Source organism: Microtus oregoni, unplaced genomic scaffold (genome assembly GCF_018167655.1).
Source record: "Microtus oregoni isolate MIOR12 unplaced genomic scaffold, Mior012 000021F_ref0000039, whole genome shotgun sequence".
Classification (NCBI taxonomy): Eukaryota; Metazoa; Chordata; class Mammalia; order Rodentia; family Cricetidae; genus Microtus; species Microtus oregoni.
Window position 1 is genome coordinate 27,227,593 of NW_024543080.1, and position 525,107 is coordinate 27,752,699.

General features: G+C 44.5%; 3 protein-coding genes across 14 annotated transcripts; 2 read left to right on the forward strand and 1 right to left on the reverse strand.

The window, feature by feature from the left end:
- Window positions 1-123,472: 123,472 nt before the first annotated feature.
- On the forward strand, window positions 123,473-128,033 carry Phox2b (paired like homeobox 2B). The gene is made up of 3 exons (XM_041671537.1): window positions 123,473-123,868; window positions 124,708-124,895; window positions 125,847-128,033. Exons 1-3 carry the CDS (start codon window positions 123,628-123,630, stop codon window positions 126,360-126,362), a joined length of 945 nt encoding a protein of 314 aa, XP_041527471.1. The 5' UTR covers window positions 123,473-123,627; the 3' UTR covers window positions 126,363-128,033.
- A 41,970-nt stretch (window positions 128,034-170,003) lies between these two features.
- Limch1 (LIM and calponin homology domains 1) lies at window positions 170,004-487,262 on the reverse strand. Of its 12 annotated transcripts, none has more exons than XM_041671160.1 (27): window positions 487,104-487,262; window positions 365,529-365,599; window positions 331,409-331,478; window positions 262,278-262,384; window positions 256,617-256,647; window positions 255,009-255,119; window positions 248,240-248,435; window positions 242,833-243,085; window positions 224,452-224,487; window positions 220,243-220,369; window positions 218,719-218,876; window positions 218,131-218,539; window positions 214,985-215,203; window positions 203,037-203,127; window positions 202,064-202,227; window positions 199,575-199,680; window positions 195,413-195,453; window positions 194,010-194,090; window positions 191,263-191,355; window positions 189,980-190,084; window positions 188,355-188,479; window positions 186,177-186,307; window positions 183,247-183,370; window positions 181,478-181,555; window positions 180,020-180,128; window positions 177,104-177,206; window positions 170,004-172,990 (listed from the first exon to the last, which is right to left on the reverse strand). In XM_041671160.1, the coding sequence occupies exons 1-27, from the start codon at window positions 487,197-487,199 to the stop codon at window positions 172,965-172,967; spliced, it is 3,261 nt and encodes a 1,086-aa protein (XP_041527094.1). In that variant the 5' UTR covers window positions 487,200-487,262; the 3' UTR covers window positions 170,004-172,964. The 12 variants fall into 12 exon arrangements, with proteins under 12 accessions (XP_041527094.1, XP_041527093.1, XP_041527095.1 ...); XM_041671159.1 differs by having other exon boundaries at window positions 181,469-181,555; XM_041671161.1 differs by lacking the exon at window positions 487,104-487,262 and adding an exon at window positions 475,584-475,692 and having other exon boundaries at window positions 181,469-181,555.
- Window positions 487,263-517,926: 30,664 nt separating this feature from the next.
- Window positions 517,927-518,228, forward strand: LOC121460960 (40S ribosomal protein S28-like). Its single transcript, XM_041671659.1, has one exon. It carries the CDS (start codon window positions 517,936-517,938, stop codon window positions 518,143-518,145), a length of 210 nt encoding a protein of 69 aa, XP_041527593.1. The 5' UTR covers window positions 517,927-517,935; the 3' UTR covers window positions 518,146-518,228.
- Window positions 518,229-525,107: the final 6,879 nt, after the last annotated feature.

A 525,107-nucleotide genomic window follows, 5' to 3' on the forward strand; every position in this document is an offset into this window, starting at 1 on the left:
TTGGGCTTGTCAGAGAGTGCAGTCTGTTCAACCAGGCCACCGGGTAGGAAATGCATGCGTCTTCCTGACTTAATCTGGTCAGGGGTGGGCAAGGGCTGGGACAGTGCCAGACCATTGTTGTGCAGTGGGTTGCCAGGCTCCAAGACTGGAGAGAGCCCATAGTGCTGAGAGGAGGAGAATGATTCCCAAGGTTCTAGAAAAATAAAAAAAAAAGTCTCTCTAGTTGAGGAGACCTAGGGATGTCAGAGCTAACTTTGCTCTGCAAGGTACCCTCTGGATGATGATGGCAGGTAACAGTATCCTGCCACTGGCTTCCTGCCAGTCACCTCCTGCCTGGCCAGGATGAGGGGCAATTTAAGAACTTAAGAGATGGAAGGGCTCCTAAAGGTCTGGTGTAAGAGTGGCTTCTAAGTGTAAAGTTACAGAAAGCCCCACCACACACACACACACACACACACACACACACACACACACACACACAGCTTTATCTGAGGGGTTGGACCCCCTTTCCCTTTTAGAGAACTTTGTGAAAAGCCTTGGCCAGGCTTCCTTAGAGTGAGCTACTCTGTTGAGCTCTGGTCCTGCAGTCCTCCTCGGTTCCCCTTGCAGCTGAAGCTGCCAAAGCTTTGACATAAGCGCTGTATCAAATCAACACAGCACAAAACAACAAACAGACGAAAATCTCCAGATTCCTCAAGGTCAGCTCATTTTTCTTGGGCCGTGCTTGCTTTATTTTTATTAAAGAAAATGTCATACAAATGTCCAAATATGCTGAGTCTGTAATTCTAGTGCTTGGGAAACTGAGGCAGGCAGGTTTAGAAATTCCTAGACTACATAGTAAGTTCTAGCCTGGGCTATAGTGAGGCTTTTTTTTTTTAAAGAGCAGAACAATAATAACACAAATAAATAAACAAATATCCAACTACCTGGAACACAGTCTTCACACTGTCTTTGTCCATGTCATTGTAGGTAGGTGTAAACCAGCAGTGACTCGGCGATTAGTGTCCCTAGTTTTATTTATTCATTACTGGCCATTAGTCATCCTTTAAATAATCCCACAGATGTTCTCTGATAGCTCCATATGAGATACAAAAGAAAAGAATTATCTGCATTGAAGGTACTTGTTCCCTTAGGAGAAAACTTCTATGTGAATTCACATGATTTTCAGCGTAACTTCACTGTGGAGCCCCAAGATGCAGGCTTAACCTGACCTGGCCCATTTAAGATAATGAGTGAAAACTAGTGAACACCATGACAATTAAAAATACAAATAACAATCCAGAATTCTACCTTCTGACTGCCTGGAATATATTTCTTCTTTCCTTAATTTCCTTAGGGCCTAGGTGAGGGATGGAAAGGCTCTGGGCCTCAGGAGTGTGGTCTATGGGATGATGGTGTAGGAAAGGGTTCATGCTTGAGAAGTCTCCTTAAGTTCTCTAGAGACATAAAAGAATGGAATATTCTCGGGCAAACTGTGGGAGAGCATCAAAGTGCCTCCCAACAGGCTTCAGGAAGACAGCATCTTTCTGATTGTGCCTCTGCACTCCAGATTATAGGGAACAAGGTGCAAGGAATGTGTAGGAGGGGCTCACTACGTTAGGAATCTAACTGTCATAGCAGAAATTTAGCTGACTTGCTTACTCTTTGTGAACCGATTTCACATCTCCTACACGTAGGCCATATCAAATATCTGCCTGTACCATGGGACTGAGGCAGGCAGATCTCTGCCAGCTTACATACTATGTATACTGTCTCAAACCCAAAAATCAAACCAAAACAAATCACTTGCCTTTTTGCAAAATAGCTCTACTGTCAATTCTGATAACGAGTGAAAACTAGTGAACACCATGACAATTAAAAATACAAATAACAATCCAGAATTCTACCTTCTGACTGCCTGGAATATATTTCTTCTTTCCTTAATTTTTTTAAAAAAATTGCTTTTAGTTCTGTGTGTGTGTGTGTGTGTGTGTGTGTGTGCACATGTGAATGTAAGTACCCATGGAGTCCAGAAGAGGGCATTGGTCCCTGGATTTGGAGTTGCAGGTGGTAGTGAACTTCTCGATGTGGGTTCTGGGGATGGATCCAGGTTTGGAAGAGCAGAATGTGCTCTCCTAAGGGCTAAGCCATCTCTCCAGCCAGATATTCTCTTTCTTGTGGGATTTCCTTTTTTTTTTTCTTCTTGTAGTTCTGCAGGAATTAGGGAATACTGTCTTGGGCAGAAGCTCATCTCAAACTGGAATATTCTAACACTTGCTGCATATTAGGATATCACAGTTCCTTCTTGGAATTCAGCATCTATTGTGGCTCCCAAAGAGAGGATAAAGTCTTGGGGAGATGTAGCATACAGAAATACTGCTCCAGTCAGCTTTACTGAACTTAAGAATCTGCTATTTGGAGTTTCATTAGAAATAAGATGTATTATAGACAAAGTGAGAAGAGTGAGAAGCTTTTGAAGTTGTTTAGCTGGTGCTCTGTTCTGGACAAAAAATACATGATTTTAGTTTCAGTAGGAAGACAACTCCATCTTTTCTACTCCTTCTACTCATAGGATGCTCCTTGCAAGAGGTCCTTAGCTCTCTTGAATTAGAGAAACAAAGTCAGTTTCCTAAGAAGCTTCACCTCTTTGCTGAAATGGAGTGAGAGCCAATGGGTTCTGAAAGAAAGAACCTTGGCAAGTCTGTGTATCAGAAAAGGAAGCTTGAAGGAGGAGGAAGGGGGATGGGGACACAGTCCCAAGGAAGAGCAACCCACCTTTCTCCTGGAAACAGAAAGCTGATAAGGCCACTGGTCTCGGGGTTTTCGTCTTGTGTGGCCTGTGGAATTCATCCAGCAGGTTCTCAACTAAAAAGGCTGCCTTCCCTTTCATTCTCTTAACTTTCGTGATAAATGTTAGCGACCCGATCCTATCTATTACGGTGCCATTATCACAGAATGTTGACTGAACTGGTTCTTTTATCTTCATTATGGAGCTGCCTCCCTTGCAGATTTATGCATTTTTAATATTAAACTCTTTGTTTGAGCCTATTCTCTTGTTGACTTTCATTGACCCCCCCCTCCGACCCACACCCTAATACTTTCCCATATTTAATATTGAAACATTTTTTTCTCCGTGTTCCACTTGGGCTTTGTTGCCTTTCGTTTGACGGCTGTCCCTAATGGCCTGTGCTGTTTGTTCTGTTCTTGAACTTGGTGGGGTCACACATTCTTAAACAGTGATGTTCTCTGAATGTCTACCCTTGCTGTCCAGCTAAGTTGCTCCGTGTCACAAGCGCTGCCCTTTTCTCCGCCCCTAACTACCAACTGCTCCTAATCACTTAAACAAACACCTTTCCTAGTGGAGGCTCAGGCCCCCGGAGCCTTTTGGGTTTTGTTTAGCAGACGCTAATGCTCGGCCTGGCCCACCGGCGGCTTGGCCCCGCTGACCTGGTACATCGCCGTTCTTCTCCTTGGAGCGCGGCCTTGTCCAGCGCCCCCTGGGCCAAAGGCCAGGGTCCGGGCAAGACTGAGCAGCTGCCTGAGGTGACCGCAAAAAGATATCAAGGGCCGACTTTAGCTTGGAGCAGGCAAACGAACGTATTCATCTCCCTGCCCCGCCCCTCCCCCAATCCACAAACCCCATCTACTGAGGGACCAGGGACAAGACAAAGGGAAAAATATTAGGAAGAGGAGCGGGAGAGGCTAATCCCGCACCAGAAATCTTAGCTCCCTTCTTGGGGGCCGTCTGTTCAGTTTCACAACACTTACAAGAGCAATTTCCAGAATTGAAGTTGCCTGGTGTTTTGATTCTTCCGTTGCCTGTGCATTTGTGCCCCGAAGGTCCCTTCCAAATGGATACTAATTGTGGGGGCTGCACGCTGCTGGCTGCTCCAATGCCCCAGGGCCCTGAGGACCTGCTTCTCAAAGCCTTAATTGACAAGGACCTGTCTGTATTTAGGAGCAGCTGGTCCAGAGCGTTGGCACATCAGTGCAATCTTAACGCAGCATCCCTAGCCCCGAGGAGGATGAGGGTAAATGTGGTTAAAATGAAGGAAGATTTATAGCCCGCCCCCTTGGGTAATAGGACAGAAGACAGCTCCCAAGATTTTCCCCTATGAGGGGGTTCATTCATCAGCTCCCGGGCCTAGTAACCTGATAGGAGGCTCGATCTCGCTTTTATTGCTAATGGGGGAGGGGAGGAGAACAATTAGGCAGGTGACAATCTCTCACTACTGTGCATAGCCCCCTAAACTGGACTGAAATTTGGCTCAGTAAGACCGCAGTCTTCTTGTTTCTGCGGGATCCGGCGCCGGTGCCTCTTTGCCTGGGTCTGGCGCTGGGTTAATGGTGGCGCCGCAGGCAGGCTGGGAAGAGAGCAGAGGGCGCTCTGGCTGCCCTTCCCCGGAACAGGGAGGCTTTTAGAGTCCTTTGCGACTCCTCGGGACGTTTCAAAGTTCCAAACTGTGGGTGGAAGGGGTGCACATATAGATCAGTTTCTCCCTGATGCGCCCCAGCGGATGCAATGGGCTCCCCAACTCTCGGACTGCACGCTGCGAGCGTTTCTGAGACCTGCTCCCTCGGTAGACAACGCCATTCAGCCGCTTACAAAGAAGGTTGATTGGTTCAAGAGGAAGCTGGTTTTGTTGCGATGTGTGGGAAATACTTTGATGTCCGCCTGGTTCGCACGTGTGAACAGGGATAAAGGGGTTTGGGCATCTTCATTGAAATTTCAAGTTTTTAAAGCAGAAATTCCCTAAGTTTTGCCTGTTTTTCTCAACATTTTCTTTTTCTTTTTTCCTGCCTTCAGGAACAATGCCAACATTGAAGCCCTCGGTTGGAGTCTGCACAGTTGGAGATCTTTGGTGCCGTTAAGACATCTTTGGATTTCATCAATCAAACTGACTGCAATTTTCCATAAAAACCCTGAATTTGGGTCAGAAAGTGGGCAAAGTAGATAAAGATCATTCGAGCTGTCTTATAAGATGATAAATAGATATCCTTTCAGGCCAACAATGCTAAAGTGCAGTTTTGTGATTCCCTTCCATGGGCCGTGAATGCAGTGAGTCGAAACGATTTATACATGTTTTCCCATGGTTTGGGGGTGTCTTTACATACTTGTCAAAAGTAGTCTGACCTTTCCCCCACTGAGTTGCTAAGTGTGTTAGGGGCTTTGGGTATTTTTTTTTCCCTTGGGGTGTGTGTGCTTCCTCTCAAGAAGCAAACACAAAAAAAGAAGGCTTTAATATTAATAGAATATGGGTCTGATCTAGACAATTCTCCACGAACAGACTGGTTGCAGAGGCCCATGAGTTGGTGGAGAATTTCCAGCTGCTTTGTGCCTACTCTCAGGCAGTACCTCTTCCGACAACATGCTGGGTTGTGAACTCACTTTCCTAACAGCAGAATCACTGGCACCATGTCCTTATTCTTGAACTTGACGAATGGAGCTTTGTATAAGGTGAACAAAAAGAGACACTAAAAGAAACAGCAGAAGGAAGTTCCTTAAGGGTATTAGATCTTCCTTAATGCCAGCTAACATCTTAGTGGATAAATGCATTTTAAACATTTCCTCCTCATTATTAAAAATAGGTATTTAGCAGGTATAGCATGTCACTTTTTACACATTGACTAATTGCTTCTTCTTTTCTATTTTCTTGACCTTCACTCTCAAAATATGCTCATTTTGACAACCCGTTCACCCAGAGTTCTTGGCTAACCAGGTAGTTTGAAAGATTCAGTCTTCATGGAGAAACCCTAATTGCCCTTCTTGGTTACTTCAGAATTACCTGAGGTGACCTATGAGCTCATAGATCTCGTAGGAGCATACACAAGTATCTAGGAAAAGACTTATTTCTCTCGATATAAGACTCCTATATATATATCACAGGAACATCATCTCTTTTTTGTGGTTGGCTTTTCCAAACTTGTTAAATACCAAATGTATGCTGTGAACTATGTATAGGGGAGAACACGGTACAGTGGGAGTTAATTATTGTTATTAACTTACTGGCTTTATTAGTTTTGAATGAAGCACATAATCTGTGGCCACAGTTATTTAAGCACTCTTTATTAGCTAAAATAATTTGCACATTTTGTACATACTCTCACCATATAAAACTTGAGAAAGATTCTTGCCTTGCCATCATTTTGTCTTTAATAAATCTGGCTTCCAAGTACTAAACATTTTAACTTAATATATGGCTGTCTAACTCATTAAGTCTTTCAATACCATTTTATATATCTTATTTCATATGACAATGATATGCATGTGTGGTATCATACATTTAAAATTATCTGCCTAATTTCAAACAGACCATTGCAAACAGCAACTCCATAAAGAAGAAAAATGATTGTTATAATTATTTATATAAAACAAAGCATATGTGCATTTCCTAATTGGTCTTTCACTTTCTCTTATTCCCAGCACTTAATTTGCATATACTTGTGGTATCCATGAAATCTACTTGATGAGTAAAGAGGCAAAAAGGAAGTAAGATGTGAAGGTTGAAAACTTGGATACTGTGGGGCTGAGAGTGGAGCTCAGTAACAGAGCACTTGTCAATCAACACATCAACTCACCCCACCCCATCCCATCCCATCCCACCTCACCCCACCCACCCCGCCCCACCCCACCCCTCACACACAATAAATGAAGCTTAATAATTGCACCCAGTTATAATAAGTGAAAAGCATATCTAAGACCATTTTATCAATAAATAGAATGGTAGAAGGTGTTCACCCTTGAAGTGTGTTATAGACACCTGTTTTAGAACCTCACCAACTGTGTCCAGTGATGGTTGATAGAACTGCTATTTTGGAGTTTCAACGTGCTCTGGGCATACAGTAAAGCTATTTGATTACTCTTATTGTTGGTGAGAACAGAGACACTATTGATTAAAGGGGAAAAGCCAAAGCCTTTATGTGGTCTGCCGTGCTCTCTATGTGAAGCACAGGTTGCAGGGAAATGGGTCTATCCAAGCTTCAGATGTGAGTTGTATGCTTCCATCTGTGATGTAAGTCATTTGGCCTTCTCAGGTGCTAATTCTTCTGAGCCTTACAACTACAGACCAGAAAGGGAGCTTTTCGATTAGTTTAGTGTTCCATGTTCTAGAGGAGAAAACCAAGGTGACTAGATAATATGGCGCACAGCACACTCTTGGCAGTCAGAACAAGTCACCTTTTCTTTAACGCCTTCCCCTCATGAAATTAGGAATGTGTTTTTCTAATTTTCTTGAAGCTAAAGAGAGAGTGAGAAAAACTGAAGGTAAGAAGGAAGAAAGGGAAGAAGGAAGGGAAAGGAAAGGAGAAATGAAAAGAGTCCGAAGGCATTTACTCAGTTCTGGTGGGTCCCTTCTCCCACTGATAGCTCCCAGCTGATAGGATCTGATATGCTAATGCCTGCCCAGGCACAGGGTCAATTAAACTGATGCCTGCAACACTTTGGAGTTAGACAGTAGGAGTCCTTTTTCATGGGAGGATTTTGTTCTTGAGAATTATCTGTACAATTCCCATAGTCTTTCCAAATGAGCAAATGAAAATGATCCAAACTGGGGGTGCACACGCTGGGAGACGGAGAAGAGGGAAGGGGAGGGTAAAGAGAAGGAGAACCCCCCCCAGGTGAGAAGGAAAGGTGTTGAGGTTCCCAGGAGTGCAGTCTGCCTATACAAAGAGGGCTGGCTCCTCCTCCCTCTTCATTCCCCTCCCCCATGGCTCTCCACTCCCTTCTTTCTTTCCTTCATTTTTTTGGGGGGCTAGGGATGGAACTTAGCACATACCATGCACATGCTCTATGACTGAGCAGTAGCCCTAACCCTATGTAATTCATCATCCTTCGCTGGGCAACTACACACACATTTTCGACAATCTACATAGAATATACTTTGTGTCCAAACAGCCATGATATTTTAAATCCACCACTCAACCCAAATCCACAGCAGCACAGTGATCAAGTGTGCTTTTCAAAAGTCTTCTAAAGCTTATATTAACAAGGGCAATAAGGAATGATAGCAAACATTCTTATTTTCAATAACGACACCATTAACTTACTGTCATTACCTCCTCTATGATGGTGATTATCTTGGTAGTTACTGTCAGATTTTGTCATTTTTGAAAATGATGTGGTTTACTAAGATTTCTTTTCAGGATTTAAATGGCAATACAAAGTTAATAATTTAAAGGAAACCTATCTCTTGTTCTCATTTAGCTGAGTGATTTAAACAAAAGGTATCGAGGAGGGAGTCGTGAATGTTCTGACTGACCCAATCCTCTGGTCTCAGTCTACTATGCTTGTAATTTTCAAATCGCGTGCTAAAAAAAGGGTAGCTTACCAATTTCTTGCAAGTATACAACACCATTTTACCTTAGACCCTCTTCAAGCTTTAATAAGGATTTAATAGCCTTTGATTGAGAGGCTGCCAGAGCAAAGCTGTTGAATGGGATAGAGGCTAACATACGGGCAGTGTTTTAAGAAGCCAGTCCCATCCCAAACCCGAATGACTCCAATCAGCAGGTAGCCAGACGCTTATTTAATGAAGAAGTGTGTGAGCAGCTGCTGTAGCTCCCACCACTCCACAACAAACCAGGAAGAACAAATTCCAGCTGCAATTTGGGACTATTCCACTAGATCTGGAGGGTGACAGCCCTAGATTCATAAGCAAGAACATGGAGGCTGGCTTAAGGAAGGAAATGAAATATAATAACCCTGGGGGTGAAATCTGTGGGTTCTGTTCTGGGATCTGTTGTTTTGTTTCTAGGTCATATATGCTTTCAAGTTTAGATGAAACCTTAATAGCTTTTCTATGGATAAATAAAAATCCAACCTTACACTGGGTTTGGACTGACCTCATGGGAGTATCACAGATGGATGAGTGAGGTTAACTTTGGCTTCCCAGTGCATGGTGGGTGTTGGCAGAATCTTAATGCCGTTCTAGCAAAGCCAATGAGAAGAAGGATGGGGGCAACCGGGACTGTGGTACAGCCTGAATAAACATTCCTACAGCAGGGCATAGCTAACTTAAATGCATTGCTCTTTTATTCCTGTCTCAAGCCAGGTCTTCTATGGACTTGGGGCCTAAATAAGTGTTTTTGGTATAACTATGACTTTTGAGCAATCATGAAGGAGAGGCAGTGCTGATTGCTCCCCCTCATCATTCTCTCACGCTTGGCCTCGTGGAAAGGAACATCATTGGTATTTTGCCCTCCTAATAGACTTCCTGTTTAAGAGAACAATTACAGAACCTTTCTCTGGCCTTGGCCTTGGGGAATGGAGTTAACTAGAGTCTCACAGCTTCTCCCTGTTCTTTCTTGTAAACAGTCCGCAAGTTGGGTGGGGAGTGGGGCTTGCTTCAGGGTTGATGCTCTGCACCTATGGAAAATGGCCTACAGTGATAGATATTTAAGTTATAAAATAAATGTATGTATTCAACTATACAGGGCCAGTCTTCTTTTTCTTTTTAGTCTCATTGAAACAAATACTTGTCATTTTTAATGTATTAATTGGTAGGTAATTAAGCTATATTTTCTCTTTTAGAAGAGACTTTGCAGAAGGTCTATGTTGTTATGTAACCCCTACTATGAAGCCAGAAATATAGAGGGAGGAAAGAAGAGGGAGACAACTTGATTTTTTTTTTTTTTTTCAAGATAGGGTTTCTCTGTGTAACTTTGGCTGTCCCGGAACTCTGCAGAGTTCTGTAGACCAGGCTGGCCTCGAACTCACAGAGACTTGCCTGCCTGCCTCTGACTCTTGAGTGTTGGGATTAAAGGTGTGTACCACCATGTTCTGTAAACTTGGGCTCGAAAGATTTGATGACTTAGTAACACAGGTGTTAACAAGGAGTTTTGATTAGCTGATCTGCATTGCTCCTTATTGATCAGGCAAATGGGTTTGCCAGTGACCCGAGTGCCGCTTCAGAAGTCAGCAAATACCAGGAAGGTGATTGTTAGCTCAGTTCAAAGGACCCCAGAACACAGTCCAAAACCTGAGTCCTCCTAAACTACTGTCTCTCTACGGGATCAGTTTCCCTACAAAATTGCAGGATTCAAAGCATTTGTGTTTAGTGCTTAGAACAAAACATTCCTCGGTACTGCTCTGTGGAAAGGCCTCTCCTCCGATCTCTTTCTCTGTGGGGGACCCATACACGGGTGTCCCTTCCCATGCGGGCCCACGCCATCAGCCTGTGCCCCTTCTGGCTGCTGCGGGGATTCCGCTCACATCCTAACACCTTGACCTTCCCTGGGGCTCTGGCTGGCCACAGTTCGGCTGCGCGCGGGTTGAACCCAGCTAGAGCAAGGGCGAGGCCCTGGAGCCCACAACCCAGGCGGGTGGCCGAGACCCCAAGGGGCGCTGAGAGGCTGCGGGCGGCCCAGAGCTGGCTGGGGGCACTCGGGGAGCATGCTAATGAGCAGCGCGCAGGGGATGCGCCCCGGCTGGGGCACGCGGTGCCACTCAGGCCCGCGGGGGGCGCGCATATCGCAGCAGCCGGGAGCCCCGGCCTCTCAAAGCCCCTTTCAGCAGCTCTGCGGGCTCCTCACCAGAGGAGTCTGCAGCGACATAAAAGCGCATTATGAAAATTATAATATCAGCCACAGAGCATGTCCACCGAGGCAGCTCTGCACCTTTGAGGCATTGAGCCCGGTTCAGCTGGGCCGAAGGGAGAAATATCCATTTGAATTCGGCCCCTGAATGGAGGGTGGAGGGGCAGCGGCGGCGACAACGCCAACAGTGCCTCCTTTATCCGTTTGGCCATTTTTCCTGCTTGCTCATTCCTGGGCTGTTGTACCTTGTCGCCTTACGGGAAGGGGTGTGGAGCTGGAGGGGCGCGGGCAAGACAAGGCAGCTGAGTGTGTGTGTGTGTGTGTGTGTGTGTGTGTGTGTTGTGGGTCGGGGAGGGGGCGATTCACAGCTAGCTGGGACTAGCAGCATAAGTCCTCAGATCCCCATGAGAAGGATAAATGAGGACTTTTAGAGCCCAAGGAAATGGTTCTTCCGCGAGTGGAGGAGCTGAGGGTCAAGAATTGAGTTCATTTTTCCTAGGCTGCAAGAGTGGAATGGGTACCCGGCTGGCCCCATTTTCTTGTCTCTGTGCCAACCTTAGCCATGCCACCATTAGGGGCGTTTTTCCCATCAGCGTTCAGATTCCAGCGTCTGAAGCTCTAGGGCGGGAAGGGAGGAGAAGCCCAGGTCAGAATAGACTCCGCCCGCGAGTCGCGTCCCCAGCCGACAGGGACCGCCACTTTAGTGGTCTGAGCCCCATAAGGCCAAGTCGCTGGAAGCACTCTGACTCCTTGGCATCCCGGGGGCGGCATTGGCACGCTGAGGCCCTGAGGCAGGTCTGATCTATTACAGCAGATAAGTGGCCACCACTGAGTCCTGTCCATTGTCTTGTTAATCACCTTTCATTTCCGACTGCTCGGGACCGTCCTAAATAAAACGTTGAATATTAATAAGTCCCAGCGTACCAGCTCTGACGTCGAGGTACTGAGCAACCTGATTGACAGCGCAGGTGTTGCTCAACAACCTGTTCAGCCAACCTAGACTTAGGGTCCCAGGGAATGGGGAAGGCAGGTGGCACCGAGCTTCAAAATAAGGCCTGGAAGGAAAACAAAACGCCAAACAAAAACCCTGGTCCAGACAAAGGGGTTGGTTTGGTCCTGTTGTGTGCCGGGAAGAGTTGTTTAACTCCGGAGGAGAGGCGAGGTGAGAGATGGGGGTGGGGAGTGCAAGGGTCCGCTCCGGTAGGAACTTGACGTTTCCTGTGGTGAAGCCTGCATTGGCTGCTAATAGAGATCTAATTGATGGGTGAAGTCCCATTTCCGCACGCTCTCCTTTATTGCTCCGTCCAGCCTGTTGCAAAATATAACCTTAATCTGATTTAGCAATTCCTCCAGGATTCGGTGTGAGCTTCCAGCTCAGGAAAAAAAAAATCGTTATTAAAAAAGTTAAAGTTACAGACTTGGGTTTGGTGCGTTGCCATTTTAAAAATCTTGCCCCAGGTCCTGACATTTAACGCTTTTTTCTTTTTGTAATCGCCTGATGTCTTATGGTTATTAATAATCGCAATGCGTGGTGATCTACGTAGTGCGCATCTGTTGGGGGATGCAAACCGGAGAGGTGATGTGAGGTTTCCATGTGCGTGGGATGCTGGCTGGACCGGATGGCCAGTGTCGGGATTTACACACACGGTCTAAATGATTTAGAAGCTTTCCTAATCCCATCTTTACCTCCGCGTTCCCGCAGAGGCCGCCTGGGGACAGAGGCTTTGTAGGTCTGGCAGCCTGGTGTCAGGCTGTGGCAGGATGTTGGGATGGGCCTGCCCTGAGAAGATGTCTTTCTCCTTCTGTTGAAACTTCCCAGTAAGATTTCAAAGTAACAGCACAGGGCTTAGCGGGCAGGTTCCTGGTCCATAAAACAGTACTGGGTGCTGGAGGAGATAAACTGGGGGCAAGTGGAGATGTACAAAATGGATTGTGGATGTTGGTAGCCAAAGGCATGGCTTCCCTTCCCTTCATCCCATCCCCTCTCCCCAGCCCTCCACTCAACTTCCCCCTTCTCTCTTCGAAGCATTATGCAATCTCTCCTCTGCACCCCTCTTGATGTTTAGAGACCCCGATTTCATCACAGCAGGAACAGGTCAGTGTTTTCTGTCTACTTACTTGCTCTCTCTAGTCTGTTGAGGGGAGTCCTTCGGGGAAGCATTCTGTATGTCGATATCATATCCCAGACATTGTGACACAGAATTCTGTACACACAGTGGTGAGTGATGCCACTCTGAACTTCTATGTCAACAAAGTCACATTAAAAAAAAGAAAAGCAAAGCAAAGGAAAAAGGATGCCTAGCTGTGTGATCCTGGTTGAATGCAACACTTCTTAGATTTGGCCTTTTCACCTCCAAAAACCATGGTGACACAATGTGTGTAAAAGCCCAGTGTATTGTTTACACATTAAAAAAAAAATTCCTGGAAAAATCTAAAGCTAGAAGAACAGTTTGGAAAACTGCGGAAGCCTCTTTTATTGCTTAGGCAGTTAAGTTTTTTACAAGTCACCTTGATGGTTCCTTACTGATTCATTTTGCCCGAGGAGTTCTTTAGTTTAGTGTCAGGCTTGTCTCCAACCCTCAAGCCCCCTCCCATCTCCTATTCTTTCTTTCTTTCTTTCTTTTTTTTTTTTAAACAACCAGAATCCACATCTGTTAGTCTGGACACCGTCCTCTTTCTGGGAAGCTGTGATCTTGGGTCTCACTGGTCTCCAGTTTCACCAGAAGGTTCTCGAAGAAGCCTGGGCGAATCAATTTCCTAAGAGATGCTCTAAGAAATATCCCAGGGCAGACTGCTGACCCTGCATATCAGCTTTGAGGACCAAGTACCTGGTGGGCCCAACCTTCATAAACACCTTCTGTTGCAGTTTCCTTTGGCCAGGCCTGAGATAGAGCAGTGGGAACTGGGTCTTCGCCCCCACTCACACCACCACTTCTCTGTTCTGTAGTGCCCTTGATGGGTTTAATGAGGCGGAACACCGTGAAGGAGAAGTAAACTGGTCCAAATGATTGATGAAGCCAGGGGCAAAGCCCAGGCCTTTCCAGATAAAGCCCCATACAGCCGGTGATAAAGGCAGGATAGTGGCAGGGCTGGGCTCCTTCAAAAGCTTGTGGCCCAGAGGCATTGAGAGGAAACGGGGAGGGAAGGTACTCTCTTGTTACCTAATAAGTAGTGCACTGAGCCACCAGCCACAGAGAGCAGGGAGGGCTGGTGTGGAGATGGGGAGGGTGAAGGCGAACCTCCATGCTCTCTTGCACACACACACACACACACACACACACACACACACACGTGCATGCTCACTAGCTGTTTCTCATTTCCCCTCCTGGTTGAGCAAGGCCTAGCTCAGCCTTAGCCACGACAGATACCAGGACACTCTCAACATATAATGGGAGCACTCCCTCCGTGGGCACAGGGAGAAGGGGCATAAGTGACCCTGCTTTCACACAGTTTCGTCAGCATGACAACACCCAGGGTCTCCCCTTCGATGGTTTTCATTGGCATTTATTGGCATACCAGTCACTGGCAATGAGAAAGAGGAAGGGAAATCCCCAAACCTACTCCACAATTTCAATGAGGGAAAAATCAACCAACCAACCAACCAACCAACCAACCAACCAACCAATTCACAAGAACCCCCCAAAGATTTCCTTAAGTTTTTCTGTAATAAGCAACTAAAATGAAATAAGATTCGTTGACTCAAGACAAAAACAAAACCGAGTGATAGTTTTCTCTCTGCAGTATACGGTTTTCTAAAGGATAGTATGCTGTGGTTCTCAGGACAGGTAAGAAGCAGTTATTAGGCTTCAAGCAATTATGGAATTAGCGTGAACTGTGGCTGGAGCTATGTTATGTCATAGACGGAATAGAAAATCTGTAGGGCAGGGGGAAGTGGAACTGTGTGGTATGTTTAACATGTGTGAGGTTCTGGCAAACTTACAAGACCTTTGCACAGGCACCTCTCTCCAGCTAAGGCAGTTGGGCCCACTGAGAGACAAGGAGGCTAGCTCTCTTGTTCCTGGCCCTTGAGGGCTGGTGGGCCAGGATAGCCACCACCAATTCATAAACATTTGCAGTTTGGAAACATTTTTACCAAAGTGATGTTCTTATGTACTATTTTAAGATGCAGAGTTTCAGGTATCCTACACTGGCCCGGAATTCACTACGGAGCTGAGGGTGACCTTGAGCTTTTGATCTTCCTGCCCCTACCTCCCTAGTGCTGAGATTACAGGTGTGCACTCCAAAGCCTGGCTCATTCTGTGCCATCAGCAGATCAATTCCAGAACCCCTTGCATGCTGGGTAAGCACTCTACTGCTGAGCCCATTTCTAGCACTTGTCTGTATTTCTGAGACAGGGTTGGTTTTATAGCCCAGGATGACCTTCAACTCCTTATCCTCCTGCCTCATCTTCCCAGTGCTGAGGTAGGGGATGTGACATTCCCTGTAAAATTGGGGTTGGGGTAAGGGCGTAAATTTGATACTATTGATCATGTACAGTTTCCATTTTGAATTATAATCAGTGCCTCGAAGTTGTTTTCAACTTTATTTTCATGGCCATGTATTTTATAGTCTGCCCTTCAAAGATGACTGATACTGATGCTAATGCCTGGGAAAATGTCTCAGCGTCCCACAGGTGAGGTGGTCAGGAGAAATCATGACTTCTGCAATTTCTTATAAAGACTTGTCGCTGAATCCCTCTTGCCATATTGGATAATGTTGCATGCTTACTCTGTTTTCGCCGTGTATGTCACCAACTGCTGGTCACTTCTATATATAATTATGTTATTGCATTCATTTATTTATATTGTGTGTATGAGTGAATGCATACATATGTACATATGTATGTGTTTGGACATGTATGTGCCACAGTGCTTGTATGGAGGTCTATCTGGGTTATCACTGCTGAAACACCATAACCAAAGCTACTTAGAAAGGAAAAGGTTTGTTTGGCTTACACTTCCACATCACTGTTCATCACTAAAGGAAGTCAGGACAGGAACTCAAACAGGACAGGAAACAGGAGGCAGGAGCTGATGCAGAGGCCACAGAGAGGTGCTGCTTACTGGCTTGCTCTCCAAGGCTTGCTCAGTCTGCTTTCTTGTAGCACCTGGGGACCAGTAGTCCAGGGGTGGCTCCACCCATAATGGGCTGGGCCCTCTACCATCAGCCTCTAAGAAAATGTCCTATAGGTTTTCCCTCAGCCAGATCTTATGGAAGTATTTGCTTTCTTTCCTTTCTCTCTTCTCTCTCTTTTGGTTTTTTGAGACATGGTTTCTCCATCTGATTGTCCGAGAACTCACTCTGTAGACCAGGCTGGCCTGAAACTCAGAAATCCACTTGCCTCTGCCTTCAGAGTACTGGGATTAAAGGCAGCGCCTAGAAAGACATTTTTCCAATTGAAATCCCCCTCCCCTCAGATGGCTATAGTTTGTGTCAGGTTGACATAAACCTAGCCAGCACAAGGTCCTTGGACTTTATATTATAGAGAGACTTGGTTCCCTCTGTAATATGTGTCCTGGGGTTTGAACTCCGGTTCAAGCTTGGCAGCAAGCACTTTTACCTACTTTGCCATCTTCCCAGGACACCTTTAATATTTTTGTTTACTTTTGTTTGGAGCAAATTGGAACACTATATATACTATATATATTCCAGGCTGGTCCTGAACTCTCCATTCCTTGTCTCTGTCTTCCTAGTGATGAGGTTACAAGTATATGTCACTATTCTATTTTGTTTCTTTGTTCTGGTGCCTTCGTTTTAGAGGGAAGCTACCAGAGAGCCGTGCCCTGGCTATTAGCAACTGTGCACTGCATTACAAGCAAGTAGCACTCAATACACTGCAAACTCATTACTTAAGAGAAGGAGATGAGGCGGCAGGCAGACTCTTGCTACTGCCTAGGCCTCTGTCCTATGTATTGCACTCAATAAACTCTCTCTCTCTCTCTCTCTCTCTCTCTCGTGTGTTTCACATGTATTCATATAATTTATTCAGTTATACACAAGAGAGAAAAAGGTGTGTGTGGGGGGGGGGGTAAAGATTACTGCTGAGGACACGTTAGTGGGAAAAAGTGGTTTTAAGCTAACATTTTTTTGAAGAGGGGATAAAAAGAGTTAAGAGCAGGAAAATGGGGTGGAGCACCATGAAACACTACCACTCACACAGAACATGGCCCTTACAACCATGAGCACATAGCAGCTGTGGATACCTAAGCAAAACTGGGGCCTTTTACAATCCATCCTGGATAGCGAAGGAGCATCTGAAGCCAGCCACTGTCAGTGACTGCTGGAGGAGGGGCTCACTGGGTGATGAGTTATGAGAAAGAGGGGGTTTGGAGGGAAAGGAAAAAGGATGTGAGAGAATAATGGGGACAAATATAATCACAATATGTAATATATGTGTATGAAACCGTCAAATGAAAAAAATTAAATTAATATTTTCTTTGATTATACAGCAATGTTTCAAAGAGTTTTTGAATAGATTATTTTTATGATTCTTTCAAAGGACTAACTACTTTAGGATCACACTTGAAAATAATATTTCTTATTTTTTACTTTCCTTGAAAACTGTCCTCAGTTTTTTGTATTATAGTGAATCCCTTCTCTTTCTTGGACTTCTAAATGGCACGTGGTTTTGAAATCTTTTAAGGAAGAAAATAAACCAGGTCTGATCATTATCATCCTGAAGATACACAGGAGCTTGTTTGGGATTAAGGAAAACTGCAGTCTATAAAAAATATTAATGTCAGAATCATTTTCATAAAAATCCCTGTGGCCACATCATTTGTCAAGCTGGGCTGTCGAACGGAAATCACTATGCATATCATTTGGGTGAACTGATCACATTCTTCCCCGAAATTATTCTCATAAAGGTGAGATGGTGTAAAGACTGTCTCTCTGCGGGTGCCCGTTTTTAAGCAGAAACAATGGGAATTTGGGCTCCAGCTGTCTATGTTTATTCCATGACATTGATTTTACTAATTAAATAACTGCTTGTCTCTCCCCTTCCTGTCTGTGAGTAGAACAGAAACACCAGGTTTGTGGAGTAAAAAGCTAGCGAGTCTCTGAGCCTCTATTATCCAGGAGAGATCTAGAGCTATTATCTAAAGACGAGAGCGCAGTGAGTCTCCTCAAATTTGGCTTCCATTTCTGCTTGAGAATTTCTTCCGGTTGAGGAACTTTGAAGGGCAAGGGACTTCTGCAGTTTCATGGGCGCCTCCACAGGCAACAGGCTTGCAGAAATCACTTGGGGGTAAAACATAGTTACCTTTGTATGCAATTATTTTCTAATACAGGTTAGAAATGGATGTATCTGCAAGGCGGCCCATAATTAGATGCTATAGAGGGAAAGTTCTTATTGCTGGATCGTACTTTTACATCCTTAGTTAACTGGATTGTAAGAAAAATTATCAAGGATTACATGCATACACACTTTTACGCTTTAAACATGAAAAATTGAAACTATTTCAAAGTCAGGGAACTATATCGAAGGATGCCCCATGAGCTACTGATTATGTGGAAGTGGAGGGCGCTTTATTGTACTCATAATAAAGATGTTAAATGTGAGAAAAATTTCTTGGGAATGAGTTTTTTTTCTCTTACAAGCCCCTATTAGATATTATAAAAACATATCTCTATACCTTCTCTTCTCCTTAATTCAAGTTTCACTTTTTCATTAAAGAGAAAATACTTGATTAATGTCTCCTCATTTACTTTGTTTTAAGGAAGGTCAAGGGAATGAGCCTAAAATTACATTTAAGATTTTCAGGAGTTGCGTTTTTACTTACTTTTTTTCCCCATAATAAAGAATATTATTTTATTTGCTTCTTCAAGCATTATTACTAAGTTTCATGTACCTATTTGCATAACTGTTTCTTTACACATATTTATTCCCGAAATATTTTATTTACTTAAAAGTATATAGCAAAATTATTTTCTCATTCTCTGGGAAGTAGCTGGCTGTGGAAGAAAAATTGATGAAACTTTTTATGTGCTTCGTCCTCACAGGATCTCTAGGGAAATCTGGAAAGAAACGTCAAAATAACAGCCTATAGTGCCTGAAAAATCACATTTGTTCAAGTGCAGGATGGAATTTCATAAACATCGGGATTTACATAACTATTTATATGGCTCTAGAGTTTCATAAGCAGCCAGTATTGATGTTTGATATTTACACGGCTATAGTTTTAGTATATTTGTTTGAGAGTGATACAGTTGGTTTTGTTTGTGTATTTAGACGAGGCTGTAGCTAGCTGCATTCATATTGTTTTCGTTTATACATCCTACATATCCTCTACGGTGAAAATAAATTAAAACTAAGGGAGCTCAAGCCCTAGCCTTAACTCAAGCACGCGTTCCTTACATGTCCTGATAATGCGTTGAGATTCTTACGTTAAAGGCACCAGCGAGATGTGAACGTTTGACTCCTGGTGTCAAACATGTTTTCCACTTGGTGAATAACAAGATTTCTTCCCAGCCATTAAAATGTACCTTTGATGTAGTTTCCAAGAGAAGTCGGTCATTAACTGTGGTTTACAAAGACCTTAGCTATACAAAGGTCTAAAATATGCATTTGGTTCAAAGTTGGGTGCTTCATGCTCACGTGATTCACTTCCCCCCTTCGTTTATATGAAAGTGCCCTTTGATTTACAAAATCATTGTTTTGGAAAATATGTGCCACCCACAGTCTAACTTGAGTGCATTCTAGATACACTTTTGAAAGATTCTTTAACCTATAAATGTCCCAACAGGGCTTTATAAAAAGCAATATTTAATTTCACTTTATCTGTAAAAACTGTTGTTTTTACACTATCATGTAAAATGTCTCATTCCATATTCTGTCTCTTTGCTGTGACTTGAGATTCTATCCTGGCTTAAGAATGGGTCTTTAAAAAAAATCAAGAAAAAAAAAAACACCCACTGGAAGCGAATAACGCACACACACAAAGATTAGCTAGGGAGCGTTCGTTTGTTTTGCCTTCTTCACAAGCCCCTCCTGTCAGTGGTCAGTTATAATAAAGGCGGAACAAAGTTCCCTGATGTCTACTGAAAAATAGCTGCCTGCCGTTCCTTTCAATGGCTCCGTTGCTCAGGCAGGCCGGCCTCCAGCCAGAAGCCAGCAGGCAAAATTTAAAAGCCACGCTTCAAAACGTTAGTAGCAGCTATCAATGCATCCATAACTCTTAGCCTTCTAGATATGGGGTCATCTTTCAATACTACCCCACTGTCATATACAACATTTGTCTTGTCCCACATTCAAGTGATTGTGTCGAACTAGGGAGCGACTATATAATACACATATACAATAGCACAATGAAAGCAATAATCTCCAACCCAGTTTCTTTATTTGTCTGAGTGCTATTACAAAGTTTCCTGCAGTAGGGAGAGGCTGCAACGGGATCAGCCCGCAGTGCATCTCAGAGGAGTCAGCGCTCCAGAGGGCTGGAGTGGAGACGGCAGAGCTTGCTTTGGTTTCTAAGCAAGGATGCCTGGTTTCCAGCATTTTAATAGCCAAATTTGTTTTCCTAGCTTCTAATAAACCCTGCTTATATTATGTAGAATCTATTTCCTGTTTCACTCAGGAAAGTCAAATGGGTTGATGTTTGTGCATCCTAGGGAAACAATAGGTTATTTAAAATAGCATTTAACTCACCTTGATCTCTCAAGGAAAGGCTATGAATGCATCCTTCCACCCAAACAAATCCATTTTGCCAGTGTATATCTTGCTTTATTGTGATCGAATGCGATTCACAAAAATCATAATAAGTTGTTAAAGAGGTGATTGCCTTAGAATCACTTTTCGAGTTGTCTTTAATTCTTGTATAAAAGCTTCTGAGAGGAAAAAGTTGACTTTGGGATGTGAGACTTTTTTTTTTCCCCTGAAGCTACACCTGCTGTAAGTCGTGAAATGTCAAGTCTGTTGAGAACGTTGAATTATTTAGTCACTGGAAAGTTTGACAAGGCATTTAGGTACAAGCTGAATGATGGGATAGATGAATATTGAGGAGGACTGGGCTCAGTCTAGCACAATCACACGAAGCATAGATTTACTACGAGAAACAACAACAAACATTTAGAAGCTGCCGCACAAATACTTTCGTAATTGCGATTTGTATGAAGCCAGTAGGTAAACATCACTATTAATGTTTTTGGTGAATTGTCTCATTTTGTGATGAATTTGCAGTGTTTCTGAGCCATAAAGAACCTACTCTGGCCATGACAACTTCATAAGAGAAAAAATGAGGAAGAGAGGCAAGAAAGAGATTGTTGAGGCAATCAGAACACAGCCTTGGTTAAAGAGTACATGCCGGGGTGGAATCAATACGGCAATGACGATCAAAACCGAAACGGAAGGAAGGGCGAGGGGAGAGCGTCGGAACTGAGGTGCAACAGATCCTTAGTGATTGTTCTACACCACGGAGTGGAGCGAGTCACTCAGAGCCGAGTCCGTCTCCTTCCCAGTATGTTCCGAAAGAAAATGAATCTTGTTAATATCCTCGCAAAAGTCAATCCTCTTTCAGCAATCAAACAATGCTCTTTGTAACAGAGCTGCAAAGTACGTGGGATTTTCAGCCACACCGTAATATTTTTATAGCCCCGCAGTCACCATCTATTCCATATACACAAACATCCGCGTACCCAGAAAATAATTGTGGATAATTCAATGTTCAGATTCGATAATGGATGCTCAAATAAATATGAGAATTCCAAGTAAATTTGTGCAAATGAAAAAAGATTTCCTCTGACATAATGGCATGGTGCAAGGCTGTGTGTAATGAGCTGTAATTTGTCTGGAAGAGCATTTTAAAGGGGTTGATCCATCCACGGCAAGGGCCAGCAGCCGTTCCAAGCCTCACAGCACTGAGCCGGCCTGCCTCGTCTCAGAGGAAATTACACCACAAGCAGGCCAAATTTCTGACAACTTCCATAAATTACTTCAGATTTTCATATTTCAAATTTCATCTGCATTCATCATGTGAGTTTGACTGGGGAAGAAATGTCTAGGAGCAGCTCGGCTAGCATTCAATGCAGCCGTCCCAGGAGCCTGCCCTGGGACGAGATAATTGAATTTGGTTTTGATTAGATTATTCCTGCTGCAGTCTACTGCCAATCTGAAGTATTGTGCCTTCCTCTCTACTTAACCTTCCTGCCCCATGCCTGCTCCAGCCTGCATGCAGCTCTCTGTATTGCAGAATATATTTGAACAATCAAAGTTAGGAGTTATTATTTTGCCTCCCATTGTCCATCCTTATAAAAGCACACATCCTTCACTGGGCTCCCTCTTCCCAGAAATCAGATTACTTCTTTTTTTTTTTTAGTTTGTAATATTGTTTACCATTTTCAGTGGAAAGTGCCCTGTAATTTAGGTGGAAAATCTAAAATCATTACTAAATCTTGGCATGATGCAATAGACCATAAATAAGGATCATCTTTAAAACAACTATAATCATCACTCAGCGACACACGAGAGACCGAAAACAGGTGAATAATGAATATGCCCATCCATTAAACTAAAAATCTATCGTAAACCGAAGTTATTTTTCAACCCTTTACCTAATGGTCAATGAAGAGAGCCCTCTGTAATCGGTCTTCCAAAGCAGGCTATTAGAGATTCAGAGTAGACTCTCGGTAAACATGCAAAAGCGTAGCCACTATTAACTTAGGAGAAATGCTGGTACAACAGCAAAATAATCTGGGAAACAGCCGCAGGGAATCTAATTTGAAAACACGAAATGACGATTAACAGTAAATACGGACTGGGGCGAACTCACAATGCCCAAGCCCCCCACCCATTTTTAGAAAATGACTATATTTATGTGAGATTCAATAACCAAAGAACACCAAAAATGTTTGTCGCTGACTAAGTTAGAGGCAGGATTATTAGAAACACAGATAAATAAACAAAGCTAATGTTGTTGTTGTTTTTTTTAAGTGATATCTATCACTTCCCCCTTATCGAGTTATTTCTTTAAACAATATAAGTTTTTTTGATGCCATGTGTCTGAACTGAGGACTTTACCTTCTTTATTGTTCTCCATTTTGATGAAAAAAAATTGAATTGGGGTCTGTTATATTGAATTTTGTTCAGTAAATATACTGAAATCATATTTTTGTTAGAAACTATCAATAAATCCAGTATAAGAAAAGTAATAAGATACAAATATGAACAGGACCTTTGCAAAGGAAATATTACAAAGAGAGTGAGCCCAGAAAATATATTAGGGAATGTGTTTTTTTTTTTTCCCTGGTGCTAGGAGAAAATGCAGAAGGAAGGACAGGAAACCGTGTTGTTTTTAATACAGATTCCGTGCTTGCAATAACAACAATTCTAAGCACTATCAGGGGTTCAACTGAATCCTCTTCTTGACATTGCAGCTAAAAAATGCAATAGATATACACCTAAATGTTTTTCCTAAACTAAGAAAAATCACCGAAGAGACATCACACTTGATAAATAATCACAAGCTCAAGAGTTGGAAAATCTGAAGTTTTTTTTTTTTTGCTACACATTCTAATAGAGTGCACCTAACAGTCTCCATGTTTCCTGAAACCAATTTACTAGCATGTGACTAAATAATCTATATTCAAAACTCTATTATGTCCTACCAGCAATATTAGAAAAAAACATCGTAAGGGTGTAAGAGGATCTAATTAATTATGGATATATCTTTTGATGCGATGGACGGTGTTTATTCTTCCTGGTTTGGGGGCAGTAGTGGAGGCCAGGAGAAAAAGAACAGGTTGAATGTTAGGCTTTTCTTTCCACTTGTTTAATTGGGTCATATTGCGGGATAGAGAGTGTCCGTGCAGGAAGCCAAACTGACGAGCACCTGCATTCAGAGGACTCCTAGCTTACCTAGTAAACTTTGCTCACCCAGGCAATTAGACCCTAGCTCTCAGTCATCCGCAGTGCTGACAGCTTCCACGGTGTCTTCAGTTTTGTATGTCCTCATGGAAGGGGGCACCACAAACCCAGGAAACATTAATGGACAGTCCTTATCAACTTAGACTTTTGAACAATATTTTCTCTTGGATGTGGTCACCAAATTTTTTTTAAAATAACTTTCCAATAAATGAAATGTAAGAAGAAAAAAATGTGATTTGGTATTTGCAACTTGTCTTAAGGGTCTCAAACGCGTTCTAATAAAATTAAATGTGTGCACTTTCAAAGCACTATCGAATCACGCTCTTGAAAATCTCTGTGATTTAATGCTGGAGCCACTGTGCTGTTTGGCAAGGAGAGCTGGCAATTAAGCTTTTTGTACCCGGTATTCAAATTTGAGAATGTCACTTTATTACTTTGATTTTTAATTATGGACCATGTCAGCAGAAAGACTTCCAGTGAGTGCAGTTAAAAAAGAAAAGAAAAAAAAGAACCCCCGCCTTTCCTGGAAATGGCAGTCGATGAGAAAAGCTGCATTCCTAGAAATGTATAATTTATGACTGAAGCAAGAGGCTCCTGTGGACCATTGGAAAGGTAGCTTTAAACCAGGATGGCTTATATGGCTGGGTGCCTTTGGCCGTTCCGCTTTGGCGTGCAAGGCTGAGGAGTAGCCTGGCCACTTCAAGTCTTGTAAGCCGAGCTTCAGAAGAAATACAATTAACTACACATTTGCTCTGCAGAGGGTGAACTCATCCTTCTGACTGAGCAAGACTTTGGTTGCTGTGAAGAAGGAAAATTAAGGCTTTCCTATGGTGAAGTCATTTTCCCAAGGCAGACCCATTCCTTCCCAGGAAAATGCCATACCTTTCTGAATCATTCTGAGCCTGTCACATCACATAACTCAAGGGACTGCTATGGAGTTGTATTCTTGGAAGCTATTTTTTAAAATGCCATGGAATTTAAGGGCTCCCGTGTTGGATGTGGTTGAACCACTGATGCTAGGTTTCTTTGTGCAAAGGAGACATTGAGGAGGAGAGAGCAGTGGCTCCATTTTCTCTGTCAACTCTCTCCTTCCACTCCGGGTAGACTTTTCCAAGCAACTATGAGGAAATATTTTGAAAAATCTGCAACTTCCCCACCAAAATAATTGATGAACTAAAGAAAGCCTGTCCCTGTTCTTAGGTTTTTAGGTACTCAGAGAACCTGGATGCCAAATCAGGCAGGCATCTTGCTATTTGTGAGAATGATGACGTTGTATTGGAGATGGGACCCAGATGGACCACTTTGTCCTCGAGGTGGTCTCCCTGAGTCCAGAGGAGGCTTTCTTGTTCTCTGACATAGGTCAGAAAATGAAGGTTTCGATAGAAGTCATTCCTTATTTGTTGAAGTCTAGCCTTGATTATTTAGTCCACTAAGGAATATGAATTTGGGCTATACATTTTTGTGGTGATGGATTTCTGAATATAAATTATCCTGGTGTAGTCATTTCCCTCATCCTCCACTCAGCACCAAGGTTTAAGAAAGACAGTTTTCCTTGTCCTCTCTGGGGGCACAGGCTTGTTTCCAGCTCACCCCACCTTTCTCTCTCATTCTTAATGTCTCTTAAGAGTATGAAATCTCAAGACCCAAGTCACGTGGGTTCAGCCAATGCCTCCGAGTGTGGGCTTCTGGATTCCTGTTCTATATGGTTGCTTTTGGGTCTCAAGCTATTATTTATTTGATATGTTTGATTATTTACTGATGAATTTTAAAAAGTTAAAGTTTTTGTTTGTTTTTGATTTTTTAAAATACTTATTTATTTATTTATTTATTAATTTATTATGTATACGATATTCTGTCTGTGTGTATGTCTGCACCAGACCACATTACAGATGGTTGTGAGCCACCATGTGGTTGCCGGGAATTGAACTCAGGACCTTTGGAAGAGCAGGCAATGCTCTTAACCACTGAGCCATCTCCCCAGCCCTGTTTTTGATTTTTGATTCAGGGTTTCTCTGTGTAGTCCTGACTGTTTTGGAACTAACTCTGTAGACCAAGCTGGCCTTAGAAACATCTTTCAACCTAACTTTTGTAATGAGTTAAAATAAATGTGAATTGGCAATTGTGTGCTAGTATGTACTGAAAGTAGTCCTATGCACACTTATGATCAACAGCAACTGCATTCCTCGGTATATAGACCAGAGAAACACCCAGAACAATTCTCCAGAAGACATTTATAAGAATGTCAGCAGCAGCCTGTAACGAATTAACCAGGCTAGCTCAAGAGTAACAGGGATACTTTAATGGTTAAAGAGGGGAAGCTTACACTACAAGAATGGGAGTTCCGAAATCCGATAGGTCCGGTGGGCACCGCAAAAAGAGAGAGCCCGCACCTACATCTCTGGGTTTTTCTGCCTGGGCTCCAGGCAGCCACACCCTAACCAGATGTGATTGGTTGAGCTTCCCCATCAGCAGCCTTATTTATATTAGCTGTGGGGTTTCAATGAGAATAGCTCCCAAAGGTTCATATATTTGAATGTTTGGTTCCTAGTTGGTGGAACTGTTTAGGAAGGATTAGGAGGTGTGGCTTTTCTGGAGAAGGTGTGTCACTGCTGGTGACTTTTAAGGTTTCAAAAACTCCAACCAGGCTTAGGCCCACATTCTCTCTGACCTCTGTTTGTGGATCAGATGTGAGCTCTCAGCTACTGCTCCAGCACTATGCCTGTCACCCCGCTGCCACACTCCCTGCCATCATGGTCATAGGCTAACCCTCTGAAACTGTAAGCCACCCTCCCATTGAATGTTTTCTTTTATAAATTGTTTGGTGTCTCTTCCTAATAGTAGAAAAGTAACTAAGATATTTGGTTTAACTAGAAACTTCCAGAGACTGTCGATAGGAGAATGTCTATGTAGACAATGACATATTTGTACTGTGTGTAATATTTAAATTATCACACAGAGACTGGGAACAAAACAAAAAATAGTACATGCAACGAGATGAATGTATTGTAGAAGCACAACTAAAAAAACCAGACAGGAAAGAAAGAGCACCCCATTTCATTTATAAGACGCTCAGGATCAGCATATCACTGTTGTCTCTTCTCTGTGTTACTGGAAGGAAACTCAAGGGTGACATTTGGAAATTGTTATTATTATTTTTTATTCCTAGTGCTGGCTACATAGATCTGTTCAGATAGTGGGATTTTACCAAGATCAAGAACAATGCTTAAGAGTATCTGTCCTTTTCAGACATTCTACATCTTCTTAAGAGTCTATCTAGCAGCAAAAGTGGTCAGAGGAGGCAGTTTACCATAGTAAATAAATAATAAATAAATAAATAATAAATAAATAGATAATGAAAGGAAATTGTGCTTAATCTTAATATTAAATTCTGCATCTGCTCAGACCATGGTTTAGTACTCAAAAATATTTGTGGAACTCATATATTTGGACTACCTATGTACATGCAAGTCAGTATGTGCGTGTGTGTATATGCATACGTATACATGCACACACACAATTATTAGTTGATCAACCTTTTTTTCCATTAAAGAATCCCAGGAAATAATCAATATATACCTTCAGAAGTTCAGCTGCCTTTTTAACAAATGGATTGCATTACTTTAGTCACACTCAGAAACCAAGGGATAGTGAAGAGGTTCGAACTGTTCCTAGTATAGAGGGGAACAGGATGTCCTTAGGAGTTGCCTTTGAATGAAAGCAACCTGAAATACGTATTATTTATATTTTGGATGTTTTGGCCTTGAAACTGTGAGCTCTTTGAACAGGAGTAGAAGTAATTGCCCTAATGGGAAGGGGTGAGGAAAAGTCTTTAGAAAGGTTCAGACTGCATCAGAACACGAAGGACATTTTACTTGAGGAAGTCGAAGAGGTACAGAGACATGTCAGGCCAGAGCTGGGCAGCCTTGCCCAACCTCACATTCCCTGCTCTGTCTTTCCATTAACAAAATGGGAAACAGGTTTCTTTCCAATTTAAATTCCTGTCATTGTGAACTATTATGTAATTGTTGGGAAAACTGGCTTTTGAATGACTTTAAAACTATGAAATCTATACCATTAAAAAGGAAAGGTGATGTCCTAATGTAATGTCTGTGGCTGTGATCAAAAGGCAACATAAAGGAGGGGACTGTTTATTCAGCTCACAACTCCAGGTTGCAGCCCGTGGCTGAAGGGGAGCTAGGGCAGAGCGTTAGCCGCTCGTCACGTCACAGCCACTGGCAAGAGCATGGGGAGAACAAGAGCATCCTCGCCACAGCCACCATCAAGAGCACAGGGAGAACAAGAGCATCCTCGCCACAGCCACCATCAAGAGCACAGGGAGAACAAGAGCATCCTTGCTTGCTCACTAGGTGGCTTATGCTCAGCTTCCTCCACTCTCATGCAGTCCAGAGCCCAGCTCATGAAATGGTGCCTCCCACATTTAGGGTTGGTCCGTCTACCTCAATTAATGCTCAAGACACCCCCCCCCAACACACACACACTCATAGAGCAACCTAATGTAGACAGTTCTTTAAGAGTCCTCCAAGGTGAGTCTAGGTACACTGACATGTTGCCCTGGAATATTATTTTAGCGAGGCAAAAATGAGTTACATTTGCTTATGGCTCAGAATATTACTGTAGCTGCTAACGCTGGGTTACATTTGTTTCTGCTGCGCTTGTTTAATGATGTAAAGATGAGTTACATTTGTTTCACCCTGCCTGCCTAAGGCACTTGATTGGTCTAATAAAGGGCTGACTGGTCAATAGCTAGGCAGAGAAATGATAGGTGGGGCTGGCAGACAAAGAGAATAAATAGGAGGAGAAATCTAGAGAAGGGAGAGGAAAGAAAGAAGAGAACGAGGAGGAGGAGAGGAATACGCCCAGAGACACAAGAAGCAGTGAAAGTAAGATATACAGAAAGAAAGTAAAAAGTCCTGAGGCAAGAGGAAGATAAAGAGAAACAGGTTCATTTAAGTTAAATTAAAAAAAAAAAAGGCTAGCCAGAAACGAGCCTAGGCTAGGCTCACAAACATTCGAAAGTCTCCGTGTTGTGATTTGGGAGCTGGCTGGCGGCGCAAAAGAAAAAGCACGGTGCAGCATGGACGCCAACCAGCCCAGGTAGAGGCATGAAATACAGTGATGACTCTTATGTCACTTAGCAAAGCCTTATAAAGGATTGGAGATGATTAGCGTGCTCATTCACCACACTTCCCTCTGCATTTTGGTGACTATCACCGTGGCAGAGATTGGATAGCTGGCTCCCATGGAGCCGGTTTGCTATTCCTGTGCACGAGGATGTGGCCCAACTCCATTTCTTACTGTTCATCTCATCCTCTCCTGCCGTCTTCATACTGAGATGTGCTTCCATGTGGACCATTTCCTTTCTTCCATAGCATGCAGCCTCTGAAGCCTCCCGTTAATAGCAGGCCCCCTGGTGGAAGGAGTCCCACCCTGAACTGGTCAGCTGATAACAAAGAACACTTTTTCTTTCCATAAGCAGGAAGAAAACATACGTCACATCATTTGATTTTAGTTTATAGACCGCCTGTTTAATCAGACCAGTCCTTACAAAACTGAAATGTGTCTTTAAAAGAGAAAATACAGATTGAAAATGCCAATGCTGGCTTGACCTGGTGGCTCAAGTCTGTTATCCCAACTACTTGGATGGCTGAGGCAAGAGGGTTGCAAGTTTGAGGCCAGCCTGGGCTGCAGAGTGAGTTCAAGGCTAGCCTAGGTAACTTAGTGAGACCCTGTCTCAAGATAAGAAGTAAGACGAGAGCCGGGAATAAAACCTAAGGCAGAACACTTGCCTGGCATGCACGAGGTCATGTGTTCAATCCCCAGGACTGCAAGAACATAAAGAAGAACGATGCCACTGTTGAAGCAAGAGAATAAGAAAAAGGCAATGGCTACATTTCTCCTCCTTGTAATTTCTCTGTGAAGAGCAGGGTTGCTAGAAAATGAGATGCCACCCTCCCCACATTCTCCAGAAACTGGACTGTCATGATCCTGACACTAGGGCACCGAGGTTATGTCCCCATTTTACCACCCAGGGCCTCCTCACAGTTCTCATCTATAAGACGGAGCCATCAGCAGTACAGGACAGGGGCTATGAGCATCATTTGGGGTTAGATTGCCCAGAGCGGGATCCTGGTTTTGCTATTTTGAGTGTAGGACCATGGGGTGAGGCGCTTTAATTCTTTATGCTTTAACTTCCTCATCTGTAAGATGGGGGTGCTAATATCCCCAAGATGCCCGTATTCATACCCATGGGTTTCACATAAGACTAGATTCATGCTCATGGATTTCACATCTGTGGATCTGACAAAACGAAACTTGGAAATATTAGGGAAAAAAAAATTCCGTTAGTTAGAGTGAACAGGTGCAGACTCTTTTCTTGTCCTTTACTCCCTAAACAACATGGTGTGACTACATTATATTAAACACTGTAGAGACTGCTTCAAGATATGGGAGAGCATACAAATAATACATCTTTATATGGTCTATCAAGTAACAGACTATAACATCTGCGGATTTCGTATCTTTAGAGGCCCTCAAACTAATCTATCTCAGATACTGAGGGACAGTGGACCACACATGCCAAGGACGTAGGACAGAGCCTGCCAAAAAGATGTGCACATTTTTGTTACTGCAGTGGCTAACTAGAAGGTGGATACTCCCCCCCCCCCCCACACACATTTGTAGATACTCATTAAATGGCAATAATGTGCGATTCAAAGATGTTTGGCAATACTCTTTTTTTCTTTTTCGAGACAGGGTTTCTCTGTAGCTTTGGTGCCTATCACAGAACTAGCTCTTGTAGACAAGGCTGGCCTCGAACTCCCAGAGATCCGCCTGCCTCTGCCTCCCGAGTGCTGGGATTAAAGGCATGCGCCACCACCACCCAGCTATTTGGCAATACTCTTTTGCACACACACACAAAATCAGAATCTTTGCTTGACACTTTCTGCATGTACAATACCTTATCATCTAGAAATTTCATTTTAGCCCCTTTGAGTTTATCCAGTATGTGTTGGTCCGATGTGAAGTAATTTGATTCCATGATCTAACAGGTACTGCACTGAGGAAAAACATGACATATAGAAAGAAAGCTTAGGGTTGAGAGCTCACGTGTGATGTTTCTTCTCTTCATAGTCAGGGGAACCCAAGCCCTGTGCACCAGAAACCTATGGCTAAGGTCAATGTGCTTGCTCCTGGAAGTCCCGCCTAACCTCTTCCTGCCTAGCTATTGGTAATTCGGCTCTTTATTAAACCAATCACAGTGGCACATCTGCACACAGTGGAAGGGAATATTTCACAACACCTAATTGTACATTTCAATTAGGAAACCAGTTTGGACAGGCATTCTCAGAATAAATATGTATTTATTACATATATTCAGTATTCATATATAAGTATACATATTCACTAGTGTTCTTATGTGGTATTAACTATGATACATACATAAAACTGCTGTCTTGACAGGACGGAGCAAGGAAAATAGCTCATGGTATGAAATCTATTCCTAATTGTGATGGCTTCATGCTGTTAGTCAATACCTTAGGGTTTGGTCATAGGATAAAGCTCATTTTTAGTTTGAATAAAATATTACTTATTATTTCAGTTAGGATAACGTTTTGATATATCAAAGTGGTTTGGCATGTTAATTCTCCCCTCCCTTTTAATTAATTAATTAGTTTTGCTTCATTACAGGGTTTCTCCATGTAGTCGTGGATATCATTGAACTAGCTCTATAGACCAGGCTGGCCTCGAACTCAGAGATCTGCCAGCTTCTGCCTCCTGAGTCTGGGATTAAAGACATGGGCCACCATCACCCAGCTCCTTTTTATTTAAGACAGGCTTCTGCTGTGTAGTCCAGGCTGGACTCAAACCTGCAGTTCTCCTGCCTCATCTTGGTCTTCCAGCCTTATTCTCTTGGGTGCTGACATTACAGCCACCACGTCTGGTCCTCATCTTTTCTTTTCAGGTGTCACCTTGCAGCTAATGAAAAGCCTTCCTAGGAGCAAAAGGGAATTTCACTGCATAAGATCCAGTCTGTGATCTTCTTGAAGGCGGCATTCCTACTTTTCTAGTTTACTTAAAGACCTCATGGTGGACTGGAGAGAAGTCTCAGTGTTTAAGAGCCCTGGCTGCTCTTCCAGAGGACCCGGGTTCAATTCCCAGCACCCACACTGTGGCTCACAACCATCTGTAATAGGATGAGATGCCCTCTTCTGGAATGCAGGTATCCATGCAGATCATTATACATAAAATATAAATAAATAAAAATTTAAAAAGTCTCAGGACTGGAAAGATGGCCCAGTGGTTAAGAGCACAGACTGCTCTTACAGAGGATCTGGGTTCAATTTCAGGCACCCACACGGCAGCTCACAGCTGTCTTTGACTCCAGTTCCAGAGGGTCCAACACCCTCACACAGACATACGTGCAGGCAAAACACCAATAAAATAAAAATAAGTCACTAAAGAAAGGTAGAGGACATAGTACTTACTCGGTCCATGAGACTGACTACATGCAGCCTTGCTGTCTCAATGGGTATCCACAAGCAAGCAAGAGAAGGAAGTCTATGCATGCTTGTGACTTTCACCTGGGAAGACTGGGTACACAGCTCCTTGGCTGAGGGATAACAGTGTCAGAATCCAACATCTATATACCTTGTTGCCTTTCATCCTTTACTCTGGGCTCATAACAACACGGCTGTTTCAGTTATCGCCACTGCGTTTGATTCCGGTCAGGAAGTAGAGTAAAAGAAAGTGAAGAGTGCAACTTGGAAGTTGTTCAAATGCTATTGGACAAACCCTAGCCACATGGCCGCCTCTTCCCTACAAAGGAGCATGGGAAATGTAGTATTTGTTAGAGTCTAACTCCAGGTTTCTTTTACTCATAGTTATGGAGGTATAATGGCCATATCTGATATGCATGTTTCTTAGTATAGGATTAAATGACATTTTTAACACAGAGCCGTGCCAATGATTAAACAACAAATGAAAACATATCTTTCAGATTTTCATTTTTTTTTAATTAAAAATTTTTTGAGCCAGGAGTGGTGAAGCATGATTTTAATCCCAGCACTTGGGGGGCAGAGGCGGAGGCAGATAGAGTGGATACTGTCTCGAAAAAATGAAAGCAAAAATGTTTTCTTTTTCTTTTCTTTTTTTTTGGAAATAGGGTCAAACCATGCAGTTCTGAACTCACTGTGGACCAGACTGGTCCCAAATTCCACCTTCCTCTATCTTCCCAAGGCTGGGGTGAAATCATATGCCACCTCGCCCAGCCTTACTTTTGTTTTCTGTGTTTGTATCTGTATCTGTGACCGTGTGTGGTTGTGCCATGTGAGTGTGAGTGTTCACAGAGACCAGAAGAGGGTGCTAGATCCCCTAGAGAGAGTTGCCGGCTGACATGGGTGCTGGGAACTGAACTTGGGTCCTCTGTAGGGGAAGCAAAGGCTCTAAACGGATGAGCCTTTTTTTCCAGTTCCCAAAGATCACCTTTAGTATTAATCTCTGGGTCTTTCCATTTCTCTTAAGCAGAGTGCATATTGACTGATTGCCAATTCTGCAAGCAAGTCCTGCGTACTGATCTTGCTGTGAGAATGTCTGGTATGTCACTGGCAGTACGTATTGAAACATGACTGGCATTGTAGGCGGGTTCTGAAAAGCATATGCATCATTTTTTACTTGCAAAGCATAATTCTTACTCCTGTTATGATTAGGTAGTGAAGTCTTTACATCACAACTAGTTTTAAAAAATGGAAAAAAAAATCCACTGTTTTCACTGAGTATGAAATGAGGCGAATCTGGGGGAGTGCTCTTTGAGGGAACCAGAGATGAGAAACAGGAGAAATAAATGGGAAATGCTTGGACTATAGAGGCAGAGGGACCTTGGATGTTGGTCAGCTGCTACTATAATAATTCTGAAAGGGCCTGGAGAGATGGCAGTGGTTAAGAACAGTGGCTGCTCTTCTGGGAACTGCCGGGTTCGATTCCCAGTGTCCACATGGCAGCTCACAACTGTCTGTAACTCCAGTACCAGGAGATTCAATACCTTCACAGAGACATGTATGCAGGCGAAATACCAATGCATATAAAATAAAAATAAATAAATAAGTCATTAAAAAGTAATCCGTGCTGGGTGGTGGTGGTGGTATATGCCTTTAATCCCAGCACTCGGGAGGGAGAGGCAGGCCAGCTTGGTCTACAGAATGAGTTCCAGGACAAGATCCAAAGCTACAGAGAAACCTGTCTCGAAAAAACCAACTAAAATTAATAATAATTACTAAAACTGGTGGATTAAACAACAAAAGGGCACGTTCTTAGGACTGATAAAAGGAGCTCAAGAGGTCAGTGACGTCATGCAAGTGCACTTGGAGCTGCTCCTCATTGCATGCCCCGAAGCAAGACATATGGATTAGGTGAAAGTCAACAGCTTGAGGGAGTGTTTCCCATCTTCTAGGCAAGCACTGTAAGGGGAGGAAACGAGTAGCTGTGAATAAATAATTGTCTTCCACACCAGAGTTTGAATTCCTAACACGCTGTACACTGGATGTGGGGCTGCTTAGTCTTTCTCAGGCCCCTTTGTGAACAGAGACCAGAACTACAAGCCCCAAGTTTGCGTGAACTGAACGAGATGTCTCTACAAAGCCGCTTCCCAATGACGTGCCGCGTAGTGATTACACACGTGATGTGTTAGTGTGTTTTGCTGCCCACAGATCAGTTGGGTTGCGGGGTGGTGACGTTTTCGATAGTCAGTGCAGCCTGTGGTCTCCTGGGTGGGCAGCCTTGCCGCTGTGCTCACTGCGTAAGGAACACAATTTTATTTTCTTTTTATTTTCATTCTTTTTGTCCCCCTTAATAGAATGTAACTGTGTAGATGAAGCTGGCTTGAGACTCAAATGTAACTCAAGCTGGCCGTAAGCCTGTGATGTTCTTGTCTCCACCTCCCAGCTCCTGAGATCATAGGTATGTGTAACTTATGCCAGTAATATAATTTTTTTCTATGCTGCATTAAAAACATTATGAAACCCCAGAAAATAAAGTAACTAGAGATTTTTGGCTTAATCTGGTTTAGTTCCAGAGGCATCTGTCACTGCTGAGAGACAGTGAGGTAGCCGGAGAGGCTGTCTTGATGGCTATGAAGTCACCAGCTGAACAGAATCGCCCCTCAGAACAGCATCAAGAAAATTCCTCTTGTTGCTTTGCTGTTTTCTTCTCTGTGACCCTAGTGAGGTCATGACCTGCTCCCCCGCCTTCCTCCCCACCCCCCGCAATTTGAGAAATCCTGGAGAACAGTGTCCAGAGCCCAGCTCTGTGTGACCAGAGCTGAGCTGAGCCTAAAAATATGTCTTGCTATAGAACCCCAATTGTGGCAGTTCCTACAGTCATTCTGGAGCAGCTTACAAATCCATCCAAAATGAAATTCCTGGCATTGCATTGGTCTGGGAGTTGCTGGGGAGACAGCGCTGTTCCCTGTCTGGTTTATGATGGAGGTGGACTTGCAGGGTCAGGCACTGGGGCTGTCTACTGTCGCTCAGGCGGTTGTGGCTGGCACTGGAATCTGTCCTGGCTGCAGAGATGCTATTTCTCCTATTATCCACACTGAAAACCTAGGCGAACAACCCACATCAGTGGAAAGCGTTGTCCACCCACTGCTTAGCTAAAACACTAGGCAAAATATTCCTCTGTGTCCACAGAGATATCTTCTTACTTGACTGTAATTTCCTCACCTTCAGCATAAGTACCATCAAGGTCCATTTTCCTACTACAAATAACAAAGTGCAAAATCAACAACAACAAACAGTTTGAGAGCAATGAGGAAAGCCAGAGAATTTAAATCAGAGAAACAGGAGCAAGTTTCCTACCTGAGAAACAGCTTTCACACAGGTGGTCTCCACGGCGTGACGGTTGTTCACGCTGTGTGGATTCTGCACCTTCTGAATCTGTATCCATCGCCTAGACGGACATCTCGGGGAAGTCTTTCTATGTGTAGACCCTGGAAATACAGCAATAAAGCAGGCCTAGTTTCCAGCCTCAGGGAGCTTACACACTAGGAGAGAAGTTTTAGAAAAATTCTGACATTCACAGGATGATCACCATATTCTATCCTTACACTGACTGCATGGACGTGACCTGGAAATTAAACAGCAATTCTATACACTAACTTTTGGGTGTGTTTCGGGATTTAAAGTTGTTTGCAGAGAGCTGCTCTTTCTACCGTACCAGGAGGTAGTGGAGAAGGGCTTGGAGTTTTTGGTTATGTGGATGCATTTCCGTCCAGGTATATGTGCGTGTGTGCATGTTAGTGTGTTGGGGGACATATATGTGCAGTTGTGAATATGCATGTGTATGTACATAGGTGTAGAGACCATAGTCTTCTTCAGGAGCCTTTGAGACAGTGCCTCTCACTGCCTGGAATTTCACCAAGCTGTCTAAATTAGCTTAGCAGTGCGCGTCCTGGGAATAGCCTGCCCCTGACTCCTATCTCTCAATGACTGGGCACTGCAAGGCTTTTTACTTGTGTTCTGAGGCTCTGAATTCAGGCCCTACTCTGTCACCTGCGCCTTCTTTGTAGACCCTTTTTACTCTTTAACACACGAAAGGGCTGGGCATGTGGCCCTTGTCCTCCCGTCTTTAGGTCGCTTCTTTCAGTGTCTTATCACAGCAATGAGAAGAGAACCTAATTTAGTTGGATTTCACCAATGTAGACTTGACCAAGTTAGGCCTTCTGAAGAGGTAGTCAACCTTCCATGTCCTATTTGTGCAAGCCCTGAAAGCAATGGGGATGCAGCCTAACTGAGGAGGAGAAGATGATGTCAGCTCTTCTGAGCAAATCGTGTTCTCTTGGATGATTCGATACCGGATATTGGGACCACAGGCAGGTGAGGGATGGCATGTTAGGTACCAGCAGGCCTAGGGTGGGACCGGCATTGGGAAGACCCTGTGCTTCCATATAATTGGGTGGTTAAAACCACAGAGTTGGAGAGGAATGAAAACCTTGGGGTTCAAATAGAGTTGTTTCTTATATTCTAAATATTAGAGATTTTAAAATATAATGAAAAGTAGAAAATTATATAGTGAACATTGTTCTTTTTAATCTTATTTTCTTCATATTTTCTCCCCTCTTCCCTCAAGTTTAAATATATGAGTACATCAAGAAGCCAGTTCTGAACTCCCTGACCTTTCAACCTCCCTCTTAGGAGCTCCTCACACGAGTTACTGCGGTTTTCCTTATCCCCATGTTTGCTTTAGAAATTCCAATAAAATCTGCACTAACAAACAAAAATATTTTATCTAGAGTATTTTTTTATGGGTTCCTGATGTGGGGCTCTTCCATCAATGGATGTTTAGAATGCTTTAGGCTTTCCCTTTGTCTCACTACTTCTAACTATGCCGAAGTGGACATTCCTGAGCTTGCGTCTTTAGCTAAGGAGGAGGGACTGCTAGATTACAGGAGAAGCAAGTGGATTGTCAGCAAAGCTAAGAAGAGCCAAGTGGTTTGCCAGGTTACAGACCCCGCTGGACTAGGCATGAGACTCCAGATGGCAGTCTTTTTCTCTTTGCCAATTTGAGGGGTATGGAATAAATTTTCCATATATATATATATATATATATATACACACACACACACACACACACACACACACACACACACACAGGGTTTCTCTGTAGTTTGGAGGCTTGTCCTGGAGAATTTGCTCTGTAGACCAGGCTGACCTCGAACTCACAGAGATCTGCCTACCTCTGCCTCCTGAGTGCGGGGATTAAAGGTGTGCGCCACCACCGCCCGGTTCCTTCACATATTTTATTTTCCTAATTAACATTGGGGAAAAGTATCTTACTATGTATTTATGATGGCCATTTCTTTTCTTACTAGTGACCTTTTAACCCTTCTATCACTTTCTTAGTGGGTTAATTATTTTATATTTGGCTTATTCTGAGCTCCTCTCCCAAATAAATAAGACAAAGAAATCCAATCCATTCTACTTACTTTTCTTGAGTGAAACATTGGGTGCTACGAAAAGAAAATGAGAAATAATGTAGACATTTGCATGCCCCTGGACAACTTCTGCTGTTGTTGACACTGTAGAGTATTTTTGATAGTAAAAGGAAGACATTGTTAACTGTGTCAGCATTGCGGTAGATGGAGTCATACTTCATTCATATTTTGTTTTCAAGGTTTATATCAGGTTTTAATCAAACTACGAAATGACTTGATTATAATCACAGTTGTATTGTCCCTTGATTTGTCAAATCCAGTGTACGGTCTTAAGCTGAGACTAGAGAACAAAAGGAAACGGCCATTCCCCCTCAAGGTTCCTTCCAGTCCCTGTGCAGCAGGCCTTGTGGGCTGGACCAGGGCACACAGAGTGACTCATGCATTCATGGGGCTCCCAGCACCCCCTCCCCAGAATGGTGCTCCTTTCATTAGCTTTCACCCAGCTGGCCTGAGATTCACAAACAAAATATTGTATAAGATCAGCCCCTTTGATGGTAAATTCGGGGCAATTTTTGGAAAACTCCTGCCAAGTTACATACTGACCTCAGGGTCTAAACCGGCCAAAAACGTGAAGTAAAAACTGAATTAAATCTATTATCACAAATGTGTGCCCTCTAATCTGATGAGCTCCCAGATGTCCAGCCCGAGAGCATCTGCTGTTTGTCTGTGGGCACACACTCGGAGCATGTGCCATACTGAGGGCCGCAGAGCAACAGCCTGGAGCTGGCTGGATATGAAGCAGGCAAGGAAAAGGACAAGGAAGAGGGCTCTGTTTGGAGGGTTCTTCCTTTTGAGGTCATCCTTTTCTTTCTATGTAATGGATCAATTGTTTTCTTTTTGGAGCCTAGTAGCTTTCTCTAACACACAACAGTGGAATAGGAACATCTCTTTCAAAGGCACCGAAGTGATTGCAAACACTGAAAAGAAACCAAAGCTGGCAACAAAATCTCGGCGTGCTGGTGTCTGACTTAGGCTGTAATATTTTGTTCATTACACTTTGTCTTATGTCAGAGATCCCAGATAGGGACTCTCAGAAGGAAATGCACGCTTAAGGGGTTTATCGGAAAATATTCGCAGGAACAAGGGATAATCCCAGCACTCGGGAGGCAGAGGCAGGCGGATCTCTGTGAGTTCGAGGCCAGCCTGGTCTACAAGAGCTAGTTCTAGGACAGGCTCCAAAACCACAGAGAAACCTTGTCTCGAAAAAAAAAAAAAAAAAGAAAGAGAGAGGGGGTTGGACTGAGAGACTGACAATTGAGGCCTCCACCACACCTACAGGAGGCTTGGAAGTTAGATGACGTAATGATTAATTCTGGGTGTTAATTTGGACAAGCTCTGGTGTCTGTTGCTTAGCTAAAACCCAAGATCTATGCTGTTGTTTAATGAAAGACATGATAAGGCAGGAACCAGTAGCTACTCAGCAGTGAAGACCCCTCTCCACAGTATATGTGGCTCTTATAACATGGGCTGAAGGAGTTCAGAACACACGGTAAGGCTTTCCAAAGATGAAATTCTCAGGATTACAACATAAAACCCTGCCTGAGTTTGCAGCCTTTTGCAAGACTCAAGACTGTGGTATCAACCCTTCCCAGAATTTTCAGCCTGTGGCCATCCTATAGATTTCATGGGTTTCCTATTTTTCCAGCCCTCACGGTCACATGAATCTATGCCTTAGCATTGCCGATCTCCATCTCTAGCCATCCGGCACTGCCTCGTGAGGATCGGGGTGATGACTCTCCTTTATGCTCTCTTAGACTCCGCCACCCCCACATGCTTCCGTCTCTCGCGCATCCCTTACACACTGTCGATGCTTCTGATTTAATGGCAGGGAAGAACAGTGGAGAGGCCCACGGGATGTGCATAGCCTAAACCATTTGTTCTCAAACCCTTTACAGTAGTGATTCTCAACCTGTGGGTTGCAACCTCTTGGGGTGGGGTGGAGGGGTTGAAAGACCCTGTCACAGGACTTGCCTAAGACCATTAGAAAACACAAGATATTTACATTAGAGTTCACAACAGTAGCAAAATTACAGTTATGAAGCCGCAGCAAAAATAATTTTATGGTTGGCAGTCACCACAACCTGAGGAACTGGTGTTGAATCGCAGAACCAGGAAGGTTGAGAACTGCTGCTTTACAGGAAATGCTCGCTGACCCCTGTTACAGAGAACAGCGGTTTCAGAAATGTAGGGTCTGTTGTTTACTCCTGAATTCCTTTTGTGGCCATGGAGCATGCCCAGCTGGCAGTTTATATGATCTTATATGGCATGTCCATCGAGTTTGCCTACTTCTCTGAGCCTTTGGTTTATTTCTTCTGACATTTGGAACCCCAATCTGAGTGGACCATTGCTCTCTGCAAACTTGCTAGTTATTCATAAGGCCAAAGAATTGTGAGTCAAAGTGAGAGACTGACTTAGAGTCCCAACAGGCAGACAGATAGGGAAAGAGGACACATATAAATCAAAAACACGGTGCCAGGTATAGTGGTGCACCAGTGCTTGGAAAGCAGAGGCAGGCGGATCTCTATGAGTTTGAGGCCAACCTGGTTTACATAGTGAGTTCCAGGCCAGCTAGGGCTATGTAGAGAGACCCTGTCTTACAAAAACCTAAGTAATAATAATAATAATAAATAAATAAAGGTGGCAAATGCCTGGTTGCACCTTAACCCTCCTGATCCAAGCTAAAGGCCTGGCAGAGCAGGATCTAGCCAGTTGTCCCCCAACTTCAGCCTTCTCTGGACTTTGCCTGCTCTATGTTTACTGGGTCTGGTCATTAGCTTTTTTGTGTCCCCATCTTTGGGGAATGATTGTCATTTGCTATGCCGCCAAGGGCGGACTCTGTTTTTTTCCAAATTCAGGGAAGTTGGTGGCAAATTACCCCCAGACTCTCGTTGTTTTTACAACCCATCAGCTGTTTAACATCCAACTTTGATTCTCTGGTCCTTGTTTTCATCATTTTCTCTGGTCATTAACTCTCACTGTCAGAGTTCTGAAGAAGCCTAAAGAGACAGGAGGCAGGAAAGGAGAGGCATCTACCTTAGACAGGTGGGACCTTGAACACCTGGTAAGGGAGCGTAACTTTAACCCGCACGGACAAGAGAGAATAACTTCCGCCTAAAGAAGCTGAGCCATCTGCTGGTGGAAAAAGATGGATGAAATCTTTTATAGGGGCAGAAATGACCGTAGTCATAATTTCTTCCTTAGTCCCTTTCTTCCAGTGTTGTCTTGCCTGGGTGCAAGGGAAGCTGGGAAGTATAGTCTTTTAGCAGGAAACTGTCATTCCAAACTCTAAGCGGGGATATAAAAAAATGGGGAGGCGGGAAGGCAGGGACATAGATTCTTTGTTGTTTCCTAGAGAGGAGGGTCTTTGTTGGAGGTGAGTAGTTCTTGGTCCATTGAAGGGGGTCCTGGTCCCTTTGTAGGGTGAGAGCCACTGGGAGAGCCTACGTGGAACATTTTGTTTAGGTATAGGAGGAAGCTCAGTAAGTAAAACATTTATAAGACAAGGTAAGAACGTTAAGTATGAGTATAATAAGGAGGAAAAGAGAGATCAAAGGGAGGAGCTAGAGTGATCCGGAGGAGGAGCCAGAACATGATCCAGGGGAGGAGCCAGAGGGATCCAGGGGAGGAGCCAGAGGGATCCAGGGGAGGAGCCAGAGGGATCCAGGGGAGGAGCCAGAGGGATCCAGGGGAGGAGCCAGAGGGATCCAGGGGAGGAGCTTGAGTAGGGAGGTACCAGAAACCCACATAGGAGGAGGCTTGACACTGAATTTTTATCTGGTCTCCGTGTCTAGGACCCCTTCTCAAAGCAGTCAGGATTTGTTGACGTGGAAGCGTGTCACTGTTTGCAGAGGAGAGTATCCCTCCCGTCCTTAGCAGCCCTAGAACCTTTTAATTTCCAGGCTCTACAGCAGTCAGGGAGTAGAGCTGGTCTTGAAGGGTGTTAAGCAGGTTTCAGATTTCTCTAAGTTTTCTTTTTTCTTTTTTTTTTTTTGTAAGACACAGATATTAGTTGATATAAAGAAGGCTGTTTTAGTTGAAAACAATGCCCCAAAGTGGCAAAAGAGGGGGGAATGGCCCATGGCCCATTAGTTCTGCTTTCAGAGAACTGGTCTTAGGGGTTGGGGGGGGGGGGCGCTGATTCCTCAGTAACTGCTTCAGGCTGACAATGGTTGTCGACGTGGGCTGTAGTCAGAGAGTCTCAGAAGAAGGTCCATCCAAGGGGCCAAGATACAGCTGGGCAAAGATCCAGAACATAAGCTAGGAGGTAGTGATGGCAAAACCTTGTGGAGAACATTAAGAGACAAAGTTAATGTGGAAGAATTTTGCATCAAAATTAACATAAGTTAATATAAGATTAAATATGAAGTTAGCATAAGGTTAAATGCAATTGTAGAACTGGCTGAATACCAGAGTTCTGTAAAAAGGATATAGTCACTGTAATTAGCTGTTTGTTTACAACAGCCTCTTGTATCAGGGGCAAGTACCAGGAAGTCATGTAAAAGACGTCAGTTAAAGTCAGCACCGAATTGACAGTTTACAAGAGAAATAGAATCCCATCGAGTCATTTTCATAGGCACGTCTAGCAAAGTTCCAGAGACACCGCTTGGATATTCTGAATACATTTCCCAAGATGTGTTCTTGATGACAAAGTGTCTGGCAGCCTCCTGCAGTCAGGAGACAGAGGGTGTGGGCCTTGGAGTTAGCTGGAATGATAGTCATTTACCATGCGCAAGGACAAACCTTTCGAGTTTTCGGAATTCAGGTAAGTTGGTGGCAAATTACCTTTCGGCTTTTGTTGTTGTTTTCAAAACCCATCAGTCACTTAACATCCAGTATCGATTCTTTGGTCCTTGATTTTCATCATTTCTCCTGAATGACTCGAATACTAAGATAAGGTGCCCACGAATGCCTTCCCTTCCTCCTGTCTCCTGCCACGGCACCAACGACACTCAGCTCTTCAGCGTCAGCCAGCTAGAGGGAGTGGTCTAGTGCTAAAATTGGAATTCGAAGTCTGCTCCCGAGGACCTCTTTTTACACAGTTAACTTAGTGCCCCAGAACCAAACTCCGTCATGGAGGCTTTCTGTGAAAGCAGAAGGAGCCAGCTCGGCTAACGAAAGGGTCAGGCTGCCCACCGGACAAAGGACAGTAGCCGCTTTTACTGATTTTTTGAGATGTGCTAATATTTGTGAATTTTTTATAGTCCATGTATGGTTTCAGATATTTAAGATTTTGTTGTTGTTGTGAGCGTTCTGGCCTTGACATTTCCAGTCTGGGGGAAGCTGGCGTCAAATCACACAGGTAGAGGGAAAGAGGGGCTGCCCTCAAAGAAGAGGATTTAAAAGTTCTGAAAGCGAGTTTAGAGGCCCATGCTTGCATATTGGAGAGACAATACGAACAGGGGGATGAGGGAGAAGCCAACATATAACCACCAGACACTGTAGCCCATGTGGCTGTACAGCCATTAATATGGTAGATCTGCAGGGCTTCGAATTGGCTCTTTAGTATCTTGCTGTGAGATTACTCCTAAGTGCAAGGCTACAATCAGGAGAATAAAATGATATCTTAAGTTACTGAGACAAAATATTTACTTTCTTTTCAAAATAGTTACTTATTTAATTTTGTGTGTGTTTGTGTGTGTATACACTCTGTGTGTTTGTACACATGTGTGCAGTCCCCGAGGAGGCCAGGAGAGGGCATCAGATCCTTAGACCTGGAGTTACAGTTAGTTACAAGCACTTATAAGGGTGCTGGGGACCGAACCTGGGTCCTTAGGAAGAGCAAATCTTCTTCACTGTTAAGTCATCTCTGAGCTCCAGACATGCACTTAAAAAAAACAAAAAGGTCTTTCTAATGTTGAGTTTTTTTTGTTTTTTGTTTTGTTTTTTTTTTTTTTGAATGATCTGACAAATGGAAATAGGTATCATTTTAGGAGTTTTAAGTTAAGAACATTTTAATTATAATAGAAAGTCATAGGAAGGGATGGTGTCTACATCCTGAGCTGGGCTTCCTTAAAAACAAACAAACAAAAAACACCAAAGTATTGCTTTGTGAAAGTCTACCGATTTGACTTTATGTTAAACTGCTCGGACTTGTTTGGCAAACTTGTGTGTGCATGCATGTGTCTGTATTGGTCAGAGGACAACCATCATGTATGTCATTTCCAGGCTCCTTCTACCTTTCTCTCCCTCCCCCCGCCCCGAGATTTTTTTTTTGGTATAGGCCAGACAAGCCAGCTGTCTAATAGCCTTCCCTGTCTAATAGACTTTTTCCTTATTGCTAGCATTACAAGTATGCACCAGGCACCAGATTTTCATATAGATTCTGGGGGTTGAACTCAGGTCCTGCTGCTTGCGAATACCTGCCTTCCAGGCTAAGTCATCCCCCCAGTCCTGTTAGCACTTTTAGGAGTAGGGTCTCACTACAGCCCAGGCTGCCTTTGACTTTGAAATCCTCTTGCCTTAGGATCCCTAGCGCCAGGATGACAGGCATGTGCCACCACACTTAGACCGTTATTTAGCAACGTTTGATCTGTTCATCTAGTGTTGGACTACCTGGATTAGATTCCTGACTGCCCTCTATTAACTGTGAAACCCTGGGTAAAATCACTTCAGCTCTTTGGGTCTAAACATCTTGTCTGAAATGTGATGATAAGAACACCTTCTCAGGGCTAGGGAGATGGCAAAGTGGTTAAGAGCCCTTTCTTCTCTTCTGGACAATCCGGGTTCAATTCTCAGGAGTCACATGACAGCTCACCACTGTCTATAACTCCAGTTCAGGGGATCCAGCTTCCTCATACAGACACACATACAGGCAAATGCCAAAGCACATCACAAATAAAATGAAGAGAAAAGAACACCTTCTTATAGGGATTTTATGAATATTAAATAAATTAGAATTGGCAAAGTGTTTACTTACTTTAAATAGTCTATCTTTATTTATTTATTTACACATGAATAGGGTATTAAAGCATTAGGAAGGTTTAATACAGTTCCTCATGTTGTGGTGACCCTCAGCCATAAAATTATTTTGTTGCTGTTTCATAACTGTAATTTTGCTACTGTAATGAATTAAAATGTAAATATCTGATATGCAGGGTATCTGATATGTGACCCTTAAAGGGGTCTTGACCCATAGGTTGAGGAACGCAGCCCTAGGACTTAGGTTACAGTCAGTAGTAAGCTGCCATGTAGATGTTGGGAATTGCACCCATGTCCTCTGTAAGAACAGCCAGTGTTCTTAACCACTGAGCCATCTCTCTAGCCCTAGGTAACTAATTTAAAAAGGAGAAGAGGAGAATGAGGAGGAGGTAGAAGATCCAAATTAGTATACTTCTTGGGTCTTTCCATGAGATACCCTATGCTGTGTTAGGGTGCATTAAGAAGTTCCTTGTCATATGTTAGCACCTTTTAAAATGTGAGGGTGTTTTGCCTGCATGTCTATGCATTGCGAGCAAGTCTGATGTCCATGGATACCAGAATAAGGCATCAGATCAACTGAGAAGTGATGGCTGTAGCCACAACAGCCACCCTAAGTCATGATGGAACACACACTGCACTCCCGGATTAGCTGCGGAAAGCAATGACTCAGATCTCTGGAAACACAGTGGACTCCCACCCGTAGCTGCCAAAACACTGTCACATAGAAGTGAAGCCAAGTCTCTCCCGGTTAAGCTACTGTTATTTTGATTTCTGCTGTGTGAAGCCAACCTCTCCTTATATATAACTGTACCCACCAACTAATTAATTGCTAATTTTGCTACTTATTGAGTCCTTGCTCTGTGTAGATGCTGAAGAGTTAAGGCAATCTTTGAGAATAATTGTCTCTCCAGGTCACTGGGCCTCATGAAGATGAGTTGTGGCTACCATAAACTCAAATTAAGCAAAGTGACTATTTGGAATCTCTTCCAGCGTTTGGAGATGGACCTGTCTAGTGATCTGCAAATTCATACTCACTCAGAGAAAATAATGAAGCCGCCCCTGAGCTGCTTTCAGCCACGGTGGCTTCTAAAATTGGGGGAGTTCTGGGAACTTATTTTGTTTGCTTCCTGCTCCTTGGCTCCAAGATTTTTCCTCCCTTTTATCTTTTGTTGGAAATGACATTGCTAGTTAGCCTCACATGAGTTGTTGTTCATCTCTGTGACTGGATGTTCCTGTAAAACTGGTTATCCTTGAGATGCTGGGGAAGCAGAAGCCGAAAGGCAGGAAGGAACCATGATTGCAACAGTCACAGAGGCTCCGCCTTTAAAGATAAAATTGCCAGACCTTCTAGCAGGCGCATAAACGCATAAATGCTTGGGTTGTCACACAGTAGGTTAGGCTGCTGCCCAGGCAGAGGAAGGCCAGACCCATCTATGCAAAAGAGAACTGAACAGACATTAGGAAGCATCAGCCACTTGGTCATACAACTGAGCCTCAGGTACTGATTTGGTACCAAGTACTGGGGTGGGGGAGGGAAGAGTCAGAGTGATCCTGATCTCACGTTGCTTAGAGTTAGCGACAGTTTCCCCCTTTTTGTCCTCTGATACAAATGAAATTTCCATCCTATCTTTACTTTAAAATTATGCAGATATGGTATGAATACCATCATAATGGGTATTATGGGTAAAACTGCTTCAATTTGACCTTAGACTCACGTTAGCCTCATTCTTTTTTTTAAAAAAATATTTATTTATTTATTATGTATATAACATTCTGCCTCCATGTTTGCCTGCAGGCCAGAAGAGGGCACCAGACCTCATTACAGATGGTTGTGAGCCACCATGTGGTTGCTGGGAATTGAACTCAGGACCTCTGGAAGAGCAGGCAATGCTCTTAACCACTGAGCCATCTCTCCAGCCCCTAGCCTCATTCTTAAAAATAACAGATGAAAAAAAATTAAAGGCCAGTGGGTTGGCTCTAAGGGTAAAGTAGCTTGCCACCAAGCCCGAAGACCTGAGTTTGAACTCTAGAAGTTACGTGATGAAAGAAGAGAATAGATTCTCTTTTCAAGTTGTCCTTGACTCCCCTCCCCCCCAACACCTATGTCATAAGTACCTATGTGCCTTCCCCACATACAAAGAAAATAAGCAAATACAAAAGAAATAAAAGCAACAGATTGATTTTCCAGAGAATGTTCATGAGCCTTACATGAGCCATACTTGGTATATTTTCACGCGTCATGACACAGAGAACACGTGAGCCATAACATTTGTTTACTTCTCTACAGAAATGTTCTTCTCCATATACATGCAAGCTGGAGCACAAGATGGGGAAAACCCCACTGTGCCAAATACCCCGTTATCCCCCCTGCCTTCAGCGCACCTCCCGTACTCGGTGGGCATCACATTTGTGGGGCAGGATTTGTTGTTGATTATTTAGTTGTTCAACATATGAAGCATAATTGAGATAAAATGCGGGTCACTGAATAAGAGACCAGAGATGTGTGTTTTTCCTTCAACAATAACCCTCAGACCTTTAAATTTATCAATAATGGATTAAACACATTACCATTGGGTTTGTTTTCTACAACCTCAAACTCGTGTGAAGCCTTAAAAACACCTGGCACAATTTTATGTGTGTGTTTGCATTTCTCTTCAACAGTATTGATTTGGTGTCTTTTCTTCCGGGTTCTGATAGGGGAGATGCTGCATTTAGCTGACTGGATTAAAAACAAAGAGAAGGGGAACTTAAACAAAATAAACAAAAAGGGTTGCCTTCTTCTTCTTTTCTTTTCTTTTCTTTTTTTTCCAAGGGGAGAGTAAACCAGAAGCCAGTTCAACAGTTGTATTTTTTCAGTTCGTTTGGGTTCTCTTCCTCCCTCCCTGACCCCGATCTAATTTATTTTTGCATTAAATAATTCTGCCCCTTTCCCTTTGTCATGGGCTGTATTTGGGGAGATGAAGACAAACTGCTTAGACCTTGAAAAGCACATGGGTTCCTCGCTTGGATGGCGTCTGTGTAGACTCCGAACTCCCTCCGTGTTCTATAGGGAAAAAACAGGGCCAGGTGCATTTCTTCCCAAATCGAATTAGCTGCAAGATGCCACATCCAATTGTGGCAAATTGATGTGAGAGTTTGTGATTTCTGCGGCGGCTCTTACAGCAGAGGTCAGCAGGCAGAGAGGCAGACACCAGGCGGGGGCGGGAGGGGCGGCAACTTGTGGTACAGGCTGCTCTGACAATAGCAGGGAAGACGTAAAATGCAATCAGCTTTTTGAAAATTGCAAGAGAATCCAGTTGTAAGTATGTATTCTAATCAGATTTACTGCGCCATCATTTACCTCTTTAGGCTGTTAACATAACATTATGCTTAATTGAAAAACTGGGTAGTTAGCTATTCAGACGGGATTTTTCCAGTCCCCCCATCCCCACCCCATCTAAGCCATACCCTAATCAGGCACCAAATATAGGATCCCCCTAATCACACAAGCAGACAGATTTTAGATTTCTGAAATAAAATTTGCTTCTTCACTACTGGAAATTAGCTAAAAATGTTGACAGGTGACAAATTTGCCCTTCTCCATGGTTGTTTCTAAAGATCTCCCCTGACATTAACAGGTTTACATCATGCTTTATGACATTTAATTAGTCATACTTTATTTAATTAGCATGGCAAGACATCTAAAGCAATACAAAGATTTTCTGCAAAGCCCAAACAGGAGACGGCAGTTCTATACATTGGGGGACCAGGCGAATGCAAAACAGACCGTCTACCAGACAACCGTGTGTTCCTGCTTGTCCCTCGAGGACTGCCCAAGCAGAGAACTGGGAACGCCTTAAGATGGCACAAGCCGTTTGAGGACGCTTCATCAAAAATTGTCTACGGGAAGGGTATACACAATCAAGCCAACATGACCCAAGGCACATCTCTGCAAGAAATTCCTTCTGCCCCCGGAAGGCTTGGAATCTACCTTGGATACACCGAGGTAGATTCGTTCACCTATGAATAAATAAGGCAGCGTGTGGTTGCAGAGAAGATGGCATCCTGCGGTTGGACTCCTTGCTTCTCACAGCTTCTTCTCTATTTCTCATGGGCTTCTGATGGGACCTGATGATTTTCAGGCCACTCTAAATTTAATTCTCCAATATGTGGAAGAGTCCTGAGGGCTTACTTATGAAGCCATGTGCTGAGTACGCTTGCGAATTTTATCCCTTCTGAGTCCCATTGATGTTCCCATTCGTTAGATGATGTAACTGAGGCTCGGGGGTAGTTATCAACAGCTTAAAAATATGACAAAGTCGGGAGTCAAACCCAGTCTCAGAGCACATCCAGGCCCCTTTTGTAGAACCCCGGGTTTTCTGGAGGGCAGAATCACCCCTACTGACAATGGTTTCGCTTCTGCCATATTCAAAACAGATTCCTTTATTCTGAGCCCAAAGCCTAAGCCTTACGCAGGCCACCTCTCAGCCTCACTCTGGTGGTTAGTGTGGCGGGCCCCACGCTTTTGGAAAATGCATGAGTCTAAACAATTCAAATCATCATGGGGCATCCAATAAGAAATATTAGTAAACAATGCAACCACGGAAATGTTTCCGACTTTCAGGATATATAGTCTTCCATTGCGAGCTGTAACCTGGTAATAAAACCAAGCCATCTATCTAACCCTATTTTTGCATAGTTCTTTTTTCTTTCTTTCTTTCTTTCTTTCTTTCTCCTTTCTTTCTTTTTTGTAGACAGGGTCTCACTATCTAGCACTGGCTGTCCTGGAACTCACTAAGTAGACCAGGCTGGCCTTGAACTCACAAAGTTCCACCTTCCTCTGCCATCCATCCTAATACTGAGGTTAAAGGTACTTGTCACAGTCCAGCTTCCATAGTTTTAAATTTCTTAAATTTTTCAAATTTTCTTTTAAATCCTGCTGTGAGCTCAAATGGTGCCTCCAAATAGAAAACCTGTTTGTTTTGTTTTGTTTTGTTTTGGTATAGACATTTGCTAGCTCAACGTTTTCTTACCTCAGAACAGGGAAGAACAAACTTTGTGTCATTTTCGTGAATAAACTCTAATGTTCAAAGTCACTGGGCCGATTGGAGGGAGCAGGATGACAACCCCCCCCCCCCCCTTTAACTGCACAGAATCCCAGGGAAAAGCTTTTAACAACACTCCCATATCTGTCTCTGGTTTAGGCTGTCTGTGAAACGTAACTTTAAAGCATCGGTGGGATTTTTCCTGCGGACATGAACCCCATGTATGTGTAGTCCTGTCAATCACTCCTAAGCCCCCTCATGAATGGGAAACACAGATGCCCGTTTAGTGCCAAAGCGCCAGGACTCCAAGTGCATTAAGAAAATCGTCTCAATGTAGTTTTTACTAAAGCAGAGTATTTTAAAAAATGAAATGAGGCAGCTACAATAGCAGAGGCGCCACCGATTGAATAAATAGCGCTTAGCCAATTACCAATTATCCATGCTAATGAAGGACGATGCAGAGTCCTGATAATTAAAACCCCAAATAAACTGAATGTTGGTTTAACCAGTGATCCTTCTCTTGCAAGAATGTCTAAGGGACAGCCATAAAATGACTGATCTGAGTTTTACGTCCCCTGCCTCCACCTGCCCACCCTCTGACTGGGCTCCGATGGGCAGCAGCGAGGTCAAAGGGCAGACAGCTGGAGGGAAGTCAAAGGGAGTAAGGGAGACCCACAGAGTGGAGACTTTGCCCTTGGATAATTGGGAGTTGATTGGATACACAATGGCATCCTATTGTCTGCTGCACATTTTGGAGAAGGGGCCACAGACAAGCCTGACATAAGTGGCTCCTGCCTGGTCCTTCCTCTCCTGGGCCAGCTGTGAGCATTCACTGGAGACAGCCATGTTCAGCACATTCCTGGCTTTTACTCCTCTGGCCTGAGAAACCAAGGTTTGAACTAGAAAGTTCTGGCCATATGGGAAGACTGGGTTCTGTCATTTTTACAATGTCAGCCTGTGTCAAAGGCTGTCAAAGGCTCGAGGGAGAGGCCTGAAAGGAAATGCTGAGGGACGTTTCCCGATGGGACACCAGGAGCTCCAGGGTTCATCACTTCATGGGCCTCCTGCCTTTCCGGTGCCTTCTCGCTGCTCCTGCCTCCCCCCCTCAACTCTGCTCCTCTCCCCGTCCCATTCCTCTCCACTAATGCCTTAGTGTTTCATCTTCTTTCCTGTGTTCTTGACCTTATCTCTCACTCAGCACCTGTGACACGGTGTATGTAACTAGAGATGGCATTCTGCGGCTCTATGGGACTTGACCATGGCAGACACAAACCCAATAAGCAACCAGACGTCTGAGCCACCAGACTGCTTCCCTGCTCACTTGGCCTCCTGAGCTCAACCTTCAGGAGCCACTTCCTCACTTTTGAACCTTCCAAGTGTAATAAGCTAAGGCAGCGGCTCTCAACCTTCCTAATGCTATGGCCCTTTAATACCGTTCCTCATGCTGGAGTGACCCCAACCTATTTTTGTTGCTACTTCATAACTGTAATTTTGCTACTGCTGGAAATCATAGAGTAAACATCTGTTATGTGATCCCTATAAATTATAGTGTAATATCCGATACGTGATCCCTGTGAAAGGCTTGTTTGACCCCTAAGGCGTCATGACCCCTTGGTTGAGAACTGCTGAACTAAAGGGTTAAAGATGGACACCGCGGAGGATTCTAAGACCTGGTTCAACACCGTTGGCATCTGTTCTATAGGTCTGGTATGTTTGCATGTTCCATCGGAAAGGCAATCTGTCTTTAGGGGTACATATAAAGGCCTCTGAGGAGCCCAAGGATAAAGTGTTAACTATTCAGTAACTTACACATTGGAAGTTGTTTTGGGGTATTGTAAGCTTGACTCTGTTCTACGGGTTGATGTCATTTGGGTTTTATTTTAAGTTCCAACAGAAGCTCCCAGATCCACCACGCTTGCACATGTTCCCTTCTCTAGGCAATGCCCTTGCTGACCCCATGTTAGCTGCCATACTGGCACTGACCTTAGATCTCATCACATATCTACACGTACCCTTTGCCTGTTGAAGGAATCTCATGCTTCCCTGTGCTCTCATGCAGGGCGTGCCTTCCTCTACCACAGCCTTGTGCGGGAGCTGTTCACTAATCCATCATTATTGCCCACAAAGCTGTAATGGAAAGCTGCCATGCACAGGCAGCATGTAGGGGTCTTAAAGGGATACCGATGGCTGAGCCTCTCACCTTCAGAGATGCCGATTAACTGGGAAGAGGTGAGACCCAACGCCTCCCACACGACGATAGCCCCCGAGTATATTCAATAGTTCTGGTGGTGTCTTATTTGTTTTTGTAACCTGTGTGCCCAGTGTGGCACATGGCACACGGGAGGTGCTTAGTGAATAGACTTGTTGGTCTATCCCTAGCAGACGAGAAAGGGCTGTACAAAAGAGAGTGCTAGGTTTCCCCCCAATATTAGTTTTCTTTTCCACAGGAGGGGTAGACATTATGGCTGTGGATGTAGGGCTGCTTAGAGGGGAAAAACGACTTCTGGTTTCTCTGGTAAGTATGAGGGATCAATAGAAGAGACCTGGTTAACTGGGTATGACTGGGAATAGTGGACATATTTCCCAGATCACCCTCTTCAAGAGCGGCCTTGTACTTCTGTGTCCCCCTTCTCTCACTCTGCAGCTGGGACTTCGACATGCCGCTGCAGACTGCCTTGGACCTTAAGGATGAGAACTACATAGTAAATGGAGCTGACTTCCCCAGGTAGAGCTACCAAGCTCACCTTTAAGAGAGTCACGGACTGAAGTAGTCCCTAATATTTGAGGCCTATGCTGTAGCCTCTATGTATTGTAGCATCTAGCCAATTTGGAAAAAAAAATGTCTAATCAAAAAAAATTTTCTATCACAAAACCTGATGCCCAGGCTTTACCAACACCAGCAAAAGCTGTCCTAGCTCGTGTCCTGGCCAGGCTGTGGAGCGACAGGACAACGTCTAGGTCACTCAAGGTCACTCACACAATGGTGCCCTATCATTATTTATTTCCAGAATGTTTGTTCATTTATTTATTTACACTTGGGATTTATTTATTTATTTTGGTTTTTCGAGACAGGGTTTCTTTGTGTAATAACCCAGGCTGGCCTTGAACTCACAAAGATCTGCCTGCCTCTGCTTCCCAAGTGCTGGGATTAAAGGCGCCACCATTGCCTGACTAAAAACTCTTTTTTTAAGTTGAAAGACATTTTTTATAGAGTGTATTATGACGACAGTTCTCTTCCCCCAACTCCTCCAGATCCTTCCCCACCTCCCTACCCACCCAACATCTCACCCTTTCTTTCTCTCTCTCTCTAGAAAACAAATAGGCAAACAAACACACACACACACACACACACACACAACCAGAACAAAAAAGAAAAAGAAAAATACAAGAAACACACACACTAAACTCATAAAAAACACATAATATACAAGCAAAAGACCAGAAAGTAAAAAAAAAATGTCCAAGCAAAGCAATATGAGACAAATGTCTACAAATTACCATTAACTGTTTGAGGAATCATACAGGTATATAATGTGTTTTGATCAAGCATACTCCCTATTTCCTCCAATTCCTAGCATACCCTTAATTATTTCCTCCCAGTTTCATTGTTTTTTGTTTTTAAATTCCAAGTCCACTTAGTGCTGTCTGTATGTGCATGGGTGTTGGGTCCACTCAGTGCTGTCTGTATGTGCATGGGTGTTGGGTTCACTCAGTGCTGTCTGTATGTGCATGGGTGTTGAGTTCACTTAGCACTGTCTGTATGTGCATGGGTGTACAACTCCTCAGAGCCACTGAAGAAAACTGACTCTCCCACTCTGAGGACCTCTCAATCACCAGCAGCTCATCAGCATGGGACAGGACTTCATGGTCTCCTCTCCCATCCACACTGGGATTTTGTCTAGCTTGATCTTGCTCAGGTCTTGTGCATGCAGCCACAATTATTGTGAGTTCTTATAAGCAATTGTCCTATTGTATTCAGAAAGCACAGTTTCGTTTTCACGACCCATTACTTCTGGTTCTGACAATCTTTTTGTCCCCTCTTCAGAGACGATCCCTGACCCCAGGAAGGAGGAATATTAGACAGACGTTCCACTTAGGAATGAGAGCTCCAATGTCTCTTACTGTCTACTGATGGAGGAAGGTCATTGGTTAAGTAATAAAGAAACTGCTTGGCCTCATAGGTTAAAACATAGGTGGGAAAAGTAAACAGAACAGAATGCTGGGAGGAAGAGGAAGTGAGCTCAGAGACTCCATGCTCCCCTCTCCCGGGCAGACACGATAGCTCTGCTCTCTGAGGCAGATGCGATCAAGCTCCGGCCCAGGATGGACGTAGGCTAGAATCTTCCTGGTAAGACTGATGCTACACAGATTATTAGAGATGGGTTGATCGGGATATGAGAATTAGCCTGTAAGGGCTAGAGTTAATGGGCCAAGCAGTGTTTAAAAGAATACAATTTGTGTGTTGTTATTTCGGGGCATAAGCTAGCAGGCGACTGGGGTGCTGGGGACGCAGCCCCGCCGCTCCTATTACTACAGAATGGTGCCCAGACGTGTGGACAACTGAATCCACTGAAAGCCTGAGAAAGCTTGGGAAAGAGTAAAGCATGTTTTCTTGGTAGCTGCCATTTTTCGGTTCTATTCTGCTTGCTAGAGGCAAGCAAGCGCTCTCATCTAAGAGAGGTTTCCTGACTCAGCTTTAGCTGCAAAACCCTGCAGCTCATTAAGAGGTCCTGCCATGAAACACTTAAATGGTGTTGACGAAAAGCTGAACGTATGCTTTTCGGTTTTCAGCCGTAGCAGGAAAAAAGCTGCGCTGTTTAAAAATGCCGGCTTTCTGGGCTGTCCTGCCAGGGCAAACTCTGACTCTTTTACGCAGGCGGTTCGTGCGGTTTGCAAGCACAGGCTGCTGAAGCTCGCTTGCTGGCAGGGACCTTGAAATGCCATAGAGTTTTGGCAGTAAACATGGCTACAGCCAGTACCTCAGCCATGAGGCTGGAAAGCTAAGGAATGGGCTGGATCTAGCTGTCAAAGCCATGGCTTTAGTCCTACTGATATTGCTTGGTAAATTAAAGACTCATGTGGTCAAAAAAGAGACATATACGATAAAAGAAAGATTCAAAGTCAACAAAATGTTTAAATGATTTACAGTGTGTTAAAAATATATGCAAACTAAAAGTTAAAGTTCTTAAAAGTAAAAAATGAAAGAAAGAGAGTAGTTGGGTGTGGTAGTACACACCTTTATCCCAACACTTGGGAGGCAGAGGGAGATTGACCTCTGTGACTTCAAGGTGTGGTAGCACACCCCTTTAATCCCAGTGCCTAGAAGGCAGGGACAAACAGATCTCTGTGAGTTCAAGGTGTAGTAGCATACACCTTTAATCCCAATGCCTGGGAGGCAGAAACAGGGGGTTCTCTGAGAGTTCAAGGACAGCCTGGTCTACAGAGTTATTCCAGGTCAAAGATACAGAGAACCTATCTCAAAAAGCCAAAAATAAAAGTAAAAATAAACAAAATAGAGGTTAAAATAAAGCGCACAAAGATGGAAAATACACAGAGAATCTTGATACTGTATGCTATTATGCTCTGTTTGAATTGTTTGAATGCTGAGGAAGGAGCAACAGCTGCTAAAAGATATTTGTTTATAAACGCTGCTGAACTAATCCAACATAGATATTTTGAAAATGCCTTGACTTTGAAATTTGGATCTAAGGACATGATGCTTTGGAAAGGAGTTTCTTATTTTGTTTTCACAGAAGGTGAGAGTCTGTGGATTGCTTCTATTTCAATATGGTATGATGGACCACGCCCTCCTGAAGGGTTGCTGTGAACACCTTCAGAAAATTGCTTCGCTCAACTGCCAACTGAGATGAAACTAGCACACAGGTTATACCATGAAAGACCTAATTAACAATGCCCCCATTTAGCAGGAAGCAGTTTGGAGAGAAAAAACTGTGCCCATGTTCCCAAATATGGTTTATAAACGTTCTTTTACATTTAAAGGGGGATATGATATAGGTATGAATAATTTGCATTGATATGGATTTTGCTTTAGTGATATAAATTTAAGGTCAATTTTGTTACATGTATATGTATTTCTGCTCTTGATTAAGGTTTGTGATTGTGTAGTTTATGTAAAAATGTAATGTATATAGGTTGTTAATGGATAATCATTAATAATAATCAAGCTTGTAGTCATGTTAGTTAGATTTTTTTAGATGTGAATAGATATATTTTAGATAGACATTCTTCATATCTTTCAAAGATTATAGAATATGGCATTTTAAATGTTTTAATAACTTAGGGTTTTTCATGACAATGAGACACTCTGCTCCTGGCAGCACCAATCTACTTCACGAAGAAGATGGGCATCAAAGAGGATCCTTATGGAGTTTCATAGCCATTTGGGCAAGAAACTGCTCTTGCCTGGACTATTGCATAAACTGGACACAGAGAACCCGCAGAGAGAGGACTGCTGAACTTGCCTAAAGGTGATATGGTCTTTCGGGGTTCCTGATTCATAAAAGAGTCTGCAAGATATTCTGCAGGACACAGCAGATAGTGACTGAACTGCCTTTGAAATTTCCTGCTTCACTGAAATGTCTGCTGGGAACTATGGGCCTGTAGGCCGAAGATGGATGCCCCAATGGTACAGAGAAACTTTGGGTGACTGTCAAGGCAGTGAGATGTCTCTGTCATTTCTAGAGTTTGAAAGTTGCTTATTTCTTGTTTGCTTAGGTAATATTGTATCTTTCTGGAGTCTTTGATGGAGTTGAAGAATAGTTAGTTATAGTTATAGTTTTATTTAGTTATGATAAAGATTATTGTAATTTTTACTTGATAACTATTTTGTTATATGTATTTTGCTATGTTAAGTTAAAGCCTTCTTTTTTTTTGTTTAAACAGAAAAAGGGGAAATGATGGAGGAAGGTCATTGGCTAATAAAGAAACTCCCTTGGCCCATTTTATTGGTTAGAACATAGGTGGGTGGAGTAAACAGAATAGAATGCTGGGAGGAAAAGGAAGTCAGCTGAGAGGCCATGCTCCCCTCTCCCGGGCAGACACACGCAATGAAGCAAGCCTCCAGGTCAGACATGCTGAATCTTTCCCGGTAAGACTGATGCTACACAGATAATTAGAGATGGGTTGATCGGGATATGAGAATTAGCCTGTAAGGGCTAGAGTTAATGGGCCAAGCAGCGTTTAAAAGAATACAATTTGTGTGTTGTTATTTCGGTGCATAAGCTAGCAGGCGGTCGGGGTGCTGGGGATGCAGCCCCGCCGCTCCTGGTACTACAGTCTACCTACATGTTGACCAGTTGTGGGTTGCCATGTTAATCTCTATCAACCACAAAAACCTTCTCATCACTCTTGTGTTAACAGCCAAAACCCTTGACAAGGACTACAAGTCTTGCTTGGTCAGGCCACGCCTTCCTTTCAACCCAATTCTCCACTCCTCACACATCTCCATCATATCTCATGGGACTTTCCTGGGCTCCTCAAATTAATCGCTCTTTCCTCTGACACAGCGGTTAAATGATCCTCCCCTTCTCTACCTTTCCACCTGCTGACCCTGCCTCATCCTGTTGTCTTTTAGATCCCAGTTTGGCGGGCATTTCTTCAGTCTTCCCTGTCCCCTCTGACTAGCAATCTCCGTAATATATACGTCATGAAACTGTGTTCAGCACATCTGTTTCATCGTCAATTCCCCAGTACCTAGCAGAGTCTCGCATGAAAGTAGCTGCTCAGAGGATTAGCAATGGAGCAGATGAGACATGAGGAAACTCAAGGGGCCAATCTTTTCCTTCTACTGTAGAACAGGCAGATGCAGAGGAGATGGAACACATGGGTTAAAACTTCAAGAGAAGAGGAACTTTGTTTCTCAACACTCTTCCAGAGAGCTTCCTCCCCTGGGATCAGGCTATAGGAAGGTTAGCCAAGCATGAGCTCACAAGCCTTGGTCCCAAATTAAGTTGTTCTTGGCACGATAGCCACCAGATCACAAATAGGTAGACTGGCCCTGCTTTGGGGAGCAGCATTTCTTCCTGGAATTATGATGAGTGGGTAAGCAGTAATACTTTTCTCTCCTGTTGCTTAAAAGCCCCTGACTCGAGCTTCATTGACAGACGTAAGGCCTCACCATGACTCCTCTTGCCTGCGATCATCTCCCCCAGGACATGGTCAAAGTAGTCATGCCCTCCATTGCCTGCAAAGACTTTTATTCTTTCGGAGAGATTTGATGAGCCATCCCAACTTGTAGAAACCTTACTTCTCTCTCTCCCCGAATTTCAGAAGTTTTGCTAGGAACATATTCAACAAACCTTCATGATAAGTTGCTACTTATTTATTTTTTTGAAAACATACTATCTCTTTGAAAAGAGTTTATGTTAGAGGGCTGTAGTCGTAACCTTTTATTCTTCAAGCTCAAGACAGGGGCTAACACTGAGGGTCTAGTGAAGCATCAACTGCTTGGTTAATATGATGACGGCAGGACAGAAGCATGCATGGGGTCTCTGGTACCTTGCTGGCCTGTAACCCTGTACCCTAGAATAGAGTGCCTAAAATCTTAAGACAACATTTCTCTCTGAGACTGAAAGTTGAAGGTGGCTGTCAACACAGCCCACCACGGGTCCTCATCTTCTTGCAGCTAAAAATGAGAGGTGAGATCCCGAGACAATGGAAATTCCTCTGTGTGAACTGAAATCACCTTTCATCTTTTGATTCAATAGGAAAAAAAAGTCCACCCAGTTAAGTTAGAAGAGCCTGGGGTGCCAGTCCTCTATCTTACTCCATTAGCCTGGTGCCTCAGATCTACCTATGTCAGACTATTTGATTTGTTAACCAGGAGAAACTTGTGGGTTTATTTTCCCTGGGGGAAAATGGCCTTTGGTGTTTTGGAAAAAGCACTGGTGGATTTGTTTGGCGTTTCCTGATTGCACATTCATCCACCTACCCATCTCCTCATCCATTCATTCACCTACCTACCCATCTTCCCAACTATCTGCCTAACTCCTCAGTCTTTCTCTTCCCATCTGTTTAGCCTACCAGGTAGCAAAAGTAGAAGTTGTTCAGACGCTAGGCGTTAGGCTAAACATGTAATGTAAGGATAGTGCTATAGTAGTAGAAGTTAAAATAATGACCAATTATAGGGGCAGAATCTCTCCTTGAGTGATTCCATCATATCCCCAACCAGTCTTTCTAAGGCTCTACATGGACTTTTTAGTTTCTAATTTATACCTAAAATTCACCCAGCACCTTCTAGCAATCACAGAGCAAGTTCTGGGGAGGCACAGTGGTAGATGTGCTTGCTGACCACAGGGAGTTCACTTCCCTGGGGCAAGATAGACAAATGAGGATAAAACACTTAAAACATAGTCCAAGAAGTAGGCTCATGGTGTCATGATACAGAGAAGATGGGAAAACTCAGAGAAGGGATCTCATCTTGGGAGACATAGTGCTGAGTCTTAAGATGAGCGTTAGGTTGAAGAGGGAGAAAGAAAGCACGTGTAAAGGGGAAGCCTGGGGGAAACATGGAGACATTTTATACTGATAATAAAAACAAGGAAGTGCTGAGCAAGCAAGAACAATTGGAGAACTGGTGGGTATTTGATAAGATTGCAGCCTGGAGCTCCGGGGATGTGCCCTTGCCTCTAGGGAGGGGAGAAAAGAAGCCTTGAATGCCATGTTGATATTAGACAGTATTATGAATGTAAGGGTGACTCATTGAAGTATTTCAAGTAAGAGGAGTGACATGATCGGATTTACCTTTGAAATGATCACCGTGACATCAGTGTGCAGAAGGCGCTGGAGCGAGGCCTGACTGAAGACGGAGAGGCCAGTTAGAGCACCGTGGCAGCCATCCAGGTGGGAGATGATGAAATGGAGATGACAATAGGGGACAGATGGAAGAGCAGTTTAGGATATAGAATCAGCAGGAGCTGGCCACAGACAGGCACTGATTGCTGAAGGAAGATGGGATTTCCAGTTTATGAATGAGAAGGGGGGATGGGCGGTGGCAGGAAAGAAATGATGAATTGAGTTGGGGCCTATTTGAACTTGAGATTATGTCTTAGTACTTAAGTGGAGATATCCAGTAGGCAGGGTATCTGGAAGTCAGTTCATGACTGGCTTCTTTGCCAGTTAAGGCTTCTTTTCTATAGTGTTTCTCACCCACACCTCAGCTACCACTTCATTCCTAGAATCTCCAAGTCTTTAAATTATCCTGAGTTTCTTTTCTGGGCTCTGACTTCCTGCATCCAAGCACAGATTTGGTATTTTCATCTGAAGGCCTCATTTTAGGAACAAAGAACTGCATCCTGTAACCAGGGTAACGCTTCCAGGTCATTGATGCTACCAAATGCTAGAAATGTACCTGGCCTGTCAAGCAAATGAAAAGACAGGACATAGACAAACTAGGAGCAAAGATTTGCCAAAGACATGATGGGTAAAACAGCAAATATGCACAAAGGAACCTTAGGACTCAACAATAAGAAAGCAAGAAAGCTTGACCAAAAAGTGGGTCAAAGACCTCAAGAGATAACCTACTGGGGAAGATAAAGGTATGAAAAGATACTGTGGGTTATATGTCATTGGGAAAATACAAATTCCAAAAAGATATTCCTGCATAGCAAAATGCTGATGAGAACAGCAAGTCATGGAGCTCTTGGTCAGTACTGGTGGGGGTGCAAATGGAACAGTTGTGGGGGTAGGGGGACAGCTGGAGTGTCTTCCATCAAATTAAACATTCTCTTACCATGTCACCTAGCAATGGCCTTCCCTGGAATTTGCCCAAATGAAAACTATGTCCTCACAAAAGTCTCCCCGTGAGTGTTTGCAGAGGTTTTACTCTCAGTTTTCAAAACTTTGAACCAACCGTGCTGCCTCTTGGTAGGAAAAGGGATTTCAGTTGTGGTTAATCTAGATGCTTAGCTATTATTCACCGTTAAAAAGAAACGAACTATTAAGTCATGTGCAATGTAACAGCTTTCTCCAAGACTGAAACATTCCATCCTGCAGGGAAGGACAGCAAGCTAAAAGGTAAACACCTCAAAATAGCTTCAGGAAGTCCCTGAAACTGACCAGATTCACTAGGCCCCTTGCTGCCAGAATATGCAATAAATGCCAAGAGTCCCCCTCAGAGGAACTTGAGTTGAAGAGAAGACATTCAGGCAAGTTTAGCTGCAAGACGACTCCAGGACCAGACAGACCATCTGCCTGGTAGAAGCAGAAACTTGCCAGTCTTCCTGGAAGAGGTTTTGACCAACTGAATCACTTGAAAATGACGCTCTTCAACCTGTTGAGTTGCCTTCACGCTGGGCAGTGTACTCCAGGTTCCCTACTTTTATGCATTGTCACCCATGCTGGGTGGGCTGTGATGGTACAGATGTTTTTGAGTCATTTCAGCTCCTGTGAGTAACCCCTCACCCATATTCCCGTAAGCAACCCTGATGAAACTCATTTTTCATGAAGCTGGACTTTGGTGGTGTCCGTACTTTGGTCTGCCCATCTGGGGTCAGTTGGCTTGTGTGTTGTATTTCCCCAGGAGAAGTTTTGTCACACAACACCATGAACATTTTGAGAGAATTTCAAATGTATATTTCCAAAAAAACAAAGACAATTTGAAGAGATTTCATATTTAACTCCAACTGTATGGAAATCTGGAAGAAGTGAAAATATGAAGATAAAAAGATTGATGGCTGTCAGTGTTATAGGGAGAGATGGATAGACAGAGTTTAGAGCAGTTTTAGCATAGGAAAACTAGCTTGCTGGTGGTTATAATGATAGGTAAATAACATGATATACTCATCAATATTGATGAGATACCTACCATCAGGAAGGTAGCTTGGTGTGGCTAACGAAACTGGCTAATTAAAAATTGAAGCAGTGTAGGCTCATGATTGTAGCAGACATGCTTTTGCAGTGCTGACAGAGGTAAGACTATGTGTGTGTGTGTCTCTGTGTGTGTGTGTGTATGTGTGTGCATGAGAGGTCTGTGTGCTTTCTGATTAATTATACTGACAACCAAACACCACCCCACGAAATATAGCCCATTTTCCCAAATGCAGCTAGGCCACATTGAGACATGTTAAAACTATAAAACAGACCCTGAATTTCAAATAATTGTATGAAGAAAAGGATATGAAAATATTATTGATATTTTCTTGTATGGTTGCATGATGAGAAGCTTTCATGAGAGTTGGTTTGGCACACACTAAGTAAAATTCATTATTAAAGCACTTTTACTGTTTCTTTTTTCTTTAGAAAGTGTGGCTATGGCTGGGGATGCAGTTCAGTTGGTAGAATGATTGCCTAGCATGCACCAAGACCTGGGTTTGATTTCTACACCAGATAAGCTGGATGTGGCAATGGATAGCTGTAATTCTAGCACAAAGGAGGTAGAAGCATGAGAAGCAGGAGTTTAGGGTCATCTTCAGTTACAAATAAACTTTGAGGGTCAACCTGGACCACAGGAGACTCTGCCTAAAACAAAACATCAGCAACAATAAAACAAAGCAAAACAAAACAAAAGTGCTATTACTTAGCAAATTTCAAGTGCTATGTGAGAACAGTCTATTTCTTTGGGATAGTACTATCTTAGACCATAAATAAACCAGCATTAGAAATGAGGACACCTAGCTTTCATTCCAGGAAGAACCACGTTCTTAAACACGGCTCACTCTGTGATGACGATAACGATGGCTCCTACCCATGGGAACTTACAATCTTCTGTCTTAGCTTTGAAAACTACCAAGCACCTTAATAACTCAAAAATAATGTGAGTTTAACTTTTAGATCAAAAAGAGATATACGCTGATCTCTGCTATTAGGATAATCAAGAACATATACATTCATATATATACATATACATATATATATATGTATATGTATATATATATATTAATCGGTCCATTTGTAAGCTGTAACACGAGGGGCTGCTTGTTGGGGTTTCTGTCCTGCCTGGTTCCCACAGCTGTTCAGCCCCCCAAAAAGCACACAGAGAGTCTACATTACTTATAAACCGATTGGCCCATTAGCTCAGGCTTCTTGTTAACTCTTGTAACTTATATTAATCCATTGTTCTTATCTATGTTAGTAGCCACATGGCTCAGTACCTTTTTCAACAGGGCAGGTCACATCTTGCTTCTTTGATGGTCTGGGCAGGACTGGGAGGAATGGGCTTCCTCCTTTCTAGAATTCTCCTGTTCTCATCGCCCCGCCTCTACTTCTTGTCTAGTTGACCCGCCTATACTTTCTGCCTGGCCAATCAGCATTTGTTTAAAACATGATTGACAGAATACATGATTGACAGACAATTATCCCACACCAGTAAGCAATTAATTAACCTTGAGTGTGCATTGAGGTTGTCCCAGGAGGTAAAGAGGACAGCTGTAAGGACTATACAAACTGTAATTTCTAGTAACATAAGTGGAATAGATCCAAAGGTGATGGTCTGTCTGCAGAAGGGTTTTGCATTTTGACTGACTGCTGCCTTGGTAATAATAATAATGATAATAACAACATCAATAATAGTAACAATAAATACTGATTTCAGTCCACTTCTCTTTAGTCAATGTTGTTGAGAAAAAGGGATAAATAGACAGAAGAGAAGGAACAGTCAAATAAGACCCAGAGAAAAACGCATGTTGTGTGCCACGGACAGCTTTCCTGGTGCAAGTGAAGGGTAGCTCAATCTGGACCAAGGTTTACCAGGTGAGGACCTAAGTCTCAGACACGCAGCTGCCTCTGTCTGTAAAGGGATAAAGGATGGGGAAGATGGAAGCAGGGCCAAACTTTGTATTTATCACATGCGTCTTCATGTGCCATGTAAAGACCATATGCCTTGAAAGACGGGGCAGGTGAAAGACGGGGCAGGATCCACCCTCTTGTTTCACAGATGGGAGAAAGAGCAGCAGTGGAGGGGAAGACACTGGTGGATCTGCTGGTGCCTGCAGCCCTGGGCTGAGTCAGAAGCCCAAAGGGAATAAGATGAGACCTCCTTCCTTCCCTCCTGTGGAGCTATTCCTTATTGGGAGGGGTTCCTGTCTATTTGGCAGTATTTCCTCCACCAAGGAAACAGTCTGTAAAATAATTTGTGTAAAAAGTGCATTCTACTGTTTTAAAACCAATTTTAAAAAAACTGTCTGAACTTCTATGCACAGTTCCGTAAAACTGAAATGTTAGGAGTAATAATTATAAGAGAACATTTGATTTTTTTAGAACAAACAAAGAGGGTCATTTTGTTGTCATAAAGATAGTTCTTCTTTATTGATTTTCCCTAAATTCAAGCACACATATGTATTATTAACTGACAAAGATAAAATCTTACTGCTTAGAAAACCAAGAGGTTTATAGACATTTCTCACATTTAATAAAATCATCACATTGAGTATTACTTGAACTATGGGTGCTACTGGATCTGGGATAGAAATATTTATTTACATTTGTTCAATAAATATTTCCTGAATGGCCAGCTATATGCCAGGCATAGTTCTGGGCCTTGGGAAATACAAATGAAGACAATTAAAACCCTTCTGAGGAGCATCCCTTCTGAGGATCATTCCTTCTGAGGACCATTCCTTCTGAGGAGCATCCCTTCTGAGGAGCATCCCATCTGAGGAGCATCTCATCTGAGGAGCATCCCTTCTGAGGAGCATCCCATCTGAGGAGCATCTCATCTGAGGAGCATCCCTTCTGAGGAGCATCTCATCTGAGGAGCATCCCATCTGAGGAGCATCCCATCTGAGGAGCATCTCATCTGAGGAAATATACATGGAAGGTAGTTCCAGGTGCACTAGTGGCAGAATGGGTGGTTGTGGGATGACAGGGTTTGATGCTTTTTTGGGTGGGTGACCAGGGAAGGCCTCTCTCTGTAGGGCATGATGGTTGCAGAGTTCAAGTTCAGAAGCATTAAAAAGTGAGTAGGCAATCTCCATAGAAGGAATGAGGTGTGGGGACACACCATGTTCCTTGCTTGTACTGGATCTGCCTCTGCGGACAAGAGCTGTCAGTATATACTTTGCACAACTTGTCATACGTGGGGCAGTCAATCAAAGTAGTGATTTGGAAGATGGTGGCCATGCTGGAGAGAATCTTGGGGAATTCAGGGAAAAACGAAGGGATTAGAAGGCAAGATGTTTAAGTGGCAGCATCTCAGTGGTCTCTGATGAGTTTTCCAGTTGTTATTGAAAGACCCCAGCCTAGCTGCTGTAATGCCATTTTGCAAGACTTTAAAACAAACGAGTAAAGTTCAGGGTAAGGTCAGTGCTCCTAGGCTGCCAAACAGGATATCTGCGGTCAGATATCTGGCCTAGGAGGGGAACTAAGAGTTCTGGGGAAGACCGCATATGCCCTAGATAGAGCCTAGTCAGCTGTTACCAGATGTTTGTGTCCCCAGCCAAGAGCCAGGGGGTTTGTCCTCAAGTAAACCCCTCGCCGCATTTGAAAGGACCAATGGGATCCCTGTAACCATGCAACTGCTTCTGTATGCCTGCTTCTGCCACCCGTTTCCATATAAAAGACCCCCCTGCCCAGCCTGAGGGCCGCAAGTCTTCTGAATAGACTCTGCGGCCCTCAGGTACCTGTGTACTCTCAATAAAGAAACCTCTTGCCGGTTGCAGCCAGTGGTCTCGGACTGTTTTTTGGGTCTAGGGGTCTCCTCCTGAGGGAAGGTCCTCCCCGAGGGTCTTTCAGTATCATGGTTTTTTAAGTTGGCACAGTTGATGATTTGGACAGATAACTCATTGTTTGGAGTTGGGGAAGGCAGTCATGCACACTGAGAGATGTTTAGCAAACCCCCTGGCAGCTCCCTTTTCTAACGGCCTATGATATTTCTCTACAATATTTCTGCCGTGGCATGCTGCCACATCCTCTGGGGGAGGGAACAGAGTCACCTGATGTTTAGAAACACTGTTACAAACACTGGTGGACAAAGCATTATCCCTACTGAAGAAATGCCATTACAGGAAATGAGGTGAATCAACATTTATTTCAAATATGCATCGAAAGAAAGCTAGGTATATCTTGGTAGCAAGGTACCAAGAGCTTTTTATGGACAGTAGGTCCCCATTAGCTGCAGCTTCATCTCTAAGGTTTTAGCTACTCATAGTCAACCATATCTGAAAATACTAAATTGAAAGTTCTAGCCAGGTAGTAGTAGCACATGCCTGTAGTTGGGAGGCAGAGGCAGGAGGATCTCTATGAGTTCGAGGCCAGTCTGGTCTACAAAGCGAGTTCCAGGACAGTCAGGGCTGTTACACAGAGGAAACCCTGCCTCACAACAAACAAACAAATAAATGAAAAGAAAAAAGAAAAAGAGAAAAGAAAAAATCTAGATGTAGACAATTTGTATATTTAATATTGTGTGCAGTTCTGAGCAAAAGAAACACTTCTGATGAACACTGTGTCCCACCAAGGATGGGAATTGTCTCCTTCCCATATCCAAACACGATTTCACCTGCCCACAGGGCATCTTTATGCCCTGTCACGATACTGCAGAACTTGTGTTCATGAACCCTTCATTTTATTCAGCAACAACATCAGAGCCCACCAAGTGTAGCAGGGTGACCACAGGTCTGAGAGAAGTTTCAGATGCTTTCCTTGAAGCAAAAAGGTGAAAGTTTTCCACCTACTAAGGAAAGAAAAGATATGTTGTATGCAGAACTTAGTAAGATTGATAATAAGAACACCCCCAGTTATGTGATATTCAAAAGCTACCCCAAGAGTGTGTGGAAAATGCCTAGTCACTCACCTGGCTTTATCCCATCTCTCAGACATCATGTCATCTCACAGCCTCGCAAGAACGGTGAGCACAATGCAGCAAGAACGGTGAGAACAATGCAGTAGGATGTGTTCAGAAAGAGGCTGTATTCAGAGCTACACTGTGTCAGCAGTATGCTTGACAACTACAGTATGCTGTCAAAATTATTCCGTTCTATTATTAACTGTAGCCGATCTTACTGTGTCTCACTTATTAATTAAACTTACATAAAGAAAAAATGTAATATGTGCAGGATTCGGTACTAGGCATCCACCGGGAGCCTGGGGATACAGCCCCACTAGGTAGTGGGAGAGTGGTCCATCAGCTCATCCAGTCCACACAACAATTTGATGAGTAAGGGAGCACTGCTCCTACTTGTACTGAGGTTTCTGGGGATGGGTGGCATGTCAAAGTCCAAACAGTTAGTGAACAATACAGCAATACAGGATTCAAAACCCAGATTCGGCTGACTCCAAAGATCAACCTTTGTTCTGACCCTGGGCTGTCCAATACTGTAGACATAGTCATGTATGGCCATTAAACTTTAAATAAATTAAAATTTAAAATTCAGTTGTACTTGCTACGCTTTAGCAGTTCAGCTGTGACATGTGACTAGTGACTAGTGTCTTCTTGGACATGCATATGTAGCATGTTTTCATTTCCCCCAGGAGGGACTTTCCAGACAGGACTGCTATGGGTAGACCAGTTGGCTCAGAAGCCGGTGAAGGTGTGCGAGTGAGCAGTCTTCCTCTCCCTAGGATGCTACTCTTTCCCCCATCCTCCCTGCTGGAAGACTTGCACAGTCGGCCTGTGACGACCCAACTCTGGGCAGAAGTACCTGCAAGAAGCAGCAATGATCTCCGTGTTATGAGTTTTACTTTTGTTTGCAGAAAATGTTGTCTTTTTGTTTTGTTCCAGAAAATGTTCTTAACAGCAAGGCACAGGCCTGGCTGCAAGTCACGGGAGAAAAGTCTATTTTTAGACCTATGTGGGCAGACTACAGCACCAAACACTTCTTGAGCTTGTGAGCTTGAAAAAAGAAGGAAGGAAACACATGGTCTTATTGAGTCCAAGTATAAAATTGATGTTAGAATTACTTCCTTTCCCCATGATTTTTTTTTTGGAAGCCTGAGTGGCCCTATATTGCAAGATGCAAGTTCAGTGTAGCATGGTACACCAGAGACGATTATAGTCTCCCAAATGATACCTACCCTGGCACAGAGTCCAACAGAGGAGACGAGCACAGTGAGTGACAGACTGGCACCTCAGGTCTCCCTGGAATACTTCATACTGGCCCCAGAAAGCTTTTTATAATTCCCTCTCAACCACTTAGCTACAATTCAATCTTTTTCAGGAGGACAGCACTTTTAAAAAAAAAAAAAAAAGAGCCACACAGCTTCACATTGGTTTTTTTTTTTTTTTAAATAGAACAGAGATTGACTGTCTTAGGAATTGCTCCAATACCAGCACCAAGATAAAGTCAGTGTGGAACTGAGGCAGGGGATGATCACATGGTAGAGGGAACTGCTTGAGTCAGCAGTGACCTCCAGGTATCCTCCTGGACAAACTAGTCCAGGGTCACACAGTAGGACAGGTCACATGAGAGTGTTCAAGTCATCCGCTTTACTGAATCAGTACCAAACCCACAGGGGAAAAGGAGGAATATTTACCTATGTAGGAGAGGAGACAACGTGGGGGCAGGCTAGTCTTCTGCACAGCACTGAGTAGTGCTCCCCGTCTCCACAGAAGCTTCCTCTCTACTCATCCTCTCCTCTGTATCAGCTTCCTCTCCGATCGGAGGACTTCCCAAGGAGGTTTAGTCCTTGGGAGATGCTTGCCACCAACACAGATGCTGGAGGAACACGGTGTCCAGGAAGAAGGGGTATACTGACCACAGCCACCGCTCCCCTGTCTGTTGCTCACTAGGGCAACACAGTGGGTGACTGAGGCAGGGGTTTCAGAGTTGGAGGATGCCTGGATGGAGGTGGTCTGGCTCCTCCCAATGACTGGATCTTGCATCATTTCCGTCTATAAATGCCTTCTTCATTTGTTCCCCTACTTCATCTTCTTTTCTCCCCTCCTTTTAGTTTCCTGATGTCTTACTTGCTGTCTGTCTCTGAGTAACACATCTTAATGAATGCTGACTGTGTCTTAAGCTACCAACTTACTGTTTAGTCATTTCTTATTAGAAGACAATATTGTACATCCTTAATGCAGCAAACATATATTACAACTCCCTCCTCAAAAAAAATAGCATCTTTCAATCCACTTTCAAGTATATTTAGCAAGTTTAGTATTGCACTTTTCTTCTTTCTTTTTTCTCCCAAGAGTAGCCTTCAACTCACTATTATTAAAACAAACAAACAAAACAAACCATTTTGGCTAGAGGAAGCATTTTAGCAAACAAAATAGAAAACTTTTATATGGTTCAATAAATTTGTAGTGCCTCACAGTCACGGTTCCTCACGTGGGGTCCCTTTAGAGCAAGAGGACTCCAGAAGTCACTCAATAAGTCCGTAAGGGAAACTGAGGCCCAGAAGCACTAAGCACTTCAGACTTGCTCACGCAAGCATTTATGCTTGCTGGAAACGGGTGAGTAGAAGCATTTGGACATGATACACAGCTGCCTACAGAAGTTGTTTGTTTAAAATAAAAGTTGCGGTCAATCTCCTTGGTGGTCATTTGCCCACTAAAGGTAGAAGAGGATGTGAAATGCTGTCCCTTTCGGTGTGGTACCTACCTTCTTTGGCTGAAGCCGCCTATTTCAATATTTTAGTTCAACGTGACCAACTCTTCGGGAATTAAATATCTCACTGAACACTGTAACAATAAAACTGATCTCCAGAGAATGTGGCCACTTCTATCTATTTAGAACCGAGAGGTTCGAGGCAAAGACAAAGCCAGCAGTAGTTTTCTGTTATTTTATTTTTTGCAGGGAGAAATGTTCATAAAACACACCACGAAATCCAGTGCCCATGACAGGGCACTTCCCTGAAACTGGGAGCTCTTTTGTATTTCTGTGTCTGAGGGAGGTATGTTTGTTAATGGCGAGGCCATGTAAAGAGAGGCAGGGCAATATGGATTAGGAACAGTGATTCTCAACTTGTGGGTTGCAATCCCCCCAGGGGGTCACATATCAGGTATTCTGCACATCAGATGTGTGGATATTCATAACAGCAGCAAAATTACAGTCATGAAGTAACAATGAAATAGTTTTTTGGTTGGGGTTACCACGACATGAGGAACTGTATTAAAGGGTCACAGCATTAGGAAGGTTGGGGACCACTGAATTAGAGGGTTATCTCTAGAACCCAGAAGAGCCCCAATCCTGACTCTCGCACCTACTATGTGCATAGTCACTTGCTCTGTGCCTTGCTTTTCTGGCTAAGAAGGTGGGTACAAGAGCAGAATCTAGGCGGTTTTTTTTTCAAGCTATCAAATGAGTTAGTACATTTGGCTAAACCAAGTTCGATTAACTTGGTCCTTGAGTTGCATAGTTCAAGAAATGGTACTTTAACTCTCCTTGCTTCCATCAGACGTGGAACAAGAAATGACCGGTTCAATCTGAAGCTGAAGGAAATAGGCCAGTGCTTGTCTTTCCTGGGATTCGGTCACATTGCATGGCTCTAGAGTGGTCAACAAAATGTGTTTGCCCAGACTATGCTGGCCTTAGTGCCAAGAATGTGTTGTAGGAAACCCTCTATCCTTGCACAGGACCTTGCACAGGGATGGTGCAGGGAAGCAAGACCACTGCTGTGGTGGGAAGGGAAGGGGCATTGACCAAACACTGGCTCTACTCCAGATCTTCTACGACGTGGTTTCCATCCACCCTTACCGTCATCAGACCGTATTTTAGCTGGTGCAGCAGCAATTGCAAACATAATAGCTTGGTTAGTTAGGTGTTACAGAGAAAGAAATCAAGCTTTAGTTCAACCTAAGGTCACATGACCCCGAAGAAACAGGTTCAGGATTCCAAACTGTGGTCCCTCTGTTCATGAAACCTGCCTCTTTCTAGGATACCATGATACTTAATCTTATCAGCTTGATAGGACTTGAAATTAACTAAGAGATACATCTCTGGGTGAGTCTAGGTGAGTCTATGGGGCCAGAATGGGGTAGCTGAAGGAGAAAACCTCCCTCCCTGTGACCGGACGTTCCTCTGCTGGCCCAGATATAAAGAGAGCTGAAGAAAAAGGAATGTCACTTTCCTACCCGCCTTTGCTTCTTTCTGAGCAAGCACATCAGGTGCTGCTGCCGCCACCCGTTGCCATCACCCTCCACTGACATCAGATCCAGCTTCTTCATGTTTCCAGCATGGACTGGAGACCAGTGGCTCTCCAGGAATCCCACAGGCCTTCAGCACAAGACTGCGGCTCTGAGGCATCCAGCTTCATAGGCTGAAGAGCTACTGTTTCTTAGCTCTCTACCATGCAAATGACCATGGCAGGAACGCCTGAACCCAGTTGTGTAAACTAATCCTCCTGGCTCTGTCTCTGCCTTCTTGGTGCTAATTAAAGGCATGTACCACCACCATGCCTTTAGTAGTACACACGTACACACACACACACACACACACACACACACACACACTGTTCCTCTTAGGAACCCTGTTCTATGAAGATAACATTACAGCCCCTATAGCCTGTTGTGTACAATTTTTCTATTTACTACTTTTGGGTCTATCTGTGGTTACAAGTTTTGGAAATTTACTTCTGGAATCCTGTGGTCTAAAGAGAACACAGGAGCATTTGAGACGCCAGCCTTTCTGTTTTGGATCCAATAAATAATAATAATAATAATAATAATAATAATAATGACGCATATTGACTTAGGGTCATTGCATATCTTGCTTTGACCCTCTGGTCAGGCTAGAAGGTTGCTTGTGGTAGCCATGTTGACTCCTATCCTGCTCTTGATTGGACAGCCTGCCTTGCCACACCATTCAAGATTGAGCTGGTGCCAGCATCCTGTAGATTAGGCTGTCAATCCCTCCTTTCACAGACCCTCCACTTTTAGTCACTGACCCATAAGGCTGTGCAGTGAAGACAGGGCTTCAGGTCAGAAGATCAGCTAGAGGGCCAAGACTCACTGATCTGCATTCACCACGTCAAGAATAAGAGATACTCAGTTTGCCCAATAACTGAATACAGCCGATGTGGGCAGCCTCTACTTTGCTTCACAGCCCGTCAGGATGTCCTGGCTTCTGTGTTGAGAAAAACACTGCATGAGTACGTTGAAAACAAGTCTGAAAAGCTTGGAGGCCCCCCAAGGAGGAAACCTCAATTCCTCCTTTTGTATAGGAAGTGAACACTGGCTCACTTCTTACGAGCAGAAGCATTAATGGTGCACGGCTCTGGAGGTTAAGAAGAAGGTGTGAGCAGCTTCCTTCTTTGTTCCTTTAGCTCTTCTCTCAGTGGGAAGCCAACTGGCATGTCATAAGGACATGCAGCCAGACTCTGTAGAACTCACATGGCAAGGGACATGAGAGAAAGAAGTCAGACTTTGGGCCTGAATATCAGAAGCATCGACTTAACTGAGTTCTCAAAATACTTCAAGCAGTTCAGCCGTTTGTCCTTGCTAGATTTTTTTCTCTTGTGTTGCTATTCTCTGAGCCTGATTTTTCTTCTTTATGGTTGACTGATCATTTGTAGTCTACTTTGCTGCTACTTTCTTGCCTACCCCCTGTTTGCGTAATCAGGCCTTGATTTGGGGCTCCTCGGAGTGTTGGTTTATAGTTTTCCCCTAAGCATTCCTATCTTCCATAGAGACTTAAGTGGCACCATTAGCCAGCTGATTTACACATTTATTTCTTGAGCTCTCTCCTTCTCACGGGGCTCTGAGCTCATTGCCTATCCGACACTTCCATGTCATCTGTGAGTATCTCGCTCATGTCACAGCAGGTGGGACCGAAGGCTGAAGCTGTGTCAGGTCCCCTGGCCACAGTGTCTTGACTCTCTCCCACCGGCCTCATGAAAGGGCGGGAGGGGGTAAGAAGGAATGTGTCCATCTCTGACCTCAGAAGCAGCAGACTGTGTGGGACCCAGTCTTGTAAGTTACACATACTGCTTAAGTCGCATTCTGTCTCTCAAAGTCAGCCCCAAGGCCACAAAGAACCAAGGGGAAGGGAAAACAGCCTCTCTCCACTTTTGTTCTTTGGCAAGTATACATTATGTGCTAAGCACACTCTCTCTACAGCCCCCTTCCTCTTCTCTTCCCTTTTCCATTACTCCCTTTGTTTCCCCGGACAATTTCACCTTCCTTTCATGACTCTGTCTCTCAGTAGCAGGAGCAGATCATCTGACAACTCATCTGTAATAACTAAGAAAGTCAACCATTTCAACTTTAATCCTCATTGGTGACAACATTTCTCAAACTATAGCAATAACATCCCAAGGGGCTGGCCCGGGACATACTTTCTGTGGAAGTAAACATTTTCAGGAAGTCAGGGTTGCTGCTCCCCACTTGGGTGATCGCTGTTAGTTTGTGTTCTCAAGCTGAACCACAAACTAACTAGGGGACTCGACTTATTTTAGCTATAAAATGAATGAGTGAAGTTATAGGATTTCTATTTTGCTTCCTGTCTCAAGACACTGTGTTATAATTTCATACAACAAGCACAAGAGATTAGACTGCATTTGTAATAAATTCAGTATTACCCAAAGTATATGTTCTGTAGATGAACTTGTATTTCCTTGTGTGAAAGAATCGTTAAAGTTGCTGGAACAAAAATTGAATTGCTTGTGTAAGCATTACTACAGAAAAAGAAGTAAAGCCGGGATAATCACCATAAAGTGATGGTTAGTATTGATCACCAGTGTGACAGGATCTAAAATCACCAAATCAAGCCTCTGAACTTGCCAATGCATGATTAACTAGATTAGGTTTCCAGGGTGGAGACATGACCCTGAACGTGGGCCTGTGCTATCCCATGGCCCGGGTCCAGGACTGCATAAGAAAGAGAGTCCAACAGCATTCATCACTGTCTGTTTCCCAACTGTGACTACAGGCAGACTTTTCTGTCCCACCAGCCAGTTCCCAAACAACCACACAGATTTATTACTAACTGTAAGTACTTGACCAATAGCTTAGACTTGATTCTGACTAGCTCTTATAGCTTAAACTACCCCATTTTTTTTTTATTAATCTGTGTGTGTTTCCCTGAGGCTCATTTACTTTGTCTATGAACTTCCCATGTTGCTTCTTCCACATCTGGCTGGAGACTCTCATGACTCCCTGACTCCGCCCTCCTTCCCAGCATTTTCTCTGCCTTGAAAATCCTACCTAGCTATTGGCCAATCAGATTTTTATTAACAATGAGAGAAACACATCTTCGCAGTGTACAGAAGGATCATTTCACAGCGGTGGACACAATGTGTCTCATACTCCTGGTATAACTTTCCTGCCATGTTACCATCAAGTGCTGAACCCAAATCAACCTTTGCTTCCCAAACCACTTTTGTTGGGAAGTTCATTGCAGTAACAAGGCAAGACATTAATACCGCATAAGGCTTTGCCTTGGAACTCACAGTGGGGCTTGAAAGAGCCTAACACTAGGCAGATCATGATGGCCCTCATCCCAGGCCTGCCTACAGAAGAGACATGGTGCAGCTTCAGTGCTGGGGACATTGAGGATCCCTGACACCAAACATCAGTATTGGCCAGTATCACCTTTTAGGTAAATATACATGGAGACCATTCCTTATCTCTTGGCATTATTTATTTTTCTTTGATAATTGTGATGGTTTGAATGAGAATGTCCACTATAGGCTCAGATGTATGAACACTCATTTCCCAATTGGTGCAACTATTTGGGGGAAGTTTAGGCCTTCCCCGAGAAGGCTAGTTGTGGCCTTCTTGGAAGAAGAATTTCAATAGAGGAAAGTTTGAGTTATTCTAGTTATTCAATGCCCAGATGATGTTGTGTACCAGCCAAACATGGTTTCAGAGGACATGATCTCACCTAATGATCAAAATACAATACCCAGAACCAACCAGACAGTAGTAACTGATCAAACTTTTAGATGGAGAATGAAAATCAGTTGCTTTAACCAATTCAATGGGTTTCAAGAAGACACAGAGATTCAATTCCATCCTCTTAATGAAAAACCTAATAGAGAGATTCAAACAATTAAAAATATCAAATAGGGCTTGAGATGTAGTTCTGGGATTAAATGTTTTTCTAGCATTTACTTGCTTTGATCTCCAGTAAAACACACACACACGCACACACAGGGGGAGAGAGAGAAGGAGAGAGATTGAGAGAGGTCTAAAACTAAGCAGAAGTCTCTGATCAGGGAAATATTTTAAGCAAAGTTAACGGCACAATAAAAGTCATCTACAGCCACAGAAGGAGAAATGAAAAGGCGGAAAGAATTAGTGACTTAAAAGTTAGGTTATTTGAAAATACGATGGGGGGGGGGTGGACACCAAAAAAAATCTCAGAAGAAATAGCACTTGCAAATAGCAATAGCACTTGAGGTTTGGGACTGTCACAGTGGTAGCAACTTGTTTAAAAACAGCCAGAAAGAACATTTCAGACCTAGGGGATGGTGTAGAATACAGGGAAAGGAAGGCAAAGCTAACACGCGAGATTCAACTCAACCAAGTTTATGGCAAAGAATCTTCAATCAAGCTTTCTGCCAACCATTCAACATGAAGAGATTCTCAAGGCAGCAAGAGAAGACATGATAGTGTCCCCATTCTCCTGACAGCCAACTTATTTATAATAATATTATTTTATATGTATGGGTATTTTGTCTATATGCATCATGTGTATGCCTGGTCCTTCAGGAGGCCAGAAGAGAGCATCAAATCCCCTGATACTCGAGGTACAGGTGATTGTAAGCTGCCATGGAGCTTCTGGGAATCAAGCCCCAGTCTTCTGGAAGAGTAGCCAGTGGTTTTAACTGCCGAGTCATCTCTCCAACTTCTCTTCCTTTCTTCCTCCCTCCCTCCCTCCCTCCCTCCCTCCCTCCCTCCCTCCCTCCTTCCCCTCCTTCCTTCCTTCCTTTTTCTTTTCTCCCTTTTTTCCTTTCCTTTTTTTGTTACAAGAACTCACTATGTAGCCCTAGATGGCTTAGAATTTGGGATTTGCCTGTCTCAGCTTCCTCTGTGTTGAGATTACAGGTGTGTCTAACCATACCCAGCTTTATTTATAAGCTTAATACAAGTGCTCTGGAAACAGATGGTATACTGTATCATGGATGGAGTGAAAACATTGTATGTTCACAGAGCAAATGTAATCTTTTCAAATTTGTTTGACGCCTGTTTGGTTAAATGTGCCAATGGGAGCAGGAAGATAAGAGGAGCTCTATGTATCCTTCTTCCTTTTAGCTGCTAGAATAGAGAAGCCACTCCATCAGTGTGAGTCCCCAAGTGACTGGTAAACAAGGGCCACTCATTCACCCATTCCTTTAATAAACACATTTCATTGTGTTTGAGTCATTATGCATGGTGTGAGTGGCTACTGATTACTTCAACTAGACATGTTATATTAGCTTTATTGTGTTTTTCAAGATACTTCTAAATATTCTGATATTGCTCTACTGGCTACAAATGAGAAATAAACATAGCTCCATATGCCAGGACATTTTTCTGATTATGATGACGTAAACTGAGATGCTGCTTTGGTTTCCCAGCTGCCCAGAAACTAAATAATCACACAGAAATTATATTAATTACAATACTGTTTTGCCAATGACTCAGGCATATTTCTAACTAGTTCTTACATTTTAAATTAACCAATTTTTTATTAATCTATATATTGCCATGATACTGTGGCTTACTGATAAGGTTCCGGCATGGCAACTTTCTCCTTCAGCAGCTACATGGCGTCTCCCTGATTCCACCTTCTTTCTTCCTGCGTACAGTTTAGTTTTCCCGCCTAGTTCTATTCTTCCCTGCCAAAGCAACTTCTTTATTAACCAATGGTAATAAACCATATTCACAGCATACAGAGGGGACTCCCACATCAAGATGGTGTGCCTTCCCTTTGCCAAGGGCAGCGTTACACAACTTTGATTTCAACACTCAAGAGGCAGAGGCAGATTGATCCCTTAGGTCAAAGCCAGCCTGGTCTATGTAGAGAGTTCCAGACCAGCCAGGGCTATGTAGTGAAATTCTGTCTGCCCACCTGCTCTGCGCTTTGGACTTGCCATAGACATTTGAACATGTATTTGACAAAAACACTATGTGAGGCCTCTTGCTTGTACTAGCTGTGTTAAAGCATTGTTCAGTGTCACTGGACAAAGTTAACCAGGCCACACCTTCATGTGACCTAGAAGCTATGGGCCCTGAGGGCTCTTGGGTAGTCACAGTAATTATCAGAGCAGCCTTGAATTCATTCTAGTGACCGTGCTAGCCAGATAATTTAAATGCACCACTGAAAGCTTTGAAGAAATTATTTCTAAAATGGGACAATCATTTGTGACTTGTTGGTGTACAGAACACAACTGAGCCTTCTTACTGTAACTGCATTAGTCAGCAATATGGCAATAGATTTATATATAGAGAAATATCTATAGATATTTATATATCTATATAATCTATATATATTTCAGTGAAACACAGTAATATAACAGAAGCCAATGAAATGCAGAGAACGATACAAAATTCTTTCAGGTAACTACCTGTCAAAAGTTTCCTGTTTCCTTCTTGTCTGCTGGCCTGTTATCCCCTCTCATAAGAATTCAGTGATGCTGAACTGAGCTCCCAAAGTCCAGTTGTAGAGTGGGAGGGGTGAGAATATGAGCAAAGAGGTCAAGGCCATGATAGGTACCCACTGAAACAGTTTACCTGAGCTAATGGGAGCTCACCAACTCCGGCCGTACAGGGAAAGAACAAACATAGGACCAAACTAGACCCTCTGAATGTGGGGGACAGTAGCATGGCCGGGGCAGACTGCAGGGACACTGGCAGTGGCACCAGGATTTGTCCCTACTGCATGTACTGACTTTTAGGGAACCTATTCTCTTTGGATGGTTACCTTGCTCAACCTGGATATAGTAGGGAGCGCCTTGAACCTTCCCCAAAGAGGTGTGCCTCATCCTCTCTGAGGAGTGGATGGAGAGTGGGCTGGGGGTTAGGTAGAGGGAATGGAAGGAGGGGAGGGAGTGGGAATTGGGATTGATATGTATAATGACAAAAAGATAGTTTGTTTTCTTTTTAAAAAAATAAAATAAAATAAAAAAGAATTCAGCAATGCATTTCCATTCACTTCCTAGTACTAACAGAAGCCAGAGTCCTTGTTTTCTCGACTGGGATTCCTATCAAGACTTGAAGTGAGAAGGCGCATGGCAGTGGGGACTTTGCTTAGGTTGCCTCCTGTGTCCTCACTGAGCTAAGGCAGGGCAGGTTGATGCTTTCTTGACCTTTGTTCCTCAGTCAAAATCTTGCCTGGTCATTGCTTCGAGATTCACCTCCTCTCTTTCTGCAGAAATGTGCAGCTCTGGGGTAGCGGTTGGGAGATTCAGCGACAGGGATGCTCAGCAGGAGTAAAATCTTGGGGTCAGTCCCCAGCACTAAGTAAGCAAACAATATGGAAAACAAATGTGTGTGCTCTCCAGAAAGATGTAAAGAGGTCTGTCATAATTCAGACAGACATGGTATTCTACAAAACGTCATATTCCAGGGAAATTAAAGACGTTTCTCTCTCTCTCTCTCTCTCTCTCTCTCTCTCTGTGTGTGTGTGTGTGTGTGTGTGTAAGGCTGTTTCCTGACATCTCATGAGAGTGGATGACAGGGGTTTGTTCTAGCCCGGATACTGTGGGCTGGATGCGTGTGCCGGCTTGTGTGTCAGTCAGCTCTGAGGAACACACTTCTACCTTGAAGCTATAAGTGGACCATCTCCAAGGGGATGGCAGTACACGGCGCCGGCATCGACTCAGGGGAGACTCAGGGAGGTGAACTAGAAATAGAACAGTAGTTGACTGTAGCAAGCTAATTCGTAAATCACCCAGAGCCTAGTCAAAATGACTAATAATTCTGAGACTGTAATTACCCACCTGTAGGCTTTATTTTCTTCCCTTCCAACTTCCCACTTTTCTGTTTTTCAAATGTTTTAATAATGAGCATGCACTCCTCTTATAATAAAAAATCCAATTAACTTAATTAGAAAAAAATTACCCACAGGTGACGCGAGGTATCTCATTAATTCATCATAGAGCGTTACGATCTGGCCCACGATCTCTGCCCACTGTGCACAGTCACTGCAGTGTTGTTAGGGCTGAGCTGGGGTAGGGTACTGAGCTGGGTGTCGGAAGGGAAGAAGGAGATGAGAAAAGACGGGAAAGGCTGTCTCTAAGAACACATCCGGAGGACCTGAGTGAGAGCCGTGTGACTTTTGATGTTTGCCAAGAGGAGAGGAAAGGAAGGATGCTCTCTGCTGGGAGACTAAGTGTCACATGATAGCCACTGTCACTAGCAGTCGCACATCTGGAGATTTGAGTCTGGTTTCTTTGGGAGCCTGGAAGAGATATGCAAAAATGTTGGGGCCTCTGTGTTGCATGGGTCCTATATGCAGGCCAGGGATGGAGTGGTCAGTCCAGCCTTGTCCTGCCTGGGGTCATGCCCTGGCTTCCACTAAGTGCCTTTCTGGGTGACTTAGTGGGAACAGCAGCTTTAGAACGGACTGAACGTTGGCAAAACCCATCAGTCCTCCTCTGGTTTAGACCCAGTGCTACTGCTGGGTGCCTGGGATGAGAACACAGGATGAGGAGGTCTTCGGGAAAATGTAATGATTAATTTTACTTTCTTCTAAGGGATTCCACTATCATGCAGTTGCCAATTGTTGCATGTCTATAATGGTAAACAAGTAAATAAACACTCACTACAAGCCCTGTCTCTAACCGGGTATGCCCGCCCCTTCTCTGAAGTGCATCGTAATTGCACTTCTTACATCAGGGCTAAGGGATGCGGAGCACTGCAGACAAGAAGGAGAGAAAGTGGGAAAGTTAAAATGCAGCGTCACAATAAAAAGGGTGTGTTCCCTAGGCAACAACGAGGACCCTAAGAGAGACATGCATGGATCTCATCTACATGGGAAGCAGAAAAGACAAGATCTCCTGAGTAAATCGGGAGCTTGGGGATCATGGGAGGAGGGGAGCAGAGAAAAATATATAGCTCAATAAAAACAATTAAAAAAAAAAGAGAGAGAGAGAGAGTGTTCCACCCCCGTGCTTTAGATAGAGCTAACATATGCCACCTTTCTGATGGCCGTCCTGCTTTTGATTAACTCCCCATTGCTCATCCGTTAGTTAACTGGAGCCTTTTCCTGTTGCTGGCTCTGCTGTTGAAAGGTGAAATGGGCTCTCCGCTGTCCTTTCAGGAGAACTAGCTGCACATTTTGATCTGGTAAAGAACTGTGCGTGTTTTTAGACCCTTCTGGCTTTTTCTTTTTCTTAAAAAAATATCTATATGAAACATGCTAGGGAAACTGGTTGAATTTCCAGACAGCTGACGAATCCTCGCCTTCTTCTTTCCTGATGGCTACATTTCATGTGAACGAAGCCACTATTCTGTGACAGGAAGGCCACTGGATAAGAGGCCCATCTTCCTGCTGTACCCATGCCTCAGAACCGTGAGCACTGCTCACTGGGCCCCATGGGCTTTCTAATCTGGACTGTGTTCTCTCCCCACCACTGGGTCCCCACTGTGGTGGGGGAGGGGACGCTGTGAGCAAGATCATCAGCTTCTTGCCAGGCACCCTGACCTCCCCGGGACTGAACTTTCAACCTCTTGAGCTGACAGTTAGTGGTGCACTGCACAAATTTTGTGTGAGACTAATTGCAGCTTGTAAATGGGGGCATTGTGGCCCTGGATAAGAGCCAGCCGTCCCTCTCCTCAGGGTCACCCAAGTGGAATCTGGACACAAGAAAGCCTGTCCCCTAATGGGCCTCCTCTGTGAGCCCTTCCCAACCTCTGGAGCCCTGGGCTTGCCTCCTCCTTCCAGTGGAGAACTAGAGGGCACAGCAGGGGGCTTCTCTGTAAATCTCCTCAGGGAAGACCAGGCTATTCATAGCAATAAGCCGCTCTCTCAGGAATTCCCACAGACTTCCCAGGGCTTCCCACTATCTCCCCACTCAGCAGGAGCCACCTTTCACAAACCCAGGGACACACACACACACACAGTCTCAAAGCACAAAGCGCTTTGAAAGTCATCCATGTGGTCTCCACCAGGGAAACTACTAGAAGCTGGAAGAAGGAGATTCACGCAGCAGATCAGCTACTTACATTTTTTGTTTTACGAAGTAGAAAGACTTTGGAATCATGAGCCATTAAGCGTGTGGAACAGGAAGCCACACGTCTTAGAGGCGAGACTAAGAGTGCTCTGAGCACCACACTCCTGATGTTTGTGACGCACGCACGAGTGTTCAGCAGTAAGACAAAAGAGGCAGCCAAGGGTGACTGTGTTCTCTCTGAGAGTTTCATCTGACCAGAGTGGTGGCTGGTATCTCCTATCCCGAGGCCATGGAAAGAGCATACGGAAGTGTGCGAAAATACAGAGTGAGTGTTCCAGGCAAGCAGCATATTGTCCTCAGTTAATCTAATTTGTCAAATTGTTCCTGGTGCCTTAGAGCTAAAGGATGATGCTTGGGCCACAGTGTACAAATCCCCAGCCATCTGCTCCAACAGCTGTTGGACCCTGAGCAAGAACTTGTACCCTGGCATCTTGCGAGAGCCCTTGGGCATAGGAAGACTAGAACTGTTCAACCAAGTGACCAAAGGTTAACACTACTAACGGCACTGAGGTAGAAAGGGATAGATGATTCAAGCAGAGGTGTGCCCAAGAATGAGCGCAGTCTCCCCCAGTGACTCATCAACCACCAGACACCCCAATCTCTGTGTCCTCTGGATGTTTCCTTAATACCTTCAGCCTTGCCTTAAAAATCAATGCAGTTAGTGCACCGCTTAGTTAAAAGTGAGGCAGGCATATCTATTGATGCTCAAACAAGAGCTAGGCGCTTCCTGCCAATTTAGAGAGATCTGCTTGGATGATCTGTCAGTTCTTTCAAGAGAAAGGGCTAGGATTCGTTTGCAGTTTCAGTAAATTTACTTCCATGAGTGTCGTTTGCCTCTGACACGTTACTCTTTGTGGGGCAATTTCATTAGCCTAGCGGAGCTTCAAAAATAGAGTTAGAGAACCCAGCCATCCCAGTTATCCTGATGGTGTCATGGTTTAACAATAGAAAATTCTGCATTCTGTTAAATCTCTTATTCCAGGAAAAGAGAGGGGACTAGTCACAGGACCGAGCTGTTTGCATTCTGTTGGTCCATTTCCTGATGCTATAACCAAATACTCAAGGCTAGGGGATAGAGGGAGAAGAGTTGATTTAGCTCACAGTTCTTGAAGCTGCAAGTCCAAACTCCACTGGTTGAACTCTGATAAGATGCCACCATGTTGCATCCCACCCCATCCTATCCCATCCTATCCCACCCCATCCTATCTCACCTCATCCCAACTTATCCCATCTCACCCCACCCCACCCCAACTCACTCCATCTCACCTGATCCCATCCTATCCTACCTCACCCTAACCCCTTTTCACCCCACCCACCCTATCCCATCCCAAACCCTCTCAGAAGATGTCAGTGTAGGGGAGTGTATGCCAGAGGCACAGGGTACACGCTAGGCTAGGAAGCCAGAGCTGGAGATGATGCTGATCTTACTCCCTTTTAGCTACTCCCCCATGTAAACTCCCCAGCATCCCACATGAACAACAATAATCTCTAAAGGAAGTACCCATGGAAGACCCAATAAGTCCCCGTGGGCCACAGCACCTTTGTTTTGATTTAAAGATTTATTTTCTATGTAGGAGTGTTTTGCCTGCATGCGTGTATGTACGCCACATGAATGCCCAGTACCCTCAGAGGTCAGAAGGCAGTCAGTACTGGATCTCCTGGAACTGGAGTTTCAGATGCTTGTGAGCCACTATGTGGGTTCTGGAACTGACCCAGGTCCTCTACAAAAGCAACAGGTCTTCTTAATCTCTGAGCCATCTCTCTAGTATCTAGCTACAAGTCCCACTGCTTCTCAACATGGCTAGATTGGTGAGCGCATTTCCAGTCTGAAACCACAGGGCCTTGCAAGTGAAGATCCTGAACTTGAGAGCGTGGTAACGTGGTGTGATCTTAATCTCAGAGGGACTCACATTCGAAGGGGATCTTCTGAAAGTGGTTTTAGCTTTTCCTGGTTAGTCAGTTTGTTTTGAAATTATCTAAAGAATATAAGGACCCAGTGTGGCACCGGGTGGGGGGGGGGCGGGGAGCTAAGTGCCCCCAGGATGCTACTTAGTCACCATCCCTGGGCATTCAAGAGCGGTTGTGTTAGTATTTGTTCTGTTTTCTCAGTTCTGCCACATATATCTTTATAAACAATTTCTTGGGATGTTTATAAATTCCCTTTGATGCACTTGGGAAGCACGAAGAGAAAATAGCAAATATTTAAATTGTGTATTTCTCTTTACCGCGATCTTAGGAGACCACAGTCATTTTGAGCACCACTGTGTGTCTATAAATACACTTTTGCACACAGCTTTATTTATCTGCTCACTTTGGCCTAAGGCAGTGAGTGCTTTTTAAACTGATACGTTCTAATAGGTGACAGTTACGTTACAGATTCTGGTGCAGTGAGTTGGTCCCAAGACTGCACCCCTAACAAAGGCCTAGGTAGTTCTGAGACCACGGCCCAGGGTTCCTACTGATTATATCTGAGCTTTCTTTGCCTTCTGGAAATTTCTGAAAAAGAAGGAAGAAACGGGGAGGGAACCACCCTTAGATTCTTGAAAATAATGCCTGTTGAGAACTCTGTGTGCTTTAATGCTCTGCACAAATGCAATTAGAATTGACTCAAAACATCAGTGTACCTAGGAAGGGAAGTCAGAGGGAGGAAGCAGAGGGGAATGAGGTCAGAACGTGGCAATTACAAGGTCTGTGGCTGGAAAGAGTCACTCTTTTTTCAAGTATTGGCACTTACAGATTCTCACACCCCACTGTTCCCTAGGCCTTGCCAGCCAGCGGTTTCCTTTCAGAGGTGGCAGGAAGTAAGAGGAGAGCTTTTAGTAGAAAGCAAGGAAATGCTTCATTCCCTTCCAAATGGCTGCAAGAAAGGTCCAAATATGGATGAAAAAATGAAGCCTACTCTAAAGAGGGCACCAGTCATTCCATGTCAGTTATGGCTTTATTGTGCTGGGAAGACATGGAAGCAGATAATGAAATGCGTACGTAGAAGGGGGAAATGTCATTAAGTCAAATGCCTGACAGAAAATAGATGGTGGCTCCATCTCACACACACATGCACACCCGCACACACACGCATGCATGCACACACACACACACACACACACACACACACACACACACACTTTGATACAGTCTACAATAAACCTCGCTGATCCAATTCAAGCACTTTCTATCCCTCACACAGCCCGGGTTAATGAGATGACACATTAAGGGGCAGGAAGGGAATTCTGGGATTAAATGCTTTAATTATTTAAGAACAAAAATATACGTGTCACAAAAATGGATGAGATGGTATTGTTCTCCAAATTACATCAGTCACGACCTTGGGAGAGTTTCTGTTCTTTCCCCAGAAAAGAAAGATCAGATGTTGATGAGTACATGGTTATTAAATTATCAAACAAGACAGACACAAAACAAAACAGCAACAAAAAAGAGGCGCTTCCAATGTGTGCTTCGTTCATGAGAGAATGGAGCCAGGATCCTAGCTAGTGTGATGCTTACTTTCTTCTCTTACAGGGATTTCAAGCAAAACCAAAACCCCCACAAAGTTATTTTTTTCCCTGCTGGTTTTCAAAGCAAGAAGAGCCCAAATAAGACTTCATGTTTCTTTGTGTTTCTACAAAGGATGAGTCTGTAATTAGGATAAATCAGTTTCAATATTTTTCCTTCCTTTGGCTCTCACCTCTGTTTAACCATCTCCATTATTTCTGGAGTGAAATACACATTTCACTCCAGAAAGAATGTGTATGGAGTCATACACATTCTTTGGTTGATAGATGTCCTCAGAGGCCGGACTGTGGGACCCTGTGATTGGAACTCTTTCTTTGGTCCTCACCAATGTGAGTGCCTCAGACACTTCAGCACTTTCGAAAACTGTGCCTCTCCTTTGTTCCCACAGAGTGAGAACAGCCCTGCCACATGTTCGCCTTGTCTTCTTCCCTCTGCCTTCCCATGAGTCTATGGGGACTGGGAGAGGGGAGCATGAGCAAGGGACCACTCGTGGGGCCAGCTCGATTCACCTGTCCCACAACACATTCAAGCTCAGAACCATACATATATTTCCGGGGGGTCATAGCTCCTAAACTCTCCCCAGATCATACTGTCACCAGTGGAGAGCCCAGGGCCCAGGCTAACAGGACTGAATAGCAATGACCCTCTAATTTGCTCAGACACTTGTATAGATAAAGTCATCATTTAACCTTAGAACTACTTTTTTGGGGTGGTGGATGGGCTCTCATGGAGCATCACAACTTTGCCCTGTGCTTACACAATAGCCAAGGACGACCTTGAACTTCTGATCCTCCTGCCCGAACCTTCTGAATTATACATGCATGCCACCATGCCAGTCATGATTTCTGCAGAGGGGTGCAGCTCAGCAGCAATGCACCTCCCCAGCGTGAGCCAGGCTTTGAGGACTTGATCCCCAACATAAAAAATAAATAGTTATAAATTTCCCCTCTTTCCTGACGTAGGCATATCTTTTACTTTGCCTTTTAATGGCAAGATCTTTTTTGTGTGTGAGATAGACTCCGTCTCGCTATGCACGACTTTTATCTGCATCGGTCCACCTGGGCTTTGTGGTATCTTTTCAGAAGCGAGAAAAGGAGGGATAGCAACAATCCTTGCTCAGATCTGCCTGGCTAGTGTAGGCTTCTAGCAGCCAAGGGAACACTCTGTTAGAACCAGGCATAGCTGAGCTCAATGTCATAAGAAACATACAAAACAGGTTGACTTTATTGGCACCCATCAACTGAAATTTTAAATTTCACTTAATAACAAGTAGATTTTTTTAAACGGGTGCTGTGGAATATTCCTTTACACTGTGTAAATATATGTCACTATGAATGGTTTAATAAATAGGCTGACTGACCAATAGCTGAACAGAGTAAGGTTAGGTAGGAGAGCCAGAGTAGGAGAATGCTGGGAGGAAGAAGGGCAGAGTCTGGAGTCACCAACCAGATACAGAGGGAGCAGGAGGTGAACGTGCCATGCTAATAAAGGCACCGCCATGTGGCAGAGCATAAATAAGGAATATGGGCTAACTTAAGAGATAGTTAGTAATAATCCTGAGCTATTGGCCAAGCATCTGTAAATAATTTTAAGTCTCTGTGTTGGTTATTTGGGAGCAGGCGGTAGGGACAGGAAAACTTCTGCCTACAAATGTGTCTTGCTCAGTAGCCCTGTCTGATGCAGAACTTACTATGTATATACCCCATCGCTCTCCATTTAGAGTGTTCTGCTTCTGACTTCTAAATGCTGAGGTTACAGACATGCACTGCTATGTCTGTGAATAGGTAGTATTTTTAAATAACATTTCCCCCTATGAACAAAACCAATACATTTCTATTATAGAAACCTAGGGAAGCATAGAATAACTCTATCTAAGAAATGCAAGCCATGTTTAGGACTACTTCCCTATATTGCTTCTTCCCAAAGTTTTCTTTACAGTATCTGAAGGGGGAGTAAAGAACATGAGCCAAGACTGTATCTGGTCAAGTCCAAGATCCTAGTAGGGGATACACCATCTTAGTACAAACAAGTCTGCAGTAACGAATACTTTTTGAAAATAATCATCAATGAAAAACATAGAAGCATGTCTATATGGATACTTTTGCCCCACTGGGACATTGTCAGGGAGAGTTTCACCATCATTGTTTCACTTAGTGAAAACACAACACTTATTAAAATCGATGGAGAATGTAAGTAGGTCCCAAATGAGTGAAGACCCACAAGCTCCCCTATCACCCGTATGGTGATCCTTAGCTCAAGAAATGCCCCTGTCTCACATAAATGGACCCCGAAGGTTCATCAGGCTGAGCTCAGATAAATGGTGCCTAGCCTGGACTCAGGAACCCCTGAGCCTTACTGGGTGTCTCCTCCCTTTGGTGGGTGTCATAGTTACCTGCCAACTTGACTCATCCCGGAATCCCCTGGCGGGCGGGGAGTAGTGTCTATTGAGTCATGGTCTTTGTAAGTTCGCTCCATGGGTGTGTCTGTGAGGGATTGCCTTGACTGCTGACTGATGGAGAAGCACCTGGCTCTCTGTGAGTAGGCAGGTGGACCTGGGTTGGATAACAGAGTTTAAGGAAGCCAGCAAGCAGCTTCCCTTCAGGGTTCTGCTTCAATTCTCACTTGAATTCTTGCCCTGACTTCCCTCAGAGGTGGACTGTAACCTGGAATTATAAACAGATCAAACCCTTTCCCCCTCTCAGTTGCTGATAGTAGGCCTGCTGCAAAGCTTCAAGCACACGTATTTAATTCTCCCAATAGCCTTTGCGTTGGCTACTACAGTATAGCCAAGAAAGTAAGTGCTTAGACAGTGCAGCCACTGGTCAGAGCCACCCAGCCTGTGAGAGGGCAGGGTCCTAGATACGCTCTCCTCGTTCCAAACTTTTTACTCAGTTACGCAGATATGGTGTAATCAGAATTTGTATTTATTTTGACTATTCCATATATTTGGTCTTGTATTCTAAACATTTATTCTAATTATTAAGTTACTTTTGCAACCCCTGAAATCTCATAATGATGTGCTGTATTTCACTCTGTTTTCTTGTCCTTCCTTGTTGACAGCTGTGTTGCAGAGAACAAAAGAGCCAAGATACCCAATATGTAAAACCCAGACAGAGTCAGGAAGACTGCCCTGTTATAGAGCCCCGCAGTGAGACAGAGGGCAAAATCAAAGCAATTTTGTACAAGTGAGGTCCTGGCCATGCACCCTGCTGAGGCCTCAAGCCAGCTCCCTGGAAGTTAAAGAGCACTAAACAAGGGGCTGTAAATGAGGAGAAGAGAAGGGCCTGTGCTTGTCCTTCCCTACATCTGGTTCCCACCCATTTCAACACCTCGCAGAGTCCAACTGTTCTTCCAAAGTCACTAAGTCTTAGGCACAGAACGGAAGCAAGATTGGGTCTTAGTTTGCTGTAACTATCCTCTCTTGCCCTGTGTCTCTTTCTTTTTCTTCATCTCTTATCTCACTCTGTCATCTGAGGAACCCGGAAGGGTAGCAAGGGGTGAAAGATGCCCCCGTCCTTGACAACATCCCCCCCCCAAAAAAAAAGCTGGGGCCTAGAACTTTCTGCTTTAGAAACCCTTGTCATCTGTCCCTGTCAGTGGCTGTCAGAGGGAGCTTTAGACAAGGTCCAAGGGCAGACTGATGGACCCCCCAGCCTGAGCTCTGAGTCATAGACAATAAAGACCCCTTGGCTCCCTGCTTCCTGTTTTCTCAGGTCACCCCTTGTGGGGCCGGGATTGGTGAGCACACAAAGGGAGAGTGAGTGGGACAGTTCAAATGGGTGTTCCTCTGAACTCTGGGCAAAGAGTTAAGCCCTGTGTCCACCATGTGACCTAGAGTTGTGCTATTTAATTCAGCAGCACTTAGTTCTCCTAACTAGAAAAAGGTGACAATGGCTTTACCTTAAAGAATAGCAGAAAGAATGAAACAACATTGAGTACCTTGCTGGTCAACCAGTTCCTGTGCCATAGTGACACTGCTATCCTCAGTATACACAGCAGCCTTGTCTCTTTGGGGGTGAAGACACTCCGGACTATTTTTGTGAGAGGCTGGTATTTAAGCTGACTCACTGATGTTGATGGATTGGCTTGCTAGCTCTCCCTTCCTTTCTCCAGAAGTTTTTGTTTTTCTACATTTGCCAACCCTAGACCTTTTGTTTGAAGGATACCAGGGCTAGTGCCAACCCTAGACCTTTTGTTTGAAGGATACTGGGGCCAGTGGCAACCCTCAGGTGACCTGTTCTAGACAGAGAGAATCTAGCTGGAGATAAGAGGGCAGGAGACACAGGAGTCCTATATGAAAAATCCAAAACCCACTCATATATAATAGACACACAAATAAAATATAAGCTCATTAGGATTCTCCTAAAACCAGGCTGAGATGGGTACTGCCCTGAGATAGGCAATACCAGGACAAGATCTCAGAGAAGTCTTTCTTGTAGCTCACTATGTATAGGGACCTTGTTTCAATAAGACATGTCATCACAGATGATAAAACAGAAACAAAGCAAACTTACATCCTGGTAGCAGGGAATGATTTCAGGGTTACACGGCACCCTTTGCCAGCATCTGATCATGACTTTCGCTCTTCTAAGAGACCGCTCACCGAACTTCTTCTCTGGAAGAAAACTCCGTCATCCTCATGTGACTGAAGCAGGATATCATGTCTTTTTCTGGAACTTAGATTCAGAAAATCGCAACTGTTCATTTTAGTTCAGTTAGCAGCCGGAAGAGTTGAGATGGTGAATTGTTTCCTGAAACTATTTGACGTAGGGGTTTTTAGATCATCAGTAACACTCGTGGTTTAATTGCTCAATGATTCCGTTGGCCCAGGTCTCACTCCTATCAGCTGTGCACACCGCTGATTGATTGATGTGCTGCTGGTATTCCATCAGCAAGCCCTCAGAACCCAAGACCATTTTTAATCCCTCCCAGATTAGAACTTGGCTTTTGGATACATTTTATTTGCAGTGATTTGAGAACCTTGGGTACATGTATAGGCTCCCCCTGCTCTCATTTCATTTCCCTGCCACTTTCACAGGAAAAGTCCTGTCACCCGGAACAACCTAGCCTCATTTTCTAATTCCTTTTTAATGGTCTTGAGTTCCAAGTTTAATTTCAGAATGGATTGCTTACATTTCCCTTACAAATCTCCCTTCTAATCATTGTTATTAATATCACAATTTGGTTGCAATATCTGTAAGAGCACAAAATGTGTCCCCTTAAAGATGCATCTGCCAGCCACTGAACTGCATACATTTCAATTACCACTCTGCCTCGTAATCATTATTATTAATATCACAATTACTATTGTAACATCCATAAGACTGCAGAGCGTGTCCTGTCAAGAGTGTATTTCCAAACAGCTTCTTCGGTTTGCTCTTAAGAAAACATGTACCAGACTTTATCTAAATTCAGCTTCCCTTACAGTTTACATCAGACCACACACTCCATCAATAAACCCATCAAAATGATCTACTGTGTTGTAGACAAAAGTTATTGTGTCAAGTTGACACTAATCAGTTAATTCCAGTAAACCTTCAGATAAACAAAAGCTTGTTGTCTATTACTGATGTGCGTGATGGGCCCCATGTACGTCCTATGGTTACGCCATCTATAGAGATGTATCTGGCAGACATGCGCCCTGAGGCATGTATATGGAAACCCAGACAAGATCTATAGCTAATGATGTTGACCCTGACTCCCCCAACAGAGATTGAATTCAAGTCCTCATAATATCTAGACAGCTGATATGTATACTGTGCTAATAATATTAACAATTACTACGCCACTGGGATTCCCCGGGCCCTCGCTTAGGAAAAAAAAAAAAACTATTTCAAAGCTTCTTCCTTTACGTGATTTCCTCCTTTGTGCCATTATTACAACTATTTCTCTATGCAAACAAGGATGCATTTCTGAACAGAAAAATACTTTAAAAAAAAAAGAAGATGGAGTGCTTATGTTAATTAGCAGTGCCATGCAAGTTAAACGCCTTCCGGGAAAAGCCGAGAGTACCATCGGTGGTCTGAAGAAACGATTACAGCCACCACGTATGTCAGGGCGGGCAAGCTGAGTACAAACTGAGGAGAGAGAGAGAGAGCTTTGCCTGTTATTGTGGGGGCAGCAGGAACAACAGCAGGCTTTCCTTGATGTTCTCTGGGGAGGGGGCCAGAAAGCACCCTGCCAGGTCTGTTTGACTGGTGAGCTAGCTGGAGATGCTGGCTGATGCAGCCTTTCCCTCCTTTCCCTCCCCTCTTCCATTGCAAATAAATGGGAAAGGCCAGGGCAGATTCCCGGGCCACAGAAGAGCTCGGGATGAAATGTTGACAGGGGGCACTGTTAAAAATTAAATTCCGCCCTGTTTTGTGTATCATTCTTGTGAGTCACATTCGTGAATAGTAGCGAGAGATTTAATGATCGCATATTCTTTATCTTATTTCCCTTTGGTCGATGGCAATTTTTTTCTGTTAATGTCAACTTAGAGCTCAAAGTAATTTAGTAATTGATTCTCAGCGCAGCAGCCCGCCAATGGCAGCTCTCCATTTGTGGGGGGATAGCTTTGCTAATTTTATCCATCAGAATGAGATTACCATGCTAATCTCTCCCAGCCTCATCTCTTGGTCATTTGGGACCTGCTGAGGCAAATGACTTATTAGACACAAGGGCTTCGTCCATTCCCAGGATCAGGGGAAGATGATAGGAAGCCAAGATAAGGACGTTGGCATGCCCTAACACACACAGATGGCATGCATGCCTGATGCTAACGTCGGAAAACCCCTGCACTGGAAGCCTGAATAAGAAGTTACAACAAAGGAAAAACACAATAGATCAAAACGTTAAGTTCGCCGATGGGAAAGAACAAACAGGACAGGGCAGATGTATCTGGAGACGCATAATTGGAAACCTAAACATTCACTGGGCCAGGGAAGCCTGGTCAGTCCAAGGCAGGTGGAGAGAGAGAGGCGCCCTAATATCATTAAGTGGAGGAAACCCAAAAGGGCTGTGCTAACAAAAAGACGGAGGCTCCGTCTGCAGACAATCCGCTCTCCTCCTTTCCGTGAAAGGCTGCTCGCTGGCCGCACCAGCCATTGGTTATTTGTTTGATTTAATTAAAATGTTCAGAGCAGTGTGAGCCTGTGTGGTAAAAATAGCCTAGAAGTAGCTTGGGTTATACACACACAGTAGGGGATTGTACAGCACAATGGGCTGAAAGCCCTTCCAGCCACCGGGAGTAAATGGGCACATTCTAAAATGTTTCACAGAATGTCTAAAAAAAAAAAAATCTATTTGAATAATTCAGGTAAAGAGGGGTTTTAAAGAAAGGAAAAAAATAATAAGAGTGTATTAGCTGGGCGAATGGTTATAAAGACAGAAATCCCCCCAGAGAAAGCATTTATGACGCCCACTGGCAGATCACACAGGAAAATCTTGATACTAAGCATATAAATAAACCCTGTTGCTCTGCTTGTCTAGAGAAGGGCACAGAAATGGATATTATGAGCATTTTAATTTCAAAAGACAAAGCCTTATTACAAAAATATATCATGGAAATCCAAAACAAAACTATTTCCGAGTTCTTCTCATCTGTCCTGTAATTGTGGGCGTTTTGTCCTTTCTGTTCCTTATGGAATGACGTCAGCAGACTGTAACAAACTGTTGTACAGCAACTGCCCTCAGACTTCACCGCATCCCTCCCAAGTCAGGGTGTCCCCTGGCCTTCTAGGCGCCGTTGAACAGGCTAGACTCCCTCACATCGCTGTGTGGGCTTATACCCTGCCTTGTTTTGTTTTGTTGACAATTTTTTTCCTTTTTTTTTTTCCTTAAAAAAATTTACTTTTCATTTTACATACCAACCCCAGTTCCCCCTCCCTCCCCTCCCCCCCCCACCTCCTCCTTCCTGTCTCCCATCCATTCCTCAGAGTGGGTAAGACTTTTCCTGGGGAGTCAACAAGGTCTGGCATACCAACTTGAGGCTGATCCTGCCTTGTTTACAATCCAAAATCCCGTTCCTGGATTCAGCAAAACTTTATTTCTAAAAATAAACATAGAAAGAACTAAAGTTCTACAGTGGACTGATTTTATTTTATTTTGTTTTTTTTTTTTAAGATTGACCTATAATATTATTTATCGTGACCACAGAGGGCTTATTTATTTATTTATTTTCTGAGTGCTCCTCTTAGCACAACCTGATTCTTGCCTTGCCCTGTGACTCACTAAATTGAGGGCTGACTGCTAAGGTTCCAGGGTTTTCTGACTTTTCTGACATGGGAAGTCTCCTTCCTGGGAGTTACTTTTCGGGGGCTTGGAACACACAAGGCCCCCAATACAAGTCTTCACTCTGGTGACCACTCCCAGTGGTGAGCATGGGCCTGAGCTTTGGGCTGAGACATTTTTATAAGCATAGGGGTGAAATAGTTCTAATAAGAGCACTCATTCTTTACCTGGCAACTTCTCATTGTGTTTTGTTTCTTTCTTTTTTTTTTCTTTTTTCTAACTGTAAGAATGTCTGAACGTAGCTAATAATGTTTAGGCTGATAGGAGCTTGACCAAGGACATCTAGCCCACGAATGGTAACTGCAACCAATGCTACTCCAAGACAACCATACCTTCTCTAGCCTCAGCTGGGACTGTTTGGAATTCAGGCTATGGCCAATGAGCTTTCAGTGCACCTCTCAGACATCATTAAAGAGGTTTCTTTGTGTGGTCGACAGCAGTTAACACTGTAACTCGAAAACGGTCAAAGCCCAGAAAGCAGGAGCCTATGGAGCATGCAATCATAAATGGGACCTGTGTATCACACAGGGACCACTGTGGAGACGGAGCAGAGGGTGGACCAAATAGTGTCTTCTGAACTCAAGAAACGCGTAAGCAGCCCTGGGTGCTAGCACAAGATCAAGCCAGCCAACATTAAGGCAGGGAGGGTGGAGGGGTTTACAAGCCCTACCCATGGCTGAGGAACTATTGATAGCTGATAGTGGCTACTGGGAGAGGGAGAGAGATCTGTTTTCTTTAAAGGTGTCTCCTCGTGGGTCCAATTATGCTCCAAGGGATGGCCCTGTAGAAGGCGTTCTTTTGGACCACTAACTAGCGCTCAAATCAAGACACAGAGACTTCTTTTTAGTTTTGAATGCTTGGCCTTATCTTAGACTTGTCCCACTAGCTCTTATAACTTAACCTGTTTCTCTCCATTTACGTTTTTTCTTGGGGCTTTTTACCTTTTTTTCCCCCTTCAGCATATCTTATTTTCACTACTTCTTGAATCTGGCTGGCTGGCATCTCCCTTTCTTTCTCCCACTCTCTCCTCCTTCTTCTCTCTGGAGCCTAGATTCCTCCTCCAGTCCCGCCTATCCTTTCTCTGCCTAGCTATTGGCCATTCAGCTCTTTATTAGACCAATCAGGTGCCTTAGGCAGGCAAGGTGAAACAAATGTAACCCATCTTTACATCGTAACAAAGGCAGTGGAAACAAATGTAACCCAGCTTTTTACACAGTTAAAGTAATATTCCACAACACAGCTCCACACACTTAAAGTAATATTCCACAACACCCCCCCACTGTCATGCCCCCACCCTCGTGAGTATATGGGAAGTACAAAATGGACTCAGTGGATTATTTTTTTTAAAGGACATTAATTTGGGAAGGGGTGGATGTGGGAGAAGTTAGTGGTAGGAGTGGAGATGAAGGCCATCAAATCACATTGCGTGCATGTACTGAATTTTCCAAGAATTAATAAAAGCATAACATTGACATTTTTTTTCTTGTGTTCAAAATGCTTTAGTGATAGAGTTGGTCTGAGCATCTGTCTTTCCTTCTTTTCGGAGGCTGCAGGAACTTTTATCAGGGCTGGATTGTCATGGAACACTCCTAGCATGGCCTTGGATATAGAAAGAAGTTGTGACCCGCTTTATCAAGCGTCATCCCAGACAACTTTGCACGTGGTTTGTTGTCTTTAAGAACATTTGTCCAAGGGCTGGCTAGATGTGTGACTAAGTGGCCCAGTGCATGCCCGCAAATGCACAGCCCTGAGTTCCTTCCCTCAGCAAGGTGAACACAAACAGAAGAGAAGCAAGTTTGTTGAGAGCCTCTGCTGGGCATGAAGACACATGCCTGCAGTGTCTTAGTCTCCAGTGCTTTAGAGACTGGGAGGAGAAGGATGTGAGCACGGGGCCAGCTTGCGCTATACAGTCCGACGCTATCTTACACAGAGCTATAGTACAGTCAATAGGAGGGCTGTACCTCCGCCCCACAAGCCTCAAGAACACATGGCCACATATGTTGAATTCCTGTGTGTGCATATGTGTGTGTGTGCGCGCATATTTGAAGCCAGGGTCTACTTTATGCAGTCCCATCTGTCCGAGAGCTCACTATGCAGACCAGGCTGGCCTCAAACTCATAAACATCTGCCTGCCTCTGCTCCTAGAGTGCTGGTATTAAAGGCGTGTGCCACTATGCCAGCCCTTGAGTTCCTTTTATAAGTAAAACTCCAACAGTCTCTCCCTATTTATTTCCAGTTGCTAATCTCAACTCTTTTGTAGTGACTGAAGAATTGCCATGGTAGAATGAAGGAGTACAGAGCATTCAAACCTTGGTTTAGCCACATGGATGCTGGGGGCTTCGGGGTGCTCTTGTAGCTTCTCCAAGCCTCACTGACATCTGTATACACACATGGAGGCCGGAGGATGCCAGATGTCTGGCTGCATCATTCTCTTTATGCCTTTGAGATGAGCTCTCTTATTGGACCTGGAGTTAGGCCAGCAGTCAGCAAACCCCAGTGATCCCCCCACATTTGCTCTCCATGGTGCAGGGGTGATAGCTCCAGTGCTGCCAAGATCCATTGGCAGTTTACGTGGGTGCCGGGATCTAGATACAGCTCTATGTTCTCTGCAATCTCTTTTATCCGATACCCAGCCACCAGTCCAGTCCCTGGGGTTCGCCTTTCTTGTCAGCCTTTGAAAAGGTTGATCATGTTTCTTCTGGAGTCTGACTTTCAGGTCTTGTTTGTTTGTGTGTGTGTTTATTGTGTGCATCTGTCTGTACGTAGTAGGAGTACATACATGTATGTGTGGAGACCAGAAGACTGGATCTGGTGTGGTTCCTCAAAAGCTGTCCACTCGTTTTTTGTTTTTGTTTTTTATTTTTATTTTTAAATAGGGTCTCTCACTGGCCTAGAACTCACTAAATAGCCTAAGTTGGTTTGGCCAGTGAGCTCCAGGGATCCACCAGCCTCTGCCTTCTCAGCGCTGGGGTGAAAGCCCACACTACCATGCTGGCATTTCTCTAGATGTAGGTTCTGGGGATCAAATTCAGGTCCTCAGGTTTGCAAAGCAAGCACTTTCTCACCTGAGCGACCTCTCTTCAGCCTGCAGAGCCGGTTTAATTTGCTGGCACTCTGCCAAGCTTTCAGGAGCAGAAGGGCAGTTTTCTCTTTATTTGAGCATTTCTGCATAAAACCCTTCAGGAAGCCTGTGTACAGTTACCATCCAAATGGAAGAAAGTGGTCAGTGGATAAATATGGGCTTTCTAAATAACTTCTTCATATACCTGATGATGAAATGATTGGGCAGTTTACGGGTAGATACTCCTTACTGTAATAAGAAATGGTGGTGGTGGTGGTGATTAATATACACTCTGTGTGTATGTGCGCGCGTGTGTGCGTGTGTATTGCAAGTTTCCCGTTATGTAGAAGATTCCCTGGACTGACATGCCCTTTACAAATGGCATGTCAGGGTGCGGGGACATAACCCATAGGGTGAGACATTTTCTGCTTCTTCTCAGGCCACCTCCCATGACTTCCATTCTTTTTTGTGCTTTCCATTTCTTCACTGTCAGTTCTTGACCCCTGCCCAGATACTTTCAAGAGTCCAGGAGTCAGATGAAGGGAGTGGAGGTTCTCCCAAGGCTGTCAGGATATAAAGGTCTACCTAATATATAAAAGAGAAAGACAGGCTAAGGCAAGATGGCTCAGTGGGTAAAGGCATTTGCTGCCAAGCCTGAGGATCTGAGTTCAATTCCTAGGGTGCACACAGTGGAAGGAGAGTGGTAATTTCTATATTTTGTCCCCTGACCTCCATATATATTCAAGTCCCACACACATGTACCACATATTTCCAACACACACACATGATAAGTAAATAAAACACTAATAAAAATTTTCAGGAAAACTGAATAAATAGGGGCTTGCCTGTTTGGTGATGACATCTCATCATTTTACAGAGTGCTAAATGAGATGTGAGCAGCTCTTTTTGTAAGATACTTTTATGTGGTTGAATTTTCCCTCAGTCCTGACCCAGGGCTGTGAAAGAGGAAGAGGATCCTTTAAGAATCCAAATAGGGATAAGGGAAAGGAAGAAAGTAAGGAAGAAAGGAAAGAAGGAAGGAAGGAAGAAAAAAAGAAAGAAAGAAAGATTCCAAAGAGATTGAAGCAGAACTTTTCTATGCTGTGTGAAGGGGTCAACTCTAACAATTCCTAGTGTGAGATTTAGAGACTGTTACAGTAATGAAACATAACATAATCAGTAACATGCTAGAAGACCTATGTGTGAGCACATCTGCATATCCATACATTAATCTCCAAGCTCGAACTCATGACTGCCAACAAATATCCCGTGAGCTGTTTATAATCATAATGACATCAATGGTGGTTGTTTATTAAGCATTTGCCTTGGGCTAAGAACTTTACAGCCTGCATCCTTTGGACCATCACAGTCATCTATGAGATTGATACTATTTTTAACATTATATTTCATAGTAAAGGAATTAAGACCAAGAGAGCTGAAATACCAAAGGTCCCGATAGAGCTGGAATTTCAACCAAAGCCCTTGTAGCTTTAAACCCATGCTTTTGGCATTTCCAGGGGTGCTACTGTCTTGTGGCCCTTACATCTATCTATTCTTCTCATCTCCCCTGTTAATGGATTCCAAGCCATTTAGCATGGCAGCAACTTCTTTTATTTATTTATTTATTTATTTATTTTTGTTGTTGTTGAAAAAATTTCTGCCTCCTCCCCGCCTCCCATTTCCCTCCCACTCCTCTCCCCCTCCCCCCACTCTGAAATGACCCTATCCTAATAGCCATACTGATGAATATCTTGCATATCACCATAGAACCTTCATCTGGTGATGGATGGAGACAGAGACAGAGACCCACATTGGAGCACTGGACTGAGCTCCCAAGGTCCAAATGAGGAGCAGAAGGAGGGAGAATATGAGCAAGGAAGTCAGGACCGCGAGGGGTGCACCCACCCACTGAAACAGTGGGGCTGATCTATTGGGAGCTCACCAAGGCCAGCTAGACTGGGACTGAATAAGCATGGGATAAAACCGGACTCTCTGAACATGGCGGACAATGAGGGCTGATGAGAAGCCAAGGACAATGGCACTAGGTTTCGATCCTACTGCATGAACTGGCTTTGTGGGAGCCTAACCTGTTTGGATGCTCACCTTCCTGGACCTGGAAGGAGGGGGGAGGACCTTGGACTTCCTATAGGGCAGGGAATCCCGACTGCTCTTCAGACTCAAGAGGGAGGAGGAATGGAGTAGGGGGAGGGGGAAAGGAGTGGGGAGAGGGGGAGAGGAGTAGCAGCAACTTCTTAATGCACCTTCTCCCACCCTGCATGGTGGAAACAGTGCTCTCTAGGAGACTATGTAATGTAGCATCATTACAGACGTAAGGTCTTCTGCTCCACATCCAGAGAGCTGTCGTGAGTGGCCAGGGTAATCTCTGCTTGCTTGCTGTTTCTGACTGGCTGGGCCACAAGTGCTGTCACTAACCTGCCACCCTGCAGACTTCTTTCAGTAAGTCTTAAAGAGCTAGGAAATCAGTAAAATTACCAGTAAATAAGGAAGAGGGCAGGAGGACGTTTTTATTGTTATTTTTAAATGCTTTATTGAGTTCACACAAACAGCAATATTTTATTTATGAATTTAATATAAATGCCATGAATTATATACAAAAAAATACACAAGACCTATGAGCCGAACATAACAGTATTCAAGTCCCACCCGGTTTAATTTTGCCAATATTCCATGGGAAAATTTCCCATATGACTGTTTTCAGTTTCGTGTGAAAAAAAAAAAAACCCTGTGGACTGTGCTTTCTTACGCTACAGTAGACACGAACATATGAGTGACTACGACACAAGGCTGCCCCCTCCTTTCTCAAAATACGCGTGGCATGGCCTTTCCTAATGTGTACGGGAAATCCAGGTGTCTTCCTATATTTTAATAACTTACCAACCCAACGGCAAGTCAAGGACTCAAGTACTTTCTTAAAACCCCTGTGTTGATGATGTTAATGGGGGTGAGGCGGGGCTTGGGTGCCGTAGCAGGAACATGGAGGTCAGAGGATGGTTCTCTCCTCCCACCTTTATATATATAATGGGTCCTGAGGTCATCAGGCTCGTGAAGTTAGAGCCACCTCCCGGGACCATTGAGCACCTTTATGTGCTGGGTGTGACCGCGGAACAGGGATGGTCAGTGTGAAACCCGAGGCCCACGGGTATTCTACACTGAGTGGGGCACCGGTTTCTGAGGAGCACACAGTCTCAGAATCCTTCTCAAGCCAGCGCTCACAGTTGCTGAGGTTGGTGTGTGAGTCGTCCACCCTCTCTAAGGACTTTCACTAAAGGCGTGGCTGTCACCTGCTTAGAATGAGTGCTGTTGAGGTTCTGAGCACAGCACGGATTCCATTGACGCCACCTGGACAATGGGCTAGCTAACATTGTAGAGGGTTTGCTCTAGTCCTGCCACGGAGCCGAGTGCCCTCCTCACATTGTAATTTCATCTCATAAATACTCTGTGGGGACACTACAGAGACGGCTCAGTGGTTAAGAGCAGCTCACAATGACTCCAGCTTCAGGGGCTCCAATGTTCACCAACGCTCATGCACACATATGCGCGCACACACACACACACACACACATGCACACACGGTTTAAAATAATAATCAGTCTTTAAGAAGAGAAACAAACAACTCTGTGGGGTGTGGCTAGAGAGATGAGTCAGCAATTAAGAGCACATGGCACTCTAACAGAGGACCCAGGTTCAGTTCCCTGCACCTATGTCAAGCCACTCCCAACTGCCTGTAACTCTAGCTCCAGGGGACCCAACTTTTCCTGATCTCCATGGTCACTGCATTCACACACATCACACGTTCACACAAACACAGACACAGAAATAAGTCTTCAAGGGGCTGGGGAAATGATTCAGTGGCTGCTCTTCCAGAGGACCCAGTTTTGAGTCTCAGCACCCTCATGGTGGCTCACAACGGTCTGCAGCATCAGTTCCAAGGGATCTGACTCCCTCTTCTGACTTCAACAGGCATCATGCAGACATTGGTGCACAGACATCATACCTGCGAGCAAAACACCCACACTCATAAAATAATAATAAAAAAAAACTTAAGAAAAAAACATTGTGGGATAAAAGCTGACTGGTTTGTGCCATATGGTAGATAATTCTGGGTTTGTTTGGTTTTGTTTCTAACTTTGCAATATACCTTGCTGCTTTCTGGGGAAACTCTGAAACGGTGGAAAACATAACCTAGGCCTGGAGAAATGGCTCCCAGGGTTAGGGTTGAGAACTTCCTCAGCCACATCCGAAATGAGAACTCCTAGGCTTTCTGCTTCTGTTCCCGCAGTTCGGGGAGCTTGAGTGTTCATGAGTGTGTGTGTGTGAGCATGTAAGAGCTAAAGAGTGTGGGTGCACACATGTGTGTGAGAGAGTGTGTGTATGTGTGTGTACGTGTGTGTGAGCGTGTAAGAGCTAAAGCGTGTGAGTGCGCACATGTGTGTGAGAGAGTGTGTGCATGTGTTTGATTTTGGTTTCTTTGTTTTGCAAATAAAAAAACTAACACAGCCTCATTCCTGACATGAAAACTTAGAAACTTACCAAGGTAAACTAACCTGGTCACGGTTTTGCTAAATAGTGAGAGTTTGAGCAGGTTGAGAGTCACAGGCCAGTTTTTGCTTTTAGCAGTATGCTGGTCTATCCTGGTTCTCTCAGTTCTCAAGACCAAGGATTAGAAGTGAAATGCTGATATTCCACACGACAGAACCGTTCAGGGTTTCAGGACTTAATTTCTAGACATCTGAAGGTAAGATTTTGGTTGTAATGATAAAAGTTAACCCAGTCCCTTACTAGATAACCATGTCTGGGACAAAGGGTGTTGTCACGCTGAAAAAGAGGACAATGTGAATTGCCATCTTGGTGTTAATGACTCTTCTATATTAAATCTGGAAGGAGGGACAATAGCTCTTCCCACTCTCTATACCTCTGTATAATGTTTGCTATGGAGAAGATGAGCAAAACAACCAAACCAGTGCCTTTTCCATTGAAACAGAACGAGAGAGGGGGCGGGTTAATGCAGATTTGTTCCAGTTATAAAACATAACATGTTTATAGGGAGTAACTGGAAATCTCAGGAAAGTACAATAAACAAATGCTGCTCAAATCTTAACAAGAGACATCTGTTGCCAACCATTTTGCCTAAACCGTTCTATGGTTACCCTCGCTGTAATGAAACTGTTGCAGCATTTTGCTGGACTTGTACTGAGCTCTGCTTTGCACATGCATGCGTGTGTGTGTGTGTGTGTGTGTGTGTGTGTATGTGTATGTGAAGGCCAAAAGTTGATATTGCGAGTCGTCATCCATTCCTCCTTTCCCTCATTTACTGCAGCAGTGGTTTCTCAATCAGATCCAGACCTAGGGGTATGGCGAGTCTCCCTAGCCGTCTTGCTGTGGGGATTGCCTGTCTTTGCCTTCACAAGCTGGAGTTGCCAGACACCATGCCCATGTGGCTTTTTATGAGTTGAGTTCTCAGGGTAAAATAGGTGTCAACAGGTGTGGCATCTTCAAGCCATCACTGGCTGTCATTTACAGTTCAACATCTCCAACATGTGAACATCTTGTGTGTGTGTGAGTGTGTGTGTGTGGTGTGTGTGTGGTTTTGTTGTTTTGTTTTGTTTTTGAGGCAGATTTTGCTATATAGTTTAGGCTTCCCTAGAACTTTCTGAGATCCTCCTGGTTCAGCCTCCCAAGCACTGAAATAAAAGGCAAGCATCACTGTACCAAGTTCACTGTTCATTTATGGTTTTATCTGCAGTCACCTACTGATAGCTTTTAACCAGCAGGTCCTGGTGCACACCTTTAATCCCAGCACTGAGGCACAGGTAGGCCTGGTCTACAGAGCGAGTTCCAGTCCCTGTCTCAAAAAAAAGTAGATGGATAAATGATAGATAGATAGATAGATAGATAGATAGATAGATAGATGACAGACAGACAGATAGATGTTGCAAGAAGAGCCAGGCCGCTTGTGTTTGTCCCAGAGGCCCGGCTAGCTTAACCCAGAAATAATCACACAGAAACTGTATTAATTAAAACACTGCTTGTCCCATTAGCTCTAGTTTTTTATTGGCTAATTTTTACATCTTAATTTAACACATTTCTATGAATCTGTGTATTGCCACGTGGCAGTGGCTTACCCAGTAAAATTCCCAGCATCTGTCTTCTGTGGATCCATGGCGTCTCTCTCACTCTGCTTTCTTCCTCCCAGAACTTAGTTTCGTCTTCCCTGCCTATCTAAGTTCTTTCCTATCGGCAGGCCAGGTTATTGGTTATTCATTAACCAATAAAAACTACACACAGACAAAAGGACCTCCCATACCAGTTAGACGGATGAATAGATAGATAGACAGATAGATAGATAGATAGATAATTTTGTCTTTGCTCAGGCATAACAATTACATATTTACATGACATTTGAGTTCATGCTTGCAGAATGAATGATGGATCAGGGTAAGTGGCAGAGCTGCCATCTCAGACAGAGATCATTTCTTTGTGTTGCAATCAATTAAAGACCTTTTCTTCCAAGCTACTTTGCAACATTCAGTTAATTCCTGCCAATAATAACTTGCTACTGTACTCTAGAACATCAGAAGTTCTCCCATCGGATTGTGTCCCTGGATCCACCTGCAGGTGGACACCTTGGTTGGCTGCAGCATATATGCATATCTCAACTATTGAAACTAGTTCTGCAGTTAACACTGCAGTGTAGGTATCTCCTCCTCATGCTGACTTTGGGTCACTTGGCCAGGAGTAAGCGCTGCAGTGATGTGGCTGCTCTGTTTCTAGCTTCCTGAGGAGTGGCTGTCCTTGTTCACACTGCTGTAGACGTTCCTTCTTCTTTGCCATGTTCATTTTGGGGGCAGGAATTCTTTATATATCCTGATTATTAAATTCTTAGGGTTACACGTACTGCAAACACCATGTCCATCCAGTTTCTTGCTTGTTTCATTTCTTTGTGGAGGGACTGCTGTGCACACAGTGTTTTCTACATATGCCTAGATGTTTACTCTATAAACACAAAAGCAATCTTTTTCATTTAACACCAAAACATAAGTATTTTCTAGAATGGTGGCTAGTAGCGCTGTGTATCGTACAGAATCATCTCGGATGCACACCCCTCTTTGAACATTACACTGTGTCATTTCCAAGGCTATGCCATTGTTCTTGCTTGCCTGGACCTCCTGACTGTAACGGTTTCTTGTTTAGCATCTTTGTACCTGAAGCTTTGGATGGTGTTTCATGAGTTAACAAGGAGAGTTATTTCAACGAGGTGAATTCCTGTGCCAAAGGAAAAACTAGCCTTGCCAAATTGACTTTCAAAAGGTCACATCATTTTGTTTGTATTTTCAGGTCCCATGGAGTGGATCTGCTGCAAGAGCTCTGGGGTTTATTTTCCACTCACACCTCATCTCCGATACCCTGGTTTAAACTTTCTTATAGAAGTGATTAGTGTCATAGCCGTTCACATTTCCTTGGCCATAGCAAATTTCATGGTCCTAGCTTCATATAGTTCAGAGGAAGCCATCTGCCGGTTTCCTGGGTGAAAAATCACAATTGTGAAAGTCTGAACTCCCAGAAAGAGGCAAGGGGAGTCTCAGTACACCGCAGCTTTCCTATGTATTTTTTGTCTTTTGGGATCTGCCCCTTTAGCTTTTCTTTTGTTTTTTTCTTTCTTTTTTGGTGTATGCGTGTGTTCATGTTTGTGTGTGCATGCGTACACACAAACATGAATGCCAGAACTGGATAACAGGTGTCTCCTTAATTGATGTCTGTCTTACTTTTGAGACATATTCTCTCACTGAACCTCAGCCCTCTAACTAGGGTAGACCAGCTGACCAGAGGGCTTTGGATGTCTGATGTTTTCACCTTCTCGGAGACACCACATCTGCCAGACCTTTTGTGTAGGTGCAAGGGCTCAAATTCAGGTCCTCGAGTTTGCAAGGCAAGCACTTTACTGGCTGAGCCATTTCCCAACCCCCTTCTTTTAATTTTCATCTTGAAAGAATTATACACAGAAAGTTAAAAAAAAAAAAAATACATGCCGGACGGTGGTGGCACGCGCCTGTAATCCCAACACTTGGGAAGCAAAGGCAGATGGATCTCTGTGAGTTTGAGACCAGCCTGATCTACAACACAAGTTCCAGGACAGCCAGGGCTGTTCCACAGAGAAAGACTGTCTCAAAACAAAACAAAACAAAACAAAGTCCAACAAGGCCTCCCCTCAACTTCCTCCAGTGATGGTTTCTTGTGTAGGTGCAGCACAGAATAAAGCCAGAAAATAAACATCGCCACAACAATGGAAACTGACCGCAGACCTCATCCAGTTCCCACAGTTTTACAGGCTCTTCTTTGTGTGTGCTTCCACGCAATTAAATTTATTTTACTTTGTTTATTTATTTGTGTATGTGTGGCCTGCATGCCTGTGTGGATGTTTTCACACACGTGGGTGAGGGTTTATAGAGGCCAGAAGAAGGTGTTGGACCCCCTGGAGTTTAAGCGACAGGCATGCATAGGAGGCTGAGCTTGCCACATGGTGCTGAGCTCTGAACTACCGTCCTGAGGATTGATCAGTGTGCACTCTTAACTGATGAGCATCTTCCCTGGCCGTCTGTGCACTGTTGGTACTGCTGGATTCTATGGCATTTTAATCTCTCCACAGATTTCGCAGCTGTCAACCTAATGAACTTTTCCCTCCCCACGAGACAGCCTGTGAGCCTCTTCATGGTTGTTCCACTCCGGCCCTTTGGTAGGTATTAATCTGGCACCTGTCTCTGTAGGTTTGTGACAATGAGTGTGTTTAAGAAGTGGTATTGTGTGATGTTCACTCTCTTGAGAGCCGTTGTCATAGAGCACCAATGCTCATTCTTCTTCACTTCTGCAGCTCTCTAAGGTGTGGATATACAATTGGTTTACATTCACACGTCAAAGACATGGATTGTCTTGGGTTTGGGCTATCATAACTAAAGCCACGATGAGTATGGGTTTATATGTCTTACCGCTATGAGTCAAAATGGCAGCTGTTGGGTTATGTGGTAAATGCATGCTTGGTTTTATCAGAAACAACCAATCCTCTCCAGAGAGTGTAATATTACATTCCCAGAGATATCAAGTTTCTTTGGGTCTTTCAAAGAATTTAGTGTTGTTATTACTACATTTCAAAATATTTTAGAGGGCTGGGAAATGGCTCAGTGGGCAAAGGTGCTTCTTGTACAATGGTGAGGGAGTGAGTTTAGAGCCCCAGTGCCCATGTAAATGCCAAGTAGTCATGCATGGCAGCCCCTTGGTAATCCCAATACCCTGGAGGTGAACACAGTGGCTCCCAGGGCACGCTGATGACTGGACTAGCCAGATCAGCGAGTTCCTGGTTCAGGAAGAGAAGAGCCTGGTCAAAGAAGACATTCTGTGTCAACCTCTGTCCTTCACACATGTGTGCACATATATTCATATGCACCAGAAAACACAGGTGTGCCCATGTGCTGTGAGCGCCCATGCACATATGCATGCACACAACAGGCATAAAAAGAAAAAGTTTAGTTGTTTAATAGGTATACAGTAATATCTTATAATATTTTTAATTAATTTCCCTAATGGCTAATGATGTTGAACACTTGTTAATATGTTTATGTGCCTGCTGTGTCTCCTCTCTAATGAAATGTCCTCTCTCACTTACTAATTGGTTTTTGTTTTCATATTATTGGGTTCTGAGAGTTCTCTATCTATTACAGATACAGGATATTGGCCAGATAGATTGTTTGCAAACATTTCTCTTCCATCTGCCCCCTTTTTTTTATCCTTTTGTAAAAGTTAAGTCTCTCTCTCTCTCTCTCTCTCTCTCTCTCTCTCTCTCTCTCTGTGTGTGTGTGTGTGTGCATACCTGTGTAGGCCATATTAAGTGTATTTCTCATATTTTTCTCTCTCCTTATTTTTGTGAAAAGGTCTTTCACTGAATGTAGAGCTTACTATTTAAGCTAGATTAGCTGAACAGCAAGCCTTCAACATTCTTCTATCTGTCCCATCCCCCCAATGCTAGGGTTGCAGACACAGGCACCATCATGCCTCTGCTGGTTAGTCTTAAGTCAACTTGACACAAACTAGGAAAGGAGGAAACATCAATTGAGAAAATGTCTCCATATGATCTGGCCATAAGGAATTTTCTTAATGCTGTGGAAGTATAAGCTGAATAGACCCTTTTCTCCCCAATTTGCTTTTGGGTCATGATGTTTCATCACAGCAATAGAAACCCTAAGACAGTTATCAATGATCATGAGGCACCCAACATGGGGCTCAAACCCACAACCCTGAGATTAAGAATCTCACGCTCTGCTGACTGAGTTAGCCAGTTCGCTGATTGGCCAGCAGCCAGGCAGAAAGTATAGTCAGGGCAACTAAACTAAGAGAATTCTGGGAAGAGAAAAAGGCAGAGATGCAGCCATCAGTCAGACACAGCAGGAGCAAGATGAGAATGCTGCACTGAGTAAGGTACCAAGCCACGTGGCGAAACATAGATATGAGTTAAGGGTTAATTTAAGCTGTAAAAGCTAGTTAACAATAAGCCTGAGCTAGCAGGCCAAACAGTTTATCATTAATATAAGCTTCTATGTGCTTCTTTGGGACTGAACTGCTGCAGAACTGGGTGGGACAGAAATTTCCATCTACACACATGCTTGTGTAGCAAACAATTTGCCTGCTCAACCATCTCCCCAGTCTTGTTTTGTCAGTCTTTTAATGGATTCCCCGTCACTCTTCACCATTAAATGAAGTCAGGGCAGAAATTCAAACAGGGCAGAAACCTGGAGGCAGGAGCTGATGCAGAGTTCATGGAGGAGTGCTGCTTGCTGGCTTGCTTTTCCTGGCTTTGCTTAGCCTGCTTTCTTTTAGAACCCAGGACCATCAGACCAGGGATTGGATCACCCATTATGGACTCGGTTCTCCACCATCAGTTTCTAATTAAGAAAATGCCCTACAGCTAGATCTTATGAAGACATTTTTCTCTGATGAGGTTTTCTTCTTTCAGATGAACCTGAGCTTGTGTCAAGTTTGCATAAAACCAGTCAGCATACATAACAAGACCCCATCTCAAAAAAAAAAAAAAAAGAACCCAGCCATCAGGATCCAGAATCATAACCAGTACATATGAATTTAGTAGGTTTGTGCGCCATTCATAAAATGTGTGTAGTACTTCCTTTCTGAAAAAATAATATACAGAACTATTTGATAAGTTAAATCTTCTTAAAAATACATTTACACATCAATTGTCTTTAATATTTTGTAAATAAATTGCTATTCTTTGCTATCTATTTCTATGGTAGAACATATAGAACAAAATGTAAAATGACCCACTGTAGAATATTTGTGGCAGTACTCCTATCAAGAATTGACTGAAGAGAAAGCAGGTCTGGAGGCAGAGGGATGGATTTAATGACTTCTTGAAGTCTTTGGCAATGGGTGATGTCTAGGATTATAATTATGACTATGTTTATTTATTAACATTTCTACTGGGCCATTTTAGTTGATTAGCACAATGAAATTACAAAAAAAATATGCAGCTACAAGTTCTGGGAAGTCTCTACATTGCTAGGAAAGTCTAGATATGATATCATTTCTGATTTTCAATGATTTAATTAAAATAAACAAGCATACAGTAGTCTCAGCATAGCTTATAATATGATGAAGAACTACATCTAATTGCTGAAAGTAGAGGCAATGAGACTCAGTAATCTCAAATTCTTTGCTAATTACTCCTTGGGCCCGTCTCTGTCCACCAAACAAAAATAATATAGTCTCTGAAGGAGCTGGAAAGGGGGTATCACTTGGTGGTAGAAAGTGTGCTTAGTGACCCCCCGTACCACCAAGACAAATATAAATAAATAAAAAGAAGAAAGAAGGTGGATCTGTAGCTTAGTTGGAAGAGTGCTTACCCTGAACACACAAAGCCCAGGGTTAGATCTCCAGTGCCGGTAAAACTGGGTGCGGTGGGCCATACCCACAATCCCAATACTGGAAATTGAAAGCGGGAGGGTGGGAATTCAAGGCTGTCCCATGACCTGAATTCATCTGCTTTTCCCCTGTGCTATGCCTCCCAGGTTCATCTTGCAGCCATGGAATCCCAGAAACTTCAGGTGGAAGCCAAGGGGACAAGTCTAGCTGCGAGCCCAGCAACACAGCAACAGCCCCCGAATAAAGGACCTACTGCATCTCTGAAATGGTCCTTGAGAGACGGAGGCTCCCAAGGGAGATTTGTTGAAACACAATTTCCTTAATACATTGAATCTATCATTCTCAGCTACAAATATAGATTAATTTTGTGTACCATTTCTTTGGAATACTGGTAATTTTCTTTGTAGGAGGTTTGGTTTTTTGAGACAGGGTTTCTCTACAGAGGCTGGTCTGCCCTGATGTCCTGGAATTCACTATGTATACCAGACTGGCTATGAACTCTTAGAGATCTATCTGCCTCTGCCTCCCAAATGCTGGGATTAAAGGTGTGTGCCATCACCTCTGGTCTAGAGTACTGTCTCTTAACATATGATCTGAAGACCTCTGGTAGTCCCTAATTTTGGGTGGGGATGGGTATCAATGAAGCTGTGACTTTTTTCATAATAATAAAAATAATAATTCATTTTTTCCTTGTCTCTCTCTTGAGTATAGAGTGGAAATTTCTTAAATTTACTTGCTGTGTGTTACTATAGTACTTTGAATATAGAAACAGACGTGAATATAGTAGTCTCCTTATTAGATCAAATACTAAGAAATTATTAAAATACAAAACAATGTCATTTTTAAATTTATTTTTCAAAATGTTACTTCATCTAAATATGTTAATTGTGTTAACATTTAGGGGGTCTCATTGTTATTTTTAAAGAAAGTGCTAAGTGAATATTTTAAGCCTTTTCCCTCAGTTTTTATTTCTAATATAGAAAGTATCAGAAGACATAGCCTTTATACATAAAAGCTCTTTGGGGGCCTCAAGGATGGACAGGAATCCAGGTACCTCAAATGTTTCCTGCAGAGACCAGCAGAGTGGATGGGTGTCGAATGTTCTCTTCCATCATAAATAGCCATTATCTTACACAGAGGGCAGTGACAGCCTGCTAGACACCATCAAGATCCAGCCTGCGAAAGTCCCTCAGGAAAAGGGGAGTAGGGATAGGGATTGCAATTAGACCCTGACTTGAGATTCCAGGGTCTATATCCTGCATATCAGATGTTTACATTATGATTCATAACAGCAAAATTACAGTTATGAAGCAGCAACAAAATAATTTTGAGGACCGCTGCTCTAGAAAGTTCTGACGTGGAGCAGAAATCTGTTTCCCTGATGGCCTCTGGGTGACTTCCTGGTTGCAGTCTTTGGCTGCCTTAGGATGATGCTGGGGAAGATTTGCTCTTGTCTTTTGCATGAGACTCTAAGACTGTTTAATTCCAGGTTTGCAATTCATTAAAATGCCCTCTGTTTATCAGGTCTCATGTATCCCAGCTTGTTAACTAATTTAAAAGTATTCTCTGTGCTTGGTCCGCACAGCCCACTTTTGACTAGTGTTCTCATGTGTACACACAGTCTTAATTAGTGTTTCCATTGCTGTGAAGTGACACCCATAACCACGGCAACTATTATAAAGGAAAAACATTTAATTGAGGTGGCAGCTTACAGTTTCAGAGGTCCAGTCCATTGTCCTCATGATGGGACATGGCAGCATGCAGGCAGACACGGTGCTGGAGAGATAGTTGAGAGCTCTACTCAGGCTGTTCTTGCAGGCAACAGGAAGTGGTCTGAGACACTAAGTGTGACTTGAGCATATATGAGACCACAAAACCCACCTCCACAGTGACACACTTCTTCCAACAAGGCCACCCTCCCAATAGCGCCACTCCCTTTGGGGGCCATCTTCTTTCAAACTAGCACACATACACACAGTTCATACACACACACACACGCATGCACTCACGCGCGCGCGCACACTCCTGCACACCAACACTATGCGCACTGTGTTATTATCCATATACATTAACAGTGTACCATGAAGGGCACAGAAATTTAGCTCAGTGGTGGAGCACCTGGTTGGCAAGAGTGGGGTCCAGGGTTCCATCCCCAGCGCAAGCACAAGCAAGGGTGTAGAGAAAAACACAGTGCTCAGATTGCAGCTCCAGGATCTTCTCCAAGGACTCTGCTTACTGCAGTCTGCTCAGGTCATCTGGATGTCTGTAAGCGCCAAGTGCTTAGTTTTAAAACTCAGCTCTGACAACTCACTTTCATCTCTAGAAATTTTTTTTCTGTGGAGCCTTGATGGCCAACCAACCTAGCCAGTGCATGAGCTCTCGGTTCAGTGAGAGACTCTGTCTCAAAACACTGTTGGAGAGCAGCTGAGAGAGCTCCCTGAACCCGCCAATATCTACCCGAATGCAGATGTTACCGCTAAAACTACGCAAACTACAGGACACCATGTAACCGGCACCTTCGTTAAATATTTGTCCTGTGCTTTTACTATATTGTTGAAGAGATTCATCCAGAGAGAAGCCTCTGTCCCTTCACTTGAGACCATTCCCCTATGCTAACATCAATCTGCTAAGCAGCATCTTTTGGGTTCATTCATTCACCTAAATGTTGTTAATTCGTCTAATGGTACTATTGTTTAGTCCTTATTTCTCCATGTTGTCCACAGTGATATTGTGACAGGCCTGGACGAATGCTCTTCTGAAGTCCAGATACATTATGTCCATGGCACTTGGCCCTGTTCTATATCCACTCACCCTGTCAAAGGAAATGAAGCAAATCAGACTCTCCAAGCACGCCATGCACTTTGGTGCTTGCTCTGTGCTTTTGTTCTCTGCTCTGCCCAGCATCCCATCTTCCTTCCTTCTTATTTCTACTGCTTATTGCTCTGCAGTGAAGCCTTGTTTCTTGACTCCAGGCATATTGTGCCTGGCTTGCCCACCCCCAAACCTTGAATGTAATGTTCTCTCCCAGGCTGTTTATGCCTATGGTCCTCACCCTCATTTAGAATTAGACATCTAATTTTATTTGACAACTAGTTCAACTAGATTTCGGACCTATTGACGGTCACTTCTTATCTAACATATCACTCATTCCAAAATCGTACAAGCACCTGAGGTGGCCTCCAGATGCTAATTCCTAATAAGAAAGAGCAGGCTTCTTGGTGAAATGGCTGGTGCCAGATATAAGCACAGGTGGGAAAGATGAGGCTGGACCATTCTGTTGCTCCATCCAGAAAGGAAGCTCCTGGGAGCCATCAGGGGTCTGTCAATTGAATTAGAAACTGGGGAGAGAGTCCCACTAGCCAGAGCTAGGCTAACTTGAATGTTAAGAATGCCACCACAGGGGGTAGGGGACAGCTACATCAGCAAGGAGCTTGATGTAGAAGCATGAGGACCTGAATCTGGACCTGAAGCATAAAAATCTGGACAAGTGTGCATCTTTTGCCTGAGTACTAGGGTCTCAGAGAGAGGTGGGATTGCCAGCTAGTCTAGCCAATTTATAAGCTCTAAGTTCAGTGAGAGACTGCTTCAAAAATTAGGGGGAGAGCAACTGAGAGAGATACCTGAGGCTGACCTCTAGCTTCCAGGAGCACTCACGTGAATACACACACACACACACACACACACACACACACACACACACAGTGTGTCGCCGTAGTGAAAGAAATATGCAGAATATATCTAGATCTGTGAGTGGATAATACTGTAAGGAAAGAAAAACTCCACTGATTAGCTATGTGGGGTGTCTACAAAAAGGCTCCATTTTCTGTAAAAGGCAAAGAATTCAGCATTTATCCTGCCTTCCCCATGCCTACTACATCTCAGTGATCTAAGGATTGATAACGTTTTTTTTTAACAATTTATTTATTTTTATTTTACATGTATTGGTGTTTCACCTTCATGTATATCTGTGTGAGGAGACCAGATCCCCTGGAAACGGAGTCAGAGACAGTTGTGAGCTGCCATGTGGGTGCTGGGAATTGAACCCAGGTCCTCTGGGAGGCAGCCAGTGGTAGTCTTAACTGCTGAGCCATCTCTCCAACCCCGATAAATGTTTTCTTACCTCCCTCCATCCTGCGTTTTCTTCTTCCTTTCCTTTGGAATTGAGTATCACCAAGTTGGTATCACTGTGTAGCTCAGGTTAGCCTGAATTCACGAGCTCCTCCCTCAGCTCCCCAGGGCAGATGTCATGGGGGTCACAGGAATGTACCACCCCACCCAGCACTGTCTCTTCCCCCACCGATAGCATTCTAGCTAGTAAGTTAACAAGAAGCACAATAATTAGAACTTTGCCATTTTGTGCTCTCTAAATAAAAGAAGTAATATAATCTGGCCATGTTAACTAATAACTTCTAAAGTCTTTAGGTTAAAAGGGATTTGCAACATTAAAAGGAATGGTCCCAGCTGGGAATGTGGAAGTGGCACAGAGCAAATCTGATGTCATCGAAGACAACCAACTTTCAAAGGTCATGTAGAAGGAATAACACAGGACCCCTTCAAAGTATCCTAGTTAAAAACCTGAACATGCAGGACCAGAGAGTTGGGGTTCACATCTTCAATCCAGCAATTGGAAGGTGGACCTCCATGAGTTCAAGACCAGCCTGGTCTATACAGTGAGTTTCAGGCCAACCAGGGCTATACAGTGAGACCCTGTCTCCAAAACAAAACAAAACCCAAAACTAACTCCACCATTCCCATGCAGCTGATAAGACCTCTAGAGTAAGTTACCAAGTTACCGGAACAACACAAGATTAGGGCAAGACGGCCCCATGGGAAAGTTGAGAGCAAAAACGACTCATTTTCTCATCTAATCAGAAGGGCAAAGGAGGTACCTCAGCGGTACCGCACTTGGCTAGCAGGTATAAGGGTCTAGGCTTGATTCATGGTGCTGCAAGGTTACAGTAAAACAGACTGTTATTTTAATAATTGCTATTAATTGTTATTACCATATAACTTGTAGAGAGAAAGGGAGGACCAGAGGTGAAAAGAACAATGCGTGAGTCGGCAGTGCTTGGGTTCTGAATCAAACAGCAATGCTTAGAAAAAAAGCAAATTTCCTGTGTGAGCCCATCAAGGGGAAAAGAACATTGGGTAATTAAGGATAGAAAGACATTGTTAATTATTATTATTGTTATTGGTGTGAGAATAGCACTGAGATTATGTATTTTTTACAAAGAGAAAATATGAAACTATCTCAGGAGGGGATTCTCTGGTGCCTTGGAGTCCCCTCTTAGCAACCGAGTGGAAGCAGAATGGACGTGTGTGGAACAAGACTGCGAGGAACGGACAGCTGACATTTCTGGGCAGGAGGCTGCTGACTCTGCCTTCATCTTGTCCTTGACCCTGTGTGTAAGCACACGCGTCCCACGATCCTTTGTGTTCACTTCAAATCCTCTTTGGAGTTGCTGTGGCCACATCTGCTGTCAGAGCCCACTTGGGCTTCCTTTCTGAAAAAGAAACAGCTCGCTAGAAGAACCGCCTTTCCATCCCTTTTTCGATCTTGTGTGTGTGTGTGTGACTGAATGAGTGTGTGTGAGTATGTGTGTGTGTGTGACTGAATGAGTGTGTGTGAGTGTGAACAAGAGTCCATGTGTGTGGGTGTGAGTGACTGAATGTGTGTTTCTGAGTGTGTGTGTGAGTGTGTGAGAGAGAGAGTGTGTATTAGTGTATGTGTGTGTATGACTGAGTGTTTGTGAGTGGGAGTGTATATGCATGCATAAACATCGGGAGGCCAGAGGTCAGCCTCAGGTGCTGCTCCTCAGGGATCATCAGTCTTGATTTTTCAGGTGGGATTTCTTAGTGGTCAGGGACTTGCTGTGTAACCTAGGTTGGCTGGCCAGAAAGCCCCAGGGACCCACCTATCCCCATCTCATCACTGTTTGGATCACAAACGTGCCGCTGCACCCGACTTTGGCCTTTTTAAAGTGGGTGCTGGCGATTGAACTGGGGTCCCTGTGCTTGAACAGTAAGCATTTTAGAGACTGAGTCACCTCCCTAGTTCTTCCTGCTTCATCCCCTATGGTCCCACAAAACTGCAGTTATTCACGGTCCCTCTGGCATGGTTTCCTGGGCCTCAAAGCTCTGTAACAACTCACAGAAATGGTCAGGACCCTTCCAGGTCAGGTACAGCCCATGGGCTCTGTCCCTGTCACTGGCATTCACACTAATCCTTCCCTACTGAAGTTTATTCTCTTTGACAGCAAAGGCAGAATCAAAATAAGAGTTTTATTTGGTTTTCTTCATCATTTTTCAATGTTGAAAAAAATCAATCCCAGGTGGAATTTATCCCTTTTGCAGTCTGGCTTCGAGCCTACAGAGCCCCCCCCCCCCTTGTCATCATTAGATTTTGAAGGCTTGTCATCTTGGCTCTGTTTTGGTAGGTTACTGTTAATATTTAGGATTACTTATTCCTGCCTCCATTCTTTCGCATGGGGTTGTTGGCTTCTTCGGACAACCCTTTTACTTTTCTGAAGAGTTTTTGCTTCTTCACAACACCACACCGGGGGCTGCAGCACAATTGTTGATGGTGTCACACAGTGATGGTGAGAGCTGAGATGCAGGGTCTCGTGTTCTGTTTTCGTAAGTACAACAAAGTGTCACCCTTCTAGAAGGCAAATTTGTAATGTGTGTTTGGAGATTTTCAAAACACATACACTCTTATGAGGCAGAGTTCCCTTGTTATCAATTAATCCTAGGTGCATGTATGTACAGAGAGACTTACCTAAAAGGATGCCCTGAGAACTGTTTTAAAGATATTTTTAAAAATTAGGAGCAATCCAACTGTCTAACAACATGAGGTTGTCAAAACAAAGGATGGCTTTATTACACATTGAAATACTATGTGACCATAAAAAGATTTTTATTTGGGAATTTCCCAATATGGGAATGCTTGTGACCTATCATTAAGGAAGAAAGGTTACAAAGTAGTCCATTGGGTATGTTTCTAATTTTTAAGAACTGTATTTCATTTTGCAAAGACTGTATATGAGCAGGAGGAGAAAGGATACATGAGAAAGCTAGAGACTCTGCTTTCTTCTCTCTTCATTGTGTCTTCGGTGTCCCACGGTGTGTTCACTGTAGATCTCCATTACTTCACAATACGAAAGAAGAAATAAAAGCAGGAATAAGAAAGCAGGAGTCAGCTCTGACTGTGTCACAAGTCTCTTGTTGGGTGTTTGATGTGAGATTCCCCTCTGTATGCCATGAAAAGTTTTATTATCATTAGATATTAAAGAAGCTGTTTCAACTAAAGGCTTAGTAGAGTAAATCCAGGCAGGAAATCCGAACAGGGATATAGAGAGAAAGCAGGTAGAGTCAGGGAGATGCCATGTAGTTGCCGAAGGAGAAAGACAGACCCTTACCAGTAAGGCACAGCCTCGTGCCTATACACAGATTAATAGAAATGGGTTAATTTAAGATGTAAGAGTTACAACGTTGTAATTAATATAGTTTCTGTGTTATTATTTGGGTCTGGGTGGCCAGGAATGAACGGGCAGTCTCCGCCTACAGGTGTTGGCTTCTTTGGCTTGACCAGCACTCAAGAGCAGCCCTCTATCTCTCCTTGGATTGTTGTTTGTTTGTTTGTTTTGTTTTGTTTTGCTGTGTGCACAGAGAACTGGGTGTGGTCTAAGGGATCCCTTGGCTACAAGAACCTTTCAGCAGACGGTAGGGAAATGGGAGGCCTAACAGCAGCTAATGAAGGAATTCGTCTCCTGAATGTGGACCTGGCCAAGGACGGTCCAGGAGGCCCAGTGTGTCCTCAACCCTGTCTCTGAGGCGTAGTTCTGGCCCCAGTCTCGGCCATTTGAAGACTGTGTGGCTTTCTCGCAACTGTGAGCACTGTTTGGGTTGGAGCTGGTGACTTCTGCTTTTGCAGTGACTTGGGGAGCTGTTTTATCTACCGTCATGCCTGACTTCCCCAGAGCAACCCTCCCATTTCTTCCTTCAGAATCTCTCTTCCCACTTCTTGTCTTCAAGCCCAATCACGGACAGTGAAAGCTCTATGAAGAAGCAAGCCTCTTCGCAGGAGCTTATGAAGTGGGCCCTGAGTCTTGGAATTCTCTAGAATGTTGCTAACTCACCACAGCCAACAAACAGCTAGAGTAAAGAACTAAGCTTTCAAAAAGAAAAGGAGCCTTCCCACTCCATCCTGCAAATGCGCACACTGTTACTATTTCATTGTCTCTGGCTCCTGAGGTCTAGGAGCCAGTCCCTGAGTACGGGACTGCATTTGTCTCTAAACTCTGAATCAGCTGAAATCCACATTAAAATGCGCAGTGCTGCAGCACATTACCGGCAAACCCCACAAACTTCCGAAGCAAAACCATTCAGTGAGAGGAAGAGCCCGGAACAGCAGGACCTTTTGAAAGCCCAGAAAGGAAAATATTTTGAGACTCTTTCTTATTCGTTTTTCTGTCTTTCAGGCTGAGCAGTCGAAGACAGTAGACAGGCCCAACACCTCTCAGTGGGCTCCTTGAGATGACTGAAGAGGCAGACCCTGTTACTGGAACTTATCTGGTTGCCATGGGGACAGCAGAGAACCCTTAGAGAAACCAGGAACAAGGCAAGATTTCCTGTGGAGGGGGTGGGGTGCAAGGAATGAACAGACAGCTATGTGGTATAACAGTAATAGACAGGGAAGAAAGTACCACCTGAAGTAGGTCTAGAAGCCTGTTCTGTCATAACAGGGCTTGCTTCTTACGACACTATGGGTAGCCTCATCTGAAACTATGTCCAGGGGGACAAGGAGGGTTGGAGGGCCAGACAACAGTCACTCAACTCTCCTGCTCTCTGTACCTCAAGCCCTCTCATCTCTAAATCACCTTCCTTGGGTTCCCACTGTCCCCAAGGCCCCTTAAGTTCTTTCTCTCATAGAGAAAATGATGTAGTGGAGGTTGCCAGACACTTTCCCACCAATCAGGTCACAGGATGTTAGGAATAAACCAGACGCTCAAAGTCTCACGCCGGCCCCTGAGGCAACGGCGGTCTTGGTCCAGAGTGATCGGCAATGGGTCTGTCTAATGGCCACCGTGAGTGCAGCGCCTTCAAATCTGCAGCCAAACTTTCTTACACTGTGCTATGGGGCTCCACTTTCAGCCGGGTGGTTCCCCTCCCATGCACATCTTTGTTCCATTTCCAAATCAGGCAAGACCATCTGACCCATGTTTACATCAAGGAGGTTTCTGGTACGTATTAGAGGCGTGAAGAAAGGGTTCTTCAAGCGCTAGCAAGCTCAGAGAAGGAGGCTGATAAGGTCCCTGGACTGGAGTGATGGAGTGGAAACCTTGACAACTCACACATCTGGGGTGACTATTGTGCACACCCTGGGCAGGCCTGTGGGCGTGGCTTACTCTGAGACTTGCTTCTCTCCTGTATTTTGAAAGCCTGTGTGTCTGTTTAATTCTGCATTGCTCTTCCCTGTCTTGGCCTCATACCTGTCCTTGGGCCACACCTCGAGTTTGTCCTGTGTCTCACTGCACCTTTCCAGGTGCCCCGACACTCTGGTCTTTTCTGTTGTATTCAAGACCTAAGCTGAACTACATACAGGTTCCTGAATCCTCCAAGCTTTCTCAGTCTTTGGTGTCTTTGATTGTCCTAGTCAAGACGATTGTTGTTGCGATGAAACACCACGAGCAAATACAACTTTGGGAAGAAAGAGTTTGTTTTACTCACAGTTCATTGAACATCAAGAGCAGTGAGGGCAATAAGGCAGGAACCTCGGGGCAGGAGCTGATGCGAGGCCATGGAGGGAGGGGCGCTGCTTACTGACTTGCTCACTATGACTTGTTCAGTCTGCTTTCTTATAGAACCCAGGACCCTTAGCCCAGGGTGATGCCACCCACAGTGTGCTAAGCCCTCTCTCACCGATCACTAATTAAGAAAATGCCCCACAGGCTTGTCTGTAGGCAGAGTTAAGCAGGATTTCTTAACTGAGGTTTCCTCTTCTCAGTTGACTCTCGTTTGTGTCAAGTTAACAGAAAACTAGCCAGAACATTGACTGTCAGAGTCTTATACCTGGAGCCTTCATCACCATCTTGCTGACTCATTCCTCCCCGGCTGGTAATAGCCAGCTAGCACACGCAGCATCTCTTCCAGAGCATTCCCTGGCACTCAGAGGAGCCATCTGCCCAGCCTGGTTCTTCAGCGGTCACTTCTCCATGGCATCCCCAACTGAGGGCTAAGGCTAACAAGGTGGCCTCCACTAGAGTGAAGATAAGAGCCAAAGAGAGGTGGGAGGGGCTTGCTTGCCTTCTCTCACTTTCTAGAAGGCTCTTGACCGTATCTATCTTCTAGAACATAGGAAGGTGGACTCCTACTAGGTTCCTGGAAATAAGGAAAGGCAGAAGTATCTGTTAAACAGTCTGAGTAATAAAATATACTCAGGTCAGTCCAGGCTTAGAAAATCTAAAATGGAGTTGGCAACCATGGTGAAAATATTTGATTTGCATAAGGGTGAGGAATGCTGAGAAGTTAAGAAATAATGACGCTGAAGAAGACAGCACCTTCGAGATGCTTGACTGCCACTGCCGTGGAGTGGCGGCAGTGGGGTGAAGCTAAGGAAAGCTGTTTGCCTGACTGTTAGTGTGGGGGAGAGTGGGCTAGCCTGTTAGAGTGGGTGTAAGTGGTCTAGCCTGTTAGTGTGGGGGTGAGTGGGGCTAACCTGTTAGTGTGGGGGTGAATGGGCTAGCCTGATTGTTAGTAAGGGTGTGAGTGGGCTAGCCTGACTGTTAGTGTGGGGGTGAATGGGCTAGCCTGACTGTTAGTGAGGGTGTGAGTGGGCTAGCCTGACTGTTAGTGAGGGTGTGAGTGGGCTAGCCTGACTGTTAGTGTGGGGGTGGGTGGGCTAGCCTGCTGACTTCCAGAAGCACTAGAGGCTGAAGACCTGTGAGAGGGTCTTCAAGGACTAAGAACATCGCTACTCTGTGGGATGCTGCTACTTCTTCTGGCAGCCTTGGGCTCTCCACTTTTTTCTCTCCATCAAATAGTCCCCCCCCCGTCCCGTTGTTCCGTCAAATGGTCCCTTCCATCAAATAGTCCCCCCCACCCCGTTGTTCCTTCAAATAGTCCTCCCCCCCCTTGTTGCTGCTCAGGCAGAGAGGGCTCCCTGCCTAATTTAATTTTGTTTCTCCTTTCTTTGTTACAAGCAGATGTCACGTTTACATCTGTGACTCTGATCAAATGCCCTGTGCCTCTCTAACCAACAGACCAGCAGATGTTGCTACCATCCGCCAAATTCCAGTTAAAGGTACCGGACTGTCCCTTCTGCTAATTATGGCTTTACATGGGGGAGGGAGGAGTAGGGGGAAGATGACTGGAAGCAGGCATGTCCCACAAGGAGGTCCTTAAAGAACCTCTACCGTCACCAATATAGAGCACTTACTTACGAGGCACCTTCAAAACAAATCCAGATACACAAGCACCATCTAGGAGTCATCTGGGAAACTCCAGCCCCAGCCCACCCAGAGAGCCAAAGACAGGGTTCTTACAGGGACAGCTCCTCTACCACTCAGCGTTTGCATCCAAAAATAAACCAGTATACTAATCACAAGTAAATTTTGTGCATAATGTAAGCTAAAAGAGAATTAGCTTATCATCTGTATTTATATATCTTCTAGTAAAAAAAAAAACGTTCGTATTTGATTGCTGGGTGATGGGCTACCATCCTGTCCTCATGTTAGAGATATGCAACAGGAAAGACATGCCTCTATGCGTCATCCACATGCAAAGCCCAGCGTTCACCCACAGTCCTAAAAGGCTCCTAGAAACCTTCCCAGTGTCATCAACATCACCCTAAGACCTGTGGCTAACCGTCACCGGGTTCTTTCCAAGTGCCAAGCTCTTTTACTCGGTTCAAGTATGTTGTCAAACACTCGATGATTATTACAGTCATGGTCTGAGGAGGTTACCTACAAAAACCTAAAAAGGTTTCTATTGGAAAATGTGAATTTGGGTTGCTACACAAATGTCTGTGGTAAAGATTCTCAAATGCTGGGTGAATACAGTTAGCCATCAGGTTTGAGGCTGTAGTGCCTGTTTTGTTTTACGTTCTTGGAGGTGATGCCCTGGCAAATTCTATGAGGATGATTTTCTCAGTGCAGGTAAGGAGGGGAAATTGCAGCCTGCTGCAGCGTTCTGTGTGCAGAGAAAGCCAAGGACAAATCGCACCCTCTAATTCTCTGGTTACAAGAACACCGACTCTCGGTTGCATATCCACCAGGCAGGGGCTTGGCTGTGTGGGGGGGCAATTCAGACTTAGCATTAAATAAAGCAAACAGCAAGCTCCTCTGAAACTCTCATCGGCATTTAATATTTTATTTGTCACTGTGTTATTCTGCCTTGCCCGGGGTAAAACAGCCTCCCAGGAGTGAGGCATAGGAGTCTGGCAAGCTTTTTCCCATGAATTGCTACTACAATACAATGGCATTTTGTTTGCTGGTTTTGTCTCCTTGTCTTCTAACATTCTTTCTCACTTTCAGACGAAGAAAAAGAAACGCCCTTATGAATGGCAAAGAAAAGGCAAGGAACGTTAAAAAAAAAAACCCTCAACCTTTTCCAATTGGTAGCATGAGCATGTAAACACCCCCCCCCCCCCCATAGTATATGTGCGGGTAGTCTCCTTCTCTTGTCCTTTAAATAAATAGTGTTTTTTTTTCTTTTGCCACATAGGATTGCCTTTCCATTATTGATTTAGAAATTGGCAGGGGGATAAAAAGTCAACCGTGTACAGATACTAAGAAAAGAGAGACAGAGGAAGATGGATCAAACCATCCATCTATCCAAGTGGCCATTTGTCTGTCAATCCATCTCGCTTCCCACCCGCCTCTATTAAAATAAATAGCAGGCACGGTCCACATTGCTGGTTGGCTGAAGTTGTGATCTGGACAAAAGGTCTGTTTGGGAAAAGGATGCTGAACCTTTAATTCTATTTGTGCCGGTTGAAAATCAGGAGGGGTTTTTCTACACTTCACTTTTATTAGATTATTTCTTATAGATGGCTTCTTTTTTCCTCCCAGACGCGTGGTGGCGGCTGCTGAAGCAGTTGGTCTATAGTTGGAATAATTAAATTAACCATTTGGTACAACTTTTAGGGGAGAAGCTCGCGTGTAGAAAGCACAACTGGGACAAAGCAGGGAGCTGGGGCTGGAGCTCTGGCCTGGCCCAGCCTCACAAGCCTTTCATCGCTGAGCAGAATCGGGACCCCGAGCCACAAAAGAGGGGCCAGCGGTGGGGAAGGGGCGGGTGGGAGGGGCGATGACACTGAACCAAATAAACCTACAAATCCTACAAAGGGGAAAATGAAGTCAAGAGCGTTTGCTCATCCAACCGTGCGGTTCTAGTTCAGGAAGGTCTTCAAGGAGGCGCACAGCGCACGGGCCACAAGAGAATGGGCACCAGGGGGCGTCTGGAAGGAGGCCGAGGACGGTCTACAGAGTAGGGCTGGCACCCTGAAGACGCCTGGCGCGACCAAGTGGAGGCGGCTAGGAGCCAGACTGCAGGGAGGGACCAGCCCTGGGCTGGCGCCCTGTGGTGGCTTTGGCTGGGCTTGTCCCTCTTCCGAGGGCATTTCCCCGTCCGGGATTCCTGACCCTCCCCCCCACACACACTAAGAAATACACACACACTCTTTCTCCTATCTAGACCGCAGCGCCCTGAACAGCATAGCCAGGACCTCTGCCCAAACTCCTTTTCAAAAACCAGCCTCGGGTGTTTCAACTTTCAACCTAGAGTCGGCTGAAGCTGAAGTCATGTGAAGGCTGTTGGAACGCAGCGTGAAAATACGTGGCATGCAGGTCTGGCGTAGGGCTCTGGGCTACGTAGAGCAGCTGCCAGGAGTCGGGGTGGCTTCTAGTGGAACACCCCAAGAAGCACCTCAGGCAGGCTGCGAACCTGGGCTTTGGCAAACCTAAGCCTTAGAGACTCAGTGCACCTCCTCCCAGACCCCCTAAATGTATCTCTTGCAGAAAAATAGCTTTAAGCCCACCTCTGCCAGGAGGAGCTGGCTGGCCAGTGTTAATCTAGCCTAACCTGACCTAAATCCCACGCCTTGGCATCCTCAGAAAGCTGGCCTGAGCTACAACAACCCTTTCAGAAAAACCAGAATACGATCATTTCCAAATCCCCTCACCCCTAAGTACCAGGGAACAGAGAAAGTTGGACAATCGTAGCCTTGTGCTTGGTAACTTATCCCCCACCTCCCTGAAGTGGAAGGCAGTGGGAGAATACCAGTGAGGGAAATTCCATGTGGAGTTCGTGGGGTACAAGCACCTCCCGGTCCAGATGCAGATTCATATTCATGAGGGAGCGATAAATAAAGACAAATCCGCGCTGTAATGACCCTTGGATTCGCATCCGTCTTTGCTGGCCTTTAGGTTCAGGGACTGAAGACAGATGTTTGCATCCCCCTTTCTCCTCTTGTCTGGTGACCATAAAGAAAAACCATTTAGAGTGTTGTAATTTGTTTCCCGCCGCAGTCAAACCTTGGACGCATTTATTTTCATTTCCCCCCGCTGCACAAAAAAGTGCACATTGGTCACGAAGGGCCCTTCTTTATCAAATACGCATTGTACAACGTACAACTGCAATAAAACTATCAGCCCTCCCCATAAAACTATCACCAGCTTCCTCGGTGGGTTCCCTTGCCTGAACTTGCCAGTTCAGCGCTCTTATGTCCAGAGGATGCGCAAACACCTGGGTGGAAGCTGAAAAGGCTGGGGGCCGCTGTCCGGGTTTAATCCATTACGGAGTCTGCAGTGGTTTAGTGCGTAATAAAGCAGGGTAGCCGTGGAGAGCGGGCGCCCATCCACTCCCCGGCACTAGCATCGAATTAAACCACTTAGTTTGGCAAACACTGAACGCCTAAATGCCCCTATAAAGACTTTATGAGTTTGTTACTTTAATTACTGACTTGTTACAGAGCACATAAAGGGGGTAATGAATGCAATAAAACTAATTATCTACACATTTAATTCATATAAAATATCCAGGGTTTGTTTACACCACACGGCGATTCAACTAAGCATTCCCCCCTCTTGTCCACCGAGAGGAAGGATTTAATGAAATATTTCCCTTTATTCTGCTAGAGTCTAACGAACCAAATGAAAATTACCCTCCGCTTAAATCATGGGGCCACCAAGGTCCACAAATCACGGCTGGCTTCTTTGTCTGCGACTCCTCGCCAGAACCCAAGAGCCCCAGGAATCGAACTAGGAAAGTGCGCTGCCTCAAGCGGTCGCCCTGTTTAAAGAGCAAGGGTGCTGCTCAGTGAAGTCCGAAAACCTAAAGGGCAAACAAGACAGCGATCCTCTTTGGAAAATCCCAGGTCTAAAGGGGATTGTGAGCGCTTGGAAAAGCGGGAGGCGAGAGAGGGAGAAAGTAGAAGGCTGGAAAAGGAGACCCCCGTTTGGGTGCATTCATGCTGGGCATGGTAGCTACAGGGTAATTAAAACGAACAACCACCGCGGGGAAGTTTCACACTCACCGCTCCAAATCTACACTAACGCAGACAGACAGCGCTGAGCGCAGAGAAACGTTCGGTAGGGAATCCAGATGTTTTACCTTTGAGAGCTTTACTTGGTTGTTTATTTTACTTTTATAAAGGGGCTGTCTGCCCACGTCTCTGGAAAAGCACATTCAGCTTCGAGGAGAAACACAATTGATACGATGCTATTTTTTTTCATCCCCTTCGACCAGGTGTATTGTAAAGAAATCCGCTTATCCTTATCGTTCACATAAAAACCCCCTTGGCCCCCTTACGCTACGTTACAGGGCGCCGGAGTCTTGCCAATGTCCCAGTCCTTTATAACATTTCATGCACTTCAGGGGGTAGGCTTGTTGTTAAATTGAGCGTGTAACACTCTTACAAAACAGGTTTTCTATGACATCAAGGTTTCTTCTTCCTAACCAAGAAAAAAAAAAAGGACGAAGAAGGGGGGATACACACTATCTCAATTTATGCCTAAGGTATATGATCAGTTAAAAAGGCTTAAAAGCTCTTGGAAATTGGATCAGGGAAAATCGTCACCCAACTTTCATTATTTCCAAGTAGCGTGATTGAATTAAAGGGCAGGAGCTGGTTAGAAGGGAGGATCAGGGGCTCGGTGCGTAATGGTGTGGTATTAAATTCTAATTAGAGATGCAGGAATCAATGATAGGGAGGTTGGACAGCTCAGTTCCCCAGTGCCAGCCCAATAGACGGATGAGTTATTGTCATGTAAAAAGCGCCAGCAATAAGACCAACCGCTTTGCTATTGTCCAAGTGGAAAGAGCCAAGTTTATTATGAGGACTATATGCTCTAGAGACCTCAGACAAGGCATCTCACAGGAGGCTTTTTCATAAAACTAGGCTCTGCTGGTAGTAAGGAGGCCAGTTTGGAGGCAGGCGTTGAGCTGTGCGCATCTCCCCACTCAGCCACCGTCTCCATATCCATCTTTTATTTCATTTTTCCACTTGGCTGAGCCATCCAGAACCTTTTCAATGTATAAAATGGAATATTCTTACCTCAATTCCTCTGCCTACGAGTCCTGTATGGCCGGGATGGACACCTCGAGCCTGGCTTCAGCCTATGCAGACTTCAGTTCCTGCAGCCAGGCCAGTGGCTTCCAGTATAACCCGATCAGGACCACTTTTGGGGCCACGTCCGGCTGCCCGTCCCTCACGCCGGGATCCTGCAGCCTCGGCACCCTCAGGGACCACCAGAGCAGTCCGTACGCCGCAGGTAAGGACCGCTAGCTCTCTTAGCGGAAGAAGCCGCCTTTCCGCTCGTATATAGGAAGCCTTGATTGCATTTGAAAATGGAAATGTGTTTAGTATTTACCAAACGAAATTTGCTTACACAAATGAAAGAATTTATCACGTTAGAAGCGATTGCAGGGAGGGGTAATTCACTTACAGGGTTACACTATCCTAGTCACACCCGAACCGCCAACAAAATTATCTTAAGCTGCCAAAATGATAGGCATAATTTATTTACTTTGCGATGAGACGTAAAGCTTAGAAAATAATTAAATAACAAAGAGTAAAGCTCATTACTGGCGGTGTCTCTCTCTCTCTCTTTTTTAAAGAACCGACAGCGGCTCACACCTCTTTGGCCGGTCCTTTTTATGATCATTTCTTGAATTTATTGTTTTTTACAGCACTATCTCCCAACTTTCTGGCGGCGTCAACTTCTGAGAATTGAAAAGTTGCAACAGTGGTTGTGAGTGGTAACTTCGTCCCTGGCTTTCTGATATTCCAAATGATGTTTTTGTACTGTTATCTTGCCGAATGCACTATTCCCCGTTCGGGGGTTCAAGTGGTCTCCAAATTGCTATTTGAACCCATCCAAAGGCACTTGGGCCACAAGAACCCACACAACGTCTCACTTGTGTCCCTGCTTCTCTATATTACTAATTTGCTGGGTTTTCTTGGCAGGTCGCCGCTCCTAAAACTTCCAGACGTCGCAGGAGTCCTTAACGGCTCTCGGGCGACCTGACCTTGGGTCCTCAAGTCCTGGCCCGGGAGTCCCTCAAACTTCGGACTGTTTTGCTCACTCTAGCCTCCTCTGTCATCCTCTAGTTCCATACAAACTCTTCACCGACCACGGCGGCCTCAATGAGAAACGCAAGCAGCGGCGCATCCGCACCACCTTCACAAGCGCGCAGCTGAAAGAGCTGGAGAGGGTCTTCGCTGAGACGCACTACCCTGACATCTACACCCGGGAGGAGCTGGCGCTGAAGATTGACCTCACCGAGGCGAGAGTCCAGGTGCCCCCGGGGAAACCGAGGGCTAGGGCGGCAGCAGTAGGGCGAGGGATGGGTACTGATGCTCAGGATTCCAAAGGGACCGGTGCCATCGGAGAAATGGGATTTGGAGTGTTGTGTGTGGGATCCGGGGCGGGTCAGAGAAATGGGATTTGGAGTGTTGTGTGTGCATGAGGTGGGCCAAGGACCACACTCGGGCAATTGATTCACAGCCGCAAAGTGTTTCCCACCAGAGCAGGGGGGCTGGGAGTTTGAATGGGAGAGAGGAAGTGGTCGGTGAGGGGAAGATCACAGACTTTGCCTGCACCTCTGTCAGCTTAGTTGTCGTCAGCGTTCGGTTGCCAAGTGCCTCCGAACTCAAGCGCCTTTGAAAACCTAGCGCTGGTGGTGCACGGTATAATAATTTCCTGGCAATTAGGGCTTGAAACAGATTCCTGAAGGGATCCTACCTAACTATTAGGAGCATTCTGGAGCTGGCCAGCCAGCCCAGGGCAAGGCCGTGCTCTCCGTGGAAGGCTCCTCTGTGGGCGGGCAGCGCACGGATGAGCTATGGTCACCACAGTGGAAGGCACTCTCCTTTTGCCAGTTAGACTTGAGAGGGCTAAGAGTAGGCAAAGCGCTTTTAAGAGTACATCAAAAGAAAGGCTTTCGTTTTAGGGCTTTTGTGCGACCTTTGTACCTGTCCCTTAAGGTGTCATTTACCCCCTGGCACGTTCTTTTGACCCCTAAAATATTTCTCAGAAGAGGTACTAGCAACGAGGTTTGCAGACTTGTCGGACTGGGCATTTGCGGTGATGTCAATGGTCCATTCATACCGCGAAGTGTGTGTGTGTGTGTGTGTGTGTGTGTGTGTGTGTGTGTGCGCGCCATTTGAAACGAACTGGGTAGTCCCAAGCACCACTTTGCTCTCTGGGTTTCTTCCCCTGTTTTATCACCTTCCCTCTCTTTGGGCAGGTGTGGTTCCAGAACCGTCGGGCCAAGTTTCGCAAGCAGGAGCGCGCAGCAGCCGCAGCTGCCGCAGCAGCCAAAAACGGCTCCTCGGGCAAGAAGTCTGACTCCTCCCGGGACGATGAGAGCAAAGACGCTAAGAGCACGGATCCCGACAGCACTGGGGGCCCGGGACCGAACCCCAACCCGACCCCCAGCTGCGGGGCAAATGGCGGCGGCGGCGGAGGGCCCAGTCCAGCCGGAGCTCCCGGGGCGGCGGGCCCGGGGGGCCCGGGAGGCGAACCCGGCAAGGGTGGTGCGGCTGCGGCGGCTGCTGCAGCGGCTGCGGCGGCAGCGGCGGCTGCTGCGGCGGCGGCAGGAGGCCTGGCTGCGGCCGGGGGCCCCGGACAAGGCTGGGCTCCCGGCCCGGGCCCCATCACCTCCATCCCGGATTCACTTGGGGGCCCCTTCGCCAGCGTCTTGTCTTCGCTCCAAAGACCCAACGGTGCCAAGGCCGCCTTAGTGAAGAGCAGTATGTTCTGATCTGCGATCTGCGGCGGCGGCGGGCGAGCCCGGGCCCGGGCTGGCGAGTGGGCGAGTGGGTAGACCCAAGGCTAAGTGTCGCTGCTGCCTGTGGCTTTTTTCATCGAAGGCCTAAAATGATCGCGATTCGAATAACGAGAAAATGACGTCGCTCCCATTTCAAACCCACTCCTACCCCTTTCCTCAACCCCCTCCCACAACGAAACAAAACAAACAAAAAAACTTCCCCGGCTTCGCACCTGCCTCGGGCTGCGCACAGGACAGGGCTCCGCCTGCTGCCCAGGGGGGTGTGAGCAGCGTGGCTTGGACTTCGGGGCACTCTCAGGGGGCTGTGTCTGAGTGTCGGGTGTATGTTTGTCTCGGAGAATGTGTGTCTGTGGCCCCAAGTAGGTGATAGGGAGAGATGGGGGCCACAACCAACTCAGTGACTTCTTAGAAACAAATGAAAAATTCGAAAGACGGCAAAGATAAAAAGTAAAATAAATCACAAAAGTCAAACAGATCCAAATGGAGGGGACAAGTTAAAAATACAAAGTGGGCAAGGGAGGACTGTGGCTGGCGCTGAGGATTTGGTCTTGCGAACCCGTAAATTCTCGTGCTCACAACTGTACAGGCTCTCGTGGCTCCTCTTTAGGAAGGAATACTGATGTCTTTCCAGCCCTGGTTCCCCTCAGGTCCTTGGGATCCGGCCACCGCAGAGATGGCTCACTCAGACTGTCCTGGCAGCCAAAGTGACTTTCTGGAGCCCGCTTGCCTGACCCCCACCTCGCCGGAAACCATCTTGCCATTAGCGCAACTGATCGCCACACCGTTGCTATCCCCAAACCCGCAAACTTCGCAGCCGCTTGGCCCTGAAAGACGCCCTGTACATGAGATGCCTTCTCATCCTCAAACTCTGCAAACCGTGTCTCATATTTCACAGCGCTCCTTTTTTCTCTCCTGACACCCCCACTGGCATTTTCTTCTTCCACCAGCTTTGACGGAACTTTTTGGCACTGCTTTGCATCGGAGTCAGTTGCAGTCCCGTGGAGCTGGCTGCAGAAAAATCTACCCAGCAAGGGAAAGGCACATGCACGTTTGCAGAAAGTGTCTCAGCTTGCATTTCTGATTGAGTGATCCGAGCTGGACTCAACCTGTAGGGTGGACGGACTGTATATTGATGATCCCTTCTATGCGCAGTTTAGACATCTCTGTTGGGATTTTTTTTTATTTTATTTTAAAAGGCACAAACTATAGATATTAGTTGAATGTTGAGGCTTTAACTTTTTCGGTGTCTTTCTACAGCTGTGTTCTGTGACTCAATTGTATGGTGTTACTCTCAGTACAGACCGTCTCCTCTACGTGACCGTATAATGTTTTTCTCTTCTTGTAGTCTCTATGGTGTGTCTTTATGGCGTAATAAGGTTCTCACGGGTTCAATTCCTTTGTGTTTAGAGAGACCAGATTCAGACAATGGTATATATTTTTGTTATCAGGTGCATGTCTGTCTGATTTCATTTTCTTCTCGTTGGACTATGTTTGTGAACATAAGCGTCATAAGTTATGTTTCAGATTTTCAAATTTATTTATACGTGTTATAATGAATGCTTCTATTTAAAGGGGAAATATTTCTACATGTGCATATAGTTTTCCAAGAGTGTACCATTAACTTGATTGTTGATAATAAAAACAAAAAACAGGTATAAGCAATTGAACTCTTCAATTTTCTCTTATTTAAATCAACCTGATTTGAAAGTGTTAAGGGCAGAAGACTTGGTACTAAGCATTGAGAGGGCTGAACTTTTAATCCAGGCGCTTGACTTATAGTTCCAAGCATTCAAATGGAGGGAACAGAGGGTGCTTCTGCTCTGTTTCTCAGTAGGGGCCTTAACCATCAATAAAAGTGTATAAAGGGTGCTCCTGGCTGCCGTGAACTCATAAGCATCTGAGAACTGGTCTTTGAGGTGAACTTGCAGTTACAGCTAGGGTTCTGTGTTCAGGACTCTGTAGGATCTATAAATTAGCTCTAGGAAATCTAGAATTCCCAGGCCCCAGGGATTGCTGCCACCCAGAGATACCTAGACCTCTTTGTGGTCAAGGTGCAGGCTTTTGGACCATGAAGCAGCTTCCAGTAATGGTGTGCTGAGGTAAATAGCACTAACAACTGGGCTTCAGAAAACACTGCAGTAACAATTGTGCTTTTGTGCCTCATCCTACCTACATGGGGCCACACAGCAGGTGCAAATCCTTTTGATGGGGTGAGGGAACAGAGAGGTAATGGAGAGTTTAACCAGCTCAGGAGTCTTCCTGTTGATGAAAGGTAGTGCCAACATTTGGATCCCAGAATCCAACGATAGAACCTATCATTCACTATTCAAGTGGTTCTTAAAGTGTAGCTCCCAGGCCCGAAGCATCAACATTACATAGGGATTTGTGTGCATGCATTTTTAAATCTCATCCTGGTTAACTCTGAGTGAGGCCCAGTGACTGGTTCCTACCGGTTTTACTAAGACTATGACTTAATGAACTATACTGTATTCTGTAAGTAACTCAAAGGGAAAGTTAAGAATTCTAACTACATTCAAAGCGTGTGTGAAAGAGAGAGAGTGTGCACATGTGTTCTGATATGTATGTGAGTGGGCACATGTGTTCTGATAGCTGTGATGGTCCCCTTTTCAAATAAAGAAGTACTCAGGACAGCCCCAAGACACCCACTCTATGTCTTTCTCTCTTGAACTGTTTGAGTTACTTTTCCAAGCAGGAGTCTTATATGAGTTTCTGACCCTTCAGTTTGGTTTTGGTTTTGCCTTAACAAACAACAATTCAGTTCCCTTAGGTGAGGCATAGCCAACAAAAAGCCTGCCTCCTCTAGTCTGAATATAAGCAGTAGATATGCCTAGAACGTAGCAAAGGCTTCTCATCTTAGCATCCCAAACAAGGCTTGTTTTTTGACAAAGCTCATTTAGAACTTTCTGGACTGCATTTGTGAAAATAAATGATCATAAATTATACTTCAAATTTCTAAATATATTTCTATATGCTATAGTGATTCTTCTGTTTGAAAGGGAAACATTTCAACCATTACATGTGCATATAGTTTTCCAAGTCAGGCAAAACTTCGGGTTTTGAATCATCATTGAAAAAGGCTTTCAAATAGTCTTTGAAAGTTTTCATCTCTAAATGCCCCCTAGTAAAGTCCAAGGCTACACTGCTTATCAACAATGTCTTTAATTGTTCTGATCCAAATACCAATGATCACTAGATCTCTCCAGGCTCAGTGTTTGGTTGTCAATGTAATTTGGAGGCAAAGAAAAGAGAAAGTTATTGATTAAAGAGCATTTTAATCAGGTCACATCTTGGCTAGAGGAAGATTGTCCTCTCTTAGAGAGTAAGGGTCGCCTGGTAAGAAACCTTGAGCTTGGGCAGAGGCAGTGGGGCAAGTGTCTTGGAGAAGGCAAAATGAGCAGAGACAAGTGTGTGTGTGGGGGGGGGGAGAGACAGAGAGAGAGAGACAGAGATAGAAAGAGAGAGAGACAGAGACAGAGAGAGATAGAGAGAGATAGAGAGAGAGCCAGCTGTGGTGGCCAGGTCATGTCTATGGGTCTCAGTTCTGGAGAATCAACCAGTTTTTGGCATACGGTTGAAGCCAGCTTAAGTTAAATGAGACCCTGTCTCAAAACTCTGAGTGAATAAATAGAAGAGGAAATATCAATCAGCTAAAGAGACTTTTAGAAATACTAGTGAAGACCCTGGAGATCTTTTCAGATGGGAACATATGAGTGAAGGGCCTCATATTTTCTTCTCCCAGTTTAGAGCTCAGAGCTATTTTTGAGTGTCTAGTCACTAGGATGAGAGAAAACTCTGGGGGTTGTTGAGGGAACTCTCCCTCCCCAATATCACGGCTTCCCAAAGGGTCACACGTGACTTTAATTTGGGTTACCTCTGCTTCTCTTAATGACCTAAAAAGCCACTTGTTGGAAGGTATGTTTTTGATCAAATGCGCAACTGTCCCTGTAATATGATGGAGCCCATGGGCAGGACGCTGTGTCTCTCATTGTGTCATTTCCTCGGAGCCCGGCACAGTGTGAACAAGCTCACTTTCACTCTTCCTCTCCTATGCATTTGCATTTTGGCTCATCAAGGCATCCTTTTTCCTGGCAACCCCGAGACCACATGTGACTTCACAAAAGCGTTGTGAACTGGTGCCAGACAGCCATCGTGAAGTCAAGTCTCCTCTAAAACACCCCAGTCCAGAGAACCCAAGTGGCTGTATAGAGGAACTGATACCCCAGCATATTAGATGCCCACAACACATTCCAGACGCAGCTACCTCAGACCTTAAGGAGGGCAGTGCGTGGCTAACTGGAAATGATCCTCAATTCAGAACAGATATCTGTATGACTTTGAGAACCTTAATACTTGGAACCTGACTCACTCACCAACTATGAATTTGAAAAATAAGGCAGAGGGTTGGTAGGGTGTTTAAATAAAATATTATCCAACAAATATCTGGCACGGCAGTAAGTTTTCAGTAGATGATAATGATGATAACAATCAGGCGCCCCCAGGTCCTTTCTTGATTTTTCTGGCTCAGGTCTCAGTTACTGAAAGTCTTCAGAGACATTTGATAGCGAGGCATGGGAGGGTAGCCTGGGATACAGCGAACCATTAGCTAACACTCAAACAGGAAAGTCAAGAAGGGTAATGCCAGGTTGCTTACTCTGCCCAGTAAGGAGTGGAGTTATCTGAAGCATAATTAATAAAAACTCAGAGACAGAAATTGTGGTTTAACCTGAAGACCAAAAAAGCAAAACAGCCAGCCACTGGTCCTTACCTCAACCTCAGTCTGAAATAGTGATCCTACCTCCAGGAATCTCAGAATGAGACTGAGACCGAGAGCTGTCTCCTCGTCTTATATTCCTCTCTAGGGCTGGGATTAAGGGTGTGCACCACTACCACCTGGTTTCTATGGCAAATTAGTGTGGCTACTGGGATTAGAGATGCGTGTCATTGCTCCCTGGTCTGTAAGGCTGGCCAGTGTGGCTGTTTTACTTTTTCATCTTTACTTTTTCAGCTTTATTTATTGAAATACAAATGAAATGTCACTACAAGTATCTTCAAATAAGTCAACAGCCTGGAGATACAGTATAAGTCAAAGCCCAAAGGCTGGGATTGGAGAACTTTCAGTAACAGCAGAGTCATCTAAGGGCTTACAAGGAATTCCTACTAATACGTCCTCCCTCTTTACATGCCAGGCTCCCAAGCCTTAATGAATTTAGCTCCCACAACTATTCGCTGGGGAAAAGGTCTATTTTCATTTTTTTCTTAAGAGGGAACTGAGACACTGAAGAGTTAAGCCACAAGCCAGGGTTAGCAACATTGCATCAGGAGGCCAGTCCTAGCTGGTTTGTCTCTAGAGTTCACTCTTTCATCAATGTTCTTTACAACGTGACAGGAAAGGATTTGCGTTAGCCCATGAGGTCCATGAGGTTGCGTACTATCAGACCCAGGAGAGCTCGAGAGGCAGGCGAATGTGAGATTGGACAGCAGGAAGAGCCGAGCTGGGGTAGGAACTTATAGCGAAGCCAAGGCCTGAACGGCAACAATCCTGGAGGAGGGAGAATGTTTTCAGCCAGGCACCACAGTCCCAGTTACATCTCCGTGTAAATGGACGAGACAGGGAATAGCCAGAGGCATGGAACAAGAAAGGGAAAAGGGTGGCAATACTGATGCCGGGCAGAACATGGATCCATCAAAGGGAATGGACATTACCCTGGAGGCTCATTTATCACCATCCTGACAGACACGCGGCTCCATTGAAGCTCTTCGTCTTTGGCCTTGATTTCGGGATGACTGGTCTCAATCCCTGTGGCTGTATACTGATGAGTCATCTCCAGCCAGTAATGCTTCCAGGTGGGACAGCAAGGCATTGTCCAAGGGCCTGTATAGCTCATTATCTAGCAGGCAGGCTGGTTAGAACCCGGGTCTCCAGCACTGCAGTAGACATTCTGGATTTTTCTCACCTTAGATCACGTGTAGACTGCATAGGGCGTAGGAATTCTACCAGAATCGCCTAAGTGATGGATTTAGGGAACATAGCCACAGCAGTCACTGTCAGCACCCCTGACTTGGCCATCAGCAGAAGTCCCAGACACCTGCATGTCATGGTGGAGCTTCTGCAGCTGTCTTTACATCCATCACTATTGAAGATTATAATACTTATTAGCCTAGTCATTACATGCTATTTCTGAATACATTGATAAAGAAGCATACAACTTGCAGGAACAAAAACTGTTTACATTTTTTTTTTGTGGTGTTGGAGATCAAATACAGGGCTTTGCAGATTCTAGACAAACCCTTTACTGCTGAGCTACATCCCAGTCTGTTAAGAACATTTTTAAAAAATGTGTAGCCCACGCTGGATTCAAACTTCTGATCCTCCTTCCTGCCTCCACCTACCAGCATGCGCCACCACAACCAGCTAAAAACAATTTCTAATAACACTGCTTTAACTGGCTTTTTCTCACAGAACTATACACTTCTCTTAGATATCTCCTTTTTGGGGGGTGGTTTTTTGAGACAGGGTTTCTCTGTGTAACTTTGGTGTCTGTCCTGGAACTAGCTCTTGTAGACCAGGCTGGCCTTGAACTCACAGAGATTTGCCTGCCTCTGCCTCCCAAATGCTGGGATTAAATTCATACTGGCTAGTTTTACAGACCAGGCAGCAATGACACACCCCTTTAATCCCAGTAGCCATAGAAACCAGGCAGTAGTGGTATACACCCTCAATCCTAGAACTAGAGAGGATTATAAAGCAGGAGGAGTCAGTTCTCAGTCTCAGTTTCATTCTGAGGTTTCCTGGAGGCAGGGTCGCCATTTTCGGACTGAGGTCAAGGTAAGAGCCAATGGCTGGCTGCTTTCCTTTTCTGGTCTTCAGGGTGAACCCCAGCGTCTGTCTCTGAGTTTTTATTAATTGTGCTTCAGTCTTTGGCCACTATCTCCTCTAATTCCTCCCACTCTATTTGGTCTTCTTCATTAAAGCATGCTATTTTGAGAAAGGGTTCATGGACATAATCATCTTGCCAAGGGGTTTGTGGCATGCATACACACACACACACACACACACACAAACACACACACGCTCCTCGTCAATCAATGAGAGCAGGGGATTATGTCTCTGGGACTAGAATATGCAATCATTTTACTTTATCGGTAGAAGCAACGTTAAAGAAAATTAAGTCAAATCACACATTCCTTCAAAAGACAAAACAGAATAAAACAAACCCAAAAGCCATCCAAAGACTCTAAAACAGTGGTTCTCAACCTTCCTCATGCTGGGACCCTTTAATACAGTTCTTCACATTGTGGTGATCCCCAACCAACCATAAAATTATTTTTGTTGTTGCTTCATAACTGTAATTTTGCTACTGTTATGAATTGTAACAGTAAGATCCGTGTTTTCTAATAGTCTTAGGAGACCCCTGTGACCCAGGGATCACAACCCACAGATTGAGAACCCCTGCTCTAGGGCTTTGAATGCTTCTGGCAAGGAGGAGGTAGTAGCAGGAGAGAGCGAGGAGAACTGGTCTCTGCAGAGCTGGGCTTCTTCTCACTATGTCTTGCTGCCACAGGAGCTTGACCCTGGGCTCACTGAGCCTCTGCTCAGTGAAACCCTGCAGGAATAGGATGGCATTTCCTTCCTTCTCCCACACTCCTGAGACCCAAAGCTGTAAAGCCTCGCCCAAGGTCACACAATCAGCAACATGGAAGCAAGGATCCCACCCAAACCTTCGCCTGCTCACACGTTAGCGACATGGCTTTACAAAAGAACACAGCAAAGGATAGTTTGCATCCACCTAGATGTTTACCCACCTTCTTTTGGGGGGTCAGAATCTGAAGCTCTTTGGCTTGTTGAGACATCCCAAGCCCAGTAATATAGCAACGATGTTACTTTAGGTATAGCTTCATGTCAAAGACCTCCCTGTGGGAACAGCCAGACATCAGGAGGAATAAAGGCTTGTTACCTGGACATAACTGCATTGTGGAACTGAGTGGATGACCGCTTGCTAGGTGACTTCTCAGATGGTATAAGTGTCGATTTCTAGAACAGGAAGAGCTTGGTGTGAAACTTAATTCCTTTAAAGCAAAAGCAGACAAACCTTGTTTACTTGAAACATAGTATATTGAACTCCCCCCCCCCCCACACACACACCTAAATTTAGTTTTCCTGTGTGTTGGGGGGGAAGGCTAGAAGATGGCATCAGGTTCCCCTGGAACTGCAGGTGTGAAGTGACTGGAACCCTGTCCCTGGAAGAGGCGCCCTTAGCCCCAAGGGCATCTCTACTAACAGCATGGTGCCTACTCTCCCAGCTGTCCGTCTTTCAAGCATCCTGAGTGCAGATGTTACTTTTCTCCCTTTACAGATGTGGAAGCGATTCCAGTAACAGAAGATTACTCCAGATTTCAAGGAGAATAAGCACCAGAACTGAGTTCCAAGCCCTTGTCACCTCGACACTAAGTCTCATCTTCTAGAACCTCCCAGGTCGAGAAGAGTCATTGCCCAGGACACAGCACGGCCTTTAGCTGACGCCTCAGGAAAATGTTGGCAAGGACAGAGGGAAGGTGGAAATGTTCCGGCTTTCCCCTTAGGAAGGGGAGATTTTATAGCACATGAATCATACTCAGTTAAAAATAGAGACTCGAGTAAGGAGCCCAACACCTCTTTGATTTCTTCCACATCATCGATTTCCTATGGCCATGATTTATACACATCTTCTCTTAGTCTTAACTCAGGCTACCATAAAGTAGAAGAGAGAAGATAGCAATATATATATATGTTATGTGTGTCTGTTTTCTAAGTCAGTTATCTCTTTTTTGAGGTTAAAAAGGGTGTATCTTCATTATTATTTTTAATTATGTTAAAATTATTTTAACATTGGGGACATTTTTAAGGTATGTAGCTTTTGCTGGATATCATAACAATGTTTTTCTAGTCCTCTTGTTGAAACTCCAGAGACATTAAAATATTTAGATAGTTTAAGTCTTTATCCTGTACCACATATTAGGACATTGTGGCATAGAAACCCCTCATTAGGACAGTTATTGTTTTGGTTGAAGGGAAAGATTCACACCTAGACTTAAAAGTCGTTTCAAAATGTCTGAGGGAATTCATCTTCTTAAGCTAAACGTTCCTTCTTGTCCGTTGTAGCAGAAGCAGGTCTGACTTTGAGAAATCCTCCAAAGACTAAAGTTTCACAGATATCCATTAGCAGAAATCAGAGGACTTGACTTCGGAGACTGTCTTGTGTGTCCTGCGTTTCTTTCTTGGGATTCTTCCATCCCTAAAGCTTCAGTTTGTGTTCTGTTGAATGCGCCCATGCTCACTCTTATACTAGCAGAAGCTCCCTCATGGTCCTGTTGAACACTGATCCATTGGTCCTCAAGCTGCAAGTCATGACCCTTTGGGGGGGGGGTGTTGAACCACCCTTTCACAGGGATCGCATATCCGATATCTTACATATCAGATATTTACATTTCGATTTGTAACAGTAGCAAAATTACAGTTATGAAGTAGAAACGAAGATAATTTTATGGTTGGGGTCACCACAACATAAGGAGCTGTGTTAAAGGGTCTCAGCTCTTTAATACAGGTTGAAATCACTGCTCGGGGCTGTGCACAGTGCTGGTGCCCAGTCCTCCATGTGTTTATATTGAAGAGAATTTTGTTTTCTCATGCAGTTCACAGCTCTTAAATCCCATTCACGTCCCAGCCAGTGTGGGCTGGGCCTGTGACTGGTGTGAGAGCCAGCAGAACCAGGCTATCCAGACAGGCCCACACTGAGGTCTTAGGAAGGAATGCCACTAAGCAAGGAGGCTCACTAGGTGCCTGACTCTCTGCAAGCCACACCTACCTGTAGAACTAGTTTGGCATAAGTAATAAAAAAAAATCTGAATGGTTTAGTGATTTCAAAATTTAAATATTTCCATAGGTGAGATGTACACAGGCTACAAATTTAAATGATTGAAAAGTTTAATGCGGTGTTCCCCCCTCCTCCCAAAATAAGGTTTCTAGGATTTGTAGCCATTGTGTCCTGAAAACTACCTCCTTCAGTCAATGGGGGCACGTGCCTTGATCACAGTAACTGAGAGGCAGAACCAGGAAGATTATGAGTTTGAGGTCAGCTTGGGGTACCTAGTGAGACTATCTTAGGATAAGAAACAGACGGCCTTTCTTTCTTTCTTTACATGCACTCCCCTCACCCTGTGTGTGTGTCTGTCTGTGTGTGTGTGTCTCTCTCTGTGTGTGTCTGTGTGTGTGCAGGGTGTAAAGATGGAGAACTATAAATTACTTGAAAAGAGTCACAGAAGTGGAGAATGATTTAGTGGATTCAGAAGTGTTGTTATGGAAGTCTGTAATCACTCTGCAACAGCGGTAGTAGGATTCCCGTTTAATAGTTATTTTGCTTTAATTTTTATTTATTTAATAGTTTTAATATATCCATCAAAATTTACCTTGAAATACAATCTTCACTTTGTGGTTTTTAAGAGTGTGGAACACTCAATCTACAACATTTGGTGACAGGCCTTTGGGAGGTTATTAATGCTTACGGAGACCGTAAGATGAGGTCTCACAGTCAATAGGACTGTGGTTTCACAAGAGGAGGAAGCAGGAGGCTAGAGAGATGGTCAGTGGTTAAGAACACTGATTATTCTTCCAGAGGACCTGGGTTCAATTCCCAGCATCCACATGGCAGCTGACAACTGCCAGTTTCAGGGGATGTGACACACAGACATACCTACAGAAAAACAATCAATAAAAATAAATTTAAGAACCCCACAATTAGAAAAAAGGTGGGGGGAGAGAAGGAAGCAGCTGACATACTGTTTGTCCTGCCCTGTTGTGGGTGCCCTGTGTTCCTCTGTACTCTGCAGAGTGCAAACCAGCAAGGGACCTCACTGGCCTTTGCTGTCCAGTCTTGAACTTCCCAGCGTGAGTCAAAGAAACATGTATTCTTTACACACTACCATCTCTGGCATTCAGTCACAGCAACAGAAGAGGGACGATTAGGCCTATGAGCACAAAGGTTGTTCTGGCTGCTCCTTGTTGTCAACGTGACTGGATTTGGAATAACCTAGGAGATACATCTCTGGATGTGTCTGTGAAATTATTTCCAGAAAGATTTAATAAAGAAAAAAGAATCTCACCCTAAACTATTCCTAAATGTAGTCTGGATGTCCAGTTGAATAAAAGTGGGGAAACGAGCAAGGAAACCAGGTGAGCACAGGGTGCATGTCTGTCTGTCTGTCCTGATCTCAGATGCAATGTGACCAGCAGCATCGCAGTGCTATCCTTCCAGAGCGGACTGTACCACTGCCAACCACGAACCAAAACAAACCCTTCCTTTCTCAGGGATTTGTGTCTCAGCAGTGAGGAAAGCAATTAACACAGTGTTTGTGCACAGTCCCCTGTCTGATTTTTTGTTGTTGTTGTTCAAGAGAGATTTGTTTTATGTAGAAGTTCCATCTTGACACCGTCTCATGCCCACCAAGTGTTTATCTGTGTGAACTATCTATGAACCAGAGAAGCTGGGCAGTAAGGACTTAGCAATACTCTGAAAATGGTGCGTGCTCTCTCCCTCCGCCCCAGAGCTCACTCTGGATACTAACCTATTCCCACAAGACTTTCTTCTATCCCTGCCCATCGCGTCTTCAGGCCTACGATTTGAGATCCTAATTCATGATAGGCCAGCCAGCAGCAGCCAAAAGAGGTTTGTTTAGGAAGATGCTGGCTCCGAATGACAGATGACATCATCAGGTTCTCTCTTTGTGGGCCAAGACTTCCCCCAGGGGAGCAGAGAAGTCTCTTCTCCAGCACCGGGCTAGGGTGGTCAGCCCATTTCGATAACTATTGCAGTTAGGATGGCTGACAGACACCAACATTTTCAATCTGAGGGTTTCGATGTCTGCCGCTGGTAACAAAAGGATTGCACCTCATCAAGACCAAGCAGGGTCCCAAGACACTCTGCTGTGTTGCTCTCCAGAGATGTCACAGCCTCTCCAGGTGGAGGCTTAGCCTTTCCCCCATTTTCCAAATATGGAAACTCTGGCGTGGAGGGAGTGTTGGTGACTTGCCTAAGGTTGCTCAGAATAAGTGACAGAGATATGGTTTTTAAACTTTGTGCATTTTATACTAAATAAAAATTTCTTATTTAGTATAAATAATTTAGAAAAAAAGCATTTTTTTCTGAGCCCATAGGAATGGGGGAAATGATAGATATGGTTTAATTATTTCAGGGGTCTATGATGGGTTTTGTTTTTCTGTAAAAAAAAAAAACATCAACAACAAAAAATCAAAACATGAAAATACTGACCAGCCAGTAGCCCCAGCCTCCCACTGCTGGGAAGAGAACTCCGTTCTGAGGTTCCTGCTGCTGTTTTTGAATAACAAAGTCCTTGCAAAAATTAAGCATCCGCTCCCTGGCTGCTCAGACCTGGAGGAGCCAGACCAGACTGGAGGATGTCAGACCGCTCAGGCCTTTTTTCCCTGCAGCAGGATCATTACCAACCACAGCCGGGATGGCGGAGGCATTAGCAAGCCTGCAACATCTAAACTGGCCAGATCAATTCGCAGAAGCACTTCTAAGGGAAACAGATCAATACTGTTCCTTCCCTTAAAGACAGATAACACCATCAGGAAGCAACAGATGCATTTTAGGGCTGGTGGAGGGGAGGTGACTCCCCCAGCTCAGTCTTTGGGAAAGCCATTGAAAATCAGCACCTGAGCAGCCTGGCGCCTGTCCAGGATAATGAGAGCCCATCCTAACACACGGGGCGGCTTGGAAGGTGCCACCACACAGCACACTCCATCCCTCCCAGGTAGCATCCCAAGGTGGATGCCACCATCCCCATATCACAGGTGAGAGTCAGAAAAACCAAAACAGTTCATTTGCTGCATAGACCCATAGGGCCCAGGCAGGGTTGGGATATTCTGATTTTGAACCTCTTGTTCTGCCTCACCACCAAACTTCGTCAGCTCTTGGGGCACCTCCACTGTTCCCCACAGAAAGCCTCCTGTGCTGTTTATAGCTTTTGCTTTTCCTTAACTTAGTCTTCATTGTATACGTCAAGTTATTTAGAAGGAAACCTCCTCACACCATCCTAGACGAGAGCAATGGCTATAACCAGAAAGATACGGCAAGGAGCTAGGGACACTTCAGAAACAAAATCAGCATAATTCTCAACTCATTACCTAAACCAATGGTATGTATAAAGGTCATATTTAGAAAACACTCAGTTATACAGTTATACTGCAGGCTTTGTCAGGGTCCTTAAGTTCCTTATAAAAGAAACAAAAACCCAGCAGGGCTGGGGATATAGGTTAGTAGGTACAGTGACTTCCTACCATGCACAAAGCCTTGAGTTTGATCCCCAGTACCACACAAATGGGTTGTGGTACTACATCCCTGTAATCCCAGCACTGGGGAGGTAGAGGCAGAAGAATCAGACGTTCAAGGTCCTTGGAAAGTTTGGGACATTCTGGGTTACAATAACAACAAACAAAACCATAAAACCCATAATTTTAATTGAGGTCCTAAAATATAAACTCTATTAATGTAAGCTCGTTGTTCCACCAATCATCTTATCTCTAGACAAAACAATTCAAGGTTAGGGCATTTGAAAGCAGGCCCCACGTGAACACAAGGGCCTATAAAGAAGGGGTCAGTTTGGATGGGCTTCCCCAAACCTGAGGACTAGAGGAGATGTGAAATTCCAAACAGCACTATCTTTTAAACAAGTAAACATCAGAGCTGAGTTCCATGCACACACAAAAAAGAAGTTAACTAATTCTGCAGTGGAAGCAGCTCTCAAAGACGGGATTAAATGGAAAACTGTCTCACTTCATTTCTGAGAGAAATCTATCATTTAAATCCACTTAAGACTCATTTGTGTCTTATTGGCAATTCTGACTCATAATGCTTTCCCCGGTTGTCCTCAGATCCTTGTTTCTTCACTCCCCAGAACAGCACCTACACCCCCTTTTAATCAGCATCCCCCCTGAGATGGCCTGAGAACAGCTGCATTGGTTACTGGGCTCTCGTGGTAATCAGCTCCTGGCATCTAGATCCAGTTCATTCTGCACACATGATCAGCATTGCCTTTTCCAAGTACAGGTCTGCTCAACTTCCCCATCACCTGAGAGGGGCCACCGAAGGTCTTCAATGACTCCTTGCTGCTCTAGGACAGAGTGTAAGGTGTTACTGAAGAGATACCGGGGTGGCCATGCTGCTCACACCCCCTAACAGGTCATCTTCAGTGCCAGCCAACAGATGAAAGACAAAGAAGGTGGCAAATATACACAGACAGATGAATATTGCTTGTCCTCTTACATGTGAGTTGCCATGTGGTATTTTTTTAAATTTTATTTTTATTTTATCTGCTTTGGTGTGAGGGTGTCAGATTCCCTGAAACTGAGTTAGAAGACAGGTGTGAGCTGCCATGAGCTGGAACTGAAGCCAGGTTCTCAGGAAGGGCAGTCAGTGTTCTTAACCACTGAGCCATTTCTGCAGCTCCTTGTTCTCTTACATGTATGAGAACTTTAAAAAGTGGATCTTAAAGTAGAATAGTGATCTGTAGATATTGGGGAGGGGCTGGGATGTCTTAGGGTTTCTATTGCTGTGAAGAGACACCATGACCACGGCAACTCTTATAAAGAAAACATTTGATTGGGGTGGCTTAATTCCAGTTTAGAGGAACGGTCCATTATCATCATGGCGGGGAGCACAGCAATGTGCAGGCAGACTGGTATTGAAGAAGAAATTGAGAATCCTACATCCTGTAGGCAACAGGAAGTCAACTGAGACATCGGGCGGTATCCTGAGCATAGGAAACCTCTCAAAGCCCGCCCCCACAGTGACACACTTCCTCCAACAATGACATACCTACTCCAACAAAGCCACACCTCTCTGTGAGATTAGGGGGGGGGGGCAATTACACTCAAACTTCCACATGGTGTAAGGGTGGAAAACGACAGCTGGTTTGATCAGAGCACCGTGCATGCATGTTCACACCTATCACTCTGGATCCCAATAATCTTTTCAACTGAGGCACTTTGGGGATCTGCGCTCGTGGAAAAAAGTCTAAATTTTTTCATAGGGCCATATGAGGTAATAGTCACATATTATCCACAAATTTACTGTCCTCCCCCCAACCAAACCTAATACGGAGGATCTTATTTTAGTCTCATTTCTTCCCTTTCGCCTGACACATTTTTTACTGCCTCCTGGGACTTTTCCATCATATAGTCCAGAAGGTACTCAAACACGTCTGATAGATCCACAGAAGGGATGGCGTTTGCACCCCTGGGCCGGGTGTGTCATTTGAGCAACGCTTAAACAACTCTGGCAAATCATTTGCCAATTCATGAATTATGCATAACTTTCTTCTTCTTCCCCAAAAGTAATTCTTTTCTTTCTTTTTCTTTAAAAAGCTGACTCATTGATGACTTCTTAAGAAGTAGGGATATTGACTGAAATATAATTCTTGGTGTGAAATGCAAGACCTTAGAAATTCAAATATACATCAGGAAAAGCATACATTTTCATCTGCCAGACGACAATGACTAAGGCAGAAGGCTCCCTTTACAGCATTTCCATTTACAGCTGGAGAAGGGTAAACTTCAGCATAATCTATTTTTCTTTGTTCCAAAATAGTGTTTGGTGTGACATAAGCCCACGCCAACCTCAAATCTATTCTCTGTTAAACTGTCTTTGCTTTAAAATGTATAGCTTCATCACTGTGCCTTCCATGAAGTACTTCCCATCTGAGTATTTGCTCTGGGACAGGCATCAGTGAGAGGCAGAGTTGTTGGTAGCAATGGTTGCTGTAATGAATGTTACTTAGCCTCACTTTAGATCAGAAATCTTTAGTGTATGTGGGTTTAAAGTCCTACTGGAGAAATGACAGAGAAATGCATAGAAGGTATGGAGATCCGTCACCTCTGTTGTTTGGGTTTTGGTTTTTAGAGATCAGGTGTCTCTGTGTCGCCCTAGCTGTCCTGGAACTCACTCTATAGACCAGGCTAGCCTCAAACTCAGAGATCCACCTTCCTCTGCCTCCCAAGTGCTGGGATTAAAGGTGTCACCACTGCCCGGTCCGTCACTTCTTTTTGCCCCCGTTGAACACAACTGGCAATCCTTCCTAGTTATATCCTACTTTATGTTCATAACCTCACCTTCCTCTCAGGAAATGCTGCCCTATGCTTGCTTTTAAGGTTAAAAAAATTGAGACTTAAAGATGTTATGTCAGCTGGCCATGGTGACATTACAAATTCCTATGCAAGTGTGTGTGTGTGTGTGTGTGTGTGTGTGTGTGTAGTGAGTATATGTCTGTGGGCAATAGTCTGTGGGCTAGGTGGTAGTAGGTAGTAGGTAGGAGAAGGTTTACAGGTAGGGAGAGGATAAGAAATGGTAATAAAAACAAAAGGAATTGTGAACTGGCTTTTAATGAGTGCCTCCTGTATGCCAGGCACCTGACCTGCCCTCATTCCTTTAATCTTAACTTCATAACTCCTTTCTAAAAAAATACTTTCTTCTTTTTTACACACGAGTGCTTTCCCTGCAAGCATGTATGTGTACTAGGTGCATGCCTGGTACTTGACGGGGTCAGAAGAGGCTTTGAATCCCATGGAACTGGAGCTAAGGATGTTTATGAGCTACTGTAGCTGCGCTGGGGTACTGAACTCAGGTCCTCTGAGAGTGGTAAGTGCTTTTAACAGCTAAGTCATCTCTCCATCTTAACCTAATAAGTCTTTGTGTTAAATTTTTGTACGCTCCATTTTATAGCTGTAGAAATTACTTGTACATGATGTAACCAGGGACCATCCTCTCTATTACCGCAGGCAGGGATCCAGGTGGTCTGGTATAAAAGTCGGTGTCACCCTTCCCACACTTCCACCCTTTGGTGAGCCGCATATTGCATCCATCTTGACTTTATTACCCACTGCTTTCTTGCAAGTTTCTCTGCGTTATTTTAACATAATATCAAGGTTCCTCTCACTCCTGAACTGAGCTTCATTGTCTTCTGTCAAACTAAAAATCGTTCTTTGAGGTCATAGCCACATACAATATGGGTCCTGGAAATCCAATTCAACTTTAGGATTCTGGTATAACAGCAAGATTTCAAATGGAAAATAAGGATTAGGCTCAGCAGTCCATAGCCATCCCACTTCTGTCCCTGTCCTGGAGTATACAGGATGGCTGAGGAGGGCCACTAGAGTTAGAGCCCATGTGGGTACAACACAGATTTCCTAACTGGACTGGAACAGAGTCGGGAGGAATAAACCGACGCAGCTTACACGGTCATCATGGAAGGGCAAAATCTCTCTTCAAAGATCTCTCATTTATTCTCCAAACGCCTTATATATCATCACATAAAATGAGCGGGAAAGCACATTAGGCTGTATCCTAGGTAACCAGGTGAATGGGCTTTTAGTCAAGTCCGCATCTACCTGTATGCTAGCAGTCACATAGGCCATGAATTAGCATCTCTATAAGACATCCTCCAAATTACAAAGGAAGGAAGCACCAAAACTCCTAACTCTTAAGTCATCAGCTTCAGCCAACATCTCTTCTCAGGCAATCTACATTTATAACAAAAGAAACTAGGAGCAGCACATCCTGGCTATTGTTAAACAGAGACAGCTTGTCTGCAGAGTTCGTGACCACCTCAGACCAGGCTAATGGCTCTTGTGCCATACAGAAATATGGGCCTACACACTAGGTAATAGCTCTCTGGCCAGGGGCGTTATTAAGGAACCAAAAATCATTGGCCAGTCGGGATCTGACTCCAGGCATCACCTGTGTGCAACACACAAACCTTCTGGCTGCAGGATCATGGGGGAAGTCTGAGTGTCCCAGAGGAGGAGCTGGGGTGGGCAGGCAGCAATTCAGAACTTAGCAGAGTGACTTTTTGCCAATGGGTTCAGATGCATTTGAGTATTTAACAGTCGGTACTGACAAATTGGTACTTGTCACTGCTTTGTGTTCCTCTTCTAGTCATCTTCTCTAACATACTGCCTTTGCTGCCACCTCCCTCAGCAGGTGACGTCCTTCCTTTGGGTGGGTGTTGATTCTGATGAGGACAAAAGGGACTAAATATCACTTTGAGGAGTTGTCTTTCTTTGGCCTTTCTGTAAGTCTCGGCGATGAACACTGTGTAACAGCAGCGAATCATCCACCAGGGACCCACTCTTTTCTTCCTAGATTTCCCATTCTCCTTGAGCCTCAAATACTGTCTGTTGGGTATCGATTGTATTATTAATCAGTGAGTTTTCCATAGCGGACTACCTTTGAAAATAGATAAGAGGAGGACCCTGTCATCCCAACCTTCTTGCAGCTGAGACAGGAGTATATTGAGAGTTCAGGGCCAGCATGGGTGACATAGCAAGTTTGAGGCCAGTGCTAGCTGGGGGGGGGGGGGAGAGGAGAGAGGGGGGAGGGGGAGGGGGAGAGGGGGAGAGAGAGGGAGGGAGGGAGAGAAAAGGGAGGGAGTGGGAAGAAGAGGAAGGAAAATGAAACAGAGGGGGGTTGTTTTAAAGGGTACAGTGCATACAAAAGCTATAAAGGTAAAAATAAAACTAATACAATTAATTCATCAGGTTTTAAAAGGGAGAGAGAGAGAGAGAGAGACAGAGAGAGAGAGAGAGAGAGAGTGTGTGTGTGTGTGTGTGTGTGTGTGTGAGCACAGAATGGATTATGTGATGGAGCTATTGAGAGGAAAGTCTGTTGCTCTGTTTTGTTTTGTAATAATCTCAAACTCTGGCAATTATGAATGACCCGATCACTTCTCGTCTGTGGAAACTGATTACAGAACTCTCAGGACACCGTCATCTTGGATGGAGTGGTATTTGCATGTAACAACACACATCTTCCTGCATCTGTCCAATCACCTCTAGATCCCTTACATTTCCACCAAAATGTACATGGTATGTAAATAGGCATTATATTCGATTGTTTCAGGAACAGCAAGGAAAAAGATCCGTTCATACTCAGTACAGGTACACTTTGAAAAGATTTTTCCAACTACAGCTTGTTAAATTCACCTCCAAGGGGCTGCTGATGAGTTATAGACTTGACTATAAAGGGGTGGCACCTGGTTGTAGAGAGACTAGTGTCATAAGTGTTTGGTGACTTATTTTCTTAGTACGAAGTCTTGAGTGAGAGAACAGTAAGTCTATTTCCATTTTAGAAAATCTACACAAGAGTGAGGAGAATGGATCAATATGGGGCAAAACTAGGGGCTGAACTCCTAGAGACAGGATTGTTGCGGGAAAGCAAGTGGAAAAACTATGGTGGCCTTAACTGAACAAGAAAGGAGGGTTAGGGCACTAGGAGAGGAGTGGTTGAGGAAAGGCTGGTGGGGGTGGGGGGAGTTTGAAGGGTTTAACAGGGAACCCAGTTTGTGGACATGTCTGGTGGTCTCCAGCGTTCAGTAGAGGGCATCCTGGCAAACAGTGGAAGGCAGAGAAGCTGGATTATAGAGGTCTCCTGCTGTCAAGGTGGGAACTCTTTTCCATTCACATCTCCCCTTCTTTCACTACTCAGTTTCTCCAGATGCTAGCTGTAGAGTCTACGGTCAGCTCTTTTCCAAGTTGGATTATAGTCTCCCGCTACCGTGGTGGGAACTGTGGAAGGAGGAGGAGCTGGATTATAGTCTCCTGCTGCCGTGGTGGGAATTGGGGAAGGAGGAGGAGCTGGATTATAGAGTCTCCTGCTGCCATGGTGCTGGATTATAGAGGTCTCCTGCTGTCAAGGTGGGAACTCTTTTCCATTCACATCTCCCCTTCTTTCACTACTCAATTTCTCCAGATGCTAGCTGTAGAGTCTGTGGTCAGCTCTTTTCCAAACACATCTGTCCCTAGTGGCTTTTCAGTCTTCTGTTGGGGATTCCTCTGAGCCTATCCCATATGGACTCTGTACTGTGAAACTTTTTTTCTCCCCTAAAACAAAGAACATCTCTTCTTGTGCCAGTTACTTTAAACTCTTTTGCAATGCCCATCAGTACCTAGATGTTTCCACTCACTTCAGAAACCACAATTAGCAATCAATGCTAGCCAGTCTCAAAGAAAAAGAAAGGAATGGAGGCCGAGCGGTGGTGGCGCACGCCTTCAATCCCAGCACTCGGGAGGCAGAGGCAGGTGGATCTCTGGGAGTTCGAGGCCAGCCTGGTCTACAAGAGCTAGTTCCGGGACAGGCACCAAAAGCTGTCTCGAAAAACCAAAAAAAAAAAAAAAAAAAAAAAAGAAAGAAAGAAAGAGAGAGAGGGAGGGAGGGAGGAAGGGAGGGAGGAAGGAAGGAGGAGAGAAAGAAGAATAGAAGGAGGAAGGAGAGGAAAGGAAAGAAAAAGTCTTTCTGATACAGAAATTATTTGAAACTGATCAACAGCCAATCAGAGATTCTGATACATAATATCATAGACCAACACCCAATCAGAGATTTTGATACATAATACCATCACAGCATTTGTTATCAGTCAGGTAAAAATGCCGGAGAAGTGAAATTTTAGATTGTTACATTGATCTGCTACCAGGAGTCAGATACATGGGAGACTCTGGGAAATGTTTTAAATTTGAGTGTTGAAGAGAGTGCTCATCACTAAGGTTCTCATTCCTAGAGCTCTGACCTGCCTTGGACTACAGACCTCGTGTTCTTGGTCTCCTTGGGTCTTCAGGGGGGTTTTATTCTGTTGTGAGAACTGTTACTCTGCTTTTTGGGACTCTGTGGGGATTCCAGGAAGGTGTCTTCCTACCCCAGACTCACCAGGGTTCTTCAACAGTTATTGGTCCATCAGGTGGAGATGCCGTCTACTAGGTTATATGTGATCTTCCTTGTTGGGAGCCAGACCAACCCAAGACTTTCTCTAAGGCCCTGATAAAGGGACAAAGGGAGCATTTGTGTGTATCCTTGTCCAGCAGTGGACTTGGACAAGGTCCGGTCTGAAGCTGGTGTCTGTGCCTCAAAGGAGCCAAAGTTGTGGATTGGGGGGGACCCAACGCTTCCCCGGGCTGTGGTTATTCCTAAAGCCCCCATGTCTGAGGTATGCTGTGTTTTCTTTCCAACATTATTGACTTAGTTCTCTGCTGACCTGGACCACTTCCCCCTGTAGATAGCATATAAGAAGTTGTACTTCTGAATAAACTTACTTGGCATAAGGCATAGCTCGTATAAGACCTTCTGTCCCCAGCTTTTCTGTCTCCTTTATCTTCTCACCTTCTGGCCTCCTCCCACTGAAGACTCTATCACTGAAGAATGACCTACTGGTCCAGGTCACTTCCTGAAATCGATATTTCTATAGTTTGGACTTTGAATGGCTCCAAAGGGCCCATGTGTTTAATAAAGGCTTGTCCTAGAGGGTGATACTCTCTAGAGTTGGTAGAAACTTTGGAAGGTAAGATCATCTGAGAGGTCCTTAGATCATGATGGGAGTGGCTCTTTTGCTTTTTGGCCACAAAGCTAAGTGGTTTTATTCTGCCCCAGACCCCTGCTATGACATGAGGGCCTTTCCATGAGTCCAAAGACCTGGGTCCAACTGATCATGAACTAGAATCTCAAAACCTTTTCTCTTTTAAGTTGACCATCTCAGACATTTTGTTATAGTGTAGGAATGCTGGTTAATACAGAGATGCTAGGCAAAAGAAGGAATCTTGTTGAAGGAGGAGCAGGGGCTTGCTTTTTATCCCGGCCGCCCAGCTAGCTTACACCCGAAACAATCACACAGAAATTGTATTAATTAAATTGCTGCCTGGCCTATTATTTCTAGCCTCTTCTTGGCTAACTCTCCCATATTAGTTTAACCCATTCCTAATAATCTGTATATCACCACGAGGTCATGGCTTACCAGGAAAGATTCTAACCAGCATCTGTCTCAGGCAGGAGAATCATGGCGTCTGCCACACTCCCCTTCTTCCCAGCATTCTGTTCTGCCTACTCCGCCCACCTAAGGGCTGCCCTATCAAAAAGGCCAAGGCAGTTTCTTTATTCAACCAATGAAAGCAACGCAAATGCAGAAGGACCTCCTACACCAGAATCTCATTTCACTGAGGTTGCTAAGCTGATGAGAGGACCAACTGGCCTCTCACACTCCTCCCTGGCAGTGTAGAGAAAGCTTGTCTTAACAGAGGGTTTTATACCAACATCTAGTGTTGGGTTGAGAGAACGTTGGCAGGGCTGCTGCTGATTCCAGACCACTATTCTCAACCTGTTCTTACCCTTTCCCTTTATACGCCTGTGATCTCTCCAGGCTTCATCTCAGCTTCATGCGCCAGCGAGCTCCTTATTTGCTTAAGCAGTTGTGAACTGGGCTCCTGCCTGCGGCGCTTCAATAACACACGCTGCTTCCCAAGCATAACCACTAATTAATGCCCAACTATTCACAGATTCTGGTTTAATGTTTACATTCTATCAGTGACCCTCTAGAGCTCCCGTCTCCATATAAAGGAGTCTTTTCAAGGAACGAACAAGTCACAGACAGTTCAGCAAGTCAAAGGAAGATTGTCTGGGGCCCCAGGATGCTGTATAGCCTCTCAAGTCATCTGGAGCAAGGGGGCAAAAGCCCCAACCAGTGACTTCCATTCGGTCTCTGGGTCTGTCTTGTATGGGTAGAAGTAGCCAGTAGAGCCACTGGAAGCCAGGGGCTTATTTTAGTGAGCTCCCTCCCAGGCCCAGGGGTTCTTCCATCCCTCAGTCCTCCTGCCCCACTGCAGCAAGGCATGGGTAGGTTGTTTCAGAGGGAATTCACCACTAAATAGCCATTGCCACCTCTACTGCCACACTTCAGGGAAGGACAGTCGTGCAACTAATTACTTCCCAAGAAAATACCCAAACATAATTTTGTTCATTATTAAAATTTCCCAATAATAAATTTATCCTCTCCATTAAGTAATACATTATTCTCCCACAAAACACACAGCAAACTAGAATTACTAGGCACTGCTCATATTAAATTGTTGCTTAATAAATTAAAACTCCTATGGTTATGAATAAAGTAGGCCATCTGCACATTTTGTAAATTGGTAGTTTCTTGTAGTTATTTTCTCCTGGTCAAAGCCTGAAAGGGGGAGAGGAAAAATGATGATTGTTATTATTTTATTGTTTCCAAGCCAAGTAGTGCACTCAGCAGGGTGGTTTAAAACAAGCCAGTCAATCCACTACACTGGCATCAATATTGTTAAGTATCAATCAGTGAGGAAGAGTCCACAGCTTCTGGTCCACAGGCTTCTAAGTCACACTGGGACCCGTCTTTGCTTGGCTATTAAGACCCAATGAGTAACCGGCCCCAACAGGACTTGAAGATCCTTTGTGTGTTTGGTTTTTTTTTGTTTTTGTTTTTGATTTTTTTTTTGAGACAGGGCTTCTCTGTGAAACACTTTTGGCTGTCCTGGAACTTGTTCTGTAGACCAGGCTGGCCTCGAACGCACAGAGATCCGCCTGCCTCTGCCTCTGCCTCTGCCTCCCAAGTGCTGGGATTAAAGGTGTGTGTCACTATGCCTGGCTTGAAGATCCTAGATACAAAACATCCTTGTACAAAGTGACTTTAATTTGTGCCCCCTGCCCCATTATGAGATTAGAAGTCCCGCTTCCTTTCTCACTACCTGGAGGAGATGTCAGCTTCGCGGTCATCTTACGTTTTGAAAAGTCTTATCTGAAATGGAAGCTATTAAAGAACCCTCTGCAGCGACTTTACAAGTTACTTAGAGGATCCAATAATGCAAATAGATTATTGCTGAGTAAAATAAAAACCTCCTACTCATTTAATAGTTGGGGTGGGGGGCACAACGACACAGCAAGGAGACACCCGCTCCACCTTCTGATGAAGCAGTGTTACTCACCCACTTCTCCCTCCTGAAGACTCTGCTCTGCTCCCCACAGTCCTCTTATCTTCCCGTAGCTATTATTCTGTTTCCTCTACCCTGCTGGCTTACCCCTTGTCTTTATGCTTAGGACTCCTTTGGCACGTTCCTCTTGTCTGTCCTAGACTATTGGCAGATACCTCTGGGATTTCTTTTTCTTTCCTGAGAAGTTCTGTTCTCCTACACAAAACCAAACCAAACTACCACACCACCACCATTACCACACCACTACCACAGCCACACCACCACAACCACACCACCACCACAACCACACTACCACCATAACCACACCACCACTACCACACCATTACCACAACCACAGCACCACCACAACCACACCATTACCACAACCACAGCACCACCACAACCACACTATTACCACACCACCACTACCACACCACCACCATCACCACCATCACCATAACCACAGCACCACCACAACCACAGCACCACCACAACCACACTACCACCACAACCACACCATTACCACAACCACAGCACCACCACAACCACACCACCACTACCACACCATTACCACAACCACAGCACCACCACAACCACAGCACCACCACAACCACACCATTACCACAACCACAGCACCACCACAACCACACCACCACAACCACACCATTACCACAACCACAGCACCACCACAACCACACCACCACCATTACCACACCACTACCACACCATTACCACAACCACAGCACCACCACAACCACACCACCACTACCACACCATTACCACAACCACAGCACCACCACAACCACAGCACCACCACAACCACACCATTACCACAACCACAGCACCACCACAATCACACCACCATTACCACACCATTACCACAACCACAGCACCACCACAACCACACTACCACCACAACCACACCACCACCACAACCACACCATTACCACAACCACAGCACCACCACAACCACACCATTACCACAACCACACTACCACCACAACCACACCACCACTACCACACCATTACCACAACCACAGCACCACCACAACCACACCACCACAACCACACCATTACCACAACCACAGCACCACCACAACCACACCACCACTACCACAGCACCACCACAACCACACCACCACAACCACACCACCACAACCACAGCACCACCACAACCACACCACCACAACCACACCACCACTACCACAACCGCACCACCACCACAACCATACCACCACTACCACACCATTACCACAACCACAGCACCACCACTACCACACCATTACCACAACCACAGCACCACCACAACCACACCACCACCACCACCATCACCACCATTATCTTATTTAATGTACATAGGAGTGGTCCTTGTAACAAGGTGAATTAAAACCAGTCTTCAGAACCGCATACGACGTGATAGCTATGGCGGCCTAGATGCCCATTGGCTCAGGACATCTCTTCAAAGTCTCTACAGAGAAATTTGTGTCTAGCAAAACCAATAAAGGTGAACTTGACCTCATATCCAATGTCGTCTTTTCCGCTGAACCACAAGATTGTCTCCCAGTATGTGGCAGTCCATCTACACTTAGCTGGTTAGTGATCTCTCTAGGTTGCTGGAAGTTACCAAGACCAACTTTCAAGTTACATTTTAGGAGCTAAAGACACAGTGCCTTAAAGACACAGCTTATCTTTTAGAAAAGATTGCCACTACCATTAGTGAATGTCTTTATGAATTTAGTTCTTCATTTAAAAAAGTTAAGAATTACCAAAGTAGTAGTCATTCACAAAAGCAAAACAAAAAAGCAATTGTTAAATGGATGAAATAAAAATAAAAGTCCTATCTCTTACAACATTTATTTATTTTCAGTGTATGTGTGAATATGAGTGTGCGGTATACATGTGTGTATATTCATGGTACACATGTATGTGTGTGATATACATGTGTGTATGTGTGTGGTGTATAATGTGTACATGCGGTACACATGTGTGTATGTGCGTATGTGGTGTTCATGTGCGCATGTGTGTGGAAGCCAGAGGAGGATGTCAGAAGAAGTCATGTTTCTCTCTGAGTCTCTCACGGAGCCCAGAGCTCCCTAGTTTTTGATTGTGCTGGAGAGCAGCAAGCCCTCAAGATCCCCCTTTTTTCGCCCATAAAGTTCTGAAGTTACAGGCCATAGCCTGTACATAGCATGGCAGTGCCCAGGTTTTCACATGGAGGCTGGTACTGAACTTGGGTTTCCATTCTTGTACGGCAAGCCCTCTTGCCCACTGAGCCCTTGCTAGCTCACTCATCTGTTCCTCTTCTTTCCATCCCTCATCAAAAATAGCAAGCATACTGGGAATGGTGAAGCATGCTGGTAATCCAGTACTCGAGAGGCGAGTCTACACAGTGAACTCCAGAGCAGCCTAAGCTACTTGGGGAGACCCTATCTCAAGAGCAAAGCAGGCCAAAACAAAACAACATCACACAGCAGCCAGCCTTTGAAGTATTTCCTGTAACTATTCTTCTATTTAGTAAGAATGTATGTGCAGACCAGAAGATAGAGGAACTCTGCCTGCCTTCCAGCCTGCCTGTCTACCTACCTTCCTACCTATCAACTATCATGGACTTTTAAAAATCTATGCGGCTATTTTTTGGTCTATTTGCTATCAGTACCCTTGATGTATGGATATGATTTAAATAAAACATTCCATCTATGACCTAAAGTGAGGGTGGATACAGAGAAGGTGTGCTCAACTCCACAGCCATGAACTTGGCCAGAGCAGAAAGAACAAACTAAAAATCCTCCTCTCATCATGGTTCATTTGAAGCAGGGTCCCTTGTAGCCCAGGCTGGCCTCCAAATCCCTGTATAGCCGAGGATAACCTTGAAACTTCTGTTCTTCCTCTCTCTACCTCCCAAGTGCTGGGATTTTGAACATGTGCCCCTATGGCTGTTTTGTGCTAGACAGAGACCAGGGCTTCATTCATGCTACACAAACACCATCAACTGAGCTACATTCCCGGTCCTGTCAAGGTGGTTTCTTGTTTTTAGATAATATAACCATGAAAATAGGAAATCAATGAACATTTTTCTATGGGCTGTGGCTCACCCTCCTGAATACATTTTTTTTTGCATTTTGCAAACTCACATACATTTTACCTTTTTCCTGTAAATATTACCTCATTCATGGAGCCTATTTAGACCACACTGGAAGACAAGCAAACACAATTTTAAAGAAAATCTCCACAGTCATGACTGGGTTTACTCTCCTGGGATTGACAGTCACGGAATGCGAGCTCACCCATTGCTTGTCACCTTCCTTAGCACATGGGGATGGTTTTGTTCATCAGGAAGAAGGCCATGCTTCCCACTTCAATGTATTTCTTCCTCAGTCATTCCATTTGTAGACAGGTCTCTGTTGCACCACCAAGATTGCTTCCCAGAGGCTGGTTGAAATCAGAATTTTCCATCAGAAATACCTTTTCCTTTATTGCGTTCTTTTAAAAATAATTTCACTTTTTATTGTTTTGGTAATTACAGCTTAATATATTCTTGTAGTAGTGGCTTGTGGCTACTACATGGCTGTCTGGGTCCATTTTATGTTGCTATACCAAAAGATCCGAGACTGAGTAACTTTATAAAGAGAAGATGTTTTTGAGATCTCAGTAGTCCTCATTGTCCACTATGTTCAGCAAGTCCGGTTTTATCCCAGGCTTTTTCAGACCCAGGCCATCTGGCCTTGGTGAGTTCCCGATAGAACATCCCCATTGTCTCAGTGTGTGACTGCATGTACTGGCTTTGTGGGAGCCTAGGCAGTTTGGATGCTCACCTTACTAGACCTGGATGGAGGTGGGCGGTCCTTGGACTTCCCACAGGTCAGGGAACCCTGATCGCTCTTTGGGCTAACAAGGGAGGGGGACTTGGTTGGGGGAGAGGGAGGGAAATGGGAGGCGGTGGCGGGGAAGAGACAGAAATCTTTAATAAATAAATAAATTTTTAAAAAAACTTTAAAAAAAAGAGAAGATGTTTATTAGGCTCACAGTTCCTAGAGTTTAAGAACATGGTAGTAGCATCTCCTTAGCCCTGGAGAGAGCCTCCAGGGGGTAGCATCACAGTGGTGGGAGCGTATGATAGTGGCATGGAGAATGTGGGGGATGGTACCACAGGGGTGGGAGCGTGTCTTGGTGGCATTATGAACATGGAGGATGGTACCATAGTAGTGGGAGCATGTGATGGTGGTATGATGGATGTGGAGGATGGTTGAGGGAAGGAGGAAGCCTCTTTTGTAAGGACTCATTAGAAAAGATTTACGCATTTACTCATGCATGTGTGTGTACCTACATGAGTTTATGTGCACCACCTGTCTGCAGGTGCCTGTGGAGGTCAGAAGAGGAGCTGGATCTCTGGAGCTGGAGTTACAGGCTGTGTGAGCTGCCATGTGGGTTCTAGCATCAAGGGCTGAGCTGTCTCTCGGCTCCAGAACTCGTCTAGTCTTATAAGAGCAGGACCCCTGAGAGGTAGCATTCATCTCTTTTCAGGATGATGAGCTTGGCCTACCCAACACCTATAGGGCTTCAGTTCTTGAAGGTTTTGCCACCTGTCAGCACCAGAACATTGGAGGTGGAGTCTTCAATACATAACCCCTGAACAAACCATCCCAACCCCTAGCAATGGCTGTTTGTGAGCACATCATCCTGAATGTGATGATGAAGAAATGTACTGAGAAGAGGCCCTGAAGTATGTGTTAATTACTTATTTTAGGACAGACAGACAGACAGCACACACACACACACACACACACACACACACACACACGCACAGAGGTGGAGGGGACAGCACATGCTTGTATAGGGCTGTAAATTTTTTTTACAAGACTGTTTTTCTTCTGCCATTGAGGAAATGATATCTGCATGATCACACGGTGTTTACACATAAAGCCTCCCCCAGGCTTCTTCCCTTTGCATTTACTGACAATGAGAATTCTTCCTCCCAGGTGAAGGGCGTGGTTGAAATCTCTAATTGATAGTGATTGACCTTTTCATCCTGTTAGGTGACCAGCAGTCTTGTTCATTGTTTTTAATTTTGCCTATATTTGTTTTATATTTTTAAAATGAATATTAAAATTATTATCTTACATAATAATTTTATAATAACAATTATTTAAACTAGAGGGAGGGAGCTAGTTTAAAAAGTAGGTTTTGACAGTGACTTCCCCATACTTCCAAGATAACCTGTTGAAATACCTATGCGTGGGGTGTCCGTGAACCCTACCCCCACCCTGCCCATTCTTTATGACCAAAATTGTCCCAGAAGCTGGGAAATTGCTCCTTATTGGCTACGTTTCTCCCCCCACTCCCCATAGTCAGTATACTTAAAAAATAATGCCACAGTCTCACAGTGCCAAGCATCTAGAGGCTGTAACAGGGAAATGATCATCTTGTAATTTAGACTGGTAGGAAACAGTCATTTCTAATTACTTGTCATGGGAGGAGAAAATGCAATTAAAGATCCTGGCTTAGACTGGAGCCTCCACACAGCCGCTGCCTCCGTTGATTCATACTGTAGACTGTCTGAAAAGGCCAAGTCAGCCAGCCTGACCGCAGGCTCATCCAAGTCGCCTGGTGTGTGATGGAAGCCACATTATGGATGGCTCATGCTTTCGGTGAGTGCAATAGGGACTAAAAGATCTGTTCATCAAAAGCCAAGGCCCTTAGTGCTAGAGGAGCGATTAGGCAGTATTTCAGAATGACATTTAGGGACAATACTCAACTGTGCTTTTTAAGGACCCACCAGTAGGATCTGCTTAAGATTCAGAGAAGTTTGTTAATGCAGCCAGGAGGCGCTTTTTTGCCTCTTACCTTATTTGATCTTCTGTTCTTTTTATCTATCTATCTATCTATCTATCTATCATCTATCTATCTAATCTATCTCTCTATCATCTATCTATCTATCATCTATCTATATCATCAATCTATCTATCTATTTATCTATCTATTTCTATCATCTTCTTTTTGGATGTATAAAAAGGATTTTGATATTTGATAATCCTGTACTCAATTTAAAACCCATTTCTGCCTAGAACTTTGGAGGACAAGTGGTAAGTGTGGCCTCTGTGCTGAAGCAGAGCATGTAAACCCTGACATTGCCTTCTGCTACACTGCCTTCATGGTTGCTGGCCTCTACCCTATGTGGCAGAGACCTTGGAACAAGTCTGGCCTCTTGGATCATCACTAGAAGGCAAGTGGGCTGCCGAGTGCTGCAGCAAATTGAAGGGAGCCAGGGTTTTTAGTGCTAAGTCACTAGGATGGGGCTTCAGTTCCCACTGCGTTGTCAGCCAGTTTATTCTTTGGAGGTTTGACTGTCAATCTGCCTCAGATTATGTGATCCAGAGTTGACTCTCCTAATACTGATTTACCTCCACACTCCCAGTCTCCTTGAAAATGCCCTGGTCCTTTCCCTGTTTTTACTGAAGGTCCTCAGTTGCCTGCCTTGGGCTTTCTTCTCTTCTCACTCAACCCAGTAGCCCTGTTCTGGTTCTACCTGATGAGGACTCACAAATCTAGGTCTGTAGCCCAGACTTTCCTCAAACGCGCACAATCCTTACATGTCTGCCCACGTGCCTGCTGGATGTCTCCTGTGGATCCCGAGTTCAACCTATCCAAAATCTAGCTTAAGAGCTCTCCTTCCTCAAAACCTGCTCCTCCTCTTATCATCCTTTCCTCAGTCAGTATGTCAGTACGTGTTGCATCTGCTCTTCAAAGATGACGCCCATGAACCACGTGCCTCCCCCACCCCTCGTCCTCTTGTTTAGACCCAGAACAACCCCATTTCCAAAGAAGGCCACCGTCTTAGACTCTGGGGATTAGGACTTTTGCCATACAGATTTGGAGAAGACCTGATGTAACTAGTCTCATAACCATTAATACCCCAGAACAGGGAGTATTTCAAGGGCAAGTTTGAAGTGTAGATGAGACCCAGCACATTCAAGGTGGCATGGCCGTACACACAGCCGAAGTTCAGGTCTGGCTCTCAGGGTGTCTGGAGTTCAGTTCATCTTAGAGAAAACCCAAACTCAGGCCCGGCGTCTTCCCATGAAACTGACGGGTGTCGTGGCAGTCACGGGGCTTCCATGAGGGCAGTGCCCTGAGGGCCGTTCGTCTGAGCTCTCCTGCCAGCAGAAGGCAGATAGATGGCTGCTAGGTGGCATGCTGCTTCTCTGTGCGCCAGACTAAAGAAGCACCGCATTTTTAGTGATTGTGCTGGTTTACTACACTTGGAAATTTAAAAAGCAAAAATGGCCGTTAACGTCCGGCTATTCAAACTCCGAAAAGAAAAGCTGGAATCCCTTTCCTCTCTCCCGGCCCTTCATACTACTAGCAAGTGGGTCACAATCCAAGCCGATGAATTTAAAACTATTCAAAATGCCAGAAAGTTTAGGCTATGGTTTTCCTTCCGAGTCTTTGAGATACATGAAGCTTGGGAAGCGGATGAGCAATTGTGTGCTAGGCTCCGCTGAGATCATCCGTTTCCCCTGACTGCTCGTTCATCACTATTGCTTTGCAGACGAATACAAACTACCTGCACTCAGCGTTAGAGACGTGTTCTCGCCATAAAGGTACGCAAATAAGTATTTAAAAAGCATTGCTAGAAAGTTGAAAATGCCTTAGTGGATGTGTTAGGAATACTGAGATTGGTTTTTGCTAACTGATTGAACATTATTGCGGAGCTCTCCCACAAATCATATGCACCCAGCCTAGCACCCGCTTGGGGAAAATGGTGACGCCAGGCACCAAGCAAGACGTTGGAGATGTTCATGTCTTGCTTTATGTCGAATTAGCAGAAACTCGTCTCCGTGGGCCTTCAGAGGAGGAAACAAGACGGTCTTGTTAATTTAGCTTGTAGGATGGAAAGACAGTACAACCATCATCGTCTCATCAAAATTTGATTAAAATATGAGTGACTGGCTAAAGGGAAAGTAGCCACTTCCCCCACCCTTTGATTTTTTATTTTATTTTTGAAGAGTTCTTGGAACACCACTCAGCTCTTAATGGCTTTTTCATTATGAGAGCCAATTCGGAAGGCTAATTCCAGCGTCTGAACGGTCTCGTACAGTAAAGCGTACAACTGGAACAGTCAGATAATTGCTGCTAATTTAAGCACGTTGGCCTTAGCAATGGCAGCCAGGCGAGAAGGTGATTTTAACGTCTTCTTCTCACAGAGATTTTATTTTATTAAGATTTATTTTTATTTTATGTGCAGTGGCAAAGGTGCCAGACCCCCTGGAATTGGAGTTACTGACAATTGTGAGCTGCCATGTAGATGCTGGGAATTGAACCCAGGTCCTCTGGAAGAGCTGTCAGTGCTCTTAATCGCTGAGCCATTTCTCCAGCCCCCCTCTCATACAGATTTTAAAAATCTACTATCAAAAAAAATCTTTGGGTCTTCTATGACCTTCTCGTATCCAGTAGAGAGCACGGACCACTGATTTCTCCACTTACCCCACGTTCAGACTCTGGCCTTAAGAAATGTTACTTGCTGCCACGTAGCAGACCTCACACAAGGGGAAGGTAAGCTCACAGCTCTGGTAACAAGATTTGCGGTGTTAAAAGCAATCGGATCTCAAATTTTAGGCAGTTAAATGTCTTAATTTGTTCTTTTCTACTTGCCATAAGCTAATGAGGGAAACGTTGACACAGGGACTCCTCCCAGGGAGGGGCTCTCCTTGTTCACGGATTCTCAAACCAATCTTCTCTCTTGAAATTAGATTTCCAAAGTGCCTCGTAGTCCTTAAGCCAGGTGGCTGCGAGGAGCCCACTCGGAACATTCATAATCATCTGAAATAAAAGCACACTCAAAAAGTCAGATGCACTTAAGACAATCAAATGGAGTTAGTCACCAAGTAGAAATAGCTCTCTTCCTTTCTTGCTAATCATGCCCTTTAGCCTCCCCACTCCAGCACAGGGTGCTGATGGGAATTACCTTGGCTTGGAAATAAATAGCAGGACTCCCCAGTGTTAAGTACCCATGTGGCCTCTTATGCCCAACAATTCATTGTTCCGGGGCTTTCGTTCAACTGTTGTCCATCAGAGGCTTGCCCTGTGGCTTGATGAGGGAAGATGGGCGGCAGGCTTTCCAAAGGGCACAGTGGAAGCCGAGTTAGAGAAGCTTCTAGACGTTACTACTACTAGACATTAGAATCTTTTTCCCATAGAAGTCTGCCCTCCCCATCTTAAGAAGGTCAACTGAAGAACTGATATGGGTTTTGGAAGATCAAAGGAGTCCCGGGTCCCATTTGTGAGGACCTTGTGGTTAGAATGTGAAATGTCCCCAAAGGCTCTTGTGTTTGAAAAGTTGGTCCTCAGCTAGGGATGATGTCTTTGGAAGTGTGGAAACATTAGGATAGTGGCTGTCCACCTTCCTAATGCTGGGACCCTTTAATACACTTCCTCATGCTGTGGTGACCCCAGCCATAACATCACCTTCGTTGTTACTTCATAACTGTAATTTTGCTACTGTCATGAATGGTAAGGTAAATATCTGTATTTTCTGATGGTCTCAGGCAATGCCTGGAAAAGGGTCACTCCACCCCTAAGAGATCATGACCCCCAGGTTGAGAGCCATTGCTTTAGAGGGAAGCCTGGTTGGAGGTGAGTCAGTACACACCATGGTCCCACTTGCGGTCTGCTTTCTTTGTGGTGTGGACACAATGTGACCGGTTCCTTTCTGCTCCTGTTACCATGCCTCTACTGCCAGGGCAGACTGTATCTATTTTTTTTAAAAAAAATCTTAAATGAGAAATTTATTTAAACAACAGGACACTTGACTTGAAGGGAAAACTATCTAGGATTCACCGTTTTCCCTGCCGGTAGAGTAATTTCACCCTGCTTAAAGACAGATCGCCTTGTATGTAACAGCTATGTACAAAAGTTATAAAATTGCCTGTCTTTGGTTTTTATGATGATAAATGAAAAACATTAAAATTCTCCAATTGAACAAGATATGTAAAGAATTTTATGTTGTTGGGTTTTGTTGTTGTTGTTAAAACAAATAACTCACTGGAATATAAAGATAAGAAGTGAATGAGCATGCCACTAATGGAGAAAGGAGATATTGTCCAGAACCAGAACTTCCCTGGACCATCTTCATTTGATGTCAGTCTAAACAAAACATTAGCCATTTCTTTTTTTTAAGGCACAATATGTTTCTGCAAGCACAGAAGCTACTTTACGTCCATTAAAGGAATGGGGAGGGGGAGACCAAGGACTAGAGAACACTGTGCTGTAGTGAGCAGGACGTGTTGGAACCAGACTGCACTTTCTAAATGACACTGTGTTCTTGGTCCGTAATAACTCTGGCAGAAGGGAGCAGGTTCACGCCTTAGTAGACACCTCCTGTCGTTGACTGGACTGTTCCACTGCATCTCCATCCTCCTGCGACTGGACTGCGCCATTGCACTGCATCTCCATCCTCCGTTTCCATCTTTGCAGCTGTGTCTGTTTTGTGATTGGCTGCCCATGGGATCAGACTCTGACCTGCCTCCCTGACCTAGCCTGGCGTTCGCAACAAGCTTTCACTGGTTTACCAAATGGTAGATGCTTTCATCTTAACTGCACCACTGCCATCTGTCCCTACCACCTTCACATACCTAGTCTTGACTCCTCCCTTGGGTTTCTAGCTGCCCAAAGTATGGACTTTTCCCTTGGGTTTCTCGCTGCCCAAGGTGAGCCCTGGGGTCTCCTCAGCTCCTCAGCTGCTCTTCCACAAAGAGATACCAGGTCCACACTGAAGGAGAACACGGGCATTCTGAGTCCCCTCCTATACCGCAAGCCCCTTCTCCTTTGAGCTGTTTCCTGCCAGGCATTTGATGACAACGAGAAAATTAATAAAGTCAGGAACCACAGATTTGAATTTGAACTCAACTGACCCCATTTTTATTTGTTCGCTTTGCGTTTCATTTAAAAAAAAAAAACTTCCCTGGGACAAAACCCTTTCCCCATTATATGGCTGACCCAAGGAAGTGGGGGGGCACTATCACCTGGGCCCCCTTTTAATCAGAGGAGCTGCCTTATCTGTGAACCAAAACAACTGCCCAGAGTTTCTATAGGTGAAGGTAATTGTGTCAACTTGAGAAGAGTTACTCAACTCCTCCCTTGTTTTTATTTCTCCCCGCTGTGAAGAGGATAGAGGAGAATAAACTACAAACCAAGGGCATCAAAGGTAGGATGGCCACTAGGAGAAAACTGCAGGACCTATTAAGATTTGAACTTAATCATATATCCATTCAAAACCTCAGACCTAGGCACAGCTAAAGGCAGAATCACAAGGTGCTCTGGTCATTCTAATGTGGTTTTGTGTCTGAGCCACACATTAACTTCTGCTTTGCTTAGGAAGCTTTTCTTGGTAGGGAACAGGAAAAGCGGCCAACATTGAAATAGGCGATAAAGGAATTTCTAGGTTTTAGGAATCACAGCATGTGGACTTAGAGTTGGGTATGGGAAGGTCTCACGAAATCACATCTCCAGGTCGAGTACAAGCAGATACACAAGCTTCTTCCTCATGTAGGGAAAGGGGACATTTTCCTCAACACTAACAGAAGGTTTGGGAGTCCACTGATTTAAATCACGGCCACTCAAACCGACAAGAATGGCAAAGGGGTGAGGCTATTTTGATGGATTGTTGCAATCAGAGCCGGGCCCTAGAGCCAAGTGGGGCTGCTAATCCCACTCAACAACATGAGCACTGTGGGATGGGTGATGAGAAGACCACCGGGTGCCCCATGCACTCCCTGAGGCGGTGGATTCAAGTGTGCCTAGTTTTGTAGCTTTTTTTTTTTCAGTCATAGCCAATAAATGGCACAATAGTAACTTCAAAGCTTTTAGGAATCTTGTGGCTTTTACTGGAGCTTGTTCCAACACACGTCGGAGTAAATGCGATTTCGAGATGCTCAGGAGAGCCTCCGTGTGCCTCATATGCTCCCGTGACTCAGAACTGAGAACCACAAAGTGACCCAAAGCAGAGTCAACAAACCTGAACTGGATGTCAAAGGGTGAAGAGCAGGGGCACAAAAGTCAGGAACTGTCATGTTTCTGTTCACACTACCACATGCTTTAATGACTGGTTCAAAAAAGCAAAAGGTAGTTTCTTACTTTACTTTTATTTTTCCCTAAATAAACTATGGCATAATTAGTTGTTGTTAGATAAGAACAACGTCATCCTGTTGGCTATGATAAGCACCAAAGCACCACCATTGGACGTTTCTACAATCCATACTTCTTCGGCCCACAGCTGCCTATTCCCCATATCCCCTATGGAGCCTCCCAGTCCTGCTTTCCTAGTTCCAGAGAGAAGTTTCCAAGCTCGTTTTATTGTTGACAATCTTATGGCTGGAAATTCAGAATTTAAAATGGCCTAAGAATTTAAAAACATTGAGTGCTCATTACCAAAGAATCAGAGTGATTTTTTTTTTTCCAAATGTGTTTAATGTCTAACCATTTCCAAAGTGAAGCCCAAATTGAGAAGACTCTGAAATAGAGTTTCTTGATGAGATAGCTTTAGGAAAACATGGATTGGACAAATTTATACAGACCACTTCATCTTTTACTATGCCTCCTATAGTCCCAAGAAAAAGAACATGCTATGTTTGGGCACACTACTACATGCTATAATGACTTTAATGACTTGGCCGTGAGATCCTCCTGAACAGCATTTCACAGAGCACACCAGCACACACTGGGAAACGCTCCTCGCCTCCCTGCCAAATCCCCATGCTTTCTGTTAAGTCAATTATCTACTTGCCCTTTGTCAGCCTGTGTTCTTAGAGGCCTGTAGGATGCTATCCCACAATGAAATCCATTAAGAAAAGCTTGAAACCCCCGTTAAAGAGTAACAGAAAGGGGGAAAGGCCTGAAGGTGATTCTTACCAGGATAGCAGATCTGATCTAAGGATGTCACTGATTCATCGTTCCTGTTGTCTTTCTGAGGGCGGAGGACACATACCACACACCTTTAACTGGATCCCTTTACCCACCCAATGGTGCATCCTGCCATCTAAATACACGGAGGCCACATGAGCTCTGACAGAAGAGATGCTGAGGCTCCAGGTTCCTGATATCAACATTGCGATGAAGCATTTCTTGTGACCCACTCTTAGGCCTGGGAGGAAGCTGCCCATGTAAGATGCAAATGAGATGAGGATCTCGTGCCAGTTCCGAGTTCTGCTAAGATGCAGTTCTGTTCTGCCCTGTGGGACAGAACTCTGTGTACACTAAGGGCGGCAGCTGGAGAGCTCACAGACCTCTGAGAGCAGCCACACGGCCCAAGGATAGCAAGGCTCTGCCAGGACCCGGGGCTCAGATAAATACTGTCCCATTCAAGCCTCCATGACATTTCCCTGTAGAATTTGATCATCTAACCAGCTCCGGCAGACTCTCCTATCTGCACGGATAAAGAAGACAGATAGCTCTATGTTTGCATACAGTGAGAGCAGTAGCCAGAATGGGCAAAACACAAAGTGCACAGCTAGAAGTAAGTCAGTCACAACCTTACCAAGCAGCAAACACCAAAGCATATAGCTAGTAGTAAGCCAGCCACAAGTCCACCAACAGCAACCACTGCTGGAAGTATTGTGGTTGATTTGTCTCTGTTTTCTTCCTTTTTAAGTGGCTCAGTGGTTAAGAGCACTGCCTGCTCTTCCAAAGGTTCAATTCCCCGGAACCACATGGTGGCTCACAACCATCTGTAATGAGATCTGGTGCCCCCTTGAGGAGGAGACCTGGTCAGTTGTATTCATAAATTTAGATCATGAAATCCAATAAGGACAGGTTCACCAGAACCGCGATATACGGACTGTCCATGCGTGCTTCAGCATTGCCAGGGCATCAATGCCCTCACCTATTTGTGTGGCAGTGTTCTGAGCATGTTGCTGAACTCTTGGTATTCCCAATGCTGCACAGTAGGATTTATTTGGGGGTCACTCTCCCCGAGAGGATCTAGTCTGGAGATCCTGTCCAGCAACACGGAGAGAAATTGAGTTTTTTTTTCTTTTGTTGCTTTGTTTTGTTTTGTTTTTGTTTTTACATACTGGAAAAAAAGTCAGTAGAGGAGTTGGAGGGATGGCTCAGTGGTTATGAGTGGTACGAAAGTGTTCTTTCAGAGGACCTGGGATTTGATTTCCATCACCCACCACCACGCTGTATCAGATATACACATACACATACATCTATATCAGACATACATACCCATACACATAAAATTAAAAAGTAAAACTATGTAAATAATGGGCAAGTAATTCTATTATTATATCATCTTAACATACTCATCCACATACAGCAATAGACAGCAATTCTAATATAAGTGGCCAACATTTTTCCTATAAGCTAGAATGTACCCTATTTTAAACGCATTATCCTCTTAAGAACACTATATGGTATGCTATATATTATCTAATTTATTTTGAGACAGGGTTTTATGTAGCCATCCCATGTTGGCCTCAACATCACTCTGTGTTAGCTGGTCTCTGACGGAACTAATAATAAAGTAACTGTGAAAAAATAAGAAGGCAACGAAGTCGGCGGTCCTTCACAGTGTCCTCAGCAGCATCTCCCTTCTCCTGCCCCAAGTCCTGAGTTCTTCCCTCACTTCAGCCTGCATTGTACGCCCATGGAGACGACATGCTTTGTTCTGTTGTCTCTGGGTGTCCCATCGATGGTCCTATGTACCATATATAAATATATGCATATGTATATGTGTGTATATATATATGTACATGTTAATAGGTGTCTTATGTAGTCCCTTATTTTTCCTGATACATCTGAATATGTGTGATCTGATCTTCACTTGATTTTCCTAATGTTTTCCTCATAATTATATACAAGTAGTGTGCTATGAGAACATTATTGAACATGTGTCCTGGACCATGTGTGGCTGCTACTTAAGCTTCTCTTGAGTGTAGGCTTAGGCATGGTTCCAGAAGAGAAATCTTTGTGTCAATCAATGCCATCAGATTATCTGCCAAATGGACAGGGTCTCAATATGTAGCCCTGGCTGTCCTAGGACTCTGTGACCTCAGCTCATGGAGAATCACCTGCCTCTGCCTCCTGGGTGCTGGCATTGAAGGTGTGCGCCGCCATGACTGGCTGCCGATACACATTCTTGCCAGCAGTGAGCTTCTGTTCTTTTGCTCCTCATTCACATCTGGCTCCAGCAAAGCCTGAGTTCTCCACAGTCTGACGGGGATAAAATGGCACTGTGGTTGGTGATGTGGCTCAGTAGTGGTGTGATTGCCCGCCATGCTCAGAGCCAGGGGTTCAATGCCCAGCACCATTAAACAATAAAAAAGGAATAAAATGAACCTTCTACTGGTTATAATTTGCATTTCCTTTCTAGCAACAAAATAAGTGTGTCTGTTCTGTGATTCATATTTTGTTTTTGTTTTTCAAGACAGGGTTTCTCTGTTTAGCCCTGGCTGTCCTGGAACTTGCTTTGTAGACCAGGCTGGCCTCAAACTCACCTGCCTCTGCCTCCCAAGTGCTGGGATTAAAGGCATGTACCACTACTGTCTGGCCATGATCCATATTTTCTATGAAACACCCAGCCTTCAGTCTTTTTCGATTAATGGTTTACGCTTTTAATGGATATTTTAAGCTTCTTTATATCTAGTTGTTATATTAGAATTCTTGATATGTTTTATTCTAAATCTTTGCTAACTCTATGTGCAACAAATATCTTGTTTGCCGCCTTGGTTTTCTGCTTTCATTGTGCAATATGTAAGTTCTTAATAGAGTAAATGATTCCCTATTTGGGGAGATTTTGTCTTAACTGTTTAAAAAATATTTATTTATATGTGTGTGTTTTACCTGTATGCATGTCTGTTCACCCCTTGCATGGCTGGTGCCCCCAGAAGCCAGAAGAGAGTGTTGGATCCTCTGTAACTGGAGTCATGGACGGCTAAACACCACTGTGTGTATGGTGGGAACAGAATTCAAGTCTCTGCAAGAGCAGCCAGTGCTTTCAATGCGGAGCCGTCTCCCTAGCCCCTTAGCTGTTACTTGAATTTGTGCTTGCTTTGGTCACTAAAAATGCCGAGGATTGTTTTTATGTCTATTGCCCATTTGTATTTATGGGACTTTCAAAAATTTAACTTATGCCTCCGTATTACTGATAGCGATTTTCTGTCATATTTCCTGGAAATATATTCCTCTAGTTTATTATTAGTTTTAAGAGTTTACTTAAGTTTCTCCAAAGTTTGTGTTTAAACATATTTAAACCTTTCATTCTTATTTTGAGTTTTAAAAAGCATTTGGGGGTTGACCTGTGCGGAGTTGATATTATTGTAGAAGAGATGACATTAATCAACTATTCCTTGTGTGGCACTGATTCATGAAGATTATAGTACTCTAAAATGCTGGTTATCTGGGTGTCTTTGACCTTTATTCTTTGCCACATTAAATATAGTTAGTTTGGTAATGCCTCTCCATCCATATTTTGTCTACTGTTATCTTCTTAGCTACTTTACTCTTCAGTAAGACCATCTCTCCCCCCATCCCCATTTTGTCAAACGTTTATGGACCATATCAGGAGAGGCATCCCTTCTGTTACCAAGCACTCCATTTGGTTCCTAGAGTGCTGTACCACAGAAAAGACTAAGCTTCCGGATTCTTGGTGTTGGAAAGCAGGATCACTTATGATTACTTTTGTTCAGAGTCAGGAGGAATAGCCACCTGCTCCCAGATGGGAGCATGGGTGGTAACTGATTCCGTATCTGTGCAGAGAGCAAGTGCGGTGTTCCACATGATGGGGTCTCTCTCCCCATTTCAGCCAGAGTCTTGCCAAGGTGCCCAGACTGAGCTTCAAGCCCTGCCCTCCAGTGATACTTCCCCCTCAGCCAATTAAAGAGGGGACTATAGCCATGGGCTCCAAAGACAGAGCTGCGTGTCCATAGGAGCCTCTGAGGGCTTGTTCTGACAACTGTCTCTCTGCCAACATGTTCTAAACCCACAAAGCATGTTGAAACAATCATCTGTCCAGGAGATGCTAAGAAACACCAGCTTTACCCACAGTGTCATTACTCCACGAAAAGCAATCTTCTATCCAAGAGCACTGAGAACAAGAAGTAAGGTTGGGACTTTTGGAGTCCTTGTCCTGCTAGCCCTGGCTGCTGTTGAACTGAGAAAGCGGAGGGCCAGCTAGGGAGCAAAGGTGGGGCTGGACATCTTGGGGCTGGTGATTTCAAACTCATTGATGGGGGAGGGAAGTTCAGAGATGGTGTGTGTTGGGAAATGCTGTATTGGAATTCTGGTTGGAGATGACGCTATCATGGCCCAGCCTTTGTGTGGTAAACACCCATGGAGCTGAATGAAGCCTGCCGTAAGCAGAGCTGTTCCCCCCAAACCCGGAGTAAGAATATCTAGCCTTAAGGGGTTTGCTAATTGACTTTTGCCAACTTTACACACATCTAGACAAATCTGAGAAGGGATATTTAGCTGAGAAAATGCCTCCAGGAGATTGGCCTGTATGAAAGTCTGTAGGCATTTCTGAATTAGTGGTTGATGTGGAAGGACCCAATCTACTGTAGGTGGTAGCAACCCTGGACAGGTGGTCCTGAATGACATTAAAAAGCAGGTTAAAAAAAAAAAGCAGGTTAAAGAAGCCAGGAACACTCCTCCACAGCCTCTGCTTCAGTTCCTGCCTTGACTTCCTTCAGTGATTTTCTTACTTGATAAAGTTTCTCCCAATTTCCTTCAATGCTGGACTGTGATGTGGAACTGTAAACTGAAACAAGTCCCCTCCTTGCCAAGTTGTTGTAGATAGTGTTTTATCACAGCCATAGAAATCCCAAGACAAAGGAACACCTGGAATGCCGAGTCCATCGGAATACGTGTTAGTATAAATTCACTGTCGGACAAGTGTGCCGCGGGTGAGCACACCTTCAACCCCAGCACTCGGGGGGCCAAGGCAGAGGGATCTTAAGTTTGAGGCCAGCCTGGTCTACACGGAAAGACTGACTCAAAAAGGCATTCATGGGTGCATACACAAGAACCACACCCTCCCTTCCCTGTGTTCTTGCACCTGGGTGCAGATGAAATCCCACCAGTTCTAGCGATGCTCGGGGGCCCTCCTCCTGGCTCGCAAGTGGCACCCCAGATCCTGAGAATCTGGAACAGCTCAACAGGAATTTACACAATTCTGTAAAATATTGGAGTTTCCTGAAACACATTTTCTTCACTTTTTTTCATGTTTAATTTTTAAATGATCTTTTATATTTTACGTATCAATCCCAGTTCCCCCTCCCTCCTCTCCTCCTACCTTCTCCCCATCCCACCCGAATACACTCACCTGAGACACATCTTAGACCCAGTTTCTAACCTATAAAACATGGGGAGACATACAGCTATCTTGGAACATAGCAGAAATGCTATCTTAGAAATAAAACGCTGCTCGAAATAGTACAGCTGTCAAAATAAAGCTAAACAGATTTAGGAAAGGAAAAAAAAAATCTTGTTTGTTTCTCAAGTCCCTTGAAGCCAGTTACAATCAAATATGAAACTATCTGCAGTTAATCAGGACCTCAGGCAGCAGCAAACCCTGGAAGGACATGCCAGGAGGCTATCCAAAAGTCTCAGCATTGTGGCCCGGCAATGCAGGAGCCTGTTAGCTTTCTCTGCACGACCCAAACACCCTGAAATGTAGGTAATTGGTATGATATTGTCGATAAATTATTCATATCACAGCAAGTTAGTAGCAGCCGTTAGAGGAAAAAGAAGACAGTTCTAGATTGCCATCTGATTTCTTGAGAAGAAAGTTTGGTGTCTGTACACAGATCCTATGTAATGTATAAAATTAGATATACATATATGTAATCATTTTTAGTTCCATAATTTTAGGTTGAAAAACTTTTCTTTAAACATTTACTTATTTTGTGTGTGTAAGGTATATGTGCACATGTGTGTGTGTGAATGCATGCATCTGTGTAGTTACGTGTGTAAGGGTGTGTGTGGGTGCTTGCAGACACCAGAAGATGGCACTGGATCAGCCAGAACCGAGCACTGGAGTTGGAGTGCTCTGAGCTGTCTAATATGGCTGCTGGGAAGCGAACTTGGGTTCTCTGCCACTGCAGTGCCCGCTCTTAATTGCGGAGCCACCTTTCCAGCCCTGACAGTTGTATCGTTACTCTGGTAACTAAGGACATGGGAATGGCAGCAACAACTAACTGCCCGCCAAACAATACAAAAAGCAGAACCACATGCAAGCAGCCATAGCAGGTAGAAATCTGCTCCCTAAAGCATTTGAAAGTGTCAAGGGATTTGCTTGTTGTTCCCACTCCCTGCAAACATGGGACAGAGTGCAAGGCAAAGTACACGAGAGATTTAGGAAGAGGGGACAGTCCCAGGAGGGTGTCGCCGTCTCAGAGCATCTTCTCTGGTCCAGTCTCCAGGTCCTGAGTGAGGCCAAGTGTGTGTCCAGTGAGTGGAGAACACGGAGGCAGTGGGGGAGAAGGGGTGGTGTACACTGACTTCAGTGGGTTAGTGCTGTTCCAATGGTCATTACCTGTTTTCTTCTGGAAGCTTCCACAGGCACCTGCATGATCTATCCTGGTTATTGTGTCTATTTCAAGGAGTAAAAATCTTCCCTTGTGAGGCAACCCCCCAGCAACCCCTTCCACCAGCTAGTAGCTCTGGTTTTTCATAAACAGACGACCTTGGATGCACAGCTCTGATGTCATCTGACTACACAGCCCTGAGCCAAGAGCCAAGACTCTGTGCCCCAAGAAGAATTACCCCACCCCTCCAGAAACAATAAAAGCAACACCAAGTGGATTTGAGTATTTTATTTATAAATGTACATTCACTATAAAAGCTGTTGCATTTTTAGACAACTTTTCATTTTTAATTTTTTAAACTATTTCTCAGAGGCATTTTAGAATAAATATTGTAAATGGAAGTTAGTGTAGTTGATACAGGACGTCGCCCACCCAGAAAGGGACATCTTCTGGATGGACTCACATCGAAGGTGGATCGTTTCAGCTCGCTGAATCTTACACCGCCTACAGGTAACTAGAATCTGCATCACGTTAATGACACTACACAGAAAGGAGGACAAAGGTCATGAGAGTTTGCTAGTGAGAAACAGAGTCACCGTTTTTGTCCTCGGGAGGGAAGTATGTGGGGTCTGAGGGGGAAGAACAGCCACAGTCCCCCAGGAATAATAAATCACTCGCTTGCCTTGCCTGGTTTTTAAACAAACACATTGACACCATAGCTTCACACAACAGAGTACATTTTTTCCCCCTGGGATCTCAAAGATTATTTGAAGAGGAATAGATCATAGTCTCTTATGCTGCACTGGCAGACAAGGAGAGCTAGTCTGCCGAAGCTGCCGTGTAACCGGTACTAAATGAAATCGAAATCAAATAGAAATAGAAACGGTTGGCAATTAGAATTTAGAGAATGTTGGAGATTATTCCAGGCTGGTGACTAGTGTTCATGACGGCAAAGCACGCGCCACGCGTGGGAGGGGGCTTTATTCCTCTTGACTCCAGTCGAGCTGCAACACACGTACAACGCGTCCCGCTAGGAAGTATGTATAAATGGCTTTGTGAAACCAGAAGAGTGTGCAGCACTCATGGGATCCTGACATAATGGATGGCCTCGCACATGTAAAAAGTATTCTATAAAAGTCGCTTACCAATGACCATATCGTACATGTTTTGTGCATCGTTTCTCGTAAAGTACTCTGTTAATATCATGCAAAGTGTAAACATCCACATTATTAAAATAGTTAATAAAACATGCAGGTGCTTCATCAAAATATTGGACTTGATCTGTACATTTTCAAAACTTTTTCTTTTTTCTTTTTAATTTTTTCCTTTTTTATTTGTCTTTTAAAATCTTTATTTATTTATTGTTTATTTTTTCTTGTAAAGCAGCGGACACCTCTGAGAGAAGTCGTGAGACCTGGGAAGTGACGTCATTTCCCTCCGGTGTTCCGAATCTGCCACCCACCACCACGTGCAACAGCTTTGCATTTTCTAAGGCACAATTTTTAATGAAATGATGTGTGAATTTCAGTCCAATAGCAACTCGTCCAAATGGCAAAGTGGCCTATATGCCTCCAGTGGCCAGGAGATGCCTGCACCTATAGGGAACCCACATGCAAAGAACCGTCTAGCACAGAAATAAATAACTGCTAGCCATACTCCATAAGACACAGAAAAATTATTGCTTACATAACAGAAAAACATCTACTTGCGCTCTCGCTATGCTACATTAGCCTACTAGGAGTGTATCCACGGTCTACATCCGCCTAACGTCGTCATTAGCCTACTAGGAGTGTATCCACGGTCTACATCCGCCTAACGTCGTCTAGGGGTGTATCCACGGTCTACATCCGCCTAACGTCATTGTCTTTACTCAGTTGCCATCCTTTTAAGGCAGAATAAACAGTTCCCCTTTGCCCAGTCCTTAGCCTGGAGAGCCAAGTCGCGCTGGTTTAGCCGCTTCATTCCTGCCGTGTCCAGCTGGAATTCCTCACAGGGGGCAGAGAACAAACCAGGTCTCCGCAGGCGTCGCTTTCAAAACTCCATGGGTCAGGTGCAGAATTCTTGAGAGTCAAGAAGGCCGTGTGGGAGAAGGAAGGTGCACACAGGTCCATGGGGGTAGGCAGGGCACCGTCTGCCTTGGGCGGCTGCCCGTACAGACCAGTTGTGGGCTTGTCTCATTATGCCATCCGGGGTCCGTGAGGATGGACTTAATGCTTCTCTCTGGGTCCCCGGGCTTCCACCCCCAAGGAAAACTTGTAGGCAAAAGATGAGACGTACTCACCCCTAAAGACAGACTGTCCTGGGTGCCTACACTCACATCTTCACATCAAGCCGCTCAACAACCCCTAACCCAGTGCTTGGAGAAAGCAGGTGGCCCAAGCCTTAAGGCTACCACTGACATACCATCCGGACAGATGACACTTCCTCATGGATTTTATAGTAAGTCTGAAGATAATGGCTGGCCAGTTTCCTCCCTACCCTTGCACAACATCACAGAGTGGAAGTCTAGTGATACTGCAAGGGCTTTCTTCATTTGGGGGATCAGCCTATATTAATGACACGACATCCAGGGTACACAAAATCTAATACTAACAGTGTGATAAATTATTGGTAGGACATCTGCCCCCCCCAAAGGTAAGTAACACAGATGTTTTCAGGAGTACAGTATATATTATCAGACTACTGTCTTTGCATTAAAAAACAAGTTATAGTTCCGAGTCAGAGCTTTCTGGGGTGTCTAGATTTTCTGAAATGCATTCACTTTATGCTCCTGTCTTAAGTTGGCATGTCTTGCACTTCCTGCAGCTCAATTCTGTAAACATAACGTGTTTAATTTCTAGAAATACTAAAACACAACAGGTTTATTGCACCCTTTTGCTATTTCCCAAAGAAGAGAATAACAGCTATTCCCCAAAGAAGAGAACAACACCTTCTCAACCATAAGCCTTTCTGCTTGTGCTGAAACCATTTGTCTCCCCCCCACCCATTAACTGTTCAGAATCATTACAACGCAATATTCTTTTGTATATACTGTGCAAATGCAAAAAAAAAAAATCAGGCCCCAACCAGAAAAAGCACACTGTGCTACAATACAAAAGAGCAGATACCACCTTGCAGAAGAGTCTTCCAGAATTAGATGAATGCTGAGAAGCCCCTGAACTTGGGGTTTAATTAAGCCATTGCCAGACACCCTTAATAAAGAAATGTTCGGTGATCCAGAAGCGCTCAACCCTGTCACAGTGTTGTAGGTTGGCCGGCACCTGTGGTGAGAAAACCAGAACCTTGGGTTACTCAATGAGTCTCATTCCGCATGCTTCAAAACCCTCAGGTTAGCGGTTACCCTTGCCAATGGGAAGGGGAGTCATAGCTCACCTTACTTCTATGCTCTCCTTCCAAAGGAAAGGGGGTCATAACCCACCTTGGTGCTACACTTTCCTTCCGCAGGAAAGGAATCGTGGTCCACCTTGGTGCTAAGCCATCTTCCCACAGGAAGGGGAGTCATGGTCCACCTCATGGCTTTCAGCATCACCTCTAGGCATGGCATGTGGCATCACTCAGGACTTTGTTAGAATATAGGGTTGGGAGCGCCTCAGGCCCACACAGCCAGGTGTGAGGGTGGTGTCTATGCTTCACGCCTGGCATAAGAATTCCAGATTTCCCCGAAACCAAATGACCTTGCCTGCCCCCATCAAGCTTTCTAATTTGTCCACAAGCAAGAAGTTGTTTTTTTTTTTTTAAATTTCTCTTAAGGTCTTAGGTCAAAGAATCAGTCCACTGAAATTGGAGGAATCTAATTGATCTAAAAATCCAGATTGCTAGATTCTAGATTGAACAGGTAAAATACAGAACACCTAATAAATCTGACTTCCAGATAAATACACACTTTAAACATGTAAGTATATCCCATGTGATATCTGGGACACACTTGTGCTAAATCTGGATCATGCACTATTTGGAACACATATATACTGAGAAAATTGCAAATGTGAAAAGCTATTTGTTTAGCTGGGTGTGCCCGTGCATGCCTGGCATCTCAGCACAGGAGAAGCGGAGTCCACGTCTGGTCTTAGTTATACAGTGATGCTGAGGTCAGTCTATGCTCGGGTGCGAGTCTGACTATCGCAACCCAAGCCAATCCAATCGCCGTACCCACCATACAGAATGGGGCACAGGAGATAGCACAATCGGATCCTGAGAACACAGGGCCATAAGCTTTTGACAATGGCACACACTTGTAATTTCAGGACTAGAGAGGCTAGGACCGCTAGATTCCTGGGGCTTGCTGGCCAGGCAGTCTAGTCAACTTGAGTTTCAGGCTCAGACAGATAGACAGATAGACACAGAGTGGACTACATCTAAAGAATGACAACCAAGGTCACCACTCCTAGCTTCCCAAATGCATTTGAAATTGCAAACACACATACCAAAAAAAAAAAGAAAAAAGAAACAAACATATACCCTCCTCCCGTCAATCCCAAAACAACAACAAAAAAATCATGGCTTTATGTGAAATTCAAATTTCAAACACTTCATTGAGTATCTTGTATTTGTTCTGGTCATGCACTCTAGGAAAGGTTAAATTTCAAGTTCTTGTTGAAGCTTTCACAAGGTTTCTTCTTCATTTTAGGCACACCAGTCACGATGAGGTGAACATATTGGAGAAGACCCGGGGGAGTTAGTGCTAAGTGCATTTACCTCACCAGAGTGAATGCTGGAACAGAATGCCATGCGCAGCGGCCGTCCAGGGCACACGCACAAATGGCACCAGTTAAACATGCGAGGGCTTCAATCATGACGGGTAATTTGCTTTGCACTTCCATTCCCATTTACACACGGACTTAAAAACTCCTTATGTGGCTCTTAGGAACCGCATTTGAATATGCTTTATGCCATGTTCCCTCCAACGGGGAAAAAAGTTCATTTACATGTGACTAGTTACTCGGAGGGAACAGGATTAAGTAGTCAGGTTTTATCATTCCACAGAATGAAGTGGTTTCTGCCTCTCTGGAATGCCTCTGACGCAAACCATACTTTCCATCAATCCATCTCCCTTCTTCTCAATTCAAAGCAGTATTTTAAAAAAGAAGAAAAACCACTGCCAGCCAACTTCCTCCACTGCCACTTACATCTGGGGACACCGTCAACCTGTCAAGTTTATTTATAGTTCTCCAGCTAAATAATTCCTACCCTGCCAACCACATCATTCCTGAGTACGTTTATTTAAGACAGAGAGAGAGGAGAGACAGATAGAGAGAGAGAGAAAGAGAGAGAGAGACAGAGAGATAGAGAGAGAGAGACAGAGAGAGAGAGAGAGAGAGAGAGAGACAGAGAGAGAGACTCTTATATACCCTGGTCATTCTCCTTGTTATGTGTTCACTTAATTACAATTATCCTAAAATGATACAAACATTTGTCTGAAAAAACAATCATGGCAAAGAGTTCAGAAAGTTTTGGAGGAAAAAAGGAAAGAAACTGGAATGTGTGTGACTATTACTAGCCGACCTTAAAACATATTAGGAAGCTACAACAATTAAAACTACTTGGCAATGGAAAATAAGCACATTGTAAGTATAATCACATCCAGAAGCAGATTCAAACACACAGAATCCATGAGAAAGCCAGCACTTCCTATTAGTCAGAGGAAATGATCATTGAGTAGCATTCACACAGTCGGCAAAATTACCTCACTTCTGTCCAATTTTTATCTCAAATACATTCCTGAGAATCACACACGTACAAACTGAACGAGACTTTAGGATAACTCTCTCTCTCTCTCTCTCTCTGTGTGTGTGTGTGTGTGTATGAAGATGATGAACATACAGAATCCACACATATGAAACTGGCATTTTAAAAAAACTCCAGCATTTGGTACAATGAATATGAGCTAATAAAAGGGGAAAAAACTATCATAAATAGAAAATTATCTCATGTGTAGTCTACCTGCTTAGGACTTCTCTGGCTCTTATCTTTAGTCAGAATTAAAAACAGTTAATGCCCTTTGTATTTGCATGAGCAACCCAAGTTCCTAGCCTAATTTCAAAGGATGTGACAACAAACCATCCCAACCAGAGAAGTCTGGATGAAAAACAGTCACTGCCACCCAGAGGCAGGTTCAGGCTTGCTGGCATCTTTAGAGCGTGCTAAGTTACAAAAGAAATTCAGATCCTCAGTGCTGCCTCAACTGTCACTCATTCCAACAGTGCCCCCTTCTGGGACTGAAGCTGGAGCTGTGTGATTTCAAGGTTTCTCACAGACCCAAACAACCTGCACTGGAACTTGCCTCACTTCACTTGTGTTTTTATTCATTCATTCATTCATTCATTCATTCATTCAAAACAGGGTTTCTCTGTGTGGCCCTGGCTGTCCTGGAACTCACTTGATAGACCAGGCTGGCCTCGAGCTCACTGAGATCCGCCTGCTTCTGCCTCCCGAGTGCTGGGAATAAAGGGGTGCACCACCACCGCCTGGCACCTCATTTTATTAACAAGCACATACTCCTCTGTATTCCCTAAAGCACTCAATCTGTATCTATAAAATGAAAACAATTTACTCTTATCCTCCAATCTAGAAGCCAGTGATATAATTCTTCACTTACTTTGACAAAAAAATATTTTTGAATTTCGGATGCCATTTCTTCAGTGTAACTGTTAAATTTACACGTCAAAAGATCTCCTGTTGTTCTGGTCTCCATTTAAGGAGGACTGGGCCAGCAAGCCGCAAGCAAGGTTCCAACTGTCTGAACAGTTAGACAGCATCGCCCCCTGGTGGCTCCAAGTAGAACACACACTTTCTTGATTCAGAAACCTACCAAGTCCCCACAGCCAGCAAGTTTTTAAAAGCTTATTGTAAGCAAAGATATGGAAGCGGGCGGGGTCAGAGAAGCAGGAGTCATCATTCTGTCTTTCAATGAACCTCTAAGTTTGCTTAAGAACAAAATCGTGTTCTGTAATGAAACTCCTGAAGGGCTCTGCCACTGCAGACTGGGCACTCACCTATCCCACCCTGACAGCCATTCCGCATTCCTCGGCTTCCAGCAGCTGCTGGCCTATGCAGACAGGCTGGACCAAGAGACGGCTGCAGACCCTAACCTTTCTTCTGCCTCAGCAGGGTCCCTGCAGTGAGCTCAGGCGGGTCTCTCAAACCCGACCTACAGTGCTACCTGTCTGTGTTCTGGCACACTCCTGGGTAAGGCTCATTTGCTCCCCCAGCAGGAACATCCTGCGAGGAGCATCTGCTTCCTGGCCTCTCAGTTCCTTTGACCTCCATCCTAAAAATCCTCTTCCCAGGGGTAGGAGTGCCAACTGGAGGCAGAAAATAACGGAATCGCACACGAGAAGGGTGAGAGCCCGGGGAGACAGTCTCTCCGTACTCACTTCTGGATCGCATGTAGCAGTCAGTACAGTTTAGGAGACCGTTGCGAATCCTCACATCCGTCCCACTCACTGTGTCTCCAAGCTGTCCTTTACAAATGCCACACTGCAGGAGAGAAGGGACAGAAGTTGTAACACCAACAGGGGATTGTGTCTGGAACGTGCTGCTGATGTCTGAGGCGGTTTGAATGAGAATGGCCCCGTGGGCTCAAATGTTTGCAGGGTCAGCCCCTAGGTGGTGAGCTGTTCGGGAAGGATTGGGGGCGTGGCCTTGTTGGAGGTGGGTGTGTCACTGGGGGCTGGGCTTTGAGTGTCTCACTCCACCTGCAGCCTGTGGTTCAAGATGCAAAGCTCGCAGCTGCTACCCAGCTCCACGCCTGTCTGCTTCCTGCCACAATGGTCATGGACTCTCCTATCCTCTAGAGTCGTGAGCCCCAATTGAAAGGCTTTCTTTTCTAAGGGTCGCCGTGGCCTTGGCGTCTCACAGCAGTAGAACCATGGCTAAGACACTGCTTAAGTGAGGCGTGTAGGGATAATTCCACCCACCGTCTCCATGTTCGCTGAGTATCTACTGGGTTAGCTATGGCACCATAAGCCAGTGTAGGGCAAAAAGTAAAATATATTTTTTTACCATTTTATCGTAACTCCTGTATTTTACAGAGGAGGCCACAGGTTGAGATACTAACTGGTTTGCCCTGGGGTTGTGAAGCTGGCACACAGCACTGTAGTGACCTGAGAGCCTGCTCAACTGTTCTAATGCACAATTTCTCAATCAAGACAGAAGGCCATTTCCGACATATTACACCCTGCTCATTTTAAACAATCATGTAACCAAAGGCATCAGCTGAAACTTGACTACTACTAATCTAGGCGTTCCAGCACATTCTACCAGAGAATTACTGAGGAACACATCCACTGTGTATTTCCACATTAGAGAGGCGGACCCAGGATGACAAATTCCCTGGGTATGGAACTCCCATTAGCCGAGAGGCGTGAGAGCAGAAGTGGATTGTAGGAGGTACTTGCAAACAGAGAAGGTGGCACTGGGGGGTCTGTCCAGGTGTCATCCCCTTGCACAGGGCTCAGCCGCAGCCCTGACTCACGCTCTGAGACTAGCTGGGTCACAGGGACAGTGTCAGCAAATGATGGAGACTGCATGTCGCTGTGTCTTGTTACTTGTGAACCTCACTGACTATTTCTTATACCAGGGACAAAGGGAGTCGTTTTAATCCCATACAAGCTGATGGGACACTACCAATGAGAAAGAGGATGAAATCCAGATAGAGAAAGAAAATGTATTAGCATCATGTAGAGAAAACAGCGACTCAAATTCAAAGGCGGAAGGCGTGGCTTTGAAATCAATTCTATTCACTTGAAAGGTGCTCATGAGTAGAAAGAGAGGCTGGGAGATGCTGGTAAGTACAATTCATTTCTCTGACAGCAAACCAAGTAGAACAGTCCCCCTTCCCCCATCATGTTACAGGAGACCTGGTCTCAGAAGCTAGGCTCCTCATGGGCACCACACTAGTCCATCTAAAGGATTTATTGATACTTCTTCCTTTAATACAGAGGAAAACAGTGGCGATTGAGGAAGACAGAGCTGTTACTCTTTTTTTTAATATTTATTTATTTATTATGTATACAATAGTTTGTCTGTGTGTATGTCTGCAGGCCAGAAGAGGGCACCAGACCTCATTACAGATGGTTGTGAGCCACCATGTGGTTGCTGGGAATTGAACTCAGGACCTTTGGAAGAGCAGGCAATGCTCTTAACCTCTGAGCCATCTCTCCAGCCCCAGAGCTGTTACTCTTATGGAGTTCACTGTTTGTCAAGAAGCTGGTAACTAACACAGCATAACAAGCACTAAGGACTAAGTGGCTACTGAGACTCTTCAGCAAAGGCCAGTGCCTGGCTGGGTGTGGCGGGGCGTGTTCGTAATCTCAGCACTAGGGAGGCGAAGGCAGAAGGCCTGTGGGTGGTTTGAGGCCAGCCTGGGCTATACAAGGAGACCTTGTTTCAAACAAAACACTACACACCAGTAACAACAACAACAACAACAGATCAACAGACTTCATATGGAGCTTTGCAGAGGGAGTCTTCATCTGAGGTCATGGACACTGTCTCTCTGAATACTGAAATCTTACAGCTAGCCACTGCCACTTACCGGGCAGAAAGTATTCCATTAGGGCAACACCTAAAACCCTGTCACACGAAATCCTAAAAGTTAAGATATTTCAAATAAATCCTTAGGGTCCAAAATACTCAGAAGGTCCACTGTCTCCCAGGGTTTCATTCTGGACGTCCCTTTGGGATGTCTGGGTTAGCCACTAAGGTGTGACAAGACAAACTGCACAGACCTATTTTTTTTCTTCTAGAAGGATTTCACTTCCCAGAGGGACTCAGGGTTGGGGAGCTGACCCTCACATCCCTCACATACCTGGAACTGACCCTCGCATCTGTCTATACCTGGACCTGACCCTCACATCTGTCCATACCCGGACCTGACCCTCACATCTGTCTATACCTGGACCTGACCCTCATATCTGTCTATACCTGGACTTGACCCTCACATCTGTCTATACCTGGACCTGACCCTCACATCTGTCTATACCTGGACTTGACCCTCACATCTGTCTATACCTGGACCTGACCCTCACATCTGTCTATACCTGGACCTGACCCTTACATGTGTCTATTCCTGGATCTGAACCTCATATCTGTCTATACCTGGACCTGACCCTCACATCTGTCTACACCTGAACCTGAACCTCGCATCTGTCTATACCTGGGCCTGACCCTCACATCTGTCTATATCACACAGGGAGAGGTTGCAAGGTTACAGGAGGGATTTATTAGTACAGGGAAAGATCTAGACCCTGACATTGGCTCCGAGAGGAGAGGGCTGTGTGTGTACATACTCTGAAACACTGGATGTGAAAGTAGAGATTCAGGGTCTCGATGATCATCGCGGCTCCTTTACCCAGAGCGAGCCCACAGGAGGAGCACAGCTTCTTCCCGCTAATAGACCTGGGCAGAAAAAGGCACGGTGAGAACCTTGGCTCACACAACAGGCAACCTCATGCAAAGATGGACACGTGGAGTTTACAAAATGCTTCAACCATGAATAATGTGAGGATCACAAACTGACAATGAATTTGGAATTATGCAGAGCCATATGCTGCCAGCAAGGCCTGAGCTGAAGGTGATGGGCCTCCACGTGGTGCTGAGTCCGCTGTGTCTGAGCATCTTGAGATGATTTAATATGAGCATCATATGTTTACAGAAGTTTTAACAAGACACTCAGTTTTATTAAGGTTCCAATGTGCCCTTAACAGTTTCCACTGCATTTCCTTTACAAAGAGTCCATTGTAATGGAGGAGGGAAGGAGCCTTGGGAAGCCTCAGAGATAGGGTCCCTGCCTCTCCTTGACTTCCCTGTGTGCCACCAAGGGCTCTCCTGGGGTTGGCCAGCATATCTCTATTGTGTCTTCCAGCACAAACACTGTCCGCTGGAACGGTACTTGCTTTCTGTCTATATTGTAAACTCCTGGGACTGAACCCACCCTCCTTCATACACCTACGGCCCTGGACACTGTCCACCCACAGACTGAACATAAACTCAGCAGGTGAAAGGGCAGGGTCAATGGCCCACCTGCCACCACAGGGCTGTCCCCTAATGGCAGCTTTCCAATAATGCCTTCTGCTGCAAGCCCTGGGAGAAATTCACCAGTATTGTCATTTGAAAGTCACAGTGGTCCAAAGGGACAGAGAACCAGAAGGGCAGACAACGAGAGGTCTCCTCAAAGACCTGGCCTCATCAAACCCTAGATGTACCTCTACCTAGCCATGGAAAGAAAATTCTCTATCAGTGAAAGCCTCTTAGTCCTTAGTCAGACAGACAGATAGCTGGGCACCTTTAAAGATATCATGGGGACCAGCTACTGCCCAGAGCCACTGTCAGATCTAGGGAGGGATGGAAGAGGATGAAGTTTTGTTTCCCAGCTCTCCATTTCTCTAGAGGAGCCAGCAACCCACTGCCCTCCGAGGGTTATCATCCTGGAGGTGGAGGCAAGGCTGTAGGAGCCCAACAACTGTCTGGGGGACCTTATTATTAGATTGTATGCTCCACACAATGCTTTTAAAACCTAATGGCCACAGCTAGCACCACATATCTGACTTTTTCTACCCCATGCTGATGAATCCGCAGGCAGATGGAGATGCTTTCCTGACTGCCCCCCCTCTGTGCATGTGGTTGGAGGAGAGATGTGGATGACAAGGCTCTCAGAATCATTCGACAAGCACTAATCTGCCCAGAGTCATGCCCGTAGGTGCTGGAAGCACAAAACAGCCTCTGAAAGGCTTGCTGACCTCTTATACCTGTTTGGTGACTGGCCGGGAGGGGTAGGAGAACAGGGGGACAGGGGCCCAGCCCAGAAGTTCTCTCGAGGACTTTTCCTGTAACACGGCAAAGGAGCCCACAGTTATGAAAAGTTAACAGAAGCCACAATAGAAGACATTTTAGCTTCAAACTAAAACAAAAGGACCACAGAGGAGTCTCCTACTGGCATCTTGGCCTGATGTGTTTTGAAGTATGTCTCACTAAGGCGCCTAGGTGGGCCTGAAGTTTGGTCTTCCTTCTGGCTCAGTCTCACAAGTGCGGGTTGGGAATGGGAGAGAAATTAGCAATTACGTCCAGAAGGAATGCACAGGTGTGTAAAATGGAAATCACACTGACACCGCTGCTTAGAAAGGAGAATATGGTGAATTCTCCTTTATTTGAATCACGGGGCTGTTATTTAAGCTGTTGAACAAGCTGTTGTTGCCTGCTGCATTTCTTACGAAAACTACAGGCTTAGTGGGACAGAAAGATGAATAAAAACACAGGAAGAAATTCTTAAGGGCAGCCCAGAAGTTCAGGGAGATGATTTTTTAAAAAGCCGCTTTATGGTAAAGACCATGAAATTAAAATTAAAAGATATCATGCAGCTAGGGTCACGTGGCCACTCAAACAAAACAGGGCAGGTCTTAGAGGAAGGGACTTTTAGTGCTGTGGCTTCTGCCTTAGATGCCCGCAATGAAAGGTGGCGTTGAGACTGTTTAATACTCATTCGGTCATAAGAAATCAGAAGACCCTATTTAATACTCATTCGATCATAAGAAATCAGAAGGCCCTAATTTGACGATGCCAGCATGTCACATAGGGGCAAGTGCTGCTTGGGAGCCCTGTGTGGGAACAGGTTGTCAGTATGGAAAAGTTAATATTGTGAGTGAAAAACTAGTCAGGGCACAGAAAAGGACAAGGAAAAGAAAACAGGAACACAGAGGACAAAACCCCTCTGTCTCTGGCTGCTTGACTGTGAGGTCCCTTGAGGCCCCGCTCACTCTGCGCCCCCCCACCTCAGATGGCACCTGTATCCCCCAAAGGTCACATTTTCAAAGTGTAACCGCCATGGCCTGAAAGAATAAAAAGGCTGAAAGCCACGCAGTAACCACTGGGAGTGACTGCATCTAGGTGACCTGAGCTCCTGTGATTCCTGGGGGATTCAGAGAGAAGGGTGGTGGTTTAATATCGTGCAGAGAAGGAAGAGAAGCGAACAGGGCCTGCTGATGACCCACACTGCGGTGCTGGTTATTTGCCAGACATGGAAATCCGAGGAAGATACTAGTCTCATTCCAACTTGATAATGAGGAAACTAGGGCGGTAAAAACTAAGAGCCATCCTCAAGGCTCTGTGTCGGTACGAGGCAGACAGACTCTGAACCCACACAGTCCGGATCCAAGAGGAATGACTGGCTAAAGTAATGAATGCTAGGACCTTCCAAGTGCGATGCGCGGCTTCACCACGGTCTTGTGAAGTTCTGAGTCCTCTGTAAATTCCTCTAAAACATAACCAGCCAAATTCTGGGGGCAAGATATGTAACTCCCCTCAACTCTTCACCTGAAAATAGGATTATCAACTGCATAACATTACTGGGAAGGCTCACTGCGAGAAACCGTTTTAAACTCTCAAGCACCAATCACGCGAAAGTGGGATTAAATGAAGACAAAGCACAGAAAAGCTGCTGACATCCTGTCATCGAACACTGCTCCCCATCCAAGTCAAATACAATAAAAAAGAAGCCCACATCCGCCATTTGTCTACTCACTTCCGTCTTTCACCCGGAGACTCGAGCTGATGATTAAGGTTTTTATCCAGGGGCAGGGTTTTGGGCTTCACATCTTCTGACATACATGCTGATGGGTTTGACACCTGATGATTCTGAGGTGGCTCTAAAACCGAGAAAGGGACATAAGCGTGCTCAGCAGCATCTAGATGATACCCAGGAAAACACCGGAATGTAAGGCGCCCATGGCTTCTGGTCCTCAGAGGAATTCTCCGTGGGCTGTGTTCCACACATAGCCCAATCTGGTTTGGTGCAGTCTACCCACCAAGAGCATTTTCTGGGGCAGGGTTATGTTCAATGGTACAACCAGGACATTAGAAGAATGCACTGTTTATAGTAACTTAAAAGTTTGTCAAGTCTCCCTTTTATTAAAAAAATGTTATTTTCTGTGTATGGGTGTTTTGCCTGCATGTACATCTGTGATCCCACATGTAGGCAGTGCCATGGAGGCCATAAGAGGGTGTCATATTCCTGGATACAGAGTTACTGAAAGGAGCTGTCATATAGGTGCTAGGAATAGAACCTGGGTCCTTTGAAAGGGGAGTCAGAGCTCTTAACCATTGAACCATCTCTCCAGCTCCTCCTTCTAAATTAAAAAATTACATTTATTTATTTTGTGTGTGTGTGTGTGTGTGTGTGTGTGTGTGTGTGAAGGCCACAGGACCACCATCAGGGAGTTACTTCTCTCTCTCCACTCTACAAGCCAGGATTGGACTCAGGTCATCAGGCTTTAATGACAAGCTCTTAATCACTGAGCCATCTCAGCAGCCACAGCCTCTAGTCTGTAAAATGCGAATAACTGTCCAGGTCTCACTGAAGCCCCAACCGCCTTGTGTAGAGTCTGGTCACATGATGGGAGTTTATGTGTTATATATTTAACAGAAGCTGTGAGGGTTTACAGCAACTTAAATGTTGGGATTTGTGTCTTCACTCATTCTTACCCTGAGCTAGCTGTGGGCCTGTACCACAGTGCGGGGTCCCAGCCTCTGCCTCCAGCTCCTGGTCGATTCTTACCCTGAGCTAGCTGTGGGCCTGTACCACAGTGCGGGGTCCCAGCCTCTGCCTCCAGCTCCTGGTCGATTCTTACCCTGAGCTAGCTGTGGGCCTGTACCACAGTGCGGGGTCCCAGCCTCTGCCTCCAGCTCCTGGTCGATTCTTACCCTGAGCTAGCTGTGGGCCTGTACCACAGTGCGGGGTCCCAGCCTCTGCCTCCAGCTCCTGGTCGATTCTTACCCTGAGCTAGCTGTGGGCCTGTACCACAGTGCGGGGTCCCAGCCTCTGCCTCCAGCTCCTGGTCGATTCTTACCCTGAGCTAGCTGTGGGCCTGTACCACAGTGCGGGGTCCCAGCCTCTGCCTCCAGCTCCTGGTCGATTCTTACCCTGAGCTAGCTGTGGGCCTGTACCACAGTGCGGGGTCCCAGCCTCTGCCTCCAGCTCCTGGTCGATTCTTACCCTGAGCTAGCTGTGGGCCTGTACCACAGTGCGGGGTCCCAGCCTCTGCCTCCAGCTCCTGGTCGATTCTTACCCTGAGCTAGCTGTGGGCCTGTACCACAGTGCGGGGTCCCAGCCTCTGCCTCCAGCTCCTGGTCGATTCTTACCCTGAGCTAGCTGTGGGCCTGTACCACAGTGCGGGGTCCCAGCCTCTGCCTCCAGCTCCTGGTCGATTCTTACCCTGAGCTAGCTGTGGGCCTGTACCACAGTGCGGGGTCCCAGCCTCTGCCTCCAGCTCCTGGTCGATTCTTACCCTGAGCTAGCTGTGGGCCTGTACCACAGTGCGGGGTCCCAGCCTCTGCCTCCAGCTCCTGGTCGATTCTTACCCTGAGCTAGCTGTGGGCCTGTACCACAGTGCGGGGTCCCAGCCTCTGCCTCCAGCTCCTGGTCGATTCTTACCCTGAGCTAGCTGTGGGCCTGTACCACAGTGCGGGGTCCCAGCCTCTGCCTCCAGCTCCTGGTCGATTCTTACCCTGAGCTAGCTGTGGGCCTGTACCACAGTGCGGGGTCCCAGCCTCTGCCTCCAGCTCCTGGTCGATTCTTACCCTGAGCTAGCTGTGGGCCTGTACCACAGTGCGGGGTCCCAGCCTCTGCCTCCAGCTCCTGGTCGATTCTTACCCTGAGCTAGCTGTGGGCCTGTACCACAGTGCGGGGTCCCAGCCTCTGCCTCCAGCTCCTGGTCGATTCTTACCCTGAGCTAGCTGTGGGCCTGTACCACAGTGCGGGGTCCCAGCCTCTGCCTCCAGCTCCTGGTCGATTCTTACCCTGAGCTAGCTGTGGGCCTGTACCACAGTGCGGGGTCCCAGCCTCTGCCTCCAGCTCCTGGTCGATTCTTACCCTGAGCTAGCTGTGGGCCTGTACCACAGTGCGGGGTCCCAGCCTCTGCCTCCAGCTCCTGGTCGATTCTTACCCTGAGCTAGCTGTGGGCCTGTACCACAGTGCGGGGTCCCAGCCTCTGCCTCCAGCTCCTGGTCGATTCTTACCCTGAGCTAGCTGTGGGCCTGTACCACAGTGTGGGGTCCCAGCCTCTGCCTCCAGCTCCTGGTCGATTCTTACCCTGAGCTAGCTGTGGGCCTGTACCACAGTGCGGGGTCCCAGCCTCTGCCTCCAGCTCCTGGTCGATTCTTACCCTGAGCTAGCTGTGGGCCTGTACCACAGTGCGGGGTCCCAGCCTCTGCCTCCAGCTCCTGGTCGATTCTTACCCTGAGCTAGCTGTGGGCCTGTACCACAGTGCGGGGTCCCAGCCTCTGCCTCCAGCTCCTGGTCGATTCTTACCCTGAGCTAGCTGTGGGCCTGTACCACAGTGTGGGGTCCCAGCCTCTGTCTCCAGCTCCTGGTCGATTCTTACCCTGAGCTAGCTGTGGGCCTGTACCACAGTGCGGGGTCCCAGCCTCTGCCTCCAGCTCCTGGTCGATTCTTACCCTGAGCTAGCTGTGGGCCTGTACCACAGTGCGGGGTCCCAGCCTCTGTCTCTGGCCACTGGTCCAGATGGATTCCTTTTGACATGGAGTCTTCTGAGTGAGCCGAGGGTCCTTGAATTAGGCTGCTAATACTAAAACAAAAATACATCTTCAGAGCAGAGATAACAGCAACCTGATCAAACTTACTGTTTCTATACCCGAGGACACAGAGCTAGCAATTACACTCTAAAGAAAGGAAACAGACTGTTTGTTTATTCTCTTTATTTTAAACTACATCTAAAACCATTATAAAATACTATGCCTTTTAACATCAATTTAATACAGTCAAGAAATGATCGTTTCTGAGCACCTCCCCGCCCACCAGACTCTTCAGGCTGAGCATCTCTAGGGATGCTCCCAGATTTTCACAAGAGAGCAATTATTATAGGTCTCACTTGGAAGTCACGCATGGTGACGCACACATGTAATCCAAGCACTCAGGAGGCAGAGGCAGAAGGATCACGAGTTCAAGGCCAGCCTTGGCTGCAAAGCAACATACTACTAAAAACAAACGGATAAATAAGTCACTGAGGTCACTTGGGATCTCTGCAGCCTTGGTTAATCCCCAGCCTTTCAGTGACTTCTGTGTGCAGAGAAAGGAAAGATTTAAGGAGATAAAGGCAAAATTTCTGGTGACAAAGTAGCCTGGAGAAAGCAAACAACAAACTCACAGGCAAGGCCTGTGTGGAGAACTAGCAGACACACACATGGAGTGTGTTTTGGGATTCTTCAGATCTCCTGACCAACAGCTCATTTCCCAGACTGGGAAGCAGTGTTACCTGGAAACAGAGCTGCTCTTCTAGGAGGACCACGCCCTGCCAGTCAGACTTGGTGCTCAGTGTCTGGGGCTAGCAGCTCATTCAGTGCAAACCCTCACCAGAACTCAGTTCCCGACCTTGGCCAGTCTATGACCTAGAAAGCTTTCTCATTCTCGGGTCTATCTGGGATGCTGGAAATGTGTGACAGACACATGCGTACTTGCTGATACCTATCTGGGATCTCATGCCCCAGAGGCAGCATCTCTTTCTTAAGCAGGATGCTGTCAACTTCCTGGGGTTCCTGTAGATTCCTTTCAGGTTAGGCAAGGGTGGGCGGCACTGATAACCTGTAGCCCAGAGTCGGGTCCAGTCTCAGGTACTTTGTGTACTCTGAGGTTTCTGGGTTCAGTTCTGGCTCTCCCATGGAACATTCTAGAGTGCACACATGAAGTGACTAGCCACACTGGTTCTGACAATTTGGTTATCCTTCACATTACCACTCCAAGTAAACATGCTCACATCAGTGAGGACAGTCACAGCCAAGTTCAGGTCCACAGTGGAACCAAGGTAGGTGGGACCTCAGGACTTGAACTTCTTTTCTCTTTATTTAAAACAGGTCTCCTTTATTATTTTCTACATTACTATGACAACATTTAAATTAGATCATATGCATGTATATGATGTGTTGAATTAACTCAGTTTGTGAAATAACCAGGCTAGCTAAAAGATGAAACAATTATATTTTTATTTATTATAAAGGGCAAACTCACGAAACAGGAATGAGAAGCCCAAGCTCAGCGGTGCTGCGAGGAAACCACAGAGAGAGAAAGAGAGAGCACCCGGGCCATGAACCTGTTTTTCTCCGTGACCCAGCCACACCGTAACTCGGTCCCACCTCTTAAAGATAATGGGTTGACAAAGATTCCCCATCGATGATGTGTGTGCTCACCCCACACCACGCATGTGGAGGACAGAGGATGACCATGGAGTTGGGTCTCTCCTACTTGTATGTGCTTTCTGGGGATCGAACTCAGGTTGCAGGCTTGAGTGGTATGCGACATTATCCTTGGAGCCATCTCTCCAGCTCTTAAATTTAATTATATTTTTTTTTGAGATATGCTCTTGTTATGTACTCAAGGCTGGTCTCAAATTTATGATCCTTTTGTCTATCCTGTCACCACAACTGGCCTTGCCTGTTTAAAAACAAGTCTATATATCCAAGGGCCCAAGGACCCTGACTTCAGCGCTGTTGGGGCATGTTTAAGCAACATGGAATGCACCATTAGACTGATCATTTTAAAGCAGTGGGACCACCTTCCTGGGAGGGAATGACAGAGGCCAGCTGTGGGAATTCCCATGCACGTCTTGGATGGGCACACACCTGTCCTCCTTGGGTGGACCACTTTCCCCAGCCTTGAGCAACTGGTCACTGTCGCCCTCCTGGAAAGGTATCTTCTGTCTTCTCTCTTTTTCTTTGTCTTGAGAATTTTCCAAGTCCACTTTATTCTGATAGAAAAATTGGGATCACTGTGAATATATTTTTTAGACGCACTAGACGACTTTCCTATTTGAGCATGGACTCTCTGAAACCCACCCTCTAATGGCTTACATCTGACCATGAACTACCTGAAACCTAACCCATACCCTTTCCTCTCTTTGAATAATGAAATTTTTTTCTTCTATTTTTTTTGCTCTAAATTTTAAAGAAATGATTAATATGTTCTTTTTGTACAAGTGAATGAGAGTCGCTGCAAGACTGCAGACATGCATACAACGTGCTGATTATAGCCACCCTGCTCTTCTACTGCAAGACTGCAGACATGCATACAACGTGCTGATTATAGCCACCCTGCTCTTCTACTGCAAGACTGCAGACATGCATACAACGTGCTGATTATAGCCACTCTGTGCTTCTACTGCAAGACTGCAGACATGCATACAACGTGCTGATTATAGCCACTCTGCTCTTCTACTGCAAGACTGCAGACATGCATACAACGTGCTGATTATAGCCACCCTGCTCTTCTACTGCAAGACTGCAGACATGCATACAACGTGCTGATTATAGCCACCCTGCGCTTCTACTGCAAGACTGCAGACATGCATACAACGTGCTGATTATAGCCACTCTGCTCTTCTACTGCAAGACTGCATACACGCATACAACGTGCTGATTATAGCCACCCTGCGCTTCTACTGCAAGACTGCAGACATGCATACAACGTGCTGATTATAGCCACCCTGCGCTTCTACTGCAAGACTGCAGACATGCATACAACGTGCTGATTATAGCCACCCTGTTCTTCTACTCCTGCCCCAACCCTGTTTGTCAGTCTCCCTGCCTACAATTCAAAGACTAGTCTTCTAAACTAATGATCAACGATTTCTAAATATTTAGAATAAATGTGCCATTGAGATCTTTCTAAAAAATGATCACAAAAGGGATTGGTCAAGAAACTTTCCTTTCCGAACAAAATGAAGACATGGGACAGCTAACTTCAGGACAAATGGCCTTAGGTAGCCATGAGTTATTTAACATGTTTCTATCTATACCCCCACCACCTTACTTGGGGGATGTGGGGCTGACCACAGCCTTTCCAGGATCTCTCTACCAAAAGACATGTCAGGTTCGTGTTGAATTTTGAGGGTAATGGGCTTGTTTTAATGCGGCTGGTGGAGAATGCACTGGGGGGGCATATCTGCTGCCAATCATGCAGAGGGATGCATGACACGGTGGGGGGCACATGGCTGTGGAAGAAAAGAGTGATGCTTGAGCCAGGCAGAGAGAATGTTCCAGCACATGGGTTTATGACTGGAGATCCTGCTAGCCTGTCTGGGAAGATCTGGCCAGGGCTGGGTGACAGCGGGAACAACACACCAGGTGTCGCGTCCACGCAGGAGCTGCCGAGGCTCTGGATGGACAGCGAGGTTTGGTGTGAAGTCACTGTGATGGGAAGCCTGGTTTAAGTTACTTATGGCACACCCGGCTTCCATCAGTGATCTTACCGTAGTCCCGCTGCCGTCAGTGACAGACAAGGAAGTAGACAGCTGGTCTGCAGAACTCGAGGAAAGAGTGAACGGGACCACCGTGTCTTCAATTATCTTACGCTCCTAGGGCAAAGACAGGGATAAATGAAAAAGAAAAAGAAAAAAGTTTTTAAAAATTTGTCAAGAGAAAAAGACACATTAAGGAACTCCAGGAAAAGAAGATTCATCAGAACATATACAAGAAAGTATGGCATTAAGGAAATTGCATTTTTCCAGAGCACACAAATCAAATACACCAAATAGGCAGGAGTTTAGAACTTCGTATTGAATTTACAAACACCAAGTTTAACTAGTGTTTAACTAATTAGAAGAACAGGGTGAAGAAAAACTACTGTGGAGCTCATCAGCTAAATCAGCTATGTGGAAGGCAAAGTTCCCAACGATATTGACAACAAACTTTAGATAGCAGACGCTTTAGACAGCCTCTGCAAATTCTGCTGCTGTTGTTAAAACATCACCAGGACACAAGTCTCCTCTACAAGTCCTCCAGCTTGATGTTGTAATTTTGACAGTAGTAAGGATGTATTTAACTTCAATGCTAAAATTATCTTACAAAACAAATTCATTACTACAAACACTCTTACTGTAAGTGAGTACACACAGAGATAAAGATGTTGCTGTTTTTTGGTTTTTGGTTTTTCAAGACAAGTTTTCTCTGTGAACAGTCCTGGCTGTCCTGGAACTCGCTTTGTAGACAAGGCTGTCCTCAAACTCACAGAGATCTACTTGCCTCTGCCTCCCAAATGCTGGGATTAAAGACGTGTGCCACCACTACCTGGCTTTTTTTTAAAAATTATTTTAAAGACTTATTTATTATGTATGCAGGTCAGAAGAGGGCATGAGATCTCCTTACAGATGGTTGTGAGCCAGCATGTGGTTGCTAGGAATTGAACTCAGGACCTCTGGAAGAACAGGCAGTGCTCTTAACCACTGAGCTATCTCTCCAGCCCTGATATTGCTGTTTTTATGTTATCTAACATAGATGAAGAATCAGATATTGATGTGATTACAGCGGCTTCTTCAACATGGCTCAATCCGTTCTTCCTACAGCCCACATGGTGGAGGGTTCCTGTGGTCTGTCAGAACCCGTATGATGTGGTTCTCTTTCCAGAGACTAAAGCGACACTGCTGTGGGAAAGAGTCAGACACCCCACAACCAGCATGCACTGCAGACACAAAGGGAGGTGACAGACTAAAGGGACTGTGCTGACAAAGCCACATTCTTCTTGGCAATTTCCTACCTCCTCGTAGTACCTGCGTTCTTCTTCCTCCACCTCCTTCTGGGCCTTTTCCCACTCTTCCTTCAACTTATCTTGTTCCTTCTGGTACCTCTCCTGTCATGGGATGTCCACAGAACATTTGGGAGTGACCACCGTACCCCATCGCTGGGATGTCCCCCCTCTTCTAAAGCACCATGCACAACACATTGCAAGATACTCTTGGTGAGAGAACATTGGAATCTCATGCATGCACACCGTAGAAAGAGATGCTGGGTATTAGGTACAAGTCAGGTACACGTGGTGGTTTGAATGAGGAACACCTCCCATTGGCTCGTGTGTCTGGGCACTTGGTCCCACTTAGTGGTACTGTTTGGGAAGCTTTAGGATGTGGAGCTTGGCCAGAGGAAGTACGTCATTGGGGTTGGGCTCTGAGGTTTTATAGCCCAATCTCCCTTCCTCTTCTCTCTCTGCTTCTACCGTGTGAATGAAAGGTGACTACTTGGCTTCCTCACTGCCAGCCAGGCCTCCAGCTCCCACTGCCGTGACTTCCCCACAGTGACAGACTGTAGACCTCTGCAACTGTCAGCCAAAACAAACCTTTCTTCCTAACTTGCTTTTTGTCAGGGCATTTTTTTTTTATCGCAGCAAGAGAAAATTAACTAACACAGACATTTAAAATCCCACGGGAAGCCAGATTTCTGCTGTTGTGTTTTTCAGAATTTCTCTTCAGATAGACAATTGTTCATGAAGGATGAAAAAAATCAACAAGCAACACTCTCCCTCAGCTTGGGAGCTCCTAGGTAGGCTACACATAGAGTCTACTTCAGCTGAGCCTCTCAGAGGTGAGTTTTGCTATTTCATCAATAGAAATATTTTGCTGGGCTGGGGAAGTAGTTGCCTAGCACGTTCCATGGTCTGGGTTTGAACCCCACCCCCATAAATAACAACCAATCAAAGCCCAAACCAGCCAACACTGCTGGCAAGGAAGTTTAATAAAAGGTAATAAAAACCTACTAAGTTTATAAGAGAGGCAGGGCAGAAAAGTCCAAAGTGCTCCAGACAACCATCAGCTGAGAGGCAGAGGCACTCTGCTTATGGCCATGGCAATGAGATGAGGCCTTCCAGGCCCAGCTCACAGTAACTTTAATCAAGAGAGCCTTGAAACCACTCATCACAGTGCTTTGGTGTGAGAGCTTCCATCCCTGTGCTCAGAAAGGGTGCAATACTCATCACCACTTCTGAGAGATAATAAAACATTCCTTATAAGAATAATATAAAAATATGCAGGAAGTCTCTGACAGCTCACCAGAAAAAAAAAAGAGTATGTGAAGATCAAAATCGGTGTTTGAAATGAGAATTGACTCCATGAAAACCTCAAAAATGAAAACCTCATAGACAAAGGAGGCATGCGCTTGTGCACACATGTTCCAACACCTGATTGTTACTGTCGTTGTCTGGGGCTAGGACAGGCCCGTGTGTCTCTTTGGAGGGGGACGACGACACTGAGGTGTCCCCAGACAGCAGCTGTTATGTCACGGTGCAAAAGGCTCTTGCTGATTCTATTAGAGCACTGTTGGCCAACCCATGGCAGAAGCCGTGGATACAAGTGAAACTTATTATCAGAACCAAACAGTGCAGAAGCTGGGCATGGTGCTGCATGCCTGTAATCCCAGCGCTCAGGAGAGAGACAGCAGGGTCTCTGCAAATTCCAGACCAGGCAGGGTTATCTAGTGAGTCTCAAAAAACAAACACACAAAAGAAGCGGAAGCCAATTCCAAAAACAAAACAAATGACCCCTCACTCCAGGATACTGTAAAGATTTAGGATGGGAACCCAGAGGGTCTTACTACCGTTTAAGTCATCAAGGCACTTAACTGAAGTGCAGAGCTAAATCCAAATAGTTGATTTTTACCATTGAGCCCACTCCCTTACCCATGGGAATCAGGGCAAAGGGTTAGGACAAAATATGAAGAGAAAGGAGAATAAATTGCATTGCACTTCAGTTCTAGCGTAGCAGGAACCATCAAATTCAACGAGGTTTCCACTACTTCTCCATGTGAGCGTCTGGGTGTGTCGCAGAAATAGCACAGGTTTCAGCTTTATAGAGACTTAGGCTTGGGTCCAGGCCCTGCATCTATCAACCATGGGATACTGGGCGGTTAATGCAACATCTGTGTACCTTCGCCTTTTCAACTAAACACGGACTATTCAGGTGTGTTCCTGGCACACCCCAAGGATACAAATAGGTCAGTTTCAGAGGTCATTAGGTCACTGTAGGCAGGAAGCCAATGGAAGCGTGTTACATTTTGTCTCGAAATATTTCTAGAATGGGCCATTATCAGTTTTCACTGAAAAATGGAATGGAAATTCTGTTAAAGGAATTAGACTGATGTCAAATTTTATTCTACCTAATGCGATCGAAAGGTTTTTCGGCAATTTGTTCTCACTGCTTCTTGAACTGAGAACTGGTGACTAAGGAGGTAATGAATACAGGTAGACTGACCCTTAATCATTACATACATACATACATACATATATATATATTTAAAGTGTTAATGTGAATATTTTTCTCCCCACTCCTCATCTGGACCTGTTAGCAGGAACAATCAGGTACCAGACTCGGTTGCCTGGACACAGGGCATAGACAAACTACTCCTGAGTTTCTGAGAACTGGATTCCATGTTCCCTGTGCTAAAAGTCTATTCAATGTAACAGACATCGCAAGTACACAGTTACCGAACACGGGGAAACCAGCAGGCTGGTCCTACCTGGAGCAGACGCTCTTGTTCCTGCTGCCATTTCTCCTGTCGCCTACGCTCCTCTTCCGGGTCCCATGCCCAGAACTTAAACTGCTCAGGAAAAACAAAGAAAGCAACCCCATGATCAGAACTGGATGCCTTGCCAGGGCAAGAAGACAATAGCCTCCAATATGGTACCCAAGGGACACAGAAACAAATCTTCACACAGCTAAATGTCCTCTTTGGTGGCAGAAAACATTTCCAAACTTAATCCCTTTTTACTTTGATTCTAAGCTGCCGGGCTGGTTCTATGCCTCTGCGCTTCTTTATGGGTAACAGAAACACAGTGCCTAACCACAGGAACGAGAAGGCTTTGCTCCATGTCTCTCGGGAGCACGAGGAGTCTCAGAAGCACCCGAGCTCCTGGGCATGGTGCTTGTTGCCCATGCTAATTCTGGCTTATACCAGGAGAGTATCGTTTAAGAACGAGGGTCTTTTGTTCCTGAAGTGAGCTCCTTATACCACTGTGGCTTTCCCAAAGTGGTTTAACGTCACCATGAGAGCAAGATGAGTGGAGCCCCAGCCCTGAGGCTGGCATACTAAATACTCAAACCCAAGACTGGTAATAAAAGCTTTAGAGAAGGTTTTAGCAAGGTGGAGAACGGAGAATCCTGTGGCAGGATTTTCTACCTGAATCTATGGATTCTCTCACGTATTCTACTTTCCCCAACAGGAAATGACAGTATCTTTTTGCAGTGACTTTTTCTCTCCATCCCCACCCGGGGGCACATGAATAGTTTGACAACCTTGGGAGTCAATGGCTTGCATCATCCTCTTCGGCTATGTGCGGTGATGCCTGCTTTACAGACATTCTGGGGTTCTTAACTTCCAGGAAACCCGGGATTACCACTGATGGTTTATGGTTGAGCTTTCACATATGGTTCCTAGTTCTGAGACGTGGTTGGAGAGATCAAGGGTATGTGACAAGCGGTGGTCCATTCTACATGGCCACAAAGGGAGCATCTTGGACTGGTTACTGGAGAGGGAGGAAGCATTCCTGTATCAGGCACCATATAGCAGCAACTGTATGATGATGTCAAGTAAGGCTTACCATCACCCCAAAAGAAAGCTACTTGCATCTCACTGTGCAGTCAAGGAAGATTAAACAGGGAGGATTTATAAACCACCTCCAGTGTCCTGCGGCTAGTAAACCCAGGCTCAAGGATACAAAGAAATCAGCATTTGTTTTCCAGGCAGGACAGGATAACTACTTTATATAATGATATACAATCTTGGTACCAGATAGCATCAAATTGTTTCAAAGTAAAAAAATTTTTGGATCTCAGTTTTGGTTGAATACTCGTTAAGAAAATCAAACATAAGTTAAAATCACTCCAAACGCACAAGTTGGTTCTTTAAGGGGGACTACTTACGGGTGTGGTTACAGGGGACTTCTCGCTGCTCGGAGAATCCGCTACACAGAGTAAAAAGACAGAAAAGAAGGCATCAGTGTAGGTGGCTTTTGGCTGTGCTGGTCTTTTGCTCCTCTCAGTGGAGGGTGGCTCCTAGGTTAACTTGGGCAGTATTAGGAAATCACAGTAGAGCAGAGCCTGGCAGGTTGTGCCCATCACCAAGAGGACTGAGAGTGTGACCCACCAAGCAGCGCCAGGTACTAGACTCTAGGAAGCGACGACTACAGCTATTAGTGCCGGGTCTTAGTACACCCTGCGTTCTGGCGAACAGAGCAGGTCCCCACGGTCTGACACGGAGAAGTACGACACAGAGAGGCCGATGCCATCCAGGAAGAGGAGCGAGTGACACAGTTAACAAGAGAACACCACATCTGTGGCCGATGCTTCTCATCTGACTTCAGAGGATGGTAAAGAGCCAGGTGGGTGGTGTTATTTCTCTGGCATCTCAAAAATCAATATAAAGCTCTGCGAAAGCCTCCCAATTTTAGTACGACCGTGCTGATTGATATCAAAGAACAAGCTCATTGCTAACTGTGTGTCACAAACAAGCATCTTTTTTTTTCTTTTAAATATCTTAAATCGGAAACAAAGACAGATGACAGACACCATTGGCGGCCCCAACATGAATTTTTACATGTAAGAGATGCAGCTACCCAGTATGCTGTTTACCTGACTGGGAGAAAAACTGGGACCGTAGCCAAGAGTTCTGAACTCTCAGCGGAACACTGGCTCTGCTAGGCACCTCTAGATCAGATGGCAAAATAGAATAAACAGAAATCCGTGAGACCGGGTGAGAACTGAGAACACACCCCCACACGTCAAAGAAGGGGCAGCTCTAGTTGAGCCAGGAACTGAACAACTCAACCCAACGTGAGACAGCTCTCCGGAACACATGTAAAACCCGACGATACAGACAGTGGGCCGTCTGCGTTTCTGCTATGGAGGTGCTGAGGGAAAGGTTTTAGGCCCATACTTAGCGGGGATACTGTTTAAGGGTTAAAGGTCATGATGACAACAGCGGCACACTGTGCAGGGGCCACTTTAGGGGAAGAATAAAAGGGCAGGAGAGATGGACAGTGGGATGGATGATGCTCTCCACATCACACCTGATGAAGGGGCGAGGATGTGGCTGTTTTCCTGTCACACATACAGACAGGTACATGGCTGTGACAGCGTGCAGTGTGCCAAGCACACACGACTCCTGGCAAGCATTTGCACCTTATGTATTGGGCTCTATCATGCGAATTCTCAGAGCAACAAACACCGCAGGTCAAAGCCTGTGTTTTATAGAAATATAACTTTGGCATAACTTTACTGTTTCCAGAGGGCTGGATAAAAGAAACCCGCCAGCTTTAACTGGATTTTAGGAATGTTTCCAGAGCGTTGAAAGCCTGTATTGATGCACATGTGTGCGTTTGGGGGCGCCTGTGGAATCTTATTCGGGCTGACAGGCAGATCTGCAGTGGCCTGTGTGAGCATCTATAAATAGATATTTCAAAGAAACTGGGGAGACACCAATTTCTGTGGGAGAGAGAATTTATGAGGTGTGGCTCTAGGGCTCCTGGTTCTTTTGGACTGGATGATGGAATTCAAGCCCATCGCTTAAGTGTGTACCAAATTCTTAGACCTGGGTCATAAGCCACGGCTTCTCCCACCACAGTCCAATCAAACGCAACCGTGTCTTCATAGATTGCATTTGTCAGAGACCCCTGGCATCTAGAAAGATCATTTTGTAGAGTCTAAATAATCAGACAGTCAGTGTCATGCCCAGCAGCAATGTCTTTGAGGCACCATTTACATAACTACTTCAAGTCAGTGGCTTCCAGGCTGGGATTCCTGGGCTGCCTGGACGCATGGTCTTGCTAGAAGTACTGAAGATCTCTGGCCAGATCTACAGGACCGGACACTGAAGGTTTGGTCCCAGCTCCGCAGGCTCGGGCACACACACATGTCTGAGAACTACTGCTTCAAGCTGTGCTGCTCTCCTGTTAATGTTTCTTTCTTCTTTAGAAAAGCATTCTAAAAAAGTTTATTCTTTCTGCCTAGCACCTGGCTCTATACTTTCACTCCCCATCATTATAATTCTACTCTCTTAAAAACTGGCAGATGGTAATGTCTCCTTGGCAGGTGATAGTTTGCCCCCGGGGAAAACTAAAAGGGGGAACTCTGCAGCTCAGAACGTGATGAGCGAGGCTTTAAATCCAGGTGTTTGACTCCCAGCCCTCACACTTAGGATCACAGAGCTCATGAACCACACGTCCTAACAGAATAAGGGCCTCCAAACCCAGTTCTTCTTTGAGAAATTACCTTTAAAAATACTCCGGTGCTATAAATTTTTATTTTTTTTAACCATTAAACTTGGATAAAAGATGAAATAAAGTTCCTTAATTCAATAGCAATTTCTCAAAACCAAAATGCCTTGTATTTAATGGGGGATAAAAAATATAAATATTAGGCATCAGGACTAATTGGTGAGGCTGACATAGTTAACCTAACTATAGTTCTTACCTACTAGTTAGAAAGTGCTAGAAATGGAACATAATTACCATGTCTAAATATGGCCAACTGGTTGACCCAGTTGTGAGATTTAATTTTTATTAATTATTTTCAGGACTGTAAGGCTGAAAAGTTTGGGTCAAATGTTTTGGAGGTGGTACTGCATCTGCCTCTCCATTAAGAGACAAATACCCACTAGTATGTGTGTGCACCACTTCGCTTCCTACCGAGTGCTTTTTGTTCTGCATACAGCTGGCAAAGCAATCAATGAAAGCTAAGGGAGACCAACTCAGATGGTGTTAATGGTGACCCCAAATAGTTTCTCACTCTTTAAAAGAGAGGCAATAATAAGTCATGAATAATGACATCATACCATCTTCTCTGACAGATCTATGAAACACACTGGAGGAAAATGTTGAAGAAGCACACGGAGCCTTACGGTCCTACCTCCCACCCTAGCTGTTGTCAACCTAGAGAGTCTGCACTGGTGCAGCCTTAGGCGGACCACTTGGAGGAATAATCACCAAGGATGGTAGCGTTCTCAGAATGCCATATTCCCCACTTCACATTCCTAAGGTCCTTCCTTGTGGTGTGGGCACTTGGGTTTCTCACGAAGCTAAGGGCATAAAGTTGGGTTCTTCAAGAACCAAAGGGTGAGTTCGAAACTCATATATGGTCCACAAAGTGGGAGCCAGCACAAGTTTAAGTCCTTCACAGATCCTCAACTACCGTATTTCTCGAAGTTACCTTCTTACATTATATCAAACATTAAAACATAGCAAATACACAAAACACATTAAAATGTATCCAAAGTATGTTATGTGCTAAACATACTAAAACATATCCATAGTGTACATGTGTTATTACACACATACTGAAGATGTATCTTTAAATGTTTCGTGTATTTTATTCTTTTCATTTTTGAAAATATTAAATGTTTTTATTATGAAGATTTTTATTTGTTTGTTTGTTTTTTTGAGACAGGGTTTCTCTTTGTTCCCCTGGCTGTCCTGAAACTTCCTCTGTAGACCAAACTGGCCTTGAACTCAGATATCCACCTGTCTCTGCCTCCCGAGTGCTGGGATTAGAAGCATGCACCCCCCCACCCACTACCTAGTCATGAAGAATGTTTTGAAAGAGTAAAATTTTGGTTGAGTGACTACACTAATCATTGTGGACACCCAAGACTTAGGTCAAACAAAAAGAACAAAAACTCTCACTTTCCCCAAAGTTAATATTAAGTAAAATGGGTATTTTTATAGACTGTAATTAATAATAAAGTTCATATAATATTAGATTTTTTAAAAAACAAATTGAGTTTTTATTTTTAATTATCATGTTTTGGAGCCAAGACAAAACATGTTTGAAGGTCTCAATACTATCAGGCCCTGTTGTACCCACAATGCCTAGCTGACAAGGTGGTCTTCATGGCAGGGTTCCTGGTGTCAAATTGAACGTGCCTCTCAGCTTTCCCATCTGAAATTCTCAATTCACAGACTCTGGTGAGGAATGTGGCTACAGGGACATCACATGAAGGATGCTACCAGCTATTCCTGTGAGGTGCATTTTCCCATAGGTGGGCCCAGCAGACTAGGAAGATCTAAGAGAACACTTTTCCCCTCCTTACCTTGAGAATCGAGATTTGGCAAGTGCAATTGGTTGGTTTCAGGCATTTTGTTGAGAAAAGGAAACGTCAAGGTTGCTTCTGGCTCTGGGGATTTTGGCTTTGCTACCTGAAACACAGCAACAGACACAAACACTAGACAGACTGTCCAGCAATTAACCTGCAGCTCGATTTTACACTATGACTATTTAAACAAGCCGGTGAGCTTAAACATTTAATTTTGCAATACAATTTTTCCTTCCCTAATGATTTTTTTTCACACTTTACTGAATCAATTAAGTGGCTGGTATTTCTCTAGAAATTAAGTAAGGGCATAAGAATATGGTGATCCCCTCTCTTCAACCACAGAAGACATTGGAGCCTCCCCCTCCCCCACTTTTTTTTTTTTTTTTTTTGCACAGGATCTTACTACATAGTTCTGGCTGTAAGGCTAAGCATTATAGTAATCCACTTTTAATGGACATTACTCTGAAGACAGTACTCTACTCTCTCACAAAGTTATGCAACTCATGTATACTTTGCCCAATGACAAAGATGCATTGCCAAAACAGCTAGTGCCAGCACAGGGGTCCTTACAGTTTTGAGGCGCTTTTAGGCTTTAAAAATTCTTGTGTTTGCTTTAAGATTTTTAAAATATCATTGCTATCTGATTTTGTTTCCTCCAAGTCTGAAGACTCTTCTAGAGTCAAAGCACCATCTTGCTGTCCTACTGCTTCCAATCAATTTACTGCCAGAGACAGAATGCCAAGTATTTCAACAGTGCCTAAGATAAGAGTCACAGACTCCTGAATCTGAATGCGGAAGGCAGCTGTTTGGGTTTAGTCCATTTTGCCTCTCACAGGACTTCACTCTAACTTGTAGCTGTTGGCTCGGCAACATTTACTCCTTCTCTGATGCATTTTATTTTTCTTTATTAAGACTATATTCAATCCTAAGAGAAGCTTGAAGGAAATAGAATCAGTCACATTGGTCAGCATTGCTGTGGTCAACCAGACAGCTGTATAGTCTTCAGCATTTAACATACAGCAAATACTTAAGGTCTGGTTGTATCAAAGTTCACAACATGCTAGTCTTACTTTTCTAAATATTCATTTTTACTTATAACTTTCTCTCTGTCTCTTTCTGTGAGTGTGTGTATGATAGTATGTGAATGTAAGTGTAACAAGTACCACAAAGTGGTATTGGGTCTCCCTAGAGATGAAGTCATGGCTGTCTGTGACCCACCTGATATAGGTGCTAGGAACCGAGCTCTTAACCTCTGAGCCACCTCCCTGGCCCTGACAACCCTCGAGCCTTAAGCTCAGAGAAACTACTTCTTGAATGGTGTAGACTGACAAGGAGGTTCAGAGAAGAGCTGGTTGCAAATGAAAGAATTAAACATAGCAGAAATGCCAGTCTGGTGCTTTGCTTTTACAAAGGTGACATTCCCCAAGTGAAATCTGAAAATCAAAGCTGTTGCAAGCATGGTGATCACCATTATCTAAGACGGAGAGAGAGGGGAGAGGGCCACAGATGGGGTGTGTTGGGGAACTGCTATTCCATTTGCTAACCAACCACTAGAGCTTCCAAACCTGCAGTCAACAGCACAGAATTTTAAAGGTGGGGATCTAGTAGCATTTGCTACCAAGAAAAACCTGGGAATCCTGGATACTTTATGCTTTAATATGATTCTGAGACTCATGTTTACTAAATAGACAAAAGGTTTATGATAGAGAACAAACAAAACAGATAACCCGAGAACCCTTGAAAGTGGTTTTTTCTCCTGGTTTTTCGAGACAAGGTTTCTCTGTAGCTTTGGAGCCTGTCCTGGAACCCCTCGCTCATCCTATTGTCTGTATATGTAACAAATGTGTTTGTGTGTGCTAAGGCATTTGATATATTCATAATGCAAATATCTGTATTTCCCCTTCTCTCTCCATATTCAGTGGTGGTGTGAATAAGAATGTCTCCTGTAGGCTCATATATTTCAATGCTTTTTCCTTCGTCTGTGGGATGGTTTGGGGAAGGATCAGGAGTTGTGGCCTTTTTGAAGAAGGGGATATCACTTGGGGTGGGCTTTGAGGTTTGAAAAGCGCATAGTAGGCCCAGTCTCTCTCTATGTCTGTCTGTCTGTCTGTCTTTTGTCTCCCTCTGTTTTCTGCTTGTGGATCAGATATTAGCTTTTAACTACTGCTCCGGCACCCTGCCTGCCTGTCTGATGTCACACTTCTTACCTTGATGAAAATGGACTCATCCCCTGAAACTCTAAGCAATCCCCCAATTAAATGTTTTCATTTATAAGTTGCCTTGGTTTTGGCATCTCTTTATAACGTGTGTGTGTGTGTGTGTGTGTGTGTGTGTGTGTTATGTGTGTGTGTGTGATGTTTAACAATGAACATGCACTGAAGACAGGATAAACGATCGGGTGAGACCGTCAGCCCTTGTGACTGCTGGCCACCCCCAGAAGCCATGTCAACCTGTGGATTGAACTCTCCACTCCGCTGTGTCCTCACCTTCTGTGACAGCACTAACTCTACCTTCCCACTCATCTCATTTTCTGGCTTCTTCTGGTTTCGTTCTTCTGGCACCTCGTTCTTCAGCTGCGTGCTGGGGGAGAACTCCACAAAGGCCACGGTGGGGCTGCAGCGAGTCACCGTTGCTGTAAAATGCTGTGGCTCTGGAGGGAAGTCATAGGTGGGAGCAGGAGGAAAAGGAAACCATACAATGGATCATTTCCCTTCACAGTCACCAGGAACGTTTCATCAGAGTGCTCCCTCCTGAGGACAAGCTGGGTCACTGCACGAGGATGCGCGGCCAAGGGCCAGGACAGCAGGGTTCCCAGCAAACTGTCCTGCTAGCCAAGACTGTTTGTAACAGAGTTATGATTCTGAGTAACACGTGACACAGAATATTTAATGACAGTGGGGTAGAAGGCAGGATGTCCATAGACCCATCTGTCCTTGTGATGGGGTGACTAACTTTCCCTTGTTGTGTGTGCTGCTGTCCTCATCTGGAGACTAGAGGCTGACATCACGCCTTCCTCTATAGTGCCTTCCAGGCAAGCAGTGTTCCTCCATGGTCCTGACCTGAGCTCCTGCCCTGACTCCCTTTGAAGGATGGAAGGATCTGGGAGTTCTAAGGTGAAATCTGATATTTATCACAGTGACTACAAAGTGACCAGGGCAGTTCAGATATACCTTTAGAGAATATCAGAATCAATCTCTCTCTCTCTCTCTCTCTCTCTCTCTCTCTCTCTCTCTCTCTCTCTGTGTGTGTCTGTCTGTCTGTCTGTCTGTCTGTCTATCTCCAAAGCCTGAGTTCCTATTTTTATAGCAACATTAATGCCATGGTGAGAATTTCTCCCCAGCGCCTCTAGGTGGCAGCACAACTACAGAGCCGGACATTCCCCTGCCGTTTAGCAGGAAAAATTGGCACCATTACCTCACAAGTCACCAAGCTTTACCTGAAAACTCGCATGAGACACACCTGCTGATGTTGGCTCCGCGTCCTGTGCCCCAGACTTCCCACCGCCGTCCTCATCCTCTTGGCCATTCAACTCAGCTTCATCAGAGGCTGCCTGAAAAACATTTTTTTCCCTCTCTTGAATAAACCAAACCCTTGAAAATTCTGAAAAGCAAAGGGTATTTCCTGAACGATAGTTTTCAGGCCTAACAAGACGGGGCACCCACACAAACTGTCTTCTAGGTTGAAGCTCTACGCTGGAAGTCTTATTTTGCTGGCAGGAGGCATTTGTGAGCATGAGCAAGTCAACACCAGCAAGCTCCCTTTCCCCCACCATCCTCACTGTTTGTCTTACCACCAAATCTCCTAAATCAAAGTCACCATCTGCTTGCTTACAAATGCCTTTCAAGTTGGCTGCAGGTCCGACCACCAGCAGAGGGGATTTTGTTTCGATTTTTAAAGTCTGAACCTCACAGTTAGCTGTCCTGGGCATAGCTACCTGTGGCTCTTAAGTTTGCAGGGTTTATCCTTGAAGCTTGTAGGAGTTTTTATAGCCACTTCTTCCCTTTCGTTCCGACAGCTGGGAACTAAGGTTAGCTTTTCTTCCTTAGTCTCCCACTAATGGGTCTCCTTGACATGGATGCCGGTCACTGCCACACCAGTCAGGTACCTCTCTCCTAGCCGAGCCTCCCTGCTGTCAGCTGGACGCTTGTTACAACAACAACTGCATAGCAACCTAATGGGAATAGCTGAACAAATCAGGACCATAAAGGGAAGCACTTCACAGTCACTGAACATAAGATGTCCAGCAGGCTGGGGACACTGCTTAGCAGGGCAGAGCTTGCCTAGTGTTCACAGGGCCATGGGTTGATGTGATCTGAAGCATGGCAATGATAACACACACACACACACACACACACACACACACATACACACACCTGCTATGCAGTATTGATGTGTGAACTTATGCAATGTGAAGTTAAAACCTTTAAAGTTTATATATATATAGTATTATGCCTACATACATAAGATTATACATATGCTTATGTACATATAAATGTACCTGTCAGTATATGTATTAAAATATACAATATATATGTATTTTATATGTGTATGTGTGACATATATAAACACGTGTGTGTATGGCATAAAAGCCAAAGAGGATTAAATAGTAGGACAGTGGAAGCAAGGAGGAGTGGCAGCAGATAGCATTGAGACTGGGCAAATAAGAGCAACTTACAATGTATGTATACTGTATGTACAATGTATGTATAAAAGTGCCACAATGAAGTTATCATTTTATGCTAAAACAATAAAAACAGAAACACAAAACTCCAAGGAAATAGAAAATGTTATTGTATTCATTTTTAAATGTGTTTACATTTGGGGATGATTTTCTCATTTTTTTATATATATTTTCATATATTATAAAAGCTGAAGAACCAGAAGACAATCTGTGTAGTTTCACATTATCATAGAGTATGGAGAACTGACTCGAGAGTTAAGTCTGATATTTTTCTCCTCTACCTTAGTGGCTTGATAAAAATAAGTGGGAGGTTAAATTAATTATATCTGGAAGAATGCTTACATAAAAGAATGTAAGCCAATGACTCTATTTTATTCTTTTAGCAGAAGTTTTATATAAAAGACTAAAGTTGAATTTTTAGTGTGTATAAAACATTGCATAAACTTTAAAAGATTTTAAGACAAAAACTAATATTTGTTTTCATAAAAGGAATAGACAGAAGTTCCTGTTCTGCCTGGTCATGCAGCCTCTTAGTTCCAAAGAAACACACAGAGGTTTATAACAATTATAAACTGTTTGGCCTATTAGCTCGGGCTTATTATTAACTAGCTCTTACAATTTGAATTAACCCATAATTTTTGTCTATGTTAGCCACCTGGTGTGGTGTCTTTTATCAGTGAGGCATTCTTATCTTGCTTCCTGTGTGTCTGTCTGGTGAATGACTCTTCATTTCCTCTTCCTAGAATTCTCCTAGTCTGGTCTCCCTGCCTATAGTTCCTGCCTGGCTACTGGCCAATAGGCACTTTATTAAACCAATACAAGTGACAAATCTTTACAGGGTATAAGAGCATTATCCCACAGTAAAAAGGCATTATTAAATCCTTCATAAAATATCTCCAAGAAGAAACTAACTCCCCCAACTTGTCCTCTGGCATCCACTTTGGCCCTCATACAAACACACACAATATATGTACATACACATATACATATATACATACAGAAAATAAATGTAAAACTTTTTAATATTAAAAATAGGAATTTTAAATCAAAACCTTTCAAGCTGCTTAAAGACTTTAACAATAGTATGTAGTGGAAAATGTGATTTTTTTTTGGAGGGTGAAGTACTTTGAAATACTCATAATTAGACTGAAGTTTTCTAGTGACAGATAATCATTTATCAAGTTGGAAAGAACATACTATCAAGTTAAAATGTATGTTTTTTTCTTTTCCAGTACCGAGGACTCAACAGAGATTCCTACGTGCAAGTCAAACCCTCTACCACCGAGCCACACTCTTCTCCTAGCCCTTTCTTACTACTTAAGTCAGAGTCTTGATAATTCGCACAGGCTACCCTTGAATTCACTCTGTATCCAGAAAGACTCTGCAATCCTCCTGCCTCAGCCTCTCAAACAGTTGAGACTTTAAGCTTATGTTTTGAGGCTAGCTTTAAGAACCCTAGGCAGGCCAGTTGTTGTGATGTATGCTTGTAATCTGAGCCATTTCAGAGCCTGAGGCAGGACTACAAGTTCAAGCCCAGCCTAGGCAAATTAGTGAGACCCTATTACAAAAAAACCGAAAAGGTCTAGGGGTTTGAATAAATGGTAGAATGCTTGTATTGCATGTACAAGACTCTAGGTTTGCCCCTCAGTATCACACACAAAAAACAAACAAAAACTCAAAGAAACAAACATTTCCCAAACCCACTGCCAATAAGAAAAAAAAAACACAGCCAGAAAATAACCACATTGGTATTACTTAATGGATTTTTAATACTTTTAAAATCATACCAACAAGCTTGAACTGAATCCCTTTAAGAAATGATAAATGAGCAGGGTGGCATATGAATGATGGTGGCGCACGCCTTTAACCCAAGCACTTGGGAGGCAGAGGCAGGCAGATCTCTGAGTTCAAAGCCAGCCTGGTTTACAGAGTGAGTTCCAGGACACTCAGGGCTACACAGAGAGACCCTGTCTTGAAAAACAAAAACAAAACAATAGCAAAAAGAAACAAAGAAAGAAATTCAATGAATGAAATCTCTTTGATTATATTGAGGTTCTCTCTGTGTGTGTGTGTGTGTGTGTGTGTACACTCATGCATTTATAGAATAACTGAAGAACAACCAGTTCAACACTTAAAAGAATAAGCTAGACTATTTTTTTAGTTCACTCTGATGCAGATAGAAACACTAATACCCGGGGTGGTTATTTTTGCTTTATGATGTTAATATATAAAATACTGGCAGGACTTCTGATTCTTAGCTTCCTTCTCTCCTAACGGACTAAATTACAGAAAACTATCTAAGGCTGGAAAACAAATTTGCAGCTAAATACTGATAAACGAGCCTCTTGAGAACACTCATGTTTCCAATTACTAGAACTGAGTAGCTACAAACAGGGCCCGGAGCCTGAAAATGAACATAGAGATGAACATATTTTATGCACTCTAAGATGCCATCCAGTTCAAGCTGTATTATTTTAGGCACTACTAAGAAAGAAAACACACTGTTAAAAAATGACAGACTATGGATGGCAAGAAGAGTCTTGATTTGTAGACATTAAAACATAGGAAGTGTGCCACTTGGACTCGATGAAACGGGAGCCTTCCCGAAGCCTGGCTGACATAATGCATAATGCAAACAGGACAAGCTCCACCAGCATTAACTACTTTAGCTGGGGTTATGTAACTGGCGTATCATGTTCCAGTAATATTTCAGTTATGCATGACTAACAGAGCCCTACCTTTGAGAGTTCTCGGGTTGCAATCGGGTTGCTACGGTATTTCTATACAGCTCAACACTCGCCCTAAAATGATGGTCCAGAACTTACATCCCGCTATCCAGTGTGGGTCGATAATGGCTGTAATACAGTTGCCATGATCAATATTTACCTCACTTAGCAGGTCTCAGTGCTACTGAGTCACTTGCTGTGGATGACGCCAGTTAGCCATCAGAGTGCTGAAAGGCAGTGCCAACAAACATGGTTCTCCTCACACAGGACGAAGGTAAGTGGTGCCAGGCTGCTGGGGGCAGCAAGCAGGAGACGTGGGAGCCTTGAGCTGTGCCAATAACCTCCCCGTGCTATCAGCTGGCCTTATGGTCACACTTACCCTTGGTGGTCTCCCAGTACTTAGTTTTTGATCCCTTAAAAGTAACTAAATACTCGAGTCCTTTGAGTTCACTGTAGAAACAATTCAAACCGCCATTTCTATTTCTGTTCTTTCTTTCCTCTACCTCTGTTCATTTTTGAGCAAAAGGTTAGAACTTGCTGGAACCCTTCATGGCAGGAGGCAGTTTGGTTAGCTCCTCTTCTCAGAGAAGCCAAGACTGTAACTGTGCCTGGCCAGTAAGCCATCCCTGGGTTCAAAGTGGCAAGGGTGGACATATAACCCATATCAGGAAACCAGATGCTTTCTTGAATAAAAGCATTATCTTTGTGATCCACGCTCAAAAGCTTAGTTTAAGTATACATTATTCACCCAAGTCATCACCAGCAAAATATTCAGGGAAAATCGAGAGGAAAAAAGAATGTATTACTCAATTTAAAAACTCTTTATATGCACCAAGAACAAGAAAAAGCTATTTTTAAGAAATGAACTTAACAGTGGTAATATAACAGGCACCTTCCATTTTACATTTTTCTATAAACTTCTCTGCGTTCTGCAACACACAAAGACTATCTGTAATGAAGGGAAATTCCCAAAGCTGGCTTAATTAACTCAAGCCTGGCTTCTCTATTCTGAATGCTTGTTATTTCTGTGCTAATGGCACCACATCCAAGGAAGTGAGCTCAAAGTTGGCAGTCTTAGCCAGCCCCGACAGAATCAGAGGTCTGCTTCAAAAACACATCTCTGCTGGCAAATGCACCTGCTGACTCGTGCTTCCCCTCCTTCGGTTACAGCCCAGGAGAGAGGCCTTCCCTCCTCCAACGGGCAACACTTTCTCAAGAAAGAATAACAACAAGTAAACACCAACAGAATGCTGGATGGGAATGAATGAGCATACAGGAGCTGGCTTCCCCTTGGCCAAGAACCCATCCAAGCTAGCCTCACTGCCCAACTCAAAGTCCAAGACCACAGGCAGGGGGTGGCAGATTCCTGACCTTAGAATCACATGGTTTGGCCACAAAAATGTACCTGGCTACTGTCAGGCTGGCAGAGAGCAGTCAAAGGATGGTTGGCAACTGGAAGACTTGGAAGGGTAAGATCCAGCCCAAGACCCAAGTTTCAGTTCATCGTTTGACCTCTATGGTTTAAGTGGTGATGTCCAAGGACCTTCTCGAAAGACTATTCTGGGACAATGAGAGATTTTCTGGCTCCAGTCTCGAATAACTGGACGCGAGCCTGGAAACCCAGTGTATTTGTGTCTTGGCATCATGACCCAATGCCACATATGCTATGCATATGATTCTCCTTTTACTTTCAGGCTATGAAGAATCTGTCACCATTGGAAGGAGAAGAAGCAAGACAGGAGACCTACTTCTCCAGACTTTAAATACTACATTCATGCATGCATTTGGACTGTGCTATTTATAGCATGCTTTTCGAACCACTGGAGATAGGCCAGGGTTAACTTACTTCCTCTGATGTATATCTGCTTGAAACTGCCGAGTTTCTATATAAAATTATAAGATAATAATTAATAGATTTTTCAAAAGCACTAATCTACCAGCCTCACGATGACTCCTAGCTGGGGCAAATACTTCATGAAGAAATGCCTGTCGACATTTGACATCCCAAAGGAATCTGCAGCTGGTGTGAGCAGCAAGGCACACAGCGCCTACTCAGATGCCTTTGCTCTGCTCTCATCGCCAAGCAGAGAGGAGCACGAAAGGTCTGATTGTTCCCTGGGAGCAGAAGACAGAAAGAAAGTGCTGATTTTCTTAGAAGAAGCCCACGAGTGTTTTCAAGATGGGGAAAACAGGCCCACCTCGTCACTTGGCTTGAGAAAATCTTGATGGAGTGTCTGAGATACCCAGGAGCTGAGTTTGGCTCCGTCGAGGAAGACCTGCCACTGTCATTTGGGATGAGTGAGTGTGTGAGAGGGATCCCATCAGCTGCCATGGAGTGCAGTGACAGAAGGGTCACTCTGTCTGGAGAGTGCAATTTTGGGAGCCCAGGTGGAAGAAGTGAGCCAAGACTGGGGAACCCCACAAAAGAGCTAGAGGAAGAACTAAGGGTACCGGCGCTGGAGTCTTCTGGAAAGAGCTCTTCAGAGCTGCCTGGGTTTTAGAGAATGAACTGGGATGACAGACACGAGCAGCAGAAAGAGAACAAGGAATTTGCCTCATGCACATAAAATTCACATCTGCTCAAAACAGTAACTTTGATGATCTTATGTAAATTCTCCAAGTCTTTACATCTCTCCCAATTTCGTGCTTCTGGGGGAAAAGTACTATTTTACTTTACATTTGCTGTATGGTAGTATGAAAAATAAGGACGCCCTTGGTCTACAAGTCACCTTGACATCATGCTAAGTGCTTGGCAGATGTGTATCTGCCAATAACTACCTGACATATATGAGTATATGTAATGCTAGTCTACTAACTTTCTTCTAAACACGAGCCAAGGTCAGACACATTAAATGTGTTCAGCAGTCTGGCCCAGCACATGGTGCTCTTGAGGTATTTTAGGAAAGGATCATTTTCAGACCACAAAGCAAGATAGAGATTCAAATTAAAGCATAACAAACAGTGGACAAAAAACAACACCGCCACCACCATGTGAGGGAGACTATCGTAGTTATTTCTCTTGTGGTAAAAGTAACACAGCAAAAGCATCTTAAAGGAGAGAACGGGCCTCTTTTGGCTCACAGTTCAAGGGGATACAGTCCCTCATGGCGGGAAGTCAAGGCGGCAGGAGTGGTAGGCAGCTGGTCACATGGCATCCACAGTCAGAAAACAGTGCTGATCGCTGGTGCTCAGTTCCTGTCCTCCTTTTTATCCAGTCCGGGTCCCAGACTGTACAGTGGTGCCATCCACATTTACAGTGGCCCCGCCTACCTCAGACCACCCAATCTAGACATGCTCAGAGGCTTGTCTCCTAGGTGATCCTGGAACCTATCAAGTTGACAACACTAAACAGCACGAAGACAAAAGCGTGTCTTTCAATAGAGGACATGAAGCATAGGACACGCTCGTCTTCAGGTTAGGAAAACGCCTACATTTCCTTTCCAGTCCTGCAGTCTAGGAACCTGTGTGTGCACAATGACAGGGTTTTCTCACAGAAGCCAGTATTTTAAAATGCAAGGTGCTAGTTTTTCTTTAATTGGGCTTCTAAGAGATACAGAAATAAACTAAACTCTGAGGAATCTCACAAATAACAGGGAGGGAGGGGAACCCATCACTCTGTCTGGAACAGGATAACACCTAGTCTCCAGCACCACCTGTCGACCCTTTTGGGTCCTTTGATTCTAACGTTCCCATTCTATGGAACAGCCACGTTTTCCCTCCAACTCGATGTGAATATCCACACTGAAGGTCAAGCCTCAAAGTCCACACCCTACACAGCCCTTCCCAGACCAGTCTATCCTGACTTTCCTATCCTTTGCCATCTTACATTCCCCTGGAGTCCTTAGTCTATAACCTAGCATTTCATGACATGCTGTTTGATATCCTTCTCGAGTTCATTTATGCAAACACTATACTCCTATTCTCACACAGCTGCACCTACCAGGAGGGTCTGAAATGCGATGCTCTAGGTAGATAAAACCCAAGTGTCCGAAGAGATCCAAATTCCCCTCCACTCCATTTATAAAAGAAGAAAATCACTGTCTCAATGGTACCCAGTGAGAAAGAAGTAGCAGCAGAAAACTGAAAGCGGTGACATGGTGTGATAAAAAGTGCCCACATCAGCCCGAAAGGCTGCTGCTCCCACTTCAGAGCACCCAGCAGGGGTAGCAGGGTCCTCCTCCCCTGTGGTTCACCTCACATTCTGAATTCACACCCCTGCCTACTGCTATCCCTGCGCCCTTTGCAGAGTTCCAACTTGCCCTAAAGCAGCTGTGACATTTTAGTGGTGGGGGAGGCTACTCCTCTGTAGAGGGTGTCTCCTTTGAGAATGCAGTTCTTGGAAGAAAGACACTATTTAAAAAGAAGAACACCATTCTTTCGACAACCCCACAGAACTGAGAAAATGAGTTAGGAACAGAAAAGTCAAGTTCAACCCAGTCCCACTCCTTGAGTATCATGGAAGCCCAGCATCCTGTCTCAAGACAACCATCACCCTTTACTAGGATCGATTCATTTCATGTTTTCAATATGAATATAACAGCTTGCTTTGTTTGGAATAACAGAAAAGAAAATAAAGAAGTAAGATTAAGATTTCTGAAAAAAAACCCATGATTCTTATTTTTAAAAAGCAATTATCTATTTATTTTTAGGTGGTATTTCACATTTCCCTAGTTGACCAGGAACTTACTATATAAGCTAGGCTGGCCTCAAACTTGCAACAATTCTCCTGAATAAATATTAAAGAATATTATCTTAAGGCGTGTTATATTTGTTTATGCTCTGGAACATTTGTTTAATCATGTAAAGATGTGTTGCTTTTTTTTTATAGTGCATTTGTTTAATTCTTTGATGCTGTGATTCTTTGCCTGTCGAAAACACCTGATGGTCTAATAAAGAGTTCAATGGCCAATAGCGAGGCAGGAGAAAACATAGGCGGGGCTGGCAGGCAGAGAGGATAAACAGAAGTATAAACAAAGAGGAGCAGAAAAAAGAATAGCAAGAGAACAAGGAGAGGAGGACCCTGGGGGCCAGCCACTCAGCCACACAGTCAGCCATGGAGTAGGAGTGAAAGTAGGATATACAGAAGTAAGAAAAGGAAAAGGTCCAGAGGCAAAAGTAGATGGAATAATTAAGTTAAGGAAAGCTGGTTAGAAATAAGCCAAGCTAAGGTTGGGCATAGATAAGAAAGAGTAAGACTCCATGCATGATTTATTTGGAGGCTGGGTGGTGGGCCCCCCAGAAGAGTAAAGAGTCAAAAAAGTAAAACAACAACCAACAACAAATAAGCTTCCCAAATATTGGGATATAAGCATAACTCTAATGACTAACTCTTGGAAAGGGATTCCTTTAAGATGAGTCCTGGGATAACATGCTTGAATGGAAAGGTTTTAGACTCTTGTTTTTTTGAGACACGATTTCTCTGTGTAACCTTAGCTGTTCTGAAACTCTCTGTAGATCAGGCTGGCCTCAAATGCTCAGAGACCACATATCTCTGCCTCCCGAAGGCTGGGATTAAAGGTGTGCACCACCGCTGACTGGCAAGTTTTAGAATCTTAAGTAACCAGCGTAGGTGAAAAACTTTCTAGTAGTAAGCCAGAGTACTGCATAGCACAGATAACAACTTTTCAGACATGCACACGCACGTGTGCACACATGCACAGAAATGGGGAGGGAAATAGATGATAGATAGATATATAGATCTAGATAAGATAGATAATAGATGAAGAGAACAGATGATAGATAATAAATGATAGATTAGATAATAGATGATAGAGAATAAATATATAGATAGTAGATAGATGATAGATCATGTATATATAGATGATAGACAGACAGACAGACAGAGACAGACAGATCCACTTAGAAAATAATGGAATAACTCCTGTCAAGTGGAAGAACTTGAAGTCTACAGAGCATAAATATCACTCACTATTGTCAGCACTCAAGTTTGCTCAACTAGAAATTAATTTTAACTAGGAAAAAGAAGACACAAGAGAAATAAACCCCAGGCTAGCCCACGAGTTTGGACCTGTTCTCTGAGGCTGCCTAGCATCGTGCTGGTTATGGGGAAGAAAGGCTATACGGTTGCCTTTCCTTTGGAGTTCCCTTTTGAGGACATGCAGACTCCTGAAATAACGTGATTTATTTCATATCACGGATGCTGCTTCTCTTAAAATAAATCACTTTTGGGGGTATGTAATCACTTAAGAATGAAGGAAATCTAGAAAATGCTCCTGAAGAACATAGAGTGGGGAGCAGAATGGCTCACTTTCCCTGAAAAGCAAGCCCAGCCCTACAGTGTCTAAGTATTTGGGGGATTAAAGTTAAAAGTAGGAGCAGATGTGAATGTTTATCTCACTAGTTAAGATCTCCCCTCCTGGGAGCAGAACTCAGTACCCCAATCCGGCCACTTTGTAAGGTGTGCCCAGAGGTGGTGACAAATCCAAAGTAAAACTGCAGTCCAGGAGGTGAGACCGAGCATTTGTCTGGGTCACAACACTTGGTGAAGATGTGACAACTGAGTCTCGGTCACAGAGCATGCGGGACTGAGGTGAACGACATTCTCATCTGGCTGATAGAAGGACGACATTATCCGGTACAGTGTGTGGGTGTGTGGCAAGGAGCCACCTCATGTTGAGGGGAGGAGGTGGGAAGCAAGTTAACTTTCAGACCAAATCTTGTGAGGAGCTGGAGAGGAAGCCTCAACAATTTCTCCATCCTTACCTACCAAAGCCCACAGCAAAGTAGGATGTTGGCTGCTAGTGAGGGCAGCCTGTACCCCCAAACCTAGGCTGTACCTGTGTGGGAGACAGCTGTGGTTGGATAAGAGAAACCAGCCTGAGCCCCTGAGGACATGACATACTCCAAAGAGACGAGCCTTGCACCTCTGTGAGTGCTCATGCCCGCTCTTCTTAAGCCACTCTTTCTGGCTTGTTTGCTGAAGACTTGGCTGTTGCCTTAGACAAGTTTGAATTTTAAAGTGTATGCTAATAAAAATTAATTGTACTTTTAATGAATTTTTGTTTTTTTAACTAATAAAAACACACACATATGTATGTAGGTGGGTAGACGGAAGATGACAGCTAGCTAGCTAGATGATAGATGGATGATAGACAGATAATGAATAGGTAGATGATGGACAGATAAGAGATAGACAGGCAGACAGACAGAGATACAGCATCAAAGCTAAGAAGCCAGGTTCTGCCAGCACCACTCATCTTACTGAGAGACAGGGTCTCACTATGAGGCTCAGGCTGACCACACCCTCCTCCTTCAACTTCCTAAGTGCTGGAATTACAGGTGTGTACCACCACACCTAGCTCGGCACTAGTTATTTTAAAAGCATAAAAACAAGTCTGATGATGTCTTTAACAAATAGAGAAAAGGGATAATTTAAAGATATATGTTTTCCTATAACACAACAGACCAATAATATGAAGTGTTAATTTGTTGTTCTCAAATTATATTATCTTTAATTACAGTTTATTGTTTTGGGTTGAATTATGTTCCCTTAGGATCAGGGTTATTTCAGCTGAATTTAGTTAAGGTTAATGGAGTAGGTATCCAGCCACACTGATACACTTATAAACAGAGGAAACTTGGGCACACGCGCGCGCACACACACACACACACACACACACACACACACACGCACACAGGAAGAGCACTGGAGCGAAGAAGGAGGAAGCTGGGATGAGTTATCGACACACCTTGGGTAGTCAATATTGCCAGTAAGCATCAGGAGCTTGAGGAGAGGCCTAGGGCAGAATCTCCCTCACTGCCAACGGCAGGTTAACACCTCTTAACTCCTTGGCTTTGGGTTTTGATCGACTAGGATGGAAAATTTCTCTTATGGAGGCCTTGTAGTTCGTAGTACTTCACTATGGAGCCCTACCCAACTTAGATACCCATGGAAAAAGAAATAAACACTGTCATGACCTACTTATTCTAGAGGTCAATTACATGACAGAATTATCCCAAGGAGCAATGCTGCTTCTTACTGTCAGTTCCTGGGGGGCAGAGTTTGGTTTCTTGATGTTGATCTCAATGCTGTTGCTGCCTTGCTTCACTTGCACGGGAGAACCATGCACTGTAGCCACGCCTTCAAACATCTGGGACTTGGTTAAGGAAGGGCCAGGTTCCAGCGTGGGCCCTTCCTTTTCCTTTTCTTCCTCGTCTCCATGCGCCATTTCTCCATTCATGCTGATTTTCCCATCTACCTACAATGGCCAGGATGAACAAGAGAACATGCTATTCCGCAACCAAAGATGATGAAACACACATTTTGAATAACCTTAAAGGATTCTCTGTGTACATTCCTATCTCAAGAAAGAATCATGGTCCTCCAGTGTTTTCATGGGTCCTAGAAGCCAGTCTTCTGCCACCACTATCTTAATTAAATTAAGGGTGTCTCTTTGGGGCTGTCAGTCACATCACAGTTGAATGACATTTTATGTTCAATTTATGGTGTGTTTTCATTTGAAAGTATAGAAAAGTCTTGAACACGTGCCACATTATTTGGGTTTCAGTAATTTTTCAACTTAAGCTGTGGTGGCAATTCCACAATTCAAAAAAAAGATTTCTGATCAGCATAGCAATGAAGTAGGACCTGATCAAGAAAATTTTATGGATTATCTTCTAGTAGAAAGACAGGTTTTTGTTTGTTTGTTTGTTTGTTTGTTTTTGTAAAGCTATTATGGAGGTAGGATTCTGATATGCTATATTACAATAAGTCTCATTTTCTATTTAATTTTATAATTCCATCTTTTTTCTCAAGAAGATTAAAGAGTCCATGCTCACTAAAATGTGTTTATTTAGAGGAGGTGCCTGAGCAAGAAGGAGAGGAGGGGCTCGCCCAGCCTATGGAAACCCTGAGGTGACCTACGCTCCAGTTCTGATTCTACCACTCAGCAGCTAGGCAACCCCCAGCATTTCTGACTCTCCGGGTAAAACCGCAGATTTTGACACAACTTGGCCTTCCTCATAGTGTTGCTGTGGGGTTGGTCAGATGACTGAGGCATGCTTAGAACTTGGAGCAACGCCTCAAACACTACTGGCTAGTCTTAGAAGGTCTTCTAAAATCTTTTGAAAGAAACAACACAAGGTCGGACATTAGCTGCGTTAGCTTACCTTGGGCTACGCCTGGCCATCATACTTTATTACCTGGCAGCTATGAGAATTTACGACACAACTCAGCACACATGCGTGAGTGGAGACAGAGAAACAGTATGCTTATCTTTATCGAGTGTGATCCGTGTGACCTTTCCTATTGTACTCGTGTCCACTTCATTTTTTAAGATGATTCTAAACCACTGAATCGACAATAACAAGATTGTTTTTGAAAAACCGATGCTTGAATTGCATCACTTGATCTTCCTTTATTCTTTTTTTTTCCCTAAAAATATGCTACAGATTATTTATTCCTTTATTTTGAGAAAGGGTCTTGCTGTTGTGTGCACACACCTATGTATGCACACTTTTCTAAGCTGCCCCGCCTCTCTAACCTACTAACAACTGTCATATTTATACGTGACTTTGACAACGATTGTTCACTTATTCTTAAGAGAGTGTCTTCCTGTTATAGGCACATGCCCTCCCACTGACCCATACACACAGTGAAGGAAAGACAGGCTAGCATACAAAAATGACAAGGTTTTCAGAGCCCAACTTGTGTAATAAATTTTTCTACCTTCCCCATTATGTGGCCATGTTGTACCATTTACAGCGATGAGGGAAGTGGATATATAATAATACATATAATATATTAATATATAATATCTAATGTATTCCCACTCTTCTGGGCCATCTCAATATAATGCTTCCATGGAATGTTACACCACCCATCATTTGGCTCCAGGTGAAGGAAGGAACTCAAATATCTGGACCACTGAGGAGACCGCTAGACACACGTGTGTACATACACACAAACACACACACAATTACTTTGTAAATAATTTTCAACTTCTATGGCTAATCTCAGGAAGAATTAAGTTATTCACTTTTGCGGACTGCCTACTATGTCTTGGGTATCTATGCCAGGCTCTTAGGATGAAGCCACGTAAAATAAAGTTTTTACCCTGTAAGGAACAAATATTTTAATTCAGTCTGAATGAAATGGCCAGACATTCGTCGTTTTTATGCTAGCAAAGCTTAAGATACAGATTTAAAAGATTTATTTAGATTTATTTAAACCTAAATCAGAAGGTAGGTTTGGGCCTCTCTAGTCAACTTTAAAATACAGATTTTAAAGATATATTTAGAAAATTAGATTTATTTCAACCTCAGTCAGAAGGTAGATTTGGGGTCTCTCTGAAGTCTGGTAACGAAGCCAGCCCCCTATATTCACTCTCCGTCAGTTGAGTTATGCAAACTTCTCACCAACCATAATGGCACCAACTCCCAGGGAAGAACTCCATCTTTGACACCTATTACAAAACTCATGGAGTGTGCAAGGACAATGTGCACTGACTGGTCTTTGGAGTCGAAGGAGCTTGAGGTACAGGATTAATGCTCCCCCACAATATAGGTGGACACTGGAATAGGAGCAAGGGAAAATATGTTTGTTGCCAAAGAGTCTTTGGTTCTTGAAAATGATTTTTATATGCTCTTTAGTAATATAGCAGCTTTCCGCTCAAGAAAAACTTTGTCTTGTCTGATGATGAACACACCCCACACGACCATGTGTCCCATGTGTTATTTCCCCCAAGTGCAGCAACTCTTTGGATATAGTGTCAATTTCTTCCTTAAAGTGTAGTTGTATATATTTCTGTTTAAAATAAAAGGAAATACACTTTGAGTTTTCCATGCATCCACATCACTACAGACATGGAATATTGCTAAATCAGGCTTTGCTTACACTGCTCTAAGAGAAACCACATCATCAACAAGCCAGGAAAGAGGCCTTGCTTACGGAGAAGCCTGGTCAGTCACAGTGAGTTCACTAAGAGAAACAACAGTACTGAGAGCTATGCCCAACCCTTAAGTATCTGCGAACCAAATCTCCTGAAATATAGAAGTACTATTGTCCATGTTAAGTGTGTTTGGCTTTTGTTTGATAAAAATTATTGCATATTTCTTGAGTCAGAGGCTTCTTTCCACAAAATACCCAGAGTTCGCTTCCCATTTGCCTCTCAAAGACTCACCCTACCTTAAAAGTCTTCAGAACCTCTTGAGAGGCTTTGGGCTGGGTGTAAGGCTTGGGTGTCAGCATAGGCACCGCACTGGGAGGGATGGATTTGCTTGGAGACCCACTGCCGCCTGCTGCGCTGGTCTCTGGGACACCGGTGCGAGCAATGGTGGCTTCAACTGTGGCAGTGAACTTGGGTGGAGGCAGTGATTGCTGCCTCAAGTATTTCATGGGGCTGGGGTCATTCGGGACGGAGGATAGGTTTGGCTCTGTTGAATGGCTTCTTTCCAGGATTTTTGGCATCTCCAAGCGTTCAAGCACGGCCTCGCTGATGGTGAACCTCTCGATGTACTGCTGGAGGATCCCTTCAGCCTCCTCCTGTGACCGTGCATTCTTATAGGCCTCGTGCAGCTCCCTCTCTCTCCGCTCTCTGCAGGATGGGACAGGGGAAGAAGAGCAATGAACACCTGGGAAAGTTGCAAAGATTCCCACCAAGGCAGAGTAAAACCAAACTAGAAATACTAGCGTTGGAGCTTTTGGGATAGCAAAGGCTATGCTTAGAAAATGCGTAACTAGATACTCTGACACCCTAACAACAGAGAGACCCACTTTTCTTGCACAATCTCTCTGTAAGTCTTGATGCTTTTCCTTCGTTCACTTGTCCCGTCTTCTCCGGACATCAACTTCTCCATTTTTTTCCTTTCTTCCTCTTTCTTGATTAAGTCCTGAGAAGCACTTCTTCTACGGCTCTTCCAGCGAGCCAGGTCCTGGGGGGAGAGAGAGATGCCATGTTCAGAATTCCCTTTCAGTGACTCACAGATCTGTCAGCACTGAGACACTACGCCGGGATACTTCCCCACAGTCCTATGAAGGTCTGGTTGGAACAGGGATGCCTGGAAGGCCGGGAAAGGAACAGGAAGTGTGCTCACCATCACTAACAGAGCAGCAATTTACTGAAACACTGGGGTGTGATAAACACAATCATACCTTACGTTGCCTGGCAAATTTGAGAGAACTGTCTTACAAGTTAATAATTACATTGCGCTATCTGTATTGGGAATAGATACCCTGGCAACAGAATGGTAGGGACTCGTGTACAGTTTTCTCCCTGCTGGCAGGAAGGGCTGAAAAATGTGGCTCTGGAGATGAGTCTTACAGATCCACCTATTTCTATATGTGTGAATTCCTCTTGTCCTCAGGAGTGGCCGAGACCTGTCCTACAGGTGCTTCTAGCACAACAGCAAGGCTGCTGGGTCAGCGGACAAGCTGGAGCTGAGGGAAACAGCCTGCTCTATCTTGCTCATGCATTGCCTGTGTTTCCTCACCTCTCTGAAGGCTTTGCATCTTCCCTACAATGGGGGTGGTTATTCCAACTCTGCTCGTAAGTCCTGGGGTTCGATGTGACGACACACTTAGGTGTTAGACACATAGACATATTGTCATTACACTGTGCCAACTTGGAGAAATTAACTTTTTGACTAATGGTGGAGTCAGGTTTGCAATAGTGACCTACCTGCTCTGTGAGAAGCAAATACAATGATCCCCTCTCCTCCCTGCTGAAGCTCTTGGCACACCACTTCTAAGCTCTCGCCAGCCTCTAGCACCTTCTTTCCCTGGTTTGAGTCTTGCTTCTCTACTTACTAGCTATGGAACTTCGGTGGTGACTTAGCTGGGCTGGGATTACTTCTGTGGGTGCTGGGAGCTAACCATTTTTAGCACACTGAGCTACTAAACGGTTGGATGAATTACCCAGAGCAAAGCATTTAGAACAAACAGTGCCTGCTACTGGTACAATAAACGCTGACAGTTGCAGTCATCGTAATCGTCCATCAGCCTTAAATACGGAATATTAAAAGGCAGCACGGCTCTGTGCTTATCCTAGTCGCCTGCCTGCCTCTCACCCTTTCTCTTTGTGACCAAGCTTTGGTCCAGAGTACCTGCTGATACATACACGCCAGGGCCAGTTCCTCCTCTCTCCGCATTCCTACAGACCCCTCCTTTAATCCCTGGCAAGGAGGTCTCTATCTGCAAGGCTGGGGCGGCCCTCCCCAGCAGGGCTTTGAAGTCTACCCTCCCAGCCCGGTGGTCGGCTGAGTCCCTCCCCAACTACCCGCGGCTTTGGCCCGAACTCACATCTTGCCATTTGTCGTCCTCTTCCCTCAGCTGGTTATTTATCAGCTGCAGCTGCTCCTGGCGGGCCCTGCTGTGCGGCAGCACCGCTGCCTCCTCCTCACACCGCATGTCAAACATACTCGTGCTCCTGATGTGGAGAGAGCAAAAACAAAAAGCAAGCTGGATGAGCGCGGGCGGCAGGCTCCTGTCGCTACTGCGCATTGCCGCCTGGGGGCGCTACCGGGAGAGCCGCCTCTTCACTTCGCAGCAGGAAGCAGCCACCAGCAGCACAGCCCAGAGGGGATGTCTTTGTCCTCATTGATGGCCCTGAACTGGGCAGCTGTCTAAAAAACTTTCTAAAAAGGTGCCAAAAGGGGGATGACAGGAGAAAGCATCTGAAGGCCCGCACTCTTCTCATTTAAAGGTATAAAATTTAGGGAGAATTTGTGGGTACAGGCACATTTCATCACTAAACTCCATTCCAGCAGAACTTCACTACACTTCGAGGTGAAAAGAGATGGCTTGCCTGACTGATCTACATGCTCATAGACAATTCTTCACTTTCAAAAATAAAAGGATAGGGCCTCAAGATTAAGACACCCACTGTTGCATATTTAAATTGATGCTGGCATGTTGTGGTTATTTCTTTTTCTTTTCTATACAATTATGTAATTGATAGTACATCTTGGAATCAAGAAAATAAGGCATTTTGTAATACGAGGACGGGATAAAAATATAAAGCAGGGTACACTTTGCACCCTAATGTGTTCACAATCACTTTGGTTTATTTTTGCCAGGATATTTTTAATTTACTTTCGAAGGGAAAGGGCAGGCAATGAAGACAAGCAAACCTTTTTGGCTGTGCATGCCGCTGATAGACTCTGTCGGCAATTTACTAAGACCACAGACCTCAACCGACCTGTGAAGAGCAAGCACTGGAGCAGCAGGAGAACACGGAAGCAGAGACCAAAGCAAAACCCTCCTCCCCGCGCCCCTTAAAGAAATGATAAGCTCTTAAAACCAAAAGGATAGCATGGACTGCATCCGCAAGAGGTCATGGAGAAACCTTCCAAGCCCCCTAGCTGTAGAAGATGGTGGTAATCCGTTTTTAAAGCCAGTTTAACGTCCAGAAAAAACCAAGGAAGCCATGCGCTTGGCAACTGACTCCAGACACCTTCAGAGACACAAAGGGCAGAAGCACCATGCGGTGAGTCTGCATGGACGGCCGGGTTCCTCGACCCTTTCTCCGGCTGCTGGACATCTGAAATCTAACCCGAGACCTCGAACTCAAAGACTATCTTCTCCAGAGTGTCACTGCAGAGACTTGTTTTTGAATCTGAGGGGTCTTCTGTCAGTCCAGGGGTGATTTAGCATAGTGGGAAGCTGCTGTGGCCAGCTCTGCCAGGAGTGCTGGCTTCCAAAGCTGGGCCTTGCAGGAAAAAACAAAACTTCCCCTCAAAGGGGAAGGGGCTGGGATCTTTTTTAATCTCTTTACCCTATTTATTAGCGTTAAGAAAGGCTCAGGAATTTACAGGGTTAAGTAGAATGTTGTTGTTGTTTTAGCTTTAAGATAAAAAACGCACGCCTTTAATCCCAGTACTCGGGAGGCAGAGGCAGGCGGATCTCTGTGAGTTCGAGACCAGCCTGGTCTACAGAGCTAGTTCCAGGACAGGTTCCAAAGCCACAGAGAAACCCTGTCTCGAAAAACCCCCCCAAAAAAAAAACTTTAAAAAAAAATTCACAACCAGGCAGTGACGGCACACATCTTAATCCCAGCACTTGGGAGGCAGAGGCAGGCGGATCTCTGTGAGTTCAACACCAGCCTGATCTACAAGAGCTAGTTCCAAGAGAGGCACCAAAAAAAAAAAAAAATCACATAAGTAGGCCTTCTAGAAATAGACGGAAACTCATACACTTTATAGTGTGTGTGTGTGGGGGGGGAATTTTACCTTTAAACTATCCAATCCAGTCAGTTATTTTAAAGGCAAATTCCAGTTTCTACTAAAGCCCTTGGGTGTATCACTGAGCTGAGTACCTTACACACCAAGCTGTCAACAGGTTGGGGAGAAAGAGGCGGCCAGGCGTTGCTGCCTGTGAGCTCTAAAGGACAGACAGAATTCCGGGTTGGTGATAGTAGGCGGCTAGGCAGAAGCCTCTGCAGGGGTGGGAAGCAAGCAGTTGGCTTCTCCAAGGTGTGGGATTCAGCCACTCACTAGCTGTTCATGGAGGGACTGAGAGGCTTCCACAGCTGCCTTCCTCAGCCTTGATTTATGAGGCTCTGACTCATCTCAGCCCAAGGGTGGCCAAAGGCCAGATAATTAAGTGAAACTCTTGCTTGCCCTCTCCTATAGCAGGAAGTACTATCCCTGCCTCCCTCCCTCCCCCACTCCCGTGTGTGTGTGTGTGTGTGTGTGTGTGTGTGTGTGTGTGTATGTGTGTTTAAAGAAATACCAACAACTTGCTAAAAAAGAAAACAGCAAAATTGTAACATTTTGTCATTTATTTTTTTAAAAAAAGGAACTGAAAAAGTTGAAAATTGACAATACAGAAAATGGGCTGAGTCACTACTTAGAAAGCGTTCTTCAGTTCAGAGGTTGAACTTCCTTCACGGCAACCATGTCTGCTCTAAGCAGTTAATTTGGTTAATATTCTCAAATCAAACCTCTGGACAAGAAGGCCCTTGACCTCTTCCTGGTCCACAGGGACAGTTTTTATAAACACCGGAGAAGGGAGCCCTGAGCCCTGTCCCTTTAAACAGTCGCTAAGTTTCTCAGAGGCAGGAGTGGGGAAGATCTAGAGCCCTCTGAGCGTAGCTTCTGTCCCTTCACCTTTTAGGTTTTCCCAAGATCTACTTTGGGCACACTGCACCCTGCTTGGCCTTGGTGAAGATCAACTCCACTCTGTCACAATGTAGCTGTCCGCCCTGTCAGAGGAGTATATCATCTGTCAATCTCACTGCCCTCCTCCTGTCAGGGATCTTAAATGTTGCCACTGCGGGTTCAGGCCTCAGTTTTACAGACTGCCTCACTCCGGGCAGTCAGTCAAGCACGGACTGAATTTCATTTCGGAGGCACGAAGGTTCTGTCTCCCAGATAACCAAACAGTTCTAGATTGCCCATCAGAACTTGGGGATGGAACAGGAATGGCTAGGGCTAAGAGCCTAACCTAGGCTGATATCTTCAACACAAACAGGAAAAGCATGATGCGAAACATTGTTTAAAGTCCCCCTCTGCTTAAATACCATTATTGTGTCATGGGTGGAAATGACATCTGTAACTTCTACTCCCCGGCTTAAACTCCTTTCTATGACGTGGACCTTGGCCAAGGAGAACAGGCAGCGCTCATCCTTCCGGGGATGGCCTTGTCTCTGTCAGGACACACACACCTTTGTTGTTGATATGTTGGTATGAAATATTAAATCCTGATCGTTAAAGGACTAATTACTCAGACCTGAGAAGAATATTATTCTAGAAAACTCTGTATATCTGGTGCAGAATGATCTGCTTACAGGAAATCCATTGTTGGGACAGAATTTATAAGGTCACAGATGGAACAGTTAAGATTCTTCTCAAACTGGGTATGTGAGGTGCTGAGTGGGAAAAAGACCTCTGTGTGGGAGGAAAAGCAAGTGGCAGGGAGAAACCCAGGTCCTGTTTTATACTCTTGAGCCCTTGCTATGCTGGGGAACTTGAACAAAACCCCAATGTTTGGGTCTTAAGCATCGCACAGTTCCTATGACTCCAACCTGGTAGGAACTTGGGCTTCTGAATCTATAATTAGTGGTTAGGATTTATTTTCTTAGTTTTGGGGGAAAAAATGTGACCATTAGGAATGACTACTTCATTGTTTATGCTAAGCCCCAGCGCATTAGGAGTTAAACTGCCAAACTCAAGACAGCCCTTTCCTAATCCCAATAGTCCCAGGACTTCCTCGTTGAGGAAGGGCACCAAAGTTCAGCTCACTAGAGCAGCTTGAGCATGCTGAGCTATGAAAAACGAGAAGAAAAGCTGAAGCACCGACTGGACATTAGCATCATGCTTAAGTTGCCTTCTCACTCCTCTTCCCTGCACAGAACACGTTCTGCCTCGGGGCCCCGTGTGCTCCGCTGGGGCCTGGGCTCACTTTGCAGCTCGCTGCAGCATCCGGGGCATGCCAATTAGTGGTAAGTACTGGAAGCATGCAGTTTAGGCTAGCGATTAATGTAATCCCTACGGATGCGATGCCACTTACTCTGCGTCATCTGACACAGGAGTTCTCGGGCCGTATCTACAAGATCAAATAAAAAAGTTAGAGGACTGGCAGGGAGTGGATGACATGACCAACCTGAAAAACAGAAAAACATCGACCCACGTATACAAAACCTCTTTCGCTGAGCATGCTGAAAGAGAAAGGTCATCACGCAATTAGCAATATTCATTAGCCACTGAAAAAGTCAAGCCTTGACGTTTCCAAGGAGTATAGAATTTGTGTTAAGACCCAGAAGAGAAATCAAATAATCCCATGCTACCCACAAAGAAAAACTCTGTCCAATGTAAACACAAAGTGGTTTAGGTGGAAGCCATGGCGCTTGGGCAAAGCAGCTTAAAACACACACACACACACACACACACACACACACACGACAGCTGCTTGCAGACTGCCCAGGTCTCTGTGCCGGTGGTGATGGACTGTAACAGACACACACCACCCCACTCAGCGAACCTGATGTGTTGACGCATCAGCACAGACAACATCAAAGACTATTCTACAGTTTCTTAAGAGTAAAGCGGAACTTCAGTCAGAACCCGATCAGTACCTCTCCTCTACAGCCGACAGAAACCACAGTTCCTAGAAAACGGATAGTCATAATGGAAACCAGACCGAGGCTAACCCACAACTGGGAAGAGCGAAGGTTTTCCTAAACTTTTCTATTCTTCTGATAATTTGGGTTTATAAAGCTCTATCGGTTTAACTGTATCTACTCAGTGGAATGGACGCGGACTTCAAAAAGAGAACATCGCCATAAGGAAGCACACATCTGAAACAACAGCTCCAGAAAAGTGTCCCTTCAGCAAGGATGAGAGTCCTTTTCTGCCCCTGACAGGCTACTCACTTCGGCATTCTGAATGTGGAAAAAGAATTGCAGCTGTATGGTGAATCTATCCTGCTTCTAGTTTCCCAGAAATCATACCTCAATTCCAGCAAAACATTACCTTGTTCCACGATTAATAGCCTATCAGGGTTTCGTCTTATAACTTTAGAGAAATTACCCCACGATGAGTGTGCGCGCGCGCGTGCACGCGCGCGCGCACACACACACACATTTCTTCGACGTTTATCATTCTAGAACATTTTAATTTATTGACAATTATTATTCTGTCCACAGGGAAGACAACCCGTATGTGGGTAAAACCCCAGATTTCTGTTGAAATGGCCACAAGCGAGCCAAGGAAAGGGCTGTGAGACGCCGCTTCTGCTGACGGAAGGCTCATCCTCTTCTTCAGGGGCACTTCCAGGAGGTGCTGGTTGAAGCAAGCGTCTGTGTGCCCCAAATGTCACAACCGCAAAGCAAGTGGTGAGGGATCCCTCCCCACCAGCATGAGCAGAACCCATCCTGAAGCCTGGGGACCTGGTTTCCAATCGGTAAAAGGTCTGTTAAAATACACACATCCAAAGGTGGAGCTTGCTAAACTGTCTTGAAAAGACAAGTTGCGCTGAAAGCATGATCAATGGGGAAATAACTGCCTAGCAGTTGGTTTCGTATCACTATTTGGAAGTCTAATTACCATCTGACCCAGGTACAGCAAAAGCAGACAGCGGATGCGTGCACACACAGCCTCGTCCTAGCTAAGACTTCCACAGCATTAGCTTTGGGATGTACCGGAAGTTCAACTGTTTCTTCGCAGAACAATTAGCAGCATTCTGGACAGCTCTGCAGATAAACAGATGCCTCCCAAATCCTGTCTCACTATGCAAGAAGTTGCCTGATTGTCTTCCCTCCTCAGTGGCCAGAGGAGACCCTTGAGGGGTATTTTGGACACCTGAAGGAACAGCACAGGCCCTGAAGATCACCTACCTTGCTTTATATGGATCTAAGGAATTTCCCCTGGCCAACTCGTTTAGTGTTAAAAGGGCACAGATATAGGTAAAACTGCCTTTGGGTAAGGGGAAGATAATTAGCACTTGGGCTGTAAGGGGCTTTTTCACTTATCAAACAGCTCCTTCCCCCATAAGGAAATTCTTAAATGCAAAGCAGCAGAGCCAGTAGGCTGCAGGATACAGAACTGACAGCTGCTAGAGCCTTGGAATGAGCCACCTACCAAAAGAGTCCATTAAGGAAGTCCCAGTCCAGGGCAGGGCTGTCCGCAGGGGTAACAGAAACAAGCCATATACTGACTGATCATGTTTTTACCACTCCTGGCACTAACAAAGCCGCCCAGAATCCCACAATTATCCAGTGTGAGACCCCTGTACTCCAAACTGACTTGAAGTGAGAGCTGACCACGGTTCCCCCTCTCACCTAGGATGAGGACTCAGAGTCAGGTTTCGCACATAGTAATACTCAGTAAACCTTTGTTAAAAGGAAGCACGAATTGTCAGAGTGTGGGCTGGCTCAATCAAGAAGCACGCCAAGGGCCGGGAGGTGGCTCAGCAGGTAGAGGGGCTTGTCACCAAGCCTGATGACATCAGGGTTTTTTTTTTATTATTATTATTTTTTAAACTCACATGGTAGAAGATCCAGCTCCTACAGGCTGTTCTTTGATCCTACTGGCATGAAGCTAGAAAACATCATTTTGAGTGAGGTAACCCAGATACAGAAAGACAATTGTCACATGTACTCACTCATAGGTGGTTTTTAAACATAAAGCAAAGAAAACCAGCCCACAAATCACAATCCCAGAGACCCTAGACAACAATGAGGACACTAAGAGAGACATACATAGATCTAATCTACATGGGAAGTAGAAAAAAAGACAAGATCTCCTGAGTAAATTGGGAGCATGGGAACCTTGGGAGAGGGTTGAAGAGGAGGGGAGAGATAGAAAGGGGAGCAGAGAAAATGTAGAGCTCAATAAAAGTAAGAAAGAAAGAAAGAAAGGAAGGAAGGAAGGAAGGGGAAGGGAGGGGAGGGGAGGGGAGGAGAGGGGAGGGGAGGGGAGGGGAGAGAAAGGAAGGGAAGGGAAGGGAAGGGAAGGGAAGGGAAGGGAAGAGAAGAGAAGAGAAGAGAAGAGAAGAGAAGAGCAATAGAATTCCTACCACCAGATGGCAGTGAGGTTGGCTAATGTTGAAAACATTTCAAGTGTTATAAATGTTCGTTTTCTTTGGCCTGAAATCTATAAAATCAAGTAGGTTATAAAGAAGTCTGACCCTTCTGCCAAAGTCTCCTCTGTGAGCCAGGAAGAAACAAGTTTTTCACTATCTGCCCACAAGATGAAGATAAAAAAGGAAGGTTAATGGGTAAACTCATTATTCAGCTACTCTTTTCTTCACACCCGCTTACATGCAAAAGAGAGGAACCCTCGGGACTGACTGGGCCGGTGTCAATCACTCCATTGCCTCTAGCAGAAGCAGGTAAGCGGCATCGATGCACCAGGATGCATTAGTAATACACTCAAAGCATGTGCCAAGGCCCTGATTGGAGAAAGAAAGTCCCAAGGGCACAGAAGAACCTGACCTCTGATTGCTCCTTCCTGGGTACACCCTTGGCAGATTCCTATAGTTCCTGTTGCTGTGCACAAGGAACTGGACTGGTTTGTATCTAAGATGCTAAGGAGCACCCCAGTTCTCCTGGCCATCATGGTGTCTTTTCGGGAATCAGCCATCTTGTTCTGGCCTTTCAGTCCACAGTCACTCCGGGAAGGAGCTGTTTTCTTTTCCCAACTCTGCTTCGGTTCCCAACAGCTCCCACTCGGAGGCCAGAGGACATGCTTTAGGGCAACATTTGGTCCAGCCAGTTAGAGCCCAGTTACTGCTGAAGGAATTCAACAGTGTCACTCACTGACAGTAATCAAGACACAAGGGCATGGAGATGGAGCAGCTGCCTAGGAAATCCCCCTTTTCATTCAGTGAGGCCCCTGTCACCCAGCTGGGACTTGGAAAAGGTTTCCGTTCTACTTTTCACAATTGTCGAGGAGGGAATCAAGCCAGTCCCCAGCCACATGCAAAGGCTAAAATCTCCATCCAGAAGCAGAACTCCAATCCTAGTATAGATAGGCACATCCCTTCAAGTGACTTTACTCCCTACTGACTCAGTCACCAAGGGCACACAGGGATGCTCAGCTCTTATCTAGGCACACACCAGCCAGGCACAGCTGAGGCAGCACCACAGATAACGCAGGCAGGAGGCTCACAGCGGTCCGCTGCATTCCTCCGGTCTTTTCCCTCTTGGCAGCATCTCAGGTTCTTTTTGAATAACTTCTTCATTTTGTTCTCTGCCATCCTGTGGCAGCTGTGTGGCTGTAACTAGAGCCAAAGAGGACAGTTTGGTTATGGAGAAAAAGCTTCCCTCAAAGCCTGCTCGCCTGTCTCCATCACCTCTGGGAAGCGGGACATGCTGGACCTCACCTTCCTCTGTCTCTGGGTTGTCGCTTGGAATGCAGACCTGCTCTTCCCGAGACTCCGGCACTGGTGCCAGCCAAGGGACGTTTTGGAGACAGTCCTCTGTGCCATAACGCACTAACCTAGTGTTTACCAATAGCATGTGACAGGAGGCAAAAGGAAGAGGGTTATGAAGGAAGACTGAGAGAGATCCTCAGCGGCCATTCCACGGGCCAGTTAGTAAAGGTGACACAGTCAGATTTAGATGGTAGCATGTGAGTCCTCCAAAGGCCTAAAACACACTGAGGGTGCCTGGTGTGGCCAGCTCACTGCGGGACTGTTAGATGGCCCATGTGCCCGAGGACTCAAGGCTGCCTTTCACATGTGGCCTCCTTCTCCCAGACACGGAAACCCTGAAGCCTCACCACGTGTTCCTAACACATTTGTATGTACAGCTTTCTCTCTTGAGAACTGCCAGTCTGCAGTTCAAGAGATGGTCCTACAGGTCATAGACCACCTCCCACCTCCTGTGGTCTCAAGGACAAGGTATTCACAGAAATGCTATGTTTTCTTCCCCTATGAAGGACCTTGCATGGCTCCTAGCAAGCAGGTGAGATGGAGGTTCTAGGAGAAGCAGGATAACTAGAGATGTTCTACTTCTGCCTAAGAGACGGGAGACCAGAGGATAGGCCTGAAACCCCAGACCAGAGCTTCATGTGGCCTCTGGGGAAGGGGAGAGCGGAATCTTGTTCCAGTCATGATTTACTAGAGATTTTGAAAGCTTAGGGGAAGAGGGAGCCCCCTTTGAATGGGCCTACTTGGATGCCCAATACTGAGTTCATGATGGTCACAGGTACCTTGTAACTGTGGGCAGGAGAGGGGATGTTGTTACACCAGTTAGGTTTTATGTATTTAGAATACAGGCAGGCAGTGTCGTTATGATGGTCTATCTAATTCTTTCAAGTTGTTCAACTAATACAATGGCACTCAGTGGTTAGGCCAAAAGGGATGTCTGCGGAGATTACTGGCCCTCTCGGGTACTGACTGCCATGACAACAGACTGGAAATAGATACCTGCCATTTACCCTCACACATGTGATGGACACCTTCCCCAGTGATGGACACCATTACTGTTTTTCTGCTGGTCGGTGGAAGAGTCTACCAAAGTAATGTCATCCCTACAGGTTTGTGTAACACGGCTCATCAAACTCTTGGCACTTAGTTTTCTGGTTGGTTGGTTGGTTTTGTTTCATCTAATTTTGTTTTGCTTTGGTGTTGGGATCTAGCACACGCTAAGCAAACGCCCGACCCCAGAGCTCTGTCACCAGAGCAGACAACTTTAAAAAGCAGCATTTGGCTCCCATGCAGACCTCCTTACACAGGAGGAAAAGAAATACCTGCAGCCATTCTGTGGACTAAGCATTCGGTCATCCTTTAAGCCAAAAGGAGCAGTAGGAGGAGGCAACACAGAGGGACTGTGACTGACAGCCTTTGCATCGTCCCTAGGCCCTGCCTTGCCAATGCTGAGCCGCTTCCAAGTTTGTTGGTCTATTTCTGTCACGGGCCCAAAGTGTACAAACTTTTGCCTGGGGCTGGAGGCTTTCTTATAGGCCCTTGCTTTACGGCTGGCAAAGTCATCTCGGATGGCAGTCTCTGCGTTGATCTCCAGTGAAGGCTCAGGGGTACAGGTGTTCTGAGCATCTCCATCCCTGGTCAGAACCAGAAATCAGTTCCAGGGGATTCCAAGGCAAGGACAAATGAAGATGAAGTTGAGAAGACAAAACCAGATATATGAAGCCTATTACCATGGCTGGAAAACAATGGCACCCCCATCAACCACTCAAATGAGGAACTGATCACTGTTCTTGCCTTGGTAAATAGAGCTTTAAGATTCTAGTTCTCTCAAATCATTAATTCCAACACCAGAATTGATAGCATAAGAAAATTGTAGGCACAGTGCAATGGCTAGTTATTTAAAAATCAAGTTGAAATTCTTTACAGTAAGCAAGTTTAGGAGAATAAATAACCACTCTTGGGAAGTCAGCTGGACAAAGAGGACGTTTTCTGCAAACGTGGCTTTTAGTATTAACGTTTCCTCTCACGCAGAACGTGCTCACTTCCAGACGTTCTGTGTTGTGAGAGGCACTCTTGGCAGCCATCAAAACAGAAAATGAAACCTTGATAATTGCTCAATTCTCTGAATGGTAATTCCTACCATGATTGGGGGTAAAACCATGACACACCTCGTCTTTTCTGACACTTTCAATCTCTCCCATGTCTCCAGGTCAGCTTCTGTAATACTGGAGAGTTTGATGAAGCTCGGAGCCTCGCGATGTGGGGTTTGCCTGCCCTGGATTCTCCTCTGGGCCAGGTCGTCCTTCTGGAGATCTGGTGCCTTCCTGAAATTTGTTTCCACTGGTTCGCTTTCCTGAGTTCTCAGGACACAGGCCACTACTGGGTTCACCTCTTCTGGTTGGTTCTGATCTCTGTTGATTTGATTCAGGCCCCCGCATCATTGGAAAAGCCAAGTTCGAGGAAGGGGAGCAGACAAACAGAATGTCAAGCATGGGAACTTAGAGGCTGAGGGCAGAGTGAAAGGACAGGAACATCCTTGTCCTTCTCAAAATCATGGGATGACCCAGAGCTGTGGGCACCATCACAGGATGGGAACTGGTGCCCTGCGCATGCTGGGCAAGGGCTCTATCCCTGAGTTATATCTCCAGCCCTCTTGCTACCCTTTAATACTGGAATAAGGCAGATTCTTTTCTTCCATATGTGATGGTCTCTAGCTTGTCTAGCAAGGAGAGCCAGGGCTGGCTAAAAGACTGCTGAGGATGGTTAGGAGAGTTCAGGTTGGCAGTAATGATGCCCAATTCACACACTATTCAAGCCACCATAATGACTCTGAATTTTCTGATAGACTCTCTCAGCCCTCTCAGAATGTTGTTTTACAGTGTCAGTAAATGTCAGTAATGAGCTTGGCGTGGTCCAAACGCTAGGATCATCTTAGAGATAGCTGGAACATGGTTTGGATGTGAAACCCCCAATGGCCAGGGAGTACATTTAAGCTGACTCTGAACAGAAAGTTTCAACATTTAGTCTCACCTTTGTACCATAGCACCAGTCTTGACTGGCTTCTCTAAGCATGAAGAAGAGAGAGCAAACACTCTCCTCTCTGGGTAGCAAATATTGACCTTTCTGATATTCTCAATTGTTCTACTAAGTTAAATGCAGGTTGACAAATGTAATTTAAGCTAAAACTCCACCAACCATACATATACTTAGACAGCCTCTCACACTGTGTCTTCTGTGTGTGTACCAAGCAAAGTGATACATAGCCATCTGTAATCCTAGCATCTGGGAGATAGAGACAGGAGGGACAGAAGTTCAAGGCTAGCCTCCCTCAGCTTGCAAGTTCCAGGTCCAGCCTGGGCTACACAAAACCCTACATCCAAAGGAAAGCAAAATACATATAACAACAAACACCAGCTGTTTACCAAGTTCAATTGTTTTGCTTATATATTGGCTTTTAATTCAATGAAGTGCAAGAGAGATAATCATATTCTTAGTTCCACAGACTTCAACTCTCTAAAATGATGAGCAGAAAAATAATAAGATGTGAATTATGATTTTGGTATTAGGAAAACCTACAAGATGACACATTTTGTAGGGTGAAATTCTGTATGTAGATACCTTGACTGTTGTCACCTGTCTTGGTACAAAACTTACTAGTCAAATCCCACGTGGTGACATGCATACAGTGTTTTTAGTGCACCTGCATTCTGACTGTGACCTGTCATGTGAGGTCAGGTGTGTGGGGGGCTTTCCACTTGTGGTATGTCAGTCTTTAAACAGTTTTGGATTTGGGGTCATTTAAACTAAGATGACGGGAGAAAGATGAGACTAGAAAATTCACTTGAGAATGATTTCTGTACCCATGGAAGCGTGTTATATGTCAGAGAAGAGGTGTATACGGTGTGTGTAGGTGTGTGTGTAAGCATATGTGATGTGCGTGTCCATGTGTGTGACTGCATTTGCTCATGTGCCGTGACACACATGTGGAGGTCAGTGGACATCCTCAGATGCTGAGCCTCCCCTTCTCCCTTTCTGAGACCCTCTCTTTTTTACTGCTCTATGCTAGGCTAGCTGCCTTGCAAGCTTTGACATCTCTCTTATCTCCATCTCCTGTTACCTGGGAGACAGGACTGCACTGGGATCCCAGACACTTGGGCTACTGCATCTGGGATTCTGTGTAGGTGCCAGGAATCTGAACTCCAGTTATTAAACTTGCACGATAGACACTGTACCTACGGACACATCTTTCCAGCCCCTGCTTTCATTCCAGTGAGAAATATCCACCATTAATTTGTCCTAGCAATCTTGCCTGCATGAGACAAAAGAACAAGCTTTGTTTTTCTCTTTCTGTCTAAAACGCTGCTAAGCCAAGGGACTAACAGGAAGGTCACAGCTGTTTTCTGCCCCCTTTGAATGGAGTGGAGCATTCTGGAGTGTTGCTTGTTCTCTGAAGGGCAGCTGAACGTGTCTAGGTGGCTAGTGATGTGAACTTACAACACCAGGGGCTGAAGAGAGGGATGGGGACTGCGTACAGATCATCCACGCTTAGTTATGATCTTCTCATTTACACGTATACGGAATGCACACCTTTTATATTCTAGATTTTTCTTGTCTGACGGTCCCTTTGAGAGCCGCTTGCTGCCACTTGTCTCGCCCGCATCTTTTTTCCGGTAAGGTCCATACAGGAGCTGATGAAGCGGCACTATCGGCTTGCTTTGGTTCATCCTTGCCCGCCTTGCAGCAAAGTCGTCTTTCTCAAGGTCAGGCAGTCGACAGGCAGCTTCCTCTTCCGACTCTGAGTCTTTGCCATGCTGAGTCAGGAAAGGGTTTTCCTTCCGAAGGACGATATCCCGAGCAGCCTCTTTCTCATCACTCAATGGCTTTTGACTGACAGAGTAAAACCAAATGGAACTCCACATGTGACCAGATCAAAACACTGTTAACTCCCCAGCTCCAGGCAACCGCACTGCTATGGAACAGGCCTCTCAATGCTGTTAGTTGAATGGGCATCACCTTATTATTTTAGTACCAAGTTGTAGCGCAGTTAGGAGAGGCTTGCAATCTTGAATTCGGCCAGATACACACACTAAAAGGTCATGTCATTTAGGGTCTCATGAGCATCCATAAAAGCAAAATCCTAAATGGCTCGGAAAGTGACAACCCAAATTCTTTTTGTGAAATTGGGGGAAAGGTAGGGCACTCTTTGCTGACACTTCTCTTTATCAGAACATTGGCAGTGCACACAGTAGGCACTCAGTTTGGTTTGGGCTGACGGAACACAAGAAGGAGCCCAAGAAATGGCCTGGAAGAAAACTCATGAATGAAGCCACGTGTTAGAACACAGGACAAATGCCCACTATAAAGCCTAAGGGAGGTCTTTCTGCAACCAACTGAGCTGAACGGAGACATGTGGGATAGATTAAAACCACTCAGAAGATGACATACAAGCTGATCAAGCCCCACATTCCCCCATCAGCACCTGCTCCCTCCCCTCCATTCCCTTGGCTCTCCACCTCCTAGGTCTGCTTCCTTTCTATTGGTGGACCTGCAGTACAGCAAGAGAAAGGCGGTCTGCCAAATTATTGCTACAGATGATTTCCATTTTCAAAGGCCTCTTGAAGGCCCCTTAAAGCCAGAAGCTTTAAACTGCTAAAGGCAGTCTGACAGTGACATGCCAGGCAGCAAGCCTCAGGACGTCTCCTAGGTTTTCATTGTGTCCTGGGAGTGGTAGGCAAGACAGCAATTGTGCTTACGCCCGCATTTGAAGAAAATTCCATCCCTCCATGCATTTAAAAGGCCAGTTTCATTTTAAAGTCACAACGGGTTGGAACCTTTAGTCCCCTGCCATTTATTGTATTCTCCAATACAAAATAATCACATTTCTACAAAAGCACACAGACTTAGTGTGGGCGTTTAGAAAGACGATTAAAAGCTCTTGAGCTGACGACATAGCAAAAAGAGCAAATCAAAATAATTTGATTTCTAAAAAAAAAAAAATGTACCTATTTTGTATGGGTTTTATGAGAGGTGATTTAAAGTTCCCGAATGGAGAACACAGCTTAGGGGCAGAGCACTTGCCTAGCAAGTACACAAACTGAAGATCAATCAGTAGTACATCTTATTACATCTCCCCCAATGCCTCCCCCTCCCCAAATGTGTTTAAGGTCGGGCAAGATGGCTCAGTGGGTGAAGAAGCATGCTGCCCAGTGTGACAACTCTCTGATTCCTCGAACCATGTGAAAAAGAACAGATTGTTCTCTGACCCTCACATGTACATAAACACACTGACATGAACACATAAAAAATGTTCAAACATGTAAAGACTAAATTCTTCATCATCAAAGGACAAACATGTCAAGACTAAAGACAGGACAAACTAACCTGGCTAAGGACAGAACCAGCTACCAGACACTCTACTCTGGTTGATTAGTTGGTCCACTGTTGTTTTGTACTGAATGAATGAAATGTGTTCCCTGGCCATGCTGAAGCATGCATGGGCAGCCCGTATATGGCGGTTCTGTTGAACTTGTCCATATTGGGTTTCATGGTCTAAGTTGATGAGGATGACTGATTGGTCTCTTCCTCAAGAGGGCACCAGATCTCATTACAGATGGTTGTGAGCCACCATGTGGTTGCTGGGAACTGAACTCAGGACCTTTGGAAGAGCAGGCAGTGCTCTTCACTGCCGAGCCATCTGTTGCAAAGGAGGTCACTACCATGTAGCAACAGCAGATCTTTTGAGATTTGAAAAATCAAAATATGCTTGGTTATAGTCACAACACTTTTTTCACTATTAGCAATTATTTTCAATAAGATTTCAAAACAAATGTGTGTGTGTGTGATATTTTACTTCTCAATAAATTTATTATTTAAGGTACTGATCCCTGCCCTTAAGAGTTGCGCACTCAATTCTCAGTCTCCTGCCTAGTCCCTCCCTGGACTGTGTTCAGTTTCCTCCCCTGAATCCTTGGTTGACATGTCTGGCAAAGATCAACTTGGATTGGTCAACTCTGGCTGGGAAGAATAGTTAGTAGAAAATGATAGACCACTGAATCTCTTCAGAGTCATTATGCAAAAGCAAATTGATTATAATGATACTGGTCAGTGGATAATGAGCATACAGCATGTGTTACAATTCCTCCCAAGTAGTAACTCTAAAACTAAAACCGCATGGCCTATGGTATATACTTCTCCTCATTTTATCAAGTAGAAAGATTAGGCCAAGAAATCTGCATGAGGTCAAAGAGCTGGCGCATAAATTCAAATACAAATCAAGGCACGCTGGGTCCAGAGGCCCTGCTCTGTGACGATGAATAGAGCACTGTGCTACTGATTGGACAAACAACAATGCCAGGAGCAGCTTTGAAAGCAGAGCATCATACCAAAAAAGAAGAGAAAAGAGAAAAAAAACCATTATCATCACTATGAGAACAGGAAAAAGGGAAGTAATTTGGTTACTAAATAAAGTGATTTCTGTGAGTTGTGCTCAGAATAGAGTTGTAATTGCACTGCACGGAAGCATTTGCGAGGACTGGTGATGGCAGAATGCTAACTAGTGCTACCTCACAAATCTGCTCAACGTGGAATAGTTTACAAAGCCCTTTCAACAGAGAGCACCTCGTCTATTCTCGGACCCCTGTGTGGGGCAGATCATCAATGTGAACCAAATCCAAGACTCAAATTCTTTCCCTTTTTTTTTGACTGGGAGGCCTGGCCTACATCTCTGAAAGCATTTGTTAAAATAAGACGTTTGCATGTATGCAAATGGCCCCGCCAGTTTACAGCGCCAACTCGGGCTGTGCGAATCTGGTACCTGATGCATCTTGCAAGCCCAGCTGGGCTGCGAATTCTCCGAGTGTTTCTTTTTAGGCTAACTGCCCAGTGTGGCAGGGACTTGTTTCAAGTGATCTCAATTTAGATATGTGCGCTTCTGCGAAGAGACTGAATAAAGTTTCTCTATCAATGCTCACTTTAAGACACTCCCGGACATGGAATATCTTTACTCCAACTGGAAAACTGTTACCACGAGCAATTCTTGTTCATTGTATGAATTCTGTAAATTCAGAGCTCTGTGGCTGTCTCAGAGAAATGAGAACTGATGTACATTATTGGCTGGCACTACTAACCACGAAATAAAAATGAATTGAAGGCAGATACGGAGAAGAACAGTCACAAGCATCTGTGTACCCAAAATATTTCAATGACTTCCATTCTGTATTATTTAGTCCTTAAAGGCAGTCTATTGTTAAACTCTGATATATTTTTAATTTTCAGTAACTACAAATCTGAGAAGCTGATGCACAAAATTATGACTTCCATTTGGCAGAGAGTGCTAAGGTTTCTAGTTCAAGTTTTACGAACTTAGTCAAGTAACTTTCAATGGGTCTGCAGAAGCAGCAGAGGCAGGCTGCTCAGACTTACAGTTACCGACAGGCTTGGCAACGGCTGGGTGGACGCTGCTCACGAGAGGGAATACGAGCCACACATAATTTGAAATACAGAGCTCTAGTGGGGACCAAGGGCACAGGTCCACAGTCACGGCTACTTGGGAGGCTGAGTCAGGAAGATCACAAGTTCAAGACCTGATTCAACTACAGAGAAATGCAGAGGCCAGCTTATGACCTAGCAATCCTGCCAGCCTCTTCTAAAAAAGAAAAGAAAAAAGAAAAAAAGAAAAAGAAAAGAAATGCTATCATGATAAAAAAAGGTTATGGACCTGGACCCAATGCTGCATAGGATAGGGCAGAGAAAACGCTTGTCTCATAATGTCTAAAGTTTATATATTTCAAAGCATACGGATTAAAACTAAGGAAGTGGGGAAGAGGGAGGGGGAGACAGCTCTGTAGGTAAGCCCTTGCTGTACAAGGAAGAGGACATGACTTTAATCTGGCAACACCCACTTAAAGGGGAGTAGCTGTAACCTCAGTGCTGCGGGGAGAGGCAAAGACAATGGCATCACTGGGACTTTCTGGCCACCAGCCTAGCTCCAGATTCAATCAGAGATCCTGCTCAAGGGAGTAAGGTAGAGGCTAACAGAGCAACATACATGATGTTCTCCTCTGACCTCCGCACGCTCAAGAGCACAAACACGTACATGTAACACACACACACAGAGAGGGGAGAGGGGGGAGAATATAAATAAATAAGAACAAGCTGGCATTCTCTTTTACTCCTTTTCCCTGGCAGTGAACAGCCAGCCTGGCTTGGCAGTGAGTGTGTTCTATTGAAAGAAACCGGGCTCTCCAGAAAGGCCTGTTCGTTCTCTTGGGAACGTCACGGGCAACAGCAGAAACCTCCCTGTTACCCTGTCTCCAGGCACGGCAGACACATACAGAGTCACAGAGGTCATGCCTGTGTCTGTCTGGTCCCTAGACTGGGGGATCTGCAGAAATCAGGAGGGAGCCGGCATCTGGTACAGAGGGACATGGAAGAGTATGTGTCTGGCGCTGGGCTGCATCTGCTCTTCCTCTGAAGGTTTCTGAAATGTCTATTGTCCCTGGGAGGGTTGTCTCCCTCTGTCATTAATTACCATGTGGTTGAGAAGATTCACAGGCCAGAAGAAAAGGCTGAGTGAGGAAACACGTGCAAATAATTAGAAGAGAAGTACAGTCATGTGAAGCCTATAATTCAGTTAAAAAATTTACTTCTCCAATGGGAAACACCAAGTTAAGAGAACTCAAATCTCTATGGCATTTTAATTTAGGGAGAAGTGAATCTTGGTTATTTTACCCTCTTAAAAACAGAAATTTGGCTTCTTTGACAGACTCTTAGGGGGAGGGGGTAATTAAGTTAACATGGTCATAAAATAAAATAGAAGAAAAAGCAATTTATATTCTTTTTAAAAAATTTTTTTTTGATGGAAACTCTAATAAATGTTAACCGCCACACATAAGTCCTACTTTCTGTTCCTTGATGGTAAGATACCTCCTGATATATTTTTCATAAGCAGTATGGGTCCCATTGACTTCTAACCTTGTGTGCAAAAGGAACGACATGCACCTTTGCTCCGTGTATATATTGGCTTCAAAGTAATGCAAAGACATATATGAGGATCCCTGGGAAGGAAGCAGAAGAGTGGCCTGGCTATGAAGCTGTCTCCTCCCCCGCCCCCCCCCCCCCCCGTGTATGTATGTCCCTTTCTTGCCATGGCACATGCCCGGCTAACAGTTCTTCCCAGCTGAGCAACAGTCCTCAAGAATTATCTTTAGCTTCTTTGCTGGGTCCAAAAATGTGATGGCTAGAATCCATCTGGATGTCAAAACAAGAGACTTGAGGTCAAATGCTCTGAGACATTGGCATGGTTCAATGATTTATACTCTCACTTTCCACACGCAGAGAATCCTTCCCCCCCACCCCCGCATGATTTGCATTTCATTCCAGTTAAGCAACTTTTTTTTTGCCACATTAAAAGCAGAACCCCAAGTGTGGATAAACTTAGAATGACTTTCAACTCTACTGTGACTTATATAAAGTTAAGTGACAACAACGCAGGCATGCTGGGCTGGTGGCATGGAGTATGTGGCTTCAGGAGTGAGCTAGCAGCGAAAACCTGTCTGCCAAATGAACTCCTAGAGACTAGAGCTGATACTCAGTGCTTCTGTGGGGGACATTCTCTGGGAGTATTCATAGCTGCCTTGACGTGACTTTAAACGCTGCGTGAGAAAGTCTGGGAAGTGAAGACATTAACAAGCCTGCAAAACTCTGCTTCCCAGCTAACTTGGATGACACAGATAAGAAGGGACTCAGATAACAGCAAACATGCATGGAAGCAAAAGTGACCCCCTAAATACAACATCTCCCACCAGAACCACATTCTAAACCATGACTCCGTGTTTGTAGACTGAATGAGAATTGTTATCAAAGAACTCAATGTTTTACTGTGAAATATGCTTCCCACTGAGTGGTGCAGGTCACTTCCAGAACTCCCAACCTGTACATAACTTTGTGCTCGGCCATCTTATTCCCGTGTGAGACCAATAAGCACCAAGCATTCCCTTGCTCAGCCTCCACTGCTCTTTCAAAAACTCAAAAGACAATGATTTTCTTGATAAACTTTTAGCTAAAAGACTTCACAGATATGATAAAAAATAAGATATGCACATCAAAGTGGTAGAGATTTGATTCTGCATGTTCGTCCTCTCATTTGTATAACTTAGTAACTGTGGTCTAAGTTTAAAGACAGGAGTCAGGCAAGTTTGAAATATGGTGTATGGTGAGGGGATTCTATTCATTACTTGTATTCAGCTTCGAACTTGGTCTCTGGGATATGCAGATGCTTGAAGGATACAGGAAAAGTATATTTCCAACACAGCCAAAGAATTTTTGGATATCCAGAAGATACAGTGTGATATTATTTTTCATTATTTCAGAGACCTGCTTATAATACAAGCAGACTTTACATTAGAATTTCTAGAAACACATACTACATGTTTAGGGTAGGCAGATTAACTGTGGGGTCTCAGAAACAGGGAAAGAATATATTAGATCTATAAAAGTTAACACTGGATACTTCAAGAATGAGACCGTGGGAACATATAAGGAGCCTATGGAAAGAGATGCCCTGGGGAGGAAGACAAGGTGCTACAGTCAAAGTACTTGAATCCGGCTGCTGGGTCAGCTCTAGCCGGGTCTGCAGGTCACTTACTGTCCTTGCTATGTTCTGAATGTGGGCTGTCACCAGAATCCCCGTGGGCTCATGTGTGGTTTTGACCTCTAGATGGTGACACTGTTTTGGGAGATGGGACATGGGATCTGACTGGCAGAGGTGGGTCCCTGGAAGCAAGCCTTTGGGGGGGAAAGCTGCAGCCTAGCCTTATTGATCCCGTTCCCTATTGCCTGACACAATAAAGCCAGCTGCTTCATGCTCCTTACAATATGACCAAGCTCTTCCCACCTCCATACTTTCCCAGACACGATGGGATTAAAATCCCCCAAGATTAGGGACGAAAATAAACCATTTTTCCCTTAAGTGGCTAAGATCAGGTATCTTTTCACAGTGGGGAGAGAAGTAATATAACCACCCACCCTTTGTTTCTCCTTCTGGAAGTGTATGAGTGACCTTTTAAAATGTAAAGGGACAGCAAGAATGAAAGGAATTTCAGGTGTTGAACTGCTCTGAGCGTCAATTTGTTACATAAGCATTGACTGCAAGATCACTTGTGAGGAACATGGTGGCTCTGATGAAAATAAACAAATAAACAAGCTTTTCAACCCCCCTTCAATAAAGCTGTAGGCCTGTAGAATTCTGTGGCTTTGATTGTTAAAACACTTCCTCTCCCCTATCCCACACGACCTAGCCAGAGCACTGCACGCTGATGCCTTTAGCTGCGACAAAGAGAAGTCATTGCTCCATTCCTAGCTTTTCAATGACCACGTTTTAGAAAACACACTGGCAAATCCAGTCCTCACTTCTCCTTAAGAGAACAAGGTTATTTTTCTAAGCCAGTTATTCTCTAGGAATAGACTGTCCCCTATTTCAAGACACTGAACATATTCTAATGATGGGTCGGTCACACGATGTAATGAGCCATTTAGGAGTAGTATGAGAGTTAACGAGACACAAGCAAGAGAAAAATAAAATGTTATTGCTAGGTAAATCCTGCAGCCCATAATAGCTGACCACAGACACGGGGTCTAATGAAGCACAGAGAGTTCACACTTGATCTCCATTTTAACTAGCCAAGGACTCAGCAGAGACATGCCCCGAGGCAGAATAGTCTATTTGTCTAGAGCAGGGAAGAGCCATGTGGTGAACTTGTAGCAACTGGGGAAACCAGATGAGAAGTCAACTGGCTAAACCGATTCCAAACCTGCGGGCATGCAGAAGGCCAGCCAGGCCAGCCTTCAGCTGGCAGAGCTAACCTGGCAAAGCGCTGTGCTGCGGGCATGACCTTGATCCCAGCTTCCTCCAGCCTCCTGCGCCTTTGGCTTTCCACAGCATCTCTGTCTTCAGGAACGGCAGTGGGCACCACAGCAACCTCCTCGGGGGACTGCTCCTCACCACTGCCCGGAGGAGGTTCTAACCCACCGTGAGGCCACCCATCATGGCCCATCTGGCTGCTGGGGTCATCTTCACCAGGAGACCCTGTTTCACTTCCCTCCTCCTCTATTGTTTCTGGATAACTAGTGGGTTGGACAACATGGTTTACTAAGCTAAGAGACAGGCCAGGAACACACTGGACATCGCTTCCAAGACATTTTGACATCACTTTTAACTACAAAATAAACAGCCACAGCCCAGAATGTGATCCTGCTAATTCGAAGCCGACTTAGTGCAGCTGATTAACACAATGCATTTCTCCTACATACTGATCAGGGACTCTTGCAAACTTGGTATGGAAAGCAAAAAACAACTTCTGCTGGAAAGGTAAAATTCATTAGTTTTGATCAGTAAGCAAAAATTTGAACTAAACATTCCCTCAATGGAAAAAGCGTAGATAAAAAAAGTGAGAATTAAAGTCCTTACAAGGTTACTAAAGACAGGGACTATTTCCTACTGTTTTACTATTGGGTCCCCAAATCCTGAAAGACAGTACCCAGCGCATAATAGATAGGCAGTACTCAACACATACTTGCAGAATAAATATATACCTTAATATGGAGATTAAAGAAATCGCTTCCTGCTCTTTAAAAAAAATGAAAAACATGCCTTCCATTTATTCTGACCCTTATCTGCACTGATCTTCAAGTCCCATCAGCTCTGTTCTTATCTTTGCTTGCTCTACATGAGTGCATCGAGAATCCTTTTGTATAGTCTTTGTACCCCCACTGTAACAGGCTCAGAAGTTGGGTGGCCTCCACAGTAGGGTACACATGACACGTGTTTTCCACATTCTGTCCACAGGACTGACCTCAGAGCATCAGCTTCTCAGTGAACTATTTCTTAGCTACCTACTGCGTGCCAGGCACAGTGTTAGGGACCTTCATGAAATTGGTATTTCATGCAAAGCTCTCTGGGATGCGCTGGCCACTTCCTTTCCTTCAAGATGGCACCTCAAAGTCCTGAAACCTCATTCCTACCTGAAGGGCCTTTCCCCGCCCAGGGGGGAGGTGGCCGTGCTCCAGCTCTTCCTGTATTCCTCCCGCTTGGCCTTCTTCTTTCTCAGAGGCGCTGGGACATAGGCCGTCTGGTTGCTTTTGTTCGGGAGGTACTGGTTAAATGGTACTGCAGACTTCGGCTCACCATGGGAAGTCCGTCGTGCAGACATATCATCTTTCTTCACATCCGGCAACTTTCGGTGTGGCAAGTCAGATTCAGAGTCGCTTCCTCTTCCTGGGAAAGAGAGGATGGATGCTGGGCTAGCAAGGATGCTCAGTGGCATCTCTACAGAATCAAGTAACTCTTGTGTGTTCTGGAATTCATACCCTGAGTTAGAAACTTGGAAAATCCCTAAATTAACCTCCTCTGGAAAAAGGCCTCAATTTTAGTGAGAGAAAGCCAAAAAAACTACAAGCATGTTTTTTTTATTGTTGTTGCTGCTGGTGGTGGGTTTTTGTTATTTTTTTTTTTTAACAGAGGTAAGTAAGCTTGAGTGTGCCAGGAATTACAGTAAGTGACACATTTGTGTGGAATTCTTTGCCTGCCAAGGTTTGCTTTGGCAGCTCTCAAGAGAAAATCTTACCAGTTTCCCAAAGGGATTTTACTTATCTCTAGTGTCTACTGTGCTAGACATTGTGACATGGATGAATTAGAAATTATTTGTCTTTACATATCTTTACCCTGCCTCAGAACACAGAGAAGGTACCAATTATCTAGTAGCAAAGACAGATAAGAACAGTAGAACTTAGAAAAGTGACCACTTGGACTTCCCTGAGGGTTTACCTCCCAAGAGGCTTCATCTTCTTCTACAGAATTTTCCCAGCTCCCTTGGACAATCTTCTTCCTGCTGCCCCTACCAACCCATGATCATGTCTTCTCCTGGGACAGTTCTTTCTCCCTTTGTTTTGAAAACCAGAGCTGTCCAGGATACAGCTTCTAAGGCACGCCATTGCAGCCAGTGGGTATCTCACACTCAGATGGATACATGATTCAGTTTGGCTCAAGAGTTGTTTTGCTTTGTTTTGAATGCAAAGGAATTCAACTCTGCCAACATCAGCCTTGCTCCTTGATCACAGCCCCAATAATTGTAACACATTCTTTTTGTCCAAGTCTCATGTTGCTAGATTTCTAAGGTCTACTAGAATGAAGCTATCATTAAGAAAAACAAAATCATATGAATAACTGTTATTTTAATGCTGGTTGAAAACTCTCAATCAACGAATGACATCATTCTGACTCTCTTGATAGTGAAGACATTTATGCTTAAGAAGAGAGTCAAGAGCTGGGACAAGGCAGAGGGGGGTGGTGTGCATGGTTTTGGGTCAGACCCACTCCATTTCCAATTCTGCTATTCATTGGTCTTGTTAACCTGATGTTATCTAAATTGTAAAGTGAGGGTAATAATGCCATCTGCTTTATGGGGCAACTGGAAGGGTTGGATCCACCTGTAACCACTGTTCTGGTCTCTGGCACAGAGTGTTTAATACATGCTCCCTGCTCTTTATGTTGGAACATGGACCTATGATCCCATCAGACATGAGCCGTGGTTTCCTAACACACTTGACTGTCCTTCTCTGTGATACTGGAATGAAAGGACTTACCCCAAAGACTAGACAATATAATGATGTTTAAGAGACCATAAGAGTTAAGAGCACTGGCTGTGAACAAGTTGTTCGTTGAATGTGAAATATTCAGACTATGAATTATTCATGGCACTTGCTTACAGTCTCTCTTCTGAAATTTTGGCCATTTCCTGACTTGTTAGGATTTGATTCATTATTTAGCCCCTTACCCACCACAAGTCCTAACAAGTGTATCTGTCAGTGCCAAAATAAAAGGTTGCCTGTAAACAAATACGCACACCACCTTGCCTTGCCAAGCACACAGATTTGTTTCTCCACGTGATAGTAGCCTCTCTTTATAAAGACAGAAACAGGCTCAGAGGAGCCAGACAGGTTCTCCCCTCCCCATGGCTGATTAGTGCAGGCTCAGGGAAACTGGACACCCCAAGTTCTGTCCTGTGAGCACACTGTTCTGAGAGAAACATCTTCTTAAAGTGTCCTGAGTAGAGAAATACTACATTGTGCTGAATACATGAATTAAAGTAAATGAGTATACCATCTACTACAACAGCGTAGGGATGATTACAGTTGTCTTAGATCCCTCAATCTACGCTCTAGGGGCCATATTTCTGCATCTTAGCTAAATATCATCACAACATACTGGAAGCTGAAAATATGTTAACATGTAAGCACACCCCTTTCCTCCTGGAATTACTCTTCAGGACTGTCTCAACAGACATTTTAAGGAATGGTAACTTGCCAATGTCCCAGGGCTTAGCTGTAAAGTACGTAGCTTCAGTGGTGTACAGCCAAGCTGGCATTTCAGTTCCACCACTTGCTAGCTCCATGACACTGGGCGTTTCAACCCCTGTACCCTGCGTTCCCATGGTTGACACAGGGATGACACTAGAGCTCGCCTGGGATGTTGTGAGGATTCAGTGAAGTGACACAGACGACCTCAGGAAGGCTGGCGTGTTATGCCTGCATAATTGTAAGGCTAGACCTAAAAAAAGATGCTTATCTCATTTTAGCCTGTGGACATGGAAATCTACTAGGTTGGCTTCTCCTCAAATGTGCAAAGCTAGAAAAACATAACAGAGCACACAGTGCAATATTATTTTATCAAAGTCTCACCCTTCGTTCCCACGTGGCTACCAGCAAGTAGAGCCCTTCGTGTCCCTTACCCCTCTCTGCCCCCTCTTCCTTCCACATACTTGCTGCCAGATAGCCTCAGATTACAAATACTTTGTAATTTTTTTTCTAGCACTTCATTTTTGCTTACTTGTTATTTCTATTTTGTAACACATCTTTTTGAAAAAATATGGAGATACTGAGTTAATGCAATGAGTCGTATTTATGAAATAATACTAATTTTCAAAGCAAAATATGACTAATTTTCAAAGCAAAATGGGTACAAGGATGCATCTCGTGCTCAGTGAAGTTTTTAAAGGGCCTTCACAGGTGATGCCGGTGGAGGCTGAAGGAGGTACTTGGTACCTGGTTGGCAAGACAAGTTGGCTGAAGCAAGCCTCTGGGCTTAGAGCCTTCCTACCAGAAAACCATATCCAACTCAGAATCATGGAGCTTCTGGATGTGACTTGTCTCCTTTGAATTAGTCAATAGGTACCCACCCATTTAACAAAGTTGAAGCCTTCCATATGGACCCAATATAAAGGCAAAGAATTTTATGTTAAAATTGCCCCTGATTCCTGATTGTGGGACAAGAAAATGTTAAGACATACACCCCACCCCCAAAAGTCTTTCACTTTCAAATGTGGAACTATTTTAGAACTAGCAATCTTACTGATTAGCATCATTTTAAGGAACACACCAAAAAGGAAGATTAAGAGATATGTTTTTTCTTTTGAGGCTTCACTAGATCTTGATTAGTTTACAGGATGAGAAGCCTTAAGATATCAGATTAACTGGTGAAACCTGTGGAAGACGCACAACGAGGGGGATCGGGGATGGGGAATCGGCAGGGCTGTGTTCACCTGATTGTTCACTGTTCATCTGCTGGAGAAAGCATTTATCCATAGGCTTTAGCTTATCAGCCTTAATTGCTGCAACTAAACTGTGCTTTGGGCTATTTTAGTATAATATTACTAATCATCATCTCAAATGCTTTCAAGATGCGGTTTAAACTCTGAACCCTCAAAGCTGGTGACAGACTAAAGCATCCACAGTACCAGTTACAGAAAAAAAAAAAAGGTGAAAAAGAAGTCATATTTTTTCAAAGTTAAAACAAACAAAATGGGTGACATAGTTTGGTTGAGATGGTTTTGGTAAAAGCAAACCCATGCATGGGCTGTATGAAAGCATAATTAGATCACAGACTTGGTATTTTAACTTCTAGTGCTGTGGGTGGTACTTAAGATGTCAAATAAAATTTCAGAAATATTTCTCAAGCAGCTCACAATGTACCATGGAATTCTTTGGGAGTCACACACTATGCGGCCCCGAGGCTAAGCTGTCTGCGGAAAAGTGTACATTCTGACTTTAGAATAGCGACTTCAGAATAAAACCTCTATCGGGTTAGGGAAAGTAGCCCGGGTAAATTAAGAGGAACCCACTCGGACCCACATTTCTTGAGGCCGACACAGTTAAACTACCAGACCAACAGTGATTTTCATCATTTAGAAATATTGGGACAAAGGCTTAAACTCCTGAAGACACATCTGTAAAATAAGGATCAGGGGTGTCTCCCGGCTTTGTGCAAGGAAAACTAAGATGTAGCGAGACACCAACATCTATGCTGAAGATTAAATAAGACACTGCCTCTAAGCGTCTGGTCTAACTTAGAACCTGGACCTGTGAAACACCAAGTATCACCAGGACCTGCATGGCCGAAGGGCTTGGAATACGGCTCAGTGGCACAGCCCTCATCTAGATGTCACAAGGCCTGGTGTCAATCGCAAACAAAAAAACCTACAGTAAGAATTTGATGTAACAAGAAAAGAAACAAGAAAAAAGCCACAAAAGAGAATCCTGATCTGAGACAGTAGAAGAATATCCCCCTATCAACCAAGCAACATATGCAAAAATAGAAACAGAAAAATCCCCCACCAGCCTTGCTGTTTTCCTGCAAGTTTACACATGCAGAACCAAGCCAGCTGCCCTCCTTAAAAGCCCCGAGGCAGAAGAGAACTAAAGCAAACAGCCCTTAGTTAACAGCCACTGAACTCCTAGCAGGCTACAGGACCGCACTTCTTAAGTCTTTTTTCTTTTTTGGTAGCAAAAATAATGATCATTCCATACAAATAATATCAGATTCGCAGGATTTAAATAAAATTCAGCCTTGAGGCCAAATGGCAGTCTGGCACTGCCCTGTTCACTCACGGCCGTTGGCACTGAGCTAGCCCTGCAGTGAGACATGCTAAGCATCAAACTGACTGATAAAACGGGCGCTAATGAAGAGGGGCAGCGCCCCAGCCCTCTGCGCTGTAAGTGCACTTCTAGCGTGCCGGGGAGTTGTCCCATTCTCTCTTATGCATCTCCCTTCTTTGTACCCACAGTGTATAAACTTGAGCACACTTTATGAGCTAATGGTCTGCACAGCATCTTGATTCAGGCACCAATGATGTAACACATTTTTCTAGCAGAAGATACATTCACTGAGGCAGTGTTCAAATGAACTGCTGGCAAAGCCAATCAAAATTCTGAAAGCCATGAAAAATAACAGCCAAAGACCTTGCCCACCCCTTCCCAGTTTTATAGAATCACCAGGCTCCCGCCAGGTGGACATGGAGACTGCCTTCCCGGCATTCCACTCTCTAACCATGACCCTGAAACTCCTGTTGCTGATTAATTCCAAGAGCTGACCTACCATCACTGCTTCCCCGGAGAACTACATCTGGTGAAGGTGTCTGCCGGGAGCGGGAGCCGAAAGAATCCAGGCTGTCGAAGGAGTCATCTCGGCCGTGGCGAGGAGGAGAGAGGGAGTCGCTGCGTTCAGAGTCCCAGCAGTCGATGTAGCCACTGTCTCGGATACTGCGCTTAGGGCTCTCAATGTCATCAGTCTCCTATCCCAAAATAAAACAGAGGAATTTCAGATATGACTGCAGCATACATAGATTATCCGGCTTCCAGTGGTCCACGAAGATACTCGCGATCTGGTGTGGAAAAGTCATAGCAGCTAGCTAACGAGACTAATGAGCATCAACAGGTGATTAGCCAATTCCTCCAGCTTTCTCTCCTGCATCCTTTCAATTAGAATATCATGCACATCAACAACAACAAAAAAATCCCCAAGTAACTCACATCCCACACACATTTTTTTAAAAAGCAATTACATATAGAAAATCACAAAGTTTGGATTCAGAAGAATGCAATGATCGTTGACAATAAGGACAAAACCTTTAACCTGTCTTTCGGAATCCATAGCCGCATGTCTGTGGGACGAGCCCCTAGTTCAGCACCACTGCCCAGGGTTATGCTATCTGGCAAAGGCAGGCAGAATCAGGGCTGTAAAATTCTGCAGCAGTATGCTTCCATCTCCGGCTACCTTGGAGGAAAATTCCTGCTCTGAAAGCGAGCTGTCTTTCTGAGGCAAAAGTTTAAAAAAAAAAAAGGCAATGAAAAATATGCAAAATGCTTTTCCTGATGCCTCAGAAGAATCCAGGCATGCTCTCTCCCCGCCAGCTCTTGGCGTTGGGGGAGCTGCAGGCACTTGTGGCTGACCCACATGTTCGGAGCGGGGAGAACAATGGCTGTCTTTGACAGCCTGTGATTATAAATTCTTCCTAGCACAAGCGGCACATACTAAAACACTGGAACTCCAGCAGAAGAAAGGTCAGTCAAAACCATCCTCACCCTCGTATTATAAGAAAAGCCTTGTTCCCGCCGGTGCCTTCGCATTCATTACAATAGTCCGGGCTGGTGAAAACAAAGATAACTCCCGTCACTCAAAGATAAACCTCCGCTCAATATCCCGGAGACTGTCACTAGAAATCAAGACTGTGGATCACACTGGCAGAGGAGTGTGCTCTCACGGACAAAGAGCGGAATGTTGCCCCACAGATTTCCCCGGGATGCACATGGAGGTCCCCTCTGCATTCCCAATGGAAAGGAAAAATAAATAAATCAGCATTTCCCATGTTTGCAGTTGGAGACGCTGGTCTATTCTATCTGAGGTACCCCTGGGAGCCCATGCCTTTGCAGGAAGCATATTTGCTGTCTGCTTCTAACAATTGGGGAGAGGGGCTTCTGAACCATTCTCCACCCTGGGGAGATAGGCATGGGGGGGGGGAGGCTGGGATGGTTGCAATTCACAAGGCACACTCAGGTTTCCCATCAGGAGGAAGGAGTGGGCAAGAGGGCAGGGGTGGGGGTGAGGAAAACCCTGTAGCCCCTGAAGAATAGGCTGTCAAACACCTGGGTGAGTCTAGCAATACAACACTCTAGGGCAGTGGTTCTCAGCCTTCCTAATACTGCGACCCTTTAAAACCGTTTCTCATGTTGTGGTGACCCCCAACCACAAAATTATTTTGTTGCTACTTACTTCATAGCTGTAATTTTGCTCCTGTCATGAATTGTAATGTAAACACCTGACATGCAGGACATCTGATAGATGACCCCTGTGAAAGGGTCGTTCAACCCCCTTAAGACCCATAGGTTGAGAACCACTGCTCTAGGGGAAGGCAGAAATGCCAGTTATGGAAATTAAGGTTAATTACTTGCAGGTCAAAAGTTAACATGAATTTGGAACAAAATCCAGGCCTGAGAAGTTGAAAAAAGAACTCATGACTCACTGAAAAAATATAGATCTGAACTAGACAGAGGTTCAAATTTAGCTTCCTTGGGAATACAAGTTATTATTGTAAATTACTCATCGGCCAAATGACTAAAATATGAAGTTTACTTTTATTGAACAGTTACTATATGTCCGGGTCATGCTTTTTGCATATCATGTTATTTACCCCCATAACCAGTCAATATGGTAGTTAATAATATCCTTATTTTATAGAGGAGAAAAACGGGAATTGGGGAGTTACTTTAACTTAACCCACACAGTTAAGAAGTAAATACTTAAAAATAAAACCTAAAACTATTCACCTCTGGAGGTTGGCAAGATGGCTCAACTGGATGTTGCCTGCACCTTGCACGGTGAATGCTGCCACTCTGGGTTATGTCTCCTGCATGATGCTGCTTATGACCATATGGCTGGGTCTAAATCTTGCTAGCTGTGTGACATGAGGCAACTCATGTCGCCTCACAGATCTTCATCTATACAATGACACCCATCCAACGGGGCTTCAGGGACTATTAAACAGGCGACATGTGGAAAATATTCGGAACAGGGGATGAAGCGGAATAACAACTCTAAAGAGCATCAGCAACGGTTTTAACTACTCTTTCCTCAATGACGCATGCACATTTTAACATAGAAATTATCTAATATTTATACACTGATGTCAAGGGCAACACTTTCCACACTGATCTGTTCTTTTTCTACTTAGGTCTCAATGGCTGGGAGACACAGACTCTCAGGGGGTGGGGCCACTAGTTGCAGCTAGCAGTGACATGCTTATAGGCTGTTTGGGGCAACATGACAAAACTGAATTTTCCAGAAGATAATATCAGAAAGGCTTTCCACGAAGCCTGGGTCTTCCTCGCACCTCCAACTGCAGTAGAAGATTCAGGAAGAAAGAGGGTCAGTGTGCTTATTCCTGGAGCCTCAGCGGCTTTCTCCCTGGTGCTCATGGGAAAAACAGAAAGCTTGCCACGTTCACGACTATGTCGTAAGCTGAGTCTCCGGTGGGGAAACAAATGGCATGGACAGTCTGAGAAGTGGAAAACAGGTCACTGTGACCATCCCTGGCCATGCTGGCCTCCCAGGAATGCCACAGGTAAAGCAAGAGGCTGATCTGTCAGCCAGAAATAAAAGATGTGGCCATCCACTGGACATTCAGCTTTACTGGTTTCAAACAAGTCGCCACCCCCCTTTTTTTCGGTGTGTGTGTGGGGGGGTTGCTATAAAGTGAGGCTTTGGAAGAGGGTAGAAAATATAAACCAGCAAAGAGAGGTATGCTTACATCTTTAAGGGGTCTAATTGCATTGTCTGTACCTTTCGCCTTGGAGCACAGCACCTTCTGTCTTCCACAGAGTACTTGAGGGAAGGCAGGGAAGACTGAACACAACCCACTGTACCAACTAACTGCTCGCTGTTCTGGTGAAAGAGGGTTCGGAAAGGGAACGGGCGCCGCTAGCCTCCACAAACTCTGAACTTATTTCACGAATCCCCCTCTCTTCCTTAGTCCCTTGGTGAGTGTTAATGAGAGCCAGCAAGGGTCTGCGGATGACTGACAGCATCTAAGACACTCCAGATGCCTTCTCTGGAGAGCTCTACATTTTTCTGCTCGCTGTGTGATTTACGGGGTGGCTGAGTGCTGCTCAGACATGTCTGAGGTTTAGCTTCTCCAACACGACTGCCCATGCCTCACTCCTCACGGTTGGGGAAGCCATTCCTTCCACAGATATCGCCTTCTAGGAAGCATTCTATCCCCAGAGACACAGCATCATAAAAATAAATCAATACACACCATGTTTGTAGGACCCTCATGTTCTGACTGGAGAGACCACAGATAAACAGAAAAAAGGTGAGTAGATACAAAATTGGGTGATGAGTTTGATGGTAGCGGCTCTTTTGTGCACTTGTCTCTCTTGCGTTTGTTTGCTTGTCACCCCCTCATCCTTCCTTCTTTCGATGCCCCACCCCTTGGATCAGGAGGGGTGGGCCAGTCATACCACTCCATGCCACCCCTAGTCACAATGACGAGGGAAACAGGACTACCATTCTTTGGAATTCCTCTGGGTCTAGAGGAGATACTCCCTTACCTTTCCTAGAAGCGTCTTCCCCGGAGATGCTATTAGCTGCATCCCTTTATGAGGGTTGCCTTGCTTAGAGGAAGGAGAGTAAATTCCAGAAGAGATGGGGGATGATGAGTGAAGGCCATGGAGAAATAACCTGCATTGCTCACAACACTGAGAACACCAAGCCCCCTTACAACTCAGGACTCCTGCTAAGAGTAAGTACCCTATAGTTACTTGTTGTGGGATATTTTGTTTGTGTTCTAAGAAATTATACATATTATATATAATATATCATGTATGCATGTATCTATGTATTTCCCCGAGAGAGGGTTTCTCTGTGAAACAGTTCTGCTGTCCTGGAACTCACTCTGTAGACCAGGCTGGCTTGGAACTCACAGAGATCTACCTGCCTTTACTTTCTGAGTGCTGGGAGTAAAGGTGTGAGCCACCACCACCCAGCATATATTTACTTTTTATAGCCAAAAAATAAAAAGCCTTTATAAAGCCTTTCTTTCCTACGTCTCTCCTTGCAGATGGGTATGAATTTATGACCGAGTTCAAATCAATGAGAAGTTGTGAGTTATTGTCACAGACTAGAACGGAATGCTGCAGACTAGGTAATTGAAAAAGAATCTGCATATCAAAGTTCTACAGTCTGCTAAGTCCGATGCTAAGGTGCTGGCATGGAGAAAGACCTTCACAACACAACAGAAGCCATTCTCTACCTAGAGGATGCACGTGCCGCGCGGACAGTTTGCCTTGGTAACACAGCAGGGATAACAAACCCATTCCTGCAACCACAGCATCAATTCATTTGTGAGACTGTACTCCCTATGGCCAAATAGCCTTGAAAATATAACTCCTGTAGCTACCACTACAGTTCAAGTCCAGCATGAGTTTTATGGAGGACATTCAAACCACAGCAGGATATAGTGTGTAATTTTCTAAAGGCGTGCTCAAAGGCTAGCCCTCTTTTCTGTTCTTCCTTTTTCCTGACTTGAATGTGGACGTGACAGAGAAAGTCTGAGCAGCTAGTTTGAGCCAACAGAGAAGAAGCCATGGGCTAAGGATGATGGTACATGGGACAGAGGGGTCCGGGCTTTCTGGCAGCGCCCAGGTGTAGAACTTCCATACTCGCTCTGGACTGCTTGCTCACTCCCAAATCCCACTTACATGAGAAGAAATAAAGTATTTTTTCAGCTGTTATTGAGTTTTTACATTTTGCATTTGAACCCAATCATTAGTGAGAACATGGAAAAATATAGATCACAGGTAAGTATCTTTTAGGTCATGTTATAGGTCATACTGCTACGAATTGTAATATCTGATACACAAGAGACCTGGTGTGTGACCCTGTGGAAGGGTTGTGACCCACAGATTGAGAACCACTGCTTTAAGGAAAGAAGACCAATTTATTAGAAAGTTGGAACAAATTCTTGCTTTCAGAATTAAAATCATGAAGTTCTGAATATTCTGAAAACTTTATTCGTTCTCTCTCTCTCTCTCTCTCTGTGTGTGTGTGTGTGTGTGTGTGTGTGTGTGATTTGGACATCTACATGTGAACGTTGAGGAAAACTCGTGTCAGTTCCCTCCTTCCACCATGTGGGTCTCAGGGATGGAAGTCAGGTTATAAGGCTTGGTGGCAGCATCTTTACCCACGAGTCAACTTGCTGCCCTTTTGAATATCTTTCAGTGAGTCTCATTAGTGGATTAATTTTTGTATGGTAGAAAAGCAAGGAAGAGCTGGCCTCAATTATTTGTGCCCTGAGATGGCCCTGACCAAAATACAAGGATGATAACTACAGGTGAGCCTTCCTGCTTACACAGGCTGCTCGGTAGGGATTCTCTTGTCCAATACTAGGAACCAATATTTTGTATGAATTAACTATATTGCTGAGCCTTTAAAAGGATCCATAAAAGCATTCCACTGTTTCTTTAACAAATTCTTACCTTCTGCCAATCTTTCCCACGAGCAAACAAACCAAGCTTTTAATGATACGCCATCAAATAGTTTAATAAACACATCAAGCTCTAAAACCATTTTCTGAGTGTCCAGATCACTCAACGACAATGGGCATCAGACACACATAGTAAAAGGAATACTTCTAGCTTCTCAGATCCCATCTAGGGTGGCAGCTGGGGCAAGGACATGGCTGGCATCACCTCGCCCACATCAAGGGCCTAACAGGCAAGCGCCATGACCTTTAGGCTCAAAGTGCAGGGCAAGCGTTTGTTTTTGTATAATGCCACATTGTTTAATTTGGGCATCACCCCTCCAAATGCACAGGCCATGAGCTGGCCATACACCAACATACCAAACTCACTCTTTCGTAACCACAATTGCAGCCAGCTGAGATTTTCCATTCACTAAGTGTGACAGATACAACTTCAAGGGAGACGAGATTCAGGGGACAAAGACGCTCTGGGTAAGACACCCCGCCCTTTTCTTTATTTAGTACATACCTTGGGTCAGAACAGTTCTACCTGCGAAGCCATAATTATCTTTATTTTAGTAAAGTTTTCTTTTTATTCTATGTGTATAATTATTTTCTCTGCACGTATGCCCACAGGGGTCAGAAGATGGCATCATACCTCTGGAACTGGAGTTACTTAAGGTTGTGGGCTACCATGTGGCTACTGGGAACTGAACCCAGGTTCTTTGGAAGAGTATCAAATTCTCTTCCCCACTGAGCATTCTGGTCCCAGAACTGTAATAATCTAAAAACGTGCCGCTTTCCCACTCTGTCCAACCCTTGGGGGATGAGGAAGAAGAGCCAAGTCACCTTTCGCATCTGAGCCAACAGTCCTTCGAACTCCTTCAGGTTCAGCGTCGTTCCACTGTAGGACGCGCAGCTGTTTGCAGCTTTCCCCAGCCAGTAAATGGTCACTAACACCTACAGAACAAAACAACGTATACAAGTAGCAGGATTTGTCCCGAAGAATGATATTTCCACTCCGGGAACGGCAAAGCAGGAAGGAACAGCTCAGCGACGCTGACTTGTGAAAACCAGCGCAGGCTGCGCCCATTAACTTGAGATCACAGTAATGGGAACCCAAAGCTGTCTCCGCTGACCCAGACACACGGTTCAGTCAAGTAAGTCTCCAGCGCTAGGCAAGAGGAGGTTGTGAGAAAGTGATCTCTGAGTGAGCAAGGAGGGAAAATAAATCCTCCAAAACGACATCCTCGTCACTCAGCATTTTCCCACAAGCTCTTTGGAGTCTTTACCCAGACGAGCAATGCAGGAGACCGTCAGCTCCATTTGAGACGGGTGCTTTCGGAGCCCCTCCTTTTCACTCCTGTGCATGGAGAACCTACTGGAATGATGGCAAAAATCCCGAAGGAGCGGAAAAGGTTACTGAGTGTCCCGCAGCACGGGATCCACACAGTACATCTAAGGGAAGTCAGAAGAAAGCAAGGTCCAGAGAGTGGGGCCTGCAGGAGAGCACAGCCGCATCCTCATTCATCTGAGATGGGAAGATTTTAGCCTTGACACAGTTGCTATCAATTAACCAAACTTGGACGCTGAAGAATGTTCATGAATATCCAGTGGTCTGAGGTTACCGTCCTACATTAGTTTTGTGCCGTCTCTCCAAAGAACTGTTCACAAAAGCACAAATGTTCTTTACTTTCAGTTGTGGTGGGGGGAAAGAAAGAAAGAAAAGAAAGAAAAAAAAGCAAAACACGGGTTGGCTAGCGATGTGCTCCTTAGCTGAATTATAGGGCTCAGAAGCCCGTGCAAAAGCTTAGACTTTATGTTCACGTTCTGTCTTTTTGCTTCGTCTATGCTGGGAAGAACTTATTGCCCTACCTTCCGCACTGTGGGTCTGGATAATGGGACGCAGGCAAACGGGTCCAGCTGGCCACGGCCCAAAGTAGAGCAGTGTGCAAGAGTACTATGATGCGGTGAGTTTTCTTCCTCTGCGGGAAACTCTTACATCATGAATCCTTCAAAACTTCCAGAAGGGCTTTTATTAACTAAGTTCTTACAAATAAATTCCCAGAGAACAGACAATCCCGAATGTAAGGACATTAACTAGAACCATAACATAGCTAACGTGTGCTGACTGCGAGCCCATCTGGGCCGCAAATGGAAATGGCTAATGTCAATCTTGAGACCCATCACTGTGTGTTTTAGGAAAATGAACCCACACACAGAATACAAGCTTTTGTTTATTTCTAGACTGAATACTGATTAGAGTAAAACCTCCAAATCTACTATTTTTAGCTCTAGCATAGCTATTAACTATTCTATAGGAGATGCATTTACTTTTTTCTAAGAAAGAATCTTTCTAATAAGGCCTATCAGATGCACTGCATTTAGCTAAATGTCAACCTTGGACCAATTAAAGCCAAAGTATACAAACTTGGAGAGAGACATTAAAACACTTACGTTTTTCAGCTTCCGGCTATAATCAAGGTTCCTAGGTCAGGAAAGAAAAACAAAACATTATTAGAATAGCAGTTTCTTCAGTGTGGTCTTTTCTTAAATACCTCTAAGACACACTTACAAAAAACACATAAAACAAAATCAGAAGAATATTGCTGGCTTTTAAAGGCCTATGGCTGGAGGTTTCAGTTGTAGGAGAAAATTGCTAAGGGAAAACAACCAACCAACCAATCAAACAAACAAAATACAAGGACCAAGTAGGATTGAAGTTTTGCAGGATGCCAGAAATGCTTTTTAACATATGAAATTGAGAATTCCGCTTAAAGTTGGGACTAATTTATATTTGAATTTACAAAGCTTGACTGTTGACGATTCTGTCTTGAAGGAGATTTGATCACATTTCCCAAGTCGTCTTCTACTTGCAAGTACATTTAATAAAGGTCTGAAAACTTAGAAAACTTGACCTGAAAACACATGTATAAGAGGAAGCAGTACTATCCACATGGCTTTCCTCCCTGCCCCCGTCACAAATTAGAATAAAAACTTGGCCATAAACAGGAAAATATGCTTGTTATTTTCAAATGTATGCACATGTGTTCAAAAAATACACATCATGTTTATTCCCTAAAACCCACCAAAGCTCTATGCACGGAGCATCAAAATGAACACATGCACAAGTAAGTACTAGGAAAAGGAAGGCTCGATTCCTTTTCTCTGGTCACTTTGGTGAGGCAGGGGGTGCAGAAATCCCACTGTGTAAACTAGCCAAGGGCACTTCAAAGCATTTACATCAGGATTACTTGCTTCTAGCGGACTCTAACAAACACGCGTGATGAGCAGTGGGCAGGTTTGAGCGGACTGATATCGGAAGGACTGGCAAACACCAGCCCTGCTCTGTGGGGGGCAACACAGGGTCCGGGGTTTCAGGTAAGACAAGAATCCATCCAATCCGCATTTTATCAAGGAAATGTTTTTATATTTTTGAGTTTCATGCTATTCTCGGCTTAAATATCTATGAAGGTTTTTTTCCCATTTAAAAACAGAAAGATGAAAAAAATCCAAGGAAGACATAAAATATCTTAGAAAACCAAGAATAGAGAAAATGACCCTTTTCCTGCATTGACAATAAAAGGTCAGTGAGAGAAACTGTGACTGGGTGCTAAAAAAAATTATACGCGGCACACAGTAGGACCTCACAAAATATTTGTTGAGTGATCTCCTCATAACTGCCAACTACTTGGAAACACTTCCCAGTTTTTAGAGAGACTTCCTGCCCCAGGAGCCATCTGCAGCCTCTCTACACTTCTGTGAGACCATGTTGATCCCCTGGAAGGTCTGCGCCGGGCGTCCCTCTGCACTGCGCTTTTATTTCCATTAAACTTGTCTGGCATTCATTATAGGTAGAGTTCATGCAATTACACAGTCGGTAATGTAATAATTTTCAGGTTTTTCCTCTTAAATATTTTTTCTTTATTGTCTTCTCAGGTTACATTTGGATAGAAAAGGTAAGAAAAATGACCTGTACTTAAAACTAGAGTGTTTCTTTAAAAAAAATTTAAAAATATAAATATTCCCCATGGGATCCATCCCTCATCGTGTATCTCCTTGCTGATGCTACTAATTCTTGTCAAAATGATGCTCTCCCTCTAAGCTGTTAGCTGCTCAGTTCTCAGAAGGGAAACCAGAGAATTGCAACGGTGGTACTTGGATCTATCTGAGCTACAATATCAACACTTTAAAAATGAGTTCCCAACAACTAGTGCCAAAAATCAGAATCACCTATGCAAACATTGAGAAGCGAATAGCTTATTCCACGCTCCTCTCCTGCGCTCCTGCTCACCCCAGAAGCAATGCCTCTCTAAGCTCCACAAATTAATTTGCAACATAATTTTCATATAAATTCTTTATGATTTCTAATTATCAATCTAGTGAGACCATCTCTCTACGCAATGACTCCAAGCTCAGCATCCCCACTGCTTGTGATGAGCGCTCTCTCCACACAGGCGCTTAAGTACAACCCTCCAGCCTCACTGGGTCCTTTTCTCCTAAGCATCAACGGCTTCTTCTTCCTTTGACCTCTTCTTTTCTTTCCTCCACCCCAGATACCCAGCAAACCTCCCCATGGCCGATGCTTGCTTCTCATTCTTGTCGCTGTCTGTGTCCTCAGCTGAAGGGTCACCCCCTCAGACAGCCTATCCTTGACCCCCTCCAGATGGGCACTGTCTTTTCTGCCTCGCTATTGCATGCTCTTTGCAGCGTTCTCGCCCCCCCCCCCCCCCATGATTATTCTCTTTCTTACTCAACATTTCTAAGTTATTGACACCACAGTGTAAATTCACTATGAACAGAGGACCCTGGCGGTCTCGTTTGCGCATTTTCCTCAGGGAGGGAAAGTATCTCACATGCAGCAGCTATTGAGCTACTCATTTGTTCAATGCATGAATGAAGGTATAAAGGGTAAGTGGAGGTGATGGAAAAGCAGGGTCTAAAGACCACAGTGCACAAGGGGAGGACATCTTTAAAAGGAAAGAGACGGAGAAGAAATGCAAAATGGGGAGGCAGATGAGAGAAAGGATGAAAACGGGAAGGGAGGTGGGAGGCAGAGGAAGGAGAGGACAGAAAAAAGGAAAGCTCAAAAGGGCAAGAAAAGATGAAGATGCTGCCATAACAAAGGGACTGTGAGCACTTGTGACTGGCCCAGGTGACTTTCTCCTAGCTGGTTGCTTCCAGAGCCTCTGAGTTAATATATCCCTTGATTGCCTTCTTCCCCCCGGGCCTGCAATGATCAAGCCACATCTGGAACTACTGGATCCAGTCTTACTCTGTAGATGAGAGTGTAGGTTTAGGCCGCTCCAGACCGGGAGCTCTACCCACCCAGATTTCTGACCCCCCCAATTGTCATAGATGAGCAATGATCTGGGTTTCTGTCTTAGTTTCTGAAACCATCAGGCCTCAAAATTCTTCTGCTCTGGTAATTTATTGTTTAAAGGTGGCCAAAATTTAAGAATTAAAAAAAGGATCTAGAGTAAGCCACCAGAGTAAGTTTGCCTTCACCCTCTGAGCAATGTGTGTGTGACTGTTATCAGTACCCATGGTGCAGCACAGTGTGTGTGTGTGTGTGTGTGTGTGTGTGTGACTGTTATTAGTACCCAGGGTGCTGCACAGTGTGTGTGTGTGTGTGTGTGTGTGTGCCACTGTTATCAGTACCCAGGGTGCTGCACAGTGTGTGTGTGACTGTTATCAGTACCCATGGTGCAGCACAGTGTGTGAGTGTGTGTGTGTGTGTGTGTGTGTGTGTGACTGTTATTAGTACCCATGGTGCAGCACAGTGTGTGAGTGTGACTGTTATTAGTACCCAGGGTGCTGCACTGTGTGTGTGTGTGTGTGTGTGTGTGTGAGTGTGTGTGTGTGAGTGTGACTGTTATTAGTACCCAGGGTGCTGCACAGTATGTGTGTGTGTGTGTGTGTGTGTGTGAGTGTGACTGTTATTAGTACCCAGGGTGCTGCACAGTGTGTGTGTGTGTGTGTGAGTGTGACTGTTATTAGTACCCAGGGTGCTGCACAGTGTGTGTGTGTGTGAGTGTGACTGTTATTAGTACCCAGGGTGCTGCACAGTGTGTGTGTGACTGTTACTATTATCTATGATGCTGTACAGTGTGTGTGTGTGTGTGTGCCACTGTTATTAGTACCCAGGGTGCTGCACAATGTGTGTGTGTGTGTGTGTGTGTGTGTGTGTGTGTGTGTGTGACTGTTACTATTACCTAGGGTGCTGCACAGTTGCTGTTGTTTCTGGTCACTTGCCATGCAGGTGACACTAGAAATACGAGATGAGGCAGAACTTAAGTGATTTCCCAACGTGAAGTAGAACTTAGCAGAGGCCGGATTTAGGCTCAATAACAAATGGAGCATGTGATTTTTACAGCTTCTACAGTGAAGTATTACACCTTTGGTTTGCTTTCTTCACCTAACATCCACTTTCCGTGAGAAATACTAAAGAATGGCACGTGAAAAACGCAGAAGTAACTTTCGATCATCAACCATGGCTGACTCTCCTTCTTCCCAAGTCACGAATCATCAAATCCACTGTAAACTTTTTATCTTCAACTCATTCAGTAGTTTCAAGTCTCCCATCATCATAATTATGAAATCAAGGTCGGAGAATAGAAAAAAAGAACAACTCTAAATCATGGCTTCTTTCCCTATTGTGCTCAAATGGCACTGCCCCAATCATCAAATCTCAGATCCTCTCGACTTAACTCCGCTTATTGACTTTTGTTGCTACTGCTGTTGTCTGCAACACTTCGCCCTTACGGAGCCCTCGTTTCTTCAGTGCATGCATTATATAACCAGGCTGGCCTTAGTCCTGTAGAGATTCTCCTGCCTCTGCATCCTAAGTGCTAAGTTTACAGACTATGGTGCCTACCCTACTTTTAGATATTTTTCAAAAGACTTATTTTTTAATTATATGTATATGTTTATATCAGTGTATGGGTATGTATATGTATGTGTGTATATCAGTGTACGGGTATGTATATATCAGTTTATGTATATGTATATGTGTGTGTGTATATCAGTGTATGGGTATGTATATGTATGTGTGTATATCAGTGTACGGGTATGTATATATCAGTTTATGTATATGTATATGTGTGTGTGTATATCAGTGTATGGGTATGTATATGTATATATCAGTGAATGGATATGTATATGTGTATATCAGTGTATGGGTATATATATGTATATGTGTATATCAGTGTATGCGTCTGTATATGTTTATATCAGTGTATGAGTATGTGCACATGAATGCAGGTGCCCATGGAGGCTAGAAGAGAGAGCCTGTTGCTCTGGAGCTGGAGTGATAGGAGGTTGTAAGTTGCCTAGCATGGGTGCTGGGAACTGAACCGGGATCCTCTGCAAGAGTGTTACCCACTCTTAACAACTGTGCCATCTCTCTGGTCCCAGGAGAGAATCCAGCTTATTGTTCAACTATACTCATACTCCACACTCTGAATAAAATGACAACTGCTTTCTATGACATCGCAGGCTCTGAAGAAGCCCTGAACTACTGGCAATTTATTTTTGCGACCTCCTAAGTATGGATCTTGGTACTCTGCTCATGAGCTATCTCTTTATACAGAAACTCATCCTATTGCAAGAATTCTTTGCCCCCAAATGTGATTCACTAAATAGATGCAGGTAGAAATGGCCGAAAGGCCAATGATCCATCTCTGAAAAGCTTAATCACTGTCACAAACAAGAAAATCTCCCGCACACCCCACCATCAACAGCGGTCAATCTGTTTGAGTGCAGTCTGCCAAGGGCTTATTCAACTGTCCCACTGGAGCCAATTAAAGGGGTGCTGCTTAAGGCCCATAGATTTTGTACATATTTTGCTGTAGCCTTGCTTCTAAACTCTACTTACCATTTTCTCTTCTTCAAAATTCTGCTTCTATATTCACTTGAAAAACGACATTAGCTCAGAATCGGAGCTCCACACAGAGGAGAAGACACCGGGTCCTGCTGCGAAAGCCTGACTGTTGCTTGTGCATTTTTATTTTATTAGGTATGTGTAATCTTCTACCTCTTAGTACATACAACATCCTCTCGAAACTGCGCATCCAAACATCAAGGGTTTCCTTTAAACATAAACCAGGCATTACTCACTTGACAGTGGCCCTGTTAGACGTATCCTGGAGGTCACTTGGGTCAAAGAGTTGAGACTCTTTAAGGCCGAGCTCTTTGCAGCCTCTCAAGAATAAGATGGTATTGTCCTGGAAGGAAGAAAAGAAGCCCAGGTGTCACTTTAGATCATTTTTGACATAGTCCCATTTCATGATAGTCCAAATTGCTGTCAAGATGCCAGCCATCATGGCTGCTAAAGCCACATCGAAATCATGGTGTGTCACACAACAAAACTGTAGTTAGGAAACACCAGAATAAACAGACACTTCAGATTTCCAAAGTCCTAGCCATGCCAATTTTTTTTTCCTTTAGCTTGATACATTTGTAAACAACTGCAAGTCAAATGCTGCTACAAAGAGAATTTACCATTTTCTTTTAAGAAACAGTACTCCAGACAGTCAGGTATTTTCCATTGCTCCTAAATCATTTCCCCATGCCTTATTGCTTAGAACTTGGTATCAATAGATGCTTTAAAAATAGAATTAGAGCAGGGGTAAAGGTTTATCTGTTGGGTGTTTGCTGTGCAAGCATGAGTACCACAGTTCAGATCCCCAGTGCCCAAGGAAAAAACCAGTCATGATAGCATATGCCTGAAATCCAAGTGCTTACTGGTGAGCTCCAGGTTTAAGAGAGATCTTGTCTCCAATAATAATAATGATGATGATGGTGATGATGATGATGAGGAGGAGGATGAGGAAGATGAGGAGGAGGAGGAAGAGGAGGAGGAAGAGTAGAAGAGAAAGAAGAGAGGGAGGAGGAGGACAGCTGTATTGGTTTGAATGAGAACAGTCCCATAGGCTCATATATTTGCAAGGTTGGTCCCCAGTAGTGGAAGTGTTTGAGAAGGAGTAGGAGGTGTGGCCTTGTTGCAAGCAGTGTGTCACTGGGGCTGGGCTGTGAGGCTCTAAAGACTCCCATCATTCCCAGTGCGCTTTCCCTGCCTCCTGATTATGGTCAAGACGTGAGCTCTCGCTCGTCCCTGCTGCCTTGTCTCTGCACTGCCCTCATGGACTCTAACCTTCAGAAACCATAAGCTCAACGTAACACTTTCTTTTACATGTTTTGTTGGCCATGGCATTTTATAACAATAGAAAAGTAACTAATAAACACTGATAGAGGAAGATGCATAACACTGACCTCTGGCCTCCACAATCCATGTGTACACATGTGAACTTCCAACTGCATGCATACATGTGCACACAAACATACAGCACACACATAAAATAGGACATTGTAATAATAAATAATTTGAAGATAATAAAAGATTTTGCTGCCTAAGGTGTTCTCACCTTTGTTTTTCTTATTAATTGACTTAAATATATCATTTTTGAATTTTTATACTCATCATACATTCATTATGGGCTTTGGCTAAAAATATATTTTTAACGGAATGTAAGATTAATTAAAAGATAAAAGCAACCTGGTCCCATATTTCATGTCACATTGACTCCATTGCCCTCTCTGAGTGTGTGGGAAAAGAAAGAAACGGCAAATAGAGGGAGTGTGGGAGAAGAGCAGAGCCCAAGACACAATGCTATACATGAAGATGTCATGAAGAACCCCACTACCTTGCTAAAAAAAATAATAATAATTTAAAAAAGAAATCTAGACTCGATTGTGAAGGAAACTGAGAGCAAGAAAAACTTGTGAAAATAACGCAAAGACCCTCGTCATTCCCTGTCAGGCCCAGGTTTACTGTGCACCAGCAGAGGAACAGGACTGCCTGACAGTTACACTCTCAGCAAAGGAGGCTCCAGCTGGGCTACGCATCTATGAGAGGCCCGAGGAGTAAATGAATGGCTCTGAAAGGAATGCAAGTTGTGGGTCACCCACTGAAGAGCCCGGGACAACTAACTGGCCAGCAGATTTACTGCTAGGAATCTCTAATTGTCCTCTTCTCAAGAGACTTCAAAAGGCACGATCAGCTCCATCAACTTGTAAAACCTTATAGGACAAGGAGTATCAGTTCCAGGAGCCACATCAATGAGAAACTCTCTTAGTGCTGACAGAAACTGCTCTGTGAACAGCTCAACTCAGGGTGGTGATTATCCAGTTCATCCCAAATAGTTCAAAGGGATCAGCAAAGGTGGGATTTTTGATTACCCAGGGTGTAGGCAGGACTCTCAGGCCCCCAAGATGGACACACCAGAGGCAATCTCCCCTTGTGAACAAGTGAAACCCATGACTGTGATCAGGTTATGGCAATAACAACTGCCTCGAAGTTAACTGAGAGGAAGATTATCTGATTGGCACTGAGGTAATTAGGGAGCTTTTAAACAGAAGGTGATGTAAGAGTTCTCGCTGGCCCTGAACTCCACTGCTGCAAAGGCTTGAATTCAGTTAACTGCCATGAACTTGGGACAGGCTTGGGAGATGCTCCAGGTCTCAGCCTTGCAGTCATCTTGATTTCAGCCCTGTGATATTCTGAGCAAAGAGCCCTGGCTCACCCTATCCAGACATCTAATCTAGAAACAATGTGAGGTAATAAATGGGTATTGCTCTGGGATGCCAGCTTATGGTAATTGTTAATGTGGCAATAAAAAATTAACACACGTGGGCTCTAAAGAGCAACAGTAGAAAGTTGCTGACATTTCTATGGCCCATGTCATGTGACCAACATCCTTCCAAAGGCTGCATTTACTATATTAACTCTGTTAATCCCTGTACACTCTATCCTCAACTGAGAGATGAGTGCTCTGCAGTCTGAACAATTACGTAAAGTTCCAAGGTTACGATCAGCAAAAAACGCAGGGTGCAAAACAGTGTGGTATATCTGAAGAATCCAAGCATGGAATTCAAGGTCAGCACCAGAGGGCAATAGGGCCACAGAGGACTGATCGCAGTGGGTCTCACAGATGCAGAAAAGAGGCTGCAGGAATCAGGGGCAGCTGAGACACAGAGCAGTTATACATCATGCTGAACCAACTAGCGAAGTCTGCATCCCAGCTAACTCATCACAAAGATGGACTGGGCTGACAAAGGTCTGATTTCCAAAATATATAAAGAACTCAAGAAACTAGACTGTAAAAAACTAATCAACCCAATTATAAAATGGGGCATTGAGCTGAACAGAGAATTCTCAACAGAAGAAGTTCAAATGGCCAAAAGACACTTAAGATCATGCTCAACTTCCTTAGCGATCAGGGAAATGCAAATCAAGACAACTTTAAGATACCATCTTACACCTGCCAGAATGGCTAAAATCAAAAACACCAATGATAGCCTTTGCTGGAGAGGTTGTGGAGAAAGGGGTACACTCATCCATTGCTGGTGGGAATGCAAACTTGTGCAACCACTTTGGAAAGCAGTGTGGCGGTTTCTCAGGAAATTCGGGATCAACCTACCCCTGGACCCAGCAATACCACTCTTGGGAATATGCCCAAGAGATGCCCTATCATATGACAAGGGCATTTGTTCAACTATGTTCATAGCAGCATTATTTGTAATAGCCAGAACCTGGAAACAACCTAGATGCCCTTCAATGGAAGAATGGATGAAGAAAGTATGGAAAATATACATATTAGAGTACTACTCAGCAGTAAAAAACAATGACTTCTTGAATTTTGCATGCAAATGGACAGAAATAGAAAACACTATCCTGAGTGAGGTAAGCCAGACCCAAAAAGGGGAACATGGGATGTACTCACTCATATTTGGTTTCTAGCCATGAATAAAGGATATTGAGCCTATAATTCGTGATCCTAGAGAAGCTAAATAAGAAGGTGAACCCAAAGAAAGACATATAGTCATCCTCCTGGAGATTAACTTTCATCGGGCGATGAAAGCAGACAGAGACCCAAATTGAACACCGGACTGAACTCCCAAGGTCCAAATCAGGAGCAGAAGGAGAGAGAGCACGAGCAAGGAACTCAGGACCGCGAGGGGTGCATTGGGGATGATCTATCGGGAACTCAACAAGGCCAGCTGGACTGGGTCTGAAAAAGCATGGGATAAAACCGGACTCGCTGAACATGGCGGACAATGAGGACTGCTGAGAAGTCAAGAACAAGGACACTGGGTTTTGATCCTACTGCACGTACTGGCTTTGTGGGAGCCTAGGCAGTTTGGATGTTCACCTTACTAGACCTGGATGGAGGTGGGAGGTCCTTGGACTTCCCACAAGGCAGGGAACCCAGACTGCTCTTTGGGCTGATGAGGGAGGGGGACTTGATTGGGGGAGGGGGAGGAATATGGAAGGCGGTGGAGGGGAGGAGGCAGAAATCTTAAATAAATAAATAAATAAATAAATAAATAAATAAATAAAAACAAAGATGGACCGGGGATTCTCCGGAGGTAAAAACGCTAAGCCCCCAAAGCAGCAGTTCATGCTCCCACTTCTCCAGTTTCTAGCAGTTTCTGCTTACTCATCCATCCTGAAATTACCGCCCTCCTCCTTCTCTCGGTCTCTCCCTCTTTCCCTCTATGCCTCCATCCCTTTCTCAGTTTTTCTCTTTCCTGTTTGCCTCCCACCAGAACACAAGTATGTTCTCTCTTCCATCCTCCCTCCCTCCCCTTCCTTTCATCCCTCTCTTCTTCCCCCCCACCCGCCACCCCTATCCACTGACTCCCATTCTTTTTGGCTTTGAAATTTCTCAAAGACACCACTGGTTCTGAGGCTGCCATGCTTAAAATAAGGACCCTGCTTTGCAGGCCCATATCTCAGCGGAGTAAACATACCCTTTACCGAGGAAAGCAACCCTAAACAAGGCAGTGCCCTGTTCAGATGCCAGGTGGGCTCCAGTGGGCATCTGAGTGTCTTTTGGATTGAAGTGAGTGCCTTTCGGGAAAGTGAGGAAGTGAGCGGGTGCTCTCTAGGAATCACCAGCGAGCATAAAATGCAGTCCCCTAGGACTATGGCACCCTGGATCATGAGTACAAACAAGGAGGTGTTCTTCCTATGCACAGCCCCAGATGCACACGGGCACCCTGGAACACAGTGCAGCATTCAGTACACAGCCTACAAACATACAAGCTCTGTATGGCAGCCAGCAGGGACAATTTGGGCTGGAAGATTTAAATAAGTGCAGGTCTGTTTCCAACTCCTTGCTGTAACCTAATGACGCTGGAGAAGAGCCAAACCCTAGGCAGAGGCAACGCCAGAAGGAAGATCCACCGAGCCAAGAGCTAACAGAGGCCAGCCACTGGAGCAGGCAAGAACAACCGTGTTCTTAATTACAAAGGACGCATCCCGTACTTTCTCATCTGCCTTCTCGCCACACTGAGAAGGCTCCGCATTTAAAATTTCAAGCGAAGCCCTCATCTTAGTAGCTCAAGATCAGAGCTAAACCATTTAACAGCGTCTCAATCCCACAGGAGAAGCGGGAGTCACAGATTTACTACAGCGACTAGCAAATGGTTCTCACTTGCTCACAGCCAATAATTCCATCAAGAAATCTTTTGGGGAGCTTTCTAGGGACTTGAAAAAAGTCACTGTAAAAAACCTGGTAATTAAATATGTACACTGACTAAATATATGAGCCTTAACTGGACACTAGATTCCAGAAGGAAAGGTAAATAAAGCTGTGTAGTTAAATATGGCAGACTGTTGAACAAACTACGGATTGGGCGTTAACTTTCCGAGGTGTGGCAATGGCGATGCAGTGCAGGCAGTGGACATCATATTTTTAAGTACACATCTGGATTATTTAAGGGTGTGTTGCATCTATAACACAACTTTCAAATGGCTCAAAAAGAAAATTGTCTATGCACGTCTGTTTACACACAAGTATCTTCACATGTGACAAGAGGGGGGCCACAGAGCAAAAGACAGGAATGGAGAGATTGTACACGCGGTTTTCTGTGTTTAGAGAGAGAAGTATATAAACAGCAAAATATGAAGAATTGATGAGTACAGAGACTGAGCCAACAGTCGAGGAGTCTGCATGGGACTGTCTAGGCTCCCTGCAGATATGTTACAGTTGTGTAGTTTGGTCTTCTTGTAGGACTCCTAACAGTGGGAGCGGGGGGGCTGTCTCTGACTCTGCTGCCTGCTTTTGGGATCATTTTCTCTTACCAGGTTGCCTCATCCAGCCTTAACAGGAGAGAGAGTACCTAGTCTTACTGAAACCTGATACTCCATGGCAGGTTGACATCCATGGGAGGCCTGCACTTTTCTGAAGAGAAGAAACTGAGGAGGAGGAATGGAGAGGGGAGAGGAGGGGAGGTGGGGGGGAGGGACTGGAAGGAGAGGAGAGGCTGGCAGTAGAGGTGACTGGAAAAGGGGGGCCCTTTGGGGTCAGGCATAAACCTGGTGCAAGTGAAATCTACAAGGAATCTACAAGGATGACCCTAGCTAACATACCTGGCAACTCTAAATATGAAGCTGAACTGGTCATCTCATGTAATCCAGGAGAGGGATCGGAACACCAACCCAGCCACATAACCTTCGACTACAGTCTGGCCTCCCTATGGGATGTGCTGGTAAGGGTGGCACAGAGATTGTGAGAGTGGCCAACCAATGACTGGTCCATCCTAAGACTCATGCCATGAGAACGAGCCCACCCCGACACTGCCTGGAGCGCCAGGACCCACAGGCTGGAGGGGATCAAACACAACTGGAGGGGAAAATGTCAATGTAACGCTGCCTAATGATATCCTGCTATACTCTTAGAATGGTACCTAATAGTCATCGGAGAGGCTTCATCCAGCAACTGATGGAAACAGATGCAGAGACCCACAGCCAAACATCAGGCCAAGCTGGGGAATCCTGCTGAAGGGAGGGAGAAAGGATTGTAGGAGCCAGAGGGGTCAAGGACATTACAAGAGAACCCATGGAATCAGTTAACCTGGGCTCACAAGGGCTCACAACACATGGCGCTTAAACAGGCGGACTCCGGGCAGGGTTTGGCCCACAAGTGATATTTAGCTCACCATACCTCAGGCGAAAAGTGTTCAGTTATTTACTGCAACAACCTAACACCTTTTCCTGAAGTGTTTTCTCACCAGGACATATGTGGGGAAAGTTTTCAAGTTTATAAAAGTAGATTCAGCTAGAAGGGTTGGGACTTTACTGGCAAAACCAACTCTGCAAAATTCAAGGCAGGAAGACTGTTAGCTCTGAGTGGACGCCCTAAAAGCCACTGGGGTCACAACCGGGTGTTCCTGACAGACAGTAACCCTGACCAAGCGGAAAGGACTGTAGTCAAACACGGACTTCCTGAAAGAGCCTGTTGTCACCAGGCTGGTATCAATACAGGTGTTTGAACCACTGTTTGTACAGCCACCATGCATTGACTTCTTGGTTAGGCCTCAGAGCTCTCCCGTTCCACTGATTTATGAGCATGTCCAGTAAATGAAAATGCTTTCTGGGGCCCTGGAGGAGACATGACTGTACTATCTTTCTAGCAACTTCAGAGCAATAAGTTTTTAGATTTATTCCAAATCCACATAAACAGGGAAAGCTGATTGAGTGGGTAAAGGCTTTTGCTGCCAAGCTTGGAGGCCTGGATGACTTGATCCCAGGGAACTAAGAGGTGGAAGGAAAGAATAGACTCCTACAGGCTGTTCTCTGATCTACACACACACACACACACCCCAAAAATTCAAAACCCACATAAACAGAGGTCTTGTATCAAATTAGACAATGGAAATAAGAGAACAGACACTAGGGAACACGGCAATAATAGTTTTGGAGACAGAAGGACTTCTGCTAGAACCTCAGCCCCATCTGCATTCCGGCTGTGTGTTCTTGGTTAGACTTCCTAACCTTCCTAATCTTCACCTCTCTAGTCTGGAAGGGGAGGATGCTATCAGCCTTGTAGATGTGGATGCCAGAATTGCAGGAAACATGCATTAAAAAGCACAGTCTGGCCTGTTCCAGGCATTCGTTACAGTAGTTCCCCTAATTCTCGAGCTGGCTTTCCAAGGTTTCAGCTTTTCCAATAGGTAACTATGGTCTGGAAATAGAAAATGGAAAACTCCAGAAGTAAAAAAAAAAAAAATCATAAGCCTTAAATTGCACGCTGTTCTGCATAATGTGATAAAGTGTTATACCATATCACTCTGTCCAGCCCAGGATGTGAGTCACCACTTTGTCCGTGTACCCACACCAAATATACTACCTACATGTGAGTTACTCTGAAGCCATCTTGGCTATCAGGACAACTGGAGAGCCACCACAAGCTTGAGCAATCTGCATCTTAATCCATAATGGCCTCAAAGCACAAGAGCAATAGTACTGAAAATTTATTACAGTACGTTATCGTAACTGTTGACCATTAGCTTTTATTAACAACTTACTATTTTATATATTGAATTTATCATTGGTCGACATGTGTATTAGTTACATTTGCATCGCTATGACAGAATACCTGGCAGACAACTTAAAGAAGCAGAGGTTTACTTTGGCCCGTCTTTCAGAGACCTCAGTCCATCATGGTTGAGAAACCATGGAGCTCATGATGGCAGGAGTGTGAGATGGAATCTGTCCACGTTAGAGTAAACCAGGGATCTGAGCATAAGGCAGAATCAGTGGCAGGGCTATAGTTTTCAGAGGTCTGCCTCTTACTATTGACCTGCATCTTCAGAGAGGCACCGCCCTCTGAAGGTTCCACAGCCTTGTGAAACACTACCACCAGTTAGGGAAAGAGTGGTCAAAGCACGAGTTCAGATCCAACCACGACTGTATGTGTTGGAGGGGGAGGGGACCTAGTATGCCCAGGGTTTGGTACTAACTGAGCTTTCTGGCATCTTCTGGGGATCTCAGAATGTATTCCCTGAAGGTGAGTGAGGTCTGAGAAACAGAGGTCATTGTCAGGGCATTTTTGCCCACTCAGGTCGAGCAAAGACTGGAAAATAAAATGAAGAACAGCTTATGCGTCTAAGAAAAAGAGAGACCCTGCGCACAGCCCGTCAGTGACATGGAGGATTACAAAAATAAGAGAGACGCTACTGTCACGTGTTCACTGTCAGTCTCCCCTGGCGCCTACAGGCAGCCTCACTCTTGGGAGCAGGCTAATATATGCAAAGGTGGCGTACAAGGTAGTTGCCTGCATGTCAGTCCTCATTGGCAATTACTACACAAAAACAACCCCCCCCCCCGAGCGATCCTTCCCAATTCAGTTCAGAAAAGCCTAGGTAAGCCAAGGTATATGTGTAGGGCTATTAATTACACAATGGAGCAAACCCTGCAGCGGGAAGACACAGCGCAGAAGTCCGGTGCTCCTGGCTCCTGGCTCCTGGCTCCAGTTGGCTCACAGATCCCATCAGCCTCTGCCCACAGAAGAGGCCTGCTTTGCCCTTGGCAGTGCTTCAGGATGGAGGGGCCGGCAAGGCACCCCAGTGCAGACCCTGGGGAATGCTCCACCGCCCCATCCACATCGTAAGGCTGCTGCTCACTTCTTCTTTGACGGCAAACAAGAAACCACTTGCTGCATCTCACTTCCCTGAGCAGTCATTTCTACCTAGAAAAGAAGAGTCGTCCATCTCCTTGAGCCATTGTACAGGGCAAGCCGCTTTCTGGCCGTAATCGAGGAAACCAGCCATGAGTGGAGTCCTCTCAGCAGGGTGGACCCGCTTGCCTTGGTTTTATTTCTTTTCCTCAATTAGAGAAAGATCAACACGGTTTGAAGTTCAGAGAACGTGAAAGCAAAGCAGAGTCAGGCTTCAGGAAACCTCACCACAGCCAGGTATTTTAAAATTCAACAAAATAACACATCCTTGCCATTTTTAGTTGCTGTGAATGAAAAGATTAGGTGAAAACCACAAACATGTAAATTGTGATCACCGTGGATCATCATTCTAATACTCTGTCTATAATACAAGCTTGCCATAAAACCTTAATAAGCCATAGGATATCTCAAAAAAGATGTAGAAGTAGATCACAGAAGGCCAGATCTTGTTAGAAAAGTCAACAGCTAAGATTAATGTTACTTTTCTATTCCTGCTTATAAAACTCATTTTAAAATGTGTTTCTTGTTAGGTTTTCTCCATGTGAAGCAAACTCCCTTCAACACATATGCAACTAAGAAGTTCAAAACTTGAGGAACACATTACCAAACATCTCCAGGAACTTCCCCCATAATTACTAGAACGCTGGGGTTTCCTGGACCTGCCGTGTTCCCAGTTCCTTCCCAGTCCATACAGGCTCCAGTCAAACTCCTGGGATTGGCTGGCGTCCAACAACAACCAGAACTCGCCAGACTACCAAAGCATTTTTATTTGCCAGGAGCACTTAACGAGGACACCAGCTCTGCCTCCGAGAGGAAAGAGCAACTTACCACAACTGGGAGGCTTTAGGGACTTGATCCAGAAAGGTGACATCTGGGTGGGTTCTTGAAGTTAAAAAACAAACAAAACCAAACAAACAAACAAAAAAAACCATGGATGGGGAATGAGCAAAAGCATGGTAGGTTTCCAAAGAAAGAACAGAAGGGAGGAAAGGGGAAAAAATATAAGTTTTCAGGTTGATGGAGGCGGGCAATGAGCACAGCTCTAGACTGTGAAGAACTTAAGTCAGTTCCTGTGGAGTCTTGGAACCATCCCTCTAACTTAGGCAAATGTGTGTGGTTCTCTGGGAGGGACTCATTGGTCAAGGAGGCATCTGGTCCACCAAAGAGCCTGTTCAATGACCTTGGGAAGAAGTAACTCAAAAGCATCAAGAGGAGGAAAGATGAGTGATCTAAGGAGCCAGGGATGCAATGGCGGAGATTTTAGGTGGTGCCCATTTGTTGCCAAAGCTGAAATGATCTTAAGGAACAAGATGAGCTGGTGAAAGAAAAGGAACTGGGTTTAATTTGGAACGCCCACTACTCAAAGAGCCGCATCTCTCTGGGGACATCTATTCGGTCTAAGACTGAACAGTGAGGCCACTGAACAACACAGAGGTTGAGGAGTCAACTGCTCATAAGCACGGGAAGTGGGGGGAGATCAGCTAAATGTCCTCAAAGTCTCTCTGTAAGTTTACTTTATTGCTTTTATTCTACACCAGTTTCTTGACTTTAGGAAGTTGATTTACCTCATTGTTCCCTTGAACTTCTCAAAAAAAAAAAAACCTATCAGCTACATCTTTTTAATCAGAAAACCGTTCATCAGTGCTTGAACAGTATTTACCCAAAGTAAGTATCATATGGAAACCATTTATTGGATTCTTGCCATGTGTCAAAAATTCCCATTCTAAGTGCTTTGTGCACTTTTTTTTCCTTATGTAACACCACACAAGAACCTTGGCATGTTACGTCTCCCCCACTCTTAGGATCATGCAATCCACACATTTTTATTGAGTGCTTACTAATTGCTCACCAGCTATTGTTCTAGGAAGCATGTAGGCTCTAAGTGGGGGAACAAGCAATGCCAAGGCCCTGGCAGGGTTCTACACGGCATGTCTGAGGACCAGTGAGGCCATTCCCGTTTACACCCGGAATTTCCAGGCTTTCATTACTCAGCCCTGCCTGACAGATTCTGACCCCCATCCTCCTCCTGCACACTAGCTCTCCCCACTGCAGGCTTCTCATTCTCCCTCAAAACACCTCTTGTTTTTTCCTCTGCCCATTTCCCTCTCCCCATGTTGCCTTTCTTGAGCAGCGTGACTGTTTGACTCCCTTGCCTGTCCTCTCCAGTATTCTATCACAGAACGAAGAGAGAAAAGGAGCAGTACAGATGAAACAGATATGTTTGTTGGCTGAATCAAACCTTCCTGGTCTGTACTTGAGGAAGAACCAGTCATGTATCTACATAAAGGGATCTTGGCTAATATGATACTCCTAACCCCTCCTCCCCGCAAGTTGCTTCAAGAAATGGGGCACACACCCAGCTCAGCTAGTTTGAGATATCCTTTCTGTGGCAGACAGCCTGTCTGTAAGACACATGTGTTCTGTTTGTCTCTACCATGTGGTCGGGGGAGGGGGGCTCTCTGTGGGGGATGCTGTGGACGTCCAGCTGCGGCAGGAATGGATGGCTGGGTCTGTTTAATTCGAGAGCCACTTGGCTGCAGCTCCTGCTCCATGCATTTTAGGTAGCTTCACGGGAAGTAGTGCTGATCGTCTGCCCCCCCGGTGTGACTCTTGTGTTTATATCTCAGCTTGGGGGGGACAAGGGAGGGGTGTTGCTGATTGACAGCTCCGTCCTCAAGGCTACTGGACATAACAGTGCTGTTCTGGATCTGGAGGAGCGACAGATACATGAGCTCCCGCAGCCACTGGCCCACTAGACACAGGTGGTAACCCTTCTGGGCTTCCGTCAGCTCCCTCCGCATCCTTGAAGAAGCTTTCCTAACCCCCCTGCCTCTCAGTCCTTTGTCTCCCCGCCATCTTTCACCAGCTCCTCTCTTAGGGATGACATTAAATCTCCTCACCCCACTCATCACAGGTTCTGCGCCTGAAAACCATTTCTATTTAAAAGACAAAGTGGGATATCCCGAGGAGATAATCCGTTATTATTTTCTTTTTTACCAACAGGAGCAAGATGTACACCTTGGCTGTGGTGAAGACAAAAGTGTCAGAGGTTAAGCCGTGTTAACTTTCTAGTTTCAAACACTTGAATCAGCTCATTGCATCTTTTTTTTAATTTATTTATTTATTAAAGATTTCTGTCTCTTCCCCGCCGCCTCCCATTTCCCTCCCCCTCCCCCAATCAAGTCCCCCTCCCTCATCAGCCCAAAGAGCAATTAGGGTTTCCTGCCCTGTGGGGAGTCCAAGGAACCCCCACCTCCATCCAGGTCTAGTAAGGTGAGCATCCAAATTGCCTAGGCTCTCACAAAGCCAGTACGTGCAGTAGAATCAAAAACCCATTGCCATTGTTCTTGAGTTCTCAGTAGTCCTCATTGTCCTCTATGTTCAGCGAGTCCGGTTTTATCCCAGGCTTTTTCAGACCCAGGCCAGCTGGCCTTGGTGAGTTCCCGATAGAACATCCCCATTGTCTCAGTGTGTGGGTGCACCCCTCGCGGTCATCTTTACTGCGTAAAGTAATGCGTGAAGCACCCTGAGCAGGAGGGTTCATCATCCGGGCTGGGTTCTTATTTGCAAATTAGAGAAGCCCGGAAGAAATAGATATATGTGCATGATAGAGCCTAGCATAACTCGGGCACAGGAACACTCACCCAGATGTAAAACACTAACAGCAGGAGTCCCTTACCTGGGGGTCAGAAATGGCAGTGACATGGGCATGAGTTATAGAGTGGATGTGAAGTGGGTATACAGGTGACCCTTTGAGGCAACAGGAAGCCAGGGCTTTGTGATTCAGGGGCCTGCCCTTCGCTCATCTGTCTACTCTTCCTGCCGGCTTGGGCTTGCTGACCCTCACTTCAGTTCCTAACTGAAGTTGTTAGTGACTCTGTAAGGAGGGCCACTTGTTTGTCCTTACTTGCACTAGGAAAACATGCCAGGAAAAGACCCCTGCAGGCCTGCACAGACTGAAGCTCTCCCCGACAATGTCTAAAGAGACTGGGGGGCGGGCAAGCTCACAAACCCTTTCAGTAAATGAAGAGAAGAAGGAGAGACACTGTTTCCAACACGAGAAAATGACTTTTCAACAGGGAACCTGGTCCAGGAACGCTAGCTTGACTCACAGGGAGGGTCCAAACTGGCTTTTTAATCTCTCAGTTCTGTTCTCAGGGAGTGGAATATACGGTTATTACTACTGCTGTAAACATATCAATCAACACTAATCAAACTTAGGGCTTCTAAAAACACAATAAAGTTTATCTATTAAGCCACAATGCCGCCTTCTTTCTCAAAGTTAATAATACAAATGCTTCAGAATGGAGCAATAATTACTTATGTAATTCATTTTCTTGCAAGAGATTTTTTTTTTCTCAAGCACAGTTCCCCCACTAGCAATTGAAGCACAGTTTTTCTTTTTTATGGGGTATTTAAGATCTAGAGTGCCCCAATTCCAAAGACTCCAAGGCCTTTGGCATTTTGATTTGATCTGCTTTTCTGGACTCCTGACTAGGGGCCATGTATACAAGTCTACAACAATGCTCTCAGAAGTAGGACTCCAGACAATCAGGAAAGCTGTCTAGATGTCATGGAATCTAATCCTCTGATAAAGTACTGGCCTGCTTCCTAAACTACTTAAGCCTAACCCTAAAAATGCAACAGAAGCATTAAAAAATTACATCGGCAAATTGTTTCCCAATATATTCCATTAATTGTGCTTGGGGAATTGAATGAAAATAGTTTTCGTGTGCATCAGGATCACACTCCTTAAATTATCTATCACACTCTATCAAATAGGCATGTGTCTGGCTTGTCAAGTGTGACCACGGCCACTGATAAAATGTAGTGGACAGACCGCTAAGGATTTGCTAGGGCTTCGTGATCAAATGGATGAAGAACTGGAAGAAAAAAAGCATTAAGAAATTGTTTAAAATAATTTGACACTGTAATCAAGTCTAACTGTAGGGTTAATGGACTAATCACACTGAGATAGGATAAATACCTTAGTATGGGTGACTTCCAAATATGCAAGTCATTTAGCGGCAGTACCAAGTAACTAGTGAAAATAGACACCAGTGTCCACTGATCAAGCAACCAAAGTAAAAAGCAAATCAAACACAACAAAATATTCAGTAGAACAGTATTATTTTGTACAATTTTTAAAAAAGTGTTGGGAAGAATGTAGAGGAAGAAAGCTCTGTATATTGCTGGTAGGACTGCAAAAGTGTCTTAGATGTTTAGGAAAATAATTCAGCCGTTTCTCCAAAAGTTAAAAGCAGAATTACAACATGAGCCCATAATTTCACTTCTGAACATATACATAAAATAATGGAAATGGGGAGGTAGAGATCAAACTTGATTCCTTGAACAATGATGTTATATTCACAATGGCCAAAAAATAGACGCAATCCAAATGCATCTGCCAGCAGACAGAAGGACATTCATTGGGGACATGCTACAACAATGGGCGTTAAGCTAATGGGAATTAGTCCAACACAAAAATAGAGAAACTATATATGCTTTTGCTTATATGAAGTACCTAAGAGTAGTCACGGAAGGATGGAGTATGGACCAGGGGTTATCAGGGTCGGAGAGAGAAAGGGATAATGGAAAGGGATTGTTTAATGGGCACAGAGTTTCAGTCTGCGGTGCTGAAAAGTTCTGAAAAGAGTATAAACATTAAATGTCTGCATTACCCAGAATTCCCATACTCTAACCCCAACCTCAAGGTTAGCATTTGGAGGAGAGACCTCGGGGAGGGAATAAAGTGATTATGATAGCTATTCTTGGTTGTCAACTTGACTATGTCTGGAATGAACTACAATCCAGAAATGGGGGGCACACTTGTGACCCAGATCTTGAGGCAGGAAGACAACATGCCTATGATCCGGGTCTTGAGGCTGCATGACACACACCTTTAATGCAGACCTTCAGGCTGGAAGGCACACCTTTAATCTGGGCCACACCTTCTGTTAGAGGTCTATATAAGGACATTGGAAGAAGAGGGGTGCTGCCTGCTTGCCTCACCACTATCAGTCCACTGATTTCCTTCTTTGGGATCCAAATAAAATAGCTGAAACTGCCTGCCTCATGGAACTGGGAAGCTATTAGATTCTTGGACTTCCCATTCATAAACAGGCATTGTCGGACTGCAGTTTGTAAGCCAAACCAACCAATAAATTCATTCATATGTGTGTGCGTGTGTGTGTTTGTGTGTGTGTGTGTGTGTGTGTGTGTGTGTGTGTGTAGAGAGAGAGAGAGAGAGACAGAGAGAGAGAGACAGAGAGAGAGAAAAAAAAGGAGAAAAGAGAAAGCGATTCGTTTCATAAATTCTGTGACTCTAGAGAATTTTGAGTGATACAGTGATGAGGACAGACCCCACATAAATGAATTTTTCTATCCCTACACCTTACATCATGTGATATTATAGACAGAAAATATGCATCTATGAACCAGGGGGCAGATTCTTATCAGACACAGAATCTGCTGGTATCCTGATAATAGACTTCCCAGTCTCCAAAATCATGAGAATCAACTTCTTTTGTTCATAAGCTAGCCAGTTTATAGTGTTTTTCTTTAGCAGCTTGATGAACTAGACAAATAAAGAGTGGAACCAACTGTCACTCAACCGAATATCTAAAATGGCAATCTGTATTATGTGATGGAAAGGAAGGGAGAGGAGGGGTGGGAAAGGGAAGGGAAGGGAAAGGGCCATTGCCAGCAACAAAATTTGCCTTGTTACATAATACAGTTCTGGAATACATGATCTGGCAAAGTGTGAATCAAATCACCTAGGCAAACAGTATTCTTCAACTGCAGGTCACAGTGCTTAGAGTCACTGTTATGAGATATGCTTATGTATGCAGGCATGCATGTATTGTGTATGTTTGCCTGAGTTTATGTGTACTACATGCATGCAGGTGCCTGAGAAGGTCAAAGGGTGCCAGATCCCTAGAACAGGAGCTGCAAATGGTCAGGAGCTATCACGTGGGTGCTAAGAATTGAACCTAGGTCCTCTACAAGAGCCCTCAGTGCTCTTAAGCACAGAGCCATCTTTCCTGACCCCAAGACATCCTTTTAAATTCTTGCAGCTCAGCAGTTCCTGTACCCGGTGAACCTCAGTCTTTTGTTTCCATCATCTACCCCTCCGTTGATAAAATACGACTTCAGAAGCTAAAGAGTTGAGACTCTCACATGACATGCAAACAAAATGAAATCGCCATCATCCACTCTGCTGTGCTCATATTCTTCTCTCAGTTAGTCCACTGGGAACACCAAGCCAAGGCAGGCAAGGCTCACAGGACTCCAACAGCTAGGAGTCTAATTCCTTCCTGCCTCACAAGAAAGGTTGCAATTCACACCGCCTCTCTAGACAAGGATTTACTGGTTAACACTGACCGGGGGGAACAGTCCTTCAGTCAGGGTCAGGCATGTGGTTGACATTAGAAAAAGAAACAAGCAGGAGTCATACTGACAGATTCAAATGTGGCCATCCCTTTTGCACTGATGGGTCACAACCTCTCCACTGAGCAGGCTCAATGCCAGTAAGAAAGGAAATGCCACAGGGTAAAAAGCCATAAGCAACCTTTGCACTCACCAACAGAGATGGTGACCGGGAGTAATTTTAGCATTTAAGATATTCGGCTGGAAAAAAAAAAAACAGGTCTCTTCAAATGTTCTGCTAATATGTAAATGTTTGTGACAAAGAGGAAGTAGAGAGAAGTCAAAAGCAGAAGAAAGGAAATGGTGGAAACATCACGGCCACGGCACTGCTTTTGCTCTTCCATGTCTGTCGGTCTATCGGGTTCCTAACTGAAATGGGGCACCTTTACTATGCCAGGTTTTTTTAATACGTAATTTAAAAAGGTGTGGAGCAAAGCAGTCTTCAAACAGCCCATAAATTCCTGACTCGATAAACGTTCAGGAGTGGAAGCCACAAATGCATCTTTAAGAAACTTTTTAAAAAGTGTACTTAAAATTAAAAAAAAATCCATGGATACTGCAATGTTTGGTCTAATTTGTACAATAAATCTAATAGGCACATTTCCCCTCTCCAATAGTATCTAGTATGTTCTTGGCATCCAACTGGATCCAATTTGCTGTTTGTGTTCACAAAACATTCATGAAACAAAAGTCACCAGGGAGAGGGATGAAGAAGGCAGGGTGAACAAAGGAATAGAGAGCCACTAATGTGGCTACAAAGGACCCTCTTGGGATTCTGAAAGAGCATCCATGGGTACCTAGAGACAAGAAAGATTGAGGCCCCATAAAGTATTTGGAGTTTTAAATTTTTTTTCCACACTGACTTCTAGCATATTAACCTAAAAACTTTTCAGATGTAGAAGAAGATCATGTAGGAAGTGTCATTCCAAAGGCTCTGTTCGTTATCATGTATGTCATTATCTCTTGGTGTATGTTTTGGCCTACAGTATATAAAGACATAATTGTCACAGGCTTCAATAAATGCTCTAATCAGGCATGCCAGGAGGTCATCTGTTGTAGAAAGTCACTTGTTCATTTCTGGCTGCTCAGCCCCAAAATAACCACACAGAAACTGTATTGATTAAATCACTTCTTGGCCCATTAGCTCTAGCTTCTTATTGGCTAATTCTTACATCTTAACCCATTTCTCTTAATCTGTGTATCGCCACGTGGCTGTGGCTTACCAGGTAAAGTTCTTACGTCTGTCTCCAGTGGGGCTACATGGTTTCTCACTGACTCCGCCTTCTTTCTCCCAGCATTCAGTTTAGTTTTCCCCACCTAGCTAAGCTCTGCCTTCCCATTGGCCAAAACAGTTTCTTTATTCATTAACCAATAAAAGCAACACATAGACAGGAGGACCTTCCACACCAGTCATCGATAACACTTAAGACAGGTACCCAAAAGCCCATTTACATGTAATCTAAAAGGAAGATATTATAAAAATCCCGTTCAAATGTCTCCTGCCATGGTGATATCCACATGTCTCTGGATCACACTCCCTCAGCACCACATATCCCATGATCACAGTAACAGGATGCATACACATTCTGGTGCACACTCTGCCTCTGACTCATCATGTGTGGAGTCATATTCAAGAGTACTTTAGGACTAGCACTATGACTGACAGACAACAGGTGCCGAGCATATTTTAAAAATTCACTTGGAATAGTTTAAATAGCATGCTTGAGTCTGTACTATGGCCAAGAAATGGAAGCAGTCACATTCACATTCTTCAGCAGATGAAAAGAAACAAAGAAAATGTTCTTCATCCGTAAAAAGGGGAACAAGTGTCCTTTTTTGACAACATGAATGAAACCCAGAACATTCTGCCATGTGAAGTAATGCAGATGGAGGAAGACAAATACAGCCTCATCTTAATTATTTGTGGAATCTTAACTCATCAAATGCAAAGAAATAAAGGCTATAATGGGGAGAACAGTTGCCAAGGGCTGGGGAAATGGATGCTGGTTATGCAGTACTAACTCTCAGTTAAAAGATGAATAAATTCTAAGGATCTAATATACAATATGGCGACTATGATTATTAATATTGCATTGTACACTTGAAATTTGTCAAGAAAGTAGATATTATGTGTTCTGACCACACAAAAAAGAAAGGTCATTATGTTGGAGACTGATGTGTTAATAGATTGTGATCATTTTACATATATTCTTAAACATTATGTTCTATATTTTAAATATATATAATTTTGTTTATCAATTATACATCAAGGAGGCGGGAAGATTTATTTATTTGTTTGTTTGGGTTTTTTGTTTGTTTTTTGAGACAGGGTTTCTGTGTAGCTTTGGAGCCTGTATGGAACTAGCTCTTGTAGACCAGGCTGGCCATGAACTCACTGAGATCCGCCTGCCTCTCCCTCCCGAGTGCTGGGATTAAAGGCATACACCACCAATGCCCAGCTTGAGACTGAAAGATTTAAAAAAAAAATCATTCATTCTTTAAGACCTGGTTCTAGAGCACTCATCAGTGCTAGCTCACGCATGTGTGTGTGTGTGTTTGTGTGTGTCTTCAAGTGTACTCACACGTACACATGTGGACAGCAACTCTGAGCATCTTTCTTCAGGAGCTATCTACCTTGGCTTCTCAATAGCCTGGAACTCACTGATTTGGCTAGGCTAGCTGGCTGGCCAGTCAGGCTCCGGGTTCCACGTCTCCACCTCCTCAGTGCTAGAATCCTCCCAAGTGTGCAGCTTTTCCACCACAGGGGTCCTGGGCACCATGAGAACTCAGGTTCTCATGCTTGTGTAGAAAGCACATCACTGACTGAGCTACTGCCCCACACCAAAGCTCACTCTTAAATTACATTTCCAGTAGTTGGCATAGTCGTAATTTCTACTTTAGGGGTTAATTTTGGTCATTTCTACTTTGCTAAGAGATTAGCCTTTTCTATTGGCTAACAATTCTTTATTTCCTTTTTTGCATATTTGCATTTTTGTGCTTCCTGTCCACTTTGTTCTGTTATCGGGCTTTCATGGGGATTATCTAAGTTATTGATGTTTCCAAAGAACTGACCTTTGGATACTTTGTCCATTGTTCTATTTCTTCAAGCCTCAGCTTTTATTTTTATCTATTCCCTCTGGTGAATCTTTAAGGTTTATTTTGCTCCTCATTACTTCCAAAGCTGAGCTAGTGAGTCGCCCCATTTCCTTTCTTTTTTGAGAATTTTCTCCTTGATTGAGACTAGGCAACATCTACATAGTCAACATCCATGCCCTCATCTTAAAAATTCAACGACAAAGCAAAGTTCTGCTCCACCGACCTCACTAGTGAAATGACTGGGCTTACTTCTAGAACATGAGTGAGGGGTTGTTGATAGGAGCATGGGTGACACTAGGGCAGCCACACAAAAGGTCTACACCTAGCATGGATGATGGGTTCCCCATATAGAGAACCACCTTCCCCATGTCTCCCCCACCTAACATACCTTACTTAGCCCTTCCCTGAGATCACTAGGTCATGTGCAAGTGGACTGAATTGCATACAAACTGGTTGGGAGGCATGGCTGTGTACACAGGTGAGGGCTCCATGACCCTCCCACATGTCCTTCTATGAAGGAATGCCAACAGTCACCACGCCCAGCTGCAATGATCGTTTGTAAGCAGCCACAGCTGAACTCATGCAGATGACAGCTGTTTGGCTTGGAGGACAGTGCTATATAAGACCTTCATTCTTTAACAAGAAGTAATTCCTCTGAGAGCACTCACTGTGCTTAAAAAAGCTTTTATTACCACCTTTATTTATTTGTGCATGTAAGTGTGCACAAGTGTGTGTGTGTGTGTGTGTACCTTTGTGACAACACATGTGTAGAGATCAGAGGACAACTTGGAAGTCCATTTTCCCCTCCATTATGTAGGTCTAAGGGATTGAACCCAGGTCACCAGGCTTGGTGGCAGTCCATCTCACCCACTCTGCTTGGAAGTTTTGGTAATAAATATCCTCTTTTTAATTTCTTTCCTGATAACTTTAACTTCCTCTTGATTCCCTTTCAAGCCCAAGGTGATCAATGAATGTGAATTATCCAATTCACAAGTGGATAAAGCTTTTGAAATTGTTTCATTAGATTTCGATCCCCATGGCACCCTAACCAGAGGACAACTTTTTGAGTCACCCCTTTTTCTCTGATTCTTGATCATCAAGCACAAGATAAGAGGCAAGAGGATGACAGTGTAAATTCCATGGACATTTAACAATCTATTTTTATGTTTTTGATTACATCTTTGGACACTGCCATGAAACTCATCTGCTTAACAATTTTCCACTGGCCACTTAGAAAGATACGATAAGAAAAAGCAAGAAATGTATGATATTAAAATCCTATCTCCTGCACAGGCTTAGGTCTCAGCATGAGCTCAAGCATAAAACAGCAACCATAGCTGGCCTTCAAAAACCACAAGAACATAAAGTGTGCTTCCTCCTCTACCGGAACTGGTGGAAGATTAGCAGAGCCATGTGTTCTCTCTGGTCCTGTGATACACCTTCCCCTCTGCAAAGGCCCACGTAGTTACTACAATAGGAAGCACCTCCCATTTGCAGTCCCGGCATGCAACAGAAAAGCCTTTGAATGGAGACTGGCTCTCCATGCAGGTCCCATGGACCACACATATGGAGGAAAGGACACGGCGCGGCATGCATGCGACACGCTCGAGAGGATCCTAAGGAAAGGCAGTCATCCTGGATCAAGTGTCTTTTGAAGCAGTTAAGTGTTTAAAAGCCTCTGAGGCACGCTGAAGTGTACAGCGTGGGGGAGGAGGGGGCGGACAGAAAGCAATTTTGCCGTTCTACTTACCACTGTAGAGAATAGTTTTGAAACTAAAGACTGATTGAAAAGGACATCAAAGGAGTATGATTTGTTTGATGTTTAGACATCCGTATATGATGCGGCGCACTGCTGTATTAATGGTGACCGTCTGTAAGCCAGATGGACTGGAGGACTCTCTGCACAGACATCTAACCTGGTGCCACTGAAAGGCCGGGCAAGGTAAAAACCATCCTAACACAAAGGGCTCGCCACCTCCGGCTTAAAGGTACAGAATTTAATAATTCAGAAAAATCATAATTACTTTTAGGCGGTTTCATGGCTGACTCGACATCATGAAAGAATTGAAAGTGGTGATAGGCCCTACCAAATGTAGTGGCTGGTAAGATTCTGGAGGACAGGAAACAAGATGGGGTAATTAGTCCCGATGCACAGATAGAGTTTTGCCCTGAAGGTTTATATAATTCGGGACTTGATATTTCTAAAAGCAACTTTAAAAAATACGTTTTTTCATTTTATGCACATTGGTGTTTTGCCTGCATGTATGTCTGTGTGAGGGTGTCAGATCTTGGAGGTACAGACGGTTGTGAGCTGCCATGTGAGTGCTGGGAATTGCACTCGGGTCTCCTGGAAGAACAGTCAGGGCTCTTAACTTCTGAGACATTTCTCCAGCCCCCCCAAAGCACCTTTTAACCCAGATATCTAACAAGCAAAAGAAAAAAAGCCAAAAATTAGTAGACTCTCCTCCTTCCAGGACATTCTTCAAAAATTTTAGTCTCACTAAAACATCATTTATTTCTTTTTATTATCTTTATTCATATGAGGCAAACACCTGACAAATATACAGGAGGAGAAATTTAACATGCTCCTAAAAATTTCCCTTGAACACAGAAACCATGATGTGAAAACAATCCAATCCACCAGACTAGCCAGGAAGAATAATAGTAAGATTCAATGCTGGGGAAGGCGTGAAGAAATAGACAGCTTCAGTGCAGCTAAGAGGAGAACAAAGAAACTCTATACTATCTTTCAGGAGGGTAATTAAAAAGTAAGAGTAAAAGTTGTAGTCTTATGCATCTTACAGACTTTAGCAATTTGCCTTTTAGCAATTTGACCTAAAGATGTACACACCGATCATTCACAAGCATTTTCCTGTAAAACCATACACACCACAACATGGTTTAAAATGATGAAGTACAAATGCATGTGCAACAACAGGTTGCTTGAGTGATCATGTGACATATAGGTCAGAAACTATGGCACCATTGATGTGGGGTTCCCCTCTGTATGCTGTCAATACCATTGGTTAATAAAGAAATTGCCTTGGCCTGTTGATAGGGAAAAATTTAGATAGCTGGGGAAAACTAAACTGAATGCTGGGAGAAAGGAGGTGAAGTCAGGGAGAAGCCATGGAGATGCCCCAGGAAACAGACATGCTGAAACTTTGCTGGCAGGCCACGACCTCATGGTAATGCACAGATTAATGGAGATGGGTTAAATTAAGATGTAAGAGTTAGCCAATAAGAAGCTAGAGCTAATGGGCCAAACATTGATTTAAATAATATGTTTTCTATGTGATTATTTCAGGTCTGAGCTGCCGGTTAGCCAGGAAACAAATTAATGGCCTTCTTACAACACATCATTGATAAATTCTCATTGTTAGGCATTAAAATTATTTGAAAATGTTTAGTCTTGAAGTTCAAATTATGCAGATACTCAAAGGGGCAATAATAAAAAACAATTTACAACTGAACTCAAGGAAGTATTGTTTATATTAAGACAATTTTTCAAAATTAATGTTCTGTGAACATTTAGAGTGTTTTCCCATCTCTAACATACTTTGGGTTTATTTTGGCTTAGAATTTCAGGGAGACAGAGTCCAGCACAGCAAGGAAGGTAACAGTTGGGGAAAGCATGGTGCCCAGAGCCGGAAGCTGGCTAATCACATTTTATTTATACACAAGGAACAGAAAGATCAAACAGGAAATGGAGCCAGGCTAAAAATCCTCAAACTCTGCTCCCAAGGACATATTTCCTTCAGCAAGACTCCACATTCTAAAGGTTCCATAAACTTCCCAAAGAGAACCACCAACTGAGGACCAAATATTCAAATACATGAGCCTATGTGGCATGTGTCTCCTTCAAGCCACAATATTTGGTGTGGTGGTGATGAAGATGATACTGCAACAAAACCTTAATAAACAGTTCACACAGTGGAAGCTCAACTCTAGGATACAATAACTGAAGTGACATTCCTTGGCCAAAGCCCACAGGTAAGTGGTTTACGCAAGTATATCCAAGTAATCCCAGCACTAGGGACGCTGAGGAAGGATTACTGTATGTTCAAGCCTGAGCTACAGAGTGAGTTCAAGGACAGCCTGGGCTATAGGGTAAGTTTAAGGAAGACCCTCTCTCAAAAACCAACAAAAAAGAAAAATATAATTGGAGTCAAATATTTTTATGCAGCAGATAGTTACAGGATGTCTACAAAACTGTGGCTGTCATTTTCACCTTTCTACATTAATAAACGCCTACTTTTATAACAAGGAAAAAAGCCTTCCAGGTTAAAAACTGTGAAAAATACAGATTGTGCAGGTTTAAAGTACTCTTAATCATACGTACCTAAAGAGAAACAAAAGTGTAAATAATGAAAGGAGTGGATATTTAGATTACACTGATGTTTCAAACCAAACATAAGTTCCAAAAGAAATGTGTGGAGGGGCCGAGAAGATGGTTCAGTGGGTACGAGCATTTGCTGCTCAAGCCCGAGAACCTGAACTCAAGTCCCCTGAACCCATGTAAAGTCTAGGTGTGGCCATGTGTACCGGTAACCATAGCATTCAGAGACACAGTCACATAAATAGGCCTGGGAGCTTACTGGCTGGCCAACCCAGCCAAAATGGGGGGCTTCTGGTTCAGCGGGAGACCCTGTCTCTGTGCAATAAGGTGGAGAGTGTTAGAAGATATTTAGTGTCCTTCTCTGTCCTCTACATGTATGCGCAAGGGCATGAATACCCTCCCACGACATACACATACATACCACATATACATACAACACACGTACACACCCAAACACACAAAAATTAAAAATAAACAAAAGAAGCGTGTCCAGATGAACACATGATGCAGTCAGAAAACGCAAACAGGGTTGTAGTAATTATATTGTTTATTAGTGTCCATGAATGTCTACGGCCTTTTTGCTTTCTATCCTATAATTCTTGTCTGTCCTCCTCTGCAAGGTAATTTTCATTTGAAGTCAGTACATACAACAAATGGCCAACCAAAAAGGCTGTCTTTTCTTCTGGTCAGAGAACAAAGAGATCCAAAGAGATACTCGACCTCTTAGGAGGCGGGGCAGCCGCTGGAGGACCAGAAGCACCCCTGGCAGCTGTTGGAACTGAGGAGAGGAGAAATTTCTCAGAAAAGCCACTGATGGTAATATTCACTATGAACTGCATCATCTCCACATCACAAGAAGCAAGTTTTCCTTCCACCAAGACGGACTCTCTGGGGGAGAAGTCACAGCTCTTTTTACTTAAAAAGATGACAGACTCCAAAATTACAGAGAAATGCTGTTTCAAAAAATAAAAAAAAAACACAAAAATGAAATACAAAATATGTTTAATAATGTCCTACACCAAAACCCTAACCTTGGGCCACTTCCTGCCACTGCAAAGACACTCCTGATTTGAGCTTTATATTCAGAACACAATTTTTTTCCCCACAAAGTCAGGAGACCAAGTACAGAGTGCTCTCAAGTATTTGTGACAGGATTCCTGAGTGATTTCATGGAGACTCATAATCCACACGATGAAATAGCATTCTAAAATTATTTCCGAGAGAGCATTTATCAAAGTGAATATAATTTTTAAATTTTGGCCTTGTAACAAGTATGTGAGAAACGGATACATAATAAATATCCATTAAAAGATTACATCTGGGGTGAGACAGACATCCACCTATGAAAACCGTATCTGATGATGCAATGGAACTGACTGGCCAAAGTGCATTTTCTCAGGGATGGTGCTTCTCAAAGACAAAGCTCTTAAAGAAATGCTGCTCCAAGTTGGTATGGTAACTACACATCTGGACTCCCATTTCTGGGGAGGCCTGGGGAGGAGGGTTGTGAACTCAAGGCCAGTCTGGACTACACAGTGAGAATCAATAGCTAAACAGTGCATTATAGAAATGAATAAATGAATTAAAGATAAGAAAGGTTATCCCATTAGTATCTTTACACTTAAGCAAGGACCGCGGTTCCCAGCCCCATATTCGTTACGTGTGTCTGCTAGTGCTAGACATCCCTGCTGCTTCTAACCTTTTGTTAGCACAAAATACGCTGCAAGGCAAGAAGTAAGGGTGTGAAGGAGAAACACCACACAGGTGGGGGGGTGCCTGTAGAAGTGAAGGTGCACTGGACATTTCACACACGGTTTTAAAATAACTATGATTCTGAGGGGTGACATTATTCTCCAAGGTCACACAGGTAGCCAGTGGCAGAGCTGGGGCTTAAATCTGATCCCGGTGTCCTGTCCACTTTACTCCCTTATACAGCCAGGTAGACGACTTCAAACAGCATAAAAAAAGCTGGCCACTCTTAAGATCTGCACTGCTTAAATCCGATGCATTAACCACTGGCAGCAGTGATGGTTGATGAGCTAGGTTTGTGACCTCACCTAGTCTCCCAGGGAGGGCTCTGGATGCTGCGGCATCCAGAAAGGGGGCTCATGTGAGCAGCCGTCAGATCCAGAATGGTCTCCCATGTAAGATCAACACGCTTTGTCCTTTTGAAAATTTCAGTGGACCTCCCCTACCAGATCCCACCTGATTCCATATAATAAAACCAGCGCAACAAAGCCAGGGCTGTTTCCTGCCTCCGAGGTTTGTGTTCATAAAAGGAGGTGCATTTGGATCACTTGGCTCAAGCTCCTTGCAGATGGCATATAATACTACATTTTTCTTCTTCATTGCATTACAGATGAAAGCTTATGGCAAAGATCCAGAACTCAAACCTTTAAAAATAGTTCTTAAAACTAATGACCTAATGGCCATCAGCTTCCATCATCAAATACCCCCTTGGGGGCTGTATGGCATTTTTTACATGCATCATGTATACTGCAACCTTTTTGAGGAAGACTTGACAATGTCTCAAAAACCATAAAAATGTGGGTTTTCTTTGATGTAGCCATTTTACCACTGGGAATTTGCCCTAAAAAAAAATGGCTAGGGAAAAGGAAGATTGATGTTCAGTATTGTTCATCTTAAGTTGATTTATAATAGCTTAAAAAATAGAAACATCCCCAACTGGCCAAAAAAGAAATACATGAGTAATTTATTGTACAACCATATGGGACAAGGTTATATAGCCATCAGAATAGCATTTTTCAAAGAATTACTTAACAGCATAGGGAAATCCTCATGATCAAGGTCAAGGAAGAATAAAGGATAGAACTGATGTCTACAGTAACCTCGGCCATGCCATTTATATAATAAGTTTATAGAAACAGATAGAAAGACCTGGGCTGCAAACTATAATGCTAAGACAGAGCAGACCATTATGTGTGCTTTTATTTTCTCACACATTTAAGAAATCTTAATTTTCATGTAAGTATTAAACTTCAGTCCAGAAAATATAACAAATTTTAAAACTAAATTGATTTCTGGTGCTGTTGGTTCTCAGCTAGAGGCCTTCTGCAATTACAGCCAAGCCAACATAAACGGTTAGACAGGAATGGTTCCTCGTTTTGTCTTCTGTCTGGCCAGCTCATCACTGCTGCAGAAAAAAAGCCGTGTGATAGTGAGTTTCAGGCCCATCCTGGTTTCCATGCTTGAAGAGGATCTGAAAGCTTTCCCTCAGTCAAAATGAGTAGAGACTTTCTTTATCTATACAATCGCTGACATACGAAGTGCCCCATTACAGCAGACAACTGCATTTTGGACTCAGAACCTCTAGCCTCACTGAATGCCAACTGCCCGTGGGGAGTATCTGCTTCCTCCTTAGAAGGCTCACGTCTGCTTCTTCTTTTAATGCCTTAATTCCTGGAAGCCCTTTGTCTTATATGTTCTTGATTAACCCAAGGTTTACTAAGTCTTTCCCTTCTATGCATCCAAAGTCTATCTAACTAGACACTTAAGTGAAAACATGAACTCCCCATGCCAAATCTGAATCAATTCATTTCAGCCTGTAGTACATCATTCATTATTATGATAGACTGTTTGGAACCCCTCTCCTCTACCATCTTCCCCCTGCACCAAATACGCTACCAGAAGCCTTGTTTTCTTCTGCCAGAAAGCCTTATCTCAGAGGTCCTTTCTATTTACCTCCCTGTCAAATTCCATTTCACTCCAGCTCACTCCTGAGTTACCTCTGGGAATTAAGGCATCTCATATTTTCTTTGCTTTTGTGCAAAGACTAGGACTGAGGGCCGGGGAGGGGCATAGCTCAAACGGTACAGCACACAACTAAGAAAGCCTGAAGCCCTGGGTTTGATCCTGGTCATCAAGAAACACAACCAAAAACAAACAAACAAAAGCAACAATTAGTATTGGGAAAAGTTGTAGAACATACCATTTTCTGACAGTGGGATAGAGTGTAACGCCACCTCCCCGGGGAATCTATTGAAATCCACTGTCAGACTGAATTGCAGGTTTTCGTTTTGTTTGCCTCTTGTAGTTCTAACTGCCCCCCAAACTCTGTGTTTATAAGACCTTGAGTGGGTACTTGGCAGATCATCATTCTTATCTGTGTTATTCTGGGGCCTTTGCGAGCAGAGCTAATACAACAGTGAGAACCCTACGCTCTCGGGAGAAGTTCAACAGAGCTGCTCTTGGTTCGGCAGTACAGTTGTCTCTCACAGTTAGCACCCACACCCCTCCACCTGCTCCTCCTGAACAATACAACCAGCTAGCACGGCTAAGAACAGCCCCACCCCGCCCCATCATCTCTCTTTTGTTGCTGTTGCTGTTTTTCGAAACAGGGTTTCTCTGTATCGCATTCTTGGCTGTCATGGAACTTACTTTATAGACAAGGTTGGCCTTGAACTTGCTGAGATCCCCCATCCTCTCTTATCCATGCAGTGGGGGACATCCTTAGAGATGAAAAGACCCTCCCTATCAGTCCACTCCTAGTTACCTCTAGATTGCAGGCTCTGCAGGCTTGTGTGGGTGCTCTATAAGGACAAAGATGAGATTTGTGCAGGCACAGTTCCCTGCCATCCTTGGTACGGAGACAGAAAGGAGTCACCCTCTTCCCCTTTCTATCAGGCTCTGCTTTGGAGATCCACTATGAACCGTGTCATTACCTGAAGTATTAATACCTTGGAAAGTCCATTCCAAACTCCAGCTCTCTCTCCACCCTTGGGATGCAGTGGTCCTTGAACCTCAGAAACTCCCAGCCTTTCATGGTGGCTCCCTTCTACGTTCACTGCTTCTGAACCTAGCTCCAAGTTCTTACTGAGACCACAGTCTTCTCCCATCCCGCCCCCCACACACACACACACCCGACTAATCCAATGCAGACTTCTCTCCCAGTGCTTCCTGTGGGACACACTCTGCAGATTTTCAGATGGCCTGGCTGACACTGCATGGAGAAAAAGGAGAGCCTCGGGAATGACACCATGACCTCTCCAGTCCTGATGCACAGACCCATGTGTTCGCCTCCCTTCCCTGCTCTGAAGACAGAGCTCACCTTCCCTGACAAGCCTTTCCCTTCCTGTAACCCAAGACTCTTCTCTACCTGCTTCAGCCCCTCACCACTATTCACCTTCTTCCCATCAGTGGCCATCTCTTTTTCCTCTGAACACAAACATTCTTTCCCTAAGCAACAGCCCTCCAAGCAAGGGGTGACTCCCTCAACATTTTCAACCCCCCTCCATGATTGCCCTATCTCTTGCGCCGTTAATAATTGTCTCTACTTAGTCCACCTCTCTCCCTAGGTGATCCCCTCACCATCTAATCAGTTCTCCCCATGCGCTGTGTATGTTGGAAAGGTTGGCCATTAGGGCCCTATTTGCTAATCCAAGGCCCCTTCACAGCCATTGCCCTGGTTAGCTCTCTACCATCTCTCTTTAGACAATTGCCTTCTAGTTGATGTTAGAATACTCCACTTCCCACCGCATACCTCCTTCCATTTCTCAGCTTGCCACTGAGTTACTTCCATCTACTTCTGTTTTTGTTTGTTTGTTTCTGGTTTTTGAGACAGGGTTTCTCTGTAGCTTTGAAGGATGGCCTTAAATTCACAAAGATCCGCCCGCTTCTGCCCTCGAGTGCTGGGATTAAAGGTATGTGCCACCAATGCCCGGCTTTTCCTTCCACTTCTTAAATGACCAGTTTCCCAAGTCATATACCTCCTGGCCAATTACACTTTCCAGTCTGTTCTTCTTGGGCAGTGTCACTCACCCCTGTGGCATCAGCATTTCCCTAAATATTGATTCTAGAGACCTTCTTATCCAGAACTACGTATCAGATCATCAAAGCCACAAAATGTCCAGAGCAGGGCCACTGTCCATCCTCTGTTTTCCTTGGTATTTATGTCCAATACCACAACTCATTCCTTCTCCAAAACTGATGGTTCCAGGCATAAGCACACAAACCATAATAAATAAAGATACGCAAGCTCCTCAAATGCAAAATCCCCCAAGAAAAAGAGGGCTGAATAGAACAAACGCACCGTATCGAGGAGCAAGGTCTCCTCTAGCGAGCAGGTTATGTTTGAGCGTGAACATTCAGGTTTGAGACTCTGCTGCTGGCAGCACAGCTGGAGTCCTGTGTATCATTATTTCTGCAACCATCCTGATCTTTATCTCTACTCATCTGGGCAGCAAGGTAGAATGATGAGAGCCAGAGATTTAGTTTTGTTCTGTTTGTGCTTAAATCACAGGTATCTGCTGCTTGTAACACAGCAGGCCTTCCTGTTTCCTGCTTCTGCAGAGAAAGAACCCGACTAGAAATGGGTCCCCAGGTCCTGTTCTGCCGCCTTGCTCATGAGCCAGCAGAGGGATGTGTTCTGAGAAAGATGGCAGGCATGCTCTTCTAAGCCCTGCCCTCGGCATCTGGCTAGAGCAACATGCTCTCTTCTCCTGCACACTAAATGTTTTGTGGGTACAGTCTTTGTAGGGGAGACCTATGTGTGCCTCTCTTTCTGAGGCTCACAGTCTAGCTCACCCCAGACTGCAACAACAGCAAGCACATTTACTGCAGGCCAAAGGCCTGGCATTCAGGCTCCTTCAGTCAATCAGAAAATGAAGCTGAGTGGGGGACTTTACACACATGGGAACCAGGCCAGCGAGGGGTACACAGGGCTCCCCCAGAGAAAGAAAGGGAGTATTTGATCATTGAGCTGTCACTCCTGAATCTCCCAGTACAGGTCACAGGACATCATGACAACTAAGCCAGTTTGTCAACACCGTCAATGCTGGTTTGGATTCAGCTGTGTACTCCAACTTCCCTAGCTCAGTCATTTCTACTCGGTATAGCATTAAGAAGCCCCAAACTCAGTTATGGGGAGCATTTTCCTCTTGTAGTCTGTGCACCTTTTCATTGTCCCATAGCTGGGAAGTCAACAGAACAAAGAGCTGGAAACACAGATAGACAAAAGCAAAAAAAAAAAAAGAAGTGTAAGCAGACAGCCAGGGAGCAAAGACCTCACCTAAGCTGGTGATAACTAACTAACCAGCTGAAAGACCCAGAAGTTGAGAAGATTCTTTCCCATGATTATCCTTGCACTCAGTTTCAAAGGCAAACAATCTTTTCCAATAGCTACTTGGTATTTACGGAGACTGCCAGCACCCAGGCTTGTAGCCCCACTGTGTTCTGTGACAAGGAAGACAATTTACATTTGATTATACCCAGCCACATTCACAGACATCTCATCAACATCTTGGCCCACTTTTCAGAACCTCATAATTTTCTTATTCACTTTCTCTGAAGGAAAGCCAGAAGAAATCATCTATTTTAGAGTATTTTTCTAGCAAGGGTGTTTGAAAAAAAATTTAGACCCAAAATAAGTAGAACATTATGTCACCATAGTTTCAAGAACACTCACTCAGTGTTTATGTGGGTCATATCCCGAACACTCCCTCGCAAGTGACTGTCACAACCCTTGTGTCGTAATACTGGTGAAGAAGGGGGCTGGGATGCAGCTCAATGGGCTAAGCTTTGTTGTGGAAGAGTGAGGACAGGAGTTTGAATCCCCACCTCCCTTGTAAATCCAAGGTAGGAGTGGCAACCTACCTATACTCCCAGCAAGCTGGCCTGGCTGGAGTTAGACTGACGGAATTAGCAAGCTCCTTGCTCAAGTGAGAGACCCTGCCTTAATGCACAAGGCAGAGCAATTGACAAAGATATCCAGTGTCATCCCCTGACTTCTGGCCCCACTGAAAACATGTATGTTTACAGACATGTAGACACACACACACGCAGGCCCACAACTGGGTCTTTAGTAATCTTTTCTGGGGTGAGGAGTTTAGAGCTACTTTCAGGTTACAGAATGTATTGTGAAGTGATAGGTAAGCTTCCCTTGTGGCAAGTTTGCTAATCCACCATTACTTTTGTTTAGATGGATCCTCGACTATTTGTTCCTCAAACATCATTTGATGGCCCCTTCAGTAAATGTCGGAGCTGCAGGGCTGCAGACGTTACCATCACATTCATAATGCTAACAGTAACACAGACTACCTGAAACACGTCTGCCATTGCTCTTTTGATGTATTAATCTTAAAACACATTCATTTTAATATTACCTCATTTTAACAGCATACTATGGGAGGAAATTAAGGCATATAAAGTTAAGCTACTTTATGCTTTTTTTCTTTAATTTTAAAAAGTTTATGAATATAGATGTTTTGCCTGCATGCATATATGTGCACCATGAACGCACAATGCCTCTGAAGGTCAGAAGAGGGCACTGGGTCTACACTGCCTGGTTAGAAGCGGGTTGCTGGAGGTATGCCATTGAAGGGTGACTTGGCCCCCAGACCCTTCCTCTTTCTCTCTGCTTTTTGGTGCCATGAGGTGAGCAGTGGACTCTGCCACAATCTCTCATCACTACGATTTTCTGTCTTCCCTTAGGCCCAAAGCAACAGTTCGGCTAACTCTGAATTGAAACCACGAGCCAGAATACATCTTTTATCATTAGCTGTTCCTCTCTTGTAATCTCTCAGAGCAACTACTAATAGTAGATGAGTCCTCCCACTTATGCAGTGTTTGAAGTTTACGTCACAATCTATCTTCATTAAAAGCAGGGATGCTCAGTTTAACTTAGTCTGGAATTAAGGGGAAACACCTCAGTGGATAAAGTGCTTACTGCACAACCACAATGGCTTGAGTTCAGATCCTAAGAGCCCCCACACAATGTTAGCTGTGCCAGTGCCTAAGGCCCTGATATTAGGGGGCAGCAATGCAGAATTTTGCTATTTGCTATTGACCAGCACATTTGACTGAGATTGCAAATTTTCTTCTTTAGAGCTGATAGGATCCATGCTAATTTATGATAAAGCATACCTTCCTATTTTAGCATCTCATTAGAATGATTAAGCTAGTACCACACTCCCTGATACTTCTCCCGTTTCTTTCATTTCTAAATAGTAACCCGATCAAGGGACATTGCAAGTCCTCTTCAACTGCTCTCAGAGACAAGGAAAAGCCAAAATATAGCACTTAGAAAACCTCACTCATCATCACATTGAAAAGGAGGAAACAGAAAATTTCTCATCCTGTCCCACAACTGGTGGTTAAGAGGAGGCAATTTTACGGGAAGTTAAAGAAAATCTTTAGAAATCTAAAGAGTTAGACCATGGTATGTAAAGTTAAGGAGAGGCATTTTCCGCCCCCCAAAAGAGGTGTCACAGGACTCTTCCTGTCATTTCATGCTGGTGACATATCAAAAGGCCATCTAGGCTACCTCTGAAAGTGGCTCAGAGGCCACAGAACAGAAGCAAAAGTAAAACCAGATCTCAAGCCCACAGAGCAATCAGGATCCTGCCTCCAAAGAGCTCCGGAGAGCCGTGCAGAAGTATCTTACAATCAGAGCCCTCTCCAGACAGGAGGGGTTTTAAGTCCTCTGGGGAGAGCTCTGTGGATGCTTAAATGCCGTTTCAGGAGAATGTTTATTGCAGTGTGTGTTCTTGTGACATCCTTCAATTTCTTCACGTTGTAATTACAAGACATAAAGAAGGGGATTGGTGGGTGACCTTCCCATCTCCTTCCCCTAAGTCTCCTGCTGATTAAATTCTTGGTAGGCACTCAAAATCTACCATCACTGCAACTTTTTAGAGCGCATTCCTTTCTCTTTATTTCTCTGTCATTTCATTTTTTTTCTTTTCTTTTCGTCATTTTGTCTTAGTGGAAAAGAAGAACTTAAGATCGAGGTATTCAAAGAAATCGTATAAACTAATTTCCATACAGCAATGGCAAGCACATACGTCCCCGTGAAATACAGACATAAGACTTGATGGCCCAGATGTATTTACAGCCTTCCCGTGCAGCATCAACGCAAGTGCCATGACTATACATTCTAATGAGCTCCTCTGTATTCTGCTCATGCGCCGCCAGCCTCAAAGAACCCGAGTGTTCCCGTCGCTTACAAACAAGCCCTGACTCACCAAGATTTACAAAGCAATCAGCGGTACAGAACTAGGTCTTTCTAGTCCTTACAGAAAATTCCATGCCGTTCTGAAAATAAATAAATAAAAACACAGCACACGGAGCAAGACCGCATTTCAATGCAACACTCCTGACCTGGAGAAGGGAACAGAGAGGGATGAGCACCCACACAGGACTTTGACACATGTTGGAGCAGCACTGTTTCCAGTCCTTCACAGAGAGCTTTGATCAAGCAATATAGGTTCAGGAAGAATCTTGTAAATCCTACAGATGCAAGTCACACCTTGGATCTGCTCACAGTTCTGAACGCCTGGGGCAGAAAAGGCACATAACTGATTTGTGCCCGAATCTAGGGAAGACAGTAGAAGAGGCACACATGAGCATGAAGTTTGGAAGTAACTCCATCTGAGGGAGGCATGGACGGGCATTTTCATATATGTCCATTTGTCTCAGAGACTGTTTGACCATGAATAGGGCACGGATTTCCCTTGGGCCTTTACTGCTGTCGGTCTTGCATGGCCTTGAAAGTCTTGAAAAGGCTTCGAAGGAAGTTTGTTGTTGTCCTGAAGGAGTAGAACTTTGACACCATCGGTAGGTAGGCAGATAGCTGTGACAGACAGAACTCAGGTGGAATTTCCTGGCCTGTGGAACAACCCCATGCAAGACTGAGTATTGAGAATGGCTCGAGCATGGTGGCTGAGAATGCAGGGTGGCTTTTAAGGAAAGTAGGTCATTAAGAAAATGAAGCATCCTGATAGAGGGTGGGGTAAGAACCACATAGGAGAACCATATCCTGTAGTGGGGGGGGGTGTCACAGGGAGGGATGGTAATGCCACAGTGGGGTTGAGTCCTGTGCGAGGCAGCAGATGAGTCTTGGTACCTCCAGGTTTAAACTCTGGGAAGGATGGAAATAAGCCAGGGTTCCAATGACAGGAGATAATGAGGAAGTGTATGCACCTGTGGTAGAGTGAAGAGTGGAGGAGGCAGAACTGGGGAGATGCAGTCAGGCTCAGGAAAGGAGAGAACAAAAGGAGAATGGAGTTGATGAGTTTTGTAGACTCACGGGAAGGAAATGGTAGTGAGGTGAGGGACAGAAAATGTGAGTCACAGGCTAGGCTTCAGTGTGGGCCTTCCCTGAGGACATTCGAGAAGCACAGATGGAGACAGGGAGGATAGGATCCTTCTTCCTACAGGCCTCAGGGAGGAGATGACACAGGCTGCAGGAAATGTCTAGAGAAAAAGGAAGGAGGCTGAAGGTACCCGAGAAGGGTCACGTGAAGCTAGACTTCCAACTTATGCTTAGCATCTTCTGTTAGTAACAGAAACAAGAGTACTTTACTAAAGCCTGCAATTGTGAGAGGATTATCTAAAAAGCAAATAACAAAATCTGCTCCTCTACCCACTGTCCCAACCCTCCCCAACCTTCAAATGTAATCTGCCAAACCAGAGAAAAGCTACACAGATGAGGCCCTCTTGGGTAAAACAAAATAAAAATACATCTGGTTCATAAAGCTAGCTAAATACACAAATCAGAGGGTGACAATGTGTTTATGGAGTGAGCATTTAAATGGGAAATCATCGCATTTTAACAAAAGCAACCCTGAGATATAAGAGGAACCCTCCTCTTTACAGAATCAAGCTAATTCAATCACCCATGAGCTATAATCAAGCCACACACTGAAGGAACGGACAGACAATGGTTTCCAACTTCCATAGACTTTACAGTCTCAAGAAGAGACTCCTAGACATTATCTTTCAATATGATATGACTAGTCCCAGCAAATAGAGTTGTACTGGGAGCTGGGAGCCCACCCAGAAATTTCCAAAGGGGACTTTAGAGAGGTGACATGAACAAGGTCACCCTAAGGGTGGTCAGTCAAGTCAGGTTCCTCTCTGAAGAGGGAAGGGAGGTAAAGGAGTAACACTGGCAGGTGGAGAAAGTGAGATAAAGGGGCAGGAAATGAGGCTAGGCAGGCTGTTGAAAAGAATATGAATTGTAGCCTGCTGGGGAAGGAACCAATAAACTTCTAGCTGGGAGGATGCCTCATCAGTATCCAGGCCACTTCCCTAGCCACTGGTTCAATGGATACCATGCCTGCTTACAGGGCATGCCTATAAGATCTAAGGCCAGTGCCTTTTTGTTCCCGCCTTTACAGCTCCAAGAGACAAGCTTTGAAGTTCTGAAAAATCATTACCAGTATTGGCTTTTTAAGAGCCTTTAGAAAAGACTCTAATGGCCCGAGGGTTGTCACCAATGTGTGAAAAGGTTCCCAAAGGCACAGAGTGTTTACTGGGGACTTCCATTTGGTCTGATGTGAATATCAGCAATGCTTGAAGCTTTAAGTAAACTAACAGCCAGAGCCTGGGAGACATCATTGAGGTGCACCACAAGGCTGATGCTGGTCACACAGCACGCTTCAGGGGCAGGTAGAGTCTGCACTGATGCCAGGACAGGGTCTCCCATTTTAAGCCCTTAGCCTCACAATTGAGGCCTGCACAAAAGCTCCTCACTGAATAGCATCCCTTGGGATCACTTCCCTCACCGAAGAAGCCTTTTCAACTGTAGTGTGTGCAGGGAATTCTGGGAAATAGAACTTTCTCATCATCCTATGTTTCTAATGGTATCTGAATATCTCAGTGTTGCCAGACAGACAGACTTGGGATTGAAACTTTGTTCTCACACATATGAGGCAGGCATTCCACTACTGATTAAGCCCTAACACGGAAGTGCTTAAAGCTGCCTTGGTTCTGACCCTAGAAGAGGTATACATCTTAACAAACAAACACATGTATATGCCTTTGCTTGATTTAAGGTTATTTATTGAGAGGAAGGGCCTTAGACTCTCAGTTTTTCGAGTTATACAACCCAAACCCTTGTAAATTCTCAGTATGGGGAGAGTGCGGCTGGGCTTTTATTACCGTGCTAACCACGCTGACTACACAGGGCTCCCTTGTATAACCACCGTTTACAGGTCTCGAAACACAATTTTACATTTATCTTTACTTTCACAACATTGCTGGTTCACGGGTGAGTTACTGCCATTCAGTCCCTAAGCAACAGGTATAAGGGACTCCATTGTGATACTGTTACTACAGGGGAAATGTCACCCATTCTGCAGCAGGCCACTCTGTGACTGGGTTTGCATCCGTGGAAGTTAAGGAAGGTCTGTGCTTACCTGTGGCCTGAGATTTTCAAGCCATCACTACTCAATGCAGTTCACCACCAAGAACTGACCGGGTACCCAAAGGAATTAGAGACATACCCCATTAATAATCAGATGGACAGGATGGCTTCATGGCAACCAAACTATAAGGAACGTGGATGGTCTCATTGGATGTCACGCTCCAAGTACTTTTTGCCTTGTTGGGTGAGATTTCCTGGGAAAAGTTGATTCTGATGAGGATTTTGTAGAGTATTAATGATGTCATATTCTCTCTTTCAGTACTCATCTCCCCCCATCAAATCCTCTCCTTATCTTGGGGCGCAAACTTAGGACATGATACATGATAGGCAAGTGCTCTACCAGTGAACTATATCCCCAGACACTTAAAAAAACACCCTAATTCCTGAGTTAGTTTCAGCCCATTCCCACCATGGTCATAAATACATGAGAAGCCACATGGCAAAAAGAAAAATATTCAGGCTTTCTGTGTTAAAAGTTCAAAGGCAGATTCAGTAGTAGTATCCCTGCTATTTGGGATATTAGACTTGACTTAATCTGAGTTTTCATTTCCTCAACTGTACGTGGTTATGGATAATACAACCTACCTGCTGGCAGATTCCAAGCAATATATGCAAAGTATCCAATGCCTTGTTTCCAGCATCTAGAAATTAGAAGCTAATGTCGTCTGGGGGTTGATAGCACCATCTGATGGGCCCAGAGACCTTGGTCTTATCTAGATGGTTGATATTTTTCAATAGCTCTATAGTTAACTTATTTTTCTCAGCTCTTTGTTCAAATTAGTCCAATCATATACCCTACAGCCCTTTATCCCAGCATCACATGCCCTTCTTATTGCTCTTACTGTCCAGCATATCACCCGAGCTTCCTACTTAACAGATGAGTAGTGGCAGCCATGTTTTCACACTGAACTATGAGCTCCTCAATGGCAGGTGTTTTGTCCACTGATGCATTTCTGGTGCTTGGTGGACTCTTGATATTTGATTTTTTAAAAAAATGAAGAATTGAATGTGCTTTGCATTTTAAATGCTGGATCTGTTAGGGTGATGCACCCTCAAAGTCATCCCATATCAGCTGCTGAGAAAGGGCAACACCCCAGGCAATGCTAATGGGGTGCCTAGAACCAGTCGGGGTGGGGGCTTTCGACTGGCTCTCACCCAAGGCACACAGACAGAAAGCATTCCTTGTGTGGACTTAAGTATTCACCACCTGCTCCTACACCTAACATGAGTCACGATTTATGCCCATCAGGCAGCACGGGGTGGGGGGAATGTTTGAATAGCCCATGACAAGGAGGAGACTTCTGCTAAAATGAACAGCTCCTCAAGTGTGATGTTGGCCAAGTTCAGGATGTTTAACAGAAACCTGCTTTTTAAATGTGTAGACAGTTTCCACATCCATTAACTATGGTTGCCTGTTCAGGCAGCTGTGTCAATAGCTCACCAAAGCCCCAACTATCAATCACAGAGCAATGACTAGAATTTTAATCAAACCCAGGAGCTCTTAAATTGAACAGAGAGGTCTTCATTGTGAAAAGGTGCAGCACCACTGACAATGCCTTGAACCCTGATTGCCAGACCTTTAATATCTATCACTGACTTTTATGATTGGCACATGAGTCCATCAGAGAAAGGACAGCATCCATATCTAAATCTGAGGACAATATTCGGGGCTTGTAGTTACATGATAAATATTTACTGAACAAATGAATAAACTTATTTAATTCAATACATATTTCAAAGACTCTTTACAAAATCCCAGGAATACAACTGAAGGATGAAACACCAAAGACAGCTGACTCAATAAGATGGATAAAAGTTGATCACAACACACACACACACACACTTTTTTCTGAACTTGAGATGAGATAGAGGCCCAAGCGTGTAATACAACTGCTAAATGAGATAATGCCATTTCAGCCCAAATTAAAAATTAAGAAAAGCAGATGTAGGGTCTGAAGAAATGGCTCAGGGGTTAAGAGCACTTTTTCTTGCAGGGAACCACAGTTCAACTCCCAGCACCCATATGGTGGCTTACAACCATCCAGAACTCCAGTTTCAGGTGGTTAGATGCCCTCTTCTGACTTCTTCAGGCACTAGACACACATGTGGAGTACAGACATGAGTATAAGAAAAACATTCATATCTCTATGAATATATAGATTTAATGCAATAAAAATGAAAGTGAAATTTAAAAGAAAAGAAAATTAATGTATCTAGAGCCTAAAAATAATGACTTTCCTGCATTAAAACAAACAAATGAAACAAAACAAAAAAGGGAGGCCATATCTGGGAAAGAGATACATGGGTCTGGGTGCACAGTTTAGAAAAAAATAAATCTTGACATGATGGTGAATGGTTCAGAAATGAAGTTGCGTGGCTATTAATGGAAGGAACTAGATAGTATAAGGACATGCTGGGAGAGGTCCATCAGAGCAGGAGAGTCACGTGAAGCAGTGCTGGTCCCCTTACCATTTTGGCCATAGCAGTTCCCTGCGACTATCTATCCTAGACGTGTGAGCGTGTAAGTGATTGACACTTGTTTATTGTTCTTGAGATCTGGCAACCACTACATGTCCAAAGACAATAATAGAAAACTGAAACAGAGTCAATGGGAAATCTTTCCTATATAAAAACAAACTTGTTGTCTCCCCCACACGCTTAGAGTTGGTTCTAAGGTTTAGGGGCTCTGAAGAAAATAACCTTTGGCCTTATAGAGACGGAGTCCTCCATACGAAGCATAGGCTTCACTGAATTTGAGCTTAGAGATGAACAAAATGACAGCTGAGAGTCTGTCTAGGCACAGGCTGCAGGACCAGCTCTGCCTCGCTCTGAAATTGCTGTCATGAGAACTTGAATCAGACAGTGTGCATTTTGTTTATACATTACCACACAATAGTACAAGATCTAGCACACAGTCAGTATACAGTAAGCATTTAGTAAATGCTAATAATAAAAGATGCCAAGGCCGGTCAGCACTACCTAGATCCAAGAGAGACTATTACAGAAACTGGTTCTAGAACTTTCAGTGGGAGCTCATCATCAGGTTACCGGGACGGCTGGTCTACCCTGGAATACTAAGCCAGCTGATCACTCTGCTTACATCCCTGCCATGTAGAGTTAGCACAATTTCTTTAGCTTTTCACCAGAAGACATTCCAAGCCCTGTGACCTGGTACCCAGGGCGTCTCAATTCTTGATCCTTCTCTCCCTAAACTCCTATTCTCCAATTACATCCTACTCTGCTTTGTGGACATAGGTCCCTTGGACAGTTTGCTCTGTGCTTCTGCACACCCACATCTTCTTCCATCTGCCCAGAACACATATGCCTGGCAAATTCAAAGCATTGCAACAAAACCTCCAAACTCTCCTTTTATCTACCCCAAAAAAGCTTTTTCAAGATTCCCAAGAAGGCTTCACTAATGTCCTTCTCTGTACTCCCACGGTACCTTAGTCTGTATCCTTCTTAATACTTGCTATTCTAAGTTGAAATGCCTGTCTCCCCCCCCCCCCCCACACACACAGATAATCGATTCTCCTCAGGTGGACAACCATGCCTTCCATGGCTAGAACCCCAAACTCACAGCAGTGGGTACCACAGATGTTCACATGGTCTGAAATAACGGGGGCAAGCCTGCTGCTCTTACCTAGAGTGACCCAGAGATTAGTGGTTATGTTTCCAAAATGAGATGATCCTTAGGATGCTTGAACCCTGATGACAAATGGCATCGATAACCACTTTGCAGCCCTCATAATAATCACATGAGCCTCCTTTCAGACTTTGAAAACTAAAATCCTTTCATTTTTTTAAAAAATAACTCAGCTCAGAGTGCTAATGTAATTTCCTAAGTGGATAATTTTACAAGCTACCCCCGTGAGCCCTGAACTTTCCCTCTCTTTCTTCTTCAACCTGATCTACCTCTGCTTACATCAACTTTCAAATAATTGTAATTTAAATAACAACATCAAATGCAGAGCCTTCTGGAAAGTGAACATATTAAACAAATATTCTTAAGAGCCATTTTATCTAGGCTCCTGAGAAAATGATGGAACTGACGGTAAATGTGGTGAGTGTCCAGTAGAGGCAGGAATAGGGATGACTGCACTGTATTGTGACACAAAACTTTCAAATGCTTGCAACTTGACAGGTTAGTGAGGGGCAGCCTCAGGGAGCAACACAGCAAGGGGCAAAGAAAAAAACAGACCCTAAGAGAACAGAGTCATCTGCTCCATGAGCAAAATGATGTTGGTTTATAGAGTCCTGGGTACTTGGCCGATGGTTCCAGGTTTCCAGAATGTTCTTTCTTCCTCTCAGGATGCTCATCATGCAGGTTTAGCAGGTGCCATGTTTTAGAGATCAGTATGTAGGGGCATAAAGGACGAGCCACATAGACTGAAGAGAATCACATGCACCATGGAGGCATCACCTTGCCGACACACAACAAGTACCCTCTCCACCACTATAGGACTTTGCAAATTTTCCTAAAAGACCAAATAACATATCATCTTAGCCTCGAGGGCCTCGTGTTTTCTGTCATAACTGCTCAGCTCCACCACTGCAGAAGGAATGTAATCAGGATGTTGCACAAATGCAGAGACCCAGCTGATTCCAGTGTTTATAGATAAAGATGAAATTCCCACTTCATTTCCACATGCCACACAGCATCGCTCTCTTAAAGAGCCAGTCCTAGCCCAGGCCACGAGTTAGGCCATGCCTAACAGTCCCCCTGCTCTGTTCTATACAAATGCTCTTGTTTGACCTCCTGTGGGTTTTTTTTTTTACAGCCAAAATGTCAGCAAAATGGCCCATTCCTGGAAGATTCTCAGTATTTGATCATTTCGATGGTAAACCTAACTTACATCTCACAAAGCAGAAAGCTGTAGAAAGCAAAGCGCATCTTTCAAGACTTCTTTTCTTTCTTGTCATTTTCTATGGAAGTTTTGAGGCCTGAGCACCATTTTGTTTGTTAGTTTTTTCATGAGTTGGGAATTTTTTTTCATTTATTTTACATACCAACCACAGTTTCCCCTCCTTCCTCCCCTACTACTCACTACCTCTACCTCCCATCTACCTCCCTCCCCACCCACTCCTCCTCTGTCCTGTCCATCCAGAAAGGGGCAGGGCCCCTCACGGATGTGCACAAAGTCATAGCACATCAAGTTGAGGCAGGACCAAGCTCCTCTCCCTGCATCAAGGTTGGGCTAGGTAATCCAGTTTGGGGGGAGACAGGTTACCAAAAACCAGCTAAGTGTGCCAGGGACAGATCATGATCTCACTGCCAGGAGCCTCACAGACCAAGCTACACAACTGTCACACACATGCAGAGGGCCTAGACTGGCCCCAGGCAGGCTCTCTAAGTCCAGAGTCCATGACCTCTCATGAGCTCAGGGCAGCTGTCTCCATGGGTTCCCCTCCTGTGACCTTGACCCTCTGGCTCGCACAATCTTTCCTTTCTCTCTTCAACAGGACTTGCGGAGCTCGGTCCAGTGCTTGGCTGTGGATCTCTGCATCTGCTGAACACCATTCTGAATGGTGTCTAATGAGCCTGGCAATATAAGCCAAGGCTGTAATAGATGCCCACGATTCCGAAAAGTCAGAGAAATCCATGGAGTGTATAGACAGAGTTAGAGGGACCAAGGCACATCACCGCTCATGAGCCATCTGTTCTTCTATTGAGTTGAGCAGCTGTCTTAACAATGACTTTCAAACCTACCATCTTGAATGACACTGGTCTCCTACCAGAGGCAGAGTGACAGGCGAAACATTGGAATCAGAGTTCATCATCTATCGGTGTACCTATAATAGGATTTTTTTATGCCTAGCTGTTAATTATAGCTTTCTTTCTCATGCAACTTTGGTGTGACTCTCTTTCATGAACACTGGAACTTACATGATTAATCATATTTTCCATGTTGCTATGGCCCTAGGAAACTAAAGCCAAGTTCCTAATCCCAAATACAGAAAATATATATGTATCTTTTGGTTATATTGATACTTTCCATGGTCAGAGCTTTTATCTTTTCCGACTATATTAGTGAATTCCTCTAAGTTTTTGTTAGAACAAAAGTGAGATATCAATTAACTCGTGATTCTTAGTGTAGCCTGGTCTTCTCATCGAAACGCACACAAAATCAAGCATGTTAGTAACGCGCGCACACAAAAAAAAATGTTAGCAACATGGTCACATCAAGATGAACCAAACAAGGCCTTTCTCTCAGATACCCTTTCTCCAAGCGTCCACATCTCCATATGTTTCTGGTCTTCATCTGGCTGTCCGCATCTGGTCACCATGGCGCTCAGTATTTACACAAACAACAAGCAAGGGAAGAATTGCTGCCCATTTCCTGACAACTATTACTTAGAATTTCAGGCCAAGTGCTTGGGAGTCCAACTCTGCACACCAGAGATGGTGAGGCAAGATAAGTCCAAGCCGTCTAGCCTGCATTTTGAAAGTGGAAGACTTATTTTTTCTAAATGCCCAGAAGAGTGAAATAAGCTATCCGTATCACGTGATTTTTCTTATCCATCTAGCAGCTGGTATTAGATTGGCCATATAATCTCAGAATAGAAAAATGAACCAACCAGATTATGCATCACATTTTGACTCTTACCTTTGTATACACAAGAAATAGATATTTTCATTGGCTTTTAGCTTTTAGATGGGTGTGTGCGCGCGCGTGCGTGTGCACATGTGTGTTGTACACATGTTTATATGATGTGTACCTGTGTGTGCCCCCCTTCAAGGATAAACAAGCAGAGAATAGAGGAAGTCAGTGGGGTGTCTTTTTCTATTGCTTTTTGACTTATTCCCTTGAGACAAGGTCTCTCACTAACCCCAAAACTTCCCCTTTTGGCTTGGCATGCTGGCCAGTGAATTCCAAAGATCTGCCTATTTCTGCTCCCCAAAACGCATGCTTTGTCCAGCAGGTGCTGATCCACCCCTCTGTCTCCTCAACCCAGGAAACAGATTTTTAGACATTAGAGGAATATGTAGAGGATGGGAGGAGGGCTCTACAGGACGGTGTGTGATGTCAGGACACGTGGAGGATGGAAGGAGGGCTCTGCAGGCTTTGGGCAAACTGTTCATTGCTCCTGAACTGTTTGTTATTGTATAAAAGGTGGGTTCTAAACTATACTTCTCAAGGTTGCCAAGAAAACAAACAACCAAACCAAAACAAACAAACAAAAACCAGGGGAAGGGGGCAGTGCTTAGAATGGGGCAAAATAAAAGTGAGAAGATGGTTGGAGAGATGGCTCAGCAGCTAAGAGCACTGGCTGCTCTTCCAGAGGACCTAGGTCAATTCCCAGCTCCCACATGGTGACTCACAACAGTCTCTAACTTCAGGCCCAGGTACCAGGCATTCATGTGGTGCATGTATATACAAATATATGCAAACAACACACCCCCAAACACATAAAAGTCACTTACAAGCCAATTAATCAACAGGAGGACAGGATGCCAGACTCCAGGATTCCAAGTCTCCTATCTCTCACTCGGGCAAGCCTATGAGCAAGGACCTCCTAGTCCTCGGGGTCAGTGGTCTAGGAAGTACAGCCACCCCTCTCATCTATCTACCACTGGGATTACCGTGAAGAATAAACAACAGACGCAAGATGCTTAGCACAGAATCAGCATGTGACACAGAGCTAACTGCCATTAACAATGTCTGACACATAGGAAGTGCTCAGCTGATGGTCGCCAGCGCTAATAGTATGTACTCCCGTGAGAAGGACTAGGGTCCCAAGCCTCACAGGTATAATGTTCTTCAACATCATTCAGCATTCTTTTCTTTCACAAACGGGAAAATTCACGCCCTTCTGCCCTGGAGGCAGAGCCCAGTCTGTAACACAGGGTTTGGGGCTTCAAGTTCTCCATTCTTAGCTAGAAACTACACTGCATTCCTGGTCCTTCTGTCTCCAGCAATGGTGAGGTCATTATGGAAACCGATTCCCCATGCTAATAGAGGGAAAGCTGGGAAAAGGTTTAAACATTGGGCCAGGTAGGGGCTGCCACTGGTGACGAGGCACAGCTCAGCTTTGTTCTTCACCCATAGCATGTGGATCTGGAAGGCATCAATATTTAATTTTTTGTGAAACTGGCCAAAGGTCTATAAATTAAAAATATAACCATAGGAAATCAGAATGACTTTGGGGAATTAAAGACTGATAAATTATACTTTGGGATAGAGCCAGGTCATGGAGTCATTAATCAAACAAAAGACCCTGGTTTTTCTTTTTAATATGAGAAAATTTACTAGGGTCTTTAGAGGTTTTTCCAGTAGTGACAAGGAAGTTCTCAAACAGGATTCTCACGAACAGGATTTTCTAAAAAATGAGTACTGTCATCATTGCTAAAATATTTCCAAGTGAAGTATTATTCCAAGTGTTTAGTGCAGTGTACACTTCAAATGCAAAATAGAAACCAAGAAATCAGCAAGTGGCTGGTCACAGAGATGGGACAGTTCAGGTTCCAAGCATCGTGAGAGTTTATGGTCTATAGCACAAACCTCAAATAGCCATCAATAGAAGAAATGTCATGGTCTTACAAGTGGCCAAAGTCACGGCCACCATTCATTGAAAGTTCATTAGGGCTAGACAACACATTGAGTTGACCTATGAGTCCTTATTCTTCACAAATGAACTGATTAGAAGCTGTGGTTTGAACAAAAATGGCCTTTAAAGGGAGTGGCACTATTAGAAGGTGTGGGCTTGCTGAAGCAAGTGTGTCACTGTTGGGGTGGACTTTAAGGTCTCCTTTGCATTAGCTTCACTCAGTGTGACAGTCAGTAGACTTCCTGATGCCTATAAGGTGTAGCACTCTCAGCTCCAGCACCACATGTAACCTACACAGCACCATGCTCCCCATCCTGATGATAACGGACTGAACCTCTGAAACTGTAAGCGAGCCACCCCAAATAAATGTTTTCTATATAAGAGTTTTCCAAGGTCATGGTGTTTCTTCCCAGCAATAAAAACCCAAACTGAGACAGATGCAATTATTCTACCCTTTCACAGATATGGAGGCAGAAGTTCAAGGAAGGATGCGAGAGAGGAAGGATGTGAGAAAGGGACACTAAGCCCTGCACAAGAATAGTGACCATCACCAACTGCTTGGGAACATATCCCATGTGCCAGGCAGATTCTGGCTACTCTGTTCATGTAGCTCAAATAAGCCTGGCCACAGCCTCATGAGGTTGGTGTCAAAGTTCCTCCTCACTTTACTGGAGAAGGCTGAAACATACTGACCTAAGACCCCTTACAGAAGTTGTTCAGCAGGATTATGAGGCTCCATAATTTACCCCTCAGCCAGGAACAAGCCCAGGAAGACAAGTGTTGCATGATCTCAATTGTATGTGGGGGCTGAAAAAGTCAAACTCACAAAGTACAGAGTAGCCTGGCCGTGAGCACAGACTATTGAGAAGGACAGGACATGATCGGGGCAGTACTGGTCAGAGGGCTCAAGGTTTCATTTAGACCAGAGGAGCAAGAGAGCTCCTGCATGGCAGGTCGATGGCTGTGAGTTATCATGATCCACGCTTCAAGTTGGCTGCGTTGGTTTCAAATGTTCCCACCTCAAAATGACAAGCTTGTGAGGTGATGCACAAATTCATTTGCCTGGCAGTCATCCTTCATCATGACATCTTGCCGTACCCCACAAACAGCAACAACTATTTGTTACTTAAAACAAATTTGAAAAAGAACAGCATGAAATAACAAATGTAAAGAAAGTCCCCATTTGCAAACTTTTGACATTCTAGTAGTGAAGATCCAAGCTAACAAGGAGATCTTGGGGGGGGGGCGGTGAGTGGGGAAGGGGCTGCCTTGACAGTAGCTGAAGAAGAAAATGCGGAGCTAGAAGTAACTAGAGATGACGTCAGAGCGTGGGATTTGCTGTGTTATGCTACAGCTCACCCCAATATAGGGCTGTAACTTATCACAGAAGGAGCAATATGCTCACTGCCTGGCCAAGAGCATGCTAAGTGGAACAGTAAATCAGGCAAGAAAAGGGAGGTACAGGTGCCTCAAAGGCTTTGGAGCAGGGAAGGAACGAAGGTGTTAAAGAGAATAAAGTGGAGATTAAAAAAAAGCAGAGATACATCAATTCCATTCCACGAGTATAACACAATATAAGCAAGTGCATGGGGATTGTCCTCATTAAAAAACATAGCTCCTGGGGCTGAGACAGCTCAGCCATATGCTACATGATGCATAGGCATGAGGGCAAGTATTCCATCCCGTGGAACATACATTGAAAAGAGATGGTACTACAGCATATACCTATAATCCCAGTGCTGGGGATCCAGAGACAGCAGGTTCCCTGAGTCTGTGAGCAAGCAAGCCTATCTGATTTGGCAAGTGAGAGATCCTGACTCAAAAACAAAACAAAACAAAAAACACAGAGAATGACCAATACACACACTCATTGTCAACCTGTGCTCGCTACACACATGCACATGTTCATGCGCATCTGCATATATACACATGTGGTCATGCCTGTGTGAACATGCACATGCAAAAAATAAATGTGTGAAGATGTCTTTCTACATGGAAGTATATACATATTAGAGTACTACTCAGCAGTAAAAAACAAGGGCTTCTTGAATTTTGCATGCAAATGGATGGAAATAGAAAACACTATCCTGAGTGAGGTAAGCCAGACCCAAAAAGAGGAACATGGGATGTACTCACTCATATTTGGTTTCTAGCCATAAACCAAGGACATTGAGCCTATAATTAGGGATCCTAGAGAAGCTAAATAAGGAGAACCCAAAGAAAAGCATATAGGCATCCTCCTGAATATTAACCTTCATCAGGTGATGAAAGGAGACAGAGACAGAGACCCACATTGGAGCACCGGACATAAACCTCAAGGTCCAAATCAGGAGCAGAAGGAGAGAGAGCACGAGCAAGGAACTCAGGACCGCAAGGGGTGCACCCACACACTGAGACAGTGGGGATGTTCTACTGGGAACTCACCAAGGCCAGCTGGCCTGGGTCTGAAAAAGCCTGGGATAAAACCAGACTCTCTGAACATAGAGGACAATGAGGACTACTGAGAACTCAAGAACAATGGCAATGGGTTTCTGATCCTACTGCACGCACTGGCTTTGTGGGAGCCTAGGCAGTTTGGATGCTCAACTTACTAGACCTGGATGGAGGTGGGGGTTCCTTGGACTTCCCACAGGACAGGGAACCCTGATTGCTTTTCGGGTTGGGGGGGGACTTAATTGGGGGGGGGGAGGGAAATGGGAGGCGGTGGCGGGGAAGAGACAGAAATCTTTAATAAATAAATAAATTTAAAAAAATTAATAAAAATAAGTTATTTAGACTCCTTGAAATAAAATGCTTAGTAAAAAAACAAAGAAAATATTAAGCAAATATTCATTAGAAGTCTGTGACAGTGTCTTGACTGTCTTGATGGATAACCAGGAAAGCCAAATAGGAACAATAAGTCATTTTGTTCATTGTTAATATTTCATGTGTGCAAACTGAACCAACTGTACTATGGCTGAAAACATATAAAACATCAAATAAGCATAAATACATAAATAAGCATGAATATATATTACTGGATATATTATTTATTCCTCCAACTGTTTCAAAGCACAAGCTCTGTTTACCTAACTTTGGGAAGTCAAGCCTGCACCTTACACTCTAGGGAATCCTTGTGTGACTACGCATGAGAGACTATCACTCACTAGTTTAGTGACTTAATGGCCATGAAACAGAATGATGAAGAACTCAAGAACTACAGGTCAAGATGGAACTGTTTCTTCTCAAGATTGTATGTAAGCAAGGAACCACTGGTCCAGGTCAAGACTGACATTATAGCCAGATACAGTGGTAGCTACACCATCGCTCTTGCTATGGCCTTCTCCCAGAGTTCTCTGTTTTCCACCACCCCCCCCACAACTGTCCATCACTTTTCACAGGTACTCTTTTCTCATGCTGACAAAGAGGAAAAACAAAACAAAACCACTCAACCTCTTTCTTACATAATGTGTTCCGTGCCACCTCCAGGAGATCCAGAACTCAAAGGGCCTTGATGCTTTTATCAATGCCACTCAATGTCAAGGACAGGAAATAAAAATATTTTTCTTTTCCGACTCAAATACAATACCCCTTTGTGAAGCTGCTTTAAAAAAAAACTAGAAACAAAAAAATTTGAGAAATATTTCAGGTGAGAGATATTCATCAAAATATTCCATTTTGTTAAAAATATCTCCAAGCTTTTCTTAGCATTCCAGCTCACACAGCACTGAACTTCAGCATGATTAATCTGTTTCACCCTCATAGTGGAAGGAACTCTGAGGTCATCACAAGGGAGAGAGCAAGGAGCTGTCCCGTGGGACAGAAGTCCCTGCAGGCAGGAGTCAAGTCAGAGGGTTGTTTTCAGAATGGAAACAAGACAGTAGGGCAAGGGAAGAGAGGATAATGCAAATTACTGCATCCTCATTACCAGGCAACTGGAGTTTGGATCAAGGACCCAGGGGGTAACTGAGGCAAGCTGGAGAGTCCCTGAAGGCCAAACCTATGACAGCAAAGTGTGCATGTTCTCATCAGTTGCCCGGCACAGATAAATGAGGCCCTTCCTTTGGGAAGCTTAACTGTGTTGATGTCAGTGGACCTAGCAACTGGAGGTGAAAGGGGACAGCGGGAGTGTGGCGTCTAGGGTGGGCTCAGACATTACATACAGTTCCAGTGAAGGAAAGACTCACACGTAGAGATATGCATGATGGAAACAGGGCTTTGGGGAACAGGGTGAACTTGGTAATGGAAAGCTAGGGACCTGCAGGGCACCAGAGGCTCAACCTGGCCTTCTTTCTTAATGGCTTCTCCATGCCACTCCAGTCCCCTGGACTCAACTCCTCCCCTCAACAGGAGAAAAGTAGATGACAGCCAAGTCTGCTTCAAGTCCTGCCAAGAAAAACTTTGCAGGGTTAAGAACATTCATACAAAAGCATTAAATATCATGCTACTGTGGTTACTTTTTTCCTAAGTTTCCAGGGCACATATATGCACAGGGAAAGACTGCTGTTATTCAAAGGGCTCAAGAATGCTCACAGTCTATCAAGGAGCTGCTATGTCCGTCAGCTCTTTCGTCAGCTGTATCTGTTCTCCAAAGGGCTGGAGATTTATTTCAGGGCAGTTGATTTTTGAGTTGGTCCATAGAACTCAAAGCATAGCGTGTAAAGCCTCCAGCATAATCTTAGGACTGTGGCTGAGCAGGTTTGGGACATGGGTGAGCAGTTGGGAAAACGACACTAGTTCACTGTGTTACTTAAACAGGAGAGTCCCCATAGGAGACAAGGTTGAATTCCAGGCAGGGAAATAAATGTAAATATCTGAAGAAAGATGATTTCCACAATGGTGAGTTTGTTGACATGCCTGGCAAATATGTATGCATCCATACATGCAAAAGAATGGGAGGGGATGACTAACCAGGACTTGTGAAAGATCAAAGTGATAAAATTAATCTCAAAACTATGCACACTATACACTTTCTAGGAAGGTACAGACAGATATCTTTGTATTGTCGTCATCATCATTGTCATCATCATCGTCATTGTCACTATCATCATCATCATCACCATCACAGCCTGACAGCCAAGATACCAGGATACAAAATGGCAGCACTGCTCTAGGCTAAGGGACCTAGTAGAGGATCTAAGATCTGGATGGGAGAATTAAGATGGTGACAACATCCCTTTACGTGTTGTTCAATCAACCATGTACATAAAGAAGATGCAACGGCCATGAAGGTACACATCACTGTGCTGTTCCACTCACGTGCCTTCATCCTAGTGCTCAAGGAAAAAGCAAAAGTTCCATTCTGAAGCATTTATCTAATTATTCTTTATCAATAGCAACTCAGGAGTCAGATATTGTGGTAAGAACCTGAATGATCAGAGAAGCAGCAGAGAAGCAACCAGTAACCTCTCCCCCCTCCTTTCTGGATCTAAAAAGAACTGAGAATCTTCCTAAGCCCCTCCCTACCACATCCTATGCCTCTCTATCTGCCCTTGGTCCCCCAAAACCTCTATGGCTAATCACGCTCAGCTAGTAGCTAGTCCCACCATCTGAATCAAATATTATTGTCAATCTTGAGAATGTCAGAGTGTGATCAAAGTATCCCACAACTATCACTCAATCTAGGCCAAGTAAAGCAGAACTGGACTTTAGATGCCACGTGTATTGAACCTGCAGATTTCATGAAAATCCCAACTTTCTTGATACACAACACCATCTCTACAGGAGCACAAAGAAGATCTCAATCCATTCAAACCTAATTCAACCTTTCCCTGCAGAATCACCATGGTGGCTAGGACCCTGTACTCATATTCTGAAAACTTGGGGTGGGGTATAGGGGTATTTTCAGGCCCTCACTGCTGTTCAGTACAGTGGGACTCAGGTCTACATGTTCTCCATACCATTCCACTTCCACTTTGGTCAAACCAACTGTTCCCCTGCCTGAGCTTCTCTACAAATTTTCTCCCAACAAGGTTCTACCATTTGAGGGTAACAACAGATTCTGTGTGCTTGGCAGCAATGCCACTGCCTACTATGTGAGCAAGGAGGAGCTGTGGAAAAGTAACCCAGGGGCAGCAGCTCACGGGGTGCAGTGGGTAAGCTTTGTCAATAGGAACACGGTTCCTCCAGCCACACAAGAACACCAGGGTGATCCCGCCCCAAACCCCCATCTGGGCATCATGCATCGCAACCAACAGGCCACTGGAAGTGCAAAGGAGGAGAGGATGTGAATTCTGGGGCTGATGGACACACACTGGAAGATAAGGACCTTTCTTCAATAAGCGACACTTATTGAATCCAAACTTGTCTGTATCCTGCCGTGGCTCAATAAACAAGTCTTAGAATCTTCTTTTTGCTAGACCTTTCCAATACCAAATGTTGGTTCCTCACATACACTAACCAGTCCCAGTTATGGGTGTCATGGGGGAGGTAAAGCTGTGTGAAGAGATGGCCCAGTTTGACACTAAGAAGTGTGCAGTAGCCAGCCTCAAAAGGATAGCCCAAGGAAAGAAAAGGGTTCATGGGAAGAGAAAAAGAAACCCCTGGCTGAGTGGAAAGAAGAAAAAAAAAAAGGCAGCTGCCACAGCTCCTGAAGGGGAGTTGGACGAATGTGAGCAGGAAATGGCTGCTGAGCCCAAGGCCAAAGGGCTGAAGTCACCTGCCCAAGAGCATCTTTTGGTTGGATGAGTTTAAACAGAACTGCTCCAATGAGGCCACCCTTTCTGTAGCTCTGTGATATTTTGGGGAGCACTTTGATAAGGTCCATATGGTATGCTGAGTCTGCTTCCCTGAAGAGTTTGTCCAGCCTGTCTTGAGTTGTAACCTCATCACAGGAATGTACCAGAGATTGGACAAATGGGGGAAGAATGCCTTTCCTAGTGCTACCCTCTTTGGAACCAACAACAACAGATCTGTTTCTGGTGTTTGGGTCTATTGAAGCCAAGAGGATGCCTCTCCACTGGGTTTAGATTGGCAGGTGGACTTGGAATCATAAACATGTTAGAAAATGAATACTAACAACCAGGAGATCTAGACTTTGGTTTGAGAACACTTTTCCTGGGACATCAAAGAACACACACACATAATTTACGTATTTTATATCCTTGAATTTACATGCACAATTATAGATCAACATGTTTCTTTTAAAAGATGGCATGTGTATGTTTATAGTCAAAACTAAATACCATCAGACATTCTGAGCCCTGAGGTCGACCAGCTGTCCTGGAACACTCACTAGAGAAGAAAGTGCTGGATCCACGGCATCCAAATCTCTTAGGCAAAGATCCATATGTTACCTTCTCCTTCACACATCTGATGCAATTAAGCTTTCTTCAAATCAAGGTATTACTCACCCCAAAAGCACACACTGATGATAACAGAGGTTCATTATTTCTTGAGAGTCAATGGATCCCTTGGTCAATATATGTGGTAATTGGTAATAGGTAATTCTTCAGGACTATTACAAGAAGTGGCTCATAATTTCTTTAGTTTTGGTTTTCACTGTGTGACAGTTCCTTTATAGAAGCACTGCATAGGAAGGTTTTCTTTCTTACTGTTAACCCTTACACTGATGTGAGACACTCCTCCCACTAAGGAAGCACGCAGAGCGGTATCCCTCATAGTGAGACAAAATGTGAGCCCTATGATGGAGTGATGTCTGCAAAATGATAAGGTAGGGGAAAGGCCTGTGTATATTTTTTAAGAGAATAGAGGAATTTATTTAAAGGGAATAGAACTGGGTCAGTGTCAGAAAACAGCAGGGGTATTTAAGGGGGAAATGAGGAAAATGGTCAGCCAGCTTTCCCTTCTTCCCCTTTTCCTCCCTCCCTCCCATGTCCCTTCCTTTCTCTCTCCTCTCTTCACCTTTTCTCACTTTTCTTTCCTTACCAGTCTTCTCATATTACTTTTCCCCTAGGTCGTTTTTCTTTCTGAAAGTCACTACTAAATAAGCAGGTGGGTAGATAGGTAGACAGGTGGGAGGGTAGGTAGAAATATGTAAACGTGTTAAAGACTTAATTGTCTTGACTGAATAATTTGAGCACATCCTACCATCAGTACCATCTATGTAGATAAAAAATGCCCAAGAATAGCCTGCGTTTTCCCATATTTCCAAGTGAAAATGTAGAAGCAGCAGGGTGGGTAAAAATCAATACATTGGAAACTTCTAGGCTGGTTAGGCTTTCTGGTAGCATAAAATTGAAAAGGAACAAGAAAGACGAAATGAGGCTCTGTCAAAAATGATTTCAGCAGAATCAGGGCTGGAGTGACAATCCCAGGACAGATAATGAGGATAAAGTGATTCTGTGCTCTGGCCCAGAGAAGCCAAGAAGAAGCCAGGAAAAGCAGAGCAATCCCAGACCACTGCTTACTCCAGAAGTATGGCTGAGGTCATGGTCTCGAAGGTCAGCCCTGGGTTCAACCCTTGGAGAGGTAGGGACACCACAGCAACTTTTCAAGATGTCCTCTGCATGGTATTTGCGGGGTAGCCAACAATGGCCAGGGGGCTGTTTACCAACGGCATTCTCCAGCACCTCCCTCAAACATGACTGGAGAAATTCCTGCCAAAACTTACATGGGAACCAGAGAGAAGAGGCTGACTGTAGCCATGTAAAACACACCCCAGTCATGCCGTAACCTCCAGATCTTTGCAGATGGCTGCTGGGGGAAGAAATGACTGCTTACAGACAGCAGATCCCAGGGACTCATCCAGCTTCCAGACAGAAACCAGAGGGGAAATTAACCACCACGCTCTCAAATTCAGAGCTCTACCGCGTCTAGGAATAAAACATCCACAAAGGAGAGGGAACAGGGTCAAGGGCAAGTACAAGTCATTGTTGAAGGTGTTCAATGTCAAAAAGGACACGCCATATTAAAGTAGACGTTCTACAGACTGGAGAAGTCAGATAGAAATTAGTACATTTTACATACCCAAGAGATAGGAGGTTCTGGGCTCTGGAAGGAACCAAATACAAGCTCAGTTGCCAAGGTAGTACCAGAAGCCATAGAGTCTGGCCTTCATTAAGCCATCTTCTTAAATCTTAGGAGTCTTGGGGCCCCTGGAACCAATTACCTAGGGCTCATCCTTATCTCTCCTTTGTATCGATTTTCAGAGCACTGTGGTTTGCCACCCTATACATAGACACCTTATAGCTGCCTAGGAACGAGCACAGAAACACTGTGTCCTTCCAGATCTACAAGACATCCCTTTCTAAAGCACTGGAAAAGGGACATGGTTTCTTGGTCTGATTATTTGGTGGCACCCTACAGTCTGCTACACCCTGCAGAGTTTGGACAGTTGCATCCACTGGGCTAAGACCTGAGGTGGCTGTTCCAAAACTGACCACCTGACATCTGATTTAGGACCTGGATTGCGTTGAAGTGCAGTCAGTACTCAGGAATGATCAGAATTCTCTCTGTGTGTCCTGTCTCTCCCCCCCCCTTCTCTCTCTCTCTCTCTCTCTCTCTCTCTCTCTCTCTCATACTCACCACACTCACACTCAATGCATGCACACATACTCACACACTACATACTCAATCTCTCTCACACACATCTACACCTCTACACGCATACACCTACACACACACTTAACCTTCAGAGCTAAAATCTCAAAGGATTCCAAGTTCATCTCATTGACCAATCCTCCTCCTTCACCTCTTCTTCCTCCCCTTACTCTTCTTCTTTTCCTGCCCTTGCAGAAAACCAATATGACAGTTATCAAGCCCATTTTGCAGGCAAGTAAACCCAGACTTCAAATAACTAAGGAATCTGCCAGAATACAGCCAGAAAGCTGAAAATTCGGGATTTCAGATTAGGCCAGCTTACTGTATAGAATGCCAGCTGCCAACAAAACATACCACCACCTTCTGAAAGACAGATTTTAGGAAGGCTGAGGGTTATGGGGAAGGCATTATACTCATTCTGCAAATACCTACTGAATATATATTACCTACCAGGTGTTGAAAAGGCCCCAGCTGGCATGAGTGCTGGCCCTGTGTAGCCACTGCAGTTCTCACTGCTTCTCTAGTTCCTCACGTGTCGAATCATCAGAAGATGCTGCTGCACATGCGATTCGAGGGAGCCCAGAAAACAGGTACTTTCCATGTCCTCAGAGGAAACAATCTCACTCCTTTACCATTTCCAAGGACTCTCAAAGAACCATTTGGTGACATGCAAAGAGGCTGGAGGGACAGCTAGGGACATGACGGAACAGGGGAAGTGTAAACCATGAAGTCAGGAGGAAGGAGGAAAAAGCATGGCGACACTCATGTGCCTTCCTTCCCGGTCATAGAGGGAGGGCTGAAGGAGTGCTGTACTCTTGTCCCTTCTTTACTGAGTAAGCTGGAAGAGCTACAGCCATCCACAACACTCAACACAGCCACAGAGAAAGAAAGCAGGTTGCAAAGTGTGGCTCACACCTTTAAACAGATTTCTGAAGTCCCATGCAGCTGCAGAGACTCGCAAAGAACCCCACCTACACAGTACAGAACAAGCCCCCTTCTCCCCTGGCTGCTGAATCAGCCAGGCTGGAAGGATCCAGGGAGAACGGTCAGATTCTGGAGATAACTGGTTTAGTCGGCACCATGAAAGAAATCACAGGAGTTCAGGGAGAGACTGGAAATGAGGAGTTGGCGGAATAAAGGTGATATAAATAGATTTTCCAACCCTAAGGAGATGAATCATTTTGCCACGGGGATTCGCGAAGCTGTTTCAATTTGGTTTTCGATCCAGCCCCATAAATTTGATGACGGGATATTTCCTTCCCTTGATAACCAGTGCCATGAAGCGGTCAGTATTCAGACAGCTTTGACGGGATTTTATTAGAAGATTGCTCAGGAATAACCTCGGGTCCTTTCTCCGCCTGCTATAAATACGGATTGTGATGGACAAGGACCGGGAGGTGAGGCTGGTTCTCCAGCCCTTGAATCCAGAACCACTGCCTCCCTGCCCGGTTCTCTCCCTGATTATTTCCCTCTTCTCTGCCAGAAAAGGAGATTTCCACAATGCAAGGAAGGCAGTTGAGATAAGAGCAGAGTGTGAGAGGTCTGGGGAAGAGGTGCCTCCTCGGTATGTAGTCGCATCTCTCTACGGCACCAGGTGCTGTCGGGAATGATGCAGTGTTAGCACCAGTCTTTAAAAGACAGCAAGGCTGCTTCTCATTCACAAGATTCTTAACATCCTCCTGAGTTTGACAAATTAATATATCTGTGCCTTTAACTATATAACCATAAAGGAAAAGGCAATATTCTGCTTAGCAGATAAAGCCTAGTTAAAGCAATTGGTGGTGGGGAGGGGATGTAAAAGGTGAAAACCCGTATCAAGGGCTAAGTGACAGGAAATTGACTTTGGAATTACTTTAGCCATACTCATAAAAAGTAATATTTTAAACTAAACGTAAAAATCAACATAGCCTCCTTCCTTCTCCCCTGACCATCCATCATATATACTTCCAATAACGGATTTTACTCACCCTAGCACGTCCTCAGACTCTCACGGAGCTCCAGCAGACTCACACAAAGAGACAGGAGCTACAGCTCCCCTCCTGTGAGCCCCTCACAGCAGCCCAGATGCCCCTACATTCTCCTGCCCAGCAAGATCCTCACTCCCACAGAGCCATGCTCAGAGCAGAGCAGGCTGCAGGAGCTGAGATGCTGATGCAGGGAAGGATAATGAAGTGCTAGAGAGGAGAATGAAGTGCAGAGAGGAGGAGAATGAAGTGCTAGAGAGAGGCGGGATTCTGCTCCCTGGAGGAAGAGGAAGAAGAGGAGAAAGTGTCCCCTGAGCTCCAAGACCCAGATACAATTCTGCCAAACTACAAGGTGACAGTCTCCAGTACACAGTGGGTTTGCAATACTGTCAGCCCTTCTGGAATCGGATTGAAGGAAGGCTCAGGGCATAAGGCTGGAGTTCCAACTCTGAGACAAACCAGTTGCAAGGTCCTGGGTCAGTTACCACCTTCTGTGACTCAGTTTCCCCATTTCTAAAAGAGCCGTGTTGTTGAAAAGCTAGATGGCTCCTCGTCTTGCAACCATGGAAACAAACACACACCTAATAAATAATAAACACTGTTACAGTTTACTGGAAACACACTACATACATCCACCATCTTCTTACACACTTAAATGTGTGTCAGCTTGCTCAGTCCCACAAGGCCAAGATGAGATTTATTTGCTCCGTTTTATAGGTGAGGAAACTATCCCCATGCGCTCTGTGAATCCCCATGAACATAAAAGCTCATCACATCCGTTCAGTGTTTTGGATTTAAATGGTGGCATTTAATCTCTGGGCTTGAAATTGAGATGACATCCGAGAAGGGAATCCAACGCTGCTGGGTGATTCATGTGTTTACAGTCTCCGCTGGTGTCATTCTGAAGTGCCAGTATTTAAGGTTAGAGTCGCTCATGCTACTGCAGAATCCATTTTCCACCTGTTGTTTTTTATTAAAACTCCATACAGGGCCATGAAATATTCCTTTGTGCAAATTCTAAAAACAGGGCCCTGAAATATGTGAGCAGAAATACTGAGTATGGATTTACTGTTTGGAATTTTCAGGTGCTGTAAAACACAGTGTTTGCGACCATCCATCACTTATAAAAGTTTATTAGATTGATAGGCCAGCAGACTCTCCAGTATCCTGCCGTTTATTGACACCAATATATCACGTGGTAGGCCAGCTTTTAGAGTTTATTAATAACTGCTGTGTTTCCTGGCCCTTCCCTGTGTCCTTCCACTGTGCCCTCCTTTACCGCGATTGTCATTTACTTATTAAGTAAAATATTTACTTTAGGAGATTTTTTTTTTAAATTTACAGAAAATCTGCAAAAATAAAGAGTTTCAGTACAACCGAAGCCCTGAATCTCAATGTTTGGGATCATCTGCACCAATTGGTGAGCAGATTCATGCAGAGAGCTGTGAACCAAACTCTGGGTTTTCCTCGTATTTCCTTCATTTTCCCTTAGTGTTCTTTTCCAGCTCTCCTGACGCCACCAAGGAGAGCACATTACATTGTCAGCATGTCCCCTCCACTTCCTCAGGACTTACCTTGTTTCTGAAACTTGTGGTTTGGCCTTGGCAGTTGTGAAGAGCTCTGGCCGGGAACTTTCTAGAATGTTTTCTACTTTGCTATTTTTTTCCCCTCACGCTGAGCCACTGGAGGAGGCCCATTAAGGTTAAGTACTATTTCTACAACATTGTATCATCCGCGCTGTTTTTATTTTAAGTTTTCTGGGTTTGTTTTTCACTTTTGATGGGGGCGGGGGCGGGGGTGGCTGTCTCGCTGGTTTCCAGGCTGGTCGTGAACTCCTAGTTTTAAGGGATCCTCCACTCCAAGAAACTGGAACCATAGGTCTGTGCCACCAGGCCTACCAGCTAGCATATTTTTAAAAGCTTTATATGGGAGTCAAACAGAAGCTTTAAGGTAAGAAAAACTGAACTTTGGAAACACAAGTTTTTCACAAGGCCTTTACCCAGTTACCTTGTATTTACAGGGCTGAGAGGGCAAGGGGGAGAGAAATTAAAGCTCCCGTCCACTTTTAGACGACGGTGGAATCAAGCTTCTAGCGGGAAGCCAGTTAATTACCAGATAGGTGTCTAGCAATCCTTTTGAAATGCTTGCCAAGACAAACTTCCTACAAAAACAGTCTCAGAGGAAGACGCACTGGAAGAGCAGTGTTATTTCAGCCAACTGTGGCCTACTGTTCGGACGACGTCTTCGAGCGAGGAGGGAGATTTTTTTTTTCTTGTCAGACTATAGAACTCAGATGAACTCAAGACGGAAGTCTATGGTAAGGGCCAGTTTCATGGAGATTTCTTTAGGTAGGAGACGACTGTGAAGACAAGGTGAGACGCAGACCAGAATATGTGTTCCTGCTCTTACATATTTTTCCTCCCAGGTCCTAATTAAAGGGTTTATTCCCAAGCGGAGAGGCAAGGAAGTGATGTAATGTCACAAGCTGCTGAACTCTGTCCAGTGAAAGATAAGGGACAACAACTGGGCTCTTTCTTCAAAGAAAGGGTTTGTTTTTTTCTTCCCCCAGAGACAGGAAGGAGAAAAAAATCCTAGGGGCAAGGATGAAAAAGCTTACAGAATGTCTATATATAACTCCCACCTTTGCAAGGACACAAAATGATCATGGAAACAAGTTTGGAAAATAATGTACAGCATACCAAGAGGCGATTCGACTTCAGTGAGTGAGGCTCGCACACACAGCACTTGTAAGAATTTAGGTCGCTGGCTTACCCACCGTCACAAGCTAGATTGTACTTGCCCATAATGCAGAATTTGACCACGTTTGACCTTAAAGAGGTCATTAAGTTATAAGAGATCTTCTCAGTGGAGCCGAAGCCAAGCTGGGATGGCCTCCTCATAAAAAGCAGAAATGCAGCTGGGCAGTGGTGGCACACACCTTTAATCCCAGCACTCAGGAGGCAGAGGCAGGCAGATCTCTGTGAGTTCGAGACCAGCCTGGTCTACAGAGCGAGTTCCAGGACAGGCTCCAAAGCTACACAGAGAAACCCTGTTTCAACTCCCCCTCCAAAAAAAAAAAAAAGGTGGACATGTAGACACAGACAAGCATGTAACAAGGCAAAAGATGGCCTCTTTCACAGTCAAGAAAAAGAAGACTCAGAAGAAACTGGGCCTCATGGTGCCTGCCTCTTGGACTTAACCTTCCTCCAGAACTGAAAGAACACTTTTCCGTTGCTCAAGCTCCCCATGTGTGGCACTTGTTACAGCGGTCAAACAAATGGCACTCCCTTGGCACTAACAGGAGAAGTCAAGGGGTAGGAGAAAGGCTGAGAGCTCGAGTTTGGCAGGGATTACCCAACAGGTTGTCAGCCAATCGGACAAAGGACTTTCAAAGTCTCCATCTGTCTTGATTTCACATCTATCTCTCACAGTCGACAACTCCTCCTGAGGCTTCAAGTCCCTTTTCTCTCTCCCCCTTTCCTTGAATCCTTTCAGTACTGGCCAAACACACCTAAAGACAAGACTACCAGTGGACGTGGGTGGACATTCACAGTTTGTGATTACAGTAAAAGAAATTGTTTTTGTCCATACTTAAATGTAAAGATTTAATGCCAAAATTTTTCATTCATTAACTGAGTCCAAATTTTGTCATTTCCCCCGAGTTCCAACCCTACACGGCCTGTATGCTGCCAGACAGCTGCTCATGAGCGTCTCTTAGAGCCAGGTCAGTGTGTCCAAAACAGCACTGATCTTTGTTCTTGGAACCCATCTCTCATTCCCCTGCTCCCATGATCCCTGTTAATGGCACTAGCATCCTCCAAGTTGCTCAGGTCCAAAACAGCTGTCATCTTCCTAGCATTATTTATTGTGTTTCACCGAGTCCAACACGTACATATTTTTAACATCTGAAATAAAGCTGCGTCTTTCCACTGCCGGGGCCTTAGCATTGTCATAATTGAACCGGCAGGTTGTTTTTATTAGCTAGGCTCGTAAAAACGGTATGTCTTATAAAAATGATGGCTTATTGCATTTGGAGACAAATTCTGTCTTCCCGTGTCCGTTCCCCTGGCCTTCATTGAGGCTTAGATGTGTATCATCTCTCCTTTGGACTTCTTGTCTCCTAATCAAATGATTTTATTTCTCATTTCTTCCCACCATTGGTTTCCCACACTGTTGGTGATTAAATCTGAAATGTCTTCCGAAAGTTCATGTGTTAAAAGCTTGGCCCCCAGCGCAGCAGTATTAAGAGGTGGGACCCCAAGATGTGACCCAATCATGAGTATGACAACATACGTAACGATGAAGTCACAGCTGAGTGGGCTTTAAGAGGTAAGCCTAGTGGGAGGAGAAAGGTCACTAGAGCTGTGCTATTGAAGGATATGTTTTTTCCAGTCTCTTCTCTGCCTGTTTGCTCCTTGGCTTTCACGTGGGTAGGTGTCTCCTCTGCCACGCACCTCTACTTCCATAACTCCCTGTCTCCTGTCAAGCCCAAAGCGACAGAGTCAGCTGATCTTGGATTGAAATCTGTACAAATGAATCAGAAAAGAACCTTTTTCCCTGTCGGGTTTTTCATCTCGGATATCTTGTCCTAGAGATAAAAACTGGCTAGCCGCACACAGCTGCACAGTTCTCCGCAGCACCGAAGTTCTTTGCTTTCAGTGGCTCTCAGTGCGGGGGAAAGGAGACCAACTCTCTGTAGATGGCATTTCTGGCCTCAATGTACTTTCTGGTTCACTTTCCAAAACACCAACTTCTCTGAGACACTTAGCGCTACATACTGTCACACGGAAATACTGGCCCCTCACAGTTCCGAAGCTCTTCCGCCTTGACCATTCCCACAAGAGCATCCTTCCTACAACTCCAGGGTACTTTGTGTTCATGGGAGCCCTGGCGACACCTCACCTTTCAAAGCAGGTTTTGATCTCAAGTCAGCACACCTTCCTGGTTCATTGTTGCATAGTAGACTTCATTAGCACCCTATAATGTTAGATTTGTTTATTTGCCTCCTAGAAGGAGGTCCCCCAAAAGTTAAAGGTTATGACTTATGTCAGAAGTGGATTCTCATTTGGAAGGCAAGAGAGAACAAGCCATCTCGTGTGTGTGTGTGTGTGTGTGTGCACGCGCAATGTACATAAAATCAAAAACAAAGAAACAAAAAATAAGGAAACAAGTTGGGTGTCATATAAGAGAGACTGTCCCAGGAAACTTCAAGTCCTATGGCCCTAGGGACATGCCTTCAGAAGAATGAGAGACTTACAGGTCAGCAGAGATGCTCCTCTGTTTACAAAGGGGATAAGTCCTGAGAAACACATTGTAAATCGAATATGCGATTAACACATCTACCCCACCAAACCCCATACCCAGGGACACAGATCGCAACAGCACATGTTTTTTACGCTTATGTATGTATGGCTGACTGGAAACGATGGCTCCTGCCACTATCAGGATGTAAAATGTCATACTGCACACCACCAGCCCAGGAAAAGTTTAGAGTGTAGATCCTACCGAACGGGCATTACTTTTTCATCATAGTAAAGTCAAACCATGGTGAACCAAACCCGCTGGGGAGTATCTGCCCGGGCACGTGACGTCTGAAGGCTCCCAGGGATCACTCCTGGTATTCGAGCCCTTACGTCACCTCCTTCACTGGAGTGTGGGTGACACCCAATGACTTGCTTTTAATCAAATGCACATGGCAGAGGTAATGAACTGCCACTTCAGAGATTAAAGGATAAAGGACTGTGACTTCCACCTGAAACGGTTGTGTTCTCATTCCCTACCTTCTTTTCTTTTCTCCCTCCCTCTTTCTGTCTCTGTCTCTCTCTCTCCTTCCTTCCCTCTCTCCACCTCCCCCCTCCTCGTTTGTGAGATTTGACTGTGTGTGTGTACATGCATACATGTGAGCACGCATGCATACAGAACGGAAGAGAATGCCGTTTCAGGAATTTTTGGGGTATGCTGCAAGTGGAATCATGAATTTTTTTTAAAAGTCTTCAGCAAAACTTCCTAATATTTAAAAAATATCATTTTACATGTGTATTTGTCTGGTAATATGTATGTGCACCATGGGTAAGCCTGGTGTCCATGGAGGCCAGAAGAGGGGCCAGATCACCTGGGACTAGAGTTATAGCCAGTTGTAAGCCACCACGTGGATGCTGGGAGTCAAACTGTTGGAGGAGGGTGTAAGTCCTGGAAATTTTGAGAAAAGTGATAGGCTATATACCTCAAAGAAAAGGTTTTCAGAAGAGTGGGCTGGTACAGGGAGCTCACCTCAAGGTGGGTTCTAAGGGAGACTTCTCATGGGCTGGTAGACACCCCAACACCTGGGGCCCAAATTTACTTCCTTGTCCTTTTCCTAAAAAGAAGTTTGCATAAAGCTTTTCACATCTGCTTTCAAGAGCTGCCCAAAGCGCCCTTTGTCTAAAACAATGTGTTTAATCTTCTTACAGCCTGGAAGACCCCACAGCCTGCTGTGGGACAATGGTTTGTACCCTGACGATTGTATTTTGATAAAACGCTGGAAATATAGGTAGGACTACCAGGCAGAAAGTAGAGGCAAGGCAGCAAGAACAGGAGAATTCTGGGAAGAGGAAAGCTGGGTCCACAGTGCTGACCCAGCCACAGAAGAAGTAAGATGTGACTGCCTTGCTGAATAAGGTACTGAGCCATGTGGCTAGCATAGACAAGAATAATGGGCTAATAAAAGTTTTAAGGGTTAATAAGAAGCCTGAGCTAATGGGCCAATCAGTTTATAGTTAATGTAGACCTCTGTGCGATTTCTTTGGGACTTAACGATTACGGGAACCTGGCAGGACAGAAACCTCAGACAAAAACAGCCCTTCCATCAACCAGCCCTTCTCTGATCTCCCTCAAAGGCATCAACCACTGCAGATGACTTCTGAAAGCTCCCAGAACTCTGCTGATTCTGGAAACTTCCATTACAGCCATTCCAGGAAGCTCAGCTCTACCCATATTTGAAACAGTATCTTTGGCTAGAGAAAAATACATCCCTTGTGCAAAAAATATAAAATAAAATCACTTCTGAGTGGTTTAAGGTAACTAGATGGTACAGTAGACTTTGCCTTTCTTCTTGTTCAAAGAATTCCAATAATCTGTCACGTATCTGTCCCATCTTCAACTGGCAACACTTGGATACATAACAGAAGGGTCACTAGGAGTTAGCACACATCCCAGCTCATATTGTTTTCCTAATCTGGGTCAAATACCCCCCCCACACACACACCATATGCCCTCATGTCCGCATCTATTTCCTCTTGAATCAGTTTCATCCTCATGTTCCCAGATGCAAAACCAAATGAATACTTTAAGATAGCTTTAAGAAGACTCTGGACTTGAGGCAGCAACTCCAGTATCCTCTATTTCTAATTTCACTTCACATATGCATATGTAAATAACTATTAAAATAGAAATACAGCCAAAAGATCAAGCTACAAACTTCATGGTAAGCAAGGCCCTGGCATGCAGTGGCCTTCAACATCTTCTCTAATGACCACTCACTGGAACTTCAGGACGCAACGTGATTGTGTAACACTGATGAGCTGGCAGACAAAGGGATGCTTACAAAGGAATCTTTGGTAGGCCAAGCCCTGAGTTGGAGGTCTTTCTCCCTGGCAGCAGCAGACATTTTCACTAACACCTAAAGAAGAATGCAAGCATCTGCAGGCAGTCACCACGCAGCTTCAGACGTCAACGTTACAGAAGGAACCCAGACCTGGATCCAGGCTCTATGTGAGTTCTTGCCAGGAAATGGTTCTCAGCTACTTTGTTTTAACACCTTTGCCCCTTTAACTCTCTAAAACCACAGTTAGGGAGGTAAAATACACCTATTCATGCCTCTGTGAATCTGCATGTGTTTGCAATTCTGGATTGGTATGTGAAAACAGACTTGGCTATTTATCTTCCAGTTGAGTGAATGGCCCATCTTACCAGATTGACTTTTCAACACTAAGCCGTTAGAAGATGCACACACAGAGACACACACACATACATAATGGATATAAGCACACAGAGACACACATATATAAATATACTGTCTCCCCACGCCCTCTCTAAGCACAGAAAACCCTCCAGCCACACTTCTCAGGAGACCTGAGACTTCTTGATCAACACTGGGTTGGTGGTCTGCCAACTCCCTGGCAATGTACACACTGACCTGGAAGTCTTAAGGCACATTTGAGGTATTCTCTGCCTTTTGCGTAGTGTCATGAATGTGACAGGAAAAGACAGTGCAGAGTTTCCTCCATCTTGTATTCTTATTGCAGTCATTAAACATTTAACTAGAATTTGATCTCCTTGATGGTGAGCTCCATGGAAAATTACCCAACTCTATTCTAGGAACCCAAGGTCAAGATACCCCAGCTACCTTAGCTTCTGTTAAACTGCCTGCTTGTGCAGGACTCCCTAGAGCTAACTGCTTATCTCAGTTTCTGCTAAACTGCTTGCTTGCATAAAACCTCCCCCTGCAGCTGCTAAGGAAATTACCAGGATGTGTTTTTTGCTTTTGAAAACCCCTTACCTTAAACATTTGGAGATACAGTTGGGTCCCAAATACCTAAGTGTAGTCACAGCCTGGAATAAAGATTTTCAATCGGCTATAAACTGTATCTGAGTCATTATCTCTAGTGAGCAACCTATAACAATGAATATGAGGATGAAGGAAATATCACTTGGAAAATATACTTGCTGGGTAGTGGTACTGGACACCTTTAATCCCAGCACTTGGGAGGCAAAGGTAGGTAGATCTCTGTCTGAGGCCAGCCTGGTCTACAAAAATGAGTTCCAGGACAGTCAGGACTGTTAAACAGAGAAACCTTGCCTTGAAAAACCATTTTATATATACACACATACACATATGTATATATACATATATATTAATATATACATATATGTTATAAGTATATACACATTATATATTATACACACTCAAATATGTATATACTAAAACAAAGGCAACAATCTAGAATGTATTGCTTATTTGGAGTCTCCTCCTACAAAACAGAATTCTCTTTGAACCTCTGGTCTTTGTGCTAATATAAAAATTTGCAAACCTACCCCAACGGTTATAATGCTACCATAGCATCTGTACATTTAAGTGACATTAACAATGTTGACGAGCCCAGGTCTGCTGCTTTGCAGCATGTGCCTTCTTTTGGACTTGTCTTACACTCTTCAGAATGGTGGTTTTTAATGTAAAAATATGACAACTGATGCCACTGGCATGTGGGATCGTAGCTAATTAGCATTTTAAGCCACACTGTCTTAGCATAAATACTAAACATTTACAGGCCTTCCGTTTCAAATTGTTGCCATCCTTTATTCTCCAGAGTATACTTAAAGTCGACGCTTATCTTTCTCATGCATTAACCTCTTTTCTCCAATATCAGGGATGCCCTCCATATTCTGCAAGGAAAGATATTAACAGACGATGCAAGCTCCAGGGTTCACACAGATGGTTCTGCATTAGATCTTGATAAATGCACAGGATTTTGCCAGAAAGAGAGGAAGGACCAGGAATTCATTAACTACTGGGACAGTAAGTATACTCAGGAAAGCATTCTCTAAATGCTCCACTACTAAGGGGTAATCTATTTAGTATTTAACACTAACATAGTAAATACTGTCAGAAGATAGTAATTCAGTCAGGAAGAGGTGACAAAGAATGAAAACAAGCAGGGAAGCATCAGCTAGAAAAGATCCAGACCATGGGGTAGTGGGGAGACACAAAGAAAGGGGAAATAGAGGTCAACTATACCAGCAGGAAGGCAGTTCAAGTACCCATGCTTCCATCAAATTGCCAGACATGTAAAGAACAGTATTTGATCTAATACGACTGGAGATCTGGATCAAAGGGTCAGAGTGCTTGCTCTGCGATCGTGGGCACCTGAGTTCAAATCTCCAGCACTCATGTAAAAAGCCAAGCATGTCTGTAGATGTCTGTAAACCCCAGCAAGTTCCAGTTCTGTGAAGCAAACTGTTTCGAAGCAATAACATGAAGAGGAACCAAACAAGACACAAAGTCCTACTCTGGCCTCCTTATGTAAACACAGCCAGCCCTAAGCACACACCACACAGCATGCACTGCCAACATGATGATTCCCCAAGAAAAACTATCAAAATGCATGTATGTTCTCAATGCATGTATGTTACTGAAACTACTCATGGCTAGCATTGGAAATTAAGGTTTCCAAGCCCCTTTCCTCTAGCTACTGTGCACAGAGCTGCTTGTGGCTCACAAGTGCTTCTTGGAGCCTCCTTCACCTTGTTTCCTCTTATTCCTGGGACACTAATCCCCAGAGCTCCAAGGTCAGCAAGATCAGGGGCTGCCACAGGCTCAAGGCCAAACAGAAACCCACCAGTCATAAAGACCATGGCTTCCACATCTGGAAAAGATGGCTTTAATAGAAAAAGTTCTAAAATAATGGATGTACATACATACTAACATATGTGATACATCAATAATACTCATATATTATATCTTTTGTTGAATTATATATAAAACCACTCTTCCGAAGTGTATCTCTCTATCCTCCTCCCTATTTATCAGCTTATTGGCTACATGGTTCTGACAAATCTGACAAACAAATTAGGTGGAATTTTAATGACTAATCTCCAACTCTTTACCAACCAATATAGGAAGGAAAATGTATCCACAGAAATGGCAGTTCTTCACAAAAGAATCCAGTTTCTTCAACTCGCTGATATCGTGCCTTCCCACCAGGACCCCCACAGCCTTCAAGCACAAAAGCCTCTTGTCACATCTAATTTTAACCAGTCATCATGATATAACTAAGAAACTTTAAAACAATCAGCAGGGCCTATGCAGGAGCCAGCCTAAATTCTTGACATTTTTCTCATTGTTTTCCTGCAAAAACACAGGCAGAGAAGGCGATAATCAAGGAAACAGTCAGCAAATCGTTAGCAGACCGTGTGTGTGTGTGTGTGTGTGTGTGTGTGTGTGTGTAGGAGCTCCTTCAAGAATTAAGATTTTGTTATCTTCCTGTTTTACATTTTTCCTTTTTTCTACAAAAGGGTAGGATCAGTTAAGTGGCTACTACTGATTGTCAAGAATTATAGAACACATAAAATATATGAATACTAGATCCTGCCTGATGTGACATGAACATGTGAATTCTACAGATCTCATGAGTGGGCTTGGAAGGGCTGGGATCATTCTTGCATGGTTCTCCAGGTAACAAACACTGGCTAGCCTTGGCATGAGTCCTCTTTGGAGAGCGTTGGTTTACAACTAGCCAGTGCTGGATTAACATTGGAAGAAGCACCTTGTTATGAAAGTGCTATTTCCTTTTGAAAGGCCTCCATTTCCCTCTTCTCCACTGAAAGGGGCCCGCAGTGAAGCACCAAGAAGAGGAAATGTAATTAAAATCACATTCCCTTCCTGGGCTCAACTAAATTATCAGCCTCTTACCCCAGAACAAATTTACCTCTTTAAGACTGAAGGACTGTATCCCTCTTGGGAAAAAATACAAACAATGATTAAAATGCCATCTGAACATGGTTGGAATTTTTCGTGCTCAAGGAACCTCTGAGTGGAATGAAGTCAATGTGTTCTCACTGATGCAGAATACACACTGCGGGAAAGAACTGTGATAAACGGCATTGCCGTGACCCTTAGGTTAGAGTGAAGGAATATTGGAAAATAAATCTCAATTGTGGATACTCACCAATCCTGCAATGGGGGTAGGCAATCTATTGATCTTTTTAACAAGTCCTGGCTTTATAGCATTCAGCAACCTGTCGTGAAAAAGGCAGAATGTCAAGTGAGACGTCAAACAAGATGGATCACACAAATCACCTGCATCCCGAGCTGTGGTTAAACCGCTGACTAGGAAAACCTGGGAATTTAAAGCAAGCCGTAAATCTCAATCATCCGTCAGCCTCCCCGGGTAAGAAACGAGCTCTGCCAACATGGAGTTTGTTGACAGCAGGTGGAGTCACAGAGTGGAAAGTTAGGAGAGGAGAAAGGAAAGATGCAGAGAGTGCTTCGTGGGAACAGACAAAGACGTGAGGGAGGCTGAGTCTAGGAGAGAACTGTCTGGAATCAGAGCCATGTACCGCAACCCAGGGTAAGGCAAGCTGCCAGTTCTGGCTCAGGCAATGATGTCTCTGGGGATGGGCTAGGTTCAGAGACCAACACAGATCTTTGCAGATGATCTGCCAAGACAAATTTTGTCTCCAGACCCTATTTTGTACTTTGAGGAGAGCAGCTAGCTAGATGTGGCGGAGCTTCATTTAAAAATGGAAGAGTGGACTTTCTAAGAGGGTAACCAATCCCGTCCTGAAGATCCGAAACAAGGTTGACCACCATTCCCTAAGTACTAAAAAAGAATCACTTAAGCGAAAGAGTTTTCAGGGAGAGCTTAAACACATGTGAAAATGGAAGTGCCAGAGTAACTGAGCCGTGGTCCGTACATAAACAGTGTGAAGAACAGAAGAATGGCAAGCAAGCCGTAAAACGAGAACATGGCTAGCGTCAGAGAGAAGGTAGAATGCAGCGTTTGCTCCACTCTAGTAGGATGCTCATAAACACTAGCTAGCTGGAAGTAAGGGATTGTAGAAAGGAAGTACTTACTTAAGACTTAGACAGCTAGAGGATTTACCTCAGAATACTATGTAAAGAGAAATTTCAAGTTTACTAAAACTCAAGGGTCCACAAACCGCAAAGCCACGGGCCGAGGGTATCCAGCACCTGTTTTGCAAATGAAGTTTTACTGGCACACAGCCGCAGCCAAGCCCGCTTGTGAAGATTAGTGTGCAGCTCCTCTTGTCTACAGCCTCAGTGTTCAGTGAGCAGTGAGAGAAGACATGGCCTACAAAGTGGGTGATGTCCCCTCTGTGGCCCTTTATAGGAAAGGTTTGCCGACTTCTGCTCTCCGCCCTGCAATCTAAGACCCCAGTAAAGGCTCCAGGCCCCGCTGAGAGATTCCACAGGTCACTAACAGATTCTCAGACACTCCACATGGATGGAGACAGCACAGCAATGGGAAAGGACGCTCTGCTTCTGTACCGAAGCTCAGCGGCAGGTCTCTGGACATGTCATTCATTACAAGGCACACACACTGCTCCAACACGTAATGGTCAGAGCAGGCATGGGACACTTAGTTCACAGAGGCCAAGGTGGCTACTCTTTTCCATTAACCAGGTTGGTTTAGCCATGTCTTTAACCCTTTTTGGAAAAGTACTTCTATAAAACCTATGCTTGGGTTGTTGGCGTTTTGAGTTAGAGGTAACTTCCCATTTTACTGCATAGAAAGCTGAGGTCTGGTATGGCTGAGTCACTTCCCCAGAGATGCTCAGAGGTCCCGTTAGGCCCAGTACCCACGTGACCTAGGTCAGTATGTTCTCTTAGATGGTATTAAAATTCCCTGTCCTTTGGCTTAAAATACACAGAAGATTTCAAAAGGAAAAAAAAAAGGACAGAATTTTTAAAATTAATTTGTTTTAATTAATTTTCATACAATATATTTTGATCTTATCTTTCCAGTCCCTCATCTCCTCCCAGAACCTTCTCAGTTCCCTATCCATTGAACATTATGTTTTCTCTCTCTCTCTCTCTCTCTCCCTCCCTCCCTCCCTCCCTCTCTCTCAAAAAAGCAAAAACCTGCACAGAAACACAAAAACAAAAAATCAAAACAAACAAGCAAAATACCAATAAGATAAAAAATATCAAAACAAAAGAAAAAGTCTATAAAAGGGGAGGGTGTGTGAGTGTTGGCCAATTACTCCTGGGTGTGGGGACTTCTTTGGACTGTGATTGATGTAACTAGTAACACTCCATTGGAGAAAACTGATTTTCTCTTAGCCAGCAGGTATCAACTTCAAACAGCTTCTTAGTTAGGGGTGGGGCTCCAAGACCACCTTCTCTTGTTAGTGCTGGGATCCCCTCTGACTTGAACCTATACAGGTCCTGGGCATCTGTGAGTTCATCTGTGCATTGGTCGTGTTGTGTCTGGAGGAGGCTGTTTCCTTGGTGATATCCATTACCCTGGCTCTGCCAGTTTTTCCTTCTGCTCTTCTCCATAGACCCCTAAGACTTGAAGGAAGGAGTCTGATGAAGACGTCCCATTTAGGTTGAGCAATCCCATGTCTCTCACTCACTGTACAACTGAATGGATGGAATTCTTAGCATGTATTCTTTTTCCTGGTAGCTCCTCATCATGTAATTTAAAATAGAACTATAAAACATCTGTGTACAGTCTTGACAATTCAAACTAAAACAAAGGGATATATAGCAAAGTGTAAATCGCTTGCTGTTCCCTATGCTCCCATGGGGCCACAGTCTAGTTCCTAAAGACAATGTGAAGAATTGCCAACGAAAAAAACTTAAGTACACATAATTCTTGGTTTTGGTTTTTGTTGTTGTTGTTGTTTTTCGACACACAATTTCTCTGTGTAACAGCCCTGGCTGTCCTGGAACTAGCTCTTGTAGATCAGGCTGGCCTTGAACTCACAGAGATCGCCTATCTCTGCCTCCTGAGTATTGAACTAAGGGTGTGTGCACCACCACCACCAGGCAAGTACACATAATTTTTAAAAGGGCAAGCATACCATACCACACCATACCATACCATACCACACCACACCACACCGTAATGCACTGTCCTGCTCATTGTCTTAGTGAAGCAGCCATCCCTCAGTACCCACAGGGGATTGTTTCCAGGTTCCCTTTTAGTGCCAAATCTCCAGGTTCTCTAGTCCTTTCTATAAAATGGTGTCGTTTCTGCATTCTATGAACACAGAGGAGTGACTGTCTGTCCTGAAGGTTGGACAATCTCCCTTGGAGAGCATGTCTTACCGATGCATATGGAAGCTATGTCCTTACTTATAGCCACAGAGGATACTGGAGAACTGATGGGAAAGCATTCATTCTGGGGACTGCCTGAATCCAACACCCAGCTGAGTCCCTTTCTAGTGGTGGTCCAGACATGGCTGTTAGCCTGTTTTATCAACTGTAATGCAGGTTCAAGAGCGGCTTTAAAGAGATGAGGTTTGGAGAAGCTAGCAGAGTTCAGCCCATACACTCTCTATGAATACTTCCCCACGTTTTTGTGTAAGTTTTTTTGCCATTGTAAATGGACTGAGAGAATTTTTGATACATCATTTGTTTAAATAATTTTAGATGTTAAAAACCAAATGACATAGCATTGCTAATAGGTTTTAAGATATATTGCTAACTGATGAAAGTAGAAAAAAAAACCCAACTCTCCTCCATAATGTATTGGCTAAAAATTCTTTTCAAAGGGCATCCTTTGTCTTCTGCATCCAAGGGACTCATTGATATTGTAGTAATGATGGCTCTACTCACCCATCTTTTATAAACTCATCATTACATTCATCCTTCATAGACTGTTCTGATGACAGACACTTCCCTATCCCATGAAGATGTCAAGAAAGTAAAGAAACAAAGCAAACCATAACACGGTACTTTACTGAAAGGGGTGGTGGAAAACTACAACCACTCTCAAAACGTTTCACTAAAAACCAAGAAAACAGAAGGACACACTGTTCTCTCACATTGAGGACATTTTCAGGACTGCACAGCTGTGTTTTCCCATGTAAACAGTCTCTTGGCTCTGTACGGAATTTACAGTATACAACAACAAAAGTAACATCAAATTCACATTACCCAGAACCTGGATTTTATCTTGTATTTTGCCTTAAACTGAGGAAAAGTTTGTTTACTAAGAAACAAAAAGACAAGCAGCAACAACTATGAGGAAGAATATTCATCTAATATTTAACTTAAAGCCAAAATTGCTTCCCATCCATGTAAATTTATGGATGACAGGTTGTTCAGTGATGAGCATGGTGATATTTTATATTTATGTCCCTTCTGAGGTGCATTATTACCCAAAATCCTTGTTCTAAAGAAGTTATATGTATGCTCCACCACATCTGTAAAATGAAAAACTAAGTACCAATCAGACAGCCCAAGATACACACAGCTGGTAATATAACCAGGTCAACCCTTACCTTTTGGGTGGTTATTTATGCTACAGGTTGCTGTTTTAGAAATACCAGCTTAAAGCTGGAGAGATGGCTTGATGGTTAAGAGGACCGACTGCTCTTTCAGAGAACCTGAGCTCAATTCCCAGCATCTACAAGGTAGCGCATGACTATCTGTAACTCCAGTGCCAGAGGATCTGACACCCCCACACAGACATATATACAGGCAAAATGCCAGTGTACATAAATAAATTAAAAAAGAATGCTTTCCAAGAGAGCTACAGCAAAAGGGAAGGAAAGGGAAGAAGAGGGGAGAGGAAGAGCAAGGAGTAGAGGGGAAGGGACAGAAAGGGAGAAGAAAGGATGAAAGGAAGGAAGGAGAGAGGAGTAAAGAGAAGAGAGGAAGGGGAGGAGGAGGAGGAGGAAGAGGAGGAGGAGGAGGAGGAGGAGAGAGAGAGAGAGAGAGAGAGAGAGAGAGAGAGAGAGAGCAGCTTCAAAGCACAACAAAGAACAGTGTCAAAATATCATGGGGTAAAGGCCAGCCACAGTGGCACATGCCTTTAATCCCAGCACATACATATAGTGGTAACATCTGTAAGAAAGAACAGAACTAGAAGCAACTATCTATTAAGGAGATGGAACATGGAAGACATGTCATATTCTTGCTCAGTCTATGGATGGTCTACAACATCATGAGCAGGAATTCCAGACATGGCAAAATGTCTTTTCTCCAGGAATACTGTACTATTGTCCTGCCTCTGGGGTATCCTTTCCAAAGCCTTTAGCTAGATGGCCTTGGAGGTAGTTTACTCTGTCATGTAAAAAAATCATCTTTGTACCCATCGAAAGATGTTTCTGTACTGGGCATGGCGGTGCCACCTGCAATCCCAGTACCGGGAAGGCTACAGCAGGATATGCTGGTGATGAGTGCCAGGCTATTCTGGTCTATAAACTGAATCCTTGCTTCAAAATCTTCTCTTTCCTTCTGGGAAACTGATATAATTTTACACATCAAAAAAAAAATGAAAGCATGGTATCATCCCACATCTTCAAGGCTAAATATTTCCATATTATAAAACCAGTAACACAAAAAATGATGGAGATAAAAGGACTGACTAGAAGGAGCTATTGCCAAATGTTTATCGTATTTGTGGTGTGTGCTTATTCTAGGCATACATGTGGACAAGAAAGGCTTTATTCCTTGCTATAGATGAGAGAGTGGAGCAGCATGGGGAGGAGAAAACAAGTAAAACAAACAAAAAGAATTCTTGAGATAATCATAAACACTAGAAGACCAGTCTGGTGACCAGTCATGTGACCAATACTTCAACTGATGGTCAGAAGGCTAAACTCTTGGGAGGTAACATTGAAGAACAAACAATTGAATACCACAAAGTTACTGAGAGAGATGCAGGCAACAGCTCCAAATAGACAGAGAGGCTAACAGAGAGGCCTGGATGGAAGAGTAGGGTTGGTAAATTCAGGGATTTTCAGATGTTCAGTACGGTGGAGCATGATAAGCAGGAGGAAGACCGGAGAGTAAGATGTCCAAGGTGTCAAGATTTTTTTCCCTAAATTCAACAGGAAGCACTTTAAAATAGAGACCGAAGTAACTTACTTTATATTTGTAAAACACCATTCGTGAATAAGTATAAAGATAACCTTACAACTATATATAATATATGTTTTATATTATATATAGTGATGTGTATTATGGGAATCAGAAAAAACAATAAATCATACAGATAATTTACGGCACTCAGAGTGAAGATCAGGGAGTGACAATGACCTTGGGAGTCAGGCGTCTTAAGTTCTAGCAGGCAGATCCCATACTCACCAACTGTAAGTAACTGGGAAGGTACTCAGCAAGGGTTAGTTTCCCCTTAATAAAACAGGGGTGAGAAACCCCTCGCCTCCATCTAGGATGGCACTGAGCTTCCAGATAATGCTCACCGTGAGGCTGTGATAAATGCAAATTGCCTGCTTCTTTATTTAGTAGCTGGGCATTTCCCGCTGTAGCAGGTGAGTCCAAGTTGCTTAATTTCCATTTCCCATTAGCCAGCCGCCAAAGCCTAAAATGACATTTACCTAGTTTCTCTTATCGGCCACCTTTGGATAAAGATCTCAGAGAAACAAGTCACATTGACTGATAACTACTCGCTGTCTGGCAGTGTGTGACTGGTGGAGAAAACCATAAGCAAGAAAACTACTATCTTAGACGAATTTCAATTGTTAAAATAATTAACATCACTAAAGGTAAGTAAAAAGGAAGGTGCCCTTCAGATACAACTTAAACGGTGCACCCTAAGCTCACGTTCTAAACTCAGCACACTGTGTTAGATAGTTTTATGTCAGCTTGACACGAGCTACAAAGCACTCTAAGAGGAGGGAACCTCTATTGAGAGAAATGCCACCATGGGATCAGACTGTAAGCAAGTTTGCAGGGCGTTTTCTTAACTAGTGACTAATAAGGGCGAACCCAACCCATTGTGGGCGATGCCATCCCTGGGCTGGTGGTCCTGTATGCTATAAAAAAAAAAAGCAGACGGAGCAAGGCAAGAGGAGCAAGCCAATACACAGCAGCACCCCTCCATGGCCTCTGCATCAGCGACTACCTCCAGGTACCTGCCCTGACTGCCTTTGATGATGAACTGTGATATGTAAATAAAATGAAATAAACCTTTTCCTCCCCAAATTTCTTTTGGTCATGGTATTTCATCATAGCAATATAAGCCCAAGAGAAGACATACATTGTGACCCATATCTCAAAAAAAAACTATTCCACTGCTTCCTCACAGACTCAACAAGTGTCTGTGGATCACACATGATATCGGCTCTAAAGCCAGGGGTGGAACCCAAAGGAAAGCAGGGAAGACCAGGTTTCTATGTCGAAATGCATGCTCACTAGTGGATTTAAGAGCCACAGGAATTAAAGGACTGTGCACATGTATGGTTCGCTGTCACACCACCTACGCACGGCCACCATGTGTTAAAGACACGTGCAGCATGTAATCCAGTAAACACAACTCTTAAAGAGTAACGCACTACTGAATTCCTTAGAAAAGTATTGAGCCAGGAATGATACCAGTGTTCTGACTCAAGCACAGACTGCATTCAACAACATTCTGGCTCTCCATGTGCAGAATGTGGTGGTCTCTCAGACATTTCTTAAGCTTTGCTTTGTATTTATAAATAAATATTTGTATCTACAACAATAACAACAAAAACCAAATGAACCAAAACCTGTCTCTAATCTTTGGACTTGAAGGAAGAACTTCTGCTGTTACTCAGAGGTTATACAAGAGCTCTGGAAAAGGGCACAGAACCATGTAATTACAAAGATTCTGTCCAGACATGGTGAACTAGACCACCAGACAGACTGCTTCCGGACTGTAGCAGGAATGTGGACAGTCAGGTGTAAAGGAGGAAGCATTTCAGGCATACTGAACTTACTCTACAAATCATTCGCTTCAGAGATCCGGGCTCCGTAATTATCTTAAACTCTGGGAGAGAGCTGCTCTGGACCTCAAACACCGGGATGGGAAGTTCATGCTTCATCTTACAGGAAATCGCTTTGTGCTTTCCAACAATACCTTACATCATCGTCTCATTAGCTTGGTTTGCACAGCTGCAATTGGGAACAGCGACGACAGAACGACCCATTTTTGTGTCCCTTTTCATTTGGCTCAAGAGTGTTCCTGTACATGGTTTCCTTGATGGTTTTCTGGATTTGACTGTGAGCCCTGAATGAAGGTATGGGCGTTTTCATTTAATCGAACATGACACATCTGGTTTCAAACCTAAGCACATGATCAATGCGGTCTTGACCATAAACCCGTTACAGATGTCATTTAAAGTTTTCCTCTTAGAGTTGTCTTGGCAGAACCAGGAACATTAACAAACTCTTAAGATTTGGGGGGAATTACTAAAAGAAAAGGGAAAGCAAAACCTGAACCAAGGAGGACTCCATGTGAGTAAAACTCTGTTGGAATACAAATTGTCATCGCTACCTTCTACCAAATGTTTGGAGGGTGCTGTCTTTTGTCCAGAACGGGTAACAGGTAGGCCACACGCACACCACGTGTCTTGAGCACACCAAGAACATCACAGAAGCTTCCAACGAAGGTCTCTGCTGCCTTGAAACCAGGAGGCTGATCCCAGGCCCATGAAGCTGAGCTGACCAACGCTGCTATTCTGACAGAACTCCGTGTTAGAGTCTGTCCACCGACCCTCCGCTTGTCTTCCTTCTTTCCCAGACAGACTAAGCCACACTCTCCTTTCCCATTTACTGTAGGAATGTAACGGACTTTTGGCCAATGGAGCTTGAGTAGGACTAATGTGGCCCACCTGAACCTAGTCCTAAAACACTCACAAGCAACTCTTGGTTCTCTTTCCGCACTCCCCACGAGTTCTAGCTGACTTCACCTCTAGCCTTCCCTAATGCCAAACTCAAGCTGTACAAATGCAATCACGTTTCTGTCACTACTGTGATGTAGTGTTAATTAGTTATATGCCAACCCCACTTTGACTCTCACTGGGAGGACCTCATCTGGTGAAAAGGAAACCTATATGGCAAATCTTACCTAAGAGAACCTTGTCCTCAAACATGAAACTAAGCACCTGGCCACATATGTCCCTGAATCTTTATGTCACATGATCCACCATCACCGAGAGGAGCGGAAAGCACCTATCTACAGCTCTGAGGGTCCGCTGATTCATTTTCAAGCTCTCTTGCCAAGCCTCTCTTGAGCAGCCATCCCTGCTGCCTGGAAATTATGGACTCTGCGGTTAGAAGGGACCAAATCAAATGGCCTAGACATGGAAAGTCACTCATCAAGGTCAAGGCACATGTCTGAGGTGACAGCTCCCATTGATAGATTCTTCTTAAATCCAGACAGGATCCTTTCCTATCATCCTCCATTTAAAAAAATATTTTATTAATTCTTTGAGAATTTCTTGCAAGTATCACGATTGTATTAACACAGCCCCACTCCACATCCTAACTCTTCTCAGGTCCATCCCTGCCTTCCTGCCCCTCCCACCTTTATGTTTTCCTTTAATTTTCTAAATAACCCACCCACTCCAATTTATACTGCTCATATATTCATAGGTATGGGACCATCCCCAGGAGCACAGTTAACCTACTAGGGGCCACACCCTTAAGGTCAACTGACAGCTGAAGCCATGAGCTGCCAACAGCTGCTCAGCTAGGGTGGAGTCCCCTGAGCCCCTCCCCACTTCATACCAGAATGTTGGCGGCTTGGTCTTGCATAGGCAACTACAATTGCTGTGAGCTCATGAGTGTGACGGTCCTGTCATGTGCACATATTCTCTTACTCCAGTCTGCCATGACTTCTGGTTCTTACACTCTTTTTGCCCTCTCTTCCACGAAGGCCTTGGGCGAAGAGATGGTGATCGAGATGTCTCATTTACAGCACTCTACATACAATATGCAACCCAACAAATAATCTCCAGCCCCCACACTAATAAGTCCACGACACCGGTGCTTCTAAAACCCCAGCCTTAGATCAGATCATCCCCTCTTCCAGATGACGTTCAGGTTTTCTAGTGTCACAGGATACCTACCCTCTGAGCTACATTTCTGTCAACTTGACAAAAATTTGAGTCACCTAAGAAGAAACCTCAATGGAGGAATAGCCTCCATTAGATGGGCCTGTCCACATGTCAGCGGGGCACTTTCTTGATTAATGATTAATAACCAATGGGGAAGACACAGCTCACTGTGGGCAGTACCATCCCCCTGGGCAGGGGAGTTGTATAAAACTGCAAGCTCAGCATGCCAAGAGGAGTAAGCCAGCCAGCAGTCTCATGGTCTCTGCTCTTCATGGTCTTCATGGTCTCTGCTCTGATTTTTTTCCTCTGGTTTCTTACTTGAATTCCTGTCTCACCTTCCCTCAACAATGGACCACAAGATATAAGTCAAATGAACCCTTACATGCTGGTTACTTCCGTTCAGTGTTTTTTCATAAACTAATATGCCAGCCAATGCCTTCCCCTGGTATTCAAACTAATACACCCTCCAAATGCCTCCACCTAGTATTCAAACCCTCAACCTCAAACTGCCTTTTCCACCAAGACTTCTACTAAAGTTCTCTTCTGCTTTCATTAGCTACCAATTTGAGATGGCACACATGGTTAATGAACTGCGAAAATGGCAACACGGGAACAGAATTTAGTGTTGCTAAATAGGGTGGGTATAAAGTTACATTGACACAGGCAGTGATACATGTAATCACCATTGTGCTATGTAGTAATTATGTATTAATGACTGCAATTAGTGTTTCTTTCACAAAGCTAAAAAACTTAGTTCTTGCTATGTTCACTGTCAGTAGGGTGGAGAGGAACCTTAGATAATAAAAACGCAATGACCCAACTCAAAAGGCTTCCTGTGCAGCCCAAGGTGGGTAAGCGGCCATCTCTAGGCCCCCCCAGGCAGGTTCCTTCAATAAGAAGTCCTCAGAATCAAAAACCCATAAGATCCTAAGAGTAATAAAAATGACCAGGAACAAACACCTGCATTCACATCCCAACTATAAGTCACAATTAAAGTTATTTAAGTAGTCAACATCCAGGAGACTCCACTTCTCCCTCTGAAACTGGGGGCAAAAACACCAGCAAATAAGAAAGCAAGAGGAGCGCAGAAGGAACAGTCAACTTGGCACAGGCCAGGTGTGTATATATAGCACACACCTCATAGTGCACACAGCGTTATCATTTCCTCCACGCCAGTTTCCACCCTGCCTCCCACAGCTGGAAGTCTGATGTGTCAATCACTGGTTCCGCTCTCCTCCTAAGCATCCGGTATTAGGCGGAGGGAGATAACGGAGGGAGCAAGTGAGCTCATGAGTTCTCTACATGGGCGTCATCCCCTGGAGAGGGCAGAAGGTGACAGAAAAGCTGAGGACGGGAGGAAGGAAGGGAGGATGCCCACACGGGAAGGCAGTGAGGGCTCTAAGGACAAACACATCGAGGTTGGGACTCCATCCTAGGCACTGGTCCTGCTTTCTGTCAAAGGCTAGCTGAGAGTTAACTCTTCAAGGCTTCCTGGCTTCACCTCACTTGATGTTCTGAAGAGACGGGTAGGTGGGGGAGTCAATGGCTGCAGAGGATCTTGCTATCTCAAAAGGGGAGATCCTGCTGTAACAGGACCCGTTAGGACTGTGTGCTTTCTGTTACTGGGAGATCCTGCTGTAGTGAGACCAATTAGAACCGTGTGCTTCCTGTTCGGTCTGCACTTCATCTCCACATGCACCCCCACTAACCCTGGGCACACTCATGGGCCTGGGTTCTACAGCAGGGCTGCCACAGACTCAGATGGTGTGGGGGCCACAGGCAAACAAGAGCACACGTCATTCTTTGGGGAGGTAACCCATGTTTTAAACGACGAACAAAGAAGGGAACTTAAGAACTGGGAAGTACATAGTAGGAATTTGCACTGTGGGTGAACAGAATGAGACAGGTGGAGGGAGCCTGTTTACAGCTCCTGTAGCTGGGGGAGGGGCACAAAATTACAGTTACACATATTCATGTTAGAGAACAGGAAAAAAGTTATCAAAGTCTCCATCACAGGGTTCATGTCCCAAATCACTGTTCTTCTATGTAGGAATGACCCTGGCTACAATTGCTCACTATGTGCTGCTGGAACCTCTGCAACAAGCTGCTCAATCCCTCTCACAAACGGCTCTGATCCTGATCTCACATCCCAATCCGCCCCACCATGCACATGCACTGGCCCTAGCCCACCCTTCCTGTGACTAAGTACTTTCATAGACCTGCAGTTTTCTGTCTTTAGACAGCTCCACCTACCAAGTCCTTTACGGTCTAATAAACTTCTACCCATTCTTTACAATACATCTTAAATGCTGCCTCTTTATTGAAGCATTCCCTAGAAAGAGATTGTTGTCCTCAATTACCAGGTTCCAAAGCTCTTTGGCTTCCCAACTTATCCCAAATCACAGAAAATCTAGTTGATTAGGAAGAGTCCAGCCTCTCTGCAATCTTAGCTAGGGTAGAGGCCAGTCCCAGGCAGGGCCTTAGTGCTTGTTTGTTGACTGAATTGATAGGAAATTAATAACTATCAAGTCTTTAAAAAGCTTTAAACATCAATTTGGAAACTACAACAGACCACAGATCCACTCATAACTTTGCAACTTTTGTTGATCATAGCGAAATCATTCTCTGAGGTCCACATTCAAAACTGCTTCCAGGCAACCAGAGAGCAGCAGGGTCATCTGACAGGCTCGCAGGCCACTCTCCATAGCTCTCACCTCATGGAGTGGCTGCTGATCTGTGGGAGCAGGATAGAAAGAGGGGTGTTGTCTTGATCACTCCAGAGGACAGCTGGAAGCTGGCTGCCCCCAAAGGAGGCAGCAGAGTCCCTTTGTGATATGTCATGGGGTACACTAATGGGGTAAGGACGAGTAGCAAGACACCAGTGACAACTCTCCTCGCATAGCACCTGCCATTCTACCTCAGGGGCTCTGCAACCAAAGTGCAGGGTCTCTGCTCCTGAGGCCAGGTAGGGGAGGGCCAGATGTGGGCATCAGACATGTTGGGTCCTCATCACCTGTGCCAGGTAGGCAAGAGCACACAAGTCTGAGAGGTCACACTTATCTAAACAAGAACCTCTCTTATAATACATATATATTATATGTATATATAGACACAGAGAGATTTTATATCTATATATAGATATTATATATATTTATATATATAATCAATCGAGAATATAATGTCATCAGTGAAGTTCTAAAATACAGATAATACATTAGAGTGTCATACCAGTAAGGACAGAACATTTTTTTAAAAAAAAGCCAGAAGTACATCTAGATGATATTTTGGACTTTTTGAAATAAAATAAATTTAAATATGTGTGTATGTTATTAATGAAGTATTATTCACCTACAGCTTGACCATTAGAAATATAAACTCCAACAGCTATTGTGATTATTACAGCCATCCCTACGACTAACTTTAATCTCCTTTCCCCTAAAAGAAACTCCAAGCCCATTTGCGTTCTTTCCTCTCTTACACACCCACAATGCCTTGCCTTAGGGAACTGCTAATCCACTCTCTGCGTATAGGTTTACCTGTTCTGGATATTTCATCCAAATGGCCTCAGAGGATGTGGTCTTTGTGACTAACGTCCTCCACTCAGGTCATCCACACTGGGGCATACATCAGTACTTCATTCCTCCTTACAATGAAACCAAAGGGCACTATATAGAGAGAACACTCGTCATTTGATGGGCATTTGGGGGTTCCCACCAGTTGGCTATTACGAATAATGTGACTGGGAGCATCTGTGTATGAGTTTTTAGATCTGCCTTTCATGCCCCTTGGGCATGTCCTTCAGAACTGTAACTGCTAGGTCAGAAGGATTCTGGGTACTAAGGATCTAAGGACATCAAGCATCTTTTCATGTACTTTTTGCCCGTGTTTATAGCTATTTTGGATATTTTAGAGAAATGTCTATTTACATCTTTTGTCCATTTTCACATTTGGTTGTTCATCCTTTTTGTCATTAAGTAGCAAGCATTCTTTACAGATTCTAGAGAAAGGTCCCTTATCCTTTCATGTATTTTCCCACTGTGTAGGTAGGTGCACATGGTACCATTTGAAGAACAAGATGCCTACTTGTCAGCAACTGTGACCCATTTTAATCCTGGCGGTAAGCAGGACGAGGCAGGAGAATCGTGTGTTCAAGGTCAGACTTGACTACATGGTATGTTTAAGACCATGGAAAGGCTATATCTCAAAATGACAACAAGAAAAACCAGTCTTGGCAGAATCCTATTTATCTTGTTTTATGACTGTAAGTATGATGTTATGTGTAAAAACCATTGCCTAATCCAGGTAAATCCTGTTTTCTGTGATCTTTATTGTTTGGTTAGGTCTTAAATTTAGCTCTAGCATCTATTATAGATTATGATAGACCAGGCTTAATATACATCTACTGGCCTGTTATATTATTATATATATATTATATATATAATACTGTTATATTAGTATATTGTATTAGTTATAAATACACTAACCTCGGAATAATCTTCCCTCTCTGCATGCGTCCTTCAAATGCCTATTACATGCCTGCCCTGTACAAGAACCATTGGGCAAACAAAGATGGGTGACGTGAGTTTTGCTGTAATTTAGATTGAAAATGTCCCCCAAAGGCCTGTGTGTTATATGCTTAGTCTCCAGTGTGGCGCTGTTGGATTTTGGTGAAGACTTTTGGTCTTTTCGAGAGGAGTGTTACAGAGAGACAGGTGGTCATTGCAGGTGTGCCCGGAAAGAGACACTGCCTCCCTCTTCCACTTCTCCCCTGCCTGGGGATGAACAGGTTCCTTTCACCTTGTACTCTTGTCATGATGTCCTTTTTTCAATTGGCTTTTGAACCTTAACATAGGCTCAAAAGCAAGAGGCAATCAACCACGGATAGAAACCCCTTAAACTGCAAGCAGAAACCTTTATTAATTTTAAAGATTCCTGTCTTGGATGCTTTGTTTTACAGTAAGAGAGGGCTAACTATTGCTGTCATTGCTTCACAGAACATAGAATCAAGCTAAAAAGAAAACTACAATTATCATGAGTACTGCCATGTGTAAGACCAACTACTAAATCTTGGCACAACCCAAATACCTTTCAAATAAAAAACACGGAAAAGAGCATTTCAAACGGTAGGTGGCCATAGCCACGTGCATACAAAGCACTGAACGCAGGACACAGCACAGTGTCAGCTAGTGGAGGGCCAGGTGCCCAGTGTGGCTGAGCGTTTAGGACTCAGAGGGATGAAACTGGCCAGGAACTGGAATGAAGTGCAGCCAATTGTGGAATGGGGAAGCACAGAGCCAACAGCAGGAATAATAGCTCAAACTCTGGGGCCAGTGCACAGGGCAGCACGGATACACACCATGGAAATGGAGCACCCAGCCATCGGGGACACCGGGTACCTGTCAATGGAACCCTCTCATGTCCTGAGGGGAGCACCAGGACCCATGAATTCATGTTTCACTTTCCACCTGTGATGAGGTAAGCAAGTTTCCTCCGCCATAAAATTAGCCTTCCAGAACAATCCACAGCAGCCTAAGGGCAGGCGGGCACTGGAGCTAACCACATCCAGCAGCCTCATTTTTCCATCTCCTTCCCTCTTTGTTTGCTCTAATAAAAAGAAGGAAGTCGACTTTCGCAGTTCACTTTAAAAAGAAACCATTCATAAGGCAGGCCCTCGGTAGGCTATTTAGGAAAGGGCCCTCTCCTGTAGGTAACCAAAGAAAACACTGAGCAAGAATGGCGGACATAGGATTTTACACACTTCATCATGGGAAGTCAGCCCACCCAGCTTGACAGCCCAGGAGAGGCAATCAAAAAATGAATTATTAAGGAACTTCAATTATGGAGCTACTAAATCCTCTTAAATCTTAAATACTGGAAAGCCTAATCCAGCATGGAACCTCACCAGGTGGGCAAAGGGGCAGAGCTGCTTCCCTCTGCCACACAGCACTCCATAGTGAAGCCTGCAGGTCTCTGACAGTCTTTAAGGCAACTGGTCATTCTCATCCATGTATACGAAATGTCTTCAGGAAGCAAGAGACTAATTAAGCCGTTTTAAGTCGATAGAAGTCTCAATGTTTATCAAGGCACAGGCTGATGAGGTGGAAGAAACCACCACATACTGGGTGGGGAAACAGTTATTGAATGATAATTACCTTGAAATAAATTTCAAACACATTGACAAGAAGTACCAGAACCAGCTCCAAGATCTAAGATCTGTGTTGTTCAAAAGTCTGAATGAAGAGAAAAGAAACTGTGACAAGGATGACATCACTTGAAATGGGAAAAATATTACAAAGATGGATGAGGGGGAGCATGTTGCTAATGCAGGATGCTGGAATGCTCACAGGAGCTCCCCAGGAAGCCTCTGTAAGTGATGCTGAAAGGACAGCTGACAGGAACAACTCTGCCAACAAGCTATTGACGTGTGGAGGACCAGGGGGCCGTTCTGCCCATCATGAGAGCCCTGCACACTGGCCTGGCATGATGTCCATATGTGTGCCTTGTTCGTGACAGCAGGCTGCTGGGAATACCCAGTCTTTGCCTTGGCCAATCATCACACAAAAAGCAGTTTTTCACTATCGATCTTCGGGGGGAAGGGAGAAAGCAGCTCAAACTGTCCTCACTTGAACTTGAAAGCCTAATGAGTCTTAGTGCCCGAAAGCTGGAGACAGGCCAAGTCAGTGGGGCCAACTGTGATTTGGCAAGAGAAATAAGAGAGAAACCTACAAAAAAGGCCTATCAAGTTCTTAACAGCCTGCTAGGGCCAGAATGGGCAACGGCAAAAGGACCCGAGTGTGCTAAGATTGGAGTGAGAATCTGGGTTGGTGAAAAAGCCCCAGACAAAGAGTCCAAAGATAAAGTGAGTTCCAACACCCTAGGTCGCCTCCATGTGATTGGCTTCACAGGGGCTTTGGGGGGATCCAGGCTGCTCAGCTGCTCAGGTCTGTGAACACTGAGTGAGAGGAGGGTCACAGACCAAGCACAAAACAATGAGATTCTGAAAACACCAGTATGGAATTAATGGTCAACCCATACGATGAGCACGCACCCCAGTTATCAGAGGACAGCCCCAATCACCACTTGTGTCTGTAGCTCATCTATTTACCCTCCCTTTTCGGTGCCATCTTGGTTTGTAACTGTGGGGTCACTATATTCCCAAGCCATCGGGTGAGGGTGATCCCTTCCTGCATGTTCAGTGGTTCAGGAAAGCACTGCATATGCTGTTCATACCACATGAGATCTTTAAGAGTAGTCCACGGAGATGATGAAAAACACGAGGTACATCTAATGCAGCCCTGGGGGGAATGATAATTTGATGTCATTCACTAGCAAAGGCCCCCAGTGTCTCCTCTACTACTGGGGCAAGACGTACTCAGCCTGAGGTAAGCAGTATCTAGGCAGGGAACACCGGAGGCTGGTCTAGCTTCTTGAAAGTCTCCTTAGCCACCTTAGTTTCCATGACAACACTTTCTTGGTTTCCTCTCAGCTCTCTGACAGCTCCTTTGTTCCCATCTTCCTCCTTTCCCTGGAACAAGAGAGACACTCCCACAAACTGAGATGTGTTCTGCTCCTTTCTCCAGATGCTCCAGGGGTACTCCTTCCCTGGGACCCTACAGCACCTCACAGCTGACCCATGCCATCTCACCAAGGTTCTCTGATCTGATTTGAGTAGGCCAAGTCCACTGACAGCCTCCTAAGCTCCAAGCCCTCATTTCTCAAAGCTCACAAGTCTCCCCCTTGGGTGAATTTCTGTATCACAGACTTGACCTGCCCAAACTGAAACCTCAACCCTTCCCCAGAAACAGAGGACCCTGACCAGCTGGGTCAAGAGCCCAGGCCATCATCTGTCATTCACAACAGATAGATTGACTTCTTTTTAAAAGTCCATTTTTAGTCAATGAACACACTCTACCCCAATTATTTCATCAATATTCTCATTTCTCCCACTCTAGAGGTCAGACTTCTAAATCTCTGTGTGGCTCACAGAGCCCTTCTAAACCTGCTCTCCCTAACCCATGCCTTGTTGTTATGGAATAATCTTTTGTACACTATAAAGATAGGTTGCTTTCACTGGTTTAACAAGGAGCCAAATGACCAAGAGCTAGGCAGAAAGAGGTTAGTCAGGACTTAAGGACAAGGAAAGAGTTCTGGGATGAAGGAGGGCAGAGTCCCCAGGAGACATGGCAAGAAGATGAACAGACATGGCAGGAAGATGAACATGCCATATTAAAAAAAGGTACTGAGCTGTGTGTCAGAACACAGATAAGAAATACGGGTTAATTTTAAGTTGTGAGAGCTAGTTAGTAACAAGCCTAAGCTATTGGCCAAACATTTATAATTAATATGTGTCTGTGTAGTTGTTTGGGAACTGGCAAGTGGGACAGAAAATTACGCCTAAGCCTTGCTTCCCACATTTTAGCCCAGCATGTCTATCTGCAGTTCTTCTCAAGCTCATTTTTCTTCTTGTTGGATGTATAGTATTCCTCCATGGCATTCTGCCATCTACAACAAGTTTATTTTCCATTTCATCTTCCTTGGTAGTAAAAAAAAAAAAAAGTTGCTGGATTCCCTTAAACTCTCCACCTAAATGCTGTTTCCACAAGTCAACCTAAGATTTATATCCCACATTGAGTTAGGATTCAGAAACCGGACCTGATAAGCCTCCTTCATTGCCTGACTTCACAGCATTGTGTGCTATCATTAAGAGTGTTATCACATCTGTAAGTGCACTTTAGATGCCCACTGAGGGATAGAGAAATGGATCAGTGGTTAAGAGCACTGGCTGCTCTTCCAGAGGACCAGGGTTCAATCCCCAGTACCCACATGGTGGCTCACAACCATCTGTAACTCCAGTCCCAGGGGATCTAAAGCCTTCTTCTGGCCTCTTTTTGAAACTTTAAACCAGTGGTACAAAAACATGCATGTAGGAAAAACACCCATATACATAAAATAAAAATATGTTCTTTAGAAAATGCTGCATTGAATTACAGAAAGAAGTATCCCCTCTGTTACCAACTGCCAGTCAGCTCTTCTTGTTTACCAACCACTTCTCTCTGACTCCAAACCTTCCTTCCTGCTGCTGTTCCTAAATAGAATGCCACGATGTTGTGGCCTATAACAAAACCTTCTCTTTTATCTTTGCCCCTGCTATCCAGGCAGTGGTGGCCCCCGCCTTTAATCCCAGAACTTGAGAGGAGGCAGACAGGCAGATCTCTGTGAGTTTGAGGCCAGTTTAGTCTATAGAACGAATTCCAGGACAGCCAGAGCTACACAGAGAAACCCTGTCTCGAAAAAAACAAAACAAAAGAAAAGAAACGTTGCCCCTGGTTTCTGGTATACATCCCGTTAAACTTTTATGACTTCCCTAGTGATGGGAATGGTCTTCGATCCCGGTCACTGAGGCAGAATTCTTCATGAAATTTCCTGAGGGACAAGAGCATCTCTTGTTGCAAGAGGTGATGCTTGGTGGGTGTTTCAATAGAAACCCAATCACTAGAAAAATCAAAGCTAAGAAGAAGTTTCAAACTTCCAGTGTGACTTCCATCCTTGGGGAAGGGGAGCTAACAACCAAGCAGGCCTATGTGATGGAGTCACATAAGAAGTCTCTAAAGAACAGGCAAGGAGAGACTTTGCACTGCTGGCTGTCAGATGCTAGTGTGACCTGCCCGCCCCCCCGGGGAGGGCTCTCCAGCCCCATGTCTGTTGCCTCATACCTTACCCAAAGCCATCTCTTCATCACAGTTTCTCCTTAGTAACCCTTCTGATAAACTAGTATATGTACCCAAGGCATTTGTCTCATTCCTGAAACACCAGTTTAGCAGTTGATAAAACCCAAAGAAGGAGATCCCAGGCTCCTCCAATCTGTAGCTGAGTGAGACGGCTGCCCTGGCTAACCCATGGGGCTGACGAGGGTATGGTCTTGTGGCATAGAGCCCTTACCTTGTGGAATATGCACTGATTCCAGTTAGTGTCAAGACTAAGAGGTGGCTGGAGAGATGACTTAGTGATAAAGAGGCTTTATCGCTCTTGTAGAGGATGTGAGTTCAGTTCCCAGCACTCACATGGTGGCTCACAACTATCTGTAACTTCAGTTCCAGTAGATCCGATGCCTTCTTCTGACCTCCAAAAGGCACACGTGTGGTGCATGCAGGCCAAACAATCAGACACATAAAATTTTTTAAAAAAAGAAACTAAAAGTAATTTTTAAGAATAAGATGTTACGGGACACCTGGCTGGTGTTGGAGAATTGGCTACTATTTGTGACCAGAAGCACTGTGAAAACATTGAGAAAGAAGAATAAAAAAACACAAAATAAAACTAAAAATAGTTCTCCTATAAAAATGAGTGCTTCCCTTGGCCTATGTAAAATGAAACACAACTGATAAATTATCTCCTTCATAACTGTTCACCAAATCACAATGATATCCCCCTTTTACCCTTTTATTAAACCCTGGAAATCAAATCTTGTTCATGTCTACATTTATTGAGACACCGATTTCTCCTCTAACTTCACCACATTGTGTGTGTGTGTGTGTGTGTGTGTGTGTGTGTGTGTGTGTGTGTGAGAGAGAGAGAGAGAGAGAGAGAGGGGGGGGGGGGGATCGAGATCACTCTAGAAGCACATTATGAAGTCTTTGAAAATGATGCTCACGTTCCTGCTTATACCCCTCGGTGCCTAACTTGTTGCTGGGCTGGGCTGGGCTGTGATGTGCTGGGCTGGGCTGGGCTGGGCTGTGCTCTGCTTTGCATGGACAACACACCACAAGTCCCCCTCATAACAAGAAGTCCTCCAAACAGAGCTGTACCATCGGCTCCCATCTGCCATAGAGGGCCAGTCATATCTGTGCATACCACATCTCATGCTGAAATCATGACAGGAATCCAAGACAAGCCCTCCTTCTCAGAGCAAGCAGCTCATTTATCAGGGACAGCATAAACAAGAGTGGACCAGCTGATTTCTTATCTTCAGAAAATTATTTTGGCAGCATAAGAACAGAGACAAAAACCCACTGCAGCTTTCTTTATTGGTCACTTATCTGTAGACTCACGTACTCATAGCATTCCATGGGAACATGTTGGCAAAATAAGACTCATCCATGCAGCTCCTTACCATCTAGAAAAATCAGGGTCCCAGCGGACAATCTCATACTTAAAGAGAACAGATACTCCAGCCTTCACTGCCCTGGTATTCAGTGATATGTTCTTTGTATTAAATTTGCGTGTGTGTGTGTGTGTGTGTGTGTGTTAGTGTGTGTATGAGAGAGAGAGAGAGAGAGAGAGAGAGAGAGAGAGAGAGAGAGAATAACAACATTGTGGGAAGGGAGACAAGGGTAGTTACTGATGCCCTAGGCATAGGTTTTACTACTGGGTCTCAGTTTCAACAAGTATTTGGTGCAGATGTTACATGCCAAGCCAGTGCCCAGTGAGGAAAATACAAGGATATATCAAAAGCATTCTCAAGAAGCTGGGGGTCTAGTGTAAGCAACAGAGATAGAGTTCTGCGTTAATATTAGAGTAAGATTAAAAATGGAACCTTGAAGCCACAGAGAGAAACCCACTGGGTCTGCCTGGAGAGCTCTACACAGGCTGCCCGAGGAAGAAGCCACTGCAAACTGGAGAAGCAGGAGGAGGTGACATCAGTACAGTGGTCAGGGTTTTTGTTTGCGAAATAAGCATTCTAGTTCCCAAGCCCTGCCAGCCAAAGTTCATTATTCACAGATGAGCGGGTTTGAAAGGGGCTCAATATGTCTTGCCCAGTTTTTGCTCACCAACCAGACAAGAGAAGTTAGGAAGTAAAACGCAAATTCCTTCACCCTGCTGCTAGCTGGCAGCCCCTGGGAGAGCGCAGACGGGTGCGCGGTGACACAGGGGGGCGCTGACCACGTCATCACCATAATTGGCTTTTGGCCTAGTTCCACTGACAATAATAGGGACAGCTAGTGGTGGAGTGCCAAGCAGAGTCACACTGAATGTCTCACTGTGCTTTCTCACACGGCTTTGGGTGTGGCTGAATGTCTTACAGGAGAATATCTTTGGACTTAGATGATGCACATTCGAGAACTTAGGAACTGAGTTTCATGATATCTGTAGCTCACTCTCAAATGCTTAGTGCAAAAAGAGGTATGTATGCAAATAAATAACATAAATATAGCAAAAGGAGAGTAATCAGTATTCCTGGGTGCATGATATACAGGTATCTGTATATTATTACGGGTTCTCTATACGTTTGAAATTGTTCAAAATAAAAAGTTGAAGGGAAAAGTTGAAAGAAATTCCTGAGTGATTCTTCGGTTTAAAAAAATACTTGATTTACCAAAATGATATCCTGCATTGATCAAATTCAATCACCTCGCTTTATAAGAATAAGCAATTTATATCTAAAGTCAATCTCATAGTCCTATGGGGGCTCATCCACTTCCTCTAAAAAAGGCATTTTAATACATAAAGACTATTCCGAACAAGGTGTCCGGTACAAAAATAAGCAGAGGACCATAATTTGCCAGTCTCATATCTATGTGAAATTCTTTGGAGGTCTGTCTGAATGACAAAGTCATGGTAGAACAGAAAGGCAAAAACTTCCCCTTCTAGAGTGATTTCAAGGCAGTCTGGACAGCCGTAGTCACAATTCCAACCCAGGAGGGGCTTCTTCATGGACCCATACATCCTCAAGAAAACGGTGTAGCACTTGGTTCCTATTTCTGATAGTGTGACACTTATCACGTACACGTGACACTTGGAGCTTTGTCACACTTTGGTCCCAGACCTCTTATGAAACTCTCAGCAAGGGGCTCAGGTCATTTCGGCATTGCACCTCCACAACACACTGTAGGGATAAGTCCCACCCCTTAGGGGGCGTGTTCGCCTCGGGCTAATGTTTGCCTATAAATTTGGGGAGCATGCTCCCAGCCATTGCTTCTGCTTTCCTGGTCTCCGAGGGAACCGTGGTTCTGTAAGTCTATTTCTACATTGAATATATATATATATATATATATATATATATATATATATATATATATATTTACAATCTGTCTGCATTCGTTTATGCTGTTACATTTTGGCGTCCAACGTAGGCTATTTTGCCCCCGACTCAAGCAGGTAGCCCGCTAGCTAACACAGCACCCTCCCGGGTGCTGTTTTTTAGTTCGTGACTCGGGCCCCAGTGCTGAGTCCAAGACACACTCGGCCACACAGGCCCATTCTGCCTGCCTTGGCTAAGTTTGCCATGGAACCCCACTGCCTGAATTAGCAGAAACTCAAGTACCTGCGGGTTTGCAACAAAAGCCGCCACAGCGGCAGATTTGGTCTGATACAAAGCGACTTGGCCGGGTGGTGGTGGCGCACGCCTTTGATATCAGCACTTGGGAGGCAGAGGCAGGCAGATCTCTGTGAGTTTAAGGCCGGCCAGGCGGTGGTAGTACACGCCTTTAATCCCAGCATTTGGGAGGCAGAGACAAGCGGATCTCTGTGAGTTCGAGGCCAGCCTGGTCTACAAGAGCTAGTTCCAGGACAGGCTCCAAAAACACAGAGACCACCACTGGCAGGAACCGATCATTGCAGGTAAAAAAAATTTTCTTTTATAAATAAAATGTCTGAACACATTACTGTTCAAGAATTTAACAGTTTTTTTAATTGTACCATGTGGGAGATTTTACAAGAGGTGTCTATCACCCCACATCTATGGATCCTTCTGGGATTCATATTTTTCATTGGCACTAAATGGTTTGATAATAGAAATATGATAAAGTCTTTACGAGACGAATCCAGGATTCTTAAGGCAGAGATTGAATGCTTAAAAACAATTGAGAATGACAACAATCTTCTCAAGAATCAGTTTGAAGTTCTCCAGGCTGATGTTAAGGAGAAATTCATTACTATGGAAGAGGGAACAGCTGATTTGGATTGTAAGCTTCAGTCCGTTTCTGTAGGAACTGAAACATTAGTGGCTGATATTAAGGAGAAATTCATTACTATGGAAGAGGGAACACCTGATTTGGATTGTAAGCTTCAGTCCCTTTCTGTAGGAAATGAAACATTAACTGAGAGAATCAAAACTGCCGAATGTGACAATCAGATTTTGTCTAAAGCTTATGACAGATTGACGGAAAGATTGTCAATACAAGAAGGCACGGTTTATGCCATAAAAATTATGTCCAAAGATGAGATGTTATCTCTAACACACAAACTTCATACTTTAGAATCCTCAATGAAGGCTTTGGAACATAATTCTGGACAGGAGATTCAGACATTGCAGAAGGCAATGATGAATAGAATTGAAAAGATTGAGGAATTTCTAAATTCTAATGAAGAAGAGCAAAGGGTAGAAAGGCAAATTTTAACTACATCTGTGGGTAAATCTCTCCGGGACAATTTCCACAAAGCTCTACCTACAGCTCTACCTGCCTTTCCAGTAATAACAACAGAGAAGGTGATTGGTTCCAAAAACCCTAGGGTCATCAAGGAGGATACATGGGAGCCTGTCCGTATGAATGATCTCAAGGAAATAAAACAGGCTGTCATGACTTTTGGGATGCAAGCCTCTTTTGTTAAAGAGAGGCTAAGAACTTGGGCCACAACAAGCAGAGGCAACCCCCTCGGACTGGCTCCAGCTGAGCTCTGCGGTACTTGAGAGTGGACCGCAATTGAAATGGAAATGCTTATTCAGGCAAGAGGCTAGACTCTTAGAACAGCAGGAAAAAGCGAAGGGAGTTGACATTTCCCTAGATAAAATTCTAGGTGAAGGACTCTTTTCCGACCCTCAGGAACAAGCTAATTTGGATGAAAACACACTCTCCATGTGTACTACAGCAGCCTTAAGGGCTTGGGACAGGGTACAAGACCCAGGACAGAGAATGGAATCATTTGTCAGAGTTAAACAGGGTCAGAGAGAACCCTTTAGTGACTTTTTACAAAGATTAACTAAGGCTGTACAAATAGGGATATCTGACCCAGAAGCAAGACGTATAATGATTGAGTCCTTGGCTTATGAAAATGCAAATGAGGAATGCAAAAGGATTTTGGGCCCTTTAAAGCTCAGATCAGCTCCCTTGGAAGAATGGGTCTTGCATACACTCAATGTTGATACATTTGATTATGGCACTGAAGCATGGGTAGAAGAAGCAATTTCCAATGGTAAAAGGAGACACCAGAATACCAAATGTTTTAATTGTGGCAAAATGGGTCATATGAAAAGGAATTGTAGACAACGGATTTTCAGAAATAATAATAATAATAATGCATCTTTCAGAAATAATAATAATAATAATGCATCTTCTAGAAATAACAGGAAGAGGAGGACTCAGCCTTCAGGTTTATGTAGAAGATGTGGAAAAGGCAGACATTGGACGAATGAATGCAGGTCTACAAGAGATAGACAAGGCAACCTGATACAGACGGGAAACAAGAGAGGGGGAGCCTCACAGGCCCCGATGGCAAACATGGTTCAGTCATTTCCAGTTTCTGCAGAGAACGTGCCTCGTCAGGACAATTAGGAAGCCCCATGCCTACTGTTACAAGCAATAATGATCAGAAAGATAAGTTACATGTGTTTTGGCAAACTTCTATAAATGATCAAAGACCTAAACTGAGAGTGTGTGTAAATGGCATTTTTATTACTGGCCTGCTGGACACAGGTGCTGATGTAAGTATCATTACCCCAGAATCTTGGCATCCGTATTGGCCTCTTCAGAATGTAAATGTTCAGCTCCTGGGAATTGGAACCCTATCTCAAGTAAGGCAGAGCACGAGATGGGTTGAATGTATAGGGCAAGAGGGACAAATAGGAAAATTAAGGCCATATGTAGCCAATATCGCAATGAATTTATGGGGTCATGACCTATTACAACAATGGAATACAGAAATTAACATTCCTGCTACTTCTAGAGCCTGTATTTCTGAGAATAATATTAAAAAATATTACAAACGGAGAAAACCGGTCATTCGGGCTGTACAAGAACAAGCAATTGATGTCCCTTCAGAGATACCAACAGCCTTGCCTCTAAAATGGTTGACTGAGAAACCAATATGGACAAAGCAATGGCCTTTAGCTGAGGAAAAGTTACAGGCTTTAGAACAGCTGGTACAAGAACAACTAGATGCTGGACATATAGAAGAATCTACCAGCCCTTGGAATTCTCCTGTATTTGTGGTTAAGAAAAAATCAGGTAAATGGAGAATGGTGACAGATCTCAGGGCCATCAACAAGGTTATTCAACCTATGGGCCCTCTGCAATCTGGAATTCCTTTGCCCTCTTTATTACCAAAAGGATGGCCTCTCATAGTTATTGATTTAAAGGATTGTTTTTTCACTATACCTTTGCAAAAAGAAGATAGAGAAAAATTTGCCTTCACAGTGCCTACTTATAAAAATTCTCAACCTTCGAGGAGGTACCACTGGACCGTCCACCCCCAGGGTATGTTAAATAGCCCCTCCCTGTGCCAATATTTTGTGAACCAACCATTGCAAATAATACGCAAGAAATTCCCCAAATCTATAGTATACCATTACATGGACGACATTTTGTTATCCGATTCAAACATGGATACCTTGAACAGACTGTTTGAAGAAATAAAGATACTTTTACCTAAATGGGGATTGCAAATCGCTCCTGAAAAGATTCAGAAGGGAAATTCTGTTAATTATTTAGGTTATAACATAGGTTTGCAAAAAATTAAGACACAAAAAGCACAAATTAGGAGAGATCGCCTATGGACTCGTAATAACTTTCAAAGACTTTTAGGAGACATTTCCAGTCTACGACCAGCTATTGGAATAACACCTGATCTAATAATTCATTTGAACAAAACCTTGGATGGTGATAAAGATTTAAACAGTCCCAGAGAATTAACAGCTGAAGCAGAAAAGGAACTGACAATGATTGAGGAAAAATTACAACAGGCACATGTGGACAGGGTGAATCCAGAGCTCCATTGTATTCTCGTGATACTACCATCAAAAATTTCTCCTACAGGAATTTTAATGCAGAGAGATGGTATTATTTTGGAATGGATCTTTTTACCACATAAACCAAGTAAGAAACTGAAAACTTATGTGGAAAAAGTCGCTGAGTTAATTTTAAAAGGCAAGCTGAGACCTCGTCAACTAGCAGGCATAGACCCAGCAGAAATTATAGTGCCTTTCACTGCTGATGAACTAAAGAAATTATGGGAAGATAATGAACCATGGCAAAGAGCTTGTGCTAATTTTTTGGGAGACATTAATAACAACTATCCAAAAAGCAAGAGGCTTAACTTCATAAAGAGAACTTCTTGGATTCTTCCTCGAATCGTCCGTGATGCTCCAATAACTGGAGCCCGTACAATCTATACTGATGCCAATAAATCAGGAAAGGCAGGTTACAAATCAGAAGACTTGGGTAAGGTGGAACAAAGTCCGTATAATTCTGTCCAGAAGGCGGAATTATATGCCATTCTTATGGTGCTAAGGGATTTTAAAGAACCTATTAATATAGTTACTGATTCACAATACGCAGAAAGAGTTATTTTACATATTGAAACTGCTGAATTTATACCTGATGATACTGAACTAACCTCATTGTTTCTCCAGGTTCAAGATTTGATCAGGAACAGGCTTTGCCCTATGTACATAACACACATCCAATCCTATACGGGTCTGCCAGGTCCTCTAGCACAAGGTAATGCAGAAATTGATCACTTATTGATTGGTAGTGTGCTACAAGCCTCTGAATTTCATAAAAAACATCATGTTAATAGCAAAGGTTTGAAGAAAGAGTTTTCAATTACATGGCAACAAGCTAAGGAGATTGTAAAGAAATGCCCTACTTGCTCTTTCTATAACCAAACGCCACTGCCTGCAGGGGCTAATCCAAAGGGCACCCAAAGGAATGAAATCTGGCAGATGGATGTGTTCCACTTTGCAGAATTTGGCAAATTAAAATATGTTTATCACACCATTGACACTTATTCAGGCTTTCAGTGGGCAACTGCTTTAAGTTCAGAAAAAGCTGATTCAGTAATCACTCATTTATTAGAAGTCATGGCTATCATGGGTATACCTACACAAATAAAGACGGATAATGGTCCTGCTTATGTTTCTAGGAAAATGAAATGGTTTTTTGATTATTACAATATCAAGCATGTTACAGGTATACCATACAATCCTACAGGTCAAGCAGTCATAGAAAGATCAAATCGAACTATAAAGGATATGTTGAACAAACAGAAAGGGGTGGAAAACACCCCCAGAAATAGGTTACATAATGCTTTGTTAACCTTGAATTTTCTCAACACTAATGAGAAGGGAACAACAGCTGCAGAAAGACATTGAATAATGGAAAAGTCTACTGAACTAAATCAACCAGTTTATTTCAAGGATGTGCTGACCTCACAATGGAAGCCAGGAGATGTGCTACGTTGGGGAAGGGGTTTTGCTCTTATCTCCACAGGTGAGGAAAAATTGTGGATACCGTCAAAATTAATAAAGGTTCGGTTTGAAGAAGAGAAGCCACTTGGAAAAGATAAATAGCAATTCATTCACAAGGATGGTGAGCATACTGATGGTAAGAAATACAGTTAGGTTGGGGGCAGGGTTCTTTTTTTATCTCCATAGGAAAATACTCATCTTCAAAGAAATTAAGGGACCCTGAATATTTAATTACTGATGGATGGACACATTTTTGTAAGTATTAATTTTATATATATATATGTCTTATTAAACATTTCTTTATAAATACATAGAGCTGGTTTTGAAGTTGGACTCTGGCTCAGTCCCTCTCCAGTTCCAAGCCTGTTAATAAGAGAAAAACCGAGAGTTTCTGGAGTTTCTGTCTCATGTCAAGAGCCATGATATGGGACAGAAAGAAATATGAGTTTAGAAAACATCTTTGCTTTTCTCCATATCTATCATACTTTTCATTGAATATATCTATCATGCCTTTCATTGAATATATATATATGTATGTCTATATGATTAATGTTTAAGTTTTTCACAATGAACAATGAGTTTTTACAGAAGTGACATTTGAAGTTTCCAGGAAGAAGATGAGGCCCCATAACAACAACTCTACCTGGTTGATATGACGTCATGATACTGATAGCGCTACTACAAGACCTGCTTTGGGTACCAGCTGCACAAGACAGTTCCAACTTGGTTAGCTGAAATGGTGCACATCTTATACAACATTTTGGCCAGACCTGCACAAAATACTCAGAGACTATTGGCAATTTTAAAAGACATTGATCTTGAAATTTAACCATCATTTTACTTTCACAGGATCCCTCAGAAAGAACGTCGTCCCCATGACAGCTGGAAGTAATTCTAGAGGACGACGTCCTCTCTCCCAGTAAAGTTTACCCCTGGGTTTAGGGACATCATTTAGGGGTTGGGAGATTGGGGGAGGAATTTTATAAGCTCAGGGATCATTTTGGAAAAAAAAAGGGAAAATGATGGGATAATAGATTTATAATTGTGAGTTACTGCTTTTAGACAAATATATTGGTATCAATTCTTGTATATTGATACAAAGTTAAATTATATTGACTATTGTATGCATGCATGTTTCTATCTCTGTTTAAAACATTTTTTATGTATTGACATATATTGTATTGATAAATATATATTGTATATATTTACCATATTGCAGTGTACATTTCTACCTCTGATTAAGATACTTATATAATGTTTGTGTATTGATATATATTTACCATATTGCAATGTATATTTGTACAGTGTTTATATTTGGAGGTCATTATCCTCATTTGTTACACAGTTGTTTATTGTCTTAGTCTTTAAGTTAGATAGATATTGAGAATTATATAGATAAATAGTCATCTAAGTTTGTCATTTATAATTAGACTAATCAGGTTCTCTAGATATATAGAGATTATACTCAGTATAAATAGATAATCTTCGACCTCTTCAAAGAGCTGTAGAAAATGGCCTTTAATCTAACTCAGAGTTTTGTGATAGTGAGACACAATTGCTCCTGGCAACACCGCTCTATTCCCGAGAGAATGTTGAGCACCAAAGACACTCCACCTGGAGCCTTTCTATTTGGCAGAACTGGCCTTTGGGCAAAGAAATGCCCATACCTCAACCACTGACAGAGATACAGAGCGTGCATCAATGGATAAAACAGGACTGTCATATCCTGCCAAGACAGGGTAAGATAGTTTTGAAAAGTTCCTTGCCTTTAATAATGGTATGTCAGTTATGTTAGGCCTTAGCCAAAGTTGGTTGACTCAACATTGCAAACGAGACTTTGGGTGATTGCCCAGGTAGTCAATTGCCTCTGTCAATTGTTGCACATTTTGTATATATCTCGTTTGTTAAGTAATATTTATTCCCTTCTCAGATCTTTGACAGAGTTGAAGATTATATAATTGGAGTTACTCTCTACATTATTTAGACTCCTTGAGATAGAATGTTTAGCAAAACTTTTGTTCTCAATATTGTTTGTTATATTTATTATTTGTTATTATTGTATATAGTTGTATTTGGTTTAGTTCTGTCTTATTTAGACAAAAAAGGGAGATGTAGGGATAAGTCCCACCCCTTAGGGGGCGTGTTCGCCTCGGGCTAATGTTTGCCTATAAATTTGGCGAGTGTGCTCCCAGCCGTTGCTTCTGCTTTCCTGGTCTCCGCGGGAACCGTGGTTCTGTAAGTCTATTTCTACATTAAAGCTATATATATATTTCTGGGCCGTGATCACTCACATTTGGCTCCAGAATAAACTTATCTCTCGTTCCCTCTTAGGTGAGAGCTGTGTTTTTATGTTGACTTTTCCTACAGTTCTGTAAGTCCTGAACTTGGACATTTTTCCATGACTTGTTTCTCTAGCTCCTGAAGCAGGTTTCCCCTCCAAAGCTATGATGGAGAAATGTGTCCCCGTGACCCTTCCTTTGGGCCACCAAGCAGTTCATTCCGCTCAGGATGCTTTTCCAGGCTTGATGCGGGACGTCCTTCTGTGTGTTTGTTGCTTTTATTGGCTACTGAATAAAGCTGTTCTGGCCAAGGGTTTAGCAGAGTAAAGCCAGGCAGGAACTCCAAACAGAGATAGAGAGAGACAATCGATGGAGTCAGGGAGACGCCATGTAGCTGCTGAAGGAGAAAGACCCCTGCCGGAAACTTACTAGTAGGCCACAGCCTCGTGGTGATACGCAGATTGATAGAAATGGGTTAATTTAAGATGTAAGAGCTATCTAGGAATATGCTAGAGTCATTGGCCAAATGGTGTTGTAATTAATATAGTTTCTGTGTAATTTTTCAGGTGTCAGCAGCTGGGGAACAAAAGAGCAGTCTCTGCTTACATTGGCTGCAAGTTGGATCCTTACTATGGAAGCCAGGAATCAATCTCCGGTCCTCAGCCACCGACACACTTATTTCTTCGAACACAACAGTGGTCTAGTCTTCCATGGCTGAGCCTCAGATGAACACTCACCCATCTTGGGTTTGTCCCTCTGCCCAGACAACAATAGCTAATTCTCCTCATTGGCCATTTCCCTCTGTTTCACTGACAGGCTATCAGCAGGCCCTGCTCTTTATTTATTTAAAGAAACCCCTACCTGGTCCTCTGTGCTGTTCTGATCATGTATTTCCTAAGCATGACCTGGCTCTAAAGGTCTTACCTTAGCATCCTGACACTCATTATAGCAAAAGTTCTGACAACAGTGCCTCTGCGTGTGTGCAGAGACTCCAACCTCTCCTCTGGAAGAACATCTTAGGTGCAAATGTCTCTAAATCCTGAGCTTATCTTCAGGGGAGCCCACTCTGAACCCAAGATAGTACAGCTCCTGACAGACTCATTCCTGGCAATATAGTAGAAAGGCAGACGCCTGCAGGATTCTCTAGAAGAAATTTGAAGTGGACAAAAACTGGTATCAAAGACCCTAGCCTAGTTAGGTTTCTACGGCTGTAAACGGTATACACACCACGAGCAGGAGCAGCTTAGAGGAGGAACGGTTTATTCATCTTACAATTATTCCCAGTTCACACTCCATAAATGAGGAAGTCAGGGCAGGAACTCAAGGCAAGAACCCAGAGGCAAGCGCTAAAGCAGAAGCCATAGAAGAGTGCTGCTTACTGGACTACTGCCCACGGCTTGTTCAGCATGCTTTCTTTCAGCATCCAGAACGACCTGCCCAGGGTGGTACCATGTCCAGTGACCTGGGCCCTTCCACGTCAATCATCAATCAAGAAAACGCCCTACAGGTTTGCCTACAGGTAAAATCTGATGGGGGCATTTTCTCAGCTGAGGTTTTCTCTTCTCATATAACTCTAGCGTATGTTAAGTTGACAAAAACACCGACCCACTTCAACAGAAAGTATGAGCAGCTCCAAGCAAGCTGCAAGTGTTGTCCCAGAAGGGTGGCTCGGAGCCTGTCTACTCAGCTCAGCTCTGGGAGATGCTGAACTAATGGCAGTTCACCTACAGATGAGCTCAGGTTTAGATAGAACACACGGAGGAGAGGCACTGAGGAAAGGAAGGTCTAAGAAGAGTACCCCCCAGGGGAAGAGGGGAACCAAAACAGCAATCTGGGGACCCCAATTGTTCTTTGAACAAAGGGCAGTGGAGAAACAAAAGAGAATGTGACATAAACTGTGTAGAAAAAAATATCTACAAAATAAATGTGTTTATAAAGAACTATGCAGCCCGCTAAAGTACCTTGTCCACAGGATGAGTTCCTCAAGAGCCTATGCAGTGGGGCGGTAAATGTGTGTTGCCATTTAAAGAAAAATGAGACCAGAAGAGGTTAAATGATCCAAAGAAAGAAAGAACTTGAACGTTTCATTTTCACTCTACAATCCCCATAATTTTCAACTCATCAAACAATATTCTGAAAGTCACCAAAATAAGAGCCCGCCATATGTGATTTAATTTACCTAATGCTCAAGAAGAGGTCAAAGCATGCTGTGATGAGGGGAAGCTCGGGACAGGGCAGTCACGAGGGAGCTGGGATTCGGTGGGAAATACTAAGGGGAAAATTTCTATGTTATAGCTTGGTGGGGGTGTAGAACGGGCTTGTGCATGTCCATCAAACCCTCAGATTGCACTTTTAGGAACAGTGTGCCAATTTCAGGTCTTAGTTAGGGTTGCCATTGCTATGATGAAACACCATGACGAAAAGCAAGCTGGGGAAGAAAGGGTTTGTCTGACACACACTTTCACATCACTGTTCACCACAGAAGGAGGTTCGGGCAGGTACTCAAATAGAGTAGGAACCTGGAGGCAGGAGCTGATGCAGAGGCCACGGAGGAGTGCTGCTTACTGACTTGCTCCCCACGGCTTGATCAGTCTGATTTCTTATAGAACCGAGACTGACAGCCCAGGGATGGCCCCACCCACAGTGAACTGGGCCCTTTCATATCTATCACTAATTTAAAAACTGCCTTGCAGCTGGATCTTATGGAGGCATTTTCTCAATGGAGGCTCCTTCCTTTCAGGTAACTCTAGCTTGTGTCAAGCTGATATAAGACTACCCTTCACTAAAACAGAAACCAGTGCCGAAATTATAGTCTATTGAATACATTCAAAATTTGAAGTCTTGGTTAAAAGTTTAAACTCATATACATCTGTAAATATTAATACTCTAGATTATTTTATGACTAAAGACACTTTCTAGAAAGCTCCTAACTCTACACTCACAGAACTGCTCTATGACAGAGACTTGCTCCAAAATAGAGCAGACACTGCCATGACTATCTACTCTGGAACTCTATCAACAACGCAAGTTCAATGTACCCAAGCCCTGCACACAGTAGGACTAGTGAGAACATATCCTGGCCTGCTGTTAAGATGCCCTGAGTGTCCAAAAACACTGTGTCCCCTTGTAGCTCAGTCAGCCCCACATCCTTGCAACTACTGGGGCTGAAATTATTGGGAACTGCATCCTACCTGTGGGTTCTGTTTCTCCATCTAATTTAAGACTATGGTCCCCACCACGCCCTTTGTATATGGAGACTCTTTCTCCATGTACGTCCCCTGCCTATTCCAGTGGTTTCTCCTAAAGCACACAGATTCAAACTATGACTCAGTCAAAAATAAGAAAGACTAGAGACCAGATCCAGGAGGCAGAGTCAGGCAGGTTTCTGTGAGTACAAGGGCATCCTGGTCTATATGGTGAGTATTAAGCCAGCCAGATTTACAAGATGAGACATGAGGCCCTATCTTTAAAAAAAAAAAAGTAAATAAATAAAAAGAAAAAAATCTTCCACTGGAAATTTTACAGAGAAACAATAATATCAAGGGCATTCCTAAAATAAGCCAAGGGAACACAAGTGCTACTTACTCGCAAAGAAGGATCCCATTTTCTAGCCCTGTCCGGAAGTCTTTATCACCAAAACTTCGGCCAGTGACTTGCTGGAAAAGAAGAAAAGAAAACAAAAGCATAAGTTTTTCTTTTATAACCAGGAAGTCCAATACTTAAAAAAAAATCAAGAGCCCTGAAAAAACCATGACATTCCAAGAATGGGAAAATGTGGCTTTGCGTGGATCAAGTGAGATAAACTTAGATGATGACGTGTCTGTTCTTCTTGGTAATACTGTTATTTGGGGGGTTCAACAACAGGAAGTCAAGGTCACAGTATCTCTCTTCCATGGGGAGAGGGGTCTATGCTCTCTCAACATAAAAATAAACAACAACAACAAATAAGAAGGACAAGGACCCTATACACCAACACACTGGTGGTCCAGGAAGGAGGGTCCGCAGGGCCCTCACTTAGGAGACTAATGCCATAGCTAGAGATTAAAGCCAATGTGCAGAAATGACAGCACAGGACAATCACGGTGTCACTGACTGTCAGCAATCATTTGCTAGGGCACAAGGTACTCAGTGCTTCATTTGTTCATTCTCCAAACGCCCAACCTGACATATACCAGGTAGACATGTCTGTAACAGGCCTTTAGGAAACCTCCAATACACAAAAATAGAAGTCATGTCTAATAAGCCATAAGAAGGAAGAAAATGGAGCCATAAAAATAATCCAACAATGAAAAGAGGAAAGAGCGAAGGAGGAAAAGAGGGAGGGAAAGGAAAAGAAGAGGCAGACCAGACAGAAAGGATGGAGGCTCCGTACCAACCATGTCAATAGTGACAGTAAGTGAGAGTGGTCCCAGAGTCCCCATTAAAACACAGAGGCTGTCAGGCCGATTCAGAAGTTGAGTCAACGCTGAGCTACCCACAAATGCACTGTTTAAATTGGAAGATGTGCATAACCCAAGTCACAAGAAAGCTGGACCAGTCTGCTAGCATCAGAGAAAGAAATTTCAGAACAGAGAGTAAAAGCATGGATGGAGAAAGCTCTTTCATAATACAGGGTCAGTTAGTTCCCTGACAAAGACATCATAGTCTTGAACATCAATGTATCTCACTATGTATTTAAAAAATATTTAGCCGGGCAGTGGTGGCGCACGCCTTTAATCCCAGCACTTGGGAAGCAGAGGCAGGCGGATCTCTGTGAGTTCGAGACCAGCCTGGTCTACAAGAGCTAGTTCCAGGACAGGCTCCAAAACTACAGAGAAACCCTGTCTCGAAAAACCAAAAAAAAAAAAAAAAAATTAAAATACACAAAGCAAAGCAGTTAGGATGACAAAGAGGGAGAGATCATAAGTAGAGTCAGAGATGTAAATATTTCTCTTTAATAAAATACACAAACAGAAAATTAATAATAATATAGAACACATGAATAACACTATGGATCCAACTGGTCTGTTATTTATAGAATATTCCATCCTCCAACATTTACCAAGCCAGCCCAAATTCTAGGTCATACAACAATTCTCAATACACTTAAAAGCATTTATCTAAAGTGTGTGTTCTGACCAAAAAGAATTAAATTCTAACTTAACAGCAAAATATCTGTGGGATCTCCCCAAATATTCTTAAACTAAGGGTAGCATAACAAAAATTGGATAGAAATACTGAAGCAGACCAGGAGACATAGACAGGCAAAAGAAAAAGAAGATAGGCATTACCAGATTCAGAAATGACAAACGGCATCACTGCAGAGCATAAAAATATTAAAAGCACAACAAGGAAATATTATAAATAAATTTGTACCAATAAATTAAGCAACTTAGGTTGTGCTGATAAAATCCTTGATGCAAGCACAAGTCATGCAATAGGGAAAGAAACAGCAGGGTGGGAAAGCTCACTGCTAAGTGGTACTTAATAGTTAGAGAAGAAACAATCCAATTCAGAACAAACTCGTCCAGAAAATTTAAACAAGTATCCTTCTGAGATGTTTACAATGGCTCACATTTTGTATTCTGACTATAAAGACTTCTAATTAACTTCCCTTCATGAAGGTGCCAGTCATCAATATTAAGATTAACTGCCACTACCAAAGGTCCAATTGTAGGGAACTAAGTGTCATAGCTCAGACCCTTCCGACCTCTACCTGGATCCCAGCTGACTGAGGGGTCTTACTAGGCACTAGCCTGTCACCTTTCCATGACCACTTTCCAAAGACACACTCAGGGTGGGAAGCTCAGCCAAGCCCCTAAGAGATCCTGAGTGTGGTGGCACACATCTTTAATTCTAGGACTTGGGAGGCAGAGGCAAGTGGATCTCTATGAGTTCAAGATCAGTCTGGTTCTATATAGTGAGTTCCAGGTTGGCCAGGACTATGTAGTAAGACCTTGCATGTGTGTGTATCTGCTCACACACACGTGTGTGCCTGAGGTGAGACCAAAGGTTACAGGGCAACTGTGAAGAAAGCCCAGGCTCAGGAGGATTCAGGGTCCATCAGGGAGGAGTACCAGGATGGTGACGAACACTCTACTCAGTTCCTACCCCCACTCCTCCTCAGCCACCAAAACTCCGTCCTCACAGCTGTCCAGCTCTAACTGACAAAGCCACACCAAACCCTTTCTTCCACATTCCATCACACCCATTAACAACTCTTTATTCTTCCTTTAGACCTACCCATTCCTTTACTTCCTATTGGCTACCTTTCTCCAAATCACTGTCATCCTCCATCCACCAGACGTGTCCAGTCTTTCGACATGCATGGTGCTGTCGACTATAAAGAATCTCACAATCAAGTTTATGAAAAGAAAAGTCACAATATAACACCTCAGATTATATGATATGATTTTGTGCTGGGTCACTAATATAGCTATCCTAGGCCACGCATGGCCCACAGGTCATGGATTAAACACACCTGATAGAGAGTTCAGAAGCTGGTCCAATGGCTTCTACCTGGCCTCCCATCTAGTCTTGAGCAGACAGCTCATAATCTCCAAGGTTCAGAGATCAAACCACCATACCTCTCATTGCTCCCACCAATGACTCTGCACCTCAGGTATCAGGGTAGAAGCCAAGCCCCTACAGTTCCCTAATGGTGACACACACACACACACACACACACACACACACACACCACATGTAGTGGGTGCAGATGACAACATATTAAAATGCTAGAATACATGGCCAAAAACTACCAACCAGCACTATCTTATCAAGGGTAAGCCTCAACACATCTCTTCATTCAAGGGAGTCCTCAGAAATTCTTCGGATGGCAGTAAACCATCTGCTATTCCCTGGCTATATCCTTCAGGAAGCCCTTGTATCAAGTCCTCCCTGCTTTATGCTCAGGGCCAATCCACTTTAATATCTGACCACAATATTTGGTGGAGACCATGCAGAGTAAATGTCACTGAAGAACTCATTTATCAAAACCTGGTTTTCCAAGAAAAGTTTTTTCTCTGCCTCCATATTTTTTTATTTTTTAAAAAGCAGAAGCCAAGGCCACTGCCATGTGTCTTCACACTGCTCAGTGCAAGCAATTATGGAGGAAGCTCATCTGTATCCGATTTCCTTTCCATGGAGCTCAAAGGTAATTCTGAATTTATCTAGACCTCTGGCTCTGTTCTGAATCATTCGGATTCTGAAATATGGAGAAGCCAGACTCAAAAAGAAAACCACACAGCTCCATTTTTACGATGTGTTTATAATGTAACACGCTGTACATCATAGCCTACAGTCTGTTAATTGCTTTGCTACCATTGTTATTATATAATTGCAATGAACAGCCCAAGGCTGCCAAGAATTGGTCTTCCAGCCTGATCATTACCATGTATGCAAACAGTAGTTTAGAAACATTTTCATGAATTGTCTGTAGATTTCTGAAAGGAAACCACAAACAAACTAAAGATCTAAAGAGCATTTTCAATAAATGTTCACAATTTTTAGTACAATGATAAGAAGAGAGGATCTTTGATATGTTGTTTTGGTTTGGGTTTTCTAAAAATATATTTATTTACTGCATGTGTATGAATGTTTTGCCTGCACATATGTACATGAGCCATGTGAGTGCCTAACGCCTACAGAAGTCAGAAGAGAGTGTCGGATCCCCTAGAGCAGGACTTACAGAAGTTACATCACCATGTGAACCACATTGTGGGTGTTAGGAATCCATACCAGGTCCTCTGCAAGAGCAAAATCCAAGAGCTTTTAACCATAAGCTATCTCTTCACCCCCAATTTGTTTGTTTGTTTGTTTTTTTGTTTGTTTGTTTGTTTAGAGACATGATTTTGTCACATAGCTCTGGCTAGCCAAAACTTACTATGTAGCCTAGGCTGGCCTCAAACTTTAAAAGATGGTACTGCTTCTGCCTTCCTGTGTTATAGGAGTGAGTCATCACTCCTAGACTTCTGATGAACAGATTTCTATTTATTGACAAAAGACTGTTGTTCCCTGAAAATTAAGTAGATTTCCACTTAATGTTTAAGAGACATTAAGATTTTCCTTAAGTTGTGCAATAGCAGGTCCTTTTCAAGAGGTTGTGATTTTCTCTCACACTGTGTTAACGATAAAAGCCACACTCGTTCATTCATGAAGAGGCTTCGCTGCAACTCATTATGCCCCCAGCTCTCCTGCTCCTACCTGACTTAATCAACTGCAACATCTCTGCATACTTCGTGCTGAAATTGTACGATAGAGCAGAATAAAACTGTTCTTACTTTTCACTTTTCCCTTAGAAATAAACCCCTCGAGATTGTTAGAAAGTCAAACCAAAGTTTGCAGGGTATGTTTTGTAAACAAAGATAAGTCATATGGACTTAAGGAGGAATTAGCCACCAGTCAATCTATTATCTCCTGAACACCTGCTTCATGCTAGACCCTGCAGAAGGGGTGAGATCAAAATGACAAGATCTAGACACTCCCAGAGCAGTCACAATCTGGCGGGGGGGGGGACACAACAACACAGTTGTTGCTGGGAAAGATACGAGATGAGGACCAAGAGCAAAGGGAAGGGACTGGCACCCTTTGCATGACTGAAGACCCTGGGTGGCAAGAGCCTATGCTCACTGAGCAGCTACCATTTGCCCCTCTCAGTCTAAATATGTGCTGCATAATATTTATTCCATCCCCATAGCATCTTTGGAATATCTGATGATCATGTCCAATTTAAAGGCAAGAAAACTAACAAGGGTTAACGGACTTGTCCAAGGGCACAAAACTCGCCAATAGCTGTATTTGATACTTTTTTCTTCCTTGCTATGATGAAACACCTGATAAAAGGAACTTGAGGAAGGAAGGCTTTATTTTGGTTCATGGTTTAAGAGGATTATAGTCCATCATGGCAGGGAAACACGGCAAAAGCACGAGGTGGCTGATCATATTGTACCCACAGCCAGGAGGCAGCAAGTGATGAACGGATGCCCCCTTTTCCCTCTTCATTCCTTACGGGATCTCAGCCATGGGCTGGTGTTACTCATATTTACAGGAGAGCATGCCTTATCTTTTCAGTTAAACCTCTCTAGAAATGTGCACACACAGACACACATATCTCTCTCTCTCCCTCTCTCTCTCTCTCTCTCTCTCTCACACACACACACACACACACACACACACACCTCTTGGGTGATTCTAAATTCAGCAGCCAGGTAGGCGATGAAGATTAGCCATTACAACAGCAGAGCTTGAATTTCGCCCACCCTTAAATATAATTCCATGCGGCATTTCGACCAACTACTCCAGGAGAGCTAAGGACGCTCTGCCTAAGGACATCAGGGAAGAACTCCGAGAGACAGTAAAGCTGCATTGAAGGAAGAGCCAGAATTCTCCAGAGGAGGGAGGTGTATCAGGACACCACAGTCACTCCGGAAGACCAATGCAAAAGTCTTTATCTCAGCCCCTAAAGTTCTAAGGGCTGAGCCTAATGGACAGGGAAGGAGAAGTTGGTGCAGGGGTCGGGGTAAGGAACCAAAGTAAACACAGCCTTAATGGTGAAGATATTGTGTCAACAATACCACACAGTGAGCACCAGGATTATGATTTGTGTTTGAACCTATAACAAAAGAGTCATCCTCAAGAGGTCTTTGATATTTTTTTTCTCGTTACTGTAATTTGCAATTCCTAAAGAGAATGTTCAATAATACATTTTGCTGTGGCTCTAATTGCATCCTCAGGGATTCTCCCATCCCGGCTGGGGTGATAGGCATCCCCTTGTGGAAGTTTCCTCTAAGACCACCATCCCAGGCCCTCTATCCCTCAGGAGATCATAGCTACCTTTATCTTTTATTGTCAGCCCCAAAGGTTCCATCAATGTTCAAGATCTTCTCCTTCCATTTCACATCTCAACCTTAAGCCTTCATCCACAGCCTCCTTCATTTCCCTGAGGTCACCATGTTGAATTCTCTCCTTTCCAGAAAGCCCCAATTCAACACCGCCCTGTCTGTCCTCTCTGGTCCAGATTCTATATAACACTCACTTTCTAAGCTTAACCACTGCAAGCTATCTCCATTTAATTTGATGAAAATTCTTTAGAGTCAAGAATTATAATCGAGGCACCTTTAACTCTATCACTTTGGGCAAGTTCATGAGCTCGTTCCAACACTCACTTTCCCCTCTGAAGACATGGTAAAGGTGCCTATTCCATCGGTTTTCCCGAAGATGAATTAAAGCATGCAAAAACCCTTAGCACCATGCCCGACCAGAGTAGGAACTCAAAGCATCTCATCGCATGTGAGCCCAGGGTGAAACAACTGCAGTGTGCACCGACACATCGCTGCTATTGCTATTTATAGTCCGATGCAGTTATTTTCTTCCCTGATCTTAAGAGAGGTGGTACCCAATGGCTCTCTGCTCATGCACACATCTGGCCCTACTGCCTAACTTAAGAGATGTTCCACACCTATGATCTTGATGGATGGCTTGGCAGCATGAGCCAGCAACTCCGTCCTTCTGAGAGCCATTGCCTTTCCTGGCTTCCCCACCCCTTCATCCTCCTGGTTTTCTTTCTGCCTCATTAAATAAACACATCTTTCCACTGCACTAAGGATTTCTACCTCATTAGCTGGAGAGTACCGAACTGCCTTTCCCCCTCCTTTCACTTCCCCTTTCTTCTCTTCCTATGCCCTCCCATCAAGTCCCCAGGTAATTCCAGCTAGTCTTATGTCTTTCGTGTCTTACGTATGAGGGGAACTCATGCATTTTTACACATGTTTCTGGGCCCTTCAAGTCCCAAATCAAATGTTCGACCTCTCATTAAGCATCTCCTCTTGGGTACTTAACATATAGATTTCACATTTGAGGCTATTACGAAATCTTGATGTTTGTCCCCCAGTCCAACTTGATCCATCTCTGGTCTTCGCATCAGTGAATGGCATCACTTCCTCCAATGACACAGAGATGAAGTTAAGCCACCAGGAAGAGCCAAGCCGTCTTTCCAAAACAGATTCCAGGCCTGTCTTTTCTGTCTCTACACAGTAACTGTGGGGCAAGCTGCCATCATTTTGTTAGCAATACAGCTGCAGTGTCCACCTATGGGGCTTCCTCAAGCCATCACCACACTGCAGCCGGAGACCTTGCTCAAGCCCCACCCATACCAGCACCCCACACCAGATCAAAGCCTATTCCAAAAAAAACACTCTTTACATGACAGGTGAGAAAAACAGCATCTTACAATCAAGGAACTCATTCAAGGTTCTGTAGACAAGTCAGAAACTAAAGTGACAGCCCCTCCCCCCTTTCTCAGAGGCCCCAACACACTCTGCTCACAGTCCTGACACTTCCCTGACCAGCTAGATTGCTACACTTTGCTCAATTATAATAACTCCTTATATCGATTCCGTTTGGCTTGGCGGAAAAACAGCCCAGAAGCCCAAGCCTGACGTTATTTAATCAGCATCACTAGACCACGATTCCCGCTAGCACCAGCTCTGAGTGCTTAATACGGAGGATAATAAAATGCAATCTGCAAGATTCATTTATATTTTCATCATGTCATCGGAAAACCAGAAGGTGCTGTTTATAGCCACAGATTGACAGAGCCTACAAAAAGAAATCTAATTAAAAATACAGCTGACGCTTCAAAGAACTCTGGGAGCATGCAGTCCTCCGCTCTAACCATTGCATGGTTTGGACACCGAAAATGGGTCAATGCAGACACGTGCGCGTGGGTTCAGCCGACTGTGTTTGCACAGTCTCAAGCTGCCCTTCCCTTTAAGAAAGGGCTGACAGAAGCTGCAGAGAAAGACAGACAACACACACACAGTGAGTTCCACCAAAGCTGAACTCCTTAAGGACCGAGTAAAGAGAAAGATGAGTCCAAACAGGAACTGGACCAGGAGGGTGCTGTGAACCAAGTATGTCGTCTCGTGTGAGCTCATGGAGCCATGGTTATTTTTCCCTCATACTGTGTTGTTCCTTCGATAAACATCGCCATCCTGGGCTAAATTTGGCAAACCTATGAGAATCTTCACTGTTCTCAGCACAGTGAAGCAGACAGCCACTGAATCAGGCAGACCTGGTGCAGAATCCAGGTTTGAGGCTCCGGAGCTGAGAGAGCAGGCTTCCTTCACTGGCATCTGGTACAATGAATGCACCAGGTGCTTATAGGAGCCTGTGTTACTCAGTTGTGGGGGTCAGAAATTAGGGTGGATACTGCCCGGAGGGCATCTCATGTTTATGAAGTGGGTAAAATGCTGGTTCTCTCGTGGTTTTGTATCTCAAGCTTCATATTTAAGAGGAAGGAAATCCAGAGCTAGAGCACCTAAGGTCAGGGGCTTCCATCTGTATTCAGAAAGGCAACTCTGCTGAGGTCAGGGTGCTGGATGCTGAGCAGGAAATCAGACTAGGAAGCCAGTGAGAGAGTCCCCATGCACACCGACAGAACTAAAGGAGATCATAAAGGGACAGTCACACTAATCATGAAAAAATAATATACATTTTATAAGAAAATCAGACTTCTTAAAAAAATTTTATAAAAAGCCTTGCCATGAAAGAAAAAGGAAAAGTTCTTATTCATAAATACGAGACCTAAAAACATCATGACAAAATGCAACGTGTATCTCCTTGCAAGATAATGACTGGAAAAAACCCCATGGGTGACAGCTGGGCACAACTGGGGTATTCTGAAAGTATACTGGCCGCCTAGAGACAGCAGTCATCACTGTTCACTCCAGAAGTCATAGTGGCTACCTGGGTGATGCTCTTCTTCAGGCATGTGCTCCAATATTTAGAGAATAAAGGTAGCTGATACCTGTCATTTCTTTTGAAACCACTGAAAAATGCTGAGTGTCTTATATATGTGTCTGAACTACATGCATAAAATGCCAGCTACCTCTGCAATCTGAATGCTGGCACATGGGGTTCTTAGAGCCTGCCCTCCACAATGCTTTCCTCCTTTCCTCTCTTCCTCCCTCCCTCACATTCTTCCTTTCTCTTTATCCTTTCCTCTTCCTTTCTCTCTCCTCTTTCCCTCCCCCTCCCTTTCCTTCTCTTTCCTCCTCTACTCTTTCCTCCTCTACTCCCTTTCATATGTTTTAAAATGTTGACTAATAAATGTCATTCAGGTTCTAGCATTGAGAAGAACGTTAGCAGTCCAAACCAAGTGGTCATTCAGCAACCAATCCAGAGCCTTCTCAGTCATCTTCAGGGGTCGTTTTCATGTTTAAGGACAGTCATTTGCCAGCTCGCAATCAGTCACCATATTATGTCCACTCACTCCCTTGCTCACAACACAGAACTGGCCCTGTTGGCCATTGACATGATGTTAGCAGTGACGATGGAGAGGAAGAAGGGGTCAGCCCTTGGCTTCCTGCTATTGGGCAAAGAACTAAAACTCGAGGCCCTGCCAAGTACACACAGTCCTGTAGCCACTGTAGAGCTGTCCAAAGAACTGATCAATTTCACTATTTGATATTCTAATAATGGAATAATTTTTTAGCTAAGAATCCAAAGTAACCACAAAGCTGGTGGACATTGCCAGCACTCGGCACAGAAAGCGGCATCAAAGTCAAAGCAGAGAACTGCTAGAATTCACCCAAACAACTTATTAGATTACCAAACGAAAATAAAACACGTGAATTACTCAGAATAAAAGCAGAATAACGTAAGTAGCCTTTTTTATTCCAGGACCCGCTAGAGGAACCTGATGCCAGAGGACAGCTCAGCAGCGACCAGCTGAAAAGGAGGGAGGCTGGGGAGAGAGCGTGGCGGATAAAGTACAGCAAACACGAGGCACCAGCTTTCATTCCCCACACTCATGTAAAATGCCAGGCATGGGGGTACATGCCCATCATTTCAGTGTTGAAAAAACAAGACAGCTGGCTCTCTGGAGCTCAGTAGCCAGCCAGCCTAACACAGTGCACACATATATACATACATATATACATCACACAATATAAACATCACATGCACGTACAATGAGGGGACCAATTTTGAGACTATAGGAAAGGATGGCAGAAGATACTTTATGGGTACAAGGATTCTATTTTTTTATTTTGGGGTAGTCATCACAAGGCTGTTCACACTAAATCATTAACTAGGCTGTGTATCTGTTCACACGATTTTTCTAAGCCTGTGCATTAGTTTATGTGGCAATAATGAAATTCATGAGGCAGAACATCTTGTGAGGAAAAGAGATTTATTTTGTCTCATGGCCCTAAGGGGCTGAATCTGCTATTGGCCTTCCTGCTGGGAGAGCCCCAAGGTGACACAGGGTGACGAGTCATACTGCACCATGGCACCAACTGCTGCCTCAGTGGCCGTGATCCACCCATGCCTATGCACAAGGTATTTTAAAATGAACAGCGGAATGCTGGGCAAAGAAACTGATGTACTATTTAGTTTGTGGAATCATACTGTTTGGGGGGACCTGGAATGTGACTTACTCCGGGTGGGCTGGTATGATCACAGACTCTTAATCTCATATTCTATTACTTTCTCTTTTGTTTGAATCGCACGATGGCATATTATGCCTAGTCAGTATTCAGGAAAAAAAGGCAAAAAGTCAAGAAAATGGGGCTCTCTATCCATAGTTCCAGCGGGCTTCTGGTAAACTCTTCATTTCTCTAAGATTCCCCTGTACATGTCACAGACTTTTATGAACCCACTGCCATCCCAGCCTCTCACCTTTGAAATGACAGCGATGGCAATGGTATCTTCCACTAACTCACCAGTTCCTTAGCACCGTGCATTGTGGTCACAACCATGCTGGCTGGTTATACAGATGAGACCCTGGACAAGGGCAGCCAGCAGAGGATGTTCATTAGCTTCAGTCACCTTTGCCTAACCATGCAACCTCTCCTGTTTCCCTAACACTTATTAAACCGCAGCAGGGACCCATAGGGTCTGTTCATGGCAAGAGATCTTTCTTTAGATATTCACAAAGTACTCAATGGGTCATTGAGAGGTCCCAGGCAAGTGTTATCATTATCCCTGCTGCAGGCTGAAGAGACTGAACTATAGACCATTAAATAATTTGCCCAATTTCCTAGGGCTAGCAGGAGGCAGAGGATAACAGGCAGGGCGGTCTGACTCCTGACCCATGCTCCTAGCCATTAGGCTATGCCAATGAGCTATAAATGAAAACCTGACTCTATTGCCCATGTCAACTTTCCACACACACACATTCCCTTTTCCTCAAAGTGGGGAGTAACAAAATAAATCCCTACATTCAGAAAAATACTAAAATATGTGGGTACTTAGCATTAATTTCCTCAATACCATAGGGTGGTGATGAAAGAACAGAAGGCTTTGAGGTGTTGCTAGATTTTTATCTCTGCCCTTAAAAAATCATAACAGGAATCCAATAATCCATCTTGAATAAAGCTATACACAACTTGATCCATGTGTAATGAAATAGCCATTAATGGAGAGCACAGAGGAAGAGAAGGAAGGTGGGCAAGATGTTCATTTAATGTTTACAAAATATATCTCTCTAGTCATCTTTCAATGGTTTTGTTGTTGTTGTTGCTGTTGCTGCTGCTGCTGCTGCTGCTGCTGTTTTTCAAGACAAAGTTTCTCTGTGTAGCCCTGGCTGTCCTGGAATTGTTTCTATTCCAGGCTGGCCTGGAACTTAGAGATTTGCCTGCCTCTGCCTCCCAAGGGCTAAGATTAAAAGTGTGTGCCCCACCACCCAGCACTTCACTGTTTCTTTAAGCCTGCAAATAATGTATTATGGCAGGAAATCTGTTCTCCTGGCTGCTTTGTGATAAGAAATAGCAGTTGGTAATCCAAACCCACTGAACCACCATCCACCACCAAGTCTCCCTGAGCCAGCAGTAAGGTGTCAGCCACCTGAGTAAAAGAGCATCCAAGCCAAGTGAATGCTCCCCTTAACTCCATGACCAAACAATGCCCATGACAAAGAGGCTCATCTCTAGTCACAAAGAACTATTTGGCCACAAGGTAGTATTATGTCACACCAGTGAAATTAAAGAGGACACAAGCAGTCCATGTTTAATGAACCTAATTGATGAGATCTTTGTCTGACAAATACTAGGACCTTGTGCTTACACACATGCTGTGGGATAATGCTCTTGTACACTGTAAGAATTTGTCATTCATATAACTTTAATAAAATGCTGTTTGGTCAGTAGCCAGGCAGGAAGTATAGGCAGGGAAACCAGACTAGGAAAATTCTGGGAAGAGAAAAGGCAGGGAGACACAGAGGAAGCGGATAAATGGTACCAAGCTAGTGGCTAAACATGGAAGAGAATTATGGGTTAATTTGAGTTGTAAGAGATAGCTAATAATGAGCCTGCAATAATAGGCCAAACAGTCTATCATTAATATAAGCCTCTATGTGTTTCTTTAGGACTGAACAGCTGTGGGACTGGGCAGGACAGAAGTCTCCATCTACACACACCAAGGTACATTTCACTAGATGGTAAAATTTTGTCAAAGGATTAAAGGGTAAAAAGTCTGAAAGGCCTTTTAGTTACAGTTATAAAGTGACCCAAGGGACACCTGACTGTATAGTTGAGCATCCATCATCTGAAATGACTCCAAATCCCAAACTTTTGTTGTTCCCAAAGGCACAATGAGAAACCTTCCCATTTGTTCTCATGGGATGGGTCAGAGTCAAAATGTCAGCACACTAAAAATGCTGAATAAAATTACCTTAAAGCTATGTATGGGTATGCATGAGACATACATGAATTTCACGTTTAGACTTGAGTCTCTAACCCAAGATATCCCACAGGTATAGGTAGATATTCCAAATCTGGGGGAAAAAATTGGAAGCACTTCTATCCCAAGCATTTCAGACATGGATGTACAACTTAAATCAAGCCAGCGTGAGAGTTAGCCTTCGCCCCATGATGTTCCACTAAACACCAGCTTCCACAGAGGCTGGAGGACTCTGCAGGGCAGAGCAGTTGTCAACACCCATGATATAAACAACATTTCCACCATGGCTCAATTTAACTTTGGCATGATGGCACTGAGTTCAAAGCAGGAAAAATCTGGGCACAATTCTCTCCCCAGCCCCATGAGCTGAGCCCAAAATCACACAATAAACCCACCACCTGTGTTCTCTACATTGCAGGACAAGGCGCTAACTTGTAACTAACGTTCTGTCTGATAATTTCTGAAAAGCCACGACACTAAAGAAATTTACCCAGATAATGACTAAAAACAAAGCCCAGAACTATATAAACATCTAGACGCTTCTAAGTTTAAAATCACATTTCTTCTGCCTCCAATATAGAAGAAACTTACAACAAAGCAAATAATTCTAGGGTGCACTGACATGGGTTTGAACTGAGGAATTTGCAGGCAGTTAACAAGGTTGTTTAAAAAAAAACAACAAATGAACGTTTGGGAAAAAGGGGGGGGGGCAAACATATCCTACTTCCAAGATAAAGGAGTATACTATCTAAACTATATGCTCTTTATTAAACTGTTAGGCAGGCAAGGAGGACCAGTAAGGCCAGCCACGTGCTGTTGGATGATAGAGTGGTGGGATGGGGCGAAAAGGGTTTCTTTCCTCTTTGGTAAACTGTTGCTCTCTGTCTCTGGTTATGCTATGGTACTCAAAGACAAGCCTAAAGCAAGCAAATAAACAGACCCAATACCTGAATGGACACAGGGCTCACAGAACACACAACTACTCCGTCCACCCCCACCACTGCACTAGCAGCAGGCCCTTGGTGATCCACACTCAGGGACGTTCACGGAGCTCTCCTCTTGCAGACCACGGGGACAGGGGTGAAAGTGCAAAGGGAATACTGCTCTTCCCATCATGGATTTAGAGAGATTAAATTCTTGTTTCGTAGCGATTGGCCTTCACACTGATTCTCTGCCTGCTTAGGAGAAGAACTGCTTATAGAGGCATTTCCCAATGCCTGTTTTACGGGATCCCTGGCTCCAAGGGACTGACAGAGATTTGATGCGGGGGGGGGGGGGGAGGATCCATGGCCAAATAAGTTTGGGGAATGCTGTTTAATTTTTCAACTCAGTGCTGACAACATGTTCATGAGATCTCCCAATAGCATGAAAAGCAGTGTTTTTCAGTGTGTGGACCCCAGACCCCCAAGGCCAGTCCTGGGATGGCTGGGGCCAGTGCTCCACAGATCTGCTCAGGAACCTCTGGATTCCTGCACAGCTAATGAACTCACAGCACGATGGGTAAAGAGGCTTTCTTTTTTTCTTTTCTTTTATTATTATTATTTATTTATTCTTAAAGATTTCTGTCTCTTCCCCACCACTGCCTCTGATATCCCTCCCCCTCCCCCAATCAACTCCCCCTCTCTCATCAGCCCAAAGAGCAGACAGGATTCCCTGCCCTGTGGGGAGTCCAAGGACCTCCCACCTCCTTCCAGGTCTAGTAAGGTGAACATCCAAACAGCCTAGGCTCCCCCAAAGCCAGTACGTGCAGTAGGATCAAAACCCAGTGCCATTGTTCTTGACTTCTCAGCAGTCCTCATTGTCCGCTATGTTCAGTGAGTCCAGTTTTATCCCATGCTTTTTCAGACCCAGGCCAGCCGGCCATGGTGAGTTCCCGAAAGGACATCCCCATTGTCTCAGTGTGTGGGTGCACCCCTCATGGCCCTGAGTTCCTTGCTCGTGCTCTCTCTCCTTCTGCTCCTGATTTGGACCTTGGGATTTCAGTCTGGTGCTCCAATGTGGGTCTCTGTCTCTGTCTCCTTTCATCGCCTGATGAAGGTTAATATCCAGGAGGATGTCTATATGTTTTTCTTTGGGTTCACCTTCTTATTTAGCTTCTCTAGGATCATGAATTATAGGCTCAATGTCCTTTATTTATGGCTAGAAACCAAATATGAGTGAGTACATCCCATGTTCCTCTTTTTGGGTCTGGCTTACCTCACTCAGGATAGTGTTTTCGTAAGTGCTGCGGGACCGCTATTGTTTTGGGCACATATGCTATCTGTGTTCAACGGGAACATGCCATTGCTGAGTTTGAATGCCCCCTCCAAAGGTCATGCTGAAATTGAATTGCTATTCTGACAATATTTGGGAGTGGAATGTTTAGGAAGTAAACAGATTTAGAAGTGTCTTCTGTCATGAGTGTGCTAGTTACCTAAGCGTGGGCTTCTTAGGAGCCCTGCACTCTCTCTCATCAGAGCGAAGTAGCACAAGGATTTGTGATAGGTGAGGCAGCAAGGGAACACATAAGCCAAGGAACAGTCTGGAGATGAAAGCACATGGCTGAATCTGTGTCATAAAACTCAGATCAAGGCTGCCTAACAATGCATGCGCATGCACACATACATACACACATGCACACATGTGCACATGCGTGCGTGCACACATACATACACATAGAACTTGACTTTTCATTTGAAACGTAATTTAAAAACACAGCTGTTAAAGCACTGGCGTTAGACACAGGTAGGTAAAGTCAATCTCTCTGGTAAATCTCAAGGAGGATAAACACAAGGCGTTTCTTAGGTATTTGACTAATTCTCTAAATGATGCTCATCAAAAGCCAGGTGCAAAAGTCACCAGAGCAGTATCCTTACCAGCGTACGGATCTGGGGTAGCAGGGCCTCCCAGACACAGCAATCCAATTCAAAACTAATTCTGGAACTCTGGCGATCCTATTACTACAAGGCAGAAATAGACTTTCAAGTGCTTGCTTTGAAATATCAAGCATTGTTCTACCCAGAATTTTCCACCATCCTAGAACATCTATTAAAAAAAAAACCAGTGTGGGTGAGTCAGCTTCTACAAGAAAGCTGCGCCGTGGATGCAGGAGAGCCTCACCTCCCCGCGATGGGGTGGGGGTGGGGTAAGCACAGCGACAACGGTGAACAGGGCGGGTAGGCACTTGTAGATGATACGCAAGGGTTTATTAAGGAAGAACTGGACTGGGGAGACAACTCAGGGGTTAAAGCGCTAGCTGCTCCAGCATAAGGACCTAAGTTAGCATCCTCAGCATCCACATAAAAGCTGTTGTATGCATCTATAACTATGCACAGGGGCAGACACACACAGAGCCCTAGAGCTCACAGTCCAGCCAGTCTAACAGGAACAAGCGCTTCCCTGGCAGGCATTAAGTGCTGTGTTCTATCTCCAGCACTGCAGCTAAATAAATAGTACACAAAAAAAAATCATATGTAAATTACATGCAACTATAAGTATTACATAAAATGTAAATAAAATTCTATATTTATGTGCATAAACTGAGTACTGGTTTGGTTATTTCTGTTAGAAGGGTTGTCTAGCATATTCAAGGACTGAGGTTTTGAGTCTCCCCAAAAGTACTGAAGATGGAGTTAACAGATGACGGAGAAATGTGCACTCATTCATAGGATTTAAGATCTATTTCTGTTGCACAATTTCCGTTGTTTCCCACATGATGCCCACTTCATTTATCTTAGCAACCTAACCTCTGAATTTAATTCTTTTCTGCCTATATGTCAACAGGTTGCTTTGGAAAGCCTGGCACCCTCGGACAAGCACAACATGAGCGCGGGAGCCCCTGTGTCTTCACAGGCCTCCGCACCTCCTTTGCACCAGGAAGTTTGAACCACCTCTCTTCCTGAAGGAGGCCTTCCAATCCAGGGTCTTGTCCCCGCTCTGCTCCCTTGGCCTCCCCTACTTTTCTGTGCTGTTGGCTGCACCAGGGGATCTTGGCTCCTACTCGTTTGCAAAGCAACCTTGATTCGGTTGTTTTCCTAACGTTTCCCACTGCCCACAGCCCCAGCTACAACTGTGAGACGGCCTCGCCGGTTGAGGAATCTGCTGTGCGAGCTTACATCTTCTATGAATTCGCCACACAGATGTGCGCCTCTGCATCCACTCGTGCCATCCGTCACATAAGGAATGTCTCTGCTCTTTATTCATCTCCAACTCCATTTTTTTTTCAAGTCTCAAGATGTAAGTCATACAACATTTTCCTACGGCACATGTCACCCAGCCTCCCCGCCTCTTAGCAGACCAAATCAACTGTCCTTCCCCGAGCTTTCATTCTCTCACACAAGCAATAAGATAGTTCTTAAAATCGGGAGATTTAAGCTTGATTGCTACCGTTAAAGTCTGGGAGACTCTTCAAAGGATTCTGGGTTGGAAGCTTGAGCACAACACAGTGTCGAGAAGCAGAGCTTTGGGGAAGTGACTGGATCTTGAGAACTCAGACCTAATCAATGTATTAATCCTCCGAAGGATTCATAAACTTACAGCATTGTTGGCGAAACTAGAAGATGAAGCCCAGTTGCAGGAGCGGGGCCATTTGGGAGGTGCTGCTGAAGGAATGTCTTGTCCCAGCGTCTTTCCTCACTTCCTCTACTTCCGAGCTACAACGAGATGCCTAGCTTTTCTCCTCCATGTTCTTCTTCTACTGTGATGCCTCTGCCTTGCCACAGGGCGAGGGGCCCTGGTGCTGGCCAACGATGGACTGAAACCTCATATCTTAAGCTAAACTCTTTCCTCCCTAAGTTTATCTCAGACAACTTCCCTAGTGATGAAATGCTAACACAGACATGTCCCTCAATCAGAAGACATGAACTAATGGCCCAATGACTAGCTATATGATTTGGTGAAAATGCACCTTTAATGCAGTCCTGTCTTCACCTGCTAAATGGTGGGGAGGGGGGGAAATCATAGCATTGACCTCAACCGAGGAAAAAAATGAGATTATGTATTTGAGTGCTAACTGGAATTGCACATGGCCAAAAGTATAATTTTTAAAAAGGTAATATGAATTACTGTTAATACATATCTCTGTGCCCTGGAGTAGAGTGATTTATTATCAATTATTTACTGCACATATGATATGCCTGGCATTGTTCCAGACAGCAGGGATGTGGTCCCGGAACCTGTGGCATGACATCTAGTAGCTAAGACACATAATAGTACAGAGCCTGAGGTAGTGATGAGAGCTACAAATCAATCATGAGCAGGACACGGAGTGCTAGAGTGGACTTCTATCTGGAGTGTTTTATTTTGGAAGAGCTTGTCTAAGGAATGACTGGCAGAGACCTGGGTGAATACAGGAAACAACACTCCCTCGTATGGGAAGAACATTCTGGGTGGAGAGAAACACAAATTCAGTGCCCACAGGTGTGTATGATCATGAACTGTCTGGAAAAGCAAAAGGCCAGGATGGCTGTAATGGAGTCAGTGCAAATGCCAATCAATACCTAGCCACTGGGGTCAGATAGGCAGATGAGGTGTGTCTGGGTCACATTATGCACTCTGGATCTTGATGTGGTCCAAAGCCACTGAGAAGCAAGTTTTGAGCAGAGAAGGATATGGCTTGATTAGCAGTTTTTTAAAAACCAAATCTAGCCAATATATGGAGAATTGACTTTCAGGGAGGAGGAGAGAAAAACCAGAGGGAGAAAAACCAGTAAGGACACAGAGTGTTGACTAGGGGTAAAGATGGTAACTTGGACTGCAGGGGAAATAGGCAGTAAGTAGATATACAGGTTTATTCTGAAACTAGAGGCTGAAGTATTTGCATGTAGACTGACCTGATGTGAGACATTAACCAGGAGAAGCACTTTTGTATTTTCACATTGAAGAACAGGTTCATGCTTGTATAATCTGTTAATGGAGAAGGCTTCAAGAGGAACAAATTTAGAAGGACATACTTAGCCACATTTCTTCCTATCAAGGCTGATAAGGCCTAAGACCTATCTCTATGGCAACACTGAGCACGGAATGTACTAGAGAACACAGGAAGGGGCAGAGTTGAACATGGACACCTGAACATGATCTCCACTAGGTGAAACTATTCATGTGGAGCCCAAGGACTGAACCTTGGAAGATAAGCAGCAACCCGGTCAGTGGGAAAAAAAAGATATCCAGCAAAGGCGAACAAGTTCTTGATGTGTTAAGAGGCCATAATGAGATTAGAATGTTATGGAAGGGGGTGGGGAGAGAGAGAGAGAGAGACATACACACACACACACACACAGAGAGAGAGAGAGAGAGAGAGAGAGAGAGAGAGAGAGAGAATGATTTGAAAAGAGAACATTAAGTTCATGCTCTGATGGAGGCAGAAATTTCGGGTGGGATAAAAGATACAGGAAACCTTGACCTAAGCAACTTCTACAGAATGTGGGGATGAGAGGAGAGCATCAGAGATAACAAAGGGAAGGTACAGAGAGTCAGCTTCATGGGAGTAGAAAAGATGGGGAAGCTAGGAAGCATGCTAGAGGATCAACAGAGAGAAAGCTGATATTCTACCGAACTGACACAATTCACAGGCCAAGGGCAAAGCTTAGATGTAAGCAGGGAGGTCATTTCTTTTCTTTTAAAAGATTTATTTATTTTATGTGCATTGGTGTTTTGCCTACAGTATGTCTGTGTGAGGATATCAGATCCTTTAGAACTGGAGTTATAGGGTGCTGGGAATTGATCCCCAGTCCTCTGAAAGCACAGTCAATGCTCTTACCCACCCAGTGAACCATCACTTCAGCCCCAGAATATCATTTCTTAAAAAGCAAAGAGAGCAGAATATAAGCATGTTATAAAATATTTAAAGATGTGTCTTTGCGTATGGCACCTTCTGATTGGTTTAATAAAGAGCTAAATGGCCAATACTTAGGCAGGAGAGACAAGGCAGGACTTTTGGGGGAGAGAGAGAGACAGAGAGACAGAGAGACAGAGAGACAGAGAGAGAGAGAGAGAGAGAGAGAGAGAGAGAGAAACTGGAAAGAGGAATCTACACACATGGATCTTGCCAGCAGACTCAGCGCAAGTTGGACGTGCCGTACTAAGAAGAGGTAACCGAGCCACATAGAAGAAAGTAGATTTAAAATATATGGGTTGAGTAAGTTATAAAAGGTAGTTGGAGAAAGGCCTAAATTGTCCTTTATAATTAATAAGCTTTTATAATTAATAAGCATCCGGGTCATTACTTGTGGACTGGTGGTCCAAGGTGGTTCAACAAGAAAGCTTGATACATAAGGGTGCATAGGATGGCGGCGAGGGCGAGGGAAAACAGATCACAGGCTACTCTGAGAAGCCATTAGTTGAGAGTGAGAAATGGAGAATCAAGTTAGACGCTCAGTGGAAGAAGAGGGAGCAAGGGGTGGTGAGCTGATGTGGGCAGGAGACATGAATGGGCTGCCCACAGGATGGGCCATTCTTCCTTCCACCTTTCAGCTCCTTTTCAAGAACCTCGACAGCTGTGTGGCTGTTATCCACCAGCACCAAACTCCTCGAATTGTGCTTTAAAGAGAAGATGAGCTACACATTTTTTTTCCGAATTAAGGGTTTATTTTATTGTTGACCTTAATCATCAGAGAGGGTGTGGTAGGGAACCAACCGCAAATACCAAGTTTACCATAGGTACAAAGGAAAATACTCTTCTTAGGGAAAAAATAGGATAAAAACATTAAAAAAATTGGTATCGGATGAAGATATTTAACTGATCTCTATGGCAAACCTCCTTAAAGCCTTTATAAAGCATTAGAAAAGAAATACTACTTACCCTTATTTGCTAAACTATTGACTAGTTTTGAGCTTAACACAGTCCCCAAATGAGAACACCATCCACAGCTCCTGGCTTCAACAGTGGGAGCAACACATTTTATAAAAGTAGCAATTACATAATCCTGAAAAGGGCTGTTGAAACTAAAGAAATGTGTCCCAGTCAGGCCCCGGGTACTATGGAGAGCACCTATGGCTGCGAACATGGCTGGCAGCCCACACTCAGAGTCACCTGCATCTCTCATTCTGACAAGGACATGGGTGCACTGATTGATGGGACATTCCAGAGAAAGAACGACACTTCAGTGGCTTTGGGAATCCATTACTGGATTAAAGGGGGAGGCAGACAACAGAGTGACAGACACAGATTGGTAGCACAATTATGTATTCTGGAGGGATGCAAGAGCCCACTTTTCCATGAAGAAGGAGCGCCATAGAAAAGAGCTGGTCATTCAAATGTATGGTTTTGTTTCCATTGTGAGGTGGTGGCTTAAAAATATTAGTGTCCAGGTTCCAATAAATACAACTTCCTGACTTCCCACCTAGTAAAACAGTTATCTTCAACCTCTATAGATGGAGTGGATGACCCTTATGTTTCCAAGTTCATTGGTACCCAGACTCATGATGCCGACTATTCTGTTTCCTGCTACTGACAAAAGTTAGACAATAATTATTGATCACTGACCTCCCACAAACAGCATGTCTTATATGAGAATGTTAAGGACCAGCTCTAGATCTGACTTCCCTTAGACAGGATAAGAGATGTATAATGTTAAAAGGTAACATAATGGGCTCACAGAGACCTTTATACACTCATACTCATGGCTGTATGCTCACAAGAGCCAAAGGAGGGAAGGTGGATACTTTCAAATGTATAGGCTCATACAATGAATATGACTCAGTTTTGGAAGTGAATTCTGACATATGAGCCAATATGCATGAACCACACAGACACTGCACTAAGTGAAATAGCCAGTAATAAAAAAACAAATACTGAGTGTCCCCCCTTCAAACGATACACCTAGATTAATCTAATTCATAGAGACAAAGATAGGATGGTGGTTGCTGAGAGGTAAGGGCAAAGGAATGAGGTCTTGTGGTTATGAGTACAGTTTCAGCTGGGGTAAGAGAGTTCTGTGGAGGGCTAGTGGTGATGGGTGCTCACCACATACATATTTCTGATGGCACTGAACCACGTATGCTGGGCCACTGATGCCACTGACCCACGTATGCTGGACCACTGATGCCACTGAGCCATTTATGCTGAACCACTGATGCCACTGAGCCATGCATGCTGGACCACTGATGCCACTGACCCACGTATGCTGGACCACTGATGCCACTGAACCATGTATGCTGGACCACTGGTGTCACTGAACCACGTAATGCTGGACCACTGATGCCACTGAACGACGTAATGCTGGACCACTGATGCCACTGAACCACGAGTTTGAAAATAAGGGAGTACACTTATTTTGTGCATTATCACAATGAAAGCTAATAATTTAAAAGGAACTTGACAGTACAATTTTCACACTCTGAAAATACGTATTAAGCAATATAAAGGATGACACAGGCACTCTCCAAACATCAACAAAGGCATCTGAAATCAGAAGACTAGGGAAATGGCTCCGTGGAGGAAGTGTGGGCTGCACAAGCATAAGGACTTGGGTCTAGATTCCCAGCACCCATACAAAAGATGGTTATAGGGTCGTGCATCTGTAACCCTCCCTCACCCCATGCTGGGGGGTGAACAGGGGTGACTCCCTGGGGCTCAGTGACCTCTCAGTCTAGTTGAAATCTTAAATAATTAATAATAATAATAATAATGATGCAAAGAGCAACGGACAAAGGCATTGCAACATCAGCATCACATTCTCGTTTACAGGCAAGCACACCCCAACACATGTACACACAACACAGAGAACCCCAAAGAAAAAGGGAATGCAAATAATGACTAGGAAATGCATCTAGGAGGATTCCTTGCTCTGCAGTTGCTGACCAGGAGTGTAGTCATCCACAGAAAGGGTCTGCGAGCTTGAGAATTTAAATGCACTAAAAGCCAGACATGGATCTTAGAAGGGACAAGAAGAGAGGCACCGCTACTACAAATTTCAAACTCCTGCGAGGTGGTAGAGACGTCCTGGTCTTCCACTGTGCCCCAGGAAGTATACTGACACTCCAGGGCATTCACTAATTCAATAAATGTTTATTCAGACTTACCACGAAAGGAGACTGCGTTCAACACAAGAAACATGGCAGGAGACACAGGGCAGGAAGAGAGTAGGTTAGGACACAACTATAACACAGCGGCTGTTGTGAGTTCCAGGGAGGAAGCTGACCTGTGTGTGGTGAACACAGAATAAGGAGACTTGATCCACGCCAGGGCTGAGATATGAATTAGGAGGGAAGGAAAGGGAGGCCAGGGGAGGAAATATCTGAGGCAAGTGAGTGGGGAGGAAGAAGGAAGGCGTTCAGAAAGAAAGGAGAGCTCAACCTCATGCCTGGAGGTGATGGGCAAAAGCATAGCCAACTTCTGAAAAGAATGGGACAGCTTCGGCACTGCTGGGCAGGAGGGAACAGCATCTAATACTTGCTTCCAGAAGAAGACATAGCAAAGAAAAGGGTGAGGGTGGTGTGGGCAAGTGGTCTTGGGTAGTGAAGCCAGCGCACTCTTCCGGGGAGACACCTGCTACACACAAGGCCATGGTCAGCAGCAGGTGTCTCTCAACTGAACTTGCAAATGCCCTTGTTCTGGATCCCAGCCACTAATCACAGAAGGATGGCAGAAAGAAAGGCCATAAAACTGCTCTCATTTTGGACCCTAAACAGTCTCATTTTGAACCATACAGACTATGGCTGATCTGAGTGTGGGCGTGCCATAAAAAATGGCATTTTAGGGGATCACGATCATGACTGGATCTTACACAGTTGACACTTAGATACCCTGTTCAGATCTTCAAGCACTCAACAGAGTTTGGGGGGAAAGAACGTCACAGTGATGGGGGTAGGGGGGAGACTGCCCGAGCTCCTCTGAGCTCATTCTCCTCATATATAACTCCCTTTGGGACCTCTGGGAGGTAAGAAGTGTTGAAGCAGGGATGGCATGGCTCAGTTTCAGATGATCCAAGATCCTGGACCCTACCCAGGACCCCCATTCCAAGGCCATTAAGACTGGTGCCATGTGGAGACCCAAAGCTGACTTTCCCATAACAGGGGTACCCATGAGAGACGGATGCCTGCTATTAAACTTAGGCTCACCGATGTCATGAAAGATGGAATTTCAATATAAACTCCAAAAAAAAGTAAAAGGTCTATTTTAAATTTCCGGACAATTACAAGTGAGGCAAAAGCCTGCCTTTTGCCAGCTGTTTCAGCTTTGGGGGGAGAAGAAAGCCAAACAGACGTCTTTCTTTCATGTTCCATCTCCAAACCACATGCCAGCAAACACTGGTATTTACTCCAGTGTTAATAAAAGTAAATTACTTTGTGGTTTGGGGTCATTGGAATAAAACTTGTGGTCTTCTTGGTTTATGTTAAGCACAAAAGTTCAAAACTTCAAGACGCATCCAACACCAGCTGATGGCTTACGTATGTTTCCCTGTGAGATTCAAAGCGTCTTTTCAGCTCACGTTTGAATTACTTCTGCTTTGCCAGGCCAAATGTCTCCTGACTCCTGGGAGGCTCTTTCTCTCTTTTCCATCATTTGACCTCCGTGGGGCAAAACATTTGTTTTTTTTTTTTTTCTTCCCGAGACATCCCCCGCACTGCCAGCTACTCGAGGAGAGAAGTCATACTGGAAAGTTCAGCAAAGCTTTCATCTCAGTCTACTGGTCACCAACAGAGGTTTTCCAGAGAGATGGAATCTAACTAATCCTTCCTTACAGTTCCTTTTTATGTCCTAAAGCGTACAAGTCAACTGGGACCAACACAAAACAACTTGGAAAGAACCTTCTAGAACCCAATGTGCAGCTGTCAAACATACAGCCAGCCCCTTCCCAAGCCCACCAAGTCCCCACACCAGATGTTGGGGCCGCTCACCAAGTTCGGCATTCTTTCCAAGAAGCCTTTCTTTCCATCCCCCAGATGCTGCAACCGACAGCTCTCTTTATAGCTATTTATCACACAGAAAGAACTGCGCAGACCTGAGGCAGCAGCCCCTCAGCTACACTGGCCGGAATGCTAAAGGCTGGTGTCTTTTGAGCTACTGATTTAGACAGTCTCCTCGAACAATCCATCACAGGCTAGGTCCTGATGAAGGACCCTGGGATGCACACATCCATTTCATTAGGCCTGAACACTTTTTTCCCCTTTGCGTTTGAAAGTAAGGCAACCAACCCAGAATGGTGGCACATGCCTTTAATCCCAGCACTCAGGATCCAGGGGCTAGACAGTCTCTGTGAGTTCCAGGACAGTCAGGGCTAAACAGTGAAAGCCCATCTGAAACACCACATACATATGCACATACATACACAGACACAAGCATGTATACAACTGAGACAAACATTTGGGACAGCATGTGAGAGGGACATGCCACTCAAATTAATGTTCAGATTAGTTTTCTAATCTTTCTCAACCAAGATTTACTTCGTTTTTAATCCAGGTTAAACTGGGGGCTTTCCAGTTTAACACTGCCAGGTTTCCAAGAACACAACAGATTCTTTTGGGTTCCAATGCAACTCTCAAAACAGCCCCATGAAGATGTGTCTCTGCTCTCTGCCTTTCTGTGGAAAGCCGTCATGATAGTCTAGTCAACTGAGACTAGACTCCTTTGCTTATGATTGGAGGTAGCAATTATGTGTCAGGATGGGCAGGTGCCTCCTGCTAACCATGAAGGACTGGCTCCAGGATCCTTTGAATATTAAAATATGGGGGTGCTCCTGTCACTCACAGGAAGTGCTGTAGTTGCATATAATTTGCATGCACCCGCCCATGTGTTTACATCATCTCTAGGTTACTTACAATACCTGAGAGATACACCCTAGGTTAATACTCATTACACTGCATCATTTAGATAAGATTTTTAAGACATAAAAGTCTTCGTGTATTCAAGTAAGATGCGTCCCAAAGGTTTTCCATCCATGTTCGGTTGAATCCAAAGATGTGAAGCCACAGACCTGGTGTGTCAACTGTGCACCCAAAGGAAACCACAGGCCTCAGCGTTTCAAAAACTATCTTTAATGCTCTTTTATGACTTTAGTCTTTCTCTGTTTTGTTGTTGTTGTTGTTTTGTTTTGTTTTGTTTTTAATTTTCGAGACAGGGTTTCTCCGTAGCTTTTTTGGTTCCGGTCCTGGAACTAGCTCTTGTATACCAGGCTGGCCTCGAACTCACAGAGATCCGCCTGCTTCTGCCTCCCGAGTGCTGGGATTAAAGGCATGCGCCACCACCACCCTGCTTTGTCTTTCTCTGTTTTTAAGTAAAAGACAGCCAAAGCTGTGTAACCCACAATGAACTAGACATCAAACAAGCCAAAATCTCTTTAGTTGTTCTTAAATAATCAAAGAAATGTCTGCATCTAGTAGGCGCCAAAGTGCCAGGACTGGAAAGAAGAGAGATGCAGTCAGCAGTACAGATCTTGGAACAAGACCGCTTAGCTGATAACTGCTCCGGCTGAGGGCCGGGCCTTCTTAAACACGCTGCCTCTCTTCCTCATTCTCAAACATGAGGTCAACCTTAAAGCCGAGTGCACAATTCTGTGACAACTCAACAAATTCATAGGTGCTCACAAAGAGAAGGGATGACATAGGACAGTTACTATATGTATGGTCAGTTATTATTATTTCCACAAAAGCATTCAGCAGATTAGTGCAAGGAAATTAGGAACAAGACAGTTACTCAGAGATGACAATGATTGGCTTATTTAAAAGGAAAGAACCAAGACCAGCTTCCAGTTAGTCGAGTCCTAACTGAGGACAGTGGGAGGTTTACCTTGTTGCCTCTCTTTGGTATCATGCATGCCTCTGTGGCACAGAACATCAGTCCACAACAAGTCCTACAAGGAAAATGCAGAAGAACACACCTACTCGCATTCACGAGAGATTACAAACCATCCAAAAGAGGCCTGAAGGATGGAGAGGAACCTAGGACCAAGGCTGACTGCAGGGTTACACTGTTCTAGCTGAAGGCTGATGTGGAAGCAAGGTCTACCGCAGAGGACATAGCCCTGACCTAGGCTCTCATGGAGCATCAAAACTAGCAGCTGAAAGTAGAGCACAGAAGCCTGCTAACAGCAACGGCGGCTTCCTTTCAAATATGAGGTCATAAGCATCTCAACTTTTCGGGTGTCATCATTAAAGCCACCTTAACAACTTGAAATATTTAACTTGATTAAATATTAGTTTAAAGGTATAAGAATAAAAATTACTCATATACTTTTATGGCTAACAAGCAGAAACAAAGAATGGCCAGTCAACATTCTTCCCACAAAGAGCCATCCTCTCCAACTTCTATAAGAGGCATCTTTACAGCCCAGGCTTAGGTTTGGGCTAACCCTCCCCTAAAAATGAGAAACCCTTCTGCTCCCCCAGTTCTGCCATCTCTTCCTCCTTACATTTCCTCCGTCCTTTAAACCAGTTCACACTGAGCCCAAGACTCCAGACTAATGAAAACTGTCTCCTCCCTCTGTTTTCATAGCCCTAACAATAAGTTCATGGCCAGCTTTATGCTCTTGCTAACTTGTGGACTTCATCTCTCTGTACCATTCGGTTCTTATTCCACCACATAATCCGCTTCCTCTATTAAACTCCATCAGTTGAGAAACCTAGACCAGGATGGGTTAAAATTCACTGAAGCCTCAAGTTCATGATTTTTTTGCCTCAACCTCCCAAGGGCTGAGGTTACAGACATGTGGCATTACACCCAGTCCTATGTATGACTTCTGTTTTCCTGGTTAAACACTAACTGATACATCCTAGCTAAAATCTCCACTTTACCACTGACCTAATTATTTGCCCAAAACCACTAGTGGTAGCGGCTGTCATGAAGACAGTCATGGTCATCACCGTCAATCACAAAACAATATATGGTACAGGCAGGATGTCTCTGTAGTTTTTCTAGTCTCCATACCATTTCTGTAATAAAACACTCTGACAGGAACTACTTATGAGAGGAGAGGCTTGATTTGGATTTCCCTTCCAAGTCACAGTCCATTGCTGAGGGAAATCAGAGCTGGAATTTAAGCAAGAACCTGAACCCGAAACTATAGAGGAACACCGCTTGCTGGCTCATTCACAGGCTGGTGTTTAGCTATAGAGGCCATGACACCACCCAAAGTGGGTTTGGATCCCTTAGAGATATCAACTGATAATCAAGACAGTCTCTCGCAGACATGCCCGCAGGCCCATCTGATCTAGACAGTTCCTCAATTGACACTCTTGTCTCATGTGGTTCCAGGCTGTGTTTAGGACAGTAGGTAAGGCTGCTTGCTGCCAATCCTAGCAAGCTGAGTTCAATCGCCAGAACCCACACAACAGAAGGCAAGAACCAGCCCCACATGTTGTCCTCTGACCGCCACACAAACAATGAGGCATGCACACACAGACACATACACACACAAATAGAGTAATAATAATGTATGATATAAATCATGTATGTTAAACACTTTATTGATATCCCAGATACAGAATATACTTTCTGCCATACATTACGATCTAGAGGGAGGAATCACATAAAGCACATCATACATTATTATTTGGTTTATCACACGTTATTGTAACCGGGATTCATGAGACACAAAGAACAACATACGCCAGTTACACAGACACTCAAAGGCTTTCACTCTTATACTTTTGCTAAATTATGAGGTCTTCGAGAGCAAAGGCAGTATTTTAAATATTTTGTTTTTAAGCCTCCCATCAGCATCTGACTGGCTTTTGCATATCACTTAGATGACTTGCAGATATTCATTAAATCCATTTCTATAACTCTCTACAGATGCTTTGTCATGTGACTGCTTGGAAGAAACGGAATTCTCTACCTTCTCCAGGGTGAGGGACGGGACACTTGAGCCAAACTGTCTCACTGCTGTGGTAACTGCTGCACTTCACAGTATGGGTCAGGGCCCTGGGCCATGTTTCCTCAGTAAAATCAAAATAATAAAACTACCTGTTCTACATTGCCACTGGGAAACTTAAAAGTTCCCAGTAAACATTATTAGTTCTTATTAATATGACATCATTCTTCAACCGGGCTGATCATTTTCTCTAGGTCTGGGGGTAACAGTCTCCAATCCATAACATCCCTCAGAGTCTCCTTCCTGTCTCCACAAAACAGTGTGAACTAATAAAGTAAGGTGATCCAATTTATTATAAATAGAATAATGTATACAAGACTATGAAATCAAGATAAATTTGACAATTCAGAAGTTAAACTGTTGCAGAAATCCTGACTAAAGTCAGGTGTGTATCTGATGAGCACAATTTTATCCCTACGGTAGACAACGAGGTGTGTATCCAGGGAGCACAACAGCGCATGCCTACGGTAGACAGTGAGGTGTGTATCCAGGGAGCACAATCTTATCCTTATGGTAGACAGTGAGGTGTGTATCCCATGAGCACAATCTAATCCTTATGGTAGACAGTGAGGTGTGTATCCCATGAGCACAATCTAATCCTTATGGTAGACAGTGAGGTGTGTATCCCATGAGCACAATCTAATCCTCATGGTAGACAGTGAGGTGTGTATCCAGGGAGCACAATCTAATCCTCATGGTAGACAGTGAGGTGTGTATCCAGGGAGCACAATCTAATCCTTATGGTAGACAGTGAGGTGTGTATCCAGGGAGCACAATCTAATCCTCATGGTAGACAGTGAGGTGTGTATCCCATGAGCACAATCTTACCCTTATGGTAGACAGTGAGGTGTGTATCCAGGGAGCACAATCTAATCCTCCTGGTAGACAGTGAGGTGTGTATCCTGGGAGCACAACAGCGCATGCCTACAGTAGACAGTGAGGTGTGTATCCCATGAGCACAATCTTATTCCCATGGGAGACAGTGAGGTGTGTATCCAGGGAGCACAATCTTATCCCTATTGGTAGACAGTGAGGTGTGTATCAGGTGAGCACAATCTTATGCCTATGGTAGACAGTACACACACATACTTTTCTTCTGTATGTATCCAATACATGAATTGTGAATCTCTAAACGTGGCCCTACCTAGTCTCCAAACAGGGCTTTCCCTTTGATCCCTCAGAGAGTCAGGACGTCAGTGGCAGAGACTGCTAGTTGCCTCTCATTTTACACAGAATATCACCCAAACCCTTGAAAGCCAGCCTCCTTTTGTGATTGTGTGTGTACGTGTGTGTGTGTGGTGTGATATTGCATTTGTATTTTAACAAATAAAGCTTGCCTGAACTCCAGAGAGTAAAACAGCCATCCTGATCAGCCTTACAGACTAGGCAGTGGTGACTCACACATTTAAACCCAGTAGCCACGCTAGTTTGTCATAGAAACTGGGCAGTAGTGATGCACGCCTTTAAACTAGAGAGGAATATAAGACAGGAGGAGACAGCTCACTCACAGTCTCCTGAGATTCCTGGAGGGAGGATCGCCATTTCGGACTGAGGCAGGGTTAAGAGCCAGTGGCTAGGTGTTTTGCTTTCAGACCTTCAGGTTGAACCCCAATTGCTAACTCTGGGTTTCTATTAATCTTGGTGTGTGTGTGTGTGTGTGTGTGTGTCTCATAGGCATAACAGTTGCTCTAAGGATGTGACTCAATGCTAGCATCAACCACTGCACACATTTGCTAACAAGTGTTAGCTGCAGCCCCTTCTGGGCCAGCACACCTAACAAGCATGACACAGAGGCAAACCATCCCTGCAGAGCTCTGGCCAAGGTGCAGGTTTGCAAGTGAATCAGTCCTCCAGGCTTTTAGCCACGGTGTTTTGGGGTAACTTGGTAAGCAGAAATAGTAGCCAGGGCGAACAGTTCAGTACAGAGTGAAGAGGCAATGGTGAAAGCGTTTCCTCCCCGTCTGTTTCTCTGTGGGTCTCTTTCAAAGCTAGCGTGCTGCCAAGGACATACGGTAGGGTTTTAAATCTCCATCAGTCAGATAATAAAGTAGTGCTATTTCATTGCTTGCTTATGGCAAGACATATGCCATGCTGTACCTGGAGAATGTGCTGTGTATTTTGGGATGAGAAAGCATCATCAAAAAGTTAAAATATCATTTTTTTAAAAAATTAAGAAAATCGGGCATACAGATTTCTGAAAACAACTGAATCAGCCTCTTTCTCCCTGAATAAATCTGCATGAGTCCTAAAGCACATGTTAACATTAACGAAGAGCACAAGCCCTGTGAGACTATAAACCCAGTTGCGTTTCCTGCCCCCAACACGGCCATTAAAGCACACAGCGGTTTTCAGTCCTAAGTTTTATAAACTCAGACAGACCAAATAAAAGATATTGATCTAGCTCTTTCACTGGTATTATCAGAACCTGTGCAGTGGAGGAGGAGGGGGAAGGGGGGGGGCGAAGAAACGAGGGACGGAGGGGGGAGGGAGGGGGAGGGAGAGAAGGAGGGAGAAGGGGGAGGGAGGGGGAGGGAGAGAAGGAGGGAGAAGACAGAGGGAGGGGGAGGGAAGGAGGGAGGGGGGGAGGGAGGGGGAGAGAATGTCTGTCTCAGATATAAGAGCTAAATAAAATCAGAAATGAAACTCACTAAATGGGACACTCATTGCTCTTACTTTCCTACCATCTAGTCAGAATATCTTATTTGACATCAGATAGTTCTCCCTCACCGACCCGTTAAAATAGTAAGGGGTGGACTGGAGATGGTTCAGTTCAAAAGTGCTTGGGCGCAAGCTCGAGGACCTGATTTTGGGTACCTAGCACCCACATACTGGAGAGGCAGAGATGGGGAGTCCTCGGTGCTTACTGGCCAGCCCGTCAAATGGGTGAGCTCCAGATTCAGTAAGAGACCATCTCAAAAAATAAGAGTGATCACAGAGCTGACCTCTGACCTCCACACACGTGAGCCAGCATGCACACCCATGTGAACATGCACACATCTCACACACACACACAAAATTGATCAATAAATAAAAACATAGCCAAGGCCGGGCGGTGGTGGCGCACGCCTTTAATCCCAGCACTCGGGAGGCAGAGGCAGGTGGATCTCTGTGAGTTCGAGGCCAGCCTGGTCTACAAGAGCTAGTTCCAGGACAGGAACCAAAAGCTACGGAGAAACCCTGTCTCGAAAAATCAAAAAAAAAAAAAAAACAAAAAAAAAAACAAAAAAAAAAACATAGCCAAGGTGATTGACAAGACTCCTGCCAATACAGAAGACTGTAGTAAGAATTTAAGACTTAAATAATTCACCAGAGCATGCAACAAGGACAGATCGTCTTCGATCAGCCTTGCTCACCTCAGGACCCATCCTCAGTCACAGGAAGCAACTCAACGTCCCTACTTTCATCCCACTTTGCTCCCTCTTGGCCCGATCAGGTCCCAAGCCCTTGACTTACCCCTCTCCTTTTAGGATTAAGGAAACACACCCAAATGTGATCAAGGAGGATTCGCTCCCAGGATTGACTGCTACATTAAGTAACGAGCCATCCTTTCATCTAAAGCCAGACTTCCACACGCTAATTGATAGCAGCCTCTTTTTGTTTAGTCAGCCATTGTTTTCCTTCTAACTGGAAAAAGCCGCATTCTGGGGACTTAACTCCACATAAATATTTACAGCAGTCAACCCTACAGAAACATACAGTGCACTTTAGGGATGGATCTACTGTGCACACGGCAATAACCACAACTAGTCAGTCAACAAGGGATATTTTCCTAAAATATGGCTACATACAAGCTGGAGGACGGAGGTATAAACCCCACAGGTATACACGTGGCTGTGCTCTTGATGCCTTCGGGGCAGAACTGGGCTGGGTGGGCAGGGGGGCTGTCAGGATTGCAACCTTCCATTTTGTCACAGCTGAGCATGGGATTACCCTTAAAGCATCCCTACCATGTACTGAAAATAAGTTATAAACCACATCAGATTCACAAGTTCTTCCTAGAAAATAATCTGTAGATGCTGGCGTGTCCTGCAGAACATACTTCCTCTGCTTTGTCTTTCAAAAAGAGCCGGAAAATGTGTACCACCCCTACACACCAGCTACATGTATTCATTCTCCTTCCTTACACACACACAACCTTTTGAAAACCTCCATTCTTTTTACAAATCTCTATTAGCAAACACATAAAATGTTCTTCAGAACAATCTCTCTACCTACTAATGAGATGGAAATTAAATTTCTGTTTTATTTAATAAAACACTGATGGCTGCTGAATTCACTGATGCCATCCTGTCTAAATGTTCTACCGTAGGCCCAGAGGGCCTTTACACTGCTGCGGAGGACAGGAGTATCCAGTGTGCACAGAACTGCACGGGGTGGTGAGGACCACAATGGTGGCTATGGAAGAGAATGACGGGGCTGTGCCTGAAGGTGACAGTAAGAAGCAGGTGAGTTTCCAGGCAAGAACAGAGGCAGGCATCTCAAAACAGTGATGCTAAGCATAAGTTCAAGATGAACACTCATAAAATATAAGGTTTTCTTCCTACCCTCTTCTTTCCTCCAACCTGTAGCCCTTCTCCTACCTCTCCTTCTCTCTGACAAAGGTGAGCAGGGCTAATACTTCCACTGTTGAGGCACACACCTGGTGAAAAGTTCCCCTCTAGAGTTCTAGAAATTTCCAACCTGGCCTCTGAGCAACAGCCTACAGTAAGAACACACCAGTGCAACCCCAACTCCAAGCCAGAAGGGCATGAGTGAACGCGTCCCCGGATACTCCCAGTACTGAATATTGAAGTAATCTCACGGTGTTCCTCAAACACACAAGGCATGGGTACTGTGAGTGCCACAAAGATGGTGACACCTCTTCCACTCTCAAAGACCAGCTAATCCATGGAGGGCAGCAGAAGAAGGAGACCTGCCAGCCTGCAGTAAATACGGAAGAGGTTCAGGCAAAGAAAGTGTTGTTGTGACCACGAAGGAAGAACCATCTAGTTTTGAGGGCTGGAGGGAGCTGTGTAGATTTGGCCTCTGACACTGGCCTTGCAGCACTGAAGGAAGAAGTTGGACTTCATGACTCAGGATATATACATACATACACACATACATATACATATATATATATATATATATCATAAAGGAAATATTTTCATAAACAAAATGGCTCAGTGGGTAAAATGCTTCCTGTACAAGCATGAGGACCTGAGCTCAGATCTCCAACACTCACAGAAAAAGCTGAGCATGGAAGAAGCCTGGGCTGTGAGCCCAGTGCTGGGGAGGCGGAGCTAGGCAGATCCTTGGAGCTTGCCAGCCAGTCAGCCCAGCTGAACCAGTGAGCTTCTAGGTTCAGTGAGAAACCCTGTCTCAAGAAAGTAAGGTGGAAACAATTGAGAAAGACACCCAACAGAAACCTCTGGCTTCCACACAGATGCACACGCACCTCCATGCACACATGTACATACAAACACACACGCAGTGAGAGACTCTGTCTCAAGAAAATAATTTTAAGGGCAAATGAGAAATATGTCCGAAACCTCCTCTGACCTTTACATGTAATGTGTGTGCACATGCATGCACCCACTCAAAGCACGTACACAAAGCACGTATGTGTACATACACATGCATTTTTTTCTAACTACGACAAACTCAGTATTGGTGAGGATATTGGAATAATAAGTTAAATACTGTACTGATAAAAATAATTGGCATAATTATCTTGAGATGCAACATGAAAATCTGGAGAAAAACTGAAGATAACCGGTAACATGACTCAGCAATTATGCAAGCATATCTAGAGAAATTCATGCACAGTAAGACATACAAAATGTTCAATCTAGCAAAGTTAGCAACAGTGAAAAATTGAGACAATCTTAAGTGTTTATCAATAGGTGGTGACGGGAATAAATGACGGTCCTTTCATGGTCTGAAACCCAGGAACATAAATCAAAAACTAGGATTGCATGCGCAAATCTCAAAAGCCTAGAAAGCAAATCCATGCAGACTAGTGAGACAATGCTACACTGTTTCCACCAGGCTTTTAAAAGCACACATAAAACAATATTATGCATAGCATATGGACATATACATATGTAGCAAAAATATAAAAATACGGGAATGAGAATGATAAAAGCCCATTCAGGCTAAATGCTGCATATAAGCAGGGAAAGAGATTAGAACCTGGAAGTCTACAAAGTGATTTTATATATAGATTTTATGCAAATATAGATTACATACACTTCTTTGGATGTAATACAAGGTCTGGAGTGAAGGGAAATACCAATACTCTCTGAGGCATCAATAGCAGAACTATGCCCATAAGAGATATGTCCTCAGACGCCTTCCGAGTAGGTCAGAGACAAATGGCATCCGCAGCTGGACCGCACTGGGATACTGGCTGCCATAGCTGTGCTGAGGTGCATCACTCTGCTCCAATGTCACCCCCAACCATGCTTCAGACACAGCTGAGCAGCACTGGGATACTGGCTGCCACGGCTGCAGTATCATTAGAATGATGAGGCGCATCATTCCTTCCCAGTATCTCTTAACAGCTCCATAAAGGCAAACGTCTGCACAGTTCCCAGGGATGGAAACCCAACAACAAGCTGACACATGAAGCTCACAGTCATAGCTATGGCTCAGTCAGCAAAGGCACTTGCTGCCCTAAGTGACCTAAGTTCAATTCCTGGAGCCCACATAAAGGTGGCAGAAGAGAACAGACTCCATAAAGTTGTCCTCTGACTTCCCCATCTACCCCTTCTACACACACCTCTCACACACACACACACCTCACACACACACACCTTACACACACAAATCATTATTTTAAAGACGGTGCTGACCAAGACATGGTCAGAAACAGAACTCCTACAAAGAAATAGAACTCCTACAAAGAGGCAGAACTCCTACAGAGAGGCAGAATGCCTACAAAGAGGCAGAACTCCCCAGACCCTGAAAGAACTTAAAATAGGATCAACTGTCTACTTGCTGCAAAAATTACAAAAGAAAGTCATGAATTTATGGCCTCAGAGATTTTACGGTTCTTGCCTTGATGACTTCAAACTCCCTCCCCCACATCATTGAATGCCACCTCCCTGGGTGTTCCCTCCATGGTCATGGTGCTGTCTTCTATAATCCCTTGGACATCCTCACCCATGCTTGCTATGGTTTGAATGAGAAATGTTCTTCACGGACTCATGTCCTGAATGTTTGTGCCCATTCGGTGGTATTATGTGGGGAGGATGGAGAACCTGCAGGAGGTGAGGACCCGTTAGCAGAAACCAGGTTACTAGGGACACACACACCTTTAAAGGTTAAATCTGGCCCCTGGTTCCTGAGAAAGTATGGCTTCAACTATGGCACAGTGCCAATGTGCAAAGATGGCAGACAAAGCTTTCTGCCCCATGCTGGCTCTGGGCAGCATTTCAACACAGCAACACACCATGCACGAACTACTGCAATGATATCAGTGCACATGGAAGCGGATCCTGAGGGCTCTTCATGGTGACCACCGGGAGGACAAGGTGAGGACTCTCACTTCCACAGTGTCTTGTCACCTATCACTCACCACACTGGTTTAGAGCTGCAGGGTTTTAGCTCCCATGATTCTGTAAAGATCTATTTCCAGGCTGGGTGCTTATATCCACCTGATGCCGCGCCACACCCTGAGGGATCTGGAGGTGTAGGGAGAGCGAAGTCTAGGGTGCACTGGCAGCGGGAATATTTGAGGCATCCACAGTAGAGACGCTGCACAGTAAATAGCCACACTATGGGCTTGTGAAAGGAATTTAAGGCCAAACCTCCAAATGGCGGTTAGAAGCACTTAGAAGCATTTAGCTCGCTAGTCGATAACTTTATGCAAATAAACTTCTCAACCATGAAGTAACTTCAAAAAAGAGCAAAGAAGAGGCAGGCAGTGGTTGCCATAGTGATAAATGCACGCCTTTGCTTTTTTGTCTATTCTATATGGGAAGGAGAGAGTGGAGGCTGTGTGTGGAACGGCCTGAGCCTATGGGAAGAGTCACAGAGACTGGACTGTCTGGTCCTCAGGCAGAACAAAGGGTCCATCCAGACAGCTTGTCCTAGAGCTTAGGGGGGCGGGCAAAGTGGCAAGTCAGCCCTTCCGAGAAGTGAGCCCCAGCGGGGGGGGGGGGGGAGGCTACCCAGGACTGAGGCTGGATAAAGGCAGGGAGAGGGCTGGGACAGCTAATGAGGTGTATGGCTGAGGAAAAGGGAGAGAAGGGATGTGTTGTCTGGAGGTGTAGTGTCACCCCAATGGGAGAATGAAGTTTGAACTCCACTCACGTAGCTAGTTTGGGGGTGGGATCAGGAACAAGAAACTACACGTCTGTGAGCTACAAAGCTTTGCCATTCTTCCAGAATTTAAAATGTTTCCGCTGTCATCTGTAGGATTTGAGGTGAAATGTTGGGTGTCGGGTGTTGGCACAGTAGATCACTCCTTAACTATTCCTGAACCCATCCTCAGTGTGGGAGGGGACCAAGAAGGAATCAAACACTCAGAGGAGCTGAGAACACAATCCTATACACTGAGAAAAAAAAATACTGCTCGCTTTGGGCCATGAAAAATGAATGCTTTCAAGTAAGTATCATTTGGGGAGAACTTTTTTTGTGTGTGATGTAAGTACTTTCAGGCATTCGTGTTTTTAAGGTGAACCAGAAGGAATCGGAGACCTCCGAAGCAATGAGAGCCTTTTACTCACGCGAGAAGTTAACTTTCTCATGTCAACTCAGCCCAATCTTCCTTTGAGATGACCTGCACACCTGAAGTCCAAGATCAACCTCAGAGCCCACTCTGCCCTCACAAAGAACAGTCCGATGAATTCAAACACGTAAGTACTTGCCACGTGTACAGGAACATCCCCTGACGCTTACACTGCAATGCTAAATGTGCCGCCTTATTGTCTCGCTCTCTGCTCATTTAGAAAACCGATCCTACGATCTTGACGGACAGCCGACTTATCTGCTAAGAACTCCACTCCCCTCTATCCCTAACAGCCCATCAGGAGACACAAGAAACCCCTGGATGAGCAAGAATTCCTGAGCGGGACGCAGACCAGGATGGACAGCTAAATCACAAGTGCAATGTGACTTCAGAGTAGGAGACTCAAGAGTCACGGTCACTCCCTGAATGAAATGTGTCCCCTACTCAGAGCATCAACCACGGGGGACGGGGAGCAGCCTCTGGTCCAGCTGAAGACTAAAACTAGCTCTATGGTTGATGCCCTAAAAGTGGAGGAAATGCAAGAAAGGTACATCTTACATCAAGACTGTGTACGTACCTGGGTGTATATACACATGGAAAATGATAACAGAGTTTGCAAAACAGAGTTTGTAAAACAGACTTCGTACTATATAAATGTACTAAGCTTCTCCCCCTCGCCACTCCATTTCAATTGTGTTAAATGCTGGTGACAGCCACTAGTCTGACTTTATTACCCCGATCAGGGTGACAGCCATCAGCCTGGAATTTACCACTGCGTAGGTAAGGAGGCAAGATAGGCTGCCTTCACCTCCTCATGGTCACCACGACTCTACTTTCCAGAATCAAGTCTTCATCAGCTCGAGAAGAATTTCCTTCAGTTTCCTCAGAGATGTGGTGATTAACATTTGCTCCTTATTATGAAAACCAGATTTTTAAGAAAAGATGTACAATTCCCAACTCTGTTACTTTATTTAAAAAAAAAAAAAGAATATTTGGTTTTCCTTGAAGAGTCCATGAATACAGTCACCTAGTTTGGACGGATATCACGGTCTTAATAATAAAAACAGAATTCTGCAGCCTGGAGTCTTATGTCTTTCCAGACGCAGATGGGAATGGCGAATCTGCAAAAGAAGCAGACACTGGTCCCTCAGCCTTTTTGCAAGCACCGGTTCCTGCTGAAATGCAATGAGTATATTTAACCGTCAGACTTGCTTCTGATTTGTTACTATATTAATCCACATTGAATCTATACTGCACAATCACATACACACACCTGTACACACAGACACACAAATACACACGTAGACAAATACACACAAGAAATACACATGCATATTTGGAGGAAACAACTTTTCCCTTCTCTCTCACAGTAATTCAATATTTGCTTTTATTTTTTAATTTCCATGTGTACTTATGAGTATTTGTGGGACTTATGAGTCCCACATATTTGCGCGTTCGTGCGCATGCATATGCGTGCGAGCGTGCATGTGTGCATGTGTATGAGTGCATGTGTGTGTATGTGTGCATGTGTATGAGTGCATGTGTGTGTATGTGTGTGTGTGTATGTGTGCGTGTAAGCCAGAGGTCAGCACGATATGCCTTCCTCATCATGTTCTACCTTACTTGCTACGACTGGCTCCCTCACTGAACCGGAGCCCTCTAGAAAGTCCCAGGGATCTCCTGTGTCTCCCTTCCGGTTTTACTTGGTACTTGTGTGGCAAGCACTTGGCCAACTGAATTATTTCCCCAGTCCCTCATAATTCAGTTTCTAAAGCCACTTCCTAGTGTTGCTTTGTTATTAAATGTGATCTTTAGGTAGCTTAGGCTGGCCATAAACTAGCAACCTTCCTACCTCTGCCACCCTAATGCTGGAATTCCAGGTATGTGCCTCCACACCTGGCAACCACTTCCCACTTTTAAAGAAGCTTTGCGAGACCAGGAAACCTATGAATGAGGTCATCTTGTCTTTAGGCTAAGTGTTAGTAATTGAGTTTGTATATAAGCTTTTTCTTTTCTTTGTTTCATCATATACACGTGGTTTATTTTTTTTAATTCCTGCTAATTGTCTGAGCTGCTGCCTTCCAACACTTACTCAACACTCTCTGCATTTGCAAACCATTCCAGAAAGACTGGGGGTGTATGGTACACTAACTCACTAGCTAGTTCACATGAAAATAAAGCCATCAGCATGTAGCGCTCACGCCAGGGGCTGGAGCTTGAGCTCAGGGGTAGGGTGACTGCCTTACATGCACATGGCCTAGGGTTTGATCCCCAGGTATCCCAGGAAATCTAGATCCCCTCCTTGCTGTCCCCAGACCTTGTCCTCGCCATGCATCCAATTGTACAGATGTCACATGTACTTCAAACAAACCACAATCGGCAGCCTGGGGACAGCCTTCCCACCATGGTCCAGACCGTAGTTCAGTTGAACGTGCAGTTGAAAACAGCTCTCTCGATCTTCAGTCTTGAAAATAGGCAGGCATCAACCCTCCAACCCTCACAGAAGAAAGCCCTTTTTAGAACAATTACTCAGCATGCTGAGGCTTCAAACCATAATCCTTGAGGGAAATTCATTGTCTTATTTGAACTTTTAATTCTTTCCAGAATTGCAATTCTCTAGAATCGACTCACAGAGGGAAAATAAAATCCAGTCGAGGATGATATGTATTTATCTCAGCCACAAGAGCCAGAGTCCTCCAAGGACAGCATTTGCTCCACAGAACCAGGCTCAGAGTGCATCCGGGGGAAGCAAGCACTGACAACAGTAACAGATAGCAGAGGAAGATAGAAAAGTCAATGCAAAATTAATTTCCAGTTTTAGGCTACATAAATTACCTCTGGAAGGAGGGAAGAAAGAAACAGTCCAGGCGATAAAGAGTTAAGGAAACCTTCACGTAGCTCCATAGCAGAGGAACCGATGTCGCAATCCACTTTTACTGGTTTTTTTTTTCCCAGAGATGGTACTTCAGCTGCAACTTTTATTGCCAAATATATATATATATATATATATATATATATATATATATATATATACATTAAAAATTGGAGGACAAAAATTCCATCAGTGTCTCTGGCTCGTGCTGCTTTGTAGTTATATGCCAGGGCTCTCATTTCAGAAGCCTGCCGTCCCTCACTTTCCACTGGGGTCATCCAATGGCAAGAATCCACCTTTCCCGGGCCATTGATCAACTGCTCTACTATAAATCAGAGGCTTCTTATTCAAACAGGTTTCCAAGGAATTTATTAATAGAGAATAGCAGGGCTAGGGAGATAGTTCAGTCAGTAACGGGTTTGCCTTACAAGCACAACGACCTGAGTTCGAGTCCCAGAACCCACTTTTAAAAAAAAGTGTGTTGGTGCAAGCTTGTAATCCTACCCTTGTGGAGATGGAGACGGGAAAAGTGCTGGAACACACATACACCAAACTCGGGAAATGCTGAAGAGCCTTCATTAGGAGAGTACACAGCGCTGACCAACAAGACCACACTAGGCTGGAGGAAGTCGACAACATTGCCATTAAATAATCCGACTCATAACCTCAGTCTAGCGGGTGGGTCGCCACAGAGACAGTGAATGGTAGGATCTGGCCCAACTGTCGTCCACGAGACGCTTTTATAAGAACTATGTCCATAGCCACTAAGGAGGAACCATGGCCATAAAGTGTATTCAAAGCCCCAGTGTTGAGCAAGACTGGAAGTCCCTTTCCTGTGGTGGTCAGTGTGAGGACACTGGGGCTCTTGGGATGGCTCCTTCCAAGCTCTGGGGACTTCAACTGTTGTACTTGGACAGAGCAGGTGGTGCGTTGGCTCCTCTCTCCTCAGGGTTACTTGGGGAGACTAAAGGAATAGACTGCCCACTCTAATGATGGGTAGAGATGACCAGGAGAAGACAATGGCATGTTGGACAAAGGAATGTCACCACACACACAAATACAAAGCAGCCCACACCAGCCAAGTAGCTTGAGGTTCTGAGACTCTCCCTTAGGGTCATGCTTGCTATTATCAGTTTCCACAACGTATCTAAATGTGGTTCTTACCACATCTCAATGGGATGGCAAAAACAAACTCCCGTGGCCCCCATACAGCAGGAAGAGAAAAATCCATCTGCGTGGTGCAAGACACCAAATGTCTATGTCAAAAACAGAACGCTGTGCGAAGGAACCTCCAGAACTTAAAACACACGGGTGCGATTATGGGGGGACTACACAGACTATGAGAAACTGGCAGTTCTCCATCCCTGCGCCATCTCGGGACACATTCTGCCTCTCTCAGGTCCCACTGACAAGTGAGCTCGTCAAAAAGACACGACTAGAGACCCGAGTTTCCTGATGGGTCCACCCTTCGAGACGAAGCGACACAGAAGATGCTGCACTTCTGACCATCCTCTGCCTGAGTCCAGACAAATTCCCAAAGGCTGGGAGCAAAGGCTCCAAAGCACCTGCCCCGTGACATCCAGCCAAACTGCTCCCTGGACAGATGGAGAACATTACATTTTATCTGGCAGGAAGCGAGTTCCTTCCCCAGGTGCCTTTGTGATGTTTGCAGACCAGAGTTTAGCCATTGCTTACAAATACTCTGGATTAATGGATCTTCGTTTCTCCTAGGAAATGATGCTGGGGTGGGGGGTGGGGGTGAAGGTTTAAAAAAATACAGCTGCCCTCGCTTCCTGAGATCTGGAAACGCTGTACAACATGAAATGAGAATGGTTTCACTTGATAACGATCCATCGCATAAGGACGACGTCCATACTACTATTAAATGTGTTTATCCACCGATTCGATTCATCTGCCGACTCCTTGATTTGCTCTTAAACACTATAATCAAATGTTGCTATTTAACTAACATAGATTCCGGAAAAGTCATTTAGAGTCTCACAGGTGGTCTGAATCTGCAACGTTGGTCTCTTCCGGGAGGGGGGGGGGTTCTTACATATTTTTTTCTCTTTACATCAAGGCATGACATCCTAAGCTTTTTATGAGGGAACTCACTCCCTAAAAGTGAGACTCTTGCTGGCTAGCTTATGTTTCCATCTAAATAAATCTCTTAACTAAACACATATGAAAAATGATAGGACCAGTCCTTTGATAAAAATCTAGCTTCAAACATTGGCAGGCTGAGTTTAAGTCACTTTCTGAATTGCAAAACAAACAAAAGGAATCGTCAAACACATTTGCGATTTCCCCTTCCATTTACATAACAATTCTTTTCTTCGAGTTAAAAAATCTTAGTTTCCCAGCAATTACTGTTTACCCTGCTCAAATGACTGATACATAATAAGGTAATTACAGCGGCAAAATGGAGCGAGGACGAGCAGAGTGCCTGTACTGCTTACATGATTAAAATCCAATCTGTAATTGTTTCCATACGGCATCGGTAGGACACGTGTGCATTGGTGGGGAGCCTGGGTTTCTGGGTCTCTTTCTTCCTCAACACACTCAGCTGAAATGGGGCCAGAAGGGGTCTGTCGGGAAATCACAGGGGATCTCGAGCCATCATAGGGGTCCACACAAGTGACGTCCTCAGCTAGCTCTGAAATCAGTCAATTAACTGTTTGATTCTATTTACCTGGTTGCTTTATTCATTCATTTGCTTCAGACACGCACACTAGATCCACGTGAGTGCCAGGAAATATGCTAAGCATATGCACAGAAGTGAGCAGAATCAGGCGGAATGGCCACATCGACAGCTTTCATGAAGTATTTCTGGCCTACCTGCCTGCTATGTTTTTTTAAACATTAACGTCTGAAAAAAATTATACCTCCTGTTTTATGTACGAACTCCATGTCCCCAGTAACCCCTACGTGTTAGAAGAGAGAGAAACAAACAAAACCACACCTAATTTAAATTATTCTCTGTTCCCTTGTGAGGTCTCACATCACATCCCAAGGACCTATAACGGTAAGGCAGCATCGGTTTACACTGTTAAAAGTTTATACTAACAAAGTTAATATTAATTTTTAAAATGACTTTCATTCTTGGGGGAGTCAAAATAAAACAGAAGAAGACAACTACGCACAACTTTGCAACCCAACCTCCTAAATGAAATGACACTATCCTGAAATCAAAACCCCACCATTCTGATATGCATGTTTCAAGTATCTGGGGAAGATCCTGTTTCCGATTTGTTTCCCCAAATCTCATGCATATTCTAGATGTTGAGGGCAGGTAGGGGGCAAAGTTCCAAATATTTAATACAAATTCTACCCCTACCTTCATTTTCCCTCATATTAAAAGCAAGGCACGATTATGTCCTTGCCAAAGGGTGTGTGTGACAGACTTGAGAGTGCTACAAAGTTTTAAGCATTCCTTTAAGGAAACCCACTCACATAAGAGAGAATGGGAAACAGGGCAAACTGACACAAACACCTTCAATTAGATGTTTTACCTAACATAGTATTGCTAGATTTTACTACTGAAGAGTCTGTGCCTTTCTCATGTAATCAAGTTTCAGTTTTCACCCATTCCTTCTCTCAAACTAACCTCAAGCTAGCAGTAATCCTCCTGCCTCAGCCTCCTGAGTACCAGTAACTGCCACTCTCAGTTAGGTTTTAGTAATTTCTATACTAAATTGGCAAGCATTTTCACATCTTATCCTAGCAAACTAACTTCAAGAGATCAGTTCTACTAAGAATCCCTAGCTTAAAAACAAAAGGTGGACAGTGGTGGCACACGCCTTTAATCCCAGCACTCAGGAGGCAGAGGTAGGCAGATCTCTGTGAGTTTGAGGCCAGCCTAGACTAGAGCTAGTGCCAGGACAGGCACTACACACAAAGCTACACACAGAAACCCTATCTCAGAAAAGAAAAGAAAAGAAAAGAAAAGATAAGAAAAGAAAAGAAAAGAAAAGAAAAGAAAAGAAAAGAATTCCTACCTGGCAAGGTAGTGGTGGTGCACACCTTCAGTCCCTGGTGTGGGACAAATGTCTCTATTCTGTCAATTATATTTTAAATAAATGCTGATTGGCCAGTAGCCAGGCAGGAAGTATAGGCGGGACAACCAGACAGGAAGTAGAGGTGGGTCAAAGAGAAGAGGAGAATTCTGGGAAGAAAGAAGCCCATTCCTCTGCAGTCCTAGCCTAGCCACAGACGAAGCAAGATGTGACTGCCCTGCTGAAAAGGGTACTGAGCCATGTGGTTAACACAGATAAGAATAATGGGCTAATATAAATTGTAAGAGTTAAAAAGAAGCCTGAGCTAATGGGCCAATCAGTTTATAACTAATGTAGACCTCTGTGTGATTTCTTTGGGACTTAACAATTACAGGAACCGGACAGGACAGAAACCTCAGTCCACAAGTCCCAGCATTTGGGAGGCAGAAAGAGGCAGAAGCAAATCTCTGAGTTCAAAGCCAACCTGGTTTAAAGATCAAGTTCCAAAAGAGATCTCTGGCAATTCTTTTTGGTTTGGAGTTTCCAATGCAAGGAAGGACTAGAGAGCCATCAAGATTCTTACCCCTCCATATATGCGAGAAAGAGACGCCAGCCCAACAGCCCACAAAGTAAAATCTATTTGGAGAGAAGGAACTGTCAGTGATGGGCAGTCACTGGAGACTAAGACAACTTGCTTAACCCCACAGCTATACTCAGCACTGGGCAAAAGTTCTGGCAAACTTTATGCCTTGTCGAAACAGACTGAGTCTACTGTGCTTCCTGGGAATGCTGGGGGCATCTTTTTACTGATTCTGTAGAACCTAAAATTCCAACAGACCGTGTCTGCTATGTTACACTGGAGAAACTAAAATGGCACTATGTGCCAATTCCCCAGTTCTGGAGTCTACAACAAACTGTTCCACAGAGCACAGATGGTGCTACGCCAGCCAGCAGGGTTCAATCCTTGAGGGAGGTAGAAAGTGAGAAACAGCTCAGGAAGATGCAGTTTTTCTCACACAAACAGTGTTCTGATTAAAACGCTGAAAAATAAATTTACCACAAAGGCCCTGTTTTATCAAGTATATAACTAGGCATTAAATAACATTTTCTTAAAGCACTTCATGATTGCTACGGGGCATGGGTACTCTTATCTAACTCAGATGCTGGAAAGTTACTTTAATCCATACTGTAGTGGTGTTTAGAGGTGAGGCCGATGTAGGATTCCCTTCTGTATGCTATGAATATGTTTTATTGCCATTGGTTAATAAAGAAGCTTCTTAAGTCTATAGCAGAACAGAATAAAGCCAGGTAGGAAATCTGAACAGAGATATATAGAGAGAGTAGGCAGACTCAGAGAGATGCCATGTAGCTACCAAAGGAGAAAGATGCCACAGGAACCTTACAGGTAGGCCACAGCCTCGTGGTGATACACAGATTAATAGAAATGGATTGATGTAAGAGGTAAGAGCTAGCTAGGAATACTCCTGAGTCATTGGCCAAGCAGTGCTGTAATCAATATAGTTTTCTGTGTGATTATTCAGTCTGGGCAGCCGGGAATGAACTTGTAGTCTCTGACTACATGAGGCCTTCAGAAGGCAATTAAAGTTGGACGAGGTTATCAAATAGGGTGCCAGTGGTGGCAGTGGCAGCTCCAAAGGAAGATTACAGTTAGCACCTTTACTCTGTCTCCCATGCCATGCCCTCTACCACCTTATTAAACAGGTCCTCAGCAGGTATTGAACAGACACCAGCATCACACTCTTAAGACTCCCCAGCCTCTGGAACCAAGAGCCAAACAGACTCCTAGATTCATTGTCAATTACCCACCCTCATGGAGCTTGCTCTAGAACAGGAAGGGGATTCAAAGAATTGCAGAGGGCAAGCTCACAAAAATTATCTTGAAGCTTAACGATTGATTTTTGAGATTAGATCTCTTAAAGCCCAAGCTAGTCTTAAACCCACTCACACAGCTCAGGTGGACCTTGAACGGACCCTCCTGCCTCCATCTCCCAGGGAGATCACAGGGGCACTCCACCATGCCTGGCTAAGCTCTTGGTTTTGTTTTTGTCTTTCATTTCTTTCTGTGAGAACTTCATCCATGAGAACTGTATCTACATCACTCTCTCCCTCCCCTCCCCAAGCCCTCCCTCCCATAGCCTCCCTTCCAAATTCATGGTCTTTTCTTCAGTTCTTACTGTTACACGTGTATACACAACCTACTGAGCCCATTCGGCTTTGCTTGTATGTACATGTGTGCGGGGCTAACTACCTGGGACTGGAGAGCCTATGGAGGAGCTCACTGGGGGAGACTGATTCTCCCTCTCTCCGCAGCCACAGGCCATCGGGAGCTCTTCACCTAGGGATGGGACCATGTGGGATTTCCACTGACCACGCCAGCATGTCAACTGGAATTTAGTCTTGCTCAGGCAATCCTATCATTGAGATTTCATGGTGGTATTTTCCCTGTCCCGCCTAGGGAACACTACCTAGGCAACAGGCATCCCGGGCCTCTGCCTCTTATGCTCTTTCTGTCCCCTCCTCCATGACTTCCCCTTAGCCTTAGGTTTGGGGGTTTCACTGCCTATTTATCAGCTGGGACTGAGTTAAATTGAAAAATAAATTAACGGTCTTCCTATTTTTTTCTTCCACCAGCCAACTCCAACGTATAAAAACAACTTTATCTGGAAGCAGCTAGAAAAGCCTCTCTAGGAGATGTTCAGTTAGTAAGCTGAACGAATTGCCAAGAGAATGAGTAAGAACACTTAGAGGACCACCTCAAGGGTGTGGTCTGCCGACCCCTCACTTTGAACTCCTCCACCATGTGAACTGTGTTGTGGGCGTCAGACACTCCTCAGTGCTCCCGGAGTAGAGGCTGTGATACACTCCTGTCTATCCTGAGAGCAGGAACCTGGTATAGTGAATGACAGCTTGAGCTACTGGAACTTGGGGCGACATGAAAAAACCAGATCATCTTCCCCACATTCAATTCCCAGTTGCTCAGCTTCACTTCCAATGTTCCATGTGTCCCTCCAAATATCCTTACACACCAAAGCAAAATGCTCAAAGAAAGACGTGTGAGTCACCGTTACAGTCCATGACGGCACAAGTCATAGGGGTCAAGACCATGTCTTTAGCGTGTCTGCAGCAATTTCATCACTGTCAGTCCTCCAAGTTCTGCGGAGCGGGACAAAGATGTGATGCAGTCCTGGACAACCTGCTTCGATGGATGGACCAAGAGGTGCCATCATGCTACCCCCGTCCTCTCAGCCTCGAGTGACAGTGCTTTAGAACTTTCCCCAACAAAAGCTTAGTTCTTCGACCACAGCAGTTTGCAGTGAAGAGACTAGCATTGGAGTCAGGCCAACCCAGTCGGAATCCTTGTCTTACAGTTCTTCTCTGTGATCTGAGCTGGCTATTTAACCTCCCTGAACCACGGCATCCATCTGAGCAGACACAGATGAAGAAAGCTAATGACGGGGCCGGAGGTAGCTGAGTGGTTGATTTCTTACCCAATACATACAAGGCCCTGGGCTAGCTCTCCAACGCAGTAAGAAAATAGGAAGGGGGCTGAAGAGATGGCTCAGGAGTTAAGCACACTGGCTGTTCTTGCAGAGGACCTGAGTTCAGTTCCCAGCACCTACATGGAGACTTACAACAGCCTGAAACTCCAGTTTCAGGGGATCCTGTGCCCTTTTCTGGTCACAGAGTGCACAGACACACATGCAGGAAAACACTACCACACATAAAGTAAGTGTAACAAAGAGAAAGATGAAGGAGGTCATTTGTTTGTGGGGTGAGCAGCTACCTCCCCACGATTTCAGTTTTGTGCGACTCAACGGTGAATAACACATTTGAACACTCTTTGGACACAATCTGTTCCACAGCTGTGTGAACTAAGTGCCATGTTTGGGGCAACAGCTCTCCTGCCATGAAACAGTGCGTGCCCAGCCTCCTCTCATAGCCCAGGCAAAAGCTGTTTTGGCAACAAATTTTGTCTAGCGCATGGCAGGATATAGACGTAATAATCTCATGGACACTGCAGGGTCCAGGCTTCACCATGTGTGACAATTAGGCCATTGTAAAGGAGGAAAAAAATCTCAACCCCATCCAACAACAACTAAAGGACACCCACCCCCAAAAATGATAAAACAGCCTGGCTTGACGATTATAGTCATTACATGGAAAATGTCTGGCAGAACAAGAGGGGAAACGCATTTTTGTAAAAGATAGATAGTGGGAAACACACAGATCAATTCAGCTAGCCTGCAAAGGGCCATTCTGGCCACTGTACAATGAAAACCAAGAGCAAATGCCCTTCTCAAGATTGGAGAGTCCGCCAGCCACACCCTGAGCACAAAACCAGTCAAAGCGGATAGTCCTTATCGGGTCCCTCGGATCCTTCCTGGGCTATTTTTGCCTGTGAAATGGTGCTTTAATTCTTTCTGCCTTGATTTAAATAAATTCCATTACACTTTACTTTCTGTGTGTTATCAGCGCCAGCTGGGTGGACGCCCAATGATAAGTCGGGGACACTGCTCCACTGTCAGCCGTGGTCCTCAAGAGACTGCTACCTAAAAATGGGAAACCCCACCCTGCCAGGACTGTATGGCATCTGTTGTCAGGCCCAGGTCCAGAGCCCGGCTCTCTTCTTGTTCCAATGTCTCTACTGGAGGGAAAGGACACTTGGGTCACACAGGACTTTACGCCGTTTCTAAGGAGATTAACCCTTCGCTAAGAGGCAGCTGGTTGCCCCCACTGCCTAACATTCAAAGATATTTCTTGGGGGCCACGTATGCTTTTTTCATGTGAGAAGAGAATGTGTTTTTTTTTAATTTAAAAGTGAGTACAAAACCTTATTGGAAATTCTTCTGAAGAGATGACCCTCCTGGCAAGTTTACATTCAGAAGAGACAGCAACTCCAAAGCAATATAAGCTCAGCAACACACTGCCTGGGAGACTCTGGGCAAGGCTTACCTACACGTGTGTGTGTGTGTGTGTGTCCATGTGTGTGTGCATGTGTATGTATGTATGTACCTGTGCATGTATGTGTGTATAGTATGTGTGTCTGTCTATGCACACATGTTTCTGTGTACTCACATAGAAGGCAGAGGTCAACCTTGAGGTTATTCCTCAGACACAGTCCATTCGGGATCTTTAAGAAGAGGTCACTTGCAGATTAGGCTAGGCTGGCTAGCCAGAGAACCCCAGAGGCCCCCCATATCTACCTCCTGGCTATGGGATGACAGGAGTACACGGTCACTCCCATCTTCTTTATTAAGTTCTTGGAATAGAAGTTGGGTCCTTCTGTTTATATAGCAAGACTTTGATTAACTGAATTATCTCTCCAGACCCCCACAGGACAAGAAGTAAAAAGGAAGAGCCAAAAGCATAGATTTTTTTACCCTAATTTTCCACCTTATAATATGCCTATCTAATGGATTTTTTCCATACTGACTATGGACTAGACACTTCCAACACATACCTATACAGAGGCTAAATCCTGGCTTCCCATCCTCAGATGTGACCAAGCCTATACACAAATACTCAGAAATTTAGGGGCTCCGCTTGCAGGTCTGGCATTCTTGCATGGACCGCTTGGTGCTGTTATTATAATTGTTTTCCATGCAGCTTCCACAGTCGCAATGACAAATGGAAAAGCTGTTTGGTTAGAACCTGGGCTGCGAATAGCACAGTGACAGAGCTAGGAAAAAATCCCTCACAGTATTAACTGGCTCACAAAGATTATTCTTAATGCAAGCTGTTCCAACATATGGGAATTATTTCTGAGTGACCCAGACTTGCGACCAGACCCTGGGTAAGCCTGCAAGGCCAGTCCTTGAGTAAGAACTTCAGGTCTAAGTCAAAAAGGCTCCAGCAGAAAGGCCTGGAGGATCCCCACATGCAGACAAGTGTCCAGAGGTGCCATCTCTACCCAGGTGGAGACCTTTAAAAAAAATGAACAGCCCTAGCATCCAAACATCAAGATACAAATGAGGAGGGGGAAAGCGCTCAAACTAAGGGGTGGAGGATGTGGCTCAGTGGTAGAGTTCTTGCCTAACATAACCAAGTGTTGCTCCTCAACACTGCAAAAACGGAAATAAATTCTGTCTTAAAGTTTCCCTAAAATCAAACCATACCACCTCCCATGACGGGACAAGGACTTCTGGCATCCTAATTTACAACCCAGAATTTATTCTTTTACTAGAAACACAAATTTAGAAGAGGTTTTTCTTGGGGCTCTATAAACTTTATTAGAACCAACTTCCTAGAAAGTTTTCAATGTGGGCCGGGAGAGATGGCTCAGCCGCTTAAGAACAGTTATCTCTCTTGCAGAGGACTTGGGTTCATGGCTGGGCTCACAACTATCTGTAACTCCAGTTTCAGGGAACCTGTGAGAGGGAGAATTCATCTTCTCTAGCTATGAGGTGAATGGCAGGTGTCCACCCCCAAGTGGTCAGCTCTAAACACCTGCACCTACAGACAACACTAAACGGACTCAGCAGGCTGTGTGCGTGCGTGCGTGCGTGTGTGTGTGTGTATGATAGGAATAATTTAAAAAGAGGTCATAAATTTGGCAGGAAGTTAGGGGCACAGGGGGAGTTAGAGGAACAGGGAGAGAGATAGAAACGATGTAAAGACAGTATTCATGTATGAAATTCTCCCCCCCCCCAAAAAACAATCTAAGAGATAGCATGAGAACTAAAAACTAAAAGGTGGATTGAAATCCAAATGAAAGCATTACAAAGCTACGAATGCATTAAAGACTACCTATGCTGCTAAACATCAACGAATACACTAGAGCAGTTATTTCTGACAGGGGCATTTAAAATGTTCAGGATCAAGATGAGTGGCTAAGTTATGCTGGGCAGGCACGTCTCCTCATGTAGTTCCAGATCTCTTGTCAACAGGGCTCTACACAGAGGGCTTTAAAGACGCAATTCCCAAGGCAGCTCACTCACTGCGGACTCCTGACTGTCACGTCCCACCTGACTCATCTGACATAAGTCCTCCTCTTGCATGGCAGCCCCGGAGTTCAGTGGCTCTAATCCAGGCTCAGTCTCTTAACTATTCAACCTAAACCAAGTCACCAAACTTCACTCCCTGCCCTTCCAAGTTCCTACTCATTAAAAAGAGAAAGCTGGTGTGTTACCAGGAGAATGGGGGGGGAGAGAAGCTCATTCTAATTTTACCGTGCCAATGCGTGCAGAAGTGAGCTGGACTGTTTCTGTGTGACTTTGGCTTGGGGTAGGAGAGATCTGCTGATACAACAGTAGTTTTTAAGTATAGTATATTAAAAGAATGCAAATCTATGCAGTGTAGCTCTGGAGGCCAGAAGGCTTGTGTCAGGCATTGTTGTGCTACTTCTGGAACTACTGATCGAGTTCTCCCTCCCTTCTCTAGCTACTAGAGTTAACCAGCATCCCTTGGTCCAGGGCCTCATCCACCTTCAAAATGCATCTGATCCTATCACTTTATCTCCATATCTGCCTCTTATAGAATCCCCTTGGGGTGACAATGGGCACTATCACATAAACCGAGAGAATATCCCCATCTCAAGACCCTTCTCTTAACCACCCTGTGAAGTCTTTGTTGTGCAAGATAGCGTGATCAGAGGCCCCAGAGATTCAGTTAGGAAGATGTGAGGGGCCTACTGTTAAATGACCACGTAGCAACAGATAACTGTGGACCAATGTGCAAATGTTTAGTCCCACACAATACATTAAGCCACTTCTTACAGACAGTCTTTTCAGGCATCAAACTTGATCACTTGGGTTTCTGACCTGCCTCCTGTTCATCTTCAAAACAGCGATTAGGCATGCAGTAAGAGTGTTGCTTCCATTGTGATGACGACATGGGAAGTGAGAGCACAAATCAGATGGGGCTTCTCCATCTGGGCTGCAGTCCGCTACTAAGTGAGCTGCCGCCAGCCTGGAGACCATAGCCACAAAACTAGTGAGATTTCCAGCTATCCCCCAGGCCGCTGCAGCTGCTGTCATCCACAGCTGGTGGGCAGGACAGCTGAAAGCCACAGCCGACTCTGGATGTCACCCTCTACTCAGTTCCTTGCCTGAGCCCTCTTGCCTTGTAACTCAGCTCCCTTCTGAGTCCTCTCATGAAACAATCTGGGAACATCTGGCTCCTTCCACTACCACACAGGAGCTGAGGAGTACACTGAACACCCTCCACTTCAGTAAGAACACACTCTCGTTGCGGTGGAGATGAGCTATTGACTCCTCCCTTAAGCGTTAATCCAGTTAGGTCAATCAGCTGGCCAAGGACCACCCCTTAGAAGGCAAGTCTATTTGGAAAAATATAACGTTTCCTTTTTCTTCTGTCTGTTTAAGATGTCGGCCAGAGTCTGTGTTTTCCTGGTACTTTGGGCTCTTTCACTCTTTCTCACAAGCTCCCCATCCCCACCATGTGGCTGCCTGCCACCATGAGGCTGACCTCCACGGCTAACTCAAGTGGCATTGATCTCTCCCTCTTAAGCACCTACCTATAGATTTACAACAAACTTCTCTATATAAATTTATTATGGTTTATAATAAATTTAAAATTCACCTCTGTGGACCATGGATTTCCTTCCTTGAATTCGAGAGTGAAGAACGCTGAAGCCACTGGCTCCAGATGGCTTCAGCAGTCAAGTTCTCAGGACCCTAGCCCCCAACAAAGTTCCAGCGTTCTCAGACACCCAGCATTCTCCTAGCACTTCCCTCTGACATTCCTATTGTCTTAAATGGCTGTACACTAAGTCACTCTACACATCAATCCTTGCCCACACCCCTAAACAGGAAGTGGGGTACCATTTACCTATGCCACCAGCATTTCCATCAGTCTTAGTCATCAGCTCCCCCTAGTACCTGTCTAAGACTTCTTATCAAGTCCTTCCCTCCCTTTATGTATATTATAGCATACCATCTTCCAAAGCTTGTTTTCCTTCCCTGGAATCCAGGCGGACTATATGACTTCTTCTGACACATACAATATGGTAAACCAAATGCTTAGACTCTCAGGATTGGCTTGAAAGGATCTAGCAGCTTCTGCTTTCTCTGTCTTGCAAACCAGCCATCCAAGGAAGGGCAACTACCTACCTGAGAACAGCATGGTAACAGGAAGCCCAAATCAGCCAGTTAGGGAGGCCAGGAAGAGAAGCATCCTTCAACCTTCTGCTTCAAGAGAAGCAGACTTCAACCTTCCAGTACATCCCAACACCAGCTAACGGTAGACTAGAACTACCCCAGCCGAAGCAGTCAACTCAGAGGTTCTTAAGAAAAAACGAGTTATTGATATTTTAAGCCACAACATTTGAAATGGTTTCTTGTACCATAGTAGGTTAAGTGGGCATTTTTAAGGATATATGTACACATATATGTATATATATAATTATGTTGTTATATAATATATATCTGTATAATTATGTATTATTATATAACTCTATATAATTCTATAATATATATGTACATATATTCTATCTTGCTCTCTCTTTCTCTTCCCCCCTTCCCCTTGCAATGCGGTCATGGTAACATGGTAGCAGGCAAATGCAGTGACTGAAATGCACCAAGCAGACATTTCTGCAATGCCCACTCATCTGCAAGGCTTTTGTTGTACTTTGGTTTTTAACTACATGCACTCATTTAATTTATCAGTAGCCAAGGAGCTACTCACACTATTGGTTTTTTATTGGGGGGGGGGGATTTGTTGTTGTTTTCTTTTCCAAATAGCATGCAGAGATTTCTCTCCTGGTGAAGAGAATGCGATGTGCAAAGTCACTGGGCCACTGTCCTGAATAACAACCCAAGTCTTCTGGCATAAATAAGAAAATGCCTGAAGAATACTAAGGACATAATGCAGACTGTAGAGTGTGAAATTCCAGGGCATTAACCCTTTACCAGGTGCTGTCTTGACCAGTTTGATGTTCTTTGATCAGACATACTGTAAAACTAGACTGGAATGCTACACATCAGAGTTCATGATCAAAAAGGAAATGATACGGAACTTGATCCTTTTAATAACATCTCCCAAATGCTCTGCATTTAGCAGACAGGTTTAAGGAAATGAAGTAATGCTACCATTTAAGAGTGGTGTCCCGTGAACCAGGGAGATGGCTTAGTAGGCAAAGAGCTTGAGGACCTGAGGTTAGAGAGCTAGCAGCAGCCTAAGTCTACAGAACCCCAACACAGGGGAATGGAGTCAAGCAGGTCCCTGGAGGTCAGAGGCCGGTCAGTATAACTGCAACCCTGAGATCCAGACTGTACACAAATCCTGCTTCAAAGAATAAAGTGGAGAGCAATAGAGCAAAGACAGCTCATGGTAGCCTCTGTCCTCCGTGCCCATTCTCATGGACATGCCCATCTACACACACATGTGAACACATGACACACACATTAACACAGTATACACAGAGAGAGAGACAGACAGACAGAATAGTGGTCCATCAAGCCTCATAACTAAGAATAAAAACTTCCAATGTACGTATATCACCCAGGCCTTGCTGCTTATCTTTGGAAACGTTTTGAATGGAAAACTTCAGACAAAAGGACAACCAGATGATAACATCCCAAACAAGGGCAGGAAGACCCAGGAGTCTCTGGGATGGCATGCTCAGACAATTTGTTCCAGTTGTTATAAGCAAGAAAAACGAAGGAGTAATTCAGACAGGTACACATGGCTGCTTGTACATTCACCTCTACCACTGTTCCTTCTCGATCAACGCCCCTACCGTGGGTGCCACCGAAGGGCCCGCAGGAGCCAAACACCAGAAGTTATAAATGGAGGAACAAAGACCAGGTTCCCAAGTTCTCCGATGCCTTGTTGACGTCAAGAGCAGCAACACACTTACGTTAAAGTCATCGGACAAATTTAGACGGTACAAAATGCCAACAACACACCCTGCTCCTTTTGCTACCAGAATAACCTGTTCACACCATAGTGCTCGTACGGCTTGTCAGTCAGGAGCTACCACTTTCAATTTAGAACTCAAACAAGACGGCACAACACAGATGAGCGAGAGAAAACAAGCTGTTCTGAAGTCAGAGTCATGAGCCAACACCAGCAGTTGTGTGTTGCCTGGGGAGCAGTATTTATCTCCCTAGTCTGAACTTCTTCGTCTTCAATGCATAAGTAATAACTGAGCTAAAGGAAGATGGGTCATTATTTCATATGAAAACAAAAATGCCAACTAGGAATGAGATACATCTGAGGTGTCACAGTTTTGGATTTTGAATCTCTGCCTAGGGCCCGTGAGATAAAGGCTCAACCCCGAGTTAGCACTGTTGGAAGACTGTGGAAGTCTTGAGAGGCCAAGCACTGTGGAATGTTCTTTGGTCACTGGGGCTGTCCTTTTCAGGGGCCTGTGGGACCCTCAGCCCTGGATTTCTCCCTTTCGCTCCTTCACCCATGTTGTAAATTTGTTATGCTGCCATGATATACCACCTCGCCACAGGCTCGGAGCAAGGGGGCTGAGTGGTCGTGGACTAGAACCTCCAAAACTGTGGGTGAAACTTAACCCAGGCATCCTTTCACAGTAATGGAGTGATGACTACATTCAGGTACTGTTACTGACTACAATCATGATTACCAGTTTTTGTCTTCTTCGCCTATAATTTTCACACTTACCCCCTCAGCCCCTAATCACTGCTCACTAACTACTCTAACGCCTAAGAGCACAGGGGATTTAGTCCACCGACTCTTCACAAGATGACACACGAGAATCCTGACTAACAGAGAAAGCAAACATGTATCCTACGCCAACTATTAACTACCATTCAAACTCTGTCTTTTGGGTTTGGGGTTTTTGCTTTTAGAGGGAAGCTAGTAAGAAACCATCCCAGCTAGGTGCCTCTCACCACCGTCATGTGTTCTCATCAGACAAAACAGGACAAAGTTCTCTAAGCCCGAGTAGGTACTGTGCTAATAGGGAAGGCTTACTGCATCCTTAGTGCACATCGGCCACGGATGGCATCTGATGAGAGCTATATGTGCAGACATTTCACAGAAAGCAGTGAAACGGTTCCAAGTGTCGTTCATTTCACTGAGAATAAAAGTGGCATTTAAAGAGACTAAACAACCTGCCCAGGGCCCTACAGGTAGGAAGAGGTGGGCCAAGATCCAAACCCACATCTATTGGTCCCTAACTGCTGCTCTTTCCACCAAGGAGGAGGAGGTCACATGTCATAAAGCTGAGACGGCCCCCTTCAGAAAGAAACAGGAAATGGATTATGTCATCATTCCCATCCCATGTCTTGACTCTAGGAAATAACCCAAAACCCACCAGGAAGCATGGAGCTGTGACCTCCAACAATGGGCCTGCATCTCGGATAGCAAAACAATCTGAACATTGAGCTGCTGCTGAGAAGGCCGTGCCGACTCCAGACACATGCATGAGTGATGTTGTAAGTGAGGGACTTACTGGCACACTGTGTAGAATTGCTACACTTTGCGTGACGAAACTATCGTGCCTGCTTATTTCCAACTTCAGCACTGACACACAAAGCGGGGAAGCAACCAGAAAACACATTGGCTTTCAATAGAATTCTGCCTGAGTTTTAAGCCAGCATGAAATAAATATGTTATTTTCTTTAGACACACTCAGTTTTCAGAGAGCTAATACATGGCAAGGCACACACACATAAACACACACAATCAAACACACAAATGATGTATTTTGTATACAAAGATTCAAAGGAACACCATGTAAAGTTGTTTCTTAAGGATTTAAATTCTGAATGTGATTTACTAGCTTTGTGTAAGTTTTGTTAAGATAATTACAAAACTGGAGAAATGGATGCTAAGGAAAGCATTTTTTAAAAGAAAACTATAAAGGGAAATGGCTTATAAACTTTAAAAAATACAGAGATAAGTAGTTCATAAACTGCCTGCCTTTGACATTATATTTTTGCAGTTCTTAAAGTTGTCTTTCAAAATTTTAATCTCTCTCAGCCCACACTGCGTTCTGCTTACTGGCTGGGCCACTCAACTCTGGAGTCTGGAGCATACATGAGGCTGCTCACCAGTTATTTCCAACTCTCCTTCCAAGATGAGGACGGAGCTGTGCTCCCAGCCCACCTGAAACTATGTGGGAGCCTCTAACAGGCTTGATTTCTTTTACTGCCCAATGGGCATGAGTAGTAGATGGATTACCCCTAGGTCCGATCTCACAATGTAGAGTGCATGACTCGGGGTCTCCTTTCCTTTACTTCACCATGGTAACTACCAACAGTCCAGGTAGGGCAGACCCCCTAACTGAATTCACTAGTGAGCCCTTCATGGGAGCCAACCTGCAATGGACATGGAATACAGGCAATTTAAACAGAAAATTAAACACTTTGTAATTTTCAACAGCTAAGATTTGGGTACTGTTGGTTACTGCAGCACTGCAAACCACATGCTGAGTGACATTTTTAGAAACTCTGTATATGAGAGCTGGAGATGTAGTTCAATTGAATGCTTGCCTAGGGTGCACAATGCCTTGAATTCAACCCCAGCATCCCCCAAAACAGGCATGGCATGGCAGATGCCTATAGTCCCAGCACTTGGGAGGTAGAGACAGGAAATCATGGCCAAACTAGCTACATGAGACTCTGTCTGAAAACAAAAGAAAACCTCTGAAGCTGGGGAGATCACTTAGAGGCGATTATAATAAAGTAGTCCCACATTAGCTCGGCATGGAGTATAATAATAAAGGGTTCTTTATTCAGAGGTAGACCACAGATCAACAGTCCTCTGCACCAGTGGGGAACAGGAACCAAGTCAAGCAGCCAAGAGGTCTTGCACACATTTCTACATCTGTTTATATAGTGCATCTGGCCACGCCCAGAGTGTGCCAGTATCTTAAAGGTTATTGGCTGATGGCGTTCCCACAGCAGTCACTTAATTCATTAAGTTTTTATCACGCAAGAATGAGCAACAGAGTTCAGATCCCCAATGTCCACATATGAAAGAAAAAAAAAACGGGCTGAGGTGTCATGTACTTATAATCTCAGTGTTGGGAAAGCAAAGACAAAGGTTGATCCTTGGAGCTTACTAGTCAGCTAACTTAGCCTAATCAGCAATTCCCAGGTCCCAGGGAGAAAGCCTGTCTGTCTTGGTTAGGGTTTCTATTACTGTGAAGAAACACCATGACCACAGCAACTCTTATAAAGGAAAACATTTACGTGGGGCTGGCTTACTGCTTCAGAGATATAGTCCATTATCATCATGGCAGGACATGGTGCCATGAAGACAGACATGGTGCTAGAGAAGGAGCTAAGAGTTTTACATCTTGATCCTCAGGCAATAGAAGGCAACTGTGTCTCTAAAGGTGTTGTTGGAACATAGGAGATCTCTAAGTCCACCTCCATGGTGATGTACCTTCTTCAAAAAGCACACTTCCCACTAGTGCCAATCCTTATGGGCCAAGCATCCAAACACGTGAGTCTATGGGGACCGTTCTTATTCAAATCACCATATTGTCTCAGAAACCAAGCTGGTTGATGATGCCCGAGGAACAACATCTAAGATTAATCTCTAGCTTCCACACACATGCACACGCATGCATATGTACCCTCACACACGAACAGGCATACATACACAGCAAGACACGCACACACATACATAGAAAACCTCTCAATGAAATCTTAAGGAAGACAAATCACGAAAAGAAAATCTGAGCAGTACAGGTGCAGTGCCCACACCCACTGACCTCATCACACTCTTTTCATAATTCCTCCTAAGTCCAAATGTGAGAACACCGCCTACCATAGCCAGAGACAAACATATAAATGTAGTGAATACCATCCGGCTGCTCAACACCACCACTGCCAGCCTCACCACTCAAAAGGTAACTAAAATCTAAAACCCACAAAACAGTCTGCTGAATGCCTTACACCAGAATATTAAGTATCTAGTCTGACATAAGCGGTCTTCACTCAATAACTAAACACAAATAAATTTATATTCAAGTACCATGTGGGTCAGAGCACCAGAAACGAAGCGTGGGAGGGGACCAAGGCTGCCTTGTAAAATAGAAACATTGAAAGAGTCCAGGAGAAGAGTAAGAATGGCAAAGCAAGCACACAAACAAAAACACAGACTCAAGAGACTGCTATGAAGACAGACTCTAATGTCAAAAATACACTATCAAGTCTGGGGGGGGGGGCAGAAGGGGTTCAGCCCAGCCACTCGCACCCCCGCTGCTGCTGGAGCCCATCTGGGGGATTTACACCTGCTATTTATGTCGCCATGCACCAATGCCTTCCTACCCAAGCAAACTTAGTTTAAAAAATGAGGCCCTTCGACCTGCAACTTGGAAAGGGAGGTGCTTGGGAAACAAGTAGGAATTGGAACCAAATACTTGGGAAGGGAACCGAACACAGAGTGAAACCCAGTGAGCCTTCGGTCAGTGGTGAGCCCCTTTCTTCATGAGGCAAGTCCGTTCAGTTCCTCTTCAGTGTCAGCTGAGCCGACGATGCTCTCATGTCTCCCAACCAGGAAATGACACAGGAGCAGGTAGGACTCTTCCCTCTGTCCTCCATCCCACCTAAAGCCATCACCTAGCATTCTAGGAAAAGTGGGAGTAAGAAGTCCATGGATTTCTGGAGCGAAACCCACTTCAGAGACTGCTAAGCCATGTCAGTCGAGGGCTTACAAAGCTGCCTCAGTCAAAGGCTTACGCACATGCAAGAGGACCCGAGTTGAGACTCTCAGCACCCCAGAGGAAAAAACATCAGAAGCACATGACTGTAATCTCAGTACGGCTGAGCGGGTACAGGCGGATCCCTGGGTTTGCTGGCCAGCCTTCATTGGCTGGTGAGTGCAGGGTTCAATGAGAGCCTCTGCCTCAAAAGATAAGCTGAAGAAGTAATTGAGAAAGATGCCAGTGTCGACCTCTAATTCCACACATGTACATACACACATTTATACACATATGGTCATACACACATATTTATACATGCCACACATTTATACACATACATTCATACACACACAGAAAGAGACAGAGAGAAACACTGAGTCAATCCCCCTTTACAGAGTAGAGAGGGTGCTGAGTGGAACATCTCCAAACAGGGAAATTTATTGTCCAGCTTTTGATCCTAAACTTGCTTTCTCTGCTTTTTCTATCACCTCCGATCATCTGCTGCCATTTCAATTGGTCTTGTCTCCTTGATTCTTCCTGGTGGTCTAACGGTTAGGGTTGGGCACTCCCAAAATGGTTTCCTCCCTTCTGTGTGTTTGTGTGTGTTTGTGGGTTGGGACACACACACATGCACACACACACACACACACACACACTTAGGCACACTAAGATGCTCAAAGTTGACATCAACTATTTGTTGAAGCAAGCTCCCTCACTGAACTCAGAGCTCACCGATTCCAGTTCATCCAACTAGCCAGCTTGTCCTGGGCACTGCTTGTTGCTGCCCCCAGAGTGCTAGAATTCCCGGTGGCCACCACACCTGCCTGGATTTTACATGGGAGCTGGGCACCCAAACTACATTCCTCACACTTGTGAAGCTGAGGGTTTATCCACTGAGCCATTCCTGCAACACCTCTGTGGGACTTCTTGAACCTAATCCCTCCTAACATTTCCCTACTTCCACCTCTCATCCATTGATTAACAAACACTATTGATGGTTCTTAGCACGTGCCAGGAGCCATTCTACAGCCCCCAGGGATGTTAACTCAGTAATCACAATAGCCCAGGACAGGTCATCACACAAAGGATACACAGTGTAAGCGACTTACACAAAGTCTCTGGCCCTGTGTTCATTCTTCACTGGCCCAATGCCTCTCTCTACTGTTGCATTCCCTCTTTCAAAGATTAGAAAGGTCTCATTTCCCCATTTCAAAAGGTGTGTGTGTGTGTGTGTATGTGTGTTGTGGTGTGTGTGTAATTTTTGAGACAGGGTTTCTCTGTTTTAACAGCCTTCGCTGTCCTGAAACTCCCTTTGTAGACTAGGCTGGTCACAAACTCACTGAGATCCGCCTGCCTATGCCTCTGAAGTTCTGAGAGTAAAGGCGTGTACCACCTCTGCCCAGCCTTAAAAGTCATTTTTAAGAATCTCAGTTCCAGAATAATCTGTTCAACTCTGCTAAGACCACCCAAAGAAAACTGTTTATTATCCCCCACAAAACATTTTAGAGATGACTTCTGCCCCTCCAATGGCTGAATACATGGAAGGAAAAGGAAACCAGTCAGCTATTCTTTTCCTCCAAGAGGACTCACCATTTGGGGAGCAAACAAGACAAGGAACAGAACAGAGACACCCCCTGCCCCCCCCAAGGACTAGACAATGCAGTCTGCGTTAAAGACAAAGCAAGGCTCATGCTGAATTCATCAGAATGATTGATTGCACCCTAACTAGGGAATGAGTTTGTTTGTACAATCTAAAGGAGGAAGAAGTCCTGTTTGGGTAAGATAACCTCCAGTCCAGCTTCTGTTTTATTTTTTGTTATGTATTTTCATAACTCAGGGCTTGCATGAGCAGGGGCACAAAGGTCTCCCAGCAAATGCTACTCTGTGAAAATGAAGAAAAATAAACAACCTACACTACTACGCTGGGACAGACCCCGGCTGCCCTGCTTTCAAATGCATTACCTTCCACGTCTTCAAGGAAATGAACACACACAGCCTTCCAGAACTGTCTGACCCAAGGGGTGATCACTGCATGGGACCAACTGACTTCTTATTAGGACAGGCAGTGGGGCAGGAGGGAAGAAATGACCTTGCAGACTGATAAATATAAACTGCCCGTTCTCTAGACCCAAGGGGCAGAGAGAAAACAAAATCCATCACAGGAGAGCTTGGGGACAAACTCTATGTGGTGCTTAAATGGACACATGATCCTGCTTTCCTGTGAGAGAGAAGAAATGAAGCATGCAGACAGGGGCAGCCCCTTGACAGCTTCTGAAAGAAGGGGGCAAGGGGCAGGAAAAGCAACAGACATTCTGAAAATAAAAAACTAAACAGCTCCCCCTCCTAACTTTCCAAGAAATGCTCAGATGTAAAATGACTGACATCCAGTCACTTTTCTCTGGGCACTGGGTGTTCATTCATTTAGCCCACTCACCTGACATTAATTGTGTGTCTCTTCCGTTGCCTAAGACCTGTGTCAATAATTGTGTGTCTCCTTCCTATGTCCAAGAATGGTGACAGGCTCTTGGGATTAAAAACTAACAAAGGCTGAATGCCTTCCATCCAAGTACCCAAAAATGTTTGAAGGCCTGAAACTTTCTGAGTGTGTCCATGACAACACTAGGGTAGAACAGCACTCCTGCCCACCTATGACAGGTCACATTCAGATGTCGGGAGCATGGCACACAGCTTATTTGGTGCCCCCAAATGAAAAGGGGTCCACCTGGACTCTGTCATCTGTGACAAGCAAACTTTGTCTCACGCACAGAATACTTTAAGGTATATAAAATTATCTTTTGCGTGTGTGTGTGTATACACATACATACACAAATCAATTTTGTGCTCACACTTGGGTCTCATCCTCATGTGAAGGGGTTAATGAGATGGCTCTCGTGCTAAAGTGTTCATGGGACAAGCATGAGAACCTGAGTATGGATTTCTGGCAGCCATGTCAAAAGCCTGACCAAGTGGTGTACCTTCAGCATTGAGGAATTAAGAGAACAGGACCCTGGGACTCACTAACCAGCCGGTCTAGCTCAACTGATGGAATCCAGATTGAGTGAAAGACCTGTCTTTAAACTTAAGGCAGAGAGTGACACACAATGTCAACCTCTGGCTTCTACATGCATGTGCACATACGTGCACACACCCACGTAAACATGTAAATACACATACACACACACAGGATATGTATGTGTATGCGGCCATACCAAAACCTAAAATCTGGAACATCTGCAATTCCAAATGTTCCAGAGAACAGAATTCAACCTGTGTGGCCACATCTCCACCCATGGGGAGTTAAGAGTTAACAAGGACTTCACCAGAAACTTCCAGCAGGTGCCACTCTGTGTGCCAGGTGTACCAACAGCTGTGTTCCTTACTTAGCGCTTCACCTCTGATGAATATTTCAGATGAAAGGGAAGCCAACATCAAGAGCTCAATAGCCGTAAACCATAAACAGAATGACCTAGATTTTTCCACTCATTTCAACAAAGCTTGAGAAGTTTGTTTACAAAGACCTGTCGAAGTGGACTCAGGAATGGGGTGGCTCTTCGGAGCAATAGTGTGTCCGTGCCAAGCCAAAGTCTAAGAGGGAGAGTCCCCGGTAGGAAATGACAGCCCTGGGTAGAAATAACAGTGTGCATGCTGGGCTGGTTAGCTCCAAACAGAAAACAATTGCTTCCAGATAGTTCTTCCACAAGGCATGGAACCTTCAAAAGATTAAGAGATGTGAATTACTCTAAACATATACCCATTCATAATGGGAAACTGTCAGGCTAAAGCCCGTACTAAATTTCACTAACATCTCCTATGATACACCGACATGACTATAAAAGCCTACCACTATACTATAATTAGGAAGAATACAGACAAATACTTCTCTCTCGCTCTCTCTCTCTCTCTCTCTCTCCCTCCCTCCCTCCCTCCCTCCCTCCCTCCCTCACACACACACACACACACTCACACACGCACAAACTAAGAATCGCATGAAGTTAGAAGCAGCCTTGGTTTCGGATAAACATTTATTCACATGCATTAAAATACTCTTTCACGGCTACAGCATCTGTACATCCAGCATTTGGTTACCCAGCAACTCAAGGGCTCCAAAGAGCAATTAGACTAGAAATTCAAGCGTCTGCCTATGTGAGCAGACTCCAAAAAGAAAAAACTTGTAACATAAACAATGAAGGCCAAGACCATCAATTTTGTTTAGTAACTGTTTTCAGCAGTGGGCAGCTGAGGATCCAGGCCAGCACACTCAGATCTGTAAGAAATGGCATCTAATAGCAAGTATAATTGGGGAAAAACAGTAGGCAGGTAGGCCACTGGGTACATGCTTTAATCCCAGCACTGTGGAGGCAGGAGGATTGCCATTAGTTTGAAGACATCCTGTCTTTGTCTTACCCCACCCCTAGACGTGGCAGACAACAAAGAAAGCAGGCAACAGAGATGAGGCGTAAGGAAGAGGCTCTGGGGTACACTGCAAAGCAGGGATGGGGACGAAGACCATGAGGCAGGAAATAAGAAACAGACAAGAATCAGCTTGTGGGGCCAAGGCCGACATGAAGCCATCCGAAGCCGTTATCATCTCTGCATATTAAAACAAATTACTCTTCACGTTGTGTTACTGTTATCTTTTTATGTTCAGAAAAAAAAATACAGATTGTGTTCTTGATTTAAGGATCCATTTCTGCCAGGCAATTATCAATGTCACACTCTCTGAGCAGTGGTTAAAGAAGGGACCAGGAAGGTGACTGAGAAAGTTGGTGACCAAGAAGAATTATTTTTACAGTTGAGAGGCCTAATCAGGATCCGACAGAGACACCCAGAGGGAAACCCAAGATGGATTTTCCTCTGCTTCCTTCCTTGCCTGTGGCACTAGCAGTGCAGACTTCCGGCGGAAAACAGAAGATGAATGGTGTTATCGGCTGTCCGTCACCCCATCTAACCCAGATGAATCCAGGTTTTGTTTTGGTTTGTTTTTTCATTTGTGTTATTGTTGTTGTTGTTTGTTTTTGGAAGGCAAACTGGGACCGCCTAATGGTGGCATAAGCCAGAAGAATCTGCGAAGCTCTACGGTGGTCTAACTCTCCCCACCCACCATTCAAAAGCCCCAAAGCAAGCCACCTGTAATCCCAGCACTAGCGAGGCAAAGGCAAATGAATTTCTGTGAATCTGAGAAAGTTCCAGACCAGAAAGGGCTGCATTAGTGAGACCCACGCCCTCCCACCTCAAAATAAACAATAAAATCTCTGAAAATCTAACTTGAACTAACCCAAGGCTTCATGTATTGTCACAACTGTCCGATGCCTGCATTTGTGTATTTCATTCCTAAAAGTATCACCCGGTGTGTTTGAGTACGGGGCACCGCTATGGAAAAGGCTACACGATATGTTACACGTTGTGCGCCAATTTTTATAAATCGGGGAAATTCTGAAATATGCGATGTATTTCAGATAAGGATCCTTGGATCCATTACAAGATTAAACAGTCAAAAAGAATCTAGGAGAACACTCGGAACTTCTACCTGGGTTCTTCCATCCAACTGTTCTTCCCCCAAGGCCACAGTTTCTTGAGAAAAGGGTCTCACTACCAGCCTGGGTTGGCCTAGAACTCACAATCTAGCCCACGCTGCTTTTAAACTCATGATTCTCCTGTTCCGTCAGCCTCCTGAATGCTGGGGTTGCAGCTATGGGTCACCACACTGTCTCACCTGGCAATTCAAAGCACTTGTTATTTGCCTGGTATGGGGCTAGGTGTTTGGCATATGTTCAAAGGGCCTTAATTTGATTTTTGCCTTATATGCTAAACAAGACGAAGACGAAAGATCACCATGATTGCTCAGATCATCAACATGGTCGCATGACCTGAGAGAGAGACAGAGAGAGAAGGGAGAAACACCATCAACTCCAAAAAATGAAACAGGAAACCCAATGTCATGGGCACAGGGTTAATTAGTGAAAATGCTTTTTTTCCTTACAGGTCATAAAAGACATCTTAGGTAATCCTGCCAGAGGGACAGGAAGAGGCGACAGGAGGAAGGAGACCTCGCTAATAGCTGTAATTATTCTGAGGCTCAGAACACCACTCCCAGGACATCGTGACCCACGAGCCAGCCCTGCCACCCTTAACTGCCACCCAGATGCCTACGCTATGCTACATCACTTCTCCTAACGTCTCTTCTTTGTCTCTCCACAAAGCCACTCCTCATGTTAAACACAGCTTCCCCAGGACTTATCCATTCTGATCTCCACTCAAAACAGCCCCAGACTGAGCTAACCACAGCGTCCAGTAGAAGCATGTCTATCTACAGGTGTCTCTCTCTCTCTCTCTCTCTATTTCTGTCTCTATTTCTCTCTATTTCTCTCTCTCTCTCTCTCTCTCTCTCTCTCTCTCTCTCTCCCCCCCACCCCGCTTCATTCTCCCAGGCAGCCGGGTGGTGGTGGTGCACGCCTTTAATCCCAGCACTCGAGAGGCAGAGGCAGGCAGATCTCTGTGAGTTCGAGACCAGCCTGGTCTAGAACAGCTAGTTCCAGGACAGGCTCCAAAGCCACAGAGAAACCCTGTCTCAAAAACAAACAAACAAACATTCTCCCAGGCAGCAAGGCTTTGACAAGGTTGGAACTATTCACCCAAGAGTCTCTGGTACAGAACGGGACGGGATGCACTAAAGCAAAGACCCTCAGGGAAAGGAAGATCATGTCGTCTCGGTGCACTTGCTTAATAGCTCAAATGTTGTTCTTACTTTATGTGAAACCTAACAATGTGTCACACACAAAATGTGCTGCACCTGATTTAAGATACTTTTTTTTTTCCTGGCTGTTCAAATTACATCTATCACATTCAACTGAAACCCTCGGGTGCAGACACGCTTCATGTTTCAGAATTGTCTCGGTTTAGAAGAGTTAATCTAGTCTGTACAAAATCTAGTCCATACAGATTGTGTTATATAAGTGAATATGCTGACCTGAGCCTTACATCCCCCCACTTTGCAATTTTTTTGTCTGCTGCAGAAGGGGGTGGGTGGACAGAAAGGGATCGAAAGCAGGCAAAGTGAGGATGATGGGTACAGAGAAGCCAGTTTTAGCCAAAGCAGAAACCAAATGGAACCCTGGCAGGAGATAACGGCACAGAATCCATAAACCGCAGTGGTTCCTAATACCACTAATAGCCAACATTTGGTGTATACGCTGTGTGCCAGCCATTACAACAAGCACTTGGTGTGTTTCAACTTACGGACAGCACATACGTCCCAAACAGAACACACACGTCTCACTCTACAGACAAGGAAACAGAGGCACAGACAGGCAAAGGATGACACAGTGGGCTTGAGTATGGGAGTCTAGAAAAGCCAGAGGAATTAATGAATTAAAGAATTAACGACCAGCTGAGCCATGGTGGTGCATGCCTTTAATCCCAGCACTCGGGAGGCAGAGACAGGTGGATCTCTGTGAGTTTGAGGTCAGCCTGGTCTACACAAATCGAACTCCAAAACAGCCAGGACTGTTACACAGAGAAAGAGAAACCCTGTCTTGAAAAAAAGCAAACAAAAAGAATTAACAACAACTGACCCTGTTTCTGTTGCTGTGCTAAAGCAACCTAACCAGAAGCAACATGGGGAGAAATGGGTTTATTTTAGCTTACAGCTCTAGATCATAGCCCATCATTGCGGAAACCCAACGGCAAAGCAGAAACTCAAGGCAGGAACTTGAAGGCAGGTCTAACTGCTATCCCACACAGTACTGGCTCCAACCACGGCCAAGGAAGTACAACAGAAACCATGGACGATGCTTGCTAGCTAACTTTAAGGGTAGCTTATCCTAAGGCAGCTTCTTAGTTCAGGATCACCTGGCTAGGATGGTGACCCTTCTACATCAGTTAGCGGTCAAGTCAACCCCCCACAGACTTGCTGCACACAGCCAACCCGGCATAGATGGCTCCCTTCTCAAATAATCCATTATGTAAGTTGACATTTATCTATCATGGGCTGGAGAGATGGCTCAGAGGTTAAGAGCCCTTACTGCTCTTCCAGAGGTCCTGAGCTCAATTCTCAGCAGCTACATGGTGGCTCACAACCATCCGTAATGAGATCTGGCACCCTCTTCTGGCGTGCAGACATACATGCAGGCAGAACACTGTATAGATAATGAATAAAATGTTTTTTTAAATATTTATTTATGTATTATGTATACAATATTCTGTCTGCGGTGCAGGCCAGAGGAAGGCACCAGACCTCATTACAGATGGTTGTGAGCCACCATGTGGTTGCTGGGAATTGAACTCAGGACCTTTGTAAGAACAGGCAATGCTCTTAACCTCTGAGCCATCTCTCCAGCCCCCAATAAAATGTTTTTTAAAAAATTAACTGTCAAAGTATTCACTCAGTCACACAGCCTAGGTTAGTAATTTTAACGAAAAGTGCATGCCCTGGGAAGGAGAAATCAGATTTGAATCTCAGCTGCACTACTGCACACGTAGCCATGAGAACAGAATTTAAGTTCTGCAGTTCTTCACTTTTCAGTGTAGGAGAGGGTGACAGCCACCCACCTCTGGGGCAGCAAGAACCCCATCTGTTGGGTGTCAGACATTTAGTGGTCAACACTTCACTTCAGAAAACAGTAATGAACACTTGCACGGTAAGGACTGTGTACGTCTTAATTTTCGCATTTTATTTGCTGATCATTTGTGCGGTGCTGAAAATGGAAGCCCCTGATGCTGGGCTACATCCCAGTCCCCAACTTTACTGTCAATATCAGAACTCTGAGTCCTGGAGACTTTTGAGTTCTTATTCGGGTCACAGAGCACTTCAAAGAACAGCGGCTGATTGCAGGTGACTCCAGCTTGCCATATTCCACACCCCGCCCTCCCTCCCCCAATCAGAGCAAGTCTGAGCAGGAGTTCCTTTCACTCCGGGCGGGTGTATCATTTTCCTGACGGGTTTTCCTCACAGCTATCCCCACCACTAGTCAGCAGCTCATTCTCTGGGGAGAAGGGGTTATTAATAGTATGGCATTATGTCTCCATTTTTTTAAAGGCCTTAAATAATTAAATATTTGTAAGATACTTTGACCTTAGGCGTTCAGTGGAAAATAATTCCAATGCTTCAGGCAATTCACAGAGAGAAGTTTCCTATAATGAAGGAAAGCATCACTGAGAGGAGTTTATAGCTTCGCTGTAGGAGAGAAAGGCTCCTCATGATGTTCATGCCACAGCTTCCTAGGTGATCCTACCATTCATAGGTTGGCCTCACAAAAAAAGTTCACTTCATCGTTATATTGGAGATGCCATTTTAAATGGTATGCTTTTCAGGTTCTGTATAAAATTGGGCACCAGAAATAAAAAAGACCGGTAACATAACAAAAATGCCAAAATAACCTCATTTATCATAATTTAATACTAACTGTTAGGCACCTCTGTTCCCCCTTTGTGAAGCAGGGAAAAGCACGTGGCATTACTGCTAAGCACTTAAATACCTTTCACATATGATTTTTAAGTATGTGTTATTCAGTATTAATGGGGATACCATTCTTGGGCTAGCACTTACAATCCCAGTTACTGCTAGCCCTGGAGATCCAGATCACGGCAGAAACCCTACACAAACATTGAGATCCGTCGTTGTCATGTTGCTAGGGTAAATCTTGATGTGGTTTCAAAATGAAGTCTGTAATATAACCAGCCAGTAAGACTATATTCCAACTGGCCCACAAGCACTAAAACATGCTTTGTAAAGCATTCTTGTGATGAGGAATCGTGCTATCCTGCAGCCATTGGCAGCCACAGGCTAACACCTGCTGTCAAACCTTTGCCGGCCAAGGCCATTTCTTCTCCACTCCACAGTGCAGAACTGGAGAATTCAGCACAGGGCCTGCCAGGTGTGTGCATATGTCTCAAGAGCCCCCTGCGGCATGCGCATTGGCCCTGCCTCAAAGCTGCCTACATATTGCTTTTGGGGAGAGAGGAATTGGGCTGAGTTAACCTGAGGCATGGTTCCTACAGTGAAGCCCTACCTGAAATTCATCCATCAAACAACAAGTTCCAGCCAACTACTAACGCAGAGCTGGCAAGGAAGGCAACATAATGAACCTCTCTGGTCCTCTCCAGAGGCAAAACAGGATTCTGCCTCCATCTTGTTAGTCCTATGCTCTGAATCCAAAACATGGCCCTCACAGACACTTTATTTTATCTTTCAGAGCCAGACACTTTTTGTATAGATGATATGACAACTTCAACAAAAGAAAGAAGGAAGGAAGGAAGGAAGGAAGGAAGGAAGGAAGGAGAGAAAAATGAAGGGGAATACATTTGCAATGCCTTATCATAATTTAAGGCTACTGGATACCAAAGGGCTTCTAGGAATGCCTGCATGTTGCCTCCATTAAATCAAGCCTCTGGAGAAAGAAATCATCCTCCCTGCCTGGAAGCTATGGCCACACTGGAAAGTGCGAGTTTCCAGGCCTAGTTACCAGAAACTGCACAATTTCTCTTCATTTGGGTCTGGACCGAAAAGTCAGTTCCCCGGCCAGCCTTCCCAGACACCCAATGGAAAGCAGCAAACTGTCCTGTCTGTCAGCACGTCTCACCTGTCCATTCCCTCCCCCACCCATGCTTAGTTTTGTGCATAGCATTCAATAGTGTCTGAATTTTATTATCACTTAATTGATTTTTTTTACATCATGAGTACATTTGTGTGATGGCATGAAAATATGTGTCCCACAAATGTGCAGGAGCCCACAGAGGCCAAGAAAGTTTCATATTTCCTGGAATCAGAGTTATAGACGGTTGTAAGCCACTAATGGGTACTGGGAACTGAACTCAGGTCCTCTACAAGACCAGAAAGGGCTTTTAACTACTGAGTCATCTCCCCAGCCCCTTATTTATAAGGTGGGGGGGGGGGTATGTGAATGCAGGCACATGAAGACAACCGTGCAACTATGGAGGTCAGAGGACAACTTTTGGAAGCTAGTTCTCTCTTCCACTTTGTTGAGACCGTGCCACATACCCCAGCCTAGTTGGCCCATGAGCTTCCCCGTGATTCTCCTGTCTCTGACCCCCATCTCACTGTATGAGTTAGGTTTACAAGTGCACACCACCATACCTGTCTTTTTTACATGGTCCCCAAGAATTGAACTCAGTTACCAGGTTCATACAGCTAATGATTTTATCTACTGAGCCATCTTGTTGGCCTCTGAAGTTCTTTTTAAATGAGGTAACTTTCTCAACTATAAGGTGAGTTTCTTTACACCAAAGGAACTTTCCAGACTAGAACTAGTTGGACGCTTTATACTTGGTGTTAATGATATCAAATTATAGCATTTAAGTATTAAGGAAGGGGAGGGAAGAAAGGAAAGAAGAGAATAGAGGGGATGGAGGGGGTCAAAGCTGGTAAGAAAGGAAAGACTATGCAAGGAAATAGGAAAGGAAATGATAGGGAGAAGATAGGAAGCAGGGAGAAAAACTGGAAGAGGGAGGGAGGGAGGGAGGGAGGGAGGGAGGGAGGGAGGGAAGGAAGGAAGGAAGGAAGGAAGAAATGCAGTGTCCTCCAATGCTTTCTGGAGAAAGACTTACTTAAGATATTGGAACTTACTTAAGACCAGGTCAAATTCTGAGAGACTCTCTGAGAAAGGCCATAAAGCACCTGCCAATTCCCAGGTTAAAGCCTACAGCTCTCAGAAAATAACTTTGTGCAATTCTTTATGAATGAGGAATGACCTGAGACTTGGGGCCACACCACCTTCCAAACATTTTGCTCTGTCCCTGATGACACCCAGAAATCCCTGGTTTTTCCCTGGTTTGGAAGTCACTCGTCTGCCCCATTTATATTGTTCCTCCGCAGCATGCTTCTCCCTGTGTGTCCCGCCCCCACTGCGCAGCTCTTTAAAAGCCTGAGTAGACAGAGTCCCATTGTCACAAGCAGCATTTTCAAACTGGAATTTGGCTGGCTGACCACACACACCAGCAAACATCTGTACCAGTGAATGTGAGAACGTTCTGTAATGACAAAAGCTTTCTGTAGTGGGGATGGGATTAGAATCCCAGGACTGGGAGGCTGGTTGACCAGATGGCTTGAGCAACACCACTTGCTCTGAGAGGGATATATGAATGCTGTGGTGATTGCTGGTGCCTTTACCTGCGTGCCAACTCTCAGTGAGCAACTCTAGTCTGGCTCACGGTACTGCGCATGGCGGCAGCTGCCCATCGGCCCAGGCCAGATGCTGGCTGCTTCCCAGGTCAAGCCCCTTCTCAGTCCAGGTGAATGGAAAGGGTGACAGGTTTAATTAAATTTTATAACATCCATAAGACCTAGAACCAAGGTGTCTGCATGTTAAGGCAGCTGTCAAATGGAAAGGCGTTAGCTGGCCAGACAGCTTAGTCTTTCTTTACCCTTGATGAGATGAGATCAGATACCGCATCACTTACCAGCTAAAATATCACCTAGCCTCACATATACGGCCAAAGTAAGACAAGTACAAGTGAACTGCTGAGATGCAGGAAACAAGACAAAGGGGAGGCAGAAAAGAAAAGGAGAAATACTCCAACCTCTGTGTCAAATGTCTACTTTTAAGCAGGAACTGAGCGACTATCTCTGCCCCAAAGAGAATCAAAGTCAGAGTTAGGTTATACTGACACATAGACCTCTTCTCTGCTACTTTTTAGTCAAAGTGCACAAATCCAAAATGAAATGATCAATCATTAGTTTATTTTAATATGTAAAAATTAATACATGGTTTTTGGGAAAAAATTCAAAAATTCATAACCACATTTCCTTTTTATCTTAGTGTGCACTAACTATACAAAAAAATGGATTTCACTGTGATAGCTTCATACATGTATATAACGTGTTTTAACCATACTCAAGTAAATCTATCATACTTTTTTTTTTTTTTTTGGTTTTTCGAGACAGGGTTTCTCTGTGGTTTTGGAGCCTGTCCTGGAACTAGCTCTTGTAGACCAGGCTGGTCTCGAACTCACAGAGATCCGCCTGCCTCTGCCTCCCGAGTGCTGGGATTAAAGGCGTGCGCCACCACCGCCCGGCTTATCATACTCTTGATACAGGCAACAAGGCAAGAGAGGGGAGCAGAACTTTAAAGGACATTTTGCTTCAACTTAGATATTTTATTTTTTTCTTAAAACCTGACCACACTCTAGGAATACACCTCATAACACACTAATGGTTTGCTCCATACTTTTTTTAAGGCTAAGAGGCAGGACAAATATATCATATAACATTAACAACAACAAACATAAATTCAAGATGTTTAGGCAGTTCCCTTATTATTTCTGCTGCTATTGCTGCTATTGTTACTCTTAAATCTACACAAGACAAAATCTTATTATTGTAGATATGCCTATTTTATATGTAAAAACGGTAGAGGAGAGAAAGCTAAGAGAGAGTAAGCATCTTGTAAGTGGCAAGACCAACACTGAAACTAAGGCATGATGGTTAGCTCTATCTGTCACCTTGACACAACCTAGAATCATTTGGGAAATGTGTCTGCCATTAAGGACCGGCTACACTGAGTGGGACTGTCTGCACTGGGTGGGACCATCTGCACTGGGTGGCACTGTCTACACTGGTGGGAACCATCTGCACTGGGCAGGACCGTCTGCACTGGGTGGGACCGTCTGCACTGGTGGGACCGTCTGCACTGGGTGGGACCGTCTGCACTGGTGGGACCGTCTGCACTGGTGGGACCATCTGCACTGGGTAGGACCGTCTGTACTGATGGGACTGTCTGCACTGGACGGGACCGTCTGCACTGATGGGACCATCTGCACTGGTGAAACCATCTGTACTGGGTGGGACCGTCTGCAATGGGGGGGACCGTCTGCACTGGGTGGGACCATCTGCAATGGGGGGGACCGTCTGCACTGGGTGGGACCGTCTGCAATGGGGGGGACCGTCTGCACTGGTGGGACCGTATGCACTGGGTAGGGACCGTCTGCACTGGGTGGGACCATCTGCAATGGGGGGGACCGTCTGCACTGGGTGGGACCCTCTGCACTGGGTGGGACCGTCTGCACTGGTGGGACCGTCTGCAATGGGGGGGACCGTCTGCACTGATGGGACTGTCTGCACTGGGCAGGCCTGTGAGCATGTCAATAGAAGACTGTCTTAAGTTCATCAATATGAGAGGGCCCAGTCCACTGTGGGCAGCAGCATGCCCTAGGCAGGGGTATCTTCACTGTATAAGACCAGAGAACTTGAGCTAAGCACAAGGAACCAGGTATGCCTTCATTTCTCTCTGTTCTTGCCCGTGGATGTGATGGGACAGCTGTCGCAAGCTCCCGCAGCTGTGACTTCCCCACAGTGTCAGGCTGTTATCTGGAACTCTGAGCTAAAATAAACCCCTTTCTTTCTAAGCCACTTTTTTTGTCAGGATGTTTTATCACAGCAACAGAAATGAAACTAGAATGTAAGGGACAGTCACCTTAATTGTGTTCTTAATCACCCTAATTGTACTTACCATTTTACCAATAACTTTTTAAAGATGTGGTGTATGCAAACGGTATGCAACCTCCTATAAAAATCAGTGAACCAATTGTATGGTTTAAGTTGTCTTAAAGCACAAGTTTCCAACCCTTGCAAATTGGAGGCTGACATGTGAATTTTACTTTGGCATCCCGCATTGTGCTCCATAGTCCTGATGTTAGATAATCAGGGTCAGCATCAAACAAGAGCTTCCCTGATGACTAGCTGACACAAAAACATAATGCATAGCTTTACATCAGGCTCCATAGCCAGCATAATTTATATTCATAACAAAAATGGCAATCTCCCAGTCTCTGACATGGATTTACCGTCCTGGCCAAGGCCGAGTCAAGGCACATTAGCCAAGCGTATCTAAACATCTGACTCTAATCACTGCACTGACTATTCAGGCATTAGGGGCTTATAAGTCTGTTTCACGGAGCATGAGAAGTTAAGAGGAAATTGAGTTTTGAAGCGGGGCTGAAATAATGTGCTTTTGATTCAACATCATCTTGTCTTTGTGGCATGCAAGTGGTCCCTGCTCCCATCCCTGCTCTCATGGTAAGGACCCAGCTATGGCCGATGTTGCTAAGTCAAGGTGAGACAGAAGGCAGAAGGACGTCTGTCAGCCATTGTGAGTTCACACTATTTGTAGTCCCGTGTGGTCCAAACACATCCTCTTCCTGCCTCCCCCACCCTGTGAGAATGAATAATAGACGTTATTAGTTTTCTCAGCCACTCCAGATACTTGGAGGAATGAGTTACTATAAATCTGTAATCTATTTTTTCCTCATATAAACATAAGGAGCTGAAGTTTAAACTAAATGTATTTATTGCCCTCTAATGATATTTCCCATTCTACCAGGAAGGAGGGAGGCATGGGCCCAGCCAGCCCTGGAGGGATCTGCAGGGAAACCCAGCACCAGCTATCCATCTCCTTCCTCAACCACTTCCTTCTGATAAACCGCAGGAACCTCTCCTAGTCTTTTCGTAAAACCTCATTTATCCACCTCCAGCTTGAGGTCACAATGTGGAAACAACCTCGGTCTCCGCCACCCACAACAGAAATAACCATTTTTGTTTTAGGTACTCGGGACAGAATGAACCCAGGAGTTCGCCCAGGCTAGACGAATGTCACCCCACTGAGCTACACCTTCAGCCCTAGACCAGGGTAAGTTATCTATAAGTGTTATTAACTTGCCATTTGTCTTTTTTCTGGTACATCATTGACATTTTTCAGAAAACTTAATAGTTCAGATGATTCTTCAAGGTTCACTGTTGGCAGAAGTTGCTTGTTCGTTCCCGGCTGCCCAGACTCGAAATAACCACACAGAAACTATATTAATTAAATCGCTGCTTGGCCAAGCACTTAAGTATATTGCTGGCTAGCTGTTATATCTAGAATTAACCCATTTCCATTATTTTATATTTTACCATGAGGCTCGTGGCCTACTGGCAGCTCGTGCATTTCCCCTCTGGTGGCTATGTGGCACCTCCTTGACTCCGCCTACTCTCTCTCTATATATAGATCTCTTCCAGCCTGGCTATATTCTGTTAAGCCATTGGCTGAAAGCAGCTTCTTTATTAACCAACAAAAGCAACACATATACAGAAGGACTTACCACACCAGTCCACAACACTTCAAACCATTGGCCAGATTTTCCCTGCCCCCACCCCAATCGCCCACTCCTTATTAAGTCTACATGTCTTATTTAGTAAAATACTTATCTTTATAGTTTTATAATTTAAAATAGTCACTAAAAGGAAAAAATAGTACTAATATGCAAAGGAAGAACCGAATTTGACATTTATCAGAACCTGGATATCTCACCTCCCAGAACACCATGCAGACTGGGTTAGTGAATTCCAGTTCAGGTTCAATGAAGTAATTATAAGGTGAATATATACCCCAGCATCTTGCTACATTAAAAAAAAAAATCAAAGGCCACTCTGCCCCCACCAGATCATCACTCTCCTTTACATCTTTTTTTCAGGGTAAATATTTAAATTCTGGCCACCAGTTTGACCAAAGGGAAAAGATTGGGTATTCCTGAATCCAGAAGGGTACAGGTCATCCCTGTTCATCCTCAGGTGCCATGGCCTCTCGCAGCTCAGTCTGTCCTCCTACGGCTCACTCCCCCACTGCTATCTCATTATCTTAATAGCATACGGCAGGACCAACACACACAAAAGAGCCTCTCCCTCACCCAACATCTATGACCCAGGCTAACATGTGACCCAATTACCACATTCTTTTTTTAAATACTGCCCTAAAAATAAAAACCTTAGAGCCTCCCATTTTACCTCTGTTTCCCCTTATGGTTACAAAACCTCACGGCAACTTAATATCCTTAAGTAACCTTCCTGGATCCTGGACTATCTAAAAATCTTCAAACATGAAGAGTGGGGACTGAGATATGCAATTCAACACCTAGGACCACAGCTGCCGGATATCTTCAGTACATAATTATATTTCATTCCTTAGTGTCCCTGGATTTTCAACTGGTCTCTTTCTCGGACACGCTTAAAATTAGTTGGTTGAAAAGCAGCCTCCATATGAAATCTTCAAGTGGTACCCAATAAATCACTGCTGTCCTTTCCAGATGCCAAGGCATAACTGAGCATGAGAACTCGTGGGGTGACCGTCTCAAGCTGGGAAAAACACAAACACTGTGGCCTTAGGGGTTTATTGTTGTCACTGCTCACTGTCATTCCCTGTGATTTTTTTAAACAGGGGCTCTGGATCTTTTCCAGGGCTGCTGCACTTTCTTTAGGCGGAGGTTGTCAGCAGCTGGCAGACCACAGGAGTGGGCAGGACAGCTGTCAATCAGAACACCACAATGAAATCACAGCCAATCAGAAAGACAGGACTAGCAAGTTTGACAGTCTCTTTCACCAGGACAGAGATTTGCTGATGAAATGCAAAACAGCATTTGGCTGGTAAATTTTAATGGTAATTTTGGCCATGACAAGTTAAAATGCCAGGCAACCAATGGAGCAGTTCAATATAAGGGGTTTTGTGCACATTATCTCTCTATTAGCCCAAGTATAAAACCCAGTAATTTAAGAACATCGGCTCTGGAGCCAGACTGCTTGGGGTCAAACCCCAGCCTGAGTACATTTAGATACATCTTTTAGTGCAGGAACTATCACATTACAATATTATAGTAAAGGACACAGGGTTATCTCCTATGTCCTTCAATAATAGTCCCTACCTTAAAGAGTTTTCTGAGGATTCAATGAATGAACCTCAAGTACATACAGGAATGGCTGGTGCACGGGAAAACCATGATGTCAATTTTTCCCGTTTCATGTCGTCATCTTCATCATGATTTCCTCATTTGCACACATCTTCCACTAGATTTTATACAACTTAGTTTAAATTTCTCCTACAGGCAGGTAAGAGGAGGCCCACAAGCTACACAGTCACACGGCATTTCTCTACCACAATCCCCAAAGTCTAGGTCTCCTGGGCCATGGCTGATCATCAGTAAACAGGAAAAATCGGTGGATAGATACATAGAAAGATGGGTGAATAACGTTGATCTTCTTCCTCCCTCAAGGGGGAGAAAAACGTATTAAGTAAAAGGTTTGCATCCTCCAAAAATGTTTTACAAATATAATCAAGGGCTGGGTGTGGGAAGATCATGAATTGTACCTGGGGTATAAAAAAGGACCTAAAGGTGATAGGGAATGTCTCTGGCTGAATATATATCTACAAACAGGATGGATAGGCCTGCAGACTGGAATTAGTGTGAATATGGAACACAGGTAAAGGGTCTGGCCATGGAGAAGCCAAAGATCAGCAAAGTGAGATGGAAAGAGAAGACGGTACCCATGTCCTAGGCAGACAGGGGCCACAGTGTAGGCTGAAGTTTCTGTCCTTCCTGGTCCTGCAGTCATTCAGTCCCAAAGAAACTCACAGAGGCTTATACTAATTACAAATTGGTTGCCCTATTAGCTCAGACTTATTATTAACTAGCTCTTACACTTAAATTAACCCATAATTCTTGTCTATGTTTAGCCACGTAGCTTGGTACCTTTTCTCAGTGCAGCATTCTCATCTTGCTTCCTCTGCATCTGGATGATGACTGCAGGCTGAGCCTTTTCTCTTCCCAGAATTCCCCTGGTCTGGTCACCCTACCTATACTTCCTTCCTGTTCAATCAGCATTTTATTAAACCAATACGAGTAACAAGAACATTATCCCACAGCACCACAGACCAGGAAAATGATTAGAAAAGTAGGTCACTTGAGCATTACAGATTGACAAGACTGGTCTGTGGGTGTGGCTGGTGTCCGTGAACTTGAAAGGGGAGAGACTGCATTTTGATTGTACTAAATCTGACTGAATTTTAATATATGGAAGTTATTTCTAAACCTCAGTAATAATTAGAAATACTCCCATCACAAAAGAATTTTTGCTATATTACAATTGCTATATATATCAAATGCACCTTTGTCAACAAGTTTAAAAGTACTAAAATTTTAGACCCAATGCTGAATCATGTTACTTTGTGATTTTTTTAAAAGAAGATATGTGGTATTATATTAAAAATTCCTAAAATCTACATCACTTACTCCAGGACATCCAGTCTCCTTTAGAACACTCTGTCTTATTTTACATATTTAATGTTCTGTGAGGGGTTCCATGGACTTGGTCAGAGAACTTAAAGAATCCACAGCACCAATAAATAAATGAATACATACATACATAAATACATACACAGTTAAAAACCTTCTGACTGTAAGAATGTTGTCAACAAGAACAGGAGAATCAGTAATGGCTAGTTTGTTTAGTTGGTTGGTTTAGGTATTTGTTTGTTTTTACTGTTGGTTGGTTGGGGGGGGGTTGTGTGTGCTTGTAACAAAAAAATTATAATTATGTCAGATATGGTGTCATTTATAAGGCAAAGATTGTCAGACCTCTGTGAGATCTAGGCTAGCATAGTCTACATGGTGAATTCCAGGCCAGCCAGGGCTACACAGCAAAATCCTGTCTCAAACAAACAAAAATAAGCCCCCAAAGTGATAATGATTCTTTTGACTTTTGCAACAAGTGTGGAGAAGATGAACTAACCCAGACAGAAGATGATGAGAGGCAAAAGTTGGGATAACAAACCCATCCAGGGCAGAAGCAGGCACCCAAAATTAACCCCTAACTATCCAGGACCTCATACTTGCCACTGGCCCCCAAGGATAAAGAGGTTTCAGTCAGTGACACAGTAAGTTCTCTTTCACACCACATTTTATTCAAGTACATCCGAGCAGGGCTGTGGCATCCAGGTCAAAATGTAAGGGGTCAGGGGGTGGATCCTTCCAGAGCAGACACAGAAGGACTATTGACGAAGCCAACAGTAGTGGGGGCAGGGAGAAGCCCATCAGTCCTACCACAGGAGTAACATAGACCTTAATGGGTGAGCAGAGGTAAGCCGAGATGACTGGAAGTCTTAATGGAACCAAATGAAGCTATCCCAAAGAATGCAAAGAATCCAATAGTGTGTAAGATGCAATCTATGGATCCTGGAAGCAGGCACCTGGCTCCCGATGTCAATCGGGTCTTGGGACACAGCCTCCCTTGTTTCTAAAAGGCAATAGGATGGAAATGTATTCACCTTCTAGGGCTGCTCAGTGAAATCCATCTCCCCCACTTCCCTTTCTCGGTCTCTCTCTGTCTCTGTCTGTGTCTCTCTCCAACTTATATAAAAGGACTTTTAGTATCCTAAGATACAAAATCCTTCTAGAACCTCATTTTCAGGAAATTTCTAAATCAATACTCTTTCTTCTCCATTCAAAGGCAAGAATTTTTTTCCTTTGCTTTTAAAGAATTTAAATTGAAATTGTTGGATCTGGGAGAAAAGCTTTTATAAATTGGAAGAGGACAGAGACACTCCCTGTTATTCAACTCAACTGGTTTGTGAAAAGAAAACTAATTTAGCATTTTCCTTTGGAATGAGCAAATAGGGCAAATTGTTCCAAACTGCCCGGCAGCTGTAAAGGCTAGTGAGTGCAGAAACATAAAGAAGAAGATGTTAGATTCCACAGAACTGGAGTTACAGCCAGTTGTGAGCCACCCAATATGGGAGCTAGATATCTCTTCGAGAGCAGTGTTCGCTCTTAATATTGACCCATCTCTCCAGCCCCAATTGACAACTTTTTAATTATGGCAAAGATGTTCAAATTTTTTCAAAGTTTAACCAGATCAAACAATTTACCCATTATCAAGCAAGTGCTCAGCTCCCCTCCTTCTTCACTTTCTGAATCAACCCAGAATTGACCTTGGGAGAGAGCCACTTACACTCAGGGAGTGTTTCCCTTACTCAACGGTTACACCTTCCTGGAAACACCCTCATAGGCATGCCTAGCCTGCGTATCCACGGTGATTGTAAACCCTGTCAAACTGACAGTGAAAATTCATCATCATACTGATTGTCCCCAGATTTATTGCCTGGCTCACTGAAGTATTAGACTGTTCAAGTCTGAATGTCACAATGAAGATGCTTTATTATTGGCCTCACTAATCCTTAGATACTCTGGGGCCTGAACAGTCCCAAGAAATATTTCTGGCTAAATATTCCCTAATGAACTGACTCAAAACCGAAAGCCCCAGACTACACTGCTCATGAGTAATGCCGAGTCAACAAATCAGGCTAACACAAATATACAGTTTTTTAATTTGGCATGAAAAAAAAAATAAGCCAAATCCTAGCATCACTTCATTATTAAAGATCTCATCATAGAAGTTCAAGTCAAGTTTCTAGGTATATTTTAATTAATAAGAACTCAAAAATTCAAATACACCATCTCCCATAGTGCTCTATGTATAACCCAATCAGGGCGACTAACAAGTTTTAAAAGATACTTTTAATCAAGATGGAAATGCAGACAAATTATTCTGGGTCACTGACTGCTACAACTAAACTAAAATGCCTTAATTCCCAAAGCAAATTGCTGCTCCTGCCTGGTACTTATGGGAAAGAAACCACAGGACTAATTTAGGAAGTTTTGTGGCAATAGTTACTAGAAGCCAAGAACCACCCTGCCTGTAACTTTACCCTTGCAACAATCCACCTATACTCGGATTTCCAGATGACATTTTCTAAAGGGCCAAATGAAATGAAGATGTTTCTATTTCAGAAGAAGCAAGCAGCACCTGTAGGTACATCTGTTCTCTCCCTGGTTCCATAAAGTCCCTCAAGAATCGACCCGCACTGGTGTGCTTTGAAGAGAATGGCTCCCACAGACTCATCGGTATCTGAAAACTTGGTCCCCAGTTGTTGGAACTTTGGGGGATGGATTAGGAGGTGTGTCGCTGGAGCTGGGGTTTTAAAAGACTACACCTTCAACAGTTAGCTCTCTCTCTGCCTCCTGCTTGTGGACCAAGATGTGAGTTCTCAACTCCTCCAGCCACCATGCCTTTGCTCCACCATCATGGACGCTAACCTCCTGAAACCGTGAGCCCAATTACTTTCTGTTGTCAGTTGCTATGCTCACAGTGTTTCATCCCAGCAATGGAAACTCTAACTAATTCAGCTGATTCTTAGGCCTTCTCTCCCTATGTTTCCCAGGAGGAAGACTGGAAACCTGACATTTTACATATAGACACCCGAATGTTTTCACAATCATCAGAGAAGCCTGGAATAAGTTTCTGGATTCTTCTATCTCCATCTTCTTATCCTTAATGTGGGATCATGATGGAGTCTGGACAACTTGCTGTACAACACCGAAACATTCTCAGAGGGTCATGTGATACTTTCAGCATCAGAGAAATCACCTACACAGACTGTACTGGAAGGGAAGTGTCTTAGGCAGAGAGTGGCTCACAATCAGGCTTCCCCGTCCAACCTTCTCTGTCTCACTAGCCCCTAAAACCTTCAATTGCCAGAGCCTCTTACACCACTAGTCTTCTCTACCTGCCCAGCATGCTCTTGTTCACTCAATACCTTCCTTAAGAACTATGTCAGACACTCGGTCCTCATTCATCAGATCTGATATTTGACTTCTGACTAGGCACAGAGTGTTGAGCAAGACGAGATAGGAATCAAGGGGCTGGAATATGGCTCAGCTAGGAAAATACTTGCCTTTATAAGCATGAAGAGAGCTCAATCCCTAGACCCCAAAGAAGAGTGTGGGTTCTGGTGGTACAAACTTGTAATCCCAGCCCTGGGGAGGCAGAGATGATGGGAGGATCCCTGTGGTTCACTGATCAGCCAGTCTTGTCTACTTGTGAGTTCCCAGAACAATGAGACCCTGTCTCATAGGAGGTGGACAGTGTTCCCAAAGTTGACACCTGGGATTCTTGGCATCCACACACTTGTGAAAAACATGAACACACAGCTACCTACACACACACACACACACACACACACACACATTTAAAAGGGAAAGTAAAGATATAAAACCAGTTTCATATATGTAACCAAACAGAAGAACAAGCACTTTGAAAGTGCCTCCCAGTTTGTTTCCAGGACATTTTTATAAAATGATACAAAACTGGCCAGGTGTGGTGGTCACGTCTTCAATCCCAGCACTCTGGAGGCAGCTGCGGACAGGAGGATCTCTGTGAGTTCAAGGCCATCCTGCTCTACATAGAGAGCTCCAGAATAGCCAGGACTACATAGAGGCCCTGTCTCAAAACAAAACAGACAAGAAAAAGGAAACACTATATATATACATATTTTATATTTTGTATTATATTTTATGTAATTTTGTGTATATAATAGTATTATATACAATAGTGTATATTATATAATATACATGCACAAAATTAAGTCCGGTTAGATTCACTTAGTAGAACCACTGAGCGACTAACTTTCAAAAAACAAAATATTGTAAGCCAGAGCTTAAATCATGAAACTGGGAGAGTGGGAGGAGTCAGCCTTACATAGTCACCCACCCTTTCCACAGTGAGTCAGGAGGGGAGTGTCAAGCTGTCACCTTGTCCCCCTGTGCAGAAAAGAAGGTAACTCTTCCCGTTCACTCTGCTGACCTCCACTGGGTCTTCCAAGGACCCTGAAGTAAATGCTGAGCTTCTAATGACATCACTACAGCCAACCTAGATAAGTGACTGAAAAAAATTGAAGTAATGTACAGAGAGAGCTATCATAAAACACCCCATTTCTGAAAGTAGGTTTTTCATAAATATAAATCAAGACATGTGCTCTGCCTAGAGTCAGAGCAGAACCATAAAGAAGCCTTGGACATGTCAGTTAACTATGTTTCTCTGAGGCAGACATATTGGACTTAGTCCCAGGGGAGTTTGCTTCACTGCCCTCCTGAAAGAAAGACATTGACGTTATTAAGAAGAAAGTAAAAGTGATTGATGGAGGTGTTGCGTCAAAAAGCTAAATAAATAAATAAATATACTCAAGAAATTAATGTTATAAAAGCGAAGTAAAACAAATTGCCCTCTTGAAACCAGTCAAGACTTTCTAAACATGCTGGAACATTCTGTACACTGAATTATTAACATACTCTCTCTGGTCTCATCTCTCCTTGGACTTAATCCTATAATTACCTTCTTTATTAAATAATTACAGTTTTTATCTTGGCCCCGCATCATCTCAAAAGTTCAACCCTTGTTCTCAATGAAAATCTAATCTGCTTAACAACTTTTTGTCAACAGCTACTATGTACAGGATGCTGCGTGAGGCCTGCTTCCCATGCTTACTCAGTAAATCAAATAACAGAAAGATAAACCTGTCAAACCATGTGACCAGCCAGGCCATACCCGAGGAGCTGCTGTGCTCTGAACAGAGTTTGCCCCTCTGAGGTTTATGTTGAATCCAGTCCCACAATGGAAGAAAACTGAGAAATGGTGGACCTTTAGGAAGCATTAGAGCACTGGCTGCTCTTCAAAAAACGCCAGGGTTTGATTCCCAGCACCCTATAGGACAGTTCACAACCATCTGTAATTCCAGTGCCATGACATCCATCGCCCTCTCCCGGCCCCCACAGGTACTGCACAAACAGTGCACAGTGCTACATGCAAGCAAAACACCCATATATATGAAAAATAAACCTTTTAAAAAAAAAAGACAGATTCTCAAAGCCGAGGATAAATTCAAAATACACACACACACAAAAGATGCATTTAAGTAATAAGATTTTTTAAAGGGTTATGCATATCACAAAATTTGAAAATTTTACAAATGGGTTAAAAATCAAGGATTAAGAAAGCTCAATAATAATTAAGCAATGCCATAATAATAATAAGAAAAATCAAAAATAAATGGATACTTACGTTATATGCTATATATGTGTGTGTTTATGTATTGTGTGTACATATATATGATAGAACAATAAATATTTATTAACAAGGTAAAGGAAAGATAATTAGACTCGATTTTTTTTTTTGGCCATCATCTCTGCATGCAATACTGAGGATAGAACTTTAAAAGAAATCCCAAATGGGGTACCAAAGACCAACTCAGCCAGATCTGTACCCACCTCACCTAGGTATCACTCAGGGAAATCCAGGGGACGGTGCTAGCTGTCAACGACATCTGGCTGCCCTGTGGTCCACGGCCAACAGACATCAGAGTAAGAGCTGCACTGGCCCAGGAATCACACCCCAGAGGTGAAGCTACTTTCCCCCCACCCTGGAAGGATGATCATAGTTAAAGGTGCTGTGAAAAAGCATTCTGGGTACCAGCCTGTTGGATGAGCAGCATCAATGTACAATCACTAAGATGAGGACAAGCCAGCTGTCCATGAAACACAATGCAACCTCCCCTGGATCAGGCACGCGTGACTATGCAGATGACTGTATCCCATTCACCTTCTTCTGGACCCACGTAGACCATACTAACCTATTAAACACGCCTTAGCTGTCCCAACAAATCAGAACTCAAAGATGCTGTACTTCAAATGTCCAAAATCAAGCCCAGCATACTGGTTTAGGAGTATGAGGCAGGAGGACCACAAGATCTAGGCCAGTTGGGCTCCATGGTGAGTCAACCCTTAAATTAAACTGTTTTAATCACATTCCTGTGAAGCGGTGTATTTCGGCAGTGACAGGGATGGACGGGAGTTGCCAACATTCCTCAGTTTCACGTGACAGAATCCACTGCAATTCTACCCTGTCCTCTCAGCAAGCCAGGGCATGGGCATGGCATTCACAAGACTAACAAGGCTGGCCATGGGCACTCTGTGTATAAGAAAGTCAGCTAGAATGTACTATTGCATATTGAAAACATATAGGATCTGGGCTGGGGAGATGGCTCGATGGATGCAGCACCTGCCCTGCAAGCATGAACTGGAGTCTGGATTCCCAGAACCTATGTAAAAAGCTGGGTGGGGACTAAGGCTGCTTGAAATCCCAACACTTAGAAGATGAAGAGGGGATCATAGGAGCAAGCTAGACTGGTCAAATCCGTGAGCTCCGGGTTCAGCTAAGGACCCTGCCTCGGTAAATAACATGAAGAACAATTGAAAAAGATACCCAACATGGGAGGAAGACACCCAGGCCCAGACACACATATGTACGCATGGGCACTTGCACATACATGTGCCCACTCATGTTTGAACATGTATACATACACATGCATACCACGCATACATGAAAAAAACAAGAAGAAACTATACAGGGTTAATAATGCACGAAGTGGGTAGAAATTAATATGGCTGTTGGAATATATCCAAACAAAAGGCTCTGACAGCCAACCTAAAATGGGAAAGAAAAGCCTTACAGCTTAAACTCATGATATACATCAGGTGGGAAATTCCATCCTGTACTCCTACCCCAAGACTAAATTAACTAATAAAATACTTAATGAATGGTTGAGACATTCTTTACAGCATTTCATCTGTGTTCCTAGATTTGAGTCTCTGGGAAAATATTTAACTCATGATAGCCGTGTTAAAACCCCAGCATGAGCCTATTCAGCCACGTGTAACCCTCTCCACTGTATTTTCAGCATTTGAATAGCAGGTCAAAAAACATTTAAACTTTTTTTCTTTTCTTTTTTGAGACAGGGTTTCTCTGTGTAACAGCCCTGGCTGTCCTGGGACTCCCTCTACACAGCAGACTGGCCTCAAACTTACAACTCACAGAGATCTGCCTACCTCTCTGCCTACCTCTGCCTCCTGAGAGCTGGGATTAAAGGCATGCGCCACCACCACCAGGCTGCATTTAAATATCTTTAGTTTTGAAATTTCTCTAGCAAATTTCAAGGTGGAGGGCATTCTATATGGCTACTCTCTCATATCCCCACCAACGCATGTTCAAGATTAACGTCACAGGATTAATGTTATGTACCTTCCATTTTGTTTCCTAGCGATGTTTAAGTTAAGCTCTTATCTAGAAAGCACTAAGTGTTCAAACTACATCCTAGAGCCTTGATATTACAGCACAATAATAATTTTAATTGGTGTTTGTATATTCAGGAGAGAGAGAGAGAGAGAGAGAGAGAATACTCTAGTTTTGCCTGCAGCAGTAATTGCCAAGAACACATAATTCTTCAAGCATTACTCATGAGATAGCCCAATCTAAAATAGATACCTGCCTTGACATTTATAATGAACAGGAAACTGGGAAACAACCCAGTCCTTTCTGGAAAGTTAAAATAAAAGAGCAGACCCTTTTGAAGCTACCATATGACACAGTTCAAGAAATGTAAGATACTCTCCCTAAGAGACCTCTCTATATACATGGTGACCTCAGAAAGCCCTCTGGGAGTCTGAAATTTGGCTTCTGTTGCTACTAGGTTTTTTGTTTTGTTTTAAATGCAAAGCGATTTCAGGCATATAAAATATATTCCTGTAGATGTCCAATTGAAGCAGACAGCAGTCACTGAGGTCATCATCTAGGTCTGAATCTTAAGTTTTAGTTCTTACAGTCTGAGACCTGGGAATTTAATTTCTCTGAGCTTCACTCAGTTTCTGCCTCAAAGGACAAAAGAAAAGAAAAAGATGTTAAGAGTAGAATTAGCTGCATACATATAATAGATAAGCCACTTCAGCACCTGAGCAAGAGAGTCATCAGTGACTGTGGGCAGGTCCACACGCCATCTAGAATTTAACGTGTCTGATCTCACAGCTACACTGAGAATCTATCTTACTATTAATGAGCCTCTCCCTGCAGACAACTGTCTTCATCTTGTAACTGAACAGATTTCTCAAGTTGCTCCATTGCCTCACCTTCCAGTCCCCGCAGGAGAAACGTTCCTTTAAGTTCTCCCCATCTCCGTGCCTCCTTTGGGGGGATGGGGGTTCTCTCTCATTTGTTCTGTTGACCATTCAGTTTGGTTTGATTCCAGAAAGGACCTCACCCTGTAGCTCAGGCTATCCTTCTTACTATCTCAGCCTCCTCAGGGCTAAAATTGAGGATGCGCTACCACACCTGACTCTGCTGATCTTCATAGAAGAAATCAGGTAATCAACAAGGTCACCTATAGTGCATGAAATACCATGTTATTTCAGAATAAACAATGGGTTAGTTTGTGCCAAATCTCCCAGGAAACTCTGCCTCCTCCCTTTGGAACAACTCCTCGTGTTCCTGTCACCGCTGTAAACAAGGAACGAAGCAGACAAATAGTAAATTTAAGTTCATCTTTGCAAAGCTTAAATAACACATCACAAGGGGACCCAGTCAATGCTAACTACCTGGACTCTTTCCTTAGAATTCTTTGTTTTTTCTTTACTGTTTCTGGACAGGACAACACAAAGAAGTCCTGTATTTTCCAGGATTAAAATGGAACCACCTTCCAGCTGGTGGCCGGGGTCGAGCGCTAACTACCCTAAGCAGGGGTGAAGCGGTAAGAGCGATGGGTATATTAACCCTTCCACAGCATCCATCATCACAAAGCAAGGCTGGGATGGTAGACCCGGAGAAAGAGAGAACTCATCTGTACCGTGTCCACCTTCCTCTCCCGGCTTCTGAGTGGGCACAGGGTGGGCTCTGGAAATGAGTCACAGGGACAGACAGGGGGCTGTCTCCAGCCTACACATGAGAAGACAAATACACAAAGCACCTTGTGCTGAACCTGGAGCCTCTCTGGTTTTTGCATGCCAGACACCAGAAGACACCAGCTATGTACACTTTCCAAGCACTCAGCCAAACCTTGTGTGTTACCTGCCCACTCCACACCAAGGGGCAAAGTTCTATGCCAAGCCTTAGTACAAGTTAACAGATTAAAAAAAAAATTGGGAACAAAAAATAATCCTGAAATACTGTTTTATACAAAATAAAGCAATAACTTCCTTTTCCTATATAATATGAACAAGAGAGAAATGCAGAAATTGATGTGCGCACAGTCTGAACCCCTGAACAGCCTCGTGGCTGTCTCTGTTCTCAGCATTGCCTGAATTTACCCTTACAACTGGGATAAAGAGATTACATCAAAGTTCATGGGAAACTTTTCTTAAGTCAAAGTATCTAGGCTCATGCAAGTTTCCCCCATGAGCCTGGCATGTAGAAACAGGTTTATACATTAAAATGTACCTTTTCTCGTCTACTATTATAAGATGTTCCTAATTTAAATGGCAGGATTATTAGAGTAAACTGAGAGTCACTAAAAGTCCTTTTGTCCCTTTAAACACACAAAACAACCTTAGCCCAAAACGTCGGAAACTGTGTAAAGAAAACAATTCTACCGTATTTCATTTCAGTCTCCAAACTGATTCCAGCAATTTTCAAGTTTGTGGGGCTAAATAAAAACTACTAGAAAGCACTTAATAGACACTCGTAGACTATATTCTGTGCTGGTACGCCGGAAACAACTACCAAATCTCGACCGGTCCAGATGGTTCCAATTGCCGATGAAACAAACCTGCCTTAAACAACGGTATTATCTAACACAGTAAAACGCACAAACTGGGTGAGTTCAGGGATTCCACAGTGGACATGGTTCTTCACTCACAGGCTGGCAACAGTATGGCAGTGGCAGCTCTGGGCATCACAACAGACACAGTGATAGCCAGAGGAAGAGTGACAACCTTCTCTTAGCGTCTTATTTGGAAGCAAGTAGACTTCATAGAGTCCTGACTGAGTCATTGGATAGCTTCTTAGCCAGTCTCTAGCAAGACACACGCATGCCATGGTTAGTCTAGTAAGAGGGGACGGACATAGAGAGTCAAGCATAATGACCCTGCTGGTCAGTATACAGGGAACAGAGTGCATTAATTCCTAGACACTCACTCCTACCAGCCTAGCTACACGAGACAGTCTACTGCAAGCTAGCCTGGGGCACATACCTACAATCCCATTTCCCTGGGAGGCAGAGCGAGGAAACGTCTCAAGTTCAAGGTTGACCTTTGTGACTGAACTCATTCAAGGAGAGCCTGGGCAGCTGAGTGGGACTCAAAACTAAAAAGCAAAGCGAACAGCTAGGGAGACAGCTTGGACACCCAGCATGTGTGAGACCTTAGGATCAATCCCCTGCTGAATAAAAGGGGAGGGTATAGGAACCCACAAAAACCTATTCTCAGATCAGTTTGTCTCATCCTTTTGCACAAATTAAGCGGGGTGGGGGGGGGGGAGGTGGGCTGCAACCTCAGTTGCTCCACTCAGCCTGTCTAGATTCTGCGCATGCATGCTAGATCCAGGCCTCTGGCAGGATTCGGATCCAGGTGGTGTCATTGTTCTCAGCACCATCTGTAACTGCCCCGCCTGCCACGAGGTCTCCAAACCCCAGGATTCTTGCAGTCACTCAACATGCTCCAGGCGTCACGTGGCCTTCCCAAAATACTCGCCGATTATAGACCCCCAGACAGTTATTTAGATGCTCGCCGACACATGATTGCTCGGACAGCAAGGTGACTCATGAGGAATCCTGAATTAAAGGTCAGAAGCACCTACAATCACAGATCGAGAATAGCACCGGCTCTCTTGGCATGTCGCCGCTCCACTCTCTTCCGCTGGCAAGCTCAGGAAATCCACAAGTTTCCACTCCAAGTCCAAGAGCACCAGCTCTCACTGTTCACTGAGAAGTATGACAGAGATTTTCAGATTAAGGCTAGTCAACAGAAGGCCTTTATTCTGCACACCCTATATGAAATCTAAGAATTTAACAGGTTCCAAACAAATGAATATTTCATTCCCGTTTCATAGTATAATTTTAAAAAGGGGGGGAGGGTTTAATTGTAACCCAAGAACCCACCTTCTGATTCTATCAACAAACCACAAACCAGCCGATTCGATGCTCATTCCTTACCAAATCATGGCAACAGACTGAACAGTCTTCACTCACGGGGGTGTGGGGCTCCATCACAAACTGCCAACAACACATACAGCAAGACCAAGCTGGCCATGGTACGTGATGGAAATGGAGGTGGCTTCTTTAAAACCGTGAGAACTAAACTGGCACAGACAACAACGCAATCCCCAAAAGCATAGGGTAAAGCTGGCCTCAGACATAGGTCCCTTAGACATAAGATACACATACACACTGTAGATCCGGTGACACTTCTGTTCCTCCAGGACCGTTTTTATTTTCTCGAATGATACAGTAAAACTGGCTTGGAGATAATTCAGTTGTAAGGGCTCCATTCTGTAGCTGTCTTCAACAGAAAAAGGGCCGAGCCAGATGGCAAAATGCACTTTGATTGGAAAAAGGTTTATTTGTTGTTGTCTAAGTATCTTTAGGGTCCTTGCGGATTTTATGGTGCCCATCCATATACGCAGCTCTAAAAGGGGATTCCTTTTTACAAGTCAAAGCAGTGGGGATGAAAGCAGCTCTTCTGTTATAGGGCTTTAAAGCCACGTAACAGGGTACAAAGGCTCCAGACAGAACGCCAGGATAAAGGATAAAGTCTATTGAGAGACTTTATTCCTTTATGTCTACCCAAGCTTTTTACCTCTCTGCCTCCAACCGTAGTACACGAGAGACCGAGTGTCCCTCAGTATAACTGGCCCAGTCCGGGCCCGCTGTGTTAAAAGAGCCTGCCTGTTAGCAGTCTAACATCAAGGAATCCTTTATCAAAGGCCGTGTCAAAGGCAGGGACAAGGATCCTACTGACTTCCGACTCCCTACTTTATGGCCAGTGAGAGTTCATGGAGGGCAGCCTGGGCTGGTCATAATTTACTCCCAGCTGCTGCTGCAGCCACCTTCTTGCCCCAGACAGTGAACTCCATCCAACCACACCCCTCCCAAGCTGGGAGGGAGGCGGGCCATCACTGAAAGAAGTCAGGGAAGAAGGCTGCCCTTCTCAGCAACACCCAAAATCTTCATTATGAATGGGCTGTGTAGCATATTGTAACCTACACATGACTGACCGAAACAGAAAGGAGAGGAATGCCATTTCGGAGAGTATGGACAGGGTAGCCTCGCCTTCCCAAATGCACTTCCTCAGATGAGCACAGACGATAAGAGGAAGAAGATTCCCCCTCCCATCAGACTGAACTTCACAAACATCTTACCACATAGGCACTGTACCATGCATGCTAAGTGTGATGACAAGACCACACACATACATGTGTGCGCATGCACACGCACACACACAAACACACATACACATGTGTGCACACGGTGGCAGTGACAAAATCCTACATAACCGGTGTGGGGAGGTGACCTGGATTATGCTTCTTCTCAGAATCCACCAAACAAACTTACTCTCTTCCCCCAAAGAATGAAAGAGAATTATGCTGCCCAATACTATCAACTTACTACTTATTAGGGTTCCAGATTTACCGGCAATGTCCATGTTAGGGTTTATAATCATGGCCCTTTTAGTCCGATAGCTTGGCAGTCTTTTTGGAAATATGATATGGACAAGCTGAATACATATTCGGATATTTCGTAGATTATCCCTCAGCTTCAGCTTGTCTGCTGCTAATTCAAGACATGGATCAGAGGCCGTTAGGCGTATATGACAGCCAAGCAACATACAACTTAGGACTGGTGAACTTAACCATGAACACTTGATAATGGTGGTTCTGCAAGGCTCCTCCACCAACTAGTAATTTCCCCTTCCTGTGGTCAACTGAGTAGCAGCCCACGCATATTTTCTCTCTCTCTCTCTCTCTCTCTCTCTCCCCTCTCTCTCTCCCCGTTTCTGTCTGTCTCTCTCACACGCCGTCTCTTTGTGTGTATCTCTCTGTGTATCCCTTTGTCTATCTGTCCTCTGTCTCTATCCCTCTATCTCTCCCTCCTTCCCTCCCTCTGTGGTGGGGGTGCACTCCTGCCGAGACCCAGGGTCTGCCTCTAGAACTCTCCACCTAAGTTTTTGCTCCATCATCTCTCTCTCACGGAGCCAGAAGCTGACTGTTTCCACTAGTCTATCTGGTCAGTGTAGCTAGCCACCAAGCCCTGGGGCTCTGTCTGTCTCTGGCACCCAGTACTTGGATTATAGGCGTGTGACCACAACTGTTTTTTGTTTTAGTTTGTTTGTTTATGAAATAAGGTTTCTCTGTGTAGCTCTGGTTGTCCTGGAACTCGCTATGTAGACCAGGCTGGCCTCGAACTCACAGAGATCCGCCTGTCTCTGCCTCCCGAGTGCTGGGATTAAAGGCGTGCGCCACCACCACCCAGCTTGTTTTGTTTTTATTGCGGATGCCAGGGATACCCTTTCCCCTCTGCGCCATCACCTTGGCCTTTGCTCCATGCCCACTGTGTTTAACAACATACATTTGCTTAAATGCTGATTTCAGTCTTAAATAACTCCCAAAAAGCATTGCTACTTCAAGCTGGCCCCAAGAGAGGAAAGGCATATACAGTGAGATTCTGAAAAGAAACAAAATTTGATCATCTAATCTCAGCCTATGAGTGGTGAACCCTTTGGTGGCTGAATGACTCCTTCACAGGGGTTGCCTAAGACTATTGGAAAACACAGGTATTTATATTATGATTCATAACAGTGGCAAAATTACAGTCATGAAGTAGCAACAAAAATAGTTTTATGGTTGGAAGAGGGGTCACTACAACACGAGGAACCGTATTAAAGGGTCACAGCATTAAGAAGGTTGAGAATCACTGCTCTAGCTAGTTCCTGAGGGTCCAAATTGCTAATATAGCAAGACAAATCAGCAGGTGAGGTGAATCTAAGAAAAATTCCCTAATATTCTGTATCCCCCAATATTCCAGGAATTCCCTAGTCACTGCAACTGGCTAATAAGCTTGGCTCCATTAATTGCATCTAACCAATGGCATTTATCTAACAGTGTTGGAAACAAAACATGCAGTCAAGACTATGGATTGTCCTGGAGTTTTCCCCGTATCAGAGAGCCTCAGTTGGTTAGTTAGGCGCATGACAGTTGTCACTGTCCTACTGCTGTGAAGGGACACCACAACCATGCAACACTTATAAAGGAAAACATTTAATTAGGAGCTGGCTTACAGTTCAGAGGTGCAGTCCATTATCATCCTGGTGGGGAGCATGGCAGCACACGGGCAAACACGGTGCTGGAGATGTAGCTGCAAGTTCTACATCCTGATCCACATGTGGCAGAAAAAGAAAATCTAAGCCTGACATGGGCTTTTGAGTCCTCCTCCAGTGCCATACTTCCTCCAACAAGGCCACACCTCCTAATCCTTCTAAGCCTAGATCCATTCCCTGGTGACCAAACGTTCAAATATATGAGCCTATTGGGGCCATTCTTTTTTTTTTTCCATTAACTTTTTTTAAATGATGTGAATTTTTTTTAAAATTGATTTTATTGAGCTATACATTTTTCTCTGCTCCCTTCCCTTTCTCTCCCCTCCCCTTCAACCCTCTCCCATGGTTCCCATGCTCCCAATTTACTCAGGAGATCTTGTCTTTTTCTACTTTCCGTGTAGATTAGATCCATGTATGTCTGTTCCTCTTAGGGTTCTCACTGTTGTCTAGGTTCTCTGGGATGGTGATTTGTAGGCTGGTTTTCTTTGCTTTATGTCTAAAAACCTATGAGATTAATCCCTCTAAGATAAGGTATTCCATATATATTTAAAATAGATTACAGGAGATAGTGACCAATATCTACTAACTCTGGGTTTATGGATTTGGGGAGCAGGGTCCAAGATGGACAGTGATGGATTAAACAAAGCTGTGGCTTCTAATCTGACTAGTCATGAGAACCACCTTGGACAATCACTGAAAAATAGGAACTCCATGGCTAGAGGTAGGCCTTCTAATAGCAAAGTGTTTATTAATCTGCAGGATTTAGGAAAAAAGAGAGCACAGATTATCCAATAAGCCACTACACCACATGACTATAATGTGCACTGCAGGCTTGGTTTTGCTTTTTAAAAAGGAGTTGCATACTAATCCTAGGCTGTTTCCGAATTCAGTGCACACAAGAAGCTTAACTCTAGTCAGTACTTATCCAAGCTGGCCTCGAAACGCTTCTCTGCCAAATAGCCAACCTTTCCCAAACAGGCAATGTTGAGGATTGCAGACCATCAGACCCTGCCTGAATTTTCTGCAACCCCTTGCCTGCCGGAATAAACAACTTGTTTCCTGTGCTTGCAGTTGCTCTGAGCACGAGACCCTCATGAGTTTCTGATGGCAGGGGAGTGCTTTCTGGTGGGCTTGCAGCTGAAAAGTCCTGTGACCTAGGTGTGGCCATTAGTCAAGGAGAGTCCTATATAAGCTGCCCTTGACCACAATAAAGGGGGCATTCTTGTTTCAAGGATGACCTCTGTGTGTGTGTGTTATGTGTTTCAAACTGCAGCCCCTTGCTTGATTCGCGAACCGTCCCATGGTGTACGGGTATAATTCAAGGCCAAAATATTCCACATGCCAGTCATCTCTCAGTGTTCCCTGAGCAGGCATTAGTTTCAAATTGGGCTTCAATATATTTCCTCTCCATTTGTACTCATTGCATTTTAAGTCATTAAAAATTAACCACCAAAAAACAAATAGAAGTTGATTTGCTGGCCCTGTTACAGCAGTCTCCACTTTAGGAAAATTCACAGCCCCAAGCATTTCCTATAGACATTTGAATAGTCAAGAGCTAGCCACTGACACTGCTGGACATTTCTCTTGCTGCTTACTGTACATTAACTCATAAGTTCCTGAAACAACCCTGGTAGATGCTATTGCCGCCACCGTTACATATATAAGGAAGCTGACATTTGGAGACGTTGGGCAACCTCCCCAAACTACTTCATTAGTAGCTTGGATTTCACATGGCCAGTGGGACTCTCTACCTGAGCCTTCCATCTCCCCTCTGTGAATGCATGCACTGATGACCTTGCAGGTGCTTCTTCTAAGAGGCCACAGAAGTCAAAATAGAGCCTGTAATATAAACTAATGTCACCACTATAGGAATCAGTGTAAAGGTTCCTCAGAAACACAGAAAACAGAACTAGCCTATGACCTAGCTATACCCCTGCTGGCACATACGCAAAAGAGTTCAAATCAGAATCCCAGACAGCTACTTGCACATCCATGGCTACTGCAGCACTATTTACAATAGTCAAGGTCCAAAATCAACCCAGACACCCAACAACATACAAATGGATAAGGAAAATGTGGCTTATGCACGAAGGGATTGTATCTGGCTGCAAAGAATAAAACCATTCAACGAGATGGATGAACTGGACAGCATCATGTTAAACAAAACAAGCCTGATGCAGAAAGACAAATATCCATATTCACTCCTATACGTGGACCTGTGTATACATATATTACACACATGTATATGATATTATATGTCATAATGCACATAAATATATGATATAGAAGTAACTGGAGACTGTGACAAGAAAATGAGATCTAAAGGAAAGGAAGGAATATGAGACGGTATGGGGGAATGGAGGTAAACACCACATTTCATGCATGTACACACACGTGCACACACACATATATGTATATATATACACAGATATATGTACATTCATATATATGAATGGGGACAGTTTGTGGGGAGTAAGGGAACAGAGGGAGGGAGGACAAGAGGCTAAGAGTTGGGGTGAAGAAGAACGAAGTATAAATATATTTTTGTGATGACGCCATTCTGTTACCTACTGTTTTGTATGCTATAAAGTCAGCACCGAGTCCTCGACAACCAACCTGCTGCTACAGCGGATGTCATAATGACACCCAGAGTGCCCATCTCTACAGAAACGCCGCTTGGCTCCACTCTGCTTCATGGTTCTTGTTGAGCAATGCACTAACTCATTGACTGTGTTGACCTGCTGTCTGACAGTTATCTCATCCTAGTCAAATTTCCTAGGAGCATTCATTCTCCTCCAGCAGACGCCAAGAACTGGAGGATGACCGTACCTAAGGACCTTCACCCACCAAGCCCTGCAGCTTTCCACCCATCCTGGGGTCTGGCATTTGCAGGTGGCTACAGAAAGGCTCTGTTGCACGGGAAATTCCTTCAGACTGTTTGGCAGACCTCTTTTAGAAGTACTGATATATAAGCCTCCTTTTAATAGCTCTTCCCTGTGAGAAAGGGGAAATGAGGTCCAAACTCACCCTGAGTCACACAGGGGACAGATCCATTCTTTTCCTGGAAGCCGGATGCACAAACAGCACTGCTCTTTGTGTCCCGTTACCCAGTTTGCAGTTTTCCTTTCAAAAAGGAGGAGGAGAGGGACAGCATTCCACTGAGTCTCCATAAAGAGTCTTTGCTTCCCTTCTAGAACTCTTTGAGTATGTAGAATAAAAGGCGCCATGGCTCTCTAACAAAAGGAAAGGTCCACGGGGGAAACTCTCAACAATGCTCTGATGATCCTTAGCCACAAAACTACATTTAAAAAAAAAGTGTTGCCAGATTGATGGCTCACACTGGGGAGGCTGAGGCAGGAGTATCACAAGTTGGAGGCCAGTCTGGGCTGCCTAACAAAACGTGGTCAAGAGAGAACAGGAGAGAAGAAGAGGAGGTGGATTATTGTCACAAATATTTAGGATCAAAGGAACCCCACTATAATCTCTGCATTATCTAAGATGCTTTAAAATATATGAGTTATCAATCTATTCCACACGAAGTACTCAGATAATAAATACTCTTAATCAAAACTGACTTTGCACAAAAAAAAACTTGTTTGAATGAATTTCTTAGCAAAAAAAAAAGAAAGAAAACATACTGGACTACTAGCTAGGTGTGATGGCACACACCTTTCGGAGGCAGAGGCAGGTGGATCTCGGTGAATTGGAGGTTAGTTTAGTCTACAGAGCAAGTTCCAGGATAGCCAGGGCTATGTAGAAAGAACTTGTCTCAAGAAAAAAAAGAAAGGAGAGAGGGAGGGAGAGGGAGAGAGAGAGAGTGAGAGGGGGGGTACTGCAGACTTAGAAACAGATGTTCAACCCATATATGCAGATAAGAATTCTTTACTTGCCTGCTTTATCATTAACAGATGAAGGAAATGAATTCATTAAGGAAATAAAAGTCTGCCAGACTGGAAGAGGGCCAGCTCACACAGTTATCCATTGGTTCAGAGGACAACTGAACTCTTCCAATTTTCAAAGGGATAATAAGCAAAATACATGGAAGAATTAAATAGAAAACTTGAAAATACCATGGCAGAGCTCTGGAGAGCTATGCCAGCTTCCTCATCCGAAGACACTTCCTTTTCACCAGTCCCAGATCATGTACATCCAGAGTGAAGCCTTGCATAGCTTTTATATACCTATTTATGTTTGGTTTTCATTATGTAAACCAGGCTGATCTCAAACTCGCAATCCCCCTGTCTCCACCTCTCCACCAAGTGTTAGAATACAGGCACGGGCTCTGATGCCCATGTACTTACTATTTTCTTAAATTTCTAGGTTTCTTACTCACGTTCAACTTCTACCACACTTTCAAGATCATAAAGTTACGGGGAAGCTCTTGCTGGCTTTAACAATAACACTCTATCTATGAGATAATCAAGAAACGGGACCATCAACTGCAACCTACCACGACCGCACTTAGTGTCTTCCCCCAGCGCATCTAAGACACAAGACCAAACTCAGTCTACTTATTCTTACTGCTTTAGCCACGAGCCCATCAGCCAGACTGAACACTGCACATCACTGCGATCCTTTCCTGTCCCATTTCCCCATTTCGACCTATTTATTTTTTAACTAGAGGGGCTGAGAATATATAGCTCGGTTGCTACACTGCTTGCCAAGCATACACAAAGCTCAGTTCGGTCACCTCCCCAGCTGCTGGGTACGGTGGTGCACACCTGTAAACCAGCACTTGGGAGGTGAAGGCAGAAGGACCTGAAGTTCAAGGTCATCATCAGCGACACAGTGAATTCAGGGCCATCCTGAAATACGTGAGGTCCTGCCTTAAAATAAGTAAATAAACAAATATCATGACACACACCTAAAATCCCAGTATTTGGGAAGCAAAGGCAGAAGGGTCACCGCAAGGTCAAGGCCAGCCTCATCTACATAGCAAATACCAGGTCAGACTGAGAGGAGACATTCTGTCTCAAAAAATACACACACACACACACACACACGCACGCACGCACGCACACACACACGCACACGCACACACACACACACCTTCCTATGTCCTTTAAATCATCTCTAGCATTGTTACCCTCAATGCATGCATAAATGCTATGTAATCAGCTATTATACTATATAATTTAAGGAAATTATAGCAAGGGGAAAGAGGCTATGTATGTTTAATACAGAAACAACTTTTTTCAAGTTATTTTAGCCTGCAACTGATAGAATCCATGGACACAGAGTTAATGAACACGAACCAAATGTACATCTACAAATATAATCAAAAACACACACCCTGGCTGGGGGAATTCAATAGGCAGAGAGAAAGCTGAGTTATATGTATGAAAAGTTCCATAAGGCAATTCTCACTTGTAGTAAGAACTGAAAATCAACTGGAGTGGTTTTCTCTTTCCCCCAATATAATTCTACACAGCTCGTAAGGCACCTTGACACCAAGCTAGGTTGAGCTCTCTTCCTTTCTTTAAATGTGCTGTTTTCTCTCATATGGGCCACAAGACCTGTAAATCCCTGGCTTTAGCTCCTCTTCTACCACATCCTCTTGGTCATTTTCTTCCTCCAAGAGACCTTACAGGCCAGTAAGGTGACCTGGTGAGTATAGGTGCCTACCACCAGGCCCAGCAATTGAGTTTGGTCCCAGAACCACAGTGAAGTAAGGAAACAATCTCACCTCCACAGGTGCCCAGTGGCCCCTGTGTGCCTCTGCACACACACACACACACACACACACACACACACACAAAACAGATGTAAAAAGAGAGCGACCCACACCAGTCTCCCCTCCTCTGGAAAGTCTTCGTCTGTGCCCCTCACCCTTTCTCGAAAGCCTAGCCAGAATAGCCTGGTTATAGCAGTCATCACAAGCCCCAATAAAGGAAAGACAAAGCCCATGTAACTCAGTCACAGATGTGTCCCAGGCACCTGCCCCCCAAACACAGAGCAGGCGCCTAAGAAACTGAACTAGCAACAGACTTTCAACTGAGAGTTAAAAGTAAGGTGGAAGCTGAGTGTGAGGTGCACCCCTGCAGTCCCAATGGGTCAGCCTGGGCTACACAACAAGACCCTGTTGGGAATCACAAACAAAAGCTCACCAACTCTGTGTATGTGTTTAAAACTTGTTGGTTTTTAAGATCCCTGTGGGAATCAACGCTAAGTGCCACGTGAGCTCTGCCTCCTGGTACATAGGAGACGTTATTAAGAGGATTCCCATGCGCACGTAGCTAAGTGTGGAAGATTAGTAGAAAGTCAACAGAGAAGAAATACTCCAGACAAGAAGCAGATGCGCGAAGGCAGCGATACCTAGGTCGCCAAGCTACAGCAATTTCACTCCAGTCTCCTCGTCCAGGGCTTCTGCATCAATCAGGTGAGCAACTCCAAACCCATCCTCCTGCGTCTAGTCGCCCTTCCCTCCAACAGTGACCCCCGCGCATGTGCGCACGCGCACACACACACACACACACACACACACTTCACATCGAGGCACGTGACGTCTTCATAGATACCCTCCCAGCTTATACTCTCAGCCTGGCATGCATGCCACACTAACTCTGCAGACCTCACTCTTCCCCAGGTTCACCTCCATCTTACTCACTGACCCAGCCATCTGCACCACCGTAATGCAACACAGCAAACCGCCACAAAGCATGCGCTTATATTTTGGCTGTCAGGACTGAAGATGAATACGCTACTAGCCTCTAACAGGTAGAGCTCAAGGATGACACTGAACATCTTTTTTACATGTTTTATGTTTTATTTGACTTTATCTTATGTGCATTGGTGTGAAGGTGTCAGATCCCTGGAACTGGATCTTCAGACGGTTGTGAACTGCCATGTGAGTGCTGGGAATTGAACCCAGGTCCTCTGGAAGAGCAGTCAGTGCTCTTAACCGCTGAGTCATCTCTCCAGCCCGACACTGAACATCTTAAAGAGACAGCTCCCTCCCCTAACAACTAACCATGTCTGAGTGTAGGAAGTGTTGTTGAGAAACTAGGCTAGATGTCCTGGTTGGCTCTTTGTTTATCTAAATTGGTTATATTTGGGGCAACTGGGCTCTGTCCCGAGCCTGTAATCATGCAGAGAGCCATCTGAGGCTTGAAAAGGTGATGGGCAAAGGACATAGAGAGGCATGATGACACACAATGTTTGGAAGCCTGACTTGGAAATAGCGTGTTACTGTTTCTGCTACACTATTATCACAAGCCCTGCCCAGATCCAAGGGAGCAGAAATAGACTCCCCATCTCTGTTAATAAGAACTGAGGTTCTTTAATCCCCCTCCCTCATTACCAAATTTGCTCAAACGCCTGGAATTTCATATTGCTCATCACAGTCCACCATAAAATGTGGATTATTTTGTTCCATCATATGACCTAGGAATGATATTGTTGGCAGAAAGCGCAACTGTATTCCCTGGGCACACATCTCTTCACACACCCCCACAGAAATAATAATTAAAATGAACTCCACATCTTGCATCTGCCCGTATCCCCCTGTGTACTTCACTGGCTTGCTTAGTCATCCGCTGGGTCCCCGCCCTGACTACACACTGGAATCACTTGGGGAACGCTCTCACGAAGCAACAAGGACAGGCCCTGCTCCAGATCTTTACACTGAAAGCTCTATCATGCAGCAAGGGTAGGAACTGCTGAGCTGGAGCCCGGCTAGCCGGAAGCCCAGAACGACAGCTGAACAGCATTTCAAAACTAAGACGCAAGAAACCCAAGTCCCTACAAGATGCTGTTTAAACAAAAGGTTCCAGAAACTGAGGAAAAGTCTGAGCATCATGGGCTCAAATGTTACCAGTGACTTCCTGTAACCGGTGGAATTATAGGACAAAGGTACTTGTATTCCTACACTGGCTCTGTAGTTGGTTCAATGTTATTATTATTCATGATTCTATAGTTAAGCCACTAATCAATTTTGGGGACTGTATTTAAAGGAAACATCTCACTCTCTACTTGTAAAAAAAAATGAGCTGATATTTATTGATGTATCCTTTATAGCCTTTATATACATGATGCATGAATAGTTACAGTTAAAAATAATATGCTGATTCTCGACCCTCTGTGGTAGTTTTAAAATAGGTCCACAGATCCTTTAGTCCTCCTCACAAGAAGGGGACCCACTTCTTCATCTGTTGACAGTGACCTGCACTTAGTGACTCATGGTCAAGGAAAACTGTGTGGCAAACATGGAGGCACCAGAACCCTGAGGCTGGGACATAAAAGGCACTGTTGCCTCCTCCTTGTTCTGTTGAATCTGTCACTCAAGGGAAGCCAGCTGCTGTGTAAAAAGGACACACAATGAGTGTGTCCTAGCCACAAAGAACCCGGACCAGCCAACAGCCAGCAGCTGAGGCCTCCTGCCTACAGTCACATGAGTGTATCAAGACTGCCTGCCTACAGCCCCAGGAGTGTACAAATAGATCTTGAAGCCCCAGGCAAGTCTTCAGCACCTCAGCCCTGATCTTATTTGCAACCCCAAGAAAGACCCTGACCCAGAACTACCTAGCAAATCATCCCTAAATGATGACTCACAGAAACTCTGAAATACAAATCAGTCGTCCTTCATTCAAAAATCTGAAATCCAAAATGCTCCAAAATCTGGAACTCTTTGAGTACCAACCTGATGTCAAAGACAGAAAGATCCCATACCTGATGTGGGATGTCCTGTGTATGTGTTGCTCTATCGGATAATGAAGAAAGCTGTTTCGGCAATGGTTTATCAGAGTAAAGCCAGGTGGGAGATCCAAAGAGACAGAGAGAGAGATGGGTGGAGTCAAAGAGACGCCATGTCGCTGCCAAAGGAGACAGATGCCAGAAATTTACCGATAGGCCACAGTCTTGTGGTGATACATAGATTAATAAAAATGAGTTAATCTAAGATGTAAGAATAACCTAATAAGAAGCCTGAGCTAATAAGCCAAGCAGTGTTGTAATAAATATAGTTTCTGTGTGAAAATTAGGGTTCAGATGGCCAGAGATAAAAGAGCAGTCTCCATTTACACATAACTGACCTCATGCTGAAGCCAAGACTCAGACATACTGAAAACATTGTATGAAATCACCTTCCCGTGTACAGAAGATGCATGAAAAACAAAGGTATTGCCTTATACATATGCAAATATCCTCAGGTTTAAAATAAGTTCAAAATCCACAACATTTCGGCCTAGGGATGATCAACTTCTAAGAGGAATTTGTTCTTTTCAGATGCAGTAGTTGCGGGGTGGGGGTGGGGGAGTCAGGGAGAGGTAATTTGTCATGCAGCAACAGACGCCAAAGGCACCATCATGAAACTTCCAGACAAAATTCGAAACATTGTATCTGCTCCAGTTTCCTTCCCTGTATACCTTAGGAGTTTGAATTATTCATCATTCCTTCTCAACCTTCCTTTAATCAAGGTCAGTCCACTCCTGTCTCAAAACCTTCTACTATGTAGGACTCTCTCCCGCTCTTAAAGACAGAACAAAACAAATCCTATTGCAATCTTAGGTTCCTCCTTTCCTGCTGTCAACTGGCTTCTATCTTTGGTGTTGAGCACCATGAAATGATCTACCCTCCCTCCCTCGGCTGCATGCCTCCCACCAAGCTGGGAGCTACTGCCATTGTTGTGATTGTTGGATTGCGCAGCTTGCAATGCTCTCCTGACTCCCATCCGTGGACCCTGCTTGTTAAGTCTTCTTCAAGATCTCACAGGCCCGAACCTAACACACTCAAGCCTGAACACACCCTCTCCCTCCTCACAGGACTCTTTCCCTGTCCCCAACTCAGGAAATCATACTGTCTATCCAAGCATTTCTCTGCTTCCAACATCCATCCATCCAGTCACCAAATCCCATCCACTTCCCATGTTTCACGTCTCTCCCCCTGTTCTACTGGGGTCCCATCAGCATCTCTGTCTACATCACTTGCAACAACGTTTTGATCTCCAGCGTCAGTGGCATTCAGGGGTAGGTCACTATACCTTTCCCCTCACTACCACCAAGACCACATTCTCCAAACACTATGAACCTGTCCAGTCTACTCCTGAGGTATAACACATTGCTTACAGACAAGATCCAAACCCCATTAGGTGTTCTAATGGCAGTCAGCATCTCCTGAGCACATAATGGTATACCAAGCACTTTCATGAGGACCTCAGGAGCACTGACTGACAGCTCAGAGGGACAACAACTATGTGCAAGGTCCTGGGTTCAACCTTCAGCACCGCAACAAAGCAATAATCAAAATTCCTGTACTAGGTGCTGAAAATGTTCCTCTTTTACAATGAGAAATAAAGCATAGAGCTGTTGTGGACTATTAGTTCAAGATGTGTTACATTTGTTTATGCTATAAAATATTTGTTTAATGATGCAAAGATGTGTTGCATTCTCTTACATTGCATCTGTTTCACTCTGTAAAGCAGTGTTACTCTGCCTGTCTAAAACACCTAGTTGGTCTAATAAAGAGCTGAATGGCCAATAGCCAGGCACAAGAAAGGATAGGCATGGCTGGGAAGCAGAGGGAACAAATAGGAGGAGCAAAAAAAAAAATAGGAAAGGAGGACAAGGGGCCAGTCACCCAGCTACACAATCATCAACGGAGTAAGAAAAAAAAAAGTATATAGAATAAAGATAAAAGCCCAGAGGCAAAGATAGATGGGATAATTTAAGCTAAGAAAAACTGGCTAGAAATAAGTCAAACTGAGGCTGGGCATTGAGAAGAAAGAATAAGCCTCTGGGTGATTATTTGGGAGCTGGGTGGTGTTCAAAGAGTAAAAAATAAAAAAAAATAAAAAATAAAAAAAAATAAAAACTATATAGAGAGGCGGAAATTTGCACATGGCCATGATGTTAAAAGATGACAGAGCCAAGCTTTAACACAGGATACCGATTTTCAAACAGCATATTTTTCAATTCATCGTCACCATCGTCATTATTGTCATCATCATCCTTCAATGCAATTTTATTTTTCCCTCCTGCATGGCAGCATGGCCTTTGTTAATGTGAATTGTGTCTCCCCCAACCCAGCCTTCTTTGCGTGCTGTGCTCCAAGGCTTCTCAATGCTCCCTGATCCCACAGCAAACCGCCAAGCCTGCTCTAATACCTCTCCCACTGACCAGAAGGCCCTTGCTCTCACCTCCCCTACCTGACAGACAACACCTAATCAGTTTTAAAGATTCCACTCAACACCTTGTCCTCCAAGATTCTCAAACCACAGAAAGGTCCTTCTCATCTTCCCCAGTGGCCTCAAGGACACCAGAACAGGTTTGCTTCCTAGCATATCTGTGAGGCTATGCGGAGAAACATCTGCTCCCTCCTCTACCCCGCGAGCAGAATGTCCTTCCCTGCCCCATAGACTGCGGCTGGGTCGCATCGCTTGCTTTGGCAGCGGAATGTAAGTAGCTGCGATACAAGGGAGACTTTAACCGTATTCATTGCATGTTTTTGGCTGGGCTCTGCTGCACCTGTCATTCACTTGCCCTAATGAGAACATATCTCCCAGGTTGCCTCTGTCCATGGAGAAGAGATACATGAAGCCAAGTTGAAGCTAGCCCATAGCCAGGAACCAAGTGAGAGCAGTCTAGTGCTTAAACTAAGCCACAGCTGACCCTGGGGGAAAAAAATGCTCTTGCCATCTGCCAAAAGGCTCTGGGGAGCCTGTTCCGCTGCACTGTTGAACTAAAAGCTGTGTAACACATGCCTAGACCCTGACATCGGATGTGTCTCTTTACCCATCTTTGGATCTGAGAATGATAGTGACTTTTAGCAAATTTTTAGCAAAGATAATTCATATACTGTCAAATTCACCCTGTTAAAGTACATGGTTCATTTTTGGATATTGTTCTCTAGGTATTATAAATAATAGCCAACTATCACCATTATCTAACTCCACAACATTCCTGCAACTAAAAAGAAACCCACAGCAATCAGAAGTAGCAGTCCCTTGATACTTTTTATAAATAATAATTTGAATGAATTATTTGAAAACCACTTATTCCAAATTAGCACACTCATACAAACATTGCATAAAGCTTTTTACCAGAAGTATTACATCCCTTGGGCATTTTATTATCTTTCAAGTAAGTTATATCTGCATTTCCCATATATTTTTAAATATAAATATACAATACACTTTTTTAAGGGGTGTTGCAAAGCAAAGGCAATTTGGAGATGTAATTTTCAGTCTACAGACCACAGAGACACGATTACATTAAAAAACAAAAGCAAAAACACACCAGGCATTGAGGAGGGATCTCAAAGCTACCAGTAACTGAGAAGAGAAATGGTATGGAATCTATTTTGTACTTTTAAAAAAAAAATGTTGATTCAATGCCAAAAAATAAATCCCAACATTCCAATAACAAAGACAGGAACCTCACACTGAGCAAACAGACACTTTGAAAATATAAATCTCAACATGGCAAAGTGTGGTGGGTACTATAAGATGACAGCTGGTGGGTGACCTGACATCGTACCTAAGATACTGTCACTCCGGGTTGTTGTTTTTTTTTTTTAAGATTACTAAAGTAGCTATTTTTAAAACCACAACAAAAAGTTCACTTCATTCTATTAGCCAAAAGAGATACTTTGTTTAAAAAAGAAACTGAGTTAATGTTACTAGGATAAATAAATTCATGAAGGCAAAATGTTCACCTTTCCCAGTTCTCACCCCCACGCACAATCACCCCAACTCCGCTGTGATAGACAAATCTGCTTTGCGATGCTAAGAAACCTAGAAAACAATCCTTTCTAATCATCACCGCTATTTCCCTGCAGAAAGAAGGAAAATTCTGACGGAGAGCTAGCCAACCCAGGCAGCTTCGGAGGATCTCGACGCCAGCTAAGCTGCAGTCCGGTTTTATTTTTACCCGTCTCTTTCCCGGACTCTGGCGGCATGGAGCCCCAGCTGCGCTCTGCCAATCTGGGTCATTCAGTGCAGAGGATCAGTGGGCGACAGCCGCTGTGTCCGCTTTTAGCAGCATGCCTGGGGGGTGCTCGGGCAAAGCTGGCATGCTCTGGATCCCAGGGTCCAGCCAGGAGTGACTGAACCCTGTGGCTCTTCCTAGGCCTCTGGGGGATGTGAAGTAGCCAGGAGAAACACAACCAGTCACCACCGGAATGGGCTATTACTTCCAAGCCTCCTTAAAACCGGTCAGCTTATAATTCAATACAAAGTACATTCCTGTAAAGACTAGGAAGAAAAGAATTCAAGTTCCCAAAATATAGGCCTCTTGTTTCCTTAATCAACACTTAAAAATCCATGTACTTCATTTGCGCCCACCTTTTATAGCTAATGGAAACAATTAGGTATGGGTGGAGGGGTTGGGTACCCGATACTCGATGACACCTCCAAAATTGACTTTTTAAGCTACACAAAACAGAAATAAAGCTGGGCAGAGAGGTATAGAGCTATCATCCCAGCACTTGGGAGGCCGATGCAGGAAGATTACAAGTTTCCTGCTGGCTTGAGCTACACAGTAAGACTGTGTAGGTTCTAGGAGTCAACTCGGGTCCTTACCTTACACAGTAAACCTTTCACTGATTGTGCTATCTCCGAAGCTCATCCAAGTGTCAGTAATAGGTGTTCTTGGCTCCTTCCTCATTTACTTCTTGCAGCTGTTGTTGTTGTTTTGTTTTGTTTTGTTTGTTTTTTACCACAAGTTCCCAGATTTTCCTTTAAGAACCCCCTGCTTGTCTGTTGGGTAGCAGCTAAGCCCTTTGACAGGGATGGACCAGACCAGAGTCTGAGAGGTCTGGGCTAATCAGCTCCAGCCCCCTGGACATCACGAATGAAGACTATGGCAGCTTTCTCTACCCAGGGCATGTAAGGAGAGCTGGAAGGCTGGATTAACCTTGTCTTAGCCAGAACTCACTGGACTTCTTAGGCTGGAACAGGGCAGGCAAATGGCATTATACAATGCCACACAAGGCCCAGCCCAGTGGGACAGCTGAGAGAATCCAGGTCTTCTCCAGTATCGCTGATGTGGCTGAGTCAGCCTGGGAAGTGGGACTCTCTATCCACACTCTTGGGGAGCTAGGAGGCCTTCTGCTTCCCTAAAACCAATTCCAGGTGAACTTTTACTATACAACCCTAAAAATACTAACAGACTCACACACACACACACACACACACAAAATTCAAGGGAAAATTTACTAAATATAAATATGCTGCAATATAAACTCAAATAAGAAATTAAACTGCAAATGTATCATACAACTCAGCACTGGGAGAGTGAGCGTCCCATCCCACCACATCAATATTAGGGCTCACCAGGCCACTTGGAAAGCCGAGCCCACACGGGCACAGAAACATGCAGTTTTGTGACCAACATATAAGCAGAAACAAGAGCACTGAAAATGACCAGAATTTAAAAAAATGATGTTATTTCTCACTATTGACTAATGTAGAATTTTAGTAAGAAATACAAGTTAGGGTGCAACGGGACATGAAGGGAGAGTGGAAGAAAGGACAAGGCGGGCCATTCTGGAAACAAAGATAAAATGCAGGCAGATCTGGGGAAATCTGGAGTTTTCATGGACCCTGAAGCCAAACAGTATCTAGCACATAAATAGGGTGATGGCCTTTCTGGCCGCCATGTTGATTTCTTCCAGCCTATCCAGCTCACTGCTGCTGTTTGGTGGCAGAACAGGTTTAAAGTGTCCTGCAGTTTGAATGTGAACTATTCCCCATAGGCTCACGTGTTTGAAAGCTTGGTCTCCAGCAGGTGGCACAGTTTGGATTGGTTGTGGGACCTTTAGGAAGGGCCTCAATGGAAGTGAGTCGCTAGGGGCTGGGCCTCATGGCTTCCAGCTCCAAACCTTCCTACTTGCTCTCTTTGCTTCCTGACCACTGCAGGGGCAGAAACAGCCACTCCATGCTCTGCAGCCTTGCTTTCCCAGCCAACCGGGAGCCTCCCCTTCCAATCTTTGAGCCAAAATAAGCCTTCCTCCCTTCAGGTACCTTTTCCAGGCATTTTTTTTTCACAGTGGTGAGAAAAGTAATAAATACCAAGTGCTAATCAAAAGCTCACAGGAGGGCTGTGGAAACTCACTGGCAAAACACTCTCTCCCGTGTGTAAGACCCCGGGAAATGGTGCATGCGCACGAGTCACATTCAAACAGAAACCCACGCAGTGCAAATGTATTTGTTCAGAACATCAGGGACGAAACCAGGCAAGTGTTTGAAGAGGGGAGCTGCAGTCTGGGGGTGCCAGGGCAAACCAAGAAAAGAACTGTTGCAAGACACCAGGTGGGAGTCCAGGAACCACACAGGATCCCGACCTACCCACCTAACTCCACAGGAGTGACATTTACAGAGACAGAACCAATGAAGAAAGAGCCCGAAGGGACATGGGAGTAGTAGATGTGTGACTACAGTCTAAACATGATGCCACATACAGAACACCTAACAGGGCACTGATTCCAGGAGCTTTTGTCGTGTTAATAATCGTCTCATTTCTGTGTCGTACCCAACGCCATCCAAATCCAGAGAAGGGGGAAGAGTCCAGTGAATGGGGAAAGATTGGGGAGGAGAAGTGAAGAAGAGAAAGTCCCACCCATTGGCCTGGTCCATTCTACTCCTATCAGGACCTTTTCTTCAAATCCTAACCACTCTCCTGACAAATTTTCTCTTTCAAAAAATACTGCAAGGGCTTCAGATGAAGAGAACGTGCATGGGTACCAGATAGCTGGAACTGTTTCCTAGCAACCGACACTGCTTTACAGAGATGCTGCTGCTCAGTAAACAGCATCTCGGGAAGGGGCTGAGCTAGGGGGCGGGGTGGGCAGGTCAGTCACTTAGTGTCTGTGGCTGGGATCTCCTTATGAACATAGCATCACAGGCCAAACTCTGGAACTCGACTGCTCAGGTATAAATCTCGTGTCTGCCGCTTGCTTGCTATGTGGCTTCAGTCAAATCAGTTAACATTTCTGGGCTCCAATTTTCCCATCTGTGAGGGATGCATAAAACTGCTTGATCGAGAAACATTGCACCAGATGTTACAGATTTATATTTATCATATCATTAGCTTAAGCGTCTACACCATCACCCGCACATAACAAATGGGCTAGGAGTGGGTCTGCTTTCACTATCATCACCATTACTGTTTACTCTGGCTCTGGGCTAGCTGGGTCACAGTACCACATCACATTCCACTGACTTTTGCAACAGGATGAATCAGGCTTTCGCTCATCCCCGACCCCTCCCGTTTATGACAACTTACAAGCTCCCTTAGGAAACAGGCGGTAACCACATCTGTCTGCGATGACAGCTTCAGCCCCATAGCCATTTGATTTTCCACTTCCTATGGGAGAGGCGGAGAGGAGGCTGCTTCTCTGAGCTCACACTAGGCTGTGACGCGGTTACAGCCATGATGGTTTACCAGTTCATTTTGTGGGGGCCAGTGTCCTTGTGAGAACACCTGCCTAGTTAAACACACACCACATACACACATACATGTGCATGCACACGCACGCACGCGCACACACACACACGTGAGGCCGCCTCTCATAAACACTCTTCCATGTTTTCTCAAGCTGAATATCTTGGAATCAGAAGTACTCCGATCTTTCTCTCCTATTAAGAAATAAGAACTAGCTGGGCATCTGGAATAGATGGGGGAAGGGCACTAGATGTGGCGCAGAGCTGAGGACAGGGAAGGATAAACATCCGGGGACTTGCCTGCATCCACCATCAGTTCTAGCCCAGAACTCAATTCTGTGAGTGCTACGGGAGGTCAACCTGCAGGGAGGGCTACTCGTGAAATGACTCCTCCAGCAGGTATCACCTAGCAAAGGGCCCGAGGTAGAATCACGTTCCAGGAATCCAATCACTGACTGTGTCTGGGCCACACTCAGGTGAACTGCTTTCTTAAATCACTCTTAAAAAAAAAAAAAAAAAACACTTTGCTTCCTGTTAGAGCGGCAACAGCTTCTATTTTCTCTGTCTCTGCAGAGTCCAAATGCCAATCAAGTGACTCTCACTGTCTGGGCACAGACAGACTCTCGGTGGCTGCAAGAGTTGTGGCTAACCCACCTAGCTAAATAAATGAGGAGGACGAAGAGCTGATCTTTGGCCATGGGAGCTCTGGGGCTTATCAAATTAGGTAGCTCCCATACAAAAGATATTCATTATAGTAAAATAGGACATTCTCTCTTCTGAGAGAGGCAAATGCTCTGGGCATAAAGTATACCCCGGGAAGAAAGGGAGCTGCCAGCTTAACCAACTGGAGAGAAGGTCACCAAGGCAATCATGTTGAAACGCCTAAAGAATTTGTCCCTGTGGATATGAGGAAGGGACATCCCAGGGTCCATTCCCTTTCTCCTGAGAATTGGGACATAGATTCTTGGACAAGACTGATGATGATGATGGTGGTGGTGGTGGTGGTGGTAGTGGTGGAGGAGGAGGAGGAGGAGGAGGAAGAGGAAGAGAGTACCTTCTCCAGTAGCAGCTATGGTACTTAAGTTCTGAGCAATAACAATGAAGCAGGTGCATCAAAATTTTCTAGAAAGCATCTTACAAGGGACAGCTGTGGTCTCCAGTTCCACTTCCTGGACCAGTGATGTGGTGAAGTCTGTTATACATACTGGCCCTTCCAAATCAGAGGACATCTGTGAATTGCCACCTGGGATCTTGTACAAAATTACTTTACTCACACCTGGCAAACCAGGCAGATTTCTTCCAGTTCCTTCTCTCACATCCACATACAGGGCAGACTTCTACAAACTCCATTTTGCCTTAGAGTTTTAATCCTAAATCCTGTAATGTAAATCCCAAGGTCTTCTCTGACATTTCTCCTTGAAAAAGAGCTCTGAGTGTCTCTGTGACTTGGATAAAAGGATCTGGTTGGCCATGCTGCTGACCCTCTGTGCAGTCTGCAAGTATATTCGTGGAGGCTAGGGCTGCAGCTCAGCGGCAGAACCCTGGCCTAGACTGCCACACTCTAAGTCTGGGGCGCAGAGCTCAGCCAGAAGGAAGAAACGGGAAATATATAAACATATTTAACAACTTTTGTTCCCTGTCCCTCTCCACACAAGAGACCTTCAGCCTACCTGTGGGGTGTTCTAGTCTAGTGTGTGTGTGTGTGTGTGTGTGTGTGTGTTAGTACTGGAAGTTAAACACAGGGTCTCTCACACACTAAACAAGTGCTCTATCACTCAGCTACAATCCCAGCAAAAACAGCACAATCATAATAAAAGTCACAAATCAGCATCAGCCTAACACTCCTGCTTAGAATCCTACAATGTCCTTGGCTCGCATTTTACCTTCACTAAAAACCCTCATCCTCAGAAAGAATTCTTCCACCTTAAACACCCCACACAGCATTTTTTTGTTGTTTTTTTTTGTTTGTTTGTTTGTTTGTTTTTCGAGACAGGGTTTCTCTGTGGTTTTGGAACCTGTCTTGGAACTAGCCCTTGTAGACCAGGCTGGCCTCGAACTCACAGAGATCCGCCTGCCTCTGCCTCCCGAGTGCTGGGATTAAAGGTGTGCGCCACCACTGCCCGGCTCCCACACAGCATTTATTTACTTATTCATTCACCCATTTCATTTTGAAACCTAGTCTTAACATATGATAACGTACCCTGGTTCCAAACTCTCAATCCCCCTGCCTCGGCCTCCCGTATGCTAACACTAGAGGCTTATAGGAATGCACCCCCACACCCAGCCTTGTCTTCATCTTTAGAATATATATAAGCTAATATGTAATCATGCACTTATTAGTCTAATTCCTCTCACTCAGTGTGATTTTCGTGGGGAAGGAGCTGTGTGAGCTTTGTATCACGTAAATCTGGGTCTTCACTGGGCCTGGCACACCACTAGAACTCAGGAAACTTCTCTCAGAAAATGAATTTTTAATCACATTTTCACACGCTGATGCTGATTTTTTTTTAATCATGGTTTATAAAAAACAACACAAATGGGTTCCGACTGGGCCTCCCAACTAATTAATTTCATAGTTCAAACCATTTGAGCGGTTGCTATTTTTTATAATTTATTTTTATGTTATGTTTATTGGAGTTTTGCCTGCACATATGTCTGTGTGAGGCTGCCAGCAGCCTTGGAACTGGAAGTACAGACCAGGTATGGACTGCCATGTGGATGCTGGGAATTGAACCCGGGTCCTCTGAGCCACCTCTCCAGCCCCAAGTGCTTGTCATTTTGATTAGAGTAAATATCCAATTAAAATAAAAGAATCGAGTACCATTTGCTAGAAATGGCGTGCAATGAAGGCAAAGAACAGTGGACCCCTTAGAATAAACGGAGCTGTACCTCCTTACTTGGTGTGGACTCACGTGGTCACACATGAGGCTGAGGCTTTTTTGTCTTTCGAAGGGTTGGGTCCTGGCAATGAAAAAGCCACAACCTTTCTACCCTGGAGCTTTACTCAAAAAGCAAGTGTGAGTGGGTTCTAACTTGGTCTTCAATAATGTAGCTATATCAAGATCATAAGGCCGAGCGGTGGTGGCGCACGCCTTTAATCCCAGCACTCGGGAGGCAGAGGCAGGCGGATCTCTGGGAGTTTGAGGCCAGCCTGGTCTACAGAGCTAGTTCCAGGACAGGAACCAAAACTACAGAGAAACCCTGTCTCGAAAATCAAAAAAAAAATCATAAGGTAATGGCAGGGACTGTCCCTCACACAAGAGTGGCCAGAAAGACAAACATACCTCCTAGTAGCTCACCACGGTGACTACTAGTCAGACTGTAGGGCACGGGTCTTCTCCACCGGCTTACCACTTTATTCGTTACAGCTCAGTGCAGACACAAACACCATTTTGCTGGCAGTGTTGAGTACAGTAGGAAAACGTATTTGCCAAGTGACTGTGTAGGTGCATGGCAAAAGACCAAGTCACCTTGCCTTTTCCTGATGTCAGAGGTGATTCCTTGGGATCCTACAGCTAGCCCATCAGGGTCCGGTGAACAAGAACATCGCTTGGGTTGTGTTGTTCTCAAAGCTGAAGACATGGAGCTTTTCCACAGCAGACTTGAATTCCATTACGTCATTCCTCCATGCACACAGAGATAGATACAACATCTCGTGTCCTGGTGATGTTGCCAAAATTATGTCATTCTCTTTAAAAAGAACTATTATTTCCCCCCATATTATCTGGGAACCCTTCCGTTTCAGCTCCCATTGTAATTATCAGTCACTTAGCAGCTAAGTTCTAGTGGCCTTTCATTTTCTCATTCAGCCACACTGAAGTCATTCTTTCTCTATGTCTCCTTACATACAATACACATCGGATACCTTTCTTTGCTTAGACTACAAACACACACACATCCTTCAGGACAAGGGAGGAAATGCATTACAAAAATTGTGGGTTTTTTTTTTTTAACTCTCAAAGCAGTGAACTATGCTTAAAAAGAAAAAACCGTTCCAATGAGAGTAGCTCAATCAAAAATCAGCTGGGCATGGCGGTGCATACCTAAAATCCTAGCCAGCATTCCAGAGGCGAAGACCCAAGGACCTGAGTTCAAAGCCAACTTGGGTTACATAGCCCTACCTAAAAATAAACATACAAACAAATAAATGAAACAAAAAAAATCCATGAAGCTCAAGACCACAATATAGTGACAACATCACATGGAAACACAGACCACAGGGACGTCAACCACAGCAAGCTCCCCAAAGGCTCCAGAACTGTATATCCAGGTTCTTTAGCTGCTTATGGTGACACTGATGGCTGGCAGAGGCTTCCCTTCCCCTCTCAGGAGGATCTGCCTCTTGGTTGGATTCAACACTTTCATTACTCAAAGATAAAGTTCTGCTCAGAGGGGAAAACTTTCAGATGAAAATGCAGGAGATGTGGCAAAGATCAGAGTCAGGGTGTCGGGATGCTGGAATACACCAGTACTAGCAAAAGGTTTTTACACACACACACACACACACACACACACACGCACACACACACCATTTGAAGAACAAACCCTACAGACCACACAGGGGTTGTTTTTATTCAGTGGAGTTATCCAGGGAATGAGAGGATAGTGAAGAGAGTATCTTCTCCATTTGAAAGTGTTAGGAGCACTTGCAACAGACCAGCACTGAAGAGAAAGGTGTGAGAAGAGCCATGACCTCTATTAGCAGGCATCAAACACTTCAGCATCTGTCTTCATTCCTTTGAGATGAAGGCAAGCAAACCAGGCGGGCAGCCCTATTCCCCTCACCTAGGGAACTGGGAGGTGGCCTGCCCACATGAGACCAATCCCGAGTTCTGAAGAGGAAAAGCATGAGCTACAGGGAACAGGCTGGTCTGGGCAGCTGCAGCTCCCAAATCTACACGTTGTCCCTACACAAGAGGTGAACCTCTGCACTGCCAAACACAGTCCTTACAAGTGATGCAGGGTCCTAAATGAGAGACCCAGAAGGAATCAGATGAAAGGGCTATGCAATTAAACCGATTAGAAAATTAAACTTTCCTGGTTTCTAGAAACCAGGTTTCTTACCAATAAATTTTAGATAACTGGAAATATGTTTGTAATATATATGTACATGTAACGTGTACTAACATATATAGTATATATATATACAACACATCCTTCTCTATAACATATACTAGTATATGATAGTATAACCTATATTGATGTTTAGTGTATATACAATATATATTAATATATCATATATGCATATCTGTGAAATCTAAGAAACGATGCTATCCTATCGCTGACATTTACCATTTAGTACCATTGGCAAGACCCTTAACCTGTCAGAGCTTCACCTTCCCCATCTGGAAGTGGGGTGACACCAACAGTACTTATCATGCAAACACAGAATTTGCCCTCTACCAGGTGTGGTGGTGCATACCTTTAGATCCAAGACTTAGGAGGCAAAAAAAACAAAAAACAAAAACAAAACTGTGAGTTTGAGGGTGGCCTAGTCTACATAACAAGTTTCAAGCCAGCCAGAGCTATATAGAAAGACTGTCTCAATAAAACAAGAAGGAAGAAGAGAGGGAGAAAAGGAGAGAGAGAGAAGAATTTACCCAATGCCAACACACGGTAAACACTCCATAAATGCAGTTTCTTATCCTAAGCATTATCAGTATCCTTAGCTCCTCAGCATGCTGCCTCCTGAGGGCCATCTAATGAAAGAAAGAAAGAAAGAAAGAAAGAAACCTCACAATTTCCAGTACTTCAAGTTCTGCCTTGTCCCACCTAGCACTGACTGCCACCCATGAAGTCAAAGCCAGATGTGGACATCATAGGTCCTTTGTCATCTGTCAGTGAAGAGCAGGGTGCTCCGAGCTGTAGCTACTGGGAGCTAAAGTCCTCCCTTCCCCTCCCCCTTCTTAGTGGCCGAAGCCCTGTCTGCCCATTTAGAGTTTGTTTGATACAATCAGTTTCCATGGAGACGCTGAGGCAAGAAGAGTCAGCTCCCCCTCCTGTTCCACTTCCCCTTTCCCCAAATCTCTGGGACTTCACTGTTCTCCTACCATGTGACAGCATTGTGTCACAGCAGTCCTTGTATACAAACAAGACAGACAATTTACATGCCATTGTGAGAAAGACACTCTTGCCCTGGTCTATACATTGGCTTTCTCCATCCAGCCAAAAGGGGTTTGCTTCTTCTTCATCTCTCATATGCAAAGCTGGAGAAACATTTGTAAACCTAATCCTCACTACAATTTTAAAAAGATTTAAAAGAGTCCTTCCAGAGAACCTGAATGACTGTACAGCTTACACCGTGGCATCGCCAATGCCGTAGTTCCTGGCCACAAAATGCTAAATGAACTCAAAGACCACCCACAAACTTCCCCTCCTGCCAAGCCTTCCAGTATTGAGAGTACTAAGACACCAGTAGTGCGTTTCGTCTTCAAAATCAGATATGAATAAAAGGCGAATAACTCTCAGATGAAGATGCAGGAGATGTGGGAATTCCCTGTGGCTATAGGGAACAAGTGAAACAAGTCTTGGGTTACAAGTAAGACTGTACTCATCACCAAAAACCACTCAAGGTAAAGCAATCCAAAAACTCTTCAAATTGAGGCGGCTGAGTGGGGTTGAAATCTTCAGCCCCGCCCTTTGAAAAGCTTGACAACCTGTTCCAAATCCAAATGAAGTGGAACCCAGCTGAAGGGACATCTGGTCCTCCAGAAAATGCCTGGCACTTAAGAGAAAAAGAAAGATTAGAACAGATTAATATTTTTGTGGGTGGAGGGACAAACGGGAGAGGAGAACCAGCCATATTAGAATCATCTACCTGCAAACAAACATCAATATTAGCACAGAAGAAGAGGAGGCGTCGAAATGAGCCGCTACCAAGCCAGCCTCCAGTTTAACGTACCGCACTGTCTGCGAGGCGAGAGGCACTGAAGACTCTTCTCGGTGTTTGGGAGCAAACTACATGTTAAAGTTTGAAGTCCAACCTAATAGTGAACGGTAATTCTCTAAGTCTTGGTGGACTGGGAGGTCACCTCATGAGTGAGTTATCACAGACTCTCCTCAGACCCTAAAGTCAAACAACAGTGTAGCGCACCACGCCCGTCTGCGCTCTATGCGCCATTATACAGTTCGTGAAGCAGGCAAGGGGCTGGAGACTGAAACACACAAAGACTCATAGAGAGACACGGGTCATCCTTGAAGCCAGAATGCCCCCTTTATTGTGTCCAGGAGCAGCTTATATAGGGATAGCCACACCCCAGCCAAACAGACCAAAAACCACTCCCCTGCCATCAGGATCTCCTGAGGGTCTCGTGCTCAGAGCAGCTGTAGGCACTCAGATCACGGGAAAACAAGTTGTTTATAAGATATTCAGGATCTAGGGGTTCACAGCTCCCAACAAATAGTAAAACATAACATCTACTTCATATCTAGCCCAAGTATCCAGAATTGCTAGACTGAGATAGTGTCAACTCCTGCCTAGACTTGGATTTGGTACCCAGCGTAAGTAAGTATTAAAACAGAGTGAGATAATGAAGTGAATCAGGAGGTAACTGAACTGTCTTTTGTATGCTAGAAACGTATGTGGTTCTGAAGAATTTCTTTCAAACTCAGGCTTGGTGCCAGGCATTGGTAGTATATGCCTGTGATCGCAGGAGTGCCTGTCATCCAGGAGGACCAGATTCAAGGTCAGTCTGGGCTATGTAGCAAGCCTCAGTCTCTGTTAGAGCATCAGTATAAGTCTGGGGATGTTAGTTCAGTGAGAGAGCACTTGCCCATTCCTGGCACTGAAACACAAACTAATCATAAATAAAACAAGAGAGTAGCAGAGTAAAACAGAAACAGGACAAAATCAAATTCAGTTGCTATTAGCAACAGCACCAACAGGGGTAGCAATGAGAAGAATAACAGCAATAGTAATACAAAGGGTAACTGTGATCCTGTCACTCAAACAGTACCGGGTGCTACTAACATGCACATGTGGAGTGTGTTTGTTTATGTGTGCTCACATGTATGGGTACAGGTACCAGTGCGTGTATGCATGTGTGTGCTTGTGTACATTGACATCAAGAGTCTTCCTAAACCACTCCCCATCTTATTCTTCAAGACAGAGCTCATGGCTACGGGCTAGTCAAGCCAGCTTGCATGGGGAACCCAGTGCTGGAACTACAGGTGGGCCACGTAGACTCTGCAGATCCCAATCCCAGTCCTCACACTCACCCGGCAAGAGCTCTAACCACTCACCTTATCCCAAGTCCCTATCTAAGCATTTTAAAATATTTTCACTTATTAGACACTCCGGCATGCCAACGAGGTGAGATATTCTTTAACGTCCTGTTTTACAGACGTTTCAACAATACCCCTTTGTTGCTTTGTTGTTAACTCGAGGTATCTTTCAAAGAAAATATCTGGAAACAGAAGGGCAGGAAAAGCCGTTTGTCCAAGGTCGCTGGGACAGAAGTGACAGACCTGGGACTCCACCCAAGGATTTCCAGCTAGGAAGTTAGGCCTCTTGGCTCACTGTGCAGGCCTTACTGCCGGTGCTTGGGAAAAAGAACAAGAAGGGCAATATGATAGGAAGTTAGCCTTGCCTCTGCCTGCTGAACTGTGCTGTGTCCCCAGGACCCTCCCCAAACACACAGTAAGGCACCCATCCTGTTCTCACAACCATGGAAGTGGCTGGAAATGTGACCCAGCTGCCCCTACCCAGTTGTGACCAAGTCCAGCTTTAGCCTCTAAGTCAGAACTTGAAGGGGGGGGGGGGGGGGGGCAGGAAGCCTGGCTTCTGGACCACATTTCCTGCCCAGCAACAGGGTCTTCAAATAGTCAAGGCTGCAGGCCACGAAACTCCTGCTAAGAACCTGTATCTGGGAGCTTGCTCAATTCTCTGAACAGTCCGACTCAAGGAAGCTGAGTAGTAGGTGAAGTTTGTTGATTAACCTGCGGCACCCAAGGGAACATTTTCTGAAAGGGTAAAAATTCCTGACTGCTGAAAAAGAAAAATGAAAAAGAAAAGACCTGTGGGAAATTTAATCACCAATGGAACAAAACTGAAAAACAAAGCCCTCCCAATGAGGATGTTGCCGGAGACAATGGGCCCCTAACGGGAGATGCGATTGTCTCCCGATAAGAATCCCCGCGGGAAGCGGCTCACACTAAGAAACGAATTATTGCTGTATTAGCCCTGGAATCTTTGCTCATTGGGCAACTGTGTGCAAAACCATCTGTTATGGCCCCTGGCTCCCAGTTTGCACACGTGGCATTTACATTTCAGGAGGAATGTGAGAGAAAGGGTGGAGGGGGCATTGAGTATCTCCCCCCCCTCCCACAAATACCTCTTTATACCTCCTCGGCTTGGAAGGAGAAACTCCCCTTTCGGTGAAATACAACTCCTCTGTGGAAAGGAGATAGGCCACTTCAATTATGCACACGCAGCGTGCCTGGCAGCCTGGTCCTGGAGCCACACAGGCTCACCCCATTGGCGTTTTCACTTTCTCTGACTGCTTTAAAGGGGAAAGTAACAAAAATAATACTAAGCTGTGTGGAGGGCTTAACCTGGCTCTGCTTTCTTAAACTGCCCCTTCCTTTCTTCAAGCTGACATGAAAATTGATGCTCCACACGATGTGTAATGTTTAGCCTGAAATACCATCAATTTAAAAAAGAGAGAGAGCTTGCTATAGGGGATGTACATACTCCAGAATTCACGAAGATGTACAATTCAGATTTCCACGCTATCCTGTATGAAATGTTGCCACAATACACGCTTAAAAGCAGAGCCTGTCAATATTGCTATCAATTAAAGAAACTGGAAATAAATCACTTGCCTATGAGAACAGAGAGGTTATTCTTCCTCCTGTGTGTTCCCTTACCTCCAAAATACTATCAATTTTTCTCCAAAGGATATTCCAGTTCAAGAACCTGAAAGAGTCCCGCAACTCTCCACTACCGCCAGCGTCTACAAACGTCTCCTGCGGGGCCTGGGAGCCCCAAGCGCAGAGAGAACACCTGTCACACTTCAAGCCTTCCAGCCACACATCAGAAATAAGAAGCTGATGTCTTTTTCTCATCTGGTAGTGAGTTATCTGGATCAAGAGACACGCCAGCTCCAGCTTTTTAGCAATAGTGTCTGGTATACTCTGTTTCCTTAACTCCGTTTTTTAAACAGCCATTTCCAAACTCTGAGACGCTTTTGTATGCATGAAGAAGGTTGTCCCTGAAAAAAGGTGGCGGCCTATGGCCGGAGCCTTCCAGCAACCCCTTCTGTAGGCAACTCAGCAGGTTTGAATCTACAGCCCCACAATTCTATCACCCGAACAACAATGGAAACCTGGGCTGTCCCAAGGGTGGGGACGGGGTCGCTAAGTGACAACTGAGCCCTGTAAAGCTTATCCGTGCTTGGTCGTGACTTAGCCGCACACATCCTCCTTTGAACTGTCAGGTCAAGGGGGTAACGTGTCATTTGGCCAAATTGATCTTCCACAAGCATAAGGAAGCATAATCCCGTTGAAAGGGGCTCAACGAATAGGATCACCTCCCCCACTCTCGCCCTCCACGCGTCCTGAGCTCAAAGACCGGTCGTTTCGGCATCGCAGGGCTACTAGGCTGCACCTGCAGATAGACATCATGAATCAGAATCACCCAGCGAGCGCTTCCTGGACTGAGCCGAGAGCTCCAGTGATTTCCTTGGCCTTCCACCGAGCCATTTAAGAAGTGAAATGTGCCAACCTGGCCGGGTATACAGCCTGCTGGAGCCCACCCTGCGGTCTCTGGGGCAGCCATGGCTGGGTATCGTGTCTGCGGATAGTGCACTTGCAACTAGGTCTTGCAGGTTCCCCCACGCTATGCTCTGCGCCAGCCTCGCACCTGAACCGGTGCCAGAACACAGCCAAGAGGCTCTCCGATGGGTATGAGCCTCTGTGGAGACACTGCCAAACTCTGCTCCGGAAGGGCGAGGAGGGAGGCCAAAAGGTGAAATGTGGAGCAGAGAGCCGGACACCCTGAAATGCGGCTCCCGCAAGGGCTCTGGAAGCTCGAGCCCCTGGCGCGTTTGCAGAGCTTCGGCTTGCACTGCGCTTCCCATGGCAGCGCTTGCAAACCGAGCCGAGATTGCGAGCAGGGATGAAGGCGCAGGGGACCGCCTCCTGCCCCTAGGCGCACTGCTAGACCGCAGTGCCCCCCCCCCCCGTTCACGCCCACCACCCCGGGGCTCCAAAGCCCGGGGACCGCACTCCGCTGGAGGCCGCGGTAGGTGACCTGAGGAAACTGGCCACGAAACGGGGGTGGGGAGCTGGACCCGCGAGCGCTGCGCGCCGGGCAGTAGCTCGGGGCGCCCCTGCAAGGCCGCCCGTCGCCGTCGGCACCTACCTCGATCCACTTTTGTGCCTCGGTGAAGGCAGGCTCCGGAGGTGGTTCCGGCTGCAGGGGCTGAAGAGCTTCCAGACCGAGAGCGGGGCAAGCCATCTGCGAAGCCCGGCGAGCACTGAAGCGCTTGGCCGCCGGGATGAGCACAGCCGCCTCCGCAGGAGCGCGCTCTCCGCCCCTTCCCGCCCGCCGCGCTCTCCCGCCGCCTTCCCCGCCCCCACCGTGCAGGTCCCCGAGGACAGCGGCGCGCGCTGCCGGAGGACGCCGTGGCCACCTCAGCCTCTGTCGCCTGGCCTGCCGCTCCGTCCCCTCCCCCAGCTAAAAATAACCTGCCAGGAGCGCCGGGCGTCCCTCCCTGCTCACGCAAAGACCGTGGGAGGGATTCGGCCCGCCACTCGGCTTGTCCCGCCACGGGCCGGCTTCCTACGGAGGGCGGATCGGACAGCACCTGGGTGAAGCGGAGTGGGGAGACAGCACTACTTCGGGGGAGGGCTGAAGGACTCGCCATCACCTGCTGTCCCTCCCAGCCACAGATCTGAGGCTAAGAACTTCAACCCCTGGCCCTGCACCCTTAAGTATTCAAAAGGTAGCCACCAGATCTTTCTGTTAAAAGATGAGAGAGCACTCCCACAAGCTACCTGGGCCCTAGTCTGTTGGCCCAGTCAAAATGATTTATTCAGCTCCTATTATTTGCGAGACACCAAGCTAGGCACTGGGCGGGAGGAGAGGGGACATGGCAATAAACAAAAAACTCTTAAAATTTGTGTTGAATTTGTGTTGGCTAGTTTTATGTCAATTGACACATACTAGAATGATCTGAAATGAGGGACCCTCAATTGAAAAAACAAACTCCTCCATAAAATCTGACTGTAGGACATTTTCTTAATTAGTGGTTGACAAGGGAGGGCTCAGCCCATTGTGGGTGGTGCCATCCCTGGGCTGGTGGTCCTAGGTTCTGTAAGTAAGCAAGCTGAGGAAGCCATGACGAGCAAGCCAATAAACAGCAGCCTCCATGGCCTCTGCTTCAGCTCCTGCCTCCGGGTTCCTGCCCTGCTTGAGTTCCTGTCCTTCAAGGATGAACCATGATATGGAAGTGTAAGACCAATAAATGCTTTCCTCCCCAAGTTGCTTTGGTCTTGGTGTTTCATCACAGCAGGAGTGACCCTAACTAAAATACAATCTGAAGATCTTGTGTTCAAGAAATGCGCTTTTAGACTGGGATATAGCTCAGCTTGAAAAGCACTTACCCAGCGTGCATGAGATCCTGGTTTCTGTCCCCAGCATCAAGTACAAGAGGTCATGGAAGCACAAACCTGCAATCCCAGCAGTCAGGAGGTGGATGGAGGCAGAAGATTCCAAATCCAAGGTCATCTTTTGCACCCAGTGAATTCGAAGCCAGCCTGGGCTATAAGAGACTCTCCTCTCTGCATATTTTCCCACTATGTATTCATGATACAGATATTCCCATGGGGGCCCAGACAATAAACATGCAAATCAAAAGATGCTACGATAAGGGGAGATGGACTATGTTAGGGAGAGGAAGCGCTAGTTGATTTTCAATAGCCTGTTCTTGCTGCTCCAGAAATGGCTGCACCAGTGTGTGTCCTGCTGCCGTCAGCGGGAGGCAAGTGTGCTGGCAGAAGCCTAAAGGAGAGAGAAGTAGGGAAAGAACAGGGAGGTTATTCTGATGCTCCCTGAAGCCATGAGGATTGGCACCACTACTCTGAAGCAACAGAGGTCTCTCTCCCCTCCATGGGTCCTGTCTTCTCTTGTCATATCCCTCCCTACAGGCCCAGTAAATCCCCCTGATATGATCTGATTTCCTTTCCCACCCTTGCCCATTTCCATCCAGTCACCCCTTACTTTTGCTCAGTCACTTCAACATGGTTCAGTTGAAGCTCACTGTGTTATGTGACAAAACCTTTCCTGGGGAGACACAACCCACATGTCTACTCACCCCAGATACAGATCCCATGACAGACAGGATCTAACCAAAGTCCAGCTTGGTAAACCAATGCGTTTTACTGGGGTTCCTTAGAGGACTATGGGTAAGGGTTACTTAGAGGTGCAGAAATGACTCAAAGACAGCTGCATCACCAAGGCCCACCCCAGCATGAGGGACTGACCACTTACAAAGCTGGGAACCTGGAGCACAGTGCACAGCCTGCAGACAGCTCAGCAGGTTGGAGAGGGTCCTATCCAGGTGCCTCAGTTGGTCCCAACCTCTCCCAGCCAACTCTCCCCGGCTCTTGTTCTGCCAGGCAGCAGGTCTCAGCCTGAGAGTCTTCTTCCTAGCTTGACTCTACTCTTCTGAGGTATGTTGGTTGGGGGGGGGGGGGATGTGATGCAGCTCAACTTTTATTATTTAGGCCTAGTGATTCTGGTCAGTTTCAGGAACTTCCTAAAGTTATCTTGAGTTGCTTACCTTCCTACTTAAGGAGCCTCCCTGAAGGAGGTAGTTTCAATTGCAGAGGAAACTGTTATGCAACACAGTGCTGTTTGTTGACTCAAAGCTCAGGACTTTAACTCTTTGAATAGCCCTGCAAAGAAGTGAGTAAGGGTAGCTGGAGGCAGGCAGCTAAACCTATCCTTTGTTTATAGTCTGAATTTACTTTGGGTCCAGTTCTGCCACTGCAACCCAGAGCTAGAACCCAAAGCAGGCTTGAAATTGCACTGTTCCATGCTCGGGAGCCAGGTGACTTATAACGTATAAACTTTGAAAACCCTTATACGACACTTGAGTGGAGCCAGGCACAGGTCTCACTGTGATACAAACAGGTGACCACCCTAAACTTTATTCTAGCGTGTCATCGTTGCTGTGAGGCAACCAGGGACTATGAGGAAGCTAGGACATCAGCTCAGACAGTCTTCATGCAGGCCTGTTACAACAGCATGCCCAGCTTCCTTCCCACTTCTGTTCAAACTGCACTACGTGTGTGCCTCAGTTTCTCCCTGCCAAAGGAAGCCATCAGGCCACCGAGCAGCATCATGGGCAAGAACAGGCTTGGTGACTAAATACAAAGAGAGAAGCTTTTTAGTTCGTGGTGCTTCGTAAAGGCCAGCTGGCCTGGTGTGGGATGTCCTGTGGCCCTTGCATGCTGCCATCCAAAACACAGGGCAAGGAAAATGTGGAAAACACAGGTCTTAGAGAGGGCCACTCCAAAGACGACCTTGTCCCCAGGAGGAAAGACATCAAGTTAACACGAGAACTTATGAAACATCCCCGGTACACTGACTTTGAACTGTCACCATGGAGTTCACTGCATGGTGAGTAGAGGGAAGGGAAACAGGTGATCTAGAGGGTACCTGGATTCAAACTGTTGACCAAGGCAGTGTGATAGTGCACATCAATAATCCAAGCCCAGGGTAGGCTGTGGTAGGGTGCGGCAAGTTTGAGAACAGCCTGGGCTACATGTCGAGGCCAGCCTGAACTGCATAGCAAGCCCCTACCTGTAAACAACAAAAGGTTGGTGATGCAACTCAGTAGTAGAGCATGTGCTTAGCATGTAGACGGCCCCAGGTCAATCCCAGCACTAATAAATAAATAAGTAAGTAAAATCACACAATACATGGACTCTCATGTGTGGCTTGAATATTTTTAAGATTCATCCCTGCAGGTTACAGCATGTATCAATATCAGTATTTTGTCATTTTTCTATCTTTTTTTTTATTCAATCTCACTGTGCCCTCCAGTTGGGCTCAAGGATGCTACTGTCCCAGTCCCTGTTGTACCTGGGACCACAGGTGATGCAGACTATCGTATCCACGCTCCATTCCTTTTTATTATCAAAATCTTTAACACTGTATTAATATTCATTCTGTGTATCCATTCATCACTTGGGTTGTTTTCACTTTGGGGTTGCTATGCGTGACGCTAGTATAAATATTCGTGTATATGCGTTTGTATAGAAACATGTTTTCTCTTGTGTGTCTGCCAAGATGACTTTCTGCTCAGCTTGCTGACAAACTACCAGACATTTCTCCTTTGCATCCACACTGTTCTACATCCTTACCAGCACTGCACGAGGGTTCCAGTTTCTTCATGTCCTTACCATGCCGACATGGTTTGTTTTGTTTTGCTTTGTTTTAATTTTTGAGACATTTTCAGCAACTAGCCTTTTACAGGCCTGAAACTCACTTGTAGAGCAGACTGGGTTCAAAGTCCTGGCGATCCACCTGCCTCTGCCTTCTGAGTGCTAGGATTAAAACACGTGCTACCATTTCGAACCCAGACTTTTATTGTGACCATGGCAGTGTATATGGCATGGAATTTAAGTTTTTGTTTTGTTTCCACACTGGCCTCCATCTCCCTATAAAACTAAGGATGATCTTGGACATCTGATGCTCTCCTGCCTCCCCTGCCTGAGCACTTGGACTATCGGCGTGTGTACCACCATGCCTGGGCTGTGCCTTGCTGAGGGTCAAACCCTGGGCTTCACAAGTGCAAGGCAAACTTTCTGCCTACTGAGCTACATCCTCATCCTTGGATTATGATTTTAATTTGTATTTTCCTGGGAGCTAATGACAATGAGTATGAGTATCTTTACATATGAATATTGGCCACTTCTACATCCTTTTGGGAGAAGCATCTATATATATATACTTTCTTCCTATTGCTTTACTGTTTTTGCTGGTTTGGTTTTCTTGTTTGTTTTTTAAGTGGATCATTATATAACTCAGTCTGCCCGACATCTATGGTGATCCTCTTGCCTCAACATCTCCAGTACTGGAATTACAGTTCTGCAATTCAAGGCCTGACTTTTATGGCATTTATTAATTGGATTTCTTTTTCTTTCATTGTTGAGATATAAGAGTTTTTAATATATTCTAGATACACACCCCTTATCATATCTATGATCTGCAAATATTTCCTCGAATTCTGTATGTTGAATTTTCACTTTAAAAATAGATTTATTTTATTTTTTTCCAAGTGTGTATATGGGTGTGTGTATGCATGGGGCACCCATGGAGGCCAGAAGGGAATGTCAAATCCTTTGGAACGGGAGTTACAGGACTTTTAGAGTTGCCTGGTGTGAGTGCTGAGATCCAAACTGGTCCTCTGGTAGAGTAATGAAAGCTCTTGACTCCTATTCATCCCTATCCTTAATTTTTACTTTCTTTGTGGAACAGATGTTTTTCATTTTCATAGTCTAAAATATCCATTTTCTAATTCTGCTGCTCAGGGTTTTGGTGTCATACCTAAGATATAATAGATTAATGTGAGCTCACAAACGTTTCTGTATCTTTCAAAGAGTTTTATTGTTTCCCCTTTAGTACATCCTTAGTCCTCGTTAAAGCGCGGATCTTAAGGTCAAACAAACTTAACGTGATAATCTGGGTCTTTGGGGGAGCAGAAACCAAAGTGCGTGTTCAGGTGCAAAGACCTCCTTAGGAAACTGTCTTCAAGCAAAGTTACAGGGGAAGTCAGCAAGTGCTGACTGGGAATGAAGACAAGAGTAGTAGTGCGCACCTACAATCCCAGAACTCAGGGAGGCGGTCGTTGGAGAATTAGGGTGTTCAAGGTCACTCTTGGCAACCTAGAAAGTTTGAAGCCAACGTGAGGTACAGGGAACCCTGTCTCAAGAAAGGCGGCGGGGTCAGTCAGAAGAGCCATATTCCAATGGGTCAACCTCGGCGTTCCTGCCATTTTCTGTAACTAGCCAAAGACACTGTGGCGTCTCAATGCAGTGTGACAATGATTTCAAAGCAGAACAGCTGCAGCCCTTGGTCTGTGATGTTTGTTAAAGGGCCACATTTGAGTCTGAATCTAGTCCTGTCACTCATTACAAGACATTAACTAAAAATTATTCAACCCCTCTGAGTCTTTCTCCCATTCCCATCTGTCTTGCAAGGTCTCAAGTAACCTAGGCTGGCCCAGAATTCACTATGTAGCCAAGGATAACCTTCAATTTCTCATTTTTCTACCTCCACTCCCCCAGAGCTTGGATTCTAGGCATGCTCCACTATGCCTGGTTTATGTAATGCTGGAGATTAAATCCAGTGTCCTACAGATAGAACTACATCCTCAAACCCTAATTTTGTTCTTGAAACAGGGTTTTATGTGGTCTAGGCTGGACTCAAATTCATTATGTAGCTGAGATGAACTTTGAACTCCTGATCCTCCTGCCTCCGACTCCCCAATGCCAGAATTATAGCCATGTACCACTGGGCCAGTGTGTGCAATGCTAAGGATTAAATTCAGAGCTACATCTCCAGCCCTAAGTCTCAATTTTATTCATAAAACACCTATGTTCTTAGATGCCACTAAAAAAATAAGGGACTTATAACAATAAATGTGATAGCATTATATATTAAGATATGTATGGTTATATATAATGGAATGGTTAGTTTTTAGTTACAAACTTGCCACAAACTGGGATCATAAGAGAAAAGAGCTTCAATTAAGGATTGTCTAGATTAGGTTGACTTTTAGGCATGTCTGTGTGGGACTGTATTGATTGTTAGTTGATGGAGGATGACCCAGCCCACTGTGGGCATCACTATTCCCTAGGCAGGAGTATCTGAACTGTGTAAGACAGGGGAGAGCTGGACAAAAGCAATGAAAGAGCCAGTAGTGTGGGCACACTCATTTCCCTCCACTCTTGACTGTGGATGTGATGTGGCTTGCTGCTGGAGTTCCTGCCTGGACTTCCCTTCAGTGATGAGCTGTGATATGGAATTGTAAGCCAAACAAACTGTTTTCCCCCTAAATTACTTTTCACAAAGCTGTTCGTCACAGCAACAGAAATAAAGCAGAACATATATAAAATGAAGCAGATAAATTGGTTGTCACAAATTCTAAATTCCAGCATCTTCGGTGTTTGGGAGACCTGTGATTGGAATGTAAACAAGTCTTTACTAAACTTCCTGCTCACCAGGTCTGACTTAAATGACACCTTTGTGATGAAGACTTGCTGAGTCCACCAAGCCAATAACAGTCACCTCTCCTCCCTGTCACGAGAATGTGGTACTTTGCACTATACCAAAATAGGTCTGAGGGATCCCATGGGAACCCCCAAACCACCCAGGCTGTTGTCAAGACTATAGGCTGCTCTTCACCAACTGATACAAGGCCCTATTGCTAAAGACAACACCTACTCAGCTCATTAAACAGGGAAAAGTCCAGAGGAAGCCTACACAGAGCCTTCACACCTGTGTGCCAGCATCTTTGATACAGGAAGGTACTCAGCACAGCCACCAAAGAAAAGGTGTAAACACCAACCCAGCCACAAACCCTTTGATCTACAATGGTGTCCTGCCTGCAGGATGTGCTGCTTCAGTGGTGGAGCAAAGCTTCTGAGAGTAACCAGCCAATGTCTGATTTGACTTAAGGCCCACTCCACAAAATGCGACCCATACTCAATACTGCTTAGCTGACCAAGAACCGAAAAATAGATAGCCCTGGAACCTAGGGTAAAGCTAAATACTACTGTTCTGATCAAAGGATGGAGCAAGGGGATGATATTCTGCTATACTCAGATCAGTGCCTTGTTCAGCTATCATCAGAGCAGCTTCCTCTTGTAGCAGATGGGAACGAATACAGCGACCCACAGCCAGACAATCTGCAGGGGGTGAGAGACCTCAGAACCCTCAGCCCTGAATGAGATATCTCCATCAAATCCGCTCAGGAAACCCTGTGGAAGAGGAGACAGAAAGACTGTAAGATCCAGAGGGGATAAGAGAGCACCAAGGAAACAAGGCCCCCTAAATCAGCAGTATTAATGAACATATGAACGCACAGAGACAGAGACAGCCTGCCCAGAACCTTCAGGTAGATATTATGACGTCTAGTTGAGTGTTTTATAGTTGTTCTTTGTGTGTGTGTGGTTTATAGAGATGGGGTTTCTTTATGCAACAGCCTAAGTTGTCCTGAAACTTGGGATTCCTCCGTGTGTGAACACATACGTCTCTGAGTCTATATCTGTTTTTTGTGCCTTCTCTTGGGCTATTTTCTTTCTGTTTGTTTTGTCCTATTCTGCTTTATCATTATATTACTTTTTATCTCATTTTATTAGTATGACTTAGAAGTCTGTTTGTTTTCAACCCTGAGACAAAATGGATCTGGATGAGAAGAAAGAAGGGGAGGAACTGGGAGGAGTAGAGGGAGGATAAACTGTAATGGGATATATTAAATAAGAAAGAAATCTATTTTCCTTTTTTGTAACTTCCTTTTTATTTGGTCTTTGTGTCTTTAGCATCATGCATCTCAATCCCATCAGTTCTCGTCCCTTATCTGCCCTCTGCCCTTGCAACCTCCCTTACAAAATAGAATAACATTTAAGAGAAAAATAGGAAAAAAAGAAAAAAAATCTCATCATGGAAGTTGTAGTGTGACATAGTGAGACACGCAGTAAACCCTTTGTCCATATATCTTTACTTCAAATGTTCACTGAAAAGGGTCATTGGTCTGGTTCAAGGCCTCTGATTTCTGCTATGCTATCAATGCTGGGCCCTCACTGGGACTCCTCTTGGATATCCAGCTATTGCGCTGTGTCGTGGAGATCATGTAGCTTTGAGTCTGCAGAACCAGACCCTTCACATGCTCCCACAGATCACAGATGAGGTGGACATTGGAGTAAGCCAACTCATAACCCTGGTTCTGGGCCTGGATCCTTACAGGCTTGGTGAACCTGCCAGTTCTCCGCAGTCCTCACCACCAGGGTAAGATCTTCAGCATTGCCCCAGCAAGTTCACTCCTTGCAGTAATGAGCAAGGGGTGGGGCCAGTTCTGCTTTCACATCCTGAGTCTGCTCTCTCAAACCTGTACCATCAGGATCAGCTCGACTGTGTTGTCCAGGATGCTGCAGCTGGCAGGGACAGCTCTCCTGCTCTTATGACCTCAGGGTCATCTCTCACACCTGCCACAAGGGGCAGGAAAGGGGAACATCTCTCTCCTGTCCATACAAACCATATGGTAGAAGAGGGACTGGGCCAGAACTCCCACACTCAAGAAAAAAATATATATGTGTGTGTGTGTGTGTGTGTGTGTGTGTGTGTGTGTGTAGATATATATATAGAGAGATGCAGACCTTTAAGTAAATTTCTAAGAAATATTCTGAATTTGTCATTGCTTTGATTTTCATGACAATTAAAATTATCTTTTTTCAAAAGAAAATGTGAGGACAGCAATTTTCACTTTCCTAGACTATGACAGACTGAATAATTTTCCTACTACAAAACTCTGGTAAATATTGTTTATTCAAAAAAAACGTAAATAATATTCCCAATCTGTGACGAGGTGAGCAGAAATCCTCAGATGACAAAATGAGAAAACATGGAAACAGTAGTGAGCCCTTGACTGCCCTTTGACAGGTCTGTGGCGATGTCATGGCTCAACGGCCTCACCCTGGTTTAACTCCTAGAACAGGATGCTCTGGGCCTGTGTCGTGTGGGAAGTTAAAAATGAAGCATTTTCTCTCCCTTGTCTTGACCAGAGCTCTGGGTGTGTGGGGCTTGAGGTAGTGATGAACCTTCTCTAACCACAGGGAAACAAAAGCCAAATCTGCTTTATAGACAGAATATACATGATCCTGGCCCAGGCACCTCCCCTACCGAGCTAAGAAACTCATTTGGAATATGGCCTACAACCGGATGTTTCGGCACATGCCTACAATCCCAGAACCTAAAAGGCTGAGGCAGGGGGACAGAAAGTTCAAAGTCCATGATGTGGCTGCTGAAAATTATACCTAAATCCTCTCAAAGAACAATAGGTGAGGTGGGATTCCCCTCTGTATGCTGTGAATACCACTGGCTAATAAAGAAATGGCTTTGAGTCTATAACCAAGCAGGGAAGAACAAAACTATGTGGGGAAAACTAAACTGAATGCTGGGAGAAAGAAGGTGGAGTTAAGGAGAAGTCATGTAGCCCTGCAGTCGACAGACACTGGAACTTTATCCAGTAACCACATGGTGATACACAGATTAATGTTGATGGGTTCATTTAAGACATGAGTTAGCCATAAACACGCTTAAGCTATTGGCCAAGCAGTGATTTAAAAAATATAGTTTCTGAGTGATTATTTTGTGTCTGAGCTGCCAGGCACTACGAAAAGCCTCCTACAACAAATAGACACTTTCAGGAGCTTGGCTACCTCTCCAGCCCGATATATATATGTATTCTTCCTATCATGACAGTGTATATATAATGCTGTACTATTGTGAGAGGCTTAGTAGGAACCATTCCTTCTCTGAGACTCGTACATAACTGTCCCTCGGCCATTAGTAAGTGCTCAGTGCAAGGATGGAAGGACCAGAGCATGACAATGAACAGATGGAATTCAATAACAGGCGATCGGAACCACTCTTCACGGAAAGCCAAACACGCTTCCTACATATGACAGGTGTCTGCGTTTAATGTGTGTATTACTTAGGTTTTCCCAGACACATGATGAGTACCTGACAGAAGCAACCTGAGGAGGAATCGCTCCTGGCTCATGGCTTCCGTCGGTTATGATTGAGAAGGCATGACGTTGTTCACAGCCGTGGAGACCCCTCACATCTCAGACAGCCAGAAAGCTGTCCTTGCACAGCTGGCCCACCTGCTGTCGCTTCTGTAGTGCAGGGACTCACGTGTGCAACACCATGCTTGCCGCTGGTTTCAGGACGGCCCAGCTTCCCGTGTTGAGTCACTGCATCGTCCCCTACCTTAGCGGCTCTCTGAATCAATCGTTCTCACTGAACCAGTTTGTCACTGATGTGCTTGCCTTTGTTCTGTGCTGTTCCATGCCACTTTTGTCTCTGTCCATAGGGACCTGAGAAATACTGTGGCACACAACTCCCGTCACAAACAAACAGTATAGGAACGAGAGCACGCATCAGCGTTCGCCGGTAAGAGCACTCGTGGCTCCTGCGGAGGATCCATGTTCAGTTCCTGGCGCCCATGTGATGGTTCTCTACCCCCTATAACACTTCAGGAGATCCGAGGACATCGTCTATCCTCCCATGCACCAGGCACTCATACTGTGCACACGTGTGCGTGCATGCAAGTACTCACATGTGCACATAAAAATAAAATAGACAAGTATTTTCCAAGGTTTTCTTATTCTTTCATATATTATATCCCTACTCTAGTTTTCTCTCCCTCTTCCCTTCCTCCCCTATCTCCTCCGCCCAACCTTCCTCCACCTCACTCAGACAAGAGCAGGCCTCCCAGGGACATCAGCCAAATACAGCATAACAAACTACAATAAGACCAGGCACATACCATCACATCAACGCTGAACAAGGCAACCCAGGAGGAGAAATGGGTCCCACAAGCAGGCAAAGGAGTCAGAGACAGTCCACCTATGCCCCATCTCCCTGTTACGAATTCCCAAAAGAACACCAAGCTATTCAGCTATAACATATATGCAGAAGCCTAGGTCAGACCCTAGAGGTTCCCTGATCTCTGCAAGCCCCCACGAGTCTGGGTCAGTTGATTCTGTGGGTCATGTTTTTATGGTGTCCCTGACCCCTCTGGTACCTCCGATCCTTCCTCCCCCTCCTCCACAGGACTCCAGAGCGCCACCTAATGTTTGGCTGTGGACTCTGCATCAGCTCCCATCAGTTGCTGGATGCAGTCTCTCTGGTTTCTGATGAGGATTCTGCTAGGCTCCTGTCCCAGAACACTGCAGGCAGGACCAACTGTAGGTCGAAGGTTTTGTGCCTGGACTGCTGTCCCAATCCCTCCACTTGAGGCCTTCACTGATTACAGAAGATGACCCATTCAGGCTCCATGTCCCCCATTACTAGGAGTCTTCGCTAGGCTTACTCTCTTAGATTTCAAGGAGTTTCCATTGAATTGGGTTTCCATCTCACCCCTGAAATGCCCCCCAATTCCAGTCATCTCTCCCAGTATTTTCTCCCTTCCTTCCCATGACACCTGATCCCTCCTGTCCCCAACCCCATTTACCCCTAGCCCACTGGCAAAATCTATTCTATTCCCCTTCCCAGGAAGATCCTCACATCCTCCCTTCCCCGCCCTTAAGTCCTCCTTGTTACTTGACCTCTCTGGGTCTCTGATTATAGCATGATGATCTTTTACTTTACAGCTAATGTCCCCTTAAGAGTGAGTGTAATGGATTAAGTAAAATGCTGCAGGTTCCCGAGTGGCTGCAGTGGGCAGCGGGCCATGAGACCAGGCCACAGGTTCCTGAGCATGGGCAGGCAGCAGGCAGTAGGTCCCGAGAGCAGCCAGTCTCAGGCAGAAACAGCGTAGTTCCCCAAGTGGCTGCAGTGGGCCACGAGGGGCAGCAAGTCCCACAAAGAGAGACAGATGGATGGGCATGCCACGAGACCAGGCCTTGAAAGCGGCTGGTCCCAGGCAGGGAGCCACAGGGCAGGTAAGAGACAGAGACATGGATAGGTACACCATGCAGAGTGAGGTTGGATATTTATTTAGTGGTTATAGAAGAGAAGGGGAGTAAGAGGAAGAACAGAGAGAAACAGAGAGACAGAGGGGGAAGGGGAGAAGTGGGGAGAATGGAGGGAGGCAGAAGCTGCCTCTTAGGGGGAGAGATGGAAAAGAGAAGGGACCCAGGCTGGAAGCTGAAGATCAGCTTGCCTCCTCAGATGGCAGACCCAGGAGGGAATGGACGTTGCTTGTCTCTTATAGGGACAGAGCAGAAATTACAGTAAGGACACATCATGTTTGTCTTTCTGGGTCTGAGTTACCTCACTCGGGATGATTTTTCTCTTTCCATCAATTTGCCTGCAAATTTCACAATGTCATTGTTTTTAACAGCTGAGTAATACTCCATTGTGTAAATATACCACATTTTCTTTATCCATTCTTCAGCTGAGGGGCATTTAGTTGTTTCCAGGTTCTGGCTTTTATGAATAAAGCTGCTATGAACATAGTCAAGCAAGTGTCCTTGTGGTAGGATGAATCGTCCTTTGTGTATATAGGCCCCCAAAGAAAATTTTAGAAAAGAAAAAATAATAATAATAAAAGACAAGACCATTTTACTTCTCTGTCTTTCCCGCCTCTTTATCACCTATTTGTCACAGTGGCCTTGGGGACTGCAGTGTGTCACACAGTACACACTTTTGCACAAACAGCTTTACCTGGAAATGTTCATCACAATGTTGTGTTGGTCTGGCTCAAGGCCTCTGGCTTCCAGTACAACATCAATACTTGACCCTCACCAAAACTTCTCTAGGATGTCCTGCTGTTGCCCCAATCATGGGGATCCTGCAGCTCTATCCACAGGACCAGTCCCTTCATGCTCTCCAGCAGGTCAGATATTGGGGAGATGCTGAGGTGGGACAACTCCACCCTGATGGAGGCCAGGGTGGTAGCTGAGCTGGTTAGTCCAAGCTCTGTTGGGACCTCCTCCCTCAGACAATGGACTATCAAGGCTAGTTTTCCCATGCCTATGCTGTTGGGCCAGTCATCCCACACAGATGGTGAGGGGCGGGACCAATTCTTCCAAGTACAGGGCCAGCTTTCCCAGCAGACAAGGGGAAGGGAGTTTTCTTGGGGCTGTCAAGGGTCTCCTGGACAGCACTCCTATACCCAAGGCACTAGAGCTACTTCTAGGGGGAAGGGGGCAGCCGTCTTGCTGAGGTGACTGGCAAGGGGCAGGACCAGCTCTCCAGTGCCCAGATCTCTGGGGCCAGCTCTTCTGTGGCCCCAGTAGTAACACAGGCCACAGACATCAAACACAGACCCTGCTGTGGTAGAGCCATGGACCCAGACAGGCCCAGATATCACATGGCCCCGGGTGGCAACATAGGTCACCCATATCAGCCTTTTCCTCATGGTTATCACATCTTTAGCTCCACTTCCTTCTTTCCCTTTTCTCTACCACATACCTGCTCATCATAGTGGTGCCCACCCACCTGAACCAGGCACCCAGGCAGGCTTGTCATAAAGAAATATTTCTAAAAGTATAATATAGTGCATTGCCAAAGTAATTTCATTCATCCATTCATTCATTCATTATGCCGTTATGGGGACTGAGACAAAGGTCTAACACGGAACTAGGTTCCCAACCCTTGTTTTCTGTACTTTTTATTTTGGGCAAGGAAGATCTTGCTAAATTACCCAGGCTGGCCCTGAACTTAGTCACAGACCTTGAACTCAAGCCCCAACCTGAGTAGCTGTGGTTGCAAGCCTGCATTACCAGGCCATACTCTATAGCCATTCTTATAGGCAAAACTTTGGTTTTGACAAAGAATAATGAGAACCAAGTCCTCCATTTCTGATTTCACATGTCTACTGATGAAAAGAATTTCCCAAAGACCAGTTCCTTGTTCTACTTCAACCTTGCTTCTCCTCCCTTCCTAACTGGTTACCCTACCCAACCTGGGTGTAGGCACTGAAGGTCACGGGCTTAGCTCCATCCAGAGTCTGGTTCACAACCTTTCTGTCACAGCAGTTAGGGACAGTCACAGTGGATGGTGCAGATATTCCTGGAAGTCATTCCTAAACCAGACCAGCCAACAATAACATACCCAATCTGCTAAACTGTGGCCGCATAAATACACCCATACTTTACATAACCCCAACTCAATTTCCCCTCATCCAGATTCCCCAAATACCCACAGCCATTTCATCACCGCGAGGCACAAGGGAAATTATGATGAAAGGAAAGTCTACGAGGCAAAAGACCGCAGTAAAATATCCTTTACAGAGATATATGGCTATTGGAACATTCTGACCGCTCCCTACCCCAGGGGCTTAGAGGGCGGCAACTCTGGTAAGCGACAGGAAACAGGAGTTTGGTTAATCTGCATCTGGATGACAGATATAAGTGATCTCTGATTCTGTTCTATGGTTTTTGTTCACTTCTTGTGGTTCAAGGGCTCAAACTCAAGGCTTCACACACTAAACAAGTCTCTCACCATGAAGCTAGAGCCTCATCCCACTCCTACCTTTGGTTAAGAAGATAACGTGGCTCTCCACTGTGGCTTATTCTTTACTATTTAACTGAGTACCAGGAAACTCAGAGAAAACATTTATTGTAATGTATTTAGCCCTAAAAGAAAACCATGATCAGGGCTGGGGACAGTTCCTTAGGCAAAGCTGTTGTCACACAAGCTTAATGGACTGAGTTCAGACACCCCAGAATCCACATAAAAGCCAGACAGAATCTCCTATTCATCTGCCTTGCTAGCACTCACATAGGGAAGTGGGAGCCGGAGGCAGGAGCGTGCCTGGAAGTCCCTGGACCAGCTATCCTAGCACACACATAGGGAAGTGGGAGAGGGAGGCAGGAGCGTGCCTGGAAGTCCCTGGACCAGCTAGCCTAGCACACACAGCAGGTGAATGAGAGAGAGCCTGCCTCAAGATGGAAGGTGGGGACTGACGCCCAAGATTTCTCAGGGCCAGTGATAGAGTTGTGCGCCTTTAACCCCAGCACTCTAGAGGCAGAGGCAGGCTGATCTCTGTGAGTCTGAGGCCAGCCTGATCTACAGAGTGAGTTTCAGGACAATCAGGGCTACTCAGAGAAACATCGTCTTGAAAATCCAAAAATAAATAAACGAATAAATAAAGATTTCCTGACTTGCACACATGTGTGCCTATACACTAATACACAAACATGTACATCCACGCAGACACAAAAGAAGAAAGAAAACCACATTGGTGGCAGTGGGGGAGGGAGAGAACAAAACTTACTTGACTATCTATTCTTTGTAGAAAGCATAACTAAAACAATATAGATATATAATGGTTTATTTAATAAAGAATATAGTTTTTGTGCTGAAGACAACTAAATCTTATTAATTCTCAGATTTTGGCAACTGAAGATGTTTATACTTTCTCCTGATAGTCACTCATTAACCCATTTAAACACGTGATCAAGTGCCATTGGCTTTCCTCTTACTGACAGGAGTTGAAATGCTTTAGAAGGGGAAGCTTATGGGTATGGATAGAGCCCTGTAATCATTCTATTGGTATGCGGACGGCAGGCCTGTTTCCTATTCCTTTCAAATGCCAGGCAGTATGGCTGTTTCCTTTGTTCCCATGGAAACCTCAGCCTTGCTGAAGTTCAAGCTAATTTCTTACTGCCATCTGCCTGCAGACCCACGGGGCTTTCTCCTGCTAACATCACGCAGGGAAATGAAGTTAACTTGGGAGTTTGCATCTCTGGCGAACATCTCTTAAGAGAATGAGGCTACCTTGAGAGCTTCCTGGGCTGTTTCTCCGGGAGGTCAGGACGTAAAGCAGATCCAGCTGGACCTCACTACGAACGATTTAGTAGTGGAAGGATGAAAGGAGTTAAAGTGTAGTATGTGAACACTTTTAGTAAAGATGAGGGCCTGCACCAGATAGGGCCTATCAACTGTCTGTCATGGATTGGGGTGGGGCTATAGGGCCCTGCCCCCTCACTGCTGAACTATCAGCTACTGATGGATTCTGGGGGAGGGGCAGCAGTTGTCTTCAGTTGTTTTGCACCCACTGAGTAACCTAGGAGGCTCAAACCCATCGCCACACAGATGGTCCTGAGTAAACCCAGTGGGTCCCCAAAACAACAGCAAAAGGGAACTCGAAGGCAGGAGGGTGGGTCAGCAGGAGTGGAAAGGAGATTAAGAAGGGTAGGGGGCTTATAATAATCAGAATGTGCTATATATCCATATGATGTTATCAAATAAAGTTATCAATAAAAGTTATTTTTAAAATGAAGCAATATTCAACACAAATGTTTAAAATAGTTCAGACCAGGGGCTGGGAAGATGGCTTGGTGGATAAGGGGCTTTCTGTGCAAGTGTGGGTTCCACATTTGGGGTTCCCAACACCCCAATCCACATAAAGAAAAAACAAAACAAGCAAAAAACACAGGAGTGTGCAGGACTAAGAAGATGGTTCAGTGTTAAGAACACTTGTTCTTGCAAAGGACAGTGAAGTCGGGGGCAAGGACAGGGTTTGATTCCCAACACCCGTACAGTGGATCCCACCAGTCTCTAACTCCAGTTCCAGGGCATCTGTCCCACCTCTCAGACACCAGGCATACGTGGTGCACAGACACGCATGCAGGCTAGACACTCGTACACGTATGGACATGGTAGCCCTGCTGTCACACCTTGGCCAGGCAGACACAGAGGGTCCTCAAGGCAAGTTAACTAACTAGACTAGCTGAATCAAAACTCTACAGTTTCAGCCGCAGACACTGCCTCACTGACGTAATGAAAAGCAAACAAAAAAACACACCCAACATCAACTTCTAGTCTCCAAACCCACTTGGGCACACACACATACATACGCAGGCAAAACACAGTGTTGTGGGATAATCTTTTCTGTGTACTGTAAAGATGTGTCTCCACCTACCATGCCTCCTGATTGGCTTAACACAGAGCTGAATGATCGACAGCTCGGCAGAATTTCTGGAAAGAGGGAACTCTGGGAAGAAGAGAGCTGTAGAGATACCAGTGACACAAGGAGCAGGTTGGACCAACAGAATGGGAGAGAAATAAAAGCCATGTGGCAGAACATAGGTTAATAGAAACAGGTTAATTTAAGTCATAAGAACTAATTGAGAAGAAGCCTAAGCTAAGGCCAAGCTGTCATAATTAATAATAAGTCTTCATGTTGCTATTTGGGGGAGCGGAGGTTGACAACAAAGTCCAACTACAATACACCTTACACTGGACAAAGCCTACGTAATGTATTTTATTTTTTAAACCCCCAAATTGACCAGCTTTCTGTATGCATCTTGAGAATGTTAGCAATGTCTTCAATCAGAGGTCATAAACTAGTGACCCGTGGTTCCGCTCTAGACCAGAGACAGGGTCTGGAGCCTGCACAACATCTTCAAACAGTACTTAAGTAGATCCCAACTTTTAGAAATCAGGAACAAAAACTAACGGTAACAAACACTAGATCTCCACCCTCTCTAGGAAACTTGGAAGAGGCAGCAGCACACTCCTGCTCTGTGGAAGCCAGGGCACAGTGGCAGCCATCCCTGCCAGGCCCTTTGGTTCACACTCGCTTGCTTCCATCATTCACTGCTGGCGTCAGCACCGCTGACACCCACAATGTGCGCCTTAACTTCGCATCATGCCCATCTCCCAAAAGGTGATACAGAAATTAAAACCCAAGCACAGGCCACACACTGTTTCCTAGAGCAGTCACCCCTCCAAGGACACGGAACCTATGTACACCCTCCCGAGTACCTACAGTTATCCTTTAGTTACATGCAACTAATACTGTGGAATTGCTATATAAAAATCATGCCTTCATTGTTTAGGAGCTAATCACAATGCGGGGGGGGGGGGAGATCTGTACATGTTCTATACATGTGGGGGTCTCTGAGACCACCGTGGCTAGCAGATTAATGATATACAGAAAGCAAGAAGGTAGTTTAGTTCAGCACAGCTCAGCAGGCAGCATTGGTTCAGAGCAAGTCGTTTATTTTAGGCATAAAATGCAGTGAAAACTTTCTTGGTGATAATTAATTCCGTAAGCAGACTAAAACTTCAACCTCTTTGTAAAGTACACGTGACATCTTTCATAAAGATGGCTTCTCTAGACTGGTTCCGTGTGACCCTTTCTATAAAGATAAGGTTCTATAGATAAAGGCATTGGAGAGGACCCACTGTGGGCTCGGCTACACAGAGAGCAAAAATGTCACCACGCTATTAACCATGTCCACTCCTGGCCTTCTGGGTGGAAAGCAGGTTATAAACATCCCTCTCTTGGAAGGGACATCACCATGTGTCTAACATTCCTGCTTCCCCTGGTGCTAACCAGTGAGCAGAAGGACGTCTGTACCTCCCACACGGACTGATGCAATTTGTTTGAAAGTATTTCCCACCTGAGATTTGTCGAATCAGCAAATGCACAGACTGGATACCAAGCGGGGTATTGAAGAGTAGTTTTACCCACCTAATACAGAGTAGCAAAATAGATGGTAGTCATTTTGTTTGCCTCTTCTTGATAGCTTCGTTACTTTCTTTTCTTTTCTTTTTCTTTTTTTTTTTTTTTTTTTTTTTTTTTTTGGTTTTTCGAGACAGGGTTTCTCTGTGGTTTTGGAGCCTGTCCTGGAACTAGCTCTTGTAGACCAGGCTGGTCTCGAACTCACAGAGATCCGCCTGCCTCTGCCTTCCAAGTGCTGGGATTAAAGGCGTGCGCCACCACTGCCCGGCTGCTTCGTTACTTTCTATTGCTGTGATAAAACTCCTCGACCAAGGTAACTTACAGATGAAAGCATTTAATTTGGGCTCATGGTTGCAGAGACACAGACAGAGAGAGACCAAGAGAGGGAGACACTGGGGATGGTGTAGGTTTTTGAAACCTTAAAACCTGTCCCCACTGACATGCCTCCTACAAAGAGGTCACAGTTCCTAAGCATTCCCAAACTGTCCCACCAACTGGGAACCAATAATTCAAATATACGAGCCTATGGAGGCCATTCTCATTCAAACTATTACACTTAATTTGAATAATTTGCAGTGTTTCCCTTTGAGGACAAATAAAAGAGTTGACAGTCGCATATTGGCATTTCCATTTTCCATCTAGAAATATTTACTAACAAATGTCACCCACAGTCATGTTCTTCCCACATGGCAGGTGCTGTAGAGCAGGGCTTCCTAAACTTCGTTCCATTCATGACCTCTTTGGGCCTGAGACATTGCTATGTGACCCTGGGTAAATGTAGGTATACAAAATATCTCCCCAAGTCAAGCATTGACTGATAATAAGGAAAAATTTTACCACTTATTAACAAAAGTCTATCTGCACACTGGAAGATGGACTCAATGAGTTATCTCGGAGCTTAACATGTAGCTGCGGGTAAAGTGATTGCAGAGCACATGCCAAGCTGGGTTGAATCCTCAGTGCCACGTAAACCAGGTGTGTGGTGCAAGGTTATCATCCCAACACTCTATACGTAGAGGCAGAAGAACAGAAGTCCAAGTTCTCAGTTCCTTAGTGAGTTCTGAGATGGCCTGGGATACATGGGCTCTAATCTAAAGAGAAAGAAAACTGTGGAATACCTGATACTGCAAAATGTATTGCATCTTTAATCCTTTGCTATAATTTGATTTTGTGATTAATACTGAGAATGTCACTTCTTATAAACACATACTGCAGGGAGCAGGAGTATGTTTATGACCATTTCAGAAACGGTTGGAAATTTTGAAATCCTAAACCAAATTCTTTTCATGATTTCTTTCCAATGACGGTTCATCCTGAACTATCCTGAACAGCCATCTGTGAAACCCAACATTCTAACTCTTTCCAGTGCAAAGAGGTGCTGCTTGGTTCTTACGTGCTGCAGAACGGTGATGAGAAAATAAAGTCTTTGTTTTGTTTGATTAATCCAGCAAAAATTTGCAATTCAAGCATTCAATAGTCTTGACCCTTAGACCAGGTATTCTGGGCAGCATCTGTTGGTGTTGTTTGCTTTGGTGGCTTCCACAGTGCATATTTGGACCCAAGGCTGCAGTGAAGTCACAAAGTGTGATGCGGAAGGGTCCCTCCTGGGACCACCTCAGATTCACTACCTGTTTGGTTTTGAATTGCTAATCAGCCATTACAAGTTCAGAAACTTTTTATATTGCCAAAGGTTTACAAGAAACAATAGACTTGCACTCAAGATGAATCCATGAAGAAGGCTCATTTCAGAGATGTTTTGAATGATTACTCCAGGAATACAGAGGCCTACCAACAGCAAAGAATTATTAAGCAAATTATTAAAATAGAACCATTAACTGTGGCCATTCCATACTTACTAATATGTACAACGATTATAATAAATAGTTAAAAGGAAGAAACCTAAATTTCTGAGTAACAATCATATCAAGAGGAAATTCTTTTTTTTAAATATTTATTTATTTATTAAAGATTTCTGCCTCCTCCCCGCCACCGCCTCCCATTTCCCTCCCCCTCCCCCAAGCAAGTCCCCCTCCCTCGTCAGCCCGAAGAACAATCAGGGTTCCCTGCCCTGTGGGAAGTCCAAGGACCACCCACCTCCATCCAGGTCTAGTAAGGTGAGCATCCAAACTGCCTAGGCTCCCCCAAAGCCAGTACGTGGAGTAGGATCAAAAACCCATTGCCATTGTTCTTGAGTTCTCAGTAGTCCTCATTGTCCGCTATGTTCAGTGAGTCCGGTTTTATCACATGCTTTTTCAGACCCAGGCCAGCTGGCTTGGTGAGTTCCCGATAGAACATCCCCATTGTCTCAGTGTGTGGGTGCACCCCTCGTGGTCCTGAGTTCCTTGCTCGTGCTCTCTCTCCTTCTGCTCCTGATTTGGACCTTGAGATTTCAGTCCTGTGCTCCAATGTGGGTCTCTGTCTCTGTCTCCTTTCATCGCCTGATGAAGGTTAATATTCAAGAGGATGCCTGTATGTTTTTCTTTGGGTTCACCTTCTTATTTAGCTTCTCTAGGATCACGAATTATAGGCTCAATGTCCTTTATTTATGGTTAGAAACCAAATATGAGTGAGTACATCCCATGTTCCTCTTTTTTGGGTCTGGCTTACCTCACTCAGGATAGTGTTTTCCATTTCCGTCCATTTACATGCAAAATTCAAGAAGTCATTGTTTTTTACTGCTGAGTAGTACTCTAATATGTATATATTCCATATTTTCTTCATCCATTCTTCCATTGAAGGGCGTCTAGGTTGTTTCCAGGTTCTGGCTATTACAAACAATGCTGCTATGAACATAGTTGACCATATGCTTTTGTTGTATGATAGGGCATCTCTTGGGTATATTCCCAAGAGTGGTATTGCTGGGTCCAGGGATAGGTTGATCCCGAATTTCCTGAGAAACCGCCACACTGCTTTAAGAGGAAATTCTTGAATAACATAGCTAAACGTTGATGGAAAAATTCTTTGATCCTATGAACCAGTGTGTTAATAATCACAGTGAGATGCATGGGGATAATTTAAATTATTTCCACTAGACATCTGTATTTTCTAGTATTTTACAATGGACTTGGATCACATTTTTTTTTTTTTTTTTTTTTTTGGTTTCTCGAGACAGGGTTTCCCTGTGGCTTTGGAGCCTGTCCTGGAACTAGCTCTGTAGACCAGGCTGGTCTGGTCTTGAACTCACAGAGATCCGCCTGCCTCTGCCTCCCGAGTGCTGGGATTAAAGGAATGCGCCACCATCGCCCGGCTGGATCACATTGTTTTTACTTTTCTTTTTAATTAAGAAAAAACAATATAAAGAGACAGACTGTTGGCCTGACCTGTATGTAATTCTAGCACTTGGGAGGAGGAGACAAGAATATCAATTCTTGGTCATCCTTGGCTACAAAGTAATTTCAAGGCCAGCCAGGGCTACAGAAAACCACAGTCCAAAAGTTCAGATATACATATTTTAAATTTTATGGTGGTTTTAATATATGTATTTTTATATGTTAAATATATCAAATGTTATTTTCGATATATTTTATTTATTAACATAGTAATAATTTACTATATTAATATAACATATATTATATATATATTTATATATATTAAAAGCAACTTAAAGAATTAAAAGCCAGGATGGCTGAACCATAACCAATAATGAGTGGCAAGGGCTAGGAAAAGAGGGCCGAGATCATAGGTTCAGGGTTGACCATTGTCCTGCATGTACTGCATCAACATTTCCTCCAACATTCCAGGAAATAATCTAACCATAAAAATGACAAAGCCATGTTTCTTAGCACACATCAAGAGACCTTGGAAGTTAACACTAGAGTCAATATCTTCACACACTTTTATTCTCATCTAAATGGCTGCAACGCAACCCATTTTCCTTTGCCCGTGTTGCCTAACAACGAAATCTAAAGAGTATTTCACTGAGGTGATTATTGCCATTTTCTACCCAACACCCCATGGTTACCTACAGCATGGCCTCTCCTAACTTTGTCTGGAACCAGCCCAGTCCCATGTGCTCCAAAAGCAGCTGTTGATTTGAAAGCAGAGAGTGTGGACCCCTCCCCTAAAGGGGGGACTGGGGCTGACACCTCCAGGTGGCACTAATGTTCTCCACGGGGCAGTTTCATATGGACTCACACTAGTTCAGGGCAAAAACAAATAATGGCACAATCACACACAGTTAGTTTATGACATCTTCTACCTTAGTTTAACGAATTTGTGCCCCAAGATTACTGTAACAAAAAAATCACAACATGACTGTTTAAAACAACAAAAATTTATTTTCTTTCAGCTCTAAAGGGTAAACCCTTCCTTGACACTTTCAGTCTCCTCTGGCTTACAGTGTTTCTTGACTTCAGGGGACATCACTCCAGCTGAGTTTCCAGCTTCACATGGCCACCTCCCTGTGTATATCTCTGCCTCTTTCAGACCTCTTCTGAGGACCCTAATCACTGGGTGATTAGAAACCACCAAAGTCCAAAATGAATGCATGCATTGAAAAAGGCAGTATTTCTGAGATAGGAGGATGGCAAATTTGGGGCCAGTATAGACTGTATTAGTACAATCCTGTCTCAAATGAAGGAAAAAAAAGGAGTGAAGGTAAGATGGAGCAGGGATCTGGGGGGAGGGAGGGTAGAGAAACAGAGAGAGAGAGAGAGAGAGAGAGAGAGAGAGAGAGAGAAACATCATTTCAAAGTAAGTTCATATTCATAGGACTTGGAGGGAGGACTAAGGCTTGTATATCTTTCTTGGGATTCTACCTGAACCCACTACAATGTATACACAGTTTCCTTTTAGGCTAGACGCTAATCACAGCTAACATTTATTTACAGTTGATTCAGCTGTCAGGAAGTGAGCATTTTTATAAGCACTGTCTCAAGGCAGACACAAAATCTTCCACTCTGTGCTGCCCCACCTCCCCTCAACCACCCAAATATCCAGTGTCCATTATTTTGTCTTCTGCTAAAGAGAGTAGCATTTCAAAATTCCTGCCAGGGGACAAAGCGGTGGCTTTCACAGTGAGGAAGAACTGTAGCTCGCAGACAGTCCCCAGTATGACCTGTTTGGCCGCTTTTTCAAGCTGCACAGCTAGGCTTACCCTTGGTTGTAATACTGATGAAATCTGTAGGATTTAGTGCCTGCCCAAGGCCAGGCTCATGTTAAGACACAAGCTTGAAGTTCAGTGGTGTGCTTCAACGTTGTCAGTGTTAATTTTTGCTAATTTTACACAGGTATGCTTTCTTCACAGAGTCTGAAACGTCCATTTCTTTCTCTGTGATCTGGGCTATGTTACATAAATTAGCCGCCCTTCACAAGAGGTTTTAAAAATAACTAAAAAGGCCAAATACATACAATCCCTGCCACTTCCCAGGTTATGCCTAGTTAAACTATCATGCATACTGTTTTTTCCAACTTTCTTATAAAAGTTGTTCAAACAGACCTCAGAAATGAAAGAATTTAACAATCCTCAAATATCCACTACTTAAATTCTACATTACTCTTCTGCAACAGCTTGATTCTGCAACTATCTGTCTTATGTTTCTCCCTGAATACTTCAGTATGAACATTATCATGCCAGCGCAGAACCTAGGCTCTGTGTGTGTGTGTGTGTGTGTGTGTGTGTGTGTGTGTGTGGTGCATGCACACGGGTGTAGACAGATGGGAGCCCCTGTGTGCCCACACACGAAGGCCAGAGGAGGCTATAGTGTCCTACCCTGTCACTCTCTACTCTCTCAATGAGTGGAGTTCTGTCACTGAACCTGACACTAGGCTTATGGCAAGCAAGCTGAAGAGATCCTCCTGTCTCTGCCTGCCCCAGCACTGGGGTTACAGTCAAGCGTGGCAATGCTCAGCATACTTTATGGGTTCTGGGATCAAAATTCCAGGCCTTGTGCTGAAGCAGAAAGCCTTTTTAACCCTCCAAGCCTTCTTACCAAGCTCTTTGGAGGCAGGCAGGTGGATACCAGGAGTAAAGAGAGAGGAGGGGGCCTCGCTGAGCATGCCCACCTCGTTCTCCACTTACTTATTAAACCAGGCACTTCGCTGGCCACAGAGAGAAGTAGCTGAAATGTTTGAAGTATGGCAGCAAGGATTGGTCTCCACACAGAGCCAGGGAAAGAGGAGAGTGTACTCTTTTACTGTGGTACCCTGAACGGTGGGACAGGTGGCCTTCTTCCACAGCATCCCAGCAACGGGTCTGCCACACTCACCCACTGGACAACTCTAGGATCTTCATTTTTCACAACTGTGTCTGTAGCCACCTCTGTTTCTCTTTGTTCATCTTTGGTTGTGGTTAGTTTTTCGAGAAAAGGTTTCTCTGTGTAGCCCTGGCTATCCTGGAACTTGCTTTGTAGTTCAGGATGGCCTTGAACTCATAAAGATCCATCTTCTTCTGCCTACTGAGTGCTTGGGATTAAAGGTGCGCACCACTATCATTTCAGACCCATAGCTAAAAAATGACAGGAAAAGACTAAAATTGATGACGTAATTCTTTGGGACCAGTCACTGAAGCTCAAGAGACAGTGACTGGCCTGATGTAGCTCATTGTCACCTGTGTTCATAGAGGTAAAGCCCATTATGACACAAAGTTAGGGGAATTGGGCCTTACCAACTCCACAAAGGAAATCCAATTCTATAAGTCATGTGTACCCATTCCACTCCCCAAAAAGGCCCAGTTTACCCTTAAAATCCTGTAGGAAAAAGCTTTATCTTATTGATGTTACATAGAGAAACTAACTCTAGCCAATAGCTTTTATATTGCAACACTGTAAAGCTATGGTTCTCAACCTGTAAGTTACGACCCATTTGCGGGTGGTATATCACATATCCTGCAAAGCAGATGTTTACATTATGATTCATAACAGTAGCAACAAAATAATCTTATGGTTGGGATCACCACAACATAAGGAATGGTATTAAAGGGATGCAGTGTTAGGAAGGTTGAGAACCACTGCTTTAAAGGATGTGATTTTTTTCTTTTTAAAGAATTGTCTAGCCGGGCAGTAGTGGCGCACGCCTTTTAATCCCAGCACTTGAGAGGCAGAGGCAGGCGGATCTCTGTGAGTTTGAAGCCAGCCTGTCCTACAAGAATTAGTTCTAGGCCAGGCTCCAAAGCTACAGAGAAACCCTGTCTCAAAAAATAAAAACAACAACAAAAAAAATTGTTTAGATTGAATGACTGGTAAAAGATTATTACTCTCACAGCAAGGAATATTAATGCTATAATTTTTTAGTAAGAGTGATTAAGAAAATTTTTATTCTTAACTTTTGTTGAGCAAAATGAAATTTCTAAGGGTGAATTCAGAAGGCCAGAGGAGCTTGGTAGGAAAGGGAGGGAAGAAAAAAAAAACCCGTTTAACCTCTGCCTCACCTTCTGGTGCATGTTTATTTAAACATTCTGCCAATGTTGATATGATCCACCAAGAATGTAAGCCAGGTTAGGTACAGTTAGATATAATTTATTTACAAATCTGCAGAACTCGGGCTCCTTTTATAACAAACGTTAAGAAAATAAACGGAGTGTACAAGACCCCAGTCAAACAGTGTCAACCTATAAACTGAAAAACAAAGTTGAGACAACTCCAACCCGCAAGCAATGTTGTTTTTCCAGCTCAAATATTTGACTAGTAGTCAAATAAGGGAAGATTATATTGAGATAATGCAGCCACAGCATCTCCTGGGTCAAAGCCTCCGCCATTTCTCTAACTTCAATCTCAAGAAGCAATTCGTTACATCAGAATAAAAACCAAACTCGCCAACACCCGTTTTCTTTTGTGAGATGTGTGGTCTTGGATTGAAACAGTGTCAGCAGAGCAAGGCATTCTAGGATACTTGTTTCTCTCAGCATGTACGTTTAAATCTCAAATGACCCGACTTCTTGGAAGTACCGGAATTAGGCCCTATAAATAGCTGGGATTTGTGGGTTTTTTTTTTTAATGTGTTTTAAAATGTAGTAGACCCTAGTGCGATAGAATTGTAATTTCAGAAACTCAAGGGGCTAAGGGCAGAGGATGGAGAGCTCGGGGCCAGCCTGGGCTATTAGCAAACCATTCTGGGAAACACATACACACAAACTGCTCCTCATAAGATCGCTTCAAATCTTCAATTTATTTCAGATGCTTCATAAGTTCTGTCCTGACCTTCATCCACATGCTCTTGCGGTTAACAAAAGAAAGTCAGTCTGTCGCAGCCCGTGTGCCTCTCACGGACCCTTCCCATGTATTTTATTCCCCTCTACATTAGCATTTGTGAATGGGAAACCAGGCCTTCCAGTCCTGAAGCCTGGGTGGGATTTCCCCACCACCAGACTACACTGATTCACTGAATCCCCCGAGGAGAAGATAGCGGAGCTGGACAGTTGAAACATAACAGGAAAATGGTTCTTGGAGGTTCCTGTAGCAGGAAATAGCTCCTAACTGCCAGGACTGGAACTGCAAGGCCAGACCCCAGTCATATGGAGTCTGGCATTCTCTGTGCAGGGCCACAGCTACTGGAGGGATAAGGCTTTGGAAAAGAAATCATGTCTAAAGTACATCCTGTTGCGCACCGAGCAGACACAGAAAGCTTTGTCCTGGTATATCGTGTGGTGGACAAAGACAGCCTGTGATGGTTCTCTTCCCATTTTGGACCAGCAACCCATTCCTTTGAAAGAAAAATACATGCAAGATAGTAGAAATCAGAATCACTGAGTCAAAGCAGAGGGCAAGCCAATTAGAACTCTGCTTTGATTAGAGAGACTAAGGGAAGTTTCGGGGAAGGATATGGCTGCCCTTCATGATAGTTTAAAGCCTGAATAGTAGCAGATGAACCCCAAATATTTGCAGTTGCCCTTCAATAAAACCACAGGTCCTCATAAGCCTAAATGTTCCATAACGCTTCCACCTTAAACCCAGTCAGACACTGAGCCATGAGTGTATCCGTCAGCATGCTCAGAGCTAACTCACATTAACCACACTTTCCTTTTCTCGTGTGTGTGTGTGTGTATGTGTGTGTGTGTGTGTGTGTGTAGATTAGAGGTCAGGCTTGGTGGCAAGCACCTCTGTCTGCTGAGCCACCTTGCTGACCTTGGTATTTGAATACACTCATGACCGCCCTTTCTGATTTCTAACCCACTGTCCCTTCCTTGGCTGGGATGCCCTTATGGTCCTCCAATAGTGCTTTGTAACAAACAGTATTTGGGAGACACCCACTACATTTGCATAAACACCTCAACCATTCAGGTCACATGGGGGCTTGACCCAACCTTCCAGACACACACTTATTTTATTCTTAGTAATTTTTTTTTATTTTAGTTACGCTATATTTACATCATTTTCCCCTTCTCTTTTCTCCCCACAGCCACTCCTCAGTTCAAGGCAACTGAACCCCACTACACCTGTCTGACACAGAAGTCTAACTTCTTTTAGCTTGGCTTCTTATAGCATCGTTCTAGCCTCTTGATTCTTTTGACGGCCTCTCTCAGCTCGCTCAGGTTTGGGATGATAATCTGGACGGGTGAGATACATAATCGGTACCATTTGCAGAGCACAGCAGCTAGAAGCCCAAGGACTGGAAGCAATCATTTTGTAAGTTTCTCAGAGAGGGAGGCGTGCTGTATTCAGTTTTGAATTTCCACAGGATTCTACCCGTGTGCTTTGATCAGGGTAGACACCTAATACATATTTAGGAGGAAAAGTAGGCTAATCTATCCATAGGGTCTGCTTCCAATTTTGAAAGCATCTGTAATATATATGATGCGTGTGTAGTTGGGAAAGTTTGAGGGGGTAAGTAGTCCTTTTCCAATGTCTCACTGCTCTAACGGCAGCTTGATGGAATTACAGAGCACATACCATACGATCCACCCGTGTAGAGTGTACCACCGATAGACTTCAGGATGCCTAGGCCTGTGCCACCGCTGCAACCAATTTCAGAGGGTTCATCACTCCCTTTCCTCCCCAGTTTCCCCGTGGCCCAGGCAAACGCTAACTAGTTCAGGGTTCTCTGGACTTGCCCGTTCTGGACAATCAGAGAACACAGTCTGACTGTATTCAGGATATAGTTGGCAGCATGCAAAATGAGGCCTCATGTGTCTTATGAGGTCTGAAGTCTTATTTTCCATAATATTTTCAAAGCTCACCCATCTCTATTTCATATACTACCACTCCATTCATTTTACTGCCAAGTCATATTTCACTGGAGGGATAGAAAGCATTTCCGTTTATTCATTCATCCATTGATGGACATCTGGGTTCTTTTCAGTCTTGGCCATGCTGAGCACCGCTGCTGGGAAGATATGTCCTTGTGTAGACATACATTTTCATGTCTCTTGGGTAGAATGCAAGGGCAGACGTGCTAGGTCTTACATTTAACCTTTGGAAGGTGGGGCTGTCTATTCTTCCAACTCGGGTACAGTATTTTCCAAGCCCAGTCTCCCCTCTGCTCCCCATTTCTTCCTCTGAAGCAGCAGGTCTTTATTTCCACTTGCCTCAAGGGCAGGATGTGGCTGGCTGAAAGAAGAAACAACTGACTTTCAAGTCCAAAAGCCTTAGGGGAGCTCTGAAGAGTTGCACAACAAAGGGGATTCAAGAGAGGAGGGCCCTCCTCCACTCCACCCTGATCCACCAAACAAACCCAGCTCCCTCCGGGCTGGAAAGAGGATGAGAGACAGAAGGATGAGACCGGAAAACAGGAGAGGCAGCTCTTTGTGAAACTGCTAAGCTGGGAATCCATTCTGTAGACACAGCTCCATCCCAACGTGGCAAAGAGGAGCCACCGATTTGGCCGTGAAAGACGACACAGACCCAGGTGCACCTGGTGTAATGACCAAATTGGGTAATTAGTCTATCCATGTACGAATTGAATAGTCAGTGGCACAGAACATGGGGTTGGCAGCTCCAGGGACAACTCAGTGACAGCCGCGAAGAGAAGGCCCTGGAGATCTGCTATTTAATTCTGTGGAACTACACTGCCTTTTGTAATTTTGACTTAATTTGAGAGGAAGAGCTGCTACGTTAGCTCCAACCTGATTAAGATCAATTATCTGCCAGTCTACCAAATGATAAGTTTACATTTCAAGCTGTCTTCTGGAGCTGGGGAGATGACACAGTGGGAGGAGAGCCGAAGCTTTAGGGCCCGAGTTCTGAATCCACTCATCCACTCCCCACTCCCACCCCTCAGCTCCAGCAGAGGCGGTGGATCCCAGGGGCTCACTGGCCAGTCAGTCTAGCTGAAAGAACAAGCTTCACGTTCAGAGAGAGGCTCTGTTGTAAAAAGATGGGGGCTGGAGATGGTTCTGTGGTCAAGACCATTTTCTGCTCTTGTAGAGGACCAAGGTCCAGTACCTACCCTGGACATCTCACTATTGCCAGCAACTCTAGTTCCTGCATAAATTGGGAACATGGGAACCATGGGAAAGGGTTGAAGGGGAGGGGAGAGGCAGGGAGGGGAATAGAGAAAAATGTATAGCTCAATAAAATCAATTAAAAAAAGAAAAAAAAAGTTGCTGTGATCATGGTTCTCTTCATAGCAATAAAAATCTTAACTAAGACAGATGGAGAGCAACAGGTGAAGATCCCCAGTCAACTTCTGTCTACACACACTTAAAAAAAATACAAAGTTATATATTCGAGGTATGCACAGAGATCAGTAGCCACTATATAAGATTTTCTTAAAGACCATAAAGACATCAAATAACCTGTGGGAGTGGCCCTGACCCTCCCTGAAGAGGGGTCAGTGCTTGGCAGGCTTTTCTGGAGGTGGAGTCTGAACCAAGGCAATTCCCAAGGGGAAAGGCTTGAGACGGAGCTTTCTGCTTCATTGGCACCCCAAAGATGAATGCCAGGGGCTGGGGTGACGCTTCCAATCAGTAGGGTGAGCATCATTTGAGAACTTCAGCTCTGTCAAACCAGAGCCAGTACTTCAACAACACCCCTGGTGGAGAGCATGCCTCACCTAGCTGATGTTCTGTGGGGCTGGATGAGTGAAGGGAGGGTACTACATATCAATCTAAGTAAGACTTTAAAACATTCGGAGGGGACCCCTCTCCGCCTGATCGCCGCCATCATGGACACGAGTCGCGTGCAGCCCATCAAGCTCGCTAGGGTAACCAAAGTGCTGGGCAGGACCGGTTCGCAGGGACAGTGCACGCAGGTCCTTGTGGAATTTATGGATGACACCAGCCGCTCCATCATCCGAAATGTCAAAGGTCCCGTTCGAGAGGGAGACGTGCTCACCCTATTGGAGTCAGAAAGAGAGGCTCGGAGGTTGCGCTGACTGACCTTCCTGCTGGGTCCTGAGTATACACCACTTGGCCCATGATGACCTGCGACTATTAAATAAAACATTTGTATTTTTTTTTAAAAAAAAAAAACATTCGAAGGGAAAAAATACAAGTTGTCAAACGTTGGCACAAAGATATATACTTTATAGAAAATTTGAGAATATGCACAAAAAAAAATGGTTTACAGCATACAGTGACTACTTCTTTCGAAACAACCACAACTGTCACAACCCACTCTGAGAAGTTATGCCATTCCCCTCTGAAATCTAGCTAACTCAGCAAAAACAGAAAAAAAAAGGAACAAAGAAACAAGAACTCGGACTCCACAGAGGCCTTGATAATGGAATATGCCACTGTGTCCTCTGATGAGGATGCCCATGTGTGGCTCTCAGGTAGCCTCTGTGGAAGCTGGGAACTGAGGGTTCTTCCCCCACTTTCCTGCCTAGAGGTCTGACTGCGGGTAGAGAGGGAAGAGACACAGACAGAGTGAGGGATTTCAAAGGTAGATTAACAAGTAAGATTTTAAGGTCTGTTACTCCTTGTAAGATTTGAAATATTTTATTTACAGTATCGTCCCTGGTTCATTATCCAAGTTCGTATATTTTCTTCTGAAAAATGAAAAGGGAAAAACTACCTACCGCAGCCAGGTGATCTCTAGCAGAGGACTCAGAGTTATGACTTTGACCTTCTAATCCCCACAGAAATTCTTTCCCTGCCTTGTGAAAAGTACTTTACATTTTTACATACTTCAGAATTACTTATCTCCTCAACGGCACATTTCCCCTCAGTGCAAAGTCCCTTCCTTTCAGTCTTTATGTGTCTTTGCATCTGAGACAACCACATGTCTCTTAGACTCTTGGTGACATTCAAACCTTTTATTTATTTAAACCATCTTGGTGGACTGACCCCTGAGGTGGAAAACTTAGTTTGCATCTGATGAAGAAGGTGCTCAGAGGATAAAGAATGCTGTTCACCAACTATGACACACCTGTAGCAATATACAGGTTCTGAGGCTGACACTAGCATCTTAAGGATGGAGGAACAGAGAGGCCACTCCAGGTGAGACCCTAAGCAGCCTCTGTGCTTACAAGGAAGGCATCGTAGCATTGCAGGGGGTGGCCATTTGTTTGTCCCGGCCCCCCAAACTGAAATAACCACACAAAAACTATATTAATTAAAACACTTCTTAGCCCATTAGCTCTAGCTTTTTATTGGCTAACTCTTATATTAATTTAACCCATTTCTATTAATTTATATATTGCCACATGGCAGTGGCTTACCAGCAAAGATTCTAACTGGTGTCTGTCTCAGCAGAGGATGACATCTCTCTGGCTCCACCCTTCTTTCTCCCAGCATTCCGTTCCATCTCCTCACCTACCTAAGTTCTGCCCTAACAACAGGCCAAGTCAGTTTCTTTATTCATTAACCAAGAAAAGCAACACACAGAAAGATGGACCTCCCACACCATTGTAGTTCAGTTTCTGTTGCTGTGATAAATGGTATGGCCAAAATGCAAGTCGGAAATGAAAGGGTTAATTCCATCTTACTGCTGAGAGTCCAGCTGAGGAATGCCAAGGCTGTGACCCAAAATGAAACCTGAAGGCAGGAGCTGAAGCCGAGAGCACTGAGGAATGCTGCCTCCCGGCTCACTCTCTTACTCCCCTGGCTTGCTCAACTACCTTTGGTCCAGAGTCTGGATCCACCTTCCCAGGAAGCCATTACCCACAGTGCACCAGACCCTCCTCCATCAACTGTCAGTCAACAAAATGCCCCCACAGACACGCCCACAGGCCAATCTGATGGAGGCAATTTCTCAACTGAAGTTACCTCTTTCCAAGTGTGTCTAGGGTTGTGTCAAGTAGACAAAAACCAACACTAGCACATGAGGCTCCTGGAAACGAAGAAATATTGTCATAGACCCCAGACATTAAAGTTGGCACCATGCTAGAGGCTCCATTCTGGCCTTAGAATCCCAATACCTGCAAAACAGGAACAAAGACGGAATCCATCAAAGACCTGGATCCTGGATTCAAAGTTCCAGGATCCAGGAAAGGTCATGAATGTACTAATCTTGCTTTTTGGCATCTCTAGTTTCGCTTCTCACTAACTGCTCTTGCTAATCAAAGTGTGCCAACCAGGATGTGATTTTTGTGCATAAAAGACAAAATACAGTGAAGCTTAGGGCTACATGATTTGGGCAAGTTCCCCGCGATGCTGATGGCCATCAATAGAAGCTTCCATTCAGCTTTAAGAGTGTCTGTGTGGGCAACGGGATGATTGGAATAAAGGAAGGTTGGATAGGGGAGCAGGGAAGCACATATCTTAATTAAGGGAGCCATCTTAAGGTTGGGAAGAGACTTGGACCTAGAGAGGATTCCAGGTGCCCAAGGCGAGGTCCCCAGTTAGTTCCTGGGGCAGCTGAAGATAGGGAACCTGAAATGATCCTATCCTATAGCCATACTGATGAATATTTTGCATATCACCATAGAACCTTCATCTGGCGATGGATGGAGATAGAGACCCACACTGGAGCACTGGACTGAGCTCCCAAAGTCCCAATGAGGAACAGAAGGAAGGAGAAGATGAGCAAGGAAGTCAGGACCAAGAGGGGTGCACCCACCGATGGAGACAGTGGGGCTGATCTATTGGGAGCTCACCAAGGCCAGCTGGACTGTGACTGAAAAAGCAGGAGATAAAACCGGACTCTCTGAATATGGTGGACAATGAGGGCTGATGAGAAGCCAAGGACAATGGCACTGGGTTTTGATCCTACTACATGTTCTGGCTTTGTGGGAGCCTAGCCAGTTTGGATGTTTACCTTCCTAGACCAGGATGGAGGGGGGAGGACCTTGGACTTTCCACAGGGCAGGGAACCCAGACTGCTCTTCGGACTGGAGAGGGAGGGGGAGAGGAGTGGGGGGAGGGGGAGAGGAGTGGGGGGACAGGGAGAGGGTGAAGGGGGGGAGGAGTGGGAGGCTGGGAGGAGGCGGAAATTTTTTTTTCTCAATAAAAAAATAAAAATAAAAAAACAAAAAAAAGAGTGTCTGTGTGTTCTCTGGTGGAATTACCTTGAAACAATATATACTGCGCCATTCTCCCATCTTCTCTGCTTCTTTTAGCTGAGATAGATCACCCAACATCCTGGTCTCAAGGTAAATACAGCTGCCTTGAAAACCTACCTTTGGCCTCTAAGTCTGTCTCTGCTCAGTATTGGCTACTTTTCAGGGCTCTGTCTAAAGTAAGTGAAAGAACAGCTTAAGGCGGGGGGTTTCAGACAATTAAGTTCACAGTCCTTGCCTCCGCTGAGTCTGGGTCCATGGGGAGGCAGAACGCCACCATAGCAGGAGCCACATACCTCACAGTGGACAGGAAACAAAGCCAACTGCGGGAAGGACAGTAGACCAGATATAACCGTCAATGGCCCATCCCAATGACCTGTTTCATCCAACAAGGGTCCACAGGCTAAGGTTTGCAGAACTTCCCCAAATAGTACTGTCCCCTGGGGACCAAGTGCTCAGCAAATGACCTGGGATCACAGCCATGCCACCATGCCCACTCAGCATTTGTGTGTGTGCTGGGGATTCAAATGCTAAGCCTCATGTTTGCACAGCAAGTGCCCTACCCATCGAGCCATCCCTCCAACTCCAAGAGAGAAGAGTTTTCAATGATCTCAACACAGAGAAATGATGCTTGAGGTGGTAGATGTGCCAATTGTCCTGATCTCATCATAGCACATTGTATGCGTGAACTGAAAAATCAGTCACAATGTATACTTACTATGTAGTAATTTTAAAAAATCATACTTAGAAATAAATTATTTGGAAAGCCGTAAAAAGTGAGAAGTGTCTTGGAAAGAAAAGATAGGGCAGGCTCAGGAAGGGAAGATGGTTGACGGACACCAGGGTCAATCCTGACTGTCAACCTGACTGGATCTGGAATTAACTAAAAGACACTCCTCTGGGCAAGTCTGGGAGAGCTTTTCAGGGAAGGATTCACTAAAGGGGGAAGCCCCTCCCCCGGAGGCCCCCCAGATAGCAAGAGGTTGGTGTGGGGTGCAAGGGTGGGGTGAAGCAGCTGCTTAGCCTGATTGCCTGTCTTTGATGTTTTGCTGATGAGTGCATCCACCCCACTGTTGCAGCAGCCATCCCAGCCAAGCTTCTTTGCCTTCCAAGAATGAAGACCAACAGCTCTCGGGAAGCTTCTAGGCCTTCAGTGCTGGCTTGGGTCTGCTGAGTCACCCAGCCTCACAGCTGATCAGTGATTGGGTCCTTACACCCTCCTACCATTGTTGGATGGTCCATATCAACCGAGTCCTCTAATAAGTCCCTGCCCTGTGAAATACAAAATGTTATATGCAATTATGCAACGTTCATTGTATCCTTTCTGTTCCCCTAGAGAACGCTAATACTTTGGTTAAATAGCTCAGTGAGGCTTAGCCCTGTTGAGAAGAGGAGATTTAAATAGCCATGAAGGAGGTGAGGAAAATTAGCCAAGCAAATGCCTGGGTGAGAATGTTCTAGGCAGAGAGAGCAGCTAGGTACAGATTCCTTAGGGCAGGAGAGTGCCTGTTGTGAGAACAGCAGGAGTCACTGAGGCTAGAGTGGGTGAGAAAGTGGAAGCAGAGATGCCCCCCTACATATTTGCCCCATGAGTGTATGAAAAACAAACACTTGTTTTTAAATTTTGCTTTTAAGAGCTCTCACATGCCTTGAATATTTTCTCATAGGCGAGAAGCCTACAGGCTCATGCAATCCAGGGTCATCTCAGAACCCTCAAGTGACAACTCTGCAAAGCATTATGTCCTTTCTTTGACCATGAGGGTGGGGAGAGTTCCTGACCATGTCAAGAGACGGCCATGTGTCCTCTTAAGCAGGAGTCACTGGACCCCTCTTAGAGGTGTCTGAAGCCCAAGAGATAAAGCCAGTTCTGCAGCTCCCACCGCCGTAGTGCTGACAGGCCACTCCACCTTCAAGGCTGAAGTGGTGGGAACCAAAGAGCAGGCATGAGATGGTGGAGGCGTCTGTAGGGGTGGAGGAGCCCATCTCACTCAGCACACTGTCAGACAGTAGTGGAAAGGAAATGGGCCCTTGTGGATAACTTTTCCTGCATGGAAACTCAATCCCCAGGAAGGTGCTGAAAGTCACATGCTAAAAGTGTGTGGCCGTGGTTTCCAGACACCAACACGGGAATTAGTATTTAAAAAAAAAAAAGCTTCAGTTTTTAATTTCACGTGTATGTTGCCAAGAGGGGTTCAACTGCACGAGTGTGGTGTCCAGGGGGTCTCATGTCCCTTAGAACAAGAGCCACAGACACAAGTGCCAGAAACAAAACTCTTATCCTGAACAAGGGCTGTGTGAACGCTCAACCACTAAGCCATCTGCCAAACCTGGAAATCAGGTTTGGTTTTGTATTTTCTGTTTGTTTGGCTGATTGTTTTGGTTTTGTTTTGAGATAGGGTCCCACTGTGGCCCAACTGCTGGACTGCCTGGAACTTTCTTTATAGACTAGACTGGCCTCAAACACTCAAAGCTCTGCCTGTCTGTCTGCTTCTGTCGCTGAGCGCCAAGACATATCTGGCTTAGGGAATTTGTGCTTCTAACTGCTTCCCAGGAGAGTGTCATGAACAGGGAAGTGTAGAAACCACTGTAGTACTGTCCAGATAGTGTGCCTATGAACAGAAAAACTTCTTTTAGTAATAGCACCTGAGGTTTCTCTTGGTGGTATTTCAGGTGACCGAGTTATGACAAGGTACTAGCTACAGAGAGGATGGCTGGAATTTCTGAAATTGTAGGTCAGAAAGAGCATCACCACAGCACAGATATCCTATGGGAGAATTTGCCCCTCTTCCCAGATGTCTCATCACCCCACCAGCAAGTCCTACCTAAGAGTCATTAGCAGGGAAGCAACTGGAGATTGTTAAACCTGTTAGAGAATTGTAACAAGAGAGACAGGAAGTTTGAGACTCTATGAAATTCTACAGATAACCCAGTAATTTCAGAGCAAAAGAATGGGCGTGCTAGTATTATGGCTTGTATTTAAAATGTCCTCCCATAGGCTTGGGTGTTGGAATGCCTGGTTCCTGGTTTGTAGCCTTTGGGAGCCTTTGTGATAGCAATCGTGGCTGGCAGAGGTGAGGCAGCAAGGTAATAGCCCAGCCCCACTTGGAGCCCTAGTTCTCTGCTTCGTGGTCCACTAAGCATAAGAAGCCACATGGTGAACCCCAGACCCCATCAGCTGAGCCACTCCAGATACCATGCCCCCACACACAGAGAGAGAGAAAGGGAGGGGAGGGGAGGGGAGGACTAACTTTTCTCTGAAAGCCAGTCAACAAGATGGCTCCCCTCACTGTACACTGGTATTCTTTCACTGCCGAGAGCAAGCATGGGGCTAAGGCTTCACTTTCATATCTGGTCTTAAATACCATGGCTTTCATCCAGGGTTCTCTGGTCCCTTCCACAGTCTATGGGGAGCACCTCACGGTGAAGAGCCAGGGCTCTGCCCTCAGCTAGCCCGGAGTCCAAGCCTGCCAACAACACAGGCCCGTGGGTGTGGACCTTCCAGTACAGCGAGCTTTCAGATGACTGTAGCCCTGGCCCATGGCTTAGCTGCAACCTCAAGAGAGACCCCGAGTGCAGCTACACCCTAGTCTTCTCCCAAATTCCTGGCCCACAGAAACTGTGAGGTAATAAGTGTTTGTTTTCTCGGCTGCTAAGTTTTGGAATGGTTGTGAGTCAGTCGGTGATAACACAAATGGCGACTCCCAATCTAGACTCTTCTGTTTATCTAAAGCATTCAGCGTTTTAGTACATCTAAATCTCTCTCTCTCTCTCCCCTCCTTCCTCCATTCCTCCCTCCATCCAGGCTACAGGTTCTTGCTCTGTAGCCCTGGATGGCCCCAAACTTACACAACCTTCCTGCCTCTGCATCTTGAGTGCTGGAGTTACAGACATACACA

What these genes read in the sequence shown, in the direction of transcription:
- Phox2b (XM_041671537.1), top strand. Translation starts at nt 123,628, where the DNA reads ATGTATAAAATGGAATATTCTTACCTCAATTCCTCTGCCTACGAGTCC. An exon ending in GAGCAGTCCGTACGCCGCAG is followed by an intron (nt 123,869 to 124,707) that starts GTAAGGACCGCT and finishes GTCATCCTCTAG; the next exon opens with TTCCATACAAACTCTTCACC. An exon ending in TCACCGAGGCGAGAGTCCAG is followed by an intron (nt 124,896 to 125,846) that starts GTGCCCCCGGGG and finishes CTCTTTGGGCAG; the next exon opens with GTGTGGTTCCAGAACCGTCG.
- Limch1 (XM_041671159.1), bottom strand. Translation starts at nt 487,199, where the DNA reads ATGGCTTGCCCCGCTCTCGGTCTGGAAGCTCTTCAGCCCCTGCAGCCG. An exon ending in TCTCCGGGGAAGCAGTGATG is followed by an intron (nt 243,086 to 248,239) that starts GTAGGTCAGCTC and finishes TCTCTTTCCCAG; the next exon opens with GAAGAGGAAGCGACTCTGAA. An exon ending in CTGCCCCCCAGGAACTGACA is followed by an intron (nt 203,128 to 214,984) that starts GTAAGAAGCAGC and finishes AATGTTTTTCAG; the next exon opens with GCAGCCTCTGATGAAGCTGA.
- LOC121460960 (XM_041671659.1), top strand. Translation starts at nt 517,936, where the DNA reads ATGGACACGAGTCGCGTGCAGCCCATCAAGCTCGCTAGGGTAACCAAA.